The sequence below is a fragment of the Diuraphis noxia genome, unplaced genomic scaffold (assembly GCF_037042655.1).
Source record: "Diuraphis noxia isolate RWA-SAM2 unplaced genomic scaffold, SU_Dnox_SAM2 contig0001, whole genome shotgun sequence".
Taxonomy (NCBI): domain Eukaryota; kingdom Metazoa; phylum Arthropoda; class Insecta; order Hemiptera; family Aphididae; genus Diuraphis; species Diuraphis noxia.
Window position 1 is genome coordinate 94,030,492 of NW_028301711.1, and position 576,716 is coordinate 94,607,207.

At 28.0% G+C, this 576,716-nt stretch overlaps 31 protein-coding genes, 4 long non-coding RNA genes, 1 other non-coding gene and 2 pseudogenes across 50 annotated transcripts in view; 21 read left to right on the forward strand and 17 right to left on the reverse strand.

Moving 5' to 3' along the window:
* The first annotated feature begins 773 nt into the window (after nt 1–773).
* Nucleotides 774–79,550, forward strand: LOC149062503 (uncharacterized). 2 transcript variants are annotated; one of them, XR_016189968.1, is made up of 5 exons: nt 774–1,342; nt 35,381–35,457; nt 53,057–53,184; nt 68,407–68,571; nt 79,299–79,550. It is a non-coding gene; the product is annotated as an uncharacterized LOC149062503 (long non-coding RNA). The 2 variants fall into 2 exon arrangements; XR_016189967.1 differs by lacking the exon at nt 68,407–68,571.
* Nucleotides 19,636–20,658, reverse strand: LOC149062504 (radial spoke head protein 3 homolog). The gene has a single exon (XM_089221873.1). It carries the CDS (start codon nt 20,656–20,658, stop codon nt 19,636–19,638), a length of 1,023 nt encoding a protein of 340 aa, XP_089077999.1.
* A 12,189-nt stretch (nt 79,551–91,739) lies between the features above and the next one.
* LOC149062505 (uncharacterized) lies at nt 91,740–92,249 on the forward strand. Its single transcript, XM_089215346.1, has one exon. It carries the CDS (start codon nt 91,740–91,742, stop codon nt 92,247–92,249), a length of 510 nt encoding a protein of 169 aa, XP_089071472.1.
* A 4,030-nt stretch (nt 92,250–96,279) lies between these two features.
* Nucleotides 96,280–109,084, reverse strand: RsfS312 (ribosomal silencing factor RsfS-like protein, 312). Its single transcript, XM_015512155.2, has 3 exons — nt 108,601–109,084; nt 103,504–103,764; nt 96,280–96,605 (listed from the first exon to the last, which is right to left on the reverse strand). Exons 1-3 carry the CDS (start codon nt 108,941–108,943, stop codon nt 96,412–96,414), a joined length of 798 nt encoding a protein of 265 aa, XP_015367641.1. The 5' UTR covers nt 108,944–109,084; the 3' UTR covers nt 96,280–96,411.
* A 124-nt stretch (nt 109,085–109,208) lies between these two features.
* On the forward strand, nt 109,209–115,733 carry nac (GDP-fucose transporter nac). The gene is made up of 6 exons (XM_089218168.1): nt 109,209–109,776; nt 109,876–110,080; nt 110,619–110,757; nt 111,253–111,339; nt 113,156–113,442; nt 114,625–115,733. The coding sequence occupies exons 1-6, from the start codon at nt 109,715–109,717 to the stop codon at nt 114,829–114,831; spliced, it is 987 nt and encodes a 328-aa protein (XP_089074294.1). The 5' UTR covers nt 109,209–109,714; the 3' UTR covers nt 114,832–115,733.
* A 1,934-nt stretch (nt 115,734–117,667) lies between these two features.
* LOC107164351 (uncharacterized) lies at nt 117,668–138,808 on the reverse strand. Its single transcript, XM_089218167.1, has 5 exons — nt 138,500–138,808; nt 122,819–123,092; nt 121,862–122,051; nt 120,385–120,796; nt 117,668–118,967 (listed from the first exon to the last, which is right to left on the reverse strand). The coding sequence occupies exons 1-5, from the start codon at nt 138,508–138,510 to the stop codon at nt 118,775–118,777; spliced, it is 1,080 nt and encodes a 359-aa protein (XP_089074293.1). The 5' UTR covers nt 138,511–138,808; the 3' UTR covers nt 117,668–118,774.
* Nucleotides 138,809–158,108: 19,300 nt separating this feature from the next.
* LOC107164368 (uncharacterized) lies at nt 158,109–161,628 on the reverse strand. Of its 2 annotated transcripts, none has more exons than XM_015512163.2 (5): nt 161,472–161,628; nt 161,197–161,370; nt 160,989–161,116; nt 159,711–159,816; nt 158,109–159,173 (listed from the first exon to the last, which is right to left on the reverse strand). In XM_015512163.2, exons 3-5 carry the CDS (start codon nt 161,055–161,057, stop codon nt 159,025–159,027), a joined length of 324 nt encoding a protein of 107 aa, XP_015367649.1. In that variant the 5' UTR covers nt 161,058–161,116; nt 161,197–161,370; nt 161,472–161,628; the 3' UTR covers nt 158,109–159,024. The 2 variants fall into 2 exon arrangements, with proteins under 2 accessions (XP_015367649.1, XP_015367650.1); XM_015512164.2 differs by having other exon boundaries at nt 161,197–161,367; nt 161,472–161,616.
* A 13,761-nt stretch (nt 161,629–175,389) lies between these two features.
* Nucleotides 175,390–197,514, reverse strand: LOC107164361 (uncharacterized). 4 transcript variants are annotated; one of them, XM_015512157.2, is made up of 7 exons: nt 197,241–197,514; nt 186,606–186,780; nt 186,394–186,492; nt 179,396–179,601; nt 179,118–179,338; nt 176,957–177,041; nt 175,390–176,463 (listed from the first exon to the last, which is right to left on the reverse strand). In XM_015512157.2, exons 4-7 carry the CDS (start codon nt 179,568–179,570, stop codon nt 176,294–176,296), a joined length of 651 nt encoding a protein of 216 aa, XP_015367643.1. In that variant the 5' UTR covers nt 179,571–179,601; nt 186,394–186,492; nt 186,606–186,780; nt 197,241–197,514; the 3' UTR covers nt 175,390–176,293. The 4 variants fall into 4 exon arrangements, with proteins under 4 accessions (XP_015367643.1, XP_089074295.1, XP_089074296.1 ...); XM_089218169.1 differs by having other exon boundaries at nt 186,606–186,791; XM_089218170.1 differs by lacking the exons at nt 186,394–186,492; nt 186,606–186,780.
* LOC107164362 (uncharacterized) lies at nt 187,001–195,977 on the forward strand. The gene is made up of 3 exons (XM_015512158.2): nt 187,001–187,360; nt 187,434–187,651; nt 195,183–195,977. Exons 1-3 carry the CDS (start codon nt 187,290–187,292, stop codon nt 195,476–195,478), a joined length of 585 nt encoding a protein of 194 aa, XP_015367644.2. The 5' UTR covers nt 187,001–187,289; the 3' UTR covers nt 195,479–195,977.
* Nucleotides 197,515–199,214: 1,700 nt separating the features above from the next.
* LOC107164366 (uncharacterized) lies at nt 199,215–203,392 on the forward strand. Its single transcript, XM_015512161.2, has 3 exons — nt 199,215–199,664; nt 199,910–200,087; nt 202,702–203,392. The coding sequence occupies exons 1-3, from the start codon at nt 199,568–199,570 to the stop codon at nt 203,012–203,014; spliced, it is 588 nt and encodes a 195-aa protein (XP_015367647.2). The 5' UTR covers nt 199,215–199,567; the 3' UTR covers nt 203,015–203,392.
* Nucleotides 202,766–230,248, reverse strand: LOC149062506 (uncharacterized). Its single transcript, XR_016189966.1, has 3 exons — nt 230,174–230,248; nt 212,983–213,054; nt 202,766–202,901 (listed from the first exon to the last, which is right to left on the reverse strand). It is a non-coding gene; the product is annotated as an uncharacterized LOC149062506 (long non-coding RNA).
* Nucleotides 222,866–223,926, forward strand: LOC107164350 (uncharacterized). Its single transcript, XM_015512147.2, has one exon. It carries the CDS (start codon nt 223,006–223,008, stop codon nt 223,924–223,926), a length of 921 nt encoding a protein of 306 aa, XP_015367633.2. The 5' UTR covers nt 222,866–223,005.
* A 232-nt stretch (nt 230,249–230,480) lies between the features above and the next one.
* LOC107164357 (uncharacterized) lies at nt 230,481–241,986 on the forward strand. Of its 3 annotated transcripts, XM_089218160.1 has the most exons (7): nt 230,481–230,603; nt 231,601–231,715; nt 231,789–231,910; nt 231,986–232,199; nt 234,039–234,129; nt 234,185–234,402; nt 239,872–241,986. In XM_089218160.1, the coding sequence occupies exons 4-7, from the start codon at nt 232,178–232,180 to the stop codon at nt 241,308–241,310; spliced, it is 1,770 nt and encodes a 589-aa protein (XP_089074286.1). In that variant the 5' UTR covers nt 230,481–230,603; nt 231,601–231,715; nt 231,789–231,910; nt 231,986–232,177; the 3' UTR covers nt 241,311–241,986. The 3 variants fall into 3 exon arrangements, with proteins under 3 accessions (XP_089074286.1, XP_089074285.1, XP_089074287.1); XM_089218159.1 differs by having other exon boundaries at nt 231,601–231,910; XM_089218161.1 differs by lacking the exon at nt 230,481–230,603 and having other exon boundaries at nt 231,434–231,910; nt 234,206–234,402.
* A 3,805-nt stretch (nt 241,987–245,791) lies between these two features.
* Nucleotides 245,792–246,215, forward strand: LOC149062507 (uncharacterized). Its single transcript, XR_016189965.1, has 2 exons — nt 245,792–246,031; nt 246,096–246,215. It is a non-coding gene; the product is annotated as an uncharacterized LOC149062507 (long non-coding RNA).
* Nucleotides 246,216–253,634: 7,419 nt separating this feature from the next.
* LOC149062508 (uncharacterized) lies at nt 253,635–255,869 on the reverse strand. The gene is made up of 3 exons (XM_089218172.1): nt 255,730–255,869; nt 255,342–255,420; nt 253,635–254,149 (listed from the first exon to the last, which is right to left on the reverse strand). Exon 3 carries the CDS (start codon nt 254,070–254,072, stop codon nt 253,647–253,649), a length of 426 nt encoding a protein of 141 aa, XP_089074298.1. The 5' UTR covers nt 254,073–254,149; nt 255,342–255,420; nt 255,730–255,869; the 3' UTR covers nt 253,635–253,646.
* A 4,261-nt stretch (nt 255,870–260,130) lies between these two features.
* On the forward strand, nt 260,131–262,939 carry LOC107164349 (uncharacterized). Its single transcript, XM_015512146.2, is given in 10 exon segments — nt 260,131–260,215; nt 260,272–260,343; nt 260,632–260,709; nt 260,776–260,996; nt 261,208–261,493; nt 261,557–261,782; nt 261,842–261,979; nt 262,041–262,083; nt 262,365–262,594; nt 262,804–262,939. Coding segments are annotated over 10 exon segments (1,515 nt in total).
* A 2,188-nt stretch (nt 262,940–265,127) lies between these two features.
* LOC149062509 (uncharacterized) lies at nt 265,128–265,662 on the reverse strand (annotated as a pseudogene).
* Nucleotides 265,663–283,472: 17,810 nt separating this feature from the next.
* Nucleotides 283,473–289,503, forward strand: LOC107164347 (biogenesis of lysosome-related organelles complex 1 subunit 6-like). Of its 3 annotated transcripts, none has more exons than XM_089217169.1 (5): nt 283,473–283,632; nt 283,719–283,814; nt 287,081–287,168; nt 287,230–287,316; nt 288,605–289,503. In XM_089217169.1, the coding sequence occupies exons 1-5, from the start codon at nt 283,577–283,579 to the stop codon at nt 288,713–288,715; spliced, it is 438 nt and encodes a 145-aa protein (XP_089073295.1). In that variant the 5' UTR covers nt 283,473–283,576; the 3' UTR covers nt 288,716–289,503. The 3 variants fall into 3 exon arrangements, with proteins under 3 accessions (XP_089073295.1, XP_089073297.1, XP_089073296.1); XM_089217171.1 differs by having other exon boundaries at nt 283,489–283,632; nt 283,724–283,814; XM_089217170.1 differs by having other exon boundaries at nt 283,492–283,657.
* A 1,737-nt stretch (nt 289,504–291,240) lies between these two features.
* On the forward strand, nt 291,241–333,734 carry LOC107164346 (transformation/transcription domain-associated protein-like). Its single transcript, XM_089214936.1, has 62 exons — nt 291,241–291,603; nt 293,811–293,952; nt 294,037–294,138; nt 294,620–294,823; nt 295,306–295,452; nt 295,801–295,967; nt 296,057–296,286; nt 296,363–296,567; nt 296,788–296,982; nt 297,060–297,112; nt 297,768–297,901; nt 297,961–298,104; nt 299,464–299,750; nt 299,862–299,998; nt 301,684–301,853; nt 303,094–303,239; nt 303,315–303,471; nt 303,858–304,000; nt 307,123–307,211; nt 307,377–307,636; nt 307,712–307,936; nt 308,008–308,172; nt 308,341–308,536; nt 308,620–308,921; nt 308,992–309,175; nt 309,292–309,518; nt 309,607–309,727; nt 311,863–311,996; nt 314,040–314,201; nt 314,257–314,499; nt 314,774–315,032; nt 315,186–315,391; nt 315,466–315,621; nt 315,688–315,825; nt 315,899–316,240; nt 316,319–316,399; nt 316,518–316,610; nt 316,677–316,824; nt 316,945–317,240; nt 317,374–317,527; nt 318,224–318,489; nt 318,560–318,849; nt 318,933–319,032; nt 319,110–319,357; nt 319,434–319,611; nt 319,881–320,048; nt 320,138–320,362; nt 320,424–320,594; nt 327,127–327,573; nt 327,639–327,791; nt 327,961–328,038; nt 328,117–328,144; nt 328,222–328,340; nt 328,961–329,138; nt 330,920–331,182; nt 331,276–331,482; nt 331,570–331,776; nt 331,847–331,978; nt 332,095–332,236; nt 332,303–332,496; nt 332,913–333,029; nt 333,108–333,734. Exons 2-62 carry the CDS (start codon nt 293,824–293,826, stop codon nt 333,183–333,185), a joined length of 10,920 nt encoding a protein of 3,639 aa, XP_089071062.1. The 5' UTR covers nt 291,241–291,603; nt 293,811–293,823; the 3' UTR covers nt 333,186–333,734.
* Nucleotides 333,735–334,134: 400 nt separating this feature from the next.
* Bulli (regulator of MON1-CCZ1 complex protein bulli) lies at nt 334,135–347,227 on the reverse strand. Of its 2 annotated transcripts, none has more exons than XM_089230909.1 (14): nt 346,562–347,227; nt 345,405–345,564; nt 345,054–345,218; nt 344,198–344,341; nt 343,960–344,134; nt 343,755–343,899; nt 343,560–343,665; nt 343,350–343,485; nt 342,213–342,276; nt 340,163–340,268; nt 335,651–335,888; nt 335,331–335,509; nt 335,092–335,231; nt 334,135–334,418 (listed from the first exon to the last, which is right to left on the reverse strand). In XM_089230909.1, the coding sequence occupies exons 2-14, from the start codon at nt 345,507–345,509 to the stop codon at nt 334,256–334,258; spliced, it is 1,866 nt and encodes a 621-aa protein (XP_089087035.1). In that variant the 5' UTR covers nt 345,510–345,564; nt 346,562–347,227; the 3' UTR covers nt 334,135–334,255. The 2 variants fall into 2 exon arrangements, with proteins under 2 accessions (XP_089087035.1, XP_089087039.1); XM_089230913.1 differs by lacking the exon at nt 346,562–347,227 and adding an exon at nt 346,310–346,326.
* A 6,892-nt stretch (nt 347,228–354,119) lies between these two features.
* LOC107164344 (uncharacterized) lies at nt 354,120–354,691 on the reverse strand. Its single transcript, XM_089215347.1, has 2 exons — nt 354,481–354,691; nt 354,120–354,307 (listed from the first exon to the last, which is right to left on the reverse strand). The coding sequence occupies exons 1-2, from the start codon at nt 354,689–354,691 to the stop codon at nt 354,120–354,122; spliced, it is 399 nt and encodes a 132-aa protein (XP_089071473.1).
* A 2,603-nt stretch (nt 354,692–357,294) lies between these two features.
* LOC107164343 (liprin-beta-2-like) lies at nt 357,295–366,837 on the reverse strand. 4 transcript variants are annotated; one of them, XM_089216631.1, is made up of 12 exons: nt 366,735–366,837; nt 366,399–366,526; nt 361,914–361,984; nt 361,689–361,850; nt 361,448–361,618; nt 360,594–360,786; nt 360,253–360,340; nt 360,022–360,184; nt 358,462–358,740; nt 358,224–358,386; nt 357,773–357,981; nt 357,295–357,660 (listed from the first exon to the last, which is right to left on the reverse strand). In XM_089216631.1, the coding sequence occupies exons 1-12, from the start codon at nt 366,743–366,745 to the stop codon at nt 357,571–357,573; spliced, it is 1,728 nt and encodes a 575-aa protein (XP_089072757.1). In that variant the 5' UTR covers nt 366,746–366,837; the 3' UTR covers nt 357,295–357,570. The 4 variants fall into 4 exon arrangements, with proteins under 4 accessions (XP_089072757.1, XP_089072755.1, XP_089072758.1 ...); XM_089216629.1 differs by having other exon boundaries at nt 361,442–361,618; XM_089216632.1 differs by lacking the exon at nt 366,735–366,837 and adding an exon at nt 366,666–366,682 and having other exon boundaries at nt 361,442–361,618.
* A 3,057-nt stretch (nt 366,838–369,894) lies between these two features.
* Nucleotides 369,895–421,777, reverse strand: haf (leucine-rich repeat and fibronectin type-III domain-containing protein hattifattener). Its single transcript, XM_089216377.1, has 8 exons — nt 421,232–421,777; nt 399,938–400,006; nt 375,589–376,769; nt 375,189–375,517; nt 374,812–375,111; nt 373,694–374,129; nt 371,393–371,557; nt 369,895–371,321 (listed from the first exon to the last, which is right to left on the reverse strand). The coding sequence occupies exons 2-8, from the start codon at nt 399,961–399,963 to the stop codon at nt 371,038–371,040; spliced, it is 2,721 nt and encodes a 906-aa protein (XP_089072503.1). The 5' UTR covers nt 399,964–400,006; nt 421,232–421,777; the 3' UTR covers nt 369,895–371,037.
* On the forward strand, nt 382,136–382,633 carry LOC149062510 (uncharacterized). The gene is made up of 2 exons (XR_016189710.1): nt 382,136–382,223; nt 382,318–382,633. It is a non-coding gene; the product is annotated as an uncharacterized LOC149062510 (long non-coding RNA).
* Nucleotides 421,778–426,674: 4,897 nt separating the features above from the next.
* On the reverse strand, nt 426,675–444,079 carry LOC149062511 (uncharacterized). The gene is made up of 3 exons (XM_089215348.1): nt 443,346–444,079; nt 438,016–438,091; nt 426,675–426,817 (listed from the first exon to the last, which is right to left on the reverse strand). Exons 1-3 carry the CDS (start codon nt 444,075–444,077, stop codon nt 426,675–426,677), a joined length of 951 nt encoding a protein of 316 aa, XP_089071474.1. The 5' UTR covers nt 444,078–444,079.
* Nucleotides 444,080–444,207: 128 nt separating this feature from the next.
* Nucleotides 444,208–444,982, reverse strand: LOC149062512 (uncharacterized). Its single transcript, XM_089217494.1, has one exon. It carries the CDS (start codon nt 444,980–444,982, stop codon nt 444,230–444,232), a length of 753 nt encoding a protein of 250 aa, XP_089073620.1. The 3' UTR covers nt 444,208–444,229.
* Nucleotides 444,983–446,099: 1,117 nt separating this feature from the next.
* Nucleotides 446,100–446,979, reverse strand: LOC149062513 (uncharacterized). Its single transcript, XM_089217495.1, has one exon. The coding sequence runs from the start codon at nt 446,736–446,738 to the stop codon at nt 446,100–446,102; it is 639 nt and encodes a 212-aa protein (XP_089073621.1). The 5' UTR covers nt 446,739–446,979.
* Nucleotides 446,980–447,574: 595 nt separating this feature from the next.
* Nucleotides 447,575–448,654, forward strand: LOC149062514 (uncharacterized). The gene has a single exon (XM_089215658.1). The coding sequence runs from the start codon at nt 447,575–447,577 to the stop codon at nt 448,583–448,585; it is 1,011 nt and encodes a 336-aa protein (XP_089071784.1). The 3' UTR covers nt 448,586–448,654.
* Nucleotides 448,655–451,727: 3,073 nt separating this feature from the next.
* LOC149062515 (uncharacterized) lies at nt 451,728–456,480 on the reverse strand (annotated as a pseudogene).
* Nucleotides 456,481–456,808: 328 nt separating this feature from the next.
* On the forward strand, nt 456,809–458,194 carry LOC149062516 (uncharacterized). Its single transcript, XM_089215659.1, has 4 exons — nt 456,809–457,280; nt 457,463–457,597; nt 457,671–457,867; nt 457,974–458,194. The coding sequence occupies exons 1-4, from the start codon at nt 457,242–457,244 to the stop codon at nt 458,128–458,130; spliced, it is 528 nt and encodes a 175-aa protein (XP_089071785.1). The 5' UTR covers nt 456,809–457,241; the 3' UTR covers nt 458,131–458,194.
* Nucleotides 458,195–479,390: 21,196 nt separating this feature from the next.
* LOC107167007 (deubiquitinase DESI2) lies at nt 479,391–484,067 on the reverse strand. Its single transcript, XM_015515889.2, has 6 exons — nt 483,847–484,067; nt 483,576–483,671; nt 482,356–482,428; nt 482,202–482,295; nt 479,805–479,946; nt 479,391–479,725 (listed from the first exon to the last, which is right to left on the reverse strand). The coding sequence occupies exons 2-6, from the start codon at nt 483,612–483,614 to the stop codon at nt 479,555–479,557; spliced, it is 519 nt and encodes a 172-aa protein (XP_015371375.1). The 5' UTR covers nt 483,615–483,671; nt 483,847–484,067; the 3' UTR covers nt 479,391–479,554.
* A 4,992-nt stretch (nt 484,068–489,059) lies between these two features.
* On the forward strand, nt 489,060–502,946 carry LOC149062517 (uncharacterized). 2 transcript variants are annotated; one of them, XM_089217681.1, is made up of 24 exons: nt 489,060–489,782; nt 492,375–492,521; nt 492,618–492,814; nt 492,882–493,121; nt 493,871–494,032; nt 494,122–494,282; nt 494,576–494,763; nt 494,831–495,063; nt 495,129–495,273; nt 495,369–495,600; nt 495,672–495,764; nt 495,861–496,104; nt 496,232–496,414; nt 496,493–496,621; nt 497,910–498,137; nt 499,197–499,326; nt 499,410–499,526; nt 499,588–499,718; nt 500,753–500,939; nt 501,054–501,456; nt 501,539–501,797; nt 501,853–502,088; nt 502,202–502,476; nt 502,553–502,946. In XM_089217681.1, the coding sequence occupies exons 2-24, from the start codon at nt 492,425–492,427 to the stop codon at nt 502,810–502,812; spliced, it is 4,530 nt and encodes a 1,509-aa protein (XP_089073807.1). In that variant the 5' UTR covers nt 489,060–489,782; nt 492,375–492,424; the 3' UTR covers nt 502,813–502,946. The 2 variants fall into 2 exon arrangements, with proteins under 2 accessions (XP_089073807.1, XP_089073809.1); XM_089217683.1 differs by lacking the exon at nt 489,060–489,782 and having other exon boundaries at nt 492,122–492,521.
* Nucleotides 502,947–504,154: 1,208 nt separating this feature from the next.
* Nucleotides 504,155–504,273, forward strand: LOC149062518 (5S ribosomal RNA). Its single transcript, XR_016190036.1, has one exon. It is a non-coding gene; the product is annotated as a 5S ribosomal RNA (ribosomal RNA).
* A 6,277-nt stretch (nt 504,274–510,550) lies between these two features.
* Nucleotides 510,551–532,495, forward strand: LOC107167008 (fibulin-1-like). Its single transcript, XM_015515890.2, has 9 exons — nt 510,551–510,837; nt 511,976–512,141; nt 518,181–518,274; nt 520,281–520,461; nt 521,376–521,552; nt 522,773–522,895; nt 523,365–523,505; nt 524,859–525,077; nt 532,317–532,495. Exons 1-9 carry the CDS (start codon nt 510,771–510,773, stop codon nt 532,418–532,420), a joined length of 1,272 nt encoding a protein of 423 aa, XP_015371376.2. The 5' UTR covers nt 510,551–510,770; the 3' UTR covers nt 532,421–532,495.
* On the forward strand, nt 514,745–516,574 carry LOC149062519 (uncharacterized). The gene is made up of 2 exons (XM_089221881.1): nt 514,745–516,058; nt 516,133–516,574. The coding sequence occupies exons 1-2, from the start codon at nt 515,073–515,075 to the stop codon at nt 516,572–516,574; spliced, it is 1,428 nt and encodes a 475-aa protein (XP_089078007.1). The 5' UTR covers nt 514,745–515,072.
* Nucleotides 532,496–546,311: 13,816 nt separating the features above from the next.
* Nucleotides 546,312–555,940, forward strand: LOC107167002 (protein decapentaplegic-like). The gene is made up of 6 exons (XM_089217302.1): nt 546,312–546,714; nt 552,334–552,435; nt 552,529–552,687; nt 552,994–553,198; nt 553,624–553,847; nt 554,718–555,940. Exons 2-6 carry the CDS (start codon nt 552,339–552,341, stop codon nt 555,125–555,127), a joined length of 1,095 nt encoding a protein of 364 aa, XP_089073428.1. The 5' UTR covers nt 546,312–546,714; nt 552,334–552,338; the 3' UTR covers nt 555,128–555,940.
* A 7,190-nt stretch (nt 555,941–563,130) lies between these two features.
* Nucleotides 563,131–564,184, forward strand: LOC149062520 (uncharacterized). Its single transcript, XM_089215349.1, has 2 exons — nt 563,131–563,502; nt 563,867–564,184. The coding sequence occupies exons 1-2, from the start codon at nt 563,131–563,133 to the stop codon at nt 564,182–564,184; spliced, it is 690 nt and encodes a 229-aa protein (XP_089071475.1).
* Nucleotides 564,185–571,374: 7,190 nt separating this feature from the next.
* The window catches only part of LOC107167000 (uncharacterized), a 13,849-nt gene continuing 8,507 nt past the window's right edge, over nt 571,375–576,716 (forward strand). The window contains exons 1-4 of the mRNA XM_089215970.1: nt 571,375–571,501; nt 572,396–572,589; nt 573,932–574,097; nt 575,760–576,168. Coding sequence (XP_089072096.1) covers nt 571,417–571,501; nt 572,396–572,589; nt 573,932–574,097; nt 575,760–576,168 — 854 coding nt within the window. The 5' untranslated portion in view covers nt 571,375–571,416. The remainder of the gene's footprint in view (nt 571,502–572,395; nt 572,590–573,931; nt 574,098–575,759; nt 576,169–576,716) is intronic.

Sequence of the window (576,716 nt, forward strand, 5' to 3'; positions counted from 1 at the left end):
AAAGAAAGAATTACACAATAAAATATAATACATTATTACGGACATTCCTGGTAGGTGGTACCATGGGTACCGGCGGTGGTGGACGATTTTCACGAGACCGAATATATAAATGCGTCTTGAACTCGCATACACAGCTCGTGCTCGGCAAATAGGTAGGTACCTAAAATAATATACCTAACATAATGCGGAACAAGGCTGCACGAGGGGAGAGAAAAAAAATCGTATTTTTTATTATTACTATCATATTGGCGTGGTGTAGTTCCTAGTTACAGACACGCATTGCACCGTTTCATCGAGGGGGATGGTTAGTATTAGTCGTTTTATATAATGATAATAATAATAATAATAACCATACGCGTATATTATACCGAGGTCAGCGGGCGCGCGCGCGTAACTGTGTGTACACGCGCGCCGCGGGTACATCAATCATAATAATATTACATTATCGTTTCATCGTCGTCATAACCCGCGCACGATATCGCCGTTTTTTACAATATTATACCGTCGGGCGCGTGCGGGGGACATCCGTCGCGCGGCGAGTAGATGAGGCGCGCCAGAGCTTTTCGCACGCCGTCCGGGTCGACCCGGACGGCGGGCGCGACCCGCCCATTGGGCCGCCGCCGTCCGTCCAATAAGCCGAAAGCTCGCGTATCGATCCCCTCGTTTGACCCCTCGCCGGAGCGGCATCTATGGCGCGCTCCAGGCGTCATCGTCGTTGGTGGCGTCGGCCGCCGCTGTCACATATCGTATCCGTTTCGTCGCGTAGTCGGTACCATTCGCACGCGCCTCTTCGCCGAATTCGGTTCCCGACCGGTAGTCCCGTCGGCGCGGCGCGACGAGCACGTCGCCGGACGCGCCCGTCCGTCCGTCCCCGCGGCGCCGCCGACTATAGCCTATAATGATAGTAATAATACATTAATAATATGCACATATAGGTTTCACACAGGCGCCCGCGTACGTCGCGTCTCACCTTCACCGCCACATCGACGTCACCGACCGGGCGCACGCGCGATGTAGTATTATTATTACTATTATACTGTCGCACTATACCTATATACCTACACCATACCGCAGCTGTCGTCGACACACAACTCGCGACGAGCACCGTCCGTCGCATACCTATACATAATAATAATAATAATAACAACAATAATAATAGAAATAATAGTAAAAGTAATGCCGTCGTTTTCCTAGTCCGAAGCGAGCTTTTGAATCGAACTGTTTTTTTTTTTTTTACGTCCCGGTATAATGTTATTACTTATCATCGTCATTACAACGACAACCACACACGCGGACGACCGTTACGGTTTTAGGCCGCGTTCACGAGCACATATTATTCAAGGTGAGTACCTACGAAAAATAATATTATACACCTAAGTACTAAATAATAATGTAATAATAATATGTGAAACGATATCGTGTGCTACGATCGCGCGAACCATAGTCCATAATTACATCACATCAGTGGCTTGCGACAATCACATTTAATATTATTTGGATATAATATAGGTAGGTATAAAGGCACGCCGCTGTAAAATAACCATAACATTTGCAGGTATAATTTCAAGTCGTCCGCAAAACTCGTTATTTAGGTCTATAATTACTATAAATTTAAGTTATTATCATTATTGTTTTAGTTGGTTTGCCGCGTTGTTTTTACGTGTATAGGAATATTGTCCGTCATTACGTTGTAGACATACATTGTTTTTATCGCTGTGCGCGCGCTTCGGTCGCATACCGTACCTGATGTGTATCGTTATTGCAATATTATAATATTCGTTTTAACTTTATCTTATAATATTATAGAGTTGTTATTACGCGTTGAAGCACGTCTAACCGACCGTACGACGGCGGTCGGTGATGTGAACGTTTTTGATTCGCGCTCGCATATTATAATTCGGTCGAACGAGTGAAATGTCTAGGTAGATATTTTTACTATTATTGTACGTGTGTAAGACGTATATAAAAAAATCAAATCAAGCCGGTGGGGAAATCCGCTTCGCCGACCGGAGGGGTGGGGAAACCAGCAACCTAGCCCGATGGGGTAGCGAATTATAACGATGGGAGAGGGGCATAATATAATCATTCGTGTGAGACGGCTACTATATTATTACGTTTACCTTATTATACGTATATTGTATAATATAATTATATGTCTTTTTTTAAATATAGGTGATGTACCCAGTGGCGTGGTTATGATTTTGTTTTGGGGGGGATATATAATTTATTGGCTAAACATAAAGTGGGGGGGCTTCGCCCCACACACCCCCTAACAGTTCTTTTAATTTTTTAAACATAATACTATACACAGCTAAATTGGTACCTACTTATTTATTACCGCCAGTACTGTACTGTAACTGGCAGTACACCGTATACAATTTAGTATCTCCCCATCACTCTTGTTTGTTATCGCCCCACCATAAATAAAATAAGCAATAGAAATTTAAAAAAATAAATATATTATGCTTAATATTTATACATTTAAAAAAAAATGGTAATTCAAAATAAAAAATGAAAACATATATAACACTATAATTTATAAAATAATATCCAATTTTCTTGGTTTTTTAGCTAACTCGTTAATTATTGCCTCTGTGTCAATGTGCACATTTTTGTGACAGCTAACATGGTTAATCCATTCAATCGATCTTATATAAAATGGATAAGTGGATTATATCCGTGATTATAATTTATGACATAATATGGGTAGTTTTATAACCAAATAATAATCTTATATCAGTAAAGTCAATGCATTAAACATAAAAAAAAGCCTCTGGGGGGGGGTCTATTCCCATCAATCCCCCCCATAACTACGACACTAGATGTACCTCGTATATCTATTGCCTGCAGAAAAGTAGTTTCAATCAATCCTGTATGATATTAGCAATTTTTGGTACTTTTATTATTTTAAATTTATTTACATTAATATAGAGATTATTGATTTAATAATACTTCCAAACGAATCCAATATCAGATCTATTATATGTATAGATTCTAGGAGGAAAACGTATTATTGTCGACTGCGTCCGATTAGTTTCCGCGTGTTATCAGTATTTTGTGGTGTGTATTGTACCGTACTGCAGGATGTAAGAAAATGCTATGAAAAAAACGTGAAAAATAAAACAGGAATTAACATCTAAAACGAACCGAGTATGAAAAGGAAACACGAATTAGGTACGAGCGGTCTCGCGGGACCCTGATTACTCCAAGCATAACAGATAATCGCGATTATACATCATGTTTTATATACGTACCTATGTATGGTATATACGTACAGGTCGGTGGGCAAGCAGAACCGTTAGAGGTCATATAGTGAAAATTTACGGGTTGAAGAGCAGCGGGTTCGGGCTAATACTTGCGTGAAAAATACAAAAAAAGGACACGGATGGAGAGTTGTAGAATAAGTGAAATAAAAGAAATAATGAAAAATACAAACGCTTGAGAATAATAAAATATTAATATAAAAAAAGCAATTAGTATAAAGTGAGCAGAATTTGCCATGTGGTATAGAATTATATATAGCGTCATACATTATTATATTGTATGAACAAACTTGGAGAATGATGTGGACAGCGTTTTCTGGTGTTTATATTAATCATGAAACGTATAAAGTTATTAAAGCTGAGTTTAAGTGTCTAGTTAAAGGACACCGCTGGTTTAAATGGGCTTATAACATTTTAATTGAATGTGTATTTTGGTTTATAGGAAAATCGGTTTTCTAAATTAAAACAATCAAAAATATAATATATTATGTGTGGGTGTTTTACTATGTTGTACTAATATTAGTATTTTTTAACTTAAAAATGATAGATAATATTAAAACATTAGATACAAACAAAGCAGTTAATTGTATTTTACCAATGTCCAATGTCCAATAGTATATATTATATATATGCGTATAAAGTAGATACATGATAGGCCACCGAAACTAAGTAGGGAATAAACCTCAAAAAAATTAAACACACACCGGTAAAGTAGCTCTTGGAAATAAAAGTCTATACAAGTGCCGCATATAATTATTATATTAAAATTTAATATTTTGATTTATTGTTGAGAACTTAGACATTTAATGCTTACATAGTTATACATTTATTATAATAATATGGGAGATAATAGGTAAATAATAGAACAGTAAAAATTACCAGACTAGATCATCTATGCGAATATCATAAGTTAACAATTTATTTTATATTATTAAAATTACATTTTTAGATTCTGAGCGAAGCGATTTATTGATTTCACAATGTTGTGTATTTTTTTTATGCCTGTTCACACGATTAGTTGTCGATAAAATGCTTCAATTTTCAACTTCAGTAGCTTTTCCGGTTGGAAAGTAAATCTAGTTGGTGCACTGAAAAGGTCAAGTTTTGAATTTCCTAGTAGTTTTTAAAAGCACTGGGAAAACATGATTTACTTGCGTATTCCAAATATTTTAAAATTATTTATAGCTATTTGAAATTTTCAATCTTTTTAGTTCATTTTTTTATAAATGACAGTAAAATTTTATTTGTTGGGTAAAAAAGTATCAAAATTTAATATAAGGCTCCTAATATATTGTCACGATGGCAGTTGAAAAATATTAAAAATACATAGTTCACGTCTTTTTTTTCATCATCATTTAAAGTTCAAATTTGAACAAAATGTATTTAATTAAAAATTTACAAATTCTTTAGCTGTTAAAAATTTACAAATTCTTTAGCTGTTAAAAATTTATGAAATGTTTAACTTTTATAGCTAAGGATTGAATATTTAAGATAAGGTTCCACGTAAGTAGTTAATTCTACTGCAAAACAAAAAAAATCTAAAAACTATACAAATACAGTTTTTTTTATAGTTATTTTAAGTTCAATTTAGATGAAATTACCTATTAATTAACCAAAAATAACAATTTTTGTTATATTGTTGTAATATTTAAAAATATTCGTGGGTAATTTAAATTGAATATACCTACTATGAGTCTATGAATGACTGAGTGAGCCGTGTGCATATTGAATCTGGTTGGTATAATTTGGAATTTATTTTATAGGTACCTACGAACCTATGTTTTATATGTATAATTGAAATATACCTAATGAATATTAAAACTATAAAATATCCTAGACAGATAAACCGCCTCCACTCAGAATCGTTTTTCGTATACAATGATATAATATCATTGAATTCAAATTTAAGATCATCCATTACAGTAACCCAATTGTAAACTATTTTACAGCAGAGCGATATCTACTTACCCGATTTTTTTTAAAAATATTATTAATACATTTACAAACGTTAAAAGTAACAGGGAACCTTAAGTCAGTAAACTATTGGGGAGGAAAATTTCCGAGTGTAATATTCGTCTAAACGATATGCTAACATTCGTTTTTACGAAAAAAAAGTACATCATAATATTATGTGTAATTCAAAATTTTCTATTCATCTAAATTGTATTCTAAAATTTTCTTTAATAATATATAGTTTATTTTTCAATCCACCAAAATATTACACTCCCACTAGGAAAAACCAAAGAGGCCACAGTGGCACAGTGTCAAGTTGATACGATCTGGTGGATGGTAACGATTAGCGACGTTATAGGAGGTAACTTTAGGTAACTTAGGAAGAATACGGATCAGCTGAACAGAAAAATAAAAATCGTGTCGGGAAGTGGGGATCCAGGGATATAATACATATGGAGATGCCCATTGAGGCACAGGCCGTCTTCTCCACGTCCATATAACCACTATCCAACCGACAACCACTGAATAGTTTGGTTTACTATATAATGCACATTTTTTTATTTAGTCCGCTTCAACATAATTGATTATTATAATTACAAAAAACTATAAACATATTGAACCATATATTGTGTAGGTGTTCTTTTTTCGCTTTTGTATGTTTTCTTAATGTAGTTCATGGTTTGACTTTATTTTTATTATTTGTTATTTTCTATTTTAGACGATTGATTATTCGATGAGTTTGAATCATTGATTTTTTTATTTACCAAGATATCAATAAAATATTTATGTATTTAAATTATAATTTAATATATATATATTATAAAATTATTTAAATGTATTTAGGTTATATATCTGCTTTTTTTTTAAATAAATCGGAATTCATTTTCAATATAGTTTTCTGTTTTTTTAAAGCTAACGAAATAGTTAAACTGCAATCATTAGAATTTTTCTACAATTCTATACAACAATTTAACCAATTTAACCTTTAGGTTTTCAACCTAAGTATCAAGTACCCAACCTATAGCTATAGCAGGGCGCGGATTTTATACCATTTGTTAATTGTTATAAGATACAGATAAAAATAGTAAAGTGAGCAATAATTTTGCTATAGGTATGCACCGTGAACTCCAAATATAAATTTTTATAATACTATTTTTTTTTCATATTTTGCATATTTAAAATTTTTAATCCTAGTTTTCAATTTTTGGTGCTATTTTTTTCTAATTTGACTAAAATCACATTTTATTTTGTATTTCCATGAATCTAGTTTATACCATGAGGTAGGAAAAATAAAAAATGTCCATAATTTATTTCGATTATATTTTGTTTGAATCCATAGGCAAAATAGGAAATGTCCACATTTTTGTTAATATTAAAATATATTTTAAAGTAGTTCATCAAAAAATTTTTTTTAATTGTGAAGAGAATAAATTTAAATTTTTGCTATTTTTCATATTTAGGTCATATTACTATAGTATATTATTATATATATCATATAACTATAAGTATAACGCATATTTTGAGTTATTTTTAGTTCTATAAAATTCGAGCCCAGGTAAATAGTTATGTCGATAATTGTTTTGCTGTTCAAATCAATAATGTTGTCTGCTAATATTCGACGTTAGTAGGTACGTTACCATTGCTTATATATGTAAATATTATATATTATATAGGTATATATATATATTATACACATTATATACTGACATCATTACAACGTGTTAGTGTACTATATTTCCCAATGATAGGAATAAATAATATGATATTATATGATATGTATAATGTATACATTTTTTATATCGTTATAAAAAAGTCAACATTAATTTATAAAATGAAATTCTAATTTTCAATTGCTACAGCAAGCATGTCAGGCGTATTATTTTTTCCCATGCGTGTGTATAACGTAATACGATTTTCTACGAACGGTTCATGGATTAATACGGTTTAATGTCTGAAAAGAACCAAGTAGAACGCGGTGGCACACACTCTGGGGGAGGGTTGGGGTTGGAGGCGGATGACAAATTATCGAACCTTACCGTCTACCGATGAGTTTTTTATTTCTATAAGTTTTAAACGCCTGCACACACATGTACATCTCGAAGTCAAATACACACACCACAAACACGGGCAGTCGCCGTAAGCGTTTTCTGTAAAACTCTTTTTAAGACCCGCGATCAAGCGAATCGCCTGCTGTAATTCTACATAGGTATAGTTAATAGTTATTAATTACTATTGCGAGGATGTCAGAAATAGAATTGGTAACATGAAAAAAAAAAAAAATTAAAAACCTATTAAATCCTATTGTTGTATCGAAAAGTCTATTATTTGCCATCAGCTGCCTTAGCAAACTTGGAGAAGAGTGTGTTACAACGGCAGCTGCAAGTGCGTTTCGAATTATTATACTACTGCGCCGGCGGCTATACGGCGTGGAAAATCCTAGAGTCTAATGTATAGTGACTGTACCTACTCGAAGTACTTTACAACTATAAGTTGGTATACTTTCTGACGCTTCCTGAATTTAGACCAGCAACCACGTTACGAATTTTCTTGACTTTCCGACGACGGTTGCTTGACTGCATCATATCGAATCGAACGAAATTTAACTGCAATATTGAATATACCACCGCACGGTTGACGTGTCTGTCGAATTCGTATCATTTATTTTTTGCATAGAATTTCAACTGCACTGTTCTTACTATCAAAAGTGGACAAGTTAATGAATAGAATTAACTCAAGTTAAGTTAAGCAGGCGAACACAACATCCTCGACAATATCGTTAGTTTAGAAGTTAATAGAAACAATAAAGTTAGTTCACCAAGTTAATATATGGGAAAAAATATTAATTCAACTCAGTTAAAAAAATTTTAATTACTACGTGGATCACATAAAAAATATTTTATGATTATATATTATTATTATATTATTTTATCAAGAAACATATTAACAGAATCTATTAAAGCATTATTTTAGCTCGATAGATTATTTCTAAATAGCCAAGTTATTTAAAATTTCAATAGACAATTAAACTAGTTTTTAAGTAAATTTGAAAATTAACCTAGTTAAAAAGTTAAAAAAAAATTAGTTAATGTCTTCCCCTTGTCTATAATAATAATATATCAATAATATGCTTACACGAAAGCTAGTATGTTAATTTTATTTTATACTATTATAATAGATAGTAAGACAAAACACAGTACCTACACGGGAATTATCGCGACGGCTGCGAGGTTTAGCGCACAGCCGTTGAAAATGTATACATTTTAATATATTATTATGTGTTATTCAGTGCATAATAGTCTACAGTGTAATGCAACCGCACAGGTATTAATATAATATTGTATGCATACATGGTATACGCGCGGTATATACGGTCGTCGGCGGATGTGTGTAAGAGCCCCAGTGACTCTTTGTGTGTACAAAATATACCGTCTTCACACGTATATTAACGGCGACGGTGCATGTGTGTCTGTGTAAGGTGGTGTGTGGCGGTGTATAATGTATACGCAGCCTGTGTACGCGCGCAGAGTAGGTATATACCTCTATATAAGCGGCTTTGTTATACAGGGTGATTCTTTTGTCGAACAACACTGATTATTTAAAAAAAAAACTATTGACGTTAGTTTTTGGTCAATCATTGATTCGGAATATTTTAAAATTTGATTTATATAATCATATTATAATATTGGTAATATTTTATACATACATATTATAATACAATTTCGGACGAGTTATAAGTATAGGTAGTTAGGAATAAATTTACAATACATCATTATCAAATAGTACATTCTGAATATTTCATTTAATTCAGTTATGTTAAATTTTACAGTGAATTGACCCATTACCAAATTTAGAAGTAAGATTATTATCTAGTCAATGACGTCATGGACTTTTTTTATATTTTAATTTTAAAGTGAGTTATGAGCATTTTAAAATGTACAAATGTATGACGTCCTCACAATAGTTTTAAAAATAATTAATGTTTTCAATAAAAGAATCTTCCAGTATACAGGGTGGTCCGGAAACAAAAGATTCGAAAACATCACTAGTGGTCGAAAACATCACTTATTTGTTCAGTACATCCGTGGGTTTGTTAGGTTCGTTCAAGACTGTATGCAGTATGCATCAACACAGTAATGTATAGATATTCTACTATATATATTATATACGCCAAAAATATTTTAATAGATTACTATCTAATATAATATGAATGTCTGTAAATTTTGGTTGGGACTTATATCGGACACGCTGTATATTCGCGACGTGACTCTCTGTATTTTGTTATTATAATGAACATTGAACAAAGTGGATTTTTTTGTGATCTCAGACACTCATTATGTCAGTCAACTATTGTATTTTTTAAAACACTAATTTTTTTTATGAATTACCCATATCTATATCATTTAATACACATTATACCTTAGTAGTTACTGACTAGTTAGTACTTAAACTCTATAAGATTATAATATTTTTACTGTTAGTGAACTTTTGTTTGTTAAGAAAACTATTTGGTTTTTGTACTTACAACAATAAATTTAATTTATAATAAACTTCTAAGAAAATGTGTAGGATTATTATATTTTTACTATTCGAAAAATATTGAATGATTACTATTTTTAATTTATCGTTGTTATGTTTATAGTTCTAGGATTTATAATTTGTTTTATGTTAAGTTACTTAAGTATGGATTATGATCATGAATGTAAAAACAGACAGAATAGGAAAAACGTTTGACACCCGTGACTCGTCTTGCTTTGGACCACGATGTAGTGCGTGTTGCTGAATTAAAGCATTAAGTTTAATAAGAATGATAAGTAAAACATCGCATTTGAAACTGATTTTGATAAACACGCTTGTTTTCATTTTTATATAATGTATCATACTATTCATACTACTACTTTTCTTTACGCTGACTAAAATTTCAATGAAAACCCGAAAAAATAAAAACTACTTATTCGAAGTACAAAATAATATAATAATATAATATAGACATAGATGATTGATATTTGATAGGGCATTCTTTGTATTCAAAAAGACGTTTGCAATTTTGCAAGTATAGTGAATCACTAAAACGGATCAAAAACATTTAAATGCACGATGTTCAAAAATTTGATTTTCATCACAAATAATACAAAATATAGTGTGAACAAATGAGTATTGATCAGCTGACAGCTTTTGCATGTTATTTGAGGTGGCCTACGACATTAAACACTTATAAGGCTATAAAAACTTTTTTTTTCGAAGTCTTAATGGACTTAAAAAATATGACAAATCAAAAGACGCCGATATAGTTAATGGGAGAAAGGAATTCTGTGGTTACAGCTCTATTTAATAATTATTATACCCGAGCTAAAATGTTAAAATATCACATTATTATTATTTATAAATTTAATTTTGTTTTTGATGTCAATTATGTAGGTTTAGTCGTTTAGACGTTTAGTATTAATTCTAAATCGTCTCATTCCAGGAATAAAACCATAATATTACCGTATAATTATTGGTCGAGCGTCACGAGGAAACTCAGTAATTCGGAGTATCTACCTATTTCATATTTCACACAGTAAAACATCAATTAGCAAATTCGTAGAATTTAAAAAATATTATTTTAAAAATATTCAGGCCTATTAAAAATAATTTAAAAGTTAATAGGCACGTTTCAACGTTTGATATTTCGTTAAAATATGTTCTGTCACTAAAATAAAATTAATACACATGGTCGTAATGTGTGATTACTTAAAAGTTTTAACCGCAACATTGCGATAAGTACCTACATATACGATGTATATAGGTATTTAATAAATAATATATTTCATGATTAGAGGGAGACAATCATTTAAAACGAACCTAAATATCTTCGCCACAGACTCGCCATCTTTATCATGAAAATACGAGTACACGGTGTGAATCGCCCTGTATAACGTACCTGGTATCATACACTGGTCGTGTGTGCGTGTGTACGTGCGTGCGCGCTTGAAGAATAGAAAGAAGACATGAATGGCGGCGGCGGCGGCGGCTAGGATGAGGTCGCCGAAGAATGCCTTGTGTGCTGCCCGGCGCGGATGGATGGCTCGCCTATGATGGTCACCCTCTCGTGCTGCACTCACGCCGAAATTTCCAGCCGCCGCGATCCGTCCACGAACGTTACAATAATGTTACATTATTATTTATTATTATATTATTATTATCATCGTCGTTGTGACGTGAGCGCGTCGCCGCCGTCGACGTCGACGTCGTGCAGCGCATCCGACCACGCGAGCGCCCGACGAGACTGGCTGACGGATAACGTGTACACGAGTTGTACGTGTCTCCCGCAACCGTGCAAGACCACGGTCTCGCGGTCGACGTGATTTCAACCGCCTCGTAGTATAATAATATTATTATTCTAGAGTTATGCCACACACTATAGTACTATTATAGTACCTGTTTATATTATTCTATTTATCACAATTTTTACCGGTTCAATATCAGTGCTATATTATCATCGCGGGCTTTAAACTAGACAATGAACGTGGCATAATTTAATATTTAAAACATCCTCAGGCACTATCGTTTTCCCACTAAAGGTAAACTCCTTCGTCTATGTTATGCTTTTGCTCGGCAAACTTTTACACATCTGCAGTGACTCAAAATTCAGATATAATCGCTGTAGAGTGTATTTCAGTGTAATTAATTTCATTTAATGCATTAAATTAATTCAACAATTATCAGAGTAGTTGAAGACATTTTTTTTTTTTTAGACGCCTGTTATTGAGCCTATTGTACTGATGGAAATATAGGTGGTATTACTATAGGGCTACATAGGACCCGTGAAATGTATTCCAAAACTCCTTAGTATGTTCAACTTGAATTAAAGGGAAAGAGAACATTTTCAAGAAAAAACAATTTATATTTGACTCATTTTTAACCTGGCATTTTATTTCACAATACTTACATTAAAGGTAAAATAATTAAAATTATTGATCTATAAATAAATATGTTTATGATAAAAATAAGTGGGCATATTGATGAATTTCAGAGAAAATTATAAAAACATTTGAAACTATTATTTCGTTTAAGATACTTCAAATAAAATTAAACACCGTGAGGGGGGCTTCAAAAGTTTCCACGAGACCAGTATAGCCCCCACACGAATTCTACGCCCATGGTGAAGTCACCGAGTCACTCTGGTATAAATTGTTCTGATATAAAGTAATAAAATTAATCAAGTATTACAATTTTCAAATAATCATATCAAAACATTGATCAAATTTTCAAAAGATTCTTAACAATTTATAAAAAAAAGGGTGATTCTCATTTGATAAATAGTTGTTATCGCCACTGTAGGTACCATATACTCTCCTCAAATGATATGAAAAGTCTGAATAGTTAAAAATATACTTTAAAATATAGTTAAGAAGTGTATTGTATATAGTACCTAATTAAAATTTACAAAAATCAGAATTTAAATAAAAATACATTATTAAAAGATAAAAATGGAGGCGAGCGAGCTCGATGAATTATACGATATAATATTTTGGGCAGAGTAGAAAAATGTCGATCGTGTATATTTCATGTTGGTGGGTATATTCATATTCTATACAATATAATAGCGTGTACTTGATGAATGTAATTTCCTTATATTATTCAGTAAGTAACTGAACAAATTTCAAACGATAGGTACGTATTATAATTACGCCACGGTATTGTTGATATGCCTGCAGCTGATAACAAAGAATAAAATGAATAAAACATAATAAATTAAATTATTGAGAATTGTCGCTCCACCGTCGCGGGCCAAAACAAAAGATCACTGTACAGGTCAACCATGTACCTACTGGCTACTACTCATATACTACTATATAACTAGTTAACGATTTTTATTGTGCAAATGCAAATTTACCTACATACATATAATATTATACTTTGTGTAGGTAGGTACAACGAAAATAACGCTTATATGACAGCTGTAGTTAATAGAAACGAAACGACGACGTTTTCCAGCGTGAATTTCATTTTATTTGAATAAGTTAATAATATACATTATGCGCCTAGGCATATTAAAATATTTATCACAGTGATAAGGCGATGCCACATATTCCGTTTTCTAGGTATACCTATATAATTTGTATGTATAAAAGTATGCGTGGTTTACATCGTTTTCCGTTTAAATAGTTTTTACGACCCAGTCGACTTTCAGAACAATATAATATTACTAAGTTATCACGGTAACATTAAACTTTAATATTATATTGAAGTATTGAACAGTGAATATCGATCGTTAAAATATGAGGTTTTTTAAAATTTACTACGTTTTTATATAGATACGTCATGTATTATAATAAAATAATAGGCTGAGCATTGGATATTAAACTGTTTATCTCAAAGAGTCTTAAATATAACTATAGTATATTTATTATGCATAATATTATTTTGTGTGTCTGTCATCACGTTTTGGGGCAGTAAAAGTGCTTCGATTTTCGACTTCTGTACCTCGTTCGATCAGAAAGTGAATCTAGTTGGTACTTTGGGAAGTCGAGAGTAAAAAGTTCTCAATATTTTTCTAAATAATCAGAATAAACAAACTAAAAATTAAGGAAAAAACGGAAAATTTTACGCACAAGCAGTTTTCGAAAAAATCGATTTTGGTTTTTGATGTAACTTTAAAACAAATGACCATGGGTACCTACATAAAATTTTCACCGAATGTTTATACAAGTATATTCTATCCACCAAGCAATTTTCGAAAAATTTCGACTGAAGTTGAACTATTTATAGGCATATGCAATTTTCGATCATTATTAGTTAAAAAAAAATTAATATCGATAAAAATGTATTTGTTGGATAGAAAAGCTTGAAAATTTAATATTTTTACAATAGCAGTTCAAAAATAAAAGAAATACATAGGTAGCACAATTTTTTTTTACAAGCATTCAAATTTTAATTTTAGTTGTTATTTGTTTCTGAAAAGTACCTACTAATATTATAATAAAGTAGTATACACATATATAACGATATTTTGATCACAAAAAATAGATAGGTACATTTATGGACAATTGTATTTATTTATTTTTGCTTAACTTCAAGTATTATCCAGGATAATTTATCCTATATCGTTTATGTAAACACAATTAATATTATAATACATTCCGAACGCCATTTTTGTTATTGTTGTCGGTGAATAGGGTGCGGCTCTCACGGTGGCTATATGTGATGCTGCGGTGCTTATGATGTATTGTGCGCAAGTCGTTTGGGATGGACCGATCTCTTCGAAACTTCGGTCCCTGCCTCTTTTATAAAAGGGGGTGTGCGATGCGTTTGCCAATTCACCGTTCGCGGACACCATTTTTCGAGGTCATTCTTTCGTCGTATATAATAATATCCAGAATGATTCTTGGAGCATAATATATGCTCGACCTCTTTTTTTGAACAATGCATTTATTGAACATCTGATTTTTGGAATTTTTAAATACACTTAAAAGTTAAAAATCATACATTTAAATTCTTGACATTTTTTGTACTATACGTAAATAGCGTCCTCTGGAGACACAAATTTCTATTTTCAAATAACAACCCATCTTGTTTACTGTAAATTATTTAATGGATAATTTTCCTGAAAAGTTGATTATCAGAATCAAAATTTGAATGAGTAGTTCTTTAGTTATTAAATTTCGTATTGCACACAGAGTATAACGATCTATGTTAATGGGTTTAAAAGATATCGGGGAGGTGCTATGGTAATTTGAACATTTTAGTTATTTATAAGAATCATTAAATCTAAAAAAATAATTATTTATAAAATCTCAATAAGGTGCCAGTATAATGAACTAATAAATACTAGATCTATATATATATCTAACAATTTTTAAGGACTATTAACCTTAGTATATATTGGTCAACATTCATTATTCATGCATATAGGTACAATAAATTAATGAAATATGCGTCTGAATAAAAAACATGTTTCACAATAATGTTACCTATATACCTAATATGTGTGTGTTTATATGGCGTGCATTTAGTGCATTTATTAGTTATAACCCACAAATTTCCTTAATAAAGACCCTTCGGTTAAGTTCGGGGAGCGATTTTTTTGAGAGTTATTTATTGAAAAAAATACTCCAAAGAGAATATCTATAAAATTTGTTTACGGTGTTTGCATATTATTGATTTGACGATAGGGACACTTTTCCTGCGGACTAAGCGAAAATAAGCTTTTCTTTAGGCTTGCTGCTTGCATCATCATCTATTCTGTTTAGGAGACACCAAAACGATGTATAGTGTCTTTAAAAAGTTATAAGTAGGTATTAAAGATTTTACTACTGTTTTTACGCTAAACAACTAAAAAAATATTTCTCACAACATGATAATATATACAAATATACACACCGCCTCTATTTATATATATATATATATATATAAGTACGTTCCATCGCATATTATCACATCATTCACATCCTACTCGCATATTATATATATATTGTATATTTTTGTTGAAGCGTTGAAATCGTGTACCTACTGCAAACATCACGGATGCGACATTATTGCAGGCAGTTACACAAATACTGATATTAAATTCCTCAAATTTATTCGAAAATTCTATTTGAACATTTTTTTTTTCAAGTTTTATATTAAGATTCATAGGTTTATATATTTGGGGTATATTCAACACATACTGTGGTATAACATTTTAATTTAAAAAGGGTAAATCCATAGTTTGTATTATATACAGGGGGACTCACCAAATGTACTAACCCCCATTTTCCTTTAATAATAAAATTACTAACATTTTGAGTTTTGGAAAATTCAAATATAATCAAAAATCATTTAATTTTTGAATTTTCAGATTATTGAATTTTTTTTATTATTTATAAAGCATGTTCTGGGGTTGATACAAACTTCTGTTTTTCAAATGAGAACTCTCCCCTTTTTTACAGTAAATTACTAAGTGGATAATTTTTTTTTTTAAATTGTTATGTACCTAATTCAAAATTTGAATGTGTAGTTTCTTAATTATAAAAATGTTTGAATCAGAATAATTAAAGTCCTTAAAAATGATTTTAAAAAATATAAGCTTGACATAAAATGTAATCTACATTGGATCTAGTGTTAATTATACTTGGTTGTATTATATTAAAATTAATGATGGATTAATATTAATTACTAAAATTGTCAAAAAAATCATCATATAGCTTCCATAACTTTTAAATCCATCACTGTGGACCCTTTATCTCTAGAACACAACGTTTTTGATACTCAGATACGTCAACATTTTCAGAAAAATTATTTGCTGTATATATTTAACAGTTGAAAAGGGGTCTTCTCATTTGAAAAACAGAAGTTTGTATTTCAGAGCTTCATAATAATTAATAGGACGCTCCTTTAATACAATAAAAAATCTCAAAAATTTGAAAATATGGTGTTAAAGTATGATTAAAAATTCCAAAAATTAGATTTTGAATAACTTCTTTATAGAAGAAAATAAAGTAATGAGCGTGCTTGGTGAATCGTACATAACCTGCAGTATATCGGCAATCACCGTTTTAATTAAGTCGAAATAGTAAGGGCACAGCTAAAAAGGTATCATATAATATAAGGATAGCGTTTAAGCTAGCAATAAAAGACCAAAAATGTCGTGTTATATGGTATTAAGCATTTATTATTTGCCAAAACTAATTTCAAGCGATGGTTATTAGGTACTTATTAGTTTATTACCTGTATAGACTTATAGTTTTTATATGATATTTTCGGTATTTTACCATATTAATTAAATTGCTTAAACTTACATTTTAAATAATAATCAATCGTCCTTTCCGCTTTTCGTCGGTGATATATAATTATGTGCATAGTTTATTAGCGCGTAGGTACAATTACTATTTAGACTATACTAGTTTTTAAATTACATAGGTCGTATACTATTCTACATAATTATAGTCGTTTTAGTAATCCGTATGCAATATGCATATAATGAATAATAAATTAATATTGTAAACTAATTTTAGTGATTAGCGTTAGTACATCAGAAAAACAAACAACATTTGGTACTTACTACTCATAAGTAATAATTATACTCGTAGTATAGTGGTACTTTTAAATATGAATGTGAAGAAAAATCATCGAAGAATATTGATAGGTAACCTACTAGTACTTTCTATTATATGTTATATGTAACAGCAATTAATATTATAGTTACCTATCTCGAGTAATTATAAAATTAATAATAAATTAATTTTAAACGAGACGAAAAACATTCAGGCTTAGTTATATGTAGTTGGAGAGGATACTAATATTATGTTTATTCGTATATGCATTAGAGCGCTATTTGTTTTTTAAAATTTTCGTTCAGTAGAATCAATCTTATATCGTTAGATTTAAAGATTTAATGTTAGAGTGAATTTACCTATCATTCAACTTTAAATTAAGCATATTATGCGTGTTTGTACAATGATATTTTTACGATATTTAAATTTTTCAACGATATATGGGCATTTTTTAACTGTAATATTTTAATTCCTCATATACATATAGGTAGCTTACTATGAAATAAAATATCGTAGAGACACCATAAATAGAGATAATGTTTTTAACTTTATGTTTTATAATAGAACCATTGACTTTAATTTCAATTCTAACAATAGAAGATTGATTCAACCGATCGTAAATTAAATGTGCTATACGTTGCGCTTGGGTCTATAGTGATTTGTGATAATACCCACAGTGAGGAAACAAAATAGTGCACTGACTAAACTCTTTAAATATAATTAGTAATTACTATGCTATTTAAATATATTTTCTAAAATGAGGACAAATTATTTGTCACAACTCACAAGTAACAACGCGTTTTAATATAAATATATAATTATTAATCACTAATTTACTTAATTAATATTTATTTATACACTTAGTTTAATAATCTTTAGTAGTTCAATATAATATGTATTTACCCAAAATATTTAAAAAAAATTACCATACAATCTGGTTAAATTCAAATATCGGGTTTTTAAATTTTTCCTGCAGGACTAATAGCAATATGAGGTAAGCAGTAAGCACTGTGCAGAATGCAGATAGAATGTAGTATAAACAATTATATAAAATATAATACAATATTATATAAATATAGCATTTACTATCAGTTAATTAAATTTAGACAAGGTTAAATTATAATTTATAGCTATAAGTAATCAATTTATAATCTACCAATATTTCAGTTGGTTTTTAAGTATTTTTATTTTTTAATGGTCATTTTGATTACGTATTACTGTTGTCGATAGTTAACATCGTGACAATAATATCTTAAACTCGTTAAATCGGTCGGTATGGAATCGCATATTATATAGTTTATATTATTTACATCCATGTCTAATTTAAATATGATACATATTATTCTTAGAGTTATATTACAACTCACAACAGATTTACTAAACTAAAATTCATAAATTAAATTGCACCGATCATATTTTACGCGACTAAGTTAGACTATTCAAAATTCGTTGATTGCAAAAATCACTAAATTAATCCCACACTGTTATTGAAAAAAACCGTTTTATTCAAAATACCATCTGCTGTATTCATGGATATATAATTTACAACAAACGAAATAAACGGGTGGTTTCACGTTGTTTAACTGCCGCTGCAGGTGTGTTTTGGTGTCGTGTAATTATAATGGTTCGATGCGTTTTCCCATTCCACGGTTGTTGAGCTAACCCTTTATTCACAAACAAACTTCAAATGCATAGGCTTTACAGAACTTACATTAATTATTGCATTATTGTATACTATGTTATACTGTTTCACGGCAAACACGTGCCACTAACATCAAATAAAACAATATAATATAATCAAATTATAATTAAAGAAAACATACTTTTAGTTGGGCAGGCACTTACCTATAATAAATGGGAACATACATAGTATTGTATATAATACGAACAATGAATTATAAAATATATTAACATACAAAATGTATAAATATATACATTTAAACGCAATAACATACGAGTAATTATCCTAAAACAAACAAATTTATAAGTAGGCCTATATATAATATGTCTATATCAAATATGACTTTGTACAATGTCTGATGCGTTATATTTGCATATTATATAAATATTATTAGTGGTGGGTGTACTAAACTCGACGTGATTTTATTACCAAAAAAGTTGTCCAAATAAAAAATAAAAACTTTAATGTCTACACCGTAAACTTCACGAGAATACAATATAAACTACAAATCCCTCTCGTATACGCCTCTAGATATCCACCTGAAATCATCAGGGAATTTTTTTTTCAGAATAATATCATTCGATTCTTGAAAATAAAATGGTTAATGACTCAAATGAGTTTGGTTATAATATATTATTAAATATTTTACGTTGTGGTATTTATACGTTTTTTTTTATTTCAATCGCGTCGTTGATGTGTTATACGTATAAAATGTACACCTATATTAAAAGTTTTCATCCATGTCGTCAACGCCGTCATCATCCAGACGTCCGGAAGTGGTTTCGTTCGAAATTATAGCATCCGGTAATATCACTTCTGGTGGAGCGTCTTTGAATCGAGGGTGACGTTTTTCGAGCCGCCGGTACGTCTGCGGTCGGTTGACGATCAAGTCGCCGATGATTTCGTCCAGACGGACGTCGGTGTGGCCGCTGCTCAGACTGTGACGGAACCGGTCTTGCATCCAAGCGACCAGTTGATCGTCGGCAGTCAAAAATCCGGCCGCCTGCAATTGGCCCACGGCGTCGGCCTGGAGACCGGCCATGTAGTGGTCGGCCATGGCCAGCGCGTAAATGGCCCGGAACGTCGGTCCAGGCGCAGCGCGTTCGGCCATGGCCAGCGCGCGCAGACCGCAGCGTCGTCGACCTGCCTCGACGCGGTTCAGCCGGTCCAGTTCGACGCACTCGGCCCGGCGCTTGGCCACGTAGACGGTCTGTTCGCGCCTGAGCGCGGCCGCATCGTCTTCGTACTGCACAGTGCCGGCGGCTTCCTGCAGGACGACATCGGCCAGCGCCTGGGCCAGCGGGGCCAACTCGGTTTCAAAGTCCATCAGGTCACCGTAGGTCACCTGCGTGCACGCGTCCAGACCTGTCTTGCACTTGACGATCACTTCCGGTGGCTTGGCGAAGTAGCCCGGCGACAGGTCCGTTTGCGCAGCCGCCTGCATACCCTGCGTCCGCGTGTGCGGTTCCGACGGGCCCCGCGCACACTGCACAGTGGCGTGGACACGGCCCGTGTCTCCGGCGGCCAGCTTTATTTTGCGCTGCAACCGGAGACGGGCTTCGCGGAACTTGCGCTGCATGAAAGGTGTCGTGGCCATGTTGGGCGTGGGCCGCTTGGCCCTCATCGGCCGCTCTTTGTGTTTGCCAATGCCGTCCGGACAGCAGTTTGGTGGCCGCCACGGTAGCGGCTTTTGCGGACCCGTGGCCGGACATCCGAAGTCCACGGGCTTCCAATTGACCAACAGCATGACGGTGGCGTGTTTACGTGTCGGTTAGGTTTGGTACGTCGTTCACAACACTTGCGCGCGTCGTCGAGTATTATTATTATTATTATTATCCGTGTCGTGCAATATTCATACGATGTTGTCGCAGAGATGGACGACGCTCGCACAAATACGCGTTGACGTACATTTATATTAATATCATACGAGTTTTACTCTAACGTCGCCATTGTTACATAATATATTAATAATATTATTGCAATCAACACAATAACTGTTATGTTATCTGTGTAGTTGGTCAATGCAACAACTCCGCGATCTCAACCAGAATATGTGTCCTAAAATAACATAATTTTTTTTAACGCACACCACCGAACTTGTCTCAGTTCGTTATTAATCATGTTACCCCGGCAAGCTAGCGGGTCGCAGTTGAACCTGCAGCTTACTGCACCCCAAACACATTTGGTTGGCATATATATTTATTATTTTGGATCACTGCACTCTGTATTTTTATATCGTATTTTATGTTTTAACCAACAATTTTTTTTGTAATATATATAATATATTATATTTATTTAAAACCTATCCATCTAATATTCTATTATTTATTTTTGAATTTTTCAAAATAAAACGTGTGATTATTATTTATCTATTATATAGCACTACTTCGCGCAAGTCAAGTACCAACTATTACGGTGAATAATTACACTAAGTTATGATGTATGAGTTTTTAAATTGCAGTTTATAATTTAAATCCTGTATGATGGTAATATATATTCAGAGTTAACAAGATAAAAAATATTATCAGTTTAACTCAATTAAATGAATAAATAAATATTTTTATCAACACTTGAGTCACATATAATACATATGTATAGTAATTGTGCGTCTTAATTTTTTTTTTAAATAAAAATTAAATATTTTGTTAAAAAATAATCCTACTATATACATTATTTTTTTTATTGCGTTTTAGTTGCTTAGGTAAAATTACACGTCAACTTAATTATCAAACCAGTATTTTATTTATTATTTAAAATCATTTTATATAAGAGGACGTGTTTAAATAAAAAAATATTTATTTATTAATAAGCTATATATACATGTATGATTTAAACGTATTGTTTTTCAAATTAACTGTAAAAAAGCTTTAATTTATTACATTGCTATTAACAAGTTAATTGAAAAGTTAGCTAAAAATCTGTTAACTCAGCTTCATTTTTTAACCTATAACCTATTTGATGGAATAATACAGTCTCTTGCGCTCAAACGATCACACGCTGCAGAATATTCAAATCAGTCCTGAACTTATTGGAAGAGTCGAATGATTTCTTTATCATCTGTGTGCAGGCGGCGTCTACTAGGTGCGATGCAGGCACAGGGGAGGGTTTGGTTGGTGCAGGTCAACCTCTCCGGAAGAGTTTCAAAAAACGTTTATTTTTTTACGGCGTGCGGCGGCCACGTACGTTGGATCAAATTCGAAAACATTGAGTTTATTCAATAAAGTTTACCCTCCTCTCGCCAGTCCCCACCCATCGCCACCGATTTCTTCTCCAGATTTTCGTGCCTTATAAAATTTTGTCGTTTTGCACACCATTATGTGTGGCTAAGTGGCTGCAGTGTATTATAGACATATACCTATCTAAGTTATTTTTATTCGGTAGTGTGTGCGGGACCGGGACGTGAAGCGCTCATACGACATGCGGATGTATATAAATATATATATATATGATATTTGTGTACACGGCCGACGACGACGATTTTTAACCAATTGAATTTTAAATATATATATATATATAATACCTATTATTAAAAAAAAATATGTATATAAAAACTAGACGAAAAAAATAAAATCCATTCACTGTTGTTCGAGTCCTGTGTTTTCACAGCAGAACGAAAAAAAGATTATTTTATTTTAATGGTAGAAAGGCCAAGATCCGTCCCGCGTTGTCGCACATTGTAACCTTGAATCATACCGTGAGCGTTTTTTTTTCCACCCGACTCGACATTATTACAACGGCGGCGGCGGCGGTCGACCTACGGGACTTTCGTCGCAGTAATTGTGTATCAAATCTACAAACAAAGAAATCTCCCACCCCCCAAACCATTCTCTCGAACTATCACTCTCTGTCTTTTTATCTCTTTCTCTGTCTCTTTAACACTCTATATTATACACGCTAGGTACTAATAATATAATATATAACCGTTTTCTGTGATTCTTCAAATTCGACATAATATACATTTTATATACATATATACTTATGTAGTACCTATACAGGGCCGGTGATTCTTTTATCAGACAACACTCATTGTTTAAAAAAGTATTGACTTATTTCAAAATATTTATTTACATAGTTTCAAGTTGTTAAAAAATCAACATTTTTATTAAAAAATTATATTTTTAAATATTTTTTTATCCTTATCATTTTTTAAGTTTATTATTTTTTTGAATGACAACGTAGAGTTTTAATTTCATATTCCAAAGCAGAATATTTTTCTAAGTATTTTGATTCATAAAAATCGAATTTAGGACGAGTAGCTTATGAGTTATAACTTTATAAGTATTTAAAGTTTTAACAAGCGGAGTAGTGGACAAACATTTTGCGGGTTAACCCCGTACCACTCCACTCTATACTAATCTGAACTTTAAATACTTATAATTCATAAACTACTCGTCCTAAATTCGATTTTTATGAATCAAAATTTTTAGAAAAATATTCTGCTTTGGAATATGGAGTTAAAACTCTGTTGTTATTCAAAAAAATAAAAAACTTAAAAATGATAATGATAAAAAATATTTAAAAATATAATTTTTTAATAAAAAACCCTTGGTTTTTTAACAACTTGAAACTATGTCAAAAAATATTTTGAAAAAAGTCAATACTTTTTAAAATAATGAGTGTTGTTTGATAAAAGAATCACCCTGTATAGTATATAATACCTACCTATACTATAATAATATAGCCAAGTGCAGTACTGCAGTACATATTACTCTATCTAATTGCGCCTATGCCAGTATAGGTATAGGTACACATATACTTTGTTGCATAAACTCTACATGATTCTCATTATATCTGTCAATATCCCATAACTCTATTTCTCTCTCCATTCTCTCCGTCCGTGTATAATATTATGTATAAATACAGAAATACTTGTAGGAATTGGTCCAGACTATATTGCGTGCAATGTTATTTTGGCCGAAGCGGTAAGTATAATTTACCAACTATACTAATCGGAAAATAGAACAGTGTAATACAGACTGACAAAACTAAATATTATAATTTACAGTCCTAAACTACAACTCGACTGCATCGGTCTGCTCATCGTTCACGAATCACGATTAATCACTAAAATACTGCAGGCACGGTCTAGACTGTATAAACCATTGTTACTTTATTAGGTATAGGTTTAAACGCGCACCAATACGTCCTCGTGATGCAGTACACATGCAGGCCGGCTGCAGTTTAATGCAACGGTTATGTTTTTTTATTTTATCTCGGTTTGAGACTCGCAAGGCGTAATGAGTAGGTATACAGTTATAATAATATGATACATCACAAATATATATACTTAAAACTATTATTATATATAAAATAATAATGAAAAAAAAAAAAAATGTTTATTTAAAATTACAATAATTTAACGAAATATATTCATTAGGTACGCTTTTTTTTTAAAATTCAGCCAGAGAGTCAAAACAAAAATTAAAATTAGGCATGCTATCATATTATTATATTGCTATACTCGGTCAATAATGATGACATATTTTCATACCCTAACCGTATACCTATGTATAGGTATAATATTTACCTTTTCCAATATAGGTGATACTACTCCACCGCTGTACACCATAATAAATACCATTGACTATATCGAATATAGATTATAGTTCAATATAATATTATGCTCAATGATAATACACTTATATATCATGTATATATAGTCGTATACATCGCCATACTCGGTCTCGCGTGAAAATCGTTTCCGCCACGGTGAATTATACGCGCGTATATTATACATATTATATAGGTATCGACACTCACTACCAAACACCTGCAGTATACCGGTGGTCCTCGACCTCATCCTCGTCCTTTTCGTCCTTCTCCTCTTCCTGTACGCGTGTGCACGATTTTATGTGTCCTGCGAGCACAAGAAACGACCGATACACGAGATGACAACAATAAACTATGAGGTATTACACTACAATATTATTATTATCGATATAGAAAGTATACAGTGTACTCGAATGCAAGTTAAACGCGTGACATACTGGCACACTGCTGCGGTGGTTCACGAGATTGACGAAAAAAATAAAATAAAATAATAACCGACACACTGTTATTTCTTTTGAGAATAATTTTCTTAACTCTGCATATAGCTGTCGAACAGCGACCAATAAGACGCGTTTCCGAGACAAAACGGACGAGAACAGTAATAATATAACATAAGCAGACAAGCAGTGCACATTGATTATGATTTGTGATGATATTTGTATTATTCGTATTATTTGTTCAGAACACGTAAAACATGTAAGCAGTAGGTATGTGTTGCAAACTATCATTCTAACTACAGTAAATCGGTTTAATACGTTTGCGGTTATATGATGACTTGCGATCACTGCAGCTTCCTCGACGGTAGTCGTCACTCGCTGCAACCTCTACAGAAAGCGCGGAAAAACGCAAAACCTTCCGATCACGGGTGGTATTGGATGTTATAGGTTTATGTATAGGCAAATGTGAGCAAATTCAAGCTGACGACAATCGTCAACTTGAGTTTGTCAAGTAGGTCAATTCGCTCTAATATCTCGCATTTTAAGCAAATAATCGAATATCATAACAACGTGAAATTGGAATCGCTAAACGTATATTATTTTAAAATACATTATGCGTTAGTAATACCATTGATGTTATATATATATATAATATATACTCAATGGTTATATACCAATAAGACTATACACGTCATGCGAATTCGACATCCTCTTTAAATGTTGTCAACAACAATATATATATACTTAACTCTATATACTTAACTCAAAACGTCAATATGGAGAAAAATATTGACTTGAATCTGGAGAAAATAAGTTTAATTTCATATTTATTTTTAGCCTGGGCCACGTGCGACACGATGGTCGAGCAACTTTCCAATTTTTTAACCACATAGGTATAACTAAATGCATTTTAATTAAAAGTGCATTTTACAATTTATTTTTATTGCACTATAGTTGCAGTTAAGTTGTGTATGGTTTATTCACCTGCAAATTATTAAAAAATAGTATCAATTAATTATTGTTAGTCTTAAGTACCTATATACAGTTGTACCGATGTTTAATATGTACCTACAAGTTTATGAGCTCGACGTATATATTTTTCAAACCCGATTTATAACGATACATTCGTTCGATGCCCCCGTCTTTGATATTAAGGCGTTAAAAAAAAAAACAATTTTCGATCCGAAACGATGTCGGCAGCACCACACGTCCATCAGACGAACGGCTATATATAGATATCCGCCAGCGACTTTTTTTTCCTCCGCTCCGAGTGTTCCGCTGCGGCTCCGTGGCGTGTCGGATTTCGATGGGTCGCGCGGGGAAAATAATATAATAATATTATACTGTCGTGCGGTCATTTCCGTCGCATTTTCACGCCGGTCAAAATTCACCGAACCGCGGTAACGGTCACCGCGCGTTTCGAACGTACCTATACCATGATGATGCTTAAATACTTGTACGTGCAGCCGACAGCCGCTATATACATACATGTATATATCTTAATATATTATTATAATGCAATAAAATGACACGTCTTGTAGAATACGTTTTTTTTATCTCCCCTCCAACCCCACCTCTCAACACGGGAACCGAAATGCATAATGCAGCCCGACCGGAAGGAAAACCGCTGTTGTTGCACCGATCAAGATGACGACTATGACGACGACCGCGGTGCGCACACATATAACACGATAAATGGCCGCGAAACGGAAAAAAAAATCATAATAACATAATAGCAGATATGATATTATATTTTATGGCCGGCACTTGGAGTTGCATACTTTGCTATACCTACCAACCTATATATAAGTTATGTATAACGTTATTGTATAAACGTGGCGCGTATAACATTTGTGACAATAATAATATTATAATTATGTCACATCGGATTATATATATATATAGATGTATTCTATCGCTCTACATAATAATATTACCGGCAGCAGTTATAATTAAATATGGGTATAGGTACGTCATGACGAGAGACTGCCGTGAACCGCGACATTTTTTCCATTGTATATTATTATGTGATTACGATAGATTGCTTATATTATTATGCTATACTCCGCCATAATGTAACATATATTTTTAATGCGTGTTATGCTCTATATATATAGTAGGGTAATAGCTAATCGATACAGTGCCAGTAATCGTACCAGTCATACGGTGCGATCCATTTAACCGACTATATTATTATGAATTATAGGAATACCATCATCATTTGTGAAACACTGATATATGATGCCAGAGCCGGCACGTCATCGCGGAGTTCGACTGCATTTTTATATAACTATAATATAATATTTCGTGAAAATGTGTTGACGTTTTCACTAGGTAATGATTTTGGTGTATACGATATAATTCATCAATATTCGTGCAATATATTATACTATTCAAATATTGTATACTTCGAAGAGGATTTGAATACCCTCTCCCTCCCCTAGGCACTGATAGACACGTCCCGTGCCAATGCCTGCACCTAATAATAGCTATAGTCTATAATATAATATTTGTGATTTGAAAAAAAATACGTTTCTATATAAAATGGTACTAATACGCTTACGACCGCATTATTCACACTTAAACAAATCTTAACGTAACGATTTTCCGAAGAAAAATTGTCTTGATATACATCATGATATACATGTCTAGCATTTTATACTTTTGCTGCAACCTTCGTGCCAATCGCAATTTCAATACTGCAAGTGATGATGGTTACGTATATCATAGTGATATGGTCATCACAGAAATTGAAATTTGTATTTTTTCCGAAAATTCTGGATGGGTTGCAGCCCCTTCAGCCACACTTGGCTACGACTGCACTGCGGCACTCACATTATATATTTTTAATTTTCTAAGCAGTACTTACAAGATTTATGCAGTCCAAATAACCGAACAGACGTGAAACAGTTTGCAATAAACATTATCGCACATTGTATTATGATAAACATTGAAAACCATCAATGGACTGGACATATATATATATATATGTATAATGATATTGATGTATAATATAATGTATGTTTGTGTACATAATTATATATATATATGTATAGCGGACCACAATTCTTGCTGCAGCTCACCCTTTTGCAATCGCCGCCATTATATTTTCGGTTAGGTCCATGTTTGTATGCACTTAATCGGGAATCGCATTTCTCGGCGTTAAAATATTATGTGTCGCATTATTGCGCATTATTATTATTATATTACCATATCGAAAAACCTTTTTATAACCAATCAATAATTTCGTATATGTCTCCGAACGCACATCGCTCAGCTATCTACACGTCGTGACTCGTTTGCAGGGCTCGAATAATATATATAAGACTTATATATTATATGCAGTACAATATAGAAATTCGAACCGAATTAATTTCGGTATATATATTATAGAACGGCTCGTGTAAAGTATCGGCTGTTGAAATGTGTACATAGTAACGTATTATGATATTATATGTATACTCAAGTATACTCGACGCATATATATATAGCAATATTATATATTATTTGGACAGTAAACAGACATTTTCTCGAATTTATGACTAGGTGCAGTGTGCGGGTGACGAGTGGTCACAGGGGTATTCGTCGCCAAAAATAATGTAGTTATGATGTGATATATACTCCATTCGCGTCAATACATCAGGGGTGGCGAACACACGGCACGTGCGCCAAGTTTGTCTAATTTCAATGGCACGCGAAAAAATTAAATTGAGAAAAATGATGCTATTTTTTTTATTTTTTTTTTTTAATGATTTAAAATACATCGACAACTAGGCCAATAGTGAAATAATTGTTTATTCTTTTGTTACATTGTTAGTACTTTAAGACTTTAAGTATTTTAAGCATTTACATTTTTTACGTTAAATTAAATTGTACATTTTTTTTTTTTTTAAGAATAAAATTAAGTTTTTTACGTCCTGTGGGTTTGGTCCAAGCGCTTGACAGATTTGTTCGGAGATGTGAAAGTGATGGTTGTATTCTTGACATTCAGTGATGATGTGGTTGATGCAGTGGCGTCATTTGCGGGATGCAAGGGTGTGCAAATGCATCCCAGGAATTTTACTAGCACACTTTTTGTGTAGATCCTTTCATAGAATCATAGTATAAAACAAATAACAATAATTTTGGTTTTTTGTTTTTTTGATTTATCACAATATTTTGTGGAGCACCACTACGTATAAAAAAAATATAATATTGTTCACATATATAATTCAACCAGATTATTATAATTTATAATATTATATTATAATCAGTGATACAAATAATAAAATAACTTTGATATTACTTTAGATTTTCAATATTTGTTTTGCATCCCATGAAAAAATGTGAAATGACGCCCCTGGGTTGACGGTTAAAAGAACGCTGCACGAGTCACATATAGTGCGGAGGATCGTCTTTACTCATAAAGTAGTTGTGTGTTAAGTGTGTGTGTTCTGTTCGGAGGCGGTTTATTATGGTTTCATCTTTTCTATTGAGTTCAGGATTTTTCTATGGGTTTATACTATTTTTTTTATTTTTTTTTAAATTTGGTGTTGAGTTTTCGCCAGTGATAGCGCCATTTATTATTTGAGTGTAGGTTAATTTCGTCCTTTGCATCTGCGAATGTGATGGAATTTATGGTCGCATTATGAGCTTCTTGGTCAGCCATATTCTATGGTTTGCTATTCTTTAATTAATGTTGTCGTAAAACATTCAAAGAAATAAATTATAAACATTTTAAAAGATTTCCTATGTGTAAAATTGATTATGTTATTGTGTTATTATCACTATAATTAATATTTTCTATTAAGTGCTTACAAACTTTGGACGTGTGAAAAATTATCAATTTCTTGATTGAAAAAAAATTGACACTAGACCCAAAAAAAGGTCACCACCCCTGGTCTATATACATAAATATACTTTAGCTAATCAAATATATCTGTTTGAAATTCTCAAGAAAATAGACATTGCAAAAAGTCAAAAATTGATTATGATAGAGAGAATAGTTGTTTGAAAATGATGTTTTGTAATGAGTTAAAATTATTGTATATAAGAAAAATATTTCCAAGACCATTAAGAATTTTCCAGTAAACTCTACTCTATACCCTCACCTATAAATAGGTGTTATTATTAAAATTATTATTGTTTTTTTCTGCAGTATTGGGTTAATGCTCGGAAAATCGGAAACAAATTATTATATTTCAAGCACTCGGAAAATATAGGTACCTACGCACGAATCTGCAATTGTCGGTGTTTTAGTCTAGCAGTGGTTATGCCTATATATCAGACTGTTGAAAATTTAAAATACGTCGTAGTCCATCTTTTTAGTTTTTTTTTTTTTTGTCCGCGTTTGCGAGGAAGCCAACTTACTACCTTATTTTCGTGTAATTTTATAAATTGTTCCATAGGAAATAATAAAAACAATTTATTACCGACAAAGAACGAGAAAATGTACGTGCTACGCTAGTTAAAGTGGAGAAAAAAGAAACATGAACTAAATAAATGATCAAGGCCGTATTTACGGGAGGTTTTTGACCCATTGAAAATTATTATTATTATTATTATTATTATTATTATTGTATTTTTATTATATCGGGCCGTATCACGTTAAATCATCGTCGCGGCAAACATTTTCGTCGGCTGCGCACGAAAACAATACACACGGTCGACGGTCATAAATTTTGAGTAGAAATAAAAAAATTAAATAAAATTCTCGATTAAGAATATATACTATTATATTATGATTATGTCTGCGTGCAAATGGGTACTTCATAGGTATATCTTGTGTACGTTTTCTTCTTATTCTTCTTATTTTACAATAATACAATAATATAACCACGCGCGTATAATTTACACAAGCAACAGAGCATGGTAGGTACCGTCCGCGTTCAAGTTGCTCGAATTAACATATAAATATAATTTGTTCATTACCCGAAATAAAATAAAATTGTTCATATAATATAATAATAATAAAATAATGTATGTGGGTACGCTGCAGAGCATTAATTGTATGCCCATTGCCCATGCGTAATGTTGCAGTTATAATGTTTACTATTGTGTTCAATTTACACTCGTATACAAGATAATTCAGTGACCTAAATTCTATTTTTAACGCTATATTATTCCAAATCTGATTTTTGAAATTTTTAATTCCAAATATTTTTAAGTATTCTAGGGGTCATTTATTTTGAACTAATTAAAAAGTGTCCTGTAGTGCGTTTTTCCAATGAATGACAATGAATTTGACGTACGCATATCAGAATCAAAATTCGAGCGATTAGGTATTTGAGTTGTTGAACTTAGCGAATTATGGATAAAAGCTTACAATAATTGGTTTGGAAAATAGGTGCAAAGTATTAGTGAGAGGTTTCTCGTTTGAAATATAGAGGCCTCAAAACAGAATTTAACTTTGAAATTATAATTTGAGTATGTTTAATAATTCCAAAAATCAGAACTTGAATGAAATTTTTACTTTAAAAAAAATGAGTGTGAGCATGTTTGAAGGTAAATCGCTCTGTTTATATATAGAACTGGCCTTGTGTAGGAAATTAATAATTATTGATATAGGATCCTTTCGGAAGTGCCTACATAACGTTATTATAGTAGGTCTCGTCAATTCTTATAGATTTGCATGTTTTTTTTTGTTTTGCGGTGGTTGTTGAATATTATAATATTATGTTCTATAGGTAAGTTATAAATTTGTTTTATATAAAGTAAAACAAATAGGTATTAAATACTAAGTTTGACTTTGCATAATATTTTTGCTAATGTAGTTGTTATATATAATATATATATATATATTATACAAGAAATGCATCATTTATATTATTATACGACAAATCACAGTTTTTTTTAGCAACTATTGATATTTTATAAGTACCTACCTAATAAGTGCATATGTTCCATGCATCAATACTATAAGATATTTTTCTCTTCATAATTTTCGCTGCATAATATTATTTCAATAATTTAATTACAATTAAATTATTAGCGTACCAAAACCAAAGTACATTTTTAGAAGAAATTAAGTTCCGAGCAGCTCTGATGGTTAATAAATTATAATGAACAAATCTTCAGTTTTAATAAATCATAAATGTTTATTATAATCAATATAAATAAAAGTTGGCTGCAAAGTTTTGAGCAGTTTTCCTTCATTGTATACTTTGAGCACTATTATATTTATAATCAATGGTTGACTTGGGGGGGGCGGGGGGACTGAGTACCTCAACTAATTTTTTGGATACGCTAGCGCAGCCCTACTTCTTTTTTAGAGGAGAATGCATGGGACGGATTGTAATGTAAACTTTTAACTTACCTATTAATTAAAATGAAACACAAAATTGTATTTGAAAATGTGAATTGTAATTTTATTGTATTATATAATAACTATTTGATATCTAATTCTAATATGAAGTGAACCTTAAGTTACACGGTTACACCTAATAAATTATGATTTATATGTTATGATTCATTGATACGTGTTTCTTAATAATTTATTATGCTTCTTAAAAGGGACCATAAAGGGTGATGTGGGGTGACTCCCCCCCACCAACATTGTTATGTAAGTTTTATTAAAATGCTAGGGACGCTATACATTTTAAAAGTAGCTAAAGTACCTCTACTACTTTATTTCCAAGTCAACCACTGTTTATAGTGCGATAAGTCCTAGGCTCTTAAGTTGTAACTTATAAAGTTATAACTTATAAGGCACGTTATTTCCGATACTATAGTAATAGTATATTAGTATATACATCCAGTAACCAATAAATACCTATATAGTTTTTTGTATTTGACATATGTCTACATTGATATACATTAATGTCTCCATGTATGTATGAGAACTATTTAGTATGGAAATGTTACTTTTGATTGTTATGTATGTATATAAGCTACCTTTGATATGTGCTTAGTGGAGAAACATTTAAAAAGTTATCCAACACTACGGGCTGTAGGAAAACTTACAATGTCTCTATCAAAGTGTGATATCACGACGACAAAATATAATACAAATATTATAGTTCATAATATTATTGTACTATGTTATTGTTATCCTATAATATTATATAGACGTGTACCGGTGTACCCATTACACATTCAACACTCGAACTAATTATATTTACATAGTATATATAAGTACGTATTTTATAGAATAATAATTTATCGTATGTACAAACTATATATATCATCACGACATCGATCACAGTAATTATAACTACCTACGCTTTATCCCTCGTATAATATATCTATTGAATATTATGCATAATATATTTTATGTGTAATCTATTATAGGTGTACGATTTAAACGGTTTCAATGATAAAAATAAATTATATTACGGTTTATTAATAAATTATTTTGGTAGGTAGATGGTATTATTAATATTGGATTTTTTGGATAAACAAAACGTATATTAACCAATTTAATTGTTTATCACAATTTTTGACTCAGATTTGTACCTTGACATGAATGTTGAAAAAAAAAATGTCTATGAGAGGTTCCAGCATGACCGTCGAGGATCTCACTCTAATCAGTATAAACTCTTTACAGACGCGTACACAAAACAATATTTTTTTTTTTTGCGGGAGGTAGGAGGTTTATACATTTATATAATCTAACCTAAAAATAAGATTACACACTTTGATCTAGCACTAAACGAGAATGTAATACATATTAAAATGGCAATGCATGGTATCTATACCTATTAAAACTTTTAATTTATATATTTTATTAATATTTTAAAGCTGAAGAGCTGGAAAAGTTTGAACGTGTTAATTTCAAGAACTACTAGTTCGAATTTTAAAATTATTTTTTTTTGTTGTACTGTATTTATATTTATATAAATATAAATATAAATATACTATATTTATACTTATCGAGGAAGGCTATATAATATTTGTAGAAAGTCTACAGGTTAGGTCGCAACTTAAGAATTTATGAATTTGCTATTTAAAAAACCGTAAAATTATTGCCGCGAATCGAAAATTCTTAGACGCAGTGGCACTTCAGTAGAATTAATGTGATGAGTGTCTCGAGTCGAACCAGTTTCGATGACTCAAACTTTTTGCACTGTTTTCATATTTTTTTTCTTCTTTGTACTTATTACTTTTATAGTTATTTTAGTTGGTCTAGTATTGGTCGCGTCTCTAAGAAGGTTTTAGTGTATAATACGTTATAATAATTAACCGGGTCAGCTTAAAATAATGTAATAATATTCGATCCGTTAATAATCTACCTTCTACCTATCTATATAAAAATGGATTTCCTTTATGCATTTCTAAACAGCTAGACCGATTACAATGAAATTTATTTAATTTGGTACAGAGATATATTAGACTTATGGACAGAAAATAGGCCAAGTTAAAAAGTAATTGGCCTGACTCCGAGAGGTGCTCATACAGACATTTTGAGATTTAAAATGAAAATTTTTGTTTGTAGAGATGGTTAGGTACCTAATATTAGTTTCAATGATAATAATAATAATTGATGCGAAAGAAATTATTATTCCTGAATTTGCAGATATTATTGGTTTCCATTGCACGTGTGCTTTTATGGCATTAAAAGTTTTTATTGATATTTTGTTTTTTTTTGCCATATTATAACGCCATTTCTATGGAGTTATGTCTACAAAAAAAAAAGAACGATTGATAGTTCGAATAAGTAATCAGTAATTTTTTATTATAAGTACCAATTTCAAAAGTTTTTTCACCTTTACAATGCTAAAATGCAAGAAAATATGACTGAATATAGTTTTAAATTTTATTAACTCTATGACTGTGTTAAAAATTAAGATGGAGTAAATTACTAAATTCACGGGAAGATTTGAACATGATTAGCTTAGCCGGATATTAAAAAACGAATTAAACACAAATTTTGAATCATATAGAGTTGGTATTTTTGACGGGCAACGAAGTGCACAGGGATTAACTAGTCATCAATAAAACTACGTTACATTTATCTATTCTTTATTGACAGAAATCACTTTCACCCTAAAAAACAAATTTAGTAATTTTCCTGAAATTTTTGGGGAGATGTGGTGAACCCCTAACACCCCCACTTGTGTTCGCGCATGCTTCTTGATCTAAAGCTTATCAACTAAGAAAATTTCTACAGAATTATTATAATAATCTTAAGGACGCAAAAGGCGTAGAAACTTGTATTAACATCAATTAAAAAAAAAAAAAAAAATAGAATGTGTTCTCAGTGGCTTCTTTCGTCAAGCTGTTCAATATGCTATTTCACACAGCTGTTATTTTCTTTTTGCAGCTGCAGGAACCTATAAAATAAAGGAGAAAACAATTAAGTTTCTTAATTGTATTAAAATAGGTACAATAAAAAGAAATAAATGCGTTTAATATTTTTATCGTTTTGTTCATTGTACCTACTATATTATAGTATAAAAAATAGTGTATAATAGAATAATAATTTAATCGATTGATTTAACTCAAGTATTAGTAAAAATAAGATAATAGTTTGATAACGAGTTTATATGAAATTTTTTTTTTTAGGAAATGGATCGTGATTCGAGTTAAATTTAAAGAATTATATCAACTACCGAGCTACGACTATGACGTAATGTACCTATGTAAGTATTTTAATTAAATAGAAAATATCTTAGCTTTTTTTTTTATCATCTTCTGAATAACAATAGGAAATCAGTAAAAATAAACTAGGTAGGTTTCTTCTTCTTCTTCTTCTTCTCTACTTAATGCCTTGCCTTGTCGTTGCAAGTCTGGTTCTCCATTCTTCCCTGTTAAAAGCCAGTCTTTTCATGTCTATATGTATCGATTACAGTCAGCTTGTCTTATCATTTCTTCTATATATGCTTTCCTTGGTCTACCTCTACCTTTGAAAATAGTAATAGCCAATAGGTATATCCGTTAAAAAAACGCGCGTTTTAGACAAAATTAAAATAATGTATTATATTACTGTTCAAAGTCCAATTATATTACAACATGTGGGTATTTAATTCGAATTATTTTGTATACATATTATATAAAACATATTAAAAAAAAAAAAAAAATTAAAATACAACTCAATCATCAAGAGACTTATTATATAAATTCACTATGCACGCGTATAGATTCAACAGTGAGGACAAAATATTATTTCCCAGTTTAAAACATTTGAGATTTTTTAAAACGACATTTAATATAAACGTTGTTATATAGTTGGCCTATTTCCCAGTCGTTCTCATATCCGGTTTTAAAATTCTTAATTTGTCTTGTTAATTTTTAATCGTAATCATGTGAAGTGCGAATACGAATGTGCCTATAGGTAATAATGTGTGTTTCGACTAGCGAAGAGGTCGTCACGACCCTTTTGGCCTTTACGCCCCCCCCCTCCATCACAACATTCCGTATATACGACGAACCCTCAGATAAAATATATATAAATCATTTTCCATAATATTTATTTTATTAAGTCGGAGACGAGCAATATGCAATAAATAATAATATTATATACACTGAAATATGTGTATACGTGGATGCCGCAACGAATTATGTGTCACTCTGTACACACACATCTATTATTCTTTTAATACATAATTATCTCTTTTTAAACCGTTGCGTATCCACACACACACACACACACACACACACATTATACGACCATATAATACTAATAGCAATAATAATAAATGTCTAAACACATATACACTGCACACGTCCGTCGAAATAACGTTAGAAAAAAATATTAAAAAGGTACAGTTACGGGTGGTTAGTGTTGACAGGTGGTGTGCAGTGCATGTGTATAAGTACTGCTGCAGGGTTTCTCAAAATATGACGGACAGGCCGTGTGCAGCTCTTGTCGCACTGCACGCACACACACCTGCCGGGTGTTTTTTTTTCTGAATTTTTTTTTTTCCATTCGCTTTGTTTATTGGTATAAACGCCATTGGCCACCTGAGACCCGTCTGCTGGCGTAATTTTCGAGTTCGCGAGGTACGTGCACCTATATTATAAGCCCACCGCTACACAGTTTCAGTAGTCATTTCAAAAACTGCAGTCCCGTAAAAATAAATGAAATGTTGCCACAACAACTCGGCAGAGCTGAGTAATCGTTTTTTTTTTTTTTTTTTACATATACCTTCTTTTCATTTCATTTATAGTTCGCGGTAGGTAGTGCGCACACATTCGTTATTGCGTGTACATAATATTTTTACATGATGATATCCGTCCGAGTTAGTACATTAAAATATATACCTACGACTGAGGTGCTACGTATATTATTATATGCGACGACGACATCGCTTCCTGCTGCAGTTTGTGCGCCGTCGATAAGCTAGCTGCAGTGCTTTCGAGAATCGAACCTACTTCCGGTCTACCGTCGAACATATTATATTATCGGTATGTTTTATTGTTTTTTTATTTATTGGAATTTTAATACTAAACATATAGCTACTCGTATGATTAGGCAATGAAAATAATGCTCGTACCTATTATAATACGCTCGTATCACACAATGGGTACGTTCTATTTATTTATTTGTTAACGGTAAAATTTAGTACGAATAAATAAATGCATTATTTGAATTCTCGAACTACTATATTTTCGCTATACATTGTTTTAAGTGCAATTTTTTATATATTATATTATATCATGTTATTATAACAAGCGTTTTTATATACAGTATCGGAATGTGTACAACGTACCTATAATATCACATAATAATAATATGCCAGTCCACCATAATAAGCAATCAAACTATTTATCATAATATCTGCATAATATGCAAGCATGTTTAGTATATTGTATACACTTCGGTAGTAGAAAAAAATTCTCTGCGTGGTAATTACATTATTCGTTGTAATTCACTACTGATTGTTCTATGATAAATAATAATCAGATAATTGTGTCAAATTACGAAAAATAAAAAAAAAATTAATCATTTTACGCCGAAGTGATTCTTCATGCATGAAGAAAATTACTGTATATTATAGGGCATGCAACTGAGTATCAACATTTCTTTAATATTTAATTGCATTAAATATGGAAAATCGTACCTTGGTGCATGATAAGTATAGGTTACCAACGTAATATTAAACGCATCTTCGTCTTATAAATTAACGATAGTAGAACAAGACGTGACAGAGCTGGATACTGTGGAAACATATTGTATCGTAATTTAAAATATTATCAAACATTTAATTTTAAACTAGGTGAAAAAGTATTGAATTGTCAGACTTCGAATTTTGCAGCAGAAGAAAATGTTTATAAAAAGCAAAAGACTGTAATATACCGGTATCTATATGAATATAAAAATGAAAAATGAGAGGATATCAAACTATCTGTATATTTAGACCACTGCCACAATAGTCTGCAATATATTATATTTTTAACATTACAGTGTATATCTATGGTAGATGTTAATCAATGTAAATTCTTATTTTTTTTTTACCCGTATTTAACCGTTAAGCATAAATAATTTCAAGTTAAAATTTGAATTGGTGATGTACGTCGATTTAGCAATTATTATTTATGACACGTGTTTCTAAACGATGTAGGTACTTTTAATATATGTTGAATATTTTGTAATTTCATCTAGAAAAAAATGAACACGTATCAGCCACACGTGATAGGTGTAAAACGTTTTTACCCGCAGGCAAAAACACTGTGCCGAGCATTTGTATTTAATTTTGTTGTTCAGAGTACACAATGTTTTTTATACCGTATTATAATATTATGTGAGGTGTAGGTAATCTTTTGAATTCGAAATAATAGCTCTTACAGGGTAGACTACTCTATACTAGATATTGTTTTATGTGCATTAAAAAGTGTTCATTGCTAGTATTTCTATCTCGATGCAACTATACTTTAATGGTTCAAAACGTCCACCGTGTTATATGATGGGGTACCAACAATAAAACAAAAACCTTATTAATAAACCAAATCCGATTTAGTCGTGAAACCAAGGTCGGTGATATATCTGTTACAGAGTTGCTCAACAAATCTATACTGCATCGACATCACTGCTATTAGTGCTATTACAATTTAAGAATAATATATTCAATGATATCCAAGGTAGGTCACGCAAAATAACTATTTATTAAACCGTTAATTATATAATTTATATATTTATACGTTCGATGTATAATGACCGAAAACGTAACAAATTGATTAAATTGGAGCGGGGTGCTGCAAGTGGGCATTAGAAATATATTTTTATTTATCCGTAAATTCTCCATTTTCGTAGTTGTACCTGCACTGTGAATCGTTTGGTTTAGGTGTACAGCTAGCGTTTTTTTTTTGTTTTGTTTTGTTTGTTTGTATTTTTGTAATGTGTTACACTATTATTAACGAAAACAAAAAATAAGCAATTGTGCAGGCATTACTATAGACTATACCTATATAGTAATAGATGTCTACATGTATATTCTGTTTGTTGTGATTTTATAACGAATAAGTAGGTAAATACTAAAGATACATAATTTATACTATCGGGCTCTTATACGTCTAAAGTAAACATAACGTTTAATTGTTTCTCAAAAATATAATCCACAGCGTCGGCTTAAACAAGTGTGTGTCATGATCTGACTCAGAAGAAATATTTTACCGTTTATTTGGTTTTGTCTCGGTTAGTCGTTTATTATACTCGTACATTGCATCAGCTTAAAATTCGATAAGATAACACTGATTGTTTACGGAGTGGATTAAAATTTCGAAAAAATGAAAAAAAAGTTACTCGCTGTAATATTACGTGCATTGATTTTTACAAGTACCTCAAATTTGTAATAAACAAATTGCATAAGCTCCTAAGTCTTACCAATTAAAATATAATTGCATTTTGTATAACTACACTTATTATTATATAATAATTGGTAAACTTACTTACCTATATTGTTGTAATTTATAACTGATTCAAACTTAATGTCATATTAATGATTGGTTGATAATTTATAAATTGTCGTCGAGTTTCATACTTGAATGACGACGTTGCACTTAACGATTAGCTTAATATTTTATTTTTATTTTCAGTAACGATGATATAGCTAATGACTATCCACATCGTTGTGCAATTATTAGACGATAATTGTCTTTGGCGATTCGTCTGGGGATTTGGGTATTTAAAAATATATTATATTTTACAAATCTATATGTACATGTTATCTTTTCAATGAGAACTGGACTTGAAGACAGCACTGACTCGCCTCCGTATAAATATATTCTTCTATCATATCATATATAATATTATAGTATACACAATACGATGATGTTATGATGAATTCTCAATACGTACGATCAAAATTCAAAACAGATACATGCCGTTGACTCATACATCAATTAAAAATGTTAAGACACACTATCCGATTATCGGCGATTATTTAAAATCGGCATGGTTAGTAATAATATTCGGGTATCGAAATAACCAGTTGATGGCAGACGAAAATTGTGTTTAAATATATTTCAAATATATATATACCTACTACCTACTTGTTCCATTTATAAGTATGATGATTCCGATAGCACATCACACCCAAAAAGTATAATTATTGGCTTGATAGTTGATAGATTCGTTGTACGTATGTTGTGCGGCGTTGAAGTCGACTGACAGACATAAAATATCAATAGCCGTTCTGCTGCGATGTCTGGAACCTGCAGATTTTTTTCATTTAGTACGAGCACTTCAATAAATATTCTGTTCAGCATCTATTATACGTATTTGACTGTTTGAACTATAAACTCGACGAATACCATAATGTATTATGTTTCATATATGTTTGTATAAGCCCCCAATTTGCGCCTATGCAGTATATAGCTGCGGTACATATTAAAATTTATGTATTAAATACGGTATCGTGATTAGGATTATTGAATGGTCGATATCTTCCAACATTATTTTCTGGGAGGCGTTTTCAAGTCAAATTGTTTGAAATAGATTTGCATTCGTTTGCAATTACGAATTAAATATATGTACGAAAAATATAGGTACATTAATAATATGAATATCGATTTTCGTAACATTGATATATCTATATTACCATTGATTATTAATAGTATGTATAGTACTAAAAATCAATGCTATTGTATATTATTATTTATTTAATTAAAACTTAAAAGTCTATACTGTAACAGGTATAGTAAATTGCACATGACGTATATGTATAATAGACGTATGAGTGTTGATGAAACAAAATGCAAGTTCATTTAAAATATTTAATTTTGAATAAGTGTTATCGTGAACAAATATTATGCGTATCGACTTATTGTTCATCAATAATAATAATAATGATATATATATTATCTAGATATCTGAAAATAACAAAAAAAAAATTGATTTCTCATACCATTAATAGAACATTGAAAATGTATAGTTATTTAGCTGTTAATGTGTAGAATACAATATATACCTACACAGGGCTATCCACTTAGTACATGTTCACCTATCTTTTTCCCTCAATACTGCATTTATTCAAAATATAATTTTAGAATTTTCGATTTTCATTTTTATGGCCACAGTTTCAAAAACTTTTTATTCTATATATTTTTAACCTGTTTTTCCAACGAGAACCCTAACTTTTATTCTAAATTATTAAGTAAATATATTTTTTTAAACGTTTGAAGGTATTTAAATTAAAATTGTATTATATGTTTCTGAATTATTAAAACATTTATTCTTTGTGTAATAATATTAAAGTCCTTAAAAATGGTTCTACAAAAAAAAAAAAAAAATATGTAATTTAATCTAGTATTTAGGTAGGTACTACCTATACTCGCCCAATTTTCGAAAAATGACTTAATATATTAATTTATTACGGTCATAGTTCTAATTATTAAAATACCTTCCCCTGCATATATTTGAGTCCATGAAATAATGTTCGTATACCAGATAATATTGAAAATAATTAGAAAATTCCCGTTTGAAATTCAATTTAGATAAATACATTGAAATTTCCAAAAATTTCATATGTTAAAAATTTACAGTAGGATAGTTATATAATTTGAAAAACAAAGGCTTGTATTGTCTCAGAAAACTACCTACTCAATTATGTAGTATATAAAAATTTAAGTACATAATATAGTCGCAATTATGATATTTTAGTAGGTATACTTAAAAATTCCGAAAATCAGAATTTGATTAAACACAAAGTTTGAGTAAAAATTTGTGAAGCATTCTTGGTGAATCACCCTGTATATATTTTGATTTTAATATAATATAATATTATATACGTATGATCGCAGCAGAATGTAAAACTGAAAACACAATAACCATCAATACATCTATATATGTATACGGGAAGCTCTACATATAATATATAATGACGTTTCCTATTTTTCTCTTCCTCATTTCTTGGTATACGTTTTTGTGGTTTCATGGTTCAACTGCAGAGTAATGCACGTCCTGTAACAATAACAGACTATATAGAGTCATGTTTTTTTGTGAAACAAAAATCATTATTACCGCCTACCCGCATTCGGTCCGTTTTGATTTTATTTTGTCATAAATTTATAATAATGTGTGCGTACGTTTAATTTTTAATTCCAGTCAAATTTGAAAACAATATGAAGTATTTTTACGCGATACGCGTGAAAATTACAATAATATTGTAATTACTGCAGCCTTGTACGGGTTTTTCGTTTTTTTTTTAAATTACGAATAAAAAACGCCATGTTATACACCTTTACCTTTAATAATAGCGATGGGTTTGTGCCGTTGTGGTCATAATATGGCGAATGCGAGGAACACATTAATGAACAATAAGAGTATATGTTGAGGATGCGGTGTGTATATTATGAAAGAGAAAGGTGGAAGAGGTTGGATAAAGCGGCGAAGGTCTTAAATGGACCGTTAAGTAAGTTAAAAAAAAAAATGTGTATTTATATATATATAGATGTTATGAATTTACCGGCTTTATATAATATATATATATATATATATATATATATACATGTATACTCTGAGGTCGTCAACCTGTACGGAAAATAATGTAACGACACTATGGTTTATTAGAGAAAAATAACAAGAGAGCCGTCAGTTTTCCATACCTATTTATAATAATATAAGGCATATTATATAGATGGATGTGTATTATGTTTTTTTCTATTTTTTCCGTTTTTTTTTTTTTCGTTTTCCCAACTCGAATTTTACACTCGACGCAGTTTTCTGTTTACCCGACCGGGCGGCAGGAAGTATACAATTCACAAAATTCCGTCTCACGGTCGAGTTTTCCTCGATGATGTCCCCCTCCTCATCACTCTTCCACCGGCGGATCGCCGGTATACCTAGCTACTACGTGAACAAATGCTGTAAACCCGTCTCTTATGATCGGTTCCGCCAGTTTTCTCGGTGCACGGTCCACTAAAGTCATTTCAATGATTTGTTCAATTCATTCATCCTCGAAAAAAAAAAAAAAAACCGTGTCACCGTGACATCAACCCGCCCGATCATGTTATGCTCCGGTGTTCAAATCGACGAATCTGTCTAGTTATAAATATAAAATAATAATAATAATAATAAAAAAACTTTAAGGAAAAATTCACTAACTTTCTAGACCAGAAAAAAAAACGGGCTTCGCGTACACGTTTCACGGTATAATAATTTGAAAATTTTGAATTTGAGCGGCCGATCATTATAATGTGCACTTATATATATACATATATTGTGTTTTGAATAAATGAAACGTCTAATTAGGTGGAAATGTTGAATAACGTTTAATAAAAAAAATATATATAATAAATATATGTAGGTATATCTAATTTATTCAAGCTAATTAACTAATTAAAAATTAACGAATTTTTCAATTTAACGCGTTCATAAAAAATAATGATCATAATGATATTCTCATCTAGTCATTTATACATTATACTTTAATTCGTAAGAGAATCTGTATTCTATAATAAATATATATATTATATTTATAATAATGCGGCTGAGGTCGCAAAAAAACTCTTGATAATCAATGCATGTATATCTCAATATCTATGATGTTATTATGATACCGTTGAATTCGAATTTCGTTTCGTCCTCGTTAAATAAAACTACATAGATACGATTTTCAATCCGTTGGCCGCATAAACCAGTTGGGTCATAAATTACGTTCTAATTATGCATGCAATAATAGTTTTCGAAAATTGGTTCGAAGAAAAATAATTATTAGTGTTTGGTATGGTAACTTACACTCATATTATAATTAGCCATATATAAAATATTATAAAGTAATTCAACGCAGAAATATAACACAAGTCACTGTAATATATGTTTCTGTGAAAATATATCTCTGACAACGCATTACGATTACCAACATTTTATGTTATATTTTATACATAGGTAATTACAAAACGTCAAGGTGATTCAACAGACATACTTAGTCACCACTTTTTTTTTTCATTTGTTATGATTTAATTCAAATACAGACTTTTGGAATTTTTGAGTGCAGTGAATAAAATCATTTATTTTCAATTTTTTTAGATTTGTCCATTTAAGGATTATCCTATAGCGATACAAACGAATTTTTTTCAAATAAACACCTATACTTACCAACCTGTTTTGGCGTAAATCGATTTTTTTGAAAATGTTGCTTTAAATCTAAACCAATATATATTAAGAATAATAGAGATGGTTTTATAAAATTATGAAATAGAACTTATATTGAAACCCTAATACCTTAGTAAAACTCAAAATCAACTCGTTCGAATTTCGATTTATAAACATAACATTAAAAACGTCTTTTGGCGTAAAAATATACAGAAAAAAATGGTGTTACTGACTTATAATACTCAAGTTTGTGTCACCTTGCAAAGTATACGCCTTATCGGGTACAAAAATCTTAATATAGGGTCATTATAATTATATAAATACTTAAAAAATCAAAAAAAAAAAAATTAAAATTTGAAGAAATTCAGTATTAAAAGATAGAGCTATACTGAGTATGCTCTGTGAATTATACTTATAAATAATTTTAATAAAACTAATTCGTTGTCTATATAATATGATGTATTTATAACAAGACTGCATGATCCAAACACTTTTTTGTGCACGTGTTTACAGTGTTTCTTATTTTTTTTTAAATTCTTTCACATTCGTAAGCAGATAATTTCAATTACTATTGACTGGCAAAATTATAGGCGCGTCTCGTGTCCACTGTGCAACAGTGCAACTACCGCGGTCTGCGACAGACGATTTTGAAAAAATATATAAAATTTAATATTCACCATTATTTCGTTGTTTTCTCTTGTACAACGACTACACGTTTTATCCGTCGGATAATATAATATAACATCAATCGATGGTTGTACGATGTATTTTATTATACCATTATTTTATCCGTTTAGATTAATCATATTTTTTGTGTTTCGCGATTGTTATTCGTTTTCGTTCATACAATCAAAATCTACACATCTTCGTCACGGCTTGGCATATGCAATATTTTATGAGAGAATTTTTTTATTGTAAATTCGTTCACGTCAAATTTGACGACTGCAGGTCATACATCTGACAAAAAAGTGTTTTCAATATTATGCATAAGCTTGTATTTTGTGTAAACAACGTTAGACATTAAATTCTAATATATGAAACTGACTATTCTAAAAAGAATAAATGTTTCTTTTTTTTTTTAAATCATTTTTTTTTTTTTTTAAAGTCATGGCTGCTTTGTCTTGTCGTAGTTGCAGTAATGGTACATTTAAAATAACATGTGTAGATAATATTATATATATATAAGCTCCACATATGTATCTATATGGCTATATCGAACAAATTACATTATAATTATAATATTTCAAATGAAAACAATTTGTTGCAATTGTAACAACTGTACTGAAGTCTGAGTATACGCTCGCAACTCATTTTACGACTAAACCTTCCATGACTGAAGACTTTAGAATTAGTACTCGACGACTACACATACCACGTGAAACCCTTGACCTCTTGAAAGTCGTATTCCATGTTGTTTTATACACACTTGTGTGCTCACCAACGAAAAAAATAATGATAACATTTTAAATCGTTCTGACGAGAAAACTTCAATAGAATTGGTCCGAGTTTAATGACATGTATATTTATATTATACATACCTATCATATATATTATATAGTTCACATTTGATACCTATTTCCAAGGTCCTCCAAAATATGGTTGAACACATTTTAAAATTATTCTGTCATTGTCAAATTAATAAATACATAAGGAAACAAATTTGAGTACATAGCCTCATAGGTAGTATTTATCGCGATATACACGCCTCAACAACAATACATATTATATACGACGTGGTATATACAATTCTACATTTTGCAGTTTTTTTTTTTTTGTATAATTGTGACATTATTTTTACCTCACTTTAACATTGCAATATGTGATATGTTGGTAATGTATAATGTATAAAATATTGCTGTCAAACATATCGTATAATTCAAAACGTAATCGTAAAAAAGTAGCTATGTATAAATATTTGAATTTTTTATTTATTCTAATTTAATACTACCATGTTTTAATAGGATTGCAGTCCACGTTGGTGTTTTAAAATAAATTATTGTGTCTGCTCCTCGAGTCTATATAGGTACCCGTATCGATCTCCAACATTTGTGATATCTGTAGTATTGATCTTATTAAAAGGTTAGGAAATCTAAATTTTTAATATCATAATGGTACAAATGAAAAAAAAAAATCTGAACGCGATCAATTGTAATTGATGTAATTTTTAAATTATTCATTTCAGAGTGCATTTTTGTAAGTTATCGAATAAATTCCTCGCTTAGTGCTGAGTAAAATATAATAGGGTCAAATAGGGGTAAGAAATTTATTGGTAGCAATATGTTGGTCATGAACATTTCTTGTATTATGTGTCAACGTTTTATAGTTTACCACATTAGTTTAATATTAAATAAAGTTTGTTGTGAAAATAATATACATTATAAGGGAGTAATGATATAAAATAAATTGTAATAATTTTAAAAAAGTACTTAAATATATAGGTATACGAGAATATACCGTTTACACATCTTTGTATAACTTTTGAATAGATTAAAATTCTGGAAAATGACCATAATTGGTACAACTTTTCATAATATAGACGCTATTCTGAGAATTATCGGCACATTTTTTGGTTGACCAGTTATATATATTCGCCATATAAATGTAAAGTTACAAATCAAGCATTGTTTGCACATCCCAGAAAAGTAAAAATAAAATAAAATAACTGAAAAATACTGGCACAACATTTTGGTGGGTTATTTGAAGTGTGAAATAAGCTGTTATAAAAATATAGAATATTGCAACAAAAAAAACCACTTTTAGTAGGCTTTTATATTTAAAGACTTAAAACCATCCTTGCTTAAACTCCACCAATTTACAATCACGATAGACAGAACGATAAAGTATTACCTACCTATAGATTTTGTAGAAATTAGAAATCGTATACTACTGGCCGAAAAACAATTCATAAGAAACAATAAAATAAATAATATAAGATTAATTTGCTATGCCTATGCAATTACTCCACGTTTAAAATTATCGGGAAAAAAAGTTAATTTTTTATTATTTATGACTTAACTATACATTTGCACAAAAAATCATAAAATATCACGCAGGCAGCGAGAATAAAACACAATTATTGCTGAAATAAAACCGGATTAGGTTAGGAGTAACAGAGTGTACGTGCTCATTAAACTCGTGTAAAATAGTGTAGATTTATACCTACTTTTAATAAGTATCGTCACATTTAGATGCATCCCAGTAAAATAATATATTATTTTGAAATATTTTTCATACTTACAGAACCACGATTTAAATAATTTTTTTTTCTCCAAACTGTATATTAGGTATCGCATTTGTTATTTAAAATTTAAAATTCAAATTCTTTAATGTCTTAATATATAATATATAGGTGTATGTACCTATATATCTTCTATACGTTTTCATCATGTGCATATCACTATATATATTATATATATTTTTTTTATACATTATTCCGTAAATGCATTATTAATTTTTTTTTTTTTATCCTTTTTACCCATGTACTTTTTTTCGTCGTGTTTTTTTTCTCCCGTCCTTGGACTTATTTGTCCGCTTATATACTATATACTATTGTAATCGGCCATCACGGTTTGACGTAATCACGTATTGGACAAAACGTGGTGTCGTTTTTCACACTCACTGCAGCAGCGCTATTATGTATAATATAACACGTACGTAGGTACATTGCCTACCCACATACACGCCGCCGTGGTGTTACGCGTAGACCATCGTCGGTCAGACGACTATACGAACCGACACAGCTGGACTTGCGGCAGCGGACGGCCGCGGAATGCGATTATAAATAAAATAATAATAATGATAATAATGTTGTTACTATAAGGTCCGCGCGGCGTCTTTCGTGCGTCCAAGTCGAGTGACGACTCCTTCGATCAGGCGGTGGTTGTGCGCCATCGGAGTAGGCATGTGATAACATATCGTCCACCGATTGCCACTATCGTCAAAAATTCGGTTCTCCTTAAATCTGCAAACTTCAAATCCATCCAAACCTCTATCGAGTATACCAACCCGAACCAATGTTCTACATATTGAGCTCCTTCTCAGATCGTGACCCGCACATCCGACTTCCGGGCAAAATTCACACTCCTCCTAGCTACTGCCAAAAAACAACCCGTACCCTACCCCCATTTGCATGACGGACTAACCACAATAAACCCAACCATCGTCAGACTTCCACCCACCAGTAGAGGCGCAAAATAAAATAGATATAAATATAATAGTTAAAGGCATCATGGCCGTCCCCCCCGAAGCGAAGCGAAGCATAGAAACCGATTCCTCTGTTTTCCGATTTATACCACCGGCGGCGGCTCGTCGTATGCACATTTTTTTTCATCTCTCTTTCTATAACCACTCTAAAAACGCGCTCGGCTCATATTTGCTTACGCGTCCGCGTGCACCTATTTACACCTATCATGTGACGTGTGGCCCCGTGCTAATCGCAGACTGTAAAAGGTAAACGTGACTGGAATCGCTATGCTTAGTGTAGACTACACTGTGTGTATTGTAACGCGCGATTGTCATACGCAACTAAAGCCGTTATAATATAATATTCTAAACGTACGCGAATTATAATATTGTGTGCGGGTAGGCATCACCTTCGCTCGTATAGTATTATAGTCATTAATGACGGCGCCTTTTATTTAGTGCCGCGGCGGTGGTAAAAAATGTACAACCTACCAACTATATACACTGCCTATATTATGCCTACAACGTGATTCACGTTCGATGCTCACCACGCGTTTCATCATTATGACTTTTGATAATGCGTCCGCAACAAGTTTTGATTTCGGTATTATTGTCGTGTGGTTTGATTGTTTTACCGTTCGGGGAATAATGAGTACGCCATGTGGCGAGCTTCTTAATTTTAAGCATGGAAACCCACGCCGTTTTTTATATATACAGTAAAATTATAAACAGACGATGACTATTTTGATATTATGTTGCCGCACATAAATTGAAATTCAAGCGAGTATAGTTTCTGAGTAAATTAAACTTTTTGTGGAGTTAATATTCTTTCATAATTATTTTAAATAAAATATCAAACGCGTGTATGTGAGAAGAATAATCTATTCAGTATCATTATAATAATAATAATAATAATAATGCGCACGGCTTTACCTATACGAAAAATGATTCTGCGCGAAGACGACGGTCTGTCAGCCTGTAATAGGTATTACTTAAAATATATCTGATGATAATTTTATTGCGATTAAAGTAATTTATTTTACTAATAGTCACTAATTTTGCAGAAGGTTAAATTTATTTTTGTAAATTTTCAATCACTGAAACGTTGATTGATCTTCTATATTGTCACGGGTCCATTTCTATTATATACATCCATTATCCAAATTTTTGTTATATACGAGAAAAAGTTTAACCTGCGATTCTTCGATTTGTGTATTTTGTACAATCCAACTCTGATGATCCTCTGTCTCGTTTCTTTTTTTAGCGCGCATTATTACATGATAAATAATGATAATTGAATGATTGTCACCGGCCACCACTGCAGGTACGACTTTATATGAGGTATCATCACGTTGTCGATCTAAGCACCAATAAATAAACAATACTGCCTCGCTATAGGTACTGGTAGTATTTTTATAATCTTAGTATCAAAATAAAAACCATATAAGCCTGGATAATCTTGAACTTAACCGTTACCACTGGCCCTTTTAGTCGTATTACTCGCGTATATGATGTATATACAACTCGATAACGTTCAACTCAATATATACACGCGAGCTTAGTCGATTTGTTTTCCGCTATTCGGAAATCTTATCTATCTTTCGCGTCTCTATAAAAGCGTAAACACGCGCGTCTGTATACGCATTAGTCTCAAACGCAGACATTGATGTTCCCTCGGTAATCCACTCGATCGATATAACTGTTGACGGACAATCCCTAATTTTACCGGTGACCAAATAATTCGTCGTCTGTGCCCTGCATAGAGTCTACAATATAGTGCGGTCCTGATCAATCAAAACGCATTAACCAGTTGTCCACTCTTATCTCGTGGTGTAAGCTGTATCGTAACGAGGGGGCATTCTGGGGCATTTGATGTGAGTGACTATATTTTGCCGCTCCCTTACCACCGTACACCGCATCCACCCGTTAACTATAAGACCGTATAATAATATAATAATGTACCGTAACATGTTAAATTTATTATGATTTGTTGTTTTCTAACGTTCGCCCACATCAGGAAATATTCATGATATATTTTATAAGTATTGTCTATATCGACGGCAAGTAAATACGGCGGCCATTTTTGTCAGGCTAGGTTATAAGTCTTTTTGATTCTACGTATTTTATATAGTCTTGTACCTACATGATGTAGTCTGCTCCTTTTCGAATGATCTCGCAATTCGATCACTTATTACCGTCCGTGATCACGGATCACGATGGATCATCGATGGTCTATCGCGAGGCGTCGATCATTGCAGTAGACTTACTCAATCATATATGTCAGGAAATTATATTCATTGTTTCCGCATATTATTATGCAGCTGTATGGTATTTCCCTGCGTCGACATCAATAGGTACTTCAATAATAGTATATAATATAAGCACGGTATAGGTAATAGGTAATAAAGTATAATTCTCCTTTCAGACCAGAATCGGTTTTATTAAAATTGGTTTTTATAAAAACTGTAGTTATGTTGTGATTTTTGAATCAGTTTGTAGAACAATGGTATGCTGATATGTTTTGTATTATATTAATATTTAAAATATACAGCACATTTGTTTGGTATATATTTTTATATTTTCATGAAATTAATTTCCACTCAATATAAAAAGTATCCTTATGTATAAAAGGAAATTTGCATCAACTGAATAAACGTATCTTGTAAGTTGTCATTCAATGATTTATTGTTTTTCGAAAATACATTAAATCAATAATGTTATAAAATGATAATATTATGTAAAATATAACGCAATACCCTAACACTATCTCTAATATAAAAACTGTACTCGTAATTTATTAAAAAAACACTTTGAACATACTTTATATACTAACATTTTAATTTCTAAGGAAACATATTATACTAATTGAGGTGTTATTGATAATTTTTAGCATCATAGTTGAAGTTATGATGTCATTTAGTAAATATTTTAAAGTTTATTAAATTATATTATTAATATATTATGAACTCTATATACTCGAATTAATAAATTTGATATTAATAAAATTATATATATTTAATGCATGGCATTGTCTTAGAAGTATAATAAATGTCACTCATTTTTTATACAGTCAATTAGAATGACTACATATAGCGAACAAAATAAACTCTGAAATCAGTGAAATGAATTCCACAATGTTAAAGCATTATGTATATGCATTTATTGCATATTCACTCTATTCAAAGTTGTCATTTGACATTTTATTAAGAAGAAAATACATTTAAGAAAACTAAAAACTTTAGTAAATAATTAATTTATCATTAAGTACCAAAATATATCGACGTAAATATATCGATTGTCGTTTTATATAATTTATGAGCTTACCGTGTTTATTGATTAGTTTCAATCGCTTGTATAATATTCTACTAATTATCTAATATTATATAATATTATGTAGTATGTACTTAAATACGAACAAATTTGATTATTTTGTGCATCATAACATAATGATTTTGATATATTTATATCTCATACAAAAAAAAAATATATATATATATAGGCATATGTATGCGGATGTATAAAAATAATTTATGGTATTAACTTTATCTAAAAGTAATAATAATAACTTATGATACATATAAGTTATTAAATATATTAGAATACAGAATATAGGAGGTAGGTATTTATATATATATACTGCATATAGTAATGAAAACCAAACACGCTCAAAGTTCTAAAAGTATAATATCAATTTTTGCAGAGGTTTGCTACAGTGATATTTTGTACGCATATACTGCAGGTACTTACCTACAATTCATAGCATATATACCTTCAGTGTTCATAATGAAAAATAGTAATAATAATAATAAATTCTACGATTAAATGGTCTTGTCACGTAATTTTCGAGCCAAACACGCAAAAATCATATATAACTATTATAGTGTTTCGAACGTACCAGAAACTAAAAGTAACATTTTGATTGATCAATATATGAATACTGTCTTGCGCATTCTATTTTTTTTTTTTTTTTTATATATAGTTAAAAGCATAGTTCAGTGACGTCATTTCGCCCTAAATGTCAGTAGTGGCGCAATCGTTGCGCGGTTAATATAGTCTGCCAGCGGCCACCCTAGCTCATTCAGTATCACTTTTGTGTGTAACGAATAAACTTATGATTTGATGATTCTTATTTTGCCGTTTAATGGCCGCAACCATTTTTATTTTTTAGTAAAAAATATTTTTCCTGTGTTTTTAATCCGGACGAGTTTTTAAAATAATACTTAGGTAGATAATGTTTTGATGATATGTTAGATTAAATCTGAATTTGCGCGCATAATAGTTCATGTATTCGTGAAAATCTCAAATAAATTATAATTTTATTATACTAACTGAAACGTCAACGAAAAACTAATAACGAATATCTTGGTCCTTCAATTAGTATCACTTGAAATAGTATGTATAATACACGTATTACAATATGCTTAATATCGAATTTGCAATGTTTCGATGTAATTTAATTTATGAAACGGGTTTCTCTTGTAACAGCCGACTACAATAATATCTTAAACGGTTTTTATTATTTTCAGAAGCCATCATCTATTAACATAAAATCGAAAAGATTACCTATGCGAAGGTAATACTGTAAGCTGCAGTTATACACGATTATCTACCTTGCTGTTTTTCAAAACAAGTCAATCGAAAAGGTCCCCGTCGGGTAAGCTAAAATAAGTTTATTGAATTACCTAAAAATGTTAGTTAACAATTTTAAGTATAATATAATTTATGTATTTATCTATATGGTATAATAATACACCTTGAACACATGTACCTACATTATATTATAATCAACGCAGCGTAAATACTTTTGTAAGCTATTTTGTTAGGTTTGTACTTAAATGTTTTTCTAAAACCACTGACTTATGTTTAAATTATAAGCACTGGAAAAAAATGCATAGGCCCAACAGTAAGTTTCGTGTTTTAGAGCATACCGTTATTATGTTGAAAAATCATTGGTTAAATATTTGGTTGTTTCATGAGACGTATTGTGTTCATCGAGTAACTTCTTACAGAACTTCGAGCTTTTAAGCTATGCTCAGTAGTCAATATAGTCATCCTTATATCTAGCACATCGATGTTTGATGTAACTGCAGTCTATACACAGTTTACACATAATTGTTTTATAATGTAAAATAATATACACATATATGTTTATTTAAACGTTGAAGTGTTTTTTTTTTTTTTTTTTTTAATTATTTTAATAGGTTAGATACTATATGATAACATTCGAATCTAATTTTATTGTAACTTGTTTAACCTGATGTTGAACTTCATGCTTTATAGTTTATACATAATTTTTTTAAATTGCATTTTTTCATGTTCTCTACTGTGACTATTTATATTAGCAACCTGTTCATCAATGTTAATCTTTATATGTATTTTTTAAATTTATTACTTCAATTATGCCTACACAAAATTATAATCATGAGTGAATCGTGCATATCAAACGAGTTTTTTTTCTAATCAGTTAAATAGTCCATGTTGACAAAACTTGTTATAAGATTTTTGTGAACCTATTTACCTAACCAAATATATTATTATTTGAATAAAACTAAAATTACACTTTAATAAATATTCTTCTTGGTTAAGAATAATTTTTAAATACGTATAATAATAAACCACGCCATTTGACAAAAATATTAACATGAAAATAGTTACCAGTGTTTTAGAATTTAATAGATATAATGTATATTCTATTTTACTATAATAGGAACTAATAAATAATATTCAACTATTAAGTAGCAAATACAATCATTAATTATTATGCAATTGTATATAGCTAATACAAAATACACTGACGATACAACCTTTATTCAATTAATTAATGTTATTTTTTGTTTTCAAAAAATAACATTTTTGATAGTGTAAATTTACTATGATTAATGTATTTTATATTTTTTAATTTATTTATTTTGTATGTACCTATTGAATCCACCAATCGCATAATTATGGGGAGGGATCAGGGTGTCCTTAGCATATATATATATATATATTAACAAAATTAATTTATTATTTTCAATAAAATGTGTACTATAGCTTATCAGATGAACAAAACCATAACTATGACTGTCATTTCCTATATAGGGCATGGGTGATATGTAATTATTTAGTGTTCAAAGTTTCATACCTATGAAAATCTCCGGTTTTATCGTTATCGCGGCTTATCGCCCTTGTGTTAATTATCCTAGGTAGATAAAATTATACGTATAAGTTTGAACCGATTTAAAAAAATAGTATTAAACTGTGTACAATCATATTCAAATATTCACTTTCCTGAGCCATTATTTTTTTGGAATTTAAAATTCCACTTTGTAGTTTTTACGCCGATTTTATGTCTATAATAAGAACAGAAATCGCAGTTATAATACAATATTGATCCTTCATGACCTAGCTATAGTTATACCTCAGGGAAAACTAAATATATGTATGTATCAGTTTAAAAAAAAAATTAATTATAATAATGTATACTTATGTAATATAGCATACATATACATAATTTTCACTTGATATATGTTGGTTAGTAGATAAATATAATATCTTTAAATTCAAAAAAAAAAAAAACAGAAAAAGTGAAATGATAATTTTTGTATTTTATAGTATTTTACTGATGAAAAGTTTTATTAAATTTCTTGTCTCCTAATAAAATACAATATTACATTTTACAACAATAATTTATCCTTCGTGCACATGTTCGGTAGGCTGTAAACGAGTTTGTGCAATCACATACAATTTTAAAGTAGGTAGTTATTGTTATTAAACTTGGAATACTATTCTAATAGAATATGGGCATATGGCCTAATCTGTTTTAACGTTTTAAGTATACTTTGCGGTGTATACATTTAATTTGGATTTTGAATTTTGATGATTAATTTGTATTATAAAGGATCATCTTTAGACCATATTATGACGTCAAAAGTATTACAGTTTATGGATTATATATTATGCATTCCACTTAAAACTATTATTACAACTTTATTTTAGTTGACAAAGTCTGTTAAGGCTAATAATTATTGTGAATATTTTCGTAGTAATCATAATAATATTAATTATACCTATCATTTCTTATACCCAATATTTTGAAAACCTTAGAATTCTATTCGGGTGATAAATTTAAAGTATCTGGAAAAAGCAATCTTGAATTATTTTTTACAAAACGGATTTATCCTAATTATAGTTATAGGTACCTGCCTAGTTCCTAGCATGTATCGTTGGTTTTTTTTTAACACTTTCATCGCTGACACAGATTTTTTCCGAAATAATAATAAGAAATCCGGCGTTTTGGAACCGTAGGTTTTTGATTTCTAGACATAAAACGATGAGCGACCGAATCAAATAATTTATCATTCATTGTCTTTATATTGAAACGAATCGTGCGGGTTATTGGTGGGTGCGATAGTTTTATAATAATGTAATATAATATTATGTTATGCGTGCGTTATATCGCTCTGTATAATTTAATGTAAATACGAATATACAATGACGAGAATATCCCGAATGACGAATCAAACACATTTAGTGCATTCGATTGCAGACTATACATAACTATTTTACGACGGTCTATTATGGGCATACGCTATCGTCTGAAGGCACGACCGATGATGGGATTATTTTAAATTATAATGTAGAAAATAGTTACATATTATTATTATTAAGTTGTGAGTGTTGTGTACTATATACGGTGTATATGGGGCCCACATAGTAACCTATGTATGACGATAACGTATAAGTACGATGGACGGTTTGTGAAGTAAAACGGAAAATATTCAGCAAAATAAATATGATTTGCGTACTAATTATTGTATATATTGATGTAATAAATTGCCGATTGTCGACGAGTTCGCCGTCGTTGCCTTGACGAACGAAATTAATATTTCTTTAATTATTTCTGTCTGGAAAAAAATTGCAATATTTATATCGCAATGAGCAAACCGTATTATGTTAATAATTACAAACGACTTGCGATCTAAATAATATACTTAATTGCGTATATATAACCTACGTGGCTATAAATGTACAGTACATAATAATATATCGTTCCGTTTATCTATACACATATAGGTATAAAAAAACGAAACAGTAGTGGTGGAGATCCTGTGTACGACCTACCTATACCTCTATGTATGTAGTTGGCGGCCATCACCATGCAGTGTCTATCAAAACAACACACGTGTACGATATAATAATATAATAATAATATTCTGTATTTTGTCAGTGTAGTCGAAACGCGATAATATACCATAATGTTGAGTGCATCACACACGCGATACCTAACGATTTAATATTATGATTAGTCTCGTGTGTGTATAGGCATTGTAAACGTACAATATGGTTTTCTCGTCGGTGTACAATAATAATATATAATATCATTATACAGGATACAACAATTAAAATATTTATTCTTCACATTTTTATATAATATCCATCATAATGTTATTATGTGCAGTGCGATTACTGACGCGAATATTTTTTCGTGGCCGAAAAGTCGTTGTCCCTGACGCGAAATTGACCCTATAAAAATAATAGGTAGGTACATATAAGTCTTAATATAATAATATTATTATGACGGCATCGTTGGTTACACTATATTATGCAGTGCAAGAGTAAGCTTATTAGCGCATACCGCATACCGATACGAAACCGCGTTCGACGTCGAAGTTCAGCTTTTTTCGCTTTGAAAGTCTATATATTATGGTTGGTAGATTTTCCGACTTTTCGTTCCTTCTCCGAATGCAGCTGCTGATGATTCTTGGCTTCCGAGAAATCGTCGTGTGTCCAGCTAACCCACATCTTGTAAATGCCTAAACTTACAGTGTACTCGTAGGTAGAATAGTGGTTTACTGCAGGTTCCCAAACAAATTTCCTCAGTTCCTCACGGTGCATTATTATATTATTATTAACTACTTAAAGTTGTGACACAAATTCGTCAAACATTTTGTATACTTGTCAACAATAACTTGTATATAATAGTGCTTAGGGTCCGAAAAAACAAACGCTTCTGACCAATAACGACAATATTTAAGTATATTCATAACAAAATATTAAAGTACACATTATAATAATTATTAATAATTTTGATAGAGTTATCATTATTTCTTCCGAAAAAAAGTTGTATCGCGAACGCGGAATGACGCATATGCATTAAAAGTGCATTTTTCAATAATTTTGTTTCCGTTTGGATAAATTTCAAATTTTCACCGCACGCCCTTTGAAAGACATCGATGCCACCATATCTAACCAAAATATATGATAACTATCACGTATGAAATCACCATTGTGTACGAATATCATAAATTTATAATAATATCATTGCCGGTGCGTTTAGATTGCCGTTTTCTTACCTACGCGTGAAGCCGAGAAAGCTCTCCCAGCCCTCGGTTCCCGGTTTCTCGATTAACTTTTATTCCAGCAGTTTCGAGGGTCGGCGCACTATTATTTATATCTTATAATATCGATATATTATTATTATTATTATAGTTTAACCATTTTCTCCACCGACGTAATAATGCCGAACGATCGCTGCCGCCGCGATAACAAAAACAGCAACTATAAAACACTACAACAACGGTGACCAGCAATTTGTGCGTATTATTATGTGTTTTTTTATTTTTTACTTTATATTATTTTATTTTATTTTTTATCATTATTATTATTATTATTACTATTTTTTTTTTTTGTCGTCCAACTGCGTCGTGCAACAAAATGTGAGTCATGCGCGACCAAGCATAACTCCGGCCCCGGTAACGTGAACAACGACTGAAAAGCCACCAGAGTTCATCAGACCACTGTGGCCGCACTCCCTCCAAAACGGAAAAAAAAAACATAAAATAATGAAAATAATACGCCATCATTTTCTCGCAGATACCTACGCAGACTTAAACGCACACGCACGCACGCATACCATATTAATACACACCCCGCACACACGATAATATTGTATTCGCGCGTTATATTTTGCCCTATCTTATTGGCGGCGGCGTCGTTCACACTCTCTGTTAAAGCAGATGATAGGTAGGTACAATGAAAATAGTAATAATAATAATAATAATAGTGCACATTATAATATTATACATATCGTTTATTATCATTATTATTATCACTATTATAATGCAATACAGTGAGACTTCCGTTTGAATGAAATTTCCTGTATTTTTGAGAACCGTCATAACCAAATCATAGAAGCAAATTCGTGTAATCCTGTTTAACGTATTTCTTTTGTTGTCCACGAGACTTGGTGAGGTGGAAGCCTCACTGTATACAATAATAATAATACGCGGTTGATACGTGTACAAAAAAAAAACACGGCCGGCGACCCACCAGAGACGGTTAGGCTCCATCGCGGCGGTGGTGGCGGAACAGGCCTCATTTAGCGGGCGACAGTGCTGAGCAGCAGGCAGTAGTGCTGAGCAGCAGGCAGTAGTGCTGAGCAGCCAGCAGCAGCAGCGTCACCGTCATCGTCGCCGGTTGTATCTTTCCGTTCTCCGTCACCCCCCTGTCGTCGCCGCTCCTTCCGCATCGTCCCCTGACCGCCGCCGCCGACGACGATACTACCCGTTCCCGTGCCGCCCACTCACCCCCCTCCTCTACGGCCAAAGCCGCAGCCGCCACTGGGCGCGCGCGCGTAGGGGCCCCCCGGAGAAATCTGCCGCCGCCGGGCCATCCGGCGCGCACCAAAGTCGGACGTCTAGGCGGTACTCTCAGTCAGTATTCGTGCGGACCAAGTCTCGTCCGCACGGAGAAGAGACAGACGGCAGACGCGCCGCTCTCTCCCGACTCCGTGCGGTTCACACCACCGCCGGAGCGCGCCCCCCCCCCCTCGCCACGCACGGGGGAGTCGGTCGTCCGGAGGAGGAGGAGGAGGTCACGCGTCGCCGACGTCGTCGTCCTCCTGTTCGTCGCGGGTACGCGGTGTCGTCACTTCAAGTCGAACCGTCCTCGCCGACACACGTCATCCGTCGTCTCTCCCGCGCCGTCGTCGTCTGTCTATGATTTTAATAATATCTCATACCGTCAAGACCGTCCGTTATTTATTAATATCAATCAATAACTCACCGCTGCTGTAGATCGGTTTATTTTCTTCGCACTTTCGTTACACGTTCGCCACTTGTTCCGCGCGTCGCCTCGGAAGACTGTTTGCTGTTGCCGCCACCGCCACCACTGCAGCGACCGACCGGACGCCAAAACGCGTAAAACGGCATTATTATTGCAATAGCGTTCCTCACGCTTTTCCGGATCGCGCACAATCGACGGTACACCCATAACGTTTTTGGTGTCTCACCGAAAATGGCACTGAAAGAATTCACGGGGTTAATATTTACACATCACCCGTAGTTCTTCTGTGCCGTGTTCGGTGGCCATTTGGACCGACACGACGTCTCTTCGTCGCACATTTTACTGGTCCTGCTGTAAAACGATAACATTTTATCGTCGTCAGAACACTGTCTATAATGTGGCCAGCGAAATCGGTATTTTTGTGTTTGTATTATGTTTTATGTTTTATTAGTTAGTCTAATTACTATGCAATATGTTTTTTGTTTTTTTTTCCGAGTTACTTTTACACTATTTTATTTTTATTTTTTTTTTATCACCGGAACTTGACAACAACAACAACAACTACCGCGACGATAACAATATCTAAACAGTATTGTCACTCGTACGCGATATAGATACCGTAAATAGTTCGTAGGTATATGAATAAACTTAAATTTAATATTAATACCTATTTTCGCTCTTAAATATATACATAAAATTGTTGTCTTTATATAAATTATGTACGTCTCTTAACGTTTCTGTTTTATAACATTTATTAATATTACTATTATACATATACTCGAACTGCACTTTATTCGACTGTTATTTATATTATAATATTATGTATCATGCGCGTGTGTTGTCGACAAGTCTCGTGTACACATATTATTATTTATTATTATTATTATTGTACTTTAAACAACTTTTTGTTTTGTCGCCAGTCATATTTTAAAATGTGTGTTTGTAACAAGCGTATGTTAAAATTTTTGTAAAAGAACGCTTTGTTCATAAATAATAACATTATATTGCTAAACATGCTATTATTTTCGTTGCAAATAACAATTTATTATTTATTATAATAATATTATAAACATATTTTATACATTTATTATTATTACCAATATAATATTACGTTTTACATTTTATACTGCATAATAATAATATAATAACGATATAATATACGCTTCTATTTCCATTATAGTTTACAATCATTATTATTTTTAACATTATTAGTCGCGCGTCTCGTTCGCGTGTATATATTCGTCATTGTCTGATTTTAACCGCGTTTGATGTTCGACAACTGCACAGAAATAGGTATTATAGTTTTTCCTATTATTATGCTGTCGCCACTCCGTCCAAAGATATTACAGTAGTTGAACTACATAATATTTTGACAGCAATAAAAAAAAACGTGTACATTTTATAATTTTTACGCCAAAACTTGACGGTCTAAGCGCTCTCCCCCCCCCCCCACCACCAGCCTTGAGCTACATAGGTGGCAAATATTATATTTTGCGAAATGGTTACTGGCGACCAATTTTCATCTATGCAGCTCGACGGTTTTGGCGATTTAGCGGGTATTTCCTATGCTCAATTATTATGGTGTTAGTATAGTTGGTAACAATCTCTTATAATAACTTTTTCCCATGTGTTTTCGTATACGGTCCGTCAAACGGCATGAACTGTATCGATGCCAACGGTGGCGTATCGACTGGTGGACATTTCGTATATTATAATAATATTGTCATATTATACGAGACTCGTCGGACTGGACTCGGCCAAATTCAGAATGATGAGCGTACAAAACAATAATATTCGGTCGGTAAGATGTTTGGTATATAATATAGGCACCACGTCTCGGTACAGCCGTTTATTGAAACCGTTGCTAGTTTTCACTTTTTCTGCAGCAGCTGTACACGGTGTTCCAACTATACAACTACAGCAGCAGTCATACCTCGTACACGATATTATTATTATTCCAATAGACACCGCAGCGCGTATTATAATGGTCTTAACAATAACAACATGCTGTTTTATTATCTTGGATAAAATTTCGGGACGAGTTGCAGAACAAACGAGCAGATAATAATAATGATTATGTTAGTCGTATAGTTGTGCGGTGCGCGACTCTTACGGAAATATTAAAATATCATATTATTATGTACGTTTAGGTATTCGTCATGGGCACACACGACACAGCAGGCTGTTTAACGAGAATTTTTTTTCAACAATGATGATAACAGTACACACGCCCGTACGTAATATTGTTTTTATCATAAATTATTATGATAATGTTTTTGCGTTTTACTCGTGTGGTGGGTGGTTCACGACTGAGAGACAATTGATGACCGAATTTGTTTTTGTCAGCGTATTATTATTTTGTTGTTGTCGTCTACATACCTGATGGTGCGCGCACACGATAACCGGACACGAACGGATGTATCGTATTGTAGTAAAACAGTAATAGGTACGCGTTTGTCTAATTATAACAATATGATAAATAATGACATAACAATATGTACCTACTATCCTATTTTAATTTTACACATTTTATATTATTATTATGTCGAAATGTCGAACAATAATACATATTATAAGTACTTGGTAATGCGGTGATGTTGGTATTTTTATTTCGGACGCGTATAGTATTGATCGAATAATAAATTAATAATCATAACACTCACACTCCGCGTACTCGGCTATAAACGTGGATCGAAATAATAATTCTTACGTGACGTAACGATATTATAATTTATAGTAATATACTAACAAACTAATAGTAGATATTACACACTTCCGATTTGTACTATAATACCTATTACATGATGTAGTCGACGGAACTACCAACCGTTTCGTCTTTAGTGCCGAACATTAAATGGTTTTACGAGACGATAAGGCACACTTTCTCCAAAGACTTGTACGACTTCCAAGAGGATCGAAATTCACACACTAAGTAAGTGTCGCGGTGCTGTAGCGCAAACATCATAAAATAATAATGTTGGGTATATTACTATACGAGTACAAAATAATATTGTGTCAAGTCATTGTATTTCTAATAATATTATGCTTTGTTTATTCTTCGCGATGGCGCGTCCAACGAGAACGGTTTGAAATTCGAAATTGGTATCATATTATTGGTTGGTCGTAATAGGTACAATCATGAATTTTTCTGTTATACATATTTTATAATTCGTACCTATATAATGTTCGTTTAATGTATTTACTTTTTACGATATGTATGATTGTTCAGTAAGTATAATTGATATTTAATATCATACAATATTGCCTATAATATATCATTCCAATCCAAATATTATATAAATATGATGATGTGTAGGTAAGTAAACAGTCTGTACTGATCATTAGACTGAGATTGGCTTAGGCTGTGGCACATTGAATTATGTCTTATGTTGCCCCAACTCCAAAACATTTTTTTCTTCAAACTAATTTCGCAATGTAATCATACAAACATTATAAGCGATACTACATCTATAATAATACCTATAATATATACACCATAAAATATTGGCTGTATGTAAACTGCGACAAAATTAACCTTTTTCTGAAAATTGATGCGTAAAGTGCGGCAAAAAAATATTAATTACATTATACAATCTGCGGACATTTATTTTATATAATATATTCTATATGCCTATACTATATTATAGTACTTAAATCATATAACCTACCTGTGTGTAAATTTTTCAGTTTTAAAATTATTTTTTTCTTTGTTTTTACGCCGAATACTCCATGATATTTAGAGACTTCTATTGAATATAAAATTGTAGGTAATGTCCATGTTACATGATAGCGATATCACACTACACAAACGTTATGGATGTTAAGCCACCGATAGAATAAATTGCCGCACTTTACATATCAACTTTTGGAAAAAGATTAATTTCGCCGCAGTTTTCCATCTCCCAAAATATTCCGTGTATTTTTTTTCTTCAAATTTGAGATGATGGGAAGACAATATTATACAAATTAATGTGTTTGACTAGGTACCTAAATAAACTATAGGTAGGTATGGTATAATACAGGCTGCATCCGAATTGGTACCCATACCTGAAAATTGACATCCGAATTAGTTCCCGACATTCCGCGAAGCACACATCCGAATTGGTTCCCGATATTCTATGGGTAAGTGATGGAACACATCCGAATTGGATGCCATATATAGCTGCACAAAACACTGTACGACCGCAATATGAACTACTATACTATTATACATATAGGCAGACAGTTATAGATGGACAGCTATATAGGTTTATAGAGATACCGTAATCGCACATCGATAAACACTTACAAAAAAAGGCGAAATACGATCAAAAAACATTATTATAACATTATAAGCACAAATGTAGCAAAAAATGATTTAGATAAGTCTGCATAAAAATGAGAAGAAAAAAAATTGAAAATGCTTTTTCCCGGAAACCAATTCGGATACACCGATAAAGATTAAATGACATAATATTATTGCCTATGAATAAGATTAATGCGTCATTTTCACCATTGCATTTTATAGTAATGATAATATTTGCCAAATTTAATAGTCCAACCGTATAATACAATATAGTGAATATAAAACGTATAAAACATTTTGTGCTAAAATAATGTTTGCTCTAGGTTATCTATACTGCGTCATCTAAGATGTTGCGATCTTATAATTATTTCGATGCAATCGGTTGAGAAATTTGAAAGTCGTACACAATCGTCTCAAATCTCAATCCTATACGTCGTCTTGGGATACGCGTGCAGCATAATATGTTCGTATTCTGAAAATAATATTCGCTCATCACAATCGATACCGAAACGATATATTGTTATTGGTATTAAATGAATACAAACCACGATATCCATTTCGTTTGTTTCATTTCAAAAAAGTTTTTTTCCCGACTGATCAACAAACGTGTACAGCTCTATAAGTGCATAATTTTCGTTCCGTGTTATCCTCGTATCGTGTCGGGCAAGAAGAGGTGCTCCGAGTTCCGCTTTCTATTTTAAACTGCAGCGGAGCGGCCAGTGGGCTGTAAAATTCTACATTATAACGCTTCGGGTGGCTTGGTCGCATTTTAGGAAACTGTTATTCCGATGACGGTGCAAAATATTATATTTTTATTGTACCTGCGGACCACGGTAGCAGCAAAATGCAAATGCACACTACCGCATAGTGATAAATAATAATAACATTTCTCGCCGCCGAACACCAGTCACACCGGCCGAGGCCCTACTACTTTTTTTTTTCGCCGCTGACACACTGGCCCCAAAACCGTTCGTATTTCTATTTGATATTACATTATATTCAATTAATAATAATAGGCACCTGTGCAAGTTACGGCGGCGGCGGCGGCGCACGTCGTGATTGAGCTCCTCAACGTTTCACTTGGACTTCTGCAATATTATATTATCGACCATCGACTGTGCAGCCGTAATAATATGTATAGGCTGGGCTTAATCATTTGTGACACACAGCAGCGCGGCAAAGGGCAGTGCTGTAAACGCGATGATAAACTTGAAAATAATTATTATTTCTTGAAACGTTGTCAAATTGTTTGCGCAATCGACGTTGGGATATTTGTGCTATCAAACACTATAATATTATATTACCCTCGTCTGAATTAAGTCCCATATTATTCATTTCATTATCGTGTACGAAAATTTATCATTTATTATCGCCAATATTTTGAAATTCTAATAATTATTTTTCCGGGGTATAAACTGCGTAGGTAATGATTATACTTACAATAAAATATTCAAGCTTGAATAACAATTAATATGTTTTTGAAATAAATCAATCTAAATGTAGGTATACCTAATAGGAATAGTTTTTTTTATGCCATCATAATTAAAATATAGTGATGAAATAATAATATTCATTTTAATAATAAATCGTAATTTTTTGATGTTTATAGTTTAACCGTGAATATATTATTGCAAATATTGCAATAGGTACAGTGAAACCTCTAAATACCGGACACTCTCGGTCGCTTAAACGTCGTCCGCTATTTGGAGGTGTCCGCTATTGAGAGGTGTCCGTTAAAGGAGCTTTCACTGTATTTGTATTTTTTTTTTTTTTCGTAGAACTGATGAACTGAATAGTATTCCTTTCAATCTTTGGATCTGGTTCTCCACTTTCAGCAAAATTATTTTACTTATTTTTAGTTCCTCTTCAAAGAACTTTGAATGGTCTGCGTTCGTTTAATTATATTATTGATTGTTATTATGGTTTGGGGCACAAGAGGATCGGAAGGCTCACCTTTCTCCATAAAAAATGTGCCTGTCAATCTGGTTTAACGAAACAATTTTAGCCCAGTTAGCCCAATTTTTCATTTGAGATTTAATATTTTTGGTTTTCTGTTCGACCTCATGACCGATTGTTTTGTTTGATCGGACTTGGCTGCTTAGCCGTATGTTTTGTCGTAAGAAAAATATTTTTGTTCAATTCGCTTTTAATATCGTTGCACGGGGAGATGTAAGTATACGGAAGCCGCGGGTCAGGTGTAAGGACGGCTAATTTAGTCTGTTTATCTGCAATTATTTCAATATCAATCATGTCAATGTAAAATCCAGCCTGCAGTCCAGGTATCCAAATAAGAATTATTTACAACATGTATTTTCTCACTTCTTTAAGTTATTTTGGATTTCGAGTACTGTTTTTCGTTAGCATATTATGACCCATTAGACATCCTATAGCCCAAGTCCCTAAACGCCTAGTCCAAGCTCTAATGGGCGGTCAAGCGCTAATAAAATGTCATGCTATTTTTTATTGTCGATTTATAGTTGTTAATTTGTCCAGCATTCACTGTTTGCAATAATTGTATGTGCCGTTAATACCTATTTGTTTCGAAAATCATAATTGAAACGATGTACCTACAAAAAAAAAAAAAAAACGATGAGTATTGTATTGAAATAAAATTAGTTCTATATCGTCCTACCTATTCATAAACAAACAGCAGTCGAGTATAATATAATAATATATAATATTACCTCACCGCATCAAAATCGATTACAGTAAATATTTATTGTTTTAGAATTCGGTGTTCCGACTCGAGGTTGGGCAATAAAAGAAAGACAAACGGCCATGTGTCCGGCTCGTTTGTTTTTACACAAAAATAATAATTTATTAATGGTGTGTTATTGTCTACATTTTTTAATCGATCCCGCAGGTGCGTTTGAAAAATAACAATGACAAACGAAGCGTCAAAATACGTTGTATAATGAAAAATTAAAATCGTCTGAAGTAAATAATTTGTTTTTAAAAAAACAGTACAATAAAATATTATATATTAATGTTATCCGCGGTCGAATATTGTTATCCAGTCTTACCTTCTAATTCGATTATTGAAAATCTTCAAAATTCATCGGCAAAACCAAAACGTAGATAAATGCATACATAATTTCTATAGACATTTTTAGTTTTTAATATAGATTAATAACATTGAAAGTTTTACTACCAATTATTTAGAATTAAAAACATTTATTTAACCAAAACAACTCGCTACAGCTGTTTTAAACATACTATTATATGTTCCACGCGTGTACGGTTGGTGTAATAAATAGTCACTAGTCACGATGGTTTGAAAATAATTCATTACCTATAATCTATTACATAATATTATTGTGTATAAACTATACGAAATAATTAATGTACAGGGTGATTCACCGAACGAGGTTCACTCCCATTTATTTTCTTTCATAATGAATTTATTCAAATTCAGGGATTATCGGCACTTTTATACACGCTTAAGTGCCATACTTTCAGACGCCTCTTCAATTTTTCACTCCATTTAAAGAGTGTCTGGAAAAATGTCCAAAAATATAAAATTTGGTTTTGGTATCTATTTTTTAATTCGGACAAATTGAATATCAATTCTTATATTATAATGTTAAAATTATCATATAGCTCTTATATCTTCCAAATACCTATTTATCGTGGATTTTGTTACACAAAGTTAAATAATTTAAAACTACTCGATCTAGTTTTGGATTTGATTCATGACATAGGTATAGAAACGTTTTCAAAAAAGTCATCGTTATAGAAAAAAAAATGTACTGAAAATAAAAGATAATTCCCTTGTGGGAAAAAAAGTTTTTGTATCGCCATCACTTACTGCAGGACCGTGTATTTGAAAACCTAGTCCTCGAGTATGTTCTTTGAGTTTTTCAAAAAATCGGATTTTAAATAATAAATTCATTGTTGTATGAAAAAAGGGAAATGAGCATGCTTGGTGAATTACCCTGTAATGTTCACTTCTAACGGACAAAATAGATGGGGAATTATGCACATCGTGCGTTCCTATATATATATAACGGGGTAAAAATCGTTGATAACGTTCGTGTTCGAAAATATTTTTCACGAGAAACATTTAATTTCAATTGTGTTTTCGTGCAGTATTTTATTGTATTTCTTTTGTTACGAGCATTGTTTTGTACGTAGTTGGGTGTATAATTCACATTATCTATATACATATTATAGGTACCTAACGATATATCCACCCTCGCAACAGCCAATGGTAAGGGTGCTAAACACAGACCCAACACAAACCATATAATTTTACATTATTTTATACATTTTACCCCTTCTACGTTTCCGGCCATCAGGCAGTCGCGTTCGAACAATGCAGTTCACTCGTGTCTCCATATAATAGTACAGTTAGATTAGGTTTTGGCGTCTCGTGTGTTTGTCGTTTTTAGTTTTTTTTTTCATCGGAAAGGCGTTCAAATAATATAACTTATTACCCATTTTATGTACCTAATAATAATAATAATAATATTGTGTGCCTACACAAAAAATCTATAATCATAATCAGCCGCCGCTAGTGTGTAACAATATTTTATTCTATTCCAGAAAATTAAAAACAAGACGGTGACCTATCAATAATAACGGTACAAGCTATATAATGGCCGAAAATATTTTTGTTCTGCCTCGCAGAGATCGATTATTGTTAGATCGATCTTTTCTTTTACGCTACAGCAGATCGTTTAATCTATAGTAAATCGAATCGATTAAGTGGTAAGTTATGAATGTACAATATATAAAATAAGATAGGTGTATATGTAGTTCGTCGAGTTTCTTAAATTCACACGATTTGCTTTCTATAGTTTTGGTTTTTTTTTATTTTTCTAGTAATTCTAATTTTACAGGCGTCACTTATTGAACTTGAAATATTTTATTTATTCGTGTTAACGCACAGTCGACTAAAAACTGCACTTTCTTGTCAACTGTGAGGGTAGATATTATTTTCGATATTTATTGGTATATCATTATATCACTGGCTTTTTAGCTTTATACTTGTAATAATGATATAATAGTAACATAATATTATTGAATACTGGATTATTAAAAAATCTTAAATTAATGTAATACATTAAAAAAAAAATAATAATAAAATTCAAAATAGGTATAAAAATATAATATCAACTTTGAAGTACACTACCATACATGCCTAGGTTATTATTATACATATCAGGCAATACCATAATATCTACATAATATTGTCTTATAGGCATCAATATATCATAATTAGGGCTCGGATTTATATGTAAATACATATTTTTACTGTGAATTGATAAATTACTTTAGGTAAGTGATAAATTCGTTTCAAGCGATTTCAAATGAAATTCACTATATTTTATTTTACATATTTGAACATATTTTTCCATTAGCACATGTTTTTACACATTTTTCAATGATTCCTGCATGTTTCCTACATATTTCGAAAATTTGTTCATTTACGATTATGATTTATTAATTATTATTAATTAATAGTTATATATGAGTCAAATGTATAGAAAAAGTACAAGGCCCATTGCAGGAAGTTGCATTAAAAAAAAAAAAATGCACAGTGTATTAAATAAAAATTCTGGTTTAAACTGCCTAAAATTAATTACAGATATACATTGCGAAATAACTGAGGTAAGTTTGAAGCTAAGCTCACCCCTTTATTGGTCAATGGTCATTGCATACATGACATTATTTGCACCCATTATCTCTGTTGAGGTTGAGCGCTTTTTAAGTCGGTACAACAAAACCGTAGATCATTTAATTTGAAAATTTGAACTGCATTGCTCACAAGATCGAGACGAATAAGGATCTATTTCAAAATAATTTCAATTCGATACTTAGTCTTAATTTTTGGTCATTTTATAAAGTAATTTTTTTCAATATTTCTTTTTTGTAATTTATTTATATTCCATATTTTAATTTTTTTTTATCACATATAAAGCGATTTGTTATATATAATATTACATATTTTGGTTTGTTTAATACATATAAATCCGAACCCTAATCATAATATTATGTTTTAATATTTGTTTTATTATATCACGTTTAAAATGTATATATGGATAAAATATATCGAGGTTATAAATTTAATTTCTACAAATGTCGGACAAATAATAGTTTTCATTTTTGTATACATCCACAATATTATATTGGAAGTAGATACGAACTACCTATACGCTGCCTATATGTTGATAAACTGCAGTGTAGTTACGAATTATTATCGAAGTATCTCGTGGTACCTATAGTACTTACTTGCACGATTTATTTCAATTTAATATATTTATTTGCTCGTCAAAAATAATTTTACCGCGATGATTGAAAACGAAAAATTATTATACCCGATATGGTGATATTATATTTACCACCGCAGAGATTACAGTGATTAGTGAATACTGATTACTCATTTTAGTGTGCACATAAAAATTAGGTGTTAAAAAAAAGAAATAAAAAAACCTTCTCGAAAAGAATCATTATCGATGTTTGGAAGATACGATGTCCATTATAAAGCAATTAAGTTTCTATTCTACTTTATACCGTTTGGGTTGTCCTACTTGTTATTTCACTTGTAACACTGTATAACTGTTATTATATTGCCTACTATTATTATGCTATGTATATTGTATAAAAATCTTCGTGTACCATGAGTTCATAAAATTTTGTTTTTAAATAATAGGCACGCTATGTCTGAGTGTCTGTTAGGTATAAATATGCCTAAAATATATATATAAAATATTAATTTCCACTAGACACACCGGAAGCCAGAAACAATAACCATTTCTATAGTCTTATACGATTTATAATTTGCTATATAGTTATAAATACTATAAAATGTATTATTACTTTATATTTCGTATTCTCTAGTTGTACATTATGATAGCTAGGTAGGCACTTATTCGAACAATTATAAAAATCATCTTTATAATAGCCATTAATATTTAACACTGGCAATACGTTTTTTACCCAATAATGATTATTTATTTATTTGATAAGAACGGATGTAAACGGTACAAAATAAACAAAATATATAAATCTGGAGCACACTTTTAAAGTGTAATAAACTAATAACTAATAACTATATATTAAAAACTATAATAGTCGCGGTGACGCGGTTTCTCTGCGGCGGCGTCTATAGATAATAAATATTATATACGCGTCTAGACACATCATTTAGGGGGACTTAAATATTCGTATTTACCGTGAACCGATGTGACGAATGGTGTAAACGTAACACTATGGGTATGCGCTCGTATACACGGCTTTTATGTGTATATTAACGATGACAGCATTCCAAATCGCAGTGTTTAGAATAAACCGCGAAATCCTACGTATAAATATTAAACATTCATAAACCAAAGCATATACCTAATAAACGACGGTGAACTTTGTTTTTACGCTTGGCAAAAAAAGAAAAGAAAATAGAAATCGAATTATTATTATATATATATAGATCTAAACACACACAACCTTCTCTCTATAGGTATATATTATTTTACGCCACAAACGAACACTCGCACGTTAATTTTTATTTGAAATGCCACATATACAATATTATGTACACGCGTGTTATATGCATCAATATACAGGGTGTCCCGTGAGGATTTACCCATTGCGATATCTCCCGAAATATAAATGGTGATATCGAAATTCTGGTTTTCTAATATAATAAGACTCGCAGGGATAAGAACTACAATTATTTCATATTTTAATTTATTTTAATGTTTTGGTATTTCTATATTTAATTATTTCCAAAAAAAAAATAAATTAAAGATAGCCGTTTTGTTGAGTTTATTTTCCTGAAAATATTGACGGTTCAAAATTTTATTTTCATTATAATCTCCTGGTTTTTAATATTTTTTTCAGTTTCCAGAAAAATTGCGAATTATTTAACACCGTGATGTTATCAAACATGTGACCCGCCGCGCCGCTCGCATTCCCACATACGGCCCGCGGCCGGCCGAATACTTTCCGTGTTCCTAATAGTTATAAATTTGTAATCATATTTTATTTCTCCAAAACTAGAAAAAATATTAAAAATCGGGAAATCAATGAAAATACAATTTTGAAACGTCAATATTTTCAGAAAAATAAACTCAACATAATGGCTATCTTTATTTTTTTTTTTTGGAAATAATTAAATAAAAAAATATATTTTTTAACTTTTCTACCCAAACGTTAAAATAAAAAATGAAACAATTGTAGTTATTCTTATATCCCTGTGAATCTTATCATAAAACCAGAATTTTGATATCTCTATATTGTTGTTTCGTTATAGATATCGCAATGGGTAAAAATCCTCGCGGGACACCCTGTATATATATTTATAAATAAGTACTTATATAGACAGTTTACGTCACTGGTACGCGCGCGCGGCTACTGTATATATATACATATTATACTGTTGAGTCTTGAGTATATTATATATATATATATACACATAATATATAGGTAGGCTGACCTATACGATTATTATTATTATATTATATATACTCGGACGTGAATATTGAGCATACAGTTTTTCAAGGATTACGGCACTCGAACAAACAGCGTACAGGCGTATAATTACATGGCTGGCGTGGGGAAAAAGAACGCAAAGACTACACGCGGGCGGCGTTTCACTTTTGAAAAATCGTAGGCCTAATAATATGCACTGCCGAGTAGATGATATACGTCATATAAGCGAGTGCAACCATATTACATCAACTAGCTCGAAAAGTTTTTGAGAATATTTTCGCTATTTATATATTATACTTATCGAAAATTATTTGAAAGTCCTGCAAATGAATTTAACGCGCAAATGAGTAGGTTATTTACTTTAAGTAATAACTGATGTATAGCGTATAAGGTAACCAAGAATTTTGCGGAAAATTTACGAGTTTTTTTTTTATTAGAATAATTAAGCCTCGGCAACTATGCGGCCATCAGCAATAATGGGTTTAACTCTAAATTATTTACAAGTTATATAATTTACATCTTAAATAGGTACTATTGATAAAGTTGGACTTGGTAATAAAGGTTATTATTTGTTTTATGTTGTCTTGGTGGAGGGCTTCTGACAGGATGTTTGAGATGCCTGCTTCCCGTCTCATCCGAGTTTTCATTTTGGGACAAGATCCTGCAATTACTATACATATATATTTATAGGCAATAATTAACTTCTCCCATCACGCACTAAATAAAGCTGTCCGCATAAATTTAATTTTTCCCGCAATAGCTGCTGGACAGCAGTGCTGGTTCTTATTGCGTAAATAACGATTTTTTCTAATCACCTAAATATACGTTGTAATCAAAAAACAAATATTCGGAAATACTTGACATGTTCAACAGTTTTTGTAGCTTCTATCCAAGGTGTTATATTTTAAAAATATTTCGCCTTTTAAATTGATGGCGTTTTTTTTTTCTAAAAATATCGACAAAAAAATTGTTTCTCGGTCAAAAAGCTTGAAAATTAAATATAAGGTTCCTCATAAATTGTTTTTTTTTTTATAGATTTTTAAAATATTAAAGATATATTTAGGTACAATTTTTTTATAAGTATTTTAACTGACAAAATCTTGGATCTTATTTGTTATTTTGTATTTAAAACTATTATACCTATATATAATACTTTTACTTTAGCTTTCAACAATTCTTTAAGTTCAACTTTTATTTCTACAAAACTTGCGCACAAAGCATTTGTTCTCATTTTAATTGTTTTTCACTTGTTATGGTCATTGTAGTTGTTTATAACGGTTAATTTACCGGTCTAGACATTTATAATATTATATAACTGTGATTATCCGAAATTCGATTTCGGATATATCTTATGCAATCGTTGCTATTTTATGACCAGATGTAATGATTTGAACGTTTTTCAACACAATTCAATATTTTTTTTGAAGTTTTCGACAATGAATTGTTCTCTATCGACGATACTATGACACACTTAATCACATTATAAGCACTTTAATTTCATAATATTTTTAATTTAAAAAACATACTTATAAATATAATAGTTCCACTGATAGTAAATTTAGGTATAGGTACCATTATTGATCTGTAGATAAAGGAAATAACATAAATGCCGTAAAACATTTTATGGAATAACAGCCATCTTTCAATCTTAATTCTATTTCTAGTCTAAAAACATATCAATTTTTTATATAATATATTCTGAATTAGTTATCATTATAATATTATTCTGATCAGTAAATGTTAATTTACTAATCGACTTCTTATTTAATAACGAAGGGTATAGTAGGATATGGGTATAGCGTCATATTATGTTGACATATATGACATATATTATGTTGCGTATGTTTTTTATATGCTACTTTTTCTCGGGTCACTCAGACGACATTATACGGCATTCACAGTCCTATATAATATATATATATATATATATATATATATATATATATGTATATATGTACACAATAGGAGTTATGTTGTATAACATTTAATAATGAATAATAAATAATATTATTATAATAGGTAGGCACACGGCTTACTCGTGGTGCAGCGTGTTTCGCGTCGAATCGCGTATACGTACGCGTGTATTTTTTCGCCGTGTGAAAATCACACACTTTGTACGACGAAAATATGATTCTCAAAACTGATGCAATGATGCATAATATATACAAACCATACATACATTATTTATACATGGGATTAATCGGACAACCTAAGATGAAATATTCAAATATGCATGCAAATTGTATATGTGCATGCGCATGTATATTACTTATATATATATATTATATATATATTATATATATATATGTATTTATACCAGTAGTGACATAATCAAAACTTGTCAGATTGATAAGGTAGTGGGGAGAGGGTATCAATAAACGAACATAATATATTCGTCGTCTATATAGGAATGGAAAAGTTATGTCTTTTCAATTATTTTTCAGTACGACAAAATATTTATGATACACAAATATTGTGATTCTGCTTTTTAGTTAAAAAATAAAATTTAAGCTATAAAATAATATATAAAATACTGCAAATTGTCTATCAATACGCTATAGTTAATAATTCTATACTATACCTATTTATAATCGAATGTTTAAGCATCACAAAACGTAATGATAACTTGGAAGCATATTTGTGAATATTTTAAAAGTCTACACGACCTTTTTGCTAGCTATAGAAATAAAGTTTTTTTTTTTTTTTTTTTTTTCTTTATTTGTAATACACAATCTGTACACAATCGGCACAATAAGAGTATGAGCTAAGACCATAAAAAACATGAAATTATGAGCTAAGAAGCCACCCACCGATGACACTTATGTTTTTAAATTATTTGTTTTAACTTAATTATTATTATTATTATTAAATATTATTTTATTTTTTATTTTTTTATTTTATTAATAGAAATAAAGTAAATTAAAATTTTTTCATTTCGTACATTTTTTAATACAAAACCAAAACGGTCCCCCCAAGTTTCCAACGAAGTATTTGTATAACTATAGTGTTTTATTTTCTTAATGATATAATACAGAACTATATATTTTGTTCTCGGTACCTCGCCCGATAATGGATCGTTTTTAACCAGTCCAATCCAAACACTTATTGGTACACTCTGCAGTAAATACATAGTTCAATTTATCAAACTTATTTTCGGAATTTTAAGGGTTAAAACATTTTCGTCCCAAGTCGATGCATTTTTTTGTCCGAAATATTTCGCAATGAAAAAAAATATGTATGATGAAAGTTTCACTTTGCTGCGCACCGACGCATTGCAATCAAATGCAACCGACTATATGATTGGTATTCCTACGAAAAAAACCTTAACAGTAATAAGTGATAGTTGCCTACTTCAACTTACATGTCGTCGTTAGGCCGCCGTTGTAATAGTATAATAATCTATCCACTCATCTATAAATATATAATATAGTAGCATTTTATATGTATATGATATTATTACAAACGTATATAATAATATATGCACATTGGTACGACGAAGGCACTTAACGATCGGTTTTTATTATATTATAATCTTATTTTTTTTTTATTTCATCATTTTTTTTATTTTTCAAAACACTATAAAATGAATATTCGTGGATGCGAATTTCACACGTCGTCGGACACGTCTTATTCTCCGGATATATATATATATATATACACCAATCTGTAGTATTATACATAAATATATAATGCGTGCGCACACTATATTCACGACGAGACGACGTAAAATCGCCATTATATTTTATATACTATCTACCTACTTACACTACTGCAGCAGCAGTTAAGCCGCGAGTAAACGCATAAATAACGCGAGTAGGTATGGGTAGGTACATTATATATTATGCGTATACGTTTTGTACTATACGCACTCGGCCATCATAAATCATCAGACTCGCGCGGAGGAGTTTATTATTGCGTGCCTATATAGGTATATATATATATACACGTATTATAATATACGGTACATTAAAATACGGTTTAGGTACGTTATTATAGTGCCACGATGCGTACCTACATTATATAGATTGGGCACAATATAATAATATAATATATCTATATTAGAATTTAACGTCGACGACCCAAATGTTAAAACAACACGCACGCGACGCGCTGCCGTTTCGCGTTTATATAATTATTATAATTATATATTAATATTTTGTCGGCTACTAGTGTTACGTATGCTCGTAATATTATGTATGTATTTTATCAATGTGCGCGCTGGTATAGGCTTAAATGTTACGGTTTTATCGTGCACCAGTGTTGACTGTTTGGACAGAAAATTATGATTAATACCGACGGCGGTTAATATGTCAACAAAGATATATAATCTTGTCTAAACATTATTATGATTTCAAATGTGCAAAAGCACTAAAACGGTATACGGGAATCGGAGTGATGTGCATCATTTATTCATAGCACCCACTAAGTGTACTAAATATGAATGTATAAAAAAAACTGTCTTTAACTGCGATTATTATAAACAGTCATTTTATTCGATAATTATTATTGTCCTGCTCGGTTGATTTTATTTAGTTTCTATTCATTTTTGTTTAAAGTTTACTTAACGAGACAACTGCAAATATGGTAAAACGTTGACAAAATCGTCTTGACAAGTTTTTTACAAATTTAAGTACATTAGACAGACACCAATGATTATGTGATAAAAAAAAGTAGATAAAGAATGATTTGATCAGGACAGTGTGAACATTAGCACAAAATAAAATTGTCAGTACCTATAATGTTTTATAGTGAACGTATATCAATTTTTGTAAATTTAAAAATTTATTCGGTACTCTTCTTCATTTCGAAATCTTTTACTGTCATCTGAGTTGAGTATACCTACGTCTTTTTATTGACTATGAAAATATGTATTTAAAATTATTACAAAAATCTGTATTGGCTAAATCAATAATGAATGTTAATTATATTAAATTTATTAAAATGTATAAATTTTAAACAATGGACATTATAATGTTATAATGCATAGTCCTTAGACAATTCGAACATCGGTTAATCGTCGAGTCTTTTTTCCAATACCGTACCGCACTATACAGTGTATAATATTAGTCAAAACTCAAATCTAATGTATGAGCTCACTGCTATAACGGCGCGTTACATAATAATATATATTAGATATATACCTCGGTTATCAGCTCCGTCGTGTATAACTATTATGACATTATAATATGTACCTTCGAGTTTCGACTAGAAACATATAGAATTGCTGCGCATATTCGCTATAGGTACAAAGCTGCAGTTACCAACAGTTAAACATGTTGAAAGATTATGGGTAAGTATTATAAATCAAGGCGCGCGTAATTGTTATTATTTTCGTCAGTCGTAAAGTGTTTATTGTAGAAACAATAGAATGTTTACTGAGAATTGAAAAGATGATGTAATTGGTTTGAATTTCAATACATAGTTAGCTTAGCTATAGGTACCTATATAATATATTTTACGGATATTCATTTGTTTCTCACAAAAGCCCGACAAATGTTGTCTATGGGAAGCCATATTATGAGATGTATATACAGTATACTCCGACACTCGCATTCAAGCAAGTTTGCCTTTGTATAGTATATAAATGATAATTATTCAATGTCAATGATCCAATTTGGACGGTGAATTTCAAATCTCGCACAGTGTGCAGGAAACACAGTGCGTGAGTTTATATCATATATATTATGCTTTGGGATGGAACGGAATCAACCGGAGGCTTCTTCGAAAGACTTATTCGCATAGGCGCAATATCAATAAAAAAAAAACTAAAGGTTTTTTTTTTTTGAAAGAAGAAGTTTATAGGCTTATATAAACTATAGTTTATAGTTCATAGGCACGATCATTATTTTAGGTTGCTAATTTTAAAATTGGAGGTGCTAATACCCCCAAAGCCCCCCCCCATATTTGCGCCTATGCTTATTCGTACCTGTAATCAGCTTTATTCGATTTTATAATAATTGTTATTGAAAAAAAAAAAATGCCAAGACCTACTGCGCTTACTTCCTGGACTAAGGGCCTAATGATTACCATTATAAGTTTAATATTCGTCCGACGCGTATTATAGACGTCGCAATAATAAATGTATATTATAATAAGTTTACGTGATTTCTGCACATTATTATTGGCGAGTGTATAAGTAGCGCGAGAGATGTAATTTTTCTTAAACAGATTTAGTTTTACCATTGTTACATCTTTATTATAATATAATTATATTAATATGTAAGAACGCATCACTACAATTTTATCATTAATATTTTTATCTAATCGTTATTGTAGACATAATAATTGAATTGAATACATATTATATATATACAGGGTGTCTCACGATGATCTGACATATGGAATAACTTCTGTTGTATTCAATATTTAAATTTTTTTCTTCTATATAATTCATAGACACTTGCGCTATATTTTTAATATAATTTCTTATTTTTTAATACTGAAAATAAAAAACTTAAAAATTGATAAAATATAATGTTTGGACAAATTCAAAATAGCCTATTTCTGAATCTGATTATATAAGAACAATTTTGATGGTAAAAATATTCATCTAAGCCAAGTAGTTTATTTTTTAGATTTTTTTTAAATTCAATAATTTTTTGGTTAAATTAATTTGGGACGTAATAACTTTAAAAAAAATATGAGTATTGAGTATATACACATATTTCTTAAATTATTTACATATCATATAATGTTAACAATTTCTGTCGTACGTTTAATTAGCATCATTTTTAATTTGTTGTCGATTCTTTCTGAGACACGCTGTATATATAGTTATGGAAATCACTGTGCAACCGTTGTAAAAGTATAAAAGACGTTTCAACGTTTCGTAGGTGTTCGTTTAATACCATTTTGGGAGAGAGAAATGAGAGAATTACCGTCGAGTTTTGAAATGTATATATTTTAATAATTTCATTATATTATTGTATACCTACATTTTCTGTACGCCTAATATTTATGAATTATAACATAGTAGTATAATGTTTATCATTTTTGGTTTTCAGTCCGTCCGATTCTACAGGCCTCGGAAACGATTGTTCTACATAATGGTTTCATAAAATTAGCGACAACGGGACCGTGCATAATGCATAAGCGGCTGCACAACCGACGGATGTAGCAGGCATTAAGAAATAAGAATATCATAATATTAGGTACATCATACTGTTAGATTTGTTATTATTGTTGTAATTTTTTTTTCCCGTCAATACCCGTGGTGAACATCCATGACAATCGGTAATGAAAAACGATCTGCGAACCTTGGCACTGGAAGAATTCACAGACTAATTATTGAAGATCGTGAGTCTCCTGGTGTCAACTATTGCGGATCGATAACACTGCGATTGTTGAATATAATTATATACTATTACAATATGGTTTCACGCACAATACATATATATATATATATATATATATATATATATATATATATAATGTATATTTATATACCTTTTATATATAGGTATATACGCTAGGCTGAGAAAGTTAAACAGTCTGTTGTTGTTTAACCCGTCGAGTTAAAGGTCACCTGATTTTTTTTGATCTAATTTATGTATAGTTTATTTATAAAATTGACGTAATGTTGAAACTAGTATAATTCTAGTACCTATATAAGGGTAGGTATATATTGTATAATAGTTATAAATTAACTTACGCACTATTAAACTACTTATACTAAATCATGTACTATATATTGCTTGTAAATCGACTTATATATGTATAAAAATGTTTTTGATTGTTATTTTAAATTTAAATTTATTCACTGTGAATTCATCCGGTATCCCGTTATATAGTTATGCATGAATTAAATAAAACATTTTTTTTTTTTTTTTTAATTGTGATTCACTTTATACTGTAATTCAAAAACTAAATTTTTCGTTTTTATTTCTGTTTTTTAGAAATTTAAATTTAGGTATTTAAACCTTAAAGTCTACGTTTTCAAGTTCTAGAATTTTTTTTACTACTTAAGGATTGTCCTGCAAACTTCTGTTTTTCAAATGGAAAAAGGAAGCTTTTTTACTGAAAATTATTTAAAATATAATTTTTTTGAAAACTTTTACCTACCTAATTTAAGATTCTAATAAGTACTTTCTCAGCTATTAAAATATTTATATTATTATAGGATAGTTTATAGCTCTTAAAAATGGTTTAAAAAAGTATAAATAGATGCAATATTTGATCTAATATAATATATTATAATATTCATTTTTATAAATCTTAAATATTTGTAGGTTAACTTATTAAACAGACAATTACTGAAGAATTACCAAAAATTTTAAGTTATCATATAGCTCCCGTATTTTTCAACCCTATTACATGTCAAGGAAACTTTTTCGTTTAATAATTTACAGTAAGTAGAAAAGGCGAGTTATCATTAAAAACAATTGTTTGTATCGCCATAGACTCTTGAAATACAACATACTTCAATTTTTGGAAATAAATCTTAATGAAGATATAGTTTTATTTAAAAATTATGCTAAAAATCAGAATTTGGATGAATTCATTGTTCAATGAAAATGTGAGGTTGATTATAATATGTTTAATGAAATGTTTTGTACATGGAAATATTAAACGGTTTATGTTGCCAAGGACTTAAACGTGCAAGTTCGCGTAATCTTACATTTATTTTCTGTACAATTCGTCAATAAAAAACATCAAAAGTACGGGTTTCATTATCTCTGCTTCAGAATCGATTAATATTGTATTTATCCTTTTATTTTGGCACATTCGACTATTCGCGAATTTAGGCTTTTCTATATTTGTATGTAATTTAAAAACTGAGTATATATTTATAAGTTTTATCAATAACTTTGTAACAAAACTCAAATGTTATACAATATGTGCTGCAATATCTTTAGATATTAGGAAAAAAAGTCTCCGGTAAGAAAGTCTCACGGATAAAAGGTCTCCAGATTACTATTTTATTGTAGATAGGTAAGTATTTATATACATAATTAGATACATTTTAAATTTATTGAATATAATATAATAATATAATATCTTAAACATTAATGATATTATTTAAAAAATATAAAAATGTAATTATTCAAATATAAAAGATCTGAAAATAATATAATAGTATAATATCACAAGGCAAGATGGCATTGGCCGAATTAGAAGAAATTAATCGGAAAAAAACAAAAGCTGGTAAAAAATTGAAGTTCGATTGAACATGTTATGTCAACGTTTTGATGAAGACAAATCTGCAGATATTCCTCATTTTTTAAAGCAAATAGGTCAAAATATAAGAAAGAGATCTTTTATATTTGAACAATAAATTTTTTAAATAATATTATTATATGTTTAAGATATTATATTATTTTCAATGAATTTAAAATGTACCTAATTATAATAATTATATGTATATAAATACTCATCTACCATAATTTTCAATCCTAGAATTATTTTCAAAAAAATATGTAACATGTGTTACCTATGGGGTATGTACACCCATACGGTACCTAACCTAACCTATATGATAAAAGACTGAATTTAAATAAAATATTAATTTGGACACTTTTTTTCGGTGGGACTTTCTTACCGGGGACGTTTTTTCCGTTTACCATATCTTTATGTCTGAATCAGCTATTACACAATCGAAAGCGCAATGCATCGAGAGTAGAACATTTTTACTGTCATTATATATTTTAAAAAGAAAACTCGAACGAGATTTATAGACGTTTGTCATACTATATATTATTTGTAAACAAATTATTTAATATACATATAGATATGTCCGTTACTACAATAGGTACGAGCACAGCTGATTGAATATTATGGAATATAATATAGATACTCTAATAATATGTATATAGTTTAATGTTTTCGTTAAAATTTTTATTTTTTGTTCAGATGTTGAGTAAGACGTAAACCATAAAACTGTTAATGATTTAAACGTGTTTGTTTTTAAAATAAAAGTATGATACATCCGCCTTCGGCTATCATATAGGCATATAGCATATTCTGCTCCGTGACCACTCTGTAAACGTTTTGTGCTGCAGGCCTCGACCAATGTTTGGTTTACTTAAATGTGTATAGAAGTTTTGCCATACACGCGTATACGTTATGATTTCTGTTCGCATTATTCTACTTGAGTACAAAAAAATGAAATGTTAGCTTGTTGTTATTGTAAATAACATACGCTGTGTGACTTAACACATATGTCTATATCGACGAAAATAAGTGTGTCAACATAAAATATTATATCATCTTACATATTCTAATATCAACAAAACTTGAAAATTGTTTGTCAGTTTAGTGACCTAATTATATATGTATCAAATTTTTCGTTTGAAAGAAAAAATCGCCGTCGTCTATAGCGTTATAAAAAGTCGGCGACATATTAATATACAATTGCATCATTATTTAGGTCATAAGTAATGAGTAAATTTTATAAAAACCAAAATACTACAAAATAATAAACTTTATTTCAACAAATGTATTTATGTTCACATAAATAATGCGTTTAATACCTATACTCGTAAAGAGTCACACCCTTATACTACATTTTAATAAAATATGAATATGAATATTATCATATACTCATTTAACTATAATATATAGTAGTTACATATTTAGGGAACGGATTTATATGCCCTAAAACACTATGACATATGCTCTTAAAAATATGCAAATATACATTGATAATGCCATATAGATATGCTCGAAAATATGCTCTTATGTTGATATATTCATTTAATTTCAAAGAAAATTATAAAATATGTATTTATAACACAAATATGGTTTAAAATTTTTATATTTATTATTACTTATTTCATACATGAAAGTAAAAAAAAATAATTAAAATTAAAAATACGTAATTATATATATATATATAGTTTTTTTTCGGCGATTAAAAATAGAGTAAAAAAATAATAATTGTTATAATTGGAATAATATGAACTGTAAAATATTAAAATATGCATTTATTAATAAAAATGCCTAAATATGCAAAATAAAAGTAATGCATTTTTAATCTGCAGTATGTGAAACGGATTTTCTATTTCACTTAGCAAATTTTTGGACTAACCAAAAAAATATGCAAAATGCATATACAAATTCGTTTCCTATAGTTGTATTATATATAATATTTACGTAAGTATCTAAATTAGGTTGTTTATTATAGATAAACAACAATGTTCGTTGAAATATAATGTCCAAAAACTATAATAATATGTATAAACGTAAGTTAAAAAATGTTGGCTTAAAAAAAAAATAAACTTGTTTGGTTAGGGGGTCAACGGGGTTAAATCCGGTATAATACCTGAATACCACCCCCGCCATAAATACGCCTCTGGACTCTGGAGCTTTGCCTGATCTAAGTATGAATATTTTTTTTTTGAAATATTCTTAAACGTTCATTAAGAACCAGCGTAGGTTTAACATCGTTTGATATAAGTAGGTATTATGTTTTGACATTTTATGCGGAAACACTGAATTAGGTATAGACACATTTGAAATTCGCGTACACGTTTACATTTTCAAACGATTTGCGTTGACAGGTGCAATTTATTATTCTCTCGCAGTGATAAATTATACCTACGTTCTACCTTTTGTAATATTATAATACAAATGCGCTATTAATTACACGTTTTGTAAAAAATAAAAACAAAAATGACACCTGGAAATAACGGTGAATAAAACTCGATTGGCTGATTGACGCGACGACTGCAGTCTGCAATAATAATAATAATAACATCACCCGATAACCGAGGTGGTATAAACAACTGTAACAACATAATTGCAACGTTCCCTTATACCGTTTTGCATTTCACGCGAAATATCGTGTTTGGCGTGGCCTCTGGAGACGAGTGTCAATACGCGAGGCCACGATTTCAACACTTTTCCGAACAGTTTATAAAGTTAATCGTCGGACGATTGTCAACCACAATAAAACAGTCGTACATAATATTTTATCTATTTATACACATATAGGTATTAACACATCGCAGACTGTCCAAAACTGTTTATAAAGCCAATAAATGGAATATAATATAATTTCGTATAATCTGGAAAGACGGTTATTATGCATTTTATTGATGATTATTATTATTTAGAAAAATGTATTCTTTGCTCAATTATTATATCACTAGTTTTCTAAATATTTGTATTTATACATATTTTAACCGCGCCATCAGATTTTCGAAATTAAAATTTAAGATGCGACGCACAATTATTGCAACTAGGCATGTTATAATAAAAAAGGTGACTCCGTCTAACTTAATTATTTGAAAGAATAAAACGGCGATAAATTATTTGGCGTTGAACTGGATATAAAAGTTATAATATATCACGATGGTATGTACCTCACACAACCGCTAAAAAAAAATAAATAAACAGGTAAATATTATACACATTATATTTTAAATTGCTTATATCTAAATGATTCAAAGTTTAAAAGTTGTTTACCTATACCTATCATAAAAAACGACCTGAAACTATATTACTTTAAAAATTAATTGAGATTGATATGGATGGAGCTCTTTTACTCTTATTAATGTCGATCGTCGCGGATTTCACGCAAAGATAATGTTATAAAATTGCCATTTATATAAGTGTTGAAAAGTAAAAAAAAAATTTAAATCGAATGTTTTATCAAAACATTTTACACGGTCAGTTGCTGGCATACCGTTCCAAACATTTTCATTTTTAAACAGATTTGGTTTGGTTTCAATACGTTAATTTTTACTTGATTAACGCTAACCGCTATATATATAGTAACTAAAATTAACTTTATCTATGTACGATCTTAATAATACAATATTAGGTTATAGCTAACTTTATAGATATAAGTGTGGCTCAATGTTACTGCACATATTGTAATATAATGCCGAAAATGAAACAATTCACAACTTCAGTGCAGCAGTTGGCCGAAGTCTTTGAACACAAAATATTATATCTGTTCGGACGGAAATTGCCGCGCGTTTAATGCTATATGACGGCCATTTTTTATATCACAATGCCATATTGTCCGGTTTATTTTTTAAATATATTAAGCTTTATTCCATTTGTCCGCACTGAGCGGCTTCTCCCCGAAAAAAAAAACGGTTCATGTGCGCTGAACATCTGTGTAAAATGTTATTCGACGATATATATATTAATAATATCCATTTACATTACATCTTACATATAGGTACCTAATATAAGTTTGAGAGTTGATATAATAAATTAAACTATTTGTGTCGGAATCGAGCTGCAGTGCGAGTAGAATGCTTTGATGTACGACATATATTACTATTATCACGACTAATCGATATAGCACAAACGGTGTCAGTCGCCACTGCAGTTATATTAGCATATATTATAACATAGCTAGGCTAGGTACCTATGACTACATATCCGCTCAACTATAATAAACGACACCATTAGCTTTAATGCGATGGAATCGTTGTAAATATAACGCGTCTCGTGACGGTGTTCTAATGAGTTTGAATAAAAAATTACGCGATTTGTCTAATAATGACTATAACAGATACAATAGCTGATATATCCGCCTTCAATAGTATAGGTACAATCCCTGTGTCCTAAAGTGGAATTGTGGGAAATCAGTTAGGTACTTCTTTTTAGTTGGGTATTTTAGTTTAGGCACTTTTAATTTAAATTATTTTTTATTTAAGTTTTAATTTACGAAAATTGTACACATTATCATCTGTACCAAACACACACCAAACTCTAGTCAAATGCTGTCTTTTCTTGCTCCATAGCGGGTGTGGTAAGACATATATGGTGTAGGTTAAATGTAGATTTACGTAGAATTTACATCAAAGTTGTGCGATTTAGTAATAAACAATGAGTAATAACGTATTTTTGTTCTATCATTTCAGTAAGGAATCGAATACAACACATTATTTGAGCGATGAAAAAAGTAAAATATAATAGCAACTGATTACCTACGACTTACCTACTCTTACAATACCTGTTGTGCAGTTTTCTATCCTCTGCTTATAATATACACTGAGTATTCAGTTAAAATAATAGTCAACGTTTGAATTTTAAGCCGCCAAGGGAAAATAATCAACGAGCGAAATCAGAAAGATAAAATGATATCGGTATCCCTGCAAGTATTTGCGTTTGTACTTTAACGCAAATAGGTATACCTATAGTAAACAAATAACTTCTTAAATTCGTGTACTTATAGTTATCTGCTGTATAATATGTCTACAGTCTATAGTTTGAAGTATATATAATTTTAAAGTGCGTTTACTGGAATGTTCAGTAGGTACGCATCGCAGTCGGTGTTTAGTATTCCTATATATATATATACCAATCCATCATCACCACGGTATAATAACGATACTATTATAACCTGCTCGTGAAGTACATAAAAAATAAACAGCGAAACGAGTACAGTTTTCAAGTGTCAGTGTATTAGTGTATAGGTGAGTGGCAGATATGGCAGACAGACGTAGTTATTATTATTATGCAGTGTATAATAAATAAAGTGAACACGAGAGATGTGCGAACTGGCGTTTAAGTTGGGCAAACGTCCCACGTGTTTCACTCTCAGTCATCCGACGACGTATAAGCACCTATACCAACCTATACCTACCTACCACTACGGTATCGTGCGCAGTTTATTTTCGTTCGGAGTACTTACCGATCGGTTATCGTAGGTTCGACTATATATTATATATATATATATATATATATATCTGTAGGTTAGACGAGTGTATAGTTTTAATGAGACCAATAATCTTACCAGTCCAAAACGAAGACACTTTCTAAATTTTTTAAGAATTGCCGATTGACGTCTATTATATTCTGGATAACAATTAAATTTATAAAACGCTTAATTATAGGCACCGCTTATTAGTTAATGTACAACAACGCTCAATAACTTAAATATTTTATTTTAGTAATATAACATCTGAATACTATGACTTACCACAAATAATATGTACTTAGACAGCAAAATTATATGAAAAATGAGTTTAAAAAAATGTATACAAAATGTTAAAAATGGTTTGATTATATTATCTTCACTATATTTTCCTAGAAACCTTTTTTAGAAGAGCAGGGAATAGTGATTTGGTACCACTTTTCCGTACAATATATAGGTGTCGAATGGGTCACTGTAAGTGGGTTACATTGTGTCGTTGTAGTAGATGTGTCAAATTTGAATTCTATGATATAAAAAAATCATTGTATACGAAAAACGTTTCCGAATGAAGACGGTCCGCCATCCTATATTCCTATGTAAAAAAATATTTTATGATATACCAAATTGATATGAATAATATTTATTTTATAATAAGTTGGATTAATTATTTTGGCCGAAAACGTTGCATTTTATAATATCACAGTTTGCTTACAATTTTTGTAATAAACTTTTTTTTTTTTATATACATTTATATTATTTATACATTTAATATATAGAGTAATACAATTTGTACATTATTTTATTTTTTAGTAAAATGAATTTAAATTTGAGTTGTTTAATTAGGTCATTGATCTGATGATACCGATGATGAAGATGATGAGGATGATTCTGGAGGTAGCAAAATGTCTTGAGGTAGCCGTGGCTTTGTTAAGCACCACAAACAAACAGAATTCAAATATCTTTAATATTTGTTAAGTTATAGAGTGTTTCCAACAACCGATTACACACTGTATATTATGGTGTAGTATAAATAGGTACGAGTGTCTTATTCTTGAATTTATTTTAGAATATTATCAGATAGATTATGAGTTTAGAATAGGCGTCTATTACGCGTATATGGCTTAATATATTATGTGTATATACTGTTTGGTACTTTGTATAGTTTGTGAAATACAGAGCTTGCATCAATATCTATATCTTCACACATTTGACATAGGTACACGGTTACGAAATTAATTATAGAAAATCTATTTGAATACTTAACTATAAGTTATTGGATCCACCTAGCTAATCTTCCCCCGTCAGAAAAAAAAAGAACATAATATTTGCGGCCACGTGCTTGGATCGGACATCTGCAAGCGTATAATATCAATAATATGTTATAATAATAATAAAATGTATGTCGGCTGATGTACAAACCAATCCCGCCATCTAACTAGACTAAGAATAGGCCATACTCACTACACACACCTAATGAACCGAGAAGAACAAACAGAATGTGCATCATGTGTGGAGTCCCCCTGACAATCAAACACATTTTTGTCGAATGCAGACAAACTGAAGCCGCCAGAAATAAGCATAACATCACAGAACATCTATACGAATCACTAGGCCCGAACGTAGAAACCGTCACAAATACTCTAAGCTTCATCGAAGATATACAAATCGAAAATTTGTTGTATAAAATTAACCACAATATGTAATGTACTAACAAAATCATTGTAATAGGTAACTAATAACTAATCTTATACAATTGTTAATAATTGTCAAACGTCAGCCAGTGGCCTTCGCTGCCGAGGCTTATTCTAATAAAAAAAAAATAAAAATCCCGTCATCATTGGGTGGCGTTGCAGCGTTCGTAATATAGAATATTATTTAGACGAGATTTATGTTTTCGTTTGATCCTCTTAGAAACCTGCAGTAGGTTCGGTCAAAATATCCTATAACAGCTGTATTATATGTATAATATGTTGTTATAAAAATGTTTTATTACAAAATATAATATCACACATCATAATATTATTACAAAAGATTTGTTATAAAATATAAGTAAGGTATACTATTATTATATGTAGTATGAAGTCGTATATATACATGCAGCAGGCACGGTAGGTTCGTTTTTGGTGTAAAATGGACGTTTATTGCACAAAAAAATAAAATACAAAAACGAACAAAACGCCCGCAGTTCGTTGTTTGAACAATAACGAGATTAGTTTATTCATAACATTGACAACACAACAATAAAACGTGAGAAAATGTTAAACCGTTGAGTAATTTAACAATTACGAACGTTTCGTGAAAGCGTATCGAAACGTTTGATAATAACGCAACAGCGCGCGTACCTATATAATATTATTTATACACATCATGTAGGAAGTCTTCAGACGTTTAAAATACAAACAGAAGTAGTCCAGTGACGTAGTCGGGAACTTTTAATAGGGGAGGGTCAGCAAATTTTAACTTACCACACTTTACTTCATCATGATGGTACCGGATATTTATTTTTATTGTAAAAATACAACAATATATCTTGAAACAATCAAATTAATCAATTTATTATATGATATAATATATATATATTAATATTATTAAATTAAATTAAATGAAGAAAACAGTGAGATACCAACGGACAACGACCAACTTATAACTATCAAAAATGGCGTAACACGTTTCCACCAAAAGTAGACCTTTCCCTTTTCCCCCAAATGAGATTTACCTATAATTAAACCATCACGGTTAATTTACTAAAATAATTTGTATACTACATACGCTTATATTAAAATCTTTAATACAGTAATAAGTTTATTTAAAATACTAATGCTGGCTTGAAAAAAATGATATATTTGTGTATTTAGTTATGTATCTACTTATATATAATATAATTGGTTGATATTTTTTTTTTTCAATCGTAGAATATAGTAGTATACAATTGTTTTTGTATAACATGGTAAATAATTTTATTTGGTGGAAACGGATATTGGTGGAAAAGGGAAAGATACACTTTTGGTGGAAACGGATATTGGTGGAAAAGGGAAAGGTACAATTTTGGTGGAAACGGGCATCGCCCATCAAAAATGATCAAAATGATAATATTATGACTTGTGTGCGTATGTATAATACGTTTATACAAACTTTTAATATGATTTCCAAGTCAAAATTCTAAAAATATAAAAATTTCTAAAAACAGTAATAAATATGTCTCGGGGAGAACAACTCTCATTCAAATTATAATGAACGTAAAAAACCAAAGTTTGCCAAAATAAATATGACAATATTATCTGTGTTGTATATAATTGATAAGTCAACTCGGTCAGTTTCTAGGACGAATAACAAATTTTTAAAAAACTAGATACTTACACAGTTAATAAAAATGAGTGTATTATAGCTATAACAAAAATCCAACGGAAAAACACGAGAATTATTGTAATCTTTGCAAAATTTGATAACTGTATGACCACTGTAACCCAAATGAGAGCTATTCTACCGAAACATGAATTTGAACGGAAAAAAACGGGTGTTTTACGCGCTCTTAAAGAATAATATGTGTAATGTAATATGGAATATGTGCAATTTTAAACACGCTATATTTTGAAACACTCCTGAAAACCGTTCAAGTCAGCCACGAATCCACAGTATTCGTAATTATCAACTTATTATAATTAAACGCTAGGTATACCTATTGGCTATTATAATACAATATGGATCGATACGCTATACATAATTATATATATTTCTTTACACAGTTACGATTATGAGTGATTAAGTTTCAAACGATGACCCATTTACTTGGAAAGGAGCACTTTTCATAGAAGTCACTAAGATATAATAAAAATATATGAAATGGATACTAAAATACAATAATAATAAAAGAAAATGTTATAATATGTTAAAATTAGGATTTATCAATAATAAATCATAAATAGATATTATTAGATTCTGAACGAAGTGATGAATGTATTGATTTTACAATGATGTGTGTTTTTTTTTTTTTTTTGTGTGTCTGTGTACAGCATAACTAGTCGAAATAATGCTTCAATTTCAAACTTAGGGGGTGGTTTCCGATGGGAAATTAAATATCCTTGGTGCATTATAGAGGTCAAAAGTAAACATTTTCCAACAGTTTTGACACTGTTTTGACAACTGTTGTTGTTTAACCCGTCGAGTTAAAGGTCACCTGATTTTTTTTGATCTAATTTATGTATAGTTTATTTATAAAATTGACGTAATGTTGAAACTAGTAAACTAGTAATTCTAGTACCTATATAAGGGTAGTTATATATTGTATAATAGTTATAAATTAACTTACGCACTATTAAACTACTTATACTAAATCATGTACTATATATTGCTTGTAAATCGACTTATATATGTATAAAAATGTTTTTGATTGTTATTTTAAATTTAAATTTATTCAATGTGAATTCATCCGGTATCCCGTTATATAGTTATGCATGAATTAAATAAAACATTTTAGATTCTCCCGAAAAGCGAAACTACACCTAACATTTATAAAAGTGAACTACAAGCTATTCTCGAAGGATACCAAGACCACACATTCTTCTTTACGGATGGATCCAAAACAGACGCCGGCGTAGGCGCTGCAGTTACATTCGGTGAAACCAGACGAATGCTCAAGCTCCCTGACTATTGTTCAATCTATACGGCCGAAGCCTTGGCTATCTCCCATACATTAGATATTATAAAACAGGACTCAATAAACAAATCCATTATACTAAGCGACTCCCTTAGTACACTTACAAGCATCCAAAATTACTTCCAACCTAATAGCATTTCACAAAAAATCCAGAACCAGATATCATTTCTCCAAAACAACGCACAGACTATCTCCATGATATGGATACCTAGTCATATCGGCATACCTGGAAATGAGATAGCAGACACATATGCCAAACAGTCCATCTCATCTCCTCACTCTCTAATCATCGGCTCACATACTCTGCAAGACTCAAAAAACTTTATTACTGATCACATTCTAAAAAATTGGCAACACTCCTGGTCAACCCAACGTACTAAACTAAACGAAATCAAACCCAGCATTTTCCCATGGCCAACCACTCCACTTACCAGGCGTCAAGAAGTAATTCTTAATAGACTTAGAATCGGTCACACATGGTTAACCCACAAACACTTAATGTCTAAAACGGATCCCGAACCTTGTTTCTCATGCGGCGAAACACCTACAGTCAAACACATCATATGTTTCTGCCGTGAACACAACAATGTTAGAGTCAACCTCAAACTAGCTGACAATCTCTACGAAGCTCTTGGTCCTGACCCCGACAACACTCAGAAGATATTTACCTTTTTAAAATTAACTAAATTATATAACTTAATCTAAACACACTTTCACACCCCAAGCTTGAATTGTATAAATATCCATCCTTTATCACCTTATGTTAAATTTAACTTCAGCCAATAATCTTTGTTGTTGCGGCTTAATCTTAAATAAAAAAAAAAAAAATTTTAGATTCTGAACGAAGTGATGAATGTATTGATTTTACAATGATGTGTGTTTTTTTTTTTTGTTTTTTTTTTTTGTGTGTCTGTGTACAGCATAACTAGTCGAAATAATGCTTCGATTTCAAACTTTGGGGGTGGTTTCCGATGTAAAATTGAAGATCCTTGGTGCATTATAGAGGTCAAAAGTAAACATTTTCCAACAGTTTTCAAAAAAATCGAGAAAAACAAAAAAAAAATGACAGAAAAACGGGAATTTTTACGCAAAATCAGTTTTCGACCAAATCGATTTTTTTATATGGTTGTAATTCAAAAAATAATCACTTTAAATACTTGAAATTTTCACCAAATGTTTATGTTAGTGTTCTCTATATACAGTTTAATTTTCCAAAATTTTTGACTTTTTTTGAATTATTTATAGACCACTGAAATTTTCAATTTTTTGAGAATTTTTTTTTGAAGTGCCGGTAAAAAAATTTTGGACGACCAAAAAAACTTGAAAATTTAATAAAAGGTTCCTAATGAGTTGTTCTTATTGTAGCTAAAAAAGATTAAAAATCGTAAGTCACAATTTTTTTTATTAGCGTTTATAGTTCAGATTTTTACGAAAACGCAAAAATTTACAAGTAATATTGAAGTTGAAAAATCATAACATTTTTTGTGTTTATAACTAAGAATAAAAAATACAACACTAAGGGCCAGTTGTACCGTCTCTGATTAAAGTGTTATAACCAGAGTTTAATTGGCCGAATTTGCACGGTTAAATATCTGTTATTATCAGCTGATTAAGCGTAATCGAAGTTTAACCGTAGACGGTACAACTGGCCCTAAGTTTTCCATAAGTTTTCTTTCAAGTATCTATAGAGAAAACTCGAAACATTATTATAGGAACAATTTTAAGTGCGTTTGAATTTTATATTTTTACGAAATAGCGTAACGATAATGATTTATCCTCAAACGATTTTAAATATTTGTAATTATTCAAAAAGTATAAGTCGTAGATACTTGAAAGTTTCACAAGTTATTTAGATTGGCATTTTCTTTACATGATTTAATTTTTAAAATATTTTGACTTTTTTTTAGATATTTATAGATGACTGAAATTTTTAATTTTTCTGAAAAATTTTTTTTGAAGTGTCGATAAAATTTTTTTGGCCCTATCAAAATACTTGAAAATATAATACAAAGTTCCTCATAAGTTATTCTTATAGTGATTTAAAAATTATAAAAATACATAGCCACAATTTTTTTTTTTTTTGAAAAAGTTTAAATATTAACTTAATACGTAAAAATTACGGCAATTTTCAAATTATCTTAGATAGAAATTCATAAAAGTTTTTCTTTTTAGATCTAAGATTTTAAAATTTAATACAAGGCTCCTAACATATTTTTACAATAGCAGTTGAAAAATAAAAGAAATGCATAGTCACATTTTTTTTTTACAAGCATTTAAAGTTCAAATTTTGACTAAATACGTAAAAATTACGGCAATGTTCAAATTATCTTAGATAGAAATTCATAAAAGTTTTCCTTTTTAATTCTAAAATTTGAAAATTTAATTCAAGGCTACTAACATATTTTTACAATAGCAGTAGCAAAATAAAAGAAATACATAGTCACAATTTTTTTTTACATGCATTCGAATTTTAATTTTGACAACATACGTAAAAATCACGAAAATTCGCAAATTATTTTAAGCTAGAAATTCATAAAAAAATTTCTTTTTAAATCTAAGATTTGAAAATTTTTAATGATCTATAATATACCCTAGACAGATAAACCATCTCCGATCAGAATCGTTTTTCGTATACAATGATACCTATCATTGCATTCAAATTTAACCTACCCTAGTCAGAGGTCCACCCCACAATCCTAATGCACAACAGAGCGATATCCACTTACCCGATTTTTTATTTTTATTTATTTTTTATTAATTAATACACAATCTATACGCAATCGGTACAATAAGAGTATGAGCTAATGACAATGACAATATAATGACATCTTGAATGAAGAAGCCACCCACCGATGACACTTGCGTTAAATACATAGATATAGAAATGTATGTTTGTTTATACTCAATAACTATAAGTACTGGTGACTGGTCAGTTTTCAATAAAAATTATATTACCTAGATAATAGATTCCTTATCGAGACTACGAGGGGACTTTTATTTTATTTTGTCCACCACTATATGTTGTTAAAGAGTAGTTTACTCACAAAACACATAATCGTGTTGGATAAATTACTTTTGAAGAGTACCTAATACATTTACGTTACTCCTCAAATTAAATATTTTTATTTAAAATACGTTGGCGTACTCCGACATTATTTTTAACACGTCACGTTACTCTTCCATTCAAACCGTAAGGCGTTACAAATAACGTTACTTTTATAAAAATTAACAGTTTACACAACGACTATGTGGTCTATATGGATTAATAAGTAGTAGGTAAACTATTATATAAATTGTATAGTTAAACGTATATCATTGATGATGTAGGTACATTATTATTAACGACTAAACGTTACATCATTGATTTGATAATACGCTATAAATACGTTATATAAAATCAATAGTTATACATAAATATACATAGAAATTTAATTCCTCAAACTTCCGGAATTATGAACTCGTAAATAAATTTAGTGTAATTGATTTTTAATTTTTCTCCAGTATCCTAGCCACTAGGTTTTGTCATAAATACTACATTCTTAACTTATTTAAATAACGTGAAAAATAATAAGTTACTCCATAGAAATTAATTCAAAAAAGTAATTTCGCTAATTTAAGTAAAATAAAAATTACTACAACGTTACCACAAAAGTTATTTCGTTTTAGTGATTTGTAATTTGCGTTATACGTTACTATCCAACACTGCTCACACATGTATTTATTTGAGGCTCAATATTTTGGTGAATGTTTAAATGCTTAAGTTAACATTATATATTACTCTTCTTTTCCTTCGCCTTCTCTCCCAACTATTTGGGGTCGGCCACCCGGGCCCTAAATTTCCATTAACTAAGTCACACATTATATTACTATCATTTAAAAAATTAGTAGAAATACGACAGTAAATATTATGTATTTATGAGTATATTAAAAAAAATAGCAAATAATAAAATCAATTCTTATAATATGAACTTAATAATTATGATGAATATAAATTTATGATTTGCTTTCTTAATTTTAGACATAGTTTTTAAGTAAAACATGAAAATTAAAGATGAATACCAATCTTAACGATGTTGGGTTTACATCAGAGTTAGGTATTCGTTGAGTTTATATCCATTTTTCGTGTTTACATAAAAAACATAATATCCAGAACTAAATGGAAAATCATAAAATTAATCATTTTAATTGTGTTTGAATTATATGTTTCATTGTTTCGATTGAAACAAAACGGTCAAAGATAGAGTTATTTTAACCAGAGTAAAGTCGGGTAATTCAATAAGTAATAATAAATAAAATGAAATAAAAACCTTTATAACACCGTTGTATTTTTCATTGCCGATACAGATACCAAAAAATTTAAATTGCAAAGAATTATCTTCGTTTTGCTGATGTATCCAAGATTATTTTTTTTCAGAATTGTTTAGTATAATGATACGTCGTTTATTTCAATTTTGAGTAAGTACCACCTCTTTACAAAAACTGTAAAGTCGTTATTCATTTACCTTCGCGGCTTCGCATAAATCAACTGACCATACATTATACAATACCTACTACCTATACAATGAATTGTTGATTTTACTAACAATTTAAACATTGCCACAGTGTATTAGAGATGAAGTAGTCAAGTATACTAAGTAGACGTATAATTATTTACTGAGGGCGTATACAATTTACACTCGTTTTAAAATATTAAATATGTTCAGATTACGTGGAAAAATATGCACACACAAGGCAATTATTTTTATTACTTTTTTAATTTTTGTAATAAAAACGGTGATTTCGTTTTTAAATTAAATACAATAAAAACAAAACAGAATATTCAAAAACATATTTACAGTAGACTTGAGTAAAATCGTACGCCAAAGAGTTAGTGAGTTTTTACATGTTCGAAATCAACCGGCTCTAAATTGTCTAAACTAAACGAGTGTTCGTTCAATAACGTGACCAACGAATCCACTGGCCTGTTCAAGTGGGAATCGAACTTTTCTCCAACGCTCCAAATTGTCTCCAAGTCGAAGTTCTTCCTAGTGTCTTTTGTCAACAAGTGTACAGCTATATTACCTGAAAAGAAGATAATAAACATTATTAAGAATACTCAATATAATGGAATAGATAATTAACAATACATTTCACAATAATGTCGATTTTATCCATACTAAAAAAACAACATTTCATCATATTTTTTTTAAATTTTGAATGTTATATATATATATATATTATGCATATTTAATACATTTTTTTAAATCAATGGCTGATTTAAAATTGTCCTGGTTTGAGTCATCAAAAGCATATGATACAATTAAAAACTGAGGTTGTTTTCTCAGTATATTAATGTCGGATGGTGGATATATTCCCTCCGGCTATTTTCGGCATAGTAAGACATTTTGCCCCCGTAAATTTTTTGATGCGGATATTCCCCCCATATTAAAAAACAATTTCAAATAAGTAGGTATTATAATAATAACAATATATTTTGCGAAATAACCATTGCAATTATTATAGTACCTAGTTGATAACACATTAAGAAAAAATAAAAATAGGGTTAAAAATATGTGTTTAGAGATAACTAAAGAATCGGACATTAAAGAGTTTTTACAAAATGTTTCATATTATGTCGCAATTTCTAGTTATTTTTTACTATTAGATACCAATAATGTTTTAAACATTATTAATACTTTTAATATTTGTATTAATATTATGTATTTTATAATTATATTTACTGATATTTAATGATAATTTGAAAATGTAAATAATTAAATTAATTACACATTAAGAAAAGATAAAAATAATAATTGCATATATTTTATTATATTAATATACTAATTATATAGGTATATTGAAATAAAAATATGCAGGGAAAATGTCCAATTATGTCGAAATTGTTCAATTACCATTATAGTCATATAGGTAAACCAAATAATATTATTAGATAATATGTAATTTTATTTTTTTTACAAAAATCAATACAAGATAATAAATACATACATATAAAATACAATGAATAATTATTTTTATAGAATTATAAAACTAATAGAGTTGATGGAATCTTAAGTTATTATTTAAAGCCATCATTCTATGTAATAGTTGATCTGTCAAATAATTGGTGTTGCAAATAGGTAAAGAAAACAAATGTCTGTGGTGGACATTACAATTTGAAACTTTAAAGTAAAATTGTGTTGATGTTAAAAATTTACAAAGCCACAATATAAAGATTTCATACGAGTAACTAGTATTATATATTGTTCTGAGAATATAATATATAATTATATAATATATTTAAACAAACAGTAATATACTAATATGTATTCAATTCTTTTTCTTTTCTTTTTTGTACCTGTCACACTGCTTAAGAATGTATGTCAAAAAAGCCAACACTTGTTGTTAGTATAAAAGAATATCTATTCGTAGTAGTAATAATACTAATAACGCAGTGATGTCAATAATACCACCGAAAATCGTTGGTAATTGGCCGACCACTATATCGTGGGAAAATCAATACCAAGTTAAAAATAAAAATATAAATTAGGCATAATATTAATTACACAATTCACTTTTCTTCACATCTAAAATCAATTCACAACAGACACGTATCATATCATATGTCGTCGTATAATAAAATGAAATATAGAATAAATCGTAAAATCTACGATTAAAATCTCGAATTAATGTGTAGGTACATTTCATTTTACAAAAATTGTATTAATCATCAAATATGCACTGCAATCATCAAACACGCACTAAAAAATTGTAAAATCAAGAAATATGCTTTATATAATTAAAAAATCCTTAAAAATGCAACAGTAAGCACTAAAAACTTTTGATATTTTATTCGTATAATATATGAAATGGATATAGCTTATATTGCAATATCAATTTAATAAACCAAAAAAAAAATTTTTTAGATTTTAATCTTCTTGTCAGCATCACATATACCTACATTCGGTACTTAATTCAAATTATAAATCGATAGTACGATTGTTTTTATAATTCTTATATACATATATATATATATACTTGGAGACTTAGACTATAAGAATCGACAGACAAACATACCACACCAGCTAATTAGCTTATATAGGTGTGGCCCAGCCAACAAAATATTTACAGACGGTATTGTGAAATACTAAGGGCTAAAATAACTATCATAACATTATTGAATAAAAAAGTTAACCATATATTAAAATGTCTATTAAGATATTTGATATTATATTACATAATTATCTTTAACGCCATGTTTCCCTAACGATTACAAATATCATAACAAAAAAGGCGGGTAAGTCGTGGATGTCGCTCTGCTGTACAGTAGGCTACAAGTGGGTTACTGTAATGGATGGAATTAAATTTGAATCCAATGATATTATATAATTGTATACGAAAAACGATTCTGAGCGAAAACGGTCGATCTGTCCAGGATATATCATAGACTATTAAAAATTTTCAAATCTTAGGTTTAAAAGAAATTTTTTTATGAATTTCTAGTTTAAAATAATTAGCGAATTTTCGTGATTTTTACGTATGTTGTCAAAATTCAAACTTTGAATGCTTGTAAAAAAAAAATGTGACTATGCATTTCTTTTATTTTTCAACTGCTATTGTAAAAATATATTATGAGCATTGTATTAAATTCTCAAATATTAGAATTAAAAAGAAAAACTTTTATGAATTTCTATCTAAGATAATTTGAACATTGCCGTAATTTTTACGTATTTAGTCAAAATTTGAACTTTAAATGCTAATAAAAAAAAATTTGACTATATATTTCTTTTATTTTTCACCTGCTATTGTAAAAATATGTTAGGAGCCCTATATTAAATTTTCAAATCTTAGCTATAAAAGGAAAATTTTTAATGAATTTCTAGCATAAAATAATTTACGAATTTTCGTGATTTTTACGTATGTTGTTAAAAGTCAAAATTTGAATGCTTGTAAATAAAAATGGAGACTATATTTTTATTTTATTTTTCAACTGCTATTGTTAAAATGTGTAAGAAGTCTTGTATTAAATTTTCAAGCTTTTCTACCGAACAAATAAATTTTTATCGATATTTATACAAAAAAAAAAACTAAAAAATTTTAAAAATTAAAATGTCAGTAAACAGCTCAAAACAAATCTAAATATTTTGAAAATTTTACCAAATATAGAAAATGCCTATATAAACATTCAGTGAAAATTTCAAGTATCTGCGGTCATTTGTTTTAGACTTTGAGAGTTACACCAAAATAAGAAAATCGCTAAATGTGAAATCCAGTGAAAATCCAATGTTGTAAAAATTTAAATTTCAAATGCTCATAAAAATTTAATTAAAATTTCCGGTGGACTTTTTATTTGTGGTAAAGATTGACAAACTTGTAAGGAATCTTGTATTAAATTTTCAAATCTTAGATTTAAAAAGAAAATTTTTTATGAATTTCTAGCTTAAAATAATTTCTGAATTTTTTTGATTTTTATGTATTTTTTTCAAAATTCAAACTTTGATTGCTTATAAAAAAAATTGTGACTATGTATTCCTTTTATTTTGCAACTGCTATTGTAAAAATATGTTAGTAGCCTTGTATTAAATTTTCAAATCTTAGAATTAAAAAAAAAAACTTTTATGAATTTCTATCTAAGATAATTTGAACATTGCCGTAATTTTTACGTATTAGGTCAAAATTTGAACTTTAAATGCTTATAAAAAAAAATCGTGCCTACGAATTTTTAATATTTTTATTAACTGCTATTGTTACAATGTGTTAGAAGCCTTGTATTCAATTTTCAAGCTTTTCTACCGAACAAATACATTTTTAACGATATTTATAGAAAAAAAAGCCAAAAATGTTGAAAAATTAAAATGTCAGTAAACAGTTTAAAACAAATTTAACTATTTTGAAAATTTTATCTGTGGTCATTTGTTTTAAAGTTACATCAAAATAAGGAAATCGCTAAAAGTGAAAATCCAATGTTGTAAAAATTTAAATTTCAAATGCTCATAAAAATTTAATTTGAATTTCCGGTGGACTTTTTATTCGTGATAAAGATTGAAAAACTTTTAAGGAATCTTGTACTAAATTTTCAAATCTTAGATTTAAAAAGAAATTTTTTTATGAATTTCTAGCTTAAAATAATTTGTGAATTTTCTTGATTTTTACGTATTTTGTCAAAATTCAAACTTTGAATGCTTATAAAAAAAATTGTGACTATGAATTTCTTTTATTTTTCAACTGCTATTGTAACAATATGTTAAGAGCCTTGTATTACATTTTCAAGCTTTTCTGCATAACTAATAAATTTTTATCGATATTAATTTTAAAAAAAACTAATAATGATCGAAAATTTCAAATGCCTATGAATAGTTCAACTTAAGTCGAACATTTTTGAAAAATGCATGGTGGATAGAATATACTTATATAAACATTCGGTGAAAATTTCATGTATCTATGGTCATTTGTTTTAAAGTTACATCAAAAACCAAAATCGATTTTGTCGAAAAATGAGCGTGCATAAAATTTCCCGTTTTTCCCTTAATTTTTAGTTTGTTTTTCTCGATTATTTAGAAAAGTATTAAGAATTTTTCACTTTTGACCCCTAAGTACCAACTAGATTCACTTTATGATCGAATAAGGTACTGAAGTCAAAAATCGAAGCACTTTTACTGCCCCAAAACGTGATTATAGACACAAAAAAACACACACATCATGGTAAAATCAAGACATTCATCACTCATCCCGCTCAGAATCTAAAAATATTTACTTCGTCATGACAATCAAAATTTTCAAACAGCATAGTCAGGTTGACAGAAGTAAGATACAAATTTTTCAATAACTCTAGTAACAACCGTGTATGCCATTGATTTTATCAATTTCCGGAAAAATGTCAAATTTCTGAGCTATGATGACCTAAAACCTTTAGTACAACATTATAAATTGGATACAGAACTGCTAACATCAGAATTTAAAATAATACCAAACACAAGAAAAGAAAATCATGTTATGAACAATATAAATATACTAATAAATTTAATCAGTGACTAATTGGGAGGAGGAGGGTAAATGTGGACCATTTTAGAAAAATGTAGCTGATCATTATGCCACCCTATTACCTTGATCATGTGATTCTAGATAAATGCCAGACACACACACATACACATAAAAAATAAATATTTTATATCGTCGATTTAACCGAACGGGCCAGAAATTTCGGTGCTGTACATGATTTCTATAACATATACGTCCTATCTATTATATATGAGTATATGACATCGTATAATTATTACCAACGCCATCGCCATGGCTAAATAATTAGATATAAGAGAGCAGGTGCACATTATACATATAGGGTGATTCGCCTATCATGCTCAAACCTATTTTTCTTCAATAATATATAGCTCTTCAAAATCTTGAGATTTTCGTGTACCCACTACTGGTAAGGATGCGTGACCAGTGAAGATAAAAACTTGTATTTTAAATGAGAACCCTCCCTCCTCTTTTCTGCTGTGAATTTTTTAGATTATTTTATATATCAAAATAAAAATTTAAACGACTAGGTATTAACATAATATAATACTAAGAATAAATTGCAAGTCCACAATAATGGGTTTGAAAAATATGGAAGCTATAGTAATTTAATAATTTATTGTTCCTTGATCAATGTAGTTTATAATTTGTTAAAAATAAGCCTTTAACTATTTTATATTTTTGTTTAACCTGTATTTTTAAGAACTATTATTATATTAGAATGTATATTATATAACATTAAAATAGCTAAGAGAATAATGGTTCGAGTTTTGAATTAAGTTAGCCGTTAGGTATATCAAAGTTTTCAAAAACACTATATCCACTAGGTACTAATTTACTTAGATAGGTACAGTGAAAAAGGGATGTTGTCTTTTAAAAACAGAAGTTTATTCACCTGCGTAGTATTGTTCTCAAATAGGTAGTGTAAAAAAAAAAAAATTCAATAATTTGAATTAATGGGGGTGAGCATACTTGGTGAATCACCCTGTATATTGTAGCGCTGTCAGTTATTATAACGACCCTCAGACAGCAGTTCGTATACAATTAATATTATATTTTATACGCATACATATAAAGGTAGGCACACACGCCGAGAATTGTATGGCTTTTTTTGTTTTTGTTTCGTTTTTATCACAGTGCACCGATCGGTTGTACGCCGCGTTGTTCGTGGCGCGGCGCGGCGCCCGTTGATTTCTTCTCCAACAATGGAAGACCATGTATACCAAACGCTGCGCGCTGTCACATTAAACAACGACGCGGGCGTGAAATCAGTCCATAAAATAATAGTCGCTCCGCCGTCCCACAGTAATAATTTTCGGGTCACGACGATATTATAATATTATTATACAGACGCTTACATTGTATATACTTGTATTTATAAAAGAATATGTTTATATATTTATATTGTAATAAAACAGTGAGGAGCGAAAATGTTCATATACTGGAGGTAGGGAGGGGGAAAAGATCAAATTTGGTATCTTTAAACAATTTTTTTGTTATTTTATATCTATATTGGTATAATATTCTGCAGTGTACTAAGCTGGAGTAACTTCACAATACGAAAGTATAGTACCTACGTAGGACCAATTATTATAATAATGGCGAATGCTGAGTGAGTACCCCAGCGGTAATCACCGGCAATGTAAATTTACCGCTGATCTCGGATTCAATACAACGCGATCTACGGCCTAATAATAAAACGTTCAGCTGAATTCGAAAAAATTTAATTTTTCATCAAATGTTAAATTTTTGATCTAATTTTTGTCGGTATCTAGTTAAAGATTATTAAACAAGCGTGACAGTAACTAATAGACTTTGTCTATTTTATGTTTTAATTTAATTTTTATCTATATTTAATACTTAATACTGGAGTAAATAAATGAAACGTCGTCATTTATTTGACGAAATCTACTGAACATGAATTATATAGTAATAATAACTCGAGTTCACATTATAGAAAACTTACCTATGTCTAATGCAATCCAGTCTATAGGCTTCTTATTCACTATTCTGGGTATGTTGTCCGATGAACGGCGCTTTTTCTTAAAAAGCTTGTGAATGAAATCGGCGATTGACAACAAATGTTTTTGCGATCTCCCCGTCGCAATTACTATGTAATCGACGTACCTCACATTGGCCGGGATAGACGCGACGAACACATTCGAGGCATTGTTCTTTTGGAGCACTTCGACTAGCTGCTCCACTTCAAACACTCCGGACACGCCACCTGTATAAATGCGTTCAATACACGTTTATATAATGAAGTAAATACAATATTTTTATAGTAGAACTATCCAAAATGTAACCTTAAGTTTTAAAGGTTTATATTTGTATAGTAGAACTATCCAAAATGTAACCTTAAGTTTTAAAGGTTTAACTGCAATATTTCATTTTTAATTTATTTTTACGATTTTTCTTCATTGGCATGAGACGTCACAAATTTGTTCCACAAAAGTAGATGCCATATAAAATGCATGCTACCCGCATATTATTCACGGTAAATGATGGATAACGACAAATATTCCTAGGGGAAAAGTTCACAACCTAAATACATTTTAGAATTCTGCCTTTTACTAAATTTAATTCGGGGTTTATTATGACCTTTTTATTTTGCTATTGTTTTTTCGTCATCTAATAAACACGAAATGTCAAACAAAATCAATATGATATTTTTAAACGACATTTATTTGATATGCTTATACTGTGCTGTAGGTTTTATAATGTATACGTATAGGTATAATACAGTGCATCATAGAATATGCCTTGAAATATTGGATCGTAAGTAAACAGATACGAGTGGATACTTATGTAATAAATAGTGCATAATATAGATAATATAGTATACATGTATATAAGCAATGTAAATCATTTTTTCAATGCGGGTTCCGACATTTTTTTGATTTTTTAATTTTATAGTATAAGTTATTCACTGTAGGGAACTAGGTTGTATTCAATTATTTCGGTACTTAAAGAGAAGCATTTCCACGTTTATTTAGAAAATAAATGCCTAAATATATTATTATATTAATTATATAATATATTTATTTTATTCTTTATTCTTATTAATAAAAATAAACTGAACAAATAACTACCTAATATATTACTATAAATATATTTATACATATTATTTACTTTAAATTATTTGGTCTTGTCATGATAGTAGTCAAGGGCGTATTTAAGGGTGCCCATTGGGTCCGTGCCCTTCCCGTTCACCGTTTCTTATACTATCTTTATTATTGTATTGAGTATTAATAATCTCCATAGGTCCTCTTAATTTTTGCGCATGGTGGCATATCAATATATTATCAATTATCATTATCATGATATGATACTATTGATATTTGATACCAATACCACTGAATTAAAATATTTTTGTATAATACTTGTATTTTGATTATTTGGTCATGATGATAACTTTTTGTGAGGGAAAAATGGAAAATATGAGATAAGTTATAACAGTGTATAATTTGAACTTTTTTTTGTCCTCCTCCCCACCACAAGACATTTCTAAATGCATCCCTGATAGTAGTATTATAATTTATATTTTTGCAAATAAAATAAAAATCAGGAACTCGCTGTTGTATTGTATGTTTTGAGTATACATCGCCATGACGTCATTATTGTAAGGGAAATATTATAAAATGATTTTGAACTAAGGAGGTCGGCGGTTGAAACGTATTATAATATAAATAATTATTGATATAAGTTCATAATATAGGTACTTATATATTCAAAAATATTATTAATGACTGACATCAAACAATAATTACAAGTAATATAATACACAATATAATGGGTACCTAGGTAGTACATAACATAATAAACACGCGTATAACACTTAACTATAGTCCATATGTATATAATAAAGTATACAAAAATATTAAATATATCGCAGATACTTATTTAATTTATTCCCTTCTTAGTATCATAATTGACTTTCCTGATCATCTCGTCATCATCAATTGCATTTCGTATCCCTGCTTACCTCACAATAAGGGGCTTTCTTATATTTCATCGCACCTCATAAACAGATACACAGAATGCTAAATCAGCTTAAAAATGCATTACCTATAGTAGATTTACAAAAACACACGAAAAATCATAAATTCGTCGCTTGTTCGAAAAACAGTCTGTAGTACGAGAAAAGTTATACGTTTACACAGAGTAGCAACACATCATAAAAATATATTATATTAAATATGACGCGCATCTTGTTGTATTTACTACTTTTAATCTATTTTTCCAATTGATTGCTAAGAGAGTTTAAAATTAATTTTATGCAAATATGAATTTATACTTTTTAAGAGCATTTTTTGCAATCTTATAGATTCTGCAGAGCGAAACCATGAATGTATCAATATATTGTTTTTACAATGATGTGTTTTTTGTGTCTGTACTCAATAAGAAGTCGAAATAATGCTTTGGTTAGGTTAAAGTCAAATTTAATGTTTATAGGTTTATGACAATGGATATTCACTAGATTTCTTTTTTTCAGTTTGTTGTAATTCAAAAAAGAATAATCGTAGATACTTATTTACATCAAATGTTTATTTTATAATTTTCTATACTTGTTTTTATATTTATACCATAGGCGTGCACAAGGGGGGTGCAGCGGTGCAGGGTATGCAACTGCACCCCCATCGAGTTCAGCTTAGAAATAGATAGATAGATAAATAATACTTTTTAAAATATAATTTTTTTCAAACTCGCGGTCACACGATGAGTGCTACCAGTGCATACATTAAATAAATATCAGTGCAGTGCACCATATTTTGTTTTTCCTCTCTTTCTTTGGCCCTTATATAATATGGAAAATTTGTATTCAGCAGATACAATTTTATGCTGTTAAAATGTTAACTTTAATATTAAATTATTTCAACATCGATTAAACTTAAAAGAACATAATCTAAGATACCTTATGGGTTTTTAATAATATTTTAAGTTTAAAGCAAGTTAATGTCATTTTAAAATGTAATATTTTATTTAAATTATAACTCATTTTTAAATTAAAATATCAATAAAAGCCTATACCTAAGGTATCCTGGATAACATTTTTATTTTAAAGTTTAATAATATGTCAATTGATTTATTCTAACATTGAAGATAAAAATACACTATTAAATCTGCAGTACGTAAATTTGATGTGTTTCGTATGGAACAGAGCGAGAAAACAAATAATTTGCTGAAATTTAATTATTTGATTAAAGTAGATAAAGGCTGAAGAAGTTTGTATATCTTATGAAAATAAATTGTTATTATTTGTTAGTCATTATTAATTACTAATTATACAAATTACACTGCACTTAAATATTATAGTATAAATTATTATATTACACTAGGTATTAGCCATTAGGTAGTTATGTTGAAAAAATACATTGTACTTCAAACATTGTACCATTTGAGTAAATAATATAACTATATAAACAACAGTTTATGTACAGATCGTTATCAAAATAAAATTTATTATAAGTTGATAACCATTCTCTGTATAAATAATAGTAATAGTATGTTTACTGTATGATTTTTTAACGGTTTTATGTCAGTATATATATATATGTAATATTAAAAGGATACTAGATTGTTGTTACCTCACAACATATTAAAATTTGTATGATATTATAATCAAATACCTTCCAAAAACTTTTGTAATACCTAATACCTATTCAATATTATAACTAAATTCTGCAAAATTGAAGTAAGAGACCCAGTGGTTGAATTGTGGGAGGACACAGGGGGACTGAGCTACTCTTCATTTTCCTTCAAATTATAGCGTACCCCTTTATTATATTCATCAAGAAATAGGGTTACTATTAAATTAATTTGTTTAATTGTTCAACTTCATTTAGAGTCCACCTTTATGTTTTTTTCCAATTCGACCACTGTAGAGACCTTTTTAACCATTAGGTAATATTATACTCAAAGTTTGTTTAAATTCATACAAGTTACAATAATTATATATATAAAAATAGAAAACTGTTTTAGCATATAATATTATAATTTCAAATCATGGTTTACTATAATGTAAGTAGTTATGATAATAAAATATGGTAAATTCAAAGTAATTGAAATAAATAATAACTATGTCAAGTTACAACATATTTTTAATGTTGCCATACATTTATTTAAAATTAGAATCTATGTTGTCTCCAAATAAACACTGCTAAGATAAGAATCCAAACAATAATGTATGGTTCCATATGCTTTTTTATTTTTCTGTAATTTTTTAATAAATTCTGCAGACCCACATTTATTTTAATTAATAGTAAATACAAAATAATAATAAAGGAATTTAAACCAGCGGAAGTCATGAAATCAAGGTAGTATTCAAGATAATAGACTAAATTAAGCCTTACAGTAGTCAGAATAACGGATGAGGACCGTAATTTGGTATTTGTTTAGTATGTGACCTTCTACAATGGCCAATGGGTATTAGTGTATTACGCTTAGTATTTTTAGTCTCCGTTTTAGTCAAATTAAAAATCATAAAATTATGTTATTTAGTTATTATTAATTAATTAGTAACACAAATGTAAAATAATATAGAATTACATTTGATAATGTCAAAATCAGTCCAACGAAATATCAGTAAAAAAAGTATATTATGAATATTATTGAACATACACACACCTACTAAACCAAAAATATTAGTATTTTAAAATAGGTACACATAATAATCAATTTAAAATTTTTTTGAATAGTACCTATCAATAAGTTTTATTGTGGCCAATTTTAATATCTGTTTTCATAATCAGTAAATAGTATAGTGTTATAAATCAAAATCTATTGCATATTGTATTATCTACAATTAGGTAATATTATTATGTTTGAAATTGTTGCCAATTAATATTACTAATAAATGATAATATTATATGATCACAACAATTTTAGTTGTAATACTAGTAATACTATAGTATAATTTTGTTTTTATAAGTTAAAAAAATGTATTAAAAAAGGTTGCGACAGCTGAAAATTGCGCCTCCAAGAGTGAAGCTGCTAGGGACAAAACCTGTTACGGTGTCGGGAGGATAAATTACTCGGAAGTTTCATTGAAATTTTAACTCACGTGATACATCAAAACCAGCGAATGGATCAATTTCTTCAAAACCTGAACGGCCATCATCAGCGGACAACTGCGCGTCAAGCAGTGCTCGTTCCTCTTCCACGTCCAAAATCACTGACGAGTCGTCATCCTTGAATACCTTGTAGTTGCCGGGTTTAACGAACCCATCATCGTCATCGTCGCCTTTGCCTCCATCGCGACCACCTCCAATGGTGTTGCCGCGGTCACCATAACTTCGTCGAATTAAATTGGTCCCGCACGTCGGCAGACGCAATTGCAACAGAGAACAGCGGCCAGCAGCCACCATGCACTTGGACAAGTCGCGTCCAATTCTCAACGACAACATCGTTGAGAACTTTTTCACACCATTTGCATGAGATCCGCACCAGCGTATCCTCGGAAAAAATTGATCAGACAGAAAACAGTCCGGGATTCGGAAATAATTGTTCCGTTTTGTATTTTGCGACGTTATCAAGACGGTTCGACTCGCATAATCGCATGTGCTCGAACCGGTGATAACACTATCTTTGAGTAAAATTTGTTATACCTAAATCGTGTTTCCGTGGTATACTATGTTTATCACGAATTAGTATCAAAACGTTTATTATCTCTGCCGGAATATCGATGTTTTTATTTATTATAATATTGTAAAACGTTATGATTTAATTGTTTTTTCATTTTTACAACTGTTATTATTGATTATGGATTGCGTGTACTTCGTTGTAATAACCATAATAACATAATATTAATTGTCGTGTCCACGGACAGACGTATAAACGATTGGATGAGAGGATAACGACACACGTCACACACTAATTCATACGGTCGTTATTTCGAAAACATCATTTTTCATTTTTCGTAAAATGATCTTCTGTTTAAATTTTAGTACACGTTCATTACCGTGATATCGGTTTTTGGTTGAATACGTATGCTTTTTTTATGCAGTCAGAATAAGATAAAAAAAAGTAGTGACAATTAACAATGTAGTTGAACAGTTTCACTCGTTGTGTGTCATTTACCAAAAGTTTATGTGACGCAGAACGAATATCCTCAAGTGTCCTCACCAGTTACCATTAATTTAACATAACTTGACACGTAATATTGTTACATTTTTGAGATGAAGCTCGACACTTTATCATTAAAGTATATCCAAATATTTTTTGTTGTCGTTATTTATTGGTAAGCAATACGTCATTCATAATATTATTGATTTTAAATGTTGTCTTAAACATAATATTAACCAATATTGTGTCTAAATATTTGATTGATATTTTACAGGGTAATTTCTATTCTGACAGTATTTGTAAATAAGACTTTATTGAGTATTGACAAACTAGATGTTGATGCTCCTATATTCATTGCGTGGTTCCAGTGTTTGGTTTCAGCAATGATTTGTTTTACTTTAAGTCGTTTGTCTAAGATATTTCCAACTGTTGTACAGTTTCCTGAGGGAAATCCGTTTAATAAAACCACTATTAAAAAAGTAAGTTACTTAATGCTGACAAAGTATTAAAGTAAAATTAAATAACTTGTGCTTTTTTATATCAATTGGATCAGTTATTTTATTAGCACACAGTACCTAAACCTCATACTAGTTGTGCATTATACTTAAATCCAGAACAAAATATATAATAATTAGAGATTTTCATTTATGCTAGGTTGTAACTAAAATATAATGGCTTTCTCTCGCTTACATTTTACTTACTATACACTATAAAACATGTTTCTATTTCTTTTAGATTCAAAAGTACTTCAAATTTTTTGTAACTGCTGGTAACTTAATTTAATTATTACAATTTAATACTCAACTTGGAACTTGTTAAAAGTTAACTTTATTTGCACCTTTTACAAATGTACTAATTACCAAATATGGTGGATTTTAAAATACTTATAACCTATTTTTAATAGGTTCTATAATCTTTCCATGACTTAAAATAAAGGTATTTCTCTAAATATAACCTTGTATGCCTTTAAATATAACCTAATAAATATTATAATATGTTTAAAATTTAAATTTTTAGGTATTACCATTATCAATATTATATATTTTAATGATATCTACAAATAACTATTGTTTGAAATTTGTGGATGTTACATTTTATTATGTGGGACGATCACTCACAACAGTATTCAACGTCATACTTTCCTACATAATATTAGGTAACTTATTAATTTTTTATTTTTGTAGTAGGTGGAATTTTATTTTTACGAGTATAGTGTATACTATATTAAGTATTTTGTGTATTATATGGTGTTACTAAATTCATGTCTTTACAACAATACATTTTCAAATATTATGAAGTATAATTTCATACATTTATGAGGACCTAAAAAAAAAGACAGCCAGCACAACTTAGATATCTAGTACTAGCTCGTATATTTAAAGCCTATAATTTATTACTATAGAGAAATGGAAATACCATTTTATATAATTTATAAAATTTGAGTAAATTTGTTTTAAATTCACATTTGAAAAAAAGTATTTTTGAATTCGGTAAAATTTAACTTAACAATTTTCTTAATTCAGATAATAATTATTCTTTATATTTAATATTGATCACATAAAATAAAATGTATTAATATAGTTCAAGACAATAGTTTTAGAATAATTTTAACAAATTATTGTAGTATTAATTATTTTTTTTTGATTTTCAGGTCAAACTACTTCAGTTAGATGTCTCCTTTGTTGTTTTGCTGTAGTGTTTGGTTTTTTTTTAGGAGTAGACCAAGAAAATCTTTCAGGTATTATTACTAATTATTTTAATTTTTGCTCAATTAATGTGGCATATCATTGAATCCATTTATATTTACTAAATTGTATTTTGTTTGATGAAATCAAAATAATCAGTTATGTATTTAAATTATAAATTATTTGTGCAAGTGTCTTCATACAAAATGTTATTAAATGCATTTCAAAATGTTATTTCTTAATTTTGTAAAAATCCATATACTAATTTCACAACTTATTTATAAAATACTATTTTATTACAAATCATTGTATAATATAACAAAAAAAAAATTTTTATGGACATGGTGTTGCAGCTGACAAACAGTGCGCCATTCAAATAAACTGTACAAGTTTAGTATGATACTTGTACATAACAAATTAAAGAATATTTTATAAACAGTATTACATGGTTAGTTTAATATCTCTTTGTATTTGGCATAAAAAATTCTAGAATACTAAATTAAGTATACCGATTTATATTTTATTTTATTTCTGTATGTGTATGTGTGTGTGATTTAAATTTATTGTTTTTATTTACTACCTATAGTTGTAATATTCTGTTATGAGTTAAAAATATCGTTAAAAGTGTATGTGAGATAAATAATAGATTTAATTTAGCAATGTGTGGTGATATAATTATATTCCAAATTATTAATGTATCTTTATAATAGAACAGTTAAATGTTGTCCTCTCTTTATATTATGATTTATCTTTAATTCATTACTTTAATATTATCATTTGTTATGACATTTAATTGGGGGTGAGTAAGAAAGTTTTTCTTTAGTTCAAATTTAAATAAAAAGGAAATGCTTAAGAAATGTCGAATAAATGTGTCACTTACCTTTTGTAATAATTGTGAAGTAGAGTTACCTTTGTAAGACTTTTCTTAATGTATATTGGATGTTGATCAGGAAGAATATATTGAAATAAAAATTATAACGTTCAAAGAAATATATTGCTACTGTTTTATTTAAACTTTTAAAAAAATGACATAAATTAAGAATGAAAGAAAAATACAATGAGTGAATAAGGTCTGAGTGAGCGACTGAGCGAGTTTTTGGGTGTCGAGGTCTATATATTTTCTTTAATTTTCTCCTAACCCAAATAATTCAAATAATTAAATGTAAGTTGTTAAATAAAGTTGTAAATAACATTTTATCATAAAAATAATAAGTACCAACAGAAAAATTCTTAATTTTTATTCAAAAATATCCACTTTAAAATGCATATTTTTTATACTTAAGTGCATATTTTTAATGCATATTTTGTATATTTAAATGCATATTTGGTGAATTTTTAGAGCTACAAGTCCTCTGCCCTGCCTATGATATATTATTTAATTTATTGTCTTACATCTAAAGTATAGTCTAATAAAAAATGATGATATACATAATGTGTTTATCATTGCAATGTTGATAATGTATATAAATAAAACTGATTGTTAGTATGCTATAGTATATTATTTAATTTATTGTCTTAAATCTAAAATATAGTCTAAACATAATCTAATAAAATATGATGATATACATAATGTGTATATCATTACAATTCAAATAATGGATCAAAATAATTAAAATATTAAATATTAAATATTAAAATTAAATATTAAAAATATGAAAAATTAAATTTTTATACTAGCTTAAAATGCAACATTTTTTAATAGCCATCAAAATAATTTATCACATGCATGTATTCAAGCAATTATTATTATTATTTTTAAATTTTAGAAAGAAAAGAAGTGATCCAATATTTTTATTTAGCAACATTATTACATTAACAATAGATAATATTTTTAGTACAACTGATTTATTCTTACCATATTTTTTACAGGTTCATTTTCATTGATTGGAACAGTATTTGGAGTCTTAAGTTCATTTTCTTTGGCATATTATTCTATTCAAATAAAAAAAGTTCTACCTGATGTCAATAATCATATTTGGCTACTTTCTTACTTCAATAATGTATATGCTACTATATTGTTCATTCCACTTTTAGTGCTTGAAGCTAAGGAATTGAGTAATTACAGTAAATTAACTGAATGTAAATTTTTATTTCTAATGATAATCGGTGGTGTGTGTGGACTATCTATTGGTTATATAACAGTACTCCAAGTACAAGTAAGTTCATTATATATTTAATGATTAGCCTATCTGCTTATCTTAGCTTAAATAAATAAAAATATTAATTCATTCATTGTGGATCATATATTTTAAATACTTATATGAAATACAACTTTTATAAGTATTTAATAATATTTATTGGTAATGCTGGGAGAAAATTAGTTATTTTGATGTATCGCTATAGTGCATTGAAAAATGAGGTGCAGATAACACCAACTGGTGTTATCTGCAGTGAACGTGTTAAACTGTGTTTTTATCTAATGCTGAAGAAGAATTTTATACTGTAAATTTAATTAGTTAGTAGGTATACAGTCTGTATAATACAGACTATATGATACTATGGAAGTATGAATAGGCAACGCCAATGCAATCATTTATTGCTAATTATATTTAATTCAATTTGTCTCACCAATGATACATAATTTCTGGAGCAAAATAAATATAAACTTATTTAGTCTTTCTACAATGCACCACTTGCGAGTCAAATTCAAATTAAGCTAACGACCGATAAATGATGTAGTGATATAGTGATATTTAATCTGTCGTTAGTATAATAAATTGTATTTTGAAAAAATATTTTATCCTCATTAATTACAGTAGCAGTGAATCTTCTACATTTTTCAATATATTGTTTGATATCTTATGTACTATTATACTATTATTATTACTACTTATGTACCTAATGCCTTATTAAAACCTAGTTAAGACAAAGCGATTTAAGAAGTTACAATAATACTACTGTAATAGTCTCTATAGTATTATGTGTTTATGTATATTCTATGTTGTAAGCAAAAACGCTGTAATATAAAAATGAGATAGAAACAAATAAATAATTATAATATTCGGCTTGTGAAGATGGACATACTTTATGTCTGAAATATTATTCCAAAAATATATAAACAATTATAAAATAAATAAAATACCTAAATCGTACTGTCTAATCTATACAAAAACACATTTTTTTCAAAATCATTCTATGGTGACTTATGGTGTTATTGATTACGACAGCAGTATTGACCTCTCTTATTAGTTTTAAGCATATTATCAGTATAGATAATATAGAAACTATTTATACTCAATGATATTACCTACTTAATAAATATAAACATTAGTTTTAGTATTAATATATAGTAATAATGAAGTATCTAATAAAGATGTTAAATTCTATTTTAATTTCAGGTAACATCTCCATTAACTCATAATATATCTGGTACAGCAAAATCTTGTTTCCAAACAGTATTAGCTTCATTCTGGTATAATCAGTGGAAATCTTCTATGTGGTGGTTTTCGAATTTTGTTGTATTGGGAGGAAGTGCCGCATATACTATTGTTAAGAATAGAGAAATGGAAAAAAAGTACCGACCAATAGCATACAACCGTTGTTAATTTTATTTATTTGATTCATATTTTCTCTACTTATATAAATTAAGCTCTGACAATTTTTTTTGTAAATTAATTTATTTCCTTATTTACTTATTGTTATTTGTAATAAAATATTACCTAATGCAAAATGAAGGGTCAGTTACCAGCAGCACTCAAACCAATTTGGTATTAATGTCTACCTACTTATCATAAAAAAAATAAACTATTATTTTGTCTTTTCCTCTTCTACAGTAGTCACTTGATAATTCGAAAAATTTCAAATCAAACTCCTAGTCCCCTGAGAAAGCCTAATTTGAAATTTCTGTCGGTGGGACTCACTCTACAATTCAGAAAAAAAATTTTCAGAACCTCTATAATTTAAATTTCCTTAAATGTAATGTTATAATGTAGGTGTAATGTATAATCTATTTTATGTACTCTTAATGAAACTAATAACGACGGCGATTAAAATATATTATTGTACTATTCATACTTTATCTATTCAATCTAGACTTAAATTGTACCATTTTACCAAAATAAACCTCTGCAATAGGTAAACAGTTGTTGAAATCAAATAAAACTTAGCTAGTTGGAATATGGGTTCCTTAAAGTATAAATGTTTGTCAATCACCAACAAAAAAATGTGTTTGTGGCAGTTGAAAAATAACATACAATATTTCACCTCTTTTTAATTCAAATTAATTTCTTTTCCCTTGATTATTCAAACACTCGGTAAATTGAAAACCTCTATAAATCAAATTTATAGTTCAGTCCTCTGAACTTTGAATTATCAAGTGATTACTGTATATAATTTTTAATTCTTGATTATAATAAAAAAATTACCTACCCCTGTTTTGTTGTATTGAACATTGAACAAAATGAAACCAACTTTTTTTCTCTAAATAAATCACTGGTATATTTGAATATTTCTATTTGTACATTTTTCAGTTTGAGGTTATTGTCAAGATTTTTAATATTATAAGTTTGCATTAATATAAATGATTTATAAATTTACCTACCAAATTTATTAAGCAATTGATTATAATCGTTGAAGTATAGCAGTTTTATACTCAAAGCTAAAAAACAATAAAAACTACTAACATGTTTATAAATGATTGCTAAATATTATGCTAGACAATTCAACTGATTTGAAATCTTATTTTTATTATTGTTATAATTATAATTTACAATTAAGGCAGGAAAGTCACAAAAGACAAAACATGCATAGAAGAACTGAAAATATGTAAAAAAAAATTGACTCTCAAAGATAACTTAAATTATATATTCTTTTCTGTGAATAATTTTTTGTAATTATTGCATTGTATTTGTTATATGTAAGCCGTATAAAATATTGTTGAAAATAAACAATGTCTCAAGTATTTAAAAATATTATTAAACAACTGGATAACTTAAATACCGCCCATATTAATATTTAAAAAATGAACATAATATTGAACTTGTTGCATAAAAATTATTTTAGCTATTCCATTGGCACAACTAGGGGGGTGCAAAAGGGTCTTTAGCACCCCTTGATATTTTAGATCTAACTATTATAATCATTATAAAATAACATAAATTTTATGTTGTTAATAGTATAGCACCCCACGTTTTAGAGTGCGAGTTGCGCCTATGGAAATAATAGGTATCTGTCAGTATAACATTTAGAGGAAAAATAAAGATGCAATTTAGGTGGTATCATAATATTATGCATATTAAAACACAACAATAATAAAATAAAGATATCTACTGTATCCACTATTGTCTACTAAAATATTTTAATTTTATATTATGTTTAAACCGATAAAATATACCTTTTTATTTATAAATTCTAAAAATATTAATTTACTATCTATTATTGAATTTTGAATAATGAATTTTTATTCTTCGGAATCTCTTCTCTTACGTGTGGTTTTTTGGTCATCACTACATAATTCTATAATAGTGTCTCAACTTATACTTTAAATACATAAAATATATTATAAATTTATAAACAATTTTTATTGTTCCTATCTTTAATTCTAACTACTGAGTTTAATATTTTGGTATCAGATTAGATCGAATTATTACTTTGGTCAAAATATTAAATATGGAAATTCTACTATAATAACAGAAGTTTTCTGATTGTCACAAATGAAGTACATACAATTTAACAAATTAAAATATCTAAGTATGATAAAAATCAAAATTGTTTTTCTCAGAAAACTTTTATTACAAGTTTCAAATTCATAAAAATGTTAATACCAAAGCCTTAAAAATATAGTTAGGTGTAAATAAGATGGATAAATTAACTTTTAATGAGTACCTATTTGAAGATTGAAGGTCTGAATAAACAATAATTACATAAAAAACAACAATGATAAATAATTATGAACATAGTTGTAATTCAATAATTATTACCTAATTCTGGAAACTTGAAACTTGAAAATATTTTAACCATGATATAACTAATATTATTAATTATATCATGATTTTAACTTAAACAAAATACAATTTTATAATTGTTTAAAGTAAAAATTTGTTAAATTCATGAACATTAACAATTTATAAATAATAGTTATAGTAGAAAATCATGTTTTATTTTTTTTACAAATTTATAAGCTGTTGTAAATAGTGGATGTCTCAAATTTTCTTGTTATCAAAGGCAAAAATATTTCACCATTTAAATGTTACAGAATAAATATATATCATATAGAATAATTATACATATTTTTGTACTATGAAATGTAGGTTAACGTGGGTTAGGTGTTAACGTGTATTGTCTATTAATTGATATAAATATCCATGTTACATAAAAATGATCTTTTTTACTTTGTCATATTTTTTTATTCTCATTTTACATTAAAAAAATACCAACTTAAAATTGTATGATAAATGAATTTTTATTTTGTTTTTTTATATTCTATTAATTATACAGTATACAGTATAGTATTTGTATATAGTGTACTTATCTTATCTATCAGTTCTGCTAAAATAACTTGTTCTAGCATCTTAAAAAATAAAATAAATAGGGAAATTTATTTAGTGATTTTAATTATAATATGTAAATCACTCGCAAATATACAAACGTTTGTTTGTTGCATGCATATAATAGAATATTGTACAAAGTAGTCATGACAAATGAATTGCCTACACAATACTCCTTAGAAAATGACCGATTGGAATCATCTCTAATTCATTAGTCAAGGCTGGGAATTAATAAATTCAAAGTTGATTTATATTTTTGATTTTTAAGTATTTTAATTTTTTTTAAGCTTCTTAAAGATATTTTAGTTATCTGCTTGTTATTTGATTAACATTACTATTTAAAGAATTAAGTACACTGAATGAATATTGTCTACCAATGTTCTTTAAATACTATAATAATATATGTTGGTATTCTTCAAATCAAATTTAAAAGTGAACATTATTTTAATATATTTTTTTTTTAAGGTTACTGTAAAAGTTAATTTTTAAATAACTGTTTTACCATCATTATATTTTTCAATGAAGGTAACACTCAAAATTAAAGAAATCAAAATAATTACTGATTATTTTACATCATTTTAATTAAAATGTCAAAAATCGATTCTCACAATAACCTAAAAAAAAGCAGATAAACTCAAATCTTTTTATAGATTAATAATTAGATCATTCAAAGTAGGCATAATGTTGACATATTTTTTGGTTTAAATCATGAAATAAATTCACTTAAAATCCTCCCTAATATATATTTTTTCCAGGAGAAAAAAAATTAAGCTTATACCTGTATCTGATAACTAGTTGAATTATTTTAACTTAAATATTTTTTCGAAAAACCTAACTCAGTAAATTTCTATATTAAAATAATCCCACGGAAAAAAGAAATTTGCCCAGCCTTGGCATAACTGAAATGCAATCATATATATAATACATATCTTTAAGTAATCTTAAAAACATAGAATAATTTACTTAATATCTAAATTAAATTCATCTCCAAGAACGGTGTGTTTTATATGTTAAAAATTTCTCTAACATCGTGAATAGTTTTATTGTGATTGGTTTTCTTTAGTTTTGCCACCAATTGCAATGTACCCTCAGTCTTTTTGCACATGATGAAATGACACTGTTCTTTCTTTGAAGCAGATCTTCTTATCTGAGCTAGCTGTTTGGCCACCGCTGGGGGTAGTATTATTTCCATCATTCTGTAATAAAAAAAAAAAAAAATAAATGTTTGAAATATCCTGCAAATTAAATGCAAAAAAACTAACACTTCTGTCAAAACCACTAAACCACGAAAAACAAACTTCGAAAATGAAAACTGTTATCATAATTTCATGGAATTCGATACTTTAAGCTTTTGGGTCTTGAATCACGTTTTCATTCATTGGCAATTGCCTACCGTCTACTGAATCCGTGGCACTCGTGGCAGTCGTTTATATTTTATATTTAAAAATATTATAATATTATGTGTTAAAATGTTATAGCTATCGTGGCATTCGTCGAAAGTCGATTAAACAAAAAATTTAATTTTAATAATATTATTTTTACTTTTTATAATTTTAGTGACTGTATTTCTGAATTTTAATCTTAAGAAAAATAAACATTATTTGAAAAACAGAATTGGATTTTATTAATTTTACGATTTTCACATAAAATCGTATAACTCCGGTCAAGTACCTACCTAGTACCTACTAGGTAAGATAACCAAAACACGAGAAAAACCATAAAAAGAATAATTCGATCGTTAAATAAAAAATATATTTGTTGAGTATAAACACTATACCCGTCACTTTTATTGTGTAGTTTGACCTACGTCTAGTGACACTTATTCGAAAGTCGATTTCACCTTTGATACATTAAATTACATACCCATTTGATGTTTAATTTAATGAATGAAAAGTTGGATAATAATTTGACGTCTATTCAAAAAGTAGGTATAAATAAATTGTTATCGCGCTAAAGTGGTTCTCTCAAACGTTTTTCAATTTAATTTTGAAACAGCAATTGACTAAATTAATTATTACCAAACCGTCTATAACAAAATCAAATGATGGTTTCTTGCGATGACTTTTTGGTGGAGCAATTAACGCGTAGCCACAGCACAAAAAATAATAAAATTATGAGGAAATCAATAAAATGAACATTCATAAGTGACAATTATTATCAAAACATAGATATTGTTTTTTTGCGAACACATTAAGTCATTAAACTTCAATAATAGAGTTATAAAATCACACTACAGTATTCGAGAAATTAAACTCCGATAGTTTTGTTATACAGACATACAGTAGGAACTAAGTACGAGGTATAGGTAAGAATCTTACCGTAAGATGATTATAATGCGTTTGTCTAAGTATTAAAAATCCCAATCATGATGCTTCTAAAACATAAGGTCTTACATTATAATATGTTCTTACTTGTTTTAAATATATATATATATATATACCGTGTTTATATGACGTTTATCTAACTATACTCAATGTAAAACGTTTATTCGATTATGTATTTTTAACATCACTATTATAATGTTATCTAATTTTGTCATTATTATAAATAATTTAACATAATATTATTTCAACATTTGTAGCGGATTGTAAATAAAAAATACGAATGTATTACCTGATGGGTTTGTTGCCCACCCGCATGGACCGCATGGCCCTGCCGACCTCGCACGCTATCCTCTCGCTGCAGTCTTTGCCGTCGATGGACTCGGCGACGAGCTTAGTGAGCGAGGCCAACTCTTCGGGTGCACGTTTCAGAGCCGCCTTGGAGGTGAGCGCGTGTATCGGCAATATCGGTATGAACATGAGGGCGCTGAGGAACACCACGGCGACGCCCACGAATCCGGCCATGGCCACGAACAGCGGCTCCACCCGGGGCTTGGCCGGGGCCTGGTTATCCGGTTTGGGCGGTTCCGGTTCCGACATCGCCGTCGTCTGCGGTATCTGCTGCAGCAACTTGTTGTCCAACGGATAAAAGAAGTAATTATATCCGGAAATCATGCCATCCGGCGGTCTCTGCGCCGTGTCACCTACAAAAACGAAGCGGTGTTAACGCAATATAGGTGTGGTAATATCACTCTCGTCATCATGTGGGGTGGTGCAAATCCCCTCGAGCACTGCAGTGGATGCACTCGCAATGGCGCACATTTTAGAACAATTCTAAGTTTAGCATCCTATTGATATTTTCGAAAAAATGTTTGTGTGTTTTTGCATGTGTTGTAAGAATGTAAAAAAAAGGTCGGACAAACTTCGTTTTGAAGTCAAGTTGAGAAAAACCGACAGGGTCAGTGACTATACGCGTGTTTTGGCACTCTTCGCTACGCCTCTCGGCGTAAATCGAAAATATCTCTCGTCTTGTTATGCAAAACCACCTCAAATAGGCAACAGGGACAGAAGAAATGTGAATAGGTGAACAATTTAATTTTATAAAAATTTTAAAACGTGACGCATACTGCATATAGTATTCATTTACGACGTTGCAGTGGCTTGGCGATGGCGGTAATCGAGAGGCGGCCGCCTCTCAGTTTTTTTTTGGTGGGTGATTGGTGATGACACTGGTTGGATGGGAAATAATTTAAATTCATAATAACGAATTTAGGAAAATAACACTTAAAATTATATTTTAATATTGTCTAATATTAATATAAACGAAAGCTAGTATCCAGTAGGCAGTGGTTACTAACCATTAGTCGGTAATAATACCTACCTAATAAGTACAATTGTCTGTGAAAAGCAAACTCCCCCCCCCCAACTCTATTTCCAATTGAGAGACAAAATTATGGTTGATGGGTGGGTATCGCAAAATATACTTGCTTCTGAAAGTATTTGAGTTCGCCACGCCACTGTGACGTTGGATCAAATGATTGCCTAGCGTAAAATACGCGTTACGGAAAAGCTGTACTTTTTAAGTATTTCACCGATAACAGCAAAACAAAGTTTGTCCGTTTTTTTTTTACATTCTTAAAATGTATGCAAAAACACATCATATTAAAAAAAAAAAAAAATTACAGCTTGCTAAACTATAATAAATTATGCCCAAACGCCTAACCTCGTACCTATTTATACATATTTTAATATTTTTGTTTTCAACTCACTAGCGATGGCATTTATTATATTTTGAGGGCTGTTGGGTGTCGGATAAAACTGTTGCGGAGCTTCTTGATTGACTATCCGGTTTTGTGACTCGGCAAATTCGTTTTTCAAAAATTGAGGCGCTATTTGCGAGAGTAATAACTCGACTTGGCTTTTGGTGGCATCGGCTTGGACAGGGCGGTTCACCTGATTCTGTTAACAGCAATCGATAAATATATTGTGATCATATTATAGGTGCACACAGATAATAAAATAGGCGTTTGGCAGTTATTGCAACAAACACCTACCTATTATTTACACTTCGTCAAATAAATTATTTAAAAAATACTTAATAATATAAACTCACGCTCCCGCATACTCAAACCCCTCTATTCTAACCAATGCACAAAATTAAAAACAAAAATAATAATTTATAAACCTCTTTTAAAACCTATATGGACTTACGGACTACAAATCTGGGGAGCAGCCAAAAAATCTAATGGGTACCAACAAAATTCAAACTTTCCAAAATATTTTACTTCGCAAAATTACAAATGCCCCTTATTTCGTTTCAAATCTTACGCTCCATAACGACCTTGTCGACCTTCATATTATGAAAACAATTAACGAAAAATCCAAAACGTTCTACAACAGATTTCACCTCAAACTTACGATTTACTACAATCCTCTCATAAAAGCTCTCTCCATCCCAACTTTTCTTGGAAATCCTCAACGTATAGGTTGAAAAGATCATGGTGTCGCGACCTTCTTTAAATTAATATAATGATGCTATCAACAACAGCTAAAGTGTCACTAATGGGTGGTTTCTTTAGTCACTTCTTTCTCGCCAGTTGTGTTACTTTTCTCGCATATGCTTATTGCGCTAAATTGTACAGATTGCATATTGCATGATAAAAATAAAAACTTAATAATATTATATAAATAGTATAAACTGCGGCTAATTAAATTGGTTGTCGTACGTTGAAATGGAATGGTTGTTTCGACAGCATTTTTATCTCGTCGGACGATTGGGTATTTGGGACATCGTCGGGTATGTACTCTTCGACGTCGATTCGGTCGTTAAACACCTTGCGATTCGGTCGTTGCATATTGCCAATGACGCTCTGCAGGAATTCGGCGCCCGATGGCGCGTTGGTATGACCGGTACCACCATCGACCGCGGTCGTAACCAGTGGTAACAGCTGCACGACCGTAAGCACGTATAAAACCGCTGTCCGAACAGTCTTGCTAAACCTATGGTGACAAGAAAAATGTGTGAGTGAAATATAGGTAATAATTGTGTGGCTGTACCGGAATGCTTAAAGTCAGGTCAGGTTATAGCTGGTTAGGTCTGGCGTGTCGTGGCCAAAATTTGTGCTCTCGGGCCAACTATGGACATTTTCCGGCGTTGGTCGTGGTAGTTGTAATGATACCACGATCACAAAGGCCAATCAGAATATGATAAAAAAGTCGTACGACATGTAGCTATAGCATACCTTATAGACTCTAAGTATACAGCGATTAACAGTGTCGACTTTCAGAGAGTGGGTGACAAGTCTAGTCGTCTAGGCCAGTAAATATTAGATAAATACCTATTGAGGCGAACATTTTATTTACAAAAATATACAAAATTGAAAATACATACACGGGACGATATTTACATAAATAATTAAAAATGGGACGTAATTTGCAGTGCGCCGGATTATCAATCGAATACCGAAAGAAAAACGCATAATTTGGTTACGCCAAAATGCATCTTTTGATGTTATCTACATTTTTTTTTTATATAAACGTGGTAAGCTACATTTTGTATAGGTACTCATCGTGGGTACCAAATATTTGGTTTATACATTAAAAAGTGCAGCTATAATGGCCCAACTACAGCAGATAAAACATAACATAAATCATTTGATATAATTATATAGCGCGATTAATCAAATGTATAATAGGTGTTAAAGTGTGATACAGGTGTTTAAACGATGTCTAAAATGTACATAATATAATATAATTACAACCATAAAAAATTAATTTCGCATTCACATTATACTATTATAGCAACGCGCATCATCGTATATAATAACCGGTGGACTACGATGAGATGAGTATCTAATTATCAGTGGTTTATTACAATGACCCGAATCATTTAATAAACATACAAATTAATTACTTTTAAACACATTTATCAAATAGTAAATAACATCTTATGTGTTAATTAAATGAATATTATATGAAATTATATGAACGCATTGAACGCTATGAATTATTATTATTTTTTAATTAATTATACACAACTGCAGTCATCGGCTTGAATATTATTTATGACCGTAATTATTTAAAAGATTTATTATGCATTATCATCTTTGATCTTTCATTCGAAATAGCAATAATAGCCAATTATTATTTCTGTATCAATGATACATCATTAACAAAACTTATTTATGAAATTGAATCACGTAAACCCTTATTATGCGTGTGCGCCATTTATTAATGTGGATGATTATATTATCATTTTCTATAAAGTATATATTAAACATTTAAATATAATATATGTCATCAAAAATAATTTTTGTCCTCGATTTTATTATGTGTGACAGACACTCAAGAAATCTTCGTTTTCCAATCCTATTATGTAAACTTTTTCACTCACACGATCTAGACGAATTACATCCCATACCTAGCGATTATTAATTAATATATCGGTGGTTAAATTTTTAACGTTGATGGTAAATAATAAGGTATGTAATTAATTTTTAACAATCGCTATCTGTAGAGAATTTGATGCTTTACCAAAATAATCAAGAAAAAGTGTTATGATTATAATATTAAAATATAATACTTCCTCCTACCATACCATAATTATTTTTCAAGTCAGTAGACATTGTAAACAGCCATAGTATAGGTAACAATACACATCGCCTAACTAAAAAGTTCAAATGACTGTGCGGCTCCAGTGCGGCACGTGTTCGTACAACTAAATATTACCATAATATATATATATATATATATATATATATATGTATAGATAGATAGACTATATTGATGCCTATTATATTTATATTAAATTGTTTGCTTGTAGCCGTCGCGAATCGGAACGTGATTTCTCCATTATTAACAAGTATAAGAAATGATTCTTCGGAAATAATAGACACCTGTATCATATTATATACCATCGTAGTTATTGAATTCCTGCGTGTATGTGCCCCGTATGTACCTACCTATGTACGTAGTGTGAATTGAAATAGTTTTCGATTCCGATTTCCTCGAGCACATGTTAACATTTTATTGTGCATCATAATATAATATCTTATATTGTATATTGTGCCAATATAATAATATATTGCAGCAAAAAGAGCAGATGCGAATGCGCAATTGCTATATAGGTACCTATACCTATTTGATATCTTCGAGTCATAAATCCACTCTCTAAATCTACCACTAATTTGCCTTTTTGCACTAGAAATTTGACGAACAACAATAAACAATATTACCTATTTCACTTTGCAATATTAATATTAATCAATTATTATTTATTTGCACATTGGTAGAAAACGACACGATGTATAGTATATACTAATATAGTGTATAGTAGTTGTAGTAAAGTAAGCAAATTAAGTTATACCTATATTAAAACAAGCCAGGCCAACGAAGCGAATGTAGTGAGACCAAAAAATTAAATAATAATTTGACCATCATAATATTTCAGTTAAACGTCACCATCAAAGCGAAGAAGAAGTACCTACCATTGCTATCGTAGCTCGTAGGTTCAAATGTTTGATATACTTTGATACTTTGATATGTGTGTAATGTGTATGTGGATAGGCGACGATTGTTAGTCGAACTAGTGCATTATTAATTTATGTTTATTGTTTTGAAGTACCTAATTAGAATATGGCACCTACATATATATTTCCTATATATTGATAAAATGGTTTTCGATTAAAATGTGTTTTAATATTTTTCTTTCAGTCGTTTAATGTTATAATATTTACATTTATAATCGAACAGCGACTGGATACTTATCATGCGGTCAACGAAAATATTAAAGATAAGTATGTGGATAAAAGTTCTTCACATCAAGTAAACATACAACTTAGTACTTACAGTCAAGAGAGTTCGAAGGTAAGACAATAGTAGGTTTTACTATTTTATTGCGTGTCATCTGATACAATAGTAGTGATACGACTATAATATAATGATTATGGTTTAATGCGATTGCAGATTGCCTACGTCCAATAAGCATCAGTAAAGACACCTTTGGCGGATATATGATAGTTAAAAAACAGAATGTGCTGACGTGCTGTGCATTGTCGTACAATAAATTTATTAGCCATGAAAATAAATACGTCAGGAGATATGTATATAATTATTCTCCACAATATCAATACACATCCACAGGTCCCGTGTAGCACCGAAACGGTTCATTAAAGTGTTGTTATTATCATTTATATTTTCTCTTTTATAACAGGCCACGCGAGTTATTCGAAAACGAATATTGATTTAACCATTTAGGCATCTTCCAAGCACAATATACAACTGCGAGAGGTCATGACGTGGGACTGTGATCAATCTAGTATGTCTAATGATTATTATATAAATGAAAGCGGTGCGAATTTGATCGAACTACAATACAAATAAACATTATTGTACATTATTGAAATTATCGAAATGATTGATCGTTTTTATTAAATACTCAGGGTAAAAACACAATCACGATCTAAATTTACTACCTACGCTGTAGATAAATCCGGCCCCGGAGTTTCAGGAATACTGCTTTTAAAATAAATTGGTTAGCTACAACAGCCGTTGTGTTAAAAAAACAATTTAATCTCGTATTCGCACACACCTAAAATCTATAACAAGTATTGTATAATTATATTGGGATTTGGGAAACTATCAGGCACGCGTACAGGAAATTTTAGAAGTATTTAATTTATTGTGAATATATATATGTACATTAGTATTAGCCATTAGGTATAGTTGGAATAACCAAATGCACAGTTAACTTCGAAACCCGTTAGCTCTTGTCCTCGTGTTGTATATTTTAACGTGTTCTTTATACATCACGAAACTAATTATCACGTGTTAATATTGTTCGTATGATTATAACAGTTCCGAGTACGTATCTTACATTCAAGGTAACAATACAAAATGTAGGTACTTGATTATAACCATCATATCATATAATCTAAGTGAGAGTTAAAAAAAACGAAAACAAAGCGAGATATAAATTATTGGTATTGCCATAAATATAGTGTTTTGTTAATTGTTAGTATACTACAGTCGTAGCCCGTAGGTGCATATTAGTGAAAAATACTGCTAGTAATAAGTCACATAGTATTATGTGTGTACCTTTTCATACAACTGTGATACTCGGAATACCTATCATTAAACTGCTGTGCAGTTATAATTATGTGCAAAAAAAAATTTTTGTTCGCCTAAAATTAGATTTAGGTTTGCAGTTCAATGTGGTACCCACATAATATACATTTTAGTATTTTATACCGAAGCTATATCCGCAACTCTGTGGGGTTTAACAACACGATTTAAGTCATATTGTAATCTCACCGTTACTTCAGTCCCACCAAAACAGTACAGGAAATACTAAAATACATATATAATTCATGACGGGTTTACATAGATTTTATCCTGTGGGCATAGCGACCGTGTTCTGTTTTTATCATAGGCGTGCGCACGGGGTGTGCCAGGTGGGCCATGGCCCACCCTGCGAGTCATACTGTATCTGTTGTATATATTGTGATCTGATAATAAGGTTTTGTCATAAAACTTAAATAATACAATTACAAATTACAATTTTCAATAATAATAATTAATTAAATACATTGAAAAATTGAATTGATTAAATATTTTAAAGTATCTCTTGAAGTATCTAAATCATAATAGAATTGGCCCACCCTGCCAAAAAGGTCAGCGCACGCCTATGGTTTTTATACATTTTTACCCTCTCTAATTATTATATTGGTATAACCAGCGCCGGCGGAAGGGCAGGGCAGAAGGGGCAGCTGCACAGGGCCCCGCCATTTTAGGGGCCCCGCGCCTAAAATGGCATGTAATAATTTGTAATACTATAAATTTGTTTTTAATATTAAAAATACAAGTCCCATCTGTAGTGGTGCCTCGTGGGTTTTTAATGAAGTGCATATCAAAAAAAAAAATGTAACCAATATATTATATTACGAATAATTTTATGAATATTTAATTATAATTTCGATAGAAATCAGAAATCAGAAATGCGATTGTTGTTTTAAATTTACGATGATGATTGATGAATATTATCAGCTTATATAATAATACGCGTGAGAGTAAAAATAAATTATAAGACTGACTAACAACGGCAACGGCGACGTCTAAAATAATTCGCTGAAAACAATGTAATTTATTATGTGTACATCAATTCCAATAATTCAATTATAACCCGAGTTGTGTGTTTTTCTTTCCGAAAATACGTATAGTTTATCGTATTATTATTCATTTATAGTTGAAGAATGATTGTGTACTCCTTATCTTGTATGTGATGGCCGATGGGTGTCCGCATGACCACGAAGACACAATCGGAGTGCACTTTCTGTTGTCATTTCATTTTTTTTTCATTTTAGAGTTTTAAAAAATAAATCCAAATTGAAAATTGTACGTTTAATATACTTTGTTTAATTGTGTACATAAAAAATAAAATATTTTTTAGGGGTTATGTAAAATAGAAAAAAAATGTATTTTTCTTCTTTAATTTGTATAGGGTCCATGAAAAAAATATGCCCTGGGCCCCGCAAAATCTCCCGCCGGCACTGGGTATAACAATCTAATACTCCACAGACTCGTAATGTACGTATATGCACGTCGAGCTAACAAGCAGATTCAATTGGTGGGCGGAGGGCCCCCCCCCCCGTAAGCTGCGTTTTGTTTAGGAAAAATGCTCACTAAAAAGAATCAAAACTAATTTTAATACGTTGAGTGCCACGGTCGACGGATATCGACAATATTGTCAATTTCACTACAATTTGTATAGGCATCTTTATGGCAATATAGCCTTATAATTTACTCGGTTATCAGAGTAATTCTTCCGTTTATATAAATACGTGGTTATTCAGTGAAATGTCTTCTTTTCAGCGGTGTATTCCGATTTTATTTTCGTTCATTTTTAGCAAAGTAATAGTTATTTTTTCCCAGAAAACTGTCGATGACGGCGACTACAACAATTATTTTATACCTACATAAATATATTATTCTTATAATATACAGTAAGTTGTAATCTTGTAAAGTTATACTAGTTATAGACTTATAGTATAGTTTTATTTGAAATACTAAATAATAATAATAAGAATTTGGTACGTTGACGTAATACATTCAGAGCTATTCTTGGAATTAGCGATAACGATAGTCGATGGACAACGCCACAGGGGCACAGGATTACCACGGTTATTTTTGAACACATATAATATGCCCGCTTGCCCACATATTACATTTTAATGGATATTTTATTTTGTATGTGAAATATTCACCCCCCCCCCCCCCCCATAATCTCGGGCTGGATCCGCCCCTGGCTAAATGTTAACGTTATGGACTATCGCTAAGGGTGCGGGCGGCGTAGATATGTTTAGAAAATAGTGTGAAAAACTCACTCAACATACTTAGGTTTTTCTATTATACATATAATAATAATTACTGGTAAACTACAAATTGAGAACGGAATTTTTGGTTAAACGAGTTAATACGCTCGATTTATAATATTTTACATTTAATAATTTTTATTGAACGATTAGGCACGATATTAATTGATATACTGGTGACCCGGGTAAATAACAAAATCAACTTTTAAATCCATTTAAAAAGTTTGATGAACTAATAGCCGCTTAAGTCGTTATTTTGTTTATAGTTCTTAATTCATAAAGAATTAAATATGTGGCTTTAAAGTTAATGAAGTATGGTATATAGCCAATATAGAGCAAGGTATAAACAATTATTACCGATAAAATATAAAAACAAAATTTTAAATATTTCAAATAAATATAATGCGCAAAAAAAAATCACTTAGTTAATTTATTGAAATATTTAGAATAACATAATATGTTGAAGTTATAGGAGTTGCACATTGTTCTGTAAGCTGTAGAATTATAGCAGACCAAACTAGAAATCCGAGCTATACAATGTTGAGTTTAAAAATTGAAAATTAAAAATGCATATTTTGCATATTTCGATAATTTTAGAAAAAAAGTGCATATTTCCTTGATTTTCATTGATATCCGCATATTTGTATGCATATTTAATATTTTCTACAAAAATTAATTTTTTTCATTCTTAACCAATTTATTTTAAATAATGTTACATTTTTTCAGTTCAATAAAATCTCAAACGCCAACCGGTAACACGCCATATTTTTTTTATATATATGAATTTTAAATAATGCAATTTTTTTTTTTTTTTTTTTATTTGAAATAAACAATCTGTACAGTTTGCACAATAAGCTTATATGATAATAGTACATGATACGTGACAGGCGTGATTTAAGCAGCCACCCATTAGTGACTCTTGACTGCAATTTTTTTAAATATATATTTTTATAATTTTTTTTCATGTATAAATTATTGATAATTGATATACTTTAAATAAATAAATACATTTTTTTTGCATATTTCACATTTTTTAATGCATATTTTATAATTTTTTCTTACATATTTGCATGCATATTTTGCCTAAAAAAAGGCAAAAAAGCTCCTATAACTCGGAACTCCCGAACTCTACTTATGAGCTACATTATCCAGGAATAATTGTCATATAACCCATTTTATTTCCTATTTATAACTTATTATTAATTATTTAGCCCAATATTTAGTAATATTAAAGCTATATGACTATATTTTTATAAGATCATATAATTTTTAATTATAATTTATGACTATGACTTAGTACATTTTTATTACACATTTTATTTATATATTTAAATTTATATTTTATAAATTATTATTATTTTTTTTTGATAATACATACTTAAATGTTCAGTTTAAGATATAGTAACCTGTCGAATCATTCAATATCCAAAAAAATTTCATAGAAATTTACCATGCACGCAAATTCATTCTCAATTGTATTCGTCTTGGTCTTATAGGAAAGCGGTAAGTTATTAAGTATTTTAGTTAGTTGTGAATTTTAACTATCCTCAATCGTTCAGCCAAAAAAATATTAAGTTTTCAACTATTCAATAGCTATAATTAATTACAATAAATCATTGAATTATGCTAATTAAAAATATGACAACAATTGTTAATATTATATAAGTAAATAATAAGAAATAAACTCATGTTAGCAAATTCTCAAAATTCAAAAATCATAGTTCTAAAAAAGTTATTAGGTATGTTCCAAATTAATTTTACCCAAAAAATATCGAATTTCAAAAAAATTAACTACTTGACTTAGATATAACTTTTTATCATGAAAATTGTTCTTATAATCAGATTCACAAATAGGCTATTTTGAATTTTTTTATTTTCATTTTTCAGTATTAAAAAATAAACACAAAAAAAAATTATACATGTAGCGCTAGGCTCTCTTAATGAAAGAAAAGAATATTAATTTGAACAAAAGTTATTCCAAAAGTTAGTTCTATCTGTTACTCATCTTGTATACTTATAATATAAAATGTGCATAATATGGATTATAGGTATATAGTAATATGCTTATGTATTTATAATATTAATAATACACTTTAATATTAATTTATTTAAAAAATGATATAAAAAATGTACCTACCATAAACTTATTGACTTAATAGTTAGTTAATTACCTTAAAATAATTATAATAAAAGCATATCTTTTTTTTTTTTACTTGGCAAAGCGTATATGTCGTCAGAAATGACAACATTGCTATGAAGATATAGCTGTGACCGCTCCACCAAACTATCGCGTACATCATAGACATATAAATATATAATACCTTCATGTTTTATTGTTTTATATGTCTATGGTGTGTGTGTGTATCCGCCGATTTGGTAGTCGTTCAATATGCTATCTACCGTAAATATTTTATCTACTGCAGTAATTTTACTATAGTTTAGTATCTATGATATCCACCGTATGCCCGTATGCTGTATATTAATATATTATACATACTTTATCATTTATTACGATTGAATTACGATTTAAGATTAAACTTTTATTAAAACCCCAAATCATATTATATTTATATTTTATACCTTAGTAAGTTAGGTAGGTTAGTAGGTATACCTTTATATTACACCTGTTTAGTGTGTGTTTGTGAGTCTTGTCGATTATATACGTGGTTTTACTGTGATTTATTTATTAATAAATATTATTTAATAAGTATTATTATGAGTTTGTCAACTATGAGTTATTTATATCGACACATAATTCAAAATGAAGAGATGTGCGAACATTTTTTAAGTATAAGCGGTTTATTACCAATGTTACCAAAGAAGAAATTCTGCATTATAAAGGTAGGACAATTTACATTTAAATACGTGTTGATATCATACTTCACCAACATAAAATGACGGTAGATAAAAATATAAAATATTAACGGTAGATAGCATACTAAACCATCAAACGTGTGGTAGATAGCATATTGAACGAGTACCGCCGATTTTTATACCAAGTTAATCTGTGTGTTTATCGCATATTCTGATTACAGTTCACAGACAACAGAAAAAATCACGGACTACTATAAATTATCATAAAGGTATAGTATCCGTGATTAAAACGTATTACGTAAAATATGATCAAGGAAGATCCCAAGGGCGCTGATCCACCTATATCGCCCTCCTTATAACTATGCCACTGTTATAAATACATATTACCAATATTGCGTTGTGCGAGTTTAGGACGTATATCTAGCCATCTAGGTATATTGAGTAGGATTTTTTAATAATGCTCCATAAATTAAATATTTTCTTAAAGAGTAGGATATAGGTTATTGATTGATATGGTGTATTTGTTATAGGCAGGTACGCGAAGAAAAAAAAACACATCTTTGTTATTATACAGTTTTGTACTCGCTGCAAACACTACGAACATTTTCGTTTTCATTTTTACTCTTTCTATATACCATTCGATTTTAGGTCTGACTCGGTGACTATATATTTATGTTATTTTTGCACGTAACGTTATTAGGCCAACCGGCTAGTGAAATCTATTATTGGATGACGTGCACAGGAAATGCACGCGGAAACCCGTTTGATTCTGTTTGTTCTAAATCCAACAATTTTTTTTTTTTTTGGTTTGGCATCAATCCAACACAAATAGAAAGGAAAACAGACTACGAATCGATAGAACTCGAAACGCGAAAACTGATATTATTACCGCAAATGTTTCCCGTCCGGTTAAGCGCGGTTTTGCGTGCAATTACATCGGCCGATTTCTGTGATGTGAAGGATGTGATCAAGCGCCAATTTTGATTTTAATTTAAAAACAAAAGACTTTTCAATAAATCGTTATTCTATCGATTTATTTCACACGCACTCGCCGTGGTATCGATGATATCGCATTATTAGGTATAGTGTAGATTCACTTAGATGTTGTTAAATCAAACATTAATATATAAAATGCAAAATGCTCCGACCAAAAAACCTATTTATGTCTAATACTGAAACTCCAATTTTAACCTACAATAGTAATTTATCACTCAGCTGCGATCATTATTTTACCATGATATTATATTATGTATTTATTAGTTATTACTATTATTGTGGCACACTAATTTCGTGCACGTACGAAGAGAACGTGACCAGGTGACCAAATATGGTACCTTATGACAAAACGTGTACCCATACAGGTGCAAAACTCAACGTTGTTTCGAATGTATGACCGAATAATATTTCGCATTAACGATATTTAAATATTAAATTCAAAATAATGGACTCGCAGAGACTGGAATTTATAACACTACGATTAATGCGTAAATCATTACTGTCTACTGACGATTAAGTTGATAAATTTGCAATATTTACCGTGCGTAGATATATACCTAATAACAAGAATAATCGGTAAAAATTATTCAAATATCGCTCATCGGATAATTATTTTAGAATATTAATTCTACTCACCATAATTAGATATAATCAGTCTAAGGTCACCTTAGTAAGGTGTTACTTAAATATTTTAAATGAATATTTTAAAATATATAGTCATTCATAACTTCAATTTCATGATTTGTTTTTTTAATATTCATTGAATAATTATAAATAGATCGTGCGTTCAAATCACTATACCTGTCGTTAATCGTCGTTTATTGACTGTGTACCTATCTTGCAACAGTTTTGTAGATTACCTATACCTGAAACGGAAGTACCTACCTAATTATTCGCATATGTAAATAATTCATATATTTTAAAATATGATACATATGTTATATGTACAATATATTATACATAAATCGTTTAACCGGTGTATCATAGCGCTGCAGTAGGTGGGTATAGTTATAATAATATAACATATGATTAGCCGTGAATAAAATCCGTCACACGCGTGCACAATAGAAATCAATAGAAATCCAATTAATTATTGTCATTTATCGTTATGATTCGACCAAACAACTATAATAACAAGTGTAATATAATATAATGTTAATCAATAACAGTCTTTCTCATGATGACGACATGCTATTTAAACGTAAAACGATTATTCCGATACTAAAATTTGACCACCGTATAGGTACGTATTCGGTGTGATAGTCACGATGCCAGATAAATGTTTATTTTTAACGAATATCTCTGTTTTAGAAAGATTGAATTTTCAAGTTTCAAAGATTTGCTGTAACATCTGAAGCATAAAAATTGATTTTGATCCATTCTTAATTTTATTATTTTTTTCCAAAAGAAGATTGATATTAAAATATATGTTAGTTCACTAAGTTTCATACAATTTATTTTGCTACATTTTTTTAAAATTAAATATTTAGGTCCTATAATTATTTTTTCAATTTAAATATGAATTTAATGTTAAATTAACTTTGAAAACCTGACTATTATTTGAGCCAGCTAGCAGCTACCCGGATACGCTCTACATATAATAATATTATTTATATGTGTATTGTAAACCGTGTTATAAGGAGAAAAATATAGGTAACAATATGAAAGTATTTTGGTGACTAAAAAGTTGGAATAAGGCATCAAATTATAAAATATGAACATTATAGTTTGTATGTTCTAGAAATGTCATCAGTTCATCACTACCTGTACGAATGTATATGGTTTATTTTAGGGATGATCCATATACTTTTCTAAATACTCAAACTTAATGTTTTTCATTTACTTTCAAACTGAAACTCTAACAAGAACTTTTGATTTTTTTAGAAATTTTAAAATGTATTTATGATAAATTTTAAAATAAAAATATTAGTAAAAAGTGTGTAAATAGGTGACCGCTCAACGTTATTCAGTAGGAGTTGAGTGCGTACTTCGTCATTGAGTAGGTCACCGAAGTCTGTAATGAATGTGTTAAATTTAAATTCAATGATTAATCATGCGAATACCAATTTTGAGTGGGGACTTATATTATAATATATATATATATGTATTATTCTACTGGTTTTAGGTATAGAAATTTATTTTACTATTAGTACTATTAGTAGATAATATAGTTTAAAATTTATCTTAATATTTCAGAAATTTAAATGAGTAGGTATGGGTGGTATACATGTTAAGTTCTCTCTGAAATTTCGAACTACAAAATAATAACTAAAATCGTTGTCCTTTTTTTAATATACAAAATGCTGTTAACATTTTAAATTAAATATTTCTTTATAAATAATAATGAGCAATTGATTTATAATATTTAGTGGTTCTGTAAGAACAACGTATAAGGATCTATATATTAAATTTTCATACCTTAGCCCTACAATTTATAACATTTAAATACATTTCTAACTATATAAAATAATTTTTCATATGTTCGTGATTTTACATATTTTGTAAAAGTTTGAATTTGATATGCATGAAAAAAAATCGTGTCTGTATGTGTTTTTAATATTTTTAAATAGCCCAAAAAGATTTCACGGTATCTTGTATTAAATGTACCCATAATAGGTACAAGCTTTTTCACTAAACATTTTAATCGACAATTATTAAAAAAAATTAACATTCAAATGTCTATAAATAGTTTAAAATTGATACAAATATTTTTAAAATTTCAGTAAGCACCTATAAGAATAATACTAGTTAAAGACGTTAAAGTACATCAGTGCACTACCGTGCGTATGTTCGGGAACATAATATATGTCACTATGGAATACACTATATTTTTAAACTATTGAAAAATCTTCTGACAAAACTGTTGGACTTTGGGATAACGGATTTTAATTTTGAAATCAGATTTTGATTGTTTAACAACTTTACTTAGTTGCAAACTTCCGTGCCAGACTTAAAAAAAAAAAATCCCTGAGACTTTATTATTTAAACGACCCAAAGGTCTTTATAAAAATATTTGACGATTAAACATATTTTACATACTAGATATAAATTATCTATATATATTACATATGGACGGAGTCGCTTAATAATATATGAGATATGAAATATTTTTTTCGGCAATGTCACTGACATTTAATTAGGTACATTGTTTACGCTTACGTTTGGATATCAGAAAAATTTTGGACTAAAAAATGTCAGAAACATAGTATATTTTGGTGAGTGATGACACAATATTAATATGCTATGTTGAGTGCTTGGAAAGTTCCTATAAAATAGGAATTAGTTCCTTTACGCAATAATTTTGTTAAAAAAAAAAACTAAATCTATATTGTTTCTAGCTTAATGAAAGAAACTGGTTCCTTTCCACGATCGTATAAGTAAAGAAAAATTTTCATTTCTCAATAATTTTAGAATGCTAGGTATAAATATAATATTTTGTGGTAATAATTGTTTAATACAATTAGGTAGTCGTTAGGTTTTTAAAATGCTTAATTTGTTAGTTTCGTACAATAGTTAAGACTGAAATGACCACCATGACTGACTTGACATTTTTGAAAACATTGTGAATACTGAATATTATATTATTTATATTATTATATATATTATGCTGATATATATTGTCGAAAAGAGTGGATATAGATATATAGGTAGTTGGCAGTTGCACACTGCGTCATTGTTTAACTAAAAACATTAAAATCTTAACTTTGTAACATTGTATTCTATTTAACATTATAACATAAGCACATATCTCATATGTATTTATAATTGCAGTCATTATTTGAATATAACAATATCGTTAGATACAAAATTTGATTCACTATACTCAGCTCATCTATAAACTTTAAAGTCTTATAACTTTGAAATATAGAGTGATCTTTAATAATATAATTACCAGGTACATAAATAATACGCTTTCATATAGGTAAAAATGTTTAATATAACATAGATATAATAAACATAAATTTTAAATGCATAGGTACTTAAATAAAAATATATGACTATTTACTATTTAGATTATTAAATATTGATCTTTTGTTTTGGTTATGATAAAACAAAATAAATAAACAAATGTTTTTAAGCCAAGCATGGTCTATAATCGATATACATCCAATTTCCAATCATTTGGCTATATAAAATGAATATTTATTACTTTTATTATACCAACCTTATATGAAATCAATTTTTCGTTCATATTTTCTGTTTTATGTCCAATTGGAAATCATACTTATACTCATTTATAGAGCTAATTATATACCCTCGTAAAAATGAACATTTTTTACTACGTAATCCGTGTTGTGGGGGTATTCATAGTTTATGCATATTATATTAAAATAATATGTGATAAAATGAAATTATATTACTCTCATTATATACAAGAGACTTACAGCGAAAGATGCGCAGACTAGCTTTGTCGAATATGTTTTAACTTTTAACTTATAAAGTTATAAAGTATTATTACGAACAAACAACAATCGTTCGAGATTTTAAATCAAATTAATAAATTATTATTATTTTAAAATGCACACAGTTAAAATATTTAAAAATGATTTTTTAATTAAGAATTTAAAACAGAAATCCAAAATAAACATTGATACAAACTTATAAATTTTATAAAGTGGTTAGAAGAATGAAAACAATTTACACTTGCAAACTCATTTATATAAATTTTAAAACATGCATGTTATATTATAGTACTTAACACGTGTATATTTTTTTTATTTACTTACTTTAAAAAACAAAAAAATGTATAAATAAATTTCAATATATGTAATTACTAAAATCTTCTAAAAGAAATTTAGTTATTTTTATATTTTAGTTTTATCATCTAATTTTGTAGAAATTTCAAAATTTTAAATGAATAATTTTGTACTAAGTATTTAGTTTTTATTATTTGGTATAAAAATTGAAAATTTTTATTAATTTCTTGCTACAATTTTCAAGATTTTTCAAGTCTTGAACTACAAAAATGTGTAAAAAAAATAGTTGTTCATTTTACGTATTTTCGATAATTTCAAATTGATAAAACAACAATAATTATATGAGAATTCTTGAATTATATTTTCAAAAATTCATACTTCCATTACCATTAAACCAAAATTCTGGTAACTGTAATGTGCAGTATAGTATCAAATTGTAGTGCGTAATCAATAAGCACCGGCATAGTTATATCATATATTTTTGGATGTTAATAAAGTATTATCATAGTTGATTAAATTATAATATACTCACAATTGTGTCATTTTGTTCACAATCGCATGAATGCCAAAAACAACACCGAAAAATCGCTTAGTAAAAAAAATTCGTTTCGTTTCAGCCGATAAAAACTGAATTCAAAAAATGTTATAGTTGATACGCGAGCACGACTGCCGCTGATAAAATTCACGATTTAAAACCACCAAGAAATCCGTCAAGATGTCAAACGTATCGCAAGAAGGTGGTGTGGGTAACGAGCGGTGTGTGATTATCAAGTGTGGGTGCACGACGATACAACTACCTATGGTCTCTTTCGAACGTTCCCCGGTCGACTGAAGACGCTCGTCTGGTAGATCGACTACATCGTATATTTTCATAATACATATATAATATATACACATATAAACAAATATATGTGTGTATGTGTGCATTGGAACCGTTCAAACGGAAACCGGCGCGTGTTGGTACTATATAGGTACTATGTATATTATGACGCCGCGCCGCCGAAACAAAATGACGTGTGAGCAGAGATACATAATATTATAGGTACCTACAACATATAACTATTATAATAATTATTATTTTATGGATATTTTAGATAGATAATATTATATTATATATACATACGTGTATATATATGCGAGCATTTATCTGGGTCAAACATGATGCCGGACGTTCGATTCGGAACCGGTTCCGTGACACTGTGGCCTATAAAACCGATTTTTCTCGGATGCGCCCAAACGATCTTTTGGTTTTTACGTGTATATAATAGATGTATAATTTAATTATGTATAATAGAACGATATATTTGTATTACAGTTCTAATCGCTTTTGAATTGATAGACAATAATGACGTACCTATACTATTATGGGTAATAGTCGTCATTGTCACGCAGCACTACGTTTAACGATATGCGGACTTGAGCTGATGGCATATAATAATCATAATGGCTCCCCTAATACAATACGGAAAAAATCTGGGGGGGGAGGGTTAAGCCATATCCTAAAGTTTTAAGTAGAGGTCTAAACTCACTGGTCCTTAAAAATATCACGTGCTAAATGCCTAATAATTGTAATTATATTTAAAAAAAAATTGTATTTAATCGTATTACAAAGCAATATTTTGTGCTCGTTCTTGTTAGGTACGCATAGAACTTTGGATAATAAACCAATTCGTGTCAAGATAGGTTATATTAGATTTCGTCACGGTAGTTTATGTCCATGTGGCCTACAACCCGTGGGTAAATAAAAAAAAAAAATATTTCGAATCACATGACGATACGAGTTCAGAGTCGATTAAGTTAAACTATTGTAAGTATAAAATATTATAATTCCACAAATAACTTTTTTCAGTTACTTACCTAGTAGGCTAGTATATCGTATATACCATTTATATTAAATCAAAATATGAAATTATAGGTTTTGGTTTATACTATTACCAGAACACCATGCAGGTAGACACTAGACGGTATCTACTAAATAATATTAATTATATACTACCTATGACCTATACTATATGTTATTATTTTATTAAGATTATTTTATTAAGATTATATTATTATGTTCATCATCAGAGCGTAAAAATGAAATTTGTTCGAAGGTATATTACACGATACCGTGTGGCTTTTACTTTTTATTGTCTTGTCGGTTGCCGATTGCATCTCTCAGTGATGCCATTATATATATATAATTATTATTACAACTGGTGCACGCGTGTAGCCGTGTAAATTTAAACCATAGATAATATACAACTAAAAACAATATTATAATGTATCGTCATGAACTCGTGAAATTAATACATTTCACAGTATTAGGTATATTGTGCCAGTTGTGTGTAGCTAACTTGGCCGGTGTGAAAATGTACGTTGAGTTATAAATTATTTTATATTTAGCGATATAAAAATATAAATAGATTGAGCATAAAATCCAAATAACGAAATTTATTTTCCACTCTATCGTCTCAGACTAGAGATATTATATTTATATTAACTGCAGTGTTATAATATTATGTAGAACGCATATTATTATGCATAATAACATTCCAATATGACATAATTATGATGTTTATTAAAAATCGTAACAATTATAAACAAATTATTGGTAAGCAATAAAAAATAAATAAATAAGTTATAGTACTCAAAATTCAAAAATATATTGAACTATATTGTTAGATTAATTATTAATTTATTCGGTATAATAATGATTTTAAAAACACTTAAAGATTTAATTAGGTTGGTAGTTTGGTACTTAATTTCAAACAAAATCTTTTTTTTTTAAATTAAATTGCTTTACAAGAATTTGACAAGATGAGAGTTCTTTTCCTGTTAAAAACCCTAAACCTGATATTATTCAGTTTACCGATAAGCGAAAGGTGCGAAGTATAGAAAATGTATAGTTATTAGAATTTTCTATTCAATGAATTTTTTTTTAACATATCATCTATAGTAAGTTTTAAGAACAGTATATAATTTAATTTCACTTAAATATGTAATAACATACATTTTTTCATTAAATTGAAACTATTACGTTTTATATTTATTGCTGACAAAAATTAGAGGATATAAAAGTAAAAATATACTATTTAATAAAATTATTAGGAAAATATGTTTATTAGAAAATTTCATGAAGACATTTTCTCATTTCCTTGTCTCTGTAAGTTTTTTATCCTGTTATACTCTAAAATCTATACATATAATTAATGATGAAAGTAAAACCAATGAATTCCACGCACTTTGCTTGGAAACTGAAATCTTTAAAATAATATTTCATTAATTATAATTAGTAAAAATGTTTCATCTAGCTATGAACATTTAACTATAAGTAATTTGCGTGTTGGTAAATTTACAATATATAAATTAGTACAAAACTGTAGTATTTGTAATTTATATAATATGACAATTCCAGATTCGTGTGCACTAAAAAAATGTTTAATAATATACATTTATGTATCAAAAACCTTGAAATATAGATACGCTCTTTGTAATCGCTTTGCTATAATTATTATTTTATAATAAAAAGCAAATTAAAAAAAAAAAAAAAATAGATAGGTACGCTCTTGTTGAAGAAAATGTTTTTTTTTAATGTTTTTTTTTTAAACGTCCATATCAATTATTGTAGATTTACATTCAACTTTTTTTTAATTCCGGAATTAATAACTTATGAGTAGGGCAGAGGACTTTAAGCATTTGCATTTTTGTTTTGCACAGTCACACAAATAGCAGAGTAGGTACGATACAAATACATTTCATGCTTTCAAAAAGCTAGTTTTGAAATTTTGTTGTGCATAGAAATGCATTTTTTTGGTTTTTAAGGCATATTTTACACTTTTATATGCTATTTTATACTTTTTGAGACATAATAATTATTTAACTTAATCGATTTTTTCCAGTGTGACATTTTTATTTCAAACAATATAGACATAATGTTTGGATAAAAATTTATTTTTATCGTATAATATGGTTTTTGAGTGTGCACGGGCATACAGTTTTCGTAGAAGTAACAACGATCTAACGTCGTACACTATACCTACGACATCACCACCACAGCTTTGTGTGCGCCAGGCGGGCTTTTATTCGATTAGGATTTATTTATAAAACGTTTCTAGACATGATAATAATCAATATTTTAGTCTCAGTCAGTTCTGCGGAAGTAAATTCGTGTTAAAAAAAAATGTTAAGTGCATATTTTAAGTGCATATTATGGGGTTTTAAGTGCTTGCATATTTATAGCTTTTTTTAGAGCTATAAGTCTTCTGCCCTACTTATGAGGAAATCAATGTTTTAATGCAAAATATTTACTGACTAGATCCACTTTAATACCAGAAATGTATATTATGAAGAACAAATAAAAATACAAAAATCGTTGTAAAAATAATAATATTTTCCATCGCTCCGATCAAAATTTATATACTATATAATATGTCTATATGTATTGAAAATTGATAGGTATCATCTATAGGTACAATAATCTGGACTCTATAATTATATGAAGTATAGGTTGAGTATAGGTACCTACTTGGGCAGTTAAGCATTTATAGACATGTATATATATATAGTGGTATAATATATTAATATGATTATAACCTAATAATACCTAACACCAAAATAATAAGTACCCGCACGGGCACGTGCCGTGCAATAATTCAATATATTATATGATAGGTATACATTTGAGTAGTTACACGATATTATCATATTTGTGCATTTCTATAATATTTACGCCAATTATGAATTTTATACATTTTGGGAATTAATTTTCATGCTACAAATACGTAGTACGTATATAGTATAAGTACCGTGAATTAAAATGGCGCATAACTTACACTTTTCAACATTTGTTATTGGTGTACTTCAACAAGACGAATATTAAAATTAGTAAAATATGGATATTCATTTACACTATCTCACAAAGAATATCTTCAGCCAATCTTTAAATAATATAATTTATCACTTATCTGATTGAGTATTTTTGTTATATTAAAATTATAAATTAGGTGTGATTTTAACGATATGGATATCCAAATTTTGACTATTCGTATATTTAAAATTTATACGATACGTTGTATTAAAGTACCTAGCACAAATAAGGCAACAAATGTTGAAAAATAAAATTTGTTTGGCATTTTGATATTGGAAATTAGAATTTTTTTTCTTACTTTTTAAAAACAAAACTTAAATTTTAAATAGAAAATAATAAAATAATATAAATGCATATATTTTATTCTCGGATATTACAATTGACAGTCAAAGATTTTGATAAATTTTTTTCAAATGTAAACTTGCAGCTCCAGTTATATGCTAACATGCTTTTATACGCCGAAAAGCTCCGATCAACCTAAACTTTTAAAATGTATGTGTATTTAAAGTATATTAAAAAATTAAACATAATTTCTGGTCAAACGATGGGCATATAAAGGTCTCTTTAAAAATTATCGGGTCGCCGCCAAACACAACTATGATCTTATATTTTATTGATTATTTTCAATTTATTTGATGTACCTACCTATATAATATGTACATATATTTTGCAATCGAAATGCCTTTTAAAAGTAATTTATTTTGACAGTCTCATAATAAACATATATGATATGTATTATTGTATTAAACAATAACAAATATGAAAAAATGAAAAGTAAAATTTTGGATTTAAATTAATACAGGAGAAGAATTAACTTTGTATAGTTCTAACAACTGTTTGGCCCATCAGTACAAAAACATACAAAATATGCATAAGCTAAACGGGTCATACTTATAAGGAAACTTATATTCTTATAATTTATAAAAGGTTTATGTGTGTGTTGATCACGTAATGTAGATATACATTCAGCGTATTCACACTTCACAGTTCACTTGCAAATCACTTCAATTTTGTTCAATAATTATTGTACGACTTGGACACGATAAAATGATACACCCATCTTAATACCTATTGCTTATTAGTAATTACTATTATTAGTATTATTACTATAACGATGGTAAAATATTTAAATATATCGTGTGTCGGACAAATTCAATTATACGATAATAATAAGTTGTATAGACAGGTACAGTAAAATAGTAAATAAAGATTATTATTTATTTTCTATTTTCTATTGGTAAATGTTGCTATAATAAGTATTTAAGTACCAGCTGAATTATTTTTGAACTAATATCAACCTAAAGTAGGATTAACCAATCACAAAAATAGCATAGGTAATATTATGTGGTCCTTAGTTTATATTGTTCGAAAATAATTTCCACTTTCCACATACATTATGCTTTATCGAACAGAATTAAAAACAAAATCTAAAACTTGTTGAATAAAAATTAGACAATAAAGATACCTATATAAAATTTGTTCTTGACAGTATTAAATCTTATAGTAAATATAAAGTACTAGGCAGTTGAATTTTTAGCGGTTTTGACTAGCAGATTAGGTGACAAATTAAATTTTACCCCTTTAAGGATTGAATTTTGATTTTGGGCGATGTCTTTGACCCGTGGATTTAACCTATCTGAAAATCTATTAAATGTAAACTGCACTGATTTTTAACAGAATTTATTTGAGTAGTTGGGACTAAAATACTCATAATATAATAAGTGTAATAACTATTTTACTCTTATTTTCTGTAACCAATTTCAAAACTAAAAAAAAAATTAAATGATGATTATAGTTTTTTGTGTCAACTATATTCAACATGTATGTATAGAAAAGTGAAAAGTGAATAATAATATATAGCCTGTGACACAATAATGGATATAGTTTTTGTCTATATAACAAATTATGTTCTATATAAATTAATATACCTATACGAATCAATAATAGTTATAAATTACAATATTATATTACATTCTCTAAAAATTCTATGAATCTATGACCGTGAATACGTGTTTATGATAAATTGATAATAAGATATGAAGAAATTTGATTTAATATTATAATTTCATGTAAAAATAAAAATTTCAAGTACTTTAATATAAATTGTAAAATTCACCATTAATTAAACTATGTAAGTGGGTAAGTAGGATCACCTTATGGGGGGGGAGGGGCGATCGCACCCTTCGCTCCCCACACATCAAAGACGCTCATGTCTAGCTTTGACTAGGTGATAATGGACGAATCATTTATTCAGGACAAGTTCTTTTATATTTACATAAATAATTATTTATTATTAATTATTACCTATTTAACGAATTATCAATTACATTATTAAGTGTGTAGTAGGTACGTATATTAGATAATGTGGTCTATAGGTGATAATCATACAATCTATATAGTATAATACATATAATATTGTTTCGGCTGAATGGTTTCATCATATACCTACGCACAACGCACGTGTCAGGGTATGTTTTCCACTATAAAACTAGCTGTATAAAAGCTGGCACGAATAAAAACTAAAAAACAGTTTAAAACCTACGTCAACAAAAATTACGAATAGACGGCACGTTTTAAATACCTATGACCATTTTACATACAATAAACATAATATGTATAATATAATGTATTCAACTTTCTTTTATAACACGAACCAACCGTATCATAGGAAGAAAATCATTTGAAACACCTAAACGACAGTGCATACCTATATATATGTATACATATATATTATAGTTTTATACATAGCCACATATATAGGTACCGTTAGTCTGTAAGCGCATACACCCAAATAGTTATAAACGTATATCGTATAGGAATTATCTTAGTCTAGTCAAAATAATTTATTAATTTGTCCTTGAACCACATAATATATACATCACATTTGTTGGACGGACATTGGATAGGCCATACCGCCGTTGTTAGGGAAATCGGTTACTTTTTCTTTTTATGTAAATTTTTCGAAACATTACGACTACCGATCGACCGGATTTTATCGAGTTAAGCCAGCGGTTTTCTCCTCTATATAAGCAAGGACGTCGTAATCTAATAACCGTATTCAAACACATCAAGTATAGTATATCCTGCTCTAATCAGACCCCCTCCCCTCCCAACAAACTTTTAGAAACTAAAATAAAAATCCGAGTTCCCATAAAAAAGAAAATAATCATACACGTTTTTTGTTGTAACTTGTTAGGTACAAGATGATTTATCACAAATATGGGCTTAATTAATAATTTAAAAAAGGTGCACAAGTAGGTGTTGCTCAGTTAAACAGTTGTAGGTATCAGTGAGGCGAGTCACTGTAATGGATGTGTATAAATTTAATTTAATGATATACAATAATTATTCTATCAAAAAAAAAAATTCTGAGTCCCTTCCGAATGTAGACGGTCTGTCAGCCAATATTACCGTTGTATATTATGCACATTTTACTATTAGAGTTATTAGACATTAGTCATATGGTAGGTTGAATTAATTTTTGCCGAAAAAAAAACATTTAAAATTGTCATTGTGAATTATTAATATAATAATATACTTTAAAAGTTGTATTATTGCTTAATTTCATGTGTTTATACTAATTTATAATATGCTGCTTTAATTTTTCTTTCAATGGTTAATCTGTAAACTAATAAGTTGTTTTAGATAATTTATAAAAATAAATAAAACAACAGTATCTACTGAAATAATAAATGTATACCTACCTATAATACATCTTTTCTCGTAATGCAACGAATAAAATGTATTTTAAGTTTTTAAACCATGATCAAAAAAAAAAAAAATCTCTAAAAATTCAAAAGGGGCTCACTCGAGGATTTTGAAATTCACGACGAAGATAGAACATTTTTTTAAATCGACACGTCCATGCCTTATCCCTATGGCTTCGAATAAATATGCTTTACAGGAAGAATTCTCAAGCCTCGTGATCCGATTTCGATTATTTTTTTAAAACTTTTTTTGGACACTTTTTACTGAGTGCATTGGACTTGAATCTTAAAATTCTATTATTGTGCAGCGCGATGGTTTTCGCGTATAATTACATCTTCACTAAACATCATTGGCGACTTAGACAAATTCCATGGCTGACAGCAATGAAATTGTATATTGCCTAAATGTTGCTCCTTAATAAAGACTCACGAGCATGCCCCTTAAAAAAATAATTCAACAAAATTATATCAGAATTGTTTATTGTGTCTCGGGACTCAAATGTTTAGAAGGCTACAATACCAATTTTTTTTTAAATTTATTAAATTTTATTGATTCAACATAATTTTGTTTTTACAATTTTACAATTTTTTTTTGTTTTTATATATTATACAATAAATTACATGATTAGATAGGCATAAAAGAGGAATACAATTATTTATAAATTATTTTAATTTAGTAAAACGAACTTAAATTATGAGTTGTTCTGATTATACCGATGATGATGATGATTCTGGGGGGGCGGGGGGGTAACAAGACATTTTGTGGAGACGTGGCTTTAGTCTGCAGTTTATGGTTCTTTTCCCAATGTTGAAGTGAGAGACACGACCTTCTATTGTTTTTAATTTCTAATGAAATTTTTTTAATTGTTCATTGATTCTAGACACATAAAACTGAATGTATAATATTTTACTTAATACTTATATTATTACTATTATTGTTAGCATACGTTGAAATGTGCAAAAATATGCAACATACAATTTCTTATTTAACTTTTAAATGTTTTAAAACAAATTTGTAACTCATATAATCCATCTTTAAGACCTCTAGAAAAAAAATGATGCGAATACTAGAAGTTTTTAGTCCTGCTCGTTATAGTCATTACCTAAAACTATAATAGGTAAACTATATTGACTATCAGGGGCGGAGTGGGAACAAAATTCAGGCCGGGAGATTGAAATTTATCCAGGCCACCCACCATTTACCAATTAAATTACCAAAAAAAATTTTCTCGCTACGCTCAAATTATATATTTCTATTTACCTATTTCAATACAATTAAATAAATACATTTCATTTTATTTATAATATGTATTATTTATACTCACAATATTATAAAAGTATTTCAATCACAATTGCTATTTCGTTTAACTTCTAATGTGTTGTATTTATATACCACTAATACCAGAAAATATTTAATCAGTATAGTTTAATAGCAATGTTAATAATTAGGTATATATTGTGTTTTAATGGTTCAGGTTTAGTTAATAAGTAACAAATATATTTATAATAAAGAAGTATTATATTAATTATGATTTATAAACAATAACTATAACAAATTATTAATAATTATATAATAAGAAAGATATACATTTATAATAATAATTTTGATAATAGCTTAGATTTTTCACCAACTGCATTTATTATAATATTACTATCTATTTCAATCAGAATTTTATTCTCAATGGCCATTAGCATAAAAGACTCAAGGTTTTCATTGGTCATTGAATTTCTTAACCTATTATTCAAATACTAGGGTTGAAAATGACCTTTCACAAGTACGAAACAAATACATTTCATGCTTTCACAAAGCTAGTATTGAAAAATTTTATTTCGCTTACAAATGCATATTTTAAATAATTTATCATTTTATCAATATTTTTTCATAGACGTTTTTATCTATTTAATTATAGGTACAACCAAAATATTAAGTGCATATTTAATATCCTAAGATCCTACATAATATCTGAGGTACTATATTATAGTATACTACAATAAACTGTACTAAATAGGTATTCACTCACTATATTATAAAATTTATTACACAAACGTTTCGGAAATTTTCAAATATTGTTTCTTAATTTTGTTAACCGGCAAATAAAATAATAATAAACGTTATTCAAATTATTATATTATTTTATCTATTTTTTTTAATTAAAAATTATTCCAACGACCCTACCATAAGTCATAACTAGAACATTTTAGGTGAGCAGTAAAAATACAATCAAATATATTTATGGTACAAAAAATTGTTTCCTATTTCCATCACCGACCAATAACACAACATTGGGTATTATTCAATTATAGCCATTATATATTGGTGTATGTCTATGTTCGTCGCTACTCTGAAGATAAACAACTTTCAGGTTTCAACAGGCGTCGGTACTCGGGTGTTTATTATAAAAATAACCAAACGATATTTTGTAATTTTATACCCGATGGCCTATGCTTTCTTATACTCATACAAGGCTATCAAAATGTAACACAAATCACAATTGTATTAATAATATACCAAATATAATAATTATTAATTTCGTAATTTCAAAGTTTTAATACAAAAACATTGTTGACGCATTTACTAATTTTGTAAATAAAATCTAATATAAATGATCGGGCCACCAGGCCATAATATGGGCCAGACCATCTGGAAAATTCTCATTTCGGAGTGCCCCTGTTGACTATAGATTCGATCGTTCGCTAACAATTATTGATTACAACAAGACAATTCACAATGTTTTGAACTAAACAATTTAACCGGACATAAAAGTATAAAAAAAAGCAATAAGGTGCCAAAATTTTAAAATTTTAAAAGACTTCCAACCAGAAATTATTAAGAGGATGTCATGCGCGCAAATGTTGTGTCCGTCTTACTATATAAGAGCATAATAATATACCAAAATGTATAAGTGCAATAATTTTCCAATTGTGTGTTGTTTGCTTTAACATTACAGTGAATTGGCCAATAATTAATATTTTAAAGTATTCATAATTAAATATAGTTAGGAATTTAGAATAATGGTTTGCGAAGTTTGAACAAGTACCTAGGCAACGTGATACAGTAGAAGTATAAAATAACATTCAAATATTTTTATATATAGTATATTGTATATATATATTAAACAAAGGTGGCACTAATATTGTATAAACTGTTTTTTTTCTTCCTATTCTACGTAAATATTTATAAGTATATAATTGTATAAAACTCAAAGCTAATGGCCTATGCTACCGAAGCTGTAACGTTCAATAAAAAAATAAAATAAACAAAGGTGGGCATTTATAGCTTATTAAAAAGTTAAGTTAGAAAGTTAATTTTTTAACTTCACTAGTTAGTTATTTTTTTTTTTTCTAAAGATTATATTTTAATCTTTACTAGTAAATACTAAATAATAATAATAAATATATTATTTATGGCTTCAATAGACGTGCTATTTTCATGAGTTTTGTGCAATAATCTACTAAGTATTGAATAGTCCGATTTTTGTTTTGTTGAACTATTCATGTATACCTAGGTCTAAGAATAAGTTTAAAAATAAATACCATAGTCTGAAAACGGATATAATGGATATCAAATATCAATAATATAATGATAAATAAAACAATTTATTTCAATGAACAAACAAAAAGTGATCAAAGATATTTATAAATTATAATTTATACTGCTTTATTCGTTATAAGTACGCGTATGGCATATGAGACTAGAAAATAATATAATTGAAATAAATATCAAAATAATTGTTGGTACCTAGGTATTACCATTATTCATTGATTTTATAGTAGACTACTGTTTATTATTATGGTATTCAACGTCAAATATTTAAAAACGGCTTATACAGGCATAATATTTAATTGTTAATCGATAAGAAATATCAAGAGTTTATTCTTAAAGCTTATTTTATTTCTATCGAGATTATGGTATTTTCCTATTGTAATTCACTGGTTGTAAGTGTTAAGTTGAAAATTTTAAATTTTAAATCAAATTGTTTTTATTGTTATAGTTATTATTATTATAAATTTGAAAATGATATATTATTTAATTCATGTTTTAAAAACAACATTATTTTGTATTAGAATAATTTAGGTACTATAGGTTAGGTACCTATGAATTATTTCGCTTGTTTAATACTTATGATTTATGAACGTTTTTTCTTACATAAATATTTAATACAGATTATTTTTAATTTATAGGTTTTTCAGTATTATTTGATGAATAATTATTGATACTAGTTTATCGGTTGTTTTTTTAGATTTTTTAGGATAATTATTATGTTTAAATTTTATAATTAAAATGTCCTTAAAATTAATATTTCTTTTCATTAGGTATATTCTTTTATTTAGTTTTAATTAGTAAACACATCATACATAAAAAAAAATGACTGTCTTAAGAGTTATGAAAACCAAGCTTAAAATAAAGTAGTTAAAAATGGGGTACCCCTATTGGGTACCCCATTTTAAACAAAACTAACAAGTCACACAAAATATTTTCTATGAAAATTTAGATTTGACTGTTTTACTTGGAGTTTTTTTTAAAACAAAGCTTATAAAGTACTAAATTAATAATAATAATTAACTGTTACTAACATCCGAAAGGAGACCATAGAAACGTGAATCACTGACAGTGAAATAGTTTCTTCACTACACGCTAAAAGTTTAACTTTTTTTTTTGTAATAAGAATATTTGATTAACAACAAATTAAAAACATCACATGTTTTGATAAGCCTTGTATTGATAACTTACGATTTAGTTATCATCAATCGATTCCAATGTGACCAAAAACACCTATACCCTGTTTTACCCGACTACCCCATTTTACCCACCTTTCCCCTACACACACACACAAATAAACATTTTATTCCATTTTTCTACTTGGAATTTTAAATCTTATTTAATTTTATAAACAGTTATGAATAATTAAAATCAATATTATTATGTCAACTGATAAAAAAAAAACTGGAGGGCGGTTGAAATGTCAGGTGCAGCACAGGCTGCAGTGGCTGCGCCCGTATGACCGCCTATGCCTGGTACTGTCAAACTGCTGGGCGAAAGTGGAAAAGGTATAGGACGTGGATAGTTCGACGAAGTTAAAAAAAAATTTAAAACAACGGTGTGCGGTATCACGGGTGTTTTATTTATACTGTTTGAGATGTTAACACCACAGGGGCGGACAAACAACAAAAGGACGTGGCACGCAAAAAAAAAAAAAACAAAAAAATATAATAATAAAAAAAAAATCGGATTAGCGTGTCGCTCTTTACGTGTCGTCGTGACGATCACAAGACTAATTAGTAATTTCAGACGAGCTTATCGCGCGTCGGTGTCGTCCGTCGTCGACTGCTGGTGAAAAGAGAAGTAATCAATTGAGCGGATTTCCGCGTAAAGGCCGTTTGAATTCAAACGGATATTACGCGAGACCGCGTCAGTTTGTTAAATCAACAGACTAGGGCAGCGGTTCCCAACCTTTTTAGTTTCATGGACCACTTATAATTTTGTAAAAAAAATTTGAGGCCCACCCATTGCATACCTATATTATATACGTTTTCATAAAATTATAATATATATTATATTATATATATACATGTATATATAGTTATTAGGAATAAAAAATTTTAAAACTTAAAAAAAAAATGTTTATTAAAAAAAACAGAATTTTATTATATATATTATATAATATTTAATATTATACATATGGCTCGCGGCCCAGTACCATGCTACTCGTGGCCCACCAGTGGGCCGCGGCCCATGAGTTGGGAACCGCTGTACTAGGGAAATTTATGAATTAATGACTTGGAAAACATTTTTTTCACCTAGTCAAGTTAATTTTATTTTTGTTAATTATTTTAGCTTTAACTAAAGGCAATTAAATTAAATTAACTTAACTTACCACAGTTAATTATTTTCACTAACTTGTAGCCCACCTTTGATATTATATATTATTATAATAGATAACATAAAACCTATAGGTCATAGCAGGGCCGATCAATAGTGGCGCTCCTGGAAAAATAAAAATTTGCGCCCCCTCCCTAAATTTTCAAATTTAATCATATCAAATTTTTCGCCACCATTCCTATCCATATTTTGCGCCCCTGGCAGGCGCCCACCTTGCCAGGCCCTCGGCCCGGGCCCTGCATATAGGTGATTAGTGAACACTCTATAGGTAAATCTTTACAGTAGGTATAGCATACAAACATAACATTTAAAAATAAAGTTTGCGTATTGGTGTGCCTTTGTGCAAATATTATTTATATTCATTTGTTCAAAATTTAAACTTTGCACTTAATAAGAGGACGTCAAAATCACACGTACGACGTCGCAAAATTTCGTTTACCAGTTAAAATAGTGAGCTGTTTTGAAAATTTAACATTATATAGTAAATTGACCCATTATACAGTTTAAAGGTAAGATTATTCACCCTAATATCGAAACTAACATCACACCATTGAGACTAGTCACTATAGTGAACAAAAATGTGTCATATTGTACGCGTGTAATCTAAAAAAATCTGTTGATTTCTATTTTTTTTTTTTTTACGAGATGGTTCAAGATGCATATCCCTAATTAATGATATAATTGTATAATCTTGATTTTTTCATAATGTAGTAGGTACGAAAATTCTTTGTCCATACTGGGCAGAAGACAGACGGGAGATGGAGCAATGCGTCGGCCGGCCACTACAACCCAATGATGTGCCGGATATCATCCTGGGGCCGGAGCAGGAGCTCCTGCCAGATGATGCATTCAGGAGGCGACGCATCGAGGCGATGGCGGTGGAACAGAGGTTGGTGTTTGGCAGAATATGGTGGAGGCGATTCTCGGGCGGAAGGAGAATGCAGAACGGGCCAGGCAGGCGCGATTAGTATGGTGACTGAATTTGTGGGCTGAAGGCCAAATACCTAGGGTGGTTAGAGGCCCCCACGTATGTATAGCTGTTATGTTTTATGTATGTTGTTAATTTGTTATTTGTTACGGTGAATAAACGATACGGGTTCGGGTGGCTGCAGTATTGAGCTAAACACTTCCCACCCGTTTCCGGTATATAAAAGGGGGGAAGGTAATGGTATGAAAATTCTTAAAAAAAAAATCGTATATAATGATTTAGTACCTAACTACATAAATTTAATTAGAAATATTAGTAGGGCAGAGGACTTATAGCATTTGCATATTTTTTGCACAATTACAAAAATATCAGAGTACGAAATAATAATTTCATGCTTTCATAAAGCTAGTTTTGAAATTTTATTTTGCATATAAATGAATATTTTGAGTTTTTCAGTTTTTAGGACATATTTTTTCCATTTTATACTTTTATTAGATGTATATTTTAAATAATTTATCATATTTTTTCGTCGATATCTAAAATAACGTTGAATTAAAAATTATTTTAAATTTTGAGCATAACATTAACACGTTCAATGCCATTGTCGACGGGTAGCGACATCGGCAACATTGCCCGGGTCGCCTTTGTCGACAAATATAGTGTTCACTTTGATGGTTTATAATTTTTACTGGCTACGGGAAAACGGTCTGAAATTTATTGCAGGCGATCTCAGGTTCCTTCTTACGAATCTTACGATACCATTGGTTTTTAATTTTGTTTATTTTTAGTTTGGATGTTTATTTTTCTCCGAAATCACGACGACGTCTATCGCCGATAATAATAATTGTATATCGTATTATGATTCTGTCGCAATTTGACATAATAAATGGTATAAATAACATTCCCGACATATTCGTACAAATTATTTTACGCTGTATACACCGTGTTCCTCAGAATACAGGGTGATTCGAAAAATATAAAACTATTTTTATTACGCAATGAAAATGATTTTTAATTATGAAATATTTATAAATAAAATAAGATTATTATTTGTTTATTTCTTCTGTGGTTAGTTAGTTAGTTAGTTAGTTAGTCGTAAAGTACGTAATAGATAAAGTGATAAGTACGTATTACAGCGTCGCGCCGTCGCGTATCGCCGCCCGCCGGTGTCGACGCATAGTCGACCGTACGTAGTTTCGGCGCGGCGACGACGGACGAGGGCACTGCGCCGTAAACACTATTTTTTTTATAGCGGAGCTCAACGTGTTAATAATATGCTTGTTGACTTCTTCCAGACGCATATTTTTCCTAGGAAAACGTCTCGAAGGTTGCTTGTTAGATTGGTTGCCGGCTGTTGGGCTCTTAGAGAATAGTTATACCCATTTATGAGTATCTGAAAACCCATGAAATGAAGCCGAATAATTCAATACTTATTGTAACTTATAAGTTGTACTCGAAATTTAAATAAAATGTATTTATTAAAATAATTAGGTAGTACCTACAAAAAAATTCTTATTTTTTGTTCAAAAATGATCATTTTAAAATGCATATTATGTTTATTTAAGTGCAATTAGTGCATATTTGGTGTTTTTTTTAGAGCTACAAGTCCTCTGCCCTAGTAATTATAGTGTTATAATGTTGTTCATGTATTTGGATTTGAGTATCTAACAATATTTTATTGTGTTTCGTATAATTTTTGGTTATCGCGGATGAAAAAAACTTTGAAGTTTTACACTTTGAATGGACCTGATAAAATAACATACAATGTCTCGTCTAGATTACATAGCCATGTGAGGTACTGAGGTCCCAGATATTCAAAATGTTTACTGGCCATCGCATTCTATTATTGAAATACCCAAACCTCTAACAATTGAGTTAATGTGATATTAATGGTTATCATCAAATAGGTAGTTATTTTTAATGACGATGTCCTATGCGTAAGCTCGACGAATAAAAATATGAACAATATAGCTTATAATTTATATCACACTGCACAGAATTTAATTTTCGAACAGTATACAGCATGGTCGGAAAAGAAATCGTTCGCAGTTTTGTGTCGTTTAAAAAATTAAAACACAATCAAATTACACAAATATGCAGTGCGTCTATACCCATCATAAAGTCACAAGAATCCGCGTTTCTATTTCTGACATTTTCGGCATTACCAATCAGCCATCACTGTTTCGGTCACCTATATGTACTTACCACGAATTATAATGCGTATCATAATACTTGTGGTAGGTACTAATACAGTAGACCATCATTATACCATTCCAGTATCCTTTGTAATATCATGGGTACTAGGCAAGGCACCTACTATTTATTAACTAATATTTATAAATTATAAATTAAAATAATAAAATCTATAAACTATTGTATATAAATACAGTCGTCGATTCCCTATTCTTACTATCCCTATTCGTCAATGAAAATATTTTAAATTTTAAATCATAAATTGTTTTTATTGTTATAGTTATTAATATTATAAATTTGAAAATGATATATTATTTAATAATTTAAGTATTATGTTTTAAAAACAACATTATTCTGGTATGTGGCAACTTTAGGAACTAGGTAACTCGTACCCAAGGCCGGAGTGAAACCTGATTTCGGGTCTGGAAAACATATTTTTCCAGCCCATTGGCTCATCGGCTAACTATTTAAGGGGTTAACTATAGACTTGAAAAAAAATCAAATCTAACTTATAAAATTAACAAATATGTTTTTTGTTTTAATATTTATAATATTACAAATTTAATGTCATAATGAGTACTTTGTATAACTAAACTATAAAGAATTTGTTTTCCATCAACATTAATTACTCCAAATGTTTGGTTGTAATTGAATTGCTCAAACTGTTTTTAAATATCTTTAAGTAGAAATGATCTTTTATAGGCCACTTGGGTACCGGCAAAGTAAATAATAAACACTGATATAAGCAATGGATAATGTAGGATAAACATTAGAGTAAAAATTACACTTAATTAATGCATTGTAATATGTAACTATAAAATTCTATAGTTTTTACATGTTACACATGGTTTTGATATGTCTTTTTCCTCATCTTCATTTTCTGTGTACCTACTTATTATGTATTTATGTACCTATAGTTCTTCAGCACATTCATCATCTACAGATGTCTTTAAATGTTTCAAAGATTTTTAAAAACTTAACATTTTGTCAGATAGGTAGTTTATTTTTATTGTTTTTTTATTTTATTATCATTATCATCATCAAATTAAGGTTTTAATTTTACATGTAACTTAAAGAAAGCATTTTTAGGTAGTCCATTCACAAATGAATCAAAATTAATAGGTAGAAATAATTTTAAATCAATAAGTATAATTTCTTTATTATTTGTAAATTGTTTTTCTGAATAAATCAAATATTAAATTTATACTATAACACTAAACTTAAACTTCACTTTAAGATTATAACAAAATTTATTTATAATAAGGGTCATGAAATATTATTTACAATTTTATACAACTGAGCACTGATTATACTATTTGTTACTTATGTTTAAATCATTTTTTTTTAAACGTAGGGCCGGCCCATATAGTATCCGTCAGTATCGGCCCATCTGGAAAATTCCAGATTTCCAGATGGGCCACTCCGCCCCTGCTCGTACCTACCTAATAAATAATGCTATATGATAGTCACGTTGTGGAGACTATAGAATAGTCAATATATTATTCTTTATGCCGTGGATAGAGTAGGTATACAATAATAATGTTATAACAACTATGAAAGTGGGCGTGGAACTTCATACAATATTATAATATCTAATTATTATTCGATTATTTGCGTGCATGAGAAAATAGACCATACTTTAAACTTTGCAGTGTACAATAAACAAACAGTACACACATTGTACACTGTACTATTATATACCTATATAAAATATATATATAAATTATAAGTTTATATGTAGTATGAATGTATGATATGTATAGTTTGTGCAACGGTGGTTTGATGAAGACAATTTCATAATCGTTTTTCGTATGCAATAGTCAAATGATTTATTATTGAATTAAAATTCAACATAAACATTAAAGTGACTCCTTGATGTACCTACACTATAACTATACACTGTACACCACCTGCGTATTAGAGCAGATATTTACTTTTCAGTTTTCACTCTTTTTTAAATTTGTTTTCATTTTTGATATATAGTTATAAATTTATAATTCTTATAAACTTTAGACGAAAAACATTTTTTTTGTTAGGCTTTGTTTAAATGGCACAAACCAAAGTTTCAAATGTCTCAATATCAGTTCGCATGTTTCGTTGAAATTGCCTATACCTAACTCCTTAAAACGGACGTGTAGTCAATAATTACGAAGTATAATAATGCATAAAGATCATCTAAACATTCAAGTTAGATCTGAACTACCATTAACTACGCACAAAATTAAACACAGTAATTACAACGGCTAAACACTGCATGCAAAATGATGCCCCTTGTGTAAGGGGCTGTTCATCTAGTCTGTATAAATACATGGTACCTACGCACCAGACACATGCATAATACTTTTTCTATATCATAAACAATACAAATAGATTAAAAACTAATTTTTTTATCTCTTTGAAAATTATTTTTAAAAAACACAAGTTTGATGTATTTGAATTAAATAAAATCTTATATTTATAATTGTATCGAGATAATTAATTTTACTTAGCTAAAATCATAACTGCTGTATGTATTTCAAGTAGGTACTTGGTACTTAATTGACTATTGAGTAAGATTTTAAGTGTAAATAGTTTTTAGTTGGTCTTCACAATATAAAAATCCACATTGTAAACAATATGTATGAAAGTTCAATGAGTCCCATAAGTTATGTATAAAAAATGAATATATAGTATATTTCAAAAATAAAATACCCAAAAGCTTATAATTATTCTAGTTACATTATAAGTCAGGGGTGTCCAACCTTTTGTGAAGACTGGGCCACATTATATAGGTAGAAGTTGTTGTGGGCTATATACTTTTTTTTAATAATAAAAGATAATACACTAATAAGGTTTATCTTTAGGCCCGATGCACACGTCCATATGTAATATAAGATAAGATGCCGCAAACACACGGACATGTGCATCGGCCTTTACAGTTTATTTGATGTTTTATAATTTTATATTCTTAAAATAAATCTGTTCTCGTAATATTAATATATCATATACTATTAATTCATGGTTTTTAAATTGAAGTGAGGGCTATAATAAATCTACAATGGGTTGCATGCAGCCCGCGGGCCGTGGGTTGGACATCCCTGTATAAGTCATAAAAAATACGTATACACTACTATATAAATATAAAAAATTCAATTATTAAAAATATAATTTTAAACATGCATTTGCCAATACTATTTCAAAAATATTTTTTTTTATATTAAGATAAGTTACTAGGAAACTTGTCTAATTCATTAATTCATAATCTACACGCAAATATTCATTGTAATTCATATAAAAAAAATTATAATAGTTATTTTCTAAACAATTTTATACCTTGTGAAATTTTTTTTTACTATTTCTATCCATTTATCGATTTATGATTTTTATTTTATACTTCTGCAAGCCCAAATTTTATTTATATCATATTAATATTGGTAAATTATATAGACAATATTTAAAGTACTTAAAAGATTATAAATTAAATTTAGGCTTTAAACGTAATGTTTAAAAATATAAATCACAATGTATAAGGATCATTCAATAGGGAATCCACATTAAAAACCTTGGCCTTATCTGTAATTGGGTCTTGATTGTCCTGTATACTTCTAATAACCTCTTCAATGTCTGAATCACTTATCTCAGGTAAAACATCACATTTTTGATCAGCTACAAAAATAATAATTATTAATATTATTAATTATGAATTTATGATGAATATTTAATGGCATATTTTAAGCAACATAGAAATTGCTCGAACAAAAATAAATAAAATGTATGAGACTCAAAAAGTCACATTCAATCAGTTATTAAATATCTTATAAAAATTTATTTTCTTAAAATTGTTACTTTATTTACAATAGTCACTACTGTAAATGTACTTGAAATTGGGAAATTTATCCGTAAATAAATAAAAAAATATATTTTTAAAAATATCATGAACACAATTTTTAAAATAGTAGCCTTGCAGTAAAATTAGTATAACAATATTAAACACCATTTAAAATGTGTAGGTATGTCCACTATATAAAAAATATGTTAGGGAAGTTAAAGATACCTGTACATGACAGCTACATTATAAATGTTTAAGTATATCCATAAGCTTTGATACAATATTTAAACATTTTAATATGAATTCTTTAAAAATTGAATTTTCTATGATTTAATAGCACTAAAATTAAATTAAATAAATCTTAATGTAATTACCTTGTGTAGGAATTATGTTATCAACAGCTTCAGTTTGTCGAGCTATATTTGTTAATTCAGACGCTGATGTTTCAGTGATATTCTTACGTACATTTTGTCCGGACTTCTATAAATAATGCATAAAAAAAATAAATCAATAAACTTAATAGATAATAGGTGTGTGCAGACTCATGATCTTAGGGGCACATGTATACATTTGGCCAATAGGTCCGAGAAGAACTTAAACCAATTTTTTTGAAATAAAAATTAAATAAACAAATGTAAAAAGAGGATTTTGCTTTGCTGTCACTGTAATTAAATGATGTATTAAATTAGGATTTAAAAACTTTGTGATTTTGATGAAATTTGTAAATATTCGAAGTACTTTACAAAAGTGTCAAAAAATATGAATACTAGAAATTTTCACCAAATGTGTATAATATGCTTTAATACAAGATATTCGAAATATTTAAACTTTTTTTAAGCTATATAATATATAGAGACTTGAAACTTTATTTTAGTATTTTTATTATTAATATTGTTAAATTTTTTTCAGCTTGTTCGAAAAATTAGAATATTTCTCATAAGCCCTTAAAATAACAAAAATAACAGTTTAAAAATATTAAAGACAACAATATTTTTTTTTATTTATAAACATTTTAATTTTAAATGTTGACAAAATTTATCAAAATCACATTCCTTTGAAAATTATTAAGCAGGTAGTTAAAAATGTATGAAATTTTTAATTTTTAAGTTTATATCGAACATTCAAAAAATTTTTCTCATAAGTAGATTATGACATATAAAGTATGTAAACAAATGTAAACAAATGGACATTAGAACATAGTGTGAATAAACTTATAGTTCAATTTGGATTATATCAATGCATTCTATACTACCCCCAAAAATTTAAAAAAAAATTGTTTGATTTTGGATAAACATCTGCAGATTTAATGTAACTATATTAGTCGCTACTGTAAGACATTAAACGTTTTACATTTATTATTATTAAGGTTGTAAATCCCAAAATAGTAAACATCAACAAATTATACCAAATGATTTAGAGTCAGCCATACAGTTTAAAACTACCTTCACTCTAAGTATTACTGAAAAAATTTTTAATATAAAAAAAACATTCAATTTACATTGCTAGATCCATATTAAAATATATTAATCATAAGTTAGGATACTTTTGTATAAAAAAAAAAACTGTCTTTGAACAAATTGAGGGAAGGGAGAAATTTCATACCAGTACGAACATTAATAGTTTAAGGAGATTAAAAATTAATATTATATTACATCAGATGGTAAAAATGTAGGAAATGCACCGTTTTTCGCCATTTGAATAAATTGCTTTATGGACATCATAACTATTGATTGTATCCTTGTTCATTAATTTTGTCCATAATATGGCTTCTTGCAAAATCCTAATCATTCAAAATACAAATATAAATTAGTCATGGAAAAAAAAAAATTTACATTTAAATTTTAAATTTAAAGTAATTACTGTTATTAAATTTCAGTAGGTGATCTCAAGTATGTTTAACGTATTTATGCAATCATTAATTTCATCATTGACAAAATGATTTGAATTTTGAGAATCTTAAGGCAACGATTTTTCGTGAGAAATGATTTTGTTAATTCAAACCCGATAACGTATCGTCGGACATCCGCTTTTCTGCTGAAATAAGAACAATACTCTGCTATAAGTAAACGCTAAAACAAATATGTATGAGAAACATTGACACCGTAATGTTTAGACAAGAATGTTTAGGCACTCACAACGAACAATTACAACAATCAGGCGCCAAAACAAAATAAATGATATCCGCACAAACTGTAGTAGAATCCAATGAACATTTTTGCACAGATATAGAATAATATAATCAACTGGTTTGCGAGTTAGTGATAACAGCCGACGCCAAAAAATGCATATTGGATGTGGTCTTGTATACTACCACAGAACAATAGAAACAACAAATTAAAGCACGGACGTATATTATCATACATCCATAATATCTTTGACCGCGGTCAGTGGTCTAGTGGTTTTGTTATCTTTAACACGTTATGACTACCATGATGCCCATTTTATCATTTGGCGGGTATTTCAAATCAAATCGTTCATAATATAATATGGAATACACAATGGAGAATAAATTATACATATTGTATACCGTCAATGAGATAAAATATAAATAAACTTTTATTAAATAAAAAGTTTATTTATAATAATTATCCATTAACTAACAATATTTGATAGTATGATGTATATATAATAAGAAATAATATCTGATTTAATATTTAAATATGATTTTAAGAATAAAAATAAGTTATATTCAACACCCTTAAGTCTTGATAAAAAAAAAAAAAATTTGCATATTATTCCTTTAAAACGTAATTTTTATCTTGGTGCCTTGACTTTCGACTTTTGTTTGTAAAAACAAAAAAAAACTAGAATTTTAATTTAAGCTATCACAAACATTTTGTGTGCTTTGAATGCTTTGATATGCTAATTGTTTGGTCATAATTAAATGTTTTTTTCAAGTATGTGTCAGTAGGTTTTCAATATGATAATTTACAGGGTGTCGACTATCTTTCCAATCATTTTTGTTTAGATCTCCAAGTACAGTGAAACCTGACTTAACGGACACCTCTCTTAACGGACAAAATGACCAGGTCCCGGTAAAAAGATAGGCATTCCAATGTATTTCGACCTGTCTATAACGGACTCCTTCTATACACGGACACTAATATTTTACTCGACAATTTCATAACGGACAAAAATGCATACATATTACATACTACGTTGATAAAAAACGCAATTAGGACATTAAGTGAAAACACGGATTACGACTAATTACATTATCCATATTATATACATAATCCATAATTATCCATCACGAGTTGGAAATTACCAAATCGAAGCACAAAAAACAAACATCAATAGAATCATTTTTTAAGAAATAATTAATAAATTTATATGTAATGTGTCATTGCATGTATGTATTACATGCAATATAAAAATAATAATTTAAATTAAATTTATAATGTATGTGTATAATATATATAATACATATTAATAAATATTATAAAATAAAAAACAATACAAATGTACGTACAAATTGTAATTTTTAATACATTGAAACCTGTCTACAACGGACACCTGTCTATAACGGACAATTATTTTGGTCCCGCGACTGTCCGTTATATACAGGTTTCACTGTAATAACATACATAAGAAGACGCCACATCCGCATGCGTTGTCTCCACCTTACAAACGTAAGACATACCAAAAACTATTTTGTGCAGGACAGTTTTTCTTCCTCTGTATTTATAATAGAATTATCATAATTCCACAACGCATAGGCGAGAACATTATCTGTTCTACAGTGTATTTATTGTTTTTATCAAATAAATACAATTAAGTTTAAGAAAATTTTTTAATATTTAAATTTTTTATTTAATTATCAAAAAATGATTGCTTACTAGCGCCATAAAAAATAATGCCGACACTATGACGTGTGGAGTTTTTTCTACGTGCTTTAAAATTTCGGTGATTCTACTAAAAATACAGCAATTTAGCAATTTTTTATATAAAAATAATTATAATGATCCGAAATTCTCTTGCGAATTCCGCATTTTTTTAAAAACATTAAAATTCTGTGTTTTATCAACAAATTATTTGAACATTATCCGTGGAGTGGAAACCACTAACTTGTCCCACTTTTCAACAATTGACAATAATATTATATAAATATATAAATAATATTATATAAATATTATACAATAATATACTTAATATTTTGTGTATCGTCGTGTGTGTTCTTCTATAACGATTTGCATATGTAGTACAAAATTGGGAATATTAAAAAAAAACCAAATATGTCCTCACGGCTCTCACCCGAGAATGGTATGATAATAATATAATGTATAATAAATTCGAATCGTGTAAGCCTGTTAGCCGATATAAAGGCACAGCCAAACGCATTTAGCAGTTAGTGGTATCCTGATGTCTTCTACGCACAAAGAAATTCCAGCGCAGCGGGAGTCCGGTACCTACTTATATGTTATATTTACACACATTTTTGTGTTGCTTTTCTACCGTACCCAATAACAATAACGACCTACCTTTTTGATTCTCACTACCTGGCTGGCCAAGGGGTGGCGTCACGACGTCGCCGTTCCACTGTTAGACGCTGCGGGGAAAGAGTACACATAACAATAATATTATTGCAGAAAGAATTCGACCGATTAATATAACATATTATAATATAAATTACCTAGGTACTTAACTGCGTATTATTATTATTTGTATTCTTATAAATTATAAGTGTGTGTCGTTTTCAGAAATACCTATTATTTAATTAACCTATTAGTTGATTACTAGTAATTCCAGAAATCGACAAACGCCTATGACTCACAGGAATTCAAAAAAAAGAAAAGAAATTAATATACGCAGATAGGTAGATAGGTAGTTTATATTATTCCAATATATTTTATTATTTGGCCGATCTTTTCTATAATAATAACATTACAGCACGGAGCCATGATGTCGTGATGCCAGAGTTGAGCAAAATTTTATCTAAATAATATTATTCGAATAAAAAATTATTACTCTAATAATTTACAATCATAATTGTACGATGTACCTGTACCATAGTAATCAATAGTAATTATATAATTATTGTTAAATTTGTCTATATTGTCAATATTAAACACCTTATTATTGTTCCCAGTAAATATAGCCTATTATCAGTACTATAGTAAATTACATATTATTTAATTTTTTTATTTTCTACTATTGTCATATGTTATTTTATTTATAATATTTTTCCATTTATTCCGAATAAAATGAAATCGTGTAATTTAAAATAGAATATCAACCATTGATTTTAATATGAGAATTTTTTTTAAACGACAACCATGTTTTTACTCGAATAAAATAACCAAAAATTATTCGAATGAAATTAAATTGAATAATGCCTTATTTGAAAAATAATTGTGAACAAAATAATAATCTTTTGCATAAAAGGTTATCTAAATAACCATATACATATATAAAATTGCATTAACCTCTAATCTGACGACTTCGACCTATGACCAGACTAATATTGATTTTCGACTCCGCTATCAGTCCAAATGTTATAAACCAGTTTAATAACACGATTTTAAAACGATTACAGTATAATATTGGACTTTCGAAAACAAAAGGATTACGGACAATATAAAATATGTGTCATACGTTCTGTAGAAATTCCAAGCGTATTAAGTATGGTATTTTTAATGTTATGTAAATCAATTCTGTTAAATACTGCTGTCGTCGAGTTTTAAGTGTAGCATATCGAAAAATTTATAAACAATGGACTCGATTTACTGGACTGCACGACCTGGCAACGCTTCACTAAAATTCGTCCACAATAATCGTGTAATTTTTTGGGTATAAAATAATATCTTTTGTCCCACAGTAATCGTTTAAAAACGTGTAGTGAAATAGGTCAAGTATCCGCACCGTGTTTTACCCATATTTACCCGAATTAACAATACAATAAATGATACAGAGCCGGACTATACTAAGTAGGTACTGACCCTCACCCCCACGTAGATGACCAATATATATATATATATATATATTTAAAGAAACATATCTTATTTTTTCGATATCACTTATACAAAAAACATTCTTATTGTTTTATAATATATTAATTTTGTGTTTTTTAAGCATGAATAGCTTTTTTTGTAGTTCTGATATCGAAAAAATAGAAACGATATTGCACAGACAAAATTCTCCTTTTTATGTGGTGAATATTTTGTTTCTTAGTTATAACTGTAGCTTTCTCGGTTCTTTCCCGCGCGAAACAGTTATTGCAATGGGACGCACTTGTAAGACGGAGACAACACATGCGGGTGTAGCGTCCCCTTAATGTGCTCGTATATTGTATTCGTTTCGGGCGAAAATAATCTTACCCGAGTCTTCAGCGCATCGAACACATGTTGTTAGTGTTAGACATTACAATGAAGCCCACTATGGCGATCGAAACAACCGCACAGCATACAATAGGTGGTCGCCGCCGGACGGTCAGGACTCAGGGAGACAACATGAAACAAAATTTACCAAATAAAAATAACATTGAAGGGTATAAAGACGAAACATATGTGTCTGAAATGTTATTTTGTGCCATTATATTTGTTGCTATATATTACTACTTGACACTTTATATTATTTTACCAGTTTTCGAATACCCACGTATTTTAAATAATTTTTGAAATAATTATCTACGTCTGTACTTAAATATTTTTAAAAAATCATCCAAGTCTTACAACACTGTCAATCATAGGTAAATTTAAGTGGATTCGCAGGTTATCTTATATTAAAAGCAATGGAATTTTTGCCACATATCTTAAAATCTAAATATTAATATTGTGATAATCTGTCCCACGACAGAAAACGAAATATCTTGATGTGCATAGGTGCAAATAGCATTTGAAATTTGGTGAGGCTGAAGCCTTACTACAACGATATAGAATAAGCTGAAAAAAATTAAGGAAATGTTTGGGAAAGAGCTATTAACATTTTAGTTCCTGAAAAAAGGGACCAATTAGTGTAGTATTTGCGATTAGCTCTAAATACTTTGTACCAGACTTTAATGAGCTGCCTATACTAATATATTTATAATATTATTTGGTATGCTATTATGTTGTTTTATGATAATGCTATATGAATCATACAATATGATTGAAGAACAAAGAATGTTAAGAATGTAATACATATACTATATATGGTATATATACTATAGAAGTAGTATAATAAAAATGAGCTGACCATTAATCAGACGTTTAAATTAAAACTTGAGTTAAGGCGATTAAGCACTAAAAAAAAATTAGCTAAATACGCACGAAAAATATGTATTCAACATTTAAAAAATATAATAAAATATTTTTACTATTTTAATCCAGTTAAAGGAGATGCTGAAAATAATACATAATTATTAATTATAATATTGCAAGTACACATAAGTATATAAATATATAAATTATATGTACATGTGTTTATTAAGAGATTTGCATTGAATGGCAAATGGACGTTTCGCATCCGCCGTTTCGTCTCCGTAAAAAAATTACGTCCTAAGGCTTTGTCCCAGCCTTTATTAAGGTAATTATTAAGGTAAGAATTTGACCTTCAGCATATTATTTTGATCATGGGATATTCAGTTCTTGGTCTTTTAAAAATAATTTGGTATTATTTATTAATTTCTTCAAAAATTCATTATTATACTAACAATTAATACAATATTAATTGACATTCAAGATTTTTATTAAAAATTAAAATTAAGAATTTAATTTAACGTTGTACATTTGGTATGTAAAATTTTAGAAATAGTCAATAAACAATAAACTATTTTGCGCGGGACAGCTTTACTCTCAGTGTATTGATAATAAAATTACCAGTATTCCACAGCGCATAAGTATGCCATTTTATCCGTGTCTAGTTATTTTATTTTTCTGAAAACGCTGATTAATAATTTGTAATTACGGAATGTAAATTAATTTACGTTTTTAAACTGATAACTTTAATTGTATTTATGTTGTCCCGCGTATAACAGTTTTTGCCATGTTGTACGTTTGTAATACGGAGACAACACAATATGCAGGTGTGACGTCCTCTTAATTTTTTAAATAGTTATTATTTTAATATACCTATTTGTTAACCACCCTATGATTTAATGTATTATTTAGATATAGGTAATAATTATTTTTTACAATTGCCGGAATATTGTAACGGTCCTTAGAATTTATAATAAATTAAATAAAAACGTGGAATATTGGTACTCTTAAAAAATTTAATTTTAATGGGTCTTAAACTAGTTACAATATTAATATAGTTTTAATAAATTAACATCGTCATTAAGTTAAATGTTAATAATACATTAAAAACAAAAAACTCAAATAAGTACATAGAAGGTACACACATTGCTATATTATTTAAATATTGTCCAAGTTTAATTACTTTATTTAAGTAGATCTTACATTGCTTGTGTAGTTCGCCTTGCAAAGTATTTTTTGAACTTTTAGGCGTTAACGTAATGTATATATTTTACTTAATAGTTACAGGTTCTTTTTGATCGAGGAGGAGCGCAGCTGACCCCTACTGCATGCACTGTGAAGAGCCGGAGAACACTGTGGAGCACACCTTATTTAACTGTCCGTTCTGGGCAGAAGACAGACGGGAGATGGAGCAATGCGTCGCGGTCGGCCGGCCACTACAACCCAATGATGTGCCGGATATCATCCTGGGGCCGGAGCAGGAGCTCCTGCCAGATGATGCATCCAGGAGGCGACGCATGGAGGCGATGGCGGAGGAACAGAGGTTGACGTTTGGCAGAATGGCGGAGGCGATTCTCGGGCTGAAGGAGAATGCAGAACGGGCCAGGCAGGCGCGATTAGTATGGTGACTGAATTTGTGGGCTGAAGGCCAAATACCTAGGGTGGTTAGAGGCCCCCACGTACGCAAAGCTGTTATGTTTTATGTATGTTGTTATTTGTTATGGTGCAGTCCCTAAAATATTCAAATTTTCGTACTACACTTATATAGTCTCCCAAATCAGTCAAATCTAAATTATACATAGTACCTATCAATTAATGATAATATGTATTTACAATAAATAATTTTATTTCAATAAAATAGTATCTCAAATAAACAAATTTAAAGGTTCTTTAAAAAAAAATTTGTGAAATAGAATTTTTGTCGAAAAAACATTTTTTTATAAAGACCGTACCAGTTTTCCGTTTATCGTTAATCGTTATCCATCATCTATTTGTATAACTAATGGTTAACATAAGAATCTCATTATTATCATGATCCCTATTATATACCTACATCATTCTGAACGGACTATGGGTAGTCACACAGATGTTTACATTATAATATAGACATCTAAGGTTTTGTACCGTTGTGTCTTTATCTGAATAAATTGTCTTGTCGGTTCGACCGATCAACACTGACGTTTGGCCCGATATAGACAACGTAATATCTCTCGTGGCGTATGCGGTATGTCTATGGATGTGCAATGAACGATAAAATATATTATTATTATCTAGTATAATATTTTATGTCTTAAAATAATAATTATTATGTTCTTTCAAATATTTCTTATAGGTATACTAATGAATTAATATTATAATATTAAATAATATATACTATACTATATATTATTATACAATATATTTATACTCTGAATTAATTTATTGTACCTATAATTAAATCATTATATATTATATGTTTACTTGCATTTGATATATATATATATATATATATATGCATGTATATAGTAAATTGGAGTACGTACGTATAATATTTATGAATAATAAACGTATAGTTTGTTATTGAAATAATGAACTTTTGAGGAAATTAATAAATAATAATGATTTTATAAACCTGAGTACCGAATGGTCTTATAATTTATATATGCCAGGGATCAAAATCAAATGTTCTGTGGCTAATATAACTCCTCGGTGCTATTTTAGTAATAACTGTTCGTGACTAAACGTTCGTGGACTGGTTTTTTTTACGGGGATGAAATGGTGGGGACGAATAGTCAATGATTCACATTGAAAAACATTGGTCTGTTTTAAATGTGCGACGGAGTAGTAAATTAGTGTGAGTTTTTATACAATATATTAATATAATATTGACACATTAACACTAGCTAATATAGAAATTTAGATTCAGTCTTAACTCTTGGATGATAACTACGTCCTTATTTTTAATATTTCTATTGAAAACCGCAAAATAAGTAATTAAAACTAAAAAGAGCCAAAATAAGCAAATAATATTTTGTACACTAAATTTTGGAAGATATGTAAAAAAGTCTATCTAGTAATAATAGGTAAGCAAAATTAAATTTTGATACAGTAGTACTCGATTATCCAAACCTACGTTATACGAACCGTCTATTATCAGAACTATATTCGAATACGTTCTGTAATCTGAACGGGAAAACTCGTATCCGGGCGGGTTTATCGAATTTATCATAACTCTCACTTTTGGCTTTATGGGCGACAATTTGAATTTAGATACCGCGAAACAAATTTTTATCCAAGAATACATGTAAATGGACAACTAAAAATTAAAAAAGTTTAAAATCATAAACATCCTTAACCCTAAACTATTTGTATGTTTATATATTCAGTATTTTAATTTGCAAGCCTGTGATTAGAATTATTACAGTTATTTTTAAAACTTTGAATTTATATCGTTGTATAGGTACACTTAAATAAATAAAAATTTATCATTAAACTTACAAAAAAAAAAAATTAGTTTCAATTTTACTAAAGGGAAGTAAGATCACCGTCAAGTCTAAATAATACGATGTACTCGTACTTACGTAGATACCTACATTTTTCGTCTGTATACGTTAAAAAAATTGTTAAATTTAATAGTGTTTCATAATTAAAAATAATGTTTGTGAACAAAGTTTTATTGATTGTAAAATGACAATAATAATAATAATCATACGTAGGAATTTTTAGTTTTTTACTAAATAGGAAGGTATTTTAAATATGGCAGCAGTTATATTTTTTTGGTAATTAACTTAATTTGGTTTAAAAATATATTCGTTACAATTAAAATGTCATATCATTAATAAATTTGTAAAAATATCACTGTAGCTTAATAGTTATTTTAGAAATACCTACATTAACTAAGAAATAACAATTGACATTAACGTGCAATTATGTAAAATGTTTATTTAATTACCAATGAAGACAAAAATGTATTGTTTAATTTGTAGGTGACATTCTTCTTTTTTAAATTTTTTTATAAATATCTATTTATTTTATTTATACTTAACAATGCATTTTTCAAATTACTAATTTAAATTTAGAACTCATTAAAAATATTCAAGTATTCATCAAATAACTATTACAAACAAATAATTGTAAAAAAATCATAGACGATATATTTATATTATATTATTATATTATCAATTGGCTATGATTTATCATAGTAGTTTTGACATATCGCCCGCAACACTGAGTATTTTACCTACAATAGGTAAAAATGAATCGGAAATGCATGTATTTATTTTGAATTTGGGAAGCTATAAAATGCAGTAACTAGCAGTGGTTGTAGGCGAGGGCGAATGGAGAGAGCTTTTATTTTTTCATGAGTTCCGCTTCAATTAACCCCCCCCCCCCCTGGGTGTGGAAGTTTCCTTATTTGAAAAATGTACTTCGATTTTGATTTCATTAAATTTCTAGTAAAGTAAAGAATGGTTATTTTTTCACAGTGAACGGTTATCGTCAACTACGGATGATACAGTACTAAAAATTATAGCTATAATTATCCTACACACATATAGTTATTGACTTGTCAAGCATATTTTATTTTTATTTTCAAGAAAATAAATTAATACTGTTTACTCGGAAAATGGGTTATTGTCGATGACGAACAACGACGGTACGAAATACACCAATAATAACACAGTATAATTATATTATTTTGTTTTCATAATTTTATAAAATCCACTTAATCGCAGAACCATCTAGCTTGTAAGCCGAAAAGAAAAAAACGAACGCATTGTATATATGACGTGATCAGAGCGAAATTGGTTCTGCGATTAAGTGGATTTTATAAAATTATGAAAACAAAATAATATAATTATATTTCGCTCTGATCACGTCATATATACAATGCGTTCGTTTTTTTCTTTTCGGCTTACAAGCTAGATTGTGAAAAAGACGTCGTATACCCATATGTGTTGTCTTCGTCTTACATGCGTTTTGCATAATACATTTTTGTTCGCTAGTTACAATAGTGTGCTATTAGTTTTGATATTAGAGTGAATTGACCCATTATCAAACATTTAGGTAAGGACAAACTATGTGCTTTCTCGTTGGTTTTTTACGATGCTTTAATTTTTAAATGAATTATGAGTTCATAATGTGTAAAGCATACAAATTTGAAAAATGCACATATTATATTTAAAAATTAAAATATTGTAAAAAACCAACGAGAGAATAGAATTTAATATGTTTTTGCTTAAAAGTTTGATATAATGGGTCAATTCACTCTAATATTAATACTAAGGCTGTATGACATAAGTGCCAAAGGTACAAAAATGACCTTTCATTTGCGCCAAAATCTGTAGAACATAAGCGCCAATCTAATATTGTATACCTGCTATACCCAACATATGACATAAGCGCCAAATGTACAAAAATAACCTATCATTTGCGCCAAAATTAATATTTTATATAAGTATTAAGTAGGTAGTTATTTAAAAATTTCTATATCTTATAAAAATTATATTATATTAATATTATCATGTTGATAGTAAATTATAATATAGGTATAGGTACATGCACATCAATATTTAATAGATTTAATAAATTGGTTGATTTTTTGAATAAAAATAAAATGTCGATAATAAATTATAATATACATGCACATCAATATTTTATACATTTAATAAATTGGTTGATTTTTTATAAAAATAAAATTACGAAATAGGTACTAACAATATGTTATAACACAAACTGCTCACCCACTGTCTATTTGACAATCTATCGTAATCAGATAATACATATTTTGTCGATTAAGATTAAGCGTTTGGAGTTTTTTTAATTTAATTCTGTTATTTAATTTCTGACGCTTTTGTACGATACGACTTGTTTTTCTTATCCCATTTTGGCGCTTATGAACGATACGATTTTGGCGCTTTTGTACGATACGACTTTTTTTTTCTTATCTTATTTTGGCGCTTATGTCTTACACCGAATACTAACAGCACACTATTGGACATAGCGATCGAAATTCGGTATGTAGTACGTCATAGAGACAACACATGCAGGTGCGATATTCTCTTAAGGGGATTCGATAACGTGATTTTCTGTCTTTGTTTAACACAAGACGCATGATGCGCGTTAGAGAATTTTGGCCGTATTCTTTGTCAAACGTACCGACGAAAATGGTGAAGTAATGCAAATTCTAAAAACTGATTTAAATTTTTCGTTAAGTTTATTTGAAATCTATTTTTATATTTTGATTTTAATTTTTCCGAAATTTAAAAACGGCAACTTTTTAATAAAACATTTTTAACATAACATTTGTAGGAATTCAGGAGATAATTTCGAAAATGTGGAAAAGTCAATCTCAAGTAGTCATGAAGACAATTTCAAATCTGTTTTTAAAATTCTTATCCCTAAGTTAGATTAATTGGTACGCTTGGCAAAGAACCAGTCAAAAATTTTATGTCGCGCGTACATTGAACAAAAACTGACAATAATAATATAATGATGGTATCGAATGCCCTTAACATATACTTCCAGTCGTGCACTATACAGGGTGATTCTTCTATCAAACAACACTCATTATTTAAAAAAGTATTGACATTTTTCAAATTTTTTTTTCAAAATTGTAGATTTACACTCTTCTTGAATTGTTTATTATTTTTATATTTTTCACCCTTGTATTTATTAGATAAACCACTATCAACTTTTGATTTTCAAATGGTAACCTATACTTAAAATTTCATAAATTAATAAAGCTATTTTTTTTTATTAATTACCACGTTAAAATTTTGAATTTAGCGCTAGTAGTTTATGAGTTATGGGTATTTAACGTTTAGATTGGCATAGTGGAGTGGTCCGACGTTACTCCACAAAATGTTTGTCCACTACTCCGCTTGTCTAAACTTTAAATACTTATAACTCATAAACTACTCGTCCTCAATTCGATTTTTATGTATCAAAATTTTTAGAAAAATATTCTGCTTTGGGATATGAAATTAAAAAACTATGTTGCCATTCAAAAAAGTAAAAAATGATAAGGATAAAAAATATTTAAAAATATAATTTTTTAATAAAAGCGTTGGTTTTTTAACAACTTGAAACTATGTAAAAAAATATTTTGAAAAAAGTCAATACTTTTTTCAATAATGAGTGTTGTTTGATAAAAGAATCACCCTGTATATTATGCATGCATGTAGTTCAGTATATGGTATATAATATATACTATATATTATATAAAAATAAGCTATAAATAATTAAATCATAATATCGTGGTACTACACGAGTGACCATATTATGTTCGTCCGGTCTATATTATATTTGTAATAAATTAAACGACAAAAAGGGTCTTGTAGTGAAATTCGCCAAATGGAATGCTCATCGTATTGGACATTGTCCCGATTATTTCAGGGTACGGTAAGTAATAAGTACCTATGTGGGATTTCTTGGAAATAGTGCTTATAACAAATGTACATACCCTATCATTAACCTACGTGTTCAAACAAAGTATCTAAACAGGTAGTCTGAAGGTCTCGAGACGACGCCGTTTAGATTGTATCGGCTGTATCATATTACGATAAAATGCCTTATAACAATTGTGTATGTGTACGAGACTCGTACTACGAGTGTTTTCTTAACCTACTTCAAACCGTGTTTCAAATGACGTTTGCTCGTTATATTATATCTGCAGGGGTAGCCAAAATGTATTTTTATTAAGAGGACGTCATACACGCATATATATTGTCCACGTCTTACAAGTGTGTTACGTACGACATTTGCGCTCAGCAGATCACATTTAGCTTTAGTTTAAAAATTTCAGTGAACTGACCCAAGGCCGTAACTGAGGGAAGGGTCCAGGGGTCCGCCCCCCCTCCGATATTTTTTTTCTGTTACGTACTTGAATTTACCTCTTATAAAATTTAAAGTACCTACCTAAGAACATTATCTGTGTTCATATTTTTGATTTTTACGATTATTCAATTTTTCAGCAAGTTTATTTGCTTATCAAACATACCATAAATTAAATATGCTTGTAAAACACTTAAAAAACCAAACTATTGTAAACAACCTATCATACGAACACAATGTTCTTACCATTAAATATTATAAGATGTCGATTCACTTTAATTTTTAAACTAATAGAACTAGACGTGAGCTGTTGAGCGTAAATTTGGTACTCAACGCACTTATATGACGGGTACAACAGCGTCCTCTTAAGATCTACATTAGGAATATATATATTTTTCCTCAAAAGGATCAACTGATTTAAAAAATTATTTTTAATAATAAATATACGACTTATTATAGGCACTCAAATTAACAAGTAAAGTTATCTAAAAATTAATGTTTCACTTTAAATTTATATAAGTGGAATATAAACAGTGGAATGTTAGGGATATGTTGTGTAGAATCGTCAAGCGTGTCAATGGCGTTTATGGTTTTTACACATTTTTTCTTTAAGTCTCGCACATTGCAGCTCAAGTTAAGGTCACCATACGCTGCAGCGGTGACGGTAAATACTTTCTTCTTGGCGGCGCCACCGCGATGACATGGCTGTGAAATTGTGTATGTCTTAATTTTGCCACCACGGCTACCACTGTAATACGTGAGAACCATACAATAATTATTTTTTTTACCAATGAAATAAAATCAGACAAATATTAAATTTTGTTTTGTATATTTTTCATATTTTGGGGTTAACAAGCGTAAATAATATTATTATGAAAAAAACTTAAATAAGTCAAACTCCTAATTTCAATAAAAAATACTAATAATAATGTATAAACTTAAATATACTCCCATATTACATCACATATATTGACGATAAAAGGGAATTCCCGCGTGACGTCATAGAGCCAATGAGTGAACAGCCACCCATGTTTAATGGGTAAAAGAAATTTTCTATACACAATGATTTTAATAACTTTAAAAGTTGAAACTTTCGAATTTATAAAATAAATATTTGGTTTTAATGAGCCGGTTGTTATATTTTTTCTATAATCTATTTATCCCATTATTTATGTCGATCGATTTGCTCGTTAAACTGTATTTCTAAAATAAGTATGTAATTAATTAGTAAATAGTGTACCTGTACACTATTAGAAGTAGGTACGCGACTTTTTGTCAGATTTAATAAGAACATTCGATGCCGCGCAGCGCAGCGCTGTGATCCAATATAGGGCGATGTGCAACCAAAGTATCTATATCCGTGTATAATACATTAACACGGTAGATAATAAGACACAAATTATAATTAACACAATAAATATTATGGTAGATATTTGTCGTGGGATATATTGTATACTGCACGAAAGTCGATTAGTCGAATGCTACAAAAACATTGTACAAAGAACATCTTCGCGACAACTCACATATAGGTGTAGTATCAACATTCACGCATAAAAATTAAATAAGCTAAATCATGATCCAAACCTAATGACAATCCATATAAAAATAAATAACAATGTGCTTCTGCAAGCCTAAATTGAATTTAAAATGTTATCATATTATTACTATTGCTATATTATATATACAATGTTTAAAACATTTAAATGAAAGTTAGTTAAATTTAGGCTTTCAGGAGTATAAAATAAAAATCAAGAAAATGTTATAAAAGTATAAATATACATAGAGTACCTAAGTAATAAAATTGTTTACAAAATAAACAGATGATAACTCTTTCTTTTATAAATATATTACAAAAAAAAAATGATTGTTTAATACATTAGGAACCAAACATTTTTTTAAATGTATGAAAACAAATGATACACATACAACGATAACAAAATAAAAATTCAATAAATTAATTGTTTAATACATTACAATGTATAAGGGTCGTTTAGTAAAGAATCCACATTAAATTTATATGTAGTAACGTCTTTATTTTCTAGATTGTCTTGTTTGTCGTGATTGTTTTGTAAATGTTCAATAACTTCTTCTATGTCTAAATCATCCAACTTAGGCAAAACATCATCAATTTTTTGATTAACTACAAATAATAATTATTATTATGAATAGTAAATAAAAAAATAATAACATAGTAGATTTAAGGTGACATCCAAATTGCATGAACTCCTGTTTATAAATAAAATGTAAAACAAAAGTCATATTAAATTAGTAATTAAAAACTAAAATTATTGGTCTTCGAAGAATTTATAAACAAAAGTATTAATTTCAAACGCTTTTTTATGAAATAATCGTTTACATAGTTTTTTAATACAATTTTGATAGATATGGACTATAAATTAGATTAACATTTATATAATGTGTAGTTAAATCTGCTGTAACTATCAAAAGTATGCTAGTTAATTAAAAGATATTTTTTATCTGTATATTATAACTGACAGCCACGTCATAGATATTTCAGCATATTATTAATAAACATTGACACAATATTTTAATTTTTTATATGCATTCTATAAAATTATTTACATTTCACACGATTTAGATGCACCAAAATTAAATTTAATAAATGTAATTACACTGTGTTTGAATGATATGAGATAACACATCATTCGTTAATTCATAACCTGGAGTTTCGATCATATTAACGTCTTGTACAGCATTCTATAAATAATGCATAAAAAAATTAATAAAACAATGATCTCAAAAGATAATAATATTATGTAACTACTAAAACAGTTTTAAGTGATCTATTACTTGCTCTAACATGTTTCTACAAATTATATAAATTATAATATTTAAAAACACTGGTATTTTCATACGTATTTATAGAAATGGTATATCAGCCTTTTAAATATTTATTTACTTATTCTAGCAACTATATTTCTATGTATAAACAAATTGTAATAAAATTTTATCTGAACAGTAAAATTTAAATAAGTATTGGTAAATAATTATTATGTTGCTTATTGTAAAGTTTAAGTCATAGTTGTAAGTAAAAATAATAAAATAGGTAACTCAGCTAAAATTAAATATAAATCTTATTTTAGTGCTAAAATTATTTGTATATTTAAATTGTATAACAAGATTTAATTTTATATTTATCTAATTCTAATACTGTAGTAGATTTAACAAACAATACCTATAGAGACAGGGCCGGCTCTAGTGATTGTTTATACGTAGGCAAAACTTAATTTTGCCGCCCCTGTATACTAATCGTGTTTCTTCATGTCAAAAAATGCCGCCTTTTAAAAAATAATGTTTTTAATGCCGCCGTAGGCTTGTGCCTACGTCGCCTACGCCTTAAGCCGCCCCTGTATAGAGACGAACTACAAATTATATTACGTATTTTATATAAGTTGTCCTGACGTGACCAAAAATGCTGTGGCCGGTCTTGAGAAATATCGAAAATTAAATGAAAAAATTACGCACGGTACGAGATTTGAACCCACGAATCACGCGTCGGAGTGTCGGACTAGCGATGCGTAACAATGGGCCGCGGTGTCTTATCATGTTAATCTCGATATTCTGCCACTTAGACCGGAGTAACACTGTGTTCGGTAGAGAAAAGTGTAAACGGGTTGCTATCGGCTTGTACTTTTAGTACTTGCTCAATGCGTACCGTGTCATACTCCCACCCTAAACCGAACGTGTGGCCATGTGGGCATCACTGGTTCGGTGGTTACCCGGGTCGCCAATCTAACCAACTTATAATATGTTGAATATTTATAATTATAAGATTTTTTTTCTCTAATAACAATCATTATTTAATGAAAATATTTAAGTGGATAACATCTTCAGCACACTGTTTGTTTTATATCTCTTGCTCATAATTCATGCACAACATAGACAAAACAGATTTACAGATAATCATTGATTAAAATTACGCATTATAAAAAATTATGGAGAATAATTTTTAGGGTGCATGAAACTATGACATAATATCAGCTTGTTTAAATATTGTCTCAAAATGATTTAATATATACCCCCAAAAACATATAGCTATTTAATCATGTAACATAAAAGCCTCCCCGCATACATAGATGTTAAAAATTCTGTCCTCCTTAAAATTTTAATGAAATACGAAATTTACTTGAAAATTACTCAACCACTTTTTTTTAAATTGAACTAAACCTAAACCGTTCAAAATGAGTTTATTTTTTTAATGAAGACCGTTAAGAATTTTAAAATGTTAATAATATCGAAGTGAAAAGAACTATTTAAAAATGTAAGAAAGTCGTTTTCGTGAAAACTTTGTTATTATAACAAATTCAATTATGTTATCAGACATATCATTGAGTAATTAAGTTATTTAATACGATTGAAGAAATTTACTAAAAATACAAAATAAATAATATTTATTCAACGAATTTCGTAGGTGCGTTATTGGCATGCAAGTGCATTGTGCAGTATACATATATACATGGTGGACTACGGGAAAAGAGCCAAAAATATGTAAGCAAAACACTTTTTTCATGACCCACCCACTCAATTCAAAATAAGTTTGGCGAAAATTAGGACGAAAATGCGTAGTGGTTGCGTATGCGCAATCTCATTCTCTGTAGACCAATCACAGTGATCTTACCATTCTAATCGTTCCAGCACGACGCATTTTATACATACTCCCCAACTTGTTTACTATAATATAGAGTATAGAAAATTGACAATATTAAGCTCCTTAAAAACAACCGGTATTGAATTCCCTTAATTAAATTTAAAAAATATTAATAAATATCTTACATTATGTGGAGAAGATCTTGGAATTGTGCTAGATCTTGCCTTAGGAATTGAGCCAGTGCTTGCTTTGGTAGTTGTGATAGCTTGTTTCTTAGTAATTAATCTAATTCTTGTGTTAAAATTTGCCTTTTGAAAAGCCGATTCGAGATCATTAATGCTAACTTTTTTTTTATTGCCCGTCATTGCACTTGATATTACATTTTCCAAAATGATTAAGATACGTTCTAATAAACCAAATAATATATTAGTCACAAAAAAAAAATTTTTTTAATAGTAATTACTTTGAGCATATACCGCCAGGCGTTTTAAATTCAGATTATCGCATTTGTGTTTTCTCAATCTTTGTACTGCTGTCCTCACTTTAATGATATAAGAATGCGGGATTTTTTGTTGCTTATTTGTTGAAGACATTATTTTGTTAAATTGAATCCGACAACGTATCGCTGGACTTTCCATTCTTAATAAATAAGTAGGTAATTTTTTTTAGCTATAATCAAACGATAAATTAGAAATATTTATTGACTACAAACATTTACAAAAACAGAATCAAAGAAAGGGTAGACACCTGGGTTGGTATCAATACAAGGACTGACGTGGATACTCAACAAAAGAAAACGTGGCTGCTTGACGTAAATCAATTTATGCTGAGCATCCCCGAAAATCGATGGCAGTGACGATAGCATTTCGAGTTAGAAATTAAAAAAAATTTTGTATATCCAAGATTTGAAAATCGAATTCAAGATTCTCCTTAAGTATTCCTATATTTACCAAAACAAGTCTTCCAGAAAGTTAAATAATAAAATAATCAATTTTTAGGTATTGCTAAGGATTAAAAATTTAAAACAATGGTTATCATAAATGACTTCATACAAAAAATCAAAACTAAAAACACAATTATTTTACCACAGATATTTTAAGTTCAAATTTGGACAAAATTACATAATATTATAACCAAGGAGAGTAACGACTTTAGTTTTAGTTTTAATTTAAAATTACTATTCGTGGGTATATTAAACTTTTAAACTATATTATTATATTTTATACACACTACAATGGCATATTCAAATGTAATATTTTCAGTGTTGGGTAGTAACGTAACAAAAGTAACGCGTTACGTAATTTCATTAGAATTATAATAAATATAAAATAATAATATTGTATTATATTGATTTCTTTTTCAAATTTTATCTATTTACTATAGGTAATGTATTTCTAGTACCTAACATTATTACCAGGCACGATGATAATATTGTTAAGAAATATAAAAAAAATATTTATTTTTTTTGTAACGAGAAAGTAATGAGTTGCTTTTCAATTTGAAAAGTAAAGTAATTTCATTACAATTTTATTACAGTAACGAATAAAGTAACTTTATTACATTTCTCTCTAGATAATGAGTAAAGTGACTTTATTACTTTTTAAAAGTAATTTACCCAACACTGAATATTTTTCGCATAAATGAATTTAACCTATTGATTAACTAATGGCTAATGCCTAATAGTAAAACAAATTACTTTAATCACAATAATACATCAAATATATTTCGTAATATTATTAGCTTACAGACCTTCACTTAGAATCGTTTTTCTTGTACAATGATTTTATATCATTGAATTCAAATTGAACACCGTTGATTACAGAGGCCTACTTGTAACCTACTGTATATCAGAACAACCCTCTTCACCATTAATAAAAAAGCGGGTAAAAACGATTCTGAGCGAAGACGGTTTATCTGTCTAGGATATATTATAGATTATTAAAAATTTTTAAATCTTAGTTTTAAAAAGAAAAATTTTTATGAATTTCTAGTTTGAAATAATTTGCGAATTTTCGTGATTTTTACATATGTTGTCAAAATTCAAACTTTGAATGCTTGTAAAAAAAAATTGTGGCTACGCATTTATTTTATTTTTCAATTTTTATTGTAAAAATATATTATGAGCCTTGTATTAAATTTTCAAATCTTAGATATAAAAAGAAAATTTTTTATGAATTTCTAGCTTAAAATAATTTCTGTATTTTCGTGATTTTTACATAATATGTTGTCAAAACTCAAACTTTGAATGCTTAAAAAAAAAATTGTGACTATGTATTCCTTTTATTTTGCAACTGCTATTGTAAAAATATGTTAGGAGCCTTGTATTAAATTTTCAAATCTTAGAATTAAAAAGGAAAACTTTTATGAATTTCTATCTAAGATAATTTGAATATTGCCGTAATTTTTACGTATTTAGTCAAAATTTGAACTTTAAATGCTTATAAAAAAAAATTGTGACTATATATTTCTTTTATTTTTCAATTGCTATTGTAAAAATATATAATGAGCCTTGTATTAAATTTTCAAATCTTAAATATAAAAGGAAAATTTTTTATGAATTTCTAGCATAAAATAATTTACGAATTTTCGTGATTTTTACGTAATATGTTGTAAAAATTCAAACTTTGAATGCTTATAAAAAAAAATTGTGACTATGTATTTCTTTTATTTTTCAACTTCTATTGTAAAAATATGTTAGGAGACTTGTATTAAATTTTCAAATCTTAGAATTAAAAAGAAAAACTTTTATGAATTTCTAGCTTAAAATAATTTGTGAATTTTCGTGATTTTTACGTATTTTGTCAAAATTCAAACTTTGAATGCTTATAAAAAAAAATTGTGACTATGAATTTCTTTTATTTTTCAACTGCTATTGTAACAATATGTTAAGAGCCTTGTATTAAATTTTCAAGCTTTTCTGCCTAACAAATAAATTTTTATCGATATTAATTTTAAAAAAACTAATAATGATCGAAAATTTGAAATGCCTATGAATAGTTCAACTTAAGTCGAAATTTTTTGAAAATTGCATGGTGGATAGAATATACTTATATAAACATTAGGTGAAAAATGCATGTATCTATGGTCATTTGTTTTAAAGTTACATCAAAAATCAAAATCAATTTTGTCGAAAAATGAGTGTGCGTAAAATTTCCCGTTTTACCCTTAATTTTTAGTTTGTTTTTCTCAATTATTTAGAAAAGTATTAAGAATTTTTTACTTTTGACCCCCCAAAGTACCAACTAGATTCACTTTCTGATCGAACGAGGTACTGAAGTCAAAAATCGAAGCATTTTTTCTGCCCCAAAACGTGATGAGACACAAAAAAAAAAAAAAAACACATCATGGTAAAATCAATACATTCATCGCTCCGCTCAGAATCTAAAATAACTATGATTATGTCAGAGCCTTAAAAGTATTATTCTCACGCGTGGCGTGGGCGTGAGAAAGGGAACAAATATTGAGTTGACAAACTTTTAAAGATATATACCTAATCTTTTCGGTTATAAAATAATATCTATGTATATGAAAACAAAAATATCGGTGGATCAATGAATTTAATTAAAACAAGAAAAACTAGTTAGTAAATTAATTAGAAAACAAATAGATACATTGAGTTTACAACAATTATACTCAGGTACAATAACTTATGATATTTAAACAAACAAACATATTACAATTTATTTTAATAAAATACATAAAAAATTGTAAATTGCAAAGAGCATTGTTATTTGTCAGTAACACAAAGTAACTAGCGTTAAAGTTTTAGATTATAACTAAATACGTAATTAATAATTGTTATAAATAATAATAGACAAACATTTCATTAATTTAAATATAGGCACTACGCATATTTAGTTATAATATTTAATTATATTGAAAAACATTTCAATACTTGGTCAAATTAACTTTGAAATTATTTTAATTTTTTGAGAAATAATAATACACAATAATACTTGTAATTTACCAGTAGATTTTAGAAATACATAACTATAGTCTATATTTATCAATAGATAAATTTTGGACAATTATTATTAATAATATCGCTAGTCGCATTGGCTAGTTGTTGTAATTTGTTTCTGTTATCTGTGAGTTGTATTTATTAATTGTATACTAATCTAGTTTTTATTTATTTATTCATAATTTTATATGAAAATTAATTTGATGTTAACTCAGCACCATTTCAGACAGAGTACCTAGCACCTACACTTTTATATATCCGTGGCAGACAAAATTTCGGCACGTTTCCTGGTTAGCCACGACAGGCAGCGTTAAAACAAATCAAAATAAGAGGCACTCTCGTTTATTTCTATAGTGAAAATTATATTGATGTTGAAGATAATATTATTAACATTGTTAAAAATAAAAGTGATTTATTTGATAAAAACTATAAAAACATTATGAACATTGTTTTTAAATGTATATACAATTGTATGTACACGCTACTATATATTGTTCTGTTCATATTATAATGATTATTAATTATCCATAACAAACTTCCATATTTAAGAATTACCTTACTTATAATTTAATATAATACACGAAAATTTAACATGCGAGTAGGAAATAAAGTAAAATGTTTTAATTTCATAATCACATACAGAAGTTTAATGTAACCATATTTATTAAAGGTCTAAAAAAAGTAATTTTAAAATCACGAATAGAAATTAGAAGTGTTATATTTCGGTAAAACACGATTGAGCAAAGAATATTTTATGTAAAGTAACCTTATTCACATTTCCGAAATTGTATATTTCATTATTTTCACGTATTATTATGATACCAAACTTAAACGATCCGCAAGTCACGAGCTCAGCCCAGCCATATCAACAATTTTATCGATTAATAAATTAGTTTTGGTGAAATAAATATTAATTTTATCCATAATATACTAACTGTAATAGATACGTTTTAAACATTTAACATTGGCAGAAATTATAAGATAATTAAAATAAGATATAGATGATAATAATAATAATAATCACTTATAGTCGTGCCACAGTGCGTAAAAAAAAATTTCTTAAGGAAAAGTTTTTTTTATTTTATAATATGGATATAAATAATATGCCAATAATTTTATAGGATACTTTTAACTCGTATCATATTTTGAATTATTTAAATAATATGTTTTGTATATATGCTAGTTCAAAGTTGAAAATGGCAATATTCAATATTGCAGTTTTTATGCTTAATCTGGTGGGTTTTCTGTTATATTGTTCTTAATCTTTTGAACTGAACTGAACGAAAATCCATCGGCCTATATGACTTAGAGTACTTTAAGATTTATTGCTTTTACCCATTAATTAATTTATTTGGTACTTTTCTGTTATACGAGACAAGTGACTACGTCTATTATCGTGACTACCACCCAAGACTCCCTCCGTTATCCTAACTGTCTTGGTTGTTTTGTGAAATATCAAAATCCTATTGTCTAAGACTATCAAAATTTGTCCACTTTCCTATCATCACAGATTACCTTGTTTTTATTTTTTCTAAAAAATCATATTTAATTCTTTAATATTTTTTTAATACGTAGGTATTGTGGATATGGCCACATTCAAATTTTATTAAGAGGACGCTACACCCGCGTGTGTTGTCTCCGTCTTACAAGTACGTAACATTGCAAAAACTGTTTCGCGCGAGAAAGAACCGAGAAGGCTACAATCATAACTAAAAAACGAAATTCTCACCACAGATAAAAGGGAATTTCGACTGTACAACGTTGTTTTTATTTTTTTGATATTAGAACTGAAAAAAAAGTTATTCGATTTTGAAAAACGCAAAAATAATGAATTTTGAAACAATAAGAACTTTTTTTCTATTTGTGATATCGAAAAATTGAAAACAACGTTGCACAGTAAATGTTCTCCTTATTATGTGGTGAAAATTTCGTTTCTTAGTTATAACTGTAGCATTCTCGGTTCTTTCCCGCGCGAAACAGTTTTTGCAATGTTACGCACTTGTAAGACGGAGACTTCACATGCGGGTGTAGCGTCCTCTTAAAAAAATGAAATAAAGAATAGATTTCAATACACATAAATACAATTTCTTATATCTTATATATGTTTTATAAGCTGTATACCATATACGCCACGCTTGGCATAGAGCCAATGAAAATCATAAAATAATAATACAACAAATAATATTATCGTTATTGTCATCCATAGGCACCCGCAGGGGGCAAGCTGGGGCATTTGCCCCCCTGGCTTTTTCAAAATATTTTTTTTAATTGAATGTTTTAAGATAAATTACTATATACTAAACAACAAATTTAAAGTATAAAATAAGTTGTAGGTAATATAATAAAATATAATATATTGTATACGAGTATAATATAAAAGGTTGTTATTTTAAAACACCTTGTAAAATTATAATATTTATCCTCAAATCCTAACATTGCCCCCCCCCCCCTAGAAAAATTTCTGCGGGCGCCTATGTTGTCATCGAACAAGAACAAAAATAATTAACATCGGTAAAATAATTATTATCACTACAGCATCAATCATTCAGCTATTGTGGTAGTCTTGGGTGATAGTCGCTATAATTAATTGTTGTAATCTCGTGATAGTCGCTATAATTAATAATTGTAATCGTATAATAGGAAAGTAAAATTTATTTTATTATTTTTTTTTTTAATAAGATGTTCTTAGCCTTGGCTATCTACATTCTACATCTATAGATAGACACATATTATTGAGTATTGACTATTTTAACACGATAAAAATTATATTAATGGTGTTTATGCTATATAAGATATTAAAACAATTAGATATTTATCTATACTATCACACAGTAACGATACAGTATTAATTTTTGCATTTAAAAATTTCCTTGTGTGTATAAAATGTAACAATATATTTAAAGTTTTAAGTAAGTACTCACGAGTAACATTTTTTAATAGAACAAAATAACTAAAATTGTTATTCTTCGTTAAAATATTCAATTTCATCAAAATGTCACACTAAAATTAGAGATGTTACGAACTGTTAGATTTTCGAACTGCACCAAAATCTGGGAGTTTTTAGTCCAAAATTACATTTTAGTCTAAAAAGTGTATAAAAAGCCGTGCTTATATATTTTAGTATTTTACTTACAGAATGAACTACTTTTGAGAAATTTTGTATTACCATTCGAACTTCCAAACCCAGTGTATTTTATTATTGATATTTTAAAAAAAAACCAAAATTTTTAAATGTCTACAAAAAGCTCGAACAAATTTAAAATATTTTGAACATTTTATTCAGTATAGAATATGTTAAAATATGAATTAGAAGAAAATTTCAATACCACTTCTCATGAATTTTGGTTAAATTTTTTATACTGAAACATTCGTATTTCAACTGGTTCAAGACCAATGGGGCAATTAGAATCTGTCGGCCAGACTTGAAATTATACTAATTATAGGCTCATGAACATCGCAATTTTTATTCTTTTGAAATTGTCAGTATGGTATGTACTCACGTAGATAATCTCTTCTTTGGTCTTCCTACCAAGAAATTCTAATTGTACCATCAATCATTGAATTACGTAAATTCCAAAAAAGGTCAACAATCATCAGACCTGGTAAACCAAAATTTAAGTCATTTTCAATAATCAAAATTACTATACTAGAAAAAATATTTATGTATAATATAATATCAGCATAAAGCTTCATGAATTAATGATACACATACCTAATTCCTATTAATATGTTTTATCCGTATCGTCTGTCGGCTGCATCTACTATTCAGAACCACGATTAAACATAAAATAATTGCGGAACAAATAATGATAAACTGAGGCAAAAATATTAAAATATTTTCTTCCAGCAGCAAACGGCAAGCACAGCAGTTGTCTTTGTCAGTCGTTCTGAAACCGAACTACCTTCCTTATCTTAATCATATAACGTGTTCCGATTCATAACAGCTTACTTACGAACCGGGCGATTGCAGCGCAACGCAACGGTATTATCCTCAGTTAGAACATCACCGTCGCTGTCGCGCGAAATGCTCTCTGGTGAACGGTTTCTGTACTATCTAGCATTTATAACCAATAAATAAACTGTGTAGTTCTATGGTTATTGGTTACATACCACGTCGGTATTATTTTCCGTTATTTTTCTAACCTAACTATTAAATGATAACTATGGACGCTTGTATACATTTTGTATCGTGCGAGACGTTATCATTTGCCTGTTGCCGCTCAAAAGAACAAGTCGTCTAGATCAAAGCATTCAAAACCGTAATTCATAATAAGCCGAATCGACGATCTACCAAACTACGACTTCATAGTGTACCGTACTAATCAGTTAATCGCGTCATCGCAATAGACAACGGTTTCTTATTGTTACGATAGTTTTAATTGTAAAATCATTGAAAATGTCCAAAGTTTGCGTTTTGTGTTTGAAACCAGTGCTCAAATATTCCATTCCCAAAATGTCATTACACGTGTAAGTAAATAATTACAATATTGTACGGGGACAAAAACATTCCAGTATAATGATTTATGTTTTATTTTGTTAGATTTCCATCGTGTCCGAAAAAACGGCAGATTTGGCTCAACCAGTGTAGATTATCCCATAAAGACATTTTACCAAACCGCAAGATATGTTCTTTACACTTTAAGCCAACATGTTTCAAGTCTGGTTTAAAGAGGCGTGTACTTTATCCTGATGCGATACCAACAATTTTTGGAAATGGCATTGTTAAAACAACAAAGCTGCCATTAAAAAATGTGAAAGGTAGTAAACATTTTTCTTACAATTATTATTATTATAAGATATGGTTTGACAATTACCTATACTAACAATGAATTTTTCACCTTTGTGGTTATAGATGCTTTAGTGTTTATACACTGACAGCGATTTAAAATATTATTATATTATATTACAATAATATATGATTACTTTTTAATCATAAGTGACCTAAGCAGTGGTCATATTTTTTGCATATTCAGCATTTATGTATACTTCATGTAGTCCATGTATCATGTTAAGAGGACACTACACCCGCATGTGTTGTCTCCGTCTTACAAGTACGTAACATTGCAAAAACTGTTTCGCGCGGGAAAGAACCGAGAAGGCTACATTCATAACTAAAAAACGAAATTCTCACCACAGATAAAAGGGAATTTCGACTGTGCAACGTTGTTTTTATTTTTTTGATATTAGAACTGAAAAAAAAAGTTATTCGATTTTGAAAAATGCAAAAATAATGCATTTTGAAACAATAAGAACTTTTTTTCTATTTGTGATATCGAAAAATTGAAAACAACGTTGCACAGTAAATGTTCTCCTTATTATGTGGTGAAAATTTCGTTTCTTATAGCTGTAGCCTTCTCGGTTCTTTCCCGCGCGAAACAGTTTTTGCAATGTTACGCACTTGTAAGACGGAGACAATACATGCGGGTGTAGCGTCCTCTTAAGAATGGGAGGGACTATCCATAGGTCATTAGTGAGTGGACAATTTCTAATGTACATCATTTTGATCTATACCTACAGGAATATAAAATATGTTCATATTAGGTAATTACATATAAGTACTAGTAATTTATAGAGTATTGATTAGAATTTAGTATAAATTTGAATATTTATTCTAATCGACTGATCGACTGAAGCTAAGTGACCACAAAGTTTTTTTTTTATGATAGGTATAACAATTTAAACTATCAAACTTTTGTTGCATGTTTTGTATATTTTGATAATTTTCCATTATTTATTAATAATAATTTATTAATAATAAGTTATACAATTTTAATTGCATATCTTATCTTTTAGTGCATGTTTCAGTGTTTTTTGGTCTTTAGACATTTTGAAGTAATTAAGTGTTATTATTGTGATCAGTGCTCGAATTGGAGGGGGGGAGCGCATGGTAACTCAGCTCCTATACTACCTTTTGATTTTAAATAGCGTTTCCATACTACATTTTCCTAAAAGAATGTATCGGTACGCCAGTACGTGGTATTAAATGCCAATGAATATTTTTATTTTGTATTTATTCAATCTTATAAAATATTAAATAGGCACTGTAAAAAATAAAATAAACTTGTAAGTGTTGGAGAATTTTATTTTATTCAATATATTATTATTATTTTTAAATATTAATATTTAGAGAAATTAAATATATAAACTAATGAAAATATAGTGATATTGTGGTTGTAATTAAGGAAGTGTGGGGGGCAAAGCCCTCCATGGGTTATTTCTTAATAAATGTTCAGTTGGAACGCTGTTTTTTGAATTTATACTTGAGTTCCCTTTCTTTCAATTTCCCAATTCGAGCACTGATTGTGATCAGTGCTGCTATGATTGGGTGTGCAATGCATATGGCATAGGTATATCTCTAGCTCTGGTGGTCTTCAAAAACCAAAAGCTAAAATTAAAAATTATCTGTTTCAAATGTTAATAAAATTCATAATATTTGGTTTCATATCTAAGATTTAAAAATGTAGTACAAGATTCCACAAATGTTCTTCCTTTATCAACAATAAAATATGTTTACCAAAATATCAAATTAATTTTTATGAGTGTCAGATAAGTTTTGACATTTTTTGACGTTAGATATTTATTTTTTTTATTTAAAGCTACCAATATAAAATTATTACAGCTTAACAGTTAACGTCAGTTTCTTCTATGTATGTAAAGTATGGTATGATTTTTTTTCTATTTCAATATAATACATCTGCCTACAAGTTAAAAATAATTAGTGATAAGGATTACAAGATGAGTATGTACAAAAACATGAACCACTCGAAGATGAGACCATACATTAACAGAAACTCTAATTACTTTTTTTTAAATCATGTTTTTTCCTATTTTAGAAGGTCTCTAAATTAGTTTTTTTTAGTCGACAAACATTTGTAATAATGTTACTACATGTCTACATCTTACTGATGGCATATTTTTAATAAAGAGGTTTATGTGTTTAGTTCATTTAGAGTGGAAACTATTGTAGTAACTTATAGCATGCTCGTATATTGTTTGCTTTTATACGTTATTATGACGGGCTGCATTTGTTATGTACCATGAAACAGTGGCGTAAACTGGGGGTCGCACGAGGTCGCATTTGTGACCTCTGAAAATATTATAGAGTTGCAAGACTGTCTTTTTGTGACTTCAAAAATCACGATTTTAGTTTTCAAAAAATTAAAATATCAATAATTATTTAATTAATTAACTAATTTATATTTTGAGAACAAATTTTTTGATTTTGTTTTAAACCACTGAAATTATTATTATATTTTATACTTTCAACATTTTCTTATAGTTTTGTTTTTGACCATTTTCTATTAATATACCTACCAATATGTATTTACAGTAGGGTCTCGATAATCCGAACGAGATTGGGGAAAGGGGTCGTTCGGATTAGCGATTTGTTCGGATTACCTATGGCTTAAAAAAAAAACATCAATTTTATTTTTATTTAAAATATGAAATTTTATTTTTATTTGTATTAATCGTGTAAAAACTCGTTATTTCAAAAGACATTGAATACATAAAAATATTAATATTAATTATGAACTTTACCATTTAAAATATTGATTTTTTTTTGTACATTGGTTCCCGTTATGAATTGGTAGCCTTGTCCCACATAATTGAAAAACTTTATTACCGGAAAATATTATTTATAAATACATACATAATATGTACATATTATGTAGTATGTACATATTATGGCGATAAGATAATTCTCAAGCCCGTTCGGATTACCGCGTCTTTCGGATTAGCCTGTGTTCGGATAATCGAGACCCTACTGTATTGTGATCGGCAGAGTCAAGTCTCAATGGTAGCTGAATATTAATAGTGAAAACGTGTTTCACTATTGTATGTTTATAAATTAAAATTATTATTTGTCTTTTTCCATATTCATTTATTTTTTGACACTTGTATTTATTTCTTATCCCGCGAGCAATGCAAAATTAAAAGTGTTTCTTAAGCTTGCTAAAATACACAAATTTCTTGTAAAAATATCAAAATCGAAAGTAAGCATCTATTTTTACTTTAAATTCATATACCTATAACTTTTGATTTGTATGCATTAAGTTTAATGTAGCCGTTAAGATATATTACTGATTTATATTATATTAAAACTACAATTTTGACAAATAAAACAATTTATATTTGATCTGTAAATTAATTTACTAGGTAATAGAATATTATTATTGAGCAAGTTTGATACAATTATTTATTACAGTCTAGATTAAAAGAACTGTTGTATTTTATGTATTCATATATTGTTTAAGAACATTATACATATTATATTGACGGTAATTAATAATATACCCTATTTATGTTGTATATTCATTAAACATACCTGCAGTTACCAATAGATACTACATATGTTTAAGGTTAAAATAATTTTATTGAGATTGTGTTCTTTTTCTTATGATATTATATTTAGAAAAATAAAAAAAAAATTAGGGTGTATGAAAGGCTTAGGCCACTTTTAGCCAAAAGTGTCTAATCTTGAAACTGATTGGAACCCTAATAATTTAGCCCAATTTATGCCACTGCCATTAAGCACCAGTGATAAGTTTTAGGGTTTTGCTGTGCCCCAAATTTGGATTCTGTATAACCATACTAGCTTGATGATTGTTTTGTAAAATAGAAATTTTTTTTTAAGACTTAGGTAAGTTAGATTTAAGTACAGGTCTAAGAAGATGAAGGTGAGAGTTCAGTTGTTAGCGTTTCTACTTGGTGTGATTTGAACAGGTTAATCTCTTATTCAGAGTGATATTTAAGTATTTAGTTGATTTGTGAAGTGGAATCGTTATTGCATTTTAGTGACGGGGATTCAATTTTGTTTAGGGAAAAGTTCACTTTTTTTGTCAATGATTTTGATTTTCTAGTTTTCGGGGCCAGGATTCTATTTTATTAAGATTTATTTATAAATTTTGAGTTGTGATATCAGAAGTTATATTTTACATAAGTATTGCTGTGTTATTAGCAAATGAAAAGAAAAGAGTGTATGGTTGGTTAAGGATAAATCAGTGGTGAATATATTTTAGAGCAGCGGTTCCCAACCTTTTTAGCAGGCGGTGCCCTATTGTTTTTAGAAATTTTGTTAGGTCCCCTTCTGTGAATATCACGAGAAACGTGATAAAAATAAACACTAGTTTTCATTCATAACTGATTTAAATAATTTTATTGTCAAAATTAAAAAAAAAAATCTGTTTTAATAGTGAAAAACTAATAATTAATGAGATATTTGAGGCAGCTTATTTTTGGAAAGTTTGGCAATGTTTTTATCTGTTTTTATCTATTATTGAATTATTCGACACATATTAGAAATACTATATTTGATATTGAATATACAGATAGTATTCTTAGTAGTTTTGTACGTAAAATAATTTTTTGTCTTTTCAACTACAATAAATTTTTAATATATAATTTAATAATTTTATTCATTCTCGGATGAGCTGTGGCACCCCTTAAATGAGCTCGCGGTGCACAGGTTGGGAACCGCTGTTTTAGAGTATAGCAGAGGGTATGGTTTTATAAATATTTTTATTCTTATTGAGCTATTTATAGGCTTTTAAAATTTATTAGTTTTTTTTCTATAAATATCAATAAAAAATGTTTTGCCTACCTAATAATCAGCTTAAAATTGTAATAAAAAGTTTGTAATAAGTTATTTAAATAGCAGTTTAAAAATATTAAGTATAGGTACCTGTATACCTACGCAAACTTGGTGTTTTTCATTACTGTATAAAATTGAATTTTGATAAAAAATTTATAAATTACCCAATTTTTTTTTTTAAAGAAGGATTGAAAATTTAAAACAATGTTTCTCATAAGTAGTTGTTATTGTAACCAAAAACTCTAAAAAATGAGGGATTTAGTACCAATTTTTAAAATTTTCTGCAGTCCTATAAAATTTTAAAATTATATTTTATATTTTAGTTATCACCTTAATAATAATACTTTTCCACTAATTTACTGCTGGATACTCTGTATTGTGTCAAAAATAAAGGTCATTTGAATAATTCACTGACCTAGAAGAACTGATGGATTTTGATGAAAATATTTTTATGCAAAAAGAAAAAGCATTTCTATGGATTACATTGAGCTCTGATTTTTTTATTTTATTTCAAATAATGGTGTTATATAATTTGTAAAAATAAACTTAAAATTGTATTATTTTTGAAGACTTATATTAAGTTTGAGATAAAAATATTGATAACACAGTTCAGTGTGATCTGTAGAATATTACTCTCCATAGTTAAAACATAGGCGCAATTAGGGGGTGCTTGGGGGTGCTTCAACACCCCCAGCCTTTAATTTAGCACCTCCAGATCAAAAACACCAAAAATGGAAAAATCATATGAAAAAGTTTTTTTTGTTTTACGTAAGGTTGTTTAAATATTGAAAGAGATGTTGTTAATAAAATTACTTCTTCAAAAATATTGGAAATATATTCCAATTCCACCAATAAAAGAAAAATAGTATTAGTATTTAGTATAAAATAGTATATTACATATTATATATAATATTGTATATTATATGTAAACATAGTATTATTACCTAATCTTTGAGATAGATTGTGCTTCATGTAAGTGACTGCTAAAAATGTAAATTGTATAATTATTTTGACATCACTGATTAAAAAAAAATATTATTTATCTGTTTATACTAGGTCATTATTTGAATCACCTAAATAATAATATAGTTAATATACCTAATGTATTTATGAGGTAAATATTAGTGTGCTTATGTTTTTATAATGCATTTAAGATTGGTAGTAGTTATTATAAAATTGAAGTATGGTACTTGGGGTGTAAGGGCGTAGCCCGTACGGTTTTGTTTCACCTGCATAATTAGAACCCCCAATGTTTGGCCTCTAGTTGTGCCTAATGAGTTAAAACCGGATCATTACTCCCATAAAATATATTTTTGTAGACGAAATTGACACCTGATGCTTTACCATAATTTTTTACTACAGACATTTAAAGTTAAAATTTGGATGAAATTTAATATTTAAACAAAGAATAACAATTTTAGTATTATTTCATTGAAATTCAAAAACATTATTCATGGGGACTTTTATATTTATAAATTTTAGTATATCATGCAGTGACTAATTTAAAATATTAAGCTATTACTTATTTGAAACCATCTTACCTATTCCCACTGTTTTACAAAAAGTAGTATTTACTTAAAAATTATTAACAATAATATAATACAATAGAAATATAGACTATTATAATAATAACAAATTAAGTATTAATTAATGGAATAAATGCAATGATACAGAAAAAATTAAATGGACCTACTAATATTAAAATGATCTATTCTAATTGCAATAACATCATGTTTTAATTACCAATTTTGCTGGGAAAAAAATTATATGACCTAATTTTTCAGTTTTGGTCTAGCTCTCTAGTAACTTTAAGTCACTCATCTGTAGTATACAAGGTGTAACAGATAGAACTGATTTTTGGAATAACTTTTGTTCAAATTAATATTTTCTATTTACTTATTTATTTATTTTTTTGTTACCCTAGTACCCTAGCGCTACATGTATGACACATTTTTAGTACTGAAAATAAAAAAATTAAAATTTTATAAAAAAATGTTTGGATAAATTCAAAACAGCCTATTTATGAATCTGATTACAAGAAAAATTTTTATGGTAAATAGATTTATTTAAGTCAAGTAGTTTATTTTTTAGAATTTTTTTAAAATTCAATACTTTTTTGGTTAAATTAATTTGGAACGTAATAAATATTTAAAAAATATGATTTTTGAGAATTTTCTGACAAGAGTATATTTCTTAAATTATTTACTTATCATATAATATTAACATTTTTTGTCATACATTGAATTAGCATATTTTTTTTTTTTTTTTGATCAGGTTTTCCTGTTACATCCTGTATAGCATAAAAAATACTAAACAAAAGTTAAACATCTAAATCTTATTTATCACCACATGTAATTTAAATTATTATTGTTAGATTTATTCATAATATTATTCATAATATCCTATCCAAATTATTCATATTATGTAAATAATATTTAAAATTTTGAGAAAGACTCCTTTTTAATATTACCTATGGTTTATCCATTATCAATAGCTGCTGTTATGTATGTAGGAAATCTATTTTAGTTAATATTTTGAACTTATTATAAGTACATATTATATTATACTAACAACATATTACTGTGGAAAATAATCATAGAAATTCAAAATATCATTCCGATAGGTTGTTGATTGTATCAATGTCAGTAGCAGAAAATAAATACATATTACGAGATAAACATTATTTTTCTGTTCTAGGAAGATCAAAAAATTGCACTAAGAAAGGGATTGTCGTTCAGAACCGTAAGTCACGTGATATTTCGTCAGTTAAAGCTGCTAATACAGTGGTTAATGGTCAAAATCGTCCGTCTTGTGCTGTTACACCAAGAGTAGTCACTCATGCAGATTTTGATCGTATAAATAGCATTTTAGAAAATCAAATTGCTGAGCTTAATGGACTAGAAGGTGTTCTCACAGAGTTAAATAAAGAAAAGTTATCACTTGGGAAATTATTGGAACTTCTTGTAAGGAACCAAATTTCATTGGGTAACTAAAAATATGTTCTACAGCCTACAGTTAAAGCACATTAAATAATCTATATTTATATTCTTTAATTTTATTTTAATCTTATTATTTTTTTTTTTGTGATCAATATTGTTCAATCCAAGCTATTTATTTAAGTTTAAATATAATTTTGAAGAAAAAATTTAAAATGTTAAGTGATTTTTTAAAATTTAATGTAAGATCAATTAATCTTTTACATTGGACATCCATATGTTTTGTATAAGCGCTGTTTTTTTTTTTTGGTGGGGGGGAGCATAAGTGGACAAATGCTTTGGGACTAGAAAATAAATTAGTTCTATTAGTTTTAAAAACATAATATTATAAAAAGAATTAAATATTAAAACAACATTGTTTTTTTTTTTTTAATAATTTTACCAGTAAAATTTTATGGTAATTTTTCCAATATTTAATATGAAAACAAACTCTTAAATGTGTAAATTTGGTACTGTTTATCTTGTGATTTATTAAATAAATGCATTTAACTATCAATTATTTTATTTTAATGATTCGTATATTTAAAAAAAACCCACAAATTGTATGGATTGTTTAAAAGTTTCTACCCTTTATTCAATCATCGATAAATTGATAAATTTGTGTTTAGATTTTAAAGGAAGCATAAATATATACAATTTACTATCCCAGAGAACTATCATTTTCAAGCTCAGGTGAATGTTGAATGTTCAACAATGAAAAATATTAAATAATATTATTTTGATGTATAATAGGTGCACATTGCACATGCTGTAGAACATGCTAAAATATGGCAACAGTATAACAAAGATAGCTGTGTATTGTGTACAACATAATGAATAATAATTAACATTTCCAAAATAAAAACGAAATATACATATAACGCAATGTACGTTATATACTTTAAAAACAACCTAAATATAAAAATAAATTCGCCGCCTTATGTAAAAATTAATTTTGATATTTATATAGGTAATATATAGGTAGATACAATAATCATTTAATGAATATCATATCATATTTAAATATTGTAGAAGTTCAAAAATTATAAAAATCAAGCATCAATAAGAATCATTAAATAAAAACTCGATCTATGAACAAAGTTTAAGATGAGGACGTCGCATCTACGGTGTTGTTTTCGTTTTATGCTCGTATGACATATCAAATTTTCGTTCTCTAGTTTCAGTAGTGATTAGTGACCTGTTAGTTTTGATAGTTTTAATATTAAAGTGAATTGACATATAATACAATTTAAATGTGAGATCATTATTGATCATTATCACGTATGCGTTTATTAATATTATTTTTAAATAAATCATGACATTTTTGAAAATGTACATTTTAAAATGATCATAATACTTATTTAAAAAAAAATAATAGTATCAATAAAGATCTGCGTAGGCACCTGCATAATAATATAACCTTTAAATTGTTTAATAGGCTAATTTACTCTTGTATTGAAACTAAAACTGCATGCTATATTGAGACTAGTAAACGAAAATTTTCCGTATTATACATGCGTATTACAGAGAGCTGCAGGTGCGACGTCCTTGTAACATAAATATTGAATACAATTTAACTTCCTTTTAAATATTTGTGGCTGTCATATAGTATGTGGTCTACCGGTAATTTACGAATATAGTATGCAGTCTACCGCAAATAAATACCTATATCATACCTGGTAAAAAATTTGTTTGTCGAAAAAAGCACTATCTTTCCTATAATAGTACACACAATTATGATAAAATAAGCTAAATGAATATATAAGTAGAATTTTCTCACCTTAAGCTTTGTGTTGTTTGACATCCCTTTCACTTGCAACGTAAAATTCTCCTTTCCTCACCTCTCCTTACGTAGGTAGCCAGGTAGGTATAAATTCATACCACTTCCACGCTTAGACATTGGGCATTTTCATTATTTGCCGCGACATTTTTGCCAATTAAAAAACTCGTGGTTGATTCTTCACTAGTAATAATTAAATAAAAATCTTTTGCCAACATATTGAGTGTTTAACATATAAATTGTGGTGTCGCGCAATAAATGACGTACTGAGCTATTGAGCACATACTTTTACAAAATTTCGAAGTATTGTTATCTGTGTATAAGACAATAAAGATAAAATGTTGACCGAAGAAAAAGATTAGAGTGTATCTATAAAAGATAAACTTTATAATATAAAGACTATATAAAAACCGGCCGGTGACCGCATCCTATAACGCAGGGGCGTAATTAAGGGGGGATGAGGGGGATATATCCCCCCCAGAGCCTATATAATGTGTATATTTATATATTAATTTGAAGCTTATGGAATTATATGTTTTATCGTGCTGACATCACGACGAAATGCATTAAATATAATTATTATCAAGAAATCTATAAATTATTATTTAATTTAAAAGTAAATTTTAATTCTAATATTATATTCAAAATTTACATTTTGAAGAAATTATTATAATATTGTATAGGTATTAAATTGTGTAGAATTTTAAAGCACATTTATTAATACATTTTGTGTGTATATATATATTAGTTTAAGAATTTTTGATGAAATAGTTTTCCCAGATATTGTACTTGAAAATCTAAGTATTTTGTGTGGAAAAAAATGTTTATTCCCCCCTAAGACAAATTCCTAATTACGCCACTGCCGGTGCATGACATCCATATTTATATTATAGTTTTCGAACCCCAAAAACATTATTTTGTTTTAAATTATGATATTATGTAGCGAAGTTGTGTAAATAATTTAATTGAGATTTGTTATTTTTTTATCAATTGTAATTTATTAGTATACCGTGTACTGTACAGCAGGTATAACAAGTTTTAATTTATAGATACAATAGAAAAAATAAAAAATGTTGGTAATATAATATAACAATTATAACATACATGAAATATTTCAATGATTATATGCTATATATTTAGTTAAGTTTTACTGACTTAATTTTCCTCTATTATAGGTACTGTTTTATTTTATCTATGTTTTTAATTGACTTTCTTTTTATTTTCCTATTTTTAGTAAGAACGTGTTTTAAATTGATCGATACTATTTAATTTAATATGAACATCAATTTTGACTTCTTGTATTATAGCAAACCTCGTACCAATTGTTGAACAATTACAATAAAAACTTTTGTTTATACCATACTTATTATATACTATTACCCGAATTAGTATCGTTATTACTGTTATTAGTTAAAACATGATATCAAATATAACTTATTTCGAGACATTGCTTTCTAAAATGTTCAACGTGAAACCATGAACGATAAGAACGAAGCAATTACAAATTAGGACCACATTTTGCAGCACAAAAAATGTATTAAAAAAAACATAAAATTAATTAATTACATAAAAACAAGTACTTGGATGGATCAGAAACTTAAAAAATGTTTACTAAATAAAATTAGGACGTTTTACAAAAAAAAAGTACCTAATAATAATAATAATAATATTTAAATATTTTGGAAAACTTATGCGCTAACCTCCTTGTGGTGACTTCTAGGGTAACACTAATAGGCTTGGAATCCGTATAATATTATGCAAATATTAAAAAGAAAAAATGACGCCCAATGTCCAAACGTGTTGCGCCCTATTGCATACCTGTGTAGTGTGTATCATTGTTCTATATTTTAATATTGATTGTGACTGAATTCTACACGTGTGATTTGGAATATTTACTGATAGCATTGATTTTAAAAACTAATATTTATAATCAATGCTGATAGATAGGTACATCAATATTTTCTATTATTCTAAATAAGTCGTTTCAGAATTGTCCAAGAGGCTTGTGGACCCCCCCGAGTTCTGGGACTCGGCCTAAATTTGTGCTATAGTAGTTTCACACGCTACTGCAGTATGCTGTCCAATAGCCTAATGGACTACCGACGAGTCATGTCAGGCTATTCCAGGAATATGAACATAAGATCAGTCAAAAATAATATTATCGTATTAAAATATAATATTATGTACCCGTTTGCGGTTAATTGTTTGTCCGGTAGGTGCCGTGGTGACTTGTAAGTTATAAAAGGACACGTAGAAGGTTTCTGGTCATCACTCGACAGTCATCGGCGTTCAGTTTACACTACTACACTGTACGGCGATACAACATCATGATTTTCATAATAAAAATCTTAATTTTAATCACTGCAATCATTGCCATCAGTGGAAAAGCACTTGACGTGAATGTCGATACAGATCGTCCCAGCGGTGAGTTACCCATCTTATTATTTTTAAATTTCTTCATTAGTAAGAACTGTAGGTATTGGAAATTATTAATATCATTGTTATTTTTTTTTATTATTAGGTAATGAAAAATATTTTTATAACTGAATTATATTTTTGCATTTAGGACTTTTAACTCATTTGATATTTGTATTTATTTGCTTTACATGTCATGTTTGTAATTTTTTAATGGCTTATGTACTTAATCATTCATATTGTCATAATTTCAGCTCATTCCGATCATTACAAAATGTTAGACACTCTATCCAACACGAAACGGATTGTTCCTAACCATGATGAACTTGATTTTACATGGCCGATACGGACTAGATCTTATATGCTGCTACCATCACCAAATTACGATACTATCAACACCAAGCCCGTAGTGAACAAGCATGGAAACTGGTGGTAAATACATTGTGTTTTTTATGTGTCATTATGGAATCGACGATAACATTTTACCCACCTTGTCACAATCATAAAATATATCGATTTTTAAAAACAAAAATACATAATAGCCTTTCTTTTATATAACATTATGCATATTTGGAAAGCTCTCATCGGTCTATATTTTTTATATTCAATTCAAAATAAATTTAACTAACTATGTAGGTAGTAACTACAGGATGCTTTACATCATATTGCATTATCATAACTCATAAGTATAATCATGTTATACGTATACCTTTATACCTTATACGAATCAATCATAATATGTGGGTAATCTGATAATTCAATTGAAAAATAATATTATATGGGTTTTTAATAAATTGAGTGTAGGTATTTAACTCTAAGCCTGACCTGTCTGGTATATTGATAATGTTATTGATAATTTTATAACAGGAAAATTATCAATACTTTTTTTTGAATTGAATCATTTGTTTTACTTTGTTAATGCGAGTATAACAATTATAACATAATGTCTTAATATCAATAAATAAAATAATATTATAATTTCGGATTCAGTATTAGAAACAGCGGCATTAGAATTTTCCATTGTAAATAGCTCACATTCTGCGCACTAATTTCATTTTAATCTATGTATAGTAAATAATATATTCATTAATATATTCATTCTAAATTTAAAAATATTTTATGAATAATATTTAGATTTATATTTACAAGACGGGCAAGTTAATGATTTATTTTAACTCGGTTAAGTTGAGTTTATACGCATAAATAAGAAAAAGTTAAAAGTTAACACACATTTTTAAAAACTTTATTAAGTTAAAAAGAAGTTAATTTTGGTTACAACGCTAACTAACTTTATTTTTTACAATCCCAAAACTAATTTAAAGACTATGGCTATAGTGTTTATACTTTATACAGAAATTCCACATAGTATATTGTATTTTATTGAGGTTTTCATTTCTTAAAAATGAACAATAGTTATATAATGTTTTGTGTATGCGCATTTATGATAAAGTGTTACACTATTACTATATGTTTAATAAATAATCACAAAATATGTTAAAAAATGAAAATAATATACTGAATTATTAAAAACAAAATAAATTAACTTTTGATGAATATTTTCAATTTAGTGTTAACTTTTAGGGTTCCGTACCTCAAAAGAAAAAAAACTGAACCCTTATAGGATCACTTTGTTGTCCGTCCATCTGTCAAGACCGTTTTTCTCAGGAACGCGTGGAGGTATCAAACTGAAATTTCTATATGATACTCAGGTCCCTGAAAGCTGTAGAAAAATCAACCTTCTAAGCCAACGCAATCAAAAAATACAGCCATTTAGGCCGCAAATTTTCTGGGTACTTCCCGTGAACTTAGAATCTTGAAATTTAGTACAAAGTCACGTCTTATAGTACAGATATAGGAAAAATTACGAAAACCGTAAATTTTTAGTTTCATCATATAAAAAAAATATATTTTTGAAAAATATTTTTGACAATTTTGAAAATTTCAAAGTTACTACTCCTTATCTCATGCACGCGTTGAGGTATTAAATTAAAATTCATATTAAATACTTGAGTCTATAATACCTTTAAACTGTAACAAAATCAAACTTTTATGTCAACGCAATCGAAAGAAATAATAACAATTTAAGCCGCATATTTTCAAACTCGCGACTACTTGCGAGGGAATCAAAACCTATAGGGTAGGTACTTCAAGTCGATTTAGAATTTAGAATCTCGAAATTCGGCATGAAGCAATATCGCACATATAACAGAAAAATTCCGAAAACCTTAAATTTTTAGTTAGATCACATATTTTTTTTTTCAAATAATTTTAAACTTCTAATCCTTTTCCTCATGAACGCGTATTTATGATCCTCTAGCTTTCCATATTTTGATGTTATAAATTTCATTTTGCAATAAAAATACCATAACTATGACTCGATTGTCGTGATGGTTGAACTTTTACTTATATACCTACAGGTTTGTACGGAACCCTCGGTGCGCGATTCCAACTCGCACTTGACCGGTTTTTTTTAAATTTTTCCATTGCAATTTGAGTATGTTATGATATTTCTATTTGCGGTTATGCAAAGGTAGTAGTTGTTTTTTGTACTGGGAAATTGTTTGCTAGTTGTCTAATTGTCTTAAGCCATTAATAATTTCATGCCTCCTTCTCCTAGACATAATTAACCAAATTTTGTTCATAAATTCAGATTCATTAAGCAATAATATAAGAATAACTCTCTAGATGTTAAATTTGAAAATGGCAACATTCAAACTTAATATTAAATACAAATTTTTATGTTGACTAAATAATGTTATAAATGGTGACATATTGAACAATTTTCTTTTTATTTGTTTGAGATACAGATACAACGGTCCTAAATCGATTGATTTATATTATTTTTTTAGAATTTGAAATTACAAAAACTCAATAGATTTTTTTTGTGCCTTCATTTGTATAAGAGTAGTTGCAAGATTCATTATATTTTTTAGGGGTATGGGTAGCGCACAGCAGAAGAATATAATTTAAAGTAGTGATCACTGAAAAAAAAAACATTGATTGAGTTTCTGTTTCCATTAATACCAATATTTTTTTTTTCGAAAAGGGAACGACGACAAATTCTTGTTAAGACCAAAGGTTCAGATGATGGACCTGATTCAGTTATATCGCTCGGCAGTTCTTCATTAAGACCCATGTTAAGAAACAGACGACGTCGATCATCCTCAAATTCAGATACATTAACCAATAAAAACACCACTGTGGTAGTGAGTCCCACACTCGTCAATAGTGAAACACCAACATTTTCTGAAAATAAACGTTTACTTATTATGTTATTGACTTCATTTACTAGTATTACTCCGCCATACGTGATTTTTCCACCGATAAATTGGGAAAAAGTTGACAGTATTTTTACTTAAAATTAATAATAAGAATATAATATTTAATTATTATTTTTTTTTTTTATATAAATTAAACAACAATTTTACTGCATAAATAATAATTTATTATAAAATATAAAATTCTGTAGTTATATTATTATTATTCTAATAAATAATCATACTTTTTTTCACCTAATATGAATTTGTTGATGTCTTACCATTTTCTAAATGTGATAAGTTATTGTCAGATGGTACACTATTTTCATCTATCCTTGCAATAATCGATATTCTACACTGTCAAAAAATTGGATATTTTTTACAGTTTTATTAATGTATATAATTGTAAAAATGCACGGTTTTAAAGTGCTTTCTTATGTATCTTTGTGAAGTAACTTGGTTTTCTGTATTAAGTACACCTGTTAAAATGTCTTTGAACTTTGTCAGTTATTATAGATGTAATTTGATTCTATCAATGTTTGAACATTGTTTTGTATTGTTTTATTAATATTATTAATTAAAAAAAATAACTATTGGATCAAATTGAATATTTTGTAATGTTCATATCAATTGAGTATGATGGCTATGTACTATTTTATGAAAAATATATTGTAGCTGGTTTTCTTTCAATCAGAAAACAAAAACTACATATTTTAGATTTCTGAATTGTCCAATATCATTATCCTCTGAAATAATATCAAACTGTTTATAGAGTTTTATGCGAAGCAGAGGAATACAATTTAGCGATAGGGACATAACTTGAATTGCATTATCTATAATTTGTAATTCTTGTGGATATCCTAGTGATTCATTCAAAATCGATTAAAATAATATTTGTGGTAAATTTTATTTTGATTTATAAATTTTGTAACATATTAGCTACCAATTCATCATGAATTAACTATCTAAGTCTAGGTCAATATTTGCACGTCAGATTAATTTCTTTCAAAATGTAATTAAGTTACTTTACTTGTTACTTAGGTATAAAGTAATGAAATTACTACTCATTCAAATACAATTGGAATGAAATTTATTTATTTTTCAATAAAGAAAGTGTCATAGACATTGTGAGGAAATATTATAAATTATAATGGTTTGTGATTTTAAAAATAAAAGCTTAATTACATTTAATAGTCGCATGCACCTAAGATTACTAAATTTGTGTATACTGATTTCATATATTTTAAATCATCCTTGAGTTGTTATTCTATGCATTATACACAAATACAATGTATTTGTTATGAGAAATTTATTATAGTAATTTAGTATGTCACTAAAACAATTGATTTTATTATTTTAAAAACTTTTTTGTGGTACAAACATATTAATCTTACAATAAATAATAATATATAATTTCAAAACACCCATTAGTTACTAAAGTTTAAATTTAGTTAGGTTGTCAGTGCCAATATATTGTGAAAATTGGTAGGAAGTACTGATGTAGTGCCGTACAAGTTAGTAGCAATACCAATCAAAGATACTTGACTTATATCTGAAGTAAATAGGTACTTATTTGTTAACAATTAAAAACAAAAGTAGGTCTTTTCATTTGATGTTAGTTTAGTTAAAGTTGAATTGTCCTAAACATGGCTTTGATTGGCAAAACTTAATTTTATATATAGGTCTTGGCTTTCTAACTTTTGGAATGGTAAAAAAAAATTCCGCCCTTATTTTGATCAAATTAATATAAACAGATCTCATATCCCTCATATATATTCAATTGAAAATATATAAAAATAAGAAGAAGAAGAAGAAGAATTATAATTGAATTATAAAAGGTTTATTTATAATTTATTTTTCAAATATTAGTATGTTGTCATAACGCATAGTAGTATATAACAAAAGCTACAATTTAGGTTAGTCGTACGTGAACATTTTAAAGTCAATATTCAAAGAGGACTTTTAAAAAATGTAAAAGTATGAATATTATATATTATTAGTTAATTTACATACTATATAATAGGTATTTTATTTAGTAAGTACACCATCTATTTGAACATTCCAAACTATAATATAATAACTTTTAAAGTTGTTTTTGCATAAAAAATAATTCTATACATAAAAAATATGCTGATTTAAACTATTCTTTAATCCACGAACCAGTATTAATTGAACCATTTTATGTGATCCAAAAATTGTATACTGTATTAAGTAATTAATTTCTCAAAATTTTCTTTTTTTAAGAAATGTATTTTTGTCTTAAGTTTTTAATTTTTATTTAAATTGTAATTAATTTTGTAGCCTAATTAATAATTATTAATTAAACACGATAATTTATAATTGCTTGTTTTATTGTTAAACTTGAGTGTAATTAATTTTTACTCGTAAATCTATATTCCGCATTTTATTTTTATTAGAATAAAATAAATTTAAAGAATAACTTTTTATAATTAAATGATAGTTATTATGTATTTTGTTTTTAGTACTTATTTTATTGAAGTATCATATTGATAATTAATATTTATTACCTAGGTAGGTACATATTATAATATTAGCATTAGGGAATATTATAAATATAATATTATGTTATTATACTTTTTTGTTTCATAATTTATTCATATTTTTTAATTGTATAGGTTGTTTGAAGTGTCTTATCAATGGATAGCCTCCCTAATCAAATTTATAATCCAGTGTTATATTTTATTGCATACATACATGCCTTCATATTTAATCTACTTATTGTGTTATTGTGTTCTTACTTTTTAAATTTAAATAAAATAATTAAAACAGCTATTCTTTGTCAGAAATAAAAATGTAATTGAAAAGTTACTGTGATTAGTGATTACCTATATAAAATGTATGAAATATTTCTTAGCGTAGGTAGTAGGTACTTCATATCATCAAGTTGAAATTTGAAAAATATCCAACAATTGCTAATTGCTATGTGAAAATAATTGGTTCTTTAACTAAAATCTAACATTTCCTCACATTATTTAGCTAATTCAAATCAATCAAATAGACATAGGCGCAAGTAGTGTTTGAAATTTGGGGGGCTGTAACTCAGATCAGCAAAAACTACATACAGGCCAAGTTCCCATGTATTATGTTGTAAAATCATAAGATATTGAGGGACTATAGCAGTTCTAGAGGGGCTAAACTCCCAGTTTCCCTCTATTTGCCCCTATGCAAATAGAACAATTTAACGTACCTTATACATGAAAATGTATGTACTTAAATTTCAAACCTCCTTAAAAATATTTAAAACTGTTAAGGTAAGGTACCTAGGTATAGAAATATAGCATAATTTGAAATAGAATAACTGCATACAACTTTTAACAAAAAAAAATGAAAAAATAATATAGGTATGCAATCAAAAATATACCTAACAGATTACAGATATCTTAGAAATTATAAGACAATTTGACAGTTTAATAAAACATAAGTAGGTATAATTTAAAATTAAATATAATATTTCTATATGAGTAATTATTATGTATTTAACAACTATAACAACCTAACGAATAAAAAAATATTTTACATAGCTTCGGTACTTTATATAATTAAAAATAATCTAACTTATAAAACTGAATACCTATAACCAATAGGTATTAGAAAAATATCTATTATTATAAAATACCAGCATACACAAAAATTAACTTTATCCACCATAAATATATGATATTGATCAAAAATTGTACAGTAATAAATAATAATAGTACATATTATGAAACTAAGGGGATTAAAAATATACTGTTTTTATAGAGTTTAAAATAGACAATTTTCATATTTAGTGCATTTGGGTCTTGTAAATATGTGTGTAGTAGGTGATCATTAGTGCGTGTAAAAGAAAACGCAGAGCACTTTATCTCACAAGTTACCTATATATCGCCTCCGTGTAGCACGCATGGAGGTAAATAATGTTTGTCATTTGTACATATTTTGTTCAAGGCTAATAGATAATAAATAATACCATATATCAACCTTGTATTTATATGTACTTTTTCTCAATCCTAGCAATGGATCTAACCGCGAAGATACTTCTAAAAAATTATTTAAATAAGTTATATGTCTACTTAAGATCGATCATACTACATTTTAAGATACCTATTTAATTTAAATATTCAAACAAAACTTATTGGAGTTTAGGTCGTTTAGGAACAACATTTTGAAAAAGTGGCCTGATCGATCTCACTCCTAAACATATATTAACGAATTCTATTTGGTTTTTAAAAGTCTTATTGCGTTATCGGCTCCTTCAGTGCCATTAACAAAATATTTGTACACTTTGGTTAGGACATTTGGGGGGGGGGGGCAAAGACATAACACCCCTTTCGCTATTTGCGACTATATGTACAGTGTATGTAATATAGGTAATTACCATCATATTATGTAAGAATAATCATTATTTCATTTTACTAACCAGGTATTTTATGAATTTGTATTTACATATTTTACAATTGTAAACTGGTGGGCTATAACAAAAATAATGTTCATTGGGTCCTATTATCTTCATGCAGAATAATAATTAATGAATAAATAGTTGAGATAGGTATATATTATATATAGGCAAGGCCGGATTAAGCACCTATTGGGCCCCGGGGCTGAAATTTTATATGGGCCCTTTTGACAAAACATGCTTTACAATATAATGTTAACACAATATGAAAGATAATACAATACACTGCACACGAAAGAAATGTGAACTATAAAGCTTGTAATAATATTTAACCGAAAATGGCAAAAATATCCGACTAAATGAATATTATTAGTTAGTAGTCACTAGTCTCGTATTTGCAATAGTTTTATAAAATGATACTAGATCGTATAGATTAATATATCATAAGCACTACGGGTTACTATAAATAACTTAAATGCATCGAGAATCGAGATAAGATATACTCGTACAATACTAGAGCGCGAGCGATTTCCCGTATTCCACCAATACTGGCAATATTACCCACAGACTTGTAATTATTTTCTAATTTTATGTCTATGTTATTACAGAAATAAAAATAACATAAATTATAACCACGGACTAAGATATACATAATATATATGTCTTAGTGCGTGGTAAAATGCATCTTTTCTACCATTGTGCTTTTGTAAGTATTTACTATTTAGTTATTTTTGTCGATAAAAAAAATGGTTTTTAAAATATAGAAAAACTATTTTTTTTAATCACTGAAAATTATGTATCGGCTTAAAATTGTTTGGGCCCCTTTCACTTGGGTATTTGAGAGGGCCCCGGGGCTTCCGCCCCGGCTAGACCCCCCCTTAATCCGGCCTTGTATATAGGTACTAGGTAGGTAACATATTATCACACACGGTAGGTAATAATATTATAAAAACAATGCGTTTACGTCGAAATATCTTACAAAACATGTCTGACACTGGAATTAATCGATGAAAATTGCCTTATGTTTCTATCTATTTTATACCATTTTATATGATATTCTAAAACACACACGCACATTCCTATACAAATTCCTATACACATTCCTATAGAAATATAATGCATTAATACCTGGGTACCTAAATAATTATGTGACAATATTATAGTTTAACATCGTATTGGTACCGAATAAAAAATAAGTGAAATCGACCCCGTAATCGTTACAGCCGGAATCCGATTAAAAAATTCCTAACCCATAACCATAAGTCTTGTGATATTTCGGATAAATTATAAAGATGCGTCTGCGCGCCAACCTGGCGCCGCACCTTGTTGCTTACGGTACATATATTTTAAACGTTCGTTGTATATAGTGCACACCAGAATAGACGCCAGGATCGTCTCAATCACATTATATATATATATATATATATATACCTACCTATATTTCGTTGTTTATTTGTAAAGAATTACATCAATGGCATGTCGTAGCCTCGTAGGGTCGGCGATGAAATGCGACCGGTTAAAATGTATTATATTATTATATTATATACCTACTACCTATAGGGATGGGTACCGTCGTAGGTACCGACCTACCGCACTGACGCTGTATAGTTCTATAGATATCAAGTCTGCCTTTGTTATAGTGCAGCTATACCTAAATATTCATTCAATAAAATTCGACCCTGTAGGTGTGTATGTGTGTAGGTATTTATATATTGACAATGAAATTTGACATGACGTTTTGCTAAGTTTTTTTATTAAGATATTTTATTTTATTTTGAATTAAATGTAGTTCTGTAACGACGCGCAATGACCATAGATACATGACATTTTCACCGAATGTTCGACCATGCAATTTTCAAAAAATTTCGACTTAAGTTGAACTATTTATAGGCATTTGAAATTTTCGATCATTATTAGTTTTTTTTAAATTAATATTGATAAAAATGTATTTTTTAGGCAGAAAAGCTTGAAAATTTAATACAAGGCTCTTATCATATTGTTACAATAGCAGTTGAAACATAAAAGAAATTCATAGTCACAATTTTTTTTTTATAAGCATTCAAAGTTTGAATTTTGACAAAATACGTAAACATCACGAAAATTCACAAATTATTTTAAGGTAGAAATTCATAAAAAATTTCTTTTTAAATCTAAGATTTGAAAATTTAATACAAGATTCCTTACAAGTTTTTCAATCTTTATCACAAATAAAAATTCCACCGGAAATTCAAATTAAATTTTTATGAGCATTTGAAATTTAAATTTTAACAACATTGGATTTTCACTTTTAGCGATTTCCTTATTTTGGTGTAACTCTAAAACAAATTACCGCAGATACTTGAAATTTTGACTGAATGCTTATATAGGCATTTTATATATTTGATAAAATTTTCAAAATATTTAGATTTGTTTTGAGCTGTTTAATGATATTTTAATTTTTCAACTTTTTTAGTTTTTTTTCTATAAATATCGATAAAAATTTATTTGTTCGGTAGAAAAGCTTGAAAATTTAATACAAGAATTCTAACACATTATAACAATTGCAGTTAAAAAATATTAAAAATTCGTAGGCACGATTTTTTTTTATAAACATTTAAAGTTCAAATTTTGACTAAATACGTAAAAATTACGGCAATGTTCAAATTATCTGAGATAGAAATTCATAAAAGTTTTTGTTTTTAATTCTAAGATTTGAAAATTTAATACAAGGCTCCAAACATATTTTTACAATAGCAGTTGCAAAATAAAAGGAATACATAGTCACAATTTTTTTTTAAGCATTCAAAGTTTGAGTTTTGACAACATATGTAGAAATCACGAAAATTCAGAAATTATTTTAAGCTAGAAATTCATAAAAAATTTTCTTTTTAAATCTAAGATTTGAAAATTTTTAATAATCTATAATATATCCTAGACAGATAAATCGTCTTCGCTCAGAATCGTTTTTTTTATACAATGATATAATATCATTGGATTAAAATTTAATTCCATCCATTACAGTAACCCACTTGTAACCTACTGTACAGCAGAGCGACATACACGACTTACCCGCTTTTTAATCTTACTAACAGTGAAAAATAAAATATGTGTTTTTATATAACTCATTATGTGATTTTCATGAAAAACAAAACTTATAATAATAAATACTTAATAAAAAACAACTTAAGAACTTGAATTATTATTATTATATTTATATTATTATTAGATAGTATCTAAAGCCGTGATTACAATATTAACACTATATAGGTAACGGTAGGTACCTATTAAAACTTTTTTTTTATGACAGAATTTTTTTAAATCCCTTAAATTTGAATTTAGGTAATCTTTTTCCATTTACAATTATTAAATTATTAAAAATAAATACATTTAAGTATACTTCGACCATTTATTCAGGACAGTAGGACATGTTACCAAATAACAGTCTGGTCACCATAACTATAAATCATGCACCCGACACCGTAAAACCGGTTGTGTGTACAGCATAAGTAATGCATTAGTCGGCTCCTCTTTGTCGAACTCCCCTCGATAAAAATAACAGAGGAATAATAAACTGGTCACCCTTCGATTAGAAGCCAAGGTTAAATTCCAATTTCTATAAACCCATACACACATATTTTATATAGCATTTTAGAAACACGAAAACACGACCTGCTGAATATCCAGTGCGACGGATCGGTATAATAATAATAATAATAATAATATTTTTTTTTATTAAGACGTCAGTGGTTCATGTGATAACTCAGTTTCAGATATTTTATTCTCTTTATCAAAAAAAAAAAAAATATACTGCCTATCCATTATATTATAATAAATAAAATATATAGGTACTTTACTAGAGTATTTAGACCAGCGTTTCCCAACCGCTTTCCCTCGCGACACCCTAATCCCAACCCATATTTAGCCGCGGCACACTTGTCACTGACTTGTATAATATGTATACGTATTTTTTTTATACTAGACTTTCATCGTTTTAAATATTAATACCAAAGTAGTTGTATATCAGTATAATATTACCAGCAAACATTTTAAAATGGTAAGATTGGAAAAAATATTATTATAATTATCCTAAATATTTAATTTATTGAAATGTAAAAACAAGATACATTACAATCACAGCAGACAACAAACGGCTAACTGACTAATATTTTTAATTATTTAACAAGGAATAGTGAACAATATCCCCGATAAGAGAATCGTTTAAACTATTTTAACCAATTACCGAAATTTTACGTAAACGTTTATTAATAGTCCTGAAATTTCGCGGCACCCCCAGATGGGCACACCGGCACACCGGTTTGGAAACCCTGATATAGACAGACAGCTGACAGACATACAATAATGGTATCGAATGCCCTTAACATATACTTCCAGGCGTGCACTGTATATAAACCAGTATATTGTATAAAGCAAATAAACTTTAAATAATTAAACCATAATATCTTATGTTACTACATTAGTGACCATATGTTCGTCGGGTCTATATTATACTTGTAATAAATTAAACGTCAAAAAGGGTCTTTTAGAGAAATTCACCGAATGTAATTCTCTTCGTATTGTACATTGTCACGTTTATTTCACGGTACGGTAAGTAATAAGTGCCTATGCGCGATTTCTTGGAAATGCGACCACTGCTAAAACACAATGGTGGTAATAACAACTACAGTACAAAATAAAACACTCCTACCCTACCCTTCCCCTTCGAGTTCAAATTGAGTATCGAAACAGGTAGTCTGAAGGTCTCGATATGACTCCGTTTAGCCTGTATTATCAGCTGTATCATATTAATTATTATAATAGAATGCCTTTTAACAATTTTAAATGTGTATGAGTGTTTTCTATACCTACTTCAAAACGTGTTTCAATCGACGTTTGCCTGTTATATATTTTTAGGGGTGGCCAAACTTTATTTTCATGAAAAGAACATGCATATATTATGTTGTCCCCGTCTTACAAGTGCGTTTCGTACCAAATTTGTGCTCAGATCACGTTTAGCTCCGTTAGTTTTAAGATTAAAATTAATTGACCACTGATCAAATTTAAAGACAAGAACATTATTATCTGTGTGTGTATGTTGGATTTTTACAATAGTTCAATTGTTTGCAAGTTTGGCGTATACAGGGTGTCTCTCGAGGATTTATTCAATGCGATATCTCCTAGGATAATTAGCATATCATAAATATATTTTTTTTTTTACTAGATTCACATAGACGATGAATACATGTATATTATTTTTTAGTTTAATTTAATTTATTGTTAAAAAAGTTAAAAAAATTACTTTTTTGTTTTTTAATTTTTTGAAAAAGTTATGATACCTATTTTATAGAGTTCATTTTTCTGAAAATGTTAATCTTTCAACACTTTATTTTCATTAATCTGATGATTTTTAATAATTTTTTTAGTTTATGGATAAAACAGCAAAAACTGGTTTTTATCGTGGCAGCGAGTACCTACTCCTCTACGAGTCTACGATTAATATGTATATCCTCATGGGACACCCTATATAATAAAGCGTAAATTAAAAATGCTCCTTACACACTAGAAAACTGAAATATCGTTTATAAGAATATCTTTAATTTTTAAACTAACTGAGCTAAACGTAATCTGTTGAGCGTAAATTTGTCATGTTACGTGTCCTCCTAATAAATATATTTTTCTACTATTAAATAATACTTACAAATACACATTGTCTGGGCTGAATTAAAACAAAAATCATACTATCAAAGAACATTTTGGTTCGACAACATTCCTAAAAATCAAATTAAAAATAATAGTTATTAATAATTATACTGTTAAAGAATTATAATATTGTTTTTAAATTAGAATTTTATTAAATGCATATCTATGCATTTCCGTGCTCTAAATACATTTAGTGTTATTATATACAGAAGTGTTCCCATTAATTTTTTTGAGAGTATACTATATTATCATCAAATATAAATATTTAATACAGTAAAAATATTTTTCTTATGGTTTATAGAATTAAAGCCAGTAAAGAGTGTGTCAATGATATGGAAAAAATGTTTAACCAAATTTTTTATACATTCCTATAATATTATGTATATTTCGTCAATCTTTATAAATATTGTATAATAATGGTATAATATCGATTATGATTGATAGCATACGCAGTATACCCATTGAAAAAAATTCTTGAGAGTATACGGCGTATATGTAGCATACCCTATGGGAACACCCCTGATTATATATATTACATTATATTAATTTATTTGAAACAGAATAATAATAAAGCTAACATATGTAATTATTGATTAACAACGCATTTTGCAGAGAATTAGTTCTTAATGCATAATTACACTTCTATTATTTATTACTCGACACCTAATTCGGCTACTACTTTAAAGTAAATATTTGTAGTGGGATTAGGGAGTTCACAATTAGTTAACAATACTATTTTTAATGTAGAAGTCAAATATGAAATAACATAAGAACTGAAAAAGAAGTTATGAGCATATAATAAAACAGTACATTAAAAATGCTCATAACTCACTTAAAAATTGAATTATCGTAAAAAACCAACGTACAAACATAGTTAATGTTCTTACCATCAAGTTTCATAATAGATCTTTTTACTGTAATTTTTAAACTAAAGGAGGTACAAGTGTTCTGCTGAGCGTAAATTTGCTATATTACGCACTGGTAAGACGTAGACAAAAAATACCACGTACTCTTAATAAAGTTTGTTTCAGTTGCATGAAATAGGTATTCAAATATTGAATTTATATATTTTTTTAAATTTCATATTTAAATATTGATTTATTGTTTAGATTTAATAACAATAGGTAACTATATTAAACATTGGTTTTCATTAAATAATCATATATTATTATATTAATATTTAATATAATATGTTTAATATGTAATTGTAGTACAACATCTTTATTATTATAAAAGATGAAGTAATATATAAATTACTTTAGTTTAGTTGCGAATATTTCATGCTGGAGTATGTTACCATTTATTTATTCAATTATAATTGACTTTCAAATTACGGGAGAAAATAAACTGTATGATTTGTTATTGGATTTAACTAGAATGATAGGTATTTACTATGGTATGTATTGTATTTCGTCCATAAGAATTTGGGTATCCAGGAATTAGACCACAATCAACCTTTTTATTAAAAAGGTAGGTATACTGTAATTGGGCTACTACAGTTTTACATTTATGACAGGTAGTTATTTTTTTTATATTGTATGAAGTGTAAATTAAAAATAAAAGCAAGAAAAAAAATTACCAAATTATGAAGAAGAAAAAAAAGAATAGATTTGAATTTATAAAATCGGTATATCGGTATGCTTAAAAAAAAATAATTTTTTGTATTGGGAATAAAATGTTTACACCGATTATACAGATCATTTTTATTTACTTAGGCATTAGAAAAGTAATATTTGTTATTTGAATTATTATTTGACTAATTTTATGATCTTATATTAATATATTAAATTTGTGAAATCTGCGTACGTCAAAAAATTACCCTATTGTATTTTTATTTTTAGAAAGAAAAAAAAAATTAATTTTTAACATTTAATGTTATACATTCGTATAGTTTTATGCTGTACATTTATCGTCCAATCTTCGGGTAGTAAAATATAAACAAATATTTTATACGAAACAGGTAGATAAAATGAGGCCCAATTACCGACCTCTCAAAGATTCTAATAAAATGTATCTAATTAAAGATAATTTTGTTCGGGCACATACTATAGTTGCCTCCTAATGGGAAGGTAATGAATGTATGATAAAACAGAAAAATATCTATATATCCAAAAAAATATAATATTTGACTATCGACTGTAAAAATAATTTACTAAAAAATTATGATGTGATTGTAAACTTAATTTTTATAATTTAACACATGTGTCATATGTGTACTTACATGGTGTACCATAGTGATTTTATGAACCGCGACTTAATTATATATGGCAGGTAACTATAGTGAAAAAATTCTAGGGAGGAAACTTGCATAAAATTATGAATTGCCGTCACCATCGAAGGCAACTAATGTATATTATCCTTTTGGACGAGAGACAATTCATATATTTTTGGAGAATTAGTATACACCGATTTTTTCCGAGCAAATTTTTTCAAAGCATTTTTTCTGAATATCGGAGGAGTTACACTTGACCACAACCACAGCTAGTATAACCTATCATGACAAGTTGAAAGTTCAACAATATATTAAAAATAAAATAAAATAAAAAATCTTCATAAAAGTAGGTACTAAATCGACAATTTTGCAAAAAATCATAAATAAATTGTCAATTCCATAATTGATTAAACAATAACTAATAATGATATAGATCATTCCTCATCATATGATAAATTATTAATAATTATATTTCTCATGATAAGGTCTAGTTGTGGCTATATTGTTATACTAGATATATGTACAAATGAATTTTAAATCGTTCGAGATCGACCCGTCGAGATACAACGTTTGGTCACCCCTGTGTCCTTGATCCTTGGGTATATAATGTATGTTTTGTAATGATGTAGTTGCTGTTTGAAATTCTTTAGGTAAATATATTGTGTTTTTGTGGCAACAGGTCTTGGCGTCGAAATGTCGCCACCTCATGGGTACAAAGAGAGCCCCTGCCGATCAGTATACATATAATGTACATATGAAATATATATATATATATAATACGTGTTATACCATTTACTATTGTCAATATAGAGACGACGCGCATTATATGTGCCACGTTTTTGTAAGAAAACCATCGGTTGCCGTAGTAGGTTAGCTATATTACATTCAACACGACAATAGCAATGGAACACACAATACACGGCGACAGTCCGACCTGCCTGCACCTGCCGCCGACCACATCCCTCTCATGATCCACGAAACGTGTATAGAAGATTATATCTAGTAAAGAAGGTCTGCCTGACTGTGTCGAGATCACATTTTTAACGTTTACAAGTGAAAAATATATGATAATAATGTATTGAGGAATAATATTATTTATATATTATAAAATATAAGGTCACAAGAAATACGATAATATCGGTGCTTGGGTGTGGTGTGAATTCGACGGAGTCATTATGACTATGACAGCCGATGATAAAAATATATCAAGTAATATAATGATGCACTGAACTTAGTTTCTACTTTACAAAATATTTTAACAATGCGATCCGTAACACCGTAACATTAAATATCCATTTACGACTGATTCATCGATACATCTTTGTCGTTAAATAGTTACTGTATAATATATTGTATACCTTTAATATTACAAAATGTAACATTAAGACGTCGTCGATATGTCGCATCGAAATATCGCTGTAGAACCGTGTTCCTTCGCTTTAATTATAGGTAGGTTGGTTGGACGGTGAAGAATAATATCATATTATCGTGCCCCATAGGTATGATATATATATATATATAATATGTATAACACTAGCTATCCCGCCCGACGTTGTTCGTGCTAGAAATTTGTATTTTGTATAATTATATTTGTTTTAAATGTACGTCATATATTTTTTTAAATAGCTACTATAATAATAATAAAATATATATTTAACCAATGACAACTATTTAGAAAACCAATTTTTTTTGGAGGGTTAAAAAAATTATGTGTACCTACAGGAGTGGAAAAAATAAGCTATAAACTCCCTCCAAGTCTTAAGGAATCTATTGCTATAACATTTATTTAAAACAGTCGAATACTTTTTGTGTCTTCTTATTTCAGATTAACTAACAACCATTTATGATGGCTATATCACCAGATAATTCGCACGTGAAAAAATGAAAAATATAAATTATAACACTAAAAATAGATGTATTTCGGTTTTAGTGTATCTCAGTATATGGGTAAATTTTTGTCGGTGTTTCTAGCTTTGTGAGCTAATTTCATTGAGATGATTATTTCGTCTATGGCGGATTAAATTTATAAACTTATAGTAGTTGGTATAAATCGAACGTGGTTCAAACTATTCTCTAAACTTCCTTGATACTTTCAAGAATGTTTTGAAATTTTCACAAAATCGGTTAAGTAGTTTTTGAGTCCCTATATACAAACTAAAGACGTACTTTTAACTCTCATATTTATTTGGTTTTATGATATATCTTTTGGTAAATGTTTATTAGCTAGCTTAAATAAATTCAATTAAAAACCATTTTTGTTCGCATATTTGATGTAGATATATTTGAATGTAAATCTGTGCATTACATCTGTGAATTCACATTTTTTACATTTTTAGTGCATATAATTCTGAGCCTTATTTATCGCCATTAGCTGAAGCTTTTTGCATTATATAGGTTTGTAATTATTTTTAATATTAATTAAAGGTTTATATAAAATATTTAATAAATTAAATTTTGAATTTATTTAAATATATTTGTATGTTGATAAATTTACAAAAAAAAGATTATAATATTTAATTAAAATGTCATTAATATTTTAAGTTTGACACTTATTAGAATAAAAAGAATATGAATGGATAATAATACAATTTTGTTACTTGACTTAATATAAATTAATAAAAATATTTTTATCCTAAGTGCTTAATTCAAAAAGTGTTAAGCATTTACTGTTTGATTACATGAAAATTATATTTTATTGTACATATGACACAGATACATTATATATAAACATATTATATACACACACGCACAACTTGCAATGTTTATATTTTATTAGTTACATTTTAAACATTGATTTAAAAATATTTAAACATAATATTTGAAGCTTAACAGCCAAAATACATTTCAGTTAATTTACAAGCTTTGATATAAGCAAAATTATTGTCAAAGATACACATTGATCAATGCATACAGTTTTATATATTGTAAAAATGTAAAATACTGTTTAATACCAAAATTAAAAACAATTTCTGTTACCATCTCAATATTGTAATGACTAATAAAGAACTTTATCTGACATTGGTAATCTATGTAACAATGAACAAAAGTTTTTTCAAAAAACTTATATCAATAATTATAGCTATTTGATTAGACTAAATAGGGTATAATGGTGTAGTAGTTAGTACAGATGACCACATTCAATAGAATGTATAGGGCTATAAGTATAGTATTTATTTGTGTGTAGTTAATATTACTTCTAGTTCTAAATATTAATCCCTGTTGCTATTGTATCCAAGCATATATTTTATAATTTTATGTACCAACATATGACCAAAGTAGTATTTGCGATTTTGAAGTTGAGATGCTTATCATAAAATAAAGGTAATGGAGTAATACCTATAGGCTATCAGTAGCGCCCACGTAGGGTACCAAGTGGTGCAATTGCACTGGTTTCTCGTAGGTCCTAGGGCCTACATACATTCGGGGGCCCCACTCTGGTCTCTTGATCAGACACTATAAATACATAACTATTCATCTGGTCCATCTGAATATTTAGATCGTTGAATAAAGCGTAAAGAGTTGGCAGTGCCAAATATGCAAACAAATAAATTTGGGGGCCCTATAGTTATAAGTTTATAACTGCACTGATTCGTGGAAAACCTGTGGGCGCCACTGTAGGCTATAATATGTAGGAATATACAAAAAATATTGTAAGTACAATGCCTAAATAATTAAAGTTTCACCTTTATTTTTGTCACTTAACACTTGACACATCATAATATTATATGTATATATATATATATATATATATATATATATATATATATATATATATATATATATATATATATATGTATATAATGTTAATTTTTTAAATATTTTTAATTTTAAATTAAAATGTAAGTTATATAAAATCCAAGTTAGATTTCATGAATTAAAAAATACTACCACAATAGAAATTAGATATTTATGCCTCATATAGACTGAGACTTATAAGCCTATATAGATGTGGGTGGATCTAAATGATTTGTTAGAATTCTTTAATAATAAAAATCTCATAACTTGTTTCCAAGCTACGTAATTATACTAGTGTAGTAGTGTTAAATGTTAATGCCGACAATGGTTAAAATATAGTTCATATTTTTTCTCAAATATATATAAACATCTATTGAATATGCGGCAATATGCCAGATAATCATACTTTCTATATTAACAATTTTGATATAACACTTGCAGACATTTTTAATGAATTGGATAATGTAAATTAAACTTTAAACAGGCCTTGATAACCTGTTGGCTATGTTTTTATTTGAATGTCATTTTGTTCTTGTACCTCATATTATAATATGAGGTACAAGAACATATATAATTTAATATATAATTTCTTTTAAATCAATCATTAAATTCTGGTACATTTCCTACAATGCAGAAAACTTTATTTATTTCTCCAGTTTTCAAAAAAGGTAAACATTGTTCTGTAATTAATACCGTCCAATTTTGAAAATATTTTCAAAAATTATAAATAAAAATATTTCACTTATAATAAAAAGTTTTTTGTGTAACATTCAATATAGTTATCATTAACAACATTCTACTATAATCAGTTTAGCCTTATTCAGACATAATATTATCGGGTTTTCTTCAGGTTCAGCTAGATCTGAAATAGATAAGGTTTTTACTGATATTGAAAAAGCTTTTAATAGTGTATTAGTGTAGAACATTTTTAACTAAAGTACTAACATGGCTCACATCTTTCTTAATTAATAAAATCCAGATAGTTAATTTTTTTTTGAAACTGTTTAAAATAAGTAATAATTTTTCGAATTAATACCAAATATATCAGAAATTAAGAACAAATTTTCTTAGTTAATAATTAATTATAGGTAGGTACTTAAAATAATCTTTAGTTGAAAAAATGCCATACAATGGTACTACGTGTGGGCTTTTACTATGCCACTCAGTCCTTCTCTATAATATGATTGATATTATTTATTTTATTAGAATAAATAGATCTTTCAATTACGTCACAATTATTTTCTAATATGATATTGGCAAATAATACCTTTATAAAACTTTATCCAGTATGTATATATAAACCATAATCACCAATTCCAAAACTTAATTATAGATTTTATTCAAACCAATGTTGAAAATCTAATGTAATTTAAATAATTTAAGAGATTAGTATTAAAATTTTGTATTTATGTACTTGATATTGCTATTTACTTTATTGTTAACACTTTAATTTAATAATATAATTTAGTCAATATCACAAGATTGGGTTGGTTAAAAACCAGTTAATATAATTATAATAATTTTAATAATTCATTCATTGCTTAGAATCTAAATGTTTACTTAGGAGAATAGGTAACTCCCCCCAATAACTGGACCACTAGTCTTTAGTATCTTTCATTTTATAATATATTATAATAAGGTGATAATATATTATTAAAATTTTAAAATCAATAGTATTATTGGTAGGTATTAACAAAATCAATTCTTTATTATATTGATAATAAAGAATTGGTAATTTAGACGATAGATGTTCCAGAAGTGCTGTGTCATAGCTGGTTCCAACAATATAGAGTACGACTGCCACTTCCTATTCACCAGGCATTTTTATTTGTATCAAGCCGTGGTCAGGACTATAAACAAATAATTTGTTTGTTTACGTTTTAATCCTATAAGTTATAAAGTTATAATGGCTTCATACGAACTGAGTCCCAGTATAACCTTTTTTGACGAATTGAGCAAGCCTGGGCATAAACGCGTTAAAAAGTTAAAAGTTAAGTTAATTTTAACTTTTAACTTAACTTTTTAAAATTTAATTTTCATAAACTTAACTTATTTTAATTGATATAAACTTAATAAATAACGAGTTACTTTTAATCAAATTCGAGTTAAGTTAAATTATAAATAATTAAATAATAAATATAATGAAGTATATAGTTGGCTATATTCTCAAACAGTTTTAGACTTTTAGTTTCCTGAAAAAGTATTCAGAGTACATTCTTAAATACCATGTTATTTTTATTTAATAATTTAAAAAAAATGTATAATACTTGTCAGTTGTCTGTATTAATGTGTTAATAAATCAAAAGATTGTATTTGTTTCGGCATTTTCAATTTTGTATTTTTTTCATACTTACTACATAATTATATTAATTCAATACCTATATATAGAAAAGCTATTGGCTATTTCCTGTGGTCAATAATATTTAGGATTTTTATTATTTATATAGATATTATATATATATAAAAATAAAAATAATAACTTAACTTAAGTTAATAAGTTAATTGAAAATGTTCATATAACTTTTAACTTAACTGAGTTAAAAAAAGAATTAGATTAACTATTAACTTTAAACTTTTTAAAATGTTTTCCATTAACTTAACTTAACTCAGTTAAAAATTATCATTAACTTGCCCAGGCTTGGAATTTAGTCCCGGGTTGTTTTAGGGTATATACCAATTGAGTCTAGTGAAATTTTAGGTATAATACTAATTGAGTACATGTTTTAATACTAACTGAGTCCCGTCAAACTAAAAAAACAAAAACATTTTCCTTCCCATTTTTACAGACTTAGGACTATCTGTAGCAAATAATTCTATAGGTATGGTTAAAAATGTTTTTTTTTTTTTTTTAAATATTTTATAATATAAATATATAATAATATAGGGGTATAATACAGTATGAATAATTAATTGTGTATAATTTAATAAATATAGATAATGATAATAATTTATAATTCTTTATATTGGTAAAAATGTATGGGACAAGCATTGTACATATTCAAATCTATTTATTTTGTTTGATTGCAACAGCTGCATTTGATGTTAAATTTCTTTTTCTTTGTCTTTTAAAAGATACACGGCTGTGTGGCATAATTTCCGCTTTGTCTGGACTCGGACGGTTGATTTTATATTTTACTCAAAATAATCCTCGGATTCAATTCGTATACTATTAATTTCCTAACCCAAAAAACATTAAAATAATACAAAATGTTTCATTTTTATTATTTGCCTGACTTTAAATAGGCATTTGGTTAAATGCCTAGTCATTTTATTAAATTACTAGGCATTTGGCTTAGTGTCTATGCGGATAGTGAAATTGCATAAAAATTAAATTCTTTGACCATATTATGCCTGTTTTGACTATATATCTACGACATATTCACTTCTGTTATAAAAAATTCAAATTTCAATTAATTTTCATAGAAGGATATTTTTGAAAAATCATGGATTGTAAACTCTTTTGCTGAGTGAGACAGAAAATCGAAGAACGTCTGAAACCAATATGGCCTATCCATTATGTATTATCTATGATTATGACATTTAGAAACTGATTTTAGTATTACAAGTATTAGTATACGTCATACTTTTTGTTTTTATTCAATTTGTTAGCTTATTCTGTCATGATTATATAACCTAATTTTAAATTTAATATCGAGCATCGTGAACATAACAGAAGTGAAAATCAAACAGCTGATTAATTTTTTCCGGTATGAAGTTGGCAGCGGAGGTTTTACATCATGATGTTGGTACGTGTTTTAATGTGGATTTGAATGATGATACGGTTACAACATCAGTCAGTGACTAGATTACGTCGAGGTCAATTGAAATATTTTTTAGTCAACAGTCAACAGTGTGATTTTGTTGGTGTCGCTTCTATCGGGTGCTGTGACTCCTATTTCAATACTCTTGATTCTTAAATCGCGTCATTCCACTTATTCATCATTCGTGATCGCTATCGTGGATTTTGCGTAATTTTGAGGTCGTCTGTCGTTTAACATTTCGATTTTTATATTTACAAGACATACAAAACCACTTCTAGCCGTGAATTATTCGAAGCTTACAGCTAGTACGACTATGGCTAACGATGAAAAAGGCGTATTTAGCTTGTCCAAATTGGCGTTTCACGCTTGCCGCTCCTCTGAGCAGCAAAAATATTATGATAATAAAGATGTTCCTTTAATTGATCTTAAAATGTGTTGTAAATTGTTGTTAGACATCGTTAAGGTAAATAGTGAAGATGGTCGTTTCAATCCGAATGCCAATAGGATGTATATGTTCAGCAAGGTGAAGTCCATATGCAGAAATCGTGAATTCAAATATTTATGCACAATTGCAGTAAGTAACGGGCATTTCGATTGTCTTCAGTTCGCCCACCACATCGGATGCGAATGGGACAAATTTACGTGTACCCGAGCTGCCACATTTGGGGACTTAAAAAGTCTCCAGTTTGCATATGAGCATGGATGCTCATGGAATGAATTGACGTGCTCAGAAGCTGCACATTCAGGTAAATTGGATTGCCTAATGTATGCTAGGGCCAATAATTGTCCTTGGGACGAGTCGACGTGCGCCGAAGCTGCACATTGTGGACAAATTGATTGTCTCCGGTATGCACATGAACAAGGTTGCCCGTGGAATGAAATTACGTGCATTTACGCTGCTACTTCTGGGAGCTTAGAATGTCTACAGTATGCTTTTAGTCATGGATGCCCTTGGCCGACAGACATATTGTGCTCCTACGCCGCAGAATTTGGACATCTCGACTGTTTAATTTTCGCGCATGATAATGGTTGTTTGTGGAATGAACGAACGTGTGCCATAGCCGCAAAAAATGGACACTTACACGTTCTCAAGTACTTGCATCTCAACGGTTGTCCTTGGGACATATTAACATATGAAATGGCGAAGTACGCTAATCAAACAAGATGCTTAGAATACGCCATCTCAAATGGATGTCCATCGACCAATCCAATCGTTAGTGATGACGATGAGTAGAAATCTACTTAACTTTATTTTCACAAACACTTACGAAAAAAATAAAATACATTCAACAGCATGAAGAAAGAGGCTGAAACGATGGAACTCCCGTTACCGCAGTTTGGTTTGGACAGTGTACAGAAAGATATTTGATCAAGTCCTTGACTGAAATTGGAAACTTTTTTGGATAATTAAATTGTATTTTATATTTAATTAGGTAATTATAATGTTTGTAGATTAAAATATTTCCATTACCAGCTAGTTCTTATTCAATATTTCGTACGCATGTACAAGATATAACATATAAAAATAAATGTAAAGTAAGAATGTATTGCTAATGTATTTATTTTTATTTTTTTATGTCCATAATATTATGATAAGTAGTTACTTCTATTATCCTTGATTATTACGACTAAACCCGATTTTGTTCACGGTAGTAGGTATTATTTACATACACGGGCTATGGGCATGCTAACAGGCAACTGTCTCCGCTCCACGATTTTCTTTTACTAGGTATAGGTACTCAGTTCAACTTAAAAACTACCGTAATCGGTGACGACTGGTTTTCGTCGTCTCGCAGTCAGGCAACAACAACTTTGCCTCCAATCCAGTCGATTATTTGTATATTTGCCGTGTAGTATACTAGTATACTACACCCCTGCGCACTATTCGGCGGGGGACAACAACGTTTGAACAGGATACTGAGTGATTTTTTTTATCATAAACCAGTCAATATCTCGGTAAATATTAGGAATTTTAAAATAATATTTTTTTTTTAATTTTCTAGATTTTATTTTACACTGTGTTATGATTTTGATAATTTTAACTGCCTCCCTTATTTGAAAAATCACTATCAACTTTCGATTTTGAAATGACGATACCTATTTCCAATCACGGAAATCTATAAACATATAGAAAAAAATAATTATAACGTTTACAGTATTTAATTTGAGTACTTAATTCGTTTTCGACTTATAAACGTATAAATATTCGTCCAATTTACTGCTACTGGGCAATTTATCAAACACAACAGTAAAAATTAGAAGTAATTATAAAATCTTATCTCAATTTAGCAATATATTTAACGGCCATGATCGATGATAATTTAAAAAAAAATAAAAGGCAATAATAATTAACAAGCAACAAGTAGGTACAATAGTTATATCATGAATTGGGCATTCTTATCCTATCCCCACTTCCACCAGAACATCGAGAGTCGATGAACAACGTTAAGCCTGCAGCTATAAAGTATAAAAGTTACAAATTTTACAATTTACCACCATGATAGTTACATAATGTAGCGGTGGTTACTAATTTATAGTATATGGTCTTATCACTTATTACGTTTGCAGATAATTTAGAAACACAGAGTAATAATAATAAAGTTGAAATAACGCCTTAACGGTTCATAAACAATAAATTGTTTCCGAAAGCATATGATTAATGTAAAAATTTCTCATCATTCAATTATTGAATATTGATTATTATTCATTAAACCTTTAGTCCTTTAATCAACGAATACATGGTAAGTAAATACTAAATTATATGTAATATTTTATTTATAAAGTTAAATCAGTTATTGAAATGTATATTTGTTGATAATGTTTTAATATTTTATTTTGATTAATCAATTTGAATTTAATTACCCAAACAACACTATTATATATGAGAAAATTAGATCATACTTTGCGGACAACTTTATTTAGGTATATTATAATTTATTGGTAAGTTTAATCCAAAATTAATATGTTAATTTTTTTTTTATTATTCAATGATTTATATTATTTATACCTGCATAATAAGTAACCATGGTTAAAGGCAATTACATAGTAGAATTGTTGCAATTAATAAAAATAACGATTTAATATGAACAGATGATAGCTCAATTTTACCAGCAATTAATGGAAATTCATATTGCTTGCTATTAATACAAATCTGATGACTTAATACATTAATATAGAATATAGGAATAAAATATACATATTTCTATATTACATTTTAATCTTAAAACAGACTAAACAATTAATTATGGAAGTATGAATTTTCTTTTATAAATAATAACCACAGATAAAAAAATGTAATTTTACTTCAGTTGCAATAACTAGAATTTGTATAATCAATCAAAAATAACAGTGAACTATAAGAATAAACACTTCAATTTTACTAACAATTATAGCAAATTTATATTGCTTGCTACTAGGTACATATCTGAAGACTATAAATTAATATGGATTAAAAGAATAAAATACATATATTTCTATATTATAATTTAATCTTTAAATAGACTAAGCAATAAATTATGCAAGGATGATTTTTTTTATAAAATAAATAATTGGATGCTTATCATAATTTTTATTTATTTTTTGAAAATTAATTTTGTATTATTTTAAATTTCAGTTGCATTTAGTATATTATTCACTTTTAATTCAAATATCTATAACTAGATTGAATGAACAGATGCAAATTGTTATTTTTGTTTAATCAGTCACATCAGTACACTTCACCTGATATCTTTTTAAGTTAATATCAGAATGAATTAATATTAATATAATTACATTTTTAAATAGACAACAAAATCAATTTTATATGTATAATTATTTTTTTGTTAAAAATTAATCAATTTTATAAATAATTTAATATTTTTTGTTGATTTATTTAGTTACATTCAGATAAAGAAAAACACTGCAACATCTAGACTAACTACTTCAACATTTGTAAAATTTGTTGATGATAACATTGAGAATTTATTTTATATTTTAATAATTAAGTTAGGTTTTAATTCACTATTTTCCATAAGTTTTAAAAATTGGGCTATGGAATTTGTATTAACCTGAATTGGTAAATTTAATATTTTTTTATTTGAATATGTAATTTACATACAATGTTAAAGAATTTCACATCACAAAATATTTACTAAAAATTAACCTATATTCAAAAATAAGTACAAAAATAAATACATTTTTATAAAGTTGCACAATGCTAATATTATAGTACATGATGTACACCTTTAGCCCAAAAAATATGTTGTATTCTTGTGTAGACATTATCAACTATGTTCAATTTTACTATTTTTTTTATGACCTTACCCAAATCCTGCAAACATTTGTTCACACTCGAGTAAAACTGTTATTGATAACTAATATGTAAATTTCTCTTGATAATTTAGTATTAAATATATATCCATTATTTGGTCTATTCATACACAAATTAACATTTTGATTTAAAATGAAAATTATACATCATAGAAAAATTATATTCTACTCAGTGGTGTGTCCAAAACTTTTTTTGTGGATGGGCCACAAAAATTGAACTAAGAAATATGTATTTAGTATAGTATTTAATATTAATAGATACATGTATTAAAAAATGTTTGTTTTTGTAATTTACATAAGTTATAACTCATCAATTTGACATAGAAATAAAAATTATACAACACATCTTCAAATATAAAACATAAGATAAGTATGTATTACAGTGGCGTCATTTCAGGTTTTGAAAGGGGGGGGGGGGCTAAAATTTTGACCGGCCCATAGGCCATAATTTAAAAAAAAAACCACTCGCTAACAATTACATTTTTATCTCAGTACAAACAGTCTTCTTACATCTTACACAATTATATACCTACATACTAGTGTCTAGTTAGTTATCTGTGATAACTGTGGTTACTTTAGGCATAAATAACACATTTTTTTTGAAAGATAACAATGACTAATTAATACATAGGTATATAAAATATAATATGTAGAGGGATACCCTATATTACCTATTAGTATTTAGCATTGAGTAATTAATATATGCTCAATGCTATTAGCTACTATATGATGACATATTCTAAGCGGAATTTTACCCCAATTTATGTCTTATTTGCATCAAATATGAGTTAATGGTATTAACAAAAAATAAAATAAAACATACAATACTTTATTATATATTTATCATTAATAAAAGTTTTTTAAAAGTTACTTAAATGCTAGGCAGTGACAGGATATCTTCTTGTTTTCATAGATCCAAACATATCAACAGCTTGATTTAAATTTATCAGTGAAGCAGTTTCCTTCTCCACAGCTATCACTAATAAATCACTCAGCCGTTCATCGCCCATTGTCAATCTTAAATGCGTTTTAACAAGCTTAAGCGAAGAAAAGAAACGTTCATTTGAGGCAGTTGAAACGGGTAAAGTTAAGAGGATAGTTATGATTTTTAAAGTTTCTGGAAAAGCATTAGGAATTTTGTTTAAAATTTTGGAAATAGAAAAAATATCGTTGTTACTTTGGTTTGTATTAGAATTTTGTATAAGAGCTTTAGCAGATTGAAATTTAGATTCAAGCATGAGGCTATTAATGTTAAAATGTTGATAGTGTTTAAGGAAAGTTTTTAAAAAAGAACAATTGTGATTAAAGTAATTAGGACTAGAGGAAAGAAAAACGGAGCAAGTTAAAACAATAGCATTATTACAGTCACTCAGTGGCGTATTTTGGGAGGGTGTCCTCCATGTCTTGACACCCCCCAACATTTAAAAAAAAGTCCTAATATATTGGATATTAATGTTGTCACTTATTTTATAGTATACTATTTTTATCAAATGTACAACTTCTTGTCAATTCCTAACATATTATTTGTTAAAAAATTAATTCAATGTCTTTTTACATTATTAAATAATACTAAAAATTTTTTTTTGAGGTTCAATAAATGTTGACACCCCCCCCCCCCCCCCCCCCCGGAGAAATCAACCAAAATACACCACTGCAGTCACTGAAGCGTTGATTCAACTCATTTACAGACCTTAAAACAAAAATAAGTGCAAAATTATCACTAACTGCCATACATTACTATGTATTTTAGTTAAAAGTAACTTAAAACAGTTAAAATTATAAAAATATTGATACAGTTGAAAGTTAACAGTCTATAAGTTAAAAGTTAATACTTATTAAATAATGTCTTATAAAGTACAAATTACCTATCAATTGCAGTATAAAACAAATATTTTGGATTGTTTGATTGTAAATTTTCATCAGTAGCAATGCACCGTTTAGAATTATGTCCTATTGTTGATTGCACAAAAAAGTCATTAAGATTTTTATTCAAAGTCAGTGGTCTTTGATTTCTTCTACTTATTTGCGTGTTAGTAGGAGCCACGAATCATGGTTATATTCTATTTAGCAATGACATGAATGTGATGAATCATTTTTGCGGGCTTGTGGCCCAAAACTGGCACCATATCGACCGGCCCGATAGTAGCCCGCTAATGACAAGGGGGGGGGCAAATGCCCACCTTGCCCCCCCCCCAAATGACGCCACTGATGTATGATTCATAGTGTATGAAGTATTGATTATTCCAAATTGATATCTATATGTATTATATCACCATAACACAGACGTGATTGAGTGATAAATATGAGTAATATGAGAATATGACATATTAATATCGGTAATAAATATAAAAGTATCTATTTCCTAAATATATAGTGTATTATTGTTTTTTTAAATGTTGCCTGTTCTCCGTTGAGTTAGCATCTCAGAGAATTACTAAAATAAATATTTTTCTTCGTCAAAAAAATAAATATGTTAGATGTATGCATTTCTAAGTTCATATAAATATTTTTTTTAAGTTCAGAGAACAACTATTACTGTATCAGAGAATTACAGTTTTATAAAGATAACTATTTGTCTATTATTGCACTACCTATACAAAATACAAGTATATGTCATACCTTATATCAGAGGCGTGACGAAGGACTATATTTGAGGCACGTGCCTCAGTTTGAGGGGTGGTGGGTGTCCTCAAAGATCATCTGATGTGTTAAAAAAAGCATTATTATTTAAATGAATAAATATATTTTATCTTAAAAACATTTTTTAATTTTTTTTTATGATGGGTGGGGTGGGTGGTGGGTCTAACAATATAGCTGTTTCAACCGTCGTAAATACGTAATCGACGGTATTCACAATATTCTAAATTCCTATAAATCCCATTTCTTCACCATTATCATTCAGCTAAAAATAGACGATATTTTCTATATCACCATTATATTATTGTTCTATGATATTACGACAGCGTAGTAATTATATTATTCATTATCGATATAGTTAGCCTATAGGAAAAGTTATAAAAACCATATTCAATAAAAGAAGTAAAAAAAAAAAATAAATAACACACGTAAAATTAAATAAATAATTAACCTATGAGTCAAGTGTTATACCATATCAAATGTAGCAAACAATTATAAATTATAATGTATTGTATAAAATGCTATAAAATATTTACCGTTTGTCACCGTCTCGTCTTTTTTGAAAAATAAAATAAAATATAATGAAAACCGTGTAAACCCAAGAATTGTCGGTCAATGACTAAATACACGAACAAAAATTACATCAAAAGATAGTAATAATCTTTATTGGCATTTAAGTAACGATAGTAAAGATAAATTAAGGTAGTAGAGCGCATATTATCTACGACAAGCGTGCCGTAATTGCAGGCAGACCGCAATCTATGGTAGAGCGCATACGAAAAGATAGCCAGTTAATGCATTGTATATTTGTATCTAAATATCTCTGATTAAAAAGAAAATCGTACTATCCGCCAGAGACCCACTATTGTTTGATATTCGTTGTTGTTCCGGTGCCATGGCCGTCTATGGACATTAATCTGGGCTTGATACTTTGTAATGTCAAATGTATAAACTAACAGTCAACAGGTAATCAATATTCATACGTTTTGTTCAGTACATTTGTACATAATATTTTGGTTTCTCATATCTCATATTTTACAATAAATTCCATTCTCCGGTCGTCTAAATAAATATAAGTAGTTAGTGAAACACACTACGCGGTATATTATGATTTATGGGCAGCGGCGACGTAATATTAATATTATCTTTTTTTTTTTTACGCGCAATGCGGCAATTTTATAAGTTAATAAAATAATATGTATAACCTTATTACAATATTGTATGGTTATTGATCTGGTAACAAAAGTTTCATGTTATTATACAATATACGCGCTAGTTTTATTTAACTCACAAAAAACTTAATTCGACTACTACTCAAACTAGGGGAGGATAAGGGCACCAATACTTCTCCTAAATATAATTTTTATTAACTTGTAGGAGAGGACTGTTGCAGTTGGTATTGCTGATACCGTGTAATTGTTTATTATTATAATTATTATTATTACCACAGATTATACAAAAAAAATAAATATATAAAAAATAATAATATATATATATAAAATTATATTTTATATAATCAGTGTTATTACACTGATAAACTGTGGGTATTTTCGGTTTAATAAAATGTTACAGTAATGTATTACCCACAGATATACAGTATAAAAAAAAGTATAGTAAAGTTTATAGACTTTATATCTGTGGTATTACCCCATATCACGATTAATGATAGTGGTGGTTGCACCACAGATTATATATAATAAATATATATATATATATATTATCCATGTCCGTGGTACTATCTACGGCCGGCCTCGTATTAAACTAAATATATGAACTGTCTAATTGATTGCAATTATTTCGAATGTGAATTAAAGGCGTTCGGTATCTTGGCAATTAGTGAAATCGCCGAGTTTCCGACAAGTATGCCGTATGTGCCCTGCGCTCCTAGCGGACTTTGTGATATTATTAACAAATGTGCAGGCGTTAGACGTGCTTAATATCTTACATTTTAAATTTTCCGTAGGTACTTATCCTTCAGTGTTCAGTTTTACCGATAAACAACTGTTTTCAAGTGTTGTAAAAGTGAATATTATACTTGTTTAGTGTAAGTCAGCAATGCTTTTGGAGATCGAATCGAGGTAAATGACCAAACTAAATCGATCTATGCTTTAATTCAGACTTCACCGTAGCTTAAACGCGTCATTACTCTAGATCAATGAACTAATTTATTTTTACAATTGTCATAACTGGATAATCATCAAAAATATCAAACTTTGTAATCTGTGTCTGAAACTAGTGCTCAAATTCTGCTGCTCTAATATATCTTTACACGAGTAAGTATCGTTTATAGTTGTAAGTAAAAAATACGCCAGCCTAACTAAATTCAGTTGTATATTATTTTGTGTTAGATTTCTAGTGTGTCCAAAAAAACGGCAAATCTGACTCAACCAGTGTGGATTAACAGACGAAGAAGTCTTACCAAACCATATATGTTCATTACATTTTAAGCCGTCAAATTTCACATCCTACATAATAAGGGGCGCAGTCTTAATTCTGATGCCAAACCATTTTTAAGAAAAATCAATGCTGAAATCACAAATATGCCATTAAAAAACATGAAAGGTATTATTCATTTTCTTCTAATAATTATTGTTTATGAGTTGATTGTTGCTATTTACAAAGTTTTTGCAGTAGTTATAGATATAAATATTCTCAGCAATACTGTATAATACATCAATACACTACCTAATAATATTCATCATACGTGGGTACCTAGTAAGTACTAAGACTGTAGCTAGACACTGGCAAGAGAGCTTTTGCTAGGGGCACAATTATAGTTATTGTAATTAAATATGATTAATTACAAAAATAAAAATAAATTATCATTTATTATTATCATATTGAATAAGGGGGTGCATTATAGCCTATAGGTTTTCTGACAGGAGTGTTACTGGTTTTTGTTACGACCTTGGCCAGTACTTATAAAGGCATAATAAAGATGAAATTAATATTTTAATTTTCTTTTTTTTCTATTAAATTCATACACATTCTTTCATTTGTGTAATAAATATGATGATTCAATAGTGAATATTCATTATCAGTATAGATTGATTTTTATTCATAGATTTGTTTCTAACAGTCATACTGAACCAGTTATATCAAACCCTAGTTTAAAAAGAGCATTCTCAAAAATAAAGTAATATTATTGGTTTAAGATAATTACAATAGTATTATGACATGATAAATTTAATAATATGATAGTTTAATATAAAATAATAAATGTGGTCTACCGCACACTTGTTTTCTATCAAATACTTCAATCTAGGTGAAGATGATATTTAAAATTTATCCTAATCAAATTCTATTTCTATTTTAATAATTTAATACTTACCTGAGTCTAGTAATAATTATGACCAACTTTAATCATTTAAGATAATCAGTTACAGTTCTTGCTTTACCCACAAAAACACGTTAAACATAATGTTACCCTACTAAAATTGCGATTTAATTATTCAGTAGGAGAAATGTACTATTATATTTTTAACGAAAAAAGTATCTATATGATTAATACTCCTTCTTGTGTACTTACTCACTATTCAATTACTTAAACAAAATTTTATATAGTTTATGAGAAGCATTCAAACTTTGAACTTATGTTAAAAAAATACATGGAATATCACCATCTTTGCTGCTGTCATATTAACCATAATAATAATGGCATCTGAAAAAAATGATACAGACATTTGAATATTTTTTAAGGGACATAAAATAATATTGTAATACATTATAAATATTTTTCATATTATTTATTTAATACTTCAGAATTTCACATTTAGGTGAAGAAGTATAGTCAAATATTATTAACATCTTAACGCTTAAAAACTATTTTCTTCAAATAAGACTTATTTTTTTTCTAAAAAATAATTATTATTTATGATTTGATTGCCCTGAAATACATTAAAACATATATTTTTTTTAATTTTTAAATCAATTCAAAAAATTTTCAGGAAAAAAAACTTGTTTTATATGAAAAATTTAACTAAATCTTACATGTCAAATTTGGTATCAAATTTTCTTATGTAGGTTTAAAATGATGTTGAAAATATGGATGTTTTTAAAACATTCTTAACAGAGTTTTCAGTTTAGGTTATAAGAACTATCAAAATTTATAGTATAAGTAATAAGGGTAAATTAACATGTCAACTGAAAAATAAAAATAAATTGTGGAAGTTTTAATTTTTACTTTGTATTTTTGTATAATATTATCATGTATTCCTTTCTTTTTTTTTGATTCATTTAAATATATATTCGATAAATGCTAAATCTTAGTTTTAATATATTATTAGAAATATAAGCTTCATATTGTGCTAAGAATTTTTTTTCCATGCAATGATTAATTATGGAACTCAAATTTTATACATAAATTACAATCATTTTAATGATCTTATTTTGTTTCATTAGTCAGAACTCGGAAATCATTAAATATGTCTAAAGTTTGTATTCTGTGTCTAAAACCAATGCTCAAAACCAGCTCTAAGATGTCTTTACACAAGTAAGTATTATTGTATAAATACAAAGAAAAATACGCCAGTCTTAACTTTATTCAGTTGTATAATATTTTATATTAGATTTCCAATGTGTCCAAAAAAACGGAAAATCTGGCTCAACCAGTGTGGATTAAGGAATGAAGAAGTCTCATCGAACCATAAAATATGTTCATTTCATTTTAAGCCGTCATATTTCACATCCGGTGTAATAAGGCGCAGGCTTCATTCTGATGCCATACCAACAATTTTTAAAAAAGGCCATGCTAAAAATGTGAAAGGTATTATATTTTTATATTTATTTCTTTTAGTAATTATTGTTGATTAGTTGACCAATTATAACATTGGTGCTACCAATTAAGTTTTTGTATCACCGGTGAATCTTCATAAATAGGTGTAGGTGATTAGCAGTATAACTTAATTCTTTTAAAATAAACTTGTGTCAAACAGTGAGTAGATTGTAAGTGAGCAGTATAATATTTGGTTAGGGTGTATTGCTTGTAACGTTATAACACTATACATTGGTGTAATAATTAGATTTTTATGTAATAGCAAGTACTCTATCATTTTTTTATTAATTGAGAAAACTATTTACAAAACAATCTACAAATAAAAATGAAAATTTAAAAATAATAACCTCTTGTAAAAATACAGTACAAAATGTATTTAAGAATTTATATTATGTAAATAAAAATGTAATGTATTATGATGTATTGTTTCTGTAGTTCTATAAATGTATCCAGTTAGTACATTTTACAATATTTTTAATAAATACCTACAACACTTATCCATTTTAACAGTAGTAGATTTCCTATATTTCTCAATAGGAATTATTATGGCGTTCTTACGCACAAATTGTACATGGATTCTTTCAAACATGATTTAGTGGATCAATCAGTCTTATTGTCTTCTTCGTCTTACTTTTATTTATATTAAGTATTTATAGAATCACATATTTATGTGTGTTTTAAAAGTTTTTATAACTTTCCTCTTTACTTTAATCTTTTGAATTTATTTCTTCAGTTAGAAAATGTAATGTAATCATAAATGTGATTTGATTTCTTAAAATCTTAATGCAGCAGTTCCCCAACTTTTTTGGATTGCAGAGCCCTTTTGTGAAATAAAGGGTTTATAATATGGTTCCCCTCCCAAAAAAAAATTAAAAACCAGAAAAATTTGTAATACATAAGTCATAAGATATTAGTTATATTAAGATTTAGATATATATGATTTGTACGTATTAAATTAATGGGATGGGTGATAACTTTCTACGATAATGTGGCGCCCCTTTTAAGACAATGCTGCATACAGTTTGTAACCGCTGGTTTAATGATTTAATTTCTTTTTTTTAAATATCATAAATTTATTAAATAGTATCAGTGTTAATATTTCTAGTTTTTTGTAAAAAATCATCTATAAAACGCACTAGGTACATAATATTGAGATTTACAATAGTAGTAAATATCAACTCTTAATAATGTATACATAAGGCGGATCCAGAGTATTATATTTTTTGATTGTGCCCGGCTCTTTTTTGTATTTATTTTTATATTACAAAGGAAATGAGGCTATAAACAAATCACATCAGATTAAATAATTATAAAATAAATAAAATACAAATTACCAAAAGTATTATTATTATTTATTATTATTATTATTATTAGTATTTTTTTATAATTATCAGCGCGATGTCGATTTCCAAGAAAAGGCAATATTTTTTTGCTTAAAATAGTTACCACCACTATGAGACCGACCGTGACGTTTTCGTGTTGACGACAATGACATTGAATAATATAATTTAACAATAACGATAAACAAATATGTGTAGAACTGTAGACAGTGTAGTGATTTAAATTATAAATATACAGGCTTCATTAATAATGTAAAATAACAATATTATTGATAAAAAAAATACATGTAATTATTATCTACTTTTATTAAATATTTAATTATTTCAGACTGATTCTGAACACTTTCAGTTTTACTTACAAAAAACTAAAATTAAATTAATGTGTATATATTATATTATTAATTATTATTATTTAACTATTTCTCTTTATATTAGGGTGTGTATTGGCACACCCGTAGATCCGTCTATGAACGTATTGCACATATAGTCTAATGAAATTCAGATATGCTAATATAAAATATATATTGAAGTATACTTTATTTTTTATATACCTATAATCTTTGCCTACAGTTAAATTATACAATTTATTAAAAAATACAAGTTTTTATAGTTCATAAAAGAACTTCTATTGAACTTTATATTGATAGTCACCATGACTAATTTTTTTTTTTATTTTTAGAAAATAAACAATATCACATAAGAAATTAATTTTTTTGATTAATGAAAAGTACATAATTTAGTTATTAATTATTTTAGCATAAAATATACAACTTAACTGTTTTATGAAATTATGACTCTTAAAAATGTAAATACAATTTAAAAAAAAAATTGAGATATAAGTACTTGTAAACATAAAACATTTAATGGATACAAATAATATAATATTTTTGAAAATGTATACAAAACAAAATGTATTATTAGAAGAGAAATACATAATTTTATTAATTAATATATAATTTAGTTTTTATAGCTTAATCAACATTAATAGTGAACACTACAAAATAAAAAGGTTACTTAATTATATCTGGTAACTTTCTTTGATAATTTTGTTTAAAAAAGTTGACTTTTCTGGCTCATCTGCTATTGCTTGTCGATCGTCAAACATTTAGTCGTCAGTAGTTTATTATTGGAGTTGTGAAAAAAAAATGTATATTTATAGAAAAAAAATTGAATATTTAGAACACTATTCTTGACTCCCATTTATGATTTAACCATGGTAATTATTTACAATATTATTAAATCAATAACTTGTAGTGTAATATAGGTTTAACAATAACATTTTAAAATAACAATATAAGGTACTGGTCTAGTTGAACCCCGCCCAGAAGGCAATTCTCCCGCCACTCTGGTTTAATTGACGCCCACCACATACATCTCTCGATTGTTATGATCAATAATCAATAATTTATTTAAAAATGTACGAATAATAATACATTATACATTTATGATTATACAGAATAATTCAGGCAGTCAAAATAAAAATATATTAAAAAACTGTCACAGGTCCAAGTCTTATGGAATTTTCGTTTTGCAAAAAAATTATTGCCGATGAAACATAATGCACATCACTATAAATTTGTGGGAAATTCATTTTTTTTTTTTTTGTTATTCAGATGTCGATGACTGAATAACTGAGGTAAGTGCTCCATAATGTTGTATAAGGCATCCGCTATTATACTATAACATTAATTTTACAGCACGGATTTTACCTAACATTATTCTTAAAATATCTGATTAGAGAATTTCACACAAATACTGTATAATATGATCTCATACCTTTTTTATCTGCACTCTTCAGTCTATCAGTATATTATACATTTTATAACATTGAAAATACGAGAGATGTAAGTGGCAGGCGTCAACTAAACCTGTGTGGCCGGGAATTGCCTTCTGGGCGGGGGTTAACTAGACCAGTACCCAATATAATTATAGTACTACCATCTTATTTGAAGTTATTTTTTATTTTTTGTTATTATTTATAATAATAATATTATAATTATGCTTATACATAGATTTTTATAGTAAAATATAGGTAATAATATTAATTAGAAAATGTAAAAAAACTAAAAACTAATTTTTATTATGGGTCACTGTTATAGGGAGTTACCACATAATTGAGACAATTTAAATACAGCAATATACTTACTCGACATCCTTTATACATTTCAACATTTTAATTTTCATTATTCTTTAATCATTAGGCATTAATACATAGTTATACTTTGTATTAATATATTTCCTTCATTTATAGCTTTACAGATAAACTGAGTTGTACTAAACATTTGATATTATATTTTTAAAAGGCTCTTTAAAATGGTATAATTATATTGTTAGATTTCATAATTGATAATTTATAAGTATTGAAATTAATTTTAATAAATACATTTATGAAATTTAATTTTATCAAATATTAAAATAAGCATTTTCTAATTATTTCAAATAAGTGTTTACTGACTTATTCACAGAAATTTAATATTTTTGGTATACATTTTTTTCATAAATGTTTACAAAACTTAATTTTCACTATAACAAATTTGATAATACAGTACCGTAAATAATTGAAAGGAAATTTACATAAATTTAATAATATTGAAAATATATAATATAACGAAATATTTACAAAATAAATGATTTTTCCTCTCGTAGGTTATAGATTTAAATTTGTTTGTAGTGATTCAAATAATATTATTCATAAGGAATTAGATTATTTTTTAAGGACATTTATTTTTATATAATTAAAAAAAAAAAAAAAACCAGATAGATTATAACAATAATAATATTACAATAATTATATTAATATCATATTTATAATTTATTTTATAAAATAAATATTTATGCTAATAATTAGTTTGAGCTAACAATTCTCAATGAATAAATAAATTACTGATAGTAATTTATTAACTCATATTATTGTTATTATAATGGTTCAGGCTGGCAGTATAACAATATACATTTTTTTATAATTTATTTAAATATCTATATTATTACAATAGTTAGTTTAAATTTAAATATGATAATTAAAAATTAGATCAAACCAACAAATAGTTGGGTATATCATTAATACGTTTCATGATATCCATCTGTAAAACATAATTTTTTGTATACAATGACTTATTTTAGATTTTAATTTAAGATAAAATTATAGTAAATTATTCAGTGAAATGTCATCTACTATACATTTAAGGGACTTATCAGATTTTATATTACAGTTTTTTATATTTGTGGTGAGGGTAGGTACTATTTGGATTTTATCACATCCTAATAAATTTAGATTGGTGCTACTATAACTATACATAACTACTACATATTATATTTGGACAAGTATGATTTTAATAACAACACTAACATTTTTCAATATTTCAAAAAAAGTTTTTCATCCCTCGACTACACAACTTCAAAATGTGTGTATAAAAGAATGAGGCAAAGGAAACTCGATAGAACTTCTTATATATTTATAAATAACTGCAGTGAATATTAATATTTAAAAAAATTATGTAAGCCAGTCAATATTCGGGATTAATAATATTTTATATGTAACTTAAGTTATGACTACTAATTATCAAGTAAATTATTATAATTTATATGTATTTTTATATAACTTTTTGGTAAAATATCATTAAAAAACAATAGAGACATATGTAATGTTCTTAGCTTAAAGTTTGGTAATAGATGAATTCAATTTAATATTAATAGGGAAAACACAGTTCTGGTCCTACTAAGTATAAAATGCCTATGTTGTGCATGGATCAAAGAGATAAAACAAATGGAGTGCTACTATATTTTGTGTAAAAATAATAAACAAATATGCTAATATGTAACAACTAGTTTTGAATTATTCCACCATTTTATACAATTATTTGTAAATAATATAATTCCAGATTTTTTGGAAGACCTTCTTTGACACTTTTATTAAATAATTACCAATATGTTTACTATATAATGGAAGCCAATTATTATATTTGTAGAAAATGTGATACCTAATACATAAACCAACATAATTTCTAAGTAGAAAATAATAGTCAAATTTAAAATAGAATTATGAGTTGATACTCCTGTAGAATAATTATTGTCAGTTGTAAGTAATAAATCACAGTATAAGTTACCTATTTTTCTGTTTTAGGAAAACCAAAAATTCTTACCAAAGGAATTTCTAGCCAGTATCGCCAGTCTCGTGATATTTCACCAATAAGTGCTGTTGAAAAAAAGATTTCCAGTCAGAACCTGAAGTCTTGTGATATTCCATTAACAAAAGCTGTTAAAAAAAAGTTAGCTTGTAAGAATAGTCAGCTTGGTCATATTTCACCGATAAATGCTGTTAAAAAAAAGGTTTCTGATCAGAGCTGTAAGTCTTGTGATATTCCATTAACAAGAGCAGTTAAAAGAAAGTTAGCTGGTAAGAATAGCCAGTCTCTTGATATTTCACCACTAAAAGCTGTTAAAAAAGGAATTTCCGGTCAGCATCGTAAGTCTTGTGATATTCCTCCAACAGATGTGGCCAAAATAGTAATTGACAGTCAGAATAGTCAGTCTCGTAATGTTTCATCAATAAAAGCTGTTAAAAAAAGGATTTCTGGTCAGAACTGTAATTCATCTGATATTCCATTAATAAGAACTTCTAAAAGACAGTTGGCCAGTAAGAATAATCAGTTTCTTAATGTTTCAACAATAAAAGCTGTTAAAAAAGGAATTTCTGGTCAGAATTGTAAGTATTGTGATATTCCTCCAACAAAAGTGGCCAAAATAGTAATTGACGGTCAGAATAGTCAGTCTCTTAATATTTCACCAATAAAAGCTGTTAAAAAAAGAATTTCTAGTCAGAACTGTAAGTCATGTGATATTCCATTAACAAGAACTGCTAAAAGAGAGTTAGCCAGTAAGAATAATCAGTCTCTTGATATTTCACCAATAAAAGCTGTTAAAAAAAGGAATTCCTGTCAGAATCGTGAATATCGTGAAATTGCATTAACAACAATTACTAAGAGAGATTTAGCTGGTAAGGATAGTCAGTCTCACAATATTTCACCACTAAAAGTTACTAAAAAAGTAATTGTTGGTAAGAATAGTCAGTCTGGTGATATTTCACCAACAAAAGCTGTTCAAAAAGTAATTTCTGGGCAGCATCGTGAATCTTGTGATATTCCATCAACAAAAGTTGCTAAAGTAGTAATTGCCGATCAGTATAGTCAGTCTCGTAATGTTTTATCAATAAAAGATATTAAAAAGAATTCCAGTGAGAATCATGAATATTGTGAAATTGCATCAACAAGAGCTACTACGAAAGAGTTAGCTAACAAGGATAGTCAGTCTCACAATATTTCACAAACAAAAGCTGTCCAAAAAAGGAATTCTGGTCAGAATTGTGTGTCACGTGATATTTGGCCAACAAGAGTTTTTGAACAAGAAGTATTTGACCGTTCTACAAGTATTGTAAAAAATCAAAAAAGAGAACTTGAGCAGCTCGATAGAACTATTGTGTTACTAAAAAAGAAAAAGTCATCACTTTTATTACAGTTAAAAATTGCAAAAAACCTTATCTCATTGGTTAAAACTTCAAAATGATTTACACCTGATAATTGGAGTCTTTTAAACAACCTATATCTTAAATCAATAAACAGTAAATGCTGCTATTTTATACTGCTCTAAATGATAAATATATTACAAGATATTGTATTTCATTTAATTGTTATAGGAAAAATAAAAATAATATTTTTAATTATTTTTTTAATGTAAGATAATATCATGTTTCTTTTATTTTGACATCCTAATATTTTATGTAAAGTCACTGTTATTTGAAATACAGGACAATTGTTTTGGGACTTTAAAATTTTAGTTAAGTAAAATTAGTTAAAAATTATATATTATAAAGTTGAAGTTTTAAAGTTTTTTTTTTTTTAAAGTTTTTCAAAGAAAAGGTTCTGTTAATTTTGTTTTTGTTAAGTATAAAAATAATCTAATTAATGTTTTTGTTGTTTATTTTTTGATTTGTTAAATTAATAAGTTTATTCATTATTATTATTATATTTTTATTTGAAAAAAAAATTATTACAAAATGAGAAAACTGCTAAACAGCCTTGAAAATATTTGTAACTCATTCATCCCTAATATGAAAATTTATTGGTATCTAAATTTTAGAAAATGCATACATTTATAAGTCTAATCCGAAATTTCATTTTTTTTTTTTATTAATTAATTTTTATTGTTTTCTGAAATAAATTCAATTTTGACCTTGTTTTTATATGTGTCTCAATTATATACATACTCACCACCTGAATACCACTTCATTGTGTTTGACAAAGATACATATTTGAATAATTAAGAAGTGTACAATGATTACTTTGTAATTTTCAACATAAATACTTTTCTTACTTTATTACCTCGATTGTTTAAAATATAATGGAAATGGATCTGAACAAAATTGTTAAGTGAAGAAAAAAGCCACCCAATGATGGTATTTACTCTAACATCCAGCAAAGTTCATCCACGAACTTGATCTTTAAAAATCAGTTGATCTTTAAGAATGTGAAAAGCCAAATATTAATACCTTCTTGTATTTATTTCAAATTACAGAGTACATTATAAGTGAATTACACACTCATAATGATAATTAATAAGCCAACTTTTACATGTTATTTTGACACTATAAATGCCTAATGCCTATAATGCATTTTAAATACAACAAACTAGTGTAACAATATAATATTCAGTATTCAATATGACGTGATGTCATAAATACTCTATACTCTATAGTTTATGCTTTTAGATTTTGTTTGTCAATGGTTTTTATGAAATTATCATTTAAATGTTTAATTTTGACAGGTTAGGTATATCATTTTGTTACAGCTTCAAAATAAATATAAACTTCAACAAAATATTGATAATTAATATTATTCATTGAATATGTACAATAATACACATAATTTACAATTTATATTAATTTAATTTGTGATTGTTTTGTATTGTAATATCATATCATAGATAAAATTGTATATACAGGTTTGTTTTTTTAAACATGCTTATCCCCATCCTCCTCATTAATAAAACTATCAATTAAATTTTAAAAACCTCAAAAATAATTGATTTTAATACAATAAGAACTTTTTTATATTAAAGATATCAAAAAATAAAAAATAAATATTTCGCAAATAATATTCTCAACTATATTGTATATCAATTTGGAATTTTAGGCCTTGGCTATCATTACAGTCCAAGTGGTTATAGAAACAGTTTTTGATATGTAATACATTGTAGAATTTTTTTTTGAAAATTCGTTATTGATGAGAATTTGTTGTCCTACCACAGCAGGATACCATGGCTATATTTGGTCCAAAAAAGGGTACGTGGAAAAAAGTTCGGGAAACGTTGTTCTACAGGATTATGATGAAAAACTTTGTATAGTGTATAGTGTTAGTGTACAATCATAATTAATATTTTACTAAATTATTTTATATTAGTTTTACCTATATATCAGATTATCTCGATTATCTAGGCACCAATAGATAATAATTAATAACTACTTTTGTTGCACCTATACACGGACATTTTTCCGATTAGCTATATATTTTTAAATCTAATATTTGATGCACGTCAAGATTTCATTTATGGTAAATTTTTGTGCGCTCTAATTACCATGCTGAAATTACTGTGTGCAATACTGACAGTATACCCACATGGGTATATATATATAGTGTCCTCTTAATAGAGCTACCTGTGCTAAACTGTCTGTACATGTCACAGAAAAATAAAAATATTTTAAATTCACAAGACTGGTGTATTTTATTTATGTGTCTACTCTAGAATCTTCATTTATTTTTAATTAGGTACTGTACTACTCTGTCAAGTGATTTTTGAACTCTATATATCTATATTATTTTTAAAAAATGCCTGCATGTGCAGTTCTTAATTGCAGGGCAAAATTAAATGGTAAAGTTATATAATTACATTGATTTATATTACATTAGGATAGACAAATATAATGTTGATCATAAATAATAATAATATTAACAGAGAGTAATCGAATTAATGTTATAGATCAATATTAAGACTAAGGATTATTATTAGTTCTTAAAAATATCTAAATATTTATACAATTATTCAATTCAAATATTTTCTAAAAATATGTATTTTACATTCATTATTTTGAATAAAAACTATAGATTAACTTAAAGTTAATACAGTAATATTATTTTTGTACCGACAATTTTCCAAATAAGTTTTCATTTGTACAAACCAATTTTACATTTAATTGAAAAAATGTTTTATATTTTTTTAATTTATACTATACACCTCATATTTATTCTTTATATCATGTTAAAATAAATATAGACAAATTTGAACTGTTTATAAATATCATTATAATTAAAAGGACTTTTTTTTTATATAAATCTAAATGGTTTATATGAAGCTAACACACGCAGTTGTCGCAGTTTCAAATTTATAAGCATAAAAAAATAAATTATTATTTTTTATTACAACTATACAACAATAAATTAAGGTATGAGAAATATTAATACAAAAATTATAAATGTATAGTAAGTCATTTTTTATCTCTAAACAGAATTAACCAGAAATATACTGTTTTTATTTTAATTTTAGAATAAATAAAATGTAACTATTATAGATTCAGTAAGATATTTTTCATTTATAAAAAATAAAATATATTAATAAAAATGGGTTCAATTATGTGATAAACCAAACTAAATGAAAGACTTAAATATAAGCACAGGTAAATATTATAAAATTTAGACATATTACATTATAACAAAATACAATTTATATTTTCTGAAAAATAAAGTAGCACAAGTATGTTCAAAACATTTTTCAATATAAGATTATATTGAAAAATCACAAATAAAAAAACTTTTTGGATGGTCTCTAAATTATTCTAGAGTACTAAAATGTGATGCAGTTCCATCAAGTTCTGCTATCATGAAGTAAACCAATCTGTAGAAATAAAAAAAAGTTTATAATAATCTATAATACATACCTGCTATATGATTAAAAAATCATTATTTAATTATTCATTTTAAATTGTTTTTTTTATGTATCCATAGTTTGAATGATAAATTACATCAATTACAGTTGAAATTAAATAGTGTCGAGCAAGAAAATGTACGTTTGAAATCCATTATAAGAAATTATGAAGATAAATTTATTGAAAAAGCTGTACAATTATCACATCAAACACTTTTAGCGAGACTCAGATAAAAATGATCATGAATCTAAAAGGTAAAGTGAAACAATGTTCACCTGGAGATATAGCATCATAAATCGCATTGAGAAGTGTATCGCCAAAAGTCTATTGTTATGTTATATTCGTAATAAGTTGAATTATCCATTACCAGGTATTCTATAACATAAATAAGTAAAATGAATAAACCATACAATCTTATAAATGTAACTAAATAATATATACAGTAATAAAAATGTATTAACTAAAATGTAATATTAAAGGATTCAATACTTTGAGACAATATGCATCAACCTTTAATATTGAACCAGGTATTTTAACAAGTGTACTGCAAATAATGAGCACTAAATGTTTGTTGAAGTCTTAATGACTACATGTAACCCCTATTAATAGTAGTTTATCTTATGCTTAATGAAAAATAAAAATATTATATAAATAATCAAAACAAATTGCAATATTCTTAATTTACTATTTTAATTGATAAGTATACAAGGTTACCATTTTTTATGTATTTTCAGGCTACGGTGGTACATTTTAGGTAAAACATAGTAGTGTAGTATAAACTTAGTGTAGTAAACATAGTAGTGTTGTTTTTACATCAAATGGGAATACAGAAGTAAGTCAATCTGAAGATTGCCTCATTGATTCAATTACTGTTTTTGTGAGTGACATATTGAAAGAGGCAGATATTATTTGTGAACATGAAAATAATGAAATTAATGAGACATTCATACAATTATTAGATGAATATGAACTAGATATAAGAAATAAAATTAAAAACATCAATATATTATACTTACTAAGCCATAGATTATCTTATTATACATATTATTATAATTATTTCTAGGTAGCTGCTCAAAATGAATACTCACCAGATGAAATATTTGAAGACGACTGTCTTATAAGTTATAGGTATACATGTTAGGTTTTATAGCAAACAAATTCCAACACAAATATCCTGAATTAGTGGACACAAATACCGATAAATTGAATGACTGGATCAGAGCAAAATCATTTGGTACATTAACTCAACTATCAACTAAATTCGTTGGAAAAGTTATTGAAAGCTTATTTAAAAAAATGAATGGCAAAGGTAATACCATCATAACATTTTCATATAACACAAAGGTACTTAATAAAAGTTTTTTATTTTTTAGATGGCATTAAAAAGTAGCAGGACTTAACTAAGCTAAGGACAATGACAAAAGATGCATGTTGACAATCAACATATATGATACATTGATACCTGATGAGGTCATGAATTCAATTATTCAAACAAGAATATTCTTTAGAATTAGAGAAATAAATAAAAAATCAAATCAAAAAGTGCATACCGTTAAAAGGAAACAAAAGGAAAAAAATAAAAATATTTTCAAAGTAATAATATGGAATAATTTATTCCACTATTAAAATAATTAATAAGATAAATGCAAAATAAGTGACCGCGACGGCACTTGATTTTATTTTTATTGCCTACTCAATGTCCCTTACGAAATAAGCAGGGGTACGATATTCCCTATTTTTTTATGTTAAATAAATGGATGACCTTGGATTCTGCCAAGTGCCGCCGTGCTGGCCAAAAAGTTTTGTTCTTTGAAATAAATACACTATTATCACTGTTATTAGTCGACTTAGTCGAGCATCATACTTGTATAGGTATATCGGGCGATTGTAAACTCCACCGATTTACAGGTAGTCAATTTTAGGGTTGTATTTATAGCATGTAAAATTTACATTGTAAATTCCACCGATACGTATTTTTGACTTGAAAGCACGTAAATTCCATATAAAAATCCAAATATCTTTACAAAAGCTCTATAAGATATTCAATTATTATTATATTATCTACTTTAATATTGTGTAAAAAAAGAAATAAGTATCTGAATATAAAATATATAAATAATAAATCTGTACATAAATTATGTAGGTACGTATTACTTACGTAATGTTATAATAATTATATATTGTTCTATTATTTCTATTTGATTTTTATATGATTTTTTTTTTAATTATTGTATTTAAAATTATAAAGAATATAACATTAACATATTGAGTTATAAGCCTTTATAATAATAATCGAAAGGTCGACACTCATTATTATTGCGAACGGTCAACGATATTATAATCTGTATAAACACACGTGTAATGTACACCTCATTGACCATATAAAAACGGCAAATATTATTCGGGCCATAACTGGAATAACATAAACACGTAATGTTACAACGAACAAAAATCTGTAGGCTGCGACTAGAATCAGACATTTTCCGTAGTTTGGGAAGCACTTTATTATTGTGCAGCTATTTCAAAACCTTATATAGGTATATACCTATATGGCTATATGTAATCGCCGAATTGAGTCGGTGTCAGAAAAAAAGAAGGAGCTCTTAGTGAGATATATCTTGTAGTGCCGTTAATAAGGGATGGTATTACTTCAGTGTCGATCATGGGGTTTGTGGCGTGGATGTTGGATGTGTCGGGGTGAAGTGGGACGGTGGCGATTACAATAAAGCAGTCGTTATATATAGGTAGTTAAACATTTATTATATAGTGGTGTATATATACGGACGATGTTAACAAGAGTGATTTTTCGGTCACATACCTACCTTACCAAACAATACGCATATAGTGAGTTAGGTGTAGACAGTCGTGAGAGAGAGAGTGTGTGAGAGATAGAGAGAGTGATGTTGGTGGACAATAATATGCTGTTGCCTGTTGATGAATTTGTGCGACTTCCTGCGGGCTGCGGTATACGGACGACGCCTAAGAGAGACATTTGTTGGTACATTCTTTTATACACACAAAGTGAGAAAAATAATACACTATTGTTGTGTTATGGTATAGTTGAGCAGGCCGAAGATGTGAGATTATAAAACACGTTCGTCCATAGAAAAAAATAACGTATTATATGAGTGGGAGTGGCGAATTCGCTATAAGAACCCAAAAGGTCGAAACCGAACGTGAACCGAACCGAACGTGAACCGTTATTCATTGCCTGTGAAAAATAATAACAATAATAATAATAATATAGGTGTACATTAAATCGAACTCGAAATAATAAAATTACTATATTTTCACAGTTGTTTTTTTCTTATTTGTTGTTTTAATCATAACGCCATAACGCCATATATTTATACTTCGAATATGTACAATGATGCCTATAAACAAAAAATTTTTTGGGCGAAATACGCCACGGAAACACGTGAAATATTGTTTGAGAACCACTGAATATACTAATATAGTAATATAGTCATATAGATACTATATCCACAAAGAATGTATACATTGTCGCGTTTCAGTCGATCAGCAGGTCGGATATGTCGATATGTGCGACTTCCTGACGCCTTTGGTAGTAGATGGGAACAATGGAATGTTGTAGATGCCACGTACCGGCTTACCTACGCACTGCTGTATCAAAACCTGGTCATACATATTATTACCGTTTCGAGGAATCCGAACAGAAACTTGTTTTATTCACTGCCAAGAAAAATATATTGACCTGTATTTAATCGAAATCGAAATGTTATAAATTTTATACAGCTGTACTGATATAATATATTTTGTCAATAATCATATGAACTTGAAATGGTATTAAGTTAATACCATTATACCAATGACAGTTTTGGGAGTGAGGCAAGTGAGGCGCCGACTCGTCTAAAATGTATTTAGTCAAAAATAGTCAAAAAGTAAACTTATTGGCTCACCGATAGCAAATATTTCGATAATAATTTTAAACTAAAAAAAGCGGGTAAGTCGTGGATGTCGCTCTGCTGTACAGACGTACAGTAAGTTACTGTAATGGATGGGAATAAATTTGAATGCAATGATAGGTGTCATTGTATACGAAAAACGATTCTGAACGGAGATGATTTGTCAGTCTAGGATATATTATATTTAAATATTGTCATATATTCTATTTTGAAACAAATATTTTATTTTTCAATTAAGACACATTTTGCTATTTTGCATAAGGCATGGTTAATCAATTAGTGTAGTTATCATAATTCATAATACCTTATATTATCATAGATATACATATACCTGGTTTGAGGATAAATCGTTATCATTACGTGATTTCATAAAAATTTAAAACTCAAACGCTCAAAACATTTTTCCTATAATGACGCTTCAAATGTTCTCTATAGCTATTTGAAACAAAACTTGGTGTTAAATTTTATAACCTTAGATAAAAATACAAACAATATTATGAATTTTGAACTACAAAAAAATTCGGAAATATTCATGGTTTTGACGAATTTTTGTCAATATTTGAAATTCAAATGCTTATAAAAATTTAATTTGCATTTCCGGTGGACATTTTTTTTGTGATAAAGATTGAAAAACTTGTGAGGAATCTTATATTAAATTTTTAAATCTTAGTTTAAAAAAGAAAATTTTTTATGAATTTCTAGCTTAAAATAATTTGTGAATTTTTGTGATTTTTACGTATTTTGTCAAAATTCAAACTTTGGATGCTTATAAAAAAAAAATTGTAACTATGAATTTATTTTATTTTTCAACTGCTATTGTAATAATATGTTAAGAGCCTTGTATTAAATTTTCAAGATTTTATACCTAAAGAATAAAATTTTAATAATCGATTTTAATTTAAAAAAAAAACTAATAATGATTGAAAATTGCATATACTTATGAATAGTTAAGCTTGAGTCAACATTTTTAAAAATTTCATGGTGGATAGAATATAGGTACTTATATAAACATTCAGTGAAAACGTCATGTATCCAATGGTCATTCGTTTTAAAGTTACATAAAAAATCAAAATCGATTTTGTCGAAAACTGAATGTACGTAAAATTTCCTGTTTTTCCGTTAATTTTTAGTTTGATTATTTCGATTATTTAGGAAAAGATTAAGATTTTTTACTTTTAATCCCCCAAAGTATCAACTAGATTCACTTTCTGATTAAACAAGGTACTGAAGTTAAAAGTCGAAGCATTTTTACTGCCCCATAACGTAATGACAAACACAAAAAAAATATTCAAGGTCTTGACGAATTTTTGTCAATGTTTGAACTTAAAATGCTAATAAAAAAAAAATTGTGCCTATGTATTCTTATAATTTTTTTTTCACTATAAGAATAACTTATAAGGAACTTTGTATTAAATTTTCAAGTATTTTGATAGGGCCAAAAAATTTTTATCGACACTTCAAAAAAAAATTTTAAAGCAAATTGAAAATTTCAGTCGTCTTTAAATATCTCAAAAAGTCAAAATATTTTGAAAATTAAATCATGTAAAGAAAATGCCAATCTAAATAACTGATAAAATTTTCAAGTATCTACGACTTATACTTTTTGAATAATAACAAATATTTAAAATCGTTATCGTTACGCCATTTCGTAAAAATTTAAAATTCAAACGCACTTAAAATTTTTCCTATAATGATGCTTCGAGTTTTCTCTATAGCTACTTGAAGGAAAACTTATCGAAAACTTAGTGTTGTATTTTTAATCCTTAGTTATAAACGCAAAAAATTTTATGATTTTTCACCTTCAAAATTACTTGCAAATTTTCGCATTTTCGACAGATTTCGTAAAAATTTGAACTATAAACGCTTATTAAAAATAATTGTGCCTATGTATTCTTATAATTTTTTAATCACGATAAGAATAACTTATGAGGAACTTTGCATTAAATTTTCAAGTATTTTGATAGGGCCAAAAAATTTTTATCGACACTTCAAAAAAAAATTTTCAGACAAATTGAAAATTTCAGTCATCTATAAATATCTCAAAAAAAGTCAAAATATTTTGAAAATTAAATTATGTAAAGAAAATGCCCATCTAAATAACTGAAAAAAATTTCAAGTATCTACGACTTATACTTTTTGAATAATAACAAATATTTAAAATCGTTTCAGGATAAATCGTTATCGTTACGCTATTTCGTAAAAATTTAAAATTCAAACGCACTTAAATATTTAACCGTGACCGTTTCCGCCTAAGTGTGAACGCGTATTAGCCATCAGGTGGTTGCATTTAAAATCAAATAATTTGAATTTGTTAGGCTGTTCAACCGCCGGTACGTAGGATTTTAGTTCGGTTAGGGTTTTACATGAGTAAATAATTTAAATAATTTGTTTAACAAGTTTTTGTATAATTAGTTATAGGTAAGTTATAACATATTATAATTAATAATAAATTAACAATTTAATTTGTATCTATAAAAAATTACCAACAACTTATGGACTTTGTGTATTGAAATGGTGGTAAATAAGATTTTTGTGTAAAATGAAAAAAGTTTCAGGGGGGTCAGAACCCTACCACTGCGTATGCCTACGCCACTGCCAACCGCCTTACCATGTGTGTACTAAAAATATATGCGGTATAATCAGCCCGCAGTTCCACGTCATAACACAGTAATCATAATAAAATATCAATTGTTATTGTTACAGCCGGAGACGGGATAGCCCTAATTAAACTGTTGTAATATTAATTTAAATAATTATATATATTATATCTAATTTCTTACTTGTTCGAATCGTTGTTTCTGTTGGACTTTGGTTTGTCTTCGTTTAAATTTGTGTACCAATGCTATTTATTGAGCCATTCGAAAAAATATGCAATTGCTTTTTGAAAATTTAAACTGTTAAGATGCTTTAAATTTCGATATTTTGTGTAATTCGTGGGTGCCATCTACCTACTTATAATTATGAAAATTATCTAAACTCTACTTTGAGAATATTTACTTCCATTTCTGCTACAAGATGCATGGTAGCAGAACGTTATTCCGATTCTTACTTTAAGGTAGGTTAGGTATAGCATGGGTACCATTGTTATCTGAAGACAGACTGAGTAGACCATGCCTATGCATTTTAAGTTTTCATCAACAAGTAAATATAAAAATTTATTAAAATCCGTCTACTCGATTTTGTTGAAAATGTCAATGTAGATTAGAATTTGTATTTAACAGAAAATAATTTAGTAAAAAATGAAATGAAATAATGTATTTGTATATTTTGGACTTATTACGCATACAGATATAATAAATATGAAGTATTACTGTATAATATTTAAAAACTAAAAGTTGTCTTTACTATTTTCATTATTTTACTTTAGAATTTGTCATTTATAATCTATAAATTAAATATGTTTGAATGATAATGTATGCATATTATTGGTACGAATATATTATTCTTATAAATCAATACCGTATCTGATTAGCGTTTGATGTAAATAAATTAAAATTAGTCCAAATATTTTAAAATGTCTTTAAAAATAATAATTTACATAGGCATGTCATAATAGAACGTTTCAAGTTTCCAAGATGAATATTTTTTATATAATTACAAAAATCGTTTGAGGAGAAATTGTGGTTATTCGACTTGTGATATCCCCATTCGACTTGTAATTAGTTAATAACAATATTTTAATACAATATATATTAAATTTAGTGAACATTACTGTTTGGTTTATCATATTAGTGAGTGTGAGTACTATCTACAAATAACCGATTATAAACTTATAACAAAAAAAAAATATATATATACTAGCAGACCCGGCCACGGGTTGCTGTGGCTAAAGTTTTTGTTATATTACATTATAGTAAACAATCTAAGAGGAACAATAACATAATTACACAATATACAAATATCAACAATAATACTCTATGTTTGTGTCGTAAGGTAACTCACAGAGTTATATTTAAATAATTAGAAAAATAAAGTTGTTTATATATAAGTAATTCTAATTCCCAAGAAGAATACATGGAGAATGGAATTACTGTTAAATTTTAAATGTGTGCCAATGTGGCTATGTGACTACAATGAATATAAAAATACCTAACATATGTACTATGTTTTGAAGATTCAAAATTATGTTGACTATTATTATCTTTCTTATTAGATTTTTAACAAAATAAAAAATTATTATTTTTATTTCATGGCTTGACTAAAGTGTGTTCAGCGAGTAAGTTAAAGTAAATAACACTTGGCCACATCCACATAGGTCTTCGCATGTCTTTGGGCTATTCAATAAAACTTGTCAATAAGACTATTCCTGACACATCCGTGGGTAAGGTTATCCAAAATCCTCTTTTCACCGGACATTTACTCTTTTTAAGCTTAATATAAATATAAATAATAAATATCCAAGAGGATTTTTTCAATATTAGAAAATGTTAAATATGTGAATTTATTAAATAACCACCACGATTGAATTTTAATTTTAAATAATTTATTTATATGAATTTCCATAAATATTTATTACAACTAGAAAATAAAAATTAGTTCTAGGTTAAGGAAATTCAAATAAGCGTGTATAAACAGAAAAATATTGATATTGATAAAGTACCTAATTAATTATAAATTATGCTGTTGTATTTTTTAATTTTTTTTTTTTTAAATATACACAATAATTGCACATATTTGATATAGATTAGTTAAGACAATTTTTTTTAAATTTTAGTTATATAAGGAATATGCTAGATAATGAATATTTAAAAATAATTTGTCTTCCTATTGTGCAACCAGTCATTACTTTTAGTAATGACATATGAGGAAAACATATAATACTAATTTAATAAAATTAAAAACTATTTAAAAAAAAAAAAAAAAAAATGTATTCTAATTAAAATTAAATTACCATATTTTTATAGTACAGATCTCATTTATAATAATGATTTATAAATTTATATATTTTCCGCGCAAAACTCTTAATTTCTTGGACACCTGAGCCGCTTTGCTGCATAATTAACTTGGCCATTGTGGGCAACCATTCCTATGGTACCGACGTCGGTTCCATGGGCAACCATTTTCAAACAAATATCCCAAGCAGTCAAAGTGTTTATTATATTGTGCTGCGGTGATTGTGCCCTCATCCCATTCAAAGTTACTTTTCCCAGCCAACTTCAATGAGTGCGCCATCTGCAGGCAATCGAGGTGGCCAAAAGTGGCCGCCATCGTGCATACTGCAGTTTTACTGGACTCCTGCATGGCCCAAAAGTTCACGCTGGGTCGGATAACATCATCTTTGATGCTAACCGATTTCGACATTAATAGGTTGAAGCAACATGGCTTAAGGTCAACTTTAACCACGTTTTTTGGCACAGTGTCATACCACTGCTTATCGACATCGCTGCACGCGTGGTACGCATATTTAGATAGATTGAATACCATGGTTCCGGGTAATGTTATGGAGAAAAATGAACCAAGCAAGCGATACTGTTCTACACCAGCTACGCGTGTGTATATAGCTGCAAAAATATTACAACCATCAATCATCTAATTATTTGCTCATTCATCAAATCAAAGAAAACTTATTCTTGCAGTAAATTTCATGAGAAATTTCTCGAATCATAGTTAAATGATAATGTTAATTAAATTTAAAAATAAAAACAAGATTCTGGATAAATTAATGCTTTGAATGATTTAACTAATACTGCTAGATCAGGTTAAAATTATAAATATTACAGCGAATATTGTAGTTCATTTAAACATTTCTGTTTCATGTGTATAATATGATATAACTAATATAAACTAATATAATATAATTTAGTTCATTGTAATATAGTTTATTGGACAGATTAGAATTTTTATAATATAGCATGAAAAATTACCAATTGTTAAACTAATTATTTATTTATAATAATCAAACTTAAATATTTACCCAACAAATTTATTACAATACCTATTTATGAAATCCATTTGAATTTTTTTTATAGAAATTTAGTATTTTTATTTTTTTTTTAAATGTTTAGCATAATTTCATTAGCATAAATATCCTCAATTTTTTCAACATTTTTTTTTCACATTTATTTATTAAAAATATTCAAATTTTTCAACAACATTGATATCTCATTGTTTGAACATAAATATTAATTTTTTCTAATACTTAATTCCTTCGCAGATAAATATATCAGTGTCAAAAATTTGCCTGATGTTGGAAAACAACTTTAAGAACATACAATTGTAATTTTTAATACCTAGTCACTCTGAAAAAATATATATGGGATTTTAATCAAAATTATACAAAATACTTTAAACGCGTACCTACCTCTGGTATTTAGTACCTACATTGTTTCACAATCATATACATAAAAATAAATTGAACTTATATTTAAACTATAATATTCTGTTCGAATAAAATTTAATGACTTATTTTTATAGCATTTAATGAGACTTAATCAATTCTTAATCATTGTTTATTAATAAATAGTACTAATTACTGCACTGGATTGATTGTATTGTTAGATTGTAAGAACTTAATTTTTTTAGCAAATTATTCATATTACTACGGCTATCTATAAATTATAAATTTATAATATTTTCAAATATAGAACTATTTTTTATGTTTATTTATAGCTTTATGACATAGTATGATTTTATGTTTTTTTTAGGTAGATTGTGTTTGAAGACAACTTAAATTATTGAATAATTTTTAAATACCTAGCTTTGTTCTTCTTTTTGTGAAGATGATGATATTACAAGTGAAGTTGGTGGCTCGATGCACTAGGTTTATAGACCACTGAAAACAAAGCAACATTAAATTATAATCTGCAAGTATAGAAATACCCATTTGAACATTTATTTTTTTAAGATGTAAAATAGTAAAATGATTATGGAAGATCTGTATTTAATGTCACCCCTAAGTAAATACGTCACTATAGTTAGTTTGACATACACTAACTGTGCATGTTACAATTTGTAAATTATACATTTTACGTAAATAGTTTAAGATGGAGTCGACAAAAGTCAGTGTTGCGTCCTCTTAATAAATGGTTCACAACATTAATAATTACCAATACGATAATGATAATAATAATAATATACTCACATCACAATTACGTCGACAGCAGACAACGGGAAAAGGCCGTGTTGGTGTGTTCGGAGTTTTTCAGAGAAAAGTGCTAGGAGGTTCACACTATCAGGTTCAGCCGGCGAGATCCAACTGTTGATCTTGGGTCCGTCGCCTGTTGGCTCGTGTAGTATAGTTAACAAGTCGGCCGCTGAGCGCTATCTCTGATCCGCATGAAATATACACGTGTGGTGGTGTTCGATCGGGGATGAAGGACAATTATTATTGGTCCCCACCATAGGCCCTTTTTTCAGGGTATGCAGAAGGCTGTCACTGTTGCGCCCTGAAATGTAAAATTATGATAATATTTATACACAACACACAAAATATTGAAATATCCAACTTTTCAATCGAAAAAATATTGTAATTAATACCATAGCAAAATACGAATGTGTGTATTTTGTTTCGTAAATACTTGATGATTAATAATTAAGGTGCGTTACCTGAACGGCCAGACTGACTGCATCAGTGCATATTTCTATGTTCGATCGGCAAGATTAATGTTCACTGAGTGGACTTTTTTCATGTTTCACCTCAATGCACTACGCCAGTTTTTTGCACTCACTGCTCAGTGCATTGATAATCGCACGAGCTCCAGGAGCACGTGCGCCTTATCATTCTCACGATAAGTATCATAATGGTTTTATTTATCGCTAAATTAAAATTAAAATAGTTAAATAAATTTAATAATATACAATTCGAAAAAATTCACTTACGGTCGTCATTTAAAAGGTACAATTCAACAATTAAGAAATTAATTTTCTTTTAACGCCATAAGAATGATCGTCATAATATGAATGAACATTATTTAAAACATGTTGATGTTTGAATTGTTTGTATTATGTTTAGTGAAGAAACGTGATTGTTTTTCAATTTTATTTTTTATGTTTATTGTATTCATATCTTCAGTTTGCATAGGTTTTGATTCGTTTGTAAATAATTCAATAATTTTATTGCAATGTTTTGATCGATCAAAATTGGCAAGTATAGCTTTATTATTTTATTTTATATAATACTATAGTACAGAAGTTCCCAAACTGTGCGCCGCGGTGTGTTGTCAGGGGAGCCACGGCTGTGCCTCGCTGCCGACTATGTTATCTGGTCTAAAAATAAATAGCGATATTTTACGATGAAAAAAAGGTCGTACATTTTATTAAGGGCGCCATGAGAAAACAATCAGTTCTAAAAGGGCGCCATGAGTGGGAAAAGTTTGGGAACCTCTGCTATAGTACCATCTATACTGATTCCTGTTTAAAGGGTATTAAATGATGTTCAAGATTCTGTTGAAGGAACAACATTGAAACGCTTAAACTATTAGTGTTCAATTATGGGTCAAATAGTTAGTAAAATGTAATTATAATCCAGTTTTGTATTTTAAATAGTTTAATAGTGGACAAAATGATTTCGAATTTATAACAAAAATACAAAATATAGCCTAATTAAACCATTTGCATTATATTGTCGCTAGAAGTATTCGCAAAGAATTGTGTATTATTAAATTTATTTAACTGTTTTAATTTTAATTTGCAGTATATAAAAACATTAAATCTAATTATAATAAAATAAAGTATTATAACTTATAATGAAAATCATTCGTATTATAAATATTGTATTATCTTTATATAACAGTGATTACTGATTAGGGTAGACTATGTTTCATCTACACTATTTACACCATAGAGTAATACTCTATGATTTACACCTGCCCGCACTACTGCATAGGACGATTATCAGTAAAATGTATCAGTGACATCCACGGACTAAATCTTAGTCTAGTGCAATAATGCGGTATGATGAAAGCCGCCACGGCTATAGATATTCATCTTTATTATATTATTACAACGTGAGGCGATTTCTTGTGAAGTTCTACCGGGCCGATATTCACGATTTTTTTTTTTTAAACGAAAGTACTCGGTGTGTAAATGAGCCATCAAAAGAGAAAAGTCCAAAAAAATAATTATTCAAATAGTTATTGGAAGTTATTGGAAGTTTGCGCTATTGTTACATATAGCGACGCGCGTTGCTTGCCGTGTGCACTCACACATCTTTTTACAACTTTATTATATTATACTCATAAGCGTGCGTAGGTATTCTTGGCAGGGGAGGCAATACCTTAGCTAAGGAGGTCCAGACTCCAATCCCCCCACCCGATTTTCCCCAATTGGTAGGTATAATATTATATTTTGGTGTAGAGGAAAATCTCGCTGGGGAGGCAGCCGCCTCCCCTGCCTCCCCCGTGCGCACGCTTATGATTATACTACCTAGCTGAATTACCCGTCGCTGCCGGGTCACGGTAAAAAAAAAACAAATAGTTGAATAATTGTATAATATAATTGTTACTGTTGTTGAACAGTTATCGTTGTAGTGTCGTCGTCTGAATCGTCGTCGAAAAATGGAATATCAATTAATTCCAATACCAGGCGATGGAAATTGTTTATTTCTAGCTGAATTACCCGTCGCTGCCGGGTTACGGTAAAAAAAAAATAATACATTTTATTTTTTTTTTAAAGACGACTAATGCATTCAAGTTCGACGTGACAAGCATACTCGCCATCTAGGCTCATAAAATGTTCGTAATCATTAGAATTATAAATAGCCAAATAGGTACTAGGTAGTCTATAAGAAAGCTCCCAATGACAAAATCTTTGTACACATCCCAATTATTTACCACCAAGTTAACCACTCTTAATCGAATATTTCGATGTTCTTCTTGCGTGCCGAATATTAAATGTGACACGGAACGAAATAAACAATTTCCATCGCCTGGCATGCGACGGGTAATTCAGCTAGTAATTAGTATATTATAAGGCCGTGAAACCGCTAAAAATTCGTGGTTAGCATAGCAATCACCTAACACCTTATTATCATTTTAAACGTGAATCAAACATTATCACTGCCGTTAGTCTGATATCTTTCCCCAGTTTTTAATCATTTGTTATAAGGTTATAACTATAAATATTTTAATATACGAACTAATTATCTTTCTTGCACAAAACAGTTGTTTTTCCATGGTCTGTTTTCTCCCGTAGAAGAGCTTCAGGGACCTTCATCATGGTATGCAGCTGCATATTCCTTTACACACTTATGGTCCCCACTAAAAACGCCGTATGCGAGCAATATATATTAGCCCCAGTCCCTTTATGGTTGACAATAAAAGAGGACATTTTTTTCAAAATCATGGAAAAAAATTAAATATTTTTAAAAATAATATTAGAAATAATTTAATTTTTATTGTAATGTACCTACCTACTGTAATTATAACTATGAATTATGATAATATGATATTCATAATTCATATAATAAGTAAATCATTACCTATACGTATATATATTATATTTAATTTTGCACATTTATTAGATGACATTAAGATTTAAGAAAATAAATAAAATACTATAGAATTCTTTCGCAATAAAGAACTAATTAAGTACCTAACTTCTAATATTTTTATCATAATATGTTATTTTATTCAGTCTTTATCAAATATGTGTAGGTGTATAAAAATAAATAAATTATTGTTATTAATTAGGTACATTAGGTTTAGGCACTTTTTCAATATCAATATTTTTCTGTTTATACAAACTTATTTGAATTTTCTATACTTAAAACAATTTTTTTATTTTCTGGTTATAATAAATATTTATGGAAATCTAATTTATTAAATATAAATTTATTTTAATCTAGGTATATTGTGGAATGTTTTTGTTAAGATAGTTGTAACAACTCGCACGAGGCCATACCCTGATTCGGCGTGGAGTGTACATTGACGAGGCTGGTATAGGTCGCCAACCCACAGCCGAGATTCGAAAATCGGAGCATGCGGGATTTTCTTTATATAAATAAATAACTAAATCGGAAAAAGGGAAAAAATTAAAACATAGCTATGGTGATTGGTTTTTTAATGTATACCGGAAAATAAAATTTTAATTTATGGCTAAGAAAAGCCATACGGCATAAAAACTTGGCCGCAACTGAAGGCCACCGAACAAACAAACATAACGGATAAATATAAAATAGAATATAATAATATGGAATTGGACGATATGCCAATTCCAAACACGGCTCCGAATATTGGTTACCAGTGTATGAATAAATAAATAATGATGATATATGAATATAGTATATATATACGAACGATCATATTTTATAATATTAAAGAACACCAAAAGTGTCAAAACCTATTTTAACAATTAATAATATTAATTCACCGGCCAAGGTGTGGGTGTGTGTGTGTTGTATGTACAACGTTAACAAAATCATATTACCATCTTCTTTGCTGCTGGACCGTTGAGCGTCGTCCCGAAGACGCCCTCGGCGATTTTATTCTTCGCTACTCTGCCATGATGTTACCCGTTGAAGCGAAGAAAAAGTAATGATCAAGAGATGGCCGTGGCCGGGCGTGTTGTTCACCGAACAGCGTTATATAATTTATTGTTGCATAATTTAGTTAAAAATATGTTTGGCCGATGTACTTTACACTTTTATATTATTACATGTCGTTAATGAGATGTTAATATTATACAGTGTCGGCCGGTCATCCGAACCACGGTTTACATACGACAATTTATCGAGCACGTCTCCCTGCGTCTATGTGTAGTTGGTATAATATTCCAGCTATATCAATTATTAATAACCAAATTATCATTTTGACAAAAAAAAAAATATATGGTGACTAAAAACTTTGGGTATACAAAAATATTTTTATTAGTTAGGTACTTAAGTATAGTGACATAACTATATTGATTATTACGTTACTATGGTAAATTATTATAACAATTTAAAAATGCTAAATATTTAGCACATAATAAATATTCGTGCTACATGTGTTGAGGAATGCATAATTTTATTTAAATTTCATTAAATTTTATTTGTTAAGATTTTCAGGAAAAAAATTCAACTATTTCACGATGCCCGATCTCGTTATTAAAAATAAATCTAAAAGGCCCCTTTCATCAGTTAAAAGTGAGTAATCATCTGAAATAAAAATTAATTATATAAAATTATATTTTAATTAAACTGTAATTTTAGAACAGGAATCTGCACCAATCAGACCCACAATTAAAATATTCACTAAGAAAAAAAATACGTATACCGAGGAAAAAAGTTATTTTTGTACTATGTCTCAAAATTCGTTAGGAAGTCATAAATATTATAAGAGTCCAGGATCAAATCATCTGCCGATGTCATCAAATCCAAGGTCATCTCAAAGTGAATTTAAGAAACGTTTAATTGACAGGTCTGACAATTTGGTAAATATACCTGGTTATATACTATAGGTAGGTACTTAACTAATGAGTACCTGTATTGTTAATTGATGAAGCGTAAATAAAAATGTTAGTTTATAATGATATGACTAATGACTTTAAGAAACGCATGTATTAATACACGTAGGTACCTACGTAGGTACACCTATAATTGTGTATACGTTTACATGTTGAAGTTTTTATTTTAATTTTGAAGACGAAAAAAAGCTACCAAACATTATTTAAAGAACTTCAGGAGCAACACAAGGATGTAAAAAATGAATTGGAAAAGAGTAAAAACACGGTAGAATTTCTTCAAGAGCAGTTGAATAAAATTAGACACGATAAAGAAATTCAGACGTGTGGAATTAGTATGGATCAATTAGAAAATGATTTAGAACACTTAAAAATAGATTTAAAACAAAAAGAAAATAAATTAGAACAACAAGATGTTAATTTGAAAAATATGACCAATGAAAAAAGATTGTTGAATTTGGAACTTGGTTCGTCATTAAAACTAGATAATTAAAAATAATAGTATATAAAAAATAAAAAATATGATTTAGGAGTAAAAAATGAAGAACTATTAACTATGGTTACACAAGCCTCGGAATTAAACTCCAAAATAGAGAATTTAAGTAATACAGTAGATAGTTTTAAAAAAACAGACTCTGAAAAAACCACAAGGATTGAAAATTTGTTCAAGGAGAGAAACAAGTATAAAAATGATTTTATTGAGGTTTCTAGAGAGAGGGATATGTTTCAAGAGGAAATGATTGTACTTAAAAATAAGTAAAATATTGATAAAACTATAATACTATATTTTATTAATTTATATAAAATTGTATTAGATATACAGAAACTAATCAAAAATTGAATGAATTGAGATCCGAGGTTGGAAAAAAGAGAACCGAGTTTGTGCAACGTTCTATGCGGTTAAGTGAACAATCTGACTTAAATATTAAACAACAAAAACAAATTAAACTCATGTGAGATTAATTATTTTGACGGTATATTATAGTGTGTTAAATATGTATTTGTTAATTTTAGGGAAGATATGACTTTGGAATTCGAATTGATGGTCAAACGTTTGGTATGAGTAAACAATATTTATCGTAAATTTGCATTAAAATTATTCGATATCTTTGTTAATTTAAATACATTTTTCATTAAGTTAATCTGTGTACAACTATAATATAATTTACCTATACCCATAAACGCAATTATAGCCCCCCCAGAACCAAGTGATCATGTTAACAACGGGTAAATTGGTGGGAAATGTGTGATAAGAATTCGTACTAAATAAGTTATCAGCCTCCCCAAATTTTAAACAATATTTATGCCTATACCTAAATAACATTTGTTGACTTGTAGACACTTGAAAACCAGGACTATAAGATCACCATCGACCGTTTAAACGACGATATTGTTGAATTGAGAAATGAAATAAAACAGTGGGAAACTAGAGCTGGTTGTTGGATTAATACGTATGTTCGAGAACAATTTGAATCAGAAATAGAGAATCTCAAAATCGAAAATCAACGTTTAAATGTTAAAAATTTACAACTGACAGACAAATATAACAAAACAATTATCGAAAAATGGTAAGGCTATAGGCAGTATAATATTATTATTGTAATTTTGTTTTTTCGTTTCAATTTGGAGTGAACCTATCTATATGGCTATATCTACATTTATGCATAAGATTTTACATTTAATTAAATAATTATTCATATATTTCGATTGCATTCAAAGGTTGTTAATACTTATACTTATTATTATTAATAAATTAACTTAACTTTTGTGTCAACAGTGAACAAATATCTGAAAAAGAGAAAATTGTGGAAATAAAACAATCAACAATTGAAAAAATGACGGAAATAATAAACTTAATGAGGAAAAGCAATGTTCATAACAGTGATGACGACTAAATACAAGGGCTAAAATAGATAGAGTGGTAGGTGTACGTAAAATGTGCTTAACGGAGCTTAACATTTTGACAACCGTGAGATCAAACAATTATGTATATATTGTAATAGTATTAATGATGTAAATGATGTAAAATAAAATACAAGGCTCCTCATTAATTGTTCTCACAGCCAATTTGTATTTTGAATACCAATAAGTTAAAATTTTTAAGACATTTCTGAAAACAACAACAATATTAAAATCGTTTTTTAGTTTAAAATCCTTATCAGATTTTAGTTTTCATCCTATTTATGAATGATCATAATTTTTGTTAGAAAGTAAATACATTTTAAATGTTTAATACAATTACTAATCATTATCATATTCTTTCGATATACTACTCCAATCGTTAACCAGATGACTAAAAGCAAAAATTATTTAAAAAATATATATAACATATAAAATTTATAAAATCCCATGAATTGGAAGTACAATGTGAAGCAGTGGAGTTGGCATCCTTATTTTAGCAACCAGTCCTTCATGAGAGATTAAGAATATCTTTTGTAGTACTTGTAGTAAGTTATAAATTAAGAGAGCTATTTTTTAAGCCTGATTTAGTATTAGATTTTTCAGAAATGCTATAAATCAATTGCTAAGTAGGTACGTACATTTAAGGATAGTATCTTACATCTGTATTTCTTTAATTCTAACTTAGTAATATACAGTGTGTTCACGTTATGAGGTACCATTTAATATTTCTTCTGGATGACCTTGGATTGAAATGGGATTTTCGGGAGGTAATAGGGAGTACCTAAATACACATTGTCAGGCAAAATTCAAATTTGTAAATTTCGGTACGCTCATGTGCATTACAACTAAAATTTTTTTTTTAATGGCAACACCAATTTTTTTTATACGGATTCAGGTGGAGTATTTTTTTCCAAACAATTTTTGTACAAAAAGTTTTTTTCTAATTATAAAATTGGCAAAGTTACAGTATGGTCAAATTTAATATTTATGTAGGTATAATCAAGTAAACTAAATACAAGTGGCATGTAATAATTTGACCGAAGATCAAATAAAAGCAGCAATATCACGAGAATTGTTGAGACGTTTGGAAAATCAAGGTGGAGACTTTGAACAATTTATTAGATAAAACGTATCAATAAGTCAATAGTAATAAGTTCTAAAATTGTTAGATTTGTTAATTCAATAAAATTTATTTGAATGAATTTGTAGTATTAATTTTTTTAAATTTCTTTACCTTCAACTTTTAGTATTCTTTGTATGTAAGTAGCAAATTAAAAATATAAAAAATAGGTAGCACAATATTATAAAATGGATATTATTAAAATGTCATTAAAAGCAGATTATAATACCTACATAAATATTAAATTTGACCATACTGTAACTTTGCCAATTTTATTATTAGAAAAAAACTTTGTACAAAAATTGTTTGAAAAAAAATACTCTACCTGAATCCGTATAAAAAAATTGGTGTTGCCATTAAAAAAAAGCAAGTTGTATGGCACACAGTCCTGTAAAGAATACTTTTAAAAAGTATTTAAGATATTACTCAAAAACTTTAAAAAAGTTTTTGGAATACTTTTCAAATACTTTTGGTTTTTAAAAAAGGTTTCTAATGATTTATCGTAATATAGACACATAGTAAGTTTATAATAATTTTTATTTTATTTATTATTTATTGAATAAATGTTTGTTACATTTTAAGAACATTATGTTTTCAAAATGTTCATCAGTCATATTGCTTCTCTTTTTGGTCATGGCTGCTCCACCCACACTAAATACCCACTCCACTGAAGCACTGCTTGACAGCGGAGTATTGAATTTAATGAAAAATTAAAATGTTCGAAATAAAAAACCAAAGTATTCAATACAAATAAGTACTTAATACAAAAATACTTAAAAAAGTATTTAAAATACCATTCAAAATACTTCATGCTGAAAGTATTTAAAAAGTTATTCAATACTTTTACTCAAATACTTTACAGGACTGATTGCGCATGCGTGTACTGAGAGAGTTACAAATTTGAATTTTGCCTGACAATGTGTATTTAGGTACGCCCTATTACCTCCCAAAAATCCCATTTCAATCCAAGGTCATCCAAAGGAAATATTAAGTGGTACCTCATATTATGAACACACTGTATATAAAATAATTAATATTGTACATACTTCAACAATAACCATTTATTTAAATAGATATATTTAATGTAATTGTATATGTATCTTGGTTTTTTCAAAAATATTTAATGACTTTATTATAAATAGGAATGCCCCTTTCTATATTCAAAATACTTAAATAGCTGAACCTATCTTGAATCATACAAGTACGCAACCATATTTTAGAGCGTTGCATGGTAGAAAATGATTTCTCATAGGTCGCTCTACTTATGGGAAAAGTAACAGCTACTTGAAACATCTTACAGAAATTTGGAAATACTTTAACATCATATAATGTCAAATTCTATTTTATTTTATTTGAACTAGAGTTTTCACCAAAAATGTTTTTTAAAACAGATATTTCAGACATCAATGATTGGTCAAAAATTCAAAATAAATCCTTAACAAATATTAAACATTAATTAAGTGCTTAAAAATTAATAATGTGTTTTACAAGTACCTTGTTATGATCAATTAAAAATGAAAAATCTTGAAATTCAATTTTAACAAATTATATAGGTACTTATAAAGCTACTTGAAGGCTTTCTTCAGAAAATCTTGTTTTTAAAATATTTATCATTGTATCTAATATACAATACATACAATAATAAGTTTTCTTTTTCAATACTATTATATTTTGAGGGAGGGCTAACTCCCCAAGCCCTCCACCTATTTGCGTCACTGTTCATTACTATTATATGCAATTTAAGTGAATAATCAAGACTGGCAGATATGTATTATAAGTGAAAATATTTAAATTAGTCTTATTTATAGAATGAAAAAGCCAAATTGAAATTGAATTACATTAGGGGGACCTTAAAATATATCTGTTAATATCAAGTGTACAATAAAACATGAATATTATTTTCTGACACATAATAATTTAAAAAAATGTTAAACTGTACATATTATCTCAGTAACATTTTTTATTATTATTAATTTGTTATCTGTTAATACATTATTCCAGACAAATATCAAAAATTAAAATTAAAGTTTAAACTCAATAAAGACACTTACATTTTACAAGCATTTTAAATTGATTTGTCATTTTTAGCCAAATCTCGACTAATGAATATTCAATCAAATATAGCATCAAACTCAAAATAATATACAGTCAAATTTGAAAAAATTCACTTTATGAAATATGAACTATACACAGGGGCGGTTTTAAGATAAATACTTAGGGGGTGCATCAAAAAAATTGCTGTATAACCGTATGAGAGTAGAGGGGGGAGTGATTAATTTACAAACATTAGATGTATGCAAATCGATTTGAGTTACAATTAAACATATTAATTAATACATTAATTTTAATATAAAGCATAATATGAGTAATATCATTATTATTTATTATTATAAACAATACAAACATAAAAATATAAAATCTTTTTTTTATTGTTTATTTATTTTCAAATTTCAATTCTTCTTTGTTTAGCAGAAGATACCATTTGTTTACCATTTTTTAAGATCAAAATCTATGTCAATTTTGTCAGTCAAGTCTTTTTCACAATTTAAAATCACAGTTTAATAATTTAAATTCACCAACGGCACCAAAACAACAATTTAAACAAATTTAAACATAATATTATTAAAAATTGAAATAACTTCAATATAATAGGCATTATTATTCTTAATATTATTAAACAATTATAAACATATTATTCTGAGACGGTTACTGGTTAGTAGATATTAGATAAGACCGTTTTGTGGAATGAACCAAATACCAATGCATTATGAATTTTAGCATTTGTTAGAATCTATTTTTATTCATCATCATAATATTATTTCCCTATAAAATTACCGTACATATTATCGACTGTGTGGTGTGCCGGGTGTTCGGTACTTCGGTTGTACAGAGGAACTATTCAAAGTGGGGAATAATAGACACAAAACAATTTAATAAATGTTAATTATTTTTCCTATTTCTGTTACAATCATAAACCAAACGTCCAGAAATAGTCTAATAATACAAGTTTAGGCGAGGGCATCCAATACATTTTATGTATAAATAAGAGTACCTACTAATGTGCATATAAATAACCATAATGATTTATATTATTTTTATATTAATATATTATAAAAAATGTTAAATATTTTATTACAAATCAAATTATGTTGAAATTGCCGACTCGTGTCGTTGATTTTAATTTGCTGACTACTTATTTAGTTCAGTCGACGTTGGGGGGGGTGTAGCACCCCTTTCCCATACCACCCTCTAAAACCGCCCCTGACCATACAAAATAATTATATGGTAAATGTGAGTGTTTTTTAAAGAATTATAGTAAATTTTATGATTTAAAATGATATATTTAAATAATGTAATATAATATAATATAATATATATTATAAATAATATAATATATATAATATAGGTTTAACTCATATAAGATTAGTAACTTAAAGTTCAAATCAAAAAAAATATATTATTTTTTTATAGTATGTTTAAAATGATAATGAATTAGGATCATGTAATAAGGAATCTACATCATTGAAATTGTTTTGATTGTCCTGCTGATTTACTAACTTTATCAAAGTCCAAATCACTTAAATTATTCATTTTCAGATCAACTATAAATAATAATTATTTTTAATATCTAAATGTCTGATTAATAAAACAATATAATGCATTTAATGTATCATAAAAATTGTTTAGAGAGGAATAAATAGAATATTAATGGTAAAAGACTACAAAAGATAATTATTAATTAGAGACGTAGAGTTATAAATTACTATTATGATTTGTAAGTTTACATAAAAAAATTTAAAAAGTTAAAAAAATTAGCTCGCTATGTAAAATTTGATTTTTGATGTTCCAAGAGTTAAATAAATAAAATAATGGATTTCAAGTATATTTTTACTTATTAATAAATGTATTATTTTTTAACTTATTACTTATTAGTTATTACATTCATAAATAAAATTGTTAAAATTGTGTTCGTAGATATCAGATTACCACATTGTTACTGGCAATAAAAATATCTAAAAATAATTATTTTAAAGTCTCAGTCATAGTTATATTTAACAATTTTAAGCAACAGAAAATTTTATACAACATTATAGCTAGATAATTTTTTTGTATCATTAATATTTAATAATTTACCTGTAGTCTTAAAATTAATATATATATAAATATCTATAAGTTTAACTAGCATTAAGAGATAGTAATAGCCGAAGTAATTTCCAAGAATTTCCAGATAGATAGTTGATACCACCAGAATAAAAAAAAGTATCACAAGATTCAATAACACATTTATCTTTCAGTTAAATTGGATACTTCATTTACAAAAATTACTGCATTGAAATCAAATATAATTTTTAAACACTAAAGCAATTTCAACAAATATAATAATATAATGTTAAGTAAATAATATACATTACGGATTTAATGATATCTACTATTTATGCAATTTGAAGTATAGTGAAACTATATATAATATAACCAATGAAAAATGTATGTAATTTAATATGTGATATGTAAGATACTTTGGTATTAATAATAGTAATACTGCTAATATTTAAGCAGTAACATATTTTTTAGTAAAAAAGATAAGTAAATCTATTTTTGTCTAAATCACATTCTTTTTTTCTTATTATTTAAAAATAGTCTTGTTTATAAAATGAGTTGTACATATTTATTAAAATGTGTAATATTTAATATATTGATTAAGTTAGGTAAAAGTTATTAGAAAATCAAATAAATTATATCTATTAAATATTACATCAACTATAGACAATATAATTAAAATTTTATTATCGTATACCCTGTTTCTTCATATCCTGTGGATTATTTAGTTTAGTCTGTAACTTTTTTGTGAATTCAAGTGTAACCTGGCTATTTTATTCAGTTATTTTATGATGTACAAACTTTGAAATAAATATCAGATTTTTTTGGCATTTTATATATATTAAAATCTAAAAAGAATCTAATATTTTATTCTGTACATTTATTTCTTTTGATACAGAATAAAAGATTACAAGACTTTTAATTAGTATAAAGATCTAATTGGTGTTATTTAAAAACTATTAATTTAAAAATGTGTTTAGTATTCAATTTTTATTTAATTTTATAAATTCTTACCAAGTGTAAAACTAATTTTTATTTTTGAATTGATATAAATTATACTAAAATATATTTTTATCCATGCCTCAATTAAATATTTTTTAAATAATATTTTTATCGTAATCTTTTAGATATCTTTATATTTAGTAATCTTTATAACTTAATGGTTTAAATGTGATTAAATCAAACTTATTGAGATCAAATATAGCTTACAAACAAGTAACAAAACCATCTCAAAATTTAAATTAAAATAGTTTTTATACAGAATTGATATTCAAGAACATAATGTTTATTTAAATAGTAGAATATAATTTTATTTTTAAATCGCTTAGAACTGCTTAGTATGAATTTAAGAATTTTCGTCAGTTCGATGATTATATTATGAATTATGATTTAGAGAAATTGAAAGTACCTAGTTACAATTATATTTATCGGATTTGAAATTAGATAGGATGATGGGGATTAAAAAATATTTAATTGCAGCAAATAATCACTAGTAATCAAACCAGCTATACATTAATATTGAACATACAATTATATCAACATATCATAATAATATTAGAACAATGTAAAGAAACTGACAGTGCACTATAATAATAGCACTTTACATTTTGTACACAATTGTATGATTTTGTGTTTGGTAAAATTAAATTAAATTTAGCTAATTACGCATCAGCTTTACTCACTCATAACCATGAAAAACATAAATTACTGAATTCCTTTACATTAATAATAATTAATCAATGCCCATAAAAATACCAATTTTAGTTTTACCAAAAACCTTAAAAAAAATTATTATCAGTTAATGAAATAATAACACACAATAGTACATAAGATCAGTTAAGACTAGATTTTTCACCCTAGAAATTTAAACTATTACCTACTTTTTATAATTAAATTTCTAAAATACAAGTTAGGATTCTTCACATGTTGATTGTATACTGACACAAATTGACGCACAATCAGCTACACGTTTGATGTCATTTGGCATAAATATTTTGAATGTAAATGGTTTAAAATATGTAAACATATATTGCTTAGACATATGACCGATATAGCATCAGTTTCATTAAATTATTTTTCTGAAGACTGTTGTTTTTACTTCTATCATATGCATTGGGTGAAAACTGCAAAGATATACACAGTCAATGTGTTATATAAAAAACAAAATTAGTCTAATGAGTAATCTTGGAAAGGGAGGATATCCAAATTCAGCTTCAAAATAATTAAAGACATGTTAAGATTAAAAATAATATAATATTAGATTACATCATGTGGTGGAGGTTTACGAAATACACTATCTTGAATTCTTGAGCCAATTGAATTGCCATTTTGACGTCATCTACATCTATTTTATCCTTATTGCAAATGTTGAACAAGCCTTAGCTTCTTATAGAATAAGTGATGTGTATCCTGATAAACAAAATAATAAATCAAATGCTTTTTGTTCACTGCAGCTTGCGAGTACTTACTGTAATTAAATTCTAGCAGGTGGTTTAAAACTTGCTGTTCATATTCATGTATTCCTACATCATTCATAATCGACACAATGGTTTGAGAATCTTTAGGCGTATGATTTCCTTTAGAATACAACATTTTACAAAACAAAAACAAAAAAAGTAATCTTTTGTCTTCTGATTCCTGCGAAATAAATTAAAATCAAATTAAACGACTAATTAAATAACTATATATTAATTATTATATACATTGATATAATAGTACCCACTAAAAAAAAATCAAAACAAGGGTGAGAACTCCCGACAAATAAACGCAAATATCAAAGGTGCAGAAAACAAACTAAACGAAATCCACTATAAATAAACTGTTACCAATATTTTATCAGTTTATTACGGGTTACAGAAAATATGATCAGTGGCGCTAAAATATATATTTACCTATGACAGCTTTCATAGATGATTTTAGTAGGTAGGAGTGTTACGTTTGTCATTCTAAATATATTACGATATGGATAATTGCATTTATTAGACATTACTGTTAATTGTAAACTAAAAGTTGATAATATTTCATAAAAACTATAAGGTAAGGTAATTATAAGAAATAGGTGGGTGTAAAAATTTTATGTAGAGGTGTCTGATGTCATAGGTAAAATTTTGAACTTTGGCGCCACTGAATATGATAGATAATGAAAGTGTTCCATAGAAAACTTACAAGGAGTTTGTGCAATGGACTGTTAACAGCGAAAAAGAACGGCTTACCAGTGATAGTAGCAGTGTGGGCTTAATTCAGAGCAATATATTTATGTACACATGAGACATGGAATAAATAATTACAAAATATTCAATTTACAAATACTGAATAGGTTAGGTTAGGTTAATAATATTAATTCACCTAGGCATTTGATTTCAATATATTTATAAAAAAAAAAAAATAATAATAATAATAATAATAATATTATTAGATAAAGAAGATTAGGTGAATGTAGTTAACCAGTCTTAAAAAAAAGGTCATGTTGGGGATCGACACCCAAGTCCCCCCCCCCGTAATTACACCACTGCCCCGGATGCATTTCTTCAGAAGGGCCCCCAAACATGTTATTTCATAAAATCATAAAAAATGCTTAAAAGTAGTGAAATATTATATTTTTATTAATATCGGGATCCCTCGACATAAATACCGCCGGTGTCCCCGGATGTGTTCGTTGGCCATGGCCAGGCCGACACTGGGTAGTGGTTACTAATGAATGTACAATTTTACTTTTTACTGGTGCGGTCCGCGGGCATGACAAAATATTGAGGTATGTCAGCAACAATACATATTTGAATCTTGTTTGTGCATCATCACTGTTTCCTATGTGTTCACCGATTTTCATGCTTTAATATATAGGACCAATGAGAGACGGAAAACGTATAACAAAGAAAAAAGTGGGGGATATGCGTATCACAATATTGCTGACATACCTATATACTTTGTCATAACCGCGGGTAGGTTGCTATGGGCGTCGAGATTTATGAGGTTACGACGCCTGCGTCATTTGTTTAAATCAAAACTAAATGTGACGCCACTAAATAAAACCACTGGTAGTATCGAAAACATTCAATACCCTGGGAAAATGATTAACCTTTTTTTTAGGTCGCCATCCTAATACGACTTCTTATTAGCTAGATGCTGTAATAGTTTAGGTAATTATAAGTTTGTGTCATCTACTAAAATATTATAGGTACCTACCTATAAAGAGACAAGAATTAATAATTTTTTCACTTTTTTTGAAAATTAATATTCATAGGGAATGAAACAAAAAAAAACTTAAAAAACCATCTAATTAACCAGTTATTTTAAACTATACATTTGTATAAACATAGTTTCAATTTTAAGTAGGTATAGGGTACTTATTATTTTACAAATTAATTCAAAAAATACAAATAATAATAATACCAGGTTGTCAGTTAGGTATTCTTAGAAATAAAATATCTTGTTCAAAGTTCATTAGACTATTAGTCTCTAGAGAATTAAGTATTAACGAACTACCTACTTATGTTTTGTAAAATTAGTGTGTTTCGGATCTCGTTAGATATTATCTCCAATTATACCTAAGATCACATATTCCGTAACATATAAACTACAAATCAAGTATAATAGACAATAGTATAAATCTATTTTCATGAAAAGCAAACAGCGAACAACTCGCATTCTCAATCACATATTAGGAAGAAAAATGCATCACTGTGGGGAGTATCAAACAAAATGATATCGTAAATATACGTTGCCTTGATAATATACCTAATTTTAAGTTGCACTATATTGTTTGCCGCTTGGGTGGTTATGCAAAAATTTAATAGATAAGTATAGATATAGGTTCTAATAATATTGTGAATTTGTGATAAATATTTTACTATAGTCAGTAATTGGTATTATTTAAAAAAATGTAGATACACAAAATATATATTATAATGTATTTATTGACAAATGAGCTAGAATGAACGTATATAATACAATACATAATACATAGGTAGAAATTACATGGTGCAGGGTAATTTGAGTAATAATTCATCCCTCGGCAATTTATATATTTACCCGGCCAAGTAACAACAATCTGAGGCCGGGTTTTTAACAAGTCTGTGGAGGGGGGAAGGGTGGAAATCATATTATTGATCCAATCTATTGCAGCTTTAGCGCAAGCGCGCTTTCGCCGGGTTTCGGGCTATATGTTGACAGTCAATCGATTTCACACAAAGTTATAATACTTTAAGATGCATTTGGAAGGTTGCTTACATTACTCCTGCTGTTATTAGCGTATTATTGTTACTCATAAAACATTCAAAATTCACTTCATAAACACATGCATTTATATTTCGTTTAAATTCATCACTGTGACATTTCCTATACAATACCCATATATAAATATATAATACAGACCCGTATACAGGGGGGATTTAGGGGTTCACCCCCCTCCCCCACCGACAATTGATCCTGGATACGTGCTTGATATAATATATTATGTCTCAATGAGTCGTGAACTTTCAAGAAATGTAAAAACATAACAATTATATCATTATATATATAAATTATAAAATATCTTGTGTCTCGATGTTGGACACGTAACTATAATGAAAATTTGTAAATATCGATCTTGAGAGATATAGAATATAGTTAGATTTAAAATGGAAATTTGTGTATTGTGTTTACAAATGGTTGCAGCTATTTGTTTATGGTCAAAGCTTTCAGATTATTGTTGTAGTTGAAGCTTTTAGTATTTGTTGTCTTATTGGTTACTCGAGTAGATGAATTAAACGCATACATCAAATCGTCACATTTATGGTTTCGAATAAAAAAGTTACATCTCAAAACAAATATGAAAATGAATTTATGTTTGTAGCTCATGGGCGTATTCAGCTCATTTTCCAGGAGGGGAGGGTGTCAAATTAAATGCTTCCAATAATTAAGGTAAATAGCCTTATATATTACTATTATTTTTATAAAAACATATACATTTTATATTTAGTGCCTTACCATTTCAGGCACGTATTGAAGGGGGGCTAAGGGGGCTTCAGACCATCAGAAATCTGGGAAGTCTGCTTAACATGTCCTATAAGATATAAATCGTAGAAGCCCGGTACATATAGAGCCCATTTTTGACGCGTGATACCAAACTGCTGTATTATTGTAATTTTGCAGATTTGTTTTACCAACAATCGATTTACTAATGTACTCCTCGCGTCTCAATCACCACACAATAATTATTATCATTCATACAAGCTCGTATGAGCTAAAAACATTTCCAAGAAGTTGACTTAAGTAAATAGCTGACCTGCAGTGGCGTATTTGGCCATGTTTTTTTGGGATGGTGGGTGAAGGGTGAAATGTTTATTATACGTTTTACCATTACTTCCCCTTCCCCCCACCAAAAAAATTATATTCATCATAAGAATCTCTTTTCAGTGCAATAAATGTATGTACCATGTACGCATGTGGCGCGGAAACAAATCAATATTATAGATATAATATTCATATTATAAATAGTTATTATAGTTTAATGTTTGTAATAATGTTCTATTACAGCTAACATAAGGGGATTCGGATTGTTTTTATACTATTTCTATAAAATATAGACTATATTAAGTATATTATGTAATAATATTTATAGTTAAAACACAATATAAATGTAATTTACTAGTCTTATTAATTAACTTATTTTTTAAAAAGGTCACAGGGAATACAACACTCAAATCTCCCTTAGTCCCTTTCGTAATCACATCACTGTAGCTGACGACATTATATTAAATTTAAATGACTAATTTGCCAACAGTGGTAAGGAAAAAAATTTAAATTTAATATGATTTGTTATATTATTATTATTATCATATATTTTATTTCAATATTTTTATTTTTGTTTTTAAAGAAGAAAGCCTCGATAGCGCGACCATTGACTTAAAAGCATATATATAATTAAATATTTTACACTATAATATTATGTCTAAATTGTAGAATTTAATATTTTTCATCAATAATAGTATATTTTGTATGGATTCTTCGTCAGGACCTAGTGCGTCGTGAAAGTGCTCAGGTAGGTATGTTGTATTTTTGTCGGTATCGCCACAGATGCGGTCAATACTTTTTTGGTGACACTTGCGGTCACTATTTTTTTTTTCACATAATATGAACTGGTTTTACAATACTGATAATATAATAATAATAAAGTTAAACCTATACTATATTAAAAATCAAACTTTCCTTCTTTTATATTATTTTTATATACAAATTATTGGTACAACGTTATCGATGTCAATGCGAAATAGAATAATATCCAAAGATATATGGAATTGCTTCCAAAAAAGACACAGGACAAATAAAATATCGTTGAAGGTTGGAACAGCAGATTAAATAAACAATTTAATAGACCTCGACCAACTTTTTTAGCTCTTTACAAATGTCTTAAATTAGAAGCTCAGCATGGAGAATTAGTGTTTGATCGACAATTTTTAAACTTGGAAGGAAAAAAACGGAAAAAATGTTACATTGCACTTGAGACTTGACAGAAGAATTGAAAAAAAAAAAAACATTAAAATCGTATGAAGAGAACATAGACTTAAAAAAATGTCTAACCATTCTTTCTAAAAAAACTAAATAAGCCCCTGCTTTTCAGATTAAGTTTTTTTTAAGGTTTCCCTTAATATTTAATGTACATAATTATATAGTTATATATTCAATTTTTGTGATATTCTTTTCTCGAAAGTTGAATTTTAGTTTGTACTTAATATGAATAATTTATTATTTGTTACAATAAATTATATATATAATATATATAATATATATATATATATATATTTATTTATTTATTTAACGTAATTATCTATATATTATTTTTTCATTTTAAAATCATAAGTAAAAGAATAAGAAGTATGAATAATAAAAGCAATTATTACCATAGAGTTTAAAAACTTGATACATTAAAATTTCTTTAGCATATTCTTTGATAAATATTTAATTTTATTTCATATATTTTCAATAAGTTCCCCTAACAAAAAATATAAACTTTTAAATTCTGCAGGGAGCTATTACGTCGATCCATATATCAACGTAGAGATTAAAATATACTGATGTATAAAATGTAATAGTTTCTTTATTTTTACAATTTATTAAAACTTGATACAAAAATACAGTTAATATGCTATAAAGGTGTTGGTGATCGGTGTTACGACCTTACTCTGAAATATTGTTATAATGACAATGAGTGGTTTTACGACCTGTCTCTAAGCGTCTTAAATGTTCCTAACCGTCTGACGAGCTCTTATCGTGGTCTCCCTTATACGAGTATATGCTCTTGTCCGTAGGAGCACCAGGTGATGGTCGTACGTGGTAGTAAAATCTGACACAAGGCAGAATTCGAGTTTCCTGGTGTAATTGGTTATTCTGGTCGATTCACATCCTTTCTTAATAACAGAGACTTTTTTCAAAAAGAGACGTGTGACAACACTTTTATAGTTTAATTATCTAGTCAGGTGTTCACTACGCTTTTTGCAATGACCTCGTCATGCTATTTTATATTAATTGCCTACTTAGTTATATCACCACTCATAAGTCATAGTAGAAACGTACCCTATGTTTTGTATAGGCGTACGTAACAATATCTAATAAATCAATATACAACATACACACTAACACTTTATTTGATGCAATTTCTTTGTTGTGTAAATTGAGGAACTGACTTTTGCTACACCTTGTATATAAAAAATATACATAATATTATATGATATAAATAAAAATGAAATATTGTTTGAAAAATCACCTTTGTGTTGGTAAAAATAGTAAAATACTACATTACTACATTAATTCTTGGTATTGTACCTACCTATATTTACCTTTTTTATTTTTATTATACCATAATGATTTGTAAAATTCTTATAATTTATATATTTAATAATAAAATAACTAAAAATGAAGCTGTAAAAGAACATTATAATTAGGGCTAGGATTTATATGCATTTACATGTTTTTTTCCTTAAGTCCAAATTGATTGGATGTCAGATTTGTCCGCGATTTGGCTTATTCTCGTTTAAATAGAATTAATTTTTTTGTTGCATATTTATATGCATATAATTGCATATTCATAGATTTTTGAGAATTTGATTTTTTTTAACTTAAATTTTTAAATTTGTATAAGTTATTATTAATTTTAAATGGTACTTCACGAAACCGATAGTTTTTGATTTATCCGTTGATTTATCATAAATATATAGCATAAATACTACCTATCTTTTCTTAGGTCGGATAATATACGTTCGTTAGGTACCTTATCGTTGGTCGGACGACTGGTTGAATTACTTACACATTGCTATACGGTGATACAGCACAGAATAATTGTATAAGTACGTCGTGGTCGTGTGTTGCGTAAATGTAGGGACGTCTGTCGTCTATACTTAATAATTTGAGTGGTTTTAATAACAGTGTCCACTGTGTCCAGTATGCCGAAAGTTCAAAGTGAAAGTGCCAAATTACGTCTAATTAAACTAATATTTAATGTAATAATATGAACTAATAGTAATAAGTAATAATAATAAATTATGAATTATAATAAAAATTTGTTTTTGCATATTTTGGTAAATAAAATGCATATTTTACAATTTATTATTGCATATAAATCCTAGTCCTAATTATAATCATGCTTTGGGTTTTAAAAGACTCCTTTTAAAATGTTTTTAATAACAATATTATAAGAGATATAAGGTAATTATAGTTAATATATTTAGGTGACCGTAGCCATTTTTCTTCAAAAACGAGTTATACCATTTTCCTCCAAAAAAAAAAAAAAAAAATAAAGAATAATTCTTGACAATTTTCCTCCAATAAATAATAAATAAAACACTAAAATAATTAGTATAAATAATCTATGGATAAGCAAAAGATACTTTCATAGCATATTAAATAAAAACAGAAATATTTGTTACCTATCCCAAACTTTTCGAGGATAGGATTTAGAATGTTTTTTAAACTCTGAATCCTGCATCAAGGTTAAGGATATTTTATTTACTGTTACTAGTTCAACACAAGCACCGAACAGTTTATGTCTATCCATTTCTATCCATTTCTATTCATATAAAATTCTTTTAAACCCTAATACATTGTGTCATTGGTAAATTTTCATTTTTTTTTTCTCTATACAAATTAAAAGTTATTATTACTGTTGTGATGAATTGAGGTATTTCGGCAAAGTATTATTATAGATTATTGATAATAAGCAGTCTTTCAATAACAAGACAGCAGGAACCTACTTATTCCGCTGTATTGTGATTATTCAAAGTTTTAATATCTTTTTTTCTTTTTGGTATTTGTACTTAAATGTTAAATAGTATAATTTTATTATATTATAATTTGTAAGATTTTTATAATTTATATTTTTAATGAAAAACAACAAAAAAATTAAAAATTAAATTAACTTTAAAAAACGTTTTTAATATACCTTTGGTCTAAACTTTAAATAGATCATAGACAGTCTATATAAGCCTGTTAAAATCGAAAGGAAAATATTCTTTAATACAAATTGAAATACTTTATACTTATACGTATATGTTGCTTTTATATTTTTAAATTTCTTCTGAATTTGAAAGTTTCTTTATAAAATTTAGAAATTGTTTTAAACTGTATAAAGTTTAAATCACTTTTTTGAATCATCAACTTTCATCCAGGCTCTAAGGTATCCATGTACTTAATTACTGTGTTCAATTTCAATGATGTCTTGATTATGGCAATGTCTAGGTATTCCTTAATGATTATGTAGCTTAAAAAAAGTTTATAATCAACAAATTCGCTTTAATAATTACTATGTAATATTTTAGGTGCCCCTGATATAAGAAAAATTAAGGTATTTCAGCAAAGTATTAACTTTCAAATTTTTGGTAATAATCAAGTATTAATGGTATAGATAGCTCCCTGCTGAATTTAAAAGTTTATATTTTTTGTTAGGGGAACTTATTGAAAATATATGAAATAAAATTAAATATTTATCAAAAAATATGCTAAAGAAATTTTAATGTATCAAGTTTTTAAACTCTATGGTAATAATTGCTATTATTATTCATACTTCTTATTCTTTTACTAATGATTTTAAAATGAAAAAAAATATATAGATAATTAAGTTAAATAAATAAATAAATAAATAAATAAATAAATATATATATATATATATATATATATATATGTATATTATATATATTATATATATATATGTATATTATATATATTATATATATAATTTATTGTAACAAATAATAAATTAATCATATTAAGTACAAACTAAAATTCAATTTTCGAGAAAAGAATATCACAAATATATAACTATATAATTATGTATATTAAATATTAAGGGAAACCTTAAAAAAAACTTAATCTGAAAAGCAGGGGCGTATTTAGTTTTTTAGAAAGAATTGTTAGACATTTTTTTAAGTCTATGTTCTCTTCATACGATTTTAATGTTTTTTTTTTCAATTCTTCTGTCAAGTCTCAAGTGCAATGTAATACTTTTTCCGTTTTTTTCCTTCCAAGTTTAAAAATTGTCGATCAAACAATAATTCTCCATGCTGAGCTTCTAATTTAAGAGATTTGTAAAGAGCTAAAAAAGTTGGTCGAGGTCTATTAAATTGTTTATTTAATCTGCTGTTCCAACCTTCAACGATATTATTTGTCCTGTGTCTTTTTTGGAAGCAATTCCAAATATCTTTGGATATTATTCTATTTCGCATTGACATCGATAACTTTGTACCAATAATTTGTATATAAAAATAATGTAAAAGAAGGAAAGTTTGATTTTTAATATAGTATAGGTTTAACTTTATTATTATTATATTATCAGTATTGTAAAACCAGTTCATACGTGTAAAAAAAAAAAAAAATAGTGACCGCATCTGTGGCGATACCGACAAAAATACAACATGTTCGTGGATCATAATAGCTAGTAGTTAATTAAATTATGTCTATGGATTTAGGAACTATATATTTAGTTAGAGACATACACTTACCTACCTTGTTATTATAAATTTATAATATCGTGTTAATTTACTTTATTTTATAATTTTTTAAAGTTTAAAGTTTAATAAATAAATACCTACCCGAAGAAATTAAAATGAAAAATGCATGGTCTTAAAATGTTTTTTAAGTGACTATATTATTAAAAATAGTAGTAAGTGCAAACTAGAATGATGTATACTAAATATATATTTGGTAAGAATTCATCAAACTTGAAGAAACACATTTTTGTCTTCTAAAAAAAAGTAGTATAAATAGCTAACAGAGGTCAAGTTGTCCAAATCTGCAGGTGTTCATATTGAAAATGTTCAATTGCGTGATACAACTACAATTTTTGCAAAATTCAAAACAATATTTAGTTTGAAAAAATATCCATATAAAATTATCAAATAGGTACCCAACTAATTATAAAATATATTTTGAATATAATTAATATTTAAGTCTTACCTTACTATATACTTTTTAATAACTTCTGTTTACTATTTCTGGAAATATCCTATGATAAACTTGTAAAATACGATTATAACTATTTTATAATAGAAGCATCCGAATATCATAAATATTAAATTAAAAACAATTCACAGACTTAAGCATATCTATACGTTGATAACGATTTTATAATTTTTGTATAGATTTGCTAATATTATTAAATCCATTTGGACTTATGGCCTACGACTGAGAGGCTGTATCTACCCGTAAATATAGCCAATACCTGTTATAGCAGCATAAAATATTGATATGTACCTATCTGATGGTTTGAGTCTGATCTGGTGTCAACTATGGATTTTCAGGAATCAAAACATTCAAACACTATTAACATAATTTATAGTATTTGCAGTGGCGAGTGACAATATCACGGGTTACAATATATTTATTTATTTTCTGGTGGCGTGACGGGGAGAGAGGTAAACAATATTATACTATTTAAAAAATGTCTAATAAAAATAACTATAATTTTGTTTTTTTCTGAACTCCCATATTAACCAATATTATACATATAATGGTAATATAAACAACAAAAAAGCGGGTAAGTCGTGGATGTCGCTCTGCATGCTGTATAGTAGGTTACAAAAGTGGGTTACTGTAATGCAGTAGTTCTCAACCGGGGTGACATGGACCTAGCTTAGGGATGACGCAGAATTTTAACAAGAAAATAAAAAAAATTTAAAAAATTAATTTTTCCGAAAACAGTCATATAATTTCTTATAATAAATATATTATACACCTATACCACCACTGGCATGTACATAACATACCTCAAAGTTCGTATCTTTATAATAGTTTGTATTATTTATATTTAATCTTTTGGTCCGATAAACACGTGTACCTAGTAATAAATATACAGCTAAGATTGTTTATTATTTTGATGTTAGTGTGACGCAGTGTTTGATTCTAGTGGCTAAAGGTGACATGAATCAAAAAAGGTTGAGAACTACTGCTGTAATGGATGGAATTAAATTTGAATCCAATGATATTATATCATTGTATACGAAAAACGATTCTGAGCGGAAACGGTTTATCTGTCTAGGATATATTATAGATTATCAAAAATTTTCAAATCTAAGATTTAAAAAGAAATTTTTATATGAAGTTCTAGCATAAAATAATTTATGAATTTTCGTGATTTTTACGTATGTTGTCAAAATTCAAATTTTCTAATCCTTGTAAAAAAAAATTGTGACCATGAATTAATTTTATTTTTCAACTGCTACTGTTAAAATGTGTTAGAAGCCTTGTATTAAATTTTCAAGCTTTTCTACCGAACAAATAAAGTTTTATCGATATTTATAGAAAAAAAAACTAGAAAAGTTGAAAAATTAAAATGTCAGTAAACAGCTCAAAACAAATCTAAATATTTTGAAAATTTTATCAAATATAGAAAATGCCTATATAAACATTCAGTGAAAATTTCAAGTATCTGCGGTCATTTGTTTTAGACTTTTAGAGTTACAACAAAATAAGAAAATCACTAAATGTGAAATCCACTGAAAATCCAATGTTGTAAAAATTTAAATTTCAAATGCTCATAAAAATGTAATTTGAATTTCCGGTGGACTTTTTATTTGTGATAAAGATTGACAAACTTGTAAGGAATCTTGTATTACATTTTCAAATCTTAGATTTAAAAAGTAAATTTTTTATGAATTTCTAGCTTAAAATAATTTGTGAATTTTCGTGATTTTTACATAATATGTTGTCAAAACTCAAACTTTGAATGCTTAAAAAAAAATTATGACTATGTATTCCTTTTATTTTGCAACTGCTATTGTAAAAATATGTTAGGAGCCTTGTATTAAATTTTCAAATCTTAGAATTAAAAAGAAAAACTTTTATGAATTTCTATCTAAGATAATTTGAACATTGCCGTAATTTTTAACGTATTTAGTCAAAATTTGAACTTTAAATGCTTATAAAAAAAATCGTGCCTACGTATTTTTAATATTTTTTAACTGCTATTGTTACAAGTTGTTAGAAGCATTGTATTAAATTTTCAAGCTTTTCTGCCAAACAAATAAATTTTTATCAATATTAATTTAAAAAAAAAAAAACTAATAATGATCGAAAATTTCAAATGCCTATGAATAGTTCAACTTAAATCGAAAATTGCATGGTGGATAGAATATACTTATATAAACATTTGGTGAAAATTTCATGTATTTATGGTCATTTGTTTTAAAGTTACATCAAAAACCAAAATCGATTTTGTCGAAAAATGAGTGTGCGTAAAATTTCCCATTTTTCCCTTAATTTTTAGTTTGTTTTTCTCGATTATTTAGAAAAGTATTAAGAATTTTTCACTTTTGACCCCCAAGTACCAACTAGATTCACTTTATGATCGAATAAGGTACTGAAGTCAAAAATCGAAGCACTTTTACTGCCCCAAAACGTGATAATAGACACACAAAAACACACACATCATGGTAAAATCAAGACATTCATCACTCCGCTCAGAATCTAATATTTGTTCATAACAAAAATTATGATTTTTTATTGTCCCATTTTGATTAAAAAAATATATGGTCACTTTACATATGCACTATGGAGATTTTAATTATTTAAATCTTAAATGTATTTATTTAAAACAATTATGAACTAATAATACATTTTTTAACTTTGAGATTTGGTACCAAAATTATTTAAGATAACCGTCCTCAATATTTATCTTGATTTTTAATATTATAATTGTAAATATAATTATTTTATACATTTTGGACAACTTCACTATATAGTATATACCTAAGTCATGTATAGGCAACTGAACATACAGTTTATGGTTATCGTTTTATCAGTTATCATTTATCACCAATTATTATTATCTGAGTGATTAATATGATATAAGTATTATCATTAAACAATAAACATTCCATTTTTCCTATGTATATTTTTTAACGAAATATATAATTTATATTAGGCTTTCAGTTTTTCTTGTGTTACAAATTATTCATTTTCTATAAAAATGGAAGATTTACACGTGATACCTAATGATAAATGTCGGAATGTAAATGAATCGAAGTAATTATGAAAAATTTACTGTGAAGTATTACGTATATATTTTATTTTATTTATTTAAAACATATACCTTATTATTTTTTAACTAGTTTAGAAACGAAGCCCGGATTATTAGTAATCAATTCCTATTTAAATCAAATAAATCCAGATTTGAAAGATGTTCAAACTGAAATTACAGAAGTTGTGTAAGTACCTATTTAAAATACTCAAGAGATAATTTGATTGTGGTATGAATCTGTTATCACAGTGTTTATTATTTCATTTTGCTCTCTACTATAATTTCTTATTTTAATGTTTGTAACTTATGCTCTTAAATATCTCAATGGTACTGGTTCGTTATATACTTGCACGGGTGCTTGAGAAATTTATCTCAAAACTTCCAAAAAAAGAAAATAAAAAAATGATTTTAATAACAAATAAGATTTAAGTGATAATTATCAATTTTTAAATATATTTAGTCAAAGTACCTACTCAAGTATTTAAACAAGTAATAGCTTGGTGACAAAATTACAAACCCTACTCAGATCTACAGTGGTTATTCTTATACTGTTTGATGTTTGATTATTAGTAGGGCTGTGAATTTAATGCACTAAAAAACCTTAAAAAATGCATTAAAAATGCAATAAAATACTTAAAATGCAAAAAAAAAAGGAATATAAAATGCCAAAAAATATAGAATAAAATTCATTTAAAATGGTTTTTAATTTTATTTTTATATTTATATTAATATTAGGTTAAACGTTCTATATTATATGCTGGAAACCTACAGTCATGGTACATTTTTTCCAAGAACTGTCATATTATTAAAACAATATATTTATTATTATGGATGGCTGCAGGATAACAAATCTGTGTGGTGGGGTTGAGTTTTTACAGGACTAGATAGGGTCGATAGGGATATAACAAACCAATACCATATAAATATAATTCCTAAGATAAAAATATTGCATAATATATATTGTATTGCTGATATTAACTTCTAAGTTATACCAACACTTTTTTAATTTAAACACTATCTAGTTAATTCATATTATAGTTATGTAGAAAGTTTGATTAATTTATATTTTAAGTTAAAACAATAATTAGGTAAGTTGTTGTTTTCATTATACTTCCATATTTTATTTTGGTTTAATATGTATGTATTGATGTAATAATAAAAAACAATGTTAATAATAAACAATTAACAAATAAATATTTTGTTGATTATCTGAAAATATATTACTACAGTGTTGGTATAATGTATGGATGTGCACTATAGTCTATATTGTAATAGTTTCATCAACAGATTTTTATTTTACTGATTTTGTAAATAAAAAAAATGTTTGTTTTAACATATTTTATCAAACTACCTTTACAAAACATTAAACTGATTAATATAATCATTATAATATTATTATTCATAAGTCTTTTATTATTTTGTTATAAAATCAAAAACAGTGCTATGTAAAAATGTGATATATTAATGTGATATTGAACCAATACATTATAATTAAGAGGGTACATCACTCTTATTTGTTTTCTCTGTCTTACAAACGCGTAACATAGTAAATTTACGCTCAGCACCAGGGCCGGCGCAAGAAGTTTTAGCGCCCTGGGCGCAACCATGTTTTGGCGCCCTTAACACCCCCCCCCCCCTTCCCGCCAAGACTAGTTTGAGTAGTATTAAAATTAAGTTTCTTAGTAAGTTAAATAAAATTAGCATGTATTTTGTATCATAACAATATTGTAATAAGGTTAGACATATTATTTTATTAACTTATAAAATTATACAACGAAAATAATATTAAATTTATATTATCATATTTATAGATACTCCGAAAAACGTGTTAAGTTAATAATACTAATTTTCATAATAATAAATATGCGAATGTGCGATTCACCTCGTTATATCGACCGTTGCGCCATATATTAATTATTATATATCATCATATATTAATATCAATTATCAAAATTCAAAGTATATTCATTAACATAAAATATCAAATCAAATAATATAATATTATTTCACGCCACCAGCCCACCACTACCTATAATATAGGAATATGGTGTTTCTGGTTTCACTAACTACTTATTAATTAAAACGGAATTTATTGTAAAAAAGAAACCAAAATACTATGTACAAATTTACTAAACAAAATATATCATCATATGAATATTGATTACCTGTTGGCGCCCACAGAAATTTTTCTAGGGGAGGCAATGTTAGGATTTGAGGATAAATATTATAATTTTACTAGGTGTATTAAAATAATAACATTTTTTATTATACTCGTGTACAATGTAGTATTATATTTTATTATATTTCAACTTATTTTATACTTTAAATTTGTTGTATAGTATATATAGTCATTTATCTTAAAACATTCAATTAAAAAAAATATTTTGAAAAAGCCAGGGGGGCAACTGCCCCAGCTTGCAGCCTATGGTTGGCAGTTACTTGTTAGCTTATACATTTGAGTATTTGACATTACACAGCAGACCGTACGGAGCGAGAGCTCGTCGAAAACAATAAATTGAATAAATAATTGTATGTGTCAGACAATTGTGTCTTTTTGATTTACACTATGTATATTCTGCGGTATTTTCACCGTAAGGTCCGAATGAGTTTTACCGCCACGGTTTTTCACAAATGCGGTGGTATGCTTCCATAATTCCATGTATTATTTTTACATCAAAACCAGCGGTATCGATGCACTGTTATATTATTCTTATATTCTACAAATATGACTAATATGAGACAATTGAAGATGCATCTTCAATTAAAACGACATTTGATAATGAATATTTCAAATTGTATAGATTGTTAATGCGTTTTAAAAGATAAATAAATAAAAATAATTTTCAGTTTGGAGCCCCTACGTGCTGGCGCCCATAGCTTTCACCGGCCCTGCTCAGCACTTCACGTTTTACTTTGTTAGCTTAAAAATTAGAGTGAATAGATTTATTATGAAACTTGATTAACACTATCTGTATTTTTTATGATAATTCAGTTTTTAAGTGAGTTCTGAGCATTTTTATTTTACAATTTATTATACGCGCATAATTCACTTAAAATCTGAATTATCGTAGAAAAACTTCCAATAAAACACAGATAATTTGCTTACCATCAAGTTTCATAATAGGTTTATTCACTCTAATTTTTAATCTAATGGAGTAAAACATGAACTACTGAGCGAAAATTTGCTATATTACGCGTTCGTAAGACTGAGACAAAAAATATGGGTGTTGCATCCTCTTAATAACAGTTTTTAAATAAACCTGTTAAATAACATAATATTCATCTAACTTTTAACTGCGTAATAGATGTAATTTTATATTGTTATTTTAATAGGTAAATCAATAATATAAATAACTATATTATACAATTTAGAAATATATTCTACAGCTTATGTTTTGTACGATGTTCACTACTATTTTAAGCTATATTATTAAAATGTTAATTATGTTTTAGTGACAAACAAAAATCGCTTATCGATGCTATGCTCAAAGAAAATGAAGAACTATCTAATTTATTAAATGAATCAGAAGTTCAAAATATGGTGAAATAATAATATTATGCATTTATTACTTCAGTTAATAATATGGTTGATTAATTTTCAGTTCTCATCCATTAAACATTGCCATGGGCAGCTGGTTGAATTAAAAAAAAAACTCATGTTTTTACACAAGAAAACTATGACATTAGAAGTAAGTCTTATTATTATTAGAAAAAAAAAACACATTATCTACAATCATCTCTACCTAACCATTGTTTAAATGATTTAAAATTAGCGCTGCCATAATCAAATACACAAAATTGTGAACTGTGTACAATCTCTTACTACTCCATTCATTCAAATTGAGACTCAACTACAGCTCCCTTCCCAACTTTGGTGGGCATTACTGTGATTTTTATCATTTCTTACTTAATCGTTCATCACTTTCTCAGCAAGGAATCAATTAAAGATCCTATTTTTAACTCTTGGTATAAACTTAAGGTTAGGTTAGATTATTAGTAGGTAATGGTAATCAGTATTATCTTTACCTCACTACTGCTCTCTCAGCCAACAATATAACCATTATCAAAGGTATACTCGTATACTTAAGTTATATTAGAACCGTCTTTACAATTTTTGAAAGGATGAGCTTAACAAAGGTTTTTTCTTGTACCAAATTTTACATTGTTATACAAGATAGTGTCTAGATATAATAATTTTTAATGTCAAAAGAAGCTATTATAAGGTGTTCATAATTTTCTTAATTGTAGAACTGAAATATTGTGATACACGTGGTGAATTTAAGCAAATAATTGTATCTTGTGGTAATTCCGTAGAGCGTGGATTGTTATAAAATATTTTAATTGTTATTACACATATCTGCAATACCTTTACAATTTAATAATACAATTTCACAAAAATGTGTGATTCATTTCCTCTATTTTTTAGTTTATTTCATTTAAAAAAGTGGAATATGTACAAATTGAAGCATTATAATATAAACTTGTTAACATTTAGTATCTATATAAAGTATATTATAAATACTAAACTATTTTTGTACTTGGAAAAATCTTGTTCAGACTTCTACGTATGAATATTGATAATATCTCATCACATATTAAAATGTGTTGCACAAACTCAATATGGTTTTATAAGGTTATATTTACTTCAATTATACTATTTTAACCTAATTTCACTTTTAAGCACAATAAAAAAAAGATTTGTGTTAATTATCACGATTGTTTGTACAAAGCTATATTTAAGAATTAGGTAACAAACAAATTTTGTAAAAAAATGTATTTTAATTTGGATGGAACTTCTATGCTTCCATAATATAAATAAAATATAAAGGTAATTGTCAAGTGCTTTTAATTTTATTATATATTTTAAATATTATTGAGAAATGATGTTTGTGAACTTTAATAAAATGAATAAGTAGTTAATTAAAATTAAAACCTTATATTATTTGAACGTAATAATATACTATTATTATAATTTAGAAAAGAGCTAATGTGTTGCGTGTGGCTAAACAAAGAGAAGCATTACAAAGAGAACATCAGAAAGAATCAATGTTGGTACGGGAACAAGAACTTATATCAAAACAAACATAGATTTATGCACTTTTAAAAGTACTTGGATAGTTCATTATTTTTACAATGTTTATCGATTAAAATTGACTTTTAATCTCTGTATGTTATGTTTAAATTGCACAAAATTAAATAATGTACATCAAAATATTATTTTTATGTTTAAAAAGTGTAATGTACCTATGTAATTTTAACTATTATTATTGAATACATAATATATGGAATGTAACTAAAAGAATTTTCAAATGTAATTTATCAACTATGTTATTATATTATATTATTTGTCATTATTTATTTTATGGAAAGCTCTAATCCCTTTTTCTAATTCAATTAATAAAAAAAAAAATTAAAAATAGTATTATTATCAATAACCATAAAAAAATAATACTATGGGTTTTTTTTTTAAATTTTTAGTTTATTAATTTTATTAGTTATTTTTTTTTGTTAACTCTGTATATTACATTATTTACATATTCAAACAAACTATCTAAATTATGTGTTATTAGACTTGTGTTATTTCTTAAATTACTGTACCTTATTTTGTGTTTAAATAAATTATCTTGCAAATATTTTTTTATAAACTATGACTAAATGGTTGTTCTTACCTAGCGGTTAGCATTATATTAATAATGATTAATATTAATAGTTATATGATTTAATGTTATTATATAAGTATATGTATTTAATAAATTATTTTTATTCAATATTGTACTTAATAATTATTAAATTTTAGTGGTATGTGACCAATTATGTATTTCGAGATTAAGTAATATGCCCATTTAATTAAATTATTTGTATTTTTTTCCTGTTAATTTGAGTTATTTTTTTTTCATATTTTTTCTTATTTAACTGTGCCTACTCTAGTAACATTGAATTATAAATAAAAAAAAGTATTTATTTAAATTATTTGAAAATAAGTATTTCACGTGAAAAATATTTTATTCGAACTGCATTTTAGCCAAAAATATTTATCTGTTAAATAGTCTACTGAAATATGTACCAACTAATGATTAATTGGGCAAGTTTAATAAAACTGTTTTTGACTGAAATGCTATTAAGGCATAATATTTTTGGATTTCTTACACACTCCCAATTTATCATTGAATTTAAATTTAACTTGAACATAATATACATTAAAGTGACTTAATCATTGAGAAGGTATTGTCATGTTGAGGTATGATTGGTCCTTACTGTAAAATGGTTGTTTTATACTTCCCATTTTTTTAAATTTAATTTAAATATTACAAATTTTGGTAGGTTTTATGGGATTGTAAGTCCAATAATTAAAAATAAGGATTCTAGTAGTTATTTTCATTCAACACATGCAATCTAGGTATGCTATCAAACCCAGATAATTTTGAACTTTAAAATAACATAAAATACTGTAGTAGTGTATCATTTAACCATAATTTGTTATTAAGCATACTCTACAGTGTAGACTTGCAGAAGAATTGTCATCCAACTTGATGAGATTGACAAAAAATTTGATGAACATATTTACCAACTAACTTTAACATATCTAATCAAACAACACAAAAAATACTTAATTCAAAAACATAATCTAAATTAATATTAAATAAAAACTTTGTTTTAACTAGATTCTGATTGTAGCAGTGAAACTTAACCTCACCACTAACTAGAATTCATTGTCCATGCAAAGATGAGAAAACTCCAATTTTGTATTTTTGATAAAAAAAAGTTAACGAATACATCTGTGTCAGAATGATATAAATTTGATTACCCGTATAGGAAGTATATTAAAAGCCAGATAGCTCAGGAGTTTTTTTTTCTTGAAGTTTTTAAAAATGAATTTATCTAATATTTGTATGAACCTCTTTAATTAATGTAATGGTTTCAAAATAATTTGTCTTTAATTAATTTTTGTGCCTGAAGATACTTTAAAGTAGAAAAAATCTCAACAAATTATCTCATCATCGACTTAAAAAACATGTAGATACCTATTCAATGTTTGGAAAAATGTTGGTTCAACCTTCAACCCATATATAATATATTAATATAATAATATTCTTTATTATCTATGGGACAACCACAAAACAAAATCCTAGATATATTATCCATCACTGGCTAAAACAAAATTAGTAATAATAAATTACTAATTAGACAATCTTTTTAATTAATCGTTCTTATCATTTTTTATTAACGTTATGTGACAATTAATACTGAACATTTGGCTCTTAAATAAAATAGAATTTCGGTGATATCATAGGAATTAGGGATTTAAAACAAATTTTCCAAGCCTACTAAATTTGTTTTATTAATTATTATTTAAAGGATCTGTTGGTTGGAACGACCAGAAATCGGTACCTACTCTGTACTCATAGATAATAAAGAATTCTTTATTATCTATGTACCTATACTATAACAAGACGTAACAATGATGATAACGCGTTAATTCCCCATATTTTGTACAATTCTACATTCTACATTATTGTTCCATGGTTCTACACTGTCGACTCGATTGTCACTTTCGCTTGGAAGAGTTGAAACTCACTCGTTACCTAACGACTACCGACTACCGAGTCTACGTCGTTCAGTCGTTGCCGTTTCGTGGTTGCCGCCTTGCCGGTGTCCTGGTGATAGTATGGTACGCGCGTTTCTCGTAGCCGCATTGGCGTTATCATTGTTATTCACGGAATGATTTTAAAAAATTATGTCGATATTGTATAAATAATAATAATAATAATAACAACAATAATTTTTCCATCGAAGTCGTTTGATTCGAAAATCGATGGAATTCATGGGCCACGGGGTTATCGTACATTCGAGACGGTGAACTCTCCACAAGGCTGTCTTCTTCATATGAAAAATGAAGTCCGGTTGACGGACCTCGGCGTAACAACAGCACAAAACTGTGCCTTACACGATTTTCAATTACGAACTATAAACGAAAGGTAAACTTGTGGATCTTGCTGATCTAACAATGAAGTTTCATAAAATGTTATTTCACAATATTATTGCATTTGTATCATTTATATTTGTGAGTATTTTGTAGCTATAATTTTTCATTAAACCTAACCTTTTTATATTGATGTATGACAAATAGTTTACAACCAGTGCATACCCAATATTGCTACTGTTGATAATAGTGGTTGAACTAATGCTTATAATGGGTTACTACCAAAAAGTCTGAGGCATAAAACGTCTGCTGTAGATAAGTCCTATGCCTAAAAAGTTCAGAGTATATTATGTACATAACAATATCCAAAATAATTTGTTAAAAAAAATTAAATTATTATAAATCATAATTATTATGTTCCATTTATTTAATTAGTATCATTACCTACCTTTATAAAAAATCAAAACTATTCATACAAAAAAGATATACATCATTTATCATAATGATTCAAATGAAAAATTCAATAATTTTAATGTTTATCTAGTAGTAAGACTTATCAGTTTAATAACTAACTGTCGTTAAAATTATTCTTATATTGTATATGTATAAAAATGTTTAAAATAATATATTTAGAAAAAAGTTCAATAATTATGTATTTGATATTATGACCAAATTTGAAATTTTTTTCTTCAAGAGCTCACGACTAACAAACTTAACAAAATTTCAAACTATACTGATAAAAATTAAAACTGTTCAGTTACCCATGTACGATATGTACATAATGAACATACCCATCACCATAGATATCTCTATCTATATTAACAATATTGGATGTAAAGGCTATAAGGGTAAAACTCAACAAACTAGATAATTAAGATAAAAGAAATAATAGGCATTTGATTATTACATGCAACCAAAAGTCAAACAGTGTTTAAAGTCTAAAAAAGTAGTTACCTACTGATATACAAGATTTATGGTATTTAAGATTATATGTGTAGGACTTTTTTCTTAAGCACATTTTGATGTATACCCATTGTAAGCATTGGTACAACCGCTATTATCAACTGTAGTAATATTGGGTATGCACTGGTTGTAAACTATTCGGCATACATCAATATAAAAAGGTTAGGTAATAGGTTTAATAAAAATTATATCTATAGTAGGAACTTACCTTTAAAATATGTGTTTTAAGATTTTTTATACAGTGTTAGATATTTTGTTTCATAGTTCGATATAAAATAATAAAATATAGTACAATGTTTTGGTTGTCAATTTAATTTCATATCAACGCTAACATCAATTTAAGAGTAGAACCTATTGTAAATATTTTTATCAAAATTATTAAAGTAGGTGTGCTATTATTTTTTAGTGATTGTAGGCAATAATCCAGTATATAAATATTGGATTTTTAATAATATACCAACCTTTTAACATTATTTATCATTTTAGTAAATTGTTAATCTATTTATTTGGGTACTTGTTTGTTATCGCCCCGCCAATACACCGAATAAAATTTATTGCCCCGCCACTCTTGTTTGTTATCGCCCCTCCAGTACATCGCATACAATTTATCGCTATTGCTAATCGTTTGTGATATATTTTAGAAAATGAGAAAACTAAATTTTATCATTTTTATGATAATTTTCGATTAGTTCGTTACAATAATTTGCAACAAGTGGGATTCAAACATAATACTGTAAACCACACGTATAATTTTGTCGATCCGGACACAGGGGCTCACACCCAACATATTGAGAGGTTGTGGGGTTTTGCTAAATGGGGCAATAAAAATCGTCGTGGGACTAACAGAAATTTTCTAGAATCATATTTGGCAGAGTTTATGTGGAGAACACGTCTCGGAAAACAATACGCATTTGAAACTATCCTCAAAGATATTTCCGAATTCTGGCCTCCATTATAACTATATATTCATAATATATTTTCTACATTTTTCTACATATTTTATATTTTATACATTTTTGAATTTAAATTTTATACTATACATTTATATATTTAACACTATTAAAATAAAATAACATAATATTATACATTGAAATATTTTTTTTTATTTATGGAGGGGCGATAAATTTTATACGGTGTACTGGCGAGGCGATAACAAACAAGTACCTTTATTTGTATTAATATTTTTTATAAATTATAATTAATAAAAATGTTATAATGTTATCTTTTTTTACTTAAATTAAATAAAATGATAAACTTCTATGTATTAACTTATATTTTAACATTTCTTTGATTTTTTAGTTAGCACCAAGACATGGAGCCAGTTCGTAAAATAGTACACTCCAAGACATCTGGTCTAGTGGATTTGTCACTGATATTAAATGCTGCTGTGAATGTTAAGGTCAAACTGCAGCTTGTACGTAAAATTTCTGATACTATGGAGGTAATTTGAATTCTACTTTAAAAAACCATATTATAATTCTCAAATAGTATAATTAATAACTATTCTTTTAAATTTGAATTTCAGGAATGTTGCCGAACCAAAATTTACTTTGATAATATGCTTATTGTTTTAATTAAGCTGTTTAACTCAACTGAACCAGTTTTTAGCCCAGATAATGATTTATTTGTAAGTATCATTTAATAGAAGAAAAATATATTTATCAAGAGGACATGAACAACCCACATGTGTTGTCTCCATCTAAAAAGTGTGTAGCATAGAAAATGTTATGCTATCAGATCATGTTTAAGTAGGTTAATTAAGAATTCATAGTGAATTAACCTTTTATAAAATTTAAAGGTAAGATTATTATCTAGTATTATTATTCTTATTATCTCTTAGGCTTTTTATCATCTTTAAATACTAATAACTCGAGTTAAAATAAAAATATGTTAAAAGCCAATGAGTAACTAGATAATAATCATATTATTAAATTAGGTAAGAAATAAATTCACTCTAAATTTTAGACTAACGGAGCTAAATGTGTGTTACGCACTTGTAAGACACAGACAACACATGCGAGTATCACTTTTCCCATCAAATTATATATTTATTAATATAATTTTTAGATTTTTTTTTTAAACTAATATTTGTATTGTAAATTTTACAGAAATTAAGAAAGTTGATACTTCAAATAATTAATAGAGTTCTTCCTAAACACGAACAATCAAAAATTCATTTTCACAGCATATTTAAGTTGTGCACACAAGTTGTTGAAACTGATAATGAAGAGAATGTGCTTTGTAGTTTATTAATCCTTAAGGATCTACTGAACTCTTTCAAACCAAAATACGATTGTGTTTTAAAAGCAGAGGTATATCTATTATATTGTTGTGTACTATTAATTATATATATATAAAGTAAATTTTACTGATTTTTAAAATATATATTAATAATTAATCTCATGAAATTTTATCTATATAATTAAAAAATATATATAAATATATTTTTTATGTGTTATCAATCTGGCACTTAGTTTGTTGTTGTATGTAAAACTATAAAATTTTAGAAGATATAGTAAAAAATATTATATATCCATATGAATAATCCTTCTTCTTTCTCTGGCACTTATTACTCTCTAAGAGTTTTGGCCGCCATCACAATATCTCTCCATTTTTCATGGTCCTGAACTATTTCCCTCCATTCCTGTACTCCCAGTCTTTCAATGTCTTTATCCATAACATCCAGCCACCTTTTCCTGGGTCTTACTCATGGTATCATTCCCATTGGTTTCCAATTTAGAATTGTTCTATGAATAATTAATATGAATAATTCTGCAAATAATTATTTTTTCAGATTTTTAAATTGTTAATGTTTATTAAGGAAATATATAACAATTCAAGTAGCCTAGAGAAAATTTTTAATTTTCAAAAGACTTCTGATTTAAAAGTATTAATCACTACTATTCGTGTACCTACAACTGTTACAAGAAACTCTGTTAATGTAAGTATTGGTAATATTTATGTATATTTTGTTATACATTTATAATAATCATCAAACATACTTATAAATTATTTTAATTATATTAAAATATAATTTATATTTTAAATTTGATCACCCATAATTAAAATATAATAAGCATTATTTATTTTTGAATAATATGCTAATCTACTTATTATTTTGATATTTTACACATAATTGGTATGATTTATTATGTTATTTATTGTAAACTGTTATAAGTTTAAGTATTTTATATACAATTTTTTTTTTACTTATTAATTTTATAAACTTAATTTGAAGTCTAGTTTTTCAATTCTTAATAAAACATATTTATATTTTGTTTATTTTTAGTATGCATTTGTTCCAATGGGAAAGCTATCATTTAAAGTTTTGAAAGAAATCGCATCGCTATTGAAAATATATTATTCATTTTATAATGAAGTTCCAGATTTTAAGAAAGACATTTTAGAATTGATTCCAGTACTTGTGAGATTTTTTAATTTGGATATCCCTTATAAGTAATTGACTTAATTGTTTTTATAATAGTATTAATTAAAAATTAATTTACAATAATTATATATATTCTATGTTTTTAATTATATTTCAGACCAGATCACAGAGATTTAGTGATAGATTTAAAACATGCTCAAGTGAGGTTATTGTTTTTTTTTTCACAATTCGTAAAAGGTATCAAGGATGGAGTTCGTATACATTGTCCTTCATTGCCTGGTAAAATTATAAGTTTGATGAACTGTAATGTAACATCAGATATTACTAGCATTCGTTCAGAATTGCTCTCTGGGTTTGAAAGTGTTGTACTTAATGATTTCAAACATGGTATGTTCGGATAATATGTTAAAAAGTTGAGTAAAAAAATACGTCATATATAATTCTCATGATTTTATTTTTATAGAATTTTTGCCATATATGGATAAATTTTTAGATGAGACCTTAATTACTGGAAAAAGTTGGTCTTCAAAATCTTCACTAAGACCTAAAGCTTATATATATATTGATCATCTTATAACACATTTACACAGTCAATTATCATTAAATTTTTTAGTTCGTGTAGTTCATTTACATTTTTCTAATTTATTAGATCCTACTCTCCAACCTGAGTAAGTTAATTAATATACAAGTAATAAATTTGTTACCATAGAAAATTAAATATCTCAAAGTCAAACTAATTTAATACCTTTTTTTGAAAATCATTTGTAAATTCATATGTACTATAGTACATATGAACTGTATACAAGTATTTTATAAATTATTGTTCAATTGTAGTTTTATCTGTAAATAATATAATGCAACTTTTGTTATATTCATATAATTTTTTAGATTTCAAATTAATTTATGTAACATGGTCATGAATGTATTAAGTTATATTGTTCAACGACAAAATCAGTCCATTACAAACTTGAATTTGATTGAAAAAGGCAAGAGTCCTTTAATAGATTTATTTTATCGAGTATTTCATATTTTTGTTTTGAAGTTGAAGCAGTTTAAAAAGTTTTATTTGCCACAGATAACTGAGTAATATTTTACTTACGTATTTATTTAATATAATATTATTACCTATAATTTCATTCAATTATTTGCTATATTTCCAGATGTACCATTTCTAAAGAAAATGTTATTGAAACCATTTCATCTATTTTGGCAGGTATGATAAAATTTAATATTTCAGATGATTTAAAAATTTTTTATTGTGAAATATATTGTACAATTATTGTGATATTTGAATTTGTTACAAGTGGTTTAATTTTTAGTATTGAAGTATGTATTTAAAATTTATCTTCAATAAAACAGTATTTTATTGTTTGACCTATAATATATATTTAATTAACTTTATTTGATATTTAATTATAGTTATTATTGTTTTGTTTCTTCTATATCTATATTTTGGTGTGAGCCATTTTGAAATATTTTTGCATAATGTGTTTTTTGTTTGTTTATTATTTCTCAATTTAAACAATAATACATTTTTTAATTTTCCTGAGCATTTATTTTATGTGTTTATATAACCACTGAGGTGCTCTTTATATAAAATTTCGTAAGTATAATTTTGTTATCTTTGATATATTTTTTAATATTCAAAACTAGTTTGGGAAGGAATCAAAATAAAAATTCACATTTACTATAAAATTTATTTTTCTGGCATGTTAAAAAAATATTAACTATGTTTTGGTATATACCTAAATATATATATATGTATTAATATTCTTTTATTAGGTTTGAATGATTGAATGATTTTTTTTGTATTTTTGCAGATATATTTACATGTATATTATATTATATAACATTATTGTATTTTTTAGAAAAACAATCAAATGAAAAAATGGATTTTAAGTATGGTTATCATCCATCACAAATAGCTCCTTATTCTTTAGCAGATTCTAAACGATTTCTAAAAATAATTTTTCCAGCAATTAGAACAGTTTTTCAATTTATTGTAATTATATTTTGGTACATTGTTTAAACATAAAACTAATAATAACTCAATAATTTTAGGTAAAAATTGAAGGAGAAAAATTTTTAATCCACCATCATTATAAAAAAACATTTTATCATTTTTTAAATAATTCATTATTGTCATTAAAAATTTTTGATTGTCCATTGCAAAAAAAAGAAATGGTCAAAGAAATACTAAGTGCTGTAAGTAAATTTATTTTAAATTATATTTTTCAGATTGTTTGTGTTTCAAATATATGCTTAACCTACATTTTGTGTGGTCTCCAAATTACAAACATACAATCTAATATGCATTAGCATAACCAATTTTGTGTTGTTAGTTTTAACACTGGAAGGAATCAAATTTTAGAATATTTTAAGATTTACTTTCTAGATTTTATCTCATAAGATTTTGTTCATTATTTGATATTATAGGTAATTATGCATGTTGTAAAAGTAATATTTTCTTGGCTAAAATTTACTTAAATTTGAAATATTATTTAGAGTTTATAAAATGCTTTAGATGGTATTCTTACATCATTGGTCAATTTGTTCATATATTAAAGCTAACAATATGTAATTGGTTCTGTTCAATCTAAATTTCCTTTGTTTTAATTTTTTAAGACAGAGAAAGCACATGATGGCAATTCTCTAACATTGTTTACAATGTTTATATATGTAGGGCGCTCAATTATCTGAGTAAACATGGTTAATAATTTAAAAAAAAAAAACTACTATTAAAACCAATAACTGGTTTTTTATTTTAAGTTACATGATTGTAAATCATATTTTTTTTATTAGGAATAAGTGCAAAAATATTATTAATAACATCTTCTATATTTATATATAGTTACTACTGTGGTAAAGGTACATACTTACATACATGTACACTTACAAGAAGGATTAAAATCATTATGTAGAAGTATTATTTTATTCGAATAATTATGAAAAAAATCATATGAATAGTTTTTTTTTTTTAAATAATTATGTTTTCAAATTAATCAAATACATTTTTATTTGAATAATTATCTAGATAAATTTAGCACAACTCAACGACAGACATATAATACTCGTATGGTTGACTCAGTAGTGATGGATGTATGGAAATGGGTATTGCCTGACCACTACCTAACAAAAATAGATTGTTGTGGAAGTTCCTTCTTGTGAATTTTAGAATAGTATTATTTTGAAAGGATTCTTTGATATTTTTTGAAACATTATTTTTTCCTTTTAAACGTTTACACAATTAAACTAACCTTACTTAATTGAATATAATATTCATATACTAAAATTTGTAATTGATAATAATTGTTATAGAAAAATTACTATTAAGCGGCCTTTTTATTTTATCAAGATTCTTTAAAATTATAACTTATAGTTTCTTCTAATTATAGTTAAATATGGTTGCTAAATGGATTGGCTATTTTACTATTTAAATATTAACGCTTTCAAATCTTTACATTAATGTTGATTGTTTTTACTTCTTTTATTTCAAATTCTACAATATTTTATTTTGATGACATAATAGTTGTTAATATGTTTAATATTTATTTATTTTTTCAGCTTTCGTGTATCAGTCCAAATCATCTAATGACATTGATCACAGGGGATCATTTAGTTAAACAGATTTATGCTAATAATCTAGAATCATTAGTCTTTGAAATGGCATTGAAAGATGAAGTTTTGGTTTCAATTTTTAGCAGCTTGATATTTGATTATATATTAAATAATTTATTTGATGAAAATGAAAAATCACGTTTATCTGATTTGATTGATTTGATTCAGTTAAATGTCAAATTAAATCATAGTGATGATAAACACAATGAATACATTTATCAAATAATTCAAAAGTAAATAAATTACATAAATAATAACTTATCCAAAATAAAAAATATTTTACATATGCTCAATGTTTTAATATTATGATTATTTTAATGTAACTACTAAAAAATATTATTTAGGTTGAAGATAAATTTACAAAATACAGAACACCCTATATTTTTTATTGGGATATTAAAAACAATGCTAATTATTGTCGAGACGGCAAGTTATGAATTCGGAGAAACTATGTATTCAGTAATTAGATGTCTGTTTGACGGTATTACAACTCTTTATAATTATTTCACTATTTTTAAAAGCTTTTGATTGGATTATCTAATATTAAATAATCCTTAAGAGAATTCTATACTCGCATGCATTGTCTCAATCATACAAACACATAAGATTGCAAATTTTATGTTCTAAATAATCTGTTTAACTCTGTTATGTTTGTTATTGAAACAAATTAACCTGTTATCAAATTTAGAAAAAAAATATTATCCAGCGAATCTCCTAGGTTATTTTATATTTTAATTTTAAAGTGACTTATGAGTATTTTAAAATTCTAAATTGTTTAAATTTTAAAATACTCAATCATAAACCACTTAAAAATTAAAATAATAATTTTAACAAATATATCGGAGTTAAATGGATCATTCAGAATGGACAATTTATTATGTTATGTATTTGTGAGACGGAGACTGTGCAAGCGGGTGTAGTGTTTACTTTACTATTTGTGTATGTATGCTAATAGGTACCATCAAATATTTAAGCAGCAAGATCATAGATTGAAACTGTATATTTTAGAGGTATAAGAAATTGCAAAATACACATTTGAAAATATTTCAAATTTTTAACTCTTTTGGAATTTCGGTCAGAGGTTAAAGTGGGGAAAAATCCAGAGTGGACTAATGTCTCCACAAAGTTATAAGCGTTCCATACATAATTTTAGGTATAATGTCTAATCTATAAAATCCTAATTTGTTAAAGGGGACGCTTTTTAACCGCCGTCAGAGGTAAGGGGACTGAGTCCTGCTGCGTCCCCCCACTTTAACCCCTGATTTTGGTACACAAATGCATAATAAATCATGCTTTCTTAAAAATGAATTTTCATTATAAACTTAATTATAATGTTGACAGAGTTGTGTTAAGTTTAAATGTACTAATAATCTAGTGTTTTTAACAATATTTTAACCATATTCATTTTATTCTCGCAATATCTCTGATATTTTTAAAAGAATATTCATTCATAGATAAATCATAAGTACATACCAAAACTTATTAAATAATGAAAATACAAACGATGTTGTGATCCTTATACCTTAAATTATTTTTTATTTTATTTTACAAGTGAAATTAGAGTAGTGTATGAAAACGTATAATTAGCTAGATTATTTGTGAATTTCAAACTTCTTTAACTTTGTTTAATATTTAATTAGAAAAAAAAACTTTTAAAAATGTGCATCAAATTTGTAGAGAAAAATTGGCATTAGAATTTATAAAATAGTAAATTACATCACACACAATCGTAACAAAAGGGTTATTAATTTTGAATTATTGCTAAATATTTGTTTTGGTACTCTCTTTTATCTCCTAAATATCCTATTTTAAACCAATGTCATTTAGCTTAAATATTCATTGGTAATTTTTAGTAATTTTTGAAGATTGACACACTTTATATATATTTAATTACTTTGTATAGATAATAGTAATTAAATACTTTAATAGTCTTGATTTAAATATTGTTATATTTTTCAACATAATAGTTTACTGTGTAAATTTGTTATTTTACTTACTCTTTTACGTTTAAATTCTAAAATGTAATAAATTAAACTTGTTGTATCCAAGTTTGTTTAAAATTATTATACATATATTTGTTTCATTAAGAAAAATTAATTTAGAAAATTTAATTTAGTTTCTTTGCCAAAATCATATTTTTAAATAATTCTTTTTATTTTTGTCTAGATTTACTATCATACTATAAAAGTTTAACAAGTGATTCAATTGAATTAAAAGTTGCGATTGCAGAGTTGTGTTTGGCGGAGTGTGTGTTTAAAGTTGTTCTTCATTCTCATATAATGGATCTATTGTCAGTAATTGCTTATTCATTACAAATACCTGAATTGACACCACAAGTATGTATATGTCTTATTTAATTCTATGTTAATATATTTTATTGTATATTTGATATATACATTTATATGTATTATATATTTTAAACTATATTTAGTAAATGGATTTAAATGATCTAAAAACATGAAAAATATCCTAAAAGTAATTAATGCACTCAATACTCATAACAGAATTAAAAACAAATTTTTTGTCATTAAATATTATATAAATTCTTATTCTTAATAATTATTCGTATGATTTAATTAAATTAATTTCCCCCTGAAAATTGTATCAGTAAAAACATAATAAATTATAAAACCAAATACAACGAGACAAAATAAATAATATTTTATTTTATTTCTTTAGAATGGAACTTTTAATAAATTGTTATCCGTTCTTGTACAAAAATGACATAATAACATAAAAATGCACTATAAATGTCAAAAATTCTCTGTAAAATAAAAAAGCCTTAAAAATAAAAAATAATTTTTAAATTTCTTGATGTATAAAATGAATTATGTACTTAGAAAGCAATGTTTTCGGACCTCCAGAAGAGAATGCAATTCACATTGAAACCTATTTTCTAAATTTACATAAATTAAATATATTAAGATCTTTGAAAATATTATGACATTGTCATTGGTTAATGTATATTTTAGATTATATCTAAAAAAAAAAAATGGTCGAATATATACATAATTTAATAACCTTAATTTATGCAAGGTGGTATCAATAGTTTATTAAAACAAAAACTTGATATTTTATACATTATTTTTCATTATAATTATTAAGTTTATTTTTTCTTTTAGAATTTCTAACTTTTTGAAAACTGTTAGGCTTTTAGCTTGACAAAATATTTTTTTTTTAAATGCCGTGCATAAATATATTTGGTATAAAGTTGAAAGATGTAGGGTTGCAAAATTACAAACTACAAAAATGTTTATAATTATGCGGAGTTGTAAAATTACTCCAAGTCATGAGTCATTTATTTTCCTAGCAATTAATTTTTCTCTTGAGTTAAACAATTTTTCATTTAACATTTTGCTAACTAAGACAAGATTCAATTTATTTTTGGTTTTCATTTACTAAAGATGAAATTAAAAAATAACTAATAGTTGAAAGAAATTTAACTACCTAAAACTAAAAATAAAATACAACTGTCAGAGCTAATGAACACTGTACTATAAATAAATTAAATATGTAAGTGATAATTATTTTAATTTATGACTTAAGATTTTAATTTATTTTTTTAAATTTAAATAGGGTCTTGGTATTTTAGAAAAGTGTTTGGATATGTTGCCAGTTCAGTTTTTAGATGACCCTGTTCTTCCAGTTCGAAATGAAATCATGAAAGGATTATGTGATTGTGTACGAAGCCCATATGAGTTAATTTCACTGCCAGCTGTTAGGTGAATTTAATTGCCAAGAGAATATTCGGTTTATATTATTACCATTAACATTGATATTTATTTTGTTTATTGAAGTTTACTTGGAAAATTTGGAGGTCTCAATAGAAGTTCAGTTATGAATACAGACCCCCTTAAAGCTCAAGATCAATTTCATCAAGTTTCTAAGAAACCTAAAATATGTTTGACGTTTGATGGCTATAACAATACCTTATTAGAAATGAATGTTGCACCTGTAAGTAAAAAATAAGGAATGATTTAAGGGTAATATTTTGCAGTTATATTAATAGATTGGTTTTGGTTATCCTTTATACAAATACAATATAAATAATGGGAAGAATTAAACATTTAATTTTTTTACTTAAATGATATACTTTTAGTCAAATTAAATTTTGTTATGATTCAACTTTAAATTATTTGTATAAATTCAATTTATACATTTGATGACTGTCCTAGAACATAGTATATTAAATTATTCATTGAAACTTTTATTAATTATAAATTAAGTATCATAATTTTTACAGATTTTATTTCATCAATATCTATTAAAAATGTTCTCCTTCTTTGAATTAAATTGTAAATTATCTAAACACTATTTATTTATTTTTTTATGTGTTATAGGGTATACACACTGCTGTCCAAGCTCTAATTTTGGATGATGATGAATTCATTAGATTACAAAGTTGGAATGTTATAAGTGGGTATCTAGTGATATCAATGGAATATGATTCTTATAGAATTTCACAATTACTGTCAAATATCAAGTATTATAATTTAGCATTTTATAATTTTTGGCATTCGTGTAACTGGTGATTTGTGAATTAAGGACAAATAATCAAGTAATCTACGTACAAATTAAAAACTGTCTTGGGTGTTTGTTACTGTTAAAGGGCCGACAACATTTTTAGAATGGTTTACAGTCAAGTGATTATATCCGTATAGTAAAATTATTATATACTTATATACTATAAAACAATAATATGTAATAATAATTGTAGATCACCAACTGCACTTAATATAATACGATAGATTACCTGATACGCCTAAAATTAAGTAGTAGATCACCTGCTACACGAATGCCTAATTTTTAATTATTAGTATTTTTTTCTAAACCTTAATGACCTACTTATATAATATTTATGTGAAAGTTTCTTCATTATTTCGGTATGCAATATTTAACTTATTTCTAATTTAAGCACGGTTGAAATAGTATAATAATCTATTCAACATTTATTTTATACACAAAAATTAAATTTACATGGTCTCAGATAATTTGTAAAATAATTATTTAATGTCTTTTAGAACATTAAGAAATTAATTTAGTCTTTATTTTAGAAGATGGTTTGTAAATTATTTGTTATGTATATATATAAGATTAATGTATTCTCTACTATAACTGTTATCGCTTATATGTAAAATAGTTAACATTAATGTCAAAAAGGGCTAAGGCCGTTTAACTAATAAAAATAAAAATAAATTATAGAATTAAATATAAATTATAGTAAAATAATAATTATATTTAAAGTTTTAAAATACTCTCTGAGTGGCCAGAGTATTCCACTCGAAAAATTTCGGCATGATAAAATACCCACAGGTTGGGTTACAGTCACTAAGGCTACCTAAAACACACAACACAAAAAAATTTTTTTTTGGAAATCATTATTAAATATTAAATTATTTCAGTTAAAGCTTTAAAAAATAATTTGGTCAAAATTCAACGTGGAAAACATATTATTCAATGGTGTTTGGAATATTAGTATGACGTAATTGGGCCGGACTTGATATAAATATCCATCTTACATGTATAAAAGTTGTTCACTTTACATAATCATTTATTTACCTAAAAACAATTTTTGTGTGTTTGATTTACATACAAATTTGTGAAATTTCGTGCTAAAATGATAGAAATTTCAAAATTTCAATAAATTGCTTTAAAATTTTAAAAAAGATGTCTAAAAAGATAATAGCTGGTTATGTCATGTTGAGATAAGTGACTTATGCAGTTACCAAGGTAACTAATGAAAGTATAAGTAATGAAAATGACTTTTTATAAGATTAAATCTTTCAAAAACACTTAAAAATTTATAAAATTTCTTATTTCCACTCAGTGGTTAAAGTCTCCAAAGTCTGGAAGGGCTCTTAAAAAGATACTTATTAACTTGATGTTCGGTATAAATTAGTTTTTATTTATCTTATGTTATGAAATATATAAAATTAGTTTACTTAAAATTTAAATTTATTGTTTTTAACATTTCAGGCTATGAGTTTAAATTTATTTTTGAGTACAGGCATGATATTTATAGGTAGGATCATTTTTCTTAAGAGAAAATTTTTTTTTTATTCTATTATCATAAATATGTTATGTTCAAATAAGTATGAAAAATAATAAAAATGATGAAGGTCTAGACCCTCCAGTCTTCTTAAAATAGTTTGATTAGCTTCAGACTTGGTAAAAATTTGGGAATGCTACTAAATTTTTGGTAACTATAACCCCCCCCCCCCCACCCCCCTTCAACATTTTTCCCAATTTAACCACTGGTTCCACTAATGTTATGTTTGCATAGAAGCACATCACATATGTAATGAATACACATACATGCTATGAATATTTACATTCTAAAATATTATTTAAAGGAAAATAATTATAAACTTTTACACTTGTAAGATAAGCAAGTATGACTAGCCCGGCCCAATGATATCGTGCGTCTTTATTCAATTCCTCATAACTCATTATACAATTTTTTTTTTTTTAGAATTGTAACATTCTTTCAAATTAAAAAACTTGTATTTTTGTGTTTTTTAAAGTTTGTTCTCTCACAGTATATTATAGCTTATATATAACAATAAATAAATAACTAATAATTATTAATTTTTAACATTTTAATCTTAATAAACTATCAATAAAAAGAATATTATAGGCATATATTTTGTTTTTATCATTAATATGAAATGTGTTTATATGTTTTAAAAAGTTTTCAATTATATATTGTTTATAGTAGGATAACTATAAAACTTGTGTCTTGAATGAAGTACGTGTATAAAATATATAATATTTACATAATTCTTTATACTCACATTATTTCTTAGGAATCTCCATGAAAATAACACATATGCAAATGTATTAATGTATAATTTCACAAACTAAAATTCATGACGAGTAACTTTTCAACATAAAACATATAATTTCCAAAAAAAGTATATATTAATAATCCTATTAGTATATAAGTTAAAGTAGTAGCCACATTACCACAGTGCCGTCTGTGGTTGTGTAATTGTCCAATTAATTTTTATAAAAATTCATATTATGCAAATTTTTGGTTCTTAAATACAATTTTATTTTATGAAATATGGCCTGATTTTACTTACCTATAATATTTTATAAATATATTTTTCTGTTCAATCAATAAAATATACAAACATATAATTTAATAATGATTTTTATAAGATAAAATAAACTTATTGTACCTATGTCGTGTTTCTTATATTAATTACCATTTAATCAAAATAAAATAACATTTTATGAATAATTATATGAATGATTGGACAATTGTTATGCTTACAAATTATATTGAGTTAGGAATTATTGATTTGTCCCTTAACTGAAAAGTTAATGAAATATGCTGAATTTTTAAGTTTATAAGCTGGTTATTAAATTACATTAATTTTCTATGTTTAAAATTATAAATTTTAATCATGAGAAAAAATCTAAATCCTACAATATTTGAGCTTATTATATAATGTTATTGAGTAGAGAATTAAGTAGAATGAGTTATTGTTTGGCATTTGTATGGTGGATGTTGTTATTAATAATATTAATAGCATACAATTAATTAACACTTATTTTTCTAATGATTGAAATATTATAGAAATTATTTGTAAATTTCAGATTGGAAACATTGATAAAAAAGTTTGCAGATGATGAGTTACAGTATACTAATACTATTATTGATGAAACATATATTAAAGCATTAACTGGTAACTACAAATTTTATTTTTATTTAAATAGTAAACATAATAACTTCCTTTTGTTGTTGAATATAATTTTAATATTACATCTATAGTGGTTTATATTCAAGTTACCAGAAGATTGGCTGTATTTTAAAATGTATAGTTTTAAGTTTATCAATATTTACTATTTAGGTTTAATGATTTGCTGTGCCGATGAGTGTTTGAAAGAAGACGCTTTAAAAATTTTTAACGAAATCTTCAAAAGAATTATTTATATTTCCATGATTCACTTCAGTGATATTTCGTATGGGTATGCTTTAAAAGTTAACCCTTATGTTATAATTGATGCTATTTGTGCAGTATTATCAAATGAAAAGGAAAGTATTTTTCATTTTGGCGTAACAGCAACAGAATTTATCTTAAGAGAATCGCACAATATCTTAGGAGATAATGTATGTATTAATTATTTAATATGATTATACATTTTATTTATTTAAATATTAATTACAGACGTATTACTATTTTAGGTGGTTTATTTTCCTTTTATTACTTACATGTTTAGACAATTTTGTGAACTTTGTTATGATTTAAGTTGGATTCGAAAACGTGGAGGTTGCTTGGGACTACAAACATTGTTTTCAAATTTAGTGAAAGAAGATACTGAGGCTAATGATTATTCCAATTGGTTTATTAAACATTTTGATAATACATTTAGAGCCACACTGTTTATATTTTTCGATTTCAACAGACATGTATTATTATTAATAATTTGTATTTTATCAATGCTATACATATATTTATAACTAAATTATGTACATTTTAGTTAACATTTGGTGCTCTAAAAATTGCTGAAAGTAATCTAGAAAAAATGTTAAACTGGCTTTACTGGATTAAACCAATTAATCCATCACATGATTTGATACAGGATACTATTTTATTGGAGATGACTGATTACATAACTGGCCCTAACGATTTACTCAGAGAACAGGTTATAAAACTACTAAATATGAAAATACTATTACTTTTTAAATTCCTGTTAATTAATAAGCTGTTTGAACCTAATATTTAAAATATAATATATTTTATAATTTTTGTTTCAAATGCATTCACAAGTATTTAATTATATGTTTTATACTGATTCCATTTTTTTTTTTAGTCAATAAAAATTATTAATTTAATGGCTAAAAAACAACAAAAATCGGTTTCGGATACTTTGGAGCCTTACCATAAGCAAATTCAACTAGCAATTCCGGGAAATCGATTATTTGATACTTATACATTCAAATCTCAAATTGGTATTATGAAAGGGCACATATTTTGTGCCTTGAATTCTATACCTACTGAACAATTTGGTAAGTGATTTATGTAGATTTAACTATATTATGAAATTGTAAAATTTTGAATCTAATTTATAATTATTTTGTTTCCATTGTAGACCTTTTAAATAAAATAAACATATTTTATTTCAATATGATCAATATCATATGCAAAAGTGATAATAAAGAAATTAATTCAATAAAGATGTTTAAATGTTTAACATCTACTCAATTATTTGAATTTCGTCAAACAGCCATGGAAGTTCTGGTACATTGTTCAACGTTTATGGCAAATTCAGATAATATTTTAACATTTGAAATATTTTTGAATGCATTAATGAGTTCTGATTTTAAAATGCAAGAAATAGTGTACCGATGTCTAGAAACTCATCGAATTAATCTGGTCATAGAATTAAAAATGGTAAAATAATTTTTGAAAAATGTTGTGCAAAAGTATTTTTTTAGTTAAATTAAACTAAATCTTTTTTTAGGTTGATAAATTATTATTATATTATAATGATCTGTTTCAAGATCCAGAAAAGGTTACATTAATAAATATTAATTACATTTTTTATGTAACAAAATTATTTCCGTCATGTCCAAATAAGATGTTTTGTACTACTTTATTAAATTCATTTAAATATTTAATGAACAATCAAAATCATTGTATTCATAGTAAGCAAACAATAGTATTAATTATATTTATTTTTAAAATAATCTTAACTGTTTTAAGAATTCAAAATTACTAAACAGTTTTTTTATGTACCTCTAATTAATATTTTTTGTTTAAGAAACATCCATACATGAACTTGAACTAAGTTTAGAGAAAATTTTACAAATAGTTAGTCAAATAACAGAAACACATTTTTTCCATGTTAAAGAAATCTGTGAATTTATTTTGAATCAAAACACTTTAAATGTTGAATTGTGTAATAGATTATATCCACATTTGACTGAATGTTTATTGAAGTTTCCAGTAGACTGTATTCAATTATTTTTTTTAGAGCAAAATATCAAGGTTTGAATTTTTTTTAAATAACATTACCTTATTATAGTATATATTGAAAAAAAATATATTGAATTGTAATTAAAATGATTTAATTTAGAACTCAACTTGGACTTTATTTTTTAATTCAATGATACGCAATAACAAATGTGGATCTCTCAGAAATGTGTTGACATCAGACTGTACACATCTTGAAATTTTATTGTCTGCTTCAAGAGTTGGTTAGTTTTTAGTTTTTATTTTCAACATATATTTTTAATATTTTAAAATTAATTGTATGTACAACTGTGTGCTATTGATAATTAGAACTCATAGAAACTTTTAAATGATTATAATACTATACTACTATACTTTCTATATTAGAAACTATTTGTGTTTATTTTTAAGCACGTTTATATACTCAGGTTAGGAATCGGAGTGAGATAACGCAGACCAAAGCGGTGGATTAGTTAACTATAGCGCTAGTAGTCCTGGTACCACTGACAGCCACATTAGTACATTACTACGCTACACAATATCATTATACTTTTTACTATTTTATTTTATAGAGCTCGATTTTAAAACATCTACAATATATATTACATAAGATGTTAGCAAATAGGTACTATTGTCTATTAATGACAACTAGTATTAAAAATCGAGACACATGTACGCACGCATAGACTTGTAGAAAAGTCTCCATTAGTCTATGCATGTACGCCCCCTGAACTGGTTATGAACGCGCTCTAATTATCTATAGGATTGTAAAATACATATTATATAGCGCTTTTGAGTATTTTCAGGGGACTATGTAGTTTACTATTATCATTTTTGTCCCGTATTGTCATATATAGTATTTGATGTTAGTCGGTCTGTCTTTCTTTTGTTTTCTATAGACTCAAAAACAACTGGCCTTATTAAGGCGCGGTATTTTGGAAATGATCCGCATTGTTTGGGGATGGTTTTTGTCTACTTACATCTAGTGGCGCCCAGAGACTTTTAAATAACCTCCTTCTTCCATAGCCCCCTGCTCATATGTTTTCCCTTTATACTACCCCATATTTAATTTATTACCCACAGTTAAAAAAATATTATTTATTCAAATGGTTTTAATTTTGTATCTGAGATTGTTTTTCCTAATTGTATCAGTAATAACTGATTGCTATTTAAACTTCAGTTTAAAATGAGAATGATCACCTTTGTATAGGTATTATCAATACCATATAAAATTTGTATTATAATTTAAATTGTAGACATTGATAATTATCATATTTTAAATTAAATTAAGTAGGCACTTATACATGTAGGCATCAATGTCCTTCATAAAATAAAAACAAATGTATTTTCTCCATTGACTTTTTTACTTGACAATGTATATGATTTATAAAATTGAAAGCATACAACTATTATAGATAGGACCTATAGACTTAATTCACTGATTTAAAACTAAAATATACCTACCTACTACCTATGCAAATTTCTAAATATTAGAAATATAATAAATTACTTACCTTGACAAGTAATGTCGATTCAGTGCCAGATTCCCAATATCTAATAATTTCTTCTGTGACGTGCACCCAATTACACAGCACCAGCCCATAACCGGGCTAAAGAACAATGTAATTATGTAAATAGTAAATACTAAATACTAAAATAAGTAATAACTGAATATTGACGGTACTATGACTACTAGCGCTGTTAACTCGCAGTCATGCCACGTGGTCGTGGCTCGCAATGAATAGGCATACACCGATTCCTAACCTGAGTAGATAACCGTGTTTTTAAGTATATAACTATGGTTTAACTTGAATTATTATATAAGTAAAAGCAATGTGGCACAAGCATAAATATGGAAAATCTAGGTTTTGCATACTGTAAAGTAGTAACTGTTTGATTTTTAGGCTTTTACTGATTAATTTAGTTAAATTATAGATAAGCAAAATATAACTAGGTATTTACCAAAATAAAGTATCCAAATAAAATATAATTTACCAAAATGTATTTGATGATAACCCTAAATTTTGATACAACTCATAGTAAAGTAATCACAGTAATTCCCAGTAATCATCAATCATCAGGGCTCGGAAACTTTATACAGATACAAGTGCACTTTAAAAAGCTCTTGTATTCAATTTTTGAATAGCCCTGATAATCATACCTTTACTGTTATATATACCTCTATAGTCTATTGTATTATATTATTCCATCAGGACAAAAATTAAATGGTATGCAATTTGCCAATGTCATTATGTTTAAAACTTCAACTTTTAATAGAATAAATTTACATACATTGTTATATTATGCTAATGTTTTTAGTTGTCATTTAGTATCTTGTGTTATTTATTCTTTATTCTTTTTTTTTTTTACATAAATTTAGACCCATCAAGAACTATTCAATATGAAAGTATTCAAATAATTTATAATTTGGCGCAAGTGGCAAAAAAATGGATTTTTAGTTCAAAAAAAATCATAAGCATACTACTAAATATTTGGACCGGTCCTCAGTATAAAGTATTTTTATATATTTTATTTCACATTATACAATTAAATTAAAAATTCTTATGCATCATAGCAAAATTTTTATATTACAAACTTCCATTTCACAACATTTTCTGTTAAACATAATATTTTTGAGAACCAAAACAAATTAGAACCAAATTTATTTAATTGTATTTAACAAAATTCTTTATATATGTTACGGTAAAAGTACGAATACCAGTTAAACCTAGGATTTACCAGGTAAATCCTAGGTTTCGCCGACTACTGTTGGTAAAACCTAGGATACACAACATCGTTTGGTCAAACCCCGAATGATTTTTATAGTTCGGACTTTTACAAACGAGATTTGGTAAATCTTAGGATAAACAATCAGTGTTAGTAAAAGTCCAACAATTTTTACCAAATGTATTAATTATTATAATTATTTAAGTTTATTTAAGTTAAAAATATTATTTAAGTTAACTTGGTAGGTACTACATCAATGCCTATAATATATTAAATACACGCATTTATATTATTCATTATTGTTATATATTATGACAACGAATTTATATAATTATTACACAATATGATTGCTGTAATGCTGTTTATTATTATTATTATTATTATTAAATACTAATGCAAAAATTGATTGTATTGTGATTCTATCTATTGATAGTGATTTGATTGTATGAGTATTTAGGTACACGTGTCAAGGTTTTCCATTATCATGATGTATATGAAAGTCGAAATGAAATTTCCCAAAGTCAATACTTAAATAATAATTATTATGATAATCAAGAAAAAAGCCCATCACAATTTAGTTGTCATAATATATAACAATAATATAAATGTGTATATTTAATATATTATAGGCATTGATGTAGTACCTACCTAATAAACTTAAATAATAATAATAATTAATAAATTTGGTAAAAATGTTTGGACTTTTACTAACAGTGATTGTTTATCCTAAGATTTACCAAATCTCGTTTGTAAAAGTCCGAACTATAAAAATCATTCGGGGTTTGACCAAACGATGTTGTGTATCCTAGGTTTTACCGAAATCAATTGATAAATGTCCGAATTTCGGACATTTACCAACAATAGTCGGAGAAACTTAGGATTTACCGGTAAATCCTAGGTTTAACCGGTATTCGTACTTTTACCATAACATATATATTTCACTTTTTTTTTTGTTGCTTATGTGACTTTTAAAGTTATATTATAAATATTGAAGTATAACTATATTAATATTTTTTACTCAAAACATACATTTGTATATTCAAACAACTCTCAAACCTATGGTCTATGAAGCAAAGGCATTGGTAAGGAGGAATTAGGAGGATAAATCCGCTCCTGAGCCTTTATAATATACAGTGTGTCCTTGAGGATTTACCCATTGCGATATTTTCTGAAATAATAGAGATATCATAATTTTGGTTTTAGAATAAGACTCTCAGGGATAAGATAGCCAATTTATAGAGTTTATTTTTCTGAAAATATTTACATTTCAACATTTTATTTTCATTCATTTACTGATTTTTAATATTTTTTCGAATTTCGAGAAAAATTGTGAATTATTAAAATATGATTATTGCTAGGCACACTGAAAACGTTCGCTGTCTGTACAAGCACGGGATAGATGGTCACATGTTTGACAACACTATAGAGTCAAATAATTCTCAATTTTCTCGAAACTAGTAAAAATATTAAAAATCAGGTAATTAATGAAAATAAAATGTTGAAATGTTAATATTTTCAGAAAAATAAACTCTATAAAATGGCTATTTTTTTCCATTATTTTTCAGAAATAATTAAATAATAAAAAAAAATATATTTTTTTACCAAAACATTAAAATATGAAATAATAATACTTCTTACCCCTTCTAGTCTTATTACAAACTTTTAACAAATTAGAATTTTGATATCTCCATTTTTCAATTGAACTTGGTTTTTTGCTTATTGTGATGATTTTCATTCTTACCGAATTTCTCCAAAACTATGTTACACCTGATGTTTTTTTTTAAGGCATTGATTATCATATGTTAATTTTTTTACTTTCATAATTTTAAGGAGCGTTATAAAAATTTAGCTGCTATTAAATCAACAGAATGGAATGAACCTAAAATGCTAATAAAAATAATACTAGCATATTATCGAAAATATAATGATGAAGTATTTATCCTCTTTCAAATACTTCCTGCGTTTTCAAATCGATTTCCTATAGATATAAATGTAAGTTTTATTTGTTATTTTTATGTTCTTATATTTTTTAATTTTATTGAAATAGTTTTTCAGAAGATTTATAGAAAATGAAATAATACAATCAAGTACCATAAAATGGAGACGAATGGTCTTTTTTAAATTTATTGAATTGTATCAAAAAAGAACTATTAATACTGATATTATAGGAAAAATACTTTATTATATAATATTACCATGTTTTTCAATGTGTTTTAAAAAAGGGGAAAAACAACAATTATTATATCCATCTAAATCTGAAGAAAATATAATTGGAATCGTCTTAAATAAAGTAAGTATTTCTTTAATTTAAAATAATTAAAAAATTTTATCCATCTTAGATAATATGAATGTTAAATACAGAGAAATAAAACTTTTACCTAATTATTAAAATGTAATATCAGAATACAGAAAAATATTTTATGATAATTAAATTTTTTTTATATTCTATAAGCTTTAGAACAATTTGAATTTAATATTTTGTGTATCAGTATAATATGGTAAAATAAATAAATAATTATATTATTTTATATTAATTATAGCTTTTTATTAATTTATATGTTTAGATATTTCATAACATTCGAGTTGTATTGAATGGATGTGATTTTGATGGAATTAAGGTATTCTTATGCCAACTTATTAGTCTGTTAGTTGATGATTTACTGAGTTACAATGACAGTGTTTGGGAATTGATACACAATTCCGTAATATCTTGCTCATGGGTTAATTGTACAATGGATATAAATGTCAAATATCATTGCTTTTTGGTTTTAACATATTTAATGTTATATAAAGAACCTTCAAAAGTAGAAAAACTTAGTCAAAGTTAGTTTATTTGGTTATTATTAATTATTCATAATTTAAATACAATACTCTTTATATTAGTTATATTGTAGTTAAAATATTTTGTTTGAACATTGTGTCACTAGACACAGCATTGTTTAAATTATTTTTACTCACTTATTATAATTTTTCTAGTGATAAAACTTGAGCTTTTAAAAGCTAGCTATACTGAAGCATTACCAGTAATAAATTACTCATTACACATAATAGTTTCTGATATCTATGTAAAGAATAATAGTGTGCAGAGCTTAGTTCCATTCATTAAGAGGGTATTGTGCAACGAATCACAAAATGTGCCAACAATACATCATACTTGTTTATTTATAATTAAATATAATACTGTAAGTTATATCATGATTATAGTTTGTATGAATTTTATAAAAACTGAACTGTTTGTAACTATATATTGTTTTAGTTTTTTTCCCCTTTTAAAGAGTTTTTAATTAATACCATCATAAAAGCTTTATTTCCTATTGCTAAAACTAACAATATACCTGATTTTAAAAATACTGCAATAGAATTGGCATGTTTGATAATAAGCTGGGAACTTACGGATACCCCTTCAGATTTGGTAATGTATTTGATAATGTATTTTTATAAATTGTTATAATTTTGTTTTACTATTTTTATTAAACAGACTTTAACACTGCCTCTTAAACGCTCAATTGATGATGCCCAATCTAAAGCAGAGAATATTAATACGACTCCACAAAAAAAGAAATCATCTCAATGTATTGAAAACTGTTTGAACTTTTTAGCAATGGTTGGGTGCCAGGTACTGTAGTATTATAATTTATAACTATAAATGTTCGTTATTTTTGAACTAATTTATATTAACTTTAATCTAGACACACGATGATAAACCTGAAAGCTTGATAAGTAAATTAGCAATACGGAGTAGAAAGTTATTTAAAAATATATTAACCACTGAACCAATTGATACTATGAAACTACAATTAAAATATGGATGGTTTGAAAAACTTTGTGACTCATTTCTGAAAAAAGAACAACTTTTTAAAAAAAACCCAAAATCTATTCATGGTAATTCTACTGCAAGTTTAATGAATTTGTTAGCAGCATTTGAGACTATATCATTGTTGCTAAACGTTTTACCACAAGATACAATGATAGAAGCTATAAAACCTGTTGAAGATCATCTTATAAAATTTCTTCAATTTGCATTTATTGAAGTAATATTATTAATAAATGATTAAAAAATGTTGTGCGCAAACTTAATACAAAAGTAATTATTTATTTTAATTTAATAGGGATCTACGTTAAGCAGTCCTCATAGTCATAGAGAAGTTGTGGTAACTAATCGACATCTCAATATACAGCAAGTCAAACAAGTTAGTTATTTATTATATAAAGAGATAGCATTATTAGTTCTTATTTAAAAGTTTATATAGTTAATATTGTTAATATTTCATTTATAACTATATTAATAATTTTTTTTTTAATGTTTAGGTTAATGAAGGAATATTAAATTTCATTGCTGATATTTTAAAAACGTTTTCATCAAATGAAGGATTACAAAAGCTGCATTTATATATACAAACGGTATGAATGAACTTTTCAATCATAGAACTTAATTGACTTAATTGACTTAATAAATGCATGTTTTAGATAGTTTCAGAGGGTTTGAATAGCAATTGTTCAAATAAATTAGAAATCAGTTTGACATTATTAAAAGTTTCGTTAATACATTTTCCAAATTATATGAATAACGAATTACTTAATACTATGGGAGATATAATGTTTAAATTTAATGAAAGTTAGTATACTGAAAATAAATAAATTATTGTAGAAATAATAAAAACTTTCAAGTTTGATAAATTAAAATATATAACTACATATTTGTTATTAAATTAAGAATGTATGAATAATTTTACAGATAATGGAAATCCAAATGTTAAGGTATTGTGTTTAGAAATACTAAAAACTCATGTTGATACATTGACACGTCTTGGTAAACAAGTATTTATTGAAAAAGTAGTAATAGAAAATTTGGACAGAGCTAGAGATTTTGAAAACAATATACCTTTTGAAGTGCAACTAAAATGTTTTGAACTTGTCATTACTTACATGAAAGATTTATCTGAAGCTACTGAAGGAGTATTCTTAAACTCGACACTTCTAGAATATATAAAAACCACTACTGATGAACGAATAATGATAATTATTTTAAACGTAATTAAATTTAAATTATTTTAAATTATTTTAATCAATACTTTGTTGTAATATTAAAAAGTTTGTTTTTATATATTTGATTTTCATTATTTTAATTAATGAATTTTATTAAATATTTTCATTATTTTTTTAGATTATCACCAAATGGATTGAAATTTGTAGGGATGAGGCTGTATTTTTCAACTGTCAAATTATAAAAATTTTAAAAACCATCACTTTTATTAACCGCTTTCCAAAATTATACAATTATTGTTATAAATTGAACCTTGAAATATTCAGGTATTTTGTTTTAAGGCTATATATTAGAGTTATATGTTTATGTTATAAATTTGAAAATAAATGGATTCATCAAAATGAATTATACAAATAAAATAGTGAAAAATATTAAACTAAAGCCTATAGGTTTTAGTTAATTAAAACAAAAAAGTTGTGAACATAATATTTTAAATTAAATAAAAATTTGTCAGATAATTAGAAAGTATAATTTTTATATATTGCTAAAATAAAGATGATTACGCTAAATATGATGAAAAATGTATTTAATAATATTTATGGGAAATATGTTTTGTTTTAATAATAATTGAAATATTAATATGAATTAAGAATTAATTTCTTATTTAATTACTTTGTACATTTTTTTATAATAGATATTATACAGCATGAAAGCTAGTAACGTAATTATTGTTGATGATTCCAGATTTTTTTAATATTTAAATCATCATAATTTACTTTATTTTATCATTTTATTAATTGATTTATTTACTTTATTCAATTTCCTAATTAATATGATATAACCGAAAACTTACAGTTCATTATACTTTCTCTCACTAGATTTCAATTTATTAAACATTTTTCCAAGTCATCCCAAAATTATGATATTCAGGGCATAGTTGTTTAACCTACCAACACACAGTTTATTGACTTTGAAAATCTATAATTACCCATTTTTACTAGTACATGATGTTAAAATAATTTAAATTTATAATTTTCGGATTGTATAGAATATGGTATCAGTTGCAAATCTTCATCAATAAGATATGACTTCTTAAATTTTTATGATACATTATGGTGTAACGGCGGATTATGCATGAGATTATTTACTTTGATGTCTAATGAATTAAGTTATAATGTAGATACTTCAATTGCATTTTATGTTCAACTGTTAATGGTAAAAATATCAAAAAATACTAAACTCCAAGGAGATTTTCCATTATTAGTCATTAAGAATAGTGTGGTCTCTGATGAAACTGTAAGATACATTGCAAGAAAAAAATATATTCTTTTGTCATTTTTATTGTATATTATATATTTATTTTTAGGATGCTACTTCAACTAGAAATAGTTCTTCAATTTCATATCAAGTAAAAAATATTTCTACGTTTGATATGTGTTTCTCTTTAGCACAATTGAGTTTTATTGATGAGGACTTAGCTAAGTATTTATGGATATCATTACTTCCTGATATTTGGAGTTTGCTTAGTGATGAACAACGAAACTTACTATCAGCAAGGGCAATCAACTTTTTGGCAAAAAGTAAAATGAGAAATAACTTTATGACAGCTTTTTATGAAGCTATTATCCTTTGTAAACCAACCATAGATTTTAAACCGTATGTTATTTATCTTGATTGATTCAATTTATCATAAAAATCTGCTATACATGATATGTAATACAAATAAATATTTATTTTAGTTACCAAATGGTATACATTGGAAAAACATTTAATTTATGGTATTTAGTCATTGATCAAATGGAAGATATATGTAGTTACTATGTACATGACAAAAAGGATGTTAGTAATATAAACTAAATACTCTTATTTTATTGGTGTTAACATTTTGTTTAAACATAATATACATTATTTTTAAGGAAGCTGTTGAAGGAATGATTCAAATGTATTCTCTATTGCGGGAAGAAGATGTTCTAGAAAGTTTATTTCAAAATACTATAAAATGTGAAGCTACTAAAAAAGCATTTTCTCTTGAGCAACAAGGATACATTAAGGAAGCTTCACAGATGTATATAGAATTATTAGATCAAGAAAAGAATGGAACTAAAATTTACCAAACTAAATCTTATAATAAAGATACCATGTTTAGAAAGATTCGTTTAACTAAGTAAATATTGATTTTGGTACATTGCTACAGTGGTCTAAACTGATTCATTTATACAATTATTATGCACATGTTGCAGATGCTTAAGGGAGTTAAACGAATGGAGTTATTTAACTGAACATATATTAGAAGATGATAATTTTTTGTTAAATATTGAATATAGGTGGAAAACTGCAATTGAAAAGTCTACTTGCGATGATTTAAGGTGGTATTTAGAAAATAAACAGAATATTTGGCCAACTAAACTAATGTGGAAGGTGATTTTCAAATAATAATAATAATAATAATTTATTATTTACTTGTAACTGTTATATTTTTATAAAAAATAATAATAATAATAATAATTAATTTTCACAAAATTACACTTTATCATGTTTGATTGATGTATAACTACTTCTATGAGTTTGGTTTTTCCTGAAACTAGATTTATTAAGAGGGAACATATTTATATGACTTCAAATTAATTATTAAGTATTACGTTATTTGTTAGGCTTATTAATTAATAAATAATTTATTTTGTTTTTAGTATCATTTTTATTTGGGAATGTTAGGATTAAAAGAATTAGATCAACAAGTTATATTCACTGTTCAGGAACACATTGATCTTGCTTCTATAGAAATTATTAATGAATGGAAAATATTACCAAAGTATTTATGCAATGCTCATATTCCTTTACTTCAAGCCTCCCAATTGGTAAGTTGATTAGATTATACTTATTAATTAATTAGAATGATTATGTTATATTACAATTAAATTATTAAATTATTAAACTATATGTGCAGATACTTGAAGTACGAGAAGCACTAAATATTCAAAATAGTTTGTTTCATTCACCTGAAAATATCAATAATATTGATACATTAATTCAGATTTGGCATAACAGAAATGCATGGATTGGAGATAATTTAAATTTTTGGAGTGATTTGATTTTATGGCGACAAACATATTATTCATTTTTGAATCAACATGATTTAAATTTAAAAACAGATTTCATAAAATCTGCTGAGGTAATTACTTTTAACTATAATTTAATATCAAACAGTAAATATTTTTTGTAATAATTTGCAGGATAAATCAAAATTACTTTTTGGAGAAATAGCATTAAAGCATAACATGAGTGATGTATCTATTAATATATTAAATAGTATTAATCTTAGTAATATTACAATATCTAATTGGTTGCATAAGATGAACTTGGAGGTGAAATGTAAACAGTTAAAAGTTATAAAATACAACAAAGTTAGTATAATTTATATTAATTAGAGAATAAAAGCTTCTTTTTGTATATACGCACATATAAAAGTATTCAATAGATTTTAATATAGTTTTCACTTATGAATTATCGAAAGTTACCCCTTAGACAATTTAATTGAGTCATCAAAAAGCTAAGCTATATAAAAAATTATGAAATATTTGATGGTAATCATTTCACTTGAGATTGGCTAATTTTTATTTTTTATTTTCGTGATTGTCCAAATAAGGTGTTTACGGGAATCAAAATTAAACAAGTTTCCTGGAAAATTGGATCAAACTCTAGAGATTTGTTAGTTAACTTACTGACTGATCAATATAGTACCTAAACTATCATAATTGGAGACTTGATATTTTCATGGTACGTTTGTACCATCGTGTAGGCATATATTTGAAAGGGTTTTTACAAAATTTGCATTTTAAAGGGGATGTTTATTCAAGAATTTTGTATTCTATGATAAAAGTTTTTTGATAAATAATTTCTATTGGTACATATCACAGAATATAATATTAATTGTAGATATTTGCTTATAATACAACTAGCTGAATAAGATTTTTTTTTTTGTGGATAAATCTTATAAATAATTTAACAGAAACTAAAAATATCTGATAAATAAAATAACTACAAAATATTTTATTTTCATCTATTTAATTTATTAGCACATATATAATGCAAAATTATTTGTTATTATTTTTTAATACTGAAAATTTTAAATCAGATTATGTTTGGTTTCAAGAAAACTTTTGATTGTAAGACCATTTATCTTAATCAAGTGGTTTATTTCTTATGATATTTAAAATATTAAGATCTTCTCAAATACTTTAACAAAATTTCTCTTAAAATATTTGAAAAAATGTACACTTTTTGAATTTAAAATGTTTTTTTACACTAGATTAACTTCACTGACAAAAGAATCAGATTTCAAGAAAAAAAAATTGTGAAAAATAAACTACATGACTTTTTATTTTTTTTTATTTTCAAAAACAATCTGTACAACAAGCACATTTAGTAATTTTGATATAGAATATATACATAATTTTTTTTTTTAAAACAACAACTTTTAAGGAAGTCACCTATTGGTAACACCTAAGAAGTTATAGTTGGATTTAGATCACTTAAGGAGATCTCGATTCCAATTTCGTTTGAGCCTGCGAGGGGGGTTGCCTGGGATATGCAGTGAAGCCATATCTTTAATGAGAGGATTAGTATTGGAGTTGAGTTGGGAGTGGAAACGGTGGTAGTGAATTTTGGTGTAGTCATTGACATTAGTTACTTTGAGGTCGTTGTGAAGTGAAAGGTTTGTCATGTACCATGGAGCACCAGTTAAAGTACGTAGGGCAATGTTTTGGAAAGATTGGATGGGGCGAATGTTTGAGGGTTTGGCCATCCCCCATATTTGAATACCATACGACCAGACAGGTCTGATCATTGTATTATACAATAACATTTTGGTTTTTAGATTAAGTTTAGATTTAAGAAGAGGTCGGAAGAGATGGAGTCTACTGTTGGCAAGTTTCCTTTTGTTTTGGAGATGGAGTTTCCAAGTTAAACGTTTATCTAAAATTATACCTAGATACTTTGTCTCGTTCGAGATAGGTATACTTTTGTCTTTAAGTTTGATGGTAGGGCAAATGCCAGGGCGTAGAGCGAAAGTGACTTGGGAAGATTTACTCGTTTATACTAATCATCCAGTTATTGGCCCAGTTATCTATAAGATTTAAATGTTCTTGAAGGTGTTGTGCAGCTATAGTTATGTCACTATTACTTGAGAGGATAGCAGTATCGTCGGCAAATGTAGCAAGTAGAGTGTTGTCGGTTTTAGGGATGTCCAATGTAAAGATGTTATATAAGTCAGGAGAGAGGTCGCTACCTTGAGGGACACCTGCTTCGATGTTAAACAGTGGAGAGAAAGCATTGCCGTGTCTGACCTTGAATTTTCTGCGTTCTAAATATGATTTTAGGATAAGGTATAGTGGAGCTGGCATAAATTGTTTTAGTTTGAATAGAAGTCCATTATGCCATACTTTATCAAACGCCTGTGCGACGTCGAGAAAAAGACCTGTACAGTATTTTTTGTTTTCGAGCGCAAAGGCAATCGTGTCAGTTAGACGGTGTACTTGATGCAGAGTCGAATATTTTGATCGAAAACCAAATTGAGTATTAGGTATAATACTATGCTCGGATAAGATGGGTCTGATTCTCTTGAGGAGACATTTTTCAAAGAGTTTGCCTAAGGTGGGCAGCAAGCTAATGGGTCTATACGAGGTAACTATGTTTTTAGGTTTACCGACTTTCGGAATGAGAATTACGACAGCAATTTTCCAGATGGCAGGGAAGTATGATAGACGCAGTATGGGATTATAAATAAATGTTAATAATAATATCCCTTTCTTGGAGAGATTTTTTAAAACTTTGTTGGTGATAAGATCATAACCTGGAGCTTTACCGATCGGAAGTTTTTTAATGATACTACTGATTTCACCTGGAGATATAGGTTTGGTGGGAAGGGACATGGGTAGAGGAGACGAGAGGAAATTGTTGACTTTATCTGTATGACTAGGATCAGGTCTTGGATATTGGTGGTTTTTGAATGCGAATTCTAAGTGCTCACCGAACAAGATAGACTTTTCAATGTCGGTTACTGTTAAGGTATTATTTTCTTTTAGGAGAGGTGGAGATAGTTCTTTAATTTTGGTTCATCTTTTAGTGGCCTTCCATAGAGAGTTGTCAGAGGTCTTTAAAGATTGAAGATAAGTGGTGTAGTTTTCGTATTTATATTTTGAAAGAATTTTTTTCAGTTTATTGGAAATTTGATTATAACTGGTTTTGTCACTGGGAAGGTGGGTGCGTTGCCAGACAGACCTAGCATATCTTTTTTCGTTAATAAGGCGACGTAAATGTATAGGAAGAATATTTTTTGGGACATTTTGGTGCTGATGGGTTGGAATTGTAGAATTTGAAGCTGCATCGGTTATTAATTTAACGAGATTTTGGGCAGCTATTTCAATTTCGTTGGTAGATTTAAGGGAGATTTTGAGATTGATATTGTCGTCCAAATAGGTTTTGAACGTTTCCCAAACGATCGGCCCATGTGTGAGAGATAAAGAGGGGGTTCCACCTACTGAAAGAATAACGGGGGAATGGTCACTGGCTATATCACAAATATTTTCAATATTTTTACTCAATGAATTAGAGGTGTTTGTGGCAAAGAAATCGAGTATATCCGGGTTTCTGTTTGAATGGGTTGGCCAATATGTAGGACCTGTTGGTGAAACGAAGTAGTAGTGATAGTTTGAAATGACTAAGTGAAGAATTTTCCCCCTGTGATTGTTGGAAAAACAGCCCCACATAGGATGTTTAGCATTAAAATCTCCTCCCGCAATAAAATAATTACCTAGAGAGTTGAAAAAATTAACGTTGTCTTCTTGACGGATGGAATTACAAGGAGGGCTGTAAACCGAGGATATAGTTAAAGGTGCATTGTTAATTTTAATAGAAATATTTGTTGCTTGGATTGATGGTTTTTGGTAAGGAACTAGAACATTGTGTTGGATTGAATTGGATACAAGTATACAGGATGAGCATGAGCTGTGCCATCGGGATGATCGGATCTGTACAATGAATAATTATGGATTTTGAAGATGGATTTAGCAGTAAAATGGGTTTCGGTTAGTAAGGCAATGTCAATTATGTGGTCGTATAAAACGGTTTCTAGTTCATTTTTGTGTTGTTGGAGGCCGTTTGAGTTCCAGAGGAATAATCTGAGAGAAGAGTTATTGTTTGAGTTATTGTTAGTCATTTTTGAGAAGTATTTTGTTAATAACAGTAGTGAGGAGAGAAATTAGGGGGTTGATTAAAGATTTTAAATCTAATATAAATGATGCAAGTTGCTGGGAGAGGGCATCAGAGTTGGTATTATTAACATGAGCATCATTGACCTGGGAATGGTTGGAGGGGGTGGTTTGGCTAGTAATCGTAGCATAAGAGGGATTATGTGTTGGGTTGAGGGGAATTTGGTTGGGAGTGAAACCAATGGGTGCTTGTACATTGGCGTTAGCATTTGATACATTTGAATTTGGATTAGAAAATGTTTTGGAGGTGTTTTTAGAGTTGGTCATTTTTTCTGTTGGAGATCCTTGAAGATCGGGCAGCCGCGGTAGTTGGCAGGATGGGATCCACCGCACAAGGTACATTTCGGCGGGTCTTCTTTGAGTTTCTGACACTCGGAGGTTGAATGATGGCCTTCACACTTGACACATCGGGGTTGATGGTTACAGTAACTCCTAGTATGACCGAAATTTTGGCAGCGGTGGCATTGGATTGCCTGTTTATTAGGTCTAGGTTCTTCGAATTTAATCATAGAGTGACAGATTGATTTTACTTTGAATACATCGCTATTGTTTATATTGGGTTCGAGGTCGATGAAGAAAACGGGTAATGGTTTTTTAGTAAGTCGTTGAAGAACGTTGACGACTTGTTTAACCTTGAAGCCTAGATGCTCGATTTCTTCAGTTAAGAAATCGATTGGAGTTGAGTGGTGGAGGTTTTTGAGAACAACCCGAAACGATTTTTCCTGTTTGATCTGGTTAGGTTAGGTACTACATGACTTAAATAAATGTTTTTACAATCAAAATATGCCTAAAAACCATGTTTACAAATTTGCTTAGAATTTTTCTAAAAAAAAAAAAAAAAAAAAAATGAATAAAATAAAAGTCATTTCTTTTGTAGTGTTTTTTTGTTACATTCTGTAAGTCTGTATGTAATATATTATGAGTAGCCGAATAGGGTTTTGTATATCAATGTAAAGTGCATATTTTTTTGGTTTATTTTATCATTGTTCCTTAATATTCAAGTTGAACTAAAAGGTTTATTGTATTTTACCATAAACATAGTCAATTTTTATTTTTCAATTTAATTTTTATCTTATCTTCATTATTGACTTTGAAGCGTCACCTGTACTCGGACAAATAACAAATAAAAATTAGCCAGTTGTGTGACCACCACGGTCATATCACAGATGTTTTTATTTTCTATTCGAAATTTTAAAAATGTCCAAAATAAAATCATCTACATCTTGCTTACGTGACTATTTAAACAAATAAGGAATTCGTAAAATTTGTAATATTAATGTCTCCGTGGAAAAAAATTGTTGATTCAGTAACATTTATCAATAGGAGAAAACATATTAATGCATTAACATCAACTAAAAAAAAAAACAACTTTTAAGTGACATGTTAAGCAATGATAATTATTTGTTTATTAAAATAGTAATAATATTTTATTTATATAAATTCTAAATTAAAATACCAAATAATATTCAATTAAAATGTATGGTATTTTTATTTATGGCTATTTTTTTTTTTTTTTTTGGAGCATATTTCTATGGTTTTAAAGGCAAATAAACGAGTGTTTACTAAAGGTTTTCCTAAATATTAAACTTACTTAAACAATAAAAATTATAAGCAGATTATTTATTGTATATGTAAAATTGTATCATCATATTTATGAATATTATTTTCTAATTCTGAAGTTCAATTTTTTAAATAATTATATAAGTTAAAAATAATAAATACAATAAATACATTGAAAAAAATTCTATATCATGGTACACTTCATTGCAAAAATAATAAAAATAAAATAAATAATAGATTAGATTGAATAAGTAATACAATTTTAAATTGTATATATAATTAGCTGAATAGCAAGCCCAGCTTCAGGTGCAGTTTTTTTTTGCGTAAAATCCTGTTTAGTTTATACGCTATATTGGTGTATCTTGATCTGATTTTATCTCAGATTTAGTGTACTTTAGTTTACGGACAAATTGGCTTCAGTGTACCTAGCCTTGTGAAGTAATTCAATCTAGAATCTCAGATTGGATTTTATAACATTGGGGTACTTTTTTACGTAGTTTAAACTACATCCTCACTAAACTTTTCTAATACCACTAAAAATAATTTTCATCAAAATCAATTAAGTCGTTTATGAGTGTATAAGCTACAAACTTAGATTTGAGGTTATGTCAATGTAATCATTGTCATTATATATCAAAATTCACACTTGTACTTAGTTTGCCCAAGTAACCAATGGTTACCATTTATGAATAAATATTTTACTTATCTCTATTCTCTAGTACTACTATTACAATATGCAACCATAAAATAAACAGAAAAATATTTTCAATTTCTACCATGAATCTGAAAATTTTGTTTGTGGATTTCATTAAAATTTAAATTTTTGAAAATCCTTTTGTACTGTACTCTATATCATAAAATAAATTTGCTGATAATATTTCAAACTCATAGCTTCAAATTATATCTTACTTCAAATATTCTACAGATGTTATCAAAGGAAATGCAAATGAAACAAGTCCCAAACCCTTACTATAATTATGTATAGCAATAATATTTAATATTTAAAAAAAGGAAAACTGATAATTAGTTAAATATTGTTATAATATATACTAATATATTATTACATATAATATGTTCGCAAATCCAATAACTTATTTTGTTTTTTTAGAAATTCAATGATCTATCAAATCTACCACTACGCAATGATTTTATGGATGATATGAAACCTCTATTATTAACAATAATAGGCAGCTTTCAAGATTTTTGTGGTAATACAGATATTGCCTCAAAATATTATAAAATGTTTTTTTCTACTAAAGAAAATAAGAAATGTATAGATATTAAATGGCAATGTATAATAGAAGATAATTTTAAATTGATTTCTCTGCATTTGCATAAATGCTCCAACCGACAAGCGCAATTAAACAACTTTTTAACAACTTTAAATTGCAATGAATTGTTAGAAAATGCTTGGCTCCAATGGGCAACATTAATTGAACATAATTTTAATCAGTTGCCCATTAAAGATTTAAATATAGCATTATCAGCTATTAAATGCTACATAATAGCATCTACATTTACTACTAATATCAAATGCAATATTGTAATGGCCAGGGTAAGTATTTATTGAAAATGCAAATTATTATTATTTTTTAATATGTACAAATTATTTTTAATCAGATTTTATGGCTTTTAACACATGATGATGACAAGTACACATTATTACGCACTTTTGAAAACTGTAATTTAATATTTTCTGATATATGGCTTCCTCAAATGCTAAATATCTTTGTAGAAAAAAATATCAAAGCCATTGTTAAAATTATTTCAAAGGTAATTAAACACATTTTATTTTTTTAAATATAAATCCTGTTAAAGAAATTCAAGTATAAATACATCATTGATTAGATTTAAGTTCAGGTTTAGTATTATTTATTATATTATGTACTTTTGCTGTGTTTCAATTAATCACATAAAATTTACTTTTATAATATTACTATAGATTGGACAATGGTATCCACAAAAAATGTATTTGACTTTGAATAGAATGTACCTCACTGTAAAAATGAATAACGCAATGGTAATATAAATTATAAACATTAGATAATAGTATATTTTTATAAAATAAAACCATATATATTAATATATTTTTTTATAGGAAACTATGTCTGAAAATAAATTAACACGTATGTACAATATTTTACACATTCACTACTTAATTTATTTTATTTTCTAATTTGTTAATACTTTGTTATTCATAAAGCAGATGATGTTCGAAAAAAAACATATAAAATGTTAAAAATTGATAAGATCAAACAAATGATGACTTTGATTCAGAAATGTAATTCAGGTATAATTCAATTGGACTTTTTTATTGATCAGGTTAGTTTAATACAGTTTATTTTTAGAATACTTTATTGTTTATTTCTGTCTTAACCTAATACTGACAAATGTTATAATTTATATTTTATAGTCAATTTTTTGACTACATGGACTCTTAGTTTTTAAATTAATATAAACTATGTAAAGAATAAATTTTAATTCAGGTGATAAAAATTGTTTTAAGTTAAGTTACTATTATTTAAAGCAATCAACATGCATTTAATATTAACACATTATTAGTTTTTTAATGTTATTTAAATGTTTTTACAAATTAAAAAATATAGCTATCATTATTTGTTAAATAAATATATTTTGTTATAATTCAAGTTTTCAATAATTTTACCTGTATTTAGATTGTATACTAAGTAACACAATATAATAAAACATCTGTTGTAAAATATGATGATTGATTCTCTACTTTTGTACAATTTTCATAAATCAGCTATACTACTAATTCATTCAGCATAACTATAAAATATTTTTAGTTAAATTATTTTGAGCATAAATAAAGTGTAGGCTGATAAAAATAATTGTATTAAAATGAATCTTACTATAAATTCTAAATTTAAAATTCAAGTATTTAAAATAAATTATATTAATTTAAAATGTTTTTATTGCAGATAACTTCATTAGGTGAAAGTTGGGATGAAGAACTACGTCGAAAGTTATATGAGTGCTTGTATCTTAGTTATGATTTTGCATTTAAAAATAAAAATTTGAATGTACGGGTTCCAAGAGAAATTTCAAATTTTATTAAAACCATAATCATATCATTTGTTGCTGAAGATGTTAACACAAGTATGTATACTTATCATACACTTAAAAAAAACTAATAAAATTAAAAATTGTGGGCAAATGGGTATCACACTGATGTGCAGTGGTTGTGAAAAATGTCGTTGTAATAGATGTGTTATATTTGAATTCAACGATATATTATTGCATACAATAAACCATTCTTAGCAGACACGGTGTGTCTGTCTATAAAATTACCAAGTATATTTTTTGACACTCATTCTAGCATACTTGTATAAATTATAAAATTTAATATTATAAGAAAAATTAATAAAAATTGAAAATATCTCATGGCAATAAATTACACAACTTTCCAGTGAAATTTTTTTTTGAGAGGAAAAAATTATTGGAAAATTTCGATTAAAATATCTTATATTAGGTGAAAAAGAAAAAATTAAATGAATTTCTCATCTAAAATTAATTTATGACATTTGAAAAAATTCTCAATAATTTAATATTAAAAAAATACATTTTAGCATGTACTCGTACTTAATTAAATTTCACCTAACCTAATTTTCATTTACTAATTTGGTATGTTTTATACGGAGGTTCCGAGTTGCGTGCGAAAATCGTTTTCTGGGTCGAATTGCGTGCGTGGTATTTTCATAACAGGGTTGAGTTGCGTGCGCGGTTCTTCTGTGAGAGAGCCGAGTTGCGTACGAGATACAGTGTTGATGCCGCACAGTGTGCCAGATTTATTTACACTAAATAATTAAAGAATACATTTATTCTTCGAATACAAATTATTAAAACAATATTAATTCAAGTGATAATACAATAAAATTATTAGGTATCTCGTAAAAACAATTATATTGAAATATTTTATATGAGTAGCAAAAAATTTCAATAAATTCCAAACGAGTTAACATTTTATTTTGAAATTGATGCATATAGAATATAGATCGTTTAATATTATTTATCAGCTTATATCTTATTGCCGAAAAATCCCATTCCCTGCATAGTACATAATACCATATGATAATACCCATATATAGCTATCATATCAGATACAGATATTACGATACCGGTTGTCTTTAAATAAAATATACGCACGTAATTCAGCTCTGTCATGAAGAAACCACGCACGCAATTCGGCTGTGTCTCGAAAAAACCGCGCACGCAATTCGGTTGTTGTCAAACATAGTTCTTTTTTTCCGCACGCAATTCGGATGCAGCCGTTTTATAACTAGGGCTTGAATGTTTATGCACTTAAAACTACTGTAATATGCATGCATTTATGCACTAAAAAATTATTATAATTCATAAAACATAGATATTTTATTTTTACTTATTATTTTTTTATATACAATTTAAAATACATTTTAATTGTGTAGTTCGTTATTTAAAATTTTTTCTTTAAAAATGAATTGAAATATGCTTTTTTATTTTTAAAATACCAAAATGTGAAACTAAAATTCAAAACCATTGAAGATGCAAAATAAAAATAGTATTATTTGATTCATTAGAACATGAATTAAATTTGTACCTAGGTTAGCATTAAATTGGATAAATAGAAAAAAATTTGTGATTTCCTAAACATCCAAGCCGTTCCTTATTTTGTAAGCAGATTGTTTGCTACTTTTACACTTTTTTGCAATAATTTTCACATTACATTTTGTTGTATTATATTCAGTATACACATTGCTGCGATGTTACGTTTCTTTGAAATGGTAAAATCTTATTGTCTTGGCAGTGCTGTTAAACTATCCCTCTGCATTTTATTGCTATCATGAATGTTTTAGCCTTTGGTTATGTAAAATTAACATATTTTTTATTTTTTAACTTAGTACAATTGCAAATGAAGAAAACATTTTTTGTCCCGGATAATTTGTCAGTATGTTATTCATTCTTCAAGCAAAAGTTTTCGTCAGATTTCAGCTCTACTTCAGTTTCTACTATCAAACTATTGATAATTCAACTAAAAAAATGGATCAAGTACATTGAAGACAAATCGAATTATCCAGCGAGATTCGTTCATCATTTTCGATGTCCCACAATCCATCAATTTGATTGGTCTGTTATAAGGATACCCAGCGACTATTATATTGACGTAATGGCTTAAAAAAAATTAAAAATATTATTATTAATTAATTAACTGTTTGATCAATTATTCCAATACTTTTTGTGACTATTAATGTTTTAGGATTCTTCTGGGGCTGTCAGAATACATAATTTCAGTGGTCATGTACATCTTATTGATAAAAATGGCACTGTTTTTAAACAGTTGTCTATTCGTGGAACTGATGGTCATATATATACTTATAATATTTCGAGAGGCCAGGCAATTGAATCTGAAGATAGAGTTTTTCAATTATTCCGTGTAGCAAATAGCTATTTGCATGATTTTAAAGTAATTTAGATAAATATAGAGTAAATTAGATTTTAAGTTTTCATAGTTGAAATTGTATTTAATTAAAAATTAAAAATTTTGTTATAGGAAACTGCTAAGAGACATTTAATGTTTTCTATACCCAATACATTCACAATCGCACCAAATTTAAGAATGGTTGAAACTAAAAAGAACTCAATATTTTCACTATTTGAAATATACACAGAAATGAAAAAAAGGCCTAATAAGTCTAAAGTGTCATGGATTCATGAAGATATTGATTTTTGGTTTTCAGTATTGAGTACATGTATTATTGTAGGTCAAATATATTGTATATATTTTTAAATTTCTCAAAATTTAAATGTCTTTATGTTGTGTTTTCTAGACTGAGAGGACTCAGCCTTTAATGGAATGTTTACTTACAGTAGGCAACGAATATGGCTCAGATGAAGTGCTGAAAAATTGGGTTTCATCGATATACCCATTGCAATCAGATTATTGGACATTCCGCAAAACTGTAAGTAATATGCTTAGAATGAAATATTATATATTACTATTTTATATAAAATCTATACTTATAATTATTTTAAAAATATAACTGTAATACAATTATCTTTAATTAACATTTTTTAGTTTGTTGAAAATTACTCACTTCTTTGTTTCTTTGAGTATGCATTTAACCTTATCAAATTGAAGCCTGAGATGCTGAATATTGACAAAAATAATGGAGTTGCTGTTGCTTTATTCTATAGATTTAATTTGAGTGAAGTTCATGGTCAGTAATTCAACACTGAGTATATTTGTGGCTTGTGCTTAAAAAACAATACTTATATCTTTACAGGAAACTTAGTTCAAAATCACATAATACCTTTTCGTTTAACACCAAATTTGACAAAGTTTATCACACCTTATCGTAAATATCAAATGATAAATTGCATTACTGTAACTGGCAATTGCTTAATCAACAATATTGACGATTTTAGTGTTGTACTAAGATTATTATTGAAGGATGAATTTATGGCTTATTATAATATTGTAAGTAATCCAATGACTTTGGTATATGTTTTAGTTTTAAAATATATTTAATGAAGTACCTATAATTTAATAAATACTAATAATTATTATTCCTAATATTATATTTGTATAGTAATTTTGGATATTTTGTAAGGTACATTATATGTGTATGAAAACTAGCTATAAAATTATTTTTAGTAATATGTTATGTTTAACCACATTGACACAATCATATAAACATAGTAAATAATATTAAAATTAATGAAACAAAATTATAATTGACTCATTAATTAATTTGAATTTATTTTTAACTAAATTTTGATTTTTAACTGGTTTTCTGCTGTAAACAGCAATAACACTTTATTAAGTATCAAGTATTAAGTATGCTGAAAATGAACTACAGAATTGTATTCATTCAATATTGTGATTTATTTTAGAAAACTTGCAAGAAAATATCAAGGAATGAGATGAGCATTTTTGAAATAGTTGATGAAAACTTAAAGTATATACTAAACAATTTTAATAAACTAAAATATTCTTCAACGCACAATCCAGTAATATTTCTAGAATAATATTATTAATCACATTCGATGGTTTTTATTTTATAACAACTATTTTAATTATACTTTCAGATTCCTGATCTCATAAACCAAGCTTTCCATAAAGAAATATTATGTTATGAAAGTCCAACATGGCGCGCCTGGTTGTAATGAGTAATGAATATACTATTATTATAGCCATTAGGTTAAGGTGTTTTGAAAATGATAACTTTTGTATTGCCTTTTTCTCTATCGTATATTTTATACTATTATTATTATTATGTCTTTTAATTGGAAACTATTTACATGCTGGTCACATATTATATAAAATAATTTTATGATTGTAATATTTCATAATAAACTCAATTTTTAAACTAGCAACTGTATATTTAATAAATGTAACTAATTTGTAATAGCAGATAGAATCTTAAATATCAAAATATGTTTAAATTTAAAATATAATATTATTAAAATCAAACTTTTAATTATAACTGCTTATGTATATTTATTGATAATATAAAAATTATACACCCATTATACATATATATATAATAATATAGTGACAATTATGATTATAATAAATAATTAAATAATAATGTTATCAGTGTATAATTATATCTACAAACTTATGTAATTTTTTTTTTAATAATGTACCATCTTCATATTTTTTTGCTTTTATTAAAGCTAGCAGAGTAAACAATCAAATCATTTATAACAAAAGTTAAGTTGGTAAAATATACTTCTGAACCATCAGAAATGATAAAGTTAAAGGTTTATTAGAAAATACGTACAAAGAAGTACATTTTAATATTATATGAGTTACTATTAATAATACTTGAGTAATGGTATTAAATTTTTTTTTTTTTGAAATGAGGTTATTTTTAATATGGTTAATAGAAGCCGATAGAATTAAGTTATTTTTTCTTTTATATTCAGAATAGACAACCATTATTAATGTAAATTTAATGAATTTTTAAAATTGGTGGTTGGATATAGTTTTATAAAAATATCCCTGCTTTATATTTATATTTATTGTCTTATTTTAAAAGATAAAATCAGCAATACAATTATTTATAATAAATCATAACAAAATATTTGTATTAACAAAAATAAATAAATAATAAATGATTTAAAGTAATAACATAAGTATTCTGAAACTATAAATATCAAGTATTTAAATTTTAATACATTGTTAAATAATAGTCATATTGCTTAAATATTTTATTAAACTTATTTTAAAACTATCCTTTGGTATTTGTGTCAAGTTCATCATTTGAGGTTACTTTTCTTTGTATAAATTCTTCTTTAGTAGAATGCAATATTTTTGAATTATCAGTTGACATTGCGATTTCGGTCAATTTTCTATAAGTAGAATGATCTAGCATATTGTGTTGTGACATATATCTGTAAATTCAAAACATAAACAAATACTTTAAAGAGCATTAATTTTATATGATAAAGGCCTTAAGCCTTATTTGGTTAAGCTATTTATTTCACTACATTAATGTGGATACTTATTTCATCAGCAATACCTGCTGAAGTATTTTAAAAAATGAGCACCTAGGGCTGACAGGATATAAATGTCTGAAGAGGATGGCATAATTATTTGGCTGCATGCTATTTTCTGTCTTACAAAAGAACAGCATAACATTTAATTTAATAAACCAATTTGGTGTTCTTACTTTTAAATTACATAGTAAATTAATTTTTTTTTTTTAACCTAACCTAACCTATGATTAAACATAAAAAGGTAAGAATGAAGTGTATTTGTACGTATGATGATTAGGATACAATTATTTAAGTGATTTAAGAGTATATTGAGTTGCATTATTTAATATTTTACATTTACATACTGACAATTCACTGAAACATTGAAATATTGTATAAAACTGACATAAAAACATGGATCATGTTGTTACCATTAAATTTGATACTAGGTAGTTTACCATGATATTAAAGCTAACAATACATAATTGGTTCAGCTGAAAGCAACATATATGCTATGCAATATATTTGTAAACCAGAAACAACACATGTGGGTGTGATATATTTACGTTAACAGTTTTGTTATACTTGCCTCATAGATGGGATGACTTGTTTCTTGGAAAGCAAAACTTCAACAATCTCTTCATGAGCTGTATTCAATCTATGTAACATGTCAAGAGCCATCTGATAAGCTGGTGAATAAAGTGATTCCAAAGATAATAATAAACAAGCCTGAAATAATATAGCAATTCTAAATTAGTACACAACTTGCTCTTTAAAAATGTACTTAAATATTAAATTTCATTAAACAAACAATATAATTATATTCACCAATGGCTTAGAATCAATAACAATGTGGTATTGCACCATCTGATGAAGCTGAAAATACATTTTATTGATTACTAGACAGTTTATAAGTAATTCATAAAGGAAGTGTTCAATAGTTATTTTGTTATCTGTCAGCGATCGTATGTATTCAACTAATATTGAAACTGTAAACTTTTTATCGTCTGCAACACAAAATGTGATAATCAAATATTTAAATGCTTTATAAATTAGACTAATACAATACAATTTTTTTTTAGATAAATATTAAAAGATAACTTAATTTAAAGATTTTTAATAATATAAATTTTTAAATGGTTATGCACCTTTAGAATTTCCTAATTTATCAACTAATTTTACAAACACATGTTTGTAAACATCCAATTGTTCTATAACAACTTTGCATTTTAATGATTCAGCAACAATCATATAGTCATTAGGTAATGGACTGGTGTTCATAATATGGTGGTTGAGATGTTTCTTGTAGACAATATTCAAATGATCAAAAACATTGCCTATTTCAATCAAATTACTTCTTTTTTCTAAAATCATATGTTGTAATACCTAAATTAAAAACAAATATATAATGTGCATAGCTTTAAGAATAACATAATAATATTAATAAATACATTAAAATTATAAATATGTAATGTATGATAACATGTTATATCTATACATATTGTAATGAATATATCTAAACATAGAAAATTGTGGTTTGTAATTATGTAATTTCAACCATTGTATGAATTTATAAAATAACTAGACAACATCATATTATGTTGCAAAGATTTATGCTAAAACTATTTGGTTTTTTAAACTATTATTTTTAGAATATTAGGTATATAATTAAATATAAAAGTATATAGATAAATAATTATTCGATACTATTTAATGGCTGTGAGTTATTCTGAGTATCAATTATGCTTTAAGCATAGACATTTTTCTTAAAATAATTAAAAAACCCTCTATCCCTTGGAAAATATATTTTACACTTTCAACAAGACTTAATTCTTTATTTCACTTATTGATCTAGTTCAAGTGTCTCCAAGTTAGTTAGTTTTATTTTAGATTCTGAGCAGAACAATGAATGTATTGATTTTAAAATGATGTGTTTTTTATTTGTGTGCGTGTGTACACTATAAGCAGTTGAAATAAAAAGAAAAATGGGAATTTTTTACACAAAATTGATTTCTTGATTGTAGTGTAACTTTAAAACAAATTACCGTAGATACATGCAATTTTCACAGAATGTTTATATTAGCATTATTGTTATACACCATAGAATTTAAAGCAGTTTACGTACATTTTCAGTTTTCAATTTTTTTAGTTTTTTTTTCCATAAATGTCAATAAAATTTTATTCATTGGATAAAAAAGCTTAAAAATTTAATTCAAGCTTTCTAATAAATTATTATAATGGTAGTTAAAAATACAGTCACAATTTTTTTTTTATAATCATTTTAAGTTCAACTCTGATAAAATATGTCAAAAACATAAAAATGTGCAAATTACTTTGAGTTTTAAAAATTAGTACCTATATAATAAGTAACAAATTTAAAAACATTCTTCTTTTAAATCTAAGATTTAAAAATTCAACACAAGATTTTTGTCAAATTAAATTTATATGGGTCTTTGAATTTAAAATTTTACAGCATTGTATATTCCATTCAATTTTTCTCATACCAACATTCTTTTTTGTTGTCCAAAACTAATAATTGCAAAAACTTAAAATTTACACCATGTTTACTTCATCAATTCTTATACTTGATGACATTTTCAAAACATTTCAAATCTTCCAGTTATTTAGAGATAATTTCAATTTTCTGTTTTTTTTTTTTAGTTTTTATTCTATAAATACCAATGAGCTTTTATTAGTTAGGTCAAAAAGCTTGAAAATGTAATGCAAGGTTCTCCATAAGTTTATAAATAGCAGTTGAATAATATAAAAATACATAGGCTTGGTTTTTTTTTAATAACTGTATAACTTGAAAATTAAAAATTTATAAATTATTTATTTAAAATATCCTAGACTGATAAAATGCCTCCACCTCTTTCTTCGTATACAATGATATTATTGATATTATATAATTGAATTCAAATTTAATAACATCCTTTAAAATAACCCACTTGTAACCTGGTGTACTGAAGAGCGACATCCACTTACCCTCTTTTAATACATTAATCACTGAAAATAATTCCTATATATCTTCAATTACATTATATCTCTATTCATATCTAAACAATGTATGCCCATAATAAGTCAAAACGTATCATGGATGTGTTCACTGTTAAAAATGGTTGGAGAAGCTTGATCTAAATAATTTAAAGTATTTCATGTTTTTAAAAATATTTACACACTATTATTATTATTTTTTAGATTCTGAACGAAGTGATGAATGTATTGATTTCACAATGATGTGTGTTTTTTTTTTTTTTTTTTTTGTTTTTTTTTTGTGTCTGTGTACAGCATAACTAGTCGAAATAATACTTCGATTTCAAACTTTGGGGGTGGTTTCCGATGTAAAATTGAAGATCCTTGGTGCATTATAGAGGTCAAAAATAAACATTTTCCAACAGTTTTCAAAAAAATCGAGAAAAACAAAAAAAAAATGACAGAAAAACGGGAATTTTTACGCAAAATCAGTTTTCGACCAAATCGATTTTTTTATATGGTTGTAATTCAAAAAATAATCACTTGAAATACTTGAAATTTTCACCAAATGTTTATGTTAGTGTTCTCTATATACAGTTTAATTTTCAAAAATGTTTGACTCTTTTTGAGTTATTTATAGACCACTGAAATTTACACTTTTTTTGAGAATTTTTTTTTGAAGTGTCGGTAAAAAAATGTTGGACGACCAAAAAAACTTGAAAATTTAATACAAGGTTCCTTATGAGTTTTTCTTATTGTAGCTAAAAAAAATTTAAAATCGTAAGTCACAATTTTTTTTAATAATCGTTTACAGTTCAAAATTTTACGAAATCTGTCGAAAACGCGAAAATTTGCAAGTAATTTTGAAGTTGAAAAATCATAAAATTTTTTGCGTTTATAACTAAGGATTAAAAATACAACACTAAGTTCTCCATAAGTTTTCCTTCAAGTAGCTATAGAGAAAACTCGAAGTATCATTATAGAAAAAATTTTAAGTGCGTTTGAATTTTAAATTTTTACGAAATAGCGTAACGATAACGATTTATCCTGAAACGATTTTAAATATTTGTTATTATTCAAAAAGTATAAGTCCTAGATACTTGAAAATTTTACCAGTTATTAGGATTGGTATTTTCTTTACATGATTAAATTTTCAAAATAGTTTGACTTTTTTTGAGATATTTATAGACGACTGAAATTTTCAATTTGTCTGAAAATTTTTTTTTGAAGTGTCGATAAAATTTTTTTGGCCCTATCAAAATACTTGAAAATTTAATACAAAGTTCCTCATAAGTTATTCTTAAAGTGATTAAAAAATTATAAGAATACATAGGTACAATTTTTTTTATTAGCATTTGAAGTTCAAATATTGACTAAATACGTAAAAATTACGGCAATGTTCAAATTATCTTAGATAGAAATTCATAAAAGTTTTTCTTTTTAAATCTAAGATTTGTGAATTTAATACAAGGCTCCTATCATATTTTTACAATAGCAGTTGAAAAATAAAAGAAATATATTGTCACAAATTTTTTTTATAAGATTTTACAGTTCAAATTTTGACCAAATACATAAAAATTACGGCAATGTTCAAATTATGTTAGATCGAAATTCATAAAAGTTTTTCTTTTTAATTCTAAGATTTGAGAATTTAATATAAGGCTCATAATATACTTTTGCAATATCAGTTGAAAAATAAAAGAAATATATAGCTACATTTTTTTTTTTACATGCATTCAAATTTTAATTTTGACAACATACGTAAAAATCACGAAAATTCGTAAATTATTTTATTCTATAAATTCATAAAAAATTTTCCTTTTATACCTAAGATTTGAAAATTTAATACAAGGCTCCTTACAAGTTTTTCAATCTTTATCACAAAAAAAATGTCCATCGGAAATTCAAATTAAATTTTTATTAGCATTTGAATTTCAAATATTGACAAAAATTCGTCAAAACCATGAATATTTGCAAATTATTTTGTAGTTCAAAATTCATAATATTGTTTGTATTTATATCTAAGGTTATACAATTTAACACCAAGTTTTCCATAAGTTTTGCTTCAAATAGCTATAGAGAAAATTTGAAGTGTCATTATAGGAAAAATGTTTTGAGCGTTTGAGTTTTACATTTTTATGAAATCGCGTAATGATAACGATTTACCCTCAAACCAGGTATTCGTATATCTATGATAATATAAGGTATTATGAATTATGATAACTACACTAATTAATTAACCGTGCCTTATGCAAAATGCGTCTTAATTGAAAAATAAAATATTTGTTTCAAAATAGAATATATGACAATATTTAAATATAATATATCCTAAACTGACAAATCATCTCCGTTCAGAATCGTTTTTCGTATACAATGATACCTATCATTTTATTCAAATCTAATCCCATCCATTACAGTAACCTACTGTACAGCAGAGCGACATCCACGACTTACCCGCTTTTTTTAAAATTATTCTATGTTAATATAATTATTTTTATTTTTATATTTTGTACAAACTAGCCATGTACTTCATTAACAAAATATCAAAAATGACAATGTACCTAAATGTAATAAAATTTCAATACCAGGATAAATATTATGCTTTGGACATATAATCCATAAATAATAATTAAAATCTTAGTAAATTTATATATTTAAATATAATTAAACATAAGCATAAATAATACCTCCAAAGTGATATCTTTTGAGTTTGGACGTAAAAGAAGAAAATCAATAAGAGAACATTTATCCATAATTACTTTGGATACAGCCGATAAGTTTAGTTTGAAATGCCTGTAAAAAAAATTAAAATGTCAGATAATTCAACTTAAGAGGACGCCACACCCATATTTGTTGTCTCAGTCTTATACAAACGCTTAGGTAACATACCAAATTTATACTAAACAGTTCACGTTTTACTCTGTTAGCTTAAAAGTTAGAGTGAATAGATTTATTATGAAACTTTATGGTAAGAACATTATCTGTGTTTTGTTGGAAGCATTTTTACGATAGTTCAATTTTTAAGTGAGTTAAGCACGTATAATACATTGTAAAATAAAAATGCTCATAACTCACTTAAAAACTGAGTTATCGTAAAATATTTCCAAAAAAACACAGATGATGTTCTTACCATCAAGTTTCTTAATAGGCCTATTCACTTTAATTTTTAAACTATCGGAATAAAACGTAAACTGCTGTACGTAAATTCACTCTAATTTTTAAGGTATGTTACGGGTTTGTTAGACTGATACAACAAATATGGATGTGGCGTCCTCTTAAATAATTAAAAATTAATCAACGCAAAAATATATTTTGCAATCTATAATATGTATAATATAATGAATTGAAGTTCCAGAAGCAAATTAATATTTTTGTAGATACTGCAGTTTTCAAGCCACATTTTCAAAACGATACATACTAGATAGTGTTGGTGAAAGTTAAAGGACCAGTGGCGTAGCCATGAGAGGGGGGGCTGCAACCCCCTCAGACCCCTCCCCACTGAAATTTTAAGAAAATAAAAAAATTATTTTAATGATCTATGATATTCGCTCAAAAAGTCTTAAATTGTATTTTACTAATTTTAAATTGTCATCTTTATTTTGCTAGTTTTCTATAGCTTCGGACGTGCTAGTATAGGTATTTAATGCACTGCTGTGTAAAAAATTGATCAGCCTACCCCGAAAAAAAATCCTGGCTACGCCGCTGTAAAGGACAGTTGAGGATCTGTGACCAAAGATTTATTTTTTCAATGGTTAGGTTTAGAGGGTTTGAAGTTTCTTTAATAATAGTATATACACTGATTTAAAATGTGACCAGATTAAGCAAAATCTGGACTAATAAAGTTCAACTGCTAAATTTTATTTGTTTTAGTGCATATATTTTATAAATTTTTCAAATTGTTAGTGTAAAATTAGGTGCTACAAAATATGTCCTCAAGAAACTTGTTTATTTTAATTTAATTTACTAGATACATGTAGGATTCGTTTAAGAATTACATTATCAAATAATATAGTTGAAATTATCAAAACCTTGATAATGGTTGGTGGTGTCTACCTATTTTAAATTGTTAAAATCAAAGAACAATTATATTCTTTAGTATAACTTTTGATGTCGTAAATGCTATGTGAATTTATTATATTATTTTATTATTCTAGTTAATTTCCTTTCAAAATTGACTATAGAAAATGCCAAAAGTAAATTGTTTAAGTAAAATCGATTGTATGCGTTTGAAGTACAAAAATTTGGACATCATTTTTTTCAACCAATGGGTTGGTGTTATTTTGTAAGATATGTAACATGTAAGTTATTGCCAAAAAATAATTTTCCCAATAGAACTAAAATTTTCAAGAAATAATTTTTAGTAAAATTATTATAAAATATTTCTTACATTATCTTTAATACTTAGTGCTAAAAAATTATTTAAATAATAAAAGTACATTTCTAAAAAAATTTTTTTTAGCTCTTGCAAATAAATGTATTCATTTTATTTTGATAATGCATTTTTTAAGTTTTTCTAGTTTTTCTAGTTTATTTTGAGATTTTTTAAGGCATTAAAATCCCAGCCCTTATACTAAGCTTATTACTAAGATCTTTGACCAAGTCAAAAAATATTTATTATTTATTATATTTTATATAAGTAATTTTGATATAATTCAATTATTTAATATCAAAATCAATATAAAAAGTAACCTAAGTATCAAACAAACTAAAAATTGTAATATAAAATAAAGTACATACCATAGATAACCTAATTTTGCATCTATTATTATGTTGGGTTGAAACGAAATGCAAATACTTGAATCTGTGATCAAAATATTAAAGAACATATGGATAATTTTATTTTTTATTAATTTATAATAATATTTAATCAATATAACTATTTCATGTAATATTGCAAAACTAATTATAAACATTTTTATATGAATTTTTAAAACCAGTTTAAAAAATATGTCACAAAGTTAAGGTACAGAATCATTTTGATTTGAATAATAATGAAAATATCATAATTAGAAAATACCTTTTTTTTTTTTTTAATTTTATTATAGAATATGTTTTGAAATACATTGTTGAAATCAAAATAAAACATTAAAATAATTACTTAAAGTACCTAAATATATCATTTTTTCAATTTAGAAGTGATATAAAAATATACCACATACAATTTTTTTCTAACAAAGTTTTAAATTGTCATCAGATGCAATTTATAAGTTAAAATTTCTTTTAATTTAGATTAGGGACTATATTAAAAGAACCTTAAAATGTACATGTATTTATTCCCTAAAAATATTTAACTATGCATTAAAAAAAATCATAACAAAACAGTTTATCAGTATAAGAATAATTATAATGATTTAAAATAATTTAACTATTATAGTTAAAAAAAAAAAAATGTATGAATAAACACACTACTGATGAATAAAAGTATCCCATTAGGACTTAAAAATAAAGTACTGGCTAGAATAAACATGTATTGGTTATAATATTTATGACAAGGATTAGATAAAATTTTACATTGTACGTCAACATTAATGCAATCATACAATTATCGTATGAACAGAGGTATCCCAACTATAAAGTTGGAGCACAAAATGTATAAATAATTTTCAACAAAATACATTATTTGATACAATTAAATGTCAATTTCAAAATGAAAGTAAAATAAGCTTTCTTATGTTTTATTAGTTTTTAATAATTATTTTGTATTTTCAAATGAAAAAAAAAAATGTGTTATTATGAAATAATATTTTCATAGCTATTGTGTATATTGGACAGAATAAAGTGACTCAAGTATTTATTTTGCCTTAAAATTCAATTATTAAGTAAATATAATTAAATTTCAAATTGCTTTATATTTCAATTATAAAAAAAGGATACATAGATGAGAAATGTAATATGCTCCTCCTTCTCTTTGAACTGTTCTTTTAATTGATAGATTATCTAAGATAGGTAAATAATGTGATACCGTATGCTCTTTTGCAGCTTCCATATATATGTCAAATACAGAAGAAGACTAAATAATAAAAATTATATGTTATAGATTAATGTATTATATTTATAAATACCACAAGCTTAATGATAAATAACCTTTGTGTGTTGGTAATGAACGACAATCAAATTATCAACTACATTAATCAATAATTTACCATTGTGTGTTAATCGTAGAATATGTGATTTTTTAAACGTCATCATTCTGTAAAAAAATAATTAATTGTTTTTTTTTTTGTGAAACATAGATTAATGTGTTTATACATAATATAATTAAATTATAATACACTATACTTGTTTAACGAATAAATTATTATTTCATTACGACTATGACTTGTTGGTAAAACTAATATCCTGAGTATGTTGTATACAGTTGTCATTACAATATTTCGTTCACTAATTGATTGATTTGGTATATTAAGAGAAATATCTAAATCAACTACAAAAAAATAAAAATAAAATTTCATCATCATTATTAATTAGATGATTTTATTAATACTTTCTAATTTTGTCAGTTTGTTAATATTTCCAGGTAAAATGTGGAGGGGTTGAAAATCTCCAAAAGAATTCATAGACAGCAGTAATATTTTTGAGTGATTAGAGTAAATAAACCAATTTACATGCAAATTTATGGATTTTGAAAATAATATACGTTGCTTAGGTTGGCCTTCAACCTATATAAAGACATGAATATATGCATGATTTAAAAAGTTTAAAGTATTAAGTTTTTATTTTACCTGGTATAATTCTACACCTTTATCACTAATTAATAGTATTTCATTGTTACTAGTCCAAATAAAGCCCAACAATTTGGCACCTTTTAATTTACAGTACAAAAAATAAGGACTTTGTAATGTATTTTCTTTAATATCCATTAATTCCTAGAAATTATATAATATGTAATAAATGACATAGGTACAACAAAAGTAACAGTAAAATTATCAACATACATTTTAATAATGATATAATTTGACAGATTTGATATTACAATATTAAATTATTGATACAATAATTCATTCATTATTTCAAACCTATAAAACTAAATTTAAATTTTTATGATAAACAAACAAAGCTTGTTATATAAATAATTTAAAAAGTAGCTTGAATTGAAGTATGCAACTGTAGTCTCAATAATATTTGAATTTATTTTCAATAATATTGAAGAATTATTTTTCTTAACCATATAACAATGCATTATCGTACATTAAAAAAAATCTACCTAATACTTTTGCATGGGTATTTAACTAAACATTAAAACAAATAAACCTATTTAAATACTAACATTTATTAATTTTAAAATTTGTTTTTGTTTTGGAGAATAATAAATAATATTACATAAGTAACTTTTTATTCATATGCTTAATATATTAGATGTAAGACATTGTGTATTAAACAGCTGTACAACACAGTGAAAAATAAAAATAAAATTATGATTTTCAACAAAATAAATAGAAAATGTGAATTGTATTTGATAAAAATTAGTAATTACCATTAAATAATGTATACTATACACTTTATATTTTACCTTACTATTTAAAGTCAATTAAAATGTCACCATATATTTTGATAAAATATATATGCACAAAAACTTACCACAGATAAAGCTGTTCTCATCATTGTTAATATTTTACAGTCCAGGGACATTTTTATTGACGACACTGGTCCCCGATCTTCAATTTTAAATACCATATTTTCTCTATAACGATTACTTGATGTCACAATTATTTCAGTCAGCTCACCAGAATGAACAGTAATTATCTAAAAAAGTGTAAGCTATAAATAGTAATAATAATTGGTATTTACAGTTTCAAACTATTACATGAAAAGCATTTAGTAAATATAATTAATATAACAACAATATAAAATCATAAATGAATATCATTACTTCATACTTAAATCTTGTTTTATTAAATTTATATTATTTATTGTATATAGTTTGTTTACCTGTCCAGTAATTTCATCGTAAAACACATTTGTTGTTTTGCTTACACTTGCAGGAACAAACTGAATTGGATCATCATTCAGTTGAAGACAGTTATCATCATCCATAATTAAAATTAAAACGGTTAACTGAATAATTATATACAGTTTTTAAATATTAAATCTGAAAATATTAACCGATTGATTACAAAATGAATAGCAATGGATTTTACATACAGTGCCTATTTTTCTGAATGGCCTAATGATAAACAAATTGTTACGCCTTTTTCTCCTCATTTAACAATTTCATCAATGGTAGAATAAAAAAGGCTTATAAGAACCTGTTGAGTAGTTTGTTTACATATTATCGAATATTAATACAATATTGAAACCATGACAAAGTGTATTTTGGTCATGATTGGAACACTGGTGTTATAAACCTCTATACTACACTAGTTAAGGAACTCATCATAAAATTAATTTTGTAGGTAAATTAAATACGAATACGAACATGTTCAATCTTTTAATACGTTTTAATATGTTACCTGCCTAAATATTTAATAATTTTTAAATTAATATATATATATATATATGCCAACCCAAAACATAATGGAAGATCTTTATTATTATGTATTCACTTTATTCAGAGTTCCTAATCTAGTATAGTATAGGCATCAGTGATGTATACTCATTATTATTTTAGTCATGATAATTTAAATGTCACCAATAATATACTGTTGTTTTGCAAATAAATTAATAGAATATTTGAGAACAACGTATGTTAAATTTCAAAAATATATATTTGAACGTTGTTTGATATACATAAACTTAATAAGTTATAAGTTATAACTGTGCATTGATTGGTGTTTAAGAAATATTTATCGGACAGATATAAAACTAAACAAAAATAATTAGCAAAAGAATATTACTAGGCATTGAACGATGCATAATGTTCACCAAACATCACACAGTGACATATGACAGATTTTTAATTTTTTTTTTTTATCCTTAACAAAGTAGTAGGGCAGGTCACAGGTAGATACTATTGTTTTATCAATTGTGTGAGCCACAGATAGTCAAATACTGAACCGGTTGACGGTTCTATACTCTTACACATCGACAGCAGTCATCGCTGGAAAGTCCCATTGTTTATCACCGTTATGAGATAAAATTCAACTTACATTCCGCAGCAAAACGAACGAGACATTGAACTCGGAATCATCTACACAGACGTTGGTGCAGCCATCTGAAACGTCAGTTTGCAACATATCTTGTGCACCAGTGGTGTTTCAATAATACGCTAGCAGACTATGAAGAAACGATAACAAAATTTGGTCGAATCGCAAGCTTGAAAATGTTTACGATTAATTTAAGTGCGCGATAGAAGTAATCGATTTCAGATTTCTATCGTGCTAAATTTGGAACCTTGGAGGTGTTATTACTTATTATTCTAATGTGATCGTGATTAGCATGGACAAAACGTATACAACTACTGATACTATACGATGACTACTATCAGTACTATCCACTATTATTTATCATTAATGCTATTAATTTCACAAACGAAGGATTTTTCATAAAATTTTTCATAACACTGATAAATATTATTTTGATAATTGTTTGATCGAAGTTAATCTGATAACGAATAGATTTCATACGACATGTTACGTCTCGTTCTGGCCAATTAACACGTTGAGCTCCGCTAATTAGCTTTGTTCGTTTTAAAAACTAAGTGTTTACACTATAGTGTAGAAGTGTTGGGTACGGCGTGTGGTGTGCCAATTTAAAACAAACGTTTCAGGCTCAGGCAGTCAGCATGTGGTGAGCGATAAGGAAATATTTATGATAATAACTGGCTCCACACCAAAAATCAAGTTCGACACGTCCTGCACTTTAGTTGGTGTGGATACAGTGTACACACCAAACCCACAATATTTCAAAACAAACAGTGTGTACGCTAACACTTTTCTAAAACAAACGCTTCAGGTGTATACCATTATGAAAAAGTGTACACTTTTTGTCAAAACGAACAAACCTATGTCGCCCTCGTCGCCGCGCCGAAACTACGTACGGTCGACTACGCGTCGACGCCGTAATACGTACTCATCACTTTATCTATAACGTACTTTACGACTAGAATAGCCGCAGAAAAAGTAAACAAATAATAATCTCATTTTATTTATAAATACTTCATGATTAAAAATAATTTTCATCGCGTAATAAAAATAGTTTTATATTTTTCGAATCACCCTGTATTCTGAGGAACACGGTGTATACTTGTATACAGCGTAAAATAATTTGAATGGATATTATGTTAGTGTTGGAAATGTTATTCATACCATTTATTATGTCAAATTGCGACAGAATTATAATGATACGGTATACAATTATTATCGGCGATAAACGTCGTCGTGATTTCGGGGAAAAATAAATATTCAAACTAAAATTAAACAACATTAAAAACCAATGGTATCGTTAGATTCGTAAAGGTAGCCACACACGGTCCGGTCGGCCTGTCAGTTATGCCTGCACAGGCCGCCGGAGACCGGTCGGGGGCGTCATTCACTTGGGCGAATAACCCAAAATTTACCTGAGTAGAGCTGTATCATTTGGGCGAGAAATTAACCGATCGTTTAGATGAATTTATAAATTATTGAATAATAATAGGGAAGTAACATGTTATATTTAACATATAATAAATACGATCATATTAAATATGAGTTAAAATTAAAAAAACTAGTTAGGTACTATTTTTAATAAAATATTATGACAATATGACAATTTATATGAGAATATATTGTTGGGAGCGTACGTAAATTAGAGTATTATTATTATTATTATCGGCTTAACGAATGTTCGCGAACCGTCGTGCGGTGGCGTGCCGGGTCGCGAACATTCTAGAACCTGTTTCGTTTTTAATAAATATAGGCGACATAGACGACCCCTAGTCAGTCATCGGCCATCCTAGTACGCGAGCGATTTGTAAGTAATGTTTGAATAGAAATAAACTATTGTAGTAAGAATTCGTCGATCTTTTTGTTTGTGTGTCTGTACGATCGCCGTACACACACACCAATATAATGGATATGAGGTACCATACTAATAACAAATTATAAGATAATAAATTATATATGACAATTACAACATAACACATTTTTAACCATATACCAATTAGAATTAACTGAGAGTCCTAAGTCTCTAAAAATGAGAAGGAAAACGTATATTATATAGTCTATAAATTATAATCAATATGATGACTAAATATAATATTGTGATAATTAGTCATAATTTTATAAATTATTTTTTAGGAATAATATTATATAACAATTTTTTTTTTTAATAACTCGGCTCGCCCAAACGATGTATTAGATAAATTAGGGGTGTGTGTACATTTCGCCCAAATGATGTATATAAATTCGCCCAAACGATATGTTATTTTGGGTTATTCGCCCAAATGAAAGCCGCCCCCGGTCGGCCGTTGCGTTTGTAGGTTCCGGTCGCCTGAACAGTTATATCTGTACAGGCCGCCGGAGAAAATATGAAAACTCGTTCGTCCATCCGGTCGACCGCGGGGCTGCGCAGGCGTATCGAAACGTGTATGGGTTCCGGCCGTCCGGCCAAATTGTATTATAAAACTTGCCGCGGCCGGACAGATTCGCCGGAACGTATGTGAGCGCTGTGCCAGTCCGGCCGACCGGTCTCCGGCGGCCTGTGCAGGCATAACTGACAGGCCGACCGGACCGTGTGTGGCTACCTTTAGAAGGAACCTGATCGCTAGGGCTAGGAAAATGAAGCACTAAAAACCTGCAATAAAGGAATTAAAAAATTGCCAATAATGCCACAAAAAAAAGCATTTAACCAGGAAAATGCAACTAAAAAAGACTTAAACATTTTTAAGTTAAGCTGATTAGTTTAGTTATGATTGTCGGCTTAACGTATTGTCGATCACTGATATCGTGGTTCCGCGAGTCGCGACAATACTCCGTACGCTAGCACTCGGATATAAACCACCATAGAAATTCCTATAATTAGGAAATGCTAAATAATATTATTGTAAATTTAGATATAGTAAACAAGTCAATAAATATCGTTCTCATTGCGTCTGAAGTCCAGACATAATATTACGACGATATTACAGACGTTGTTTTACGTAACCACTACTCCCCACTCGGTAATCAGTAATCACAAAATCTAAGAATCTATTTTCAGAAATATTTTCCGATAAGGCGATAATATTTCACTACGAATTCACAAAATATATATAATTATACAATTAAAATAAATGAAAAAATAATAATTTAGATAAATATTATGTACGTAAATGTTAAAATATGCATATAATTAACAAAAACCAATTAAAAAGCTAATAAACTGACAAAAAAGTACCAATAAAGCATTTATTTACGAATATCACAAGAAAAAGCAAAAAAAGCAAAAACAAAATTGCATATTTGAACTCTATGATGAATGAATCGAATTTTGTTTTTGATTAGCCATGTCCTGGAGTACTACGAAAGAAAATGCAAATGCTACAAAATCCTAGCCCTACTGATCGCCTACAATAAATTTCAGACCGTTATCCCGTAGCCAGTAAAAATTATAAACCATCAAAGTGAACACTACTAAGCTGCGTTTACACATGAGCTTGAGCACGAGTGAGCCGTAGTGACCGCGAGCAAAACATGAGCACTGAGCGCATTGTGTAAACACTATAGGCGAGCTGACCGGAGCCGCTCTAACTGGCTCAAAATTATTCGCAAAAATTAAATTCAGACGACAGTTATTCATTATCGACTTAAAAGTCCACATTTCACATCCAGTTTTTTTGTACTCAGTTACCAATAAGTCTTAACTTTTATTTAAAATGGTCAATAACGAACTTGTAAAAAGACGCACAATCATCGCAGGTGCCACATTCATAATTTTGAATTCACTTATCAAAAAAAAAACAAAAAAAAAAAAAAACAGAAAAGACGTTGGTGGATCGCTCGGTTGTTTAAGAACAGGGATGAACATGGTGGACTAAATTTAATCAATGATTTACTATTTCAAGAGAGTGGACAGTTTGAAAATTTCGTTCGCATGGCTTATTCTGACTTCAAGTATTTAGTTTCATTGATTCGTTCGCAAGTAGAAAAACAAACCACGCATTGGAGGAAACCTATAAGTGTAGAGGAAAGATTAGCCGTGACTTTACGTTTTCTGGCCACTGGGGATTCGTATACTACGAGTAGTCTACAATACACATTCAAAATCTCAAAATCTACAATATCTAGTATTATACCAGAAGTATGCATTGCATTAACAAGCGTATTGTAGTCAGACTCATGTCAAGGTAAGAATGAAATGTAGGTAATAATTCATAATTATACTTAGTCTTAAATAACTACAGGACAAAGCACATAATAATCTTAAAAATCACTAAATATACACTAAATGATTATTTATTATAATGATGTTTTTTTTAAACTAATTACAGTAAAAAATAAATAAAATAATTTAAAAATTAAGACATTTTCACTTTTTTATTGCATAAAATGTAATATAAACATATTAGGAATTTAACATAATAATATGTATATTGTATATGTATATACCTTAATTGATTCCACTTACACGAGTATATAACTAAGGCTATTTAGGTAGGTACATATAATATTAATATATTATATTCTAATTGTTTGTAACATTAAATGTGCATGATAATTAATTGTATACACTTTAAAATCAAATTTTAATTTATATAATATGTGTATTACACATTGTGTTAGTATAAATATAAAAAAAAAATAGAAACCTTTATATAGTTAAAAAAAGATTAATATCTTGTTACTATCCTTGTAACTTTAGTAATATAATATGTTATTTAATTAAAAAATGTACAAAAACTTAACCTACCCTAGTCAGAGGTCCACCCCACCCCCTAATGTACAGCAGAGCGATACCACTTACCCGCTTTTTTTTTTTTTAAATTAAATTTTTAGTTATATAGGTACTTAACTGTTTAATTTTATATATGGACAATTATAATGAGATAGATTATTTTGAATTTACTGATGGATTATATTGTACACTGTAGTGCACCTTAAACTGGATTCAGATCATAATACAATAGTTCAGACAATTTTCTGTATACGTAATTAATACATAATTATGACATATTATTTTTGTACATTTTAGATTCTGAGCGGAGCGATGAATTTATTGGTTTACAATGATTAGTGTTTTTTATTTTTGGGTCTGTGTACACAATAAATAGTCGAAATAACGATTCAATTTTCCACTTCAGTATCTTGTTCGATGAGAAAGTGAATATTGTTGGTGCATTGAAGAGGTCAAAATTTAAAATTCCCAGTAATTTTCAAAAGCACCGTGAAACACTAGGAGAATTCATCAAAAAAAAAGTACTGTCATACGAAAAAAAGCGGGTAAGTCGTGGATGTCGCTCTGCTGTACTGTAGGTTACTGTAAGGATGGGATTAAATTTGAATGGAATGATAGGTATCATTGTATACGAAAAACGATTCTGAACGGAGATGATTTGTCAGTCTAGGATATATTATATTTAAATATTGTCATATATTCTATTTTGAAACAAATATTTTATTTTTCAATTAAGACGCATTTTGCATAAGGCACGGTTAATTAATTAGTGTAGTTATCATAATTCATAATACCTTAAATTATCATAGATATACGAATACCTGGTTTGAGGGTAAATCGATATCATTACGCGATTTCATAAAAATTTAAAACTCAAACGCTCAAAACATTTTTCCTATAATGACGCTTCAAATTTTCTCTATAGCTATTTGAAGCAAAACTTATGGAACACTTGGTGTTAAATTTTATAACCTTAGATATAAATACAAACAATATTATGAATTTTGAACTACAAAATAATTTACAAATATTCATGGTTTTGACGAATTTTTGTCAATATTTGAAATTCAAATGCTAATAAAAATTTAATTTGAATTTCCGGTGGACATTTTTTTTGTGATAAAGATTGACAAATCTGTAAGGAATCTTGTATTAAATTTTCAAATCTTAGATTTAAAAAGGAAATTTTTTATGAATTTCTAGCTTATAATAATTTGCGAATTTTCGTGATTTTTACGTATGTTGTCAACATTTAAATTTAAATGCTTGTAAAAAAAAAATGTGACTATAAATTTCTTGTATTTTTCAACTGCTATTGTAAAAATATTTTAGGAGCCTTGTATTAAATTTTCAAATCTTAGGTATAAAAGGAAAATTTTTTATGAATTTCTAGAATAAAATAATTTACGAATTTTCGTGATTTTTACGTATGTTGTCAAAACTAAAATTTGAATGCTTGTAAAAAAAAATGTGGCTATATATTTCTTTTATTTTTCAAATGCTATTGCAAAATTATATTATGAGCCTTGTATTAAATTCTCAAATCTTATGTATAAAAATAAAAACATTTATGAATTTTGATCTAAGATAATTTGAAAATTGCCGTAATTTTTACGTATTAAGTCAATATTTGAACTTCAAATAGTAATAAAAAAAAATTGTGCCTATGTATTCTTAAAAAGTCAAAATATATTGAAAATTAAATCATGTAAAGAAAATGTCAATCTTAATAACTGGTAAAATTTTAAGTATATCTACAACTTATGCTTTTTGAATAATAACAAATGTTTAAAATCGTTTGAGGATAAATCCTTATCGTTACGCTATTTCGTAAAAATTTAAAATTCAAACGCACTTAAAATTTTTCCTATAATGATGCTTCGAGTTTTCTCTATAGCTACTTGAAGGAAAACTTAAGGAAAACTTAGTTTTGTATTTTAATCCTTAGTTATAAACGAAAACATTTTTATGATTTTTCAACTTCCAAATTACTTGCAAATTTTCGCGTTTTCGACAGATTTCGTAAAATTTTGAACTGTAAACGATTATTAAAAAAAAATTGTGACTTACGATATTTAATTTTTTTTAGCTACAATAAGAACAACTCATAAGGAACCGTGTATTAAACTTTCAAGTTTTTTTTGTCGTCCAACATTTTTTTACTGACACTTCAAAAAAAAATTCTCAAAAAAATCGAAAATTTCAGTGGTCTATAAATAACTCAAAAAAAGTCGAAAATTTTTGAAAATTAAACTGTATATAGATATCACTAATATTAACATTTGGTGAAAATTTCAAGTATTTACAGTGATTAGTTTTTGAATTACAACCATATAAATATATATCGATTTGGTCGAAAACTGGTTTTGCGTAAAAATTCCCGTTTTTTGTCATTTTTTTTTTGTTTTTCTCGATTTTTTTGAAAACTGTTGGAAAATGTTTACTTTTGACTACTTATTTCGACTAGTTATGCTGTACACAGACACAAAAAAAAAAAACATTAAAAAAAAAACACACATCATTGTAAAATCAATACATTCATCACTTCGTTCAGAATCTCAAAGTACGTCTGGTCACCATAGTTATAGTATAGATTTTATACCTATATATATTAAAATATTTCAAATAGGTTAAATTAAAAATATCCAATTTATAAATCCGATTATAAGAACAATTTTGATGATAAAAACATTTTAAGTTATGTAGTTAATTTTTAGAATATTTTAATATATCAATATATTTTGATTAAATTTATTTAGAACGTAATAACTTTTTTTTAAATATTATTTTTGGAAATTTCCGATATCACAAACACATCAAATAGTGCCCTAAAAAAATGTCAGGTACCTTGATGTCCTAGTGTAAGTAGTACCACCCAACAACCCAACAACCCCGCTTGTTGCGCCACTGTAAGCTAACTATTTTTTCAATATTCAACATTAACTTTAAACTCACGTTTATGGTTTTCCTTGGTTCATCTTTATCATTTAAAAACTGCATATGTTCGTATCCAAACCATTTAGATTTATATATTTCATCTCGGCCTAGATTTATTAACAATTTATGTATGATAAAATAATGTAAAATAAATAAAATATTGCGTTGGAAATGATCCAACAGTTATAATAATTATGATATAGACTATAGAGCACGTCTTTATTATACATTTATTACCTTTTCCTGTGCGCATAGAGTTTTTTGTTTTTGGATTTCTCACGTCGGAATGATCCATTAAGACTGTTCATTTTTTTTCTCACAATGTCTTCATCTTCATCCATTTGATTTGCGATACTCAACCATGCGCCATTTTTTAAATTTTTATTAAAATGCTGTGCATTTTGAGCATCCCATAATATGGGATTTTGTTCGTATATCTGTATTAGTTTTAAGAACTTTTCGCGATCCCAATCAAAAATGGACTTCGACATTTTAGCACTTTGGATCACTCGATAAATGTGCACTAAAAGTTTCGTCACATCACTGTAATGTTACAGGATTGAAACTATACTAAATTAATAAAAACTATATCTTGACGATTTTACGACAAATGAAAATAACACTGATCACAATACACTGGACAATTATTTTAAAATAGAACTACGGGTATATGAAAATATGTTTATTTTCATAATATAAAATATTGCATATAGCTATAGGATTTATAAATAGTATAATGGTTATAATAAATAATAGTTGTTTGATAAAAAAAAAACAAATCCGTTTTAATACTTATACTATAAATTATATTTAATATTAGTGTCCATACACTTACCAATGTACCTACTGTATTTACCTACTTATATTTAGTTAATTTAATGTAGGGACCTAATAACAATAATATAAATTAATTTAAAAAGTAATTAGGCATTCATTGGTCCCATACTTTCATCACCATATCATATTTAAATTAAATAGGTACATCTGTAGCTGTATAATTATGTAATTGCCATCGACGTAATGCTCGACGAAGTTTTTTTTTTTAAATAAAATAATAATTAAATACAGAAGCACTGGATTCGGCTCAGAAACGTGAAAAAGCCGTTTGAATATGACTAACGAATTTGGCTCAAATATCAATTAAATCCTTTGAGCACGACATCGAGACCGACAATCGGTGGCTCGCGAGCGAAAAAATTTAAACAGAGCCGCTCAGTGCTCACTCGTGCTCGAGCTCATGTGTAAACGCAGCTCTATATTTTGTCGACGGGTAGTCGACAAAGGCGACCCGGGCAATGTTGCCGATGTCGACTACCCGTCGACAATGGCATTGAACGGGTTAAGCTTTTTTAAATCAGTCCGACTGATATTTTAATTTTTAACTCTTCTATTACTACTATCCTACCTTTTTGGAAATTGAAATGACAACTGGCCAACCTAAAAAAGCTTATTTCTACGGCACAACGTATTTAATATTTACTAAAATAATCGTTTTTCATATTATAATTAGTAAGTATTTTTCTTTTATTCTGCAATAGTCGAAGAATCGATAGTATTACGGCTTACGGGTAGGAATTCAGTTAAAAATTATTATATACATTATATATTTTAAAATTTATTTGTATTTTTAAGTTAAGATTACACTGTTTGAATATATTATAATAATTATTAATTATGACAGTAGTTTTTATAAACCCAGTGATTTGTTTTAACATTTTAAATTACTTTGTAGGTAATTAGTAGAATAGTACTACTTTTAGCACAATATTAATAATATTATATTATATCAATATCAACATCATGATTAAGTATATTGGGTACCTATTTTAAATTATAATACTTAAGTGCAATAAAATATTGTATTTATTATCAATTGATAATAAATACAAATTAGTTAAACGAAATGTTTGTTATATTGAGAACTGTTTTATTTTGAAACGTTTAAAAAATATGTAGTGTAAGTAACAACTGAAAAACTTTCATTTGATTGCAATAATAACAATTTTAAGAATAATGAATAATGAATGGACATTAAAATAGACAATAGTGAATATAAAATTATCATTTGAAATTTCTTAATTTCTCATTCTAATATTAATTTCCTATAATTATACATTTTGATATGGCTTAGTGCTTACTGCATACATGCTGACAATTGAGTTACAACCACAAATTAAGATATTATACTCTAGATATTAAGTATATCTTAATTCGTGGTTACAAGTTAGTGGTTACAACCGTATACGGTAGCGCTGTAGTGTCTATACGTAATGTCGTATAGTAATTAGTAACGTCATAATAGAGAGTTTTTGCAAAGATACGCTAAACTTTACGGTAAAAATAACGTTCCGTTAAATGAGAAATAGCGTAATAACTAAAACTATAGTTTTTGCATTACCGTAAATGTCGTACCTACCCATCATTGGCGGATATCCGGGGGGGGGGGGGGGCTTTGCCCCCCTTGATAGCCACAAAGCCCCCTCTAAAATATTTGCCATATTATAAAAATATTGTACAGTTCAGTAAAAAATATTAAGAAACATTTTTTTAAATATATATTGTACATTTCAGTTAAAAATGTTGAGACAATTTTCATTATATTATATACCTATAATACAAGGTGACACCCGTTAGATCACTCTGTATATAAATAATTTAGAACACATACATAGCTTGTAAAGTGTTTCGAAAATAGTGATATAGGTAAACAATTGATGAAAATTTGAAAATATAATGAAATTAGCTGATAATTTATTATGTTGTAATATGTGTACGTAAATAATGTATATAATAATTCTTCCTAAACAATGTAAACTATGTCAGCCAATGGCCTCTGCTGCTGAGGCTTATTTCTAATAATAAAAAATATATAATGAAATCAGGTTATGTATCTGATACCAATTAACTATTTGACCAATTTAGAAAGACACCTTATTGGAATAATAAAGCATTTGAATAATTTACCTTTATTTATGTTAGTTTCCAAATTGATTAATATTGAATTTGGTGTACCATATTGCAGTTATAACTTTATAAGTAGATTCTAGCTAAAGGGTGTCAAGGAAATTGTTTAAAAACATTAAGTAGTCTTACATTTATGTTACTTATTAAATACAAATTTATTCAACTATAACATAGTGTTTATATAATGTATTAACATTAAATATTTTTATTACAAAAATCTTTAACTTATAAAATATAATTAATTTTTGGTCAGGAAATTGTTAATTATTGTTATACTTTTTAACAAACACAATTATCATTAATTTAAATACATCCATAAAATATAATAAGCGATAAGTCTTTTTTTTGTCATGTACTAAATGTATTTTAACTTTGGTTTAACTACGTAAAAATAAAACTTCTAATTTTAATCGTCAATAGGACAAATCAGATCACCAATACTCAGTTCATTGTTATGTTTTTTCCTCTTTAATGAAAATTGTGATTTTTTCTGAATCTAAATCATAACAAATATATTTTATGTAGTTTTCTAATAATTATAATGAAATGTAAAGTTTATTGTAAAAATATGACATGATTTTTTAAAATCATTATTAAATATCACTTACTTTAGTCTTAGATGATATTGTTAAAGGTCTATATTTTGGTTTGCACTGATAATCTCTTTTTGTTTGATTTAAATCTTTTCCAATTAACTGACTGAACTGTATGCTTAAATGACGTCTTAGTAATGTTTTGCTCTGTTGTATGAATAAAATGTCAGCTAGAAGCTCAGAAGTAAATCTGTCATCATACACTATTAATCCACCGTGAACACCTAAATTATAACAAATAAATGAATACTCATCTTATAATAATGTTCAAAAAATATTTGAGTATTTATAAAATGAATCAAGTTTTTACAGTGAAAATTCATATTAATATAATATTAATATTCATTTGAATTAAAAACAAAATATTTATTAATCAGTGTTTTTAACATACTGATAGATTTAATTTTTATATAAAATTAATTATTATCTTGTTAATAAAAATAAAAATAATGTATAAAATATTCACCAGAGCCCCTTAAATTAGATGCATATTCAGCCAAATTGACACTACAAAGCCATTCCATTACTCTATGTGTTGTCCATAGTGATAAATTACAATCATCATCATTTTTGTTAGTATTAGAACGACGAATTAGACATTCAGGATCAAAATTATTCTTCCTCAACACCTTTACACAACATATTATATCTAATATTTATTAATCATACATCATTGCAAGTTTTAAAATAATATTTAAATTTACTTTAATTCCATATCGGAGACTAGAGAAATGTAAATCTGAATTTCCGAATTGCATCATTAGAAAATCATCTTTGGTGAGTCTGTGTAAAAGGGTACCATTTATAGCTGCCTGAGAAAATGGTTCTTTATACTGAGGAAGACCTATGTCATCTAACCATTGTAGTACCCAAGATGTATTTAAATACCTTGCTTTGGCTAAATATTTATCTTCGTCAAATAATTTATTTGGATCTTTTTCAAATTGAATGGATAAAATTAGCTTTTTTCTATGTAACCAATGCTAAAAATGTAACATAATTGTTAATTAGTTTCAACAAAATATAATATATACAAATATATTTATATTAGAATATAATTACAAGTACAGGACTAATGTAAATTTAATAAGAAAATGCATTGTCAAGTACATAACTTAGTAATATAAATAAACTGATATTCTAATTATTAGTATATTTACGACTTGCTTAATACAAAGTAAATGGTTTCAACATATTATTCTTATAATATAACATAATGTGCAAAGTTTAGCAATTCAGATTATTTAAAATGATTCATCTGATTTAAAATACTTGGATATTTTTAATTTTTAGAATTAGAATAATATAATAATAATAATATAATAAATTATGTAAAAAGTTCCAATAGTTAAATTGAAGCGCAAATAATTTTTATCTTACAGGATACATATAATACATATTCCAGGAAAAAAAATATTATGGTATAGACCTTATTTTTTTACAGTAATATGGATTATTCATTTCTTTATCTATTTTTGTAATGATTTATGAATTTTCATATTATAATTAAAACATTTAAGCTTCACAATATTTTTTTTCGTAAAAGTAGTTGAACTGTAAAATAGAAACCATTTGCACATCAACAGTTATACATAACAATGAAGATAACAGCTCCTCTATATTACTCAATGATACATACACAGCATCTTTAGTATATCCCCAAAAAAACACATGACATAAGAAATGGTGACTTGAGAAGCCAGGCGCAAAGCATCCATTAATTTTTAATAACTCTATACTATTGTTATTATTTATATCTGTATGAAAATCTAGATGTTAAGACGTTCATCAATAAAAAACTATATTATGTGGAAAATATTTCTAATAGGTATGGTGTATAAATATATTAATTTTTTTATGTAACTTTATATCTTTACTTCAATCGTTTTCAAAAAATAGAAATTTTAAAATATATTTTTTAGTTTTCAATCACTTTTAATCATTTTGTTAATTGCTTCTCTTATTTTTCAAATGCACTATAATAGCTACTTTTTTATAATTGATTGTTGATATTATATATTTTTCAGCTATCATTTTTTGTTCCTTGTCCTAATAATTATTGAATTATTAGAATATTTTACAATTGCACTGCTACTCAGAAATTATAATTAAAATAATGCAATGTATAGTATTTTCATATATTGATTATTTTAAATGATATAGTTAATACTCGCATGATTTTTAAATTCAAGTTATATAGCATTAACACTTAACAGTATCAATTTTTGTTTAATGTAAGTATTAAAATAAATGTTTTAACTTACTTTAAATTTAAATTTTTCGTCAATTTCGCCGATTGAAGCAGAAATTAATTCTTTTCCAGAAGTAGGCCATAATTTTGATCCTTCTAAAACATAATCAATACCTTGTTCAACAAACCAATCACGTAATTGTTGACGATTTAGCTCACTAAACAGTACATTTGAACTAAAACATTCAAAAGAAATGTTAATATTTTATGTTTACTTTTAGTTCATAAAAACTGTGATAAATACTTTTGAAAAGAATAAATTTTGGTACTGGAAAATAAACTGGAACTATTTTCTAATATTTGTTCATTTTGACCATCATTTTTTGAATCAACTAAATATCAAGTAAATTCAAAAAAAAAAAATTGTATTAATAACAATATTTAATATATATTACAAGATAGATTTTTGTTTGTATTTTAAAACAAATGTAACTAAGTTTAACATATAACAATATTTTAATAACCGAGTGACAATTACTTTTCAAATTTTAAATAAAAAAATATTTTTAAACTTTCAAATGAATTATGAGTGAAATATAATTTTAGATTATCTTGATAATTATTATATTCTAAATATTCAGTTACCTAAATTTGGTGCTGAAGAACATTTGTCAAACTGTGATCTTCGGTTCATTAAGTTTGCACATGATTCAGTAATATTATTTAATAACTCATTTTTAATATTCTGGTTTTCATTTTTCTTTTTAGATATATTATGTCTAGGTAAACTACAATAGAAACGTGATCCGTGGTTTTTTGAACGATGAAACTGAGAGTTCTAAAAAAAAAAACAATTATAGTACCAATTATAATAATATTCAAAGATTCACCGATCATTTGTTGTTTCCCTCAAAAAAAATTAAACTGAATTGAAATCTTATAAAATTTAAAGATATAATATTATTATATAGATAATATTATAGGCATTTTTTTTTTTTAAATTATATTTCAATTTTAAAGCAAATTAAGAATGTTTTAAAATGGTAAATTGTTTGTAAATTTGTTATATAAAGCACATGTAAGATGGAGACAAGTTGGTGTAATTTATTTTTAAGAACTATTTGTGATTACAATCGGTTTGTATTTCAAAGAAGATATTTTTATATGTAACTACGATAATTTGTAATGCAAGTATTAGATTATTATAATAAGATAAATACTTTAATATCGAAGTAATATTTAAATAATCATTAAAAACAAAAATATATAAGCGAGATGGGCTAAATAATATTTTTCAAATATTATTTTGACTTTCATTAATAAGTTAAGTATCTCAAAAACATAAAAATCTGGTAAGGTAAATAATATTTAAAAAAAATTGTTTTGAAAAATAAATAATGTAAGGTACACTTTTGTAAAATTTGATTAATAATTTATCATACAATTGGATTTTATTAGATTATATATTTAATAATAAATTGTTTAAAACTTACTACCACCTCTGATGTACATGATGAAGTCATTGAATTCTGTGCATTTTGATTATTTATTATCATTTCTTTAAGTTCCATGTTTTCCTTAGTTAACCTAACATTTACTAATTTCAAATTAGTTAGCATAGCAATAACTTCAAGTTTTTCCGTTTCTAATTTTGATTTTAAAATCATTTCCTTCAAAACAATATCATTATTACAATATTAGATTCTAATAAGTTATAAAGTATACAATTTTAATATTTACCTCGTGGAGCTTATTTTCAGCTTTTTTTCTTAAATCATTTTGTTGCAATAGATACTTTTCTAGATGACTTAATTTTCTTAAAAGAGTATCAATTTGATTATTTAACATAGAAACTTGGAGTTTAAATGACTCTAAATGATCAGAAGAATCATCAGAATTTTTCTAAAAACATAAAAACTGATATAAATCTATACATTATATTTAAATATTAACATTAATATCTACTTGTTGAGTAAAGTTGTTTAATACAGTTTGTCCATTTGAGTTGTTAAAACATTTTGAATTTGATGTTGGTTCTAAAAATGTATTCATAGTTAGTGTACAATATGAATATACATTTTAATAATAACTATACCTTTAAAAATATTTACAATTTAGAATAAATAATAAATATATTATTATACTTTTAGAATTTTTCAAAGGATATTATATCTGCAGATTGCAGTATTTCAATTACACATAATATATCTAAATGTGTATTCAGCAGCTCCAATTTGGTATCATTAGCATTTAATTAAATATTAGTGTAAATTGGCCTATTATCCAAAATAAATTTAAGACAATTACTGTGTTCTTTTGACAGTTTTTAAGTGAATCATGAGCATTTTCAACTTCAACAAACAAGAACATAGATAATTTTCTTACATTTAAGTTTAATGATAGGTCAATTTTTAATTAAAACTAAAAATATTAAAAATGGGCAAGTGGGTCTGCTATAGTCTGTGTATAGTAGTGATGGAGAGTAGGCCACTATTATGGATGTGTTAAATTTTAATACAATAACAAGTATCATTGTACACGAAAATCGATTCTGAACGGAGATAATTTGTCAGTCTAGGATATATTATATTACCTATACCTAAATTATAATATACAGTGTGTCCCAAAGAGATCTGACATTCTGACAAATTAAATAACTTTTGATCTAATCAATATTTTTTAAAAATTTCTTTTAAATTTAATATAATCCATAGACACTTGCGCTACATTTTTAGAATACATTTTTATTTTTTATTTTTTAATACTGAAAATAAAAAACTTAAAATTTTTTTCAAAATATTCAATATAGCTAATTTGTAAATCTGATTTTTAGAAAAATTTATATGGTAAAAACACTTATTTAAGTCAAATGGCTGTTTTTTTACAATTTTTTTAAATATCAATATTTTCGTTAGGTAAATTATAGTAATTTATAGTTTATACATCACATATTATTATAATAAATATAATAAAAAAAATAATTAGATTTTAACATGCACTTATTTAAAAATGTTCTTATAAAATATTTTTAAAAAACTTTATTATTATTTGAAATTACAAGGTTTCTAATATAAACTAGATCGTAATTTACTTAACCAAAATATTGATATTTAAAAAAATTGTAAAAAATCAGCCATTTGACTTAAATAAGTGTTTTTACCATATAAATTTTTCTAAAAATCAGATTTACAAATTGGCTATATTGAATATTTCGAAAAATTTTTTTATCAATTTTTAAGTTTTTTATTTTCAGTATTAAAAAATAAAAAATAAAAAATGTATTCTAAAAATGTAGCGCAAGTGTCTATGAATTATATTTAAAAGAAATTTTTTTTAAATATTGATTAAAACAAGAGTTATTTCATTTGTCAGATCTCTGTGGGACACTGTATTTTATACGATTACAACATTTTTTCTATATTGACTCTGAAGTTTTTTTTACAGTTATTTGAAGAAAAAGTTATGGAGACCCTTATGTTGGGGGGTTTTAACCTTCGTATATATCACAAAAATTTTATGAATTTTCAACTTCATAATTACATGCAAATTTTCGTGATTTTGACATATTTCGTAAACATTTGAACTTTAAATGCTTATAAACAAAAATTATGATTTTTTACTACAATAAGTACAACTTATAATAATTTTTTAATTAAATTTCAAAGATTTTTTGGATGATTCCTTTTTGAGTTACAGCAAAACAAAAAAAATTGATTTTGTCAAAAACTGATAATGCGTAAAAATTATATTTTTTCGTTACTTTTTTAGGGGTTTCCTTGACGCTTTTGAAAACTAATTTTTTACTTCTGACCCCCCTCCTCCAAGTACCAAATAGATGAATTCCTTTTCAAAGAATGGCTGAAGTAAAAAATCAAAGCATTATTTCTATATTCTATTCCAAAACGTGATGAGACACAAAAAAAAACATACATCATTGTAAAATCAATACATTCCTCACTTCATCCAGAATCTAATACTCTAAAATTTAAGCTAACAACACATAATTGGAACTGCTAGATGTAAATTTTGGGATTGTAATGTGTTAGTAAGGTAGAGAAGGTATATGCAGGTAAAATTTCCTCTTAAGAAATTATATCAGAAATTCTAACAAACGATCAACTTCAAAAATGTTACGTTCACAAAAATTCTTAGAATTTAATAAAGAGTAAATATTTATTTGGTAATGTCACTGCTTTAAAAATATCCATTCAAAATATTTAAATTATAAATTTATAAAATTCTAAGCAACCAAAATAATTAATATGCTAAAAAAAACATTCATGTGAGAGTGAAACTACATAAGTACTAATTAACTAAATACAGGGCTGGTCTTAGGGAACTATGCGCCCTGGGCAAGGAAAATTAATGCATCCTCTAGTTCAGATTAAGTAATTGAATTAAAAACTAATATCTGAACTCTGAAGGTGTCCATGATATATCCGCGCCTTGGACAGTCACCCTGATCGCCCAACCCCTAATACCAGCCCTGACTATATAATAATCCAAAATACATTGAAAATAAGAATACAATATTACTTCAAACATAAACATACAGACAGTTAAAAGAACGCTACACACATATTTGTTATCTCCATCTTACAAGTCCGTAACATAACAAATTTACGATTAGCAGATCCATTTACTCCGTTAGTTTAAAAATTAGAGTAAATTGACCTATTATGAAACTTGATGTTAAAAACATCATCTGTATCTGTATGTTGATTTTTTACAATAACTAAGTTTTTAAGTGAGTTATGAGCATTATTAATACACACTTTTTTATGTATGCATAACTTGCTATAAAATTGAACTATTGTGAAAAACCAATGTACAAACACTACAAACAAAGAAAATGTTCTTAACATCAAGTTTCATAATAGGTAAATTTACTATATTACGCACTTGTAAGACAGAGACAACAAATATGTGTGTAGCGTCCTCTTAAGATAATACAAATCTGGGTACAAATCTATACTAATAAATGCAATAACATTTACTATAGATACAAAAATTAAAAAGATACTTAATCTTATAGCTATATAGTACACAAATTAATTCTGTGAAGTGCTTCTCACAAATATATTTGGTTTTAGACATTTCATTTATTGAAACTATTAACTAATAATATCTAAATACACATTGTATAATTAAATGAAACAAAATAAAAATGATAAACATTTAAAAATAATATTATATTGAGGAAAAAACATATAAATCTAAAACAATATGCATCAAATTTAGTATAATCAAATATTTTAATTAAATCTCACCAACAGAATGGCTTCAGTAGACTGAATTTGCCTATCAAACTTATTATATGAATATCAATTTCATAATATTTTTGCTTTTAATAACTGGTTTACATAAGGTTAATCTTGTTAAGGTATTGTGTAAACCTTCCAAAAGAATGTACCCATATCTAATAAATGAAAATATATAAAGGCACTCAATACAATTTTTACAAATTATTTAAGAGGTCACAACACCCACATGTGTTGTTTTTGTCTAATAAAAGTACAATATAACAAAAACCATATTGTGCGGGATAAAACCACTCAGGATATAGTGATAACTGATAGCTAAGACTCCAAATTGATATAAAATATAGTTGAGAACATGTCTGTGAAATATTACGGTTTTTTTTTTATTTATAACTTATAAGAAAAAAGATCTATTGTTTCAATATCCATAATTTTATGCTTTTAAAATTTAAATAATTTGTTTTGTAGCTCCGATATTGAAAAAATAAAAACAATATTTCAGCCAAAATTTTCGTTTTTATGTGGTGGTAACAGTTTTTGCTATGTTTTACATTTGTAAGTCGAAGGCAACACATGCGGGTGTAGCATCCTCTTAATAATGTTTATTCAAATAATTTATTATGCTTCAATAAAACTTTACGCGATAGTTAACATTTAATTTTTTTGCCAAAACACCATTAATGAGTTTCACATTCAATATGGTAATTGTAATTAGGTACTAATAATTCATGTGATATTCCTTTTAAATTTATTAAAAAAAAAAAAAATAATAAAATTACAAAGTACTTTAAAAGTTTTTTCAAGTTGGTAAATGTTGACTTAATTTTAAGTATTGTTAACATACTTAGAATTAAATTTGTATAATTTTCAGTTAATATTTAAAATTTAAAATAAATTATACATTTAATAGAAAAAAAAATTAATTATGTATATTATAATTAATTAAGGTTATAACTACTATTAGGTAAGATAAGATAGCGGGGGACATCTCCATCAACATTAAGCATGTCACCTGCTGACAAGAAAAGTAGAAACTTATAGAAATCTAACCTGAGAAAAACAGTGTAATAATTTTTAGCAATATTAAAACTTCGACACTTTAGGTTAATGAAATATTATTGTTCGATGTTTAATATCATCGTTTCTGGGACGGAAAACGAAATGTTCACTGATAATCAGATCTACATACCCGAAGATATAATTCCATCCATTTTTTGTAAAGCTCCCTCCAACAGTTTGATCGCATCAAAATGCGTTTTGCTGAGCTTGAGCTCTTCGTCTTGATTATTGTTCATCATCTTGTAGTCCGTCGATGTCCTACATAAAACGAATACGTGTTAGTAATTTTCGCATATTATATTGTAGGTATGAATGAAAAAACAAAAACCGTAATAACGACAGTAATAAAGAACGCTAAGAGCGACTTAGTGCTATTATAGTCATAAAATACTAATACCAAGTTTTAAAAATATTTTATTATCATAATTAGGACGGTAATGTTGTATAATAATAATAACAATAATACCTATATAACATATTATCATCATATTACTGTTAAGTTGTTTGGAATTCCTTCGCCCTTATGATAAATACGACGATAAATTCGCTTTGTAGATAACACTATTAAATCAGTGATAGTTAATTTGAAATCGCCGACTAAGATAATATTATCTTGAGTAGTTCGTGTTTGAAATTACGTAAATAGATGATAACAGATCGCGTGCGTTATATTGCATTTGATTGAAAATCAAGGGGTGGTAATAACAAGACGGGTTTCTGTTTCTTACAATATTGTAATTAAATATTGTTATTATTATTTTTTATTCACAAATCAAAACAAAATTTTACTGTTAAGCCGGGTCGACACAGAGACAAACAATTAAAACCAGTCTTGTAAGAAAAAAGAAACTACTTTTACAGGTAGGTATTCAAGTCAAGATAAAGATACTTAATTTAAAAAGTAAGTATTTCAAATACGCAGGTATTTCAGGTACCTACTCGGAAAAAAAATTTGATTACCTACCTATATGTACAAATAAGTACTTTAAGAAAGTTTTTTATAGGCGAATTTCAATTTTCTATAAAATATTTTATTTACCTTATAAATCAACAGAACCGCTTAATTAAATGAGAAATTAAAAGTCAATTTTAGCCTTCACTGTTAAATTGATCGGAAAATTTATTTGAAAATATGTTTATTCTATGAAAATATGAAATATTGTAACAATGATTATATTATCATTAATTATAACGATAAAGCGTCATCAGTTTTTTATTTTTTGCCAAATCTGAAAAACTTTTCGGAGCTCGAAACTTTAAACTTAAGAATCGATTTTAAATATATCTTACAATAATTATTGTATAAGTTTTCATTAATAAAATTATATAAATCTTGAATTCATAGCTGCATAATTAATTTTTATGACAATAAAAAACTATGTTTCAATTAATCAATTTTAATAGAGTGAACGGGATTAGGGTTTGGATTTTTTTCCGATTTCTTCCTGTTTAGTTATAAATATTAAAATATATGATGCAACGAGCCTCTTTTAATTAGTTAACTAACTATTTTATTAGAACCAGTAATAAAGCGACCTATTAATAATACTCATTATATAGTTATATAGGTACTGTGATTCATTTCATATGACATTAAAAAAATGTTATTTAATAAGTTATTTTATATTCATTTTTGTCTAAGCATGATACGGTACTATATATTGCATTATTGCCTGTATATAATATTGTCATTAAAGTATTTCTTTTACTATTAGACATTAGTTATACAATAAGTTTAATTAATTTTTTTCTAAAACAATTAGGTACTTTTGAAAATGATTTCGTGTGTACCTACTATGCATACAATATAATAGCATACTTTAAAAGTTTTAACTAGGTATCCACAAATAATATTTATAAAGACAATAAATAACTGTAATGAACCGAAAACCAACATCATACCTATAGATCTTGTATAATCATTATAAATATTATTTGCAATCATTAAAAAAATGAAAACGACTCACCTTACTACACGATGATTTGAAGTTTTATTTCTAGCACTAAGTCAGTGTGCTTTACATAAGTTTATAGCCAAAAAACCGCACATAAGACAAATGATATATAATTAACATTACGATTTATTAGAGGTGACCATATTAGGCGAAGAGCATTGTCGATAATGTTGTATGACGGTGGTGCCATAAAATATAAGAATAGATAAAATCATCAAGAACGCTTGAATAAAACTGCTAATTCCGGACTTGAGATAACTCTGCACGATGGAAGCATGCAGTAATACTGAATTCCATACCACACAATTCTTAACAAAACATGGGAGCTTTAAGTCTTACTTTCAGCGGTTTGTAAGAGTGGACAGTCCCGAGTGTGTCTCGTGTGAAGATATTATGTGGGCGATAATACTTACTTAGCATCCGTTATAAAGTTGTGGCTGATTGGCTAGAAAAGATAGCTCTGGAAAATTCTGTGGGCAATGACGTGAACCTGGAAACAATATTTACAATTATGTTATGCTAAAAAAGAACCAGCACCCTTATGAAGTGGTGCTAACGTAACTGCTTTCCTTGATATGAAAATTAACGTCAAAGCTGGCCCTGTTGTTATGACGTGCACCGCGACACACAATGTGCACCACGAATGTACAAGTGTGCACTACGGTCTACAAAACAAAAATTACATAATATGCAGCTACTAGAAAATATAAGTATTTCCCGAATTTTGTTGTTTGATTTGATTACATTATTAAATTATTATCCTTATATTTATATACATATATATTATATATGTAATACATCGCTTTTTCAAAGAATGTAGTGCATACAATTTTCGTTTAAAGCAGTAAAATTATGTGTGGAGTCCGAAATTTTACAAAAAGTAGGGCCTGCGTTAAAGAGAGCATATAGTCTGGTCTGATAAGTAATTGCAAAATCTATGATAATAAACCTAAGAAGTTCATGAAAGGATGATCAATGACGAAATTTTAATAATATTGAATTTGCAAAAAATAAATAAAATTGTTATTTGTCGTTTTAATACCTATTAATTTATATTTTTTAAATTTTTTTCTCATGACTCTATAAACTTACAACTAGACTAAAATTGCTACCTACCTACTTAAATTGAAAATTGAAAAGTACACGATATGAAAAATATACATTGGGCATTTGTAACTTTTACTTCACATACTTTTAATTATTGGTTTTAATACTTAATCAGTATTAAATGAAGTTTAATTCACTATAAATATTGTGTTATACGCAGGTATACGTATACTCATGACTTCATGAGTTATGATGGTATGGAGCCAAAAATAATAAATATTCTTTTAATAAAACATTTATAACAAAAACCATTTGCGGTGGTTTGCATTTATTAAAATTTTATTTAGGTATTCATCTTATTCTCGTATTCATTTAAATATTACATCACATTTATGTTATGAACTTCAATAGAAAATAATTTCCTATTATAAATTTAAAGTTTATCTATATAATTAAACAAATCCAATACAGTTTGATTGCGATGATTAAAATTAAATATGAACTTAAATAATTTTTGTTTTTATATTTCGTATTTTGAACGAGGCCTACAATTGATTAGTGTTAAAACAAGTGCCTAAATACTTATTTTAGGTTTCTTTTTAAAAAAAAAAATAACAAACACAATTTGGCATGTATCAAATGTTTTAATAATTTAATATGTATTGAACTTATAATACTGTATACTTATAAACTTACAAATACCTAACTGATTTTAATCGAATAATTACATAATATACTTTATATACAATTATTTATTGAATAGTTTTTTATACTATAGAATTTACTATTTAAAAATTGACAATAAATGAATATAACTTTATTAATTAATTGTCAATTTCTAATATTTCCACAGTAATTATAAACGTAAATATATTGAACAACAATTAATAATAAATTTGATTAAAAATTAAAAATTATTATTTAATATTAAAGTACCTATGTTTATTGTCAAAGGTACACGAGTTGTGTGTGGTGAGGTAGGACATAACTCGATATAACCATAGTAGTACCTCTATAATTACTTATAGGTTAAAAGATAAAAATACAATTATAAAAATACGTAAAACTATTACATAACTATAATACCTATTCGTTATTTTAAATGTTTACATGCATACTTTTATATTTCGAATATTATTATTAGTTAAAATGGATTTGTGTAAGGTAGGTATTTAGAAACAATATATAATATATTAGGTATAAGTATTTACTAGATATGAAACAATAATTATTTTTATTTACAATTTAATCATATGCATTGAAAAACGATTTAAGTATAATATTGTTCTACTATCTAATATCGTCATTATAAAAGTATATAATGCAATATAATTTGTACTTAAAAAAAAGTATTTATATATATAGAACATTGAACAGTTTTAAATATAATGCATGTAAAAAGTTATCTACTTAATATTCTGAAGAAAATAACTACCTTCGATAGATATAGGTGGTCGCAATTCTGCAGACGATAATTATTATCGCCTTAAGTTTAATTAATCAAAATCGGATATAGGTATAGTAATAATATAATCATATACACATAATATATATATATTTATGAATTTATAATACTGTGTAGTCATAATTGTATAAAATAAATGTTACAAATAAATTAATTTCAATTGAGCTCCAAGTGCTTATATTGTATGCGTATATATCTACTGTATTATGTATATTATAGGTTGTATCATACGCGTATCCGTACATATCTAATGGCTAATAATAATAATATTATTATTATTATCATATTGTTATAATAACATTCTATAGTGGCACAAGACCGTTTCTAGCTGTCGGATTTCTGGTCATGTATATGTCCATGTCGTGATCGGTCCAATTGTCCGACGTGTCTCCGCCGCAATAATTGTTGAGCGTGTGATGGGAACCGGTATGGCTGTACCTGCTGGGCGGTCTGTTTTGCGTTCCATCTCTGGTCCTCGAACGTTGCCTGGGCTTGTTACGGGATGTGTTCGTGCGGCCACTGCCCGGATAACTGATGTGTGACATCCTCTCGGAGACGGCCAACGACTGCCGCGATTGCCTCAGTTCTGCCGAACAGATTAATTCGTATATCGACATTATTATTATTATAAGGTTACCGGCTCGGCCATCGACTTACCGGGTCTGGAATTGACCAGATCGGTCGCGTATGCGTTGTTTCCGCCCAAATACCTCATGGAGTTGTTCGAGAAACTGTTCTGCGACTGGCCGTCGGCGACTGAACGCATTTTCGGCGGTTTCGCACTGAAGTTTGAAATATTCGAGTGTAAATCTTCATTGAGCCCTAAAAGCAAATAAATGTATTAGTACGATGTATAGACGCACCTTTTGATCGTCAATATAAAATTCGCGAAAAATATTATAGTTTCTTCTAAAATATTCAAATAAATAGGGAGATTATGCAATAATAAGCAAAAAAAAAATAACGTAGTTATGATTTTACAAGCAGGTAACTTACTATAGAAAATGTACATGTTATGATACATGTCATGATTTTTAAACTATTGCACATGTCAATAATTTTACTTTCTTAAAAATTAGATTAAAAGTAGATTTAAAAATAAATAGCCATAGTATCAAACTGCTATTGTAGGTATTTTTTTTCTATATATTGTTGAAAAATAAACTTGATGGAAAAATAACGCTTCACATACTATTTTTTTAAAGTTGATGTATAGAATTTAAGTTTTCGAAATCTGATAACCCACAATAATACACCATCATCTTACACGTAAAGATTTGAAGATAATTCAACGTATTAACAAGTGATATATTAAATTAAGTCAACGTTAAGAAATAAGAATGTAAAGTTATAAATTTAAAGACCGGATTTATATGCATTTTAAATTGTAAAATATACGATATGCCTGGAAGAAAAAAAGGCGGAACACGCATACTAAAATTTCAATTTTTATTAAATTTTATATTTTAGGTATTTAAATTTTGCAGTGATAAATTATGATTTATGATTTATCAAAATTATCACTGATAATAAATTATTAATTTTATTTAAATTTTCATTAAAAAAGTAGATAAGTAAATACAGCATACTTTTAGTTTATATATTTTAATTTTTGTGAAACACTCATTCATTAGTCGTATCTTATTATAATTGTTGAGTTATAATTATTTTATACTGGTGCTAATAAAAAAAAGTAAATAGTATGTGGTACAATGTAATAGGCATGTTAATTGGAAAAATAATAAATTATGAGGGTGTGTTTAATGTTTATTTCTGTACAATTATGACGACGATCTGTAAAGATGTAAGTACTTGTTAGATGAAAAACTGCATTAATCGTCAACACTGGTTATTAGTAGGTACATATTTAAAATTAGCTAATACATCCGATGAATAATTTTAAACAGACTAATCGTTGAAATGATCATTGTCACCTTGAAGTATTTTTGAAATTTCTTTTAAAACCATTAGTGCTTTATTTTTATCGAAAACATTTTTTAATTTTGTTTTAATTATTGTACTTGGTACTAGGAAGTTCATTGATAGAATTTTTCATTTGTTTAACGAGTTTACAAGTGACAAATTAAAATTTTTAGTGTTTTGATGCTTTCAACGGACAACGATACATGGACAATTTACTTTAAGTAGGCAAGATCATATTTCACATTTAATTTATTTAAAATTAATTTACAATTTATAATGTTTTGTGCTTCATATTTTAAGTTTTAAATTAAAATATTCAAAAATATACAGAACATGCATTAATTTCAGAATAATATACAAAAGTATGCAGTATAAAATGTTGATACTTTATCTGTCTAGTAATGATTTATGTATAGCCATTGACTGCGTGTATAATGATGTTTAAAATATCAACATGCATTTTATGCAAAATCCGGCGTTTAGTTATAACTTAAATAAGTAAATAGTTAATATAAAATATTATTATACCTACTCTAAAAGCTTAAATTTAATGTGGATTAGATATTATAACTCTTAGCTCAGTTAAAAAGTTATTTCCACCTGGTCCACACACATTGATTGTACAATAATCAATTTTTTTTTAAAAATAATTTCCAAATATTTTGTTAAAAATCTTTCTTATGGCATATTAGTAGAAAACTTTTAGCATTTTTTTTTTTAAGAAATTATAGTGTCTACAATCAAATTATAAATGCATTCAATATTTTTATGTTTATTTTTGTGTTAAAAATAGTGAATTCATTCGTTTTAATTACCGTCATCGGCTTCAATCTGTACGTAATTGAATGATAAAGACATCATGACTGTAATTTAACGTATACATTATCCAGAAAAGGCGATATATTATTACAACGGATGCTTTAACTAGTCAAATTATTTAGTCAGTTGGATAGTTAATTAAAAGTCTTAAAAAAATTAACCTTTTAACTGGGTAATTGATGCTCTTTGCATTACAAATTATTATAACATTCTCACCTTGTCTGCTATCGGCCATTCGGTACATTCGGGACGGGTTTAAACTCCGATTGCTGTACACCGAACCCTGATCCCAATCCTTGTGACTGTTGAACGCATTTAGGGCGGCCAAAGAGGACATCTGGGCTGCGTTTGGTCCTGCGTAGCAGTTAGCCGGTAAGGTGCCCACCGGGATGCCGGATTTGTTTGGATGGCCGGACGCTACCGCATTGTGCAACGTTCGCAGCTTTTTGGCTCGACTCTTGCTCGCCGCAATGAACACGACGACCGCGATCAAGACCGTGCCACATATGGCTGCACTTGCTGCAATCGTTATTCTGTCCATGTTACTGGTCATTGTAACCGCTGTCCTTATTTCCCGGCACTGGCTGTACGGGACCGTGTCAGGCGTGATGGTAATTTCCTCCAGAGATATGACGCACACGATAATACATTCCTACATAAATATAAATAGTTATAAATTACGGTAGATAACGCGGGTATTTCTTCTGTCTATAATGCACCTAGTATAGTATACCTAACCCCAAAGTGAATAGTGATTCTCGTTCATTGCACGAGGTTTTGGCCATTGAATTAAATACTTCACTTATACTCTTTTCTGACCTAATAGTCTGGAGGAATTGAACCGAAATAACGTATTAAAGATTTTGGTTTGAAATTTTTTTTTGAAATCATTTGGAATAAAATTAGATACCTAGTTATAAATAGTAATTAGGTAGGTACTAGTATTAAATAACCTACTTCCAAGATAAATTTATATTTTATGGAGGTTTCCTTATTTTTATTTTGAATATAGGTTTTAATTTTTCTCATATAATTTTTAAAGATTTTAAGCACTACCTATAACTATTTTGAATATACTTGCATATGTATTTTATTTAAAAATGATTGATTTATAGTTATTTAAATCATACATGAGTGACCACCAATTTGATGATCGCTAGTATAACTTACATCATTTAATATGAGGCCATTATTTTAAATTAAATCAATGAAAATCATAAATGTCGGGTATTTGATTATGTATTATTATGTATATGTATACGTATTATTCGTACCTCCACAATTTACTATAAATTATCAAACATACACAAGGTTTTATATTTATTTCAATTTACCTGATATGGCACGTTTTTAATTTTAAACTCTCGTTCACTGGTTTCGAGAGGTGGGCCCTGCTTGAAAGTGCGGTCCCCAAAAAGCCTGTATACCACTCGGAATCCTAAGATATTTGCTGTTTCGGAATCCCATTGAATTATAACGGAATTATCTTGCCTGTGTACACTCCTTATGATGACTTCTTGAACTTGCTTTTTAGGATAAGAACCTAGTATTAATGGTGGTTTCTGGGATGTTTGTACTGACTGTGGTCGTGTTATAACTAAATTGTTTTTACGACTTGTGTTCATTGGTTTAGTCTGAAAAATAAAGTTTATTATGTTAACTATAGGTACCTTCTCAATCCTCAATATTATTGGTTATTAAATTTACTAACATTTGTAGTGTTTTGTACAAAATACTTTGTTGTTGTTTCAATTGCAATGGTCGTGGTCTCAGTAGTCGAAGGAATAGTTCTTGTAGTTTCTATAATTCCAAGTAATTCAGATGAATTAGTGTTTTTTACGACTTCTACTTCTGCTATCGGAGGATTCTTTTTAAATTTATTTTTCGAAGTAGGTAATATTTCTGGGGAAACAATTGTAGGACTAGCATATCCGACACCAGTTCCAATCGGATGTTGGGAATCTTCATCATCTTCCTCTATAATAGTTTCTAACATCGCCGACGCATCAGAAGAACTTTGATCGTTATCGCATACCATTTCTGTAATTCAAAATACCAATTGTAAAAACAAAATAAAATTAATGACGTATAATAAACTCATAATATATTACCTGAAGGATCGATTTTATAGAAATGTTTGTTTTTGAGAAATGATGGATTAGCACAAAACTGTGGATTTCTTTCTCTGCTGGTCACTTGTAAATCGCTGTTTTTTATCCATTCTATAACCCATCGAATCCGGCAATCGCACTGCAAGTATCGTCCTCCTAAGCTTAACCCACGCAATGTAGTGTTTAGATGGGTAAATGCTTTTTTAGGAATAGTTTCGATTGGATTTCCATCTAACGCTAGTAAGGTTAAAGATGGATTTGCTAGGAACGCGTCATTTGGTATTTCTTTAATGAGGTTAAAACCAAGATCTAAAACTCTAAGTTCTGGCAGTTTACTAATAGCTAAAGTTGGATATTCGGTGAGTAAATTATTGAGCAAACTTAGTGAACTTAGGGTATTTTTGACACTATCAAATGTAAATTCTCCCAAAGACTGAATTACGTTTCTTTCTAAATTGAGAGCTGTCAAAGCTCCTAATCCTTGAAAAATATGCCCAGAAGTTCCCGGTAATTCACTTAAAATATTTTGAGCTAAATCTAAAAATGCTAAATTTTTTAAACTTCTTATACACTCTGGTAAAGATTTCTGATTTGTTCCTTTTAGATTTAAATTCTTCAGACTATTTTCTAGACCTCTAAATGCATTTTTAGATAACGTGAGGTTGTTATCTGCTAATTTTATTGTTTGTAAATTTTTTAATGAAGCAAACACATCATCTGGAACTCTTGAAATTCGATTTCTTGAAAGGTCCAATAATGTTAAGTTAATAAGTCCTTCTAAATTAGGTATTTCGTCTATTTTATTGTCTTGTAAACTTAAGTGTCTTAAATAAAGTTCTAGTCCTTTAAACGCTGTCGGTGATATTGTTTGTATTTGACAACCCGATAACTGTAAGTTGTGGATTTTAAGATTAGCGAAACTAGAATCTTCGATAGTTTTAACTGAGCTATTATTTATATAAAGTAAGTCCAATGTAAGCTTTGAATATTTATCGAGTGTTTGCATTAATATTTCATAATTCACAAGATCACACTGAATGGATAATTCTTGTGCCATATTTGTAGAACATATACAGGATGACTGAAGTTCTGCAGATGATTGATCTGCTTGCCATGGGCATTGAGCTTTTGATTCACTTATGCAAAGACATACCATAAGGCATAGTAGCCCAAAATAATCTCTGTAAAAAAAAAATTAAAAAATTAAAAAATAGTTATTAATAAATATACCTGATGCTATGAAACATTAAAATCTAGTCCTTTTATTGAATTTACTATCAGTATTGGTGTCTGCGAAAGCCGGTGATTAATAATTTTCAAAATCAATTTTTAGTATAACATATATGGCGGAGTTATCAAGTATATATAAATAATAGTTTTAATTATCCCTCAAGGAATCATTTACATTTTATACATTATTCAATGCTATGCAGCTTGCAGGTATAATTTATAATGAATAATGTATAAGCAAATATAATATGCACAAAATTCCAAAATATTATTTTAAAATTGATCACGTGCAGCATTCCAAACACTCACATATCTGACAGTACAATACATTATATAAATAACATAGAATAATTAAAAAAGTTCATTAAACTACCGACTACCTATTGTGCTATTTCCAATAGTAGGTACCTAATCGAATAAATTAATGAGAATTGTTTTTAAGTTGTTGACAGCTATAATTAATACAATAAAAATAATATGAGAAAGCAAAAATTTCGGATTCATAAAAAACAGCTAACGCTTTTCAACTCGGAAATGAACATTTATTTCTTGGTAGTCAGATAAAAAGATATTTAAGAAAAATAGGTCAGAGGAAGGAAATCATAGTTGATATTTATTTATTACCATTGAAAAAATTTAAACGTTTTAGTGTTTTACCATTAATCTTTACTTTAACAATATTTTAATAAAATATTATTCGTAAAAAAATATTTAAAATATTTTTACGATAGTTCAATTTTTTAGCAAGTTATGCGTATATAACATAATGTGAATTAAAAATACTCATAAAACACTTAAAAACTGAACTATCGTAAAAACCCATCACAAAAACACAGATAATATTCTTATCTTTAAATTTTATATGAGGTCAATTTACTTTAAATTTTCAACTAACTGATCAGCTGCGGAGCGTAAATTTGCTTGTTAGGCATTTGTAAGATGAGACATTACATGCGGCGGGCACCTATGGTGTCCTTTTAACGTTACTTGTGAATGTATTTTATAGGTTAGGTGTATTATTATTATGTGTGAGAACTTGGTGTCGTGCTTCAATAATTCGATTGAAGGATATCAACAATATTGTTAAACTGTAAATATAATGTTGGTATAAGCAGGTTTGGGTAACTGTAGAGTGAATTATAACTTTTGTACCTAGCCAAAAAGAAATTTACTTTTTCCACCGGAATGTGAAAAAGGATTCGTTTTCATACAAACGAAAATGAAGATCGCAATATTATATTCAACAATATTTCGGTCATTAAGCAATTATTAACACGGAATCTTCCTACTGTGAAATCAAACCGAATTGTTAGTTATTTGTTAGGTACCTATTTTAATAATTATGTATTATTATAATCTTGATTATTTATTACTTTCACGATAGGCACAATAAAATAAATTGTATTTAAACAACTGCGCGGTCGAATTTTTCAGTTTTACGGCGTCTTGTTGAGTATTTCGTATTAGTTATTTTTAGTAATTTCTACACTGCAAAGATGTATACATTATACATATAGGCATTATATCTAATTTATTTATTGCTCGACCGCGTAGGAATAATATATTCAATACTTAGACGATACCAGGCTATACCTAGGCTATATATTATATATCGTAAATTCGTAACCTATATATATATATAAATGGAGATACTTACTACCTAAATGTTATGAAATATTTTCTGAAAGATAGAACACATGCTGAGTTGAAAAGTATAATATGATTATGTAACACACGTAAGAAAGACAACAAAAAATATTTAGAGCTTCAATCAAACAGATACAATCTAAAAATAATCAGAAAATCATATCAAACGGTATTCAAAACTGTATTCCAAATACCTACGAGACATGTTCGATATAATAAGCCGGCAAGATGCAATGAAATAATTTAACACGACTGTACCTATATTTGTTAATTATCACGAGTAATATCCAACTGATACTTTAACAGTATTATTATTTTTTTTTTAGACAACTTTCTTGTCGTTGACCAATTGGTCAACCTAACTCATTTTCGTTAAGTTTAAGGTTTATATTACGAGTTGATTATATGGACTAAAAATTGACTTAGGTGTAGTAAAATACGTCAAGCTAATCTTAGCGTAGTGCATACCAGAGTAATATCCAACGATTTATTTACGTAATATTAGTTAATATTATAGTTGATATTATTCTGTATAGTGTATTCTTACAATCTCCAATAAATCAATAAGGCAATAACCATAAAAATAGGCAGGTAGGTACCTACGAAACAGTGACTTTGCGAGCTATTTTGATCCATGGACCATGGAGCAAAGATTTTAGTCTACCCACAGCACCCAATATTTTATGAAACGTAGGTATACAAATAATTATGTTAAGTTAAAGTATGTTTATTATTTACATAAAATGTATTTATACAATAACAATACATTTCTTAAAAGTTTGAAGTTTATATAATCATTGATAGCTTCTCGCAGATTATTTTCTTCTTTAAGTTATTATTTTTAGATTCTGAGCTGAGTGAAACAGTGTAATGGGTATTAATAATTTCACAATAAGGTACGTGTGTTGTAGTTTATTTTTGTCAGTTATCAACTTTTGACTTTTGAGGCAGTAAACATGGTTTTATTTTCTACTTCAGCATCCTTTTTGTTGATGAGGAAAGTGCCTATCTAGTTGGCACTTTGAGGGAAAAAGTAATATATTCAAAGCAATTTTCAAAAATATGAAATAGGTAACTAAAATAATTATTGTCAATAAAAAAAAATGTTGCTGGGTCAAATAAATTTAAAGTATAATATATGGTTCCATATAATATATTATTGATACTGACATTTAAAAAAACAGTTTGCGCGAAAATGTAATTATAATTGTTTGAGATTTAAACGAAATTTATTAGTAGCGAAAAATTGCAAATTATTTTTCAATTATAAATTAATAAAACATTTTTTTCATATCTTATATTTGTAAATGTAATTAAAAAAATGCTCATAATTTAATCTATCTTAAAAAAAAATTATAACCACATTATATTATATTTGAAACTTTCTCCAAATGTTAGAATTCAAATTTTCCGTTTGATGTATGGCAAAAGAATTTTATACTTCTTGAGTTATTTATAACCATACAATTTTTTTTGATTTTAATTACTTGTTATAAATAATTGTTGATTAAAAATGTTTTTGCTGGGTCAAAAGGGTTGAAAATGAATGCAATGCAAAAGTATTAAAGATAATATGCTGGCATAATTTTTTTTATTTATTTAAAATTAAATTTTGTCAAAATTCATAAAAATCATGAAAATGCAACTTAATAACGTAATTAAAAATGTAGAAAGTGATCAACTTTTATAGCTTAGGATTGAAAAATGTAAAAAAAAGTTTTTCATAAGTAGTTGAATTGCAACCAAAATTCATGTTTTCAAAAATGTGTTTCAGGAAAAGACGATTACTAAGTTTACTGTAATTTGGGGCGTTGCACGTTTAGTACTTTTAAATAGTACAACGCAAATAAATAAATATAGGTACGAAATATTTAAATATCATTATGGCCTAATTGGCTTATATAATAAATACCTATAGATATTACCTATCACCACGCGACTTCAAAACAGCCAATTTAACATTATACCTAGATACAATACGTGGAATGCAAAATATAATTTTTCAATTAAAAACGATGCCACTGCTTACAATAATTATTACTAACAGAAAAATATATGCGTAATATAATTAAATCACTTAAATGCACATTTACAGCTACCTATGATTATATTATTATAATAAACGCGCGGTACAACATTGGACAACCTAACCTATTTTAGCATATCTACATTCTACTGTAAAATTGTATCAAGTGTAAATACTGTGTATAATCAGCTAGGGAATAGATTTATTTAATGTACAACGTACCTACCTACATAGAATACAAAAACATGTTTCTAAAACCGTTTAAAATAATTTAAATTACTTAATAAATATAAATTATTTTGAAATGTTTATGCTTTAAATTTATTGAACTATATTATATTTATAAAAATATGTTAAAAAGGAGGAAAGGACATATTATTATGTATATTAAAATGGATATAATAAGCGAATATACGTAGTTTAGATCTTTCATCTTTGCTTATGTTATTTTTGAATGTTGAGTTTCTGCTGTTGCAGCTTGCAGCAACCATGGACAGGGTATCAGATATAAGTGTCAAATACATTAAAATTTGCAATGTTATTTTGTCTTTTAAATTTTAATTGTAATATACTACATAATAAACTTCTAATATACTGTGTGTTTACCAATTTAGGGAACACTGCATTTTTCGGCCGGATTATCATGGAATAAATCGAATTTTTTTTTTACAAACTAGTGGTATATAAATACACATTTTCAGATAAATTTCAAATTTTTAACCCTCTCAGTACGCGCGTCTCAACGCAACTTTTTTTTATTTAATAGCAACCGATATTTTTGACACCAAATTTGGATAGACTGAATTTTTTTAAGTTGTTTTGAACAATAAACCATGACTCTAAAACCAAAATTAACTGAGTGAGAGCCATTCAAATTTTAATAAATAATAGGCACCTACCTAAATTTTTACAATTTATTATAAAATGCATAAAATCATTTATAATTATTTATTATTGGTTACTTTTTGAATATCCTTACGTATACAGTTGTAATCAATTTTAATTTTATATCCATATTATGTTAATCTTATTTATAAGACGTGTAAAAAAAAAATACGTAAAAATATTCAAAAAGTAACCAATAATAAATAATTTAAATGGTTTTATGTATTTAATAATGAATTGTAAAAATATATTATTTATTAAAATTTGAATGGCTCTCATTCAGTCAATTTTGCTTTTAGGGCCATGATTAACTGGTCAAAATTACTTTAAAAAATTCAGTTTATCCGAATTTGGTATCAAAAATACCATTAAAAAAAAAAATAAGTTGCGTTGTGCATGCGCGTACCGAGAGGGTTAATAATTTGAAATTTATCTAAAAATGTGTATTTATATACCACTAGATTGTAAAAAATATTCGATTTACCCCAACATAATCCGACCGAGAAATTCAGTTTTCCCTAGATTGGTGAACACACGGTATATACCTACTATATTGTCGATAGACGAAGACGTCGTTGTGTAATTGCCTTAACAGCTGCTATTATCTGTATAAACATACAATATTACAACGCACTATCATGTACATATATTAAAACGTGTATGCGTGTGTGTGGTGTATATACTGTAATAACGACGTGTTCATAATATTATAAGTAACTACCTATGTAGTACCTACATATTATATATATATGCGTTCCGGTCAAAGGATGAACGATGATATATTGTGCCGGTGAACGTGTATTTTATGGTCGCCTCTTCCCTCCAAGTCTCGCACAAGGTATGGGAGGTACGTTACATGATTATTATTATTATTATTATTAGTACACTACACTGTTCGTCTTACACTCTTACGATTGTTTTCGTTTTAATTACCCGTCTAGAGATCACGGTCGCCAAAACCAGTAAACCGGATGACCCGAAAACGGTTATATGTATGACGTGTTATTGTACTCCTGCAGTGTGTTATGTGTACGCCAACCGTGCTGACGTACCTATATTGTGAAGAATAAAGAACAGATGCATTGTAATTTTTTTTTTTCGTTCTACGAGGTTATAAAACTGTAGGTATTAAGATATAATATTATAGACATGTAAATTCCATAGATTTATAATTATTTTAAAGTTTACAAACTACATTGTAACCTCAACTTGCTGCAGGTAACAATATGTTGCAGCTGACAGCATATTGGCACTTTAGTACCTATACATTCTATAATGTTAATTAGAACGATTTTATTTTATCAACTTAGGTTAAATATTATAAATGATACATAATAATTATTAATTTATGTACCTACTATTATGTTATTATATTTTGTGCAGAGGTAATTAAATCATGTATCCCAATAAGAAAACATTAAAAAAATTGGTACACTTCTTAAAATTGAGACCTTCCCTCTTATTCCACACGCACGCTCGAAAATACTGATTGCGTTGATGTAGCTGGATCAATGAATCAATTAATAAGATAATATTCTGTGTTGAAAATAATCTTTTGTGTGACTGTGTAAGTGTTTCTATAACCTATTTATATATTTTATACTATTGTTTATCATATATACCAATTTAGAACACATAATAATATAATATTAATTACAACTAATGCAGTATGCATACGCGTCGTATTGATAGTTTTGAATTACAACTTTGAACTTATATGGAACATTATTGTATATTAATATCACATATAAAATCTTAGTAGGTATTACCTACTTACTGGGTACTGGCTGCTGGGAAAAAAACCAAACAAATTCAAATATAAAAACATTAATAGGTTATTAAAATGACCTAAATTTAAAATTTGTTTTACCTTTATTTCGGATGTTACGTCCCCAAACTATAATATACCAATTATTAAACACGCTGGTGAAATTCCTATATAATTATAATTTAATAATTTATAGTTATCTACGATATTTTTGTTTTTTAAATCCATCATTCACACCAAAACTAATATTAACAATATTAATGACCGTACTATCAAATGAGTGTGATATTATTTTTTATTTATACACCGTGATGTGTAATGTGTATATAATATACGTAATACATTCATAGCGTTAAATGCGATATTTAATTACTATATAGTATAATATGTACTGACGCGAAAAACAAAATTAATTATACTTCTTCCTGCAACGGTATAGTTTTATCGTACTTATACTATTGTAATTTTTATTAAAATTGAATAATATTATATTCACATTAATAATAAGTGGGTTAATCGTGGCAGTCCAGTAAACGTTATTATATGAACTACATATTATATGCGTGTACTGCAGGCGGAAATATAATACCCGTTGTGTCTACCGGCATTTTTAAAGATAAGAACTTTAAATAATAAATCCAGACATAATTGAATGGAAAAATTGGGCAACGGTAAATGCTACGGTGACTCCCACACCTCGATGGCATTGTGCAACAAAAGCATAGGTACGTGTGTACCTAATATGTTATATTATCCGGCAATACTCGGACGGACAACTGCACGAGCGTACAGACTAAAGACTTTTACAATAAAAAAATAATATAAAATATGGTAGGTAGAAGTACCCCTCGCAAATATAAAATATAATAGTACTATATAGCTTTACTCCATTAACGCGTTCAGTTCATCCATTTAGTCCGTTGTCGTAGTTCTACATGATAATAATTTCCGGTGACGAGCCTTAGTCGGTTAGTCCTGTGTTGTGCAAAGTATCGATCATTTTAAGTGCTGATGTCTTAGCATCGATACATAGGAAAGAATTATTTCGATTTTAGATAGAATGAATGCTTTATATATTTGTAATAGAGTAGAAGAGTCGAAGAATGACTTCCCCATGATTTGTGTGCTAGACATTTGAGGATATTCATTCTTATGAGCCAGTCTTTTCGGATAGTCTTGAGATGAGGTATCCACGTGTTTTTTGCATCGAACAGTATGCCTAATATTTTAATGTAGTTTTTCTTTGTTCTTTCTGAGTTTTTATTTTTATTTTTTTTTTAAACGGTGAAGAGTATATTATATTTTATACAAATGTGTATATAGACCATTCATTGGTAAAATTTATTTTTTAACAGTGTATTTAACCTTCAGTATTATCTCAATATCTTGCAATTATATAAATTATAACGCTATTGATACATGGCTGGAAAATTTTCCAAAAATAAAATCTCAAAATTCTAGATACCTATTGTGAAAAAACGGATAATAATCTACTTAAAAGTGCCATCGCCGGTGTAATATAGGTACCTAAAAATATACTATAGTATAACATATTATTATGTTATATACTAGTATATTTTTAAATTGTTTAACCCTCTTCAGTTTTGAAGTCATCACCAAAAGCAATATACAACACAGCATTTTTTAATTGTGTATGGTTCACGTATAAGGATTATTTCATTTCGTATTTATTGTTAGTGTTTTTAATCGATAGTATATACCACGAAAAATATTATCAAAACGTTATCGAGGTATAACAGAATCGATGGTACTTTATTATTAGTTTAAAAACAATTATTTATAATTAAGCTTAATACATAATATTATTTTTATTGCAGTTGATCGAAAGTATTATTTTTTCGTAAACAATATAGTAAAATGACCCAGTCAGAATCATCTTCGTCTTGAAAATGACAGCTAATGACCCACTCTCACCTGCATTCGTCCGATGTTATGGTTCAGTCAACATCACTTGAACACCATAATAAAATATCTTGCTGATCACTATACTTGCCATCTTATATTATATCTTACTGACTGGTCAATTGCGTAATTGTCAAAATATATATTTCCGGGGTTGCAAATTGATTTGCTGTTCCTTTTTCAGCTGGAGAAAAATATCTCATAAATTCAACTATAGACAGAGTGTCCCGCTCGTTAATGCGGCTCATTTACACGTTTTCTACACATTATCGTTTCACAGGTGCTACTATATTTGAGTCGGTGGAAATGTGCACGCAACATACATTTGTTGTGCATTTTAACGTTAAATGTTAATTATATAATATTGTGTGCAATAAATCTAGCTGTTCTATAAACTTTATCCATTTATTGAAATAAACACTCGTCGGATTTTTGACAAATGAGAATACGAGATAGATAGAAAGAGTATTGTAGGACTGCACATTAGAAGTTATGAGATAAAGATGAAAGGAAACTAGAAACAAAAAATTATAATAAATTAACAAGCTAAAAAAATTAAACCGAACACTTGGTATGAAAATCGATTATGCTGTAAAATTAAGTGAATAAAACAAAGTTTACAATATTATTATTTTATGTTAATTAAGATTAAATAAACATCAAAATAATCAATGAGTATATATAATACTATATATACCTATTGATTTTTTATACTTATAATTTTTATATTTTTCATACTTTTATATACTATATAAGAATGGTAAGGTAGTAAATCCATAGTTTTCGGGATTTCTTAGTGGATACTCGTATATTCACTATTTTTAGAAAAACTATTACTGTGATATTTTGAAAATTTAACCTCTCACATTCATCTCTGCCTTCAGCAATTTTAACTATTGAGATTTTTGGTTGTATGTTTGTCCATCTTAAGATTCTTAAGGCCCGACGATTGTAGTTAAATATTATTGGCACGGTGGACCGGTGTTGTACGATTAAGAACTTTTACCTTTTTAGCAACACGATTGAGAACGATTGTCGGCAGATCAAAAAAACAATATTTTGTACCTTAAAATCAAACGATTGAGAACGATTTTTCGAGCGACGTTGTCATTTATCTTAAATTTTAGAAATAATTTTTAGGGCTGGGATTTTGATCCAAGGACATATTTTTTTTTGATGTTTTGAAATGCTACTGATTAAAACTGATTATTTTTTTGTATTTTTTTTTTGCATTTCTTAACAAAATTCACCTTAAATTTGTTTATAAAGTGAACGAACATTTTTGCGATTAACTAAAGATTTTCGAAATGTTTGCTTTTGATTTTTTATTTTTTTAATCTTTAATCTTAAACTGACAAATAAAAATAAAAATATGTTGTAAATAAATATTAATTTTTTATATTTTAATCTTAAAAAATGCCTTAAGCTGACAAATAAGTGATAAATGTATTGATTTTACAATGATGTGTGTGTGTGTGTTTATTTTAATTTATCAAATTTAAGGTAAGTTTATTCTGTAACAAAAAACTCAAAGAAATATGGTAATTGATATCTATTATATCTATTGTATATTTTATTTATATTTTATATTTTTAATTAATGTGGCAGCGTTGCATAAAAGTTAGCAGGTTAAAACGTTCTCAATCGTGTTATTAAAAAAGGTACAGCCGATAAGGACCGTTCTCAGTCGTGTTCTACCCCTGTGGACTGCATGGATGCATCCGAAGAAGACGCACTATACAGATTTAGGTTCATTGTATGATTGTTAAATGGCAAAATTGAATCTTCTAAACTTGTCTCGTGAATCTGATTTAAGTACCTTTAAGTACCTCCGTGTTTAACCCAATCCGCTGCTCTTTTTTACGTTCTACATGCCACCACTTATTATTTAGAAAATGAGCCTCTAATAAATCAAATGAAGAATACCAACGTGAGCTAAAATTTTCAAAAAAAATTATATTGTTTATATTAATTATGATCATAAATCAAATACTATTAAGTTTATGAATATTTATATTTTTTTTCAATGTGGAGATGTTAATATTTTAGCCACGTGTGTATTAAATTTATTATCGTTAATTTAATTAATTACAAATTATATATAGGTACTTATGTTTAAAAGAACCTAACCGGTTAAGATAATAATGAAATAATAAAATATACATTAACGATAAGACGAATGATTTTTAGTTCTTCCCCGGATCGTATTAATTTATTGAATCAAATGATGACGGACATCGGGACGATAAAAGCACACACACATACACACACTTACCTACATGTAATATGCGTGAATATAAAAACATACCGTGTACAGTGTATGTCTTATGACATGGTCAGGTATAGCTGGGCGAGTCAATGACCTAAAATTCCGTGGAATGACGATGTCATAACGGTACTCGCTTGCCCAGTGTGTTCACGAGAAATGAAACATTCTAATGCCCTACCGTTTTTTTTTTTTATTATTATTCTTTATCACTAATGATTTATCCACTCATTTCATTAAAACGTTTACAGATACACGCTCAATGCTCATATAACTTTACTATTACGCAATATACAGCCCGAGAATACCACTTCTTCTGACACATCCGACCGGATATATTTATTATTATTATAATTTATAATAGCAACGAATGATTACGAATACGATAATAGTTTAATAGATTTATTTTATATTCGTATAAGGTTTGCTTTGTGGTATAATTGAATTGTCCACGTGATATATTTGAAAATAATTTAGTTGTTTAGCCATTTTTAATGGGGAAATTTTCGAAATTTTATAATTTAAAAATGAATCCTAAACTTGTGATTTTTTGACACAAAGAATTTTTGAGTATTTCCTGAATTGAAAAATACGTAAAAACGATGTACCTACTTACAGTATAATGTACCTAATATACTGAATTTTTGTATAATATGACGTATAATGTGTATTTCAATATTTTAGAAAATTTTAAATATAGTTTTCCGACATTCGGAAATTGCCTAACTAGACTATGTGGTAAGACGCACGTAATACACGGTACACCAGGGAGTGATAGTAAAATGCACCGATTACTGATTGGTTCAGTTGAACTGCGACTGTATTATAATAATTTATTTGAAAGATTCGATTAAATTTTAATGACATTTTGTATCATGATGTAACGTGCATTTAAACGAATTTTGGTTGCAAACCGTGTAATGCACTATATTATATAGGTAGGTATATCGAGTTGAAAGGAAAATTAATTTGATCTGTTATTCAACACTTGAAATATATAAACGATAGGTGTTTATATACCACGGTATGCGTGTAATCTATTATAATCTCAATAATAGAGTCGAGCCGGTTACCGAATATATTATTTTCTTCAAAGACGCATATAAACGAGAACTATGTCACTGTCTTTGCAGATTACGTGGGCCGTGTACAACCGGCAACAGTCTTTTTTTGCTTTGTCAAAGCAATAAAAACAAGAAGTGAATAGGACTCAATAGGTAGGTACGTATATAATATCATAGTACACGTCGTGTACCTATACAGTTTGTATTAGTAGCCAATTTGTGTCGTTATTGTATAACTAATTGATAACACTATAACAGGGAAAAATGAACCTCACATGTATTGTGTGTATATATACACATATATATGTGTTTTTATATACATGTAGGCGTGAAAAAAAATTAAGTGGATTAAAATAGTCGTATACTATATAATAGTATACGACTAATAAAATATATAATAATATAATAGCATAATATATAATATAAAGTAATAAAATATATATAATAATATAATATAATATAATATATACTAATACGTACGAAAACATAAGAATAAGTAGATAATCTATTATAATGTAGTTTTAAAATTTCACTTTTTTTACTTAACACACGCTCACCGCTCACCTAAACCTATAATATAATGATATTAGATCTAGATTTTATTTTTACATTTTTACCACCGAGATTGAGACCTTGTACAGAATGAGGGAAATATTCGAAAGATTATACTATAGTGTCATCCTGGACTGAAGGTAAGCAAATAAGCGATACGCCAATACCTACGATTAGAGCAAATGCGATGCGTGTAGAATATTTTCTTAGAATAACAATGAGAGACTTAGATAGTTGGATGGTTGTTGTTCGAATCGGGAAATTGTAAATTCCGTCCAGGAAAATATCCAAGCAAAAAAACTAAAAAGGTACATGTAAATTCCGTCGGGAAAATAAATATTTTTAAACTAAGCGTTCCGTGACTGTATGACGCGTTAACGCGACTGTATTGTTCGCTACGCAGGGTGTTATATAATATAATATAGTATTTGGAACTTTTAAAGTTCCAAGTTTACGTCAGGGGCGTCATTTGGGGGGGGGGGGGTGACAGGGTGTGCGGTTGCATCCCTTACTTTTAGAATGTTACAATTGGCCTGCGCCTTACTGAAGCCTAAAATAATGCACGAGCCACGAATGCACAATTATTTATATGATTATAAAATCAAATTGTAATAACCGGTCTATAATGTATGGAAATAATTGAATGCAAGATAATATACATATACTTATGTATATCTATTTTTATGTGGCCTGGTGAAATTTCAAAATGGCCTGCTTGAAACTTCGCACACTCGAAAAAAACCTGAAATGACGCCCCTGATTTACGTACACTGAACAATCGTATCAGACGACAATCGATATAGATCAATATGTAGAAAATGTGGCTCATTATTTAGGGGATTTCGACAAAAAAAAAAATAATAATATGAAAGGAATTTGATAATATGCTAATTAATAATTATTGATTATTGATTATATATTGACTCTTTTATTACTATAAATATTACTATTTTTACTATTTTATTTTTATTTTGTATATTATGTACATGACATGTTGTAATTATTGATTATGATTGTATTTTTACTATTTTTATTATTATAAATATCACAATTTTTACTATTATATTTTTATTTTTCGGGCGGAATTTACATGTACCTTTTTTTACCTGTATTTTTTTAGGTGGAATTTACATGCGCCCGTTCGAATCGATGTAAGGGACACGAATCATGGTCTTTTGGTGCATTATTGAGTTACAAGAGAAACAATTAAAGAGAATAAAATAAAAATATCGATAAAATAGTATCGGTAGGTAAGTACATAAAAAAAGTACAATTAATGACACTTATGACATTACATTACGTTTTTCGAAAACAATATTATATGAACCTGACTAACTTATCTATGTTCGATTAATTATTTTGCAGTATTTTATAAATTTTAAATTCCATCCATTTTAGCATTAGGAGTGATTAGGATATCTTAATTTTATGAATCATCTTATCATATTATATTAATTTAAATTATCGTAATATTCGTCATTTTATTTAAATCAATTTTCATAAAATCATATTGTAGGTACCAATCTTATATTCTTTACTTTATACGAGTAATTTACACGTAGTTTATTGGTTAAATCGTTATTAACAATATTATACCTAAAAGTAAAATTCTAAAATGTTTTTTTCATTTAATAAGAATATCTCGATCTGCATAAAACTAATGCAAATGACAAAATTGTGTTATTAAACGTTTCATATAAGATTTGATTTACTTGAGTGAAGATGTTTATTGACTTTGACACTACTTTATGGTTTAAACTCTATATTTAATTTTTAATTTTAAGATGTCAAACTATAAGTTTTTCGTAAATCGGTGTTGTCAGCAGAGAAGCTAGCTAATCTTCAGAGCATTTTTACCAATAACTAAAAAACTGTTAACGACAATTTTACATTTTTGACTTTTTACTAATGAATTGTATCATATTTTGATTTTACAGCGTGTTGTAAAAGTTTATAACTTTTACACTACAATATATATAAATTATATATATTTTATACAAACATATTATATACATTATAGGTATACGGTATACATTTTTCTCAGTACATCAAGCTCGTAACGTGTATAGTCCCACGAGTTAATCTACTTTAAATAAAATTATCACTAAACAATTTAAAATACTTAAATAAACGTTACACGGTAAATAAAATGATAACAATGAATGTTTTCGAACAATTGTCGGTAATGCAAAAATATTGTACACATACTACCGACCAATTAAATTCATTACAATTGCATGCACATTATTTATATTGGTACAACTTTTTATCGTGTGAATTAAATCTAACGAGTTTAGTTATAATATAGGTATGATGAAAAATTAACAATATTAACTAGATACTTGCTGATAAGTGATAAGAATGTTTCAATTAAATTTTAAATTATATTTTTCACAACTATGGTTAAATAACAAACATCATAATTATTATTTCAACGTAAATAGTTTTCTACACGTGCGTAAAACACGACACTCATAATAAATTCAAAACCTCCATCAAGTGTATTGTAGTTTATTATATTTTCAGAATTTTGGACAGTATAAGCACCTACGTGCGCAAATTAAAAATGCATGCAAAACAAAATGCACGATGGTACGTGCTACTATGTATAGAGTGTAATAACTAGGTTTACGCGTGACCCAGTAGTAGTAATATGAATATTGATTTTTCGCATAATATCGACGAATTCGTTTGATGCCAAACTCTAATCATAGACAACAATATTATGACGCATTACGGCGACTTACATGCATTTATTTATGCGGAATGTGAATTTTGGTTCAAATCAAAAATTTAAATAATATACGAAAGGTCGTCATCGTTCTAAATACCATTATGATACGATTCACAAAAACGCATCACGCACTCACGAAGGAAAAGAAAAAAATATATTTATGTATTTTTTTCTGACCATATCAAAATATAATAATACGTCGGTATTATACACTTATACATATATAATACATACGTAGTGGGTTGTGGGTAATGGGTATATAATGGCGCGAATCTTAGTCGCTACATTTTACGACCGATTTAACTCTTCAACGGATTATCCGAAAACCTGTATTTCTGCGTCGGTAGCAGAATAAAGGTATGTATTTTTAAATAACTGGTCATTTCCATAAGATAATATGTGTAATATTATGCAAAAACCGACGCGTGCGAAAAACTACTTAAGGTCCACAATACACTACCGTGGTGGTTGTAAGATTGTGTACGTCGCATGTAGGTACACATATATATATATTTTTTGCCAATTTCAGGTATGTTTGTGTTGTTATGTAGGTACAGCTTTCAGTCTTAAAAAATTTAATTCTTTCGTTCAACAAACGCGAAAGATGTTCCCATATATGGTTACATTCACATAATTTCCCTATAGTAATAAATTTATTTAAAATAGAATGATTTCTATAATTTTAAGTATATACCTATCTATAGTAAGTATATCACCATGCAGTGGTGATAATGTGGTTAAAGTCCACATTTTGAACACTTATATTGTTTATTTATGGACTTATCATATGGCTATACAAACTTATTTTACTAGTTATATTTTCATATACGAGAACCAACAATTTTTCTGGAAATTTTATTGTTAATAAGCAGATGATTTTTTTTGAAAATTTTGATGTATTAATCTTTAAATTTGAGTTCTCTTTTAGTAAACATACATTTTAATATCTCGGAAATTACCTGTTCGATTTTTGAATGAAACACAATTATTTTTCTAAAAACCATTTATTTAACAATTTATGTGAGAAAAGGGTGGTCTTATCTATTAAAAAAAATAATAAAAAAATAATAATTGGTAACGCCACAGCCCGTAGGACATTCATACTTAATGTATATAATTATTGAGTTTTTCAAAATGCATTAAGTATAGGTACCTTCTAATACATTAAAGCCCCATAATTTAAATTTGAATAAAATCATAGTAAAAGAAGGGGCTGGTTTTAATAGAAGGCAAAGTAAGGCATTTGTCCAGGGCCTCATACATTCTGCATTCAAGTGCCTCGTGCTTAAAATTTACATTGAAAAATATTTTATATGTAAATCGTATAGAATATAGGCTATAGCCATAGCGTATAGGAGACTATGGTTATTGGTTGAACAAGATTTGCATAGGGCCTCTCAAAAGGTAGCGCCGGCCCTGGTAAAAGGAAAATATGTGAGTGACATATGATGCTTAAGCAATTGATGGATTATACTTTGTATACTATAACAATGCATGTAGATATAAGCAGAGACGAAAGACGTACTCAGCACTTTAACCTTTAGATGTAAATATTTACTTACAACCTCTGTCATTATAAATATAAGATATTGAAAATTAAAAATTGATTTTATGCATATAATGATTGAATAGGAAAATTTATTCAACAATGAAAATTAAGCAGTTAGATATTTACTGAATTGCAATAAGCATTTACCTATACTATTAGAAATCAATTGTGTATAGTATTAACACTAAAGAAAAGGAAAATAAAACTAAATTTAAATAAAATAATATGAAAGAAATATAATGAAATAGTATGTCTAATGATTTGAGAATAAAATGTGTTCATAACATATTATTGTAATAATAATAATAATAATATAATATAATAATAATATTATAACATGTATTATTGAATAATATTCGTAAATAAAACGCAAATAAATTCATGACAAAAAAAATGCCGTCGGGAAGATCGTCACATATATAGCCCCACTATTATATTATTAAATATAATATTATATGCGTCGCTGCATCTCATGTGTCTAGTTGTAGGTATTGATAAATAAATGGACAATGTCATTGGAATCAGTCGTCAGGGTAGTTTTGTTCGGTTTTTAGTAGCTTATAATCGCAATAACTATTTGATTTACTAGGAATCTAAAATAGAGTTTATTTGTATATATGTATATATGTATATATACGCACGTTGTAAATACACATTTGTACTGAATTATTAATAATTCGATTGTATAAAAAACAAAATAAAAAAGGAAATCGATTTGGTGCATCCATTTAAATTCGCTGTACCTATATAATATCATACAGCCATATAATAGGTGTAGCCGTGCAGGTACAACATCTATCGGCCGAAAACTGTGCGGTTTGGACGAATCAAACAGCAATTTTAAGCCTCTCGGATAATGGCGAATAGAACGAGTTTCACTGCGCGGTCGCCGGAACGACCAAGTGCTGGATCTCGATCTTGCGATGCATAGTCCGAGCATTATCCACGTATTATAAATAATCTGTATATATCGTCATTACTTATAAAAACATTGTGCAGAAATGGATAATAATATAATAATAGACATTATAATGTGCGGGTACACACGGAATCTTGGTCGGATGAAATATGTAGCAACGTATATACATATATAATAATATTATATATAGTCATCGAAACGCATTATATGTATTATATTATTATTATTATTATCATGCGATGTTATTATACGCATTAAAGTGTTGGACAAGACCAAAAAGACCGCCAAACTTGTAAAACGAGTGAAAACTAAGATGGCCACAATAAACACCTATATATTATTATTATTATTATTATTATTACACACCTGCACATATTTATTATACAGTACAAAGACCCGGTTAACGCGTATAAACTTTGATAATAATATAAAGGCAGTTTCCGTTTTTTCGATTTCAAAGACGAGCGAAGTTAAATTTTATAAATATATTGTATTAAATTAGGTTCCAGGTGGCGGCGGCAACACGTTAAAATGTACAGATCTATATCTACATTGTATAAAGATTTACACCTGGCCAACTACAGACATTTTACGACTGCATGCGATGACTGACACGACCTCGCGACGACACGATAATGTTATTTGAATGTGATTTATACGCTATGGACTCTCGTCGTAATGTATACTGCAATATAATAATGCACAATAATGATGCCATAAGCACAACTATATAGAGGACCAAAATATGATTATAGCTATAGAGTTTATTATTAGATTTTACAAGCGTAGTAGCGATGAATTAATATTGATTTTACAAAGATGACGTGTTTTTAAATTTTGTGTCTGTCACCGCCTTCAGGATACTAGTAGCTGTAGCTCCAGTCATCTACTTCAATAACTTTTTGCGATGGGGAAGTGATTTTACAGTTGGTGCTTTTTTTGAGAGATAAAAAGTAAAAATTCTTAGATTTTTTCCAAATAATTTAAAAAAACAAAAATTGGACATTTTTAGGGAGTATCAGATTTTGACAAAATTGAAGTTTTTCCTTAATGTTTAGATTTGTATTCACTGTATACGGAATAATTTGACACTTTTCATATACAGTGAATACTCTCTATAACGAATCTGAAGGGACCATGTGATTTCTTTCGTTATTGAGAGTTTTCGTAATAGAGAGTAATTAATAGGTTTTAAATCGAACCAACCATTATAAGTTAATTAAATGTTATTTACGTAATATAGAGGTTTTGGTTGTAACGAGTTTTGTTATAAAGAGTTTTCACTGTATTTTATAGACTTTGATCTTTACTATTTTTCTTTCTATTAATCATCAACAATATAATAACAAGCGGTAAAAAATATTGAAAATTAAATTCAAAGTTCCTCGTCGTGTTTTTCCGTGAATGCGAATAAATTATAAATCACGTCGACAAGTAAAAATGGGAGATATTGATCGACGAGTGAATGGTTAAAATTATTAAACTTGCGTAGACACGTATATCAATTTTCCACAACGTCGTAGTTATCACGCGGCCGTATAAATTATAACAACAATACGCACTTGAATTGTGCCGGCTGAATACCGATGATGGATGCCGCGATATATAGGTCTGCCACGTGCCATAGAACCTGATATTATAATAATAATAGTATACGTTATTTATGTTGCGGCGAACGAGAGGGTGGCGAGGGATCTACATAGTAATAAAACACGTCGTGTCTATCCAATGAAACGATTCGTATATATTTTCTTTTCATATTATTATCATAGTATCTCATCGAAAATAGGCTTTAGAGGCGTGAACAACTTTTTCTTCTGGGAGGTGATAGACAATTATATAAATTGATGGTTATAGTTAAATACAAATAAAACGAATGTACATGTAGTATACTTATTAGTTATTTAATTAATTTAGGAATAGTTAATTAGGTATGAAGGTAAGAGGTGGCTAAGTTTTAAACTGACGCTTATTATCAACATTTATCGATTCGTTGATATATAAGAATAACTTTTATTACATTTATGCATATAATATTTATTTATTTATTTTCATTTTTAACCGACGACGCCGCAGGAACTGCTTTCCGTTTTTAAAAATTGTATCATTTTAACTACTCAAATACGTCCATAATGTTACTGGTTATATTTTTAGCAGACTCCAAATATGTTCGTAATAATTGTATCGTTATTAAGTTAATTCTTAATTTATTCACCTCATCCGCTTTTTAGAAATATTAACATAATTCAAATTCATTCATAAATGTTTGAATGAAATTCATATTTTTATATCAAATAGGAACATAAAAACAATAAATCAGTTATCCAGAAAAAAATTACAATCATTGAAGACAATTTCAGAAAATTCTTAACATCGTAACGTGGCGTTGAATGTGTTACAAGAATTTAATTTCGTATAGAGATGGAGATATTGGCGTTTAAAAATCAACCAAATTCAAAGTTAGTATAGGCACCACTGAAAAAAGTTTTTATTAAAAAAAATGTTAATTTAAAAAATGAAAATCATTAGGAAATGCAAACAATTAAGACTTTGAGAAACATGGACTACGCAGATTTTTGTTTGAGATATCGAGTCTTACTATATTTTTATGAATACAAAACAATATTGCAAGCTATAGAAGTGTTTATGTTGATTGTTGGCGAATAAACAATACAGGAACAGATGGCAGTATTGTGATGAACAGTTCCCACCCGTTCCTGGTTTTTAAACAGAAAAAAATAAAAATAAAAGGCTATACATGTGTAAGTCATAAGAAACAGACACTGGATCGCAACTAATAACAGGCGCTTAAAACTATGAAAATTAAAATTAAAATCCACTTTCTTCGCAGTCATCTGCGGAATTGGCGCAGAAAGTTAAACGAAAAACAGTATAAAGTAACTGACAGGTAATTGAACGGGTAGTTATGGATTTTATATTGTCTGATAGTAGTAGTTATAAACAGAATAAATCGGTTCTGCGTGTCGGCGCAATGTGGGCGGCGATAACAGTTGTCAAGCTACGACATTGTACATCATTATACACCTCCACGAGCAAACAGGTCCTTTATTGTTTCCCGGACCGCCACGCCACCTCGTCTCGTCATCGCGGCCGACATATTATTATTATTATAGTTTTTACTATAACACTTTTATGGGCATATAGTCACTTCACTGCAGGTACCTGTGTATATGCATTGTATATAGTACACAACAATAATACTATAATTTATGCCGGAAAAACGAATTCGGTAAAATTAAGTCTCTCCACAGGTCACCTACATACCTAATGCATACGTTATATATATATAATATCTTGTATTCGCGTGTATAAAATATGTAGAACTACTCGTATAGTCAAACACACATACTTAAATATAATATCACACGCGGGTATTATTTTATAATAATAATAAATAATATACTGTTATAAATAGGCGCACGCGGAGACCACCTGCACCGCATTCTTGTCACGCCGTCAATTTGTCGCCGTACAACACAATTCACGGAAATGAAACCGTCGTAATATAATAATATTATAATAATCGATACTATTCGAGTTCCGCCAATTTATCGGTTTTCACTAGTCCAATCAGCCGGTAAAGTGTTCGTCGACAACACGTCAAAAACGGTCGTGATCATTATTATTATTATTACACATAGGTATACCAATGTAGGTAATTGTTAGCAGCAGGTATCGTTTTTTAGGTAAATATCGTTTATTGTATGTTTGTATAGGCGGAAAATCGGTTATGTAAAATATATTGTTATATTCTGTATCTCGTGTACCTATATATATATATATTATATATGCGTTCAGTTCGTCAATGTGATGTTTACTAAAATATGCTCGAGTATAGTATAATGTAACGTTACATATTGTGTACAATAGTATGTACTACGTGTGTAGTAGGTATAGGTAATGTATTTCGCTGGGTCTATCCGTGGTTTGTATAGGAAAAAAACAGAAAGACGAGTGTACTGATTGGGTTTACTATATATCGTAGTAATGATTGGATCTAATAAATTATAGGCGTAGGAGTTGGAGAGTATAATATTATGTGTATTTCTGCAGATTTATCAGCTTTGAGTACATAACTAATAACTTATTGTTAATCGATATTGTTGCAGTGGGTACCTATACGCCGTATATAATATTTGTTCACGAATAAAACATAATAATTTTTCAATTAAACATCAAATACAGTTTATACAGATACTTATTACTTATAGGACTTTTTTGCTGTACTCGGGTATTTCAAACCATTATAAGATTATTATATAATAAGCCAAACTTTTCTAAATAGATTTTCCGACGTATGAGCTTATGACTGAAACGAACAACGGGAAACAATAAAGTATATTATTTATTAGAAATTGGCTTAGTAAATATTATTGTTATAAAACAAACACATCAATAACAATAATAACTATGGAAAAACAAAACTTTCGATTTAAAATATTGTTTTCCATATTTTTATGACATATAATTCATCATAATATTCTTAGCCGTTTTAAAAATATTACGTCTTAGTATTAACCATTTAAAATTACAAGTATAATATACTTATAACTGAAATGTTCAAGTTTTCTCCTATTGATATAAAAGAGTTATATAAAAGTAATAAGGAAAACGGAGCGAAGCTTCATACAATCATATACGCATGCAGTGCTGTATCATTATACTATTATGTTGCACATATACCTACGTTTAGGTATAGTATGGTAATGTCTTGTAACGATAAATTTAAAAGTTAAATAGCGTTTAAATTTCACTCAACGTTAAGCTACTCGTATACAATTTAATTTTTATTTGAACTGGGCTCTTACCTAACAAATGTGTTCCATGCCTCAAAAGTTAAAATATAATATATCATTTCGATTCAAGGCGATAAGCGTATGCGCATATTACTGTAACACACGATTTCCTGTGGCTGAGGTAGGTACATTCAATATTAACATTATAATTCAAGTACTGCTATAATATGGTATTATGGTCTACAACGATCTGTGTGGTTGGGCGAAATACAATATAATATATTATATCCACATATAGGCACACACAATAACTCAACCACCTGCAGGTTTGATATAAATTGTAATATGATGATTTTTAGAATTTTTACCTCGATATTTTAATTTGTTTTTATTTGCGACCATTTTTAAGTATAATCTAAATTTATTGTCTTGTGTAAATAAAATAACACAGTCTTGTAGAAATTTGTTTCAACGTTCGCCAAATTATATACTTATCTACGTAGACACGCAAGTTGACAGTGGTGTACATAGCCAGTAATTTTTAAAGAGGCGTGTCCAACATTCGATAGTTACTTTTTTATTTAGTATCTACACACAAGTATATTTTATTTTATAACTGACAGATTAGTTACAAATTTATTTTATGCAGGGAGGAGTTTTGGCCACTGCGTGCCATGCGATAAATGTCAATCTATCTAGTCAGTATTATGCATATACCTAATATTTAAATAAAGTATATATAGGTAATTTCTGAGTTCTCACTAAAATAATAATTTTTAAAAGTATCTATTATACAAATACCGATATTTGATAATAGCAATATGCCTAGATTCGAAAACATTTTTTAACTTTTTAATTTAAAAGTAGGAATCTTCCCCCCTCCCCTGACACTCTTCTGCGCGGTGCTACTACTATTAACATTAATTTAATAATTATAATATGTTTGTATTAGCACACGGATTTTATGTATTACTTAGACCTATACAATTATTTGATTTTAGTTAAATTGAATCTATCTTATATACTTACAGGTTTTTGATATTTTTCTTGTGCATTTTGATCTGTGGATGATGGTTATACGAGTTAATGAATAAGTTTCTGAAACAAAAAAACATTTATTTAATTATTTTAGTAATCAATTAGATAATATACAATATATGTATAGTGATCGCTGTGCAAGACAAGACAATCGGTATACCACAACCATTGTTTAAATAATAGAGCACGTTATTCTTTGCAATTTTGAAACGTATTCGAGAAAGATGGGTTATAAACTTATAAATAAGTTAAAAGTTAAACACTCAATACTCAAATCTTTACTTTAAGATAAAGTATGATATTTTATTCATATAATTTTAACATCAAAATATTTAAACATATACGAGTAGTCGTAATAAGGGGGTTTTATCGACTCCATCGTTTTAATATAATTTCGCCAAATAATTGTTTATGTATATTCCACTGACTGTCCAATAACCGATACAAACATTTCATAAAACAATTCAAACATTGTCGTCTAAAAAGGACGATATTTATTGAAATAGTAAAATCTCATATTTTTAAATAGATTTGTATAATATAATATTCAAAATAATAAAAATACAGTTAATTTCCTGTTATTTAAATGATTATCAATAATTGTTGTAAATAATAATATAAGTAAAATATAGTGATTTAAAGCCAGTTAATTTAATAGCCAAACATTTGGCTATAGTACCTATATGGATACATTATACCGATTGTATAATTTATTTCCAATAATATATTAAAATGTATAAATTAACTACCCTGGGGTTTGGATTACTACTTATCTCGTACTCATGTGTAAATTTGACACGCAAATAATTATGATGTAAAGAATTTATTATTTATCAATACAATTGTATCAGTATTTAAAACAAATATAAGCCATTGCAGTAAATCATAAATCATTATCGATATTATAGCTATAGAACATTTGAATTTAGTAAAAATTAAAAAGGGTTTCCTTCTTATTTCATGCCATCTTTTTATATAACTTTTTTAAATGTTTTATTATAGTCTTAAACATTATGTATTTTCCGTGTTAATCTTAAATTTGTACTTGAAAGTTGTAAAACATTCCTTATCGTTTTGCAGATATAATGGATGATCTGGTACTATGCGGACTGTGGACTGGTACTAAATGAAAAATATGGTATTTAGATAATAGGTACACGGTAAGGTAATTAATGATATTTAATTTTAACTTATACTCTAGCAATCTGTTTCAAACTTTCAACGAATGTTAAGCATATTACGTAAAGTCTACTTATTTATATTTATTTCGTTTACTTCGTATACTTTCATAAATATCACTTGATCTTCTGCAGCGGATATTTAATGATTACCGATTGGATGTAATGTTGTTTAGTTGATTGGTTCTTCATTTTTAAAAGTTTCGAAGCACGTGAAAAAAATTAGGTGCACCCACTTGCAATACCAATATAATTGTATTAATTAGTAGGTGTCTAAGTTTTTTTTATTGCAAATTAAACAAAACATTAAATCAGAATTATACCCATAGTAAATAGAAACTAACATATTGTTATCCTGTAATTCCACGCTGTATTATGTATGTATTAACGTACGTATATGGACATATGGTATACGTATCTACATCGGAAGCCGCACAAGAAAGGTAAGTTACAAATAAGCTATAGGTACCTATACAAAACAACTGTTGCTTTATAATATCTTATATGTACCTATATATAAGCAATTAAATACTTTTGTCTTTTGTGTACAGCACAAAGATAAATCTGCAGCAATTGTTTTATCTAAGATCTTATAAAAAAATTAATTATTTCGTTATTTTTTTTTTACATTCATACATTCATACAGAATTGAAAATAAAATAAAAATTACTCGTGACTTGATGTATACTTATATATAGTAGGTATTATGTATATACAATATTCTCTGCATACCTAACAATATATTATTGTATTATTTTACTTGCTTGGCTTGTTATTAATTAGTAGTATAATTAGGTAACATCGTGTAGAATTATTGAAAAACACGATGCACTATATACCTCTATAGGTATTAGGTTCCCAAATTTAAAGTGACTTTATGTAAACGAAATCAAAACCTCACGGAATAAGTATTTATATTTTATACATATGTATCATATGTATTATATTATTATTAGTATATAGGTTAAATTTATAAATTCATTAATCTAAAAACGAAATATTTGTATGAGAAATTAATATTAAATATTAATATTAATTATACAAAAACATGCAATATATTTCGATTGGTATAGGTACTTTAATTTTAAACACAAATCGCATTATATAATTTATCAGCTTTTTTTGAAAATATTATGTTTAATTTTTTTGTCAAAGACAAAGAAAATACCTACAGAATTATATCGAGTAACGTTACTTATAGTATAGTGATTTTTTTTCCAATCTAAAACAATACAATATTCTTACGTGTCGTAAGGAAAAAAATCAATACTAATTACTATAATACTGTTAGATAATATCAGACTGAACTCGGTCGTGCACGAAACAACCAAAATACGAATCATTTGGTTTATTATCATTTTTTTTTTTTATACGTATGTACCTACCTATAGGTATCATCTGGTATATAATATTATACAGACATCTATCACGCCTGAGGTCCTTTACGCCGTATATATAATATTTATCCTATTGTGTATTACGAAAGGGAAAACTCTATAATTTCGGCAGATCGTGAATCTGCATGACGCATTGGATAATGTATGATATTAGATATATTATACCATTATTATTGAGTATAGGTTTATGGACCAGGTACTATATTATAATACTCTTCATTCACGCCACTTACTATAACTATATACGCGAGCTAGGTCTTGTAATGATCTTGTTTTAACACCAAATGTATTGTTGCGCACGACGGAAATCGCCCTTCGTATAGATTTTACATAATATAATATGAATTAGCACACATATTTTATATCTCTATAATATGAGCGTGTGTATAGATTATGATTGTACAGAACTGAATTTAATCTCCTTCGAAGGCGTCAATTGTATTGCTACAGGCTATAAAAACGTTATAGCTGATGATTTTCGTGATGTGATATTTAATTTAATGATATAAGCATTAATCGATTGTGATAAAACCAAACCGTCATATGATCGATTCAAGTTGTCAGCAACAGTTATACCTATGACTCACGAGTAGATAAAAATAAAATTGACACAAATAATTGATTTTACTAATGACCAATATTATTGATGCATTTATAGCTCGTTTTTTAAATGAATTTTCTAATATTAACTCTAAGTTTTTTAGATGTTCAAAGTTTGGAGCTGTGAAAGTATATTAAATTATGTAACAAATCAATAGTCTCCTAATATTATAAATAGGTGCAGTTCCATAATATAACCCAAAGATCTTGAACATTTTTGAAACATTTCGTGAAATATTGCGTAAATAATAGAAAATCTAGTGAAAAAAAATTGTGATCTAACACAGTTATACGTCACTACTTCCCTAGTATAGTTATATCTTAACAAAACTATTGAGATAGTTTCGTTGCAGTTCAGAAAACAATATATAGGTAGTTTGTGAGGCTTGAAAGCCTATCTGATCATCACCAATCTTTGTATACAATATAATATTTCACCGTAAAGAAAAAATTACTTTTATATATTATTCGAATATTTTATTGATTTGGATGGTTTTTCATTTGTGTACGAAATATTGAAAAATATTTATTTCATAAAATTCAATTGCAAATTGGCTGATACAGCATCTGATCACGCTATTTCGACCATATCAGCAGAGTAAACAACGCTTGAAAATGATAAATTTAGTATAGTATAATGAACAAGGAGAACAAGGAACATCGCTATAAAACGTGCTCTATACCTCATATTGAATATTATAATGTATAAAAGATTTTAAAATTACATGAAATTTTTTTCTTACAATATTTTACAAGACTTTCATAAAATATAATTTAATTTATGTGAAACTTAAAAATAAAAATATTGATAAGTGATATGCATATGTTGACCGTCGACCGATAGTATAGTAATATACAATCAAGTCCATTTGTACGGCCATTAACACAAAAATTAGTAAACATCACTGGTTAATTAGTTAATATGACATCCATTATCGATATTTTCTGTATGTAATCAATAACCATTTCTAATCCTTTAAAACCGAATAGGTTTATATGAAAAGAAAAATATTTTTCATATAGTCATTGAAATATTTCCAGAAAAGTATTGTTTTAAATTTTGAAATATTTTAATTGAAACATTTCAAGTGAAATATTTAAAATTCATAACCCTAAATGTATATACATATCATATAGTATAGCGCTGCATCCAAACAACTCTATATAGTGGCGTAAAACATAATAGATCAGTGGTGGCTCTAGGGTTTGATTTGAAGGGGGGCTCCAAATCAAATCTTATAGAGTATAAGTATCACACAATTTTTTTTTTAATATAATTTTTTAAATTAATTAGGTACCTACTTCATTGTGAATATTAAAAAAAAAAAATACCTACACATATTATAAAAATGTATTAACTTTAGAACATCTATAAGACTAAACTTTATTTTTTATTCAACTCGAAAGTGTTTTGTTTTTAAGAGTAAATAAGTGTAGGGATTATACAAAAAAGTAAAAAAAATCAAAGATAAAAATCAATAATAATTTTTTTTCACATTAGCTATTTGATTATTTTGATTTATAAATCATGTAATAATGTACAAATTCTATGAAGGTTGAAAACATTTGTAATATTATATTATTATTATTTTTTTTTTTTAAATTAATATTCTAAAGTTAAATATTGGTAGTTCCATACGTATTGAAAAAAATAAATAGTTCAGAGCTTGTAAAGAAAATATCTATCAAGAAAGTTGATATTATGTTAATATAATACATACCATTACAACGTAGGTAATATAAAATATTTCAGTGGTCACTGTCGTCCGTCTGCTCACATAAAGCCGCCGTGGTAAAATGACACATTGTTACTTGGTACATATTAAAACAATTACTTTGAACACGATGGCCGTCTAACATATTAACGATAAGATATCAAACTAATTAGAATTATCAATAGAGAAACCGAGAGGCCCTATCGGAAAACCATGTACGTACTGTACGAAAATGTAAGGTAACGAATATTTTATTTAGATTAGGTTTTTGACAAGATCGATTATTTTAATCATATAATGACGTGTAATATAGGAGCGTGTACATTTACAGGCCACTAAAGGCTATATTTTTAAATACTTGGTTTTTTTAACGGTATGCGAGGAATGATATACAAACTTTGTTCAAATGATAACCAACCTTGCTCATTATAGACATTTTATATACCTAGCACCTAGGTGCTAGGTGAGTTGTTTAACAGTCAATCTCTTTGGTGTTTCTAAAATATCGACATATCAACTAGTTGTTTTAGATTCATTTATATTTTTATATGTACTTATGACTATAGTCCATGAAAATTATAGGCATATAAGATTAAAATAAGGCAATGGTGATTTGAAAATTATAGTAATTAATATTAATCAATCAACATGAAGATTGTTCGGAGTATGATAACTGCTGGACACAGTAGTTGATAAGTCATATATTTTATATAATTATATTTGATGGAAAACCATTATTTAGGACTTTAAGACTATAATTTTATTATAACTTGACATTTAATAAAATCATTGGCAAACAATTTACAACAGTGATGCCCAAAACTTTATTTTAGACGAGTCTGTGTTTGCTATCATAGATGATATTATATGCATTAGATCGGTCCACTAATAGTAAATAGGAAACTTAAATATCTTGAAAATAATTTTATCTTTTTTCTCTATATATCGCAGTGTGGTTTATGAGTATATTAGTGCAGCTACTTGAAATTTGAAGATTTTGAGCTACACATGTTTTTTTTTTATAGAAAAATAAAATGATTTGTAATTCGCTAAAAATCGAGGAAAAAATGCAATGCGTTAAACTCTATAATAAAGTATAATAATGTTATAATATTAGGATATCAAAAACTCGATTTGCTCAAATTTTCAATTTCAATTTACTAATCACAGTGTAGTATTTTATTTCAACATTATTATTGGGTTCGGGCTACTTTTAAAGACTTGATGAGTCACACGTGGCCCGCTTAACAATAAAGTTGGACATCAGTTTTTTACAGTAAAAAAAGGGGTCCTCATTTCAAAACGATTAATTTGTATCGCCATTCACTCACTTTAATAGTTTGATAACAGAAAATCTTAATTATTTAAAAACATCTTTAGACTTGATATACATAACAATTTAAAAAATTTGAATTTGAAAAAGAATTATTAAAAGATAAAAGAAGGAGATGAGTAGAGCATGCTTGGTGAATCAAGCATATACACATTATTAATGTATAATAATATATTTTAATACTCAATAGAATACAATTAACTGCATTTTAATATATATAGAACGAACTATTATTATTAGTAGGGATCAAACTTAAATGCTCTAAAAATTACGTATAAATTATACAAGCTTTATACACATTTAAAAAAGAAAAATATACATCCATTATTATGTTTTTTGTTTAAGATTGTTTATATTAAGAAATTCCCTATAATGAATACTAAAATGATTTTCAATATTATCTTTAAATCAGTCTTATTTTTAATTTTTTTCGATTTCGGCGAACCGTGAAACTCACAAAACTTTGTTTAAACTTTTAAAAAGGCACACTGCTTGATCTGACTTAAACATGAAATCTATTTTAGATAATAGGATAATAGAAATATATGTATTATAAAGAATAAATATCGCAAGTTATGAAATTACGAAATGGTTAAAAGATTAAAAGATTACCTACTATATTATTATATAATAATAATATAATATAGGTAGGTACCTATTTTGTTTTACAAATGATAAAAAAATTATATTAATTTAAATCACAGGGGAACGTGGCACCCGTTTGTGCACACCCTAGGATAATAAACATCGTAAAATCCAAAAGTATAACTTTTTAAGACATTTTCATTGAACAAGTATCTGTGGTCAAAAAAAAATTGTCGGTTCAATTCGTGAAGTCATATAGCTAGGTTGATAGGTATATTTAACAAGTTATAATAATCGACAACAATAAAAATAATTAGCTCATCGCTCCACTTAGTATCTAAGAACATAAATATTATATAATACCTATGCAACAATTGTCGTGCTCTTTAAAATATTATTAGGTACTATACGCGATGATGATTTATGATGGTCATCGGAAGAGTACTCATTAATTGCGGTCTAAGTAACTAGGTATACTAGAAGTATAATATAATATTATTGTATTCTCGGGTAACAATTACGTTAATGATTATTGTAATGTTATCAACTTAACCCACATGAACAAACTGTAAAATAATAATAATTGGCCGTGCACTATTGCTAATCCTCGGCCCACATGAATGTTTGACTGCACCTGCTCCGTGTGAATCAACAGTTATAATTGGCGAATAAAATAATAATACAATGTGTGCTTAGTATACTCATCATACTACTATGCTACGTATAGTCGGTATTCCTTTCTGAACGAGACTCTTACATATTATTATACGATGTGTTTGTTGGTATACGTATTCGAGCAACGCTATAAGAATTGTGTTTTAAAGTTGTGAATCGCCAATTATTCTTCTGCCGGGCATTATAACAGTGTAGCGTTTAAATGGGCAAACTGTTAATTAAAACCAAACCGCCTATATAAGGATCGAGTTTAGGGTTTTTTTTTTATAAAGAAGAACGCGTAATTAAGAATAATATATATTTTACGGAGGTTAATTATTTTTGATGTTCAACGAAAGTAGTAACAGTAAAACAAAAAATAATCAGAATTTTATTTATTACCATATATATATATATATATATATTTAACGAACTACTTTAATAAAAACATCAAAAACAAAAATATAACGCAATTAAATGACAATCGGACTTTAACGCTGTAACGGCTCGTATAACTGTTACTTCCTTATTTATATATATTTATTTACTTTCCCGCCATCTTATTCAAATCCAACACCTTAAAAAAGCAAATTATTTCAAAATGTTTATGACGATAATATAATACAACGACATCGATTCATAAATCAACATGGGTTAACGAACGGAGGAGACGAGTCGAATGTTAATGCTTAGGTAATGGAAATATTAGGTGTTGGTGTACATTATAATGATAGCGTATGACCGGTATTATACTAATACGAACGAACTCATCGACCTTGAACAGATGGACGCCCTTCGCTGTATTATACACACACACACACACACACATATATATATATAGCAGCGTGCCGGTATATGTATAATGATGTTATACGATTTGTACCGTTACATTTATTTAAGACAATGTAATAATAATCGAAAAGCGACGAAAACGAGATTGTAAATCATGACGAAATCGATACCTGCAGCCTCGAACTCGAACTAGTTCGCGAAAACATCAATGATTAATCATTTGACATTCATCGATTTGTAGCTATATTACTCGTCGTACATTATCATATATTATTGCTCGATCGGTAAGTTAAAATATATTTTAATCGAAACCAGCTTCGAACTCTACATATTTTCCGATGCCGGAAAAACAAAAATGACATACCTACGGCGCATTAGACGTATAGTTTTTCGGAGACTTCAACGGTTAATGTACGCATATTGTATTATATCTTATTATCTTATATTGAAACCCGATTGATACGGTCAAAATATCCTTTACGTCACTTTTCAGATGACGACTGGACGTATTAGACATAGTTGACGAAATTTTCAAAGATTAGAATAGATAATCGATAGGTAGATTACATTAGTCGTCGATATAGTAGATTACATTACACGTATATTGATATTATTATAAGTACCTGATTGATGTTTGATAGATTAAAATATATTTTAGAGAAGAGATACGATGATATGTCTTACTTCTTAGGTGTGACTGTGTGAGTATAAACATTTTTCATTCATTTTTTTCATTTATATACCTAGTCTTATAGAGTTTTCCACCATACTACACTATTGCACCAAGTGGTATAATTAGACAGTACAGTTCACTTATAATAGTCCTAGTGTGGACTGATGCAAGTGTAGATGAAACATAAAATCTATAATTATCACTGATATGTAAAGATAATAAAATATTTAATGAATGTTGTGGTAGGTACTTATCATTGCACTGGGTGCAAAAAACTGGCGTACCTAATGCATTGACGTAAAACATAAAAAAGTTCACTCGATGCACATTATTAATCTTGCCGATGGAACATAAAAATATGCACTGGTGCAGTCAGTGCAGTGTGGTGGAAAACGCTATTACATTTACATTACTTGCGGAAAATCGCCTGTAATTTAAATATTATTTTTTAAGTTATTCATATTTTTTGACTTGCCTTGAATATTATGCAACAATATACATAAACAGTAAAAATACATAGGTAACTAAATTGTCAAATAGATAATCCAATAAAGAATTAATACAGTATAAGTTATTAATGTATTTGGATATTTGTATCTATATTCTATAGGTATATCTTATACTTTTATAGATACATACATAACTTATCGTCGTTCGGAATATTTTTTAAGTCAAAATCTGTTGTTTGAAGGTACATTGAAATGTCGTTAATCCGCATATACCTTTTTGTTGATTTCTGCAATACACTTGTTTTGGAGATTTCATACCTTTTTCTAATTTACTGTTTAATAATTAATTCTTAAATACGACCAGTATATTGTTTTTGGAAAACCATGCATATGCATATATATATATTATACGCCTTTATCGTGACAATTGTATTTTAACTATTTTTAATATTCACTCGGAGAACTTATTTCAACTATGAAATGTTATATGTATTCAAAAACCCAAGTGCAACTGAATACTTTCGTCAGTCATGTTTAATAATTTTTACAGATATTTCCGTGTTTAACTGTAATATTACGGTAAAACTGTATCTATATATTATATACGTGTACCTACATATTAAAAAAACAAAAAAATTAAACATGTATTATACTATATTTTCTTCATTTTCAACGACGAAATAGATTGTTTTATATACATAAAAATTACGAGGAAGTGAGTTGTTTTTGTACATGCAAAGTCCAGTTATACATATAATTGTATTATGTATAATGTATATTTATAAAATAATAATATTATGCTAATCATGTGGAAAAAACTATATATAAAAACAACAACAAGGATAAATGGATGATGGCCTAATTATTTTTTCAGGTAAAACTTACAAATCTCCTGCTTATACATGTGGTGAATTATTATATTAAACGCGCGAAGAAAAAGAGAGTGGAAATATTATAAAGCTGACTCCGAGCAAAAACCCCTTAGAACTTTTTTTTTACTGTGGGGAAACATAATTTGATATTATCTTTCAGATTGTAAGACACATGACTGCCGAAGGCTGGTTTTTTCGTTTATCCCAATATTTATATCTCTAACAGTTTTTATATATTTACAGATTTAGGTGATTCTTAAACAACTGCAGTACGTACCTGCAGCTATATATTGTATAATCTACTATTACGAACAAGTATGTATTATGTTTAAAAAAAATATCGAATTGGTAATTTTCTTTTTTTCTCATTTACGAACAACCATAATAGATAGGTACGCGCCATTACCTAAGTATGTGGAATACTGGAATGGTTTTGAAAATATAATAATGGATCATAAATTGGTCGATTTAGTATACCGATTTGATGTTTCCAAATCTATTTTAAAAGTTCATAATGAAAAGAAACTTAGAGCCATAGATTAATGTGGAAACAAAATCGTTACGTAAGATTATCCGTTGACGTAAAAGTTGATGCAACTGAAAACTGAATTCTTTTATAATTGGATCAAATAATCAAATAAGTACCTACACAATATTATAGACATTGAATATTATTATGTAAAATAGTATATTGTTTTTATCGATTATTTTAATTAAAAACAATCACCTTAATGTACAATTTTTGGTATACCATAATCGATAATTGTATTAAAATAAAATACAATTAGATAACTGCGCGTGATCGTTTAAGAAAATTCGATTCCGTCTGTTTTCTACCAAAATAGACCTTTATCTTATGCCATCTGTTACGGATATCCTATTAGTCTTATCGGATAAGACATGAGAATACATATTTGAGTTTGTAACTAAGTGTAGGTACTTGAAACTTTTTTGAAATTGGACTCCTATACAACTCTCTTCAAAATCAGGTTTTTACATTTTTAATTTATTAAGAATTTCAAAATGTCAATTAAAGTGTAAACATTTATTTAAAAACGGAAGTAGCTTTCGACTAAAATATCTTTTCGGAAATTGTATTCATATATACTGATGATATACTATTGCTCGTGAGTGTAGACAGTATGCCACACGTACACAAATATGAAATCGTCTATATTGCATTCCTTAAAAATTGTATTTATCAAATAATTCCCTTCACATTAGACATTTCGTGTACTTATTTTAAATAATAGAGCGAATTGTATTATTATCAAACTTAAAGGTAAACATGACGTGTATCATTTATATTTTCACGAGGGGTCTTTCAATATTTTAATATTTTTAAGCTTGTTATCAGAATTTTTAAATTGTATGATATAATATGTTTACTTATAACTTGCTTAAAAATTAAAATTTAGTAAAATACTTATGTGTAAACTTACATAATATTTATATAGCTTTTAGGTCACTATTATTAAAGGTTACTATATAACATTGGGACGGGTGTTGACCAGTTGCTCTCAACGACTGTCTTTAGTACATTGTAGTATTGTACCAATATTGCCCTCAACGTAAAAAACGTGGTGCCCTCACACATTATAAATTATTATAATACCAACCTCATAAAATCCGAGGAGGTAAGTATAAATAAAATGAATATAATAATAATAGTTCATCTAGTGTAAATAAAGAATTTTAACGGAATGCGTAATTATAGACGCGTCTAAGTAGATGGCTGATGTATATATATAGGTAACGATTGATGACATTAATATTACAAAAGATTTTATGGCAACACGAGTGTTATATTTTTATTAGAAGTTTTATGATTATATGATACGATATAAATGTTGTTAGCCATAAGGTACATTTTAGTAAACAAAAAAGTCCTAACGAGTTTAATATGATTGAAAATTTGTATATTACAAAATACAATACCTACATAATATCTATTATATTATATAATTACAAATAAAAAACAAAAAAAATATATTATTATACACTATTTTACATTTTTGACAAATCACCCTGTATGCCGCTTATAATTATAATTACTGTGCTTATTCTTTTATTAGACATACCTATGATATTATTTATCTATTCAAATATTTACCTCCCTATTTTTAGCCCACTTTTTATTTTTCCGTTGAAAGCAACTGGCGTATTTTTCTCTCGGTAGTTTGGGGTGGAAAGATTGGTTTAAAAAAAAAATACTCTTGGGGGTACTGGTAAACGCCCATTGAAACTGCTGAACACAAAATATTTGTTATGTATAGTACTTATGTGTGTAAGACGGGTACAACACTCTTGCGGGTGTGGTGTCCTCTTAAAGAAACAATTATTTGGGGGCTTGGAGCTATTGCAATATAATTTAATTTTCAGACATCTTTCGATCGCCACGACGCCGCGCCGTCGCGTATTCTATTATAAGACAAGGGTGAAGGGTCTTCAATCTTTTTGGCAGCGGGCCACTTATTATTATTTTTTTTTGAAAAATCATTTTCGCAATAACAACAGATAATATTAAATGAAAAAAAATGTGTTAAAAATACACGCTATACTTAAAATATTTTGTTCACAGATGAAATCAAGGCAAGCCGTGTGGGTCTGCACCGGCCCTGTTGTAGGGTTCAAATTATTAAATTGTTTTCATCTAGGACGCCCGTTTCTCATTATATTGACGACGTCAGTTTGTTCAGATTTGAGGGATCTTATAATATTTATTATTTTAGTAAGCGCAATAATATGTAGGTACGTCACATAGGCACACACGGACCCGAATCACGTCCTACATCTGACCTACCCATCTACAACGAATATTTGGAATGCCGATCGTCCATTATTATTTTATACTCCGCAGTAAATAATATTTAGTCGTAAACGCCACGACCTTATATGTATAAGATGGGGTTTCTAATGTAATAAATACGCGTTGTCGTGGACAAACTCGAAATCCGTTTCTGGACATTAAAATTCTGTCAGTGTTTAAATATACGCGTATGCCTAATTACGCTTGTTTTTATTTTTCGCAACTTGGAACCTTCTCCTGCCACGAATGTTTTAAGACGTCTGGATGAATACTTAGGGAACCGTCGCCAGGACACGTACAGTCCGCGTTTGTGTGTGTGTGCGATAACAATAAATTCTATCGCAATGATGGTTCTAAAATTTGGCACATGAGTCCTGCATATTATATGTGCACCTTGAAACCATTTTTTTTTTCAATTTTGCATTTTAAACAAGAGCGCATCACACGGTGATCTGTATTTTTAGACTTATATTGTATACTGCAGATGCGGTCAAAACTCAAAACCATCCAAATGAATGTGACAAAAATGTGTGCAGCTTACATAATATTTTAATGGAGTTTAAGAAGGCTTACTAACACGGGAATTTGATTCGTCACGGGCAACACCGTGAAGGATCAGCTAGTTTTATTATAAAATAATATTTTATTTCACTACGCATAATATTTTACGTATACCTACCTACGTTTGAGGAAAATTTTGCATCCATCATGGGTGGTGGGTTTTGGTTATCGGCGCTCGTCCGTAACGCGATCAGATTGCCGCCGTCGGCGCCGAAACCAACAAAGTCAGAAACACACACGTCATACACCCGCCCACACACACATATTATTGAAGACGGTGGATTCGCCGACGCCGACGCCGGCGAGCGGCGCACCCTGTATCAGCAACTGTCGCGTACAAATGAACAATATAATATTCGTTTTTGCGGGTATAACAATAAAATATAAATTGGATTGTGTTTTCACACGAATATTGCAGGGCGTGCCCGTCGGCGGGAAGCATATAGGAATGTAAAATTGTAAGTACATATATCGTCCTGTAGACACAATAATCATGTTAACTGCGCGCGCACACACACACTCTCTCACTCTTTCTCTCTCTCTCACACACACACACATACACTGAATATACATATACACAGCTGTTGGTCAAGTGGCGCTGGTGTTAAAAAAATCGTCTACATGACGTTGGAACTAAAAGCTTATTGAAAACTAACTATACTTCTCGAATATACGTTTTATAATACGACCACTTAAAAACAAGTTCTTATTAGTTAAGTATAAAAAAATATATTTAAATTGATAGGAACAAGAAACCAAGTAAAAAACATTTTATTTTAGATGTGGATCGAATCCAAAAATATAGCGTCGAATCGAATTTTGTAATCGTAACTCGTAAGCCAAACCAAACATTTCGTTCGACATCAAACTGAATCTGAACCGAGCTTTTTAATTCAATGTCAAACCAAACTTTTTTGTTTTTTTTTTTTATTTCTAACCAAAATATAGATAAAATAACAATTTAAAAATAAATATTGTACATTTTTTTCAAAACTTTCTATTTTTTGGGTCTGAACTATATAATATATGAGTTAGAGTCAACTATAGCGAATTACGAACTTTTTTTTCGAATTCCATACAGTGTAGTGGTTTATATAAAACTAGGTTTGACTTTATAACAGAGCCTATTTTGTGTTATTTGAAGGTAATATTTATTACTTTAAGGTTTTATATTTTTTTTTCAGTTGTGTAGCGAGTTATTATAAGTTTAAAATTATAACTTACTTTGAAACTCGGTAAAAGCTCATTATGTGCTCAAGACAATATTGCTACCTTGAAGTTTGATAATACTAATTTACTGCCCCCCTTCTACCATGAGGCAAACCTTTTGCAGTAGACAGCTGTTAGCAAATAATATTGAATAGTATTTAATGTACTCTAAATTGTATACCTACATTATTTCAAAAATGTTTACCTTTAAAATCTTGCGCCAGGTGCAGATGCCCCCCCTGTGCTCCTTTAATCCGGCTTAGTCGAATACCATATCCACTTAAAGTCATATGGTTCTTGAAAGTTGAAAATTGGTATACCAATTAAAATAGTTTGGCACTATCTAAATATCATATCTATGACATTCGCTGTTATTAAAACCATAAAGCAGTAATAAAATGTTATGTCCTATGTAGGTAGGTTTTGAATTTCGTCCAACTATTGGAATGCATTGTGCAAATTAGTTATTGGACTTTAATTAACATTTTAAATTATTATTATTATTATTTTTTGTTTTTTTATTTTATTAATTAAGGCATTACTAGCTAGCTATGCCTACTGATAAATACAAATTTTTTACAGTTTTTTTTAACAATTTTTCTTTTATACTTAATTGCGATATAATAATTTAAATTATTAAGAACCAAGAATACAAATATCAAAAAAATACAAATAATTGTCACACGTATAACACAGTTGCATGAACAGTGATAATTTTTCAAAATAATACTAAAATTAGGCACTTTGTACCTATTTCAAAAATGATCAGAAATAAAGTATTATTGACTGCAGGAAAAAATACGTTGAGATTTGGGACACGTCGTAGAAATAGATACAATACTGTAAATTAATTAATTATACCAATGCAGTCTTCAGATTATGTCTATTTATATGTTATCTACAGAAACAATATAAATAATATAGATGTTTTGTACTGCACTATATTATATTATGATCAAGTATCTGCAGCCTTGCAGATGGTGGGAGATATAATAATGTATTTATATTTTGTAAAATTATATGAATTTATGTTATTATATTTCATATATATATATATATTATATTAACTTATTGTTTTGTCTTATGATGGTTCTTTTTTTGATCTGCGATAAATAAAATGCCTTTTAAAAAACACTGAGTAAGCTTAGATTGGTAAATTAGTATTCGTTAATACTAAAAAATTAGTTATTACGTATTAACTATTCTATACTTAAATATAACATCATGTTTGTATAATATACTGTGCCAGCATATTTTCAGCTCTCCCCTCCGCGAGTCACGAGTAGATAAAGAGCTTATTTATTTCTATAGCCGCGTAGAACAATATTTTAAAGAAAATTGATTTTTCAACTAGTTAATATAGTTACAGTTATACGTCGTGTAAAATGTGTTTTAAAATAATTTATACACGTGTTGGTATTATACAGGTCGTTTATACAACTATACAAGTAACTGGATGTGTTCAGTGTATGTGAAATATAAAATATATTAAGTGTATTGATACATCAAAAATACCGGTTCAGAGTTTTTAAGATGTGTTTTTCATATTCCAAGTGAAGATGTTAATATATTATTATTGTTGTATGATAATTTATTCAAAAAGAAAAAAAAATACCTACTAGATTTGTTTTTATGAAATGTCGTTGTCTTCATGTTGTATACTGTACCTACCAAAAATTAGTGTAAAGCTTATTTAAATGATTCGGAGTGCATGTGCTCATCTAAAAGTTATACGCGATCGAATAAAAAAAAAAAACCTAAAACACGAGAGTGTATGAGTCTACCTGCCCGCCGTTATACTCAGAGGAAGTAAAACTTCTTTCATAAGTATTAAGGCCATCAGTGAAATTATAAGTGAATTATAAATTATACATTATTATAAATAAAAATGTTATATATTATATAACTTTATATTATAAAAACAACAAAAGTGTAACAACTGTCACTATAACAACAATTGTTGCGTTTCATTTTTCGTTACAATTTTTTTCCACCCACGACAGCAAGAAAGTAGTTTCATACGAAAAACACTTTTTTTTAACTGTTTTAATCGTAAATAGATGAATTTACTAAATGTCTATAAATGACCTATATAATATTATAATACAAATACCTTTGCACATGTGTTTATATTTTAAGTATTCCTGCCAAACTATAATATTTATGCGGAGGCGCGTGCATGCTGTTTAAATCATATACACGTGCGTTTAAGTCACCAAAATAAATATTGCAATGTTCAGTAGGAACACAGAGTGTATATAATTAAAGTATATTGTGGTGAGGAATAGACATATGCTACCTAGCTACATACTTGTATACTCGTATCTATTGTATATTTTGACATTTGTTAATTGTATTCAAACACTTTTTACATTTATGTGCAGTTTATCTATATTGTAGCCTATAGGTGTTTGTTTTTATTTGCGTTAAGGTAGTAGATACAAACAAAGGTATATTTTTAAAAAAGCAATAATTTGTTTAAATAAGTTTTAATATTGTCCAGTTTTATTTCCATACAGCTGATTGACCGAATCACTTAATTAATTGTACAATAATTGTAACTTGTGTAACTTGAACTACTTATGTTTCACGAACATCGACATATATTTCTTAAAATCAATTCAAATAATTGCGTATGTGTAACCATTTATGTTAGACAAATTAAGATTTTTGTATAGTGGGAAAAGATTCTGAAGCCCATAGATCTTAGGAGCACATTTTCTCTAAGTCTTGCCCATCCCTTATTGTGGACTGGTCAATATTATTAGATATACAATATAGATATTTATCAAATACTGTAGCATAAACACACGGTTTTCTAATTAATATGCCGACTAAGCAAACAGTTATACGGTTTTAAGTATTGTGTATAAATATATGTTATGTATAATGTTTATTTATATTTAATTAGTACAGTTTTTTAGACATTTAGTACTAATATTAGTACAATTAGAGTAATTAGACAATAAGATATCGTTTAAAGAATATAATACTATATGCATATCTACATTTAACACAATTGTTTCATTTTTCTAAATGCCTATTTTTCCATTATAGGTACACTTGCAGCATTCATTTATTTGTATATAATATATTTTTTTTGTCCATCGTTAAATAACGACTAATCCGTCATGTTGTATGACCATATAAACATAGAAATGAATATTTATATACATGTATATTATGAGATATATATTATATTTACAGTAGTTAATTAATTTACCATGGTTGTGTACCTATACCTATAATACCTTATTCAACAATGCGCACAATATCTCACCAACACAGAACACTTTCATCTCGTTTAATCTCAAAAAAGTGTGTCTAAACGACTATAAACTAGTTAATCCAAATATCGTTCCCGGAGACAGGATTGTAGGTTTTATATATAGGTATGTGTATATCTATTACATAACGGTAACTGTCATTCAATACGTAACGTTATGCCGTCGGCCAGTGAATAACCTACACAGGACATATGACTTATATACAAATGTATTTATTTTATATTTTGTAATTATAACAAACGATATAATAACAATTATAGATATCGTACAGTAGCTGTAAATTTTCGTTACTATAATATCATGTTATATTATATCAACTAGTATCATTATGCTTGTACGTGGTTTTTCATGTTACTTCCCTATCGGACAGTTTACAAGGAGGCTTATACAGTTATATATAAGTAGACATTTATGTATATTTGCAATCCGATGATATAATAATAATATGTATTTTTTTGGAATTTTGTTACAACAGAAAAAAGTTAGACCCACAAAAAAATTCAAAATTATGAATACCTATACTATAATTATTAGTGTAATGTTTGTTTATTGTATATACTATATATATAGTCTATAGTAAACCAATGCATTTTCAATATAAAATATAATCGTTATATTAACTTGAACGTAATTGTTGATGTAATGTTGAAGTAATTTAATTATATCTATAATTTTCTATTTCTAAACATGTTTTTGTTGGTACTTTTAAAATATTAAAAAGCTACCAAGTCATACTAAATTTTTTCATTTCTGTGACCGTATTGTTATTATATTTTCAAATCTTTAAACGATTTGTTGCTAAAGTTTTAAAAATATTACACAACACTATTAAAATATTATTGTAATCTCTAGTTTTTGTGGGTAATATGAAATTTAAATTACCGTGTTACGAAATAATATCTCCATACAAAACAATGTATTTATCATCAAGTTTATGACAAGGTGACTGAAATTGATTTAATATTTTAGTTAAAAATTAATAGCGATCCTGGTATCCATTATACACATTTTCATAGAATGTGTTTATTGTGTATTAATAATGTCTTAATAATTAACTATACAGTAAATAATGAACATACATAGGTGATAATTAAAAAAAATCCATTTCTTATTTAGCACTGAAAAATTATAACAATATTGTATTAACAATTATACATGACTCGAATTAGGAAGGTACCTACTTCTGTTTTCAAACTTAAGACATCAAGTTTCCAAGAAACTATGGGAACAGTTGTTTCCCAAGAGTTATAAAATTACGTTAATTATTATTGTAAGTGGCTTCGTGCTACTATGTTTGACCTTTTAGTAAGAATCTTAACCTAAAATGACCTTCTGTTTTGTCATTGCTCTTTTAAAAATTATAATTAACAGTTTTCAAGTTTTTTTCCAAATGATGTCCATCTTTTAAATATAAAATATATATATCATATAGTATTATTTATTGACCATGTTGATATGTTTACATAGGTTTCTACTTAGTGATAATTTGTTTATTTTAATAACTCCGATTGAATTGGATAATTTAAGTAGGTTGTGTAATTTAAATGTGTTCAATAGTCGTATATTATAACAGTATATAGGCATATTGTATAATACAATATGAAGAAAATATTTCGGTAGGTACCTATCTAAAACTACAAAATTGATTTGTCATTTGGGAAGCAAAAAAAATAAAAATATATATATATATATATATATATATATATATATATATATATATAGGTTGATGATGCTAATGTGAGAAGAACATAATATACCTTTTCTATAGTCTTCCAATAAAATGGAAATAACCGAATAATTAAAAATTAGGTTACCTACTTTAAATAATGTTAATATAGGTAGCTAAGACCTGCGCAGCTAAATAATCTTAAGTTTAAGATGTTCAAGTTATATTTAATCAATAGTAAACAATTGTTGGACTACACACAGTTCATATTCCAACAATGTTATATTATTACATACCTAAGTATAGAAAATCCTAACTTGTACCGAGCTTATAGACTCGATTAAAGAGGTTTTAGTACCTATAGAAAAATATAATAAACACGTCAAGCCAGCAATAATATAATAATGTGACCATATCTGCAATACATTTACCAATATAGGTATGTAAAATAAACAATAATGTAATAGTTTTGAATAAGAACGAAACCTATTAAAATTGTCAATTATGTATAATGGTAAATATAATACAATATTATTATAAAATAATTCATTTCGAAAAGATCTATATCTTTGAATTTTATTTTATTCAGTTCTAATGGCACAAGTCGTCAATATTAAGGGTATTTTAATTATTATAGCATCAAGCAAAATTCGTAAGAAACAAGCTTCCAAATATTTACGTATAAAAAGACTAATGGGTAGGTACTTTAATATTTGTGTAACCTTTAAATATAACATAAACATCAGCTTTAGAAAAGTCTAGTATGTAAATATAATATAAACATATAAATGATATAATCATTGTTTTAAAGAGTAAGAAAAAAGGTACGTATATATATATATATATATATATGTATATATATGTATTACTATGACATTATTATAAACTAAAAATAAATTGATTGAGACGATATCACAATGATATCTATAGGCAAAGGCAGTTTGATTATACAATTTATGGTGTAGCGCTCCATCAATATATTAGTTAGTTGATTAACCAATAGGTGCTCAGCACAAAGTAGGTATCTATAAATAATTTTAATTTTTAATAAATAATTAATGGTAGTATTATGATTGAATCGTATTTAGTTATCAGTTAACAGGTATTTTTATTGCAATTTCCACTAAAGGGTTGGAATGGGTAGGTCTTGCACCACTTAGGGTATAATAAGGTGTGATGTGCAGGTTATAGGCGTTATACGATATGAAATAATATAGCTGAGCTAGCCTAGCTCTAGGATTCAGAATGTGCCCCCAGTCCTTAAACGCACCACTGCGATTTGCAGGGTGCATGGGCATAGTGATTTAATGCTATAGGTACTCGATATTATGTTGCTGCAGTCGTACGAAAACACCACCATCACGTGCAAGCACATAACTGTGTTATCATTTATTATCATTACGTCGTTGTGAAATAAACTTCGTTGAAATATAATAAACACCCCCGCAAAGTCATCCAAATGTCGACCGTGTGTCGTATAACGAGAACGAAAGAAAAATACTCACTTTGGAATATGCGGCGGGCGACGAACGCGGTTTAATCATTTTCGCAAAACGTGTGTCTGAAAACCATGACGGCCGTTCGAGGTGTAGCTATATATGTTGTGTCCGGTCGGACGCTGAGCCGGTAAAACTCGTACAGATGACGTCTTTGACGGACAGGAAGCAGGCAGACAGATAGACAGGTGGACGAGTATATACGATGTCAATACTCGAGGAATCGAATACCCGCGAATTCGTCGGTGTTATAATTTGATATACGATAATGTTGTACACGATTGTAATGTAATGGTCACCGTCGGGTGTCCGCGTGTGGCATGTCGTCTGGTGCAGAAAACTGCGTCTGAGACGACAGGGTCTCGCGGACAGAAAAGAGTTAGCTAAAAGATCACTGTGGTCGACGGCGATATCGGTGGTTCGACAGAGTCGGGTAGACGATGTTTCGAGACGATCGACTAAGATAGGTGTGTGTGGTAGTTATTACCCGACAACTGGCTAGTCGGTGCACGGGTTGCCGGTCTCGCGGAAAGACGGTTACTGAAGACTGAGGCGGTCGGCCTGCTACTTCGGTCGGTATTATATTGTTGTTATATTCTCGTTCTCGTTCTTGGCGGGGAGACGGCTGGCAGTCAGCAAGTATATATATATTATATATATAAAATATATTTTACCTGCAGCGGCGTGCCACACTACTATATACAGCGTGATTCACCGAGCATGCTTACCCCTCTTTTTATTTTAGTTCTTAAATATATATATTAAGACCAAATTTTCTAATCCCAGCGATGTTTTGTACTACATAATGAGTATCCCGTGCAGATGTAAACTTCTATGAAAATCCCTCTTTTCTACTGTAAATTACATATTAGTAGATAATTTTTCTGAAAATTTTGACGCATCAGAACCATGATTCGAATTAATAGTTGTGGAAATATTTAACTCCGGCTATAGTTTCTATGGATAATGGGTTTAAAAGACATGGGGAGACACTAGCTATGGACCTATGGTCATTCGCAAATTTTAGAAATTAATTTCTAGTAAGTTATTACGATTTCTGATTCATAAAAATAATCCGAATATGATAATACCTACTAGATTCAAAACTATACATTTTATATTTTTGTAAAACAATTTTAAGGACTATTATTTATTATCCTCATAAGTATAACAATTTTAATAACTGCAGATAAACAGATATTTTGCATTTTGAGATAGGTACATCAAAATGTTCAAACAAATAGTCTACTAAATAATTTATGATAAAGAGTAGTTCTCTGAATTCGAAAAACAGAAGTTTATGTCGTCCGTGAAATACTTCACGAAAAATTTGCTTGACGAAATCATTAAGAATTAAAAAAAAAAATTAAGTAAGTATGTTTAAAAATTTCAAAAATCATATTTGTAATAAAACATTCATTAAAAGTAGTCAGGGGTAGTAAATGCTTGCTGAATCACCCTGTATAATACACTTGTGTGTGCCCGATGCGTTTGCCCCGCGGAGAGAACAGTCACGCAGCATATACATGCAGCAGGTACCTATAACATAAGCATATATAATGATAATAGTAATAATAATAATAATAATAATAATAATGTACCCGCAGAGTATACAATAATATAATAACATTATAGTGGTGGTCAATGCACTTCGGGTTTTGTGCCGCGAGTTCAGCCCGACATAACACACTGGTATGTGTGTGCGCGCGCGGTGTAAATATCTGAGCTCACCGTAAGTATTTTGTGTATAGTAATACGTATCACACACACACACACACACGTATACACGGTATACACGGATTATAATACATTAATATTATTTATTATATATTTTGGTTTGACAGAAAATTGTGTACGACGACCGACCGCAAAAATGCAAAAACACAATTCCGCAATTTTTACAATAATTATATGTGTATTATATATGCTACCTGTAGTACTGATCTGGCGATGTCTAATTTCACAGTAGGTACTGCGATCAAATTCCTAATTCGTAATTAAACGCTCCTAATAAGTAGGAAATTGCAGATTTGTTATACTTACTTTTTGGGATTTGGCGATGAGCGGTTCATAAATCTGCTAATCTGCATCGTGAATACACAAGTAGGTATTATACATTTTTTAGAACATATACCGTCTTGTTACGTTACAGGCATGTTCAATAATACCTAAATCAATTCATAATATATATTAACTTTAAACACGTATAGTAATACCTATGTTTGATGGACACCGGTGTGCTGATTCAGTGTTACTTTTATAAATATTACAGTTTAAGTTTGATAATTCTCGGACAAATTATACATGTATGATGTACCTATACATCATTTTGGATCAAATTTGGTGCAATTTCACACCTTAATAAATTATGAACTGACCTACACACCTACATCGCCTATAACTAACTATACGTATGGTATAATTAGTAGGTGTTCCACGGTAGCATAATATTATTGTTTAGTATTCGCGTTGTGTTCAAAGTGAAGAGCGTAAATATTTAGCGACCCGAACGGTAAACGATGATGGTAAAGAACGGACGTGACAAGAATAACGTCGTTTTACGTTTTCATCAACCAGTAGAGGTTTTCACGTTTAGTTTGTTTGTTTTACGTTGTGGTTGATCTCGATTTCAAAATAAATATCGTCTTGTTCATATTACATTATTACGTTGATCGGATCATTGAATTCAATGGATTGTGTTAGGCTGCATAGATATTATAGGCACTGTTGCCGCAGGTCTACCGAAACCTATATATGTACCTACACTATTCGAATAATAATAACAATATTACAATAATATCGATGCGTTTGTGATAAAAAAATAGAAAAGCTTAAAAATAATATTATACATTATCTAATCAAGATCAATAGACATTCTGATTTTCGGTGGTATCCTAACTTTTTATGTATCTGGTATAGGTGCGTATTGAATTCATAAATCATATAACTAATAGTTTTAAGAGTTAAAATCAATAATAGTGTTAGAAATGCGTTTGAACTGTTATGTATATTATAGCGCTTATTGCAAATTACAATGTTATTATATTATATATAGTTTTTTCCAAGAATATTATCATTGTTGTTCTCTGGAATTTTATATAAAATATTCAAACGTTTCTTTCTTGTGTGTTCTTCATAGATCTAATATAAAATGTGGGTCAAGATGAATTTTAATTTAAGCGTGGATAGAATAATTAGGCATGATAATTGTGTAATGTTATTCAAGTGTTATAAAATTAGGTATATATATAGTTGTATTGTTTGAAAACGTACGCATCTTATTGAACTCAATATGCAACTATGACGATTCTGTATAATATACGTATACGAACTTCGGTAATAAAGCGTTATGGTAAGACTAATTTATCTAATTAAAATAAATAATGCACGTTATAACATTTATGTACCAGAAATGGTAAATAATAACACCATTGGACTTGGAAATATACATATAATAGTATACTATAGGCGTTAAAAAAACGTACAAATAATGATTTATATAAAATTACAATTATACGATGTATGTATACTTACATATATTTTTAAATTTAAGTCGGCATGTGCAATACAAATTAAATATGATTATCAGTTTTAGGTAAACCTATTAATTATTATTTATTTTTGTACTTTTAAACTATTTGGCATAATATAATATACTATGTTGAATTTTGAATGCTTTATAGTTTATACTAATGTATCTGTTTAAAACATAACTGTATAATAACAAATCAAGTTATTTCTTAATAATATTCATTTTCAATAAATAGTGATTTATTTTAAAGTAAATAGTTATTTTCTGAAATCTGAATGCATTACTGTACTAAAAACCGAAAAATAACAATAGCAACTAGTTTGGAGACTTGAACGCCTAAACAATTTGTATATTATAAGCACATAGTTTTAAAATATATTTGAAGATGTTTTGAAACGTATAAGTTGTAGCTTTATATCAAAATTGTCAATTCTATAATTATCATATAATATGTTTTGAGTAATCACGTAGAATTTTCGCATAACATTGAACAGCCATAAACATTTATTAAATTAAATATAACTTTATAAGTAAAACACTTTGTGATATTGATTCAAATGTTTCATAAACAGGTTATTACACAATAAATTATTTTAATTTTTTTAATTGAAATAGAACACTCTTTTAAAGTATTCAACTACGTGTAAGATTTCGGTACCTATTACTATACCAAAAACATGATGTATTTAAAAATGCACAATCTACTGCAATAAAATGATTGTTTTATTGAACCGGAAATGTAATATTTATCAAAAACTCGAGCAGGTGAATATTTATATAATATAATATTAAGCTGCTGTTAACAAAAAAGTTTTAAAAAATTGTCATCTGTTAGTTTATTGATGGCCGGACGCATCTATATTAGGAGACTAAACCAATCATCGACTCACAGTTTATGAAATGCATGTAACTATATTTTTATTTTTATAATTTATATGGTGATGTGTATTTTAGCTTTAAGATTACTATCTGCAATTGGTATTGTGCTTGTTTCGCTTCGTTATAGTAAATAAATAAATTCAAGACTGTGCAAATTCCAAAAATAAATATGTTTTGAACAATTATATAACCAGAAAAAATTATGCTTACTATGAATATTCCTGCTTTTATATATAAGTATATATTATATCGGATATTTAATATTTTTTTAAAGAATGCTAAAATATGCATATTTGTATCCTTTTTTTAAAGTTGTAAGTTCTTATGCCTATGATTCATATAGTAAACAATATTACCGACACATGTTTATTATTTCAATTATTTAAAATCCACATAAAATATAATATTATAGACTTTAGGAAAATGTATTGTTTTAACTCATTATAGTATAAGTATAATTAATATTTGATAGAATAGGAGGTAGTGTTACACTACTAGTGTATGAAGATAGTTCTTGAGATACACAATTATAATAAACTGCAGCCGAAGTTATCACTCATCAATATCGAAATCATCCAATCAAGGAAAATAAATGTTTTATATATTATATGTACGGATATATTTTATGGTATTGGCTACTGCTGCTGTATATAAGTATGGATACCTATACAAGACGTTATTATAGCAGCCATCCTTTGCACGATTTATTATTTTTATTTATAATGTAATATACGCGTATAAACATACGATAAATAAACGCGATCCAATGACGTGACGTTATATAGTTACTTTTTGTACCAAAGACAATAGCGGTATCGCCATTAGGAACAGCGAGCAGCGGACACTGATTACCTACTATTATACATTTTATTATTATATTATGGAGCTATAACAATCTATGTACATATTATGGGCTCACACGGCCATCGTATTATTATTCTGCTCCTGTATGTTATGTTATATGTACGTAACGCGGGAATGGGCCTGCGGTGTAATATAATAATATATAGGTGCGTAATATATTACAGTGTCGCTATGGGTTTAGGCAGGTGCATCGGCCGTGGGAGAAATGCCCGACACGCCTGTCATCTTCACCAGCTCCAGGTTTTTTGACCGCGTGCACAGGTCATGTCTATAAACGACGATGACAATACTATCATTGTGATACTGATCGCGACGCAAACCTACAAGAGTATAATATAATACAAATATAAGAAAGAACAGAATCACGATAATATTACAATAATAATATAGTGTTAAATTAATAGAAATTTACTATCGGAAACCGCAGCAGTGATCGTTATCGAAGTTTGCTCAGATGTGATTGGTGCACTGTATTGCTTGCAGGTAATTGCAAAGAATAATAGAAATTAGAATAAAAAAAAAATAGAATAATAGAATAATAGAAAAGAAATATTATGTTTATTTTTGTATATAACGAGTAGGTACTCTGAAAATGTGTAGCGAACTAGCTTCAGACTATGTTGCTCCCCAATGGGTGTACCGTGATATCTGTGTATTCGGTAGATTTTAGATTCTGAGCGGAGCGATGAATGTATTGATTTTACCATGATGTGTGTTTTAATTTTTTAATTTTTAATTTTTGTGTCTGTCATCACGTTTTGGGGCAGTAAAAATGCTTCGATTTTTGACTTCAGTACCTCGTTCGATCAGAAAGTGAATCTAGTTGGTATTTTGGGGGTCAAAAGTGAAAAATTCTTAATACTTTTCTAAATAATCGAGAAAAACAAACTAAAAATTAAGGGAAAAACGGGAAATTTTATGCACGCTCATTTTTCGACAAAATCGATTTTGGTTTTTGATGTAACTTTAAAACAAATGATCATAGATACATGCAATTTTCACCGAATGTTTATATAAGTACATTCTATCCACCATGCAATTTTCAAAAATGTTCGACTTAAGTTGAACTATTCATAGGCATTTGAAATTTTCGATCATTATTAGTTTTTTTAAAATTAATATCGATAAAAATGTATTTATTAGGCAGAAAAGCTTGAAAATTTAATACAAGGCTCTTAACATATTGTTACAATAGCAGTTGAAAAATAAAAGAAATTCATAGTCACAATTTTTTTTTATAAGCATTCAATGTTTGAATTTTGACAGAACACGTAAAATTTACGGCAATGTTAAAATTATCTTAGATAGAAATTCATAAAAGTTTTTCTTTTTAATTCTAAGATTTGAAAATTTACTAAAAGGCTCCTAACATATTTTTACAATAGCAATTGAAAAATAAAAGAAATGCGTAGTCACAATTTTTTTTTACAAGCATTCAAAGTTTGAATTTTGACAACATATTATGTAAAAATCACGAAAATTCGCAAATTATTTCAAACTAGAAATTCATAAAAAAATTTCTTTTAAACCTAAGATTTGAAAATTTTTAATAATCTATAATATATCCTAGACAGATAAACCGTCTTCGCTCAGAATCGTTTTTCGTATACAATGATATAATATCATTGGATTCAAATTTAATTTCATTCATTACAGTAACCCACTTGTAACCTACTGTACAGCAGAGCGACATCCACGACTTACCCGCTTTTTTTTGGCATATTTTTAGCAAATCAACAACATTCCAAAGTGCGCCATGACTATTGACTTATTATATCTAATAAACATATTCCACGATGAAAAAAAATATACTATAAGAGAATAAATGTACTATAATTTATAGTGATTTAAGGATTTTACTTATAAAAGCAATACGTCAAACTGCAGACTCTCATATAATTTTCAAGTTAATTAGGGACGATTTTATGCAAGTTAAAAAGTCAAGTCACAAGTAAATGGTATAGATTCCTCTTAATTACCTACTTTCAATGCCGGTTTTAGTTTTAAATTTTTAATAATCATATTTTAACCTTGTACAGGTCAAACAATTTGTTTTACGTTCCATTTTATAATAATAATTTTAGTTTCGCTTAATTTTTCCCAGAGTTCTTTTTGTAGCAAACAAAATTGTAAATCACGTTGATTTCTTTTTTATGTCACGACATATTTTAAAATACAGTGTTTATGTGTAGATTTATGCTTTGTTTACGACAATTATGTATAATTATTTATTATTCGTTTCTATATACTATTATGAATTTGTATATTGTATTTTTATAATGTATATACTAGTTTTTTATGTAATTATAAAATATTTTGTCATGTAATAATAGAAAATTACTTCTTTCAATTATTCTAAGGGGTTTTTAACCCATTTATAAATCATATATTTTGGGGATGACAAGTCCACTCTTTAAAACTCTGTTGGATGGAGTTAAACCATGTTCTATCTTATATCATGCCCACATTTATATGGATCGATACCGGATATTTCATTCAACCTAAGAGTCATGGGTTTGAACTTGGGGTATCATGAAATGGATAAAAATATCATATACCTACTTTCTACTTGGTATATACATACTAAATAAATATTTTCGCAATCAAAAAAATTCTATGAATTACAAAAATTGTTTAAACAGTACCTATTATAAACTAATAAAAGTGGTACACCCATATGTTTATGTTTATTTTTCATTCTATTTTAATTTTTTTACTGGTTATTTGCTGTTTGACTATTTCATCAAAATAAATAAAATATGTTTTCATAGATTAAATTTGGATATTAAAATTTAATCAAAAAAGCAGCAAAGGATTATTCTAGTTTTTAAAATCATATTTATGAGAATGAGGATTTTCTGTAAGGTATTGTTAGAAACATAATCACAGTTAAAAGACTGAAATTTGAATTCATCTAGCATTTCAAACATTTGACTACAAGTGATAAAATACATCATGTACAAATATCGAGCTTTAATTCGCATTCACATTATTATTAGCTTAATTTGTGTTTTATTATTTTTTTTATTTTTAATTCATCTTATAACATTTTTAAATCTAATTATTTTTGATTTGTATTTTTTATAAACACACCAGAGTTCAAAAAATATCATTTTTATTTTTCAGGTGATGAAATTGTACACATTTAGATATAAATTAATTTTTTTTTTTTTTGAGGTAAAGGCTTCAACATCAAAAGGTTATTAGCCTAAAGTTATAACATTAGTGTACAAGATAATATATAAATTTTATCCAACTAAAATGTATAGGAAGTTGAAGTTTTCAGTATATAGGGTGTATATGGAGTTTTAGTAAAGAACCAATAGTACTGTGAGTAAAAGGTAATAGTTTGAGAATAATATTAACATTCTAAACATTTATGAGAGTTTGAGGTTAAACTTTCGAAATATTCTTACCTATTGGAAAATTATAAACATTTTAGCAATAAAATGAGAAAAAGATAATGTTTTTATTAATAAAGTACTTATTTTTTAAAATCCCTAAGACACATATTATAACTTAAACATCTAGTATGTAGTTATTATAATTCCTTCGTGAGAAATTGTAAAATTAAAATGATTAAAAATAATAATTAAATTTTGTTGTCTGTGCAACAAAGAAAAATAATTATAGGAACAATGAAAATATAATATAACAAACATCGTCGGCAACAATTCTGATAAGTGCACGAATTTGTCAATCAAAATAAAATTTAATATATAATTTAAATGACACTTTTTTGGGGTTTGAAAATTGTTTGATACCAAAATGATGTCGAAAATAAGTTAAATCAAATTTTTGGGTTGACGTATATCCTTTCAAGTGATGGCATGTGCACGATTTCGGAGAGTTGGATCAATGACGGAAAAAACCTAGACAATAGGTATTTGAACTATAGGCATGGAAGTGGCACAAATATAAATCAACATTTTTTATGTAGGCGTTGAATATTAATTTGACATTTTTCTTTTAGGAAATAATATAAAAAATAATGAATTATAATAAAATTTACTTTTTTTAAAGTCTAATAAGTATGTTTTAAAATTCAAAATGTGTCAAAACACCGTATTAATATATTGCTAATGCTTTTTTTAAAGAATCCGTTGCTATGAACTTGTTTATAATTTTGACAGAATTGGATATTTAAATGAAAAATGGCGATGTTATAGTTGTTGTAGGTAGCTATTTAAAAAATATTGAAATGGAAACTTGAAATATTTTGTTTTCTATACACAATTCAACTTTAAAAATATTCAAATAAATTTTAAGCTACCTATATTAATTTATAATATATCGAACTATTTAGTCATATCGCTTTGAGGTACTATAAATGTGTTAACTTATAAGCTAAAACAATAATACGAGTATAATTTGATGTAATATTGGCAATAATTTTTATAAAATATTTGCAACGTTTTAAACGAAAATTAGTTCAACATAAAATTTTACTGATAGAAAAAAAAATTATAAAATATATTTAAACATACAAGCTGACACGTCGTCTTCACTCAGAATTTGTTTTTGTATGTAACGATTTATCTTTGAATTAAAATTTAACACACCCATTACAATGGCCTTATCAACAAAGTCATGACGAAGTACATCAGAAACTTGATACACACTATAGTCGGCACAGTGACCTCTCCAATTTAAAATAAAAAAATTATGCATGTGCTATCCGTTGGATATTTTACCCTAAACATGCGCATGCAGGGTAATAATTGAACAATAATGGAGATTCCGTTAAATTTTTGACATCATCATAAAAAAACAATCGTAGATGATTGAGAGACCTTAACGTGACCCTTAAGAAAAAAAAATGGCACTTGACAGATACCTAATATAATAATGTCGTCTATAAAATTTGTGTGGTTTCGCCAAGAGTTCTCCCATCATAAGGATCCCATTAAATCGTACATAAAGGATTTCATAATATATGTTATGTTACAGTAGGCACCTAAATATATTATTATGAGAATAGTTTCTTTTTTATAAGTATTATTTACATGGAGTGACTGTCGGAATGTACCGCTTATAAACAATATAAACAATGTCGGCTAACGGCTGTATAGTGCACAATATAATATTGTAATATACGCGTACTTAAGCGATATAATAGGCATGCCTATATATTATTACGGCTCGCTATATTCAATAAATTAGCGCGAGCGCATACTCATTATCCTTTGTTCGAATAGCCAATAGGTGTACTTAATACTTATCTTGGAAGACGGAAAATCCGGAACGAACACACGCCTCCCGATGGACACGTATTAGTAGCAGTAGGGTCGTATTGTTTTATTGTATATTATACGTAGCGTCGGAGTGAAAGAAGAAATAAGAAAAATGCAACAAAAAAAAAAAAAACAACCAGCAGACGAGATCGCCGAAAGACGATTGCTGATTACGTCCATTCTCGCCGTGTTGTGTAAATCGTTATTATACTACCTACAAGATAGCTCTTATTTATCACAAGACAGACATTTCATTGGTAAAAAAATGTGTTTTTTAAACATTTTTTTTTTTTTTTTTAAAGATAATTTGACGTGTTTACTGTTTACACAACACGAAATTTATGAAAAAAATAAAACAAAAAACATTACATTTAATGATATCAAAAGATATTTTCTCTTTATACGATATGTACCATGTACGGTATGTGTGTAATAGTGCAATAATAACCGCTTATTAAAATATTGTTCAGTTATAATTATAAATATCGTCATAAAAATATAGTGGTAATTAAGTGACCACTACGTCATCCCTAAAAAAATTAACACGCAACAGATAGATCTTAATAACAAGTAATACGAAATTTGTGTGATGGTTTCGTTGAAAGTGCCTACACAAAGACGCTATTATTGTACATAAAGGATTTTTTTTTTATTAAATTACAATAGGTAAAATCAAACAGATGAGGTCACTGAATGATGGTTGTTGATTAAGTTTCTTCTCACCGTATCGTCTTAAGCACTCTTTTATAAATGCATAATAACATGCATGTACAAGATAGGTAGGTCAATAATAGAATAGTAATATAAAATATATTATCAGCCAGATAGGTACCTACTTGGAAACAACCAAATTACCTAAGTAAATGGTAGATACAATTTTAACAGAATAGGTACTTGAAAAAAATATATATGTATTATCAATCTTAGTTAATAAATAATTATGTTTAAAAATAATTTTTAGTCATTTTTAATTGGTTATTTATTTATTTATTCATTTTTGTTTAGCTTTGTAGAGCTACGATTGTATTAATATTCTGTCTCCGTTACTATATTTTCTATCTTGATTAAAAGTCTTAGTAAACCTCTACACCATTGTCAGGCTCTTTGTTTCGCGAACGACATCAAACTTTTTATGCAAATAAACTGCTTGGAAGACTGTCTTAAACTGCAAAGTGACTTAGCATGCATTATTTTAAAATTTTAAATACTTAAAAAAAAAATTTTTGTTGTACTGCTTAAGTGCACATATTCGTTAGGTCAACTACATATTTCATTTTCCGTAATACACAATTATAGTCACACCGCCTGTGACTTAGGTAGATTTGTTACTCTTTTTGATAAATTAGGTTTATCACTGAATTTAGATAAGTGTAAAGCCATGACATTTACTAGGACCCGCTCCCCTATATAACGTTCTCATTTCTTATCCATGATTCAGTTATTTCTCGCTGTGATGGATTTAGCGATGGATCTTGGATTCAAACTATCCAGTAGCGTTGATCCGGGTCTTCATATTGAAATGGTTTGTTGTAAAGCTCTAAGAGTTTTTGGCATAATAATGAGATTGTCAAAGGATTTTAATCTAAATTCGTCATTGAAAACTTTATATTGTTCATTAGTCCGACCAATTGTTGAATATGGTGCTATTACTTGAGACCCCCATAATGCCAAAAATTCATGCCAGGTTGAAATGATACAGCGCAGGTTCTTGCGATTTACCAGCTACTTTTTGGGCATTAAATGTCAATCGCATGATTACTCTCCTGTTGTCGTTCAACTTGATTTAGCATCACTGACAGAGCGCAGGCGCACAATGGGTGGCAAGTTCTTATAAAAGGGCTGTTAGATGGTAAAGTTGATTCCCCAACGTTACATTCCTCAGTTAACTTTAAAGTTAACGCACCGCTTGTTCCATCACTACATTTTATGTTCCTTTTTGGTCTACCAACTACTTGCTAAATGAGCCTATTAAACTTATAATGCATAATGCCAATTTGGACCCCGCTTTTCTCTTTTTAACTAATAGTTAAATATATGTCACTATTATTGTATCTTATTATTATTACTCATATATTAATATTATTCACTTTGTTATATCACACTTAAACACTTTTATGCATCCTTCTCTATAACTCGTGTATGTATATTTTTTCTCTCTTTCTCTGTTTCTTTGTAAACTATTATACCTGTCTCTGTTATGTACAAAAGAGTCCTGCCCGTATATTCTAAAAATAAAAAAATAAAATATTCCAACCTTAAAGTCTTAACTAACATTTACTTTTTGTTCGATATTTATTTTATGCAACCAAATTGTTTAAAAAGTATTATTTTTTGAGGTATAAAATTGATTTAAAAAGTAAAAAATTTAACAATAATGACAATAACAAATAGAAAAAATTAAAAAACATCCAGATTTTCTTCAAATAGTTTCTGAAGTAATGACTTAGAATACTACGAGTAAAATAGTTATGAAAAAAATAAAAACATAAAGATATATTCAAATATTAGTACATACCTAATATAGTACATCCACTGAGTAAATAACGGTTTAGTGATAAACTAATCAGCCTGTAAATCAGCTAAGTTTTAGTATCTACTTATATAATAATATCCCAAATGTTCGAAAACCACGTTGACATTACGTCCTGGTTATATTGTTATATATATATATATAACCCGGATATAAGTATATACTATATATATAAGCAACCTGAAGTCGTGAGGATTATTGGTCTATAAATCCATTTGGATAGTGAACTTATACTTATTTTCGTGTCGATGGCGGCCACGTCCGCACGACTCCTCGACAATGGTGCGTCATTGCCATATCGTATGTTTACTTTATTGAAACTCGATTGTCCTATATAACTACGATACAACGTCACAGAATTTGGTCTAAAAGCTCTGCGCAGTCGTGTTACTGTAGTATAATAGCATTTACCATAGGTTTTAGGGCAAAATAATATACCTAACGGCTAACAGTTGGCTAAGTATATAATCATATTATGATAGATTTGAATATCCGTATAATCACAAGCTAAGGACACAATATTATGCATTATAACGAATGATGTGTTCGTACTAAAGACGTAGGTTAGGTTAGGTTAGGTTAGGTTATATATATATAGTCGTAGTATAGTATAATGTTTATACTTAATACTCAATAGTATAATTACATAGGACGAATAATTACTATTATTAGAGTTATTACTAAACAGACACTTAACTTTGCAGAAAATAAATTATGAAGCCAGAAGGATACATATAAGCAGACCACGAAAAAATATGAATAAATCCATAAAATAGAAAAAGTAGAAATAAGGTATACAAATAAAAGCATATATTTAATATTTTTTATTTGGTTTTCACTTTGATCGTGACTCGTGAGCAACGTACGCTAGCTGAAAATTTAAGACCTTTTGTCTGCAGTGTAGCTAAATTATGAATCTCAGTATTAAATAAATATATTGTTATGCTTGTTTTAAATCGTGTCTAAATTCAACAAATATGAAAATTAGTTAAAAAATTTATATTATTTCTAGGATGTAGAAAAATTAATTCCAGATCATCAACAAAGTGATTAAGAGTAATTATCAATATTTTAAGATATCTAGGTACATAATACATTTACAGTAAAACGGTAATAAACAGGTTTAAAGAGTTAAGAAACTCCAATATCTTATACTCCACGAGTACCTATCCATGTATTACTAGTATTATTTTAAATTATAATCTGTTCACGTATATAACACATATTGTGCTTAGGGGTCGTCAAAAAGTGTAATATTCATTGGGGTAACCATGGTAAAAAAGTTAAGAAATGGTGATCTACACAACCAAAAAGTTCCCGCGATCAATCAACTGATTTGTTTAAACACGTTTAAGCAAAATAATATATTATAATATTCTGCGCTCAAAAGATGAAAAAGTAAGGCACATAAATAAAACATGAAAAAAATGTTAACTAAATTAAGTTAAAATTATCACAAAATATAAACGAATCTGAAAAGTCGAGTTGAATTCCAAATTTTTTGGACAATATTAAAAGTTTAAAGTTACTTATCTACTTAATCAAATTCCATGTTGCCGATAATATTCTTTTGGTAACACTACTGACGTCAATATAGTATGTTTGTATAGTATAATGATATATTATGGCTGTCACTATTGTGTTACCTATATTTCTTGTCGAAGGGAAGAGTTAAAAATTAGGAAAAATATATGACTAAAAAAGAATTGGAAATCGTATATTGTACACTAGGTACTCGTCGTTTCGGTAAACTTCAACGCACACCTAGCCCGTAATTATTGTCAGTGAAAAAATGATCACTCATCGCTTGACTTTGATGTGAAAAAAACAACTACAGTGCAGTGGAGACATATACATTTTCACTTTGTGTGGTGGTAATACAACAATAAAACAATCGGATCTCGATAAAAACGTCATAAATAATAAACGCATACTTATAATTTATTCATGGGGTGAGCACTATAGGTGGGTGTATGTATGTACATAATAATTATACAGTGATGGGATTATGCTTATGCAGCGTACGCCACGGACCGGATTAAGCAAATTAATACCCATTGTGATTTTAATTTAAATAATTGTGTTTGCACTGGCATATATAACATATTATGTATGATAAACGTGCACTTAATTAAATATACCTTAAACGTGAGTTAAACGTCTCTGTTCGAAACGGACTGATTAAAATGTTTTAAACGTGCCTATACGCGATACGCCACATGAATTGTTTACAATTATTAAACGCGTTTGCGGCAGTTGAACGATTAAAACAATACCCACATGTATAATATAATAATATAACAATACGCATTATAGCTACAGACCATAATAGACCCACCTACATCATCATCATCATCATCATATTATTATTATTATTATTATTATAACAGTGATCTGAACAGTTGTAAACACAGATTGAACTATCATTCTGTCGCGCGCTGATTATGTTAATGTTTCACTCTCTAAACTAGGCACTGGAGATTTAAACAACAACTTTCGCGTTAAATATAACAGTTAGGTTTACAGTATCGTGAATTATTTTGTCATCACAATATAATTTATTGAATTTAACAATATTCAGTTTATACTTATTGGTATCAGAGATTGAGGATCAATCAATATGGACGTTATGAGAAAAGAGATGAGGCTGCATCTACCTACTGATGGTAGATGGATTAGCTAAAAATTTCAGCCTGGGAAATTACTGTGCGACAAGCCTATCCTATGTATTATGTTATAAATTGATTATAATTTTCCATATAAATTTTTTTTTTTTTGAGAATTGTTTTATTTATTATTTAATATATTTAATATAGTAATATACGTTTAACATATTATGTTAATAAATAACTTATTTTTATAACCACTTGAATTACCAACTAGATTCACTTTCGCACCAGAAAAGATAATGAAACAGAAAATCAAAACATTTTTAGCTACATCAAAAAGTGACGACGTCGCAAAATTTTTTTCACCATTATTGAATCTATATTCATATAACTCCGTTCAGAGTATGAAATATTAAAATATAATTTATAAAAATGTTGATGGATAAATGAACTCGTGTGTATTATAGGTACTGTATACTTAGTGCAACCAAAATTACTCCAAAATAGTGGTATAAATATAAGACAACAAATAGCTAACACAATTAAAACAGTTAATATCATCAAATAATTCGGAATCCAAGTAGATACATCGGCCTAGGGTTTAAACTCGAGGATCGGCTCACTGGGAACTTTCACGGTATCTCAATGAGCCAATCCGCTGGTGCACCTACCTCATTGCAGAGATTTTTCCGTTCGAATAGTTTTTTTTTGTTGTTAATTTGTAGTTTGCTCTACTATGTAAACATATTATAATGTTCTTGTTCTTATGATATCGTCTACTTAGTAAGTCGTATGTCTTGTCGTTGATAACAATAACTATTGCCATCGACTGAAAAAAAAAATAAACCAAATTTGAAATTATCATTGTCTGTGATATTTAAAAATTAAAATTCACATCAAAGATAGATCAGGGATCTAGGTATAGTGGTGATGCTAGGGGTGCTATAACACATATCTCGACCGATATTGACGATTGGGTATAAGTAATTTATTATGTTATTGATTATGGTTCCGTACATGAGTTCATACTAGACATGATGGTTTGATCTATACTACTACGAAAAAAAAAAAATGATCACTGAAACTAAGTATTCCTGTAAATTATTAAGTTGCACCAGTTTATCGAGAAAATTGCATGTACCTACCATCAAGTTGTGAACTACTCAGGGAATCTTGTGGATCTGTTAACTGGGGTAAATACCAAAACCAACGTTTAGAAAGCTTTAAAAAAAAAAAAAATGGCTTAGAACAATAAGATTAAGCTGATACCTTCGTGTTGATGAGCTATATAATGATATCTTTATTTGTATCTATATAATATAAAATATTATAGTGTTTGTCAACAGACTAATAAGATTAGTCGTGTCACGACGTCGCGCGTCGTATTCGGCACGGTTTTTACTTTTTGTTTATATTATCCTTAGAAATAAAAATAATGGTTTCTCTGTCGATTGTCACTAAAAATACTAACGGTTAATAATAATGGATAATTCTTCGGATTACTTTTTTTTACAACCGTAAATATTCTAATCCATTGACCTATATGTTTATTATAATATAGTACATTTTATTCGTAAATTATTTTGCATTCTATTCAGATGGAAGCATAGCGCAATGACCATAACGGTCCAATGGCGGGAAGTTAACTCCAAACTCTGTGCGTATAATACTAATTACTTGTAATTATTATATGTAGGTCTAACGTCCCAGAGCAAAACAACAAATCAAATCGTCCATTGTCTATAATACGCGTTTATAACTATCTGGTGGAAATATTCTTTACTTAAAAAAGTACTAATATATATGGCATTTATTTTATTAATTATACATTATATTATATCAGTCATCGACAATATCGTATCTGGAAATTTGACACTCCGGATCAGGACTCAAGATATAAGTATAACACTCCTATTTTAGGGAGTTTAATATAATATTTTATTTATTTAAACCGGATCCAAAATTTTTTGTGTGTTTTAGGGTAAAACTTCTTCATGATCCAGCCTTCAGTTCTTCACGTACTATTTTTCCGTAACTAAAATAACAAATACAATGGACAGTTACACTCTACCTACGAATGTAAAATAAAAAGTGTAAGTTGTAACTTTGTATTATATAGGTATAATGTTATATTTTTATAACTCAATGTTACAATTAATTAGGATGAGTAATCAAAAAAAATTTTTTTTTTAATTGGCTATAAAAGATAACAAAAATTGTCATTATTGGAACGGGAAGACAACCATCGTATTCGTCATACAGAAATAATCGTAACCAAGCCGAAAAATAATTTTAGGATATACTTATAGTCAATCGATTAATTTAATCAATTTATTTCCTTTTTCTTTTGAACATGATCGTACTTTGTATAACTGTATCTGTGCGCATGTTTAAAAATTCGTTAATATGGCATATAATTCTCTAATCAAATAATTAGAATCGAATAAAAGAACACTTGTCGTTTATATTTTTAGAATTACCTAATAAAATAATAAATATTGTTGCATATTATTATCAAAGATAACGTTCTGCAACAAAATTTACAAAACTGTTACCATTATTAATATATGGTTAGTTTAGGTTAAAAAAAAGGGGGGATCCAAAATTGGAAGAACTATAAGTAGGTCTTTGTATCAAACTGCTAATTGGAGTCAATGTGAGATAGGCATTTGGCGTAAAAAAAAAAAGAAACCATAATAATATAATAATATACAGTCAACTCCCGATATAGTTTAAAGTTAACGGGACTGTTGAAAAACTTCGAATTACCAAGAGTTCAAATAGTTGAGTAGTTCAAAGTAACAAGAGAGAAAAAAAAATTCTAATTACTGAGAATTAATTAAGAAACATTTTTTTTTTTAATTTTGTACATAATTATTAATTATTTCAACAAAAATCAGATGGTACCTATACGTATCAGATTTATCTGTTGTTTTTAAATTGTAAATTAAATTATATACCTAATAATTACACTATGTAAATTAAATTATTATAACAAAAGATATTTATTTTTTGAAGAAATTTGTAATGATTTTCTGTTTCATCGAATTTAGTTTAATTTTTTCATTATTTTTTAAATTTGATGAATTTACTTCGAATTAGCGAGCGTTGAACGGACGATACTTCGAATCGTCACGTATTAGTGTTCAGTTTTTCCAAAATTTAATTTCGAATTACCGAGTGTAATGTATTGTTTTTATTTGAATTACCGCGTGATTTTCAAGAGACCGAGCATTACCCAAAGGTTTCGAATTATTGAAGGTTTGAATTATCGAGAGTCGACTGTAATATGTTATTTTATATTGTTGGTATTATTTTATTATGAATTAATCTATGTTTATTTAGTTAGGTATTTTCTTGCCTAGTGGTTTAAACTCATTTGTACTGATATTTTAATTTTAATTTGTTATTACTTATTGTGTCTATAAAGAAAACCTTTAATTATGGCGTATTTAGTATTTATTATCCGAAAGTGTTATTATTTTCACTCTTAGGCAACCATGTAATAAGTTGAAAAGATCAGCTGAGTTCGTATAAAGCATATACTTATATTTATAAGATTATAATATAATATTTCATTTTCAAAACAATAGTACAGCTTGTTATATAAAAAGGTTGAACAAAATAGAAAATATAGGTAGGCTGATGTATTATAGATGGCTTTAGAAGCAAGAATAGCTGTACAGTGTATACAATTACCGCTAAAAGTATATTTTATTATTATTATTTTTGTTGTTACACATGAATGAAACTATCTCAAATAAAAAAATTTAAAAAATATATAAAATTAATAATTGATTTTGATTGTAGGCATGACATTTTAGAGCAAAGAACGAAAACAATAATATCTGTTTACATTATTACCATTGTTGATGATAAGGTCACGATATAGTTATAATCTCATAATAATTTTTTTTTTGTTTTTCATAAGTCTGTAGTGACGGCGGTAGCAGCTGTAGCCTGTGGATCGCCCGCCACAAAATAACACGATCGTTGGGGAAAGCCGCAATCGGTTGACGACCGCACGCGTCAAGTCACCTGTGCCGGTTCATCGGACGCGCATCATGAAACTCGCGTTGTGTACGTCCTCTGTCAATAAGGTAAATACATCAACACGGACACGTTTTGCAACAATTACCGTCTTCTCTCGTCGATTATCGTCCCGAAAAAATTGTAATTGTTTTTCAAATACTCTTACTAACCAATCATCATTTAGTGTTGTCACTAAGTTATAATTATTTATAACATATTAGGTATACGACGTTTGACAGTGCGTCAGTGCCCCCTCCGCCTCATCTGTATTTGTGAAAACCTTGTTTCTTTTCATTTTTCAAATGGAAAACTCTAATCTTAATTTAAAACTTCTCTTCAGCATAGAGAACGTATCATGTTTTAGAACAATATGATAATATTTACGATAACATTACGAATTCGATAGCCAAACAAATTTATATATTATCAGATCTTGGAAAGTTTATATTTTAAATTATAGATTAGTTCATAAGTATACAAATAAACCTGTTTGTTCAAGTCTTTTACGTGGTATATTGCATTATTAAAATTTAAATTAAGACCTTCGGTACTTACAATATGAGGAAAGAAAAAGCTATAGTATTAAAATTTTAACCCATTGTTATAATTAATATTAAACAAGTAAAAAACATATAAATTCAGATTTTTAATTTAATCAACTTTTATGTAGGTGGTAAACTTTTCTGATGGCACACTCTCGCGGATCAACATTATGTTTACCCGAGGGAAATTGTAAAAATATATAAACATGTAAATATGTAAATTCTATCGAATTGTTTTACAATTATGCGGCAAAAATTATAGCCCATCTATAGACCAACAAATGTAAGTTACGATGATAATATTTATAATACAATTATTATATATCTACTAGATTTAACTCAAGATAAATAAAATTATAATGCATTATGGAAATCGGGAAAACTTCGTCTTGTTACTTCTCCGAATACCGATTTTAATAATATTATGTGAATGTCATCGAACACCTCGAACAGTATATTATGGTTTGTTGAAAATAGAAACTGCACGTAGTACGTTCATAAAACCCCGAAAGGTCAAAACACAATATCTAATAACTTCTGCTCCAGCAACTGTTTCTTCGTCGAGCTAAGATTCTGCATTTTTAATTTCTGGTGGTTTCTCAACTATAATATTTTGTATAGGTACCTAATATTATAAATTACGTGAAAATTTAATGTTTCGTACATTTATCGGACATTACCTACATCAGATATCAATATTGACAAAATCGATACACACAATACGAGTATATACAATAAATTGACAGTGGCAATTAGGTACCTACCTACCTATATTATAATTTCTGACACCCGTTCTCGAATAATATATTACAGCATATTTCACATCGCATATTTTGTCGAAAACTCGACACTATTTACCTATACGTATTGTGTTGTAAGACTCGATACGATCATACTTGACAAACACTATACGCCTAAATGAAACCCACGAACCAATATACAACTCTAATAATAGCTATGATAATAATAATAATAATATTCTACATTGTGCATCTATTATTATAAAATATTATGATCATTGGTCACTGGTACGCGATTGTCGATTATATGGGCCAACTCATATATTGGCCCCATTTGTCTATGAACATAGTATTATATATATATGGTATACCGTCAGTTAATAAAATATGTCCAAAGTTAATGTGAGTAGTATATATTTGTATGTTCACAGCCAGCTTTTCCACGGTAATTTTTTTTTTTCAAGGGGAAAATTCTCCCTTGGAGCACTCTGATTTACCGCGTAACACAATACGGTGATTACACAAGATTGTCCACCTATTTGCGCCTTACACAAAAATATTTACCGTATCAACTATTTTTCCCCGTTTTTTAAAATTTTTTCAATCAAATATTTTTATAAAAATTATATTTCAAGTAAAGAACACAAATTATTTAATAAACTTTTTTTATTTTGTTCAATAAAATTACACAAGTTTTCTTACTTCTCTAGTAAAAGGTACATATTCTACAATACGATCATGAATTAACAAACAATAAGCAGTTACACCTGTAAGAGATTCCGATGCTTCAATTTCCAATTGAACATCCACTGCTGAGGCTGTTGCCGAATCATTCTGTTTTGAAGTATCAATAACTATAATGGGTGCGTTCGATAGAAAAGTAGATGGACTCAATATAGGGTTCCGTATACTTTTTTCGTAATACGATTCTTGAAACGATGTATACATATCATATAATAATGTAAAATTATTTTTTGAAAAATCTAAATTCAAATTATCATACGGATATGCAATCGAGTTTAGAAATACTTTAACGTTCGTTAGATTACAATGGTCGAATATACTACAATCTTTTGTTAGTGTATTTTTACGACCTTTTTGTAATCCAATTATAATAAATCGTGGTTTTTCTAATTTTGAAGCGGTTTTCAAGTTCCATACTACATTTTTAGTAGTCCCGAGTTCAGGATATTCAAAAGTTTCAAAAGATCTAAAAGGAATAAACAAACTTTTTTCTTTTTCTACAAGTTTCAATAACTTTAACCTTTCTTCATCATCAACAGTAATATGCGGAACCTTCCAGACTATTTTATTTAATACAACTTTACCTGAAGCAGCAACTATATCACTTTTAAGACTTAACGCATTTAAATCAGTATGACTTCGAGTTAATATTAATTCCAATCTTGAATTTACTAATATTTTTTTATAATCTTCAAACAGTCCTAACCAATATTTCAATGGAATGCAAGCACTGAATTCACCTTTATCGTTTGTTAATTGTGTTCCATTTTTCAAATTCCAGCCAGAATTTTCGTAACAATTATAGTTATCTGGTGTACCAGATAAGTATCCTTTCAGCGAGCTTGTGATTCCAAGAACACGTGTGCTATCTACTTCTATTCCATTTATTTCTAATCGTATTTGTTCGAAGAGGTATGAATAACCATTATTACACAGTTTCACTTTATCAGGTTCAGATATTGTTCCTTCTAAAAAAATAAAGCTCTCGTGTAGATACGGATAAACATCTGTTTGCTGTACTGATATTCGTATTTCATCATTATTATTAAACGATGTTGTGTACGGTGTATATGAATGATATTCAATTTTCGTTATTTTAGAATCCGTCTCGTACCGTGAACTTATATCTAAAATATCACTTTCAGGCATTTTGTTTTAATTGATAACCTAGAGCTTGCAAAATTTTTTTATTTTTCAACGTCAATTTTTTTACTTTATTTGATGTTACCGGTACCACTTTAGTCTTATGACTAGTTGAACTGATCTGAAGTAGCGGATTTATATTGAATTTTAATCCCATATCAAGATCCGTAACGTTTAATATGTAACACGATTGTCAATGCCTCACCAAAATTGTTAATCAATTTATGATCTTGATCAACTAACTGAACGGTTATCGTATCAATATTTGTTTTATTCAATTTGTAATATATTAAATTTGACGGTGACTGTACTACTTTCGATCCTAGCGTTTCACTAGGGAAAAACTCATAAATCGAATGACTTTGAAGATGGTTGTTGAATGATCCTTGAGCTATATTACACATTACTTTTATAGAATTAATTGTGTTTAAATTCATAGGTTTTTCCGATCTATGAGTAGATAAGAGTCTTTCATACTCTGGCTTATATTCTCGTTTTTCAAAACCCAATACAGGTGCCATGCTATGTGCAATCTCAAAGTGTAGTATTCCATTACATTTTATATTTGATCTGAAATCGTTAGGATCAACCGAAATGTCACATGTTAACTGAGTTTTGAATTTTTCATTATAAATATTTATTTGTTCCTTAACGCGATGCTTAATATCTTTAATTTCATAACATCCCTCTTCCAGTTTAATATAACACCACATACGATCATTATTATTATTATGATCACCTACTTCTATAGCAAATTTATTATTATGTTTATTGATATTCGGGAATGAATTAAATGTCTGCAAACATAACAAAGCAATTTCTGAATCTTCGTAAAGGTTTATAGACGGAAAATAATTTGCAGATAATGTGGTTTTGTCCCCGGTTAAACTTAAAGTGACTGACTCGTACATTCTAATATCTGAGATATAAATTTAATAATGAAACTAGTGACGCTTAATATGCAGAGCAACTGTCAATGTCTCATTAAAGTTATCGATCGGATTATTGTTTTGATCAACTAACTGTACAGTTATTGAATTAATGACTGTTTTGTTTAATCTGTAATATATCAAATTTGGTGGCGACTGAACTACTTTCGATCCAGTTCTTCCACTAGGGAAAAACTCATATATTGAATGACTTTGAAGTTGATTGTTGAATGACCCATGTGCTATATTACACATAACTTTTATAGAGTTAATTGTGTTTAAATTAGCAGCTTTTCCCGAACGAAGATCTTCATGTAATGGTCCATAGGTTCTCTTTTCAAATCCAAAAACAGATGCTATACTGTTTGGAACATTTAACTTTAGTCTTCCATTGCATTTAATGTATGTTCTAAAATCGACGTGATCAATAGATACGTTGAATGTTAGCTGTGTTCCCCATTCATTATTGAAGTGATATAACTCTTTCTTAATTTTGTTGTTAATATCTTCAATTTCATAACATCCTTCTTCCAAAATACATATAAACGTTTTTTGTTTATGCGCATGATTTAATGACGGAATTACATCTATCTCCAGTCGGTTATTAGTTAAATTTATGTTTGGAAATAAATTTCGTGTTTTCAAATATAACAAAGCTATTTCCGAATCCTCGTAAACGTTAAGAGGTGGGAAATAATTCGTGGATAATAAAGTTGTGTTTCCAGTCAAACTTAATGTAACAGATTCATGCATAATAAAAATTCAAGACATAAATGTCCACAGTTGAATGAATTGAAATCTTGATAGTTAGAATAATTATATATTATTTTATACTCTTTAAAATAGTGTTGTAATTCAATTGGTGGAGGTAAATCACCAAAGCTATCAAAATATACTACTTTATCTTTATTTTTATGAAACGCTACCCAATGACTTCCATTACCTGAAGATATATCTAAGTTTAAAATACCACATTCATTTACATACGGTTTTTTAGGTAAGTTATCACGTGAAAACACTCCACGGAAATGATTGATTTTCAACTTTGTTATACATTTTATAATATCTTCTGACGAAAGCGGTCTGTTAGGTAGCGTATTTAACAGTTTTTTTTCCATACCTTGTTTTTGTTTAAATTTAAACCACTACCTTTTTTTCTTTTTGAATTTTGAATTGCATTATACACACTAGCACCTCCAGACATTAAGCTACCAAGTGCTGACAATCCCGCAAATATAGGTATTAAGGGAATTACACCTCCTGTTTGTCTCGGTGGTAAAATCAGTCTTTTGCTACCATATTTTTTCTTAGACATTCTTTTTTTCTTTACTGCTATCATAAGATTTTTTATTTTTGTAGCACGTTTCTTTTTATAACCCATTCCTATTTTTCTTTTAGCTTTCATCGCGTTTGTTACTGCATACGCAACAATTTTCTCCTTTTTAGGAGTATCTATAGCTTTAAATCTTTCCCAAGCACGATTTTCTAACACTTCATCAGCTTTATGTCTATCGTTTAAATTTTTACTAGATGCATACGCAATATCGTGATCACGACAAGCAGTATCCAATGGATTTATTCCTATGTCACCACGATTTAATCTTTTTTTTAATTTTGTACCTGGCCCACAAAACTGATAACCTGGAACATGAGATTCAAACGGAAGACTATTTATAAGAGAGTTTACAATACCTTTACCAGTCTTTTTCGATTTACACTTTCGAGTTGAACGCATCATCAATAACTGAATATAAAATAAAAATCTTTGAGTATTTATAAGAAAATGGATTTAATTGAACAGAAAGATAAATTAGAAATAATAAACGTAGATGTACAAATATCGAAAAAACCATCAAGACATGGTTCGTTATTACCTGATACTATACGTGCTATATTAGTTGGTCCTAGTGGATCGGGTAAAACAAATATAATGTACAATCTAATCACACATGAAAACGGGTTAAGATTTGAAAATATTTATTTATACTCTAAAACCTCTAATCAAGAAAAATATGTTTTGTTAAAAAAAATAATGGATGATATACAAGGTGCTAATTTGTTCATATTTACAAACGCAGATAAAGTTATAAAACCTAACTTAACTAAGAAAAATTCTATTATAATTTTTGATGATGTAATATGTGACTCACAGTCTGTTATTTGAGAATACTTTAGCATCTGTAGACATTCAGGTGCTAGCTCCGTATTTTATTTAGCACAAACATATTCTAAAATACCAAAACAGTTGGTAAGAGATAACTCAAACTTTTTAATAATTCTGAAACAAGATGACATGAATTTACGTCATATATTCAATGATCATTCGTCGACAGATATGGATTTCTCAGAATTTCGGAAAATTTCTCATTTATGTTGGAATCAAAGTGATTATGGGTTTATGGTTATTGATAAAACTCGAGAAATGAATGAAGGAAGATATAGATGTGGTTTTCATACGTTTATTAAAATAAAATAATTATATATATATAATATATATATAATGTAACATTGTTATTATCTACATAGTCTTGCCAGTGGTCATACGATACAGTAATATTGAGTTTATTATTTACTATGAACAAAGAAAAAGTTTTGCTGAAAAATTTAATAATATCAAAAAAAAATATTAAACGAAAAATAATGGAAATGAAACGTGGTATTATAGATTCAGATAACTATTTCCGTGAAGCATTTAAACCAATAACTGAACCACTCAGTACAAAAATAGAAAAAAATACATCGTGTAACTTACAACTAGCTGATTATAAAAATGCAGAAACCTCATACACTAGTGGAGAAAATGAAGATGATGAATTAAATTCGACATTTGTAAATTTTTTTGAACGTCCTAAATCACAACGTTATGATAAATCTTATGGTTTACATTATGATAGAACTAGTGATTCTTACAAAATAGGAGATTACTCTGTAACTTTTAGCCATGGTAACTTACAGCTGCTTAATAAATACTATCCATGGACATTAGGACTACAGTCTTTATTATGTGAGAAAGAACCAAAAAATACAACTATACAAGATATGGAATCTTATTACGATATTTTGAAAACTTCTCGAGTTCATTTAAAAGCGGATGGGAAACCAAAAACCTCAAAGTTTCATAAATGGGCGACCGTTGTAAAACCTCTCTACGAAAGAATGAAAAATGAAGAAAAACAGTTAAACGAAGAAATAGTTAAAATTAATAACTCTAGAGCTCCTCGGATAAGCTTTAAACAATTAAACGAACATTTATCTAGTTCGAGTGCTAAACGTAGTAACGTTCATAATAATACAACCATAACAAATGAACCATTTGATTTTAACCCTACAGCAAACAGTTCTATGTCTGTAGATCCTCCAGTTGAAAAGATGTTTAATTTTACTGCATCACCACATGCTAAGAAAGGTTCTGGTTTATATAAAGATGTAATACCTCAAACACAGTTAGTTTATTATGATGATCCAAATGAATTAGTAACTAGATTAAATCTTTTAACATCATCACAAAGAGTTGGTAATACTGGCGTTAGTAATGAAATCATATCTATTTTAGAAGAATTACGTGAGAGGAATATTATAGTATAATGACAACCTTAGAGAATATAGCTAATGAGCTACATCGACCAGCGAGAAAAATATTTCCTAGACGTAGCGTAGTTACACGGTTTAAAGATGATCTCTGGCAAGCTGATTTAATAGACATGCAGTCACATTCTAGACAAAATAAAGGTTTTAAATTCATTTTAATCATAATTGATACATTTACCAAGTATGTATGGGTAGAAGCATTGAAAAATAAAACAGCGGAGGAATGTACAAAAGCTATGTTTAATATATTGAAAAAAGCTAATCCAAAATTGTTACAGACAGATAATGGTACAGAATTTTATAATAATCAATTTCAAGATTTAATGAAAAAATATAAAATTAAACATTATAGTTCATTCAGTGTCATTAAGTGTTCAATTTGTGAACGTGTAATACAAACTCTTAAAAATAAAATATATAAACATTTTACTGCAACAGGTACATGGAATTGGTATAATACAATATCAAAAATTATACAAAACTATAATAATACAAAACATAGAACAATTAAATGTACACCAAGTGAAGCTCGAATGGATGCAAACAAAATTAAACTTAACACACATACAAATATCAAAACATTATACAAACCAAAATTTAAAATTAATGACAAAGTAAGAATATCTAAATATAAACATATATTTGATAAGGGATACACACCAAATTGGACGACAGAAATATTTACAATTTCAAAAATTTTACATACAAATCCAGTAACGTATCAATTAAAAGATGAATCGAACAATATAATCTTAGGTGGTTTTTATGAACAAGAAATTAAATTAACTGATTTTCCAAACACCTTTCTTGTTGAACGTGTTATAAAAAAAGTTGGGAATAAAATGTTTGTCAAGTGGTTAGGTTTTGATACAAGTTATAATTCATGGATAACGTTGTCAGATATATTAAAATAAAATTTTATATTATATTATTTTTATCATATTATTATATTTTACCTTTTTACTGTTTTTCTTTGATAACAATAAAAATTTGTTTATTTACATGAAACATTTAACAATTAAAACATTATATAATACTGATAGATAGCGCTTTTTGTTTATTTCGATTGCGGATATATAAAGTTTTTTAATTTATAGTGGCCATAAGCCAATGTATTAATCCCATCATCCATTATATAACGTTTATCATCGTTAGCACTAAGAACAAGCTTAGTCATAGTTTTCGAATGGACAATATGTTTATTGGATTGAATAAAATTCATTTTTCTATGAGTTTGTTTATCCTCAACAGTTATATGGTTTATAAATGCATTTAATATATCCATGTAATTTTCAAATTTCATGTGATTTTTAATTATATACTTTTTTACACCTTTTGCTTTTTTTTCCTCAACACTATGTACAGTTTTATACGCATATAATTTCGGTCTTAATGAGACAAATTCTTTTAGAATTATTCCTTTCATTTCATCCTTAAAATATCCTGGTTGATTTTTATGTGTCTCACTGAAACAATAATGGTCTTTAGGATAATTAGATGTATCAAAATATGGTAGTAAACTATTTTTTAAATCATCGAAAAAATTTGTTGTTTGGATAGCGTATACCAACGAATCAGTATCTGAATACAAAGAACTAATTTTAGCACCATATTTTTTTTTCATTACATTATAATGAAAGTCATACATAAATGTTTTTGAAACATCTAAAATTGCGAATCCTACATAAATTGCCTTGTCAAATTTAATGATTTCCTTACGCTGATGAATAGCCATAAGATTCTCAGTGTATATAGTTCTGTCTTTAAAATTAGTTTTAACCATTAATTTCCTAGCTTTTTTTGCTGATGAAACAAGTTTTATAGAAGTTCTTGCGCGAACATTTTCCATACATTTACCGAAAACGCTATTGATTAACAACTTCCAAAAATTTTTTTCAAACTCGTTTTTAGCTTCAACTCTCATAGTTGTACACAATTCAATGTATGATGCCATCCATTTGCTTTGTGAAAAGCTAATAGCTCGATGAATTTTCGTCACTTTAATACCGTTTAAAATCGCCTGTTTTAAGTTTTTATAATGTACTATATAGTTTTTTTTTGATGATAATGTAGTAAGCAATTTCTTAGCTTTAGAATTAGGAGGACACTCATTAATGGGTAAAAATGGGAAATCATTATGACTTTTATGTAAATACTTAGGGTACTCGATATCAACTTCTAATATATACCCAACTTCTGAATCATCGGCAATTTTAGTGACATCGATATTGAGATCATTAACCCACTCAAAATCTTTGAAAGGCAATTCTGTTAACATAGATTTACCATACAAATTTACACAGTCAAGATATGTAATCCATGTGATTGGTTCATTCGAATTATAGTCCAGTCCTTCAATATTTGGTATATTTGCTTTAACATATCTTTTAGTTGATTGACAAATGCCCCCCCGGATTGAGTTTTCAAAAAAGAGGAGCATGTTGTAATCCTTTAACCTTTCCAATTTTACCTTAGTGTACTTAAGCATACAATCAAAAGCAAATCCAGGAGCAGTCATGTAATGAGCAGGATCTAATCTGAGAGTAGATAAACATAAGTCTCTAAAATTTTCAAACACGTCAGCCAGTATGGTAACGTCAGTCTTTAAATAAAGATCGCTATACTCACCTAAAGTCTTTATATCGAATGTTCGCCATATATTTTTAGCATGCATATAATCTTTATCGCTTATTTTTTCGTCTGTCAAAGAGTTATAAAATTCAGACTTTGATGGTAAGAAAGTATCATCTAATTTACTCCAACTATCGACATATTCATAAGGGAAGATTCCTTTTTGAGTGACTAGATCTAATGCTTTCATGGAAAAATTTTTAAGAGTTTCTCTAAACCTCAACTTATCTTCAGATAAATTTAATGCAAGTTTACTTAATGATTCGCTCATGAAACGGAATGTATCGACAAATTTAATACTAAATCTATGTGCGATTTCTTTACTAAAGGATATATATTTTTCTGACGAATTAGGAATAACGTGAATATCTTTATCATTACAACCAAGTTCCCGAATTATGAAATGACTATCGTACGATAAATTATGGAAGAAAATTGGTACGAATGAGGGGTTAATTATTTCAAAATTACATTGAAGACAAAGACATTGTCTATATTTACCAGTAAAATGACAGTGATCTCGAACTTTAATTAAATTATTATTTTTAAAATGTCTCGAACATTTTCCACAAAACTTAGTATTTTTAAAATTACTTTCTTCTTCTTTAGTTAATTTATTCATCGGTTTATTTGTTTGATAAATTTTATTAATATTATTTCCAATAACAATCATATTTTCCATAAATTTTTTTGCAGCATTTTCACCTCTATAAATTACCACCTTTCTCGGAATTTTGAACTGTTTTACTAGTTCTTTTGATATAACATCATAGTTAACTTTGACATAAAACCCATAGCTCATAATTTCATGTAAATGTGTAGCATAAGTTTTAGATTTTTCGTAACTATTAAATTCACTAGACTTATTTTTAGGAGTTAAAATACATTCAAAATCTGCATAAATAACAATTGGTATTCTCTGTGTATTTTTATAGTTTTTAAAATAAATAAAATCATCATCCCCCTTTTCAAACATTATTGGTCTCCCTAATTGGTTCTTTCTACAATTATGCTGGTGTTCACTCAACCCTTTCTTACCCCAAAGTTTGCTTTTACATGGCTTTTCACTAAAAGTAGTAAAACATCTTTTACAGATAATTAATCTGGAACAGTTTTTAGTTTTCTGACTTCTAATAAATCTTGAAAAATTTTTTATATAACAATAGTGTGATGTGTTATTATTATTAAACAAAAGTAGATCAAAATGTTTTTTTCTTTCAGTATTACAAATATATAGAGGGAAAATATGTTTTTTATCATTTAAACTATAAATATTAATTGATACATTATTTATACGTTCAAATTTTTTTATCTGACTGATTGGTGTAGGAAAATCTATACATTTAAAATCTAAGCCACTTTTTTTTTCTAACATTTCAAAATATTTCTTATTAAAATAAGTTTTATTTGAACGATTGTCAAACTTTGATAGTATTGAATATTTAAAACATTTAACATCATTATTTTTTACATTTATGACTGCTCTTTTATCTTTGATATATTCAGGAAGATCTAGATACGTTCCTCCTCTGAGAGGATTTACTATATTAATTCTCAATTGTAATGCATCTATTGTTTTAAGTGACCAGCCAGAAGCTTTTGCTAAAAAATCATCTTCTTCACTTAATAATTTATTGAACATCCCATTCAGTAATTTATTAAAATCAGAGGAATTACATGCAAGTGTATTAGAGGTTTTAAATGCTATATCCTGTACTTCTTGTGTGATAATTCGTTCATATACACTATCTACATATAAATTAAATTTTATAGATGTTTGTAGACATGATTCCTTTAACTTTGGAATTATTTTGTCTAAAGTATAGTTAAAAAAAAGTGTGTAGTCTAAAAATTTTAAATTATTCTTAACTATAAAAGTTTTTGAACATTTTTTAAATCTTTCAATTTCAAATATTCCTTCATCAGCATATGTCATTCGCTGACGTTTTGTCACCATTTTTCTTTTCATAATTAAGCTGAAAATAAATTAAATGAAAAAAAAAATATAATAAACAATAATAATATTGTAATCACTTTATTATTTTTTATAGTATAAATCATACAATATTCAGCAAACCTAAGCAACTAGTTTAAAAAAAAAGAAATTAAAAACTTAATTATTATTTAATAAATCATATAGGTATGATAAATGCAATATACAACTTTGTTGGCATCGATAACCTATATGATTAGATTCATCGTAATCACCTTTAATTTCTTTTTTTTTTTTTAATAAATTTTCCCTAGTCGACTTCAGGTTTGTTTTTTTGATTTTAATATTAATATCGTTAATCATTTTTTTAAATTTTTTTTCTTCTCTTTCACCATATTTCTGATTTTCCACCTGTTGTTTCAACACTTCATTAATTTCTGTTTTGATGTATGATGTCATGTTTCTGCAAATTATATAGATATTTGCAAACTATCTGCTAGTAATAAAATATTAAAATAGTAACACACATCATCATTAAATAATAATTGTTTTTATTTTTACAAGCAAAAAAACATAGCTATAAACATTAAATTAAAATCATAATTTCTTAGAAAAGTAAATGTCATGAAATGTTTGACAACGTATCATCATATCCATACTATATCTTTCTCCATAACAGATTTCCATTTTTCTAACATAATCAATATATTTATTATCATATTTATTAAATATTTCTCTTTTTTCTTTTAAAGAAAACAATTTATCTCTTAATTTATTGATTTCAAATTCATTTGATGATGAACATATCCTGATTAAATAAATGTTATGTTTTATTTCTTTAATTTTTTTTATTAATTTCTTTCGTTTCTAATAGTTTTTATTTTTACAAGCAAAAAAACATAGCTATAAACATTAAATTAAAATCATAATTTCTTAGAAAAGTAAATGTCATGAAATGTTTGACAACGTATCATCATATCCATACTATATCTTTCTCCATAACAGATTTCCATTTTTCTAACATAATCAATATATTTATTACCATATTTATTAAATATTTCTCTTTTTTTTTCTTTTAAAGAAAACAATTTATCTCTTAATTTATTGATTTCAAATTCATTTGATGATGAACATATCCTGATTAAATAAATGTTATGTTTTATTTCTTTAATTTTTTTATTAATTTCTTTCGTTTCTAATATATTATTTTTATTATCTTCAATATTCCCTAATCTTAATGATTCCATGGTTTGTAAATTATATTGATATTTATTCATAAGTTCATCTTTGTTTTTTGAATCCATTGTCTGTAATATTATTTCAAATTCATTAATGTTAATACACAGTATGTTAAATCATAGAAACATAGACGGAAAAATCTAATTATAAAATATGTTAAACAACTGTATTGTATATAATATAATTTTTATCTGAATTAAATTAACTTTATAAAAATAAAAAATTAAGTTTAAAAATGTAGGTACACATATTATATATAACTGCGTATTTGTTGTGTACTAAATTTATTTTTTCTCCTGTCTAATGTTAAATGAATACATACAATTTGTCATAGATAGATATATTTTTTTATATCTAATAGCAGCCAGTCTTATTGAATACTTATTAGAATTAGAATATTATACTACCTATTTAAATTATTAAAAGTTAACTCAAATTGAGATATTTTTATGTAAATATTGAATATTATACTATGAAGTTTAAAAAATATAGGTACACACATCATATATTACTTAAACCTGTGTATTTGCTGTATAATAAATTTATTTATTTTTCCCTTGAATAATGTTAAATGAATACATAAAATTTAATAAAGATAGATGGAAAAAATGTAATAAAATATATTAACCAACTGTATTGTACACAATTTAATTTTTATCTAAATTAAATGGACTTTATAAAAATATTATCATGAAGTTTAAAAATGTAGGTACACAAATATATATTACTTATAACTGTATACTTGTTATATACTAAATTTATTTTTTCCCTTGAATAATTTAAATGAATACCTACAATTTAATATAGAAAAACTGTAATAATCTAATATATTATTAATCAACTGTATTGTATGTAATTTAATTTTTATCTAAATTAAATGAACTTTATAAAAAGATATAATCATGAAGATTAAAATGTAGGTACACATATTAATATATATTACTTATAACTGTGTATTTGTTGTATACTAAATTTATTTTTTCTCCTGTCTAATGTTAAATGAATACATACAATTTGTTATAGATAACTATATTTTTTATATCTAATAGCAGACAGTCTTATTGAATACTTATTAGAATTAGAATATTATACTACCTATTTCAATTATAAAAACTTAGCTCAAATTGAGATATTTTTATGTAAATATTGAATATTATACTATGATATTCATGAAGTTTAAAAATATAGGTACACACATCATCTATTACTTATACCTGTGTATTTGTTGTATATTAAATTTATTTTTTTCCTTTGAATAATTTTAAATGAATACCTACAATTTAATATAGAAAAAAAATGTAATAAAATATATTAACCAACTGTATTGTAAATAATTTAATTTTTATCTAAATTAAATGAACTTTATAAAAACATAATCATGAAGATTAAAATATAGGAACACATATCATATATTACTATAACTGTGTTCAATGTTAAATGAATACATACAATTCATTATAGATAGACATATTTTTTATATCTAATAGCAGACAGTCTTATTGAATTCTTATTAGAATAAGAATATTATACTACTTATTTCAATTATAAAAACTTAGCTCAAATTGTAATATTTTTATGTAAATATTGAATATTATACTATGAAAATATAACATTTTTTTATATTATTGATATCAAATATTATAAAATAATAAATATTGCGTTCGGTGATAATATTAAGCGGTGATAGTGCTAACTGTTCTATGGTGATAGAGACGGTATATATTTTTAAGGTTATGTTCGTTAATAGTAGATTGCTGATGTGTAATAAAATGTAATTACTATCTTATAAATATGATGTTAACATTTTATCATATAATATATAAACATAGATAATATTATCATAAAACTATATTATTATAATGATGATGTGTTTAAATCATTGTTATTCTGTTTCTAGTTTTTTTTAAAAATAGGAGTAAAGATTAAAAGTTTTAATAAAATAATAAAATAGGTACTTACATAGTTAGTGTTGAAGTATTCTAAGTCTGACTGTTGACTGTTTTCTGAGTCTGGCTGACGGTTGCTATTGTTGTTGAAGATGTTTTACGTTTTTGATGGTCTGTTCTGATGTAACTGTTTTGCTGGAGAGTCGAGGATGGTTGCTGTTCTGTAGCTTCTTGGTCTGTTAGAGCTGCTGGTGAACTGATGACTTTATGTTTAAAAATTCGGTGTTTTATACTAGAGTTTAACCCTCTCTTTGAACATTGAGTATTAGGTACCTCTCATAATCCTGAGATGATTGTACATTATATTACTTAATACCATTCTCTTTTGTCCATGTAAGAACATGTTTGTAGTCTTTCATGCAAATTCTTATTACATTATTATATGAGAAGTCTATTTGAATATATACATTCTAATTTATTTTAAATTATATTTGATATTTTAACCAGTTCATATAATGTCTTGTTCATATATAATCATTTTTTTTTTGGAAATGTTTTTTCAGGTCATTGCTATTAACCTTTAACGTTTTTATATCTGAAATCCGGTTCATACTAATTATTTTTTTGATTCTAATAAATGTTAATATTATATACATATATTATACTATTATTGCTTATATTACATATTTGTTGAAAAGTCTTTTGAGGTCATTAACGTTGTTATATCAAATCTGATTTTCAAGGCGGGTGATTATTTTAGATCCTGTTTCTTTAATAATTCATATAATGCCACTTGTGTTCATGTAAAACAAGTTTGTAGAAAGGTTTTTCAAGTCATTGCTATTAACATTAGCATTTTACATATATAAATTATTGTGGTAGTGGCTAATATCTGTGTATAAAAGCCAATGTAAAACCATTAACGTTCATCAGTCCTCAACACAGTCTACAACGCAGCTCAAAAATGTCTTATAGAACATCAATTATTTCTTCAGAATCAGAGGTAAGTAAAGTTTTTTTAAAAACCAAATAACAAATTGGAGGTCAGTCGTAACACTACTCAACGTTATGGTTATAATTATTAAGAAACATAAAAAAATAAAATATGTTTCTTTTAGATATCAGTTATAAAACCACTTGTACATTTTTAAATAAAAAAAAAAATATTATTTTTATGATCCATAGAATGAACATTTCAGTGAATCCGTTGACTCTAAAGTTAAACCGTTAGCATCAACATCTAAAACAAAAACCACTTTAAAACGTGGTGTTGAGAAGACGAATGAAAAAAAATCTACAAATAAGAAGCAGATGAAAATGGTTAGTTAAATTATTTTTTATTATAAATAAAATATATATATATATATATATAAATTATATTTTTCATTTATAGAATGCATCATACAGAGACAATGTTGGTGATCGTTTAAGATCAGAAGAATATGATGAGGAAGTTTTCAATTCGCTAACTTTTCGACAAGGTGACGGTTTAATTACGATAAAAACTACATTTGAGGAGAAGCCAACAGATTACTGGGTGATAACACATTATAAATGTTCAAATATTGAAAATGTTCCGGTTAAGGATAGGTAAATAATTTATAATTAATTTACTTTTTTTAAACTATTGTTAATCTTTTTCAATAGGTATTTTTATTATCACTTCATTTCATGATTTAAAAAATAATAATTATAGGTGGAAGTTTAGTGAAGCTGGTGTTAAGTTGTATACAAGCGAAAAGTCAAAAGACCAGACATTGAATGTAAGCTTGAATCAGACCATGCAGTCAATATTTGACACGATGCTACAAGACCCAGGACGTCGTACAATCAAAAGTAAAATAATAGGCTAATTATTATATGTTTTTTTAAAAAATGAGTTTTTTATTGAATAAACAATACAATATATTATATAAATATTTGTTTATTTTATACTATTAAATCCTGAAGTATTAAGTCTGACATTGTATTAAAATGGTATTGTAATATTTCATATAGGAATGATGTGTCATCGTTTTGCAGATGAGTGTAATAACTAAAATCATAGTTTTGTATATACTGGTTTGTGAATTCATTTCTCTGACAACTGATAGGTAGACCACGGACGTCGTTTTTTATTAGATCGTAAGCTGTGTTAAATGTAGCTTGGTAACTTGGTAGACGTTTCTGTTTTTCTGCAATGTAGAGATCTACACAATGTTGAAGCTGTTTAAGTCTACATAAATCTATATGTGATAAAGTGATATAATCATCATTGATATGTAAAGTAATTGAACTCTGCTTAACATTAGTTGAATATGTAAAGTTATCAGATATTTTTGTTCGTCTACATCTGGTGTGTAAATTATTAGTAATTGAAATGTAATTAGATTCAGACATGAGTGTAAACCATTGTTCTAAGTTTAAAGTAATTATCTTCTTTGATAATTTACATTCTAATAACACAATAATCGAAATTTGTTTATTAATTAATAAACCGACTGTAACGCTCTTCTTACTATACGGACGAATGTCGAAGGTTGATTTTGATACGATTATAGGTAGAACCATGATGAATAATATTTATAGTAATGTTTCAGACTATCAATATGAAAAAATCTAGTATAATGTAACTGATGGAACATATACTTTGAACTGAGGTTTTTTTTCATCAGTAAACATATTATATACTAAATCTGTTGTAAAAAAAAAATGGTAAAAAAAATGTGAACGTACAGTTCAGTAGATTAGTGTGTAGTGAAGGGAGTAGAGGGAATTATTTATACTTACTTACCTGAAACATGAAATTAACTTATTAAATTAACCTAACGCACTAATCCACTGAACTATACGTCCACGAGATATTAGATTAAAAACTAACACATATAAGTTGTTTATAATATTTTTTTTTTATTTATTACAACATATAATGAAAAGACATGATTTAGCAAACGGTGTCGTATGACCTAGTTTCACAATTACAAATATATTCATTGTTACAATATTTACTTAACACTTTTTGAACAAACTGATTTCCCTTCATTAATAATACATATATACACTTTGGATTATATCTGCAATGTTCAATCCAAACGTCATCTTCTCGTTTCCAATTATGAAGAATAAGTCCACAGCAAAAGCATTCGACGATATCTTCTACTCCTGTATATTTTAACCCACATTCAGCTAGAGCATATTTATTTTGAAAACAATTTAAAGGAAAATGTTCAAAAGATCTTAATCTTGAATAAATTGAAGTATATCCTGGATGGGTTGGAACTGAATTATTTCGTATACGATGAACTAATGATTGAAAATCGCTTGTAAGTTTTGGTAAATTCATTTCTTTAATTAATTGAAATAATAACTTGAAAAACACAACTCGAATACACGACGGATCAGCAGTAACTAAATGTAAAATTATTAACTTGCAACTAAATAGTAGAAATTAAAATATATAAATTTTTAAAAACTAGAACAGTGTAACCAACATGATTAAAAACATAAAAACAATCTCCCTGTAATTTTTATAAAAATTAGCGATATTTGATTGAAAAAATTTTAAAAAACGGGGAAAAATAGTTGATACGGTAAATATTTTTGTGTAAGGCGCAAATAGGTGGACAATCTTGTGTAATCACCGTATTGTGTTACGCGGTAAATCAGAGTGCTCCAAGGGAGAATTTTCCCCTTGAAAAAAAAAAATTACCGTGGAAAAGCTGGCTGTGAACATACAAATATATACTACTAATGTGCGTAAAATATTATATTATTACTGCAATATACTTATAGTGCCGTAGTATGTACCTACCAACCTGCCTATATAGTAAATAATATGAAATTCGATGACAGCACTAAGAAACGCGTAAAATCGTAATGCACACCCAACAACTGTTAGTAGTTCGTGTTTGAGTTCGGCAAATAATAATATTGCGTTGCCAACTACCTACCTGTTTTTCGAAGTCTGAACGATTATGGTGTCGATCACAAGCCAACCGTGTAAAATATTAATTGATGGTCAGTACCTAACACGTCACACAGACATTATTTCGCCATGTGCATACTGCAGTGTATACTAATCGAAATTGGTATGTTAAATTAGAACTACATAGCACTATATGTTTTCTCTCTCTTTGACACATTCAACGATGAGTAACATAGAAAAACAGGCGTCCAGCAAAATCAGTTTATTGCGTTGTTACAGTTTTGAATCTCTGATATCAGGGCAGAGGTCCTAAATGTCTTTGAATGAAGATACTCGTATTCATAGATAAAACATAGTATCTTATCTCTTATATAGTATTATTACCTATATATATATAATATATATATAGACATATATTATAATAGCATGTCCTGACTGATTTGTCATCGTCTAGTAGGAATGTCATGAGTATGAAATTTGGTCAGTAGTTTAGTTTTATGATATAGAGACCTACTAAGAAAAGATTAGGTACCCAAATAGCTAAATAGAAAATGTGTATAAAAATTAATCATCTAAAATGTCATGAATGTTTGTTATTGTCCGTTGTATAAATGTATATTGTATGAACGTTATTATTATGTATAATTCTATACATTTACCAATATAAAGGTTAGTAATATAAACCTATGTATTATTTAGAAAAGGTTAAGTGGATTATTCGTGTTATGTCAATTCACCATATAATACCTATCATAATGTCGACATTGGCTACTAATAAATTACGAACCGATTTAAAATTGCAAGTTTTTTTAGATGGTTGTATTATTTAATTAGATACTATGATCTTATATCGATTTTATTTTTGATGAATGAAGTGTAACAGCTACGAACAGAAAAATTAGTCTATGTTAGGAGATTTTATTATAAATGTAGTACTTTAGTAGAATAATTATTAAAAAACATCAATAATGAGTATCAATTCATCGGATAGTTCAATTTTAATACTCTTGTGATTTTTTAGCTATGGTAAAATTAAATAGTGATTTCTACCCTGAACAAAACCGTCACCTATCTCTTGATAACCATATTATGACACATTTTTATTTTTGTTTTATATTTACGAGGTACCACTAATGGGGACTTTCGCTTCCTGTCATTCCAACTCATCCAATTTATCTATTTGTATAAAATTGTAAATACAGATTGTAAATAAAAATTTTGTTCAAAGATTAAAAAAAAAAAAAAATGTTTATATAATTATTTAGTACCGTAAGTTATTGTATACAAATACCTACCTATTTAAGGAATAAAATAACGTTATGTTGCCATCCTGTGTGTGACTAAGATGTGCAGAGTACCTACATGAATAAGCTGCTTGTGAATCATTAAACTACGTCGATTTGATGCCTATAATTATGAAACTATGAAAATTACCAAACGATTACAAGATCTCAATTCGTTGATTTATGAATCAGATTTTAAAGAATAAATGCACGTTTTTCTTAATTTACTATATTATCTACAAATTTATGCTTTCTTTTCCAAATTTGATTTAATTTAATATTTATGTTGTTTTATTTTAAGTATAAGATATTTCAAAGCTTTAATCACGCTAAAATTTAAAAAAATATATTTTATTCAGTATGGGGGGAAAACATCAGTGTTAACTTTTCCAAGCACTGTTACAATAATATTCTCCCTAAAATATTTTCTTAGATCCACTTAACTATTTTTAAAAGATAATGTCCAATAAACACGTACACATATTTATACATGTAGGCACTGACTAACTGCGTAATTTAGTTGATAGAAAGTATAAACGTATAACTAAGTAAATTTAAAAAGTTAAAAGTTAAATTTCGTCAAAAACTATAAAATTACAACATAAAAATGGTTACAATCGTTAAATAATTGTAAGTAGTGCCTATAAACAGTCTCCCTCATTCAATCGGGAAGGTAAATAATGGACAAATATATGGGCTTTATGCAAATTTCTGCTATCAGACTGCAGTTTGTGCTCAACATAATGCTATATTGAATACAGATAATACATTGGTACTTAACTATATGTCATTTTTTGCCATCGTGGTAAATATCTCATTTGGTGAAAACCAGTATTAATAAGGTACACTTTTAATGGGAATGGTTAATGGTGGAAAAGGGAGAGATCCACTTATGATGGAAATGGGTACGAACCGCCGGCTTATATATATATATATATGTGTGTATATCTTAACCACGTGCTATTGAACTGTACCTTTAGGGTTTAGAGTTATAGATATTTTAAGTTTAGACGAGCAGTGTAGAGTGGCTTTGAAGTACCTTGCAAAGTGTTGGCGGTTGGCCTATCATTCTGTTCATCTTTTAAACTTAGATATAGTTATTTATAAATTATAACTATCATAAACTAAATCTAGACTAGTCTAGACTAGTTTAAAATTCTATTTTTATGCGTCAAAGTACTCTAAAAAATATTCTAACTTGGATGAATATCTTTAAAATTATATGTTGTCATTAAAAAAAAATATATATATATATATATATATATATTAAATTGATAAAAATAATAAAAAATATTTTTTAATGACTTAAAGTTATGTACAATTAATGTGACGTTGATAGTTTGTAAAATAGCGAGCCTAGATGTAATGAATATATCACTCTGTATAATATATTATATCGTACGCTTAAACATATGATATTGTATAGGTGGTATGTAATAAAGGTACATGACCGCCCGCAGGCGTTGTTTCCCTATTGACAATCGTGTATTGTAATGCGATGGGTTTTTGTCTGAATCGATGTACGTAGTATATTAGTATGTATATTAATTATATTGTATAATATCAAATAGTACAAAGGTAAAACTCGAAAATCATATCCCTCAGCTGGAGACGACTTGAAGACTGTAAAAAAAGTTGACTCAAAGATGACGTTTCGAAACGATATACCTAAGTGGCTAAGTAATGGTAATGTAATGTAAAATATCGTGGTCGCCGATGAAAGTCCTTTTCTTTTCCTTTTTTGATTACCGCATATACCAAAAATACTCATTGGCATATTTAATATATTATAATAATTAATATTTAAAATATTTATCTACTACCGTGTGAAAATCTTTGGCTCAACCCACATATTTACGATATTAGTATCTATAAATATTGAGTTGACGTGTTGAAATACTTAAGTACTACTATAATAATACTATTTGGTGTCTTTGTACATCTAGGTATATCTATTATCAGAATATTGATCGATCAAAAAACCTAAATACAATCATGGTTTTCATGATGCGTCTTGTTGCCAGCAGTATTCATATTATTATTGTGGGCACCAACGCACAAAACATAATATTATTTTGTATTATACTGTATCCATTTATTCATTATTGTATTTATTTTAAAGTGTTTTGTACAAAGTATGTGGTGACGTGGTGACGTGGTGTAGGTGTATTTCTTATACTTTTACAAGAACGTGATATACAGACACGGCACATGTTTGAATTGACCCAGTCCACTGAGAGTGATAATATGATATTGTGAAGGGATTCAGAGTCAGAGTTATTTCGTCTTTGTACTCCGATTCACCTGTCAATCCGTTCATTAGTATATATTTTATTACAGCTGATAAAAATAATCACACTTAATAACTATACAATGCGTATGAATAGGTACCTACTATACTGTACAATAATTATTGTCAACAGAATAAATAACTTAAGTACTACTGTAATAGTTATATACGATAGGCAATAAGCATATAAGATGCACATTAATGTCAAATTCTATCAGGAAAAAAAATACTCTTTGTGCATATAAATACTTTTTTATTAGTATATAATGATATACTTCGAAAATACAGGAAATAACAAATTGTTGAATAATAATTATTATACAGTGGCTTTGGGTGGCGCGGTTGCTGCAATCGTTCACGTAACATTATTGAGTGTACATACCGCCAGCTGCAACTAGTTCTCGGATGGGTGCCCCTTAGTGGCAAACATTTTTCCATACATACACGTGTTCCAAACCAACTGTATCCTCCTTCGCAGTTAAAAAACCTATTAAAAATAACAAACCAACAGTCTATGTTGCCACGGAATAATAATTAATGAAATAATTATAATAACTATATAGTCAATCATTAAATGGACAAAAATGTAATATAATAATACAATGAATAACTAGCGATTTTAATAATATTTACAAACATATACATTAAAGTCAAACTGTAATATGAATTTCTTTAAACAAAATAATGACGAAAAGAAGATGAATCCCTTTTGTCTTTTGCAACTATTTGAATTATTCCAAAAAGTGGCTGGTTTATCGCATAACTTTATAATATATAGGTACCTAATAGTAATTACCTAGTGGTGTACAGTCAAGCACAGGAATCTGGAATACGGGACAATAAAAATGACACAAGACGTGTATAAAAAAACATAACTTAGAAACTGAAGCATTATATAATGGGTAAGAAGAGTAAATATCTCCATTTAATAATTTATGAATGAATTTTACAATAGCTTCGAAGCTTCACAACGGCCAATTATTTAATCCACATAATATTATATATAGGAATAGTGTAAAATTTATTTTACTTTTATTTATAATGATTATATACTTACCTATAATATATATATATATATATATATATATATATATATACATTTAAATACAATTAAAACTGTCCATAATAACTAGGGCTCAGAAGTTGAATGTTGATGCATAATTGCATTTTTTTTTTTGGAACTTTTTAGACGATGCTCTCTTGGCCACAAATCTGTTTCATTAGCATGTGAATCTGAATAACTAATTTTTATTTTGCATTTTTTGATTTTTATTACTTTTTAAGTCATTTTTAGTAATTTTTAGATCATATTCCCACATTTTTAGTCATTTTTACTCATTTCACATCAGTTCTTATCGTTTCTTGTCGACTATTATGCCGATAACTTAAAACTTAGAAATTACCACAGACTAAGATTAGTACATATCCGATTTTATCTCGACGATTACATAATTTGTCGTCGTCGTATTGTAGTGAATATACCTACATTTTATTATTTTTATATTTTTATATTTCATTTTTATCATTTTTATGTAATACTTTGAGTAATTCGAAGCTTCGATAAATTTATATAGAATTTTATAGTAAAATAGAGTACTTAAAGTATTTTAAAAAGTCATCAACTTCCGAGCCCTATAATAATAACTAATCTGTGATGTTATCTACCCTATATCAAGTGATAAGTGTTATAATATGTTTGCACTAGTGCATAGTGCACGTGAAAAGGTAATTTATATCCTCCCGAATTATCGCGTCCTAATCACGCCGCTAATCATGTCGCGCGCTGATTATGCCAATAATGTTTCACTCTCTAAACCAGACACGGGAAATTTCGACAACTTTCGCGTCAAATAATAGGATCAGCCAACAATGAATATTTTTGATACTAATTTCGTATTGCCAATAGCCAATAGGACTTTTGTAATTTTTAAATTATAAGTATAATATGTTTGCCAGTATTATAATTCAATGTTATTATATAAGTATGGGTACTTATACAGTTACCTATACTGGTCTTTATTATTATTTTTTTTTAGTTATTGAATGGTACCTTTTAATCAATATTGACAAAAATTGTTTTTATACATTTTTTTAATGTATTTAACTTTTTATTGTTTCAACATAATTTTCTCTTTCGTGTTTTATTTGTTGCACGCTTTCGATTGATACATTTTTTTTTTATCTATAAGACTTGTTCTCGTACTTATGATGATAAAATATACTTAAATCACATGGCGTATTAAAATGTATATTATTAAAAATAATTATCTCAATTGTGCATACTATAATTTCATTATCTGATATAGTCTAGTGCTTTTAAAACATGATTGATTAAAATTTCATAAATTGTGATTTGTAATGAGTTATATTTTTTAAATTTGATTCACCTGGTGTAGAGATAGGATGGCAACACTTAACCATATCAAATCGTGTACCATACCTAATTTTAAAATCGTTTTTAAACTAATTATACATAATTTAAAATTATGTATTTTTGAAATTTATCTATAAAACAATTTAATAATAATAATAATAACAAAACATTATGCCAATGTGACTATAGTATTATGTTTAATGTTTAAACCTTCATAATATATAGTAAGATGCTAATAAAATATAATAAAATATAATAAAAAATTGTATGAGTGTATTAGTGAAGTATATAAATTTACAGATTGTCATTTTAAATAAGTTGTTTATATGCTTACTTTAGCTGGAAATACAAATTAATTTTCACATATAGAAGTATACATCAAAAGATAATTATTTGGATACTGCATGTCTGTATGGTAACCTCATTGTATTTATAAAGTTTCATAAATGAATATAATTGTATTTTGATTTATCTTTAAAGTTAAAATGAAAATAGGTAGGTAATAAAACTAGTAAATTTTGTAACTGTATAAAATAAAAAAAAACAAAACTACCTAGGATTATACCATAAACATAAAGGATGCTAGAAATCAAAAATATATAGTAATACTGTTAAAAACGCTTATAAGAATTAAAAAGATGGTCATTCATATTATTTAAAAGTTCTATATAGCAGTTATAGCTTATACCTATAGTGGGCAGTGGCTTGTATATTAAAGTTGACTAGTTATTTAGAAATTGTTTCACATGATTTCTACCTTCTTTATGAACAATAAAAATTTTGACGACCGTTTAAATTATTAAATTATAGTATTAGTTAATGTAACTGATAGTTGAGACAAGTTATTGCTATTGAAATCATTAGTCTAGGTTGATTACTGCCTCCATATAGGTTTGCATTTATGGAGATTTTCTATAATAATATGATATGCTAAAAATTAGTCTAGTACGAATAGCGTGCAGATATGTATTTACAAAAACCTTGTAGTAGTTAACTACTAGTAGCTTATGTGCAGAATTTTAAGTTTTTTTTTGGTTTTTATAAAGTATAAGTCTAAAATTGTATCAAAACATAATAACTAGGGTTTTTATATTTAAAAAAATTTGAAATATTCTATGGAGTTTTCGTGAAATACTTCATTTATCTGAAAACAAAAATCAAAAAAAATCACTTATTACCTTTATATGAAAGTCATATATTGTATGATATACGATTTACATGCTTATATCTGTAATCCGTGGACCGTGCAGGTCACTAAAGTTGTTATAAGATCCATTCGTCTGAGTGAATTGGAATTGTAAACCCAAGTACCCAACTTCCACTTCATGTTCAATAATGGGAATAGTAACGTAGTTCTAAATATCTAACAATACAGTCCGAACACCGACGTCAAAGTGTAGTCGTGACCCATAATTTTATATGATATTTAAGTCATGTGTGTATAAAGAGTAGGCTGTAGAGTATATAATCTAACGTTATGATTTATTAGACGGAATAATTTAAGGTTAAAATCTCAATAAAGAAAAAAATATATATCATAATGCCGCGGTAATGTCAGATTCCGTACCATGTAGGTATCATACAGCGTGATCAAAGTTCATTTAGATAACATATGATATATTATCATACATAGAGTTAGGAATAATTATTCATTAAAAAATATAGAAATATGTATGCATTTATGCAGTAAAAACAGCTAAATATGTATGAAAAATTAAAAAATAAAGAAATGTGGACGAAAAAAAAAATGTAATAAATATAGAAACCAATTCAATTATTAATAGAATATAAACTAAGCTAATTTTTACTTTAGGCATAACTAAAGAGTGAGTTAAACGAAAATATATCAATTATTTTTGGATGATTCAATAAATCAAATACATGGCTTAACAAGAAGCAGGTCTGTTTTCCCAGTCTTCTAAATTTAAATTTCAAATTTTTTCATGCTAATGTATATACGGTTGTATGTCATTTGTAAAGAATTAATTTACCATAAAATAAAGAAACCAATGGTGAGGGGTTTTAAATTTAAATTTTCAGTTTGTTAGTTACAAACATGGAATAAACGAAACTTCGAAATTTAAATTAAGGGTGCTGTTGAAATAAACCTTAAAGGGACGTGCTATATACTCTACATCATTTGTTAATTAAACAGCAACAAAATATTAAACGTTCTGTAAAAATATTTAATAAATTGGAATGGCTCTTAGTATTAAGTTTATTTCAATAAGTTGTGCACCAAAAATCTCATCTAAGTACATATTATTTGGTTTAAATTAGAATTCTAATATATTTTGGCGTAGTTTTATATGCTGATATTTTAAAATTCGCTAACATTTTTAAACTACTTAATATAATCAAAGTTTTAGTCATTTTAGGGAATGTCCTTAATATTCTAAATTGAATAATAAGCGTTACAGCAAAAAAATTGCACAGTATAAAATATCAGTGAAGAGGTAAATATTCATAAGATAAAAACATACAAATCCAATAAACATTTATAATGTTATGGATTTATAATCTATTAACGTAATTTTAATATAAGTATTTTATTCGGAAATCATATTTGCAAAGCATTAGCTGGTGAAAATCCATCGAAAACTATAAATAAGGAAAGAGTAAAATTAATTAAGAAATTGTTTTTATTTTCATAGCACATGTCTATTATGAAAAAAACATAATTCTCAACTAAGAATCAACTTAACTAAGAGGAGTATCTACTATTAAAACATATAAAGACTATTCAATGCCCAAATAAATATCACACAATATGTAATTATAAAAATATTTTATCACAAATAGTCTATAAAAGAGTGTGTCACGTTAAAATAATTTTAAAATAAACAAATAAAAAATAGATTATTTAAATGGTGTGGTGATATAGTATACCAATGTGGCAATGCATAAAAAATAGTTGGGCGATTAAAAATCATTTTTTTTCAATTATTCTTAGTGTTCAATAATATAAAATTAACTAACGTGCAGATTGACGGATTTCCACAGTCGATCGGCCAATGGCATTCCCAACCGTGGATAGAGCTGATGCATGGTGAAACGTTTCTCCCTCCCCACTCAGAGTTTTTGTCCGGGTTCAAGAGTTAATCAAGAATTCCGAAAGTTATGACAGGAAGCGACAGGAATGAAGCACTAAATATTGGCATTCCGATCGTCCATTTTCCACCGTCAACCGAAGTATGTATTTATTATTTATCATTCCTAATCTCAATAAAATGCAATAAAATGTCTTCGAGTACCTAATGAACCAACATTATAATTATTTATAATAACAATCAATCGTTCATTAAATAACACAATATTATCTTGATATATTTTTATTACAGCACCTAAACTTAAATAATTATAAGTTATTGAACATCTGTTTATTAGTAGGTGAATACCAATATAAAATTATACTTTTATGATTTTATGTTTCCAATTAATTAAATATTATCTAAAAGTACTGCAACAATAGAAAATAAAATAGGTACCATCAAAGTACTTACTTATTTAGGTCCAACACAATACGGTTATTGTTTAACATTATTGTATTATGTTATAATGTATTCTATATATTACAATAATATAAAGATTAATTTTGTATTTAATTAGAAAAATGTCTTTCTTATACATTTTTCAAAACAATGAAATCACCTACCTACAACTATATATAATACGCACCTCTGTAATCTTAGACATACCCATTGCATTATAAAATGCATTTCCTTTTTTTTTTTTATGCAAGTAGGTAGTAGGTTTATAATATCTTAACCTGCATAAGAACATGTTTGAAACTGATATAATGTTTAGTGTTAAAATCGTAATTTGGACACAACTTACTTGTTTATCGGGTAGGATACGCATTATACATTTGCTCGGGTGATTATAATTTTCATACAATACGAGTTGTATCGATTTATTTCGTTTTATGATACATATACATATAGGTGCATCATTATGAATTGTGATTATTATTACATATTGTGATGCTCTGGTGAAGTCGTTAAATTGACGTCTGCCAATACAATATCATATGTAGGTACATATATATATATAACTATAATATAATGTTTTATGAATAAAAGACACACCATTATTATTATTATACGCGAGATGGGCATAGACGTCGTATGATTACAATGGGGTTGTTAAAAAAATATGTTTGTATGCACAACATCCGTTTAATAAATGTGTGGTTGCGGTATGAATGTAACGCAAAAGTGTTTATCGAGGACGGTTCTTGGTAAGTATAATGAACCCTGTACAACGTAACGTATACATGAAGAGTTATGATTCATGACGTTAGGTGCATATATAATATTATTATTATTACCGTGAAAATGTCTGTACTATTAATAAAATCAATGTTTATACATATATGTATATGATAATAATATTTATCCAGTATGATTCACCAAGCATTTAGCATGCACACAATTTTTCTTTAATAATTTATTTATTCAAATGCCGATTATTTGAATTTCTAAATATACTCAAAATATATATTAAATTATATTTCTGTCTGTTTGTCTGAACATTATGCGTTCCTAAAAGGCTGGACTAATTGCGACGAAATTTGGTACAGATATATATTAGACCTATGGACAGAAGATAGGGTATGGTAAAAAGTGAAAGGCCCAACCCGGGAGGTGTTCAAACGGAAATTTTGAGATTTACGATGGATATTTTTGTTTATTTATAGATGGTTGATTATATTATTATTATATAACATATATTCCTGAATTGGTGTTACTATTACGTAAAACGAATAAAATTACATAATGATTATAAATTGATAAACTGAATTGAATATCCATATCGTTGTAAGATTATTAGGTACTTGGTATACTTTAACCGTTACCTATCTATTATCTATACCTATAATCTATGTATAAAATATACTGCTCGCTTATTCACAGGAAATTAATTTTATACACAGTTTGAGACGTATAAGAGAAAGGATTTTCAACGGGCTACGAAGTGCACTGGTTCAGCTAGTGTTCTATATGTATGAGTATAAAATTAGCTTAGTCATTTACAATAAAACCGTTGATTAAGATTTGAAAAAAAAAATGATATTGCTACTGAACACTAACCTTAAATGGTACATCAAATCTATATAAAAGCACTTGGACAATTTAAGAAACAGTCTTGGAATATTCTCAGCCAATTCTACGTTTTACTAAAGAATACATTTTTCGTGACTTACTAGCCATTATATTAGTTGACTTAGCCCCCCTCCCCCTCACATAGCCCTTAAATAGTTGCGACTATATTAGATGGGCCTACATCGATTCACTTATAATAGTATTAAGTATAGACAATACATCAGACTCGGTTACCAAATTTAGGCATTAACTATAGTTAAAGGCTTATTTTTTAAAAAAGATTTAGCCTAAACTAGTAGGGTAAACTTGTTAGTTAATTTTCTAACCAACTCAAATACTCAATAATTTTACTTGCTAAAGTATACAATTTAGTTTTTTCCAGTTAATTTGAAAATAATGCGTCAAGACGTTTAGTTGAAATTTAGTTTTGCATATCTATAAATACTATAACTATAGTTACAACTAATTAGTTAATTATATTTTATTTAACCACGCTGTACAGTGTACACAATTATTTCAAATATTCATCATCGAATAAGTATTCTTTGATAAAATAACTTAGCTGGCTTTAAATGTGTTGTAAACGTTTTGTTTAACAATAATGAATAGTAGGATGTATTTTTAACGAAATATTTACTTATTATTAATACAATTTGACAATAATACAATAATTGCTATGTTTGACTTAGCAGGTAGTTAAAAAATGAAATTATTTTTCTCTATGCCAACTTTAAAATATTAAAGTAAATAAATTAAGATTTTTGTTAATTAGGTATTTACTTATAACTTAACATTTATATTTTATAACATTGATACCCAAGTAAATTTTTTTCATTAGCTTGACACTTTTATCGCACGCTGCATACATTCCTTCATACCACTATATAGGCAAAAGCATTTCAAAAAGTTTATGAAATGCAAAACCATGAGAACAAACAGTGAATCATGAAAAATGAATATAACTAACCGGAAAACCTGACAGTTAAATAATCGAGTAATTTGTACCACTCATTTTATAATTTGTATCAAAAATTTCTCAGGAAAAAATAAAAACGTTTCTCCAGCCAACGGACTCACAATAATTGAACTATTCTATATTTTTTTTACGTTGGTAATTGTATTATGATTTGCATTAGTTTGTACTAATGCGGATCACTAATTTCAGAATTTTTAACTAAAAAAATATCCCAATGAAAACCCGAATAGCACCTAGCTACCTACAAGTATATTAAATTAAGTCAGATCAATAATTAATAATTAATATAAAAACATAAACATAATATAACATTCAAATTATTATTATTAAAAACTTTTTAATACTATATTAAACAATATATATATTTTTTTTTTGATTGAGCGACTTTAATATTAAGAGACGTCGACATTTTTCAGTGCTTGTATAGGTATGTTACGGTCGAAGTGTATAATTCGGGCATTGTGCACAGTGCTCGTCTTATTTGGAAATAGCTGAATCTGCTTTTAATTTGAGTACATTACCTGGTTATTGTAATACAATAGGCGGGCATTGTGTACAGTAGGTACTTAATTGTTTGTGAGCAATGTAAGTTTATCGTGATTCCGCGCCTACATGTATAAAGAATGATATTTTTCTTTAATGTTACAACGATAACGTCGATAACGATAATCGATTAAATTTTCTCCTCGATGGTATTAAACTATATAACTTATATATATATAACTATATAACTTATATATATACTTATACTGTACTAATAACTGTACGTCAGTACTCTGTACGTATTGTAACAGTCGATACTATACCTATATGGTTTCGATATCTGTATATACGAGTGTAATAATTATTAGAGTACAACGAATGTAATAGATTATTACCGCATGATAATATTTTTATCAGAGGGTTTGCCAACGACTGAATTAGATCAGTTGAAATTACACCATCTAACGGATAGGATGTATTTTTACACGTGTTATTATTACGAATTTTCTTAATATTTAAAATGGTTGATTTCAAATGTTGTGAAAAATTTAGTATTATTTTGAGTAAAAAAAATTCGAATAATGTATTTTTAAGTTAAGTAAAATACAACGAAGTATTAGAAGAAGTCAAACGGTTAAAAAGTGGAGTAAAATTAAAACCAAATGATTATAAATTATTGAAGTGTTATGATATAATGAATGTAAGTAATATTGAAAAAATAATTGTACCGGTAACTGATCCAAATACTATCAAATATTATGTTTATAACGAAGAGTTATATAAAATAATTCATGACGTGCATTTGCAAACTGGACATGGAGGTAGAAACCGAATGGAACATGAACTGAATGCAAAATATAAAAACATTACTAGGGAATGTTTAATGATATATTTAAAAACCTATGTGAATTATGTCAGAGAAAAGGTAAAACGGTGAAAATAGGGCTAGTTGTTAAACCAATAATTTCTTCAGAAACGAATTCTCGTTGTCAAGTAGATTTGATTGATATGCAAGCTCAACCTGATGGAAATTATCGATTTATTTTAGTTTATCAATATGGACAAGATCACATAACGAAGTAGGTATGTTTTACTTAAACCATTAACACACAAACGCGCAGAATAAGTTGCCTATATATTACTTGATATTTTTACTACATTTGGAGCTCCGTGCATCTTACAGAGTGATAACGGTATAGAGAATTTGTTAACAAGGTTATTGAAGATTTATGTAGTATGTGGGAAGAACTGAAAATTGTGCATGGCAAGCCACGGCATTCACAGAGCCAGGGCTCTGTCGAAAGGGCTAACCAGGATGTAGAAAATATGCTTGCCACTTGGTTAACAGATAATGAAACCAATAAATGGAGTGAGGGACTTAAATTCATTCAATTTATGAAAAATAGAAGTTAACATCACGGAATTAAATGTTCTCCTTATGAGACGATGTTTGGTACCCGAGCAAAAATAGACTTGAAATCTACTTCTCTACCAGAAAGTATCATACATAAGCTTAAGACTGATGATGATTTCGAAACCGCACTGAATTCTATTAATATCAATCACGAAAAAAAAACTCAGATACAACCTAAAGAAAAATCTGTTGATACATCTGCTGAAGAAAATATTGATGTTAATGAAGAACGAGCTGATATTATTATACAATCAAGACAGGAAACTATCATAGCAAAAAGAAGCGAATCGTTGTATAATTTAAAAGTCCAAGCCTCAAAAATGAAGACTAACTCTGAAAATCGACTTCGTGAAGGAAAAATTGGCGAAAATGTTAAAATTAGAATACCTGATGTTGATAAAGCACGGAGTGATCTGCGATCTATTTTAGGAGTCATTATGTCTGGTAATTTTTATACTGATTTTTATTTTTTATTATGTTATAACTAAAACCGGATTTTTTCAGTAAAAAACAATAATTATGAAATTCGTACCATGGAAGGTAAACTTAACAACTTTACGTTAGAAATCAATTTGAAATATGCAAAGAGTCATATTGAAACAGTCCAGATTGAAACAGTACCAACAACATCTCCGAAGAGAAGCGGCTAGAAAATTTTCTAACCTTGACGGTCAAGGATATGACCGGTGTAACTGTAAACAACAATGCAAAACAAATAAATGTAAGTGTAGGGGTGCAGGTAAACTATGTACTTCTAAATGTCATGATACGTTAAGTTTCAAAAATAAATAAAAAAATTTGTTAATATTCATAAAATAAATTATTGTAAATTATTAAGATAACAAAAATTGTTTTATACATTTTTTATTAATTAATTGTAATTGCCCACTGTGCTCTGGTCATTCTGTACAATTCCCGGGAAAGCGTATAATTTTCCACATTGTCCATTGAAATTGGGCATTGTACACATTGTCCGGGCATTTTACACTTTGACCGTAACATATATATGACGAAATGAAGCGAATAATGTAATTATTCGACACTTTACTAATTACCTATCTTCTATATGTCTACCTCCATTTTCATAATGTACGTTACTAAATCATAAGTTTAGTTTTTACTATTCACTAACCTATTATACTTGCCCTCCTTTAGGGAACTATTTAACTATTTATATCAAACACGGAATTAACCGGATAATTGAAACAGTGAATCTGACCGTTGACACGGAAAAATATATTTTCGAGAAAAAATTATTTTATGTTGTTTGGAAACATGTATATACATAATTTTGTAGGTATGTATGGCTTACTTAGTACTTTTTTTTTTTTTTTTTCTGTTTTAACCGACGACGCCGCGGGATCTGCTTTCGCATTGCTTCCGCGGCGCAAGGTATGTATGGCTTACTTAGTACTATGAAGGAATAAAATTACTCCGAAAATTACGAAAAAAAAAACAAAATTGGTAATATTGCACACGACAAATTAAAATTAAAAACACAGATGCTTACATTATTCGCGGGTTATGTAATATTTTTGATTATATTAAACCTAACCTAACCTAACCTACGAATCACGAGATATGAGCATAGATATATGTTATCTATGAGTACCTGGACGGTTGGACACTAGTCAGTATACAAGACAACGAAAAAGCAGATCTAGAAAAGTCAAATGCAGCAATTTCCAACGACACTCCAATTCTCTCACTCCAATACACAAACGAAGGCATAAAAAAAACGAACCAATCAAGTTCTATACCACCAATGGCATAACAAATGGACAAACCAGAATAATACTATGTTATAATAACAAATAAAAAACAACATCCAGGAACCCAGAGGCCAGGAGTAAAAAGGAAAGATTAAACTAGGTGTACCGACTAAATCGGCTACGAACAGGGAGCACATTCATCACGAACAACCATCTCATGATCGGAAAAGACCCACCTATATGCGAAACGTGCGGAGTGGTCTACATAGTCAAACTGTAGAATTTCATCACTACCTATAAATGCCAAAAATACGAAGACATGAGAAAAAAAAAACACAATTTTTCACAACACATCGGAGAAGCACTAGGACCAGACTTATACGATCAACCTCCAACGCATCATACAATTTATAAAAAAAATACATAATTTTTATAATTTAATTTAAGCCACGTAATATCACAATGTCATCACAACTCTGTTAACCAATTTTAAGTTAATGTCAAATTAATGGCCCAAACAGCCGATGTTTTATGTAAAGATCAATAATAATAATAATAATAATAATGTATCATATTGAAATACATAATATTTACACTATAATATAATTATACAATAATTATAATTATAATATACTATAATTTACACTATAATATTTATAGCCAAGAGCGGATTTCATTATTATTTTATTGTTGCTGGTTGAAATAAAAATATGGTCACTGTGTTTAGTATTTATACGTTGCGTCGTACGGACGAGTTGTTTGTTATTCGACATAGTAATGCGAAGGAAGGATATTAGTTAATTGTTGAAAATCGTACGAGTGCCATCTGAGGTTGTCATTATATATTCAGAACAAACCATCACGTCACATAATATATTATGGATGGCAAAAGGAGCATTAAAAAGCGACTCACTGCGAAAAAGCCGACAGTACGAAGCGAGTCGCTGAGAAATAACGACGTCGAGACGGGTGGTGTTACCAATGCTTTGGCTGGTGTTAGTGGCCTAGTAGAAATGAGACGTGGTCGTCGTCGATCCTCGAGACGTCGCAGATCGACAAGACGCAGGAGGCGGTCGCGGTCCGGTCGCCGTGGGGGCAGGAGACGGAGCGTTGGTAATAGTACCGAAGAAGAAGACAGCTACGACACGATCACAGACACCGAAGACGACGACGACGACGACGACGACGACGGAGATGACGAAAACGAAAACGACTCGTCGATGATGAACGCGGCGTCTCGGAGGAGATCGAGAAGGCGGAAGGGTAGTCGGCGACGTCGGCGTCGTCGGCGTCAGACCAGTGGTAGCGACACCGATGCTGAAACCGACGAAGAGAACACCGAAGACGCTTCGTCGTCCGGCAACCTCACGACTGCGGCCACCAAGCGTGGAAGTTCTTGTTCAGGCATCAGTCGCCGTAGCAGGAGGAGGAAGAGGTCCTCGAGCAGACGGTCTAAGGGTTACAATAAGAGCAGGAAGAGCAGAAAGAGGAGGAGAAGTAGTGCCTGCTAATCGATCTGGGCGTCTCGTCCACCTTCCGCCTGAATCATCGAACGCCGCCTGTACTTGTTAAATCATAAATAAATTGAATAAATTTATATAAATAAATAAACAACCAAATCGTGTATAATTCATTCCCTCGCTTCCAGGATTATACACAAAAACTGGTAATGTGTCTACACAGTTACAATCAGCCTTTTCGTTTAACGTAAATATTCACGTTAACTTATTTAAAGTTATTTCGATATCGTCACGTAGAATTTCAAATCTTCGACGTAGTTTTTTAATTTTAACAATGCAATCATTTCAGTACACCGTTATTTTTTTTTATGTGGAGTAATTTTAAATTTAGCCACAAGTTTTATGCATACAATAATAAAAAATACTTTTGAATTACAATAAATTCTAATTTGTTCAAATATTATAATTCATCTATTTTCTAACATAAAATGTCTAAAACAAATAAACATATATAGGTATTATACATGTGTTAACATATTTTTACATACATAATTTCGATTAAATTTGAATTTAAAACAACTATAAAAAAATTGTTTTAATATTTTTTCTATTTTTTTTACTACAAAATTAACTACTTATATAATATGCAACTTTGTTTTAAATTTTCAATCTTAAGTTAAAAAAATTGAAAATTTTATAAATTGTTAACCACAAAATAACTAGTTTATTAATAAGTGCTAACAGCCTAACTGATTGGTAAAAAAAAACTGGCTTCTAATTCTCTAACCTCAAATCACAAAGTATTATCTTTACAAAACAAAAAAAAAATAAAAGCTCTCAATATAGGTAACACTAGACAACTTAGTTATACCTCACCATAATAAAATTAAAATTATAGGAATAACATTCGACTCCAAACTTAATTGGTTACCTAATCTAAAAAATATCCGTAACTCGATATAAGTGAACATTTTTTAAACACTTTCAATTGCACACATTTTGAGAAAAATACAAATTAAAAATTAAAACTGCATGCAAAATAAACTAGTTGGTATTAAAAAAAAACTGACTACCATGTATTTTGATAGGCTGTCTTCAGTTAGGGGTTAAAATATTTTAGCGATAATACGCAAGCTGTGTATAAAATTATAAAATCAACTGAAAAAATTAAACACAAAATAGGCATTTATAAGTCCAAAAGTAAAAAAAAGGCATTTATAAGTAAAAAGGCAAAAAAAGGCAAAAAAAAATGCATCCATCGTCTAAGAAATTAAATGAAACACATTTTTGTATAAAAATTATTTTTCTATTATATTAAATAAAAGAAAGGCATTTGCCTTCAAATCCGAACCCTAGTAATAAGTATTCAAAATCATTAATTGCGATTAAACTTACAATATTTTCTTTGTCTAAGCACTCAGCCATTAAGTTTTTACCGAGTCAATAAAATTTATTTTCTGTCCGATATGTTTTTATAATTATTTATTGTATTAGTATTTAAATAAACATTATTTAAACATACAACAATTATATAATAATATTTTCATTTTTATTTATTCGTCTAATATTTAGAACATCTGTATTTCAGTCTAAATGAATTTGTAAAACTCTTATTAATAATACTTAGATTTTTATCATTTAAAATTATTTATTAAAGAAAGTATAAACCAAGTCAATTAATTCTTTGCCATATAATATTATATATATTATCTGAGTTATAACTGATTACTGTTTTAGAAAATAATATAACCTCTTAATTTTTCTAATAAATAGATTAATATATAAATATTTAAATAATTAAGTCTTACTTATTATTTAAAAATTTTAGTTTATAAAAAATCTAAAATAATTGATGTAGATTACTATTATTATATTATATAGGTTTAATATTAATGTAAAATATAAGCATAATTAATTTAAGATTTAATGTAACTATTTTATTTTGTTTGTATATCATTAAGAAAGCTATAAAATATAAATAAAAAAATATTGTTTTATTTATAGAACACAAGTTATAAGTTAATATTTCTTCATAACCGTGATCATTTTCTTAGTGGGCTTTACAAAACTAGTTAACCATTTATAAGTTATAAAAAATAAATAAACAAGTAATTATATTATAATTCAAAGCGTTTAATTTAAAATCTACATATTTTTTTTTTATACATATTATAAATAATATCATTGCATTTACATGTTTATTTTAGTAGTAGGCAATTAATGTGAATGGCACACATCATATTGTTTACAATTATTATGATGCAAAAATAATTATGTTATGGGTTGAGTTGCTCAGTAGAGGCATCCGACTTTCTTCGTGACAAATTCCGTTGAAGAGAAATTGGAGTTAACCACTCCTTTGGTAGACAACGTTGAAAAAAAGGAATGCACGAACTAACATATGCTAGCCTGTTTATCCAACTTGGTATATCTTGTCCACATAAAATCTTAAGTAAAAAGTTTATGATCAATATAATTTATTGTTATAAAAAAACAAAGTTATTTAAGAATAAAATAATATTTTACCTTTGTTAATGATCCAGAAAAATGATTACAGTTTTTATTCATTAAATGGTATCTATCGCCTCGAAAATCCTTACCAAGTTCAATCAATATTCTTTTAACATCACTAACTGTAAAATCTGTAGTTCCAATGTATATGGATTCTCTAAAAATAAAACAAACATCAATATTTTATAAAATTCTAAATTAGTGTTAAAACAGGACTATCTAAAGATTCTAGGGTCCCTATGAATGTTTCAAATTGTTTTATGAATTAAAAACAATACCAGCAATAAATAAATAGCATTATTAAAAGTGTCCAATCTATTCTCTCCTCATAAATTGTTCCAATTATTACCTCACTTATATACTTCTTCAACCAGGCTAGTTTAAAAATTTAATTTATTTGTAATATATTTTCTACCATTAATTTTATATTCTTTTATGTACTATCATTGTAAGTATATAATTGTCAAAACTAATTGTTAACAAAGTTTCTTTTAAAAAAAAAAAGTATAAATACATTCTTATATGTGGTGGAAAAGGAATTGTATATGTCCTAAATATTGCCCATTATTAAAAGACACATTAGAAGATTCCTTAATAAACACTTCAATTAGTTGCCTGAAAAAATACTAGGCAACTGATATAATTTAACACTATTAAAATGTTTTCACTATCATAATTATAATTAAAATAATATATTTTATAAAAGGAAAAACAAAAATACTTATTATTATTATTATTATTGTCAGCATACTCTTTGTTTTCTCTCTTTGGCCCACGCTCAACATAAACAAAACGCATTTAAATAGAATTGTTTTTTCTATGTTTTTAAGTAATCTTAGAATAAAATCACCCATCACAAAAAAATATGTAGAATAATATTTTAGAGGGTATGACATATCAACATCATAATTTATTGTTATTTGATTTTGTATTTGACTTTCAAAATAAACAAAAAAAAAAGTAAGTTTAAACGATATTTAAATTGTCATTCCCTCAAAAATATTATTCTTTATTTTTTTTTTTGGTGTGGGTAAATCACCCTTTACTCTAAGATTACATAAAACAGAAAAAACGATTCTATAGAAATGCATTTTGTCTATGTTGAGCGTGGGACAGAGGGAAAACAAAAAGTGAGTTGACATCCTCTAAAATGATTAATTAGGAATGCACTTGATTGTCATGCAAGTCAATGAATAAAACTTTAAAATATAGTATAAAGTATAAATAAGAATATCGGATATACATAAAATTTTTACTAGATATAGTTTCTGTAATAAAATTATTTCATGAAACTTCGTGCTAAAACTGAAAATATCATCAAATGATTAGTTAAAAAAAAATCGAAAAAGCCAATAGCTAGAAACATTTAAACTAATAGAATTATATTGTATGATATAATTTATGTAAGTATTTGTTTTATTGAATATTGTTATTCTGTTATAAAATATTACATTATATGCCATTGTTTTCATTAAATTTTGTGTCAATTTGATTTCCTTGTGTAATAATTTTATAATTTTTTATAAATTAAGTGTATGTAACGGATATCTGCTGAGGTTGAAGACGCGTTCAGCTTTAAACATAACAAACAGGTCAAAGACGTTGTATTAGTAAACAGCATTAATGAGTAATGGTGACCTGCTTTTAATATATTCTATATCATGGGGTGATATTTTTTTTTTTTTATCAGAACTCCTAATAAATAAATATATATTTAAAAGTACTTGAAATATTACGATCAAGACTCAGATTTTATAGCGTTTAAAACAACTGAAAGATAAGCGCTATAATATGCCTTAAGCATGAAAAAATAACAAAAATCAAATTTATTCTGTTAACAATAAAAAAAAAAAGTAAGAATGTTCAGCAGAATATTCTTGAAAAAATAAAATAAATTGTACAATACCTACAACTGATAAGGAATTATAATTGTTTACAGTTCAAAAGGCCAATTGACTGGACTACTTTAAAATAGATTTTAATATAAAAAAAAATGTAGTTTGATTTTTGTCAGTCTGGACATTTGTTAGTAATTTAAAAAAACTTTTTGAATTTTTTAGCAAAGTTTCAGACAGTACACTATAAACTTTTACAGTAAATTTGAAATACTTATGCTTCAATGATTCAAAATATATGGGAATATTATACAATTTTGGTATTCAAATAAGCTATATTGTGGTCTTAAATTTTTGTTGTACATACTTTATGAGTATATATTTGTAAAATTAGTGGTTTAACCTAATTTGTATAAAAACATTATAGTATTACAGTAGGGGAACTTGCAATAGTGCTTGTTAGTTTGTCACAATAGAGATAAATAACATTAATTTGCATATTATTCTATTGGTTGGTAATAAATGCTAACTATTAATTACCTAGTGTTTACATATATCAATAAACATTTTTTTTTACCTGTATCTATAATGGTCTCCTAATTCATAAACATCTTTTGGAATCATATCAAAAATTCCAGTATCTGATCTATCGTGACCTCCATATCCATATTCTGTAATATAAGTTACAAATTAAAACTTCAAATGTAAGATATGACTGAAATAATATTCACCTTGTCCATACACTTCAATGCCAGAATGGAATACACCAAGACCCATGTGTGTAGTATATTCATTGATCCAATACTTAAAAAAAAATAAGAAAAATAAAATAAATTATAAGCATAAAATATTAATTAATCTTAATAAAAATAACTTAGAAATTGTAAAAAATATTATGCTTCCTAATAATTTATGTATTTCTGTAACTGGCTTTACTATAAAAATATTAACATTATAAATATTAACCTAGGTAAACATCAAAGCAGGCCATTAAATATTAATCAATACCTTCAATTATTTAATATACCTATTGCATCATGATTGAATTGAAACAATTAATTTAAAGCTCTGATTATAGATATAACCAATTACCTACTCATAGGTATAATCATGAATTTATTATTTTAAAAGAACTGAATTGTATTGGAACTTAACAAGCATACTTATAATAATGATTAATAATAAGTAGGCATATTAATTAAATTAACTTACATTTATTTTAAAAAGGTTGTTATCATTCAGATATGGTAAACCAATAGTCTCAATATTCATAATCTTCAAAATAAGATTATAATAAATATTATTATTAATTTATTCAATATTTAAAATATTAGAAAGAATAAATTTATAAGTTCGATATATTTAAAGCAAAATACAAAAATGAAAAGTAATAATGGATCAATATAAATATAATATTGTTACCTATCATCTACTTATAAAAAGATTATTAAAAAAAAAAAAAACAGTACTAACCATAGCTAAGAAATTAAGGTAGATAATAAAAATCAAATATACATAAAATAGGTTTATTCCTACAATATTCTAATGAATGCTTATTAAGGTAGATAATTGTAATAAATTATAACTATTGATAACAATGAAATAATTTTTAGTGATTTTGTTTAATTGGATTGTAAAATTATACTTCTTAACCAGCTACCTAAATAATGTTTACGAAAATCAAACAGTACCTAATTGAATTAAAAAATTTGGTATCATAATGTAATACTATGAAAATATTTAAAAATATACATTACTTATCTAATCGCATTATACACAACACAAGGGCAATACAATACGTCATGTAGTTGGATTCGAAGTAACAGTTAGAAGAGTTGAAAATCTAAGATATTTGGGCATAGGGAGAAATTGTGTCATGGGGTTCATTTGATAAGACAACATTGGACCCACACAGTTGTGGTAGTTATTGGTAACAATCAAAAACACATACCATATCATAGACGTGCACTAGCACCGGTTCTCCAGCCATGTTGGACGATAGGTGGTCCTGCTTCCATACAGTGCGCACACAAACGGATACGTACGACTGGAAAACAAATAGAGCACCAATGAAGATTTTAAAAAACGGACAGAGTCGAGACAAAAGACTGCACACACAAGCGTGTTGTTTGTTACGTCTCATGGGTACGATGATCGGTAAAACAATGACAGCAGCTGTGAGATAATTATTAGTAGAAGATATTGTATTTATTGATACGTACCCAGAAAACGAAGAGTATGGAGAATAAAAACCGAGACAACGAACGTTAACCGTATTATTTTCGGACTCCCTGTTCGCCGGGTCGGCGGTTAACAACGACCGACGACGAAGACGGGTGACTTATTTTATCAGAATAGTATTATCACTGAATAGCAAACACGATCGTGACCGTACGGCATCCGCCGAGTGCGGAATCGGAATTTGGAATGAATGACGGAACCGTCGTCCGTCGGGCGGCACGAGTGTGAGTGTGAGAGTGTGTGTGTGCGCGCGCGCACCGTAGCTGGTGTGTGCGTACGTGTATGCGTATGTGTGAGTGTGTGTAACGAGGCCAACTGAATCGATTTTCCTCGCTGCCATCGATACCCGCGAGACGAGTTGTAGTCTTGTAGACGACCGTAATCACTATTCGCTGGTCGTCAGTCGGCTTGTCGCCGGCCGCCGCAGTAAACGGAGGAGAGCTGAGGAAAACGGAGAACATTTATATTGCATATTATATTATATAATAGTGGCATAGTGTTAAACGCTAACTGCTTCGATCTTTATGATACACAATAATACATTTTGTAAAAATAACGAAAATGGTAGGTAATGTTATCAATAATAACATCGAATGACCGTTGCGAGTTTGCAATAGAGCGTAGAGAGCTCGTTCAAAAATACGACCGTCACACGATCGATTATTTCACCGTAAACACTAACAAATGACGATAACAAATAGATAATTAATTTTTTTTTAATCGTTATTAAGTTGATCGGAGTTGGTGATTTGCTGTCTGGCCTCTGCTCAGTATATTGCAAGCTCAAGATCAAACAATATTTGGCTAGGTAACTATAGTCACTAAGGCTTGTTCAAAAAACAAATAATAATTCTAAGGTGTAATACCTACCGATCGATAGAGTTCGATATATAATTGTAGGCGGTAAGGATTTGAATTTTTTGAGATGCTTGAATTGAGACTGACAATTCCTCATTTTTCATAAATTTATTTCGTTCATCAAAACTTCTATTTAATTAAAATAATAATGATATAAGTATCAATTTTTATATTCTTACATAGGTATAGGTCTCGACGCAATAGGACGCTCGCCTTCGTCAGATGAGAAAACAGTCCAAAAATAGCTAGCATGAATCCATATCCGAAATCCGAATCAATAAAATTCCTCGATAACGTTCAGTCATCGCCTCATAGGCATTTTACTTATGTATTTTAACTTATAATCAATATAATTAAATATTAAAGGAATCTAGTTTAGCCCAGGGTGTAACTACTTTACTCTTTAAGACACCTCTGAATTATTACTCAGATTTATCTAAGATAAAACCAAAAATATGGGAAAGTTTATCTACTTTCAAGGCTTAAAGTAGACTATTACTACGAATTCAAATCAGTTTTCAGAATGCTTATCGTTTCATTGAATCGGCCGTTCCGATTAGAAAATAAAAAACCCGTCTGAATAATAATTATTATTCCTTTATGTTTTTCCATATAAATAACACGTCATGCAATAGTGTAAAATGTAATAAACATAAGACAGAACTCACCAATGACACCAATCCTCTTGAGTTATCAATTTAGCGTTGATTAAATACTTATAATTTATGTTTCATAGTATTTATATCAAATAGGTGCCAATGTTTTAAACGTAATTAAATTAAACATTATAATAAAGTATTTTAGTACATTTTGTTGTTACCTGTAAATAGTTAGTTATTACTCGCGTAGTTGTGTCTTATTATAGCAGTACTTAAACTAGTAACTAATTTATTTTTCTATTTCATCGAGAATAATCCAAATTTTAAACTTAACGAAATAACATTGCTGATGTTCTCTATTATTTTCGTTCGGCGTCCGGCGTGATGATTATAACGATGTTTGGACAATAATATCAATATATTATAATAAGGATATTTTACGTCTGTAGTTAAAAACGGATTCTCAAATAATTTAATAATAATAATATTTATCCACAAGGCCACAAAATATACACACTTTACTATTATTAAACGATGCACAAGTGCACAGTATAATATAATAAATGCAATTATAAAAATATAGGTACACTTAAATTTTTTTATACGTACTTGCTTTTACGCTTAGCTTTTTGTTATTATTTCCGGTCTTTCCGTGTGTCCGACTCCTGCAAATGTTTCCTATTCAGTTACCACTACAGTGACTACTCAAGTACTCCGTAGTGACTGCATATGGTGAGTAATGAGTGTGAAACTGTGAATCTCGACTCGACTGTCGAGACGTCGAATAATGACTGCAGACTGGCCATCTATATATAACCACAGAATAAATAAAATATAAGAATAGATATTGATACGATTACACGAGAAGCATAGGAAAATCTGATAAACGAATTCCGCATTTTTTGGAGGAAATTAGTAAAAAGATATATAATATTATCTCTTCCTCTAAAACTATAGCCGTTTAATATTCTAAAGAAATTGTCGATGATATTTTAGATAGTCGGGTTGACATTGTTTCTAGACTTTTCTAAATGATGGAAATGAAAAATAGGTAGTGAATTCTAAATTTCTAACTTGGCGTTCTCCTATGAATTTTCAACATACAAATAATAATTATTATCCCTATTATGAATGTACACTGTAAAGGTATAACTGTAATATAAACTGTCGTTAATTTGTTATGTGAAATGACGTGACACTAGTGGATTGAACTACTGAAGAGTGATGACTCAAATGTCACACAATCGCTCAATAACCCGTTGTCTCATACGATAATAATTATTAAAAATTACATATTTATCAAACGGAGGTTGTAAACTTTTGAATATAAAATTAAACTCCAAATTCTGTTTCATCTTCTTTAAATATTTTAGTCTTTATACCTTGGAACTTCATCATTCAGACCTTAAGTAGGTTACAGTAATCGTAATGTAGTATTGAAGTGGCACAATTACTGAGGTGGGAGGCATATAATCCCACCAATATGGCAATATGTGTGTTTTTTTTTGTCACTGGTACCACACCGCATTAGTATATTAATATAATAATAGTTGCTATAATATATTATAGTTTACCTATACTACCTACTTTAATATTAAAAGTTATAGAAAATAATTTCCAAAAAAAAAAAAAGTACCTAATAATAATTATTAATTACTAATTACTTTGTCGTATACGCCCATAACAGACGTACACAAATAAATGAACGAATACTAAATATAAGCACTTTTATTAAATCTGACGTCTAGTAGCGATCGAGTCACACGGTCCTTACACTTTGACCAGTCTTAACACTTTTCTATATCTACATATTCTTTATATATTAATCTTAAAATCGAAACACAACAAGCGAATTGATATTTAACTTAACCTAGTTACATTTGACTATGATTAAATTATACCTAATTCAGTGCCGTAGCTAGAAATAGATGGGCCCCAGTGCAAATTTAATCTGTGGCCCCTTTAAAAGCGCACATTGGGTGTGAATGTAGGGGGTGCTGATATAATTGATGGTATACAGATTCGTGGGAGCCTCAGCCCCCCACAGTCCACAACCCCACTAATAATATAATAAATTGCATTGCAATAATTTTAAATTTGTACTTATTTATATTCTGACTTTTTAATTATAATACAAATATAATTAATTAAAATTTTAATCAATTTTTCTTCAATACTTTGTATAGACAAATTAATAACTAGGTAATAATAAAGTTGAAATTGTATAAATGTTAATGTAATCGTTACTCTTTATTTATTTAAGCTATTAAGCAACTATACTGTACATAATATATTATGTATTCAAAACATTTAAAAATAATTATATTATTATATGGGAACTGGGAGTACTAATTTAAAGCCTGGCGATGCTATATTATACTAAAATAACAAAGTGTTAACGGCATTATCATTATCATTATCATTATATTATGATCATATTAAAAAAAATTGTTATTAGTATAGATTCTTAATTCTTATGTTATTTTATTTAAGTATGGGCCTCATATTAGAAATTGCAACGCGGGGCCCCGGTGCAATGAACTTGCCCGCACCGCGGTTTCTACGGCACTGACCTAATTGTTTTCTTACCCGAGTTGTTTTTTGTGTTATTAGTTTATAGAATTTTGATTTTTATGTTTATCTAACTGTATTTGTTTTCTTAACCTAGTTTTTATTTACTAATATTTCTTATTTTTACATCCTTTTAACTAATACCAATATTAAACGCTTAATACAATAACTTATTAATAAGTAATAAATAAAAAATTCAAAAATTATTACTTGAGTGATAAAATATGTTATGATGTTTTGTCGGCTTACAAGTTTGCAACTTGAGTTAAAAGGCTATGTTTATAATTTGTTATGTTATAGCTTTGTTAAACAATTTCCGCATTGCATATTATTATGTTAATATATTACATATTTTCATTGTTTCATACAATAAACAAACTTTTAAAAATGTTCACTTTCAACTTGCAAGTGACTATAAACTTTTAAGTATAGTAAACCATTTTTTTTTTCATAGAAATGAAATGTTTAAGAAGATAAATTTCATTTTTTTTTTTTCATATTTTTTGTATCGAAACGACCCAACGACCCCAAGGTCTTCACCGACGTATTTTCACTTTGGGAGGGGTAGAGTGCATGTAGCTCTTGTACCCCCTTCTCTAAGTAAAGAATATACACATGTGTGGACATCACTCCCAGTGAAGTCCTGACCCAGTGTGCGGCAGTATAGACAACCAGAACGACGGCAGGGGAGAGACTACAGAAAACTCTGCAGAATATTTTTTGCGCTGAACCGATAAATTTCATAAAATTTTAAAACCTCTATTCTGAATTTCCGACTATTAAGTTATCAATAAATAATAACCACTTAATAACTATATTAAACAATTTATCACAATAATATTAATTCATAGGTAATTAGAGGTATTTTTGATACAGAAAAAATATACATATTACCTATAGGTATTCATACCTACTACATAATATACTTTGTGTTTAAAATGATAATGTTATAACCTATAGAAAACTTATAAAGTTAAAATTGTTTTATATGTAACCATAATTTATACCATTATACCACCAATATATTATATATACCTATATATAATATGAGTGCTTAACTACACGAGTGCATTGTACATATCACACACAAGCGTTCAATAGTTTTATACTTGTATAGAGATTTGAGTGATGCTTGAAATACATAAAATCAATTTTTCAGTTTAATATTCGTGTAATAACATTTTATCCCTCTCCTCCCACAACCAACATTATGAAATGATTTCACTGTTGTAAAATATGTATTGCATTTGAAAGCAATGATAAGTAATTGATAAATCATTAAAACAATCCATAGAAGGGCATCCAATTGTTCCCTATCCATGCAATATTATAATTTTTAGGGGTGATCGCCTAATTTTTTAATTCGGAAACTAGGAAAAAGTGTATAAAACAGTGATTAACTATAAAACGTTATTTTAAATTGCATATTGTTATATCATCATGGTTAGGTTAGTTATTATTTTTTTCATATCCTTATAGTTCACATAAAATTTTCCATTTAAATTTTTTAATAATAATTAGAACGCGGATTTATATGCATTAAAAACCAATATGAGCTAGAACCGAGAAATCCCCCAGTGTTTAAACTGCCAATCGTACGGCCACACCAGGGCATACTGTGCTTATAACCCACGTTGCGTAAAATGCACCAAAAATCACCACACCTCAACATGCGACAAACCATCAGACACTCCTGCCATCTGTGCCCTATGTTGCGTTAATCATCCAGTCAACTACAAAGGCTGCACCATGCATAAAAAACTTCAAAGCTGTTGCTATCAACACCCACCACTACCAAACTCAATCAACGTTATCAACAACACCAGCTCACTTACCATCTAGCCCAGCCAAGCAGTTCAACAGTCAACCATCCACCGCCAAATCTACAGGTAGATCCTATGAAAATATTACAGGTAACAACACCACACATAGCACGACAATAAATCCACTTGCCGTCATTGAGAATAATGCTCTGTAAAATTGTATAAACGAATTTAAATCCATCATTAATCCCTTGATATCTCTCCCTACCTCCTTAATAACTAAACTTCTTACCATAAAAAAATACCCTAGGTAACTTGTATACTTCCAACTGCCTCCTTATACTCACCTGAAACGTAAACGGGCTCAATAGATATAAAAATGAATTACTAGCCATACTACAAAATAAAAGAATTGACGTTGCCCTAAAAACTGAAACCTATTAAACCAGTAAATCTACTCTTCAATTACCCGGCTATAAATACTTTCACACCTGCCATCCTGACGGCATAGCCCACGCTGGAGCAATAATATATTAATATTATGTACAACAATATAACATCAAATCAATTTAACGACTATATTAATTATCTCAGATCAAAATTCGTAATAGGAGGAGACATAAATGTTAAGCATACTCAATGGAGATTCCATACCAACAACTCCCGTGGTAACCTCCTACACCGTATCATAACACTCCAGCAATATATAATCTCACTCTCACCCCTTCTTCCACATACTTGCCCAATTCGTCCAGGAAAAGACATACTCGATATTTACATAACGAAAATTTCAAACAGTCTTCACTTTCATATAAAAAACTTACATTAACCCTGCTCAGACCACTCCCCTGTTCTGCTTACGATTGACACTTCGCCCCCCCCCCCCCATTAAACCTCTCCATCTGTCCCTCATGGCTACATGAATTGGGAACACTTTTAACTTACTTCCGATAAACAAATAAATCAAAAACTCGACTTAAGTCTCCCTCCGATATTGATGATGTAAATTAACTCGTTTACCACTTTCATCCAAACAACCACCTGGTCTTCATCTACTCCAATACCACAAAAATTCACAAATAAAAATCTCCCTACCTACGTTAGACATCTAATTGCTATTAAGCTTCGAGCTAGAGCTATCTGGTTTTTTTTTTTTTTTTTTTTTTTTTTTTTATTCATAAAGTTTTACTGACGAATGTCATCTTAACTTACTGTTAATAACATTATTTTTTTTAACATTTAGAAAATAAATAACAATTAAAAAAGAGCTATCTGGTAAAGAACCTAGTATCTCTCTGACAAATATTTTGTGTGAACCATGGATAGTTAACACATTACTTATATAAAGTAGTTGAAAATATTCAACTATTTCACCGTGGGTTAGGTGGTTATTAGTTATTACAAATATGGTTAATTATGACTAGTGAAATCTTTTTACCTAAATAATATTAAATAATTTTGTTAATATTCTAAATATAGACCTACTGGGAGGAAGAGTAATAGCAGCCCTTTAATGATGTTACGGTTATTAGGAATCCTGATTTTTTAGATCGAAATTAATTTCAAAATAAATGTTACATAGTATAAGTACTATTTAAGAATCTAATAAAATAATAAAAAATGAAAATAACTTATATTTATTCTTTAACAATCTGAGATCAAAGTTTGATTTCATTAGTTCCATTTTTGAAGTTTGATATCTTACTATGGTGAATTTGGTAAAATATTTGGAATTTCGATTTCGTTTTTTGAACACTCCAAATTGCTTGTTTTGTTCTGGATTGATAGTTCAAACAATTCGTATCAACCATATGTAACTATTATTTTAAAGCGATGCCTAAGTATTCTAGTATAAATTAGATTTTGTATTTTATTTAATAAAAATAACCCCCGACTTGCAGGGCATAGTTCATTGTTTCATTCTACTGTTAATCAGGTGTAGCTGAATAATAAGATGTTACCTATCGTTTCATGTAAGTATTTATGAATTTATAAATTATTTATAAAATTATTTGATTGAGGTATTGAATGACAAAATATAGATTGAACAGTTATTTTGTTAAATTTCGTAATCACATCACAACGAACTAAGGAGAAAGACATTGATTACTGAACTCACGGCATCACTTTCATGATCAAATCATCATTATCAAGTTTGTCAAATACGTTGTGTACTTACTTATATAGTTATATAGTATAGGTACACACAACACACTAGTTGTTTTAAAACACAACTACACGAGGTAGATGGTATATAGGTAGGTATCTATAATTTTATGTAGACGCGCTTGTTGTCATCGATTTAATACATATAGGAGGTATACATTAATACTTACCTTTATTCCACAATGTTTTTTACGATAGCAACCGCGTTTGGACCAAACATACATTTGGACATTTGGTTGTTTTAAGTACCAAGTACGATTTGTGTCTCCACTGTTGTATACATACGTAATTTAAGGTGTGATATAAGTTACACAAAATTTAATTCTTTTGAGGAAAATGTACATATAAATCATACATTTTATCAAATAATTAAACAGGTATTAAATATCTATATCTTTTTTGTTTTATCTATCTAGTTAAAAACATATCGTGTAAAAATATATTTAATGAAATATTTTTTTATTTTTTTAACGTTATAATTCATACATTAATGGTTTAATAAGTATGAGCGTTAATAGCATCATAAAAAGGCATATTCTTATTTTGTTGAAGAAAACATTCAGTGACAGTACTCTGAGGGTAAAAAATAAAATACAGAAAAAATGTCATTGAAGAAGAAAACCAATACATTGTCAAAGGTTAATAACGAACATTTAATGGAACCAGATACTTCAATTGACTTAAACAGTTTTTATAATGGTTAGATTTGTATTTTATTATTTTTTGAATTTATAATGTATGTAGGTACTTTGTATTAACAATTTTCTAAGATTTTAAATTTTTATTGATTGACAGAGCCAGCAGAAATTCTCAAGGATGATTTAAAAATTGTATTCATACCTAAAACTTTTCACGAACATTTTGAATGTGTCATAGGAAAACACGTTTTTATAGATAAACCGTGGGTAAAAATATCTCGTAAAAAAATTATTGATGATTTGCAGTCACAAAATAAGGACTCATGCTTTTCGAAGTTTCAAAAGGAAATTGAAGTAAAAAAAAATTATGAATTTTGCAAAAATATTTTGTTTTTATTTGTACCTATGTAATTTTTTTCAGGGTATTACAAATAATTATGTCTTAATTGGATATAAACCCTTTACTAGTACAGATGAAGAATTTTTAATATGCACTACGGATAAAGCGAAACGATTTATCGAAGAAACACTACTAAAAAACATAGGAGGTGAACTTAAAAAAAAAACTGAGCGCTCAATGTGTCGTGTACCGGGTCCTTGGGAATCTAAAAGCAGCGAAAAAGATATCGAAGACCTAAAACCAATCCAAACACGCGAAAAGGTGTGTTTATTTGCATTCAGAAGACGTTATTATACCCGCATGTGTTGTCTCCATTTCAGAATTAGTGTGTTACATAAAAAATTGTACGTTCAGTAGATTACGTTTAGCTCTGTTAGTTTAAAAATTACAGTAAATTGTCTTCTTATAAAACTTAAAGGTAAGAGCATTATTTAGATGACCTCATGTGCTTTTTATTATATTTTAATTTTTAAGCGAGTTAAGTATTTTAAAATTGTAAATTATTTGTACATTTTAAAATACTTATAACTCACTTCAAAATTAAAATATAATAAAAAGTTCGTATATAACCTTACCTTTAGATATTGTAAGAGGTCAATTCACTCTAGTTTCTAAATTATCGGAGTTAAGCGAAATCTGCTGAGTGCAAAATTGGCGGGTATAACGTCCTCTTAATATTAATTTACTAAATCAGTTATATATTAAATAAACTCCGTGATAAGACCAATTAGACCATACATGTAAACTTATTTTGTATCAATGTGAGTATGAGTGGACATAATAAGTAGGAATCTAATACATACTTTAAAATAATTTAAACAAGTAGGTAGTATAATTGTATAAAATATTTTATAGATACACTATTAATAATACTTACCTTTTTAACTCGGTGATTTTTATCAAATGGTTTTAATATTTATTATATGCACATGCATTTGTATAATATGTTATAATAATCAAGTAAATATTATTGACTAATGATAAATAATAAACAAATTAAAAATCGACAGATAACATACAAATGGAAACTTCCATCTGAGAGACTTCAAGCTGAAGCAAAATTTGAGGAATCGCATTTGAAATCGATAAAAAATGAATATGTGAAGTTAGAACCACGATCAAAAGAAATTTTCGAAATTACTGATGCTTTAACAATGGAATCGAGTGTTCAAGTAGGTACCTACCTACTTTACATAAATATTTCATTAAATAATAATAAGTTATTTAACCTTGAAAAATACATAACTTATTCATTGTTTAGGCTGTCAGAAAAATGATCAACACAGAAATGCAGACAATTCCAAGAATCAAATATAATAAATGTATTCAATCAGTTGCCGCGGAAGAGGAAATGTTTCAATTACAACCTTTAATTACATCAGATAAATCGCTTGATGATTTTTTAAGCAAACATGTTCCTAAGTAAATACATTCAATACACTATTGCAATATCATTTTAGACAGATTATTAATTAAATAAATAAATGGAAAAAAAAAATGATTTTTTGACTTACTTATTATCAATTATCATTGCATAAGGAAATTTCAAACAAATAAATAATTGATATATAAAGCCTATTTAATTATGCATTATAACACCTAAAATTCTTAAACCTATAGAAACTAGAACATTTTTAACAACTAATTGTAGAATTTATGTCGAGCATTGCAGAGTATAAATTATAATATAATATTTTTTATTTTTATAAATTAAGCTTAGTGAATCAGTTGCACTACAATGAGTTATACGATTTATACCGCGATGACTATAAACTGTTAAAAAATGAAAATGAAAATGAAATCGAAGAATCCTCCAAAGTTATAAAACTTTTAACTAGATATCAGAATGAGGTATCAAAAAAAAAATACGTTTCTTGTCAGGCTTGGCATCCTACGATAATGGGTAAAATAATCATAAACTTACGAGATTTCATGGATAAAATAAGTTAATAATATGTTAATTTTTTTAGGTATTTTTGCAGTCTCTTACATGGCAACTAGTAATGAGTTATATAAAACTGTGAGTTTAGAAAGATCTGATGAAGACATTTTTAAGTCAACAGTTAAAGACGAAAAATACGGTGTATCCTACAGCGATGAAGATATTGACACAGAATCTTCAAGTAACCGACCAGAAACTAAACTTTTAGACGATAATTATAAAGAAAAGATCATTGCTTTGTTAAACAAAGAATTTGTGCAGGTAAATTAATTGTACATCTAATTATAATAAATGTAATATTGAACGTCAATTATGTTAATATGAAGAGGATGAGAATAATTCAAGTAACTGAGGACGAAAAAATTAATCATCAATATAGCCATGACATTAATAGAGAGTTGCGAAATTCTTTAATTTATGCTTCTCACGAACAAACTTCCGCATACAATAATGTTCCACTTGTAAATTCAGGTATGCAATTGCACCTTATACGTCAATATAAAATCAACAATTACTTTTTACCAATGACATGATAAAAATAAATTGTTTTTTTTCCTCATAATTAGACAACGGGGCTTTGGTTGACGAGAAAGTAATTATCAATGAAGCTGAAAATGAATATGAAGTACGAAAAAAATCGACAAATATTATGAATGAAGACAAGAATGAAGGTGAACACGATATGGACGTGATAGATCATCATGATTCCGACACAGAAAGCTTTTACAATATTTGGGGCGATGATGAAGAATGGTTACACGATAACAAACTGAGGAATGCTGTTAGAAAAATTCATAGGTAAAAAAGTATACTCTCTTATCAAGTTATTTAAAATAATTTAAAAAAATTTGTAAATTTTAATTTAATAGGCAATTTAATAAGAAATACGATCGAGAAGCAAGAGAAGAAAAACTGTTTAAACTCTTGAAGTCCGAAGCGAAGTACAATGAAAAAAAAAATAAGTAAATTTTCTTTAAAAATATATGATTATAATTTATATTTAAGGATATTCATGATTGAGAAATGTTGCATTATTTTATTTATTATTTTAAATATAGAATTGATGATATGGAGAAAGAGAGAATGAAATTAACCAAAGATATGTTTGAAGCTGGAGAAATGTATCAAAAACTAAAGTATCAATTAGAATACAAAACAAAAAGGCGAAGAAAATCTTCATCAAAACATAAACCACCGAAAAATGATGAAGTACCAAAGATTAAAAGTGAAAATACACCAGTAATGGATGAACAAAATAACTCTGTCATAATTTGGTCAGTTAGTGATAATATTTTTCCAAAGGTATTTAATATTCAGTTATACAGATATATAATATACCTTAATTAAATATTATATATTAGACTTTTCATAAAATTAATAATCAATTCACAATTACATACATATGTAATATATCTAAAAAAAATTCTAGTTGAGGTTGGAGAGTGCGGAAGAAGTGCGTTGTGTTGAATTTAATCCTAGAGACGGTAATACTGTTGTAGGAGGGTTAACAAATGGGCAGATTTGTATTTGGGACATTAAAGGAAAATTGGAGATGACAGGTTCAAATGATTTAAACATGTCAGATAAGCAAAAAAAACATCACGAACATCTAGTAAAAATTATAAATACATAGTTAGATGTAATAATCATAAAAGCTACTAACAAAGTTTAAAATATTAATTTTTTTCAGTGGGCGCACATGAAATGGTCTTTGGACGTTAAGTTTGAAACTAGAATCAAACCAGCAGCACTAAGTGCTATTTTAGAATCTCATTTGTCAACGGTGACTGCAATCCAATGGATTCATCCGATGAATAAAGTATGTCCATTTACACAAGTAATAGTATTTAGCAACCAGACGCGCATTCTAAAAATCAACTAAATTAATTATACAGTAAAAACTATTCTGATATTTCTAAGAATAATTTCTTATATAAGATTAATTTTTCGTCAAAATCCATGTACTCATATTTTTTAGTCTATACAATTCAAACATACTATTTATATTTGAATAGTAAACATTAAGTCAAAATATATTACTTATATTAAAAAAAAAAAAAAAATGGAAACCCTAAATGTTTTATTTTAGTGATGCACTCTGTGGCAACTTATTGGGGTAAAAAACAAAGCTTTAAACAGTTTGTAAATTTCACAAGTTTGGAGGAATATGTGTGCATAATTTGGTATAACTGGCTAGTTAGTGGTTAAGTTATATCAACGTTAAGTTAAAAGTAAATAGTTAGCAAATTAATTTGTTAGTTAATAATGTATTCAATCAAAAAGTAAAAGGTTAATAGCAAGTAAAATAGTAAATTAATTTTTTCAATTTAGTTTGGATCACATATGAAATATAATATAGGGGTTAGTATGCAATTTTAAATAATAACTGATTAATATTTAAATAAACCCCTAGGCTACTATTCATTTTTATTTCACATTAGCTGTTGTAGTTATTTAAATTATTACAAGTTTAAAGTAAATTAGTGTTAAATAAATTATACGATCCAGAAAAGTGTATTTGTTTCTTTTTGTTTATAATAATTGTATAAATCAATGTATAAATCAATACATGTTATTGTTTTAATTGTAATTTTAGTTATGTACAACATTTTAATACAGTTTGTACATAACAATTTTTTTAATTAATAGAAAACAGCTAAGTTATTATAATTGTTTGATTTACTAGTTAAGTTACTAATAAGTTGATGAACCAACTAATTAGTAGTTTACTTTAAAACTTAAACAGATTAACTTAGTCAAATTGATTTTTTAAGTAGTAAATGGTCACTTTTGTATATAAATTATTTATACGTGTATTCATTTAGGAATTTAACAAATTAGGAAGGTACAATAGGTACGTATAATATTTTCTACTAGTTACTCCCTACTACTACTAAGAAAGTAAGAAATAATTTCTTTAAAATATAAAAAGCTAATAAAATACTTTTACTAATTTTACAAAAATAAAACAACTTACTGAATAATGTATTTCCTTATGACTTAATCTTATAATAATAATAATATTTATGTTTAATGTCTTGGTACATTATTCAAAGTACCTACGTAAAATTTAGCTATGTGGCTTGTGAGTTTATTATATTTTTCAGATAACACCCTTGGGCAAATTTATAAGCGTTCAAGAAGGAGAATTTTCAAATCAATTTTTTTCAGCTTCTATGGATGGCACTATCAAACTTTGGGATTTGAATTCGACACCGATGCCAAGAATCAATAAAAAAAGTACAACCAACACTAGTTTTGAGCCGCCAGAAAAGCTGAATAGCTATAAATCACCATTAAGCATTTACAACAACCGTCTAAAACCTTCGTATACGGTTAGAAAATTAATTGTAATTAAACGGCAGTGTATAATAATTAATAACTAATAAGTAAATAATATACGTTTTGTATCTTAATACTAAAGGTTTGCATTTGTTGGCAGTATACCTACCTACCCTATTTGATAGTAATTTTAGATACTTGTATAAGTTAATTGAACGTGATATTCGTAGATAATTAAATTCATTAATAATTATCTTCAATTATATTTACACTTTGAATATTATAATATGAAATAATAAGATGCAGTCTTTTTATATTTCCAAACATCTTTTTAATTGTGCTATGAACCGATGTTTTCTGTAAATCAAAACTGCAGGGAAAGTTAATATTTCTTTCATATTATTCAATTAAAAGCAGAAAAAATATACAATTATACTAAATATATACTATATTAAACTATACTATATATACTATATATTATATATTATATAATATAACAATTATACGTTAAGAGTACATATATACTATAATTATTTGCTTGCCTATTTATCCATTATATTGATATAGGTTATAGGTACCTTTTAAATTTAAAATTAAAATTATTATTATGTTACGTGTATAAAATACTTTTATAAATTTCACATTTTTATCTACTTTAAATGCTAATCGATATTAATATAAACAATAATTCTAACACTATATTAAAACAAGTAATAATATGACCCGAAAATGGAACTATCGATTTAAATTTTAATGTTATTTTTTCTATAAATATCGAAAAAATATATTTTCAGTATAAAGTTTGAAAATAAAATACAAAATAAATATTTTTTTTATAAATAATTTGATAAAATTCATCAAAAGTACGTAAATTTGTTAATTATTTTGTAGTCAAATATTTATAAAGTTTTAATTTTTATAGCTAAGCTTCATAATAGATAAAACAATCAACTATGATGGATGATTTCCATTTTTTTCTCAATACTAACTATAGAAAATAGTTACTGATGTTTAACTAATCAGATTGTGCAATTGTATAACTATATTATATTTTATATGTATTTAACGATATTACGATATTTAGGAGAAATTTTTATAAATAAATATTGTAGATCATAGTCAAAGAACCAGAAAAAACAATACACAGCCCCATAACAGCGTTATCTTTTGAAATACCTTTAATACAGTATAATTATATATCCGATCAACCACTAAGTATTGGAAAACGACAGTTCGAATATGGTAAACGTTTAAACTTTTACACTTTATATGACATAAAGTTATTAAAATATAGTTATGACTTATAATATATTTTGTTACTGTAGTGCCGACAAAATTGAATGATCCTAACCGTATCATGGTCGTTGGTAGTATTATGGGTCAAATCGGGGTTATCACTTGGGATGGTTATGAAACATATCAGCAGGGTCGAAACAGTGAAGGTGTGTAGCAATACCTATAATGTTTGATTACATCTTAAAAACTTAACTTATAAACTTACAGACTGCAAAAATATTTGGTGGGGACAAGTGCACGATGGACCGATCAACCACATTAAGAGAAATGTTTTTTACCCAGATATTCATTTAGTCTGTGGTGGACACGTTGTTTCTATTTGGAGTTTGAACTACAAAGTAAATTTGAAAAAAGTGTCAATTGGATAATTATATTCAATATCTTTTCTGATAGAAAAGTGAATTTAATTTTTGCTTATATTGAATTTTCAACTGTAAATTAACGAACCTCATTGAACAATTTCCTCATTTTGTTGTTATTCAAAAATGAATAATTGTAATTACCTACTGGAAATTTTCACCAAATGTTTATTTTATCATTTTCTCTACAAAATAACATTTTCAAAATATTTTGCCTAATTATCAGCTACTTATACACATTTTTTCCCGTTGGGAAAAGTTTGAAAATTGAATACAATATTATTTATAAGTTGTTATAATAATACAGTTATAGAATATTAAAGAAATATAGGAACAGTATTATTTTTTTTGTAATCGTTTGAAGTTTAAAATTTTATAAAATAATTCAAAATTTCGAAAATTTACAAATTATTTTATATAATTACAAATGTATAACCTTTTCAGTTTTTACGTCTGAATCAAATATTTAAATTAAGAATATCGATCTTGGTAATTTTTTTTTATTTAAAAAATATTATTATTATATAGTTCAGTATCATCTCAGAATCGATTCATGTACAATGATATGATGTCATTGAATAAACTTAACATCATCCGTTTCATGTGTGCTCCTAGAGCGGAGAGGGAAACATATTTTTGTATTATTTTTAAACATTGTTCTATGTGTTGTATAATGACAATGAAACTAGTACCTAATTTATATTTTTTATTTATGAAAAAAAATATACAATAGTATTATGAACAAAAATAAAATTATGAATACAAAATAAACACACAATTATTATACTAAATAATATACAAAATACATTTTCATACATGCACTATTATGATGTCATTTTGTAAATCAAAAAAGATTGAACGAATTCCATTTGTTCAATTAATTTCACATAAAAAATATAATATACAAATTAATTTAATTTACAGTCCTTTTTATAATTTTTATCATTAATTGCTTATAATTAATTAAGGATATTTAACAAAAATAAATAAAGACTTCAATTTTACTTTATTAGGGTGGTCCAGTTTGGTGGAAACGTTTCAATGATCTTACAAATAGCGTTTTGTGGTCTACTACTCACCCCGCAGAATTTCGAGTGTCCTTCAATACAGATGGGGTTTTACAATTTTGGAATTTCATGAAACACACTCACCAGCCTTACTATACAACAGACATTTTCCTCAGTGATGGGCTAATAGCAAGTAAATATTTTAAAATAATGAATACTATCATAAAAAAAAAAATCATAAATACTCTAATGATAATAATTATAATTTAAAATGGAATATATTTTTATAAAATATATGCACTTGCAGCTTTATCAGCCCCGTATTCACCAATACATTTCATCGGTACCGAACGGTTAATATTCACTGATTGTATGCATGGAGTAATAAATTATAAGGAAAACGAATTGATCTGCTTCTCGGATTCCACCGGGACAATAATGATGATTATTACAGACGTGCCGTTGATGGAACAAAATACAATGGAGGAAGTTGGACGAGTATTTCAGAAAGAAGTGATTTGGAGAAAAGAATTGGATGCATGGAACAGTAAATATAAAGAAGAATTCAAATCCATAATAAAAAATGATGTAGACAGTCAAGACAATAGGGCATTTAAATCGTATGTCCCAAATTCGGTTCATAGCGATAACTTTCAACCAACGTTGTCACAAGAACAAATAAAGAAAAAGATTTGGGACGAAATTTTTAAGTATACAACTAATAAATAATTATTTATACAATTCTAAAACTGACATTGACAAAATATTTTAAATATGAATAAATAATTTCAGCTGGTGTCTTAATCGTAAAGGATCACAAACGCGTTTAGGTAAAATTGGAGATAAATATTTACAACGGGAACAGCGACATATGATTGAGGCCATGATGAAAAAAAAGAAAGTTGATCAAAAACAATTAGAAGAATATTTCAAAGGAGTTGAAGAAAACAAGTATAACAAAGATGATATTACAAATATGAAATTTGAATCTGATGAATCCTATAGAGACATTATCGACAAAATATTAGCTACTGAAAATACAGAAGAATATGTATAAATGTGATTTTAAACGTAATTAAATAGTTCTAAAAAATATTTGTCTATAGATTTTAGATGTCGATTCAACAAGCGATGAGTCAGTTGACATCAAGAAAACAGTTGAAAAAATTCAACAATTGTTGGTAACTGAGATTGTAGTCGAAAAAGAAAAGTTAAGAAATTACATAAAAAACAATCCATATAAAGTCGACCAAGAAGACTGGGCTCAAGTAATCGAATTCGCAGAAATGAACGTTAGGGATAGATTGAATGATCCAACTCTCCTAAAAAGTCCAGCCTTACGGTAATTTATTAACCATTAATACGAAAATACTAAATAAATATAAAGATCAGTTTAAATTTATATTAAACTAACTCACCTATTTTTATCATGTATATATATATATATTTATAAAGTACGATGCGTCGAGAATTGGCGAAAAAATACATAAATGAAGGTTATAAGATCAAAGAATGGAAGCCTCGTAAATATGAGCATGCATGTGATCGGTACAATATGAGAAATAATAAAATAGACCTATTAAGAAATATGTATGGAAAAAGTTATAATCCATACTGGGACAAGGGTTTACGACCACATACAATGAGAGATGCCATCAGGTTGCGTTTAACCGAAACAACAGATGATAGCGATGAAAGATTGTATGAAAGTTATTTTGAAGGAAAAAGTGGTAACTAAAAACTTATTCCTAGTATACAAAATAAATTATACTTAATCACAATTTACATACAAATATTGTTTCGCAGATGAAGATGACCGCTGTTACGCCGATTACTTATCATTAATGGGTTCAAGGTCCATGTCCAGTTATCCCAAAGATTATTCAGGCGTCACCGAAAGAAAACTATCGGTAAACGATGATCATGTTAGTGATACACACACTACTGAATTAGATGATTCTAACAGAAATAATGATATAGTACAAATTAGAGATCCATATGATGCATACGATGAATATCAAGATTTAGAAGCACTTGATGAACATGATCAAGAAGATGAAAAATAATATTCATTGACCTTAAATCAATTTAATGAAAATAATAATTTAAAATAATTTTTCGATGTGGATATATAATTTAAAACATATTATAATTCATTATTTTAGTCAGCAAACAATACTTTCAAGTATTTGAATAATTTTATTAGCTATCTTATAACTTCTTGTATAACTAAATGACTAATTAGTTCATAGGTAGTTAATATACACTCATATTATAAAATATAATATTATGGTACTTACCTATATTGATTTTTATTTTTATATTAAAAAAGTTATGATAGCCTTTTTATTATTATTATTATTTAACACCTATTTTAATTTTAATATGATTCCTAAAAAATATTTAAGTAAAAAATAGTTTCAAGGTGTATAAAAGCGTATAAGGTCAAACCGATTTTTTATTCTATATCCAACGATGAGATAATTAATAGATTAAAACTTTTATACTTTATTAAAAATATTATACAGTAAAACATCTCTATAACGGACGCTCTATAAGCGATTCCGTTATAAAGAGTTTTACTGTATTACATTTTCAATATTCTAAGCTGTAAAAATAGAACATTATATAATATTGAACTCCTGCAAAAATATTTTCAAATGTTCGTATGTTTGTCAAAATTTGACCATTAAATGCTCGTAAAAATAATCCTCCTCACATTTCTTTAATATTTTTGAGCTGCTAAAAAAGTAAAAAGAAAATAACTTATGAGGAACATTGTATTACTTTTTAAGGTTTTTGTTCTAACCAAAAATTTGCTATTGACACGTATAGAAAAAAAAATGAAAATGTCGCATGTTTATTAATAACTCAATAAGATTCAAAAAATTTTCAAAGTTAGGGCATGTATGGGCAATTATGAAATAAGCATTTGGTGAAAATTTCAACTATCTACGGTTGTTCATTTTTAAATTAAAACAAAATAAGAAAATCGTTCCACGAGAAATCGAATGAATACTCTATGTCGAAATAATTTGAACTTGAATTCACATGAAAAAATCAATTTGAATATCTAAAAATCTAAAAACTTTGTTGTGTAATAAGTAAAAGAAAATTCGTGGAATCTTATTAGGTTTAAAAAACAAATTACGTTCGAGAATCATATAATTTACATAAATATATATATCAGTAACTATATAATATATCAAAAAAATATCTTATTATTATCATTTATCAGGAATCATCATGTTAATAATGATTAATGATTCTTAAAAATAACAATAATTCATATGAATGGTATCGGTTTAAACTCATTTTAGTATGTATACCAATATGCATCAATGCATATTAATTTATAATAATATTATCATAATATGTTGAGATATGGTTTGAAAACCAATTATCTTCGCCAACGACCATACCACGTTGAATACACCAGTTCTCGTCCGATCACTGAAGTTAAGCAACGTCGGGCGTAGTTAGTACTTGGATGGGTGACCGCTTGGGAACACTACGTGCCGTTGGCTTTTTTTATTCACATAATTTATAAATAATAGCAAACCTTAAAAAGATCTTGTACTTATTGTATTATAATATTTTATTTATGCGATATTTGTCGAAACACTCGAACCCAATTGCGAACGGTAACATGTCTTTACACATCGAAGAGGACAAAAATACATAATATAAATACGATTTTTTTTATTTATAGTTTTGACTCGGATTAATATTATACTGACTAACTTCTTATATAGGTACGAGTACTAAATTGATTAAGTTGACGAAGTCGAGTTTTGCAATAAAACATCATAATTAAAACTTAAAAGAATTATATGTCATAACTCATAATAATCTACTCGTCCATCGATAAATTTCAAGCTCCTTCGAATAATATTCGCGTAAATTATAAAAAGTTAATTAAATCGTTATTTTTTGTTTAAATATTCATTCTTGTCGATAGTTGAACTTCAAATACCTACAAAAAAAAATCATGTTTGTACCTATTTGCAAATATTTTAAATTTTATGAGGATAACTTATGTGAGATTTTATATTACATTTCCATACTATTTACGCATCAGAGGCTAAACATTTTTGTAAACATTTAGAAAAAAAAATAAAAAAAGATAACTAAAAATATTTTATTATTAGTATAAACATTTTGAAAATGTCATTATATACCTATAGAAAATTAATGTTTAATCGTTTAAGTGGCGAGTGTTTAATATTTCTAAGATTAATTATTTTGCATAATAAGAAAATAAGAAAATAAACAAACAAAATATCTTAATTACACATTTGAATGTCCATCATCGTCATATACCTATATAGAACTTCAATTAATGTATGTGACCTTACGTCTTTACAATTTACGTTTAAAAGGACGTGTCACCTGCATGTTGTCTTACACACGTACAACATGGCAATCGTTCACCAGTTTCAATTATAGATACTGTTAGTTTTGATATTTTAGTGAATTGACCTACTTTTGAATTTTTAGGTAAAAACATAATCTGTGTTCTCTCGTTGGTTTTTTAGCCGCCCTCATAACAGTCTCAACATGGTCAAATTGCTATTCAATTAGCAATAATTCAACAGTGGCTATAGTTGAGATACAGTAAATTTAAAAATATCAGGATTATAAATAAAACCACATACAATTAAAAAGTTATTTAAAAGTTTATTAGACTTAATTTTGTTGAGTGACAAAAACAAAAACAAAAACCTCGTCTTATTTTTTTTTCAAACTTAAATCGAAATCATGCACATTAAAAAATTGTACATGTAAATACATATTGTCGGGTGGCACTACTGAGTGCCCTCCCCCATTTGTTATTCTCGATATGTAAATACTATATCTAAATTACTTATTGTACTAAATTGTTGTATAGATTGTAATTATATTTTAAATAAAGCTCTTTCAAAAAAAAAAAATAATACATATTAATTATTTACTAACTAATTTGATGAAAATACTTTTGAAAATGTCAATGTAAATGGGGGGGGGGGGGGCAGTGTCAATAACTATGGAATAATGCAATCAAAACACCACTGGCCACCGAAATAGGTTAAGTATTTCTGGGAAATTTAAATTTTTTTATTTTGTGTACTCGTGATGTTAATATTGCTTAGTTTTAAAAACCAACTAGCCATTTAACTCTATAAGTAATACAATTGATTTTTCATCTGTTCTATTATACGTCTGTGTACCATCTGTAAAGCCGTAAAGGATAAGATATCCACATTATATTTTATTATGTATACTTATTACGACTACAGTCTAAAGACGATTGAACATATATGGTACCTATGGTAAACTATTATTGGGCGACTAAGATTTTACTGATTGTTGCTGTTGTAATAAAATGTATTTAAAAACCGTTTTCGAATAAATGTTTTACCAATATTGTAACGAAAATATATCAACGATAAGGTTTAATTTAATTGATCGTAAATTTTATCTGTTTTCTGAAACCGGGATACATATTTTGGTCATAATTATTTGAAATTATAACAACATTTTCATACTTTTGGCAGTCGTTTATTTTTCGTATGAACTGAGTTCACATTGACCGATTTCCTACTTTGACCTTAACATACATTGAGTTTATAATTGACAATTATATAGGTATTGGAAATTACATTGATATAATAAAAAACTATTTCCGTTTAATATCAGTTTTTAAAGGAAGTCTGCGTTAGATAATGATGACTAAATATATACATAATCATACAGCTCACTATTACAAAATTGCTTTTCCGATTTATAATTATGTAATTTCATATAGTTTTGATTAGGTTATCTATAGTTAAATATAAAACGAGAAATAAGGCATATATATATCTAATGTGTCCTATATTATGAAATGTTCACTTTATTTTTAGTTACAAAAATATTATGATAATATGTTAGTTTTAAAATTTTAAGGGAACCACAGTCTGCAGCTGCCCGTGTATTGAGGAGAAAAATACAGGATAATTGATAATACAGTGTTCTAGTCACTTTTCAGTGAACTAATAATACGGTTAGAATTATATAATATTGATGAATGGTGAGTTTAAACTGGGAATTGTATTATCCATGTATAAATGTATCATTGATTTTTAATCGGATCACTTTCGTACGTGGAGTTCCGATTACAAGCCACTCAAAATACAATTTAAAAGTAATATATCACCCACTCGGATACTGTAGGATTTTGATTATACAGAGTTAATAGTAGTAATAATATTTATTTGAAATCAAATTAAAAATATAGATTTAAGAAATAGAGTGATGATAAGATAAATTAAATTAAGCTTAAAATAAATTAAATTTAGTTCTCTTTTTAAAAGATAAGCTGCTGCTAAAGAAATAAAATTTGTTATTAATGTATAATACAGAAATTAAAAAAAAATTATGGAAATATTAATGGAATTAATTAATACATAAGTGAGTAAAAATGAATACAAATAATAATGATTGAACAATTTACAATTAGTAATAGCATATCATGTTATTGATGGTTATATGTTTTTAAAGTATTGACATGAATCTTAAGATATTTAAATTTTGGGATGTTTAATTCCGAAAATTTACCTATACTAAGTTTGATTGCTACGTTTTAATTCATTAACAAGTTTACTATGTAGATGATTTCAATAGTTTTAAAATTTTTAGCTATAAATCATGATACGAAATACCATTTTTACTTCAGTTGAAATAAAACCAATGTTGAAAATCGCAAAACATAGAAAACTTGTAAATCAGATTCAGATGTTTTTTTCAGAATTAAAATCCGTCCTACCGCTGACGTACTGTTTTGTTAGGTGATTAGGGCTAAATAATACTTTGTATAATTTGTATGATGATGACTGCAGCAGTATCTTTATTAACATCCAAAGCACATCTAGATACTGCCGAGAATTAGAAATAAAATACGTATTTAATGAAAAATTCAATTTTGTAAAATAATAATTAGGCAGGCAAGTGATACAACCAGTATTTAATAATAATATGTCATATATCGAATTAATACAAAATTGAGTAATAACGAGTTACTTTAAAGTTTCTATCTTACTTTTTCTATGATGTGCATGGTTATACTTATCAGTTAATTTATTTTAAAGACTAAAGTCACGTGTATTCTATCACAACACACACTCTATAGATTAAAAATAAATTTTGTTCTCTAAAAATTATCATTCTTATACTTATATGAAAAAAATATTTATGCGACTTGGTGTGTTTTTGATACTTAATTGTAAATTTTCGAAGTGCAGAATTCAGTATTTTTGGATCAATATAAAATTAATAAAATGTAGGGTATTCACGATTTTGAAATCTCAAAAATTTAAATTTTCCCAATAAGAACATAACTTTATAACCTAGTTTAACGTTAGTGCTATGGTCTCTATATCTCTTATTAATTATTATTAATGTTAATAAGTTATTAACATTAATAATAATTAATCACCTTTGTTTGCAGGATTTTATCTTTGTTGTGAATATTGTCAAAATGTACAAATGTAATAATATTATACCTTTGAGAAAAAAGTACCTATAATTTAATGTCGTGTGAAAATATATTTAAGGATTGACACAAATAAGCTGAGACGACAATAGATAATTTTTTCATTATTAAATTATTATACGAATTTCTATTGCAGGTCAACTAAAAATAACAACATTTTAATTATATTGAACGCCAACATGATGTGTTGATTAGGAAGTAGGACCGAAGGTGTTTAACGTCGAATATGTCGTGGCTCTTGCCCGTTTGATGTGTTTGTATTTTAAATATAAACGGGTTAAGCCTATAAGAGGACGTTACACAGCCATTTGTTGTCTCCGTCTTACAAATGCATAACATAACAAATTAACGATCAGCAGATCACGTTTAGCTCTGTTAGTTTAAAAAATAAGAGTAAATCGACATATTATGATGTTAAGAACATTATCTGTGTTTGTATGTTGGTTTTTAACGATAGCCAAGTTTTTAAGTGAGTTATGAGCATTTTTAATTTACGCTTTTTATATACGCATAATAACTTGCTACAAAATTGAACTATCGTAAAAAACCAACATACAAACACGGATCATGTCTTAACATTAAGTTTCATAATAGGTCAATTAACTCTAATTTTTAATTTTTAAATCAACGGAGTAACACGTGATCTGCCGAGCGTAACTTTGCTATGTTACGCACTTATATAAGACGGAGACAACAAATATGTGTGTAGCGTCCTCTTAAGGCTTTGTTTTTTTCTGCGTATGCTTAACGTTTGTGAATTCACACTGTGTGCGAGGACATATAATATTTTGTCTTTTTACTAATTGTATGTTCAACATTGTATGTTTCGAGTAAAGTAGCAAATTTAATATGAAATAATATGACAAAATAAGTGACGCCCAACTGAGGCTCGACACCATTATTTAACGCCTCGAGATCTACTGTCTGAGTTAGCCAGACAAGCTGACGATACCTCTTTTCCTGCAATTTTTTCTGACAATCACACTAGGTACACTGATGTGTGTGAGTGTGTGTGTGTGTGTGTGTGTGTGTGTGTGTGTGTGTGTGTGTGTGTGTGTGTGTGTGTGTGTGTGTGTGTGTGTGTGTGTGTGTGTGTGTGTGTGTGTGTGTGTGTGTGTGTGTGTGTGTGTGTGTGTGTGTGTGTGTGTGTGTGTGTGTGTGTGTGTGTGTGTGTGTGTGTGTGTGTGTGTGTGTGTGTGTTGAATTATAACTATGTAATAATTGTTTACTTCTGTTGTGTATTTACTTTAAACAATTCGTATTTGTACGCTTGAATTTAGATTGTAAATATTCTATTCAGTTAAGAATAAATAAACATTAATTGATGTTTAACAAAGTTTAATTAATTTTTTTATATTTAACTGGGAACTCTTAAAAGTTAAAAATAATCATTTTCAAGTTTCAACGTTACTTAAATTGTTCTATATTAACTTAACAAAGTAAAAAAAAAAAGAATTAACTAAGTTAAGCTTTGAAAATTGCAATCGCATCTATATACAACGTAAATTGTGTCCGTGCTCTAGACTTGAGTTTCTTGTACGCAGGACAAAGAAAACATTTTATAAAGTTCTGTAATGAATAGTAACAATGAGAAATTCGGTTTCATACAATAGGTACCTTTGTATTGTGTATATTACTTACTCGTCCGGTTTTTATGCGTGGCGACATTGTGGGTAAACACCGATATTATAACATTATCCATCTGCAGTCATCGCTATACCATAATATTATAATCAAAGTTATATGCATGCAGGGAGATTATTTTAACGCATAGGCTATATTAAAAAAAAAAAAAATAGTCATTTTTAATTTAAAAACAAATTATTTCAGAAAATTATAATATTATATAGCCTGGACGTCTATAACGTCTACGATAAAAATAAATCTCCACGAATAATATTCGAAATATAAATGGAGTGCGTAGTAACTATTATAATAAATATTGAAATTTATTGGTTATAAGCTTATAATAATAACAACAATAATAATAATGATAATAAGATTTACAAATTTACAATAATAACACTATCTGTTATAATGTTCGAAAATAATATTGATATTTTGTTTTGCTTCTCACTGCAGCATTTGTACGTGCATCTTATTCAAGACATTCAGCACTTTTAGTAACGGCGTGCGACGCATAATAGTAATAATAATAACAATAATAATGCGTTCTGTAGACTCTATAGTTCGCTGCAATAGTTGCGGAGATAAACAATAATGTAATTTACTGTGTAATCATTCGTATTGTATATTATACTCAGAATCACTGCGCACTGCATACCAAAGTGTAATAATAATATGTCGTGACACCGCGCATCATATTAATATTTATCGCGTATATTATAATATCATTAATATTCGAAACAGCATCGTCGCATCGTCCTTACTACATTTAGTGTCCGATAGCCGATTTCGTCGGACGTCCGCCCGGAACAATACTAGCAACCATTAAACCGGCAATCGTCGACCGTTCCGAAACAAGTGCAATATTCCAAAAAACCTAACGAAATGAAGCATGCTACTACTACGGTATTGTTGGTTTTGATCTTTTTCGTTCAATACTCGTTCTCAGCTGGCAAGTATTTTACGATAATACCTCTACTCTATAACTATTATATATATCCATGACAACCCCTAAATATTGACCATGTCATCACTAGGTCACGTTGAAATTTGAAATTATAAAATTTAAACGGAACCGTGATTATAGTATTAATTTTTAAAATGTCTATAATATTACCTATATTATTGTAGTTCTTATGCATTATCCATTGATTACATAACACGACCTACAAACAAAATTAAAATGTACCTACCTATCCAAGAAGTTAGCCGCTCAACTTTCTAAAAATATAATAATATTTTAAAATAATTTCTAACATTTTTCTGTACATTTTGATTTTTAATTACTTAGTTGTATAAACAGATCATTTTTCTAAACATTTTATCAAACTTCGTATATTATTGAATAAAATGGTTTTTGTTTAATAATTTCCTTTAAAGATAGGAACGGAGACTTGGAGCTCCCCCCTCACCAGCTCAGCTATACAATATCTTAACAAGCCCCCTCAAACAACACACTACTGATGTTTATAAATTTATACGTGTAATTACTTATTTTTAACTGTAATAATATTAGGCACCATAAAGGAGCACTTTTCTAACTCCTTGAGAATTATGTTTATTTATACCACAAGTGAACTATTACACGTTCGTGTGACGCTTTCCTCCATTATTTATTTCACTGTCACCACACGATTTAAACCGTTATATTGATAAAAACAAACCGAATTTGTTTGATATTAATATTATACACAGTGCCATAGCCCATTTATACGTGAACTATTTTTCTCCAAAAATTAGATGCCGTTTTCTTACTCATTTGAATTCCAAGATAACCACTACGATGAAATAACACAAAACCTAACCGTTTGATTTTTTAATAATTATTATTGTCTTACATAACAGTGTAATGACTTGAGTTACACTTTAATGTTTAAGATGGTCACGCCATAGCAAAAATGTATTTAAAAAAAAAAAATACAAAATCTATTCATAAAATAAGTGTTTGCCCCCTTAAAATGAATCGTTCCGTTCCTACGTTCTTTACTAACATAATTTAATGGCGTTTGATTTTGCGCATCCCGTCTTGTGACGATCGCCTCAATAATAATAATAATAATAGTAAATTAATAATGTTTTAAACTGTACAGGGGACTTGGAAAGCACGTTAAACCATTGTTGTAACACTGGAAAAACGTGGAGCGTGGAAAAAAAATCTTGCAATATCACTCTGTCATTCCCTTTGTTCAACGTCAACGTCGAACATAATACGATGTGTCTGACCACGGTCGGGGCGTGTTGTTTGCATTCGTTGAGGTATGTATATAGTTATAATATTATTATTGTAAAACTTCCGCTTTTGAATTATTTTACTTATTGCTGTTCTGTAATAATAATAATAATAATAATATACAATAGGCAGATATATTGCCATTATTATTCTCGCCGATTTAAGCGCGAAATTATTGTGTCGTTTATAAAATGGTCACTCGTATTGAGTATAATTCTATGATTTCTCTACAATAAGTACATAAAAAACAAAGGTATATATTATATAGTAAAAACCATTCAACTATAGGAAAGTATAACCATAAAAATATAAAATATTTTAACGATTTAACTCTATTCTCCATGTGTCACTATGGTGAACGTTAATCTTTGTAGTATATTAATTGTCAATATTATTGAAACTATAGGACTAAGACAGTGGTGTATACAAGGGGGGGAGGGTGATAGGGGCGATCGCCTACCCTCTTGGAAATTGTTGAATGTGTTTCATGCATAGGTGCTTACTTATTTTAATCAATGAACCAAAAATTTGGTTTTAAAATTTCTATTATATTTATTTGTATGTAAATATACCTATTTTATTTGTTATATTTTTGATGTTGTTTATAATAATTAATGTTATGGGTTATGAAAGTGGGTAATAATCAATTATTAAAGTTTAAGCGAACGAAACAATCAAACAATTATTTTGAACAGCGAATTTATTATAAACCTGTACACTGTTGTTTAGAGACATATAGGTATTATATAATTTTATAAATACTTATGATTTGAGTTCAAATTTCGCCCCCCCCCCCCCCACTAAAAGAAGAGCTTAATACACCTCTGGACTAAAAAGGGCTAAAAATAATTTGTATGTTTTTAAAAACATTAAAAATACTTAGATTAGTGGTTTTGAAATGTGTTTCAAAAGCTTTTCAATAACATTTTGAAATTATTTGTTACACACAAATTTCACAAAACTGTCACTAATATCGTTCTAATACGTCCTTTTTGGTGCCACACTGTACAGTGACGAATTGGAGAGAATTCTTTTTTCCAAATATTTAACTTTGATTAAAATATAGCCACATCGTCTATCGGTTTTTAGAGGGTGTATAATATAAACCATAAAATAACATGAACACCTAGTAAATGTATAATTTATACATTATACATACAAAGAGTCTAGGTATATTATTAACACGGCGTAATTATTATTATATACCTACCTATATTTTAAAAAAAAGACATTCTATAGTAATATCTACCGTTAACGACTAATGTACAAAACTACAATAATAATAACTCTAATATAGTAGTCTGTACTGATAATATTGATAATATTACTCCACTATAAAGTTTATCTACCAACTGGCTTCATTTATATTATGTTAGTTATATCAGTGAAATCAGTGTGACTGTGCATTATTGCACTTGATAATCTCTATCATATGCAGATTAGGGATAGGTAGGTCATTATTTATTTCATAATATCACAAGAAAAAATAATTGTCTTTAAACATTAGAGAATAAGTTCGGGTCGTAATAAGAGTTCAGTAACTTATTATATTATATTAATATTTTTACATATTATAATTTTTGTAATAAATACAAATAGGTCCCATCTGTCCACATAAAAAATGCGCCACACGATCGGTGCCAAATAAATCACTGGGAGAGAAGGACAATATTATTGGAGTGCAGTTGATTCTATAATTCTGAATGGCGTAAGATTTAATTTTAAAACTCAAATTAAGTTTATTTAATAACTTCTTATAAAATTATTTTTAAATAATATGTCCTGTGAAATATTTATATTCATTTAAAACGTATAATATATTATGGGATTAATTTAATTCAAAATGTTTTGTCCACAGTTTGTAGTCATAATTTCCCAATTATTTTTTAAACGTGGACTATTTCATTGTGCACCACAATCTATTACATAATTCCTAATATGTACACACATTTCATACCTCAACTTTTGCCCACAATATTTTCAAACTTTTTTGTGCATTGTATAACTAACTTAAAATAATTTTCGGTTTTAAAAATTCAAAATATGTATTCTATACACACAAACAAAACAAAATATTACATAATGTACCTAAATTATATTAGAACGATAATGTATTAATGTCTATTATAGTTTAAAGTGTTGTGGTGTGATTATGAATTCACGGGTACAATCAATAGAGCCATTTCGCAGTAGGCGGTGAACTATTATTATGTTGGTTCGAGTGAGTCTAAAATTGAATGTAGAATTATATACAGTTATTGTGAAAACGATTTTCAGTGATGTTTCGAAATCATTATATATTTCGTATGAATAAAACTTAAAGCTGTCCTTTACAACATCTTACGTTTACAACACTGTACATACAATAAAAAAAAACACATTGTTTTTAGTTTGTTTTCAACTACATGTAATGTAGGAAACGGCTTTTTTACAGTATTGTTGAGATATTGTTTACCTACTGTTACTAACTACTCAAGTAGTGATTTCTGAATTAACAATAGATTTTCAATCTACTCACTCTTTAATCATTTTAAATATTTAAATACCCATCATTAATGTTTGTAGTATGTTGTTTACCTAACTGATCTGAATAAACAAATTTATTTTTCCATTATGCTAAATAATGATGTTACCCATAAATGTTATGTCATAATGGCTGCATACTACTTGCGTCCCCGAAAAAGGTAAATTTTACAGGTAGTAAATTCAACAGGTAACTTGCGTCCCATTTTGTGGACGCAACTCAACCATATTATTCTTCTTACCTGCCATTAAAGTCATTACTTAGTTGCGTCCATAAATATTATGCGATAACGCCGATTAAGCGTTACAATAATATGTGTAAATTGTCCATGAAATGTCTACGACGAACAGTAAAATATTATCAGCATTTTCCCACTAATACAAATGTTAATATCATTACAGCGGGTTAGTGTAATAAAATTGATTACTAGGAGATGTCTGATTGTCACCATTTGATAGGTATATCTTATATCATTATGATTGATCAAAATAACATAAAGTATTTTGCACGGTGCTGTACATTTCTCAGTACAAGTTCACTCGTCCAGTCGTCCCGTTATACAGTGCTTGTGGTTAAAATGGAAAAAATGTTTAGTTCCAAATTGTGCGCGAAAAAAGAACTGTTCATAATTAATGGCTATAAGTTCAGTTACCATAAAATGCTTGAAAATGAAGTACAACGGTGGAAGTGCACAAATAAAAATTGCAAAAGTTTTTATAAGATCGATGCTCTAGAAAATATGATATGTGAACCAACGTCACATAATCACGATTCAAATGAACTTGCACACCTTAAACGACAACAATTAAGCAACGGACTTAAACGAAAAGCTATTACAGACATATCAATGAAACCATCCAAACTTATTTGTACTGAGCTGAGTGGCGGATGCATTACTTCTACTGCGTCAGATATTAACCTAGTACGTAAAAATATGTACAATGCTCGGAGAACTATTTTGCCAAAATTACCAACAAATTCTGAAGAGGTACACAACATGTTACAACAAAACCAAATATTTACAGCTGAAAATGAAACTTTTGTTATGGTAAACGATAAGCAAACAAATATTATATTATTTTCATGTGAAAAAAATTTAAGATTTCTAAGTAACCTTAAAACAATATATATCGACGGGACTTTTCAATATTGCCCAAAATATTTTCTACAAATGTTCACAATACATGGTCTGATGAATGATTATTATATTCCACTGGCATTTTTTTTACTACCTAATAAAGAAAATAAAACATACGAAAGAGCTTTTACGTATTTGAATGAATCGTGTTCAAAGTATAATGTTACCTTTGCTCCTGATACCGTGTTTGTTGATTTTGAAATTGCAATTCATAAAGCTGTGTGTACAGTTTGGACAGAAGCGGAAATAAAAGGTTGTCGTTTCCACTTGGGACAATCGTGGTATGTATTAATTAACATTCATAAAAATATAATAAATATTTATATGATTAACGGTTCACAAATGAATTTTGTAGGTGGCGAAAAATACAAAATCTTGGATTGGCAAATGAATATAAAAATAAAACAGAAATAGGTTTATTTCTTAGACTTTGTTTTGGACTGCCATTTTTACCTCCAGAAATGTTAAGTGACGTATTTGCCTATGAAATCATTCCAATCATTCCGGTAGAATGTTTAGATTTTACTGATTACATATTAGAAAATTATATATCTGAAAATGCTCAATTTCATCCAAGTATATGGGCACAATGTTCATCTAGTGTACAACGAACAACGAACGCATGTGAGGCATTTCATTCCAAATTTAATTCATCCTTTTACTCAAGCCATCCAAATATTTATCAATTTATCGATGTTTTAAAATCATTTCAAATTAATACTTATGTGTTAATGAATAGCATAAATACACCTAAAAAAGAATATAGAAAAAAAAAAACCAAAAAATTGACTACTTAAACAAAGAAATAAAAAAATTCAGAGAAAAAACCAATTCTGCTTTTATATATTTAAAAAACGTTTCACTCAAATTTCAACCAACCTTGTTTTAATTCAGTAATTAATAATTTATGTCTTTTTATGTTGTAGTTAAAAATGCATATATTTAATTTGATTATAGCTTTAATAAATTGACAATTGACGATTTTATAATAAAATATTTTTTTAAATAGGTATGCATAATTCTTTTAACTTGTATTTTCATAATCTATTAATAGTTTGTATAATTTTATTTTTTTAAATATGATGTGATAATGTAATGAATATAATCAAATGCATATAATTAATAAACATTTTTTTAACCATGCATAATGACCTATTACTCATAAGCAATTAATCTACTCATTAGTTTGTAATAGGCTATGGACGCATCTAGGCTGTCTAAAAAGGTATACCGGGACGCAAATAGGCTATGACCCTTTTTGAACCTTTTTTTGGGGGACGCAACTTACCTAGTGTTAATTATTTCGGACGCAAGTAGTATGCACCGGTCATAATATAAACGTCTTACAAAACAATGCAAAACGCAAAAATAGTATCCAAATCGCCGAGGTGAATCGTTAAAATATATCCAACCTCACAATCTCACATAAACTTTATCAAATAACATAAATACACAACTTGATATCTTTTTATTAAAACATGATAAATAGGCCAGTATCACAATCACGTTCAAGTTTTAAAAAATAATAGCACAAAGAAAATGAACATATTTTGAAACGAAAAATTTTGATACATTATGTATTGGTTGAAGGTAGCTTTTTATTTTTGCGGACAAAGGAAATTTATCATTACTCGTCATTAAAATGGGGATATTCCGAGTGCACCCCGTTTTCAATTTTTACCTTTTTTATTGCTTGAGTGATGCGTCCGCAGTCTTATCGATAAATAATATTAAGTTGCCTGAGTGCGTTTACAATCTTATCGACAAATTATATCAAATCGTTTATTTACGTAATTATATCAAATAAAAAAATACTTTTTTTAGACAGAACTAAATATTGACTATTATACCTAGTATAAATGTAAAATGTATCATACAATAGAGCACGAATGCGGCTCATCTAGGTAATAAGTGTAACTGTGTAAGTTTTAGTAATGAGAGAACTGATGCACCAAATACTATTAGTGCTTTCATAGACATGAAGTCACACTTGTTAAAATTTTTAAATTTTTAAAAATCAAAAAATCAATACTAAAAGAAAGAATTTTTTTTTAAAATTAGTAGGTACACTCACTCAAATTTAAAATATGTAAACATTGCTGTAAGATAAAATAATATAATCATTTTGTGATACATAGAGTGAATTTGGGCTACGTAATAATTTGATGTTTTTCTTGGAACGCACCACGGAAACTTCCATAAAAAAAATTATAAAAATAAAATTATAAAAATAAAATTACCATTGATACTTCACATTAGCTTAAATAATAAATATTATTTATTCTACGTTCTAAACTTAAAACTCTAAGCTACGTGGTATCAAACAAAACAAGAACATTTTATTCAATGAAACTTTATTATTTCAAACTTGAAGCTGTATTGTTATATATTAATATATTATAGAGAAATACGATGTAACGAGGGAAAACAAGTTGGATTGGATAATGGAATTTGCAATGAAAAAGTACAAATGGGAAGAAATCAAGTTGATTTTATGGTACGTATATAATTTATATAGGTTACTACTCACTTATACTTTATATCAATTAATATTTGAATAAAGGTACTTGTTAATTATTATTATTAATCAGTAAGTACTAGCTCAGTATCGTTATGTCATTATAACAGTTTTTTTTTCACTTTTGTATGGTATTGTGCAATTAACGAGTAGGAAATATCAAATGTGTTTTGTAATATATGGTGATAAAGTAATTATAAGTTAAACTTATAATTTGATACATAAATTATAGTTTACTAAGACAAATATTCTGGGGAAAATGTGATTTATTATGTATTCAATGATACAATATGCATTAACTGTACATGGAATTATATAACAATTATAATTATATATTTTAAAATCATTATGTTACGTAACTTATTATTAAACACGATAGTATTTTAATGCATATTAACGTAGTCTTGGGTAAATACCTTTAAAAAGTATTTGGAATAATTAATACTCAAATATTTATGGAAAATAGTATTTCAAAAATTTATTCGAATTCATCTTAAAAATTGTATTCTGAAAAAAATATTTATAGTACTATACAAATATTGCACTTTAAATATTTACTGAATAAGTATCTATACGGAATATACTATTTTACTGACATACAGTATTATACAATATAAGTTATCACTTGAACTGTATTATACTTATACTAAATATTATCATATTTTCTGTTCATTATAAGTTGCTAAAAAAAACGTATTGAATATTGGATATCCATGTTTTACGTTACACAATCTATAGAATTTTTGTATAATAAGCATAAATGAGGTTGAGTATTAATAACTGTACAGAAAGGAGAAGTTACTCTCTGACGGAACTCCAAGTGGTATTTAAATATTTAATAAATAATTTTAATTGGAAATAAGGAAGTATTCGTTTTAGACATAAAAAAATCCAACGCTTATAAAATTTATATTATATTGTTTTAGTTTTTGTTCGGCTCATATTATTCGATAAAACGTTTAAAAAAAAATCGATCTAAATAATTATTCATGATAAGAGATTAAGTATGATGCGGAAATAATAAAAAATGAATGTTAAATTGTTAAAACAAATTGGTCATTACGTGTGAATACGTGATTTCAAATAGACATTATATAAGTAGATGAAAATGGTTTTATTCCAGGTTAAATAAGCTCTATATATAATTTATTCATATTCCAACGGAATTTGTTATAACATTCTATACAGTTATTTGACACTTGTAGAGTATATGGCTTTGGGTCATTGGGGTAAAGCTTTTTGAGAGCTTATTTTTAATCAAAATTCAAAAGGTATATTTAAATTGAAACGATTTATTCATACAGGTTTTTGTATTTTTACGGGTTTGTATATTTTATAGTTAAATATTATAATGATGTGTACGTTATCTCAATAATAGCAGCTAAAATAAACTGTTTAAGTTGCAAAAATAAAGTTTTCTAGTGTAATGTCGATATTTTTGCCATACTAAAACTCGAGGAATTAATAGTTATAATATTTAAAAAAACTAATTGATTTATTGATTATTACTCTAGACGAAAACTTTAGGAGCACTTATTTACTTATTAAACAACATTTTATACCTATATCCATTTATTTTTTTATTACATTTTTTGCTATGTTGAATCGTTGAAAATATGTGTTGAGCTAACCTATTAAAATGTTGTATTATTTGATCACTAAAAAAATGCATTTAAATTATAATATTATTATGTTAAAATATTTTGTAATGGGTCGACAATTACTCATTATATTATCACTACAAAATAAATGGGTATTACGTATGTAATAACATTTAAAATATCTATGAGATTAAAAATCCTTATAGGTATTTACATTTTCACAATAATCGTACTGTAGTAGTATGAAATATCTGATTCTTAAAAATTACCCCGACCCTGACTCTCATCTTTGGGTGAGGGTGAGGTTTCAGAATCAGCTATTTCATACTACTTACGAGTACTATAGCTATATGTTTTTAATTTGTAACTTCTTATTATGAATAGATATGCTGTGAAATATGTAAAATTGGTGTTGCTGTTGGTTCAACGAAAACGATATGTCAATCAACTCCATTGTTTCACGAACATCAATGGGGTGAAGTATATCAGTCATGTTGCAATATAGCTGCTACAAAAGTAAAATCAATTTTGACTGAGACTAAAACAATCAAAGTGGAAACTGCAGGCCAGTTAAATTGAATATTTTTTTCTTAAACTTACATCATTTTTAATTTATATAGTAACTCAATGTTGAGTAAATTAATGATAGTTTAATCAATGTCTGAATATCGAAGTACCTACCTATTAAGTATAATTTATCATTTCAATCTTAGGAACTAAGAAACGTTATTTCAAATTTTCAAACTATAATAAATATATTATATAGAATTATATTAGAAGTCGATAACTTATGGCATTACCGATACGATTTTTAGTGGTACTTTGTAATTGTATAGTGTGTACTACCTATATGTGAATTTTATTGTATAAATTAATATTGATAATATTGAATAATATTCATTAATCTCACTTGAATTTAAATATTAATTTTTCGAAGAATGTGTCAATAATTAATATTTTAGGTAATTACCTCACGGTAGTATATATAGCCGGGTTGAGTATAAAATGTCTAACATAAAAAAATTTAAAGTCGTAAGTAGGTACCCGATCTTTTCATATTAATCAATAAACTGAAAATTAGACGTACATAAACAACCTGGTGTACACTAGGATTTATCATAGAAATCTACGTAGAACCATTTTCTCGCTTAAATTAATCAAAATAAATGTGTGTAATGTAGGTATTTATATGTTTTTTTATGATACAGCTTTCTTAGTACAATTTTTTCATACCAGTTGCAGATTACCTATATATCTGTATAATTGGTAAAAGCTTCAATAAAAATAATTTTAAAATTATGTTAGATTAATTTCTAAAATACTTTATTAAAAGACTAACATTATTATATCATGTATCAATCTGTAATTGTTGAACTATCATAGTTTTTACTAAAAGTTCTTAATAAAAAAAAAAACATTATTATATCATTACATTATTATATTTATTTGACATAGTATGTTTGATTTATGTATGTGCAGATACAAATCCTTGTATACTTGGAACACATAATTGCACGTATAGTGAAATATGTATAAGCACACAAAATGGATTTGAATGTCAACCATCGATGGTCCCTGAAAAATTAATTATGTATACAAAAAAACAAATTTGTGACCTCGGATACGCTTATAATGCGTATAAACAGAAATGTGAAGGTAATTTTGAAAATTAATTGTTTAAAAAAAATACATATGTCTTAGTTAATCCACAATTCAATGTTGCAACTTTGTCATTATTCAAAATTATAATTATTCTCTTCTCTTCTTCTTCTTCTCTACTAAAGGCCTTGCCTTTTCGTTGCAAATCTGGCTTTCCATTCTTCTCTATCAGAAGCCAATCTTTTCATTTCTATATATCGACTACAGCCAGCTTGTTTTATCATTTCTTCTATGTATGCTTTCTTCGGTCTGCCTCTTCCTTTGTAACCATTTATTCGTCCCTCAAATATATTTGTCATAAACAAATTATGTCTAAGTAGATGACTGAACATTTTTCCACTTCTTTATTTTATGGTGTTTAATAAGATTCTTTTTTCTCCTACTTGGTTTAATACATCTACGTTACTTTTCCTTTCTGTCCAGCTGATTTTTAACAGTCTTCTCCATATCCACATTTCTATGGCTTCTAACTTCTTTTTGTCTTACCCTTTGATAGCCCATGTTTCACAGCCGTACAATAATACACTCCACACATAACATTTGACGAAGTTTTTTCTCATATTTATATTTAGTTTTTTATTTGTAAGTAACTGCCGTTTTTGTGTAAATGCTCTCTTTGCCATAGCTATTCTTTGTCTGATTTCTGTTGAGCATTTACCATCGCTTGTAATCGTACTTCCTAGATACTTAAATTGATGGAATTGCTCTACTAAGTTTAAAGTTATTATTCACTTCCAACTTCACTACTGGGATTTCTTTTGCTTTAGTCACCACCATTCTTTTTGTTTTTTTTGGATTAATTTTCATTTTGTATTTCTGTAATATTTTTGTCAGGGTGGTTAAACATTTTTACATGTCTTTTTCTGATTCAGATACTAGAGCAATATCGTCAGCAAATCGTATGCAGTGGATCTTTTCTCCATTTATTCTGTATGAATTTAAATCTAACAATAAATAAATAAAAATATAGTCCTTAAGTGTTATATTATACTGCTGTAACAGAAACTACACTTCACATAAGACTGCATGTTCTTATACAATATTAAATTGTGTATACAAATATTTATGAATTGTCTTTTACCAGCAACTGGTGCTGCTTTTAAAATCGGACAGGGAAAAATGCCCACCAAGCGTCCCCTCAAATGACGATTAAAATGTAGAACCTAGAAAAAAATATTTATTTAAATTATTTGCGATTAATACAATCTGTTTTATAGATATAGATGAATGTTCTCAACGACCCTGTGATATAAATGAACAGTGCAAAAATTTACCTGGAAGCTATAAATGTCATTGTAAAAGTGGTTATCAATTGGACAAAGTGACCAATGCGTGTACAGGTAACATGTTTACTTTGTTTTAAAAAACGAGGGTAAATAACAATTATAAACAATCATTTTATGACCAACTAAAAATGAAAATAAATTTATAAATGATAGCCATGTTAATAAAGCATATGCAACTGATCATAAAATTCCTAAGTAAAATACTAAAATTTCTAGTAGATCGAAACCAAAGAGATTGAACTAGATTTACTTATTATAAGTACATATTTGGGGAAAAATATGAAGTAACTATACTGATTTATGACATAGGTATTTAATAATTTATTATGTACAAAAATAAACATTATATAATAATATGTATACAATTGGTCATTATTCAATAATATTCATACTAATGTTACATACTATTATTATATAATTAATTGAACATGAAACATATTAAACATGAACATGTTTAGATATCTTTTTGAATAATAAATAGGAACAAATAAAAATAATAAAAATACAATATACGTTGTTTTAGATATAAACGAGTGCCAACTAAACTTGCACACGTGTCAAGAATCTCAGCGATGTGACAACACAGCAGGTTCATTTCAATGTATACGTTTCACTGGATGCGGAACGGGGTACACGCTCGACGTCGAATCCGCTTCATGCATAGGTCAGATTATGGTAAATTACGTGACGATAATAGGTAGTTGATCCACGGAATATTATCTAGTCGGGTCGATCAACGCCGTACAAAACATTCGAATTTGTAAAACGAATTGTCATTGTTATGTATATTAGTATATTACAATTTACAAGTAAAAAATATGTTTTTTATCGCTCATCAGGGGTATTACGCACTATGCCGCAACAACATTTTGTTCGTTTTCGTTTTGTCAGTCGTTTAGCAATATTTCGGTATTGGGAAAAATTTCAATTTAATTAATGACCTTTACATTGTGAGATTTGTTATTTTAGTGAGGCTATTTTCTATGAATTCCCAAGAAATGAAACGAAACGAAACGTAATAACATCATTAAATAGCTTCAGAATATTATGTTATATGGAATATATAAAATATTAGTTCCTAATAGTGTAGGTTAAATACGATTTCTTATAATTCTTTATTATTCCTTATGATTCCCTATCATCCGAATTAGGTATCATCTATAGGTGAGACAATACAATTTTAAAAGTGTCAAAGCTCTTAAATCTCATAATTTTTTTTTAAAATCACAGCAACCACCGACGAGTTAATCGACAAAGTTTTCTAAACAATCACAACATTACAGTTATTTACAGAAATCACCAGTGTACGGGCTATATTATATACATTTTGTGCTATATTTGGGAAAATTTTGTCAATTAACTCGTCGGTGGTTGCTCGGTTTAAAAAAAAAAATTGTTAGCAATGTCATATTGGTTTTCAAGTGCAATTAATGTACACGTTACCATAAAACTGATTATTTGAGACATTCTTTCCACATTTTAGGAGAAAAACGAGGAAACGACTATTTTTACTTATTTAAAGTATTTGTTATTGTCACCGATTAGTCACGCTCGTTTAGCCCATCAAAGACGCTTTCAATTTTAAATATAGAATTTTTTTTATCGAATAATGTATAGAAGGCGTATGGTTGCACCAAATATAACATTAGATGATTTTATTAATTTTGTAGAAAATTTATGTAGAAATAATAATTTAATTTCCAAAGGCTGCATTACATATAGTCAGAAATTCGAAACGACCACGGAGTTTAATTAGATATTATTACTATAAGTATAATCTATACTATATAACGATAATAAATTTTAAAATAGTAATGTTAGTTAATTTTCTTTAAATATAAAGTAATTATATTATCATGTGAAACAATCTTCTGCAGAAAGTAGTCAGTGAATTACAATGGGATAAGATTCCAATTTTTTCCCTCCCAATAACACTTATCAATATAAGAAAAAAATGTATATAAAATGATATAAGTACCTAAGACGTTTGCATAAAGTGCGTATTTTGTGTCCGCAGATGACGACGAATGTGCACTGAAGACTGACACCTGTGGAGTCTTGGGCCCGGATTGGATCTGTAGAAATACACTAGGTTCCTTTCGGTGCGATAAGAAACGTTGCACGGGATCGAATTGTCGAGTTCTTCAAGGAGGCTTTAATAATACCAATCAGAGTAATCGAAGCAGTGCAAAATGCCTTCGTGGTTACGAAATGGATCAAAACAATAAATGCACTGGTAATTATTGCGACTTTTTTTTTACCTATTATTTATTTATTTTCAGTTGTGAGGTAGGGGGGACATTCCAAGACAATACTTGGGCTAAAAGAGGAAGCAGAGCGCTCCAGACAGGCGGGTGGACAGTTAGGGTAAACTTTATTATTTTGTGGGCCGAAGGCCAGTTTTCCAGGGTGGTTAGAGGCCCCCGCGTATGTAAAATAACTACGATAATTGACGGTGAATAAACGATACGGGACCGGGTGGCAGTATTGTGCTAAATATTTCCCACCCGTTCCTGGTTTTTTGAACGGAAAAAAAGGGGGGACATTCCATTCTGCTTTATACTTGTGTCACACTATAACTTGTTTGGACCATATTGGTATGTTATATGAAGGAATGAATCACTTTTTTTTAATAAGCAACTATTTGCAAGGCGTGAAAATTTAATATTTTAGTTATTAAGTCTTATGTAGGCTTCAATATTTATTGATTGATTCTAAACAGTGTCGAAACTTCCTTATCCAAAAATATTGTTATCTATTATTGTATCTTGATCCCAATTCAAAGGTTTTAAGTTATAAGGTTACGAGTATATCTATTTATGTAACTTAAATTACATTTTTAGTCTTTCCAGTAAGTAATCTATCAAGATTTTTTTTGTACATTGACAGACATTTATGTATGTGTACCTACTGCCATGACATAGGTGGGCTGGCTCGGGTGGCATGTTTACTGAATTTAGGTTCTGTGGCGTTCGACCCTCTCTCTAAAGGCTTGATTATTCCATTGTATAATTATAGATGTTCCAGACAAAAGTAAATATGATTTGCAGTAAATATTCAGCCTTTTTTTTTGTGAAATTACTTGGTCAATTGAAAATGTTGTTTATAATATTATATTAAAATCTACTAACCTGAACACAAGTTTAGACAGTATTTTTGTTGTATAACTGTATAAATGAACCATAAAATCAAAGTCAACTATCGAATAACTAATCGAAAGAATTAGTAAGATATTTTCAAGACCATGATGATTGATGTATCTGAGTAGTCATTGCTATTAAATGATTTATGATTAATGATTTATATGGTAGTATATTATGGTAGTTTATAGCACCTTTATTTAATTTTAAGACAAATTCCGTAGATTAGCTGCAGCTATCGCTTTTTTTCGGTAAACAAAATTGAATATTTATTAAATTACTTATCTTGACAGGTGCAACAAGAAAAAAATACGAAAATTGTATATCCTGTATCTAATTATTCTACACATATTGCTCCGCTAAGAATCTAAGAAATTAGTCAAAACTTAAATGTTTCATAAGAAATCTTAACTTTTGATAATATTTAAAATGTATACCCACATTTTCATATTCACATACATATATATTAAGTACCATACTCATCAATTTTTTTATTATAACTGTTTAAAATCTGATTTTCGGATTTTTTAAATAGACTTTAAGATTATATTTTCAAATTCTTGTGATTTTTTGCATTGAGAGATGGCTGCGGTTACGCCACTGCGACAGTATATAGCTTGTATGATTCTGTTATGGATTTTGTCTTTAAATTAAGTAAATAGGTCATTTCAATTACCAATGAACAGCCATTAGTCATAATATAAATTATATATTATGTAATAGTGACGATTATCCAGATACTTCAGTCGTGGTCATGATAATATTATTCTAATAATTATTGCGATTAGCAATTTGATTTTAATCTTATGATTTATTTATACAGATATACAAAAAATGTTGGCTTAAAATACTGTTGAAGTCAATAAAATAGTAACCATATTATTTTACGAAAAATTAAGTTTAATTGAAGATCTATCTACAGTATATTATGTTAACTTTTATTCGGAATATCTATTATTTAGGGAATCTCAAGAAAATAAATGCGATATCGAATTGAAGGCGTAATTAATACGAATAAAATTAATAAATTAAAAGATGACATGTACTTCCGAATAACTTGCATGGATGAAAATCATAGCAAGTACAATATTATATGCATCAAATAATATTTAAATCGCACCAATCTGATTACACACCGGCAGACACAAACGTCTGATAAACCGTAAAAATACTATACATATGTCGTTTGCAACAAGTCTTTCAATAATGGGTACTAGTGAAAATTTCACAAGATACTCACGAACGCATACGGGTGAGAAATCGTACTTGTGTGAAATTTGTGGCATGTCGTTCCACCGAAGTAACCATTTGATGGTACATCGAAAGATACACGCAGATGAGAAACTCTACGTGTGCGATATTTGCGACAAGTCGTTTCATCAAAGTAGTTATTTAATGGTACATCGAAGGACGCATAATAAGGGTGAGAAATCGTACCTGTGCGAAATTTGTGGCATGTCGTTTCATCAAAGCAGTCACTTGATTGTACATCGAAAGATACATGTAGATGAGAAACTATACATGTGCGATATTTGCGACAAGTCGTTTCATCAAAGTAGTTATTTAATGGTACATCGAATGACGCATAATAAGGGTGAGAAATCGTACCTGTGCGAAATTTGTGGCATGTCGTTTCATCAAAGTAGTCACTTGACAATACACCGAAAGATGCATAAAGGTGAGAGACCATATATGTGCGATATTTGTAATAATTCATTCCAGCAAAGTAGAAATTTGATGCTACATCGACAGTTGCATACGAGTGAGAAACCGCAATGATTGTTCCATAAAATTAATTATTTGATGATATACCAGTAGATACATACGGGTGAGAAACCGTGCCCGTGCGATCGTTGCGACACGTCGAACTATCAAAACGATCGGATGACGAGACACAGGCAATCGCATGTAGATGGATCTTAGATCTGTCAAGTGATGATTGACAAAGTTAAAGTTAATTTATCATAACATTATAACGATTTCTGCGTGTTCATTTTTTCCGATGAAGTAGTTTCTTACTAATAATAAAGTTCTATTGATTTTTTAATAACTACGATTAAAACCATTTTTTGTTGTTTAATTATTTTCCATTTAAGCACTTTAAGCTATTGAATTGTATATTATAATACATGATGTGTATTTTAAACAATTTTAAAACTATTGCTTATTTATAAATTTTTTGAAATAAGTTTCGAATAGTTGCTAGTTACTAACATGAATAATAACACAGTTTTTTATAATCCTTTATGGTTTAATCTTCACTGTATAAATAGTAATTATGTTTATTATATATAAAGTATTTACTCATTAATAATACCTATATAAAAACAAATATTATTTAGTATCTAAAAAAAATTATCTATGTTTCTATTTCTAAGTCTTATAAGATTATAAGTGAATAAATTACATAAGTCATAACTAGAACAGGATTTTAATGACTACAATGTTATAAAAATATGAATTAAAAGAAGTCAAAATATGCAATATATGCCATCAATTATATTAAATATACCTACCTATTTCCAACAAAAAATATGCAAGAAAAAAGGTAAATACTAATTCAAAAAAAATTATATACTTTTTAAAATGTGTATTTAAAATTACTTTATTACAAAATACACAGCTATTATGAAAAAAAAATGATTAGTGAGTTTCCAATTTATTAAAATTAAATTCCGCGTGAGTTTAGTACATAAAGTATAAAGATTACAATGTATAAAAATTATTTTTCTGATACTTTTAAATTTGAAACATCTTCGACGAATCAACAATATGTTTTTATAAATCGAAAACCACTGCTTCACGACTAAGAAGTTGGTCGTCGCATACTTAAACTTAACAATGTCGTCAGTGGTCAGATTCCATAGCTACTGCGTTTCTTGTCTATAAATATTTAATCTTCTAATTCTATTAGTGTGTTACTCTTAAACACAATTATATTAGCGATGATTTTTATGTTTTTGAAGTATAACAAAATAAGGATAATAAATGATAATAATATGGGATAATTTTTAATATTATACATAAAATGAATAGTATATAGATTAAATAATCTAGAATTAATCAATATATGTATATATATATATAATAAGTTTACATATTGATAATCTAAACTCCATAAATCAAATTTATACCATACTTGGGTATAATTTTGGTTAAAATATGTAAAGTCATATACATACAAGTTCTAGTCATAACCAATTTGAGAATATCACCGAGATTGTTTTCTAAATCAGCTAATTGGTTCATCTAATTCTATACTAGATTGAGATTTAAAATTATTTCTATCATATTTAGCAAAAACTATATCACCTTCATTATATTATGCTATAAATCTTACTACCATTGTTTGTTTTTAAATTAACTCATTGCTTGTAATGTGTAAAATTATATACGAATTGAATACCCTAACATTAGCTGAATGAACTGCAGTTTTTTGTGTTGTTGAATGATGTGTATTATGTACATTCAAAGAAATTAATTAAATCAATATCGTGTTGTTGAATATTTTTGTAAAGATATTTTCAATATTGTTTTAACAGCTAATTCAGCAAAACCGTTTGATTTTGGGCGGTATAATGCATCTGTCAATCGTAAGGTTAGGCTAACCTAAATTTTTGCAATATGATAGAATCAAAAATCTGTTAATGTTTTGTGTTGTAGTAGTTGTTTTTGAAATGCCTTTTTTGAGCAGCTTTCACTGTGCTATAATTTCAGTGGATTTATTTATGACAATTTACGCTGTCATATTATTTATTAGAAATACTTCTAATCATTTTGTGATTGCAAAAACTTTTTATACTTGAAGAACTTATATGATAGGCATCGAATAATTTATTTAATAAAAGATAGATTCATAACCTAAACCACCTCAATCCTTCTGAAAAATGTCAGTTGTTATTGAGATACTAACTATAAATTTTTAATTATTAGAATAATATTTGTTCTATACTTACTTTATCGATAATTATGTCCCTAGTTGTTTCAATTTTTATTTCAGACCAATTCAGTGAGAAAGGTTCTTGATTAAAATTAAGATTAATGCATTTCTCATTTTGATTTTTAATCATACATTTTGAAATTTGTATTCTTGATAAAAAAAATCATGAGGTAGGTATATCTTTTTCAGATTTTTATATTTTATTTTGAAACCATAGATGCTAAAACATAGATCCATCATTGTAATTTTGTATTGTTGACTATGCAAGGCGTAACAGAAAAGACCTACCCCCCCAAAAAAATATGCTAATTCATCGTATGACAAATTTTTTTAATATTATATGATAACTAAATAATTTAAGAAATATACCTACTCATGTTGGTAAATTTTCAAAAATCATATTTTTTTTTTAAAGTTATCGTGTTCCAAATTAATGTAACTAAAAAAATCTTGAATTTAAAAAAAATTCTAAAAAATAAACTACTTAACTTAGATAAATATTTTTAGTATTAAAATTGCTCTTATAATCAGATTCACAAATAGGCTATTTTGAATTTATCCAACTTTTTTTTAATTAAATTAATTTTATTTATTTTTAGTACTAAAAAATAAAACAAAAAAATGTATTATACATGTAGTGTTGGGTTCACTTAATGAACAAGAAAAAATTATTAATTTGAAAAAAAGTTAGTCCAAAATCAGTTCTATTTGTTACACCTTGTAGAAATTGTAACGATGTACTTATATTAAAAATTGTCTATTCACTTATCACCAATAGACAGACCCTAGCCCCCACCGATTGTGATATGATACGAATACTTATAATTACACAACGTATAAAAAAATTTATGCTGAATATGCAACAGAAATAATTTTGTTTGAAGATAGATATTTCCAAAATTAAGATTTTATGTAAGTCATCTATGCAATATTCTTCTACGTCATGTAGAAGAATAATTATTTAAGTGATTTTAAATTTATTACTTATTATTTGGGTATTTCAAGCTTCCATTTAAAAACATATAGCTTAATCATTCTGAATTAAAAATATGTGTTTATTTTTGGAATATAAAGCATAATAATTTAACATCACGTTCAAATTTGACACTAATAGATGGAGTAGATGAAAAATCTATAAAATATTTTATTTCTAAGATTATTCTTGAAAAAGTTATAAATAATATTTTTAGATAAGAAAGTAACGGTTTTTTAAATTAACATGAATTAATTGTATACAAAACAAAAAAATATTACATGAAAAACAATTGTTAAAGTGGTTCCCAAACTTAAAATTATAATTTAAAATTTAAACAGATGAATATTTTTTTCGCAAATTATAAAATATTTCGAATTATGCTAAAGAAAATCAATCTTCCCCAGCCATTAAAGTTCTCGAATACCTACATAAAAAAATAATATTTTGGTGTACTCTGTGTTGAAAGAATCGTCCAATATTTTACTCTTATATAAAACTGCATACTTTCAGAAGTTATATCTAAAATATTAATACCTCGAAGCCTTATTATACACATCGTTTATTTTATTATTAAAATAATCTACTTAATGTAGTAAATAAAAAAATTAATCTTAACAATAACTGTTATTTTTAGTTATCTTCAATCATAGAAAAATGTTGCAAGTTGGCAATTGTCTTAATAATAAGGTGTCGTATTTAAGTTTAAAAAAAAGTTAAATTTTTATTAAATATTTTATGATCAAGTTTTAATTAATCAAAATAAATACTCATCTGATTTATTGAATCATACTCTTGTATGCTATACAGTTCATAAGTTTGGTACTTACTTGAAAAATAAGTAAGTAATAAATATTATCTCATGTTGTATATTATATCTCATAAATTATAGTATATGATTATATAATTCTAATATATTACTGGCAATATCTCATGAATTAATTAATTTTTGTATAGTAATACAATTAATTAAGGCTTTCAAAATCTGATAACATATATAACTATATATTATATAACATTAAGCTTACTTATTGTTTTTATTAAAATAATTACATATAGTTATTACTTTATTAGGTATTTAAAAATATAATAGAAATACATTTCTTTTTTTATTTTCCAAAATGAATACACAACAATAATTATAAAACAATGGTCAACTGTTAGTAAATTATAACATCTAAATCTCGTATTTTATTATTTTTAAAAATTTCCGTTCATAATATTATTCATTTGTGTTAAATGATTGGTTCGGATGAAATTCGAAATTTTTTTAAAATGTTGAAATGTTTTTAAGCTGGAGTGCAATTCGATTATTATCATTAGATTTGACAAAACAAAAATACGATACAATTGGCCGAATTTTGATGATTAAATTTTTTTTAACTGATTTATATTTTATTAATGCATTTTGTTGTTTCGCAGACATAAACGAATGCAGATTGTCCAATCGGTGCTTGAAAAACGAATTGTGTATCAACACGAATGGAAGTTACTACTGTTTACCCAGATCGAAAAATTCTCTATGATGAATGAATAAATATATGTTATATATTATGTATACCTAAGAGTTATTTTAAATTAAAAGTCAACTAATGTTTTTACGTTTATTTTTCCTAAATATGGCCTATAATTAACCCTAATCATGAAAACTAAAAATAAAATTTGTTCGAATCCATTTTAATAATCAATTTACCAGCTATTTAATGATAGAATCAACATTTTATACCTACTAATAATCATTATTTACAACCATCAAATTAAAAAAAAAAACATTGGTACCTAGCATAATATATTACTATAAAACATTGAGAAAATATATTTGTTGTAATTTAGATAAATTAGAGTTTAATTGTTTTTGATATGATAAAATATGTTACACTAATAAAATTATTGTTTTTAATTTACGGTTTACAATATTATTGTTTGTCAAATTTAGCAAAACTAAATGCATAAAATATATTAAAATATATTGACAACAAAAACTATTTAAAAATTAATATAAATCAATAATCGTAAATATTGATCTAGCCCAGGGGTCGGCAACCTATGGCTCTTTCGATCTTAAGTTTGACGCGGGCCCGCGTAATAGCCGTTCGAATTCAAACGGCCTTTGCGCGGAAACCCGCGCAATTACTTCTCTTTTCAACCGCCAATCGACGACGGACGACACCGACACGCGATAAGCGCGCCTGGAACGGTCGATCCGCCGAGACTCCGAACCGGTCGACAGTAGAGTGAGTTCTCTGACTGACACTGAACGACACACGCTCCTCACCCCCCCCCCCCCCCCCGCTATTTTGATTTTCGTGTTGATCATTTTCTGGCGGTTGTATTTTCAACCACCACAATAAAAAAATCATAATACCGCGAACTGTTTGTGTTTTTTTTCCTCAACCACTTCCTACACTAGTGACACCACTGGCCCAAGCGGTATCCGTCCAGGACCGCCACAAGTTGCAGATCTCCAGTTACTTTATGTATCTCTCTTGCTGTAACCCGTTAATTAATAACTGTAAAATTGTATTATTATGGATATTAAAATTTAAAAATTTGATTATGTTAAAAAAATTATGAACATTTTTAGTGACTCTTTAAAATCAGGAGAATTTAGTACGAGTATATCGTAACTTTTGGATCTTCTGTCAAAAAGATTGCCAACTCCAAGTCTAGCTGGTTTTAGGTGTTGGATTTGAGAATTTTTGATTTAAATATGCATAATGTATATGTATGACTGTACGAGTGTATGATGATTACCTGTGTATTATATTTATTTATGTTGCTGTCAATGTCAACCATCAATTATTTTCTGTTAAAACTAGTCACTATACACAATTTAACTCAGATATGTCACGAAATTAATGAAATATATAGTCAGAGTGGTGAATACTAAATTATTTATTGGCATATTTTTTAAATCGATATTAATATATATTATACTATGTTACACATGATACCATATTATACAAAATTACTTATATAGAGTTATTTAAAAAAATATTTTATTGATTTTCACAACAAAAAATGTTATGAATTTATGGTGGAAATGTTGCAACCACTTGATGAAATTTTCCATTTCATGAATCGGATAAATTTCATGAAATAAAAACCGTTGTTTTCTACTTAGGGAAATAATTTTAAAATATCGCGAAGTGATAATCTTTTCACAAAATAGATACTGAAATTTCATATTGTGTAATTTTTTTTCATCAAATGATCATCCACTTTGAGAAACAACATACAGGATGTCCCGTGAAGATTTACCCATTGCAATATTTCTCGAAGTAATGGAGATATCAAAATTCTGGTTTTGTTATAAGACTCGCAGGGATAAGAACTATAATTATTTAATATTTTAATTTATTTTATTGTTTTGATAAAAAAGTTAAAAAATATATTTTTTTATTTAATTATTTTAAAAAAAGACTATAGTCATCTTGTAGAATTTATTTTTCTGAAAATAATAATGTTTAAAAATTGTATTTACATTAATTTCATGATTTAAAATTTTTTTTAGTTTCGAGTAAAATTGCGAATTATTTAATAGTGTTATCAAAATCAAACATATGACCCGCCGCACCGCATGCGTGCTCGTACACTGACCGAACACTTTTAGTGTGCCTATAGTTATAATACATTATATTATATTATTTCTTCAAAGCTAGAAAAAATATTTAAAGTCCGGAAATTAATGAAAATAAAATTTTGAAACGTCAATATTTTCAGAAAAATAAACTCAACAAAATGGCTATCTTCGATTTTCTTAGAAATAATTAAATAATTAAATAAAAAAATATATTTTATACATTTTTTACCAAAACATTAAAATAAATTATAAAATGAAATAATTGTATTTCTTATTCTTGTGAGTGTTATTACAAAACCAAAATTTTGATACCTCCATTATTTCGTGAGATATCACAATTGGTAAATCCTCGTGGTACACCCTGTATAATATATGTCATATACATTTAATTCATATTCATATTATTTTTAATATAAAACATACTATTAGTATATTATTATAATGTATACCTACCATATAATACCATTATGATAATGTTAAGTATGTTTATAAAATGGATTTTGACGCTAAAACTACATTTTATAAAAAACTGAATGTTTATTATGAAAAAACCCGATATACTCGTATAGACATCAATGGAATTATTATATGTTAATATTATATGTTAATATAATATGTTTATATTATATTAAATGTCCACACTTTTGTACGTCAGACAACTATATAGAGGTACCGTCGAAAGCGGTGATTGTGTACCTGAATTGCCTATATAATGCGCCGTTTATACATTAATGTATTATTAATATTATAATGACATTTTGATTAGCATAATATCAAGAAAAACATAATTTAAGAATTATAACGAACTAGAAAACACGCCATTATTTTTTCTTCTTTTTGATGATGTCAATAAGTTTATGTACACTCTAAATTTTGTAATGATAAATTCGAAACAATTAAAAATATGTTACGGAACAAATCACTAAACACAAAAAAGGTCTTTCTCAAGACCAACAATCTGACCACTATAATAAACAAGCGTAACACAGATAACATAGGGAACACACTTACAAAAGTGTATTTTAATCAATTATTCATGAGCAGTATGATGGATTAAAAACACACCAACTAAAGAGAAACGATCAGGTAACGGTGTGGTTTTCATCCATCATACTAACAAAACTGCAACTGATCATCACCGGGATAAACAGCTCGGAGTGTATATGTTAGCGGCAATGTGTATAATATATTTAATATATAAAATGCCTAGGAATTCTATATAATACCTGGTGGTTTTTAAAAAAGTGTATAATATTTTTTTTTTTTATACACATTTCCTAAATATTCTGTATAATAACTAGGCATTTCATAAAATGACAAACACAAATTGGTAATCTGTAGAATAGTGAAATAATCCAAAAAAATAAATTTCCTTCTATAATAATTAAGACAATTATTAATTTTATTAGCTCACAAAAAAATATTTATTACAAAGTAGGTATGAATTTAATATTACAGAATATAATGCATAAAAATGAAAAAAAATAATAATTTGTAAATTGTATGGGTAGTGTACTAACATGCAGTTATTAATTATTATTACTATCATATTATTCTATAAAATACAAAAATCTATGTAGAACGTAATTAAGAATAAATAGAATATACTTTTTTAAATTTATTTTAAACTTTGTTAAGACAAAAAACAAAATAAATGTTAATAATAGGATTCTATTATTACAAAAAAAAAAAAATATATATTAATAATTTCATATGTTTAAGTTAATAAAAATTGGTTAAATTTATTTATTGCAACACTGTAAATTAGGATGACATTTTGAATTACAATGAATTTTATTTTTTAAACGCTTATACATCTGTTATTTTGACATCTTGTTGAACATGAACATTTAATAAAGCCTTGTCCAGGAATTCTACTTCATTAAATTTATTGATATTACAGATTACTAATGGATTTATTTTAGGTGAAGTTACATTGTCAAATATCAATAGGTACTGATAATATGGATTTAATATATTACCTATACATAGTTTGGCATTTCATATAATGCTTAGGTAATTTAAAAATTTTTATAAATTGCCAGCTGTAGTTGGTGTTATATATAATTCCTAGACATTTTATAAAATACCAATATTATACACATTGCCGCTAACATATATACCTATACCGGTGCACTTTCACTACTTAGTCAGTCCATTAAATGGACTAAATAATAATATGTAGTAATATTGCTATTAATTGCTATTATAGAAACGTAATAGTATCTATATTTTCAGGGCCACCATCTAACCTAAGGCATTTGTTTAAGTTGACCTACCCGGACCAAGTTCGTCGTTGGTATACCGCTTTACTAAGTGTATACCTTCGAGGGCTGGCCCTTTACCCCAGTTGTTTGTATAATTTATTACTATAGGCCAATTTATACAATAAAACTGTATATAGAGTCCGGTATTCACCCTACTACTCACAAGCGCCCCCGATTGCGTCGACTCATTTATTTAAGTCTGGTTGGCGCAAATCGACGATTTACTCGTCCCAAATGTTGTAAATAAATAATATATATGTATATATAATTCGTGAAAAATAGAAATACTTAATAACAATAAAAACTGTGTTATTATTTACTCAAGATAAGGGCCGTCCACTTAGAGACTTAGACGAACCGTATCAAATAAATTGAAATAAATATAAATTGTATATTTCTTTCCAATTTAAAAATAACATTATTTTACTTGTTAATTTTTACCACGTGTATTTAAAAACTATTTTCAAGTTTTTTTAATCATTAAAGTTGGCTAGTAATAGGTATTTTTAAAATTTTCTTCTAGAATATTTTACAAATTTTGAGAAAAAAAGTATTAATTTATAATTAATTTTAATATTAGGGTATCTGGAAAAATTTTATTTCAAAATTAAATTAATTAATACAATTTTGGATCACTGATAAAAAGAAAGCACGTAGTGTTATAGCACCTATCATAAGTTGTCGTGCCATCCATTAAACACAGTGGCTAATCTAAAATACTGGCAGTTGCATTTATACTAAAAGATCAACTTTATGTTTATTAAATATTCAAAAGTCCAAATATATTTTATTTTGTACTTTTGCAAATACATATTTAATTGTGTTTACGTGATTCTTAAGTTAGAAGACAACTTAACTTTAATGTTTTATTTGCATTGAGTACATGGTTTATTCTATTGAATGGCCTGTCTTGTCATCACGATTTTTGTCTGCTTGATTTTTGACGCATATTATAATATAGGCTCTCTACAATTTATCACTGATTTCTTATATATTAAACAATTAAAGAATTGAGTTAATATTATGTAATATACATCGATTATGTAAACATCTGTAGTGAAAAATTGGAAGGAAAAAAATAGTAACCACTGGCCCTCCACTAATGTCAAGACATTTGCCAATGTTTTTAAATATATAATACTTATTAGATATTATCATGATAAAATACTATATTATATTATGTATATGGAAGTATACAGGGTGATTCTTTTATCAAACAACACTTATAGGCTGTTCGTGTGTAAATACCACCTAACATACACCTATAACACACAAACATCACCCAAAATCACCCAACTGTGGGAGGCTATATCTTGTAAACGGATTAACGAAAAATGAAAATTTAAACGTGAAAATTCATTGAAAAAATAGCATTTTTAGCTTATGATATTTTAAGTATAGGGTTGTCCTTTGAAAATCAAAAGTTGATAATGGTTTACCTGATAAATTTAAGGGTGAAAATATTTTAAAAATATATATTTATAGAACAAGATGGATCTAAAATTTTGAAAAATAAAAACTGAAAAAAGTCAATAGTTTTTTAAATAATGAGTGTTGTTTGATAAAAGAATCACCCTGTAGTAGAACACAATTATTATTGTCTTATTACGCACTACACGTTTATATAATAATTTTCATAAAATGTGTATTCAAACGAATCATATTTAAATTTGTTTTAATTATTCCCATAACAAAAATAGTAAAAATTCAAATCCAACTTTTAAAAGACTTTATTAAATTGAAAAATCTTAATATATAAAATAATAAAAGCTCTGATCGTCACATATGCATTAATATTTTACAATACATTTTTCATAACTATCAATATTATTTTAAATAATCAGTTATGCACTTTTTATTCAAATTACTTATAATAGTGATTTTTTAATGAGTAAAAATTGCTGTGAAACTACTTTAATATAACTATAATAATTTTTAGCTGTTTACAAATGGGTGTAATTTGGTTAAATATTAGTTGTTTTATTTTCAGTTTTTATTTTGATAACTCTATAGAGTTCTTCCACATTGTGACTATAAGAGTTAATTTAAACTTAAAAGATTTAATGAAGAAGTATAGATCTGAAATTAACGAGTTAGTTTCTTAAAGCTTTAAATTTATGAATTAAAAACAATGAAAACTTATATATTATTTTCAAGAAATATATGAGATAGATTGGTGGGCCGATTAGAATACTTTGGAAGGCGGTAGGTTACAGACCCTTATTGTAGTTAGAAATTATACACTTATGTATAATACTATAATATACTGCTCGCCTTATCACAAGCGAGTCTCTCGGGAAACTTTGAGTTGGATTACTATAAGTCTATAATGTAATATTATCGAACGTGTCCTAAACTCCTAACTGATTCACTGATTGATAAACATAGAGCTTGAATAATAACAACTTGAGGCTTGTAATTTCCATAGTACCTTCGTGACACTATGTAAATGTGCAAAAAGAAAGTATTTTTTAAATGCTCATTAGATTTTTGGTAAGTATTAGAAATATTAATTTTATCAATAAAGTTGTTGACCAAATATACACATTTTTTAGTTTTATTTTTAATAAAAAACAACTAAAAACTGATATTGTTCAATGATTATAACAGCTTTAACTAGTCTAAAATTTATATTTAAACTCTAAATATGAACATATTATAATCTAAATGTGAACAGAAAGTTATAATTTAAATAATACTATAATTCCTATCAATAAATTGTTTGTTTTGATTTTTTTAATAACTAAATAAAAAAAAACTAAAAATCATACGCAAATTAAAAAAAAAAAGCGGGTAAGTCGTGGATGCCACTCTGCTGTTCAGTAGGTTACAAGTGGGTTACTATAATGGGTGGAATTAAATTTGAATCCAATGATATTATATTATTGTATACGAAAAATGATTCTGAGCGGAGACGGTTTATCTGTCTAGGATATATTATAGATTATTAAAAATGTTCAAAACTTAGATTTAAAAAGACAAATTTTTATGAATTTCTAGCATAAAATAATTTTCGTAATTTTTACGTATTTTGAAAAATTCAAACTTTGTATCTTAATAAAAAAAAATTGTGACTACATACCTTTTTCTTTTATTTTTCAACTGATATTGTAAAAATATGTTAGGAGCCTTGTATTAAATTTTCAAAACTTAGATTTAAAAAGACAAATTTTTATGAATTTCTAGCATAAAATAATTTTAGAATATTCGTAATTTTTACGTATGTTGAAAAATTTAAACTTTGAATGCTTATAAAAAAAATCTTGCCTATGTATTTTTTAACTGCTATTGTTACAATGTGTTAGAAAACTTGTATTAAATGTTCAAGCTTTTCTACCCAACAAATACATTTTTATCGATATTTATAGAAAAAAAAAGCTAAAAGGTAGAAAAATTAAAATAACAGTTCAAAACAAACCAAAATATTTTCAAAATTTTATCAAATATAAAAAATTCATATATAAAAATTCAGTGAAAATTTCAAGTATCTGCGGTCATTTGTTTGAGAGTTACACCAAATAAGAAATCGCTAAATACGAAATCTAGTGAAAATCCAATGTTGTAAAAATTTAAATTTCAAATACTCATAAAAATTTAATTTGAATTTCTGGTGGACATTTTTATTTAGATAAAGATTTAAAAACTTGTAAGGAATCTTGTATTGAGTTTTCAAATATTAGATTTAAAAAGAAAATTGTTAATGAATTTCTAGCTTAAAATAATTTGCGAATTTTTGTGATTTTTACGTATTTTGTCAAAATTCAAACTTTGATTGCTTATAAAAAAAAATTGTGAATTTGAATTTATTTTTATTTTTCAACTGCTATTGTAATAATATGTTAGAAACTTTGTATTACATTTTCAAGCTTTTCTACCCAACAAATACATTTTTACCGATATTAATTTAAAAAAAACTAATAATGATTGAAAATTGCATAAGCCTATGAATCATTCTACTTGAGTCAAAAGTTTTTGAAAATTTCATGGTGAGTAGAATATAGTTATTTAAACATTTGGTGAAAATGTCATGTATCTAATATGGTCATTTGTCAGCTTCCACCGTGATGATGTACCTAAATTGCCTATCCAATGCGCCGTGTTAAAATTATTTTTTTAATAGACTAAAGTAAATATAATTGAGAATACTATAAAGTTCTAGAAAAAAAATCATTCATTTTACTTTTGGACAACTTTATTGATTTGGTGTAAGCAACAAAAATAAAAAATAGTATAAATTGTGACGTGGTGCATTGAATTATCAAATAGTTCAAAATAAAATTATTCACCTCATACACATTGATTGATTTATATAAATTTTGATTTTTACATAGGTACATAGGCGTCATTTGGATGGGGACAAAGTGTAAATGTACAATAATTTTTTAAGACATCATTGACTTGCTTAAAATAAAATACAAGTGTCTATTTGCCTAAATATTTAAATTTAAATATTGAGTCAATATTATTATTTCAAAAAATGTTATGCGTGGTCTGATAATTAAATTTAAATATTTGAATTGAATGACATCAAAGAGAAATTGGATAATATAATCATAGTATCTATATTCTATTCTTGAATTTAGTATGCAGATTGATAAACAGAATAATGATATAATTAAAATAATATTGCGAGGGACAAAGCACTGCAGGACAATTTTGATCATTCCCACATGATATAAAGTTTGCAGAGAAGAAGAGAAGAAAGCAGAAGAGATATATTTACCCGTGCCCCCTACCAAAAAAAAAAAAAAAAAAAATGGGCTCATGATAGTGGCCTGGTAATAACTTTTAATGACCTGCAAACATTTAGGCACCAATAAAAAAACTCAATGAAAACGCTGTACTGGTTCAAATACAATGCATACTATCACCTTTATTGTGCTTACTCTCGATAAGGTTCATCTCGTATATTTTTGTTATATAGATAAGGATTATGTCTTTGAATTAGATAGATTGGGTAGGTGTTCTACCTTTTAGGAGTGCCACCACTTGTAAGTTTCCCTGTCAGTGGATGGGCGGAAGGGCCAAATAGTTGCGTCAGGTGTGCGTGGAGTTGCGCGCACACTGATATGACGGCGTACGTTAGCCGCACTGTATCATTGGTCGAAGTCTTTGTGTTGGTCATGAGAAGGACCATTTACCATATTTGTGGATACTCAATAACAAAAAATTTAAACAAATTTCACTTGATTGCACAAAGACTCAACAGTAATTAGTAAATTAACACAAGTTGATCTATATATATACAACCACTGTTAACTTTTATAAATACTATTAAAAGCGTAAATAATATATTTTATGTATTTTTATTTTAAAGTGATCATTCGATTTTATATTATGTTTATAAAAAAACCTTTATGAATCAAATTGTATGTATACATTTATTTATTTCAGGTGCGTACTAATTTTTGTCTGGGTAGAGGCAAAGCTTGCTAAACATGTATCGATTTAAAATTTATTCAGTTTTTGACTTATTTGAGAGTTTTTTTCCCAAAATAACTGTTTATATTTTTATCAAGAATAAATACAAAACATATTTAATTTAGATTTTGGACTAATAATTGGATTCACAATAAAGATATTTTGCAAAATTGTTATTGCTATATGCATATAATATACCTTAGGGTAATCATAGCTATGATTATAGGATATAATTAAATATTATACTATCAAATAACCTTTTATTTGTTTTAAATTTACTATAGGTGTGTGGTGTTGCAGCACAAATAATAAATAAAAGTTAAAACACACAATATGATTTTATTATTTTTACTATTATTTTTAAATGTTAAATGAATATTTCATTTACTATAAAATGTATCGGCTTGACTTTTTTTTAAACATACACATACCCAAGGGCGTACACACGAGCTTAGAGTATAACCAATAATCTATTATAATTATTATAGTATTAGCTATATAAAATATTACATAATTAAGTTTTACTCCACCTTTTAGTATGATGATTTTTCATACAACACTCATTATTTTGGAATAGTAAATATTGAATAATATCTGGTATAAGAAATATGAACGTATATCATATTAAGTCTTATAAAGGTGAAAATATTTTTTAAATCTTATAATATAAGGAAATAAGATATTTAATATAGATACGTATACATATAATTATTGACAATTTTTTGGCAATGCCTGTCTATAACCTAAAATAGTTTTTTTTTAGGTGTTCTGTAGATGTGTAGTAGTAAATCTAGTACACACTTTATTTTTCAAAATTGATGAGCTATGCTGATTATTTGCTTTGTTGGTGAGCTGTTATACTTCAGTTTTCCCCACGAAACAAGAATAGAAATTGTGTGAATTTTGCTCCTTAATATACTCACTAAGCTCCAGATATTCGTAAGTAAATTGGAGTACAAGGTTCAAGCATATCACTATAGGTCCGATGGCACCCAAAGGACATTATACAAAATCATAGTCATGACACTTTTCAGCCAAAGACCGGTCAAAATATCTCCAAAAAAATAGAATATTATAAAATAATATATTATTTGCCTTTTTTTTAACAGATTATTTTCAAATAAGTTTTTAAATACTTTTCAAAATATGTATCTATTCTGTATTTGTATTTGAATTCTTTTAAAAATTATCTTTTACAAGACAAGTTATACACTTTATTTGTGTTTTCGTGTTTAAAGTAACTATCTCTTATTTACACAAGTCTTTCACTCGAATTAATAATGAAATTCCATTGTATTTTATAAGATTAATTTAAATATGTAAATTGTTTATAGTAATACTATAAATAAACATCGCACAATAACATATTTTTTGAGTATCGTAAATTACATACATATCAACCAATACCAGCCTTTTTAATGTATAATATATATTGAAATTGTGATGAAGTAATTAAATAAAAAAATACTTCTAAATAATAATTTTATGTTTTGATTTACATTTTTAAGATTTCCAAAGTATTATTGTATTTAAATCAAAACGTGTATATATACCTACTTATTGTTTTTTTTTATTTTCATATCAACTAGTACAACATTTTATTATTTGTTTTTTTTTTTTAAATTGTACGTTATTGAATTTATAAACGAAATATTTCATCATATTATGTTTAACTTCAGTCTTATAAAATACAAATATTGTTAAAAGATTGAAAATAACACGACAAATATACATATAGGTAGGTCAACCTAATGTATAGATGTGACAGGTGGTACTAATTTCTACTCAAGAATTTAATCAATTACTGTAAATCGTTTTTGATTAAATCTAGAAGTTAATGAATATAATTATATAAGATGGACAATAAAACGTGCACCTACTTATTAAAAAATACGATGTGCATTATGAATTACAATTGATTATTGGACTTTGAATTATGATCTAGAATCTATATATCAAAAAATATCTATATTAAAAATAATTGTTGGTACATAATTAGTAGTATTATAACTAGTAAGTATTTATTGTGATTAAAAAACAAAAAAAAAAAAAAAATGGAAAACGTGAACTTAGCATATTTACGATTTTAACAAATGATAATAATTTACAACTTGTAATATATAATTAGATATAAATCAGCATAAAAACAACTAAGCAACGTACCAAACGTTCTTTATAATTTCTAATATTTTTGGAATTCTAATTAGTACAATAATATAAAATATAAATACTTAGTAATTTTAATTTCCTTTTTATTGCCGTATAATATTGACAAACCATAGCAATATAGCATTAAATAATACGTGTACGATGGGTTATGCTTTTAAAAGGATTACATAATCATGAGTCACCTGGCTGTTTCACAGATATAATGATATATACTATAAATTATAATAATATATACTACAATATGTATACAGGGTGTGCCAAAGAGATCTGATATTCTGACAAATGAAATAACTTTTGTTCTAATCAATATTTTTTTTAAATTTCTTTTAAATATTATCCATAGACACTTGTGCTGCATTTTTAGAATACATTTTTTATTTTTTAATACTGAAAATAAAAACTTAAAAATTGATAAAATTTTTTTTTGAAATATTCAATATAGCCAGTTTGTAAATCTGATTTTTAGAAAAATTTATATGGTAAAAACACTTATTTAAGTCAAATGGCTGATTTTTTACAATTTTTTTAAATATCAATATTTTCGTTAAGTAAATTACGATCTAGTTTATGTTAAAAACATTTTAATTTCAAATAATATAGAATTTATAAATTTTTTTAAGTTTTTTATTTTCAGTATTAAAAGATAAAAAATAAAAAATGTATTCTAAAAATGTAGCGCATGTGTCTATGAATTATATTTAAAAGAAATTTTTTAAAAATATTGATTAGAACAAAAGTTATTTCATTTGTCAGATCTCTGTGGGACACCCTGTATAATGTATACACATTATATACACATGCATTAATACATACATAAATACATAAATACATAAATACATACATATATACACACACATATACATATATTATATCATAAACACCCTGCTATGTATGACAGGGTCGTTGTTGTTAAATGTTTGCTGGCAGCCATAACTACAGACTGTGTTGCACTAACATTTATCATCGAATTGACATTTGCCACCATTCGAAAAACTTGTGTTAAAAAGGAACAAAAAAAATAACCATCATGACCGCCCGCTGGTTTGTACACATCTGCTTTTACCCACTTTAAAAGCAGCTGGACATTGGCGTCGAGACGTCTCTAGGCCAAATAACCGAAGGGTACGGTGTAAAGCGTTTTACATTAAGCGATGTTTCAAAAATACGAGACTGCATTTTGTCTCAGAATTATTATTACTGTCGATTATCAACTCTAGACAATCGTCTGGGGAATATCATTATATTGTATTTCCAATTTAACATAGGCACTACTATTACAATATTTTCGGTGACATTACCAGCCAGGAAGACCCAAATAAGAACCTAGTGAAAAATGACTAACGCCGAAATGTTAATACAATATATATTGGGAATTATCTGTTAATATAAAAATAACTAACAACGATAATAATATTACGATTAAACTTAAGCTCTTCAGTCTTAGTTACGATTGTATATGAGTGTATGGCACACAATGTTTTTTATTGTAATACAATCGATGGAGGATTTTCCTATTATGTGACGATGTTGTTGTAAGGATTAAAAATGACAATGATTTCGAGAACAATCGCTCATCGAGTTTTCGCGGGAACGCGTATGGATAAAAAGCAGTGCCTATACGGCTATGCCTTTAGACACAAAGCGACGTTTGTCACATTCCCGCGTCCCTCTTTATCAACTACTTTTTATTTTCCCGCGACTCAAGCATCACACGCATATAACATAACATTATGTGTATAATAATATTATGTGTTGTGTTGTTGTGTACGATCGTCGTAGCTGCCGCCGAGAAATCTGGTTTCCAGAAATACGAAAACCACGCCCTATTGACCATCAACTCCCCTTAACCCCACCCAAAATCTGCCGCGCGCACATGCACTCGCACACCCCGACGATCCTCCGCTCATCACTATTCGGGCCCGGGCGGGCGCCGGTTTGTCTGCCGATTTCCGGCTGTACGGTCGGTCGGTCGACCACACGTGTGTATATAGCTTGGGAATATACATTTTATGATGTTTATATACGTACACAATGGATCGGCAGAACCCTCCGAAGCCCTGCGGTCATCATTTCAGTATAATCTTCTTTTCGGTTTGGTTGTGCATTTGTGCAGCGGCAACAACGCGCGCGTATTGTATGCATTACCTACTGTTTCGTGTCGCGGCTCTTCTGCATGATAAAACCGGTACAATAATATTATAATATTTAATACGCGTGGAACAATTATTTCAATCGTCTATGCTTCTTCTCAATAATATTACACAGCTGGCTGGTGCGCTAAACGGCAAAGTGCGCGTCATACGACATCCGTTTATAATATTATGATATTATCGTCGTCTACGGTCCCAATAGTTTCATATAAAATATACCGCCACATCAGGTAAACCGTGATTGTTATTTATGTATAATAATAATAGAATGGCTAGTGTACCTTATTATACAATGGTATTATTAGTTTATACTTTGTAGTGTGTACCTAAATTGTAGGTATTATAAAGTATTGTATGTGGCACGCTTCAGTATAATATATAATATGGTTAAAACACCATTTGACAAATTTGTCAGCGTATCAAAAGATATAAAAATACAAAAGAGAATCTTTTTGACTGAGCGTAAAAAATTCAACAATACTGCGATTTGCATTGTTAAACAATTCTGAACTGCATTGTACAAACTAAAATATTTAATTAAAAATTGTAGTAAACTGATACGACTATGGTATGAAATAAAAAATAACACAATTTTATGGTCATAATATGCAACATATTGTCAACCTTTTTATGATCATTAAAATAAAGAATGGGGCTAGTTTACTGCCTATCACGAAGTATAAGTTTTTTAATTGCTATATCTTTGAATTTGTTTACAATTTATTTAAAATAAAATAGTTTTTTAATAGTGTTTTTACAATTTGAATAATGATTTAAAAATGTAATACTTAATTTTATGTTTCTAATTTCTTAGCGGTTTATTATTTTATGAAAATATGTTCAATTGATTTAATTTTAGCCAGAATATCTGTTTCTGTTTCGAGCAATACTCTTTCAATGATTTCATGGGTGAGTAGCCAGTGGGTGACCGAATAAAAATATACATTTTTAAAATTTATTAACACTCACAAAATACATCTTTTATTATCCATATAGTATTCCACGATGTTCTGCCTCCCACAGAATATATATTCCATTGTCAATCTTAAGCCTAAAATATTAAATTATAAATTACAAAATGTTAGTAATACAAAATATTCTATGCTCAATCGTGTCTTACCAATGTAGTGGATTTCGATAAGTATTATGTTAATATTTATTAGCTTATATTGCCAATTGAATATAATAATATGGTGGTACCTATTAGGTATGAAGTTAAAAAATAAGTTTTAAAATGTTATTACAAATAACTAAGAAGAATACGATTATATAAAATATCAAGTTTTCTAATTCGAAAATTAAAATGGTAGTTGATAATACAGCAGATGAGTGAAAACGATGTGCAAAATGCGTATATAGGTATTCATAACATATTAAGTAAACATAATATATTACATCTATTTTGAAACACTTTGTAAACTTCTTCGTCGGTGAATACATTTTTATTAGAATAAAGGATATTTTTTTTCTACTGACACACTCGCATCTAGTGAAAGTAATTTTTATATTTTAAAAATTATATAAAGACATAGGAATGTGTAACAAGTATGCGTTTCGGCTAGATATTATATAGGCACCTATAATATGAGTTTAGCTATCAATTATAATAACAATATAATGTACTTATATAGTTTTATCTAAGTAATTTATATGATACTATACAATTCCAAATATTTTAAATTCCTATTAATCATCTATAACACGTTAGTAGTTTTTTGAACAAGTATTTGTATTTTACTAATGCGTATAAAAAGTAAAATGCCCTTTCAAAACTACTTTCGCAGTAATTTCTATAATAACCAATAAACAAATGAAAAATAATAGAAAAAAATCTGTAATAAGAAATAAAAAATATTTAACTTAATTATAATCCCTCCCAATACTCACTATGAAGCTTTAACCACAGTTATTATCAACAAACACAACTTCAACATGAATTAGAAGATAATTACAATCTGAAACTCGAATAGGTATTTAATTCATATTAATAGTAATTACCTAATTAGTATTGGTTTCGATAAACATTAAGTTTATCAAATTTAGTACCCTGGCACAAAAAAAAAAAAAAATATAATAATATGAAGAAAAAAAATATTTTTTTTTCTTATTACCCAAGGCTGCCTACAAGTATTTACATACGTTTTACTTTCGTCATATATTATTTTGAATCTTGAATAATATTATATACTGATTATTTCATAAAGTTATTATTTTAGATTCTGAATTGAGCGATGAATGTACTTATTGATTTTACTATTGCATAGTTTGTTTTTAAATGTTTATGTCTTATGAAACTTTTTACACTGAAAAAAAATGCTTGGATTTTTAATTTGTGTGTCGGTCAAAATACAAAATTCATAATAATTTATAAAATTATTTATTTTATATTTTTTTAGCAATTTATTTGAGTTCATAAACATTATACAATTTATGATTTATTTCATAATCGTAAATAAAAATATTTTTACTAGACTAAAAATCTTGAAAATGTAATGCGATATTTCACATAAAATATTAAAATGATCTTTTAGCAATTTAAAAATATAAAAATTGCATGTTTTGTATAAGCGTTTGACGCTAATATTTTTATGAAATTCTAGAAATTACGATTGTTTGTAAATAATTTTGACATTAAAGTTAAATTTTTACAAGGTTCTCAATAAGTTGATAGTACTGAAACCAAAATATCTATACCTAATAAAAGACAATTTATTTTCACACAGTTCAAATTTAGATAGCATATAATTAGATATTTTTCAACCATTTTAGTTATTTCATTATAATTTAAATATATTTTTGTTGGGGAATTTGAAACTTTTACATAAGTTATAGATATAGTATTATTATATTTTATACACACAATATCGCAGTGACATTTAAAAACATTTAATTACATTTTAAGCTATTGACTATTTTTCCATAAACCTATATTCATACTGTTATATATATGGCAAGTCAATATTGACTTAAAAGTTAATAACAATATTACATGATAACCATGATATTTTATATAAACATTATATCCACGAAAAATGTGATATTACAATAATTCAATATTAACAACGAATAATAAATACCATGTTTTCAGTAAAAATAAAATAAAATAAAATATTCACTTAAATTGTTATATTGCTATAATTTGTATTAAAAAAAACGCGTTCGTAAACATACGTTAATATAATATTATGTTACTTATTTTTTATAAATAGAATTTGAACATAAACAAAATTCATATTTTTATAAAAAATAATTATATTAATTAAAAATATATATTATATATCAAAAAGGAACCTTTATATTTTTTAATCATGTTGCTTTTAATAATTTTTTATAGAATGCTTTACCATACCTAATAAACTCTATGGTGGATAATTTTTATAAATATTAATTAATTTCTTAAATGGATGTGAACTAGAAAATGAATGTCCCTTTTAAAAATAATGAATATGAACATAAATGAATTCCTTGTATATATTGAACTCGAATGAGTTCAGTTTTAAAACAAATATTAAATATAATATCGTAAAGTATAATTAATTATATTATGGCTGACAGACACGTCAGATCATCTCACAGTGGTTCAAAACTAAAAAACATGGCAAAACTTCAATTTAATAGTACAATTTTCCAAAATAATGATTACAAATAGTTACTTATATTTAAAACAATTTTTTACTAAATTATATTTTATTCCTGACATTTTTTTTTTTTGTAAAAAATATATTTATATATATATTTAAATTAATATTATCATCGTTACTATCACAATTTAAAATAATGAATTAACCATAATGATGTAACTTTTGTCTTTTTTTTAAATTATTTAAAAGAGGATCAAAAGCTAATAATAATTAATAGGTGATAACCTTATAATGTCGTTTGATATTTCGATCACATTTTATTACAATTAAATTACTCTTTGTTCAATAATGAGCAAATATGGACAGCTAATCTAGAAATTTATCGATATACTATTCATCATAGTTATTTGAAATATAAATATATATGTGGAAGTTAGGGAAAGAACTAATTACCTAACACCGTAATACGTTATTAAACATAATATTATATCTAAAGCCTAACGAGTATTAGTTATCCCTTCATTTATTAATCGTACAGATAAAATATTTTTACAATAATGATGATAAATACCTAAGTACTCAAATAATCTATAAAGCGACTCATATTTAAAAAAAACTGATATTAATTATATATTTTTTAATTTTTATTATTGATCCTTAGCCCAGCAACTACGGTCATTAGCTGTTTGTGAATGTATATAGTATTTTATAGCACACAAAAGCTTGGAGTACTTATTAACAAAATTACAAACATTTTAGGGGTAAAAAATTCTCTTTTTCTTATTAAGACATTAATTTGAAGAGTAAAAAAGTAACTTTTTGATTAAGTTATGTATTTATGGGTACCTAAAGAGGTATAATGATAGATGTATTTTCATACATTAGTTTTTAATTTTTTTTTTTAAATTTCAAAAATTACTTATGGCCAATTTTTATCTCTATTAAGTCACTATTGCGTCTTTGCCTGATTTACATTCAATTGAAATACAATTTAACACACATGTTACAGCGGCTATTCGATCTCTAGGTATACTTTAGATAAAGCAGAGTGGTTACTGGTACCTACTTTCCCCTTTTAAATACTTAAATTTTAAATGTTAAGTTGAAAATTGAGGCACTTCATTCCCCTCTCTTCAACCTCTACTGATAATAACAAATGTATTGACTCAATAATAGAAAATTATCAAATATTTTAATACATTAGTAAGTAACATATTGCTATAATGCTATATATTAGGTATAGTAATAACTAAGGAACAGATTTAAATGCTCCTAAAAACTGGGGAAATATACATTTAAAAAAATATGATTTAATGCACTCATAACTGAAATGCTTTTAAAATTCTATATATCATTGAAAAAATGTGTTTTGCGTTTTGCTTTTGTATTAGCTGTTCATTTTCTTGATCTTCTTTTTGCACTGAAAATGTTATTGGTAAAAACATAACAAATAATAAAAACAGAAGTACGCTGAGGTAAAATAAATATTATTTTAGAACCGATTTTAAATACATCTTTATCAAATTTTATTCTTTTTTATGTAAAAATGACTTAAAAACATAAAATACACAAATCTTTCAAAAATATAAAATAAAAGTTAAATTTTTAAAATTAATTGATGTTAGAAATGAATTTTGTGCTTGAAAAGAAATGTTTAAATGTTTTCGGACATTCAGAGAAAAAATTCGATTAGCATTGAAATCCGTTACCCAGTAATATCACAAAAAATAAAATTTATATGATACCTACTTAATATAAACCTTATCAAAAATAAAAAATAAAAATTCAATTGAAAACGAAATTATCCTTTATTATTCTATCAATATTCTGTATGGTACCTATATTATATAAAATATGGTTCAAGAAATAACAATCAGTAACATAGATAACTGGATATATTATTATAATTAACAATTTAAATATTGATATAATTCTTCGGACCACTATTATAACAGACCACAAACGTGAATCCACGTTTTTTTTATGGCATAAATGCGCAATAAATAAATAAATAATAATAGAACAACGCATACTCTTTGGACACCGATGCTTCCATTGTTAAATGTAACATTTTTATAATTTAATAATTAATGAAAAATTAACGTCATATTTAGAATTTTATAGTGTTTAAATAATATGATTATAATACATAATATAAAGTTATGATTTAAAATATCTCATTTACTAATGGTTATACTTAAAATTTTAAATATTGTGTTTATTGTGCATTATCAATGTAAGTATACTTGTAAATTGTTTTTAATGTAGATACAATGATTACTTTAATGTTATTGTTGGCTATGCTACACACTGGATTGTCGGAAATCAGCGGATATGAAGAAGCGCAAAAAAATTTACGCATGAAATTAGGTAAAATTTATACGATTTATTTGTTATTGCAATAATCAATTCAAGTATGAGTGAATGGAAATATTTGTATCAAGCTATCGTTTTATTTTAAAGGTTTAAACCAAAAACCTGTGACAAATGAAAACATAAAGATACCATCTGCCACTATGGATCTGTTTAAATTAACATCAAAACAAAAAATGACAACACATTTTCCTCTTCCTGGTTTGCACACAGCGACTGCTAATACTGCTAGAATTTATCACAATAAAGGTAAATAAGACATTTTTGATTATAGCCTTATAGGTACCTACATTATTATATTTTATATGAACTATATGTTACTTACTTATACTACACACATGTTTTAATCTGTGTTCTATACTTTTATATCTTTATTCTTTTTATAAAGATAAAGTAGATTGATGTAATACCTAGGTACTAATTTATATTGAATATTACATTATTCTGAGCTGATACATTTTAGAAGAATACAGTTGATTGAGAATAAGAGCAAAAATCATTTTTTTTAAATTTATTTTATCTTTAAAAATAAATTATAATCTTATATTATTTTAGGATCGGCTCCAATCAAAGCTAAGTCTAAGAAATATAGACTACAGTTCGATATAGATTCTATACCGGAACGAGAACAGGTTAAAGCTGCTGAAGTTCGTTTTACGATGAAATACGATCAAGACCTACGAAATGGAGAATTCATTCATGTGGTTTTACATGATATAATCCAACCTGGTACAAAGGGCGTATCAAAACCTATTCTCAGGTAAGGGTGGAGAACAATTAGCATACCTATAATATAGATCAGAGTTATTCAAAATTATTTTTATTTTGCGGATTCTTTGTCTCTTTAACAACATTTTTGTGGCACTCAAATTAATAAGGACATGGAAAGGAAAATATTTATACGTAATTTATACGGACAGCATATTTTAACAACTTCAATTAAATGTTTTACATTTAGAATGAAATCGTCATCATCATTATTTTTTGTTCCTCTTCTGTATTTCAGCCCCTCTAACAAAATTAATAGGTACTCTTGACGTCCCTTAGAGCCACGACGAGATGTAGTTAGAATACAACTGGTATAACTGGGGTTATAAGTAGACACAAAATGTGTATAGTACCAACTATTTTTTTTTTTTTTTTTTTTTAATAATAATTAAATTTATGTTATATTTATATTTATAGAATAATCGATTCAAAATCAATTAATACGTCAACAATTTCAAAGACCGAAAGTTTTGACGTAACTCCATTTTTAGAAAGACTGTCGAAGAACAATTTCAAAGAAAACCATGGCCTATTAGTACAATGTGTCACTGAGTCTGGCAGTCACACTCATTTGCTGAGCGTCTTTGATTTTGTATCACCTGAAAGTACTTTGCTATTGGTGTACACGGATGATGGAACAAGTAAGAATAAAGATATTTCAATTACACGACTAACTTGATATTTCTAACAACAATAAAAAATAGATTAAACGAGTGAAATGTGGCCGGCGTTCTAAACTCGATGCTTTTAAAAATGTCTAGTATTCAATATTGTTCATCAGGATGCTACTATTAGTGTCTGTGATTTTTAACGTATAATTTAAATACACGTGTAGGTACACGAAGCGTGTGTATTTAACATACACATGTACTTAAAATAAATTCATTTTTGTTACAAATTTTAGTTTAAGTTAGGTTACGTATATGATACTCCTGCAGTACTAGTGCATTATATTCGTTAACTTAGGTAAACTTACATTTGTAACAAAAATGAATTTATTTTAAATACACGTGTATGTTGATTTAACTAAGTGTTTCACGTGTAACCAAAATACACGTGTAATAGGGCCCTTTATGTGCTACCATATAATATCATCATATTATATAGGTAGTCTCGGAAGTCGTCAATGTATTTTCTTAGATTCTTGAATCTAAAGTCTATTTTACCTACCTAATTTTATTCAATTTTTTCTTACTAATTTACCACCTGAGCTATTTTATGGTTGACTACCTATGTTTTTTTTTTTTTTTTTTTTTTAATAGTTAATTACGAGTGTTACTAGAAACAATTCATATTTTTTTAAGTGCATCACCGTTCCACCGCTATTACCGAAATACACCTCTAATACGTTTATTCCTACTGAATTCGTTGTAAACAGTATTATTGATATTTAAATGATTTAACACGAAACATAATGGTATTGTTACGTCACAATGTTAACCATTATAATAATATGTTGTGAACTATAATAGTTATAATAATACAATTGTGCCTTTTTAATCGTTGTTCAGGTCAGAAAAGCACGCTGGAACGGATGATGACGTGGCGAATCAAACGATCTGTCGACGCTTCGGCAGTACCACAGAAGAAAGCGAAAAAAAAAAGGGAGATCTGCCAGCGGTATCCGATGTATGTAAATTTCACAGAGATCGGGTTCAACGATTGGATCCAAGCGCCGGGTGGGTACGACGCGTTCTACTGCAAAGGGGAGTGCAAGTTCCCGTTGGCAAATCATCTTAACGCGTCCAACCACGCGGTAATGCAGACGCTGATGAACTCATATAATTCGTCGAAAGCTCCCCGGGCATGTTGTGTACCGACCAAGCTAAGTACACAGACGTTGCTTTACAAAGACGACGACGGAAAGTTGGTGGTGAAAAACTACCAGGAAATGACCGTGGACGAGTGCGGATGTAGATGAGGAAACCGGTGGCAGTTATCGTATATATATACACGATATAGGCACTAGCTCAAGTCTGGATGTGTGCTGCATACTTTACACAATCATAAAACCTTGTCATTTTTACGCCGAATTTGGTAGATATACATGTAATGCATGTAAAATATCTGCAATGTGAATGTGCGTGCGTGTGTTCTCCCAAAATTCTCTAAAAGTGTTAAACGCGAATGTTTAAATAAAACCATTTTTTTTTTTTGTCGTTATAATTGAATCAACTGAAACTGTAATAAAATATATGTATATTGCAATATAAACACACATGTAAATACACTTATAAAAATTTGTTTTTTTGAATAACGCGTTACTAATAAATAATAATGTATATAAAAAAATTACAAATGATTGTAAATAGTATAAAACAAATGATAATTTGTTTTAATGTAGAATAATCATGAGTCACGAGTCGACTCTTGTGTCTTTGAAATTTTTATACATAAAAAAAACTTACACAAATTGTCATTACCTACTGGTATTTTTATTCCTATTTCAATAAGTTCTTTATGTTTTGTTTTGGTTGTTTTTTTTTCGTGGTAATGCATAATGTATTATAATAAATATTAAAATTATGTATACAAATGTAATTTCATTGTACATTGTGGTTATTTTATTATTTTATAGCCGTTTATCATTGTATGTGGTTGACATTATTCCACAAATGTAGGCACCTAGATCTTATTAATTTTTCCTTTCAAAATATATTTAGTATATTGATTAGTCATAAAGAAGGTACATGATATTAGATTTGTCTATAATATTAATACGGGTAAATGTGGCGTGAGAGAGTTATTTTTAAAATTATATCATGTATAGAAAATTATAACTGATATTAAAAACATTTGTAACAATATCAAATATTTACGATTATTAGTTTTTGAATTATATAAAAATAATAAAGTCGTTCTATGAGAAATCGGGTAGATATTATACATCCAATGTCAAATATTTGAACTTAAAAAACAAACTAAAACAATTAATTTTTTAAATAATAACATTATAAGTAATATAGTATATAGTTGAAAATATCCTATACTGATAAAGTGATAAACAGTCTCCACTCATAATCGTTTTTCATATACAATGATATTATATCAATGAATTCAAATTTAATGCCATCCGCCGTAACCCACTGTTCAGCAGAGCGACATTCACTTACCCGTTTTTTTAATGCTTTCCAAGGTACTTTAGAACTTTTACTTTCGACCCTCCCCTCAAAACTAATTAAATTCTTTTTTCTTCCAGTAACAATGCTGAAGTAAAAAATCGAAGTAATTCAAAAGCTTGGTTTTTTTACAAGTTTTTATAATAGGTAACAGTATAAACATATTAAAGATTTATAGAAATATTTTTTAATAAATATTTAAGAACAAATATAGATAATATTCTTTAACACAATGAACATAACCAAGTCTTACAGAAGTTATTTTTGACTTTTTAAAAAGGTAAGCAAGGTTTCTCATAAATACCTTATTCATACTGTAACCAAAAAATCTAAATATTACGATTTTAGTTATTTCGCCTACTTAATTTAAAAATTCTACTCGTTGATACTTGAAAAGCTGAAACTTTTAATGTGTTAGTTTATTTTATAAATTATACATTGCGTGTTTACACAACGAAAATTTTAAGGTTTTTTAACCAAAAGTCAATTCAAGTTACTAATATCTTATGATTAAATTAATTATTTTAATACCATTGAGCATAATATCATAAAATATAATTACCTAAACATATTATTGGTAGACAGACCGTTTTCCCTCAAAATTACTTTTGGTATACAATTATTTTATAGTATTGAATTCAAATAATTTAACACATCTATTGCAGTGAATCACGTGACACCTAAATGTGTAGAATACCACTATATCATTATCTATTAGCCAAACTCTTTTTTTTTTATCCTAAATGTATGAAAAAAACGATAGGGCACCAAATTAAAAAGTGCAGAATTGAATACAATTATTTATAACATTTTATATTAATGCGATTTCTTATAAAAGTTTTCTATCCATAACAAAAATGTTTATTAAAAGTCACATAAATATTTGAAGTACAAATTTTTTGATATTGAATTTTCAATCTTATGTATTACTCGTAAATTAACTATTTTTCCTCGATTGATTTTTAATATTTTGTAGCAATTCATAAATGCGACATTGTGATATTTTTTCCAATCTCAACTAAACTAAATGTTTTATTTGTCATTATTTATATATGTAATACAAATTTTAAGATTTTTTGATTTTATTTTATTTATACGATACGTTTGACATTTTCAATTTGATTAAGTTTTTTTTTCAATAATTTTCGATAAAGTGTTTAGATTAGTTCGACATTTTTATATAAGGTTTCCCGTAATTTGTTATAATAATAATAAAAAATGGGACAATTTGGTAAAGCTTTGCTTTACAATACGTTCTGCTGTATCAAGAGAATTCTGTGTAATATATGTGTCAAATTTGAATTCAATGATGATTGTTGTATACAAAAAACTTTTATGGGTGGAGATGGTCTGACAGCCTATAATACTATGAAGAACCTATATTTTATGATATTATTTTAATAAAATTAATTTAATATAAAATCAGGCATTAGTACATTTAAAATAAAATTTTTAGCGAAAAAATTTCATTTTAAAATGATATTGTGTGCATGCAATATAATAATATCTTTTAAAAGTTTCAAATATCTATTTATAATAAATGTTTGATTTTAGATTCTGAACGGAGTGACGAGTTGATGTGTGTGCTAGGAATATTATTATTTTTTGTATCTGAGTACACGATACAGACGATAACTAATTAAAATAACGTTTCGATTTTTAACTTAATATATTTTCCTGTGGTAAAATAAATCTAGTTGGTACATTTGGGAGGTAAAAATTGAAAGCTCCCAAAGGCACCCAGAAAAACATAAAAAAACTGTTAAGCCAATTCACTTTACCACATATTTTTTAATACTTCAGAAAGAATTAAATGATTTTTTTTTAAATTTGAATTGATTTATTTCAATAGATGATTTGCAGAATCATAAATTTTTTGTAAAATACATTTTTAAAGGTCTGTAGATACTTTGCAGCTTTTTTTGATACTTGTCTAAATAGTCAGAAAAAAATGTTTTTGATTTATGAACAAAAAAAAAACCATTGTGTATATATATATATGTATATAATATATTTTTTATTTGGTTTGAGCATTGTTACTGTGACCATTAGCTATTGTAGAGTTTACGGTAGGTGTTACTGGTTAGTACAGTTGGTACGATAGGTCGGAAACGCGTGAATCTATGGCAATACTTAAATTTTTTTCCACTAAGAATCCGAATGGTCACCAATTCGGTAAATATTGATAGTTGACAGTGCGTATTATCATCATGTTGTATGATTGATTTTAACAACCGCGTTACGCCAAGCCACAATTGCATTTTTATTAAACGCATGTTATGTTGTATATCGTATAATATAATAAAATTAACTGTACCACTATACGGTGTATCATTAGTTTTCATTATATGTCTGAAAAAGATATATTATATATTTATAAACCGTATCTCATCTCGTTGTAATTTTTATGAATTGTCATTCAAATATGTTACTAAAATTGTGTAATATTTTATAAAAACTAATAGTTATATTAAGTTAAATATACATTTACATTGACTAATTTTACTTAGGTACTTATTATAAAAATATTATTATCATTTTTTTTAACCAGGTAAGAAATCGCTCTGTTTTGGATTCTTTTTGTATTTGGGACGTATTAAATTTAAATTCAATGATATATTATTTTCTCAGGAATAATAGGTACATATATATAAATGTATCAAACGACACGATATGGTCACACCAAGTATACAAAATAACGCCTGAAATTCAAACATCCACAATACAAAAAACAATCTCGCCGGATATAATATTATAGGAAGTAATACGTTTCAGCATAATGAATTTGTAGTTAAATATTTAAATTTGAAAACACAATAGCGTAGTTTAAAATTTTACGCAGTGGGTACGCCACACTTTTTAAATCATTTAGAACAATATCAATGAAATTATGGCCAATTTAACTAAAAATTATTGTAGTGTAATTTAAAAATTGTATTAGAAAAATTCAAATTATTAACAAGTAAATTCGGTTATATGCCACAACAAATGATTGAAAGCCACACATCAATTTAATTATACGCCAAAACAAATGGTTAAATGTACAGCCTAAATTGTATAGAAATGAAAAACTTAATGGAATTTAAAACATAATATTTAAAAAAATATTCAAAATTGTTAAATGTATAAATAGGTAAGATAAATTAACATAATAAATAAAATTACTTAAAAAAAAAACCAAATGCAAAACCAATTATAAATTGTATCATTATAATGCGTTGGTCACACTGCTGGTTTTCAGACGTCGGATCATATTATCATATTATGGATAATTATATAATTATACAACGACATTTCTTACTATTATACAGTCCATTTACCTAGTCATTGCGCGAATAATCGATCCAAGTGCGGATAGAATCGTGCGTTAACATTTGGGCCATCGACGCCGGATAATACCACAAAACAATGTCAGTCAACAACGAGCAAGATAATCTAGATCACTCATACCATCAAGATCTCTTCCAAACCAGTGCAACGTTGAAGCGGCGACGCGGCCAGATAAAAGCCGCGCTTACCAGAGTCACCAGCTTCGTCGATCGATTTAAACACTCTCCAGATGCGGTAAGCGAAGCAGCCTCAAGGTTATCGGCATTACCGTTCCTACTTCAACAATTTGAAATCGTACAAACTAAAATTGAAGAAATTGATATTGAAAATGACGAGCAACACTCATTAGACCGTGACGATATTGAAACAAAATACCACAGCACCGTAGGTAGACTCACTAGATTAATAAAATCAACACTTCGACCAGAAATTAGTGATGCTTGCGACACAAACGCAACTTACAGAGAACAAACACGTCTCAGTCAAGGATCGAATAGTACAATGTCGATTCGTTCACATTTACCACGGCTACCATTGGAACAGTTCGACGGTGATTATAATAAGTGGCAACGATTTTTCAACTGCTTTAAATCTCGAATACATAACGAACCATCGTTAACACACATAGACAAGTTGCATTTCCTACGGTCATGTCTGTCAGGACCACCACTCGATTTGATAAATTCGTTAGAGGTAAATGAATCATATTATGATAATGCTATGAGCGTTTTAAAGCAGAGGTATGACAGAAAGAGATTAATTACAGAATCACATATACGATCATTATTAGAACTGCCAAAACTTACTAATTCAACAGCATGTGACCTGCGTAGCTTTTTACTTAAGTTCTCAACACACTTAGAAGCACTACGTGCCCTATCACGCCCTGTCAAGTACTGGGACGATCTATTGGTAGGTATTGTAAGAGCCAAACTAGACACTAAAACATTAGAGCAATGGGAACTGTCAATTACAGTAAACACTGAAGTCAGCATTAAACACTTGACAGAATTTCTAGAGAGTAGAGCTGGGTCGATGGAATCGTTTGAAAACCAAACATCAACCTACACAGGTACCAAACCACTCAAACAAAAAAAAGGCTATAATTCCACATCTCTTATAGCCACTCAAGCCAGTCAAGAAAAGTATCCAGCCTGTGCAGAACCACACAAGGTCTACCGATGTGAACGGTTTAAGACAATGTCGATTCAAGACAGGTATGACACAATAAAAAAACATAAATTATGCTTTAATTGTTTTTCAGCTAAACACACAATTTATGAATGCAAAGCTTCCTTATGTCGACACTGTCATCGCAAACACAATTCAATGCTACATGGATTACCATAACAAAAAAAGTCAGTCTCAGATATAAGTCAACTTTCCAAGCCAACAGCCTCTACTGATAACAACATATCATCACCAGGTGACACTGAAATACAGTCAACAGTAGCACTTCAAATGGACACAACTACACTCCACGAATACTCTGTAGCATCTCAAGACTACTGTCTACTGCGATTGTCTACTAACAAGATAATAAAGGTAATCTGCACCAATGTAGAGCAGTTTTAGATTGTGGATCTCACATTAACATCCTATCACAAAATATAGCAACGTTGTTAGAGTTGCACACCCAACGTAGTACACTCCAAATTAGTGGTGTAAATGGTGTTTCGACAAAACCTTCCAAATGCTGTCAAGTATTAATTAAGTCTCGTTATTCACAGTTCTCATCTTCTATAAACTGTCAGGTTTTGCCAGTCGTTACAATGCCATTGCCAGCACTCAACTTTGATACATCCTCCTGGTCTATACCAACATCAGTTCAACAGTCGCTAGCTGATCCACTATTTCATTCAACGTCCAATATTGATCAACTACTTGGGAATGAAATATTTTTTGAAGTTTTGTTAAGTGAAAAGATTGCATTATAAGGAGGCTCACCATGGTTATGCAAAACACTGCTAGGCTGGATTGTAGCCGGAAGGACAAAAAGCCAACCATTAAAGGTTAATAAAAAACCTAAACCTCTTATCTCATGTTTACTAAGTGTTACAGGATGGATGTCACCACATCAATCACCTACAAGAACTAATGAAAATGAAGCATGTGAAAAAAAAATGTTCAAGGATACACATAAGCGTGGCAAGTTTATTGTGCATTTACCATTCACTCAAGACCCAGCAGTACCTATTAGGAGACTCTCACAACATTGCAGTTCAACGCTTCCTTAGTGTGGAGAAGCGACTCATGAAAGACCCAATACTGCGTTCTAACTATCTAGACTTTATGAGTGAATACCATCTTCTAGGTCATATGTCTAAGGTTGACAACCCAGGTACTCATACTGAAGGGTACTACTACTTGCCACACCATGCTGTGGTTAAAGAATCAAGTACAACTACTAAGGTGCGGGTAGTATTTGACGGTTCTGCCAAGTAAACCACAGGAAAATCACTTAATGACATTTTAGCTCCAGGCCCAACCACCCAACCAGAATTGTTTGACATTTTGCTACGCTTTCGTAGCCATATAGTTGTTATCACAGCAGATGTGGCAAAAATGTTTCGGCAAGTCTGGGCGCAACCACAAGACCGCAACTACCAAAGAATCATGTGGAGAGCCTCTCCAGAACATGAGTTACAACACTACTAATTAAACACAGTTACCTATGGTACAGCATCTGCCTCATTTCTCTCCACCCGTGTGTTGCAAGAAATAGCATCATCTGTATCCTCTATAAGTTCAACAGCTGCTCAATCAATTAAAAGCGACTTTTATATGGATGACTACATCAGTGGGTCAGATTCAATCGAAGAAGCACTAACACTATTCCGTGATGTATCCCAAGCACTAAATACTGGGGGCATGATGCTACGGAAATGGTGTTCAAACAGTGCGGCTGTAAGACAATACATATCAGAAGTATCTGACGAAGCACATTTCTCATTGGATCTAGGGAATCAGGACACACTCAGGTCATTAGGGTTAGTCTGGTGTCCAGAAAGGGATCAATTGACGTACATCATATCTCAGAGGGAACAAGTTGATACCAGGACTAAGCGTAAAGATTTCAGAATGTGAAACCACTAGGGCCAATCAAAGTAACTGAACTGCAAGTAGTGAAGTGGCGCTGGATACAGTTTGTGCAGAACCAGGAATTTGCTGCCGAGATCAAAGTTCTATCTAGTGGTGGTCTGATAACCAAAGGTCCATTAAAATGTTTATCTCCATTTATGAAGGATGGTGTCCTACGCGTAGGTGGCCGACTGCAGCATTCAGATGAACCATTTGGACGCAAACATCCTGCAGTACTACCAGCCAACAACAATATCATAAATATGATATTTCAAGCACGTCACTTACGCCTCCTACACATAGGCCCTCAAGGACTCCTAGCAAACATAAGAAGTTAATTTTGGCCTCTCCGTGGTAGAGACAACGCCAGAAGGATTGTTCACTTATGTCAGAAATGTTTCAGAGCCCGACCAACTCCACTACTACAGCCAATGGGCCAACTCCCAAAGCCTTTGCTTTGGTCACGCCAAGCAAACCGTTTTCTATCACCGGAGTGGACTTTGCAGGACCTATCCAAGTCAAAACAGGTCTGAGGAAGATTGTACTAGTAAAAGCATACATAGCAGTATTTGTATGCATGGCAACAAAGGCTGTTCATCTCGAGCTTGTGAGTAGTCTAACCAGTGAAGCGTTTCTAGCTGCCCTACGCCGGTTCACTTCTAGGCGTGGTCTACCCAGACAAATTTGGTCTGACAGCGGTACTAATTTTGTTGGTGCTCGCAAGGAACTTAAGTGTTACTTAGCAAGCACACCCAACACTAAATCAGTAGCTGAAATACTTTTTTTTTTTTTCTTCGTTTGAACCGACAGCAGGGGAGGATCTGTGAGTAGCTGAAATACTAGTGGACGACGGCATACAATGTGTATTCATTCCACCCAATGCCCCGCATTTTGGCGGGCTTTGGGAGTCAGCAGTGAAGTCCTGCAAACATCACTTATACCGTGCTATAAACTCTTCTCACTTCAACTTCGAAGAACTTACCACACTATTGACACAAGTTGAAGCATGCCTCAACTCAAGGCCTTTAACTGCCTTATATTCAGACCCTGGAGATCATCAACCCCTCACACCTGGTCACATTTTAGTAGGGGCTCCATTACTAACACTGCCAGATAATGATGTCACATAGATTCCATCAAATCGACTAAAATGGTGGAAATTAGTACAGAAAGCGTTCCAACTGTTCTGGAAACGCTGGAGAGAAGAATACTTGTCTTCACTACAAGGCAAGAGTAAGTGGATACAATCACCCTCCCAGATCGAAATTGGTACTCTAGCTGTGCTGAAGGAAGACAATTCTCCTCCACTCTCTTGGAGACTTGTCAGAGTCATAGCAACACATCCAGGACAAGACGGAATAGTCAGGGTTGTCACCTTACGGACACCAAGCGGCACTGAAATAACCAGACCAGTTGTGAAGATCTGTCCTTTACCAGCCTCAATTTGAAGCCACAGCTTCAAGGTGGCCGGGATGTATCATTATAATGCGTTGGCCACACTGCTGGTTTTCAGGCGTCGGATCATATTATCACCAGCACTACCGATATACTGATATCTTTTTCTTACATTATTATTATTAATACATTAAATTTTTCATTGTCAATTATTATACATTATTTTCTAAGTTTTTAACCTAAATTGTTATTACAATATTTTTATACTGTACTACTGCACCGTCATGCATCGTGCGGAATCCATGTACTTGCTAGCATCATTATTATATTATAATTAATTCCTCTTTTTATTCTTTTGCATGTACAATATCGTATGTTTGTGTGTCGCGAGGGACACACATTGATTAACACAATTATATAATTATACAACGACATTTCTTACTATTATACAGTCCATTTACCTAGTCATTGCGCGAATAATCGATCCAAGTGCAGATAGAATCATACGTTAACATAAATAATAAAGCACCAATAAATTCTGCTACATCTTGTAGTTCACTACCACTGAAAGGTCTTAAAAAGTATAACAAAAAAAAATCCAAAGAGTTTACAAGGAGTCTTCGTATAAACTGTTTTTTTTTTAACAGTCGTGATATACATATAATTTTATTACCAAGTCTTTGAAATATTAATATCGAGTTGACGCGGGCCCGCGTAATAGCCGTTTGAATTCAAACGGCCTTTGCGCGGAAACCCGCGCAATGACTTCTCTTTTCAACCGCCAATCGACGACGGACGACACCGACACGCGATAAGCGCGCCTGGAACAGTCGATCCGCCGAGACTCCGAACCGGTCGAGAGTAGAGTGAGTTCTCTGACCGACACTGAACGACACACGCTCCTCACCACCCCGCTATTTTGATTTTCGTGTTGATCATTTTCTGGCGGTTGTATTTTCAACCACCACAATAAAAAAACCATGATACGGCGAACTGTTTGTGTTCTTTTTTTCACCACTTCCTACACTAGTGACACCACTGATCCACGCGGTATCCGTCTAGGACCGCCACAGAGTAGGTATGTTAAAATAATCTGGTAATAATTGAACTTAGCTTAGCAAGGTTAAACCTTAACTTTAACGTTAAGCTGCTTTAATTTAGCTGAAGTTAAAAATTGTTGTAAATGTTGATTCTATTTGTAATTCACCATCATCATTTATAATACGCTCATTCTCTACATATTATATGGGTTTTGTATACCAGCATATTTTTCGCGAATCTTAATCTCTTAACATAACCACATAAAAACGATGATTCAAAGCAAGAATTTATTTCATCACATTTATATTTATACTATTTTAAAATCACTTTTAATTTATCATTACCACTAAAATTGAGTTCATTATGAATATTATCATTGTTATCTTAATATAGATTGTTTTCCATCGTCGTTAAAACTCAGCATCCTGAAAATACAACGCTGTTTAATCTTAAATGCTGAACAGATCTATATTACGTTTTCTTTTCATTGTGTCCTAGATCAAAGGTTTCAATTTTCGGTTGTATATTCAAAAGATTCTAATTTTATTTCACTGGACAAACAGTATATATACATATATAGATATTATTGAGTAAAATATAGAAGTTTATCGCGTGCATTTCGTAGCCTGTTAAAAATCCTAGTTACTAAGTGATAGGCCTATATTATATCATTCAATTGAATATTTGAATTGTCAGACTTTTCTTGATAGAACGAATAAAATTACATAATGACAAACTAAATTGAATCTTGTTGTAAGATTATTACTTAGGATATTTTAACCGATATCTATCTATGTGTATAAAAAAATACTGCCAACATAATCACATGAAACAAATTTAATACACAGTTTGAGACATAATATAAGAAGTAGGAATTTAACGGGCTACACAAAGTACACGGGTTAAGTTAATGAATAATAATAATAAAAAATAATTAACCATCACCAATTGCAACCATTTATAAACAGCATTTTCCATCATAAATCTCGAAATGTCTGTTTGAGCACCTCCCGTGGTTGGGCCTATCAATTTTTAACTTTGACAATATTCTGCGCATAGTTCTAATATATCTCTGTAACAATTGCCGTCGCAATTAGTTCACCCGATTAGGGATACATAAAGGAGATACAAATATAAATTCATTTATATACATATATAGATAAAATTATAAAAATATGTACGAAATATATATAAGATAATTGGTTGAATAAGCGTAAATAGGGGGGGGGCTTAGGTGTTTTTAGCACTAAGTAGTTTTTAAGAACATTACCGTCAAATGTTTCAATTTTCGATTTTATATTAATAGATATTCTAAGTCTTGAATATTAATTAAATCACAAATTTGTAATTTCATTTTTTTTGGTAAATAACTTAAAGTGAAAATATTAAAAATTATCAACAAACGAAGTCACAGTATAAATTTGAAAATATTATTCTAAAATTCTTATGTATATTCTACATTATTAACGAAAATTATATTTATTAAAATTATTTAATTTTGCAATTGAGATTTCGCAATATCAATACATAATTTATTTTTAATAAGTTACTACAAAACTAAATTAATATTTTAATTTTTGTTAGTTATTTTCGATTTGGTCACTATGTTAACCTAACATGTTTACAAACTGTATACATATACATATTTTATATTCATTTATTTAAAACCAAAATAAACAATGTTATTTTAACTATTCTGTAATAGGTACCTATTACGCTAGGGAAATTAAAATAACGCTTTTGATATATCATCCATCATAGTGAATAATTCAAGAAAATGGCAGTAAGTATATTAATTTATTTTGGGCTCTAGGTATTTGGCTTTATGAATTAATATTTTTAATGGCTCTAATTTCCCGTGTAACCAATGAAATATTATAACAGCTAAGAGTTTTGGTTAGAGGTAAGACATATCTAAGTGACATATTTTTTGTCAGTAATCTTTGTAGATGATTTTTTAGTAATTTTATATAATTTACATATTTTATTCCGTATTCGATTATTCGAATATGAAACCAATCGGTAAATTCAAGATAATTTATAATTAAATTTAATTTGTATATGATATATTAATTGTTTCAATAATTCTCGTGGTTTTCTTAGAATTGTGTTTCATAATAATATGCGTTCTAAGAAAGTAGTGTTGTTTTAGTATACTTTGTGGCTTGAGTGGGAATTAAGCTATTTCAGTTGCGGGCAACGTGTGTATCATGAGTTGAAGGCGATGGCTATATTTCACCAAATATAAAAATCGCCTTCTACACGAGCCACATATACTATTTTTATCACGCCTCTACGTTTATTGATAATGGAAAAATTAATGCTAAGTTCTATGTGACAACCAGACTATTCTACAGAAAAAAAATTAATGAAAGAAAAATGTTTATATACATACAAGGGGGTTATAATTTGAATATAAGATGTAACTAACAATTTACGAGTATGTTTTGTAAGAACCGTCGTATAAATTTAAGTATTTGATTGTGCGAGGGATACTGCCAATACGGCAGTACTTTTGGGAATTTCTGGTTTATCAATTGGAACTTTTTGGGATTTTAATTTTATCATATAGTTCTATTTGGATTCTTATTTTATCCCCATTGAACAGAAAAAAGTCGCTTTTCAACGATTAAACCGTTTTTGAAACTAAAATTTCAGGGCAGGTCTAACAAATAATGTTTAAACGTCATGCAAGGAAGCTTAAATATTAATATACGATACATAAACTTTCCCATTATATGTAACTTCCCGACATATTGTGTCAGAGTTATTCAGTAACTAAAATACGCCACCTATCTTGACACAGTGTGAACGTGAAGAGGACCATTCTATTAGTTAAAGGTATCCAATAATAAATAAATGATAAAAGTGTATCTTTTATAAGGGCCATGGTTTATGTAGATTCCAGTGTCTGGCTATTCCAGCTTACTACCCGGCAGTTTTTATGATATCCATTTTAGCACCTGACACAATGTAAATTGCCATTTCATCATATATGATAACTTAATCTATGATAATTTTTTATCATGGACAATTTTCTGAACACAAATAAATTGCTATAATATTGTTTACCTTGATATATTTTAATCCACAGAGCAAAATATCTCACAATAATGCTTCATCGGAAGTCAATTCACATAACAACATTTCAAATAAATCAAAAGTTGGAGAGTATTATGAGGAAACCGTGAAAAGGAAACGACAGGCACAACACTCAATTGTGACCAAAAATTACTGTTTGGCAAAAAAAAATTACCAAGAGTTTAAAAGGCAAACAAGTATGTACGATGGACCATGATAAGTTTAAAAGTACTTAGTCAAAACTCATTATTTTTTTTTTTCAGAACAAATAACAAAAATAAATAGAAAACAAGCCACTGGACCATTATGGTACCAGGAATTGTCTGACCAACAGGTTAGATAACTAATAACTATATTAATCATAACTACAGACACTCAAAATTTTCAATATTATTAGGTAAATGGTTTTACTAACAACCAACTAAAATTCCCTACATTTATCATAAAAGCAAAACACAAATAAGTTCTAAAACTAAAAAATACACGTTTGGTACTATAACATCCACTTTTTTTACTGGTCACCACTTACCAGTATGTTCAAACGCATTTCCTACAAAAGTTTACATTAATAAGGTATTGAAGATTCAACCTAGATGTGTAATTTTCATTCTAAAAATCAGAATGATGTTATGTAGATACTGGTATGCTCAGCTTTTTGAGAAAGCTCTAAAATTATGACTTTTCTCGCACAACGTTATAATCTAGTAGTTAAGTTCGTCTCACAACATCGCTCGATAATTTTAAAACATGTTCAAATATTTAGTTTGTTTTTAGAATTTCCCAACTTAAACTTTAGTGATTGAAAATATTTTGAAAATGAAATTTAAGTAAGCACTGAGCGTTGATGTTAAAAGTTAAAAATTGAAAGGAGGTGGTGAAGAAATGTAATCGTGTCGCATGAAACTTATTGTTTTCAACTGGGCCTGATTTAATGCCAAATTATTTATTATCTAACCATTCAAAATATGCCACCTAAAATCTTGGAAATTAATTTTAAAATGTTATATTATTGTATAACCATACTTTGGGTATATAAAACAATCACTCAAAGTTCCTCAAAGCACAAAAACAACTTATTGTAGACCAATTATATTTTTTAAAGTTTGGAAAAACCATGTGGATTATTTGCTGGAGAAACAAAACAATTAAAAATACCTAAATTAAAATTAAAATTAAAAAAATATAAACAATATAATGCATGCTAATTTATTTCAATGAGTCTGGTACGACATAATCTACGAATAATTTCTCAAATAAGTTTTATGGGAGAGTCCAAAAAAGTTTTAGATGTTTTCAAGTAGATTGCAATTAGGTACAAATAGCAATCTACTAACAACTCAAAGACACTTAGCCGCCAACTCCCATTGTCAACGTAACTCATATTCGGACGCAGTCAAAGGTAATCAAAAATCCAACAAAATTCTAAATGAAACCCAAATCAGTATCTCCAACATTTTGCGACTTCTTTATAATTTGCTCATTATCCTGGCCTCCAATAGAGACGCTTAAAAAGGACTTATTCAACACTACGCATTATTCATTGGACCACCAATAGCATTAAAATCAAAACTGATGAATTGAAAATCCTCTTCAAAAAATAAAAAATCGACATCGCACTAATTGGTGAAACCAAACTCATATCCACAATTCAACTCAAAATCCTAAATTATTTGGTTTATTGATACAAAAACACTCATCATGGCTCCTCTGCTAACGAAGGCACCGCCGACATTATTAATCGCCGCATTGTACATCGCCAAGTACCGTAAACTACTTTAATCAATTCTAAATCTGTTGAATTCGCTATAGGTTCAAACCTAGTCCGTATATCAGCTGTCTAAAAATGTGTTAAATTCCCACTCATGGACAACGATCTCGATATTTTAAAAAGCTATGAATGGTTCATAATTGCTAGTGACTTAAACGCAAAACACCCTCTGTGGTTTAGTAACTGCGTTATTTCTACCGGCCGAGTCCTCTACCATCATACACAGACCTCTGACAAAACTATCACAGCCCTCAGCTCTCCAACTCACTTTCCAGCCATTCCGGACCGTTAATCAGAAGTCGTGCTGCACAAACTCCCACAGCATTTCGTTGAGAGGTCTAAAGGAACGGGTGGCAGTACTGTGATGAATAGTTTTCACTACTTTCTAGTGAACAAAACAAAAGGTCTACAACCTAAACATGCTATCATTTGACCACAATCCTGTCCTATTTACAATTTCAGAATCACACTTGACTTCTTCTCCGCAAATTAAAAAGTTATTTCATATTGTAGATTGAAAGGATAAGTTTTAAATTAAGATTATATTAAAATTAGTCAGTTTTTTTTTTTTAACAATTGTTGATAGATATGATTTTTCTACCATTTGCGATACTTCAGTTATAATTTCTCTTCTATACATCAGATTTCTATACTGGACAAACTTTTTCATTATATGAAAGAAGACTTGGACTTTGCTACAACGAAGAATACGAGACGGGCAATCAAGGCATTAGGCATTCGTACGTTCATCCCGCACAGTGTTGTACAAGATGTTTTGATAAAAACTGAACTTTATGTGGTAGATTTTTTGCAAACAATTAAAGATTATGTATTTCAAAAGAACAATGAGAAGTTCTGCGACCAAACAAGTTAGTCTTTTTTCGAACGCCTTAACCGAAAATGATCATCTAAATTACATCTTAAAACTTTTGGGAGCGCTTAAGTTATTATGTTAAACACACTCGTTGATTTACTCGCATAACTAATATTATAATGTGAGTATCTTTTTTACATTTTTATTTGGTGTTTTAATTATAAAAAACATACCTAACACTAGGTAGCTTAAAGCTATTCGTTTTCATTAACATTTCCAAACAGTTTTAAAATTTTGAAATTTTTATACATAGTTTTTACCTAATTATTTTATTTCTAATGTTGTAGAATATTTTTTATTTGAAAATGTATAAACTAAATTGATTTTTAATTAAGCACAAAACTCTTAGGTACTGACTTTGTTAAAAATGAAATTATCAAATGATTATTCATTAACAGTAATTAATTTATTCCTTAATTAAAGTCAATTTTCATATGAACACTTTTAAGCATACTGCTCTATTTTTTATTATTATTTCAGCCAACATAAAAAAAGATTATTTACCAGAAGAACGGATCTTAATGAGTAGTATACTTCACATAGCATATCCATGTTTTATCAAAAGACTAAATTATTTTCTCAAGGATCCCGTACCTGAAAAAAATCGTAAGTTCTTTATATTGTTGTAAAACTGAAATGAACTAATATTTACGATCCAAAAAAAAAAAAAAACTACCAACGACTTTTGATAATGACTTATTTAATTTATCTATACGTATGTATTTTTCTATATGATAGATACTTATCTATAACATATTGCTATATATTACTCCTGTTTTATAAATATTAGATTCTTACTCATATTATTATATTCAAACATATCATATGCATTCTTACTAGTACAACTACTAACCAAAAGTTAAGCTCAGCATATGATATAATCTATATAGGTACCTATTATTTAAGAGTCTGCTGTTAAAAATAATACTGGTTGAATGTCTCAATTCCCACAACAATTTTGCAGTAATGTTACCTCATTTCAACACAAAGTGCGTGTACAAAACTCAAAAGCTCAGCGGCTCAGCCACCTATGTTTTAAATTATTTAATATGAATGCGTATTCATTGATTATAAAAACTATAGACTGCAAATTGGTTGATTTTTACAATATTTCTACCATAGATGATGAGACCATAAGAACATGGTTAATAAGATCGTGTATCGTCTTAATTGATAGTCATCCATGATAAAAATGTATAATAATTTTCAATCATTGCGATTTCTATTGTTTAACTTCACTATTAAGTACTTGTACATGTTTACTATAATATACTTGATAAAAACCTATAATGTAAATCAAAATCTTGAATACCTATTGATTTGTGAATACCTATTGAATTTGTCAACTATTAAATACCTAATAATAATATAATTTAAATCATTTTACAATTTGTATTGAGTACACTAAATATAATTTCCAGTTGGGTATAGTATCTTAAATAAATCAAATTATCTATTTTGAATACAAATCATTTATATTGATCGGGTTCCTGATTTCAGTTAAATACATGAAACTTCCGAAATCAACTAGATCAACGAAAAAATATACATCTCCCTATTTAGAACCATTACCTCAGCCTCATCACCCATGGACTAAAGTGAAAGAGGTTATGTTTCACAATATGAAGGTAAAAAAACAAAGGATGCATAATAAAATGAAAGCAATACAACTGCAACAACAACATGAGAAAGAGGTAAATAATAATTATCACTAATTAGGTATCACTCACTCACTCGGGTTGGTTAAAAATATTTAAGGCATGGTCAATAATTACACATACCAAATTTTCAATCATATATCTGGTTTCATAATTTGTGCCACCCTCCATTTACTATAATTAAATCAAATAATAAGTGACAAACATAAATATAAAAATATGTAACATTACTCGATTTAGAATTCTATATTAGTTAGAAATGTAAAATACTAAAAAGGTGGAAAATGTAAATCGCTCTATTGTGCAGTAGTCGTCAAGTGTTATACATTGATAAGGTTAGGTTATACTATTATACTATTATACTATTATACTATTATACTATTATATATTAAGGTTATACATTGATAAAATGTTATAAATTGTTATTCATTGATAAATCATAACATACAAAACACATGGATATAAAAATTATGTATAAACAGTTCTATGAATTTATAACTAAAAAATAATTTCTAAATTTTTGGGATTTTGATGAATATTGTTAATATTTGAATTTTAAATACATTTAAAAAATAAACGTGAAAATGTATCTTTAATATTTTTGTACTAATACTGAAACAACTAATGAAGAAATCATGCATTTACCAAGTGAAAAAATTTTTGTTGACAATAATTTTAAAAAAAATTACAAGATGAGCAAAGATTCTCGTGCTTTTAAAATTTAAATAGCTAAATAGAGGCAAAATTAGGTTGAAAATTTTACCATGTATGGAAAATGCTAAAATAAATATCTTGGCAAATGTTCAAACATTCAGCAGTTATTAGTTTTTGAGTTTTGCCTAAAAATTAAGGTAAATTTTGACAAATCATAAGTTTTTGTTTTTCATTGCTTTTAAAAACTACTAGGGATTTTAATTTTTGTCTTCCGTATGCACAAATCAGATTTACTTTTCTATCAGAAACTTTAAACTTGAAAATCGTAGCATTTTAGCTACCTCAAATGTTGATTAGAGACAGAACAAATCTAAAATAGTTCATTGACATTTATAAACTATCGTGGACATTGTGGTTGTGAGTTTTAAAAAAGCTCAGTTCTTGTTTAGGAAAAAATAATTTCAATAGAAATCAAAAATTTAATGATATTATTAGCAATGTGATATATAAATAATAAGTATATATACATTATATAATAATATATATAATATATATAGTATATAAATATATTGGTTTGAAAAAAATTGAATCCTAGACTGTCGCTGGACTAAATGGTTCTGTGAAAAGTTTATAAAAATTATATTTTTGTTTGTTGTCAAATCATGTGTATATTTGTCTAGAAAAAAAACGAATACAAAATTAATATGAATATAACTAACTTTAGCTCGAAGACGAAAAAAAGATAACAATGAAATTGAATATCAGTTATCCTAACAATTCAGTGAATAAAATGTTTTGCAAACCACCAGTGTTGAAACATCTAAAGAATGAAAACAAATATAAACTGATGTCAGAAATTGAGCGTCCTGCAGTAGAAGCCTATAATTATGGTATGATATTATACTAAAGAGTATTTTTTATTAATTAATAACTACATAAATATGGTTAGAATAAAGCTCTAAATTAATTATAATTTAAATAGATATTATTATAAAAACACATGGTATCGTGTACCAATTTATAAAACCATTATCAACAGACCATTACCCGTACTATCAGAGAATATTTTTTTTTAGGAAATAGTAATTTTACTATAAGATTAACCCTGTGAACTAATTATATATTTTGATCGTTTGCTATCAAAAAACTGTCCTTCTCAAAAATTGTAATTATATTATTACTCATTTATGCTCAAATGCTCAAGTTTGAATTAAAGCAATTTTTTATCTTTATTGAAGTATTACTTCTTTATAGAAGGTACGAAAAAAAGTAATTACCCGTTACGTATTGATGTCACAACACACACAATATCGTAATAGTCAAAAGATACCAGCTTTTTTAAATGTTTGCATTATTATTGTAATTAATGCATTTACTTACAATTTCACAAAATGGCAAAACGCATAAATTTGAAATTTGGAATTGTCGTTCCTCTAATTTTGTAGATATACTAAAAATTGCCGATTTTGTTTCGTGGGATACGCACTATTTGGTACGCAAGAAAAGTTGAAAGTTTATTGGAGCATTTGAGAGGTCAAAATCTTTGGTATTTTTTAAAAGCATTGAACAATAAAACAATGAGGGAAAGTGGAATTTTTACGCAAAACAATATTTTGACAAAATTGATTTTATGGTAACTTAAAAATGTATAGTCCTGGATCCTCGAACATTTCACCATATATTGATAATTTGTAATTTTATTAATAGCCTTAAGATATTTTTCGGTGACTTCGATTAAAATATACAGAATTCTAAAAATGAAAGATATTATCTATTACTAGCGTAGGTACTGAAGAATCGCTATTGTGAAGCACGATACCAGTGTATTAGATGGGGGAACTAGTGCCGGTATAATTAAATCTTGCTTAAAATATTCCTTTCTGGGTGGAAAATATTGTACTATATAAGGAGTCACTTAGGTGAAGGAAGCACAGATTTCCTAAAAAAAAGCTCTTTTTGTGAAAAATTAAGTACCTAAATCAGACAAATAACTGGTCATTGATAAAGCCCTTGTTGACATAGTGATCAACATTAAATAATTGATCTCTATAGTTTTAGCTGCCATGAATATAAACGTTAGCGCCATCAATGACAAAATAATGGCTAAGCTAACAGGTAATAACATAATGAATTCCAATACCACGTTTTGATCGTCTTAAATTCGTTTTACTGATGTAATCCCGTACATATCGAGATCCACATCTAATCTAGGAAAAAAAAATTCACCATGTAATTTAAATCCATGCAGTATGACGAGTGACGACAGTCAATAACATACGTACCTATAACACCATTGCAACACTTTAATTACACCCAAGACCTAAGATTTAGCTGGATATCATGTTAACATGTCATTTAATATTTATACAACTTGTTTTATAGTATTTCATTGATGACCATTCGTGTAACTTTGATGAATAATTGCATACTAATAATGTAAAAAATTGGGTACTCCACCCTACCCACCCCATAGTTTAATTCATTATTCATATAATTACATTAATACTTGTCGTGATTGCTATGAAAATAATTAACGATAAGCGGTGATGTAGAAGCCGACGTAATGCAAAACAGTGGAGTCATACAGTCAGTGATAAGTGAGGAGGAGGAGGGGTGGCAAGAGCAGGAAGATGCGTGGCCAACGACCAGTCGAGAGTTCATTGAAAGTGAGACGTGGCGTTCCCAACGATGGTCGACAGCTTCTGTCGTCACCACGGTGGCGGAAAATATGACCACAGACCACCGTACCAGTCAAACACAGTCGCTGCCACATACGCATGACAGCTGGATGAAAAAGCCATTTGGCTGGCTCAGCGCTGATCACAAGGCATCGAACGTTTCGATCGATTCGATCGACGAGACGACTGACAGCACTGTGGTCGTAACAAATCCGCACAAGACAATTGTAGTGATCGATTTCGACAATTCGGTGGACCAGTTTGAATGTAACGTGACCAATAGGTATGCGATACTCTATTTCTAAAATCTTTGCAATTTACTGTATGAGTAAATCTTAGTACTAGCAGAATAAGTTAAAGTTAATTAATATTATAAAATATAATATTTCCGTAGAAATAGAGACTAACAAATTTCTGCATAGAATCTTTTTATCATGCAATTATATATAATATATTTCAAATAATTAAACACATCATGTATTACAGTGGCTTTTTCACTGAAAAAACCTATACTAAAAAGTCGAAATGACTTCTTCAATTTTTAGTTTTGAATTAATTTAACAATATATAGATAGATAGATAGATCTAATAATTAAACTCTCAACAAAATTCACAACAGACAACAGTCTTATTTCCAATATTAAGTTTCTTATCCACAAACTTCATTAAAATTATCTTTATCTAATCCCTTTGCTAATCGTATTTTAATATACATAACCGTAATCTCGTTTGTTTTCTATACTTTAGTAATATGTTAAACCGTATTGTTGTAAAATTATGTACCTACTTATTAAACTTATAATACTATGCTAATATATGCTGACACAATTT

Excerpts from the sequence above, each read along its gene's own strand:
- LOC149062519 (XM_089221881.1), top strand. The coding sequence starts at position 515,073 with ATGTCTGATTGTCACCATTTGATAGGTATATCTTATATCATTATGATT. Across the intron at positions 516,059-516,132 it reads TTCCACTTGGGACAATCGTG|GTGGCGAAAAATACAAAATC; the intron begins GTATGTATTAAT and ends TGAATTTTGTAG.
- LOC107164343 (XM_089216629.1), bottom strand. Across the intron at positions 361,619-361,688 it reads CTGAAAATAAGCTCCACGAG|GAAATGATTTTAAAATCAAA; the intron begins GTAAATATTAAA and ends ATTGTTTTGAAG. Across the intron at positions 360,341-360,593 it reads TTCTTCAGCACCAAATTTAG|TTGATTCAAAAAATGATGGT; the intron begins GTAACTGAATAT and ends CTTGATATTTAG.
- LOC149062520 (XM_089215349.1), top strand. The coding sequence starts at position 563,131 with ATGTTTCAGAGCCCGACCAACTCCACTACTACAGCCAATGGGCCAACT. Across the intron at positions 563,503-563,866 it reads GCACACCCAACACTAAATCA|ATTCCATCAAATCGACTAAA; the intron begins GTAGCTGAAATA and ends GATGTCACATAG.
- LOC149062508 (XM_089218172.1), bottom strand. The coding sequence starts at position 254,072 with ATGGTATTCAATCTATCTAAATATGCGTACCACGCGTGCAGCGATGTC.
- haf (XM_089216377.1), bottom strand. The coding sequence starts at position 399,963 with ATGCACAAGAAAAATATCAAAAACCT. Across the intron at positions 376,770-399,937 it reads AAGAAAAATATCAAAAACCT|AGATTATTTTGGGCTACTAT; the intron begins GTAAGTATATAA and ends TTTTTTTTACAG. Across the intron at positions 375,112-375,188 it reads TTGTACAAAACACTACAAAT|ACTAAACCAATGAACACAAG; the intron begins GTTAGTAAATTT and ends TTTATTTTTCAG.
- LOC107164366 (XM_015512161.2), top strand. The coding sequence starts at position 199,568 with ATGATTTTCATAATAAAAATCTTAATTTTAATCACTGCAATCATTGCC. Across the intron at positions 199,665-199,909 it reads CGATACAGATCGTCCCAGCG|CTCATTCCGATCATTACAAA; the intron begins GTGAGTTACCCA and ends TCATAATTTCAG. Across the intron at positions 200,088-202,701 it reads AACAAGCATGGAAACTGGTG|GGAACGACGACAAATTCTTG; the intron begins GTAAATACATTG and ends TTTTTCGAAAAG.
- LOC149062511 (XM_089215348.1), bottom strand. The coding sequence starts at position 444,077 with ATGCCTGAAAGTGATATTTTAGATATAAGTTCACGGTACGAGACGGAT. Across the intron at positions 438,092-443,345 it reads TCGGGACTACTAAAAATGTA|CTTTCTAAACGTTGGTTTTG; the intron begins GTATGGAACTTG and ends TTTTTTTTAAAG. Across the intron at positions 426,818-438,015 it reads GAGTAGTTCACAACTTGATG|GTTTGCGTCGCGATCAGTAT; the intron begins GTAGGTACATGC and ends ATACTCTTGTAG.
- nac (XM_089218168.1), top strand. The coding sequence starts at position 109,715 with ATGAAGCTCGACACTTTATCATTAAAGTATATCCAAATATTTTTTGTT. Across the intron at positions 109,777-109,875 it reads TTTGTTGTCGTTATTTATTG|GGTAATTTCTATTCTGACAG; the intron begins GTAAGCAATACG and ends GATATTTTACAG. Across the intron at positions 110,758-111,252 it reads ACTTTCCTACATAATATTAG|GTCAAACTACTTCAGTTAGA; the intron begins GTAACTTATTAA and ends TTTGATTTTCAG.
- LOC107167002 (XM_089217302.1), top strand. The coding sequence starts at position 552,339 with ATGATTACTTTAATGTTATTGTTGGCTATGCTACACACTGGATTGTCG. Across the intron at positions 553,199-553,623 it reads GTATCAAAACCTATTCTCAG|AATAATCGATTCAAAATCAA; the intron begins GTAAGGGTGGAG and ends TTATATTTATAG. Across the intron at positions 553,848-554,717 it reads GTACACGGATGATGGAACAA|GTCAGAAAAGCACGCTGGAA; the intron begins GTAAGAATAAAG and ends ATCGTTGTTCAG.
- LOC107164368 (XM_015512163.2), bottom strand. The coding sequence starts at position 161,057 with ATGATGTCCATAAAGCAATTTATTCAAATGGCGAAAAACGGTGCATTT. Across the intron at positions 159,817-160,988 it reads CTACATTTTTACCATCTGAT|AAGTCCGGACAAAATGTACG; the intron begins GTAATATAATAT and ends CATTATTTATAG. Across the intron at positions 159,174-159,710 it reads TAACATAATTCCTACACAAG|CTGATCAAAAATGTGATGTT; the intron begins GTAATTACATTA and ends TTATTTTTGTAG.
- LOC107164350 (XM_015512147.2), top strand. The coding sequence starts at position 223,006 with ATGGCTAACGATGAAAAAGGCGTATTTAGCTTGTCCAAATTGGCGTTT.
- LOC107164344 (XM_089215347.1), bottom strand. The coding sequence starts at position 354,691 with ATGTCGAAGTCCATTTTTGATTGGGATCGCGAAAAGTTCTTAAAACTA. Across the intron at positions 354,308-354,480 it reads TCTTAATGGATCATTCCGAC|GCCGAGATGAAATATATAAA; the intron begins GTGAGAAATCCA and ends TAATAAATCTAG.
- LOC149062513 (XM_089217495.1), bottom strand. The coding sequence starts at position 446,738 with ATGATGCGTTCAACTCGAAAGTGTAAATCGAAAAAGACTGGTAAAGGT.
- LOC107164347 (XM_089217169.1), top strand. The coding sequence starts at position 283,577 with ATGGAAGATTTACACGTGATACCTAATGATAAATGTCGGAATGTAAAT. Across the intron at positions 287,169-287,229 it reads AATCAGAAGTTCAAAATATG|TTCTCATCCATTAAACATTG; the intron begins GTGAAATAATAA and ends ATTAATTTTCAG. Across the intron at positions 287,317-288,604 it reads AGAAAACTATGACATTAGAA|AAAAGAGCTAATGTGTTGCG; the intron begins GTAAGTCTTATT and ends ATTATAATTTAG.
- LOC149062517 (XM_089217681.1), top strand. The coding sequence starts at position 492,425 with ATGTCATTGAAGAAGAAAACCAATACATTGTCAAAGGTTAATAACGAA. Across the intron at positions 495,601-495,671 it reads GCTGTTAGAAAAATTCATAG|GCAATTTAATAAGAAATACG; the intron begins GTAAAAAAGTAT and ends TTAATTTAATAG. Across the intron at positions 500,940-501,053 it reads CAGTGATGGGCTAATAGCAA|CTTTATCAGCCCCGTATTCA; the intron begins GTAAATATTTTA and ends ATGCACTTGCAG.
- LOC107164361 (XM_089218170.1), bottom strand. The coding sequence starts at position 179,570 with ATGGAAAGTCCAGCGATACGTTGTCGGATTCAATTTAACAAAATAATG. Across the intron at positions 179,339-179,395 it reads CCTGGCGGTATATGCTCAAA|AACGTATCTTAATCATTTTG; the intron begins GTAATTACTATT and ends TTGGTTTATTAG. Across the intron at positions 176,464-176,956 it reads TCATATCATTCAAACACAGT|TTAATCAAAAAATTGATGAT; the intron begins GTAATTACATTT and ends TATTATTTGTAG.
- LOC107164362 (XM_015512158.2), top strand. The coding sequence starts at position 187,290 with ATGTCCAAAGTTTGCGTTTTGTGTTTGAAACCAGTGCTCAAATATTCC. Across the intron at positions 187,361-187,433 it reads CCCAAAATGTCATTACACGT|ATTTCCATCGTGTCCGAAAA; the intron begins GTAAGTAAATAA and ends TTATTTTGTTAG. Across the intron at positions 187,652-195,182 it reads GCCATTAAAAAATGTGAAAG|GAAGATCAAAAAATTGCACT; the intron begins GTAGTAAACATT and ends TTTCTGTTCTAG.
- LOC149062504 (XM_089221873.1), bottom strand. The coding sequence starts at position 20,658 with ATGCTGTTGGTCAATTGGAAGCCCGTGGACTTCGGATGTCCGGCCACG.
- LOC107167008 (XM_015515890.2), top strand. The coding sequence starts at position 510,771 with ATGAAGCATGCTACTACTACGGTATTGTTGGTTTTGATCTTTTTCGTT. Across the intron at positions 510,838-511,975 it reads TCAATACTCGTTCTCAGCTG|GGGACTTGGAAAGCACGTTA; the intron begins GCAAGTATTTTA and ends TAAACTGTACAG. Across the intron at positions 520,462-521,375 it reads AATCAAAGTGGAAACTGCAG|ATACAAATCCTTGTATACTT; the intron begins GCCAGTTAAATT and ends ATGTATGTGCAG.
- LOC107164346 (XM_089214936.1), top strand. The coding sequence starts at position 293,824 with ATGGAGCCAGTTCGTAAAATAGTACACTCCAAGACATCTGGTCTAGTG. Across the intron at positions 308,537-308,619 it reads TATACCTACTGAACAATTTG|ACCTTTTAAATAAAATAAAC; the intron begins GTAAGTGATTTA and ends TTTCCATTGTAG. Across the intron at positions 318,490-318,559 it reads GTGTGGTCTCTGATGAAACT|GATGCTACTTCAACTAGAAA; the intron begins GTAAGATACATT and ends ATTTATTTTTAG.
- LOC149062514 (XM_089215658.1), top strand. The coding sequence starts at position 447,575 with ATGAACAAAGAAAAAGTTTTGCTGAAAAATTTAATAATATCAAAAAAA.
- LOC107167007 (XM_015515889.2), bottom strand. The coding sequence starts at position 483,614 with ATGGCTGGAGAACCGGTGCTAGTGCACGTCTATGATATG. Across the intron at positions 482,296-482,355 it reads CATTGAAGTGTATGGACAAG|AATATGGATATGGAGGTCAC; the intron begins GTGAATATTATT and ends CTTATATTACAG. Across the intron at positions 479,726-479,804 it reads TTTCTGGATCATTAACAAAG|ATTTTATGTGGACAAGATAT; the intron begins GTAAAATATTAT and ends TTTTTACTTAAG.
- LOC149062516 (XM_089215659.1), top strand. The coding sequence starts at position 457,242 with ATGTCTTATAGAACATCAATTATTTCTTCAGAATCAGAG. Across the intron at positions 457,598-457,670 it reads ATAAGAAGCAGATGAAAATG|AATGCATCATACAGAGACAA; the intron begins GTTAGTTAAATT and ends TTTCATTTATAG. Across the intron at positions 457,868-457,973 it reads AATGTTCCGGTTAAGGATAG|GTGGAAGTTTAGTGAAGCTG; the intron begins GTAAATAATTTA and ends TAATAATTATAG.
- LOC149062512 (XM_089217494.1), bottom strand. The coding sequence starts at position 444,982 with ATGTACGAGTCAGTCACTTTAAGTTTAACCGGGGACAAAACCACATTA.
- RsfS312 (XM_015512155.2), bottom strand. The coding sequence starts at position 108,943 with ATGTTGTCGTTGAGAATTGGACGCGACTTGTCCAAGTGCATGGTGGCT. Across the intron at positions 103,765-108,600 it reads CGCTGGTTTTGATGTATCAC|GTGGCGTGTCCGGAGTGTTT; the intron begins GTGAGTTAAAAT and ends GCATTTATACAG. Across the intron at positions 96,606-103,503 it reads CTGGATTGCATTAGACATAG|GTAATATAGCTGTACACTTG; the intron begins GTAAGTTTTCTA and ends TCTTCTTTTCAG.
- Bulli (XM_089230909.1), bottom strand. The coding sequence starts at position 345,509 with ATGGATGATGATAACTGTCTTCAACTGAATGATGATCCAATTCAGTTT. Across the intron at positions 335,889-340,162 it reads CAAAAGATATCACTTTGGAG|GTATTACAACATATGATTTT; the intron begins GTATTATTTATG and ends TTTTTAATTTAG. Across the intron at positions 335,510-335,650 it reads TAAATTAGGAAATTCTAAAG|ACGATAAAAAGTTTACAGTT; the intron begins GTGCATAACCAT and ends TTTGTGTTGCAG.
- LOC149062505 (XM_089215346.1), top strand. The coding sequence starts at position 91,740 with ATGATATGGATACCTAGTCATATCGGCATACCTGGAAATGAGATAGCA.
- LOC107164351 (XM_089218167.1), bottom strand. Across the intron at positions 122,052-122,818 it reads AACAACCATTCCATTTCAAC|AATCAGGTGAACCGCCCTGT; the intron begins GTACGACAACCA and ends TGCTGTTAACAG. Across the intron at positions 120,797-121,861 it reads TATAATAAATGCCATCGCTA|GTGACACGGCGCAGAGACCG; the intron begins GTGAGTTGAAAA and ends TCGTTTTTGTAG.
- LOC107164357 (XM_089218159.1), top strand. The coding sequence starts at position 232,178 with ATGCCATTAAAAAACATGAAAG. Across the intron at positions 232,200-234,038 it reads GCCATTAAAAAACATGAAAG|TCAGAACTCGGAAATCATTA; the intron begins GTATTATTCATT and ends TTGTTTCATTAG. Across the intron at positions 234,403-239,871 it reads CCATGCTAAAAATGTGAAAG|GAAAACCAAAAATTCTTACC; the intron begins GTATTATATTTT and ends TTTCTGTTTTAG.